Source organism: Balaenoptera ricei, chromosome 14 (genome assembly GCF_028023285.1).
Source record: "Balaenoptera ricei isolate mBalRic1 chromosome 14, mBalRic1.hap2, whole genome shotgun sequence".
NCBI lineage: Eukaryota > Metazoa > Chordata > Mammalia > Artiodactyla > Balaenopteridae > Balaenoptera > Balaenoptera ricei.
The window spans coordinates 50,488,669-51,020,625 of record NC_082652.1 but is presented as its reverse complement, the minus strand read 5'-3'; the positions used below and the strand labels follow the sequence as shown (position 1 = coordinate 51,020,625).

Genomic DNA, 531,957 nt, shown 5'->3' with positions numbered 1-531,957 from the left:
CTTCTCGGCGCCTCTACCTCTGCCTGTCCCACCCGCGGCGAGGCGCGGAACCCGGGGGCCGGAGCGAGGGCCTCCGGGCGGCGCTGCCGGTTCTGTCCCGGGCGGGAGCCTGGGTCTGTGACGGGCTCGGCCGTGAGGTCCGGGCCGGGTGGTCTCCACCTGAACCTGTGCACGGACAAAGGGGCTGCCGCCGCAAGTGAAGTACAGCTCGGGCCGTTTCACGTCGAGCAGGTCGCGGGGTGGGAGGAAAGGACGGTGCCCTCACCGCGCCGACGAGATCTTCGGATCGATCCCGGGGCCGAGGCCAGGGCTGATCCTGACCCGCGAGCGGTCGACGAGGACTCGGAGCTGGAGGACGGTCAGCGGCCCCTTGGTCTGGCCGAGCTGAGCGCTGCGCCCGGCGACGGGGATGCAGGAGGTCCAGGACCCAGGGTGGGCGGCGAGAGGGGAGGCCACCGACCGGCAAAGCCGGAAGAGGCAGCCAGGCCTTGGGGGACAAAAACAACCCCGGCCCCCGCAGGATAGGGGCTGTTTAGGGCAGTGTCTCCCACGTAGTTCTGAGAGGGGCCCTTCCACTGTGCCCCCTTGGGAAACACTCTTCCTTGGCACTAATTCCAGTACCTAGCCGTACCTTAACCTGAAGAGAAGACGCAGCCTGGTCCTCTGTCACTCACTAGGCATGACCAACTGTTCTTTTAATAAATTTTCTACTTGAATCATTCAGAGGTTTTTGTGTTTTGCTTGCCAGCGATGAAACTAATGTTTATAATATTTAAATGGTCCCATTTTTATATTTTAAATAAAGGTATGTTCGCAGAAAGAACCAAAAGGCTGGAAGCAAATAATGTTACTGAAGATTATCTGTGGAATTTTACTATCCTATTTTGTGCTTATCTACATTTTCCAAGTATTCTAAAATAAAAGTTAAAAGTTGCTTTTTAAAAGTACTTACCTAATATTTTGAAACAAAGTGAATCATGATTGGCCTGTTAATGTACCACAAGGGAACTTCACTTTGAAGTTTGTATCTTTTTAAAAAATAACCGTGTTAAGGAAAAAAAAAAGATTTTTTTGTATCTTGGGGAAAAAAAGATTTGCAAATCGTATATCTGATAAAGGACTTGTATTCAGAATATATAAAGAACTCTTATAACTTAATAAGACTAATAATTGAATTTTAAATGGACAAAAGAATGGAATAGGCATTTTACCAAAGAAAATATTTACATGGTCAACAATAGCATGAAACGATGTTCAACATCATTAGTGACTAGGGAAATGAAAATCAGAACCACAATGAGAAAGCTCTTCACACCCACTACAATGGCTGTAATAAAAACGACTGATGATAGCAAGTGTTGCTGAGGAGATTAGAGAGATTAGAACCCTCACCTACATTTCTGATGGATATGTGAAATGGTACAGCCACTTTGGAAGTTTGTTAAAAAGGTACTTAAAAAGTTATACATAAGAGTACCATATGACCCAATGATTCCACTCCTAAGTATATACCCCCCAAAACTGAAAACATGTTCATATAGCAAGTTGTATATAAATATTCGTAGGAGCATTGTTCATAATACCTGAAAACTAGAAACAATCCAGATGTCCAGCAACTGGTGAATGGATAAACAAAATGTGGTATATCCATACAATGAATGCTATTCAATAAAACAGAATGAAAGATACATAGAAGATATGTGGAAGATACAACATAGAGGAACCTCAAAAACATTAAACCAAGTGAGAATAGCCAGATGGGTGGTGATCATGGGTTAGGTCAGGCAGTAGGCATATGTCAGCATGGTGAGGGCAGTCCTGGGTGTGGTAAATGTGGATCATAAGCAGTCAGGAGGGTGCCTTGCTTTGGATCTGGTGATAAGAGCAGTACATTTTAGGCATTTGTAAGGGGCATGGGCAGGTAATGGTGACTAATTGTTGTATTACTGCACTGGATGTCTATATCCAAAAGCCCCAAAACTACACAGGTCCTTTCTGGCCCACAAGCCATGTCCTTTGAGGAAGGGGGGTGGGGGGGTCATTCCCAGGCTGAAGAAGAGTCCAGAGCAGCACATGGTTCCTCCTTGGCAGAGACAGCAGAAGGACATGTGGCATATTGTACATGGTCTCCTAACACTTCCTCACCAAGTGTCACTTTTATGTATGCATTTCATTGGCCAAATCAAACGACCTGCCATATCTAACTTTCAAAGAAGCAGGGAAATGCAATATTGTCCCCAGAAGGCAGAGAGCTGCAAAAATTGGGATTATAACATTAATGACTATCACAAGTATCAAAATTGGAGGGTAACTTTTTTTAACTTTTTATTTTGAAATAATTATAAATTCATAGGAAGCTGTAAAAACTGTACAGAAAAGTCCTTTGTACCCTTCACCCATTTCCCCCCAATGGTTACATCTTATAACTGTAACTTATAAAAAAGCTATAAACTTGTAACTATAGTACAATATCAAAACCAGGAAATTGACATTGGTACAATATGTGTGTATAGTTCTGTGCCACTTTATCACATGTACAGTTTCCCATAACTATCACCAGCATCAAGATACAGAACTATTCCATTACCACAAAGATCTCCCTCATGAACTTCCTTCATAGTCACACCTACCCCTCCCTCATCCCCACTATCTCTAACCCCTGGCAACCACTATCTGTTTTCCATCTCTATAGTTTTGTTATTCAAGGATGTTATATAATGGAATCATACAGTATATGACCTTTTGAGACTGGCTTTTTTTTTTTTTTTTTTAACCTGGCATAATACACTTCCATGTGGTTGCATCGTTTTGTTTGTTTTGTTTTTGCTAGTCACCTGTCAACTGGGCCGGGATGAAAGTGCTGGCTCCCCACTTGGTCTTCTCTGACATCACCCCAGCAGGGGTTAGAGGGGTCATGAGTGATGCCTTCTAACAAAAGGGTGAAGGTGGGAGTCCCTCTATTCAGCCTTTGCTGACTGGGACAGCGGTGAGGTCACTTTTTTTTTTCCCGCAGGGTTTGGCTAGAATAGGGTAGTTACTGGTCTAAGAGTTGTCTACATTGCCCCTTTCCCAGTCCTTTAGCTAGTGAGAGCAGGCATTTCTTGGGGTTTTTTAAAAATGTGTTCCTGTGGTGGTTGTAGGTTGCCAGCTTCTCTAGCCTAAGATATATGAGGCAAGACAAACAAACAAACCAAACAAACAAAAAAATAACACAGAGAACTCATTGTCCTGTCATTCCTCAGATCCCAAGGTCCTTAGTCAGTTGTCTTCTTCTCTCTGCCTTTCAGAGTTTTCTCTTGTTTGTTTCATATACAATGTCCAGGGCTTTTAACTGTTCTTAGTGGGAAATGTACTCCATCCACACTATTCCATCTTGGGCAGGAACAAGAAGTTGAGAATAAAGTTTTAAAACATAAATTAGAGCAGATTGCAGATTATTCCTATAAAAAAGTCACTCCCAGTTTCTTGCATTCCAATAGGCTTTTATGAGTCAGAGAGGAAAGGGAAAATTTATTGCTGGTTTATTGGGAATTCCACACATACACTCTGGAGACTTATATGGGCTATAATATCATACAGGAAAAAAATAGGTGAAATCCTGGGAACTGCTAGATCAGAGATTCAATGGAGTCCGAGGTCAGCAAGCATGGAGGAGTGGAAAAGCTGAGACAGCTGGTGAGAAGAACAAGCCTGAGGTTCTGCAGGTGGAATAGGCCTTGCCCTGAGAAGGCTCAGCATATGCCATTTGGGCACATGGCCAATGAAGGTGAAGAAGGCAGTGACAGAAATGAACCTAAGAAACTGAAAATAATAGACCAGACACCAGTATGAATTTTTTTTGAGGTTAAGGAAAGCAGGAATCAGAATAGCAGCTAAAACCTAAGTCAGGTACAAAAATCATCAAGGGCAATGGAAGCAAGTCTTAGTGGGCAGTAGATTTGGGTGGGCAGTCATCACTTAAAAGGAAATCAAATGGAATGAACCTGAAATGAAGAGAAATGGAAGAGATGTTGGGTTCTCAGTTCAAAAGAGGTACTGTGGAGTAAGACAACCAGAGGGTTTTTTTGTTTGTTTGTTTGTTTGGCCATACCCTGCAGTATGTGGGTTCTTAGTTCCCTGACCAGGGATGGAACCCATGCCCCCTGCACTAGAAGACGGAGTCTTAACCACTGGACCACTGGGGAAGTCCCAACCTGAGGTTTTTTGTTTTTTTTGTTTGTTTGTTTGTTTGTTTAATTAATTAATTAATTAATTTTTGGCTGCCTTGGGTCTTTGTTGCTGTGTGCGGGCTTTCTTTAGTTGCAGCAAGCAGGGGCTACTCTTCGTTGCGGTGGCTTCTCTTGTTGCAGAGCACGGGCTCTAGGCGCGCGGGCTTCAGTAGTTGTGGCACGTGGGCTCAGTAGTTGTGGTGCACGGGCTTAGTTGCTCCGCGGCACGTGGGATATTCCCGGACCAGGGCTCGAACCTGTGTCTCCTGCATTGGCAGGCAGATTCTTAACCACTGCGCCACCAGGGAAGTCCCCCAACCTGAGTTTTAACACATGTGAATTCATGGTATTGTTAGATGGCATTTAGGAAGACACAGTGAAAAAAACTTGGTAAGTAGCACAGGGTGGAGGAGAAGACTGCAGGTCTTTTCCAGCTAAGAGTGGTTTTGAGAGATTTATAAAATACCTTTTTGTGGCCCCTTCTTTCCCCTAGTCATAGCTTCCCAGTCCTATAGGGCACCAGTCTATCTGATTAATTATTTACACATTTCTAGCAAAGGAGTGAGGCACTGCTTTTATAGCTTTAGGCCCAAAGGAAGATGTGGTAACAGAAGCTATGTGACTAAGAGCAATACCCTCACATATGCCACACCACCTGGCTAAGTGACCCTTGAGACAGTTTCTACTAGCTCTGAGGATTCTGAATACAGTCTGTCTTACACTGCCCTGCCATGTTGGCCTTCCTGAAACAGCAAGTTCATGAAGTCATTCTGTCCACACACACATTACTCAAGCCATCCAAGCCCTTCACAGTCTTGTCCCATTCTTACCGGTCCCAGCCCTCTTGCCCACAGCTCCCCCATAAGAATTCTCTACTCCAGTCATACCACATCCCCTTCAGTGTTCCCTCTCTCCAGATTTATTATGCTGCTTATTTCTTCCTTGCCTACTTTCCTCCACCTATCTTAATCCCTATGGATTCTTCTGCAGTGCAATTTTCTTTACCATCTACCACCTCTTCAGTTGGGTTGATCTCTCTCTCTCTCTCTCTCCTTTTTTTTTTTTTTTTTTTTTTGAATTCCTATAATTTCATCATCTGGGGCATTTTTTTTCCCCCACTCAAATTAGCTGCCTCATGATATGATAGCTATAATGTTTTATGTGTCTATGGCTTATATCACCTCCTAGATGGTATGCACTGTACTTTGAACATTTTAAATATAAAAGTAATACATACATATATAAAATACATACATATAAAAAATTCAAACAGGATAGGAAGATATGAAACAAAGGCTTAAATTTTTTCCACCCAATAGCATCCCCAAAGGTAACTACCTTTTTTTTTTTTAATATAAATTTGGACTTTAAATTTATTTATTTATGGCTGTGTTGGGTCTTCGTTTCTGTGCGAGGGCTTTCTCTAGTTGGGGCAAGTGGGGGCCACTCTTCATCATGGCACGCGGGCCTCTCACTATCGCGGCCTCTCTTGTTGCGGAGCACAGGCTCCAGACGCGCAGGCTCAGTAGTTGTGGCTCACGGGCCTAGTTGCTCTGCGGCATGTGGGATCTTCCCAGACCAGGGCTCGAACCCGTGTCCCCTGCATTGGCAGGCAGATTCTCAACCACTGCACCACCAGGGAAGCCCAACTACCTTTAACTAATTCTTTTTGGTGGTTGCCACCCCACCTCTCTGATGGATATCTCCCTTAATTCTAAATAGTATAGTTCCAATTCTTGATTTATCAACTTTAGACAGTGTGTGTCAATTTTTGTGGCCATACAAACAATTCCCAAGTCATTGTTTACAACAGACACTTATTGCAAGCTCACAAATCATTGGCTACCACCATGCTGGACTTGGTTTGGTTTGGCTCTATGTGTCTTTTTATCTTGGGTCTTGGGCTAAAGGAGCGTCCATTATTATTTGGGATATGCTTTTCCCACCGCAGGGGGCCACAGCTGAAGAGAAGTAACTGAAACACATGATACTTCTGAAAGCCTCTGTTCAGAGCTAACCAGTGTCATTTCATTGTTCAAAATAATTCATATGGCCAAGCCTAGAGTTGATGGGGATAGGCATGAAACTATCTATGCCCTATCAGGAGGTATGGCAAAAATCATATGACAGAAAGAGTGGATGTATAATCTACTACATAGAAGGAGCAAAAAGTTGGGAACAATAACATCTACCACACACGAGTTTTTTATTGATTTCCACATATCAAAGAATAGGAATTGGACTCATTAACACCACCTCTGTCTCCCTCCTATTTTCAATATTTTGGTAGTTGTATTATAAGTACTTCTTCTACTGGCTTACTTTATAACCTTAAATTATAAAAAGAAAGTACTTTCTTGGCCACTCAACTTTAGGTAGTATCTCTCAAGTCTTCATTATAAAAAATGAGGATATGTATACCCTCACACTTTTACATCCTCTCTTCCCTTTCCATCTCGTAACTTATACATTATAAAGGTTTATAACATTTCCTTCTGTTTTGGAACTATAATTAGGTCTTCTATGCTTTGTGTATAAGTTGATTCAAAAAAGTAAAATCCAATAAAGGGTGCTTGAAATACTAAAATTGTGTACATATTATTTTCTGCAGAATCAAGAAATGTAGGTAGACTTGTGGAGAAGGAAATGTACTTAGGCTTTTCCTAAATATATATAGATTCAAAAATAATATTTCAAAAACCAAGATAGAATGTTTTATCCTTCATTACACTCCATAAGCTATTCAGAATCATGTTACATTTAATTTGTTTTATATAGGCTGTGATTTTGCTATAGAGCTTTTTATTTTTCAGAGAGTTTCTGTTTGCCTTACTTTTTTCTTATTGACAGAAGAAACAATCACCTTCACTCTATCACTAAGTTCATATAACTTTTAAAATAATACTTATTTGTTGAGGTGAATTCATTTTCCTATCAAATACATTTGTCTGCAAGTTTCACTTTGAACCAATGCCTTTATACCTGCTGCCCAACCAAAAGCCTAGGGATTCTTTTTATTGCTATTCTGAGTTGTGGCCATTATTTTGTGGATTTTATATCTTCATCTTTTTTTATTTCAATTTTCATTTTCTTAAAGCATATACTCAAGTGATTTTTTTTTCCATAAAGGGAGGTAAATGTTGAATTCTTTCAATGTGATTTGCAGACTGGTAAATTGGCTAGATATAGAATTCCATGTTCCAAACAATTTTCTGTTAGTATTTTGAAGGCATTGTTCTATGGTAGTCCAGCCTAAAGGTAGAAAAATCTGAAAGCCAATATGATTCTCATCCTTTTCCCAATGAGTTGTTTTTGCTCTCACGAAGCTTTTAGAGTTTTCTCTTTAACTTAGTATAGTGAAATTTCATAAGGATTTGTAAGTTCACAATGAGTGCTGTTCAAAAAGCAGTCAACTATTTAACCAACCAGGATATTTTTGATATCCTGTTACATGACCAACAGTGTTGAAGACATGTGGGGTACATACAAGAGGAACACAGTTATTTCTCAGAGAGCTTCAATCTATAGGAGGACATTTGTGGTCAGGCTAAAGAATAAATCTTAAATGGCTCTTACGTAATGGATTCTTCTTTTTTTTTTTTTGATTTATTTATTTATTTTTGGCTGTGTTGGGTCCTCGCTGCTGTGTGTGGGCTTTCTCTAGTTGCGACCAACGTGGGCTACTCTTCGTTGTGGTACACAGGCTTCTCATTGTGGTGGCTTCTCTTGTTGCAGAGCACGGGCTCTAGGCATGCGGGCTTCAGTAGTTGTGGCACGCAGGCCTCAGTAGTTGTGGTTCACAGGCTCTAGAGCACAGGCTCAGTAGTTGTGGTGCATGGGCTTTGTTGCTCCGTGGCATGTGGGATCTTCCCGGCCCAGGGCTCGAACCCAGGTCCCTTGCACTGACAGGAGGATTCTTAACCACTGTGCCACCAGGGAAGCCCCGTAATGAATTCTTAGTAAGCCAGATTGCATTCAATCATTTATTTTGTGTCTGATGAGACTGTGTAAGGTAAAAGCTATTTATTTTTTCACGTCTGGTAAAAAAAAATTAATTCTGTGACTTTGTGAGGAGGAAACAAAGTCAGCCTTTCCTTTGCTCTATTGCCTCTTTTTGCTGAAAATTACTTTTTTCCAGCCTAAAGTTACCTTTGTACTAATCATTGTCCATTACTGTCATTTAAAAATAATTTTTGAATAAATATTTCAAATTACTTATTTAGTAAATAATTATAGAAGTTGAAATTCATTCTTTTCATTCTCTCTTTTTGGCTTCTCCTGCAACTTGATCACATTTACAATGAGCTTCTTGCTGGCTTGGTTTGTCTTCTTGAGACTACTGTTATACTTTCTTTTAGGATCATAGAACTCACATCCCCTAACCTAGGTATCTATACCAGCAAAGAAAATAAAACCATGACCATTTTTGTCCTTTTCCTGTAGGTATACCCCTAGATCATTTAGACCACGAAGGCCAGATTCCTGCCATCACAGTGAGTAATGACATGATCTCCTTTTAAAGTTGATGAGAATAAATGAAATATGATTGGAAAAAAAGACCCAAGATGGTTTCACCAAAAAATAAAGTGAGAATACTACCTCCAAATGTCTTTATAATCTGTGTCACCAATTAAAAAAAAGAAAAGACAATCAAGGAATATTTTAAAGAAATTGGTATTTAAAAGCATGGAAAAAGAGCTCACCTCTTTTATACTAAAATCTTGAGATACCTTAAATTCATGTTTCTCAATCTTTAGTGTGATTCAGAATCCTCTAGAGATGCTTGTTAAAAATAGGATCCCACTTATTTTTAGGGTCTCAGGGTGGGACCCTATTCTCTGGGTCCCACCCTGGGAGTATCTTGGAGCAGGTAGAGCAGGCTCTATCCACTCCAGGCCCCAGACATCTTCCAGGAAATTTTTTGAGAATTTTTTGGATAGATCTTGATCTGGCAGTTTAAAACCTGAGGATCTGTATTGCAAAAGAACAGCTGAATGCTATTGCCAAACAGCTGCCACCCAGCCCACACCCTCAAAATGTGTTGTGTGTTCTGAAGGCTTTGCAATGTTTATCTCTCTTTGCATATTTGTTAGTAACTCAGACAACTAACTGTTGTTGTCTGTTAGATAAGATAGGACATTAATATTTTCCTCTGGGAGTTTTCTCAACCTCCCTTTCAGACAAATTGTTAGAAGACAAATCTTAAAGCAGAGGAAATCGAAGTCCTAACAATGGATATGTGTGTACACATACAGTCTAACACACACATAAATCACACTCTTACGTATACACATATGTGCCACAGACTTTATACTTTAGAGATGAAGGTTCATAATGAGACAGGAATGTCAGAACTTCCTTCTAATATGTGGCTAATCAGAAAATCTTGTAGACATGAGAAAATGAAATAATTTGAAAGACAACTGGAAAATGAGATAACATATTAGGATTTCAGGATACAGAGAAACTGTATGGTCATTAAATCCCAACCTTTCTGTGATGGTTTAGTGTCCTCCCTAACACACTTACGAGTGGTCATCACCTCAGATTTGAATTTCTCAAAGTATGGAGAATTCAATGACTCCAGAGGTCACTCATTCCACTTTTCTTATAGGTCCCTTAGAAATTTCTTCCTTACATTGACAGGAAATCTGTGTCCTTTAGTTTCCCCTTAACATCTATTTCGTCTGACATTAATACAGTTATACCACCTATTTTTGTGTTCTGGGTATTTTTTCTATCCTTTCATTTTTAACTTTCTGTGCCTTATGTTTAGGTATGTCTTTTGAAAATGGCATATAACTAGATTTTAAAAGTCTCTGCAGTAAACATTGTCTTCAAGACTGAGTTTATTCTATTTAGAATTATATTTGAATCTATTCCTACTTTTATTTTATACTTTCCTATTTTTCTGGTTTTGTTTCTGGTGTCCCTTTTTGTCTTTTAAAAAAATTCATTCTGCTTTTCTCCTTTCACTTTATTTTTACCCATCTAGTAATTTGGAGATTGTATATAATATTTCTATTTTTTCTAGAAAGTCTAACAATGTTTAAATTCACTAACTATGTTTTGATACTTTCACTGATGTATCTCTCTTTGAGAAAACTCTAGTCAAATCCTTTACCCAATTAAAAAAATGGGTTATTTCCCTTTTTATTATTTATTATAAGAGATTTTTATATACTCTAGATACAAGTCCCATATAAGCTATATGATTTATAAATATTTTCTTCCATTCTGTGGGTTGTCTTCTCACTTTCAGGATGGTGTCCATTGAAGCACATTTTTTAAAAAAGTTTTGATGAAGACCAATTTATCTGCATTTTCTGTTGTCACATGTGCTTTCCACGTCATATCTAAGAAAACATTGCCTAATCCAAGGTCGCAAAGACTTGCTCCTGTTTTCTTCTAAGAATTTTATATTTTCAACTTTTACATTTAGGTCTTAAATCCATGAGTTAATTTTTTATTATGGCATAAGAGTCCAACTTCATTCTTTTGCATTTGGATATCCAATTATCCCAGGCCCATTTTCTGAAGAGATTATTCCTTCTCCTATTGGATTGTCTTGGTGCCTGTTATGAATTAAATATTTGTGTCTCCCCCAAATTCATATGTTGAAATCCTGACCTCCAATGTGATGATCAAGGGATGTCTTTCCAGTTATTTAGGTCTTCTTTAATTTCTTTTAGTAACGTTTTGTAGTTCTTAGTGTCCAAGCCTTCTTTTGTTAAATTTATTTCTAAGTATTTTATTCTTTTTATTGTTATTGTAAATGTACTTTTTTCTTAATTTTATTTTTGATTATTTATTGCTTATTTACAGAAATAGAGTTTTTGTATGGTGAAACTGTATCCTGAAATTTTGATGAATGTATTTATTAGTTTTAATATTTGTGTGTGTGTGAATGTCTCAGGATTTTCTATACGTAAGGTCATGTCATCTGTGAATAGAGAGAGTTTTACTTCTTCCTTTCCAATGTGGATGCCTTTCATTTCTTTTTCTTACTTAATTGCCCTGGCTAGAACCTCCAGTATAATGTTGAATAGCAGTGACTTGTTCCTGATCTTGGGGGAAAACATCTAGTGTTTCACCATTAAAGATGTTGTTAGCTATGTAGTTTTCATAGATGGCCTTTAATAAATTGAGGACTTTCTCTTTTATCTCTAGTTTGTTTGGTGGTTTTTCATGAAATGCTGTTAGATTTTGTCAAAAGCTTATCTACATCTATTGAGATGATTGTGTGTTTTTTGTCCTTTATTCTATTAATACAGTGTTTTACATTGTTTTTCATATCTTAAGCCAAACTTGCAACCCTATGAAAGATCCCAGTTGATCATGGTGTACAATCCTTTTTATATGCTGCTGAATTCAGTTTGCTAGTATTTTGGTGAGGATATTTGAGTCTGTATTCACAAGGGGTTTTGGTCTGTAGTTTTCTTGTAATATCTTTGCTTTATGTTAGTATCAAGGTAATACTGTCCTTGTAGAATGAGTTGAGATGTGTACCATCTCTTCTAATTTTTGGAAGAGTTTGTTAAGAATTGGTGTTAATTTTTCCTTAAAAGTTGGTAGAATTCACTAGTGAAGTCATGTGAGACTCGGTTTTTCTTTGTGGAAATTTTTTGTTTGTTTGTTTGGTTTTCTTATAATTCCATCTCTTTACTTCTTATAGTTTTATTCAGATTTTCTCTTTCTTTTAGAATCAGTTTTGGTAGTTTGTGTCTTTCTAGTAATTTGTTCATTTTATTTAGTTTATCTACTTTGTTTCTTTTAATTGTTTGTTTGTTTTTTTAATTTTATTGTTTTACTGAATGCCTGGACTTAAGTGATGGAAAATACAACATTATATTCCCTTATAAGCCTGTTTTATTTCTGAAAGGTTATAAGTGATATCCCCACTTTCATTCCTGATTTTAGCAATTTGAATCTTCTCTTTTCTCCTTGTTAGTCTAGCTCAAGTTTTGTCAATTTTTTGATATTTCATATCAATAAAACTTTTGGTTTTGTTGATTTTCTCTTTTGTTTTTCTATTTATTTATTTTCTCTTTAGTCTCTATGATTTTGTTCCTTCTGCTTGTTTTGGGTTAAGTTTGCTCTTCTTTTTCTAATTTCTTAAGGTAGAAGATTAGGCTCTTGATACGGGATGTTTTCTTTTTTCTTTTCTTTTTTTAAATATAGGCATTTGCAGGTATAAATTTCCCTCTGCCCCTGCTTGTGTTTCATTTTCATTCATCTCAAAGTGTTTTCTAATTTCTCTTGTGATTTCTTCTTTGACCCTTTGGTTATTTAGGAGTATATTTTAAAATTTTAACATATTTGTAAATATCCTACATTTCTTCTGTTATTGATTTCTAATTTCCACTGTGTTTGGTTAATATATTTTTTGTGATTTCAATATTGATTTCTATTATTGGGGCTTGTTTTATGCCCTAGCATATATTCTATTCTGGAGAACGTTCCATGTGCACTTGAGAAGAATATATATTCTGCTGTTATTGGATGGAATGTTATACACACGACTATTAGGTCTAGTTGGTTTATAGCATTATTTAAAACATCTACTTTTTTATTGATCTTTTGCCTTGTTCTTGAACCTTTATTATATTTTTCATTTCTAGAACTTCTTTTCGGTCTTTTAAAATTATGCTTGGTTATTTTTAATTGCTCTTTTTCTCTAGTCATATTTCACTCTTTTTTATTTCTATGTACAAATTAAGCAAATTTATTTTATATTTAGTATCTGATAATTCCAATTAATACAAGCTTTTATAGATTGAGTCTGCTGTCTGCTAACTCTCACTCAGGTTGCCTTGTTTTCCTGCATATTCTGTAATACTTGACGGTGAGCTCCTGTTCTTTGGAACTTTGTGGAAATTCTTTAAGGTCTGACTTTAACCTATATTCTCTCATAAAAGATTTGGCTTGCTTCTTTAGGGACCTGAGATTACTTTAACTTTTTAGACTGAGGTTTTTTAGAACCTTGTAGATAGTTGAATACAAGCCAAAACTCATATGAGGCCTGCTGAGGATTACAACTTACCAGGACAGATTTTTCTCCCTCTACCCAATGCCAAAGTCAAGATAAATTTCCTTGTTGTCTTTTTCATTAGGGTGAATTTCTTTGTAATTTATCATTACATCAATGCTATGTTCCGTGGGGTTCCCAACTTTATGCAGGATATCCTTTTAGATTCTGCACTTGGGCAGGCCGCAGATTTTAGCTTCTGTTTCTCTATCCTGAAGGGCTACCTAGTGAAAGCTCAGCGTCACCAGGGTTGAGCTGATGGTCTCAAGGTGAAAGCCAACCTCAGGGCTATCTTTCCTCTCTGGATTTAAATTTCATTTCATTTTTGGCTTGTGAGGCTTTTTTCCTGCAAGCTTAGTGATGCATTTTTAAATACACATATTTTAAATTTTTATTCAGCAGTTTTAGTTGTTTCTTTGGGAGGGCTATTTAAGGTATGTAGTTCATCATACTGCCCCATATTCCCCATTAAGCCTCAGAAGCACAGCAATTTCTACAATTCAGAGAAAAGAGCATATTAAAAAGTTGCTACTGGGCTTCCCTGGTGGCGCAGTGGTTAAAAATCCACCTGCCAATGCAGGGGACACGGGTTGCAGCCCTGGTCCGGGAAGATCCCACATGCCGCAGAGCAACTAAGCCTGTGCACCACAACTACTGAGCCTGTGCTCTAGAGCCCGTGAGCCACAACTACTGAGCCTACATGCCACAACTACTGAATCCCACGTGCCTAGAGCCCGAGCTCCGCAACAAGAAAAGCCACTGCAATGAGAAGCCTGCGCACCGCAAGGAGGAGTAGACTCGGCTCGCCACAACTAGAGAAAGCCCGCGCACAGCAACGAAGACCCAACACAGGCAAAAATAAATTAATAAAATAAATAAATTTATTTAAATAAAAAAATGTTGCTGCTTTTGGGAATTCCATGTCGGTCCCAGGGTTAGGACTCTGTGCTTTCACAGGTTCAATCCCTGGTTGCAGAACTAAGATCCCACAAGCCACGTGGTGAAGCCAAAAAAAAAAAAGTTGCTACTTTTGACTGCCTTCTTGATGCATCTCACAATCTGAAAAGACACTGCTTTAAGAGGAAGTGTTTGGGGCATGACCATTCCCACTGCCCACACTTAGCTTCTCCACTCTTGTGTCCACCCAATCTCCTTGACATCAAGGGCTCAGGTCAGAAAGACAATGTTCCCAAAGCTGAGAGCAGCAGGATGAACCTATATGTGAAGATAAGCAACAGGAATAGAGTGGCAAGCTGAAGGTCAGGAGCAGGTAGATAGTCAGACAAATGTGAGTGAAGTGTGAGCATCAGAGTGAGGGACCAGGGCCATGGCTGTGTAGAGTTAGAACGCCACAGGTTAGCCCGCCAGTATTTGAGATTAGTTTCATGTCTCCTCCACTCCTTCTTCAAGCTGTGCCTCTATATCTTTCAAATCGTGGCATGAGAACTGCCACTTTGAACATTGCTAGCGGAGCCATACCCCCATGGCAGACGCTGTCACCCTGTTAACAGAGTCAGCCAGGACTGCTCCAGCTTTGCCCTGTTGACTCATTTTGAGCCGTCACCTAAAATACTTAATACTAATTCATATCTCCCCCATTTCTTATCTTATTAGATGTTTTTTTTTTTTCAGTCTGAATGCATGAACACACATGTATCACTTCACTTTGTTAGTTTCATTCTGCCATTCTAGCCAGCAAGAGCTTTTAGTCCTGATTCTGTCTTCATTAGTATTTACTGTCTTTCTTGTCTTCTGCCAATAGGATGAGTACTTCACTATCTAGTCATCCGAATCACTGATAAAATATTTAGCTAGATCAAAGCTTCCTCTTGAAATTTCCTTCCAAGCTGATGTTGATGCATATTCAATACCCTCTGGGTATGATTGTTCGACTGGTTTTTCATCCACCTAGTTGTTCTTATACCCAAAACAAGTCTGCATGAATGCCATGTGTGTTCTTGTCAGTAGCCTTATTACAAGCACACATTTTGCTGACCTACCAGTATAACAACCATCTCAAAAGAGTGAAACTAAGACAAGCTCAACAAGACTAATTGTTGGTGCAACAATGTTCGAACCTAGCAATCTCTGCTGCCTTTTTAAGTGACTCACAACATCCTTTTATTAATCCACTCTAGAAAAATAACCCAAGATTGTCATCAAACTCACCAGTTTGGGGTTTGTTTATGCCTTCTTTTTGAAGATTGAAAACATTTATATCCATTGAAATCATTTAGTCTACCTACTTTAGCTCTTGTATACCATATTATGTAGGCATTTGTAAGGTGGTCTAAAACAAGGAGCTTAAACAAAATCGAAGTTTACTTCTCTCTTACGTAAAAGCTGGGTAGGCACCTCTGGTTGTTATGGCAGTGTCATAATAATCAGGGGCTCTGCGTCCTTCTCTCCTGTTGCTCTGGCATTCTTAACCAGCAGCTTCTATCTCACAGATTAGGATGGGCATGCCTTCTGCTGCTCTCACTTCTTCATTTGAGCCAGTGGGAAGACAGAAAGGAAGGAAGGGGAGGGCATGCTCTTTCTGTGAACACCCCAGAAAGTTCAGACATCACTTTTGCTTTTATTTCACTGGTCATAACTTAATTGCATGGCCACATCTAGCTGAAAGGGAGCCTGGGAAATAATCATCTTCATTTTGGATAGCCAAGGACCTCCCTAGGTTTACCTAAGTCTTTTCTAGAAAGTCCTGCATCTTAGGAATCTCCTCAGTCCTGGGCAAAAAGAGAGGCTGGTCACCCTATACCGAACTAAAACTTGGAGATTCTAAAGAAAGAAGGGGGAAATGATTATTGGTGGACCACTAGGTCTCTACTCTCCAATTCATTTTATGGATCTGCTATTTCTTCCTATATGCAGGCTGCCATTCCTCCTTTTAGGCTGAAGATTTTCCCCCTGAAATAGAAAACTAAAGCAAGATAAGAGTCTGCATTGTCCTTATTATCCAGCAACACTGCATCTATGGTCCACTCTCCCTTCTCTTGCCTCTGAACATTTGCATAAGTCCCTTTTGCTGATCTTGGCATTAAAACAAATCACTCAGACAAGTCACAAAAGAATATATTAAAATGGGGGGCTTCCCTGGTGGCGCAGTGGTTGAGAGTCTGCCTGCCGATGCAGGGTACGCGGGTTCAGGCCCTGGTCCGGGAGGATCCCACATGTCGCGGAGCGGCTAGGCCCGTGAGCCACAACTACTGAGCCTGCGCGTCTGGAGCCTGTGCTCTGCAACGGGAGAGGCTGCGACAGTGAGAGGCCCACGCACCGCGATGAAGAGTGGCCCCCGCTCGCTGCAACTGGAGAAAGCCCTCGCACAGAAACGAAGACCCAACACAGCCAAAAATAAATAAATACCTAAATTTAAAGCTGTCTATCTATCTATTAAAAAAAAAAAAGAATATATTAAAATGGCCAAGAAGGGCATGAATAGATGCTTCACATCACTAGTAATCAGGAAAATGCAATCTAAACCCCCAATGAGACCCCACTATACATCCACTAGAATAACTAAACTTTAAAAAGACTGATAATAGCAAGTAGTGGTGAGAATGGGGCACAACTGGCTCTCTCATACATCACTTTGGAAGGCAGTTTGGCCGCATCCTGAAAAGTTAAACGCACACCTACAATATGACCCAGCCATTCCACTTCCAGGTATTTGCCCAAGAAAAATGAAAGCTTATATTTCTTCAAAGACTTGATCATGAATGTTTACAGCCACTTTATTTGTAATAACTACAAGCCGTAAATAACCCAAATGTCTGTCAGCTGGTGAATGGATAAACAAATTCCGTTATAGCCATACAATAAGATACTACTCATCCATACAAAGGAACAAACCACTGACTTATGAAACGACATGGATGAATCTCAAAATCACTACATTGAGTAAAAGAAGGCAGACTTAAAAAAAAAAAAAAAAAAAGAAAGGGTATATAATCCCATTTATTGTAGGATCCCATTTGTATAAAATTCTAATAAATGCAAACTAACATAGTGACAGAAACAGATCAGAGGTCACCTAGGGACAGGAGTAGAAGGAGGGATGGATTACAAAGAAACATAGGAACATTTTAGGGATGATGGAAATACATGTTCAGTACCTTGACTGGGTGGTGCTTACTTTCACACTTAAATATGTGCAGGTTATACCTGAGCAAAGTAGTTTTAAGAAAGTGAACTACTTTTGGCAAAAGTAAGGTATAGTGTTAGAAGTCAAGATAGCAGTTAGCCGTAGCCACGGGTGCGGGATGGGGTGTGTGATGATTAGAAGAAGCCATAAGGAGGTTTCTGGAGATGCTGGCTGTGTTCTGTTTTTTTGATCTGGATGCTGGTTACATGGGTGTGTTCAATTTGTGAAAATGAACGAGTGATATAATTGTGATTGCTGTGCTTTGGGGTATATATGGGGTCATTCAATAATGTTTACTTAGAAAAAAATCAAGCCCCATCTCCTGTTGGACTTTAATCTTCCTGATTCCATTTTTACATCTCTGTCTAACCGTGCAAAGTCATCTTTGGTTCTGCTCCCTTCTTTCCCTCTTCTGTGTGTGTGTTTTCAAAAAAGACTGATCACATCTCAAATCCTTCAGAGAATTAACACAGCTTTCTTGCAGGTGTGTCTTTATTTACTCACTAGAACAATTTGGGGTTATTTATACCTGGCTGAATTCAAAAAGCAACTTGAGATCATAGACTATAAGCTCCTTGAGAGCAGGTATTGGATTCCAATATCTAGAAAAATTCCTGGCAGATTACATGTGCTTGATAAATACATTGACTTCATGAAGGTTGCTGCACATATTCATGGTATGCTACCTAACATATATTTCTTTTGAATAACGAAAGCTCTTACATCATATTCTACTTTTGAATTTCAACATACCAGTCTTAGTTAATTAAAACTGTGAGTATACCTTATTGGCCATTCTCTGCACATCAGGGAAACTGAGGCCATTAGCATCTTGTTTCTCAACCACTTTCTTCATGAGAATCATTGGGAACCTCTTGCCCACTTATTGCCTACCATGTCATACTTGGTTTTTTTTCCCCCTCCATCCTCATCCATATTTTGTATAAAAACCTCTCAGGTACTATTTGAACTTTTCTCACAAGTGCACAGGTTATTTTATCTATTTGTTGTTTAATATTAAGATTTATTCTGCACAGTAGACTTCTGAATCATTTTTGTTTTCATCTTTGTACATCTCTTTATTTAAAAAAAAAAATTAATACACTTTACTTTAGAATCCTCCTGAGCAGGTCAGCTAGTCTCTGAGCAAGCCTGTTCTTTCCTATCTTTGTGGGATCCACTTCCCCTCTAGTTAGAAATGCCTGATTCTATCCCTTTATGTGAAAGTCCAGAATGCCAAATGCCCTCATACCATCTGGTAGAAAACAATTCCTGCCCTCAATTTCTCTCCCAAAGTCCCACAGACAGCTTGCAAGAAGTAGCAACAATACCATGCATATTCCTTAGGCCTTCAGTCTCCTGCCTAATAATTTACAAATATTAAAAATTATTTCTGGGGACTTCCCTGGCAGTCTAGTGGTTAAGAATCTGTGCTTCCACTGCAGGGTGCACAGGTTCGATCCCTGGTTGGGGAACTAGGATCCTGCATGTTGCATGGTGCAGCCAAAAAATAAAATAAAATAAAATAAAATAGACTAAACTAAACTAAAATAAAATAAAAATTCTTTCCGGTCTCTTTTAAGCTGGGCCACTTGTCTTTCTGTAAGTCAGCAGGGGTGGACATGTGTGAGTGGGTCTGAGATGATATTCACTCAACTCTATGCCATCTAGGAAGCCACCTTGGTCATGCCTGGATCCATTAATCCGTATCTATCTATCTATCATCTATCCTGTGTTTGTTTCCCAGGAGGTCCTTTAGATTCTCATTCAGTTGTGTTTTTCATGTACTACCCTGGTTCTTCACTTTCTTTCTTCTCTGCTACCTTTTTGTTCTAGTAAACAATATTTTGACTCTAGTTTTTTTTTCCATTCACTTCCTCAGAACCTTACATTTCCTGGTTTCTTTTCTTTCTGGAGTATATATTATTTCTTCCAATGATCTAGGAATTTTACCTCTTCTCTCAAGTGGCATCAGAATAATATTAAATTGCTCTTGTGTCAGGGAAAATATGAATTTAGAAATATGAGTATCCCTTTTAAGAAGGGGATCGACTTTTGATGAAGGGGAAGTGAAGACGCAATCTCATGAACCTTTGTTTATTCAGGTGCAGTACAGAAAATCGCCTCTGCTCCAGAATTTTTCCAATGCTCGTGAGTTACGCAGCTCATTTCAAAGCCAGCCCGAGTGGACTAAGAGAAAAAGTCCATGCAGATGGTGTTCTGCTGTACTCTGATTTTCCCTGTCATTCACTTTTTGCTTATTGTCACTCAAGGTCCAAGGAGATAAGAACTCTCTCAGATATGTTACAGAGTCACCCTTTATCTTTTCAAATGAAACCCTAGCCCCCATGCATGCGTGCGCTTCTAGGTCTGTTAACGCTATAGATAACTTCACAAAGCCATAAGCACAACCGTGTAGAAGATAGGGGAGCGGCTGCCCGGGTCGAATCCTGAAGCTCTAGTGGCCATGGCCCCTGTTGTACACACTAGAGTGAGAGAATGAGTCACACACAGGCAGAAGCCGAGACATGAATGCAGAGAGAATGAGCTGCTGTTGTCTCTGAGGCCTGCTCCAGCCTGTCTCATCATGGATTATTTACTTTAGCCAAAACTTCCTTAATTTACCTTATAACATCTGGGTTTCTGTCACTAGTAACCAAAAGAGCCTTGGTCAGCCCTCGTACCCCTCATACCAGTGGGATCCCAGTCGCTGACTACCTTTGTCAGAAACTGAACTTCTGGGAAGGCGGGGTCAGATCTGGACCCTCCAGACCTGCAGACCTGAACCCAGAAGCCCAAACAGAAGTGGGGAGAGGGAAGAGGGTGGTTCCACAAACAGTTCAGATAAGGAAGTAGTGGCTTGTTCTTCCACATTCTGGGCCAAGGTCAACCTGGTAAACCAAGTGTTGGGCTGCATCCTGCAGACCGGCAAGGACTGTACTTGCCCAGCTTCAAGATGGAAGAAAGAGCCCAGAGTCAGCAAATGAGACATCAATAGATTAATGGAAGGGGGAAGCAAGGTTCTGGAGAGACACCCCACCGTGTGTGGCAGAAGATGGGCAGAACATGGCAGCAGTCTTCGCTCCCAGGGGGGAAGGGGAGATTGCCAGTTACAGGGGAATTGATGTCAGGTTGGCTCATCCGTTACCAGAGAGACTACCAGGGGGGCACGCCCCTCACCACCCCTCTGATAAGAACAATCACCACCTGGGGCCTGGGGCAAGTATGCAGGAAGGTCAGTCACGTGAGGAGGGTGTAGGTGAAGCAGGCACTGGTCGGGCACGGGATGTACAGAGAGCAAGAAAACAGCCACCTTGAGTGGCCTGACCATACATCAAGTGATCAAAATCTACAAAAAGCAAAATGAGAAGTGTTCCCAAGCTGTAAGCAGACCCTCACCCCTCTTTTCAAAGCCCACTGACTGTTCCCGTTTCTGGGGGAAGTACCCCACAGAGGTGTTGTTTGCTCCAGTCATCAGAGACTCACCTTCCCCTCTTCATCTCAATAAGAAATTTTTCTGGGTTTTCAGATACTAACTCATAGTGTTGTATTAACAGCACTATGAGGTAGTGAAACCAAGCAGGACCTTGTGGGACTCCAGGGCACGGAAGCCTTTCTGTCCCATGTTTCTTGTTTGTAGGGGACAGACTCCAGCCTCCGTGACCTTCCCTGAGTTCTAAAGGGCAGATTCAAACAGTTGCTAATCAAGGAAGGAGCAGCCAAGAAACCACCTGAGGCAAGATTAAAGGAACCAGATAAGCTCATCAAGAAGATTCACCTGAGAGATTAGAGGTGTGCAGTCCCTGCACACACCCTAATCTTATCAGCAACTCCACCCTTGAACCATTGCTATAAGACTCCTCATCAAATCCTCCCAGGTTGGGGGCACGCAATTTTGAGAGGCACGAGCCTGCTACGTCCGCCTTTGTCTGGCAAAGCAATAAAGCTATTCTTTTCTACTTCACCTAAAACTGTCTCCGAGACTCGATTCAGCACCCGTGCACAAAGGCCAAGCTTTCACCATCAGTAGTACTATTATAATACCCCTGTTGCATCGGTAAGAAAACTAAGGCCTAAAGGAAGCAGTAACATGCGCAGGTCATGCGGCTGCTGACTGGAGAGCTGGGATAGGAGCCCTGCAGTCTGGCTCCAGAGCTGGCCAGCAGAGAGTTTCAACACATCTCCAAAAGCCCCTTATGAGCTTGCTGTTGTCCCCTCTTGGTGGATTCCTCTTCAAGGCCCTAAGTGGCAGATCAATCTCAGGCACTGAACTCCGCTCGCCCGAAAATCCCACTAAATTATAGTAAATAAATGAGGAATATTTCACCCATGAGGAGCGAGAACATTAAAGACAACAATGGATGAGAAATTTGAATCCATTTTTCTAAAAAGATTAACAGAAAGAGGAAGGAGAGAGAATTGATTTAAGGAAGTTCAGAGAGAGGCTGCTGAGAGGAGAGAGGGCTCGCCCAGAACCCCAGCAGGCACCTCTTAGGTGGCCTCAAAACCAAGGGCGAGGGGCTTCCCTGGTGGCGCAGTGGTTGGGAATCCGCCTGCCAGTGCAGGGGACACGGGTTCGAGCCCTGGTCCGGGAGGATCCCATGTGCTGCGGAGCAGCTGGGCCCGTGAGCCACAACTGCTGAGCCTGCGCGTCTGGAGCCCGTGCTCCGCAACAAGAGAGGCCGCGATAGTGAGAGGCCCGCGCACCGCGATGAGGAGCGGCCCCCACTTGCCACAAAGAAAGAAAGCCCTCGCGCAGAAGCGAAGACCCAACAAAACCAAGAATAAATAAATAAATAAAAAAAAAAAAAAAAAAAAAAAAAACCAAGGGCGAGGGGATGGGGGAACTGCCTCCAGGCCAGAGGGACCACCAGGTAGATTCTTCTCTTAAACATCTCCATCCTACACCACCTCCCTCAAACGGGCAAGGGGAGGTTATTCTTTTGAGAAATTGTACTGCAAGGGTCTGCTTCGTGTTCCTGCAGCTTGTGGATGAATGTTCTGCTCTTCCTATGTTGGAATTCTTTTCTTTTTTTTTTTTTCTTTTTTTTTATGTTGAGTAAATCCCCTCATTGAATGGATTCGAAGAAAATGTTCACTCACTCTGTTAAGTCCAGACATAAATACTTTCTCCCTTGCCTGGACATTTTAAATACTTTTTAAAGCCTGGCCTTTTGGTGACTATGTTTCTTGCCAGTAGGAATTTGGATATAAAGGTTTAAAGATCAGATTTGATGTTATTACCACATCAACCTTTATATGATTTTGTTCATTATTCCCACCACAGCTACTTTTTTTTTCAGCTTTGTCAACATATAATTGACATACAACACTGCGTATGTTTAAGGTGTACAATACGATGACTTGATACACATATACATACGTGATATATTACAAAATGCTTACCACAGGAAGGTTAGTTTACACACCCTTCACCTCACATAATTGCCATTTTCTTGTTGTTGTTACGGTGAGAACATTAAAGCTCTACTCTCACAGCAACTCTCCAGTGTATAATTCAAGATTGTTAACTACAGTCACCAGGCTGTACCTTAGATCTCAGCAGCACAGTCATCTTATAACTGAACGTTTGGGCTTCCCTGGTGGCGCAGTGGTTGAGAATCTGCTTGCCAATGCAGGGGACACGGGTTCAAGCCCTGGTCTGGGAAGATCCCACATGCCACAGAGCAACTAGGCCCGTGAGCCACAACTACTGAGCCTGCGCGTCTGGAGCCTGTGCTCTGCAACAAGAGAGGCCGTGATAGCGAGAGGCCCGCGCACCGCGATGAAGAGTGGTCCCCACTTGCCACAACTAGAGAAAGCCCTCGCACAGAAACGAATACCCAACACAGCCAAAAATAAATAAATAAATTAATTAATTTTAAAAAAAGTTAAAAACAAACAAACAAACAAAAACTGAACGTCTGTACCCTTTGACCAACATCTCCCCATTTCCCCCATGGAATTCTGAATACATTTTGAACAAGGGGCTCTGCGTTTTCATTCTGCACTGGGCCCCATAAATTACGTGGTTGGTCCTGTGAACCGCTGAGGCCCAGATGTAGGGGTGCAGGGTGCAGGGGTGGCTGGAGGTCACCCGCAGGCCTGGCAACAGGTGAAATCAAGTGAACAGCAAACACTGAACTGTAAGAACTGTCACCCTCTCCGCTGCCCTGGCTCCCCAACACAAGAAACCACACATTTAACACACCTCTTCCCCTAATTTTTCTCCTAACTTTTCCCACCTTTTATTACCTTATTTGGGTTGAAGGAATTCCCAACCCTCACCATTTACGTCACCATGTTCTTTGATTCCAGTAATCCCCTGACTGCCCGTTTTCCCCGTTCCTTTCATCCATTTCTTGGTTGGGTTCATCAACACAGCTCCTCCTTCATTGATGGAGTCTCTTCTGGGGAGTCTGAATGATCCAAAGAAAAGGCTTCTAGAATCTTCCAGAAACCTTTGAGAGTAACCCCCAGAAAACCCCCATCACTCTATGATAAAGCCCATGTTCTCTGAAGTTTTAGTTAGTTCTTAAATATAAGTAACCCCTTCAAGTCAAGATCATCAGATACTTAAAGAATTCCTACAAATAAATAAGAAAATGGCAGGCAAACAAATAGAAAAATAGCCAAATATCTGAACAGGCAATTCACAAAAAAGATATCCAAATTGAAAAGGTGCTCAACACCCTTAGTTACCAGGAAAATGCAAATTAAAACCACAGTGAGAAAGCACTATACACCCAGGAGAATGACCAACATTGAAAAGCCTGACAATACTAACTGCTGGTGAGAATGGGAATAACTGGAACTCTCGTACGGTGCTGGTGGGAGGGTGAGTCGGTAAACTGCTTTACCAAATGGTGGGCAATACCTGCCAAGCTAAAACGTACATTTATCATAGGATGTAGCAATTCTACTGGATGTGTACCCAAGAGAGATAGGTGCCTATGTCCAGAAGGAGACAGGCACAAGAATGTTCATAGCCCCTTTACTCATAATAACCCTAAACTGGAAAAAACACAGATGTCCATCCATAAAAAAATGAATAAGTAAATGTTGATATTTTCAAACAATGGGATTCTGTACAGCAGTTAGAAAAAAAAGAATAAACGACTGGAATATTCAGAAACACGGATAAATCTCATAGAGCTAACATTTAGTGAAAGAAACTACATAAGAGTTCTTGAGATACGGCTCCACTTATATCAAGATCAAGAATAGGCAAGGGAATTCCCTGGCGGTCCAGTAGTTAAGACTCCGAGCTTCCACTGCAGGGGGCACGGGTCGGGGAACTAAGATCCCCCAAACCATGTGTCACAGCCAAAAAAAAAATAAAATATTTAAGAAAAAAGAATAGGCAAAACTGAATCTGAAGAAGAACATAAATATATATTTTATATATATATACACATATATATATAACTGAATCTCTTTGCTGTACACCTGAAACTAACACGACATTGTAAATCAACAAATCTTCAATTAAAAAAAAAAAGAATAGGCAAAATTGGAGGCGGCAAAAAGGAGCCTTGAAGTGTTGGAAATATTTTATATAGAGATCTGGAATGATGGTTATGTGGGTCTATACATATGTCAAAGTTCATCAATCTGTACACCTACGATTTGTGTACTTGTTGAATACAAGAAATACCTCAATAAAGAAGTAAAGAGAAAAAAATGATATTTACAAGAAATTCTAATGGCATGGGGAAAAGACTTGGCATAATGCCAAACTGGGATGAAAATATGACATAGAGAATAAATGTTTAAATGAACAACTGGAAGAAAATACACTGAAAGTTTAAGCATAGGTCTCTCTGAGGTTGGGATTAAATGTTTTCTTCATGCTTTTCTGTGTCTTCAGAATTTTCTTCAGTGAACATGAAGAATTTATAATTGGGAAAAAAATTATCTTAAAGAATTGAAATGCCTTTTTTAAAATTTGCAAGCCAGAAATGAAAAGGAAAGGAAAGAAATAGCTGGCAAAACAGCATTTATCCTAAATGCTTTAATATTGCTGTAATTGCCTGATTTCGAGGTTTTAAACATAATTTTAAAATAGGTCATATATTCAATAACTTTGAATTGGTTAATTTTCTCTTATTCTTTTACATCATAGGCAAAAATCAAAGGAATAAATGGATCTATAGTTAAGTAGTTAAATGTATTTGAGACTGAAAGGATTTTATTGTACCTTTTTATTGCAGATATGTTCTTGTTTCATTTTGGCTATTAACCTGCACAGCTGAATTAAAGAGACCTTATTGGCTTTTAAACACTTCAGTGGAACTCCCAGCTGTTAATGATAGCCTGTGTCTCCCCGTCACCTTTGAGGGCACAGGCTCTGAGTACTCATTCATTTGAGGTTAAGCGGGCGATTATGATTGGAGAGAGCACCAAGTCTGGGGAATGCAGGCAATTGTCAGGCCCCATTGGACCTTGCCTGGGGTGATGTACTCAGTCTTGTCTGACTGTCTTGCTACTAAAACCATGTTCACAATAAATCGCCTACGATGGAGCTTCGCAGAACTGCGATGGCGGTAATCCAACCCTATGCTGATCTGCCTTGCATTGTTTTCCTGCTAACTGTGCCCGGACAGCAACAAACTCAGGCCCCCAGACTAGACGGAAAGGACCCCCGTCATTAAAACTACAGCAAGAAGACATTGCAGAAAGGGGAGAATTCAGGCAGCAGGGTCTTGCTGCCCAGCTGCCATCTTCTAACATCACTGATTCATTCGAAAAAGAGTTATTAGAGTCCCTCTATTTTCCAGGCACTGTGCCAGGTGCTGGGGTTAGTTCAGTGTTATGGGCTGAATTGTGTCACCCGCCCCCCCATTCATATATCGAAGTTCTAACTGTCAGTGCCTCAGAATGTGACTGTGTTTACAGTCAAAATTACTTTACAGAGATAATTAAGTTAAAAGAGGTCATTAGGGTGGGCCCCCACCCCATGTGACTGGTGTGCTTATAAGAAAAGGAAGATTTGGATACAGACATTAACACCAAGAGAAGACAATGTGAAGACACTGGGAAAAGATAACCATCGATGAACCCAGGAGAGGCCTGGAACAGATCTTCCCCTCATGGCCCTTAGAAGGAACCAAACCTGCTGACCCTTTGATGTTGGACTTTCAGCCTCCAGAACAGGTAGAAAATACATTTCTGTTGTTTAAACTCCCCGTTTGTGGTCCTTTGTTATGGCACCTCTAGAGAAACTAGTACAGAAGGAGGAAGATGCAAGGTCCCTATCCTCTTGGAACTCACTTAAGAAAAATACAGAAAATAAAACCCTGGGAATTCCCTGGTGGTCCAGTGGTTAGGACTTGGCACTTTCACTGCCAAAGGCCCAGGTTCAATCCTTGGTCAGGGAACTAGGATCCTGCAAGCTGTGTGGCTTGGCCAAAAAAAAAAAAGAAAGAAAACAAAACCCTTTCTATTAAGGACATCTTCATCCTACACAAAAGTAGAGAGAATAGTATAATGAACCCCAAAGTACACATGGCCCAGCTTCAACAATTATCAGCACATAGCCATTCTTCTTTCTTCTCTACTTCCCCATTCCCTCTGGATCTCCATCCGTTATTTTAAAGCAAATCCCAATTATCATATCAGTTCATCTGTAAATATTTCCAAATGTTTGTCTAAGAGAGAAAAACTCTATTTTAAAAACAGAATACCATTATCATACATTTAACATTAATTCATTAATATCATCTAATATTCAGTGTTCATATTTCTCTGATAGTCCACAAATGGTTTTTTTTTTTCAGTTGATATATTGAAACCAGGATCTAAACAAATTCTATCTACACAAATTGGTTGGTTGCTAGGTCTTTCTTTTTAATAAATTTATTTTTGGCTGCATTTGGGTCTTCGTTGCTGCGTGCAGGCTTTCTCTAGTTGTGGCGAGCGGGGGCTACTCTTCGTGGCAGTGCGCAGGCTTCTCCCTGCGGTGGCTTTTCTTGTTGCAGAGCAGAGGCTCTAGGTGCGCGGGCTTCAGTAGTTGTGGCGCACAGGCTTAGTTGCTCCGAGTCATGTGGGATCTTCCTGGCCCAGGGATCGAACCCGTGTCCCTGGCGTTGGCAGGCAGATTCTTAACCGCTGCACCACCAGAGAAGTGCCAGCTGCTAGCTCTTTAACGGCATTTTAAATTTCTAAATCTCTCCTCTCCTGCCCCCTTTTTTCTTGCTATTTACTTATTGTAGAAACCACATCATTTATCCTGTAGAATTTCCCAGATTCTGGATTTGGCTGATTGCATCCCTGTGGCATTGTCTAACATGTTCTTCGGTTCCTTATCTCTTATAAACTGGTAGCCGGTTCTAGAGGCTTGATTAGATGCAGGTCGACTATTTGACAAGAATACTTCAAAGGAGGTACTGTGAGTTTTCTACTATATCACATATAGTATAATGTCTGGTTATCTAGGTTTTTGGTGATATAAGTAATCAGTGGTTTAGATGGTATTATCTTGATCCATTTTTCTAAAATTTTTATGACACTGTAGAGGAAAATATGTTTCTGCACAGTTGGGGCTTTCTGAACAAATTTCACTGAAATTTGTTTCGTTACCTGACATCCAACTTCGAAGTCAATTTTTGACTGACCAGATAGTGAGGCCCAGGGCCTTGGAAACATCTCTGACTTGTAAAACTGAACACACTGGCTTATCTTTTCCCTCAGGGATTTATTTTCATACCAAAGGGTTAGGGTAAGGATCTCTTCCATCTGATTTCCAAGGACACTTTCAGAAGGTGACGGGAGGAAAGTGGTGTCTTTATCCTTCACAAACAGAGGAAACCCATATTTTTCTGTATCTCACCTACAGAGTGAACCCACCAATGGTATACAGCATTTTCTCTCCTCTGGCTCTCACATGACCCTCTGTGTGTGTGTGGGTGTGGGAGTGCTGAGCATGAGGAAACAATGTTGCAATGTTACTCTGGTTGCTGATCTTGCTGTGAGTATAAAAAGAAACCTGCCTCTGAACTAAAAACCTCATATGTGGGCTTCCCTGGTGGCGCAGTGGTTGAGAATCTGCCTGCCAATGCAGGGAACACGGGTTCGATCCCTGGTCTGGGAAGATCCCACATGCTGCAGAGCAACTAAGCCCGTGCACCACAACTACTGAGCCCGAATGCCACAACTACTGAAGCCTGTGCACCTAGAGCCGGTGCTCTGCAGCAAGAGAAGCCACGGCAATGAGAAGCCTGCACACGGCAGCAAAGAGTAGCCCCCGCTTGCCACAACTAGAGAAAACCTGTCTGCAGCAACAAAGATGCAACACAGCCAAAAATAAATAAATAAAATAAATAAATTAAAAATAAAAAAAACCTCATATGTTACTCTCTCACTTCGTCCCAGCTTACCCTTCCCCCTCCCGTGTCCTCAAGGATAGGGAGTGGGGGAGGGAGATGCAAGAGGGAGGGGATATGGGGATATATATATGCATATAGCTGATTCACTTTGTTATACAGCATAAACTAACACAACATTGTAAAGCAATTATACTCCAATAAAGATGTTAAAAAATAATAATAAAAACAAATAAATAAAAAAAAGCCTCATATGTACAACCAGGGCAAAATTAGTAAAGATGAGTATTAAAAACCTAAGAGTTCCCCACAGGCCTTTTACCTAGTGGCTTTTAGCAGCTGTTAGTAATCATTGCCTAGGTCCATTATTTCATCAAAACTTGCAAAATGATAATATTCTAATTGCATCATTTATTTTACATTTAATGTCTTGAATTATAAAGGAGAAATTTCTCTCCTTAACTATCTGGTTACCTTGAAATACATTTCATACAGGAAAAGCTGATTTTTCCATTTATTTACCAATTTTTATAATGAGTTAATGCCCTAGCATCCTCCAAAGGTGATCAATGGGGTTTTCAAAAAGTATTATTATAAGCATGTGGATTTTAATATTTTTATATATTACAATGTACTGCAGGCATTATTCTTTTTGAAGTGCAAATTGCCCATCTTTGGCCAGTGAAATCCTTGGAGTTGTCTCCTGAGTGCTTTCACAGGACCCAGCAGCTCTCGTTTTCTGTTACGAAAGATCTTTTGGGTTCATCTTGTACATGTCACATCCCATATCCGAAATCAGCCATTTCTCCATGGACACCTAGTTCCCTTTAGTGAGAAATGGTCTTTAGAGACTCCAGTCTCAGTGTTAGAAATGTTCATTGCTACTGAGTTGCTTATCACTTTTACACTTTTTGGTGGACAGAACTGGGAAATATTTTTAAGAGTAAAATGATTTCATATTGATATTTCCAAATTTAAGATCACAGAAATTGTATTCAAGTTCTTTGATTTTATGTTTGTCTCTTTTTGTGTGTGTGCTAAAAATCTTTGTTCTTACCAATATTAACGTATTTACCTATTTGCTTTTATCTTACTATATATACATAACAGTTTACAAACAACACTAACAATATCATTACTAAAAGTATGATTATTGAATATCGTGCAATATTGTGTGTGGGCATGCAATTCTTTGACGTTACAATCTACCTCACCAGGCAGATACAAACTACTGTGAGGTTTTTGGTATGTTTGTTTTTAAGGCTTGGGACAGTTTTATTTTTATTTTTTCTATTTAATTTGATTTTTATATTGGAGTATAGTTGATTTACAATGTTGTGTTAATTTCAATGTACAGCAAAATGATTCAGTTATATGTATACATATATCCATTCTTCTTCAGATTCTTTTCCCATATAGGTTATTACAGAATATAGATTAGAGTTCCCTGTACTATACAGTAAGTCCTTGTTGATTATCTATGTTTTGAAGTTACAGTATTACCTGTTAGATTATATGGTTAAACCATCAGTCAGATATATAGTTAGATTTATTTGTTCTATTTTGGTTTTTTAATTTTTATTGACTTTTTTCATTTTGTTTTATAGTTACACAAGACATATTGTTCCAAAGTCAAAAGCCATAAAACAAGATACATTCAGTCATATCTAGTTTCCATTCCTATCTCTCTATTTCCTCCCTCTCTTATAAGTAATAATTTTCAAGAGACTTTAATTTATCATTTTTTTTAAAGTTTAAGCAAAAATGAATACATCTATAACCTGTGAATATAATCTTATATGGCAAAAGGAACACTGAAAAGTGATTAAGTTAAGGATTTTGAGATGGGAAGAGTATTCTGAATTATCATCTGGGTGGGCCCTAAATATAATCAGAAGTATCCTTATAACAGAGAGACAGAGAAATTTGATACACACAGAAAAGAAGGTGATCTGCTGATGAAAGCAGAGATTGAAATGATGCACTTTGAAGATGGAGGAAGGGATCACAAGCCAAGGAATACAGCAGCCACTAAGAGCTGAAAAAGGCAAGGAAATGGATTTTCCCCTCAGAGCCTCCAGAAGGAACCAGCCCTGCCAGCACCTTGATTTTAGCCCCACAAGGCTCCTTTCAGAATTCTTGCCTCTAGACTCATAAGAGAATAAATGTATCTAGTTTTAAGCCACTAAATTTGTGGCAATTTATTACAGCAGTAATAGGAAACTCAATGCGTGTGCGTAGCAAATTACAAGCAGGTGTATATGCATATACATATATATCCTTACCATTTTTAAAGTAAAGAATAGATTAAAATCTGTTGAAATTATTAGTTATTGCCAAGGGAGAAAACAGGACATAGAGAGCCAGGGATGGAAATTAGACTTGCTTGAAGGTGTCTTGTCTTATGGTTTTGACTTTGGAACATGCACACACATACACACACACAAACACTGTTTTGTTCACTTAACAATATATCCTGGTGATCACTCTAGAACATTTTATAAAGATCCTCCTCATTCCTTTTTATAGCTCCACAGTGTTTCACTGCATGGATGTACAATATTTTATTCATTCTAGTTCACTTGATAGAAAATTGGGCTGTTTTATTTATTACAAACAGAGCCATAGTTAATAGCTTTATGCATATGATATTTCATATTTTTGTCACTATATCTGTGTGAAAGATTCTTAGAAGAGGGATTGCTGTCTCAAAGGGTAATTGTATATGTACTTTTGCTAGATATTCCAAACTCCCAACCCCTTGCATGGGGGTTATACCTTTCTTTCCATTCCAGCCAGCAATGTATGAATGTGTCAGTTCTTTCATTGCCTCGTCAACAGAGTATCTTTTCCATTATTTGGATTTTTTGACAGAAAGAAATCTGACAGGGAGAAAAGTTGTCATGTTTTTAATTGGTAATTCTGTTATGTAAGACTGAACATCTTTTCAAATATTTAAAGACGTTAAGCACTGAAAAGCATTTTTCTTTCTGTGAACTGTCTTCATATCTCAGGCCAATCTTTTCTACAAGGTTATTGGTCTTTTTTTCCCTTAATATTTTACAGTGAACTTACCTCTGAGAGAGAAAATAAACAAATAAACATAATAGATAAATAAGATGAATTTGGCTCATGATAAATTCTAAGAAGGGAATGAATAGGCTGAGAGGTGACAGAGTGAGGGTGGAGGAGGGTCTCTTTATCTGGAGATGTCAAGGGAAGCCCACTGGAGGAGGTGACTTTTAAGAGGAGATTAAGAGAAGCAGGTATGTGAAGAGTAGATGAGTCTGGAGGTGGACCTGTGAATGATCCAGGCAGGGAGAACATCATGTGCCAAAGTCCTGAATTAAGAAAGAATTTTAAATGTGCAAGGAATAAACAGAAAACCAGATGGGTTAGCTTTAGGATAGCTCCACCCTTGGGAAAAGTAAATGGAAGGAGGATGAAGGGAGATTCTGAGGTTCTGGGTTTTTTGTTTTTGGGGGGCGGTGCTGGTTATATGTCTGTGTTTACTTTGTGAGAATTCATCAAGCTATACACTTATGGTATATGCTTGTTCTGTGTGTATGTTATAAATCGATTTAAAAAAAGATTACCAGAGAAGAGGCTGAGAGGGACAGAAAGAGGACCCAGTGAAGCAAAAGCCCACTGAATGAAGGGAAGAGGGGAGAATGGAGATGGAAGCAGAGGAAGGGGCTCAGTAGATGCAGGGCTTTGGAAACCAGGGGAGGAGTTTAGTTTTCTTTTCAAGGGGGTTGAAAGGTCATCGATAGGTTTCAAACAATAGAATGGCATGTGGATAGTAACATGGAACTGAAAAATCGGGGCACCAATTCTACTTAAACCTTCTGTTTTCAAACAGCAGCCTTTAGTCCCTTGCTGTGATCATGGCCCCTGCAACCTCCCCCCCTCGCCCGGAGATATGACACCTAAATAAAATAGTGAGAAGGGATCCTTGAATGTTTCATGAAAATAAATTTCTCTACTGTTCAGGATGTGCAGCTTTACCTGTGCTGTGAGATCCCCTGACTATAGGACAAACAACACTAAATCCTGGGTTGTGAGGCACTGGTCCAGTGGCATGCTCCATATGGAAGGAGATGAGAAATGGTGTTAAAACTGCATCCCCATAATGAGAAAAGAGGGAAATTAATTTCGATAACATTTTAAAATGGGAACAAATGGGAAAATGTCGTTTTGAAAAAAAGATTTTCATCCTTCTATATTTAAATTTATATTCAGTAAAATTGACATGTGTGTGTAGAGTTCTGAGTTTTAACACATCTGTAGATTCATGTAATTACCAAAATAACCAGGATATAAACAGTTCATTACACCTGAAAACTTGCTCTGTTGCTCATTTGTAGCCAAACCATTTCCCTACCCCTCACTTCTTGCAACCACTTTTCTCTTCCTGCAGTTGACTTAATTCTAAAAAGGTCTCCATGACCTTCAGCCCCGGAGTTATACCCTATATCATCTCCCTGATCTTGGGTGTGGGCATGACCTGTGACTCACTTCTAGCCAGTAGAATGGCCAAGATGACAGGATCTTGGTCACTTTCTTGGTTAGATTGTTATGTGCAAAGTCACTCCCATGATTACACTATGTTATATAAGAGTCTCTTAGCAGACTGGAGCAAGAGACACTCTTCGGCTGGCCTTAAAGAAGCAAACTATCAAGCGTGACTGCCTGGGAGGAGGGCCATGTGGCAGGAAACCCCAGGACCTGAGGATAGCCTCCAGCCAACAGCCAGTAAGAAGCCACTGCCCTCAGTCACAGAGGTGCAAAATGAATTCTGCCAACAACCTGAATGAGCTCGGAAGTGAATGCTTCCCTAGTTGAGCCTTCACATAAGAACACAGCCTGAAGATCCATTGATTTCAGCCTTGTGAGACCCTGAGTATAAGACCCAGCTAACCTGAGCTCTGACTCCTGACCCACAGAAACTGGGGTAATAATAATTATGCATTGTTTTAAGCCACTAAGTTTATGGACACTTGTTAGGAAGCAATAGAAAACCAATTCATTTCCCTATAAGTGTTGCCTTTTCCCAATGTCGTATAAATGAAATCATACGGTATGTAAATTTTTGAGACCAACATTTTTCAGTCAGCATAATACCTTTGTGATCATTCTTTTTTATTGCTAAATGGCATTCTATTACATACAGACACCACAGTGTCTTTATCATTTACTTGTTGAGGATATTTGAGTTATTTCTAATTTTTGGCAATTATGAATAGAGTTGCTACACACATTAGTGTACTGGTGTTTGTGTGAACATAATTTTGTATTTATTTGGGGTAAATATGATTGCTTGATCATACAGTAAGTGTATGTTTAACTTTATAAGAAACTTCCAAACTGTTTTCCAAACTGTTTCCAACTGTTTACCATTTTGCATTCCCACTAGCAAAGAATGAGAGTTCCAGGTAATCCTTATTACCACTAGCACTTGGTATTGTCTTTCTTTTTTTAAAAAGATGTCCAAATAAGTGTGCAGTGGTTTCTTATTGTGGTTTTAATTTGCATTTTCTTAATGGTTAATGATGATAAACATCTTTATATGTGCTTATTTTCCATCCTTACATCCTCTTTGGTAAAGTGTCTGTTCAAATCTTTTGTTCATTTTTTATTGGGTTGTTCAAGTCAAGTCTTTCACCATTGTTAATATATTGGCTATGGGTTTTTTTGTTCATTTGTTTTTATAGATGCCTTTTATCAGTTTAAATAATTTGCCTTTTATTCTTACTTTGTTCAGGGTTTTTTTCATGAAAGGATATTGAGCTAGTTTCAATCAATTTTCTGCATTAACTGATATAATTGTGTGTAGTTTTTCTCCTTCGGTCTGTTAATATGGCAGATTATGTTAATTGATTTTCAAATTTAAACCATCCTTGCAGTCTTGGAAACAACCCCACATAGTTGTGAATTATTCTCTTTATTTATTGCTGGAATCAATTTGCTAATATTTTGTTGAAGATTGTTATATCTGTATTAATGATGAATGATGGTCTCTAATTTTCTTTTTTTCATTGGTTCAAGAATGAACCAACGTGTACATATTCAACTTTATGGCACTGCTTTCTTAAGTTTCCTCTTCAGCATGATCTCTGTGACATTTTCTGGCCCCCAGGGACCTATTCTGGTCTTCTGGTTGGAAAGCTGGAGTTTGAGCTTCCCCACTCTATGGCATATTTCTGACTCTGTCTACCTCCAAAGCCAAGTAGTAGGAGGATAGATAGAAGTGAAAATCAATGCAAATTCTTCCTATGCTCTTGGAACCAGAGTCCCTTTGGTCAAAAAGACAAATTCCCTTCCCTCAGAGTTTTAGGTGCCTGTTCATTGTTCAGGTGCCACTGCTGTCACTATCACCATCATAGGGTTGCCTGAAGGGTTAGGTGTAGATGATGCAAATAACTAAAAATATGGGGGATTCCCCTCATTCTCTCTGAGGTTTTATGGGTCCCCTTGTTCCTTCTCAAACAAGAAAGAGAGAGTTTCTCTTAGAGCTCTTTCTTGCCACCCCTAGTACACAATTCTGGGATTCATTGCTTTTGATTACAGATAAAGGGACATCAGAGTAAGAAAAGATACAGGAAACCCACCCATGAATCTATCTTATTTGGAGTTTTGGTTTTCTTCTGCAATTTTCCTACTATGATTTTTTTCCTCCAAAGTCCTTGATAGCTCCTCCACATATTTTTTCTGTCATTTTTAGCTGCATTCAGTGGAACTAACAGAGCAAAGTGTGCTTATGTCATTTTAACCAAATCAGAATGGAAAATGGCTTTTGATATATAGTAATTTATTCACAGAGTGATTGAATCTGCTGTGATCCTTCCATTAATTGAAACACATCCACCTGGGGAATTCTTTCTTTAAGAGATTCTAATAACCTTCAGAATTCTTATTTGTGACAATATTTTCGCCCTGGGAGATTTGTATATTCTGCTCCACCAAAGGCAAGTTTAGCCCATGTTCTTGCTCTTTAGAGGTGAGAGTGGGGCTTTCAAAATCTCCAAAAATTCCTGAAATTCAACATGAAACAAGGGCTGAACATATGAGGAGTCCTAGAGTATTCTAGATTCAGGATCTTCTCTGCATGGATCCTAAGCTATCTGGGTTGGAATTGGAAAGCCATAAGGGGGGTAAAGAAAGAGACCTAGGGGTGATCCCCAGAGGTAGGCTCTAGGCAGAAGTTCTTCGAAACGGAAGCATCCTGTGAGGGTGAAAGGGTGGGGGAAGGGATAGTTAGGGATTGACATGTACATACTGCTATATTTAAAATGGATAACCAACAAGGACCTACTGTATAGCACAGGGAATTCTGCTCAATATTATGTAACAACCTAAATGGGAAAAGAATTTGAAAAAGAATAGATACATGTATATGTGTAACTGAATCACTTGGCTGTACACCTGAAACTATCACAACACTGTTAATCAACTATACTCCAATATAAAATAAAAGTTTTTTTTTAAAAAAAGGGGAAAAAAGCATCCTGTGAGAGGACCCCAAACACCAAACCTTACCCCTTTGTCTTCTAAGGATATATTTATGCTGTATTTGAGACTGAAACCATGAACTAGGTATATGTTTCCAAATGTGCATGATACTCCCATGACCAAGTTCTAGAATCCAGCAAAGTCAGCATCTTCTGGGTCTGTCAGTCTTGGGACTATATGCAGTTCAACACTTAGACAAATCAAAAAGGCATCTTTCATTACTTGAGCTGGACTGGGGATAGATTAAATTTATACAGTAGCTTCTCTCTCACACACATATACCAACTACCTTCTAGCAAACTCTATCAAATCATCCTTTTTCCCACTCTCAGATGAAATTTCGGATGGATCCATAACTTTTTCCAGTCAGATTTAAGTATTAAAAAGTCTAGTTCAGGGACTTCCCTGGTGGCACAGTGGTTAAGAATCCGTCTGCCAGTGCAGGGGACATGGGTTCCATCCCTGGTCCAGGAAGATCCCACATGCCGTGGAGCAACTAAGTCCATGTGCCACAACTACTGAGCCTGTGCTCTAGAGCCCGCAAGCCACAACTACTGAGCCCGCGCACCACAACTACTGAAGTCCGTGTGCCTAGAGCCCGTGCTCCGCAACAAGAGAAGCCACCTCAATGAGAAGCTCATGCACTGCCACGAAGAGTAGCCCCCGCTCACCACAGCTAGAGAAATCCCACGCGCAGTAACAAAGATCCAATGCAGCCAAAAAAAACTTTAAAAAAAAGTCTAGTCCAGTCTAATATCGAAATATGTTTATATCAATGGACAAATCATCCAGACAGAAAATCAATAAGGAAACACTGGCCTTATATGAAACATTAAACCAGGAGGACTCAATAGATATATAAAGAATATTCCATCCCAAAGTAGCAGAATACATATTCTTTTCAAATGCACACGAAGCATTCTCCAGCATAGATCATGTGCTAGGGCACAAAACAAGTCTCAATAAATTTAAGAAGACTGAAATCATCAAGCATCTTTTCCAACCACAAGTATGAGACTAGAAATCAGCTATAGGAAAAAAAACTACAAAGAACACAAACAATATGCTACTACATAACTAATGGGTCACTGAAGAAATCAAAGAAGGGAAACACAATAACCCAAAATCTATGGAATGCAGCAAAAATAGTTCTAAATTGAAGTTTATAGTGATGCAAGCCTACCTCGGGAAAGAAGAAAAACCTCAAATATACAACCTAACCTTCCACCTCAAGAAACTAGAAAAAGTAGAATAAACAAAACCCAAAGTTAGTAGAAGGAAAGAAATAATAAAGATAAGGGAATAAATAAGTGAAATAGAGACTAAAAAATGATAGAAAAGATCAATGAAACTAAGAGCTGGTTCTTTGTAAAAACAAACAAAATTGATAAACTGTTAGCCAGATTCATTAAGGAAAAAAAAGGAGGGCCCAAATAAATAAAATCAGAAATGAAAGGGAATTCCGTGGCAGTACAGTGGTTAGGGGACTCGGCACTTTCACTACCAAGGGCCTGGATTCAATCCCTGGTCGGGGAGCTAAGATCCCACAAGCCCATGGCATGGCCAAAAAAAAAAAAAAAGAAATGGAAAAGGAGAAGTTATAACTGACCACAGAAATGCAAAGGATCATAAGAGATTACTACAAACAATTATAAGCCAATAAAATAGACAACCTAGAATAAATTGATAAATTCCTAGAAATGTATAATCTCCCAAGACTGAATCAGGAAGAAACAGGAAATATGAACAGACAAATTACCAGTAATGAAACTGAATCAGTAATAATAATAATAAAACCTCCCAAACAAAACACCAGGACCAGACAGCTTCACAGGTGAATTCTACCAAATATTTTAAAAAGAGTTAACTCCTATCCTTCTCAAACTATTCAAAAAACTGAAGAGGAAGGAATGCTTCTGAACTCATTCTATGGGACCAGCATCACCATGACACCAAAACCAGACAAAATCATAGTCCAATATCCCCAATGAACACAGATGCAAAAATCCCCAACGAAATATTAGCAAACCAAATTCAACAACACATTAAAAGAATCATACATGTGATCAAGTGAGACCCGTTCCAGGAATTCAAGGATGGTTCAATATTTGCAAACCAATCAACGTGCTACACTACATCAACAATTTGAAAAATAATAATCTTATGAACATCTCAATAGATGCAAAAAAGCTTTTGACAAAATTCAACATCCATTTATGGTAAAAATTCTCAGCAAACCGGGTATCGAAGGAACATGCCTCAACACATGCAGAGCCATATATGACAAACCCACAGTTAACACCACACTCAACAACAAAAAGCTGAAAACATTTTCTGTAAAATCAGGAACATGGTGGGGGGAACCTTCAAGATGGCAGAGGAGTAAGACGTGGAGATAACCTTCCTCCCCAGAAATACATCAAAAATACATCTACATGTGGAACAACTCCTACAGAACACCTACTGAATGCTGGCGGAAGACCTCAGACTTCCCAAAAGGCAAGAAACTCCCCACGTACCTGGGTAGGGCAAAAGAAAAAAGAAAAAACAGAGACCCAAGAATAGGGACAGGATCTGCACCACTGGGAGGGAGCTGTGAAGGAGGAAAAGTTTCCATGCACTAGGAAGACCCTTCACTGGTGGAGACGGTGGGTGAATGGGCGGGGGGGGGGGGAAGCTTTGGAGCCACGGAGGAGAGCACAGCAACAGGGGTGCAGAGGGCAAAGGGGAGAGATTCCTGCACAGAGGATCAGTGACAACAAGCACTCACCAGCCTGAGACACTTGTCTGCTCACCTGCTGGGGCGGGTGGGGACTGGGAGCTGAAGCTTGGGCTTCAGAGGTCAGATCCCAGGGAGAGGACAGGGGTTGGCTGCGTGAACACACTCCGAAGGGGGCTAGTGCGCCACAGCTAGCCGGGAGGGAGTCCGGGAAAAAGTCTGGACCTGCTGAAGAGGCAAGAGACCATTGTTTTGGGGTGCGCAAGGAGAGAGGATTCCTTCCCAGTGTGCCCACAGAAGGCAGAACACTTCCTAAGTAAGCTCCAGAGATGGGTGTGAGCTGCGGCTATCAGCTCAGACCCCAGAGATGGGCATGAACTGTTAATGCTGCGGCTGCTGCCACCAAGAATCCTGTGTGCAAGCACAGGTCACTATCCACACCCCCACCGGGAACCTGTGCAGCACGCCACTGCCAGGGTCCTGTGATCCAGGGACACCTTCCCCAGGAGAATACACCATGCACCTCAGGCTGTTGCCAAATCACGCTGGCCCCAGCCGTGGCAGACTCGCCCTGCATTCCAGTTATGACTGCCGTACCCCTCCCTCCCCTCCAGCCTGAGTGAGCAGGAGAGCCCTAATCAGCCACTGCTTTAACCCCATCCTGTCTGGGCGGGGAACAGACGCCTGAGGGTGACCTACACCAGAGGAAGGGCCAAAACCAAAGCTGAACCACAGGAGCTGTGCAAACAAAGAAGAGAAAGGGAAATTTCTCCGTGCAGCCTCAGGAGCAGCGGATTAAATCCCCATGATCAACTTGATGAACACTGAATCTGTGGAACACCTGAACAGACAATGAATGTTCGCAAAATTGCAGTGGTGGATTTTGGGAGCAACTGTAGACTTGGGGATTGCTGTCTGTGACTGATTTCTTTCTTTTTTTTTTAATTTCAAATTTTTTTTTCTTTTTTTATACAGCAGGTTCTTATTAGTCATCAATTTTATACACATCAGTGTATACAATCACAATAGCCCAATTCATCACACCACCACCCCCAACCCCTGCGGCTTTCCCCCTTGGTGTCCATACGTTTGTTCTCTACATCTGTGTCTCAACTTCTGCCCTGCAAATTGGTACCATTTTTCTAGGTTCCACATACATGCGTTAATATACGATATTTGTTTTTCTCTTTCTGACTTACTTGACTCTGTATGACAGTCTCTAGATCCATCCACGTCTCTACAAATGACCCAATTTCGTTCCTTTTTATCGCTGAGTAATATTCCATTGTATATATATACCACATCTTCTTTATTCATTCGTCTGTCGATGGGCATTTAGGTTGCTTCCATGACCTGGTTATTGTAAATAGTGCTGCAATCAACATTGGGGTGCATGTGTCTTTTTGAATTATGGCTTTCTCTGGGTGTATGCCCAGTACTGGGATTGCTGGATCATATGGTAATTCTATTTTTAGTTTTTTAAGGAACCTCCATACTGTTCTCCATAGTGGCTGTATCAGTTTACGTTGCCACCAACAGTGCAAGAGGGTTCCCTTTTCTCCACACCCTCTCCAGCATTTGTTGTTTGTAGATTTTCTGATGATGCCCATTCTAACCAGTGTGAGGTGATACCTGATTGTAGTTTTGATTTGCATTTCTCTAATACTTAGTGATGTTGAGCAGCTTTTCATGTGCTTCTTGGCCATCTGTATGTCTTCTTCGGAGAAACGTCTATTTAGATCTTCTGCCCATTTTTGAATTGGGTTGTTTGTTTTCTTAATATTGAGCTGCATGGGCTGTTTATATATTTTGGAGATTAATCCTTTGTCCGTTGATTCCATTGCAAATATTTTCTCCCATTCTGAGGGTTGTCTTTTTGTCTTGCTTATGGTTTCCTTTGCTGTGCAAAAGCTTTGAAGTTTCATTAGGTCCCATTTGTTTATTTTATTTTTTATTTAAATTACTCTAGGAGGTGGATCAAAAAAGATCTTGCTGTGATTTATGTCAAAGAGTGTTCTTCCTATGTTTTCCTCTAAGAGGTTTATAGTGTCTGGTCTTACATTTAGGTCTCTAATCCATTTTGAGTTTATTTCTGTGTATGGTGTTAGGGAGTGTTCTAATTTCATTCTTTTACATGTAGCTGTCCAGTTTTCCCAGCAACATTTATTGAGGAGACTGTCTTTTCTCCATTGTACATCCTTGCCTCCTTTGTCATAGATTAGTTGACCATAGGTGCGTGGGTTTATCTCTGGGCTTTCTATCCTGTTCCATTGATCTATGTTTCTGCTTTTGTGCCAGTACCATATTGTCTTGATTACTGTAGCTTTGTAGTATAGTCTGAAGACAGAGAGTCTGATTCCTCCAGCTCCGTTTTTTTCCCTCAAGACTGCTTTGGCTATTCGGGGTCTTTTGTTTCTCCATCCAAATTTTAAGATTTTTTGTTCTAGTTCCATACAAAATGCCATTGGTAATTTGATAGGGATTGCATTGAATCTGTAGATTGCTTTGGATAGTATAGTCAATTTCACAATATTGATTCTTCCAATCCAAGACCATGGTATATCTCTCCATCTGTTGGTATCATCTTTAATTTCTTTCATCAGTGTCTTATAGTTTTCTGCATACAGGTCTTTTGTCTCCCTAGGTAGGTTTATTCCTAGGTACTTTATTCTTTTTGTTGCAATGGTAAATGGGAGTGTTTCCTTAATTTCTCTTTCAGATTTTGCATCATTAGTGTATAGGAATGCAAGAGATTTCTGTGCATTAATTTTGTATCTTGAAACTTTACCAAATTCATTGATTAGCTCTAGTAGTTTTCTGGTGGCATCTTTAGGATTCTCTATGTATAGTATCATATCATCTGCAAACAGTGACAGTTTTCCTTCTTCTTTTCCCACCTGGATTCCTTTTATTTCTTTTTCTTCTCTGATTGCCATGGCTAGGACTTCCAAAACTTTGTTGAATAATAGTGGTGAGAATGGACATCATTGTCTTGTTCCTGACCTTAGAGGAAATGCTTTCAGTTTTTCACCATTGAGAATGATGCTTGCTGTGGGTTTGTCGTATATGGCCTTCATTATGTTGAGGTAGGTTCCTTCTATGCCCACTTTCTGAAGAGTTTTTATCATAAATATGTGTTGAATTTTGTCAAAAGCTTTTTCTGCACCTATTGAGATTATCATATGGTTGTTATCCTTCAATTTGTTAATATGGTGTATCACATTGATTGATTTGCGCATATTGAAGAATCCTTGCATGCCTGGTATAAACCCCACTTGATCATGGTGTATGATCCTTTTAATGTGTTGTTGGATTCTGTTTGCTAGTATTTTGTTGAGGATTTTTGCATCTATATTCATCGGTGATATTGGTCTGTAATTTTCTTTTTTTGCAGTATCTTTGTCTGGTTTTGCTATCAGGGCGATGGTGGCCTCATAGAATGAGTTCCTCAGGTGTTCCTGCCTCTGCAATTTTTTGGAAGAGTTTGAGAAGGATAGGTGTTAGCTCTTCTCTAAATGTTTGATAGAATTCACCTGTGAAGTCATCTGGTCCTGGACATTTGTTTGTTGGAAGATTTTTAATCACAGTTTCAATTTCATTAATTGTGATTGGTCTGTTCATATTTTCTGTTTCTTCCTGGTTCAGTCTTGGAAGGTTATACCTTTCTAAGAATTTGTCCATTTCTTCCAGGTGGTCCATTTTATTGGCATAGAGTTGCTTGTAGTAGTCTCTTAGGATATTTTGTATTTCTGCGGTGTCTGTTGTAACTTCTCCTTTTTCATTTCTAATTTTATTGATTTGAGTCCTCTCCCTCTTTTTCTTGATGAGTCTGGCTAAAGGTTTATCAATTTTGTTTATCTTCTCAAAGAACCAGCTTTTAGTTTTCTTGATCTTTATTTCTGCTCTATCTTTATGATTTCTTTCCTTCTGCTGACTTTGGGTTTTGTTTGTTCTTCTTTCTCTAGTTCCTTTAGGTGTAAGGTTAGATTGTTTACTTGAGATTTTTCTTGTTTCTTGAGGTAGGCTTGTATAGCTATAAACTTCCCTCTTAGAACTGCTTTTGCTGCATCCCATAGGTTTTGGATCATCATGTTTTCATTGTCATTTGTCTCTAGGTATTTTTTGATTTCCCCTTTGATTTCTTCAGTGATCTCTTGGATATTTAGTAACGTATTGTTTAGACTCCATGTGGTTTTTTTTTTTACATTTTTCCCCTATAATTTATTTCTAATCTCATAGCATTGTGGTAAGAAAAGATGCTTGATATGATTTCAATTTTCTTAAATTTACTGAGGCTTGATTTGTGACCCAAGATGTGATCTATCCTGGAGAATAGATCCGTGTGCACTTGAGAAGAAAGTGTAATCTGCTGTTTTTGGATGGAATGTCCTATAAATATCAATTAAATGTATCTGGTCTATTGTGTCATTTAAAGCTTCTGCTTCCTTATTTATTTTCTTTTTGGATGATCTGTCCATTGGTGTAAGTGAGGTGTTAAAGTCCCCAACTATTATTGTGTTACTGTCGATTTCCTCTTTTATAGCTGTTAGCCTTGCCTTATGTATTGAGGTGCTTCTATGTTGGGTGCATATATATTTATAATTGTTATATCTTCTTCTTGAATTGATCCCTTGATCATTATGTAGTGTCCTTCCTTGTCTCTTGTAACATTCTTTATTTTAAAGTCTATTTTATCTGATATGAGTATTGCTACTCCAGCTTTCTTTTGGTTTCCATTTGCATGGAATAACTCTTTCCATCCCCTCACTTTCAGTCTGTATGTGTCTCTAGGTCTGAAGTGGGTCTCTTGTATACAGCATATAGATGGGTCTTGTTTTTGTATCCATTCAGCAAGCCTGTGTCTTTTGGTTGGAGCATTTAATCCATTCACGTTTAAGGTAATTATTGATATGTATTTTCCTGTGACCATTTTCTTAATTGTTTTGGGTTTGTTTTTGTAGGTCCTTTTCTTCTCTTGTGCTTCCCACTTAGAGAAGTTCCTTTAGCATTTGCAGTAGAGCTGGTTTGGTGGTAATGAATTCTCTAACTTTTGCTTGTCTGTAAAGCTATTGATTTCTCCATCGAATCTGAATGAGATCCTTGCCGGGTAGAGTAATCTTGGTTGTAGGTTCTTCCCTTTCATCACTTTAAGTATATCGTGCCACTCTCTTCTGGCTTGTAGAGTTTCTGCTGAGAAATCAGCTGTTAACCTTATGGGAGGTCCCTTGTATGTTATTTGTCATTTTTCCCTCGATGCTTTCAATAATTTTTCTTTTCTTTCATTTTTGCCAATTTGATTACTATGTGTCTCGGTGTGTTTCTCCTTGGATTTATCATGTATGGGACTCTTTGAGCTTCCTGGACTTGGGTGACTATTTCCTTTCCCATGTTAGGGAAGTTTCCGACTATAATCTCTTCAAATATTTTCTCAGGTCCTTTCTCTCTCTCTTCTCCTTCTGGGACCCCTATAATGCGAATGTTGTTGCGTTTAATGTTGTCCCAGAGGTCTCTTAGGCTGTCTTCATTTCTTTTCATTCTGTTTTCTTTATTCTGTTCCATGGCAGTGAATTCCACCATTCTGTCTTCCAGGTCACTTATCCGTTCTTTTGCCTCAGTTATTCTGCTATTGATTCCTTCTAGTGTAGTTTTCATTTCAGTTATTGTATTGTTCATCTCTGTTTGTTTGTTTGTTTGTTTTTTAAATATGTGCATTTTAAAAAATTTATTTATTTATTTTTATTTTTGGCTGTGTTGGGTCTTCGTTTTTGTGCGAGGGCTTTCTATAGTTGTGGCAAGCGGGGGCCACTCTTCATCATGATGCGCAGGGCTCTCACTATCGTGGCCTCTCTTGTTGCAGAGCACAGGCTCCAGATGCGCAGGCTCAGTTGTTGTGGCTCATGGGCCTAGTTGCTCCGCGGCATGTGGGATCTTCCCAGGCCAGGGCTCGAACCCGTGTCCCCTGCATTGGCAGGCAGATTCTCAACCGCTGCACCACCAGGGAAGCCCCTGTGTGTTCTTTAAGTCTTCTAGGTCTTTGTTAAACATTTCTTGAATCTTCTTGATCTTTGCCTCCATTTTTTTTCCGAGGTCATGGATCATCTTCACTATCATTATTCTGAATTCTTTTTCTGGAAGGTTACCTATACCCACTTCATTTGGTTGTTTTTCTGGGGTTTTACCTTGTTCTTTCATCTGGTACATAGCCCTCTGCCTTTTCATCTTGTCTATCTTTCTGTGAATGTGGTTTTTGTTCCACAGTCTTCAGGATTGTAGTTCTTCTTGCTTCTGCTGTCTGCCCTCTGGTGGATGAGGCTATCTAAGAGGCTTCTGCAAGTTTCCTGATGGGAGGGGCTGGTGGTGGGTAGAGCTGACTGTTGCTCTGGTGGGCAGAGCTCAGTAAAACTTTAATCCACTTGACTGCTGATGGGTGGGGCTGGGTTCCCTTCCTGTTGGTAGTTTGGCCTGAGGCAACTGAACACTGGAGCTTACCTGGGCTCTTTGGTTGGGCTAATGGCAGACTCTGGGAGGGCTCATGCCAAGGAGTACTTCCCAGAACTTCTGCTGCCAGTGTCCTTGTCCCCACGGGGAGCCACAGCCATCCCCCACCTCCGCAGGAGACCCTCCAACACTAGCAGGTAGGTCTGGTTCAGTCTCCCCTTGGGTCTCTGCTCCTCCTCCTGCTCTCCAAGAGTGGAGTCTGTGTTTCCCCCAGTCCTTTCAAAGTCCTGCAATCAAATCCCACTAGTCTTCAAAGTCTGATTCTCTAGGAATTCCTCCTCCTGTTGCCGGACCCCCAGGTTGGGAAGCCTGACGTGGGGCTCAGAACCTTCACTCCAGTGGGTGGAGTTCTCTGGTATAAGTGTTCTCCAGTCTGTGAGTCACCCAGCCAGGAGTTATGGGATTTGATTAACTGTGATTGTGCCCCTCCTATTGTCTCATTGTGGCTTCTCCTTTGTCTTTGGTTGTGGGGTATCATTTTTGGTGAGTTCCAGTGTCTTCCTGTCAATGATTGTCCAGCAGCTAGTTGTGATTCCAGTGTTCTCACATGAGGGAGTGAGAGCACGTCCTTCTACTCTGCCATCTGGGTTTAGGGCCCCGACCAATTTGTTTCTGATTTCTCTGTTTATCTTAGTCTAGTTTTTAGTCCTTATTATCATTGGTGGATTTGTTTATTGGTTTGGTTGCTCTCTTCTTTCTTTTTATTTTATTAATTTTTTTTCTTCCTTTTCTTCAGAGCTTTGTGGCTGACAGGTTCTTGGTGCTCTGGCCAGGTGTCAGGCCTGAGCCGCCAAGGTGGGAGAGCCAAGTCCAGGACATCTGACCACCAGAGAACTCCTGGCCCCACATAATATCAATCGGTGAGAACTCTCCAAGAGATTTCCCTTGCAACACTAAGACCCAGCTCCATCCAACGGCCAGCAAGCTCCAGTGCTGGACACCCCATGCCAAACAACCAGCAAGACAGGAACACAAACCCATCCGTTAGCAGAGAGGCTGCCTAAAATCATACTAAGTTCACAGACACCTCAAAACACACCGCCAGATGTGGTCCTGCCCAGCAGAAAGTCAAGATCCAGTCCCACCCACCAGAACACAGGCATCATTCCCCTCCACCAGGAAGACTACACAAGCCACTGAACCAACCTCACCCACTGGGGGCAGACACCAAAAAGCACAGGAACTACAAACCTGCAGGCTGTGAAAAGGAGACCCCAAACACAGGAAGTTAAATAAAATGAGAAGACAGAGAAATATGAAACAGATGAAGGATCAAGGTAAAAACCCACCAGACCAAATAAATGAAGAGGAAATAGGCAGTCTACCTGAAAAAGAATTCAGAATAATGATAGTAAAAATGATCCAAAATCTTGGAAATAGAATGGAAAAATACAAGAAACATTTAACAATGAGCTAAAGAAGTAAGGAGCAAACAAACAGTGATGAACAACACAACAAATGAAGTTAAAAATTCTCTAGAAGGAATCAATAGAAGAATAACTGAGGCAGAAGAACAGATAAGTGACCTGGAAGATAAAATAGTGGAAATAACTGCTGCAGAGCAGAATAAAGAAAAAAGAATGAAAAGAATTGAGAACTGTCTCAGAGACCTCTGGGAAAATATTAAACACACGAACATTCGAATTATAGGGGTCCCAGAAGAAGAAGAGAAAAAGACAGGGTCTGAGAAAATATTTGAAGAGATTATAGTTGAAAACTTCCCTAATATGGGAAAGGAAAGAGCCAATCAAGTCCAGGAAGCACAGAGAATCCCATACAGGATAAATCCAAGGAGAAACACGCCAAGACACATATTAATCAAACTATCAAAAATTAAATACAAAGAAAAACTATTAAAAGCAGCAAGGGAAAAGCAACAAAAAGCATACAAAGGAATCCCCATAAGGTTAACAGCTGTTCTTTCAGCAGAAACTCTGCAAGCCAGAAGGGAGTGGCAGGACATATTTAAAGTGATGAAAGGGAAAAACCTACAACCAAGATTACTCTCCCCAGTCAGGATCTCATTCAGATTTTTTTTTGTTTTAACTTTTGGGTTTATTTATTTATTTATTTATTTATTTATTTATTTATTTATGGCTATGTTGGGTCTTCGTTTCTGTGCGAGGGCTTTCTCTAGTTGCGGCAAGTGGGGGTCACTCTTCATCGTGGTGCGCAGGCCTCTCATTATTGCGGCCTCTCTTGTTGTGGAGCACAGGCTCCAGATGCGCAGGCTCACTAATTGTGGCTCATGGGCCTAGTTGCTCCACGGCATGTGGGATCTTTCCACACCAGGGCTCGAACCCGTGTCTCCTGCATTGGCAGGCAGATTCTCAACCACTGAGCCATGAGGGAAGCCCCTCTCATTCAGATTTGACAGAGAAATTAAAACCTTTACAGACAAGTAAAAGTTAAGAGAATTCAGCACCACCAAACCAGCTGTATACCAAATGCTAAAGGAACTTCTCTAGGCAGGAAACACAAGGAAGAGACCCACAAAAACAAACCCAAAACAATTAAGAAAATGGTAATAGGGACATACATATCGATAACTACCTTAAATGTAAATGGATTAAATGCTCCAACCAAAAGACACAGACTGGCTGAATGGATACAAAAACAAGACCTGTATATATGTTGTCTACAAGAGACCGACTTCAGACGTAGGGACACATACAGACTGAAAATGAGGGGATGGAAAAAGATATTCCATGCAAATGGACCTCAAAAGAAAGCTGGAGTAGCAATTCGCATATCAGACAAAATAGACTTTAAAATAAAGACTATTACAAGAGACTAAGAAGAACACTACATAATTATCAAGGGATCAATCCAAGAAGAAGACGTAACAATTGTAAATATTTATGCACCCAACAAAGGAGCACCTCAATATATAAGGCAAGTGGTAACAGCCATAAAAGGGGAAATCAACGGTAACACATTAATAGTAGGGGACTTTAACACCCCACTTTCCCCAATGGACAGATCATCCACAATGAAAATAAATAAGGAAACACAAGCTTTAAATGACACATTAGACAAGATGGACTTAATTGATATTAATAGGACATTCCATCCAAAAACAACAGAATACACTTTCTTCTCAAGTGCTCATGGAACATTCTCCAGGATCGATCATATCATGGGTCACAAAGCAAGCCTCAGTACATTTAAGAAAATTGAAATTGTATCAAGTAGTTTTTCCGACCACAATGCTATGAGACTAGGTATCAATTACAGGAAACAATCTGTTAAAAATAGAAACACATTAGAGGCTAAACAATATGCTACTAAATAACCAAGAGAGCACTGAAGAAATCAATGAGGAAATCAAAAAATACCTAGAAATAAATGACAATGAAAACATGACAACCCAAAACCTATGGGATGCAGCAAAAGCAGTTCTAAGAGGGAAGTTTATAGCAATACAATCCTACATCAAGAAACAAGAAACATCTCAAATAAACAACCTAACCTTACACCTAAAACAATTAGAGACAGAGGAACAAAAAACACCCTCCAAAGTTAGCAGAAGGAAAGAAATCATAAAGATCAGATTGGAAATAAATGAAAAAGAAATGAAGGAAACAGTAACAAAGATCAATAAAACTAAAAGCTGGTTCTTTGAGAAGATAAACAAAATTGATAAACCATTAGCCAGACTCATCAAGAAAAAAAGGGAGAAGACTCAAAGTACAGAATTAGAAATGAAAAAGGAGAAGTAACAACTGACACTGCAGAAATACAAAGGATCATGAAAGCTTACTACGAGCAACTATATACCAATGAAATGGACATCCTTAAAAAAATAAAAAATAAAAAAAAATAAAATGGACATCCTTGAAGAAATGGACAAATTCTTAGAAAAGCACAAACTTCTGAGATTGACCCAGGAAGAAACAGAAAATATAAACAGACCAATCACAAGCACTGAAATTGAAACTGTGATTAAAAATCTTCCAACAAACAAAAGCCCAGGACCAGATGGCTTCACAGGCAAATTTTATCACACATTTAGAGAAGAGCTAACACCTATCCTTCTCAAACTCTTCCAAAATATAGCATAGGGAGGAACACTCTCAAACTCATTCTACGAGACCACCATCACCCTGATACCAAAACCAGACAAAGATGTCACACAAAAAAGAAAATTACAGGCCAATATCACTGATGAACATAGATGCAAAAATCCTCAACGAAATACTAGCAAACAGAATCCAACACATCCAGCACATTAAAAGGATCATACACCATGATCAAGTGGGGTTTATCCCAGGCATGCAAGGATTCTTCAATATGCACAAATCAATCAATGTGATACACCATATTAACAAATTGAAGGATAAAAACCATATGATAATCTCAATAGGTGCAGAAAAAGCTTTTGACAAAATTCAACACACATTTATGATAAAAAAAAAACTCTCCAGAAAGTAGGCATAGAGGGAACCTACCTCAACATAATAAAGGCCATATACAACAAACCCACAGCCAACATCTTTCTCAATGGTGAAAAACTGAAACCATTTCCTCTAAGATCAGGAACAAGACAAGGTTGCCCACTCTCACCACTATTATTCAACATACTTTTGGAAGTTTTAGGCAAAGCAATCAGAGAAGAAAAGGAAATAAAAGGAATCCAAGTGGGAAAAGAAGAAGTAAAACTGTCACTGCAGATGATATGATACTATACATAGAGAATCCTAAAGATGCTACCAGAAAACTACTAGAGCTAATCAATGAATTTGGTAGAGTAGCAGGATACAAAGTTAATGCACAGAAATCTCTTGCATTCCTATACACTAATGATGAAAAATCTGAAAGAGAAATTAAGGAAACACTCCCATTTACCATTGCAACAAAAAGAATAAAATACCTAGGAATAAACCTACTTAAGTAGACAAAAGACTCGTATGCAGAAAACTACAAGACACTGATGAAAGAAATTAAAGACGACGCAAACAGATGGAGAGATATACCATGTTTTCGGATTGGAAGAATCAACACTGTGAAAATGACTATAGTAACTAAAGCAATCCACAGATTCAATGCAAAACCTATCAAACTACCAATGGCATTTTTTACAGAACTAGAACAAAAAATTTCACAATGTGTCTGGAAACACAAAAGACCCCAAATAGCGAAAACAATCTTGAGAAAGAAAAACGGAGCTGGACGAATCAGGCTCCCTGACTTCAGACTACTGTACAAAGCTACAATAATCAAGACAGTATGGTACTGGCACAAAAACAGAAATATAGATCAATGGAACAGGATAGAAAGCCCAGGGATAAACCTACTCACCTATGCTCAACTAATCTATGACAAAGGAGGCAAGGATATACAATGGAGAAAAGACAGTCTCTTCAATAAGTGGTGCTGGGAAAACTGGACAGCTACATGTAAAAGAATGAAATTAGAACACTTCCTAACACCATACACAAAAATAAACTCAAAATGGATTCAAGACCTAAATATAAGGCCAGACACTATAAAACTCTTAGAGGAAAACATAGGCAGAACACTCTATGACATAAATCACAGCAAGATCCTTTTTGACCCTCCTCGTAGAGAAATGGAAATAAAACCAAAAATAAACAAATGGGACCTAATGAAACTTAAAAGTTTTGCACAGCAAAGGAAAACATAAAGAAGACGAAAAGACAACCCTAAGAATGGGAGAAAATATTTGCAAACGAAGCAATTGACAAAGGACTAATCTCCAAAATATACAAGCAGCTCATGCAGCTCAATATCAAAAAAACAAACAACCCAATCCAAGAATGGGCAGAAGACCTTAATAGAGATTTCTCCAAAGAAAATGTACAGATATCCAACAAACACATTAAAGGATGGTCAACATCACTAATCGTTAGAGAAATGCAAATCAAAACCACAATGAGGTATCAGCACACACCGGTCAGAGTGGCCAGCATCAAAAAATGTACAAACAATAAACGCTGGAGAGGGTGTGGAGAAAAGGGAGCCCTCTTGCACTGTTGGTGGGAATGTACATTGATAGAGCCACTATGGAGAACAGTATGGAGGTTCCTTAAAAAACTAAAAATAGAACTACCATATGACCCAGCAATCCCACTACTGGGCATATACCCTGAGAAAACCATAATTCAAAAAGAGTCATGTATCACAATGTTCACTGCAGTATTATTTACAATAGCCAGGACATGGAAGCAACCTAAGTGTCCATCAGGAGATGCATGGATAAAGAAGATGTGCAACATATATACAATGGAATATTACTCAGCCATAAAAAGAAATGAAATTGAGTTATTGTAGTGAGGTGGATGGACCTAGAGTCTGTCATACAGAGTGAAGTAAATCAGAAAGAGAAAAACAGATACCGTATGCTAACACATATATATGGAATCTAAAAAAAAAAAAATGGTTCTGATGAACCTAGGGGCAGGACAAGAATAAAGACGCAGACATAGAGAATGGACTTGAGGACATGGGAAGGGGGAAGGGTAAATTGTGAAGAAGTGAGAGAGTACCACTGACATATATACTCTACCAAATGTAAAATAGACAGCCAGTGGGAGGCAGCTGCATTACACAGGGAGATCAGCTTGGTGCTTTGTGACCACTTAGAGGGGTGAGATAGGGAGGATGGGAGGGAGGCATAAGAGGGAGGGATATGGGGATATATGTATACATATAGTTGAGTTACTTTGTTGTACAGCAGAAACTAACACAGCATTTTAAAGCAATTATACTCCAATAAAGATGCTTAAAAAAAAATCAGGGGCACAACAAGGATGCCAACTCTTGCCACTTTTTTTCAACACAATATTGGAATTCCTAGCCACAGCAATCAGACAAGAAAAAGAAATAAAGGAATCCAGATTGGAAAGGAAGAAGTAAAGCTTTCAGTGTTTGTAGATGACATGATACTATGTATGGAAAAACTGAAAGACAGTACCAAAAAACTATAAATTCAGTAAAGTTGCAGGATACAAAATTAATATACAGAAATCTTTTGTGTCTCTATACATTAGCAATGAACACTCTCAGAAAGAGAAATTAAGAAAACAATCCCATTTACAATTATATCAAAAAGAATAAAATACCTAGGAATAAGTATAACCAAGGAGGTAAAATATCTGTACTTGGAAAACTATAAGACGTTGATGAAAGAAGTTGAAGATGACATAATGGAAAGATATACCATGTTCATGGATTAGAAGAATTAATATTGTTAAAATGACCATACTACCCAAAGCAATCTACAGATTCAATGCAATCCCTATCAAAATACCACTGCCATTTTTTTCACAGAACTAGAACAAATAATTCTAAAACTGTATAGAAACATGAAAGAGCCCAAATAGCTCAAATACCTTGAGAAAGAAGAACAAAGATGGAGGTATGATGCTCCCTGATTTCAAATTATACTACGAAGCTACAGTCACAAAAACAATATGGTACCGGCAAAAAAACAGACACATAGATCAATGCAACAGAATAGAGAGCCCAGAAATGAACCTACACTTACATGGGCAATTAATCTATGATGAAGGAGGCAAGAATAATTGATGGGGAAAAGACAATCTCTTCAATAATTGATGCTGGGAAAGCTGAACAGCTGCAGGCAAAAGAACCAAGTTGGACTAGTTTCTCACTCCATATACAAAAAGAAACTCAAAATGGATTAAAGGCTAAATGTAAGACTTGAAACCATAAAACTCTTAGAAGAAAACATAGGCAGAACACTCTTTAACATTGGTCTTAGCAATATCTTGTTGGATATGTCTCCTCAGGCAAGGGAAACAAAAACAAAAATACACCAGTGGGACTACATCAGACTAAAAGGCTTTTGCACAGGGAAGGAAACTATCAGCAAAATGAAACCGTTGCTTACTGAATGGGAGAAGATATTTGCAAATGATATATCTGATAAGGAGTTATTATCCAAAATATACTGAGAACTCATACAGCTCAACGTCAAAAACAAACAATTTGATTAAAAAATGGGCAGAGGAGTCCAGACAGGAGTGGGTCAGAGGTGCAGCCTGAGCCCTCCATGGAGCAGCCCAGGAAGGCGGTGGTGGTGATGGGGTTTGGCCCTTTTGGGGATCACACTGTGAATGCCAGCTGGATTGCAGTCCAGCAGAACAGAGGGACGGGATCCCTGGGACTCTGCAGATGGGAGCGTGTCTGAGGCCCTGCTCGTTGCACCCGCTCCCTGGAGCCCCAGACAAAAAGGAAACAGAGTGTTTCTGAAGACGTGTGTGTCTGGCTTTGTGCGAGTTTCAGACAGGATTTTTCATGGGGCTGAGTGGACCCAAAGCCATGTGTCTGAATTCCTGGGCCCCAGACACTATGATCTGCATGTAAATAGGAGAAAAATCAATTAAACAATCTTTGGAAATCTCTCCGAACTTTGGGACCCGGATGGTGGAAGATGGCAACTTCTTATCCTGCTGCCGGTGGGGAAATACCCCTTATATTTCAGTCGCCCATCTCTCCAAACATCACCTCTAGAAGACTTTCAGTTTTCTTCCTCAACTTTATCAGACAAGAAGAGCGAATTCTCCACCATTCCCTAGCTAAAAAGATGCCAACCTTCCCAGATCCAATTGTTTCCCTTAAAAGAAACAACAACAAAAAACTGGAGTTGCGCATACGTACCCTGAGTATGCACAGCAGTGTTGGTCCATGAAATTTTACACATGTGCACCTCCGCAGCACCTGAGTCCAGATCAAGACCTAGAACATTCTCAGCCCCTTCTCTGTTCTTCCCCATTGCAGAAGCCCCTTGTGTCCTTTCCCAGCTACTCCCACCGCGTCCCCCCACCCCCACTCCCAGGTGTAAACCTGCTGACTTTATGGCTGCCATAGGTGTGTTTTACCTGTTCTAGAACTTGGTGTCAATGGAATTGCACTTGGGTCCCGTGCCTTCTGCGCAGCAGAGCATCTGCAGGATCCACCCATGGCGTGGCTAGGAGCTGCTGCTGGTGGTGCTTTTCAGTTACTCTGGATAAAACAGATTTGCCCATGGGAAAAAAAAAAATGGGCAGAGGACCTGAATAAACATTTTCCCAGAGAAGACATACAGATGGCCAACAGGCACATGAGAAGATGCTCGACATCACTAATTATTAGGGAAATGCAAACCAAAACTACAGTGAGATATCACCTCACATCTATTGGAATGGCCATCATCAAAAAGACCACAAATGGCAACAGATGGTGAGGATATGGAGAAAACGGGACCCTCATGTACTGTTGGTGAGAGGGTAAATTGGTGCAGCTACTATGGAAAACAGTATGACGTTTCCCCCCAAAATTAAAAATAGAACTACCATATGATCCAGCAATTCCACTTTTGGGTATTTTTTCAAAGAAAACAAAAACACTAACTCTAAAAGATTCATGCACTCATATGCTCATTGCAGCACTAACCAAGATATGGAAGCAACTTAAGTGTTCATCGATAAATGAATGGATAAAGAAGATTAGATAGATAGATAGATAGATAGATAGATAGATAGATAGATAGGAGATAGATATACAATAGAATATAACACAGCTTTTCAGCCCTAAAAATGAATGAAATCTTGCCTTTTGTGGCAACATGGATGGACCTAAAGGGTCTTATGGTAAGTGAGGTAAGTCAGACAAAGAAAGAGAAAGACCGTGTGCCTTCACTTACATATGGAAGCCAAAAAACAAAAGAAATGAACAAATGTAACAAAACAGAAATAGGCTCATGGATACAGAGAACAAAAGGTGATTGCCAGAAGGGATGGGGGTGGGTAGGGGGATGAAAAGAAAAGAAAACAAAACCCAAAAATGGTAACTATGTGAGGTAATGCTAATTAGCTTGATTGTGGTGATCACTTCACAGTGTGTATTTATATGAAACCATCACGTTGTACCCCTTAAATGCATACAATTTTTGTCAATTATACCTCAATAAAGCTGAGAAAAGAAAAAAAAAATGTATCCTTCACCTGGATTAAGCTCCTCTCCTGGTTAGGACCATACTTGGCTAGGAAACATGCAGTGGCCGAGGGTAGGTGTGGATGACCAGTTTTTTCTTCCTTATCTCCCCATCTTGTTGCCCTCTATTGCCCCATCCTGCCTCTAGCTTCTCCGTGGTTGGCTCAAGGAGAGAGGAACATAAGGGGAAGAGAAAAGTTCTTACTAGATCTGTACTACTGTCATCTGGTTTGGTGCCTTCTGTGTGTGACTCATGTTCAGATGGTAATTTTCCCCCTCATAGATCTCTTCTGTGGGTTTTCCAGGACACCTCTAACCACAGTTTTCTGTCCTGGACTATGCTTCTTCCAGCTGGTTACTTATGACTCTTTCCTGGCTCCTAAGCCCTCCCCACACAGACCCTCTGTTGGGTTATCTCACTCCTCTGGGAGGGCCTCTGGGCAGAGTCCTGTTCAAGACTATGCAGTTGGCTCCCTCTCAGGGAGCTCATGGCTGACCCGTGGTGAGACCCGTGTTCCTTCGCTTCGAAAAGTGCAGTTGGCTTCTCTTCTTCCTCCACCCTCAGGAGAAGCTTTAATTATAATGTCTCACCTTTAGATTTTTCTCAAACAGCAGCCCACCACCTTCGAGCAGACATGGGCCAAATTCTCTGCCCCACTCCCTGCTACCTCTGCCTGGGAAACAACTTCCAAAGAAGGGGCCCCCAGTAGTTTTACCTGATCTTCTCTTATATATGCTAGAGCTAGTGGTCTTGAGCTAGCGGTTGCTTCTGTAGGTATAGTCTCGTAGTATGCACAGCACTGCTGATGTGGCCCCTGCCGCTGTGGATGCCAGAAAATGTCTCATTTACCGTCCTGTTGTGCACTCAATTTCAGAATCTTCTGCATGACATATTTTTCAAGTTGAAGGTTCAAGGCTTGGAACCAACCCCACACTCACGGGTCCTGCTGAACTAGCTCAGGTCAAGTCCCCATCTGTGTGTGCTCAACCTTCTTTTCTGGGCCCCAGTAGGGACCTGGCTTTCTCTCCCTACACTGTCCTGCTCCCAGCTCTTGGCCTGCCTAACACACATTCCAGCACATCTCCAGTAGGCCATGGAGAGGGGAGAGGACACTGAGAGCAGCCAGTGCACGGTTCCTTTGCTGGGTCAGTCTCCACCTGATGATGCTAGCATGTTGCTCCTGTAACAGCGTCTGATGAGACTTGGTGCCTTAGCGTCTCATTCCTGCTTATATCCTGAACTTTGGAGTGTTGAGACCATGATTTCTGGTTTGGTTACCAGCTGTGCAGCCTGATTATTTGGTAACCTTGGTATCTGCTTCTTGGGCTCAGCTTGAATCTCGATGCTGCCTCATAGAACTTTGCTCATGACAGTAACTGGAATATGGCAGTTACTCTTCAGCGAGTGTGTGCCGAGAACTTCTTTAGGCCCTTTTATGTGCATTAGCCCATTTATTTCTCCCAATAACTTTGAAAGATATACTACTGAGATTCAGAGAGGGTAAGGAACCTGCCCAAGCACAGCTAGCTCATTAACAGAATTGAGGATAACACTCAATTCTGCCTAATTTCAGAGGGCATATTCTTTCCTTTGCACCAGATTTAGGATTTTTTGCTCAGGGCTTGGAGAGGATGCTGAGTTCTGGGTGTTTTGTGCCTATTTTCACAAGCTCTCACTGACACTTGTGGGCAGGACAATTTCCTTGGGGCAGGTTTCTGGTTTGCTCCCACCTTCCCTGTGGGGCACCAACAGTCCCACCTGAGCCACTTCCCTACTCAGTATTCACAATTCAGCTCCTGTCAACGCCCCAGCATAAATACAAATTCAACTTGTCCACCCCTCAATAAGTAAGCCAGGTACGCTCCATGGAGAAAATTGTACTGATGTATTCGGAATTAACTAAGTTGATGACATTATATCTTAAATTATTCAGAATACATCAACATAGTTGATATAAAAGAGATATGGCTGTTTACAAACATTTAAAGATGTTGGAGAGCCTGGGGCTAGAGTTTTGCTCAAACACGGCAATTGGGGAGTAGCAAGAAGTAGAATGCAGATTTCTATGAAAAATGTAGGAGAGAAGTGACTTTGCTGAAAAGCCTCGGTAGCCACGGGTTGCCATGGTAACGCTGGAAAACCGGATCTGAATTAGGAGGAAGTTCCTATAGGCTGGACTTTAGGAAAGGGAGAGGAGATCTTGTGTGCGAAGGGGGATGGGAGAGGAGGAGGAAGGGAAGGGCTGGGCTGAGAGGAGAGGGAGGGAAGGAAGTGGCTCAGGACAGAGAGGAGGAAAGGAAGGGAGGGGCTGGGGACCACATCCAGGTAGGGAGCCATCTCTCCAGGGTTTTCTCTTCTTCTTTTTACAAAATGTCTATAACTGAAAGTAGAAAAGACTGGTGCTGGCCTGGCAGGTGAGGTCGTTTCCTGCCTCTCAGACCCAGTGACTCCCTCACTCAGCCAGCCGTGTCTGCAGGCCTGTCGCTCAGCGCTGGGACAGGAGCGCCCGCGAGCCTCACAGAGCCTCCCCAAGTCACTTGCAGCCTGGAGCTGGGCTGGTGTCAGCTAAGCGCTGGCTGACAGTTCTGGAAGGCTCTCATTCAGAAGCTGCCTGGAGGGAACAGGTCAGGCTCTCTTATTTGTTTTGAGCTAAAGCTCAAAGATAAACCAAACTGGAAGTAAAGTACTGTGTAAGAAACACTTCCAATCCTCTAAGAGCAAAAACAGCAGAAGGCAAGTTACCACCTACAAATAAGTGCCGGGCTTCAGGGACACTGAAGTTCTAGAGTGGGAGGAAAGGAAAGAAGTCCAAAGACTCTCCCAACAATGCTATTAACAGGCCAGGTCTAAAGTGGTGCAAACTTTACGAAAGATAAAAACGAGAACACTGAGGTCAAGCCCCAGCTCTGCTACGTATTAGCTGTGTGACCTTGGGTGAGTTACTTAACTTCTTAGTGCTTCGGTTTTCTCATCTGCAAAAAAAGACATCATAGTAGTTCCTATCTCACAGGGTTGCTGAGAGAATTGAAAAGAATAGAGTGTTTAAAACTGTTAGCACTTAAATAATAAGCACTCAATACCCAGTAGCCCATGATTGGGTGTGTGATTACTATAACCAATCTGAGGAGCCATGGTCAGGCCCTGCCCATCAGGCAGCGTGTCGCAGAACCTTTGGAGGACACCAGGCGTCACTGCCTTTCATGCTTCCACCTTGGTCTGAGGTCTTGATGTTGAGTATGTGGCACCCAGGGCTCAGATGCACAGAGTTTCGTTACATCTGGAGTTGGATGATTATACCATTAAGGACAATTAATTTTTACTTGTTTTCTTAAGAAAAGTACAATTTGGTTAAGAAAATATAAACTTAAAGATTTGGAAAACTGTCTATAAATTTCCACAAGTGGAAGAGGTAAAATAGTAAAATGGTCAATTTGTTCAGGAAAATGAGCCCTAGAACAGGAGCTCTCTAACTCACCTCTCTTCTTGTTGAACTTGAGCCAGGAGATGGTCAGACGTGTTCTGATGCTTCAGACTAGAGCCCCTTGAGGACCTGGTGGGATCAGGCTTGTTCATTTCCTTAGTCCCCAGCCCACCACCAGGCACATGGTGGGTGTTCAGTAAACACTTGATAAATGGAAGGAATGATAAAATGTGAGAGCTCACCTCCAGAGGCTGCATCTCTCTTCCCAAAGGTAGCCCCTTCCTGCTACTCCATCAGCTGAATCCAGCATGTGATGGCCACGTTAGTGCACAGCTAAGTTGTCCTGTGAGAAAAGGGAATTTCATGATAGAAACTCCACAGAGTTAAGGTAGCTTAACATGAACTCTGATATCACCCAGTTGGCTCAGTCCAGGTTTTAAGCATGAAACAGCTTTCCCAGGCACCCCCAGATCTCCATCCTCTCTGAAGGCTAGGCCTGGCCTCCTTCAAACTCCAGCTCTCAACATTCTTTTTTTTTTTTTTTTGGCTATGCCTTGCAGCTTGTGGGATCTTAGTTCCCTGATCAGGGATTGAACCTGGGCCCTCGGCAGTGAAAGTATGGAGTCCTAACCACTGGACTGCCAGGGAATTCCTCAACATTCTTTATTCGAGCTGTTATCATCAAAAACAAACATTTATTGAAGACTGACTGTCATGTGCAAGGCTGAATTCCAAGAATTCAGGTAAGGTGGGTCATAGCGCAGCACCTGATGGAGTTTATAATGTTGTATTTGTTAGCTTTTGCTGCATAACAAACCATCTCAAAATGTACTGGCATGTAAAAACAATCATCTATTGTTTTTTCACAATTCCTTGGGTTGGCTTGAATGGCTTTTCTGTCCAGGATGGCTTAACTGGGGCTGGATGATTTAGGATGGCCTCATTCACACATCTGGCAGGCTAGTTGGTCTAGGATAGCTTGGCTTTGGTTGATCAGCTGGGAAGATCCATCTCTGCTCCTTGTGTTTTCTAATCCTTTGCTGGCTAGCCCAGGCTCCTTACATGGTGGTGAGGATTGTCTAATGTTCCAATGGCCAAAACAAGTCATATTTACATTCAAACTCAGACTCAAAAGAGTGAAGACATAGACTCTGCCTCTTGAAGGTAGAAGTGGCCAGGGCAAGTCATGCTGCAAAAGGACACACATCTAGGCAGGGGAGAAACTATTGTGGTTGTTTTGCAAACTATCTACCATAGGTCTTATTGGGACAACAAGGGTGATACATAAAAACATAAATAAGAATATAAAATAGCACAGGACACCTGCCAGGAAAACTGCACAGAGGAACACAGATCTGAGTTGGGAAGGAGAGATGGAACTGAGATTGGATGGAGGTCGGGGAATATTCCAGCTGGAGGGAGTAGCATGGATGTGGAAATGTGTTTGACATGTTCAGGGGGCAGAGAATGTATGGCTGTGGGCATAGCAGGAAGCTCACTTAGGGGAAAGGGGAAACTAAGGACACCGGAATAGTTGAGACAGGGTCTCAAATCTGGCCTGGGTCTTGATGTAAGGCATTTGGGCTTAATTCTTTAGGCAGTAGGGAGCAGTGCAGGGTTTTGGTCCAGGGCAAAATGATACTTTACTCTGGAAATAGTGTGCAGATGGAAAGGAAGTTCTCTGATTTTGTCTATGTCATCCTGCATAGATGCACATCATGCCATGTGATCAAGCACAAGAGGGACTTTTTAGTGGTGGGTGGAGTGTAGTTCTTTGTCGTCAGGTTTTGCTTTGTTGTTGTTATTGTTTTTTACTCTATGTGTACCTGGGTTACCCCACCATCAAAATGAAGACAATACTATACTTACCTTCTAGGGTTGTTTTAAGGGTCGAATTCGTGAATGTATGTAAAGTGTTCAGCACAGTGCTTGGGTTTTGGTAATAATCCAGAGTAGAAAGATTTTAGAAAGAGAGTCACAATAAGCAGGAGAAAAGCTTGTGTGTATTGCGGCTACTCCCCTCAGAAGGTCCCAGAGACCCTCTGTCTGCATAGGGGAGACCCAGCCATCTGCCTCTCTGGATAAGCTTTCAGCCCTCTTCTGGGTGGAGGGGCAGGCTGGGGCAAGGGAGGGGAGAACTGTGGGAGCATAAGTGACTGAGAACATGGGGTAGGGGGACACAAATAATCTCACAGAACACCAACATCAGAAAAGGCCACTCTGAGACCATGACAAAGTGAGACAACACAGGGCCACTTCCTACCTTTGTCCAAGCAAGGGCAAACCAAAGTCACCGTGCCACCACAAACTTCCAAACAACCCCCCCGTCAGCTAAAATGAGTGACCGCGGTATCTTTACCAAGCATAGCTTTATCCCTGCTCTAGTTAGCCCTCCCCAGAGAGAAGGTATTTGTTGAGATAAACATAGAATTGTCTCACTTTCTGTCCTTACTTTTTTGTGCAATCCATTGCTTTCTTGGATCCTTCCCGATCACCCCCAGAGCCCAAATTCTGTAATAGGTTCTTGCTAACACCCTCTTACAGAGACGCTCCACAGTTCCCCACAGTGTATGTTCTCCCTCAGTGTGATGCTGGTCACCCACAGGTGTGTTCCTGGGGGCCGTTGGTTGAAGAGCACTGACATCCTGTTCAGCGTTATGGGCACTTTCAATCCTAACTGCCCTTTTTTTGGATAGACTGGGTGCATTAGTTACAGTTCTCCAGAGAAACAGAACCAATAGGAGATATATATATATATGTACATATATAAATACATATAAAACAAAGGCTTTTTTAAGATTGATACATAGGTAGGTAGGTAGGTAGATAGACAGATAGTAGAAATTTATTATAAGGAATTAGCTGTGAGATTATGGAGGCTAAGTCCCACAGTCTGCAGTCAATAGCTGGAGACCCAGGAGAGCTGGTGGTGGAAGCTCCAGTCCCAAAGCAAGCAGTTTCCATACCCAAGAAGAGCCAACGTTTCAGTTTGAGTCCAAAGGCAGGAGACCGATGTCCCAGCTCAAGGGAATCAGGCAGGCTGTGTTTTTTTCCCTTCGTCATGAGAGGGTCAGCCTTTTTGTTCTATTCAGGCCTTCGACTGATTGGACGATGCCCACCCATACTGGGGGGAGCCCTCTGCGTCACTTAGCCTGCGGATTCCAATGTGAATCTCATCCAGATACACCCTTACAGACACACTCAGAATCATGTTTGACCAAATATCTGGGCATCCCGTGGCCCAGTCAAGTTGACACATAAAATTACCCATCACACTGGGGCTTCATGTTGGCTGAAAACCTAAAGCAAGGCCTGGGTGCAGCCAGCATGCTGAAGGGTAGACCAGTGAACGAGCAGATGCTGAAACAGGAAGAACCCGGTGTGACCCCTGCAGCCATGTCTGTTGCCTTTGTCCCCGGGCGCTGTGTTCCTATTTTTGAAAGTTTGTCATAGAGGAGGTTTTGTGCAGGCACAGTGTGAGATGGAAAGTGCGTGCTGGTTTAGAGACTGTCTGCTTAGCCAAATAGTTGTAGGGCCCTGGAGACAGAGGGCGTCTCTGAGGCCAGGACCCAGAGGTGCCTTTCTTAGGGGCCCTTGGCATGGTCCACACAATGGAGGGAGGCTAAACGAAGGCACCTGGGAAATCTGGACAGGAAATGGGACATGACCCGGGAGGGTCAAGGTTGTCCAGCAGGTGTATGCCACGTTCAGGGCCGGCGTCATGAATGTGTGGCCTGTGCAGTAACACAGTAGAGTCGCTCCGTGCTTGATTTAATGCTCTGTTCCTCTGGGTTAGAACCTGGCAACTGAGGACCTGCTACTTTCCTTTTTTGCAGTTAAAGTATCTTAGTAAATTTAAAAGTAGAAATGTCAACCCCTCCACCCCCTAAATCGTAACACCTTGTGTGTGGCTCTCATCCTTGCTAGAGGAAGATGGGGAGGCGTGTTAAGGGTGGGGTGGAGCCAGGAAGTGGTCGGTGGACACAGACGGTGGAGGAAGCCTAGCTCCGGGAAGTTCTAGAGGAGAAACGTGTGGGTTGCTCTGACTTGCCAGGAATTCCATCACAATTTTCCACATCCCCTCCTTGTCTGCTTTATGCCCAGCACAAGGCTTCAGGGTACAGGAAACAGCAGCATTCAAGCATTAGTGGAGAATTTTAAAGTACCTGGATTTAAGCTAGTCAGTGTACCATTTACTTGGTCAATTTTAATATAATATTTTTCCATTTGGCTTCATTACCGCATTGTAACAGTATTGTTTTCTACTAGCTTGACTGCACATGAATCATAGATTTTGTTTTAGCACAGTTTTCATGTGAAACTGAATTCTGAGAGCCAACTAACCAACGTGCAAATCTACTTTTGGAACACAACTTGTTTGTAAGCTGAGACTATGCATATTTAAAATTAGTAGAATACTGTACCGCAAAATCCCAAAGACAGTTACAAAGCAAGAATGCCCTAAATACATCCTTCGGAGAATTACAGAGGTAACCAGTCTCCATTATGGCCTCAGTAATTGGCAATGGTGACAACAGGGGATATTCTGGGTTCAGGGTGGCATTGTGCAGTTTTCAGAGTTCCTCCTTCATGTAAGGCCATGAAATTGCATTTGACTTCATGCCACTTGGTGAGGTCACTGGAACCAGCTTTTGGTGTCTATTTTGACAGTGGGGAAAACCGAGGTCCCTGAGAGAGAGATTCCCTGGCTGGTCCACAGGCCGAGGGCACGCAGGAGCTGAAGGAGCCGTCGGATCCCCGCCCCTTAAGGATTTCAGGAAGCCAAGGATGCCTCCTTGCTCAAGCAGCTCTCTTGTCCTCCCTGATCTCTGAGTATTTTTTTGCTTTTGACCGGTGCGTCTGGGCGAAGGTTTTTTTGAGAGTAATCTCTACACATTTTTTGCTTCCTATATTTTCCCTCTTTCCAGCTTCTCGTCTGGACTGGGGCTGGCCCTGTCCTCATTCCCTTTGGGAAGGATGCAGTGGGCAGGCGGGTAGAGTAACCTCTAAGTCAGACTAACTCTGTCTTCCAAAGGTCTGTGTTCTCAGGTCAGACCCAGATCGTCTAGAATAAACACAAAATGAGAAGGCTTTTCCCCAGGGTAGACAGTGTCTCCTGGGCCTGGAGGAAGTTGATCTATTTAGTAGCTGAAACTGCTAGGACATAAGCAGGAAATGGCTTTACTTTACCTTCTTTCTCTGTCTTTAAACATATTTAGTTGAATTTCCATTCCTGACTTCTTGACATCTCAAGCTTACTTTTACTTGGAGGGTGATAGACATCTAAGGCCACTTAGTTTAAAATGCCAACCCCTCTCCCCCATCTAATCCTTAATCTCTCTGCTCAGGGCCGACATCCCAGCATCACAGGGAGAAAGGAGAATGGGCCGTCTCTTCACTCTCCCTCCTCCACCTCTCAGTCTGCTCCAGAGCAAGCAAAGGCCACTTCCCTCTCTGGTCACTGACAATTCTTCTCTTTCAGTAGACTCTCCCATTTGAATGTCTGTCCTCCTCTTTCATCTGGACACGGGGCTGAAGGCGTACGGCCAGTTCACCTCTCCAGGCGGTTCTATGGCGATGCCCTTGAGGATGTGAATGTGTGGAAGGGAAGGCAGGAGACATGCACGCACAGCACTCTGTGGAGGCCTGAAGGCAGAGGGAGCTGGGCTGAAATGCTTGGCATCCTCTGGAGATGAGGCTGTGCCCTAAATACGTCCTCAGGAGAATTACAGAGGGAACTAGTCTGTGCAGGGCTTGAATCTTTCCTCCAGAGAAAAAGCTGGCAACTGGAGGCCACAAGCCAGACTTAGTTGTAGAGAGAGATGTCGTGTTTAGCATGGTGCTGTGAACAACTTGAATGTCACTCCAGTTTGTCGTCAACCCCGTGCTCTTTAGAGCTTGGCCCAGTGGGCCTGGCTCATGTCCACTCACAGCCTGGATCCTGGAGGCCTAGAGCATGTGACCCCGCTTGGGAAACAGGACCACAGGCTGCCACGGCCCAGATGCCCACTCCCCGAGGCACCCCGGAACAGATGCTGCAAAGGAACCCAGGTCCTGAAGAGGCCATTTGGGGACAGAGGACAAGAACTGGTTCTCCCCCACCACACATACCCTGCTGCTGTGTAACATGGGACAAGGACATTCAACATGGATAGCTCATGTTCTCCACCAGCCAGGAGGATCTGGGACCAGGAGTCAGCAACTAATTTATCACTAAAAAAATCAAATGACTTTTCTTTGCAGACTTGAGTTAGTGAGAGAAAGCAAATAGAAGGTAACAATTTAGGGCTTCCCTTGTGGCGCAGTGGTTGAGAGTCTGCCTGCCAATGCAGGGGACACGGGTTCGAGCCCTGGTCTGGGAAGATCCCACATGCTACGGAGCAACTGGGCCCGTGAGCCACAACTACTGAGCCTGCGCGACTGGAGCCTGTGCTCCGCAGCAAGAGAGGCCGCGATGGTGAGAGGCCCGTGCACCGCGATGAAGAGTGGCCCCCGCTTGCCACAACTAGAGAAAGCCCTCGCACAGAAGCGAAGACCCAACACAGCCAAAAAAATAAATAAATTTTTAAAACTCAGCTTTAAAAAAAAAGGTAACAATTTATCAGGTTATCTTATTCCTCATGCCACCCCTCACCCATCCTTTCAAACATCTATTTTTTGTGGTCATCTTCACCATTAATCACAGTCATTGCTTTTAATTAGTGGATTTGTTGATCCATTCAGTCTTTCATCCATTCATTAAAACCAGGCACCCACCACCTGCCTGTGATAAGGACTTAGGATAAAAACAAGCGAACCATCAAAAAATAAAAATAAAAAAGTCAGAAAGCATCCCTGCCCTGGATGAGTCCACAGCTGGAAAGAGGAAAAGGTATGCTCCTCAGAAACACGCTCGCCTCGGTCACAAGCAGACACATCCTAAATCATGGCCGTCCTGCTTCTTAATCTAAAAGTTACTTATTTAATAGCACCTCAGTGTGATGCGGACGAACTGGTCCAATGGCCACTATCCCCTACCCTCAACCAGCAGCCCCATCACAGGACTGAGCTGAGGATGGATGGGACGCTGCACGTGACATGCTGGGCACAGGGCCTGGCATGTGGGAGGTCCTCAGGACATAGAACACCTGGGGACTTGCAGGTTGGGTTCTCAGGCTGAACCCCGGCCTTCCCTAAACTTCATCAACCGGCTGAGCAGAGGGGAATGGAGTTGCTTATACTGGTGGCATAAAACCGCAACCTGACTTCTCCCTACACGGAGAAGCAGGGAAGAGTTTAAGATTGCCATGATTCCAAATTCCAGGGGTGATTTAAAACACGTTTCGAAACAACTTTTATGGTATTTACTCATTTCCCTGTAATTTTGCAATCAAAGCCATTAATCAGTCCCAACATAGGATTTCCAGTAATAGAACACTGAGTTTTATGGTCATTACAGGACGGTTGCATTAAAGAAATGCTGTATTTGAGATGCAACTGCCTTGAGTGAAATCAAAGGGTTTCTCACCCAGGCTCCCATTTGAGTCAGTTGCTCTCCTTTGTTATGAGATGTCTAGGTGTCTGCACCCAAATGTGGTTTGACATTGTCAACGTGCCATTACCTCTGAATGAGGATTTCAAACACTTTTTGAAATCTATCAGCAGGAAATCAATGGCACACGAGTTAGGAAAACTCATGAAAGATTCAATAAAGGAAGAATTTAGAGAGGCGCGGTTGGGTGTCAGGAAACCAGAAGGGAGAGTGCAGCTCCGGGGGCTGCTACAGAAGGAGAAAGCTTCACAGAGAAGTCTTCCTTGAGAGGACCTGGGTCCTCCAGTTGAGAGTTGTGACCTTGCCCTGAGGGAGCTAGGGGAATAAATACCCTACGTCCCTCTCCCCCACCCATCTCCTGCTCTGGTTCCCAGTTGGCTAAACCCATCTGGGCAGCAGAGGGCTAGAGAGCCCTTGATCTGCCCTTGATCTGGGTCAGCCTCCCGGGCAGAAAGCAGGAGGAAGAAGAGCAGAAGAGAGACCTGGAAGATCATCTGTCAGAGGAAGGTGTGTTTTTCAATTTTAGATACACATATTTGGGATGTAACATATAAAGGGGTTAACACTTAAAGAAAAACTAAAAAATAACCTGAGTGGCTGGTAAGCTGAAGAGTTGCAAAAATGCAACATGGGACTTTTAAGGCTAAAGTGTTATTTTAACTCAAACTAAATTTCAATCCAATGGGAACAAAAATATAATCACATAAAATTCACATGAACATAATGTCAGTTAATCAACACTGTGATCTGGTACCCACTGGGCCTGGGGGGGTGTGTGAGCTAAGTGGCTCTGACACTCAGGATCCAGGGGTCCAAGGCACCTGCTGTGTGTTACTCAGTCTTAGGCTGACAGCTGGTCTCCAGGGATTAGGTAGGAAGGGAATAACTATGCAGACAGGTTGTTGTGCTGCATTTCTCTGAGGCAAGAAGTGAAAATGTGGTGCCTATCCCAACACCCTCACTAGGGCTGGGCTCTGTGGCTAAGAGAGTTTCTGAGAGTCACTGTCATTTTTGACTCCTGATTGCCAAGGCCTGCTGGGACCTAATGTCCAGCCAGCCCAAGTTATGACAACAATAAAAGAATTAGGGAGGCAACAAAGAAAGGCAAGAAAAGGGAAGAGTAAACAAATAGCCAGGAGCCCTGGGCCAAGGCAGAACCACAAGCAGATACAAAGAGCCACTTGAGACTATACCCAGGGAGAAACAAGGATCAGAAAAACGCAGAACTGGAAAACAGCGAGACAAGACGGCACTTAGAGACTTCCTGGGTTTTGGTAGTAAACGTGTTTATTTTAACAATTGCTAATAGCTCGAGTTTGGGCCATCAGAATCAACGCTCACTGCCCTTGGAAATACTGACAAATTCTCCAATGATGGAAATGACTATCAACCTCACTATTTATTTTTGAAATGAAGGCATATTTTATTAATGAATTTGATTAATGAGTTCTAAAGATTTTAAAAAATAGAATGTGATGAAGCAGATAAAAAGGTGGTTTTTAGAAATTTACAACTGAGTAATTAATTCTGCTTGGGGGTGGGAGTGGATAGTATTCCCTTGAGGATATATTTGAATTAGACCCGGGTGGATTTCCAGGCCAAGTGCACAGCGTGAGGCCTGGGGCACAGAACAGCACATGGGTGTGGGGCTCAGGGAGTGAGTGGTGAGGCCAGGTTCAGAGGAGGCAGGACAGGGCCAGGGCTGGAAAGACAGGCCTCTTAAAATATGAGCGTGAGACTTGCTCTTTCCACCTCATGGGAGAGTGCAATGAAACGTAGGCAGAAATGCTTCCGATATTGAGACACTAACTTGTCATCCATGCTTCTAGAGTTTTCATTAAGAAAAAAAACTCAGGCCCGCCATTTTGCCAATAGGAAAACCGAGTAATGTGTAGGAGATACGCAGAACTGACATAGAACATATGCAGTCATTTATGAGACAAAGTTGTATACGAAAAGATGTTCTGCCTCGTATTTGTTTCCTAGCAGAACCACTGCTGAATGAGCAGACATCGTGAAGTTAGAAATTCATATGCCATACGCTAGGATGACTAGTCCTAAATCAGTCAACCTTCCATCAGGTGTTGGAGGCAATATAAGACAAGTAACTTATAATCTAGTTAGAGAGAAACATATAGAAGAATCAACAAGAAAATAACACAAGGCAGAATTTCACAAAGAGCTTAACTGGGTAGTTCTGGCTGTCAGGGTGACAGGAATTCAGAGACAGGCCCGGGTGGGGTGTTGACAGATTCTCAGGGAAGTCAAAAGAGATGCCAGCTAAGCCTGGAAGGATGGAAAGAATCTGAACAGTGCAAAAGACGTCAGGGTCTGGAAGAGTTAGTACTAATTCTCAGAAGCCATTGGTTTCTGAAATGTTTGGGTCAAATGAGAAAGAAGCTCTTGGTGACTTCAGCCCCATAAAGTACCACTAGAGCAGCATCCAGACGCCAGCTTCATTCCTCCTGGGAGCTGTCGGGGATGATAAACAAGAATGACGCCGTCTGTTGCTGGTGAGGATGCTGATGCCAACAATAGCAATCGGGGTTGCCTGATGTTGACATTTTCTGGATTTTTTTTTTTTTTTAATCACAACCAAAAAGTATCAAAACAGCCACAGATAACTCAACAAAACATTTATGGAATAAATAATACACAAAGTCTTCTAGAAAACTGAAGAGGAGGGAATACCTCTAAACCCAATCTATGAGGCCAGTGTTACCCTAATACCAAAACCAAACAAAGAAATGACAAGAAAAGAAACTACAGACGAATTAGGAACACAGAGGCAAAAATTCTTAACAAAATTTTAGCAAATCAAATCCGACGATATACTAAAAGGATAACACATCCTAACCAAGTGGGATTTCACCCAGGAATTCAAGATTGGTTTAACGTTCAAAAAGTACCCAATCTAATTCCTCATATTAACAGACTAAAAAGAAAAACTATATGATGACCTCAGTAGATGCAGAACAAGCATTTAACAAAATCCTACTTCTGTTCCTGATTAAAAACTCTCAGCGAACTAGGAATGGAAGACAACTTCCTCAACTGATAAATGGCAGCTATGAAAACCCCACAGCTAACATCAAACCTAATGATCAAAGATGAACGCTTTCCCCCTGTGATCAGGAAAAAGACAAGGGCGTCTGTTCTCATCCCTTCTGTTCAACATTGCACTGGAGATTCTGGCCAGTGCAATAAGCAAGAAAGAAGGATCAAAGCTTTGAGTGGCTCAGACCTGACACTGGAAGAGGGACTGGGTCCTCCAGGAATGCCTCTGATGTCCTCCAGCACACGACCAGACATCTGATAAGTTGTTGACTCAAACCAGCTTGGCCACTATGTAGCTGTGAGACCTTAAAACATCCCCTCCCTCCCCTCCCTCTGCCTTTGGATATTATTTCATTTTATTTTTAATTCTCTTAGAGTTTCAGGTTCCTAAGTGATGGGATGGGCATAATAGCCACCCACTGCAGATTTGTTGTGAAGACTAAATGGAATAAGCATATGCGTAAAATGCAAAGGGCCATTCCAGCATCGGTTTTGCTACATTCATGCTGAGTAGCAAGGGGAACTATGTGATCTGCTAAGAATGCAGGCTGGTAGGTGTGAGGGTTTGGGATTTGAGGAGCAAAGTGTAGAGTAGGAAGGGCTGGGGCTGGAGGTGTGGGCCCAGACAGGAGCAGGCTCTGGGGCAGCCAGCTGGAGCTGTACCTCTTTTTCTCCTGGGAGGTGGGGGTGGGGTGGGGCATGGCGGCCAGTGGGAGGAAGGGATGGGGACTCCGGAGCCCTGGATCAGACCTGTTAGCAGGTCTCCTCCTTACTGCTCGGCCCCCTTTGCTGACCTTCAGAAGCTCCCTCCACCCCTAGAGGCTCCTCCTAATTCAGAGGAAAGTGATCTGATGAAAATAACCCACAGTGGGACACCAAGGGTGGTGACTCAACACTTGACCTCTTCTGGGAGCATCTGCTTTTTAAAAGAGCCCCAGGATGAAGGCAGTGCCTAAAGTGACTCACCAGGAGCGTGGGGAGGGCGAGGGCTGGGCTCCTGCCCATGAGATATTTTAGGTCGTGTTCTTCTGCACCGAGTCCCCTCGTCTCAGACTGAGTTGACTGCCTGCCTGCCCTGTAGCAGGGGCCGGGGGAAGAGACCTCAGGAGAGGATGAGGCAACTTAGCCAGAGGAAGCACCATGAAGGGCAAAGGTGAGGATGCGGAGAGGAAGGATGGATGTGTCTGTTTCACCGTCCATAACTGGTCGGGTGAGGAGGACTCAGTGATACAAAAGCCAGCCGGGCTGCCCAGCCACAGGGGAGTGGCCAGGAGGGCCGGGGGCTAAGGAGGGCGACACTGGCGTGTTTACGGCATGTGTGCATTTGTCAGTGCGCAGCTGCGCATCTGGGCAGGTGGGAGGAAGCAGATTTCCATCGCTCCTAGAATGAGCGCCCCATCAGGTCTTTGAGTGAAGGAGACAAACCTTTAATTGAGGAATCATGAACCACTGTGCTCCAGATCTGGGAACAAACACTTGCCCTGTGAGACAGCTGCTTCCAACAGCGGGGAGCTGCAGAGCCTTGATCCGTCCACCACTCAGCTCGGCCAGTCCTCCTGCATACCTTGCATGGTTTTGAGAAGCTGTGTCACTTCTGAACATGTGACAGTTGTGGCATGGATCTAAGGTGTGGATCCTGGGAGCTTTAACTGTAGAAAACAACGAGGAATAAAAGAGTGTTTTAATCCTCTTTGGCTGTGATCTTTTTTAAAAAACCCAGGAAGGATGACAACTGATAATTGCTTCAGCTCTTGTTATCATCAGTAACGATAGTTCTAGCGGTCCAATATCCAAACCCCTTCCTGAGTTTGGGGGCCCCTTCCCTCTACAGAAACTGAAAATGCCAGGTCCTCATTCTCCAAGTCTCTCTTGCAGCTCAGGCCTGAGTACAGCCGCAGGCTCCATCCACCCAAAGACCGAGCTCAGACTTTGATGCAGTGGAGCGTCAAAGGCAGGAGGCTGACCGAGGTGATGGCAGCCACCTGCCTTGCCCGGGCATAGAGAAGGTTGGTGCGTGTTGCCAAGCAGTGAGGTGACTCGCCCACAGTGGCCCAAGCATTGCCTCGTCCTTGGCTCATTTTGGACTCGGACCGTTTGTTCTGGTAGCTCAGCCGTGCTGCCTGGAACAAAATAACACCACTCTGGGCCCAAGAACTCTTCTTGCAAATGTCTCTTGCTCATTTGCCACCCGCCTTTCCTAAACCCTTCAGCGGTCAGCGTCCTTGCTCCAGTTTAACCTCTGCACTTGAAGCCGGGCATCGATGGCCCACGTGTATACATCTGTTGTTTAGCGTCCACCCAGAGCTGGTCCTGGGCCTGGCACAGGGAGACACCAGAAAGTACATGACGAATGAAGCACTTCTTATGAGAATCACAAAATGAGCCAAGAGTGTTAAAGATGAAAGCGGTCTTAGAGATCAGCTCTGCTTCAGAAATGAGGACTTCATGGTCCAGAACGATTTCACGCTTCACATGAGGTTTCCCTTTAGCATGATTTCTGCCACATTCCACTGCTTCCTACTAGGGGCATTTATTTGGCAAACACAGTAATTCATTATAAAGTTCAATGAAAAGTTCTTTGATCATTTGGAGTAATTGGAACTCTTATTTGCTGCTGGTGGGAAGGTAAATTGGTACAATCTCTTGCCACAACTATTGGCAGGATTTATTAAGCCATAGCCTATGATCCAGCAATTCCATTCTTGGGATTAATGACAGAAATGTGTACATGAGTGCATCAAAAGATATGTACAATGTTCATAGCAGTGTAATCCAACAGAACCCCAAAATCCTGGAAACCACTTAAATGTCCAGCAGAGGAATGGATACATTGTAGTGTATTCTCACAATGGAAAACTATACAGCAATGAAAATGAAGCATGGCTACACGACTCAAAGAAGAACCTTTGAGTAGTGGGGAGTAGAGGGGATTGGCAATGGGCATAGACCAGGCGGCTTTAGAGGCACTGATGATGTTCTATTTCTTGAAGGATTACCAGGTGTTTACTCTGTAAAAATTCATCTCACTGTACACTTATGATCTGTGTACTTTTTTATGTGAGTTATCCTTTAATAAAAATGTTTATTTTCTAAAAATCTCTGAAAATCCAGGTAAACAAGATTGGTTAACCCATTTTAGAGATGAAGCCAAAAGAATTTATAAGATTAAAAAAAAGAAAAAAGGTCTTTGATTCACCAAACTAAATCAAAGTCCATACATTGAAGCACATGGCCCTGGTCCCTGAATGCTCAACCAAGGCCTCACTCACGGGCATCTGTGATGATTTTAGACATACTTCTAACACCTTTGGGGATCTGTCACTTTAGTCCACAGCATATCAAAAACAGAAAATCTGCTAAGTGTATGGATGTGCTAGGAGAGAAGTCTAAAGCCAACACTTTAATGGCAGAAATGAAAATCAGAAGGCAAGAACTCCAAGTGCATATTGGTCAGGGCCATTTAGTACAGGGAAAATGCGTTATACATCAGCTACAATTCACGAGAAGTTCCTTGTCTTAGAGAAGAGTACAAATGTTCAGATGTTCAATTCATACTGACGAGTCCCAATCCTTACAAAAAGTTCAGATCCTTAGTGTAGAAGGTGGAGAACCAAATAGATCATTTCAGAAATTGCTCCACAACAGGATCAGAGAATTGCAGAGGTGAACACGGGCTAAGGCAAGAGGCCAGGAGCCATTCTGCACACAGGTCCAGGGATGGGCTCAGAGCAGCCGTGGCAGAGCTGGGGGTTGTGGGGTGAGGGCGTCCAGGAGCCCTGAGAGAAGTGAGATGGAGGCCAGGGCAGCTGGACTTGGTCAGGATCCATTCAACATTCAAGGGTGCCCCAGTAAGAGTTAAAAAGAAAAGATAACGAGACCGGTCATAGGGCATCATAAGTAGTTTGAGATTTTATAGAATGTATAGTTTTCTAAAAAATTGTGAGCGCCATCACACATTCCATTTCTTGCTCTTCTAAACAATGGCAGGTGGAAGCCTCATCAGCAAGCCAGGCTTCCTTGGACAAGGCTGGGGTGGAGGCTTCTGTGCCCTACAGGCCTCTGGGCCTCCCCAGTGGTCCACCGATGAGGAAGGTGGCTGATGCTCTTCCTTTGCCTGGAATGGGTTTCCCTCCCTCCACCAGCCATGCGCTTTTCTGGCCCTGCCCATGTCCCCAGGGCTGGGCACACTCTGGGACCTGGGCTGGTTGGTTCACCTGCCTTGGGACAGGAGCAGCAATGTCTTGTGAAGACGTGGAACAAAAGGCCCCTGAGAGGAGGTCTCAGCTCCTCAGAGCCTTTTGAGGATTTCTTTGCAGGCTTAGAAAATGAACACCCCCGAGTCTCCATATCATCACTGTTTTATTCCACAACCAACTGTCCCCAAAGCTTTTGGACTGACTGTCTCCACTACTATCTCAAAGTACAAGTACAGCTGACGGAAAAAAAATGTCACGTGTGAATGAAAGCAAACAAAACTCAACAACGTAGCGGTAGAATTAGGAACAATGATACAGGGGAAAAATTGAAGCAGGCTGACAGTTCAAGAAGGGAGGTGTTGTCACAGCCTGGGGATTAGCAAATTTGAGGTTTGCAGAGAGCAAAATAGGGAGGGAACCTCAGAGATGGCAGAATTATAGTAATTACAATTGTTTTCTTTCTCTATAATATGCACAAAGAGTAAATGTTAAAATAATAATTCATTTTAAGTAATGCGTGGGGCCTCAAGAGACAAGAGAAGGACCAGTGCTCAGAGGGGGTTTACAAGGGCAACAAGGATGAGGAAAACACCATCCCGGGAGCATGATCCTGGCTCTCAGAATTAAAGGGAAGTACCCCACTATTCGGGGAGAACTTTGTCAGCGTTTGGGGGCCACATCTGTAATGTTAAATTAGTGTTTATAGAATAGGCATGGCTTTAAGGAGTAATTCCAGTAAGCATAGGGGCCCTTAAAACTATTTTCTCTCATTCAGACTCTGCAAAGCAATATTAACTGTTGAGGTCAAAATTCAGAGAGGAGATTGCGTGAGCCTGGAGCCGCCAGGTGTGACTGCGCGGGCGGTGCAATGCCTGACTCACTGCCCGACTCGAGGGGTCGCCATCACGTTGTCGTCGATGTAAAAGGTGCATCTGGAGTTGAGCTGTGCGCAGCCTGCCCACGGGTACGTGGCAGCCACAGCAGGCCCGTGGCGCGGCCAGTTTCTTCTGAAAGTTTCCTTATCTGTCCTTTCTCATGATACTATTGAACGTTGCCTTTTCCAAACTTTCCTATGACCCTTCCCCAAGCCTCTGGCCCCCACCCACCACCGAGCAGAAGATGTCACCTCCCCTTCCCGGAGAAACCCTGGCTAAAGGATGGAAGTCACGTTAACTTCCTGCCACCTCATCTGAATGTGGCTCTCCACCTGGACCCGCCTTTGCCTGTCTTTCCCCCGACCCCCTAGCTGCGGGGGCAGCAGCGGCCTGCCCCTCACTCATGCTCCTCATCGAGGCCTTCTCAGGACACAGCCCGCAGTAGCAGGCGAGTCCCTGGCCTGCACAAGAGGGCCCTCTCCTGGCCATGCCCTTCTGCTCCCAGTGGAGGGAGGGACACACGTCCACCCTGGTTCTCGCCACCCCCCTTCCTGAACGTGCTCTGGATACCGGGGACCCCAGGACCTCCTGCCCAAATGGCCCCAGATGGCCTCTGTGGGCCTCGTCCCTGGGTTCCACGTGTACAGCCCCAGGCCCAGGCATGGTAGAGAGGCGGCTGTTTGTGAGGGTCAGGGAGAAGATGGGCAGGTTTCCACACATGTGCACACGTGTAGCCTCATGATGCCCGGTGCAGCAAGGGCTGAAAGGGAGGGGGCCCAGCGCTGGCATGGCTGTCTGCATGCCACCACGTCCGCAGCAGAACTCCACGGAATCTGAGAATTCTAAATTGAGCTCTGGTCTTCTGAGTTGTGAAGGTATGTTTGCTGAGGTAGAAGGGTAGAAGGTATCTTATTTTACAGTTCATTAGCTTGATTTGTGCTTTAAATAGCAAGACACGTGGTAAGTAGGCCTCCATTTGTATTCTTGCCCTGGACTCTGCAAATGTTAGCGTCAGGCCTATTTTCAATTTCTCTCTTTCCCCCCTTTAAATATTTCCATGCAGCTGTCAGGTGAAAAATTAGCAAACAACTATGTGAACCAGGGCCTCTCCCCACCCCTCTCTGGCCTGAGTTCTCTCCTAGACAAGGATCGTTTAAACAATAAGGCCCTCCGCAACCATCACTAGGGTCTGCAAGGCTCGGGAAAACGGGGATGAAGAAACTGCCTCTGTCCAAGTGAGCCTACAATCCGCATGACATAACGTGTCCTGTGATGGAGGAAACAGGCCGCTGGGAGCGCCTCCTTGGGGGACATCGCACTTGGTTTAAAGGTGGGAACTGAGATCAGAGAAGGTTCCTGAGAGGTGATGTCCAAAGAACAAATCCAGACAAGATTGTGATCATCTCTGAGGGGCTCCATCAGCTTCTGGTTGCAGTGGGGCTAATTCGGCCTGCACATCCCTACGGAACAGGCACTGCACGCTCGGTTCCTCTAGTGGCGGCTGTGGGTTGGGGATTCTGAGGGTCTCGACTGCAGCTTCAATGTTACTTTGCATCATCAAGGAGTCCCATACCAACTGGAGCAGCCACTGTTCATACAGTGAGCAACGCCCATCGTACTTCGCACAAGTTATCAAGAGAAGGGGGCAGCGTGTCTTCCATCCAATAGCATGATCCCAATACCCACTACTTTTCCTGAAATTGATGAGACAATTGAGTAGATGCTTTACATCTCAGGTGAGATGGGGTAGCTTAACAACCACATTAGATTTGACCCTTGAACCACATGGGGGTTGGGGGCCCACCCACATAAAACTGAAAAATCTGCGTATAACTTTACAGTCAGCCCTCCAGATGCACGGTTCCACATCCGTAGATTCAACCAGCCAAGGATTGTATTGTACTGTAGTATGCATTTATTGAAAAAAATCCTTGTGTATGTGGACCCATGCTGTTAATTTATCTCCAGCAATAGATACGGAAGCACGTGAGCCACACCTGAGGCAGTGCACGTGGAGTCCCTGCCTGTGCCCCCGGTGTGCAGTGATGGTGCCGCCAAGGTGGATGTGGAACACGTTTCTCCCCAGCCCAAAGCTTCTCCTCCTTGAGTGGATGTGCTCCCGTGTTTCTCTCACCCTCGTCGTTGCTAATCATCTGTTGCTGCTCTGCCACTCAATCCTTGAGGGCTCTGGCAACTGCCCACAGGGAGTTTCTGTCCAGCGGAAAAGACAAATCTATTGTCTCTCTTCCCCTGCTAGACTGGGGGCTTCCTGAGAGCAGGGACTATTCTGTTTTGTTTGTCCTCGTCTCTATCCTCGGGACTGGGCATACTACAACTGCTTAATTGATAGCAGATGACTAAGAGTGATGGGAGCACGGAACAGGAGTTTTAACCAAACCAGAGGGATGGGGAAGGCTAAAATAATAGCATGTCAGCCAAGATAGGAAAAGTGGGTGGAAATAAATGAGACCCCAGGAGGGTGGTTTGGGGAGAAAAGCAGCTTCCAGGCAGAAGCAGTAGCAACATGGGTAAAGGCCCTGAGGGAGGAGGGAACACAGCTGGTTGGTGGAACTGACAAAAGTGAAAACTGGACTGGAGTGCAGAGAGCTGGGTGAGGGGCAAGGTTGGAGAGGTGGGTAGCTCTCTGAAGGCCTGTGAATCCATGTTGTGGACGTTGGACTTCATTCTAGGGAACATGGAAAGCCACTGAAGGGTTTCAAGTAGAGGACACGATCAAAACACTGCACATCTGTATTGTTGAAGAGGTCATATGGAATTGTATGTGGGAACTGGGTTGGAGGGACCAGAGGTGAACCAGAAAGATAAAAAGGCAACGTAGGAGTCCTCAAGGGAGATGACAGTGGCTGGAGTGGGGTTATAGTGCGGAGGTGACCGAAGGGGAGGAGTCAAGGATGACACCCAGGTTTCTAGTTTGAACAACTGGTGAATAATGGTGGCATTTGCTGAGATAGGAAGTGCTGAAGGGGTGTGTTTGGAGGAACAAGGAGGAGGAGGAATTGTTTTTGCCAAGCTGAGTGTGAGATGCTGAGTGTGATAAGCATCTGAATTTACATCTAGGCAGGGAATTTTATACCTGGCTATGCATCTTTGGAGAAAGATCCAGATAAGAGATGCAAATCTGAAAGCCATCTGCATTTATATACATATATATATATATATTTAATTTTTGGCTGCCTTGGGTCTTCGTTGCTGCACACAGGCTTTCTCTAGTTGTGGCAAGGGGGGCCTACTCTTCGTTGCAGTGTGCAGGCTTCTCATTGCGGTGGCTTCTTTTGTTGCGGAGCATGGGCTCTTGGCACGTGGGCTTCAGAAGTTGCAGCAGGTGGGCTCAGTAGTTGCGGCACATGGGCCCTAGAGTGCACGGGCTCAGTAGTTGTGGCTCGCGGGCTCTAGAGCACAGGCTCGGTAGTTGTGGTGTGTGGGCTTAGTTGCTCCGCGGCATGTGGGATCTTCCCGGACCAGGGGTTGAACCTGTGTCCCCTGCATTGGCAGGTGTATTCTTAACCACTGCGCCACCAGGGAAGTCCCTGATCTGCATTTAGATTGTACCTGAGGCCCCATGAGTTGGTGAAATATCTGAGGAAAGTATAAATTGAGGAGGACAGAGGGCCTTTGACCAAGCAACAAGGAACTCTCGATATGCAAGGACTGAGAAGGAAGAGCTGGTTCCAAGCCTGGCTGATCATTAGAATCACCTGGGAAACTTAAAAAATGTATATCTGCTGGGGAGGATGTGTCTACATAACCTATATATATATATTTTAAATTTTATTCATTATTATTTCTTTTTTTTAATATTTATTTATTTGGTTGTGCTGGGTCTTTGTTGCAGCATGCAAACTCTTAGTTGCAGCATGCATGTGGGATCTAGTTCCCTGACCAGGCATTGAATCCGGGCCCCCTGCATTGGGAGCACGGAGTCTTAACCTCTGTACCACCAGGGAAGTCCCACATAACCTATATTTTGAAAAAACTATAGTATGATTAGAAACCATTTGGTAGAAGAAAAAAACTGTCAAAGAGAGGATCAGTGGTTAGGAAAAAAGGAAAATAAAAGAATGGTGATGTTCCAGATGCCAAGGGAAGGAGTTCGGGAAGAAAGGGATTAGGCAAAATCAGGACTGAATTTTCCGCTGGGAAGCCAGATGGTGAGACACCCACTTGTCAGATTCCTCTCTAGTAGGGGATTGGTGTTTGAACTCAGTAAAATCTACTAGGGGATTATGGAAAGGTGCCCAGCAGAACAGCCTGTGTTCAATGCCCTCATACAGGCATGCACAGAGTGGGTGCAGGGGAAGGGGAAGGAAAGGAAGGCGCATCAGGTGGCAGGGAGCTTTTCATTGGAAGTAGCATCTGAACTGCAGCATTCCTAGGAGAGGAAATAATGGAAAAAAAACTATGCTGAGTTAAGAGAATGATGTACACTCTAGGCAAGAGTTAGTCCCTGGCTGCAGGGACTTAAGTGTTGGGAATGGAGCAAGAAAAGGGGTCAGAGCCCAGTTATTAAGGACTTTATATGCCAAGGTAAAAGAGCCCTGAAGAACGTAAGAAAGTAAGTGGCACGATTAGATTTGTGATATAGTTAGCCCATTCTGGCAGCCAATGTGAAGGATGGCCTGGGGTCAGGGAGAATTAGGAAAAGATGGAGGCTCAAACTTCCATCAAGAGGCTGTGACACAATATTGTAAATCAACTATACTCCAATATAAAATTAAAATTAAAGTTAAAAAAAAAGAAATTAAACAAAACAAAACAAACAAGAGGCTGCAAGAGGTGTCTTGCAAGGATCCAGATGAGGGGTGATGGATTCACCAGGATAGGAAGAGAAGTGAGTGGGTAGCTGACTGGAATGAGAAGAGAGTGGACCCAGGAAGCCAGGATCAACACCTAGTTTCTGGCTAGGTGAGTAGTTGGTGGGAGATGTCAGTCTTTGAGATAAGGAATAAGGAAGACTAGATTTAGGGGAAGATAGGGGTGGAGAATGGAGTACAGGAGGGAACATTTCAACACTGGTAGGTATTCCTTTCTCCAAAGGAGAAAAGATGTCAGTAACATTATTACTGGTTTCCTATTCTCTTTCTCTCACCTGTAAGTCATTCTGCAGCCTATTTCCTTCAAGTATCCAGATTCATAAATACTACTTCCCTGTATCAGAACACAGAAGCTTCAACCAATTACTGCAAGGGGTTTTCATTTTTTAATTACTTCATTTAAAAAATACTTATAATGTACCAACGACTTGCAAGGCACTCATGAACCTGGGAAAGAAAAGTAAGCAAAACATAACAGGCCTTCCCCTTTTAGAGCTTACTCTCTAGCAGAAACTAAATAAGAAATGAACCAACCAATTATAAACCATGTAATTTACGTCATGAAAATTTGAAGAAGTATAGAGTATCATGTGGCAAATAACAAGAGGGAGGGGTGTTCCACTGAAGTTCATAAATAGGCTTTAGCAGATTTGTGAACTGCTGAACTCTGTATGTAAGATTTTGTCTGTGCCTGTATAATTTGGGGTGGGGGGGAAGAAGGGGGAGCTGAGATGATCAAAGGGGTCCATGACTCCTTCAAGGTTAAGAACCACTCTACCCTTCAAATCCATCTGGGCACCAGGGTACACAAACTTCTGCGCGACAAGGCCGCGACTAAGGGGAATGCTGGCAGTCTGGCGGTCTGTCTAGTCCACAGACAATGACCTTACCTTTACACTTAGAGACATCAAAAGCGATCAATCTTCTGACTTAACGTGAGAAGAGACAACGTGGTGATTAGCTTTTAAAAAATCCAGTTATTTTAAAAAGATCACGGGATGTTCTAATCCTCAATCCCTGGGGACGTCCAAGCACGTGCCCGGGTCCGAGCGCGTGAGCAGCAGCACGCCGCCCGCCAGACGCCCTCCCGCCCGGAAGGAAGAGACAACTCCGAGCTCCGCCTTTTAGATTTGGCCCAGAGAAGTCAACGAAAGCTGTCGGAGTCCAGGCCGGGTTTTCAAAAGCATTAAGACGGAAGTAACGGCGGGCCGGAAGTTGCAGGGCCTGCACTGGGACCGAAGTGGGGAGGCGGGTAGGAGGAAGACTCGGGGTAGGAATGGCGGCTCAAATTCCAATTGTGGCCACCACTTCCACTCCGGGGATAGCCCGGAACAGCAAGAAGAGGCCGGCCAGTCCTTTCCACAACGGCAGCAGCGCCGGGGGCTATACCGCCAGTAAGAAGAAAAAGGTGTCCGCCTCCGGCTTTGCGCAGGTACGCTGTCACACCCCTAGTCTGCGCGTTGCCGGGGCGGAGAGCGCGTGCGCCGGGCTGCGGGGCCGGGCACTGGGAGGCGGGGCGCCTCGCGTGGGCGGGGCCGTGCAGTCGTACCTCTTGGGTAAACGCAGGTGTCTGGTGCAAATGAAACATTTTTTCCCCTTAGTTTGCATACGTGGAGTTTGGTTAAAGAACGACCCGCGTTGCATTGTCCATGAGGAGAACTGGGGAGGTGGGGAGGTTGTTATTGCCTTACTAATAGAGACGCCCCTTCCCGTCGGGGTCGCGATTAGAGCGAGGCTCGGGACTTTTCTTTATGTGAGTTTCAGTCAACCAGAAGTTCTCCTCTCTCACCTTCGCCCATTCTGCAGACATTTACCGAGTGCCTGTGAGGTGCAGAGCGCCCCAATGAACCGTGTGGAGGAACACAAAGATGTATTGATACAGATGATTTCCCTCATCCTCAGAAAAGTGCTTTTTTGACCCTCAGTTTCCCTGTCCCAAAGTGCGTTTGGTCTTACCTCATGCGGTTGTTATGAGGATTCAATAAGATCATGGCCCTAAGCTCGGAGCACAGCGCCTGGCACAGACTTCACAGCATCTGGGCGATCGGGGCTCCGCAATTCCAGCAAAGAATTTTCAGCAGAAGAGTAGCTTGGTTGATGAGTGTTTTTCTTGGCTGCTGCATTTTATTTAAAGCAATGAGAAAGCAAAGATGTACTGTGTTATTTTGTGCTCTCCAACACATGGCGTGGCATCCTAAACCCAGAACGACATTCTAGAGATATTAACTATCTATGGATTCCTTCGTCGATAATTGGTAGTGCATTTTTTCCTTTTAAAATACTTTATTGATGTATGATTTGCATACAGTAAAATGCCCAAATCTTAAGAGTACTGATCAATGACTTTACATATGTATCCACCGATGTGGCCAGCATCCAGATTAAGATAGAGAGCATTTCCAAGAGCCCCAGAATATTCCCTGGTGACCCTTTCCAGTTAGTACTCTCTTCCCTCCCTGCCAGAGGTAACCAGTACTCTGACATCTCTCCCCATAGATTGACTTTGCGTTTTTGAGCAGAATATAAGTGGAATCATACAGAGCATATTCTCTTGTGTCTGTTTGGATTTCTCTGTGAAAAAATGTTTGTGAGAGTTATTCATTCATTCATCTTATTACCTGTATCAGTACATAGAGTATATTGTGTAAATATACCACAACTGATGAACATTTGAGTTATTTACAGTTTTTGCTCTTATGCATAAGCTGTTCTGAACATTCCTAAAAATCTGGGTAGATACATGCTTTCATTTCTCTTGGGTAAATGGGTAGTAGTGGAATTGCTGGATCATAAGGTAGACACACATTGAATTTAGAAGTTGTTAAACAGTATTCCCCAAAGTAGTTGCACTATTGTGCATTCTGAGCAGCAGAGTATGAGAGTTCCAGTTGCTCTACAACCTCAACAATACTTGGCATCAAGTCTTTAATTTTAGCCATTCTGATGGTTGTGTCATGGTACTTCTCTGTTTTAATTTTTGTGTCTCAGATTACTAATGATGTCATCACTATTTAATTTGCTTTTGACCATTCCGGTATCTTCTGTGAAGTGCCTGGTTTTTTTCTCATTGTGTTGTTGTTTTTTGGGGTTTTTTTAAATTGTTAATGTATAGGAGTTCTTTATATATTATTGGTTGGAGTCCTTTGCCAGATATATGCATTGCAAGTACTTTCTCCCAGTATGTGCACGGTGCATGTTGATATCCAGCTGTGCTGAGACCAAGGAATGTAGTCAGTACATATTGGGAGGAATGACTGTTTTGACCCTAAAGGTAGCATTGATCATCAGCTCTCCCACAGCAGGCTTCAGAGAGTGGACGAATGACTTCAGGAGACGCTGGGAATTCCCAGTAACCCAGCTTGGTGGAAATCACAACTCTGGTGGTCTTAGAGCTCTCAGTGAGGGGAAGGGCTGCCTGGGTACTCCCTGTGGGTCTTCTCCATCTCATCAGCCTCTGCGAATCCTCAGGCTAGAAAGAGAAGGGCATTCCCTGGAATAGTGAATTCTTTTCTTTGTTCTCCTCTTCCCAGCTGGCATTTAACTAATGAGGTATATAGCCAGTTACCTGACTCCCACCCTCAGCATCTCATGAAGAAGGAAAAAAACTTGGCTTCTGTCTCCAGAAAGGAGTCTTAGTTTTTTTTGTTTTTTTTTTCCTGCTCTAACATAGCATTCCATCCTAGTTCCCTTGTCCACAGAAAATGCAGACATTTGTGCAATGCTGCCCTGAGGGCTGTCTGGAATCTTCCTGAAATGACCCTTATCTGTGTCCCCTCCTCAGCCTTTATGTCCCGTTTCAGTTGAGCTCAGTCAGCAAGAATTTATTTCTGGTATGTCTCCAGCAGTATGCTTAAGACATTTCAAGGGATTATAGCTTGTCCCTGCCATCCCAAAATCCTTCCAGGAGGAGAGAATGACCTACACATATTGTATTAGTTTTCTACTGCTGTCGTAACGAATGACCACAAATTTAGTAGCTTAAATAACACCCATTTATTAGTTCCTGGTTCTGTAGGTCAGAAGTCCTGGCACAACAAGACTGGTTTGGTTCCCTGCACAGGGTGTCACCAAGCTGAAACCAAAGAGTTGGCCGGGCTAGTTTGTTGCCTGGATGCTCTGGGGGAAAATCTTTTTTTGAGGCTCATTCCGGTTGTTGGCAGAATTCAGTTCTTCGCAGTGGTAGGGCTGCGGCCCCTGTCTCCTTGCTGTCGATTTGTCACTGTCCACACTCCTAGCCACGTGGCCTCCTCCATCTTTATTTATTTATTCATTATTATTGGAGTATAATTGCTTTACAATGTTGTGTTAGTGTCTGCTGTACAACGAAGTGAATCAGCTATATGTATACATATATCCCCTCCCTCTTGGACCTCCCTCCCACCCTCCCCCCTTCCCACCCATCTAGGTCACCACAGAGCACCCGGCTAAGCTCCCTGAGCTATACAGTAGGTTCCCACTCGCTAGCTATTTTACACATGGTAGTGTATATATGTCAATCCCAATCTCCCAGTTCATCCCACCCCCCTTCCCCTCACCCCCTGTCCACACTTCCATTCTCTACATCCACATCTCTATTCCTGCCCCACAAATAGGCTCCTCTGTACCCTTTTTCTAGATTCCACATATATGCCTTAATATATGATATTTGTTTTTCTCTTTCTGACTTACTTCACTCCGTATGACAGACTCTGAGTCCATCCACGTCTCTACAGATGACCCAATTTCGTTCCTTTTTATGGCTGAGTAATATTCCATTGTATATATGTACCACATCTTCTTTATCTGCGAAGCCAGCTATGGAGAATCTCTTTTGTGTCTAATCTCTCTCACACCTCAAATGTCTCTGACTTCTCTTGTCTCTGGCTCTGAACCAGCTTTAGAGAGCTTGTATGATTAGGGCAGGCCCACCAGGATAGTCTCTTGTTTAAGATCAGCTGACTTGAGACCTTAATTATATGTCAAATATAAGATATATATTGCAAACCCCTTAAATATATCTCAGATCCCTTCACAGTGGTACGTACATTAGTGGTGCGTTTGCTTAAAAATGGGGAGAAGGTGTGTGTACACCAGAGGCCGGGAATCTTAAGGGCCATCTCTGAATTCTACCTATCACATATCTGAAACAATTAGGAAAATCTCGTCATTTCTAACCACGTCCCAAAGCCGATTATAGGTCTTCTCTGGTATTGGTGCCTTAGTGGTGGGACACAGGAAGATGAGGATTCAGCGTAGGTGATGGTCATCAGAGAAGGAGAGGTGGGGAGGGAGAAGAGGGACTAGAGGTGGCCTTTGAGGGGTGGTGGGTTTGGATGGGGAAGGCCTTCCGGAGTCGGCACTGTGTACATGTATCAGATTGCTCAAGGTTTCATCAGTGAGAAATGAGTGGTTTTTTTAATATAAATGATTGTAGTTCTTGAGTTAAAAGGGACTTTAGAGATCTTTCAGTATCTAAATTTCAGTAGTTTCCGCTATTTTGTATCTTACAAAAAAGCAGTGTCTGTAAAACTTTCATGGGATTTAAAAATTTACAAAGGACATTTACATAGACATTAGAGTGCTTTTTGAAATTGGTGAAAATAACTCAGTGGATTCTTAAGGTGGGTTTTACTTTCCAGAATGTGCATGCTATTTCTAAAGTAAAATTGAGTGACTAGATGAAATTTAAAGGGCTTTCTGCTTGGAAGTCCTCAGGGGTTGAAGGGAATATTTTTGATCTAAAAGTATTCTGAGCAAAGCATTTATAGACGTCTCCTTTATGTCAGCCCTAGAAAATGGTATTAAATAGTTTAATAGGACTAAAACAATATTGTTTTATTATTCCATCAAGATGAATCTTTAGTTCAGCAGAAATTATTGATGTTTATGCTTGCTAAGTTGTACAGATTGTCACAGAATTACAATTCTGTGTTTGGATTTATATTTTCAGTGTAACTAATATAGTTATTGATTAATTACATCATAATCTGGAAAGTGCCATCTCCCATCCATTCTGGTCATGATATTTTGAAAATGATTAGTGTTAACTTGGGTTGGAGAACAGATACGCTGTGCTGTGCTAAAGTGAAAGAAGTCATGATAAATAATAATAATATTTATTGGGCATTTAGTGTGTACCAAATGTTGTTCTACGCACTTTCTAAGTACTATCTCATTTAATTCTCTGTGAATTGTTATTCTACAGGTAAAAAGACAGGAGCATAGAGAGGTTAAGTAACTTTTCCATGGTCACACAGCTAGCAAGTCGTAGGGTCAGTATTGGGACCGAGACAGACCGTCCAGAGTCCACATTTTTTTTTCTTGACTGCCTCTCTCAATATCATTCTTACCACTCTCTACCTTAGAAGATGTAATTGGATCTCTAATGTAACCAAATCCAAGGTGCAGAGAAAAGCTTTGGGAGGGGATTTTATTAGCTCAATACAGGGCATTATAGACTTTCCAAGTGCCTATTCAAGTTAATAAAATCTACAGAGAAACCTAATTGACCTATATAGACTGAGTGTTACCTAATAGGCTGATTTGTGATGGTGAAGCAGTTAGCAAAGCATCTAAATAAGTTGAGAGGCAGCAGTTGCTTCTTTAGAAGGTTAGTGCAGAGTGCAGGTGATGGTAGAATCTTCTGTAATTGGAGGCATCCAGAGAACACTGGACTGATTTGATTTATTCATCTAAAAAATAATCATTCTACCCCACCTTTTAAAAAAATCATGATAATGTTAGTTTTCTTTTTTCTATTTTAAAGTGGACACAAAACGTCAGCCAGTCTTCTTCCTGCACAATTACTATAATTTGTGTTTCCTACGTGTTGGTATAGTTTTTCATAAACTATATGTGGTGTGTAACATTGCATGCCCTGCTTTTCACTTAGCGCTGTTTTCTCTTTGTTTGTTTGTTTTTAGCTGCACCACACAACATATGGGATGTGGGATCTTAGTTCCACGACCAGGGATCGAACCTGCGCCCCCTGCACTAGAAGCGCAGAGTCTTAACCACTGGACCGCCAGGGAAGTCCCACTTAGCACTGTTTCTTGACCCTTTCTCTATGTTGATAGTCTTCTCAAGGAATTAAGTGCTCTTATTTAATTGACTTGATTGAATGTTAGGTTGCATCTCACTTTTTTGGTGTTGCAAGTAACCCTACAGTAACCCTGCAGTTTTAGACTAGGGTCAGGTATTTGAATCTAGACTACTATTAGATAGATGTAACTGGGCATTGGATTCATGAATGATAAGACAGAGGACATTTGTCTCCCTTCTGTGTAACCACAGACAGAAGGCCCCCTTTCAGTCTGAGTCAGGGCCCTGCAGGCTGCCAAGGAGACACGAAGTGGTGCATTTGGGCTCTGGTCGGGCGAGCTGAGGCCTTGCTGACTCTGGAGCAGTCCTTTGATGGCGGGCCGGGTTCCTCTTCCTTGGGACTTAATCAGCTCTTTTCGTGCTGCAAAGAGGGGACAGCCCTTAGGGCCGGGCGTCATTCCTTTCCTCTGATCTCAGGGCTTTTGTGTCTTGGGGCGGGACAGTTCAGCTCCTAAAGTCTCTTAGTGTTAATAATGGTTTAGTAACATGGAAACTATACATCATTTCAGATTGTACTTCATTGCAGCCCAGCCTCACAGACTTGATCTTCCCCTTGACGGTACGTCTCTCCCTCTCATCCCATCACTAACAGAGCCGGGCGTCCAGCTTGGCTGAAGCCCAGGGGAAGGGAAGAACGAGGGCGCAGTACCATGGAGGGTGGGTTTAAAGAGGAAAGGAAAGCAGAAAACCCCGCTCAGGGCCCAGAGTCGGGTGTTGTTTTGCATCTGGTCAGAGAGGGAAGCAAGCCTTCACTGTTGCAGAGGCAGCAACCGGCCCCAGATTGACGTGGCCTAGTTGGTGTCAGGATGGCGTCCTTTCCTGTCGCATCCTCAGCGTGACTCCTCAGCGGGGGTTCGGCCTGCTGACGAGGGAGGAGATGAGGATGGGGTGACCAGATGAACAGGAGGGTTCGGTTCTGGAAGTCAGCGCTTGAGCGCATCACCTTCACCTGCTTCTTGCTCCTGGAGCGGCTGATGCAGGCTCCCGACCCTCTCTTCTCATTGCCTCCCGTCCTCTGTCCTCTGTCCGCCGGCATGTCCTCTCCCGGGGGGGGGGGGGCTCCCAGACCTGCCAACCCATGTGGGCTGCAAGGCACCTGCTTTCCTCCGCCGCCTCTGGGGCCGCACCCCTGCCCGAGTCCCGCGAGGTGTTTCTGCTGCGTCCTCCTGGGTCTCCTGGGGCCTGGGAGCAAACAGCCAACCTCAAAGGATGCCCTTGTTGCCTCCCGGGATTTCACTGTGCACCCGGCGCCTTTGAGCCCCGCACTAGGAGTCAGGGAAGAAGCAGACACAGAGAGGGAGGAACGCAGGCTGTTCTGGCCCACAAGAAAAAGCCGAGGTCCCTGCTGAGGACGGTGGCCTGCAACCCGGGCGTGTTCCATGGGTGGTTCTGGAATCACCATAGGAGGCCTTGGGGCCTGGTTCTTCATTTCCCTCTAGTATCTCCTCTTTGCTTCTGAACAGTTCCGTTTGTTTATTGTTTCCCAGATGGAAACAACATTATGTAAGCAGTCATTTTCTTTATGAAAAACTCAAATGAAGTTGAAACTTACCGTGGATCTTGCCCCGGGAAACCTCTTTCACATTCCACCTGTTTTTCCTGAGTTGGCCCTGGCTGGCTTGGCTTTTCTGCTCAGACGTGATGCTCACTGCACAGTTAGTTAGTAGGGTTGTTTTTCTCTCTCTCCCTTAACTTAGGCTACCCTGTAGGCCCAGCCTCCTGACGGTCCCCACCCACCGGCCTGCTCCTAGCTGGTGTCTTGCTGTGCCCTTGTGAATTGTCGGATTCCTGGGGAAAACAGCCCCTATCCTTCTCCTGACGCTGGCAGGTGGCCTGCTCACCTCACAGGCCTTCCAGCCAGTGGGGCTGGGCTTCCCGCTTCGGCGCTGTGCCACCGCCTCTTGACAGAGCAGGCCCCTGTCACTCTTCTACATCTGTACGCCAGCCATTGCTTCCTCCGCAGGGCCCGTGGCTCATCCGCTGCTAGGTTGGCAGCTGGCTGTGTGCGGGGGAGGGCCTCACATGGCCACTGTATTTTTTTTTTTTAATTTATTTATTTTATTTATTTTTGTCTGTGTTGGGTCTTCGTTTCTGTGCGAGGGCTCTCTCCAGTTGTGGCGAGCGGGGGCCACTCTTCATCGCAGTGCGCCGGCCTCTCACCGTCACAGCCTCTCCCGTTGCGGAGCACAGGCTCCAGACGCGCAGGCTCAGTAGTTGTGGCTCACGGGCCCAGTTGCTCCGCGGCACGTGGGATCTTCCCAGACCAGGGCTCGAACCCGAGTCCCCTGCATTGGCAGGCGGATTCTCAACCACTGCGCCACCAGGGAAGCCCCCCACTGTATTTTTTTAATCCTCTAAATATTTTAGTGTGGATTTCCTAAAACCAAAGGCATTCTCATACATATATAACAGCAGTACAGTGGTCAAATTTAGGGAATGAACGTTGAAGCGACGCTGATACCTCATATACAGACCTTATTCTCGTCCTTTGTCTGGCCCAGGATCCAGCCTAGGCTCACACTTTGCACTAAGTTGTCATGTCTTTTTAGCCTCCTGTCATGTGGAACAGTTCTTCAGTCTTTATCTTTCGTGACCATGACACTTCTGAAGAGCACTGCTCATTGTTTCATAGACGCTTCCTCAGTTCGGGCTTGTCTGATATTTCCTCGTGGTTAGGTTTGGGTGATACGTTTTTGGCAGGAGTAGAGAAGGATGCTGTTCCCTTCTCGGCGCTTCATGTCGTGGAACTTGGTGTCGATCCATCCCGCTGCAGATGATGTGTCTGTGAGCACTTAGTAAGTTAGTGTCTGCCAGTTTTCTCCACTGTGAAGTTATTATTTTTCTGTTTGTATTAAAGTATCAGTGTCTTGAGACTGTGTATATCCTGTTTCTCTTCACACTTGCCAACCACTTTTAGTGTCTGTTGATGGTTCCTGCCTGCAACAGTTATTATAGTGGTGGTTGCCAAATGGTGATTTTCTAATTCCTTCTTTCCTTCTACAATTATTAGTTAGAATCCTGCTGTGAGCAAGAGCTTTCTCTTCTCTCCCATTTCCTTTGCATTCTTACAGTCAGTGTTTGTATTCATCCATTCTCATTTTGTTCTCTGGGTTACAATCCATTACTAGCCTTCTTCATTCAGTCTTTCATAAATGTATTTGTTTGTTTATTTGTAACAGCTTTATTGACATATAATTTGTATACCATAAATTCACACTTTTAGAATGTACAGTTCAGTGGTTTATAGTAAATTTACTGAGTTGTGCAACCATCACTACTATCTTATTGTCCAATATTTCCATGACCGCCCAAAGCAACCCCCTACCCATTACCAGTCACTCCCCATTCCCCTGTCCTGCCAGCTCCTGACAACCACTGATCTACTTTCTATCTCTATGAATTTGACTACTTTAGGTACCTCAGATAAGTGGAATCATACAATATGTGGCTTTTTGTGTCTGGCTTCTTTCAGTTAGCATAATATATTCAAGGTTTATCCATGTTGTAGCATGTATCAGTACTTCATTCCTTCTTACAATTGAATAATACTCCATTGTATGGATAAGCCACAGTTTGTTTATGCATTCATTAGTTGATGGACATTTAGGTTGTTTATGCTTTTGAGCTATTATGAATAATGCTTCTATGACTATTTATATATGGATTTTTGCATAGACATATGTTTTCAATTCTCTTGGGTATATACCTAGGAGTTGAATTATTGGGTCATATGATAATTCTATGTTTAACATTTTGGGGACCCAGCAGACTTTTTTTTTTTTATTACATCTTTATTGGAGTATAATTGCTCTACAATGTTGTGTTAGTTTCTGCTTTATAACAAAGTGAATCAGCTATACGTATACATATATCCCCATATCCCCTCCCTCTTGCGTCTCCCTCCCACACTCCCTATCCCACCCCTCTAGGTGGTCACAAAGCACCGAGCTGATCTCCCTGTGCTATGCAGCTGCTTCCCACTAGCTATCTATTTTACATTTGGTAGTGTATATATGTCAGTGCTACTCTCTCACTTCGTCCCAGCTTACCCTCTACCCACCTGCCCCCCCACCCCGTGTCCTCAAGTACATTCTCTACGTCTGCGTCTTTATTCCTGTCCTGACCCTAGGTTCATCAGAACCAATTTTTTTTAGATTCCATATATATGTGTTAGCATATGGTATTTGTTTTTCTCTTTCTGATTTACTTCACTCTGTATGACAGACTCTAGGTCCATCCACCTCACTACAAATAACTCAATTTCATTTCTTTTTATGGCTGAGTAATATTCCATTGTATATATGTGCCACATCTTCTTTATCCATTCATCTCTCGATGGACACTTAGGTTGCTTCCATGCCCTGGCTATTGTAAATAGTGCCAGCAGACTGTTTTTCAAAGTGATTGCACCCTTTTACATTCTCACAAGCAATGTATGAGGGTTCTAGTTTCTCCACATCCTCACCAACACATTGTTATGTCCTTGAGTGTAGCCATCCTAGTGGGTGTGAAGTGATATCTCATTGTGGTTTTGATTTCTATTTCCCTACTGACTCATGATGTTGAGCAAATTGTCCAGATGTGGCCAGTGGGAACCTCTTCAAACTGACTGCTACGTCCTTCAATTTACCCCCATCACTTTTCGAGTGCTGTAATGGACTTGAACTGTGTCCCTTTAAGGTTCATATGTTAAAGTCCTAACCCCCAGTATGCCTCAGAATGTTACTGTATTTAGAAATAATGCCGTTAAAGAGGTAATTAAGGTCAAATGAGGTCATAAGGGTGGAACCCTAATTCAATATGAATGGTGTCCTTATAAGAAGAGGGAAAGACAAGAAAGGGGTGGGGTGGGGAGGGCGTGTATATAGAGGAAATGCCATGTGAGGACACAGTGAGAAGATGGCCATCCACAAGCCAAAGAGATAGATCTCATAGAGAACAGACTTGTGGTTGCCGGGGTTGGGGGGGGGGGATGGGCTGGGAGTTTGGGGTTAGCAGATGCAAACTATTATATATAGAATGGATAAACAACAAGGTCCTACTGTATAGCACAGAGAACTATACTCACTATCCTGTGATAAACTGTAGTGGAAAGCATGTGAAAAAGAATGTATATATATATATGTATAACTGAGTCACTTTTCTGTACTGCAGAAATTAACACAACATTGTAAATCAACTATACTTCAATAAAATAAAATTTTAAAAAACAATTAAAAAAGAGAGAGAGAGAGAGACAGGTCTCAGGAAAACCCAACCCTGCTGACATCTTGATCTTGAACTTCTAGTCTCCAGAACTGTAAGAAAATAAGTTTCTGTTATTTAAACCACCCAGTCTGTGGTATTTTGCTAGGCAGCTCTAACAAACTGATACAAGCGTTTTCTTACTTTCTGGCACCACAAGGCTCATCTTGTACTTTCCTGCCCCAACCCCGGAATCAGCCATTTCTTCAGATTACTAGTTCTTGGAGAACAATATTTAGAAACCAGGATCTATACCTGGTGTCCCTATTGTTCATTGTTCCCAGCCGTCTCCATGGAAGAGCTAGGAAATGTAGGTGTGTGTGTGTGTAAGTGGCCCCCATGCTTTGACATCATATAGAATTTAAGAAACTCATGAGGCTAATGATAGTCTATTATATTTACCCCATTTTTTTTCACTCATTCCATTGTTCCCCTTTTCTTTCTGAAGTTCCCAGTCTTCTGTTATTTTTTTTTTATGTTTTCATAACAGTAGGTGATACCTGGACTTTCCAGTGCCATTGGATATGAGTTTCAGGAGACACTGAGCCTGGATCACTTAATGCCTCTGTATCCATTTCTGTGTTTATCTGTCTGTATATATGTTAGAAACCATGAATTCCTATTGCTAACCTGTGATTTCCATCCAATAGCACAAGATTCGTTCTAGCCGCCCCTCATTCCTTATTTGCCTCATCTTAGAAGGTGTGTAGCTTCAGAATTATTAACCTGTACCCTTGTGAGAAACAAACCTACCAATTGTTCCTGGTTCTTTTTGCCTCTAACCTTAGGTTATATGGTCAGAATACTATGTTCACATCACTAACATTATTTCTCCCTTCCTCCCCTTCAGTGTGGTTGTGTTATTCATTTAAACCTCAGTTAAGTTGGTTTGTTTTTGTTTGTATTCCATTTTCTCTATCTGCTGCCCGATCCTTGTTGGTTGGTTTTATTTATTTGTTTGTTTGTATGTGAAACTTTAACATGGTTCAGAAGGTCAAAACTTTACAAATAACTATACTTGGAGAAGTTTACTCCTCTCTTGTCCTTTCCCATCTCCCCTTCCTCCCACCCTGTTCCCTTGTGCCCTATAGGTAACCAAGCCCAGTCGTTTCTGAATTATCCTTCCTGTGTTTCTTTGGGTTTGGTCACTGCATCCCATCCAGAGACGATTCCTTACAGTGAACTCCGGAGCATACACATCTCAAATACTGACGCTGGCATGGAGTGATGCTGTGTTGTCTTATTCCTTAACTCCAATCAGTTAATCAGTCAGTGATTATTTGGGGCTTACTCTGTGCCAGGCACCGGGTTAGATGCAGGGCACGGAAGACTGGCCCAGATGGTGAAGCAGGTTGTTCTGACCCCCTGTGCCTTCTCACCCTTGGAATCTGTCCCTTCCCTCATCTGCTTACCTCTCTCCTTTGTCTCTCCTTCTTCTGGTCTGTTGTTCCCTGCCTGTTTCACAAAGCTGCTGTTATTTTCAGTGACTAACCAAGACTTAAATACTAACTATCAATCATGTATCCAATTTATGATATTACTCTTACAAATAGTCAACACTAAATAACATTGACGACTGGCCAGAACTACTCAAGGTAACGCTGGTTACTGATTAAATGTGATGGGAAAAATCAAATCTTCCTCATCAGATTGGGTCTCCCAGGACACATGTATGTGCGGAAATACTATGACCATGAAGGAAAAATCACAAGGGCAATAAAAAGTTGGTTATGTACAAAATGCTAAATCTAATCTTTGTTGTAAAAGTAAAACTGACATGGACTAATCCCAATGGAAATTTTAGTGGAGCGTAAATAAAAATGGAAAAAATGGAAACTCTTTATGCTTACAGAAAATGACTCCATGGATTCTGGACCAGAAAATACAAAATACAGGAGGGAGGGGGAGCAAGAGGGGAGGCTGGAGAGGAGGCCAGGAGGCCAGACTTTGTGCCTAATTCCCAGGGCGGTGGGAAGCACTGATGAGTTGTAAATAGGGAAGTTACGTCAAGTTTACATTGAGAAGTGTGTCGCTGAGTGTGCTGTAGAGAACGGAGAGGGCAAGATGTGTGCTTCTGAGGCCCTGCCCTGAACGCCAGAGCTGAGGAAGGGCCAGATAAAGGCGAAGGACTGGGGAGGGAGGGGAGGATAGGAAAAGAAAGAGAGAGAGAGAACTGTGGCTACAGATGGTGGGAAAAGGATGAGAAATTGGGGGTGTCTTAGTTCTTAGAGAGCGGATATCTGAGCTAGGCCTTGGAGGGGAGAAAAGTTAGGAAAGACTGTGAATGGGGGGAGGATAAGGTGAGGGGCAGTCCAGATAGAAGAGGGGTTGTGAGCAGAGGAGAGGGAGCACAGGCCCACAGGAGAGACCCTGGAGAGGAGTCTCGGAAGGCGTGTGAGAAGAAACTGTTCGGGGAACTATTGCAGCAGGGCGGGGGGTCCCTGTCCCCCCCACCCCCCAGAACTCTCACACACTGCTGCTGGGAGTGTAAAAGAGTGCAGCCATTTAGGGAAATGATCTGTCAGTTTCTCATAAAGTTTATTCACCCTATAACCCATTCCACTAGTAGGTATTTACCCAGGAGAAGTAAAGACACATGTCCACATAAAGACTTGTACAGAATGTTCACAGCAGCTTTATTTATAATAGCTGAAGACTGAAAATGACCCACATTTCATCAACAAGAAAATGGACAGACAACATTGTGGTACATCCATACAGCAGAATACCGCTCTGCTGAGTGGTATACAAATTCTGTGAAACAGACTACCAGTCTATGCAGCGACATGGACAAACCTCAGAAACTTCATGCTGAGCTAAAGAAGCCAAACACAGCAAACAATACATGCTGTCGGATTCCACTCATATAAATTTCTAGAACAGGCCAAAGTAACGTGGTGGAAATCAGAACAGTGGCTGCCTGAGGTTGGAAGGTATTGACTAGGAAGGGGCATGAGGGAACTTTCTGAGATGACGGAAATATTCTGCCTCGTTAGGGACCTGGATTACACAAGTGGAAGCATTTGGCAAAACTCATGAAACCTACACTTAAGATCTGCACATTTCACTGTATGTAAATTATATATCAATTAAAAAACAGTTTATTGCGGTCTGGGAAGATTGGAAATAGCATTACAAATCAGAAGTGATTTCTTCCTTTGGCTTGTTTCTTCTTCCTGATTCTTGGCTTCAAAGGTCTTTTGTTTTAAAGTGCATTAGCCTGCTTGTCAGGGCACTCTCTGCCGCAGCCAGCTGACCGTGGCCCCCAACCTGCTCTCCCTTTATCCTCCGTGCTCAGAATGCCCACATCCTGTTGTGCCCTGACGCGTACCAGCTCCATCCTGGGTTCTCCAGCCGATGAGACCCTTAAAGGGGCTGGACCTTTTTTGTCTTAATGTTTCAAGACACAATTTGACAAGATGGGCAGGAGTAGGGTCCATGTGGTGTCACGGAGATGGTGGGGCCTTTGGAATTGGCTCCACCTGGGTTTGAATCCAGAGGTAATCCCTGTGTGGCCTTGAACCTGTATACCTGAGCCTCAGTTTTCTTCTGTGTAAACTGGGGATAATAGCACCCACCTTGTAGTAGTGAGAGCCCTGTGCTTGGCACTCAGGGGAGCGAGGAAGCCTGGCGGCTGGGGTCCTCGCTGCCTCTGCTGTGGCTTCTGCACAGCGGGTGCTGCTTCCAGGCTCTCCCCCGCTGCAGGCCGCCCGCTGGAGCTCTGGGCGCACCGTCTCCCCTCGCGTGTCCGGTGCTGTCATCTTACGTCTCGTTGAGAGCTGAGTTAGGAAGCTCAGCCAAAGGACACTGACCTCATACTATTCTTGTTATGTTTTAAGGGTATCAGCATGGAAGGCGTGAGTGAGAATAAAATGGTGCCCTCTGATTTTAGCACAGGACCTCTTGAAAAAGCTGCCAAACCTTTGCCATTTAAGGATCCCAACTTTGTGGTAAGCATCTAAGGTGTTTTAGAAATAAAAAACCAAACAACTATACCTCGGCCCCTGATCTCGCTGGGCCTGCAGCCCAGGCAGCACTGGTGCCCCATCTCCGTCAGCCCAAGTGACCACCTCCTCCACTGTGGGCTGTTGTAGGAAGGGTAGGGGCAGGAGAAGAAGGCCCTTCCTTTTGACCTCCCAGTGTGCCAGTTCCCAAGGATTTTGGTGTCCTTTGTGGAATTCATTAAAGGATACCATTTTGAGAGTGGGTCACTTCCACGATGATTGCTCACCTTCCTTCTTCGTAAGATTTAGATGAGGCTTGAAATAATTAACTAAAAGAGGAGTGCTTGAGGGGTAGGATAAATGACATGATTCAGATTATACCATTGAAGTTTATTTTTCATTAATTAGCTTTGAAAATACAGCGTTAACAGTGCCTGTAACAGATTTTTGTATTCCTTCCATTTTATTTTGTCATCGTCATAAGACAAAAAAGAAAAAAAAATTTCCAGAAGGCTTGCTGTGCCATGATTGAGGCTTCCTTGGGTTTTCCTGGAGCACCACTAATTTACAAGGTGGAGACTGGCCCTCAGAAAGGAGTCTGGAGATGTGGTCATGAGTTTAAATCTAACTTTGTAGTAAATTTATTTTAAAGTAGTGGGAAATTCATGAGTGAATTCCATAAAGTTAGACCCAATAAAGGATGTGATTTTCTATGTGCATATAAAAAAAAATTGACCTTTTGTTTCTACTCCATTACCAACTAACTCATATGTTTTGACAATCCAAAAGCCGTGTTATTTTATAAGTAAGATTAAAGTGTATGGTGTAATACTTTTTTAAAAAGCCTTAGGGTACACTGACTGCTGATTGAATGAGGGGTTTATTACAGTTATGAATATGCATAAATGTCAGATACTGAAATGATCATCTCCACTGATTTCTGTTTCTTCTAATCCATGCTTTCGCCTCGAGCACTCTGGCCATGGTGGCGCAGCGGCTGGCAAGAAGAATAGAACCTGGAAGAACCTGAAACAGATTCTGGCTTCTGAAAGGGCATTGCCATGGCAACTGAACGATCCTAACTGTGAGCTGTCTAGAACCTCCGATGTGTTTATAATGTCAGACTAGGAACTTTCTTATAACAAACCCACATTATTGTGTTTGCATTCATGTAGAAACAGTTTTTAGCTTGGGAATTTTACAGTGGCATCCATATAGGGAGATTATGTGTATATTTCCTCATAGCTGTATTCTGTGTTGAATCTGTGTGTTTGCGTTGTCATGGATGTGTGGTTTTTAGTGTCACTGTTAACATTTCAGTCTGCAGCAGTAGTATGCTGCAGTATTTCCAAATCTGTGTTATATGTTCTGCTCAACTTCCATGGAAAGTACAGGTTCGAACTTCCTTCCATCTCTTGCCCCACTGCACGTCTTTCATGGGGGTGACTCAGACGGGTGACAAGCGAACTAGTCAGTTGCCTGGGTGTGGACATTCCGGTGTCCGGATGCTCAGATCCAGTTAGTGGGTTGTTTGGCATCTCATCACATCAGTCCATGTAACCAGAGACAGTGAAAGTAGCTTGTGGGCAGATGAGCTTTCCGGTGGTTCTGCTGGAGTGGAGGGTCCCTGGGGACAGGGCAGAACTGGATCTGGAGCCTGCACTTGGTCTATGACATCCTGCATTATTTCCCCAGAGAATTCTCTGGGTACTGAATCACAAAGTAAAAAGTTCAGGAATATTATCAAGCAGTATTTTAGGGAAAAAAAAAAAAAAAAAAAGGGAAAGGATCTGAATGTTTTAAAGCCAGTTTAGTTATTTTCTTTTTTTTTTTTTTTCCCCAGACTTCAGTATTGATGCTCCTCCATCCTTTAAACCAGCTAAGAAATATTCTGATGTTTCAGGTCTTCTTGTGAGTATGATTACATCTCTGTGTCTTACAACATTGAACTGAAAAGGAGATTTCACGGTACTGTCTATTTAGAAAGTGTTGGATATTGACACTGGTCCTGCCAGAGCCCGTGTACTCTGAACAGGTAATGGGTTTGTGCGGAAGCATTCACCCAGTTATTTAAGAGCGGCTGCAACCTGGGGCATCCGTGTGGGCAGCCTGGAGCGAGGGTTGCTCCCGAAAGCAGGAGACCTGAGTGTTAGTTTCCCTTCCTCTGCTTGGTAACTATATGAGAGAACATGAAAGAAACAACAATTTCTCTTTTTTATTGCTGAAGTTTAAAAAAACATTCCTGCAATTTAGAGATGATTGTATTGGGTTGGCCAAAAAGTTCGTTTGGGTTTTTCCATAAGATCTTATGGACAAACCTGAACAAATTTTTTGGCCAACCCAACACTTTAAAAAAAAAAATTTAAACTTCTTTAAAGAGGCACTATGGTAAAGATAGTGGTTTTCAAATTTATTTTTAAGCATCAGAATCCCTTTTCCAAATGAAATCTTTTACAGAATCCCCTGGAGCCCACCTGCCCACTGTGACCCCGTGTGGATCTGGTCCTCTGCCCTTCCCCCCACTCCCCACCCCAGGGACCCCTATGGTGCTTCTAGGGAACACAGTTTGAAAACCAGCAGTGCAGTTGGACAAGTGGGACTTGGGTAAGTCCCTGAACCTCAGCGACCCCAGAGAACCTCGTTTCCTTGTTTGCAGAATGTGGATGAAGTGTGGAACTTTCCGCTCGCCTTCTTCATCCTTTTTCATTATTATTAAATTTGGAAGATGGGCTTCTTCTCATAACTGTAGAAATAATGAGACACCTCACTTTTTGAAGCTCATATACATCATTTAAATGCTTTACCTTTTCATGAAGATGTGTAACTCCAACTTCTGTAACACACTAAATTAATGATATACATTTTAATTGGGAAAGATTTTTTATTATATTTTTGAAAATAATGTTAGTTTTCCTCTCTGAGTTAGTCATATGTTTTAGCTTTTCCTCCAGAGAGCACACACTCTTCAGAGTACTACAGACTTGTTAACATAGACCTTAAATATAATGAGCCTAAAAAATAGGGAGAGTAGAAGCACTATAAAGTGACGTGTGTGTGTGTGTGTGTGTGTGTGTGTGTTGTGTGTTATGTGTTGACTTCTTCTTTTTGCGTCCATTCATGGGCATGTATCTTTTTCGAAAGGTCCCCTGAGGGGACTTCCACTTGAGAAAAATATTGTCGTCTTATGCTATGTCTTGTCTACTGCCTGAAAATAGTTGCCTCATATATTTGACCCATTTTAATAGTTGTTTATGGAAGGAGGGCTCATCTGGCACAAGTTATTCTGTTATGGCCCAAAGTGGAAATTTCTTCCTGTACCATTTTGTGCTGAGCTTGTAGCAGCCATGGTTTATGGCCAGACTTGGAGGGTGGCCCCTTAGAATGGAGCTTTATCCTCACCACTATTAGGCAGCTCATCTGTTAGTGGAGTGGTTTTCACACATTAGGAGACATGAAAATCATTTTGAGAAGCATTGTTCCAGGCCCCTTTATGCCATTGGCAAAGGACTTGTCATGTTATACATAACTAACCTCTTGCCCCACTATATGTAAGAATTAAGACATTCTGAATAAACAAAGAACTCTACCAAATCATTGAAAGACAATCCCATAGAAGAGTCAGCTAAAAGAATATGAATAGACAATTACAAGGAGGAAATACAGATGACCAATGAGCAGATGTTCAATCTCAATGATAATTAGGAAAAAGACTCATCAGGTAGGAAAGAAATGAAGACATTTGGTTACATACCTTGTCACCAACATAGAGAAATGGACATCCTCCTACATGGCTGTCTTGAGGTGGGAGTCACATTGGTACACATTCTCGGGAAAACGATTGGCACTACCTATCGAGACAAAAAGGTAGAGGCTTACGACCTAGCAATTTGCCTTCCAGCCAGCTCCCTAGAGAAATATTGTGTACAAGGAGCTTCATGCAGAAATGCTTATGAGAAAATGTGTTAGCAAAATATTGGAAACAACATAAAGTTCAACCAGTGGGCTAGGGCTGGGGAGTTCATACTATTCTGTGAGCTTGATGTATAGGTAACAACATGGGTAAACTTCCAAGATGTGGTGCAAAGCAGGATAAGTAGCATGGTACCACTTCAGTAAAACTCAATACACAGTCACAAAAAAATACTGGGCACTTCTCTGGCGTGTTTGTATGTGTGTGTGAGGGTATATATATACACAAGGTCTGGAAGGGCGCCCGCCTAGCAGCACTTTCCTCAGGGGAAGACAAAGGACTTCTGGATGGTAGATGGTAGTAAAAGGAGACTTCAGTCTTAGTTGCAATGTTTTCTTTTTTTTAAGAGGAGAATATGTTCACCTGTTACTTGTATAAATTAAACTTACGTAATTAAAAAATAAAGCCGGGCTCATGTTTACACTGACCCATCTGTTCCAGCCAGTGGCCATTTCCCCTGTGCTGGGGCCTGGCCGGAAGGGGTGCAGGGTCACACCTGTGTTCAGCCCTTGTTACAAGGCTGTGGAAAGTACTGCGGCTCTGGGTGAGATGGGGGAGCAGTATATACTGCCTGTCCCCCTGTAACAAGGGAGGCATTAAAGCCGTTTGCTGCCTGCCCTCTGGGCAGGGGGCCTTTGCTTCATTCAGGCTGGAGGGACGGAGCCCAGAGGAGGGCAGACCGCAGGAGTCCAGTTCTTTACTCGTTCATCTCTGAGGTGTCACCCAGCCTCCTTCCCTCTGTTCAGAATACTAGGTCAGGTCTGGTCCGTGCGAGTCTTTGTTTGACCTCTTTGTTGGTGCAACAGTTCTCTGTATTCCGCATTATTTGTTCAGCAGCCTTCTTGGCAGTGAGGCCTGAGCTTGGGCGGGCCGGCTCGGCACAGTTTGGTGGTGGGAGTGAGGCAGCCACAGAGATGGAACCAGGCCAGGGCTGGTTCATCCACGGAGGCGAGATGATCAAAGCCAGACGCACATGCCTGCGCCCCTGCTCGGAACTGCAGGGCAGCTCCCCTGCCACTTAGTACATCTAACTGCCTCATGGCCAGGAGCCCTCAGAAGGGACCTGCTGCTGTTTTTCTAGTTAAGCCTTCCTTTATATGAGTGGCATGAAAGGAAATGTGGTACAGAAAGGCAGTATCTAGATTAAGCCAAAGGATCAAAGTTTTGTTTTATATAGAGCTTTAATTAATTTTAGCTTTTTAGGAATAATCTCATTTTCCTGACACACAGACCTCAAATACCTTAGGGAGATCCCCAGTGATGGAACTGAAGACTTTTTAGAGCATGAGAAACCCATGACTAAGTTCCCTTCAGCTTGTTGCTTCTTCACCAAGCCTCCCTCCCTCCGTAGACCACGGCGCGTCTGGGTCCACGCAGAGATGACCAGCACTGGCGCAGACAATCCACCCCTGAGTAATTGGCTGTTATCTGTCTAGACGTTAATGGCATCTTTTATAATTTTTTAAAGGAGCTCCAAATGACTCACCCTCATGTTTTCTGTTTCAAAATCTGTAGGAGGCATGTGCCTTGAGGTAGATAGTAAGTGAATATTTTCTCCACTCTGCACATGGGGAGAACAGACCAAAAGAGAATTTTGATATATCAGTGGGAAACAAGTTCTCTTTTCTGTGACTCTCCCCATCGTTCATTTGTTTGTTCATTCACTCATCCCTCATTCATGGTAGCTGAAGGCCCACTGTGCGCTCTGCATTGCACTAGGAGACAGTACAGCCAGGATCCAGTGATAAGCAAGCCACAGGGTTCTTGCCTCGGGCAGGGTCGTGAAGTCTAGGTCACAGCCTAGACTTCAGGCAAAGAGTCACACAGATAATAAACGTAAGAGCAACAGAGATAAGCATTCCACCGGAGATAGGGGTGCTGAGGTGAACGTGAGGATAGGGTCCTGACTGCCTGTGGGGACAGATAAAGCTTCCGTGATGATGCGACTTCGGGGGCTGAGTCCTGAGGGATGAGCAGGTGGTTACTGGGCAAGGAAAGGGCAAATGGGCAGGACGGGAGGGGGGCGCTTAGAGCCGGGGTGGTTGGAACCGGACGGTGGGGACCCGTGGCTGAGGAAGGGGCTCGGGAGGAGGGGCCCAGGCAGGGTCTGAGGAGCTGTGCTGCGGACTGGGGCCATTGAGAGGTTTCATGAGGAAAGACACGATCGGAGCTGCAGGTTGTAAAGAGGCCCCTGGCTGCAGGTGTCGGATGGCAGCCCTTTCCAGTGGAGGAGGGTGGGTGGCCAGTCCGGCACCGCAGGGTAGCCGAGGGAGCCATGGAAGTGACCTGGGGGCGGTGAGGGGGAGCAGGAGAGGAGCGCACTGGGAGTCGGTGGCGTGGGGACGGGGTGCCCCCCCCACCCCGGGGTGCCCCCCCCCACCCCCACCCTGGGTGACAGATCCGGAGCATTTGTTTGAAGCAGCTGGAGTCTGAAGGCAGGGATCAGGGAGGGATGATCAGCATAAATTCAGTTTGGACCCTGTTGCTGGTAGCCCTGAGGCACCAACCAGAAGAGTCCCGGTGTCCGATGTGGTTATTCACCCTTCCTCCTGGCCATACCCTGAAGCCTTTCTCAAGTCTGGGAAGATTAATGTGTCTTTGCCAAAGTGAGCGATCTAGCATTCTTGGTGACAGAGTCAGACACGATGAAGACGTTTTTCACTTTCAGTAAAACAGAAAAATAATTTTTATCTTGATCTTACATCTCAACTCCGACAACAACTTTCTGCCCTTCTCTGTGCCTGTTTCTCACCCAGGCCAGCTACACTGACCCCCAGAGCAAGCTGCGCTTCAGCACCATCGAAGAGTTTTCCTACATTCGGCGGCTGCCATCCGACGTGGTCACGGGCTACCTGGCCCTGAGGAAGGCCACGAGCATCGTCCCCTGAGCCCGGAGAGACGGAGCATGAAGTGGAAAACTGTTTCAGAGGCAGACTTTGGACTCAACGTTTTGTTTTATGGAAACGAACTCATTCTGTCAATCTGGAAATGTCAGTGTTGGGCCTTGGAAAGAATGTTTGGCTTTAATTTAAGGAGGTTTTTTTGTTTTCCCTCCAAGTGTGATATTTCCTGTTGAATTAAATTATACTTCAGTTGTTGCCCCAAGTAAAGTTGTTTGACAAGAAAATATAAAATTGTGCTTTTAATTTAACCCAAGTAAGTCCTCGAACTTTTGCTTCAAAGCTATGGACTCTTATAACATGTTTAAAGACTCGACAGTCTGGACAATGAGGCTGAATTATTCCTGATCCCGGGGACCCCCTCTCTGAGCATGCTCAAATTTGTCGCTGATCAGAATGCTTGGAAGAGGTCCAGAATTGGGGCTGGAGAAGCGAGAACTGAGGAACTCACCCTGTCACACGGGGTCAGTCCTCATTCTGGGCCTTGGCCTCTGAATCAGCCTCTCTTCCCTTCCCGGCCTCCAGAACCGAGAGAGATACGTCTGTTAGTTAAGCCACTGAGTGGTCTGTGGCTTTTAGAGCAGCCTGAGCTGACTAAAACAGCAGCCCCGGCCCCTTTCTGGAGGTGTGGGGTATGACCATTGTCACCCCTTCCAAGCAGGATGTCTGTCCTGGTACACGATGCTGCCTGCTCCAGAACAGGGCCTGCTTCCTCCGAGAAGAGGAAGCGCTCCTGGGCCAGGAGAAGGAGACGTGCTCCAAGTTTCTCTGAGCCCCATTCCCACAGGTCTCTGGGGGGCGACAGTGGAACCAGACCCTGGGGCTTCGGGGCCAGAGCTGCCTGTGCTTTGGGTGGGTTAGGCCCCCAGGTGCCTTTGCTTTCTGAGGGAAAGCCCCTCCTGCACCCCTCTGGGCATAGAGAAAGGAAAAACAAAGCCGAGAGTCAGCTGGGGGCCAGCCTGCTGGGCAGGTGGCAGCTGCCGGGAACCTGGCTTTTCCTTTCCTCCGGGTGGGCGCGGCAGCCCCTGTGTCATTCAGCCCCTTCCCAGCAGCTGGTGGGGAGAGTGGGAGGGGTGCGGTGTGGCTTCTCCCTCCCCCACGGAAAGGGACTGAGGTGAGGCCGGGAGCGCGAGGACCTTCTCTAAGCCCGTGAGCTCTGAAGCCCTGGAGCCTGCGGCGCGGGGTCCTCAAGCCTCAGTGCTAACAGAACCACCCGAGGCCCCGCTGTCACACAGACAGGGGCCCATCCCCCAGGGGTCTGATCCAGAGATCGGGGGTGGGGCCTGAGAATTTGCATTTCTAACAAATGATTCTGATGTTGCTGGCCCCAGGAACCGTACTTTGAAACCCACTGCTGACACGGAAGTTCTCTGCAAGACCAGAGGCTGCTTCCTGGGTTCCCACTCTCGCTCCTGCGTCCCCTGCCTGCACTCAGCCTAGGAAACCCCCATGGAGCGAGTGAGTCGGGGGCCATTCTTGCCTTGCTTCCACCTTCTATGACACAAAGAACACTTGGGGCAGGTGCACTTCTCTTCCGTGAAGACCCCCCGTTTGGACCATGCCCCACGATCCTAACCATTTCTAGAAATGGAAATTCTAATCATTTCTAACACTGCTTGCTGGCCGCTACCTCAGTCCTGATTTCAGACTCCCCTGGGCCAGGTCCAGGAGGAAAAAGGATCCCTGCCTGGCACACGGCCACCGGGGGGTCCCACAGACCCCTGCAGGCCTCTCAGGGTTTGAGGGGGGTGGGTGTGCACCAGAGCCCCGCGTCAGAGTCACCTGGGACCTGTTAAAATGCAGATTCCTGGGCCACACCCTACACCTTCTAATCAATGCAGGGAGTGGGGCCCAGGCATCTGCATTTGACAAGTATCCCAGCGTGCCTGTGACGCACAGGAGGTTGCGACCGCCGCCTTCCGCAGGCAGAGGGGAAGCACGTGTGCTGGACACCTGGCTCCCTTCTTTCCTGTTCCCCGGCCAGGCCTTCCTTGCCAGCCCTTATTTTGGCCAGAGAGCTGAGTTCTGAAGGTCAGGTCACTTCTCTCACCCCAAGCAACAGGGATCCAGGCTGAGCCAAACTAAGCTTCGAGCTGTGAGCAGCTCCAAGAAGGAGTCCTCCCCCAGGTTCTGAACAGGCAGGTAATTTGGTGCTGAAACAGCCCTCGCTGTGCATGCGTGGTCCAGCGGTTCTCAGCCCCGCTGTATGTTAGCATCACCTCTGCAGGGAGACAGAGGGGTGTAGAGGGAGGTGTCAAAATCCACAGGGATTCGGATTCAACTGGCCTGAGCTGGGAGGGGGCAGGGGGTGTGCTGCCGGGCATAGTATTTTTTAAACTCCCCAGATGCTGCTGATGTGCAGCCAGTGTTGAGACCCTTGCTGCAGCTACAAAGAGAATATTTCCCGTGGGGTATGGGGTACGTTTTCTAATTCACAGATCAGCTGGCTCTGTACACCCAGGCTCATGGGCAGTTTGGAAGGGGGTTCCTCTGTGTGTGTGTGTGTGTGTGTGTGTGTGTGTGTGTGTGTGTGTGTGTGTGTGTGTGCAGGGGTGTGTGTGTCTATTTAGGATTCCTTTTTACACAGCTCCCCAGCACTGGAGTCAGAAACACAAATGTCACTGAAGATTCCTCCCTGCTCCATATTCATCCCTCATGTTCAATCCGACCCAAGCCCCATTTTTCTCACACTGATACTTTCTCTTCTTTCAGCTCTGTTCCTGCCTGACCTCACTTCCTGTCTGGATGTTTTCAGTGTCCTCTTAAGTGCTCTTTCCAACAGTCTGACCCCCACCCCTCTGCTTTCCCCTATGCTTTCAGAGGGCCTTTCCACAACTTTGGATGAACTTGACTTTGCCCATCACGGCACATCCACTGGTGATTTGTCTGAGATACCTTGTCATTTCTGGCGCTGACCTGTAGTATCCAAAGGATGAACTCGGTCCTTTAAAAGAGAAAACAGTTGAAAAACCAGATTGTTTTCATAAGACCAAACTGAGGTCCAAGCTGCTCTGAGTGGAGTTTGACTCTTTCCCAATATCTGATACTTGTCTTTAATAGGAAGAAAGCAATCTACTATTGGGAACAGTTTAGAACTAACTACCTGTAATGTTGGACAAATGCTTTCGAGAGCTGAGGGCAGTCTGTGTGGATGAGAAGGACCCATTTTGTCCCCATCTCCCAAGTTAGAGCACGCATCCATCTGGATTTTGAATGTGTTTTGTAACTGGGCTAAAAGTATTTTCAATAAGAAATGTCTCACTTCTGAATCCATGGCCATCAGAAAGCAATACCAGATACTTGATGCTGTTTCCAGCAACCTATAACTGCGAGTTGGGAATGCTTAACTTAGCAAAAACAAAAGGTAAGGAAAGAAACTGATGGAGTACAGAGTAAAGAAACCAGAACAAAGAGGACAGATACCTTGGGAAGAGACTGAAAATGATGTCCTCTTGCAAATGCATGAAATGATTAGTGATATTTAAAATAATGTTCTACCTGGTAGGAATGTGCAAGCCTTATTTGGATCCTGATTCAAAGAAAAAGAAATTAAAACATTTTTGAAACAATTGGAAATTTGATATTTGATGATTTTTAGGAACTCTTATGAATACTTTTAGTTGTGATAATGGTCTTGTCATGTTAAAAGAAAGGATTCATATCTTTTAGAAACACATACTGAAATATTTATGGATGGAATGATGTGCTATCTGGGATGTGCTTCAGGATAATATGGGAGAGAGGAAGTCGGTGTGAGTAGTGCTGAAGCAAGATTGGCCAGTAACTGTTGAAGCTGAGTGATGGGTACACAGAGGTTCATTACACTATTCTACTTTCATAGGTGTTTGAATTTCTTCATAATAAAAAGGTTTTCTTTAGAATATGATGTTTTTATTACAAAAAAATTGTGATGAATTTTTACCTAAAATTGGTGGTCTGCAGGAACATAAAGGGGCTTATGGAAGCTGAAGGTTTGAGAAATGCTGCTGAATGGTACATGGTCTTAAATAGAGGGAATACCCAATTCCCAAAGCATTTCACAAAGAATAGGTTGGAAGAAAAGAACAACACGTCAGGTGAAGTTGTCCTCAAGACGTTGGTTAATAGAGGTCTTCGTTGTGAGTTCCGTTGTCCTGGAGGGCTATAAGAGTATTTCCCATGTAGGGGTAGGCGTGGGAGTAGAGAGACTAAAGACATCAGCTTCTAGTTCCTTCTGAGGAATAAATAAAATGTACTAGAGTGGGTTTGGGATGCATTAAAATGACTGTGGTTTGAGAAAATACCTGTTGATCTACTTCCTGATAGAATCTGCAATGTTTATACATCCATACAGAGAAGAAAATTAGATCTTCAAAGAACTAAGCACCTGGACAAACTGTTTTAGTTGAAGGAACTGCTTTCACAGAATTTGAACTACATTTATGCTTCTGTGCCTAGATTTAGGAACTGTATTGAAAGAAGTGAGGAGACACAGTCCTACAGAAATCCCTGTTGCATCTTTTGCAGAAATAGCCCTGAGGGCCCCCCACTGCCCTGCAGGGTTAAGCCTCCTAGTTTGGCACCCAGACGTGGAGCCTGATAGCCTAGGTTTGAATCTCATTTCTACAACTGACTAACTCTCTGGTCTTGGGCAAACTACTAACTTACTCTCAAATTCTCAGTTTCCTTATCTGTAAAATGAGTGTCGTAATAATATCCCCCTGACATGATTGCCAGGATCAAATGAGAAAATGTCAGAAGAGCATTTAACTCAGTCCCTGGCCCACATGCAAACTGTGAACCGTGATCCCTCACCTCTCCCTGGTCTCTGTATTAAAAAGGCGGATCTTTTTCTGACTTGCCGATATGCACCTTCTGCCTGATTATTCTGTCTCTTTTCTTTGGCTTCTAGGACTCTTGGGTCCGAATTCGCAGCCCATTTGTAGTAACTGAACAGCATCGTCTGACAGACACTCCTGTGTGCTCATCTTATTGCTGCTCTATCAGTTATTTTCCTTGTCTTCTTCCTTACTTATCATGGTCATTTAGTCCATCCTTTATTCTGTGTATTTTTATAAGCTGTCTCAACTTTTTTATGGAGCAAGGGAAGGGGTAAATAACTAGCTAAGTAAATAAGTGATCCGTGGCTGAGGCCGGGGAGGAGAGGAGTCGTGGCGGGGTTGGGGAGGGGGCGATAGAAACCACTCACTGGACCTCTTCCAGACCATTCTTGCTTTCTGCCTTCCTTGGTATCCACCATGTCTGCTGCCACTGTTTGTTGTAATAATGGGCCGGGAAACCCTCAAGAACAAAAGTAGGCCAAGTTGCCTACTTGTGTTGGTGACAGGATTCGGTGGGAAAATGGGGGCATCTCTCTTCCCACTACACACACGGAGCCCCTGGATTCAACCTGGTTTTCTTCCATGACTCCGCGGCCTCTGTCCACTGGTGCTTGTGTTCCAACTGCAGACAAAGGCTTTCCCGGGAAGGGGCAGCGTTTTCCTGGCCAACAGGATGCTGAGTGCTGACAGGCGCACAGTATACACCAAACACGTCGCTCTCCTCTGCTGGGGTCAGGAAGATGAGTCACCTCCAGCAGCCCGGGGGACTCAGAGCCTCGGATCTTCCCAGTAATGTCCTGGGCTTTTGCAATGTGGAATACTGTGAGGGCTTTTTTCAGGGATCCAGCTGAGGCCTTGGTGACCGATTTCTCCCCTAATAACAACTGGGGAGGAAACTGCTAACTAGAGATAAAGATAAGAGAGTTTCTGGTCTTTTCAATACCAGACCTTGAAAGTGAGGTGTCCTCAAAGCACACACTAGCACAATTCCCCCAAACTCCTTGCTTGCCTGCCTGGAAGGTTTTGTTAAAGAAACAATAACCTAAGTGTGCCCACTCATTACCATTCTCTCTGAAATTCGACGCCGCTATTTCTTTGCTTATGGAGTGGCGGAGGGCCAACCTGTGGCTCAGCCTCAGAGGCAAACACGGCTACAGGGGCAGAGGAGGAAGGCAAGGCAGAACTCCAGGGAGGGAAGGCGTCAGTGGGTCTGGGGGCAAAGGCAGCCCTCGCGGTAACACTGCCTGGCCAGGGCCCTCCGCAGAGAACACTGTGGGCGCTCTCTCAGAAAGCTGATGTCCTAGGTCTACAGTGAGGTTCATCTTTTATTTTGTAAGAAGCCTTTTTATTTACCTTTTTTTTTCTTCTTTATCTTTTTTCTCTAATTTAGTGAATAGGGAAAAAAACATCCACTATACAAAAAGTCAGACATAGACACGAAAAAGCACATATGGTATATTGCTAAGTGAATTTAAAAAATCACAAAACCGTAGACAAACCCCATTTTTGTAGTGACAAAAGAAATCAGTGAGAAGGGGTGTGAAATGATTCATGCCAAGGAGTTAATAGTTGCCTCCTTTGGAGAAGGGTGGGGATTTGGGGAAGGAGTGATGAAGGAGGGGAAGTTTTTACTCTGAAATTTTGGAATTTTTGGAAAGAACACATAGTAATTTTAAAAGAGCAAAAAGCTCAATTTGGGAGCTCTGGGTTGGGAGTATTTCCCGCAGGCAGAGCTCAGGCTCGTCCTTGAGGGTGGACGCTCCTCCCCGTGTTGCCTCGGTCCATGAGGGAAGTCCCCACCTCCCCACCCCATCCTTCAGCATGAGGGACCCTCTCTGCCCCGCTCCAAGTCGGGAATGCTGGCTCCCCCTGACAGCGCAGTGACTGCACTTAGCGGAATGCGAACGGTATCTCCATTTAATGCTCACGACGCTCCTGTGAGGCGGGTAGAGCAGCACGTCCACTTCACGCCTGCGGAACCTGAAGCCCAAGAGGAGAAAGTGCACGGCTACCAGGAGGCAGCGAGGGCAGCGAGCCAGGCCCCTCCATCCAGGCCCGGGGGTCCTTTCAGCCCCTGCTTCCTCTGGCAGAGGGCTGGCCTGGAGCTACCTGAGGAGGGCGAGACGGAGCACAGGGACCCCGCCTGGATGAACCACGAGAACGCCGAAGTGACCGTCAGGACTGGTCCGTGGCGGCGAACTCTGTGTGCAACCTGGTGGCCACCGTGCCCAGATATTTAGTCAAACAGCAGTCTAGGAGTCACTGTGAGAGTATTTTTTAGATGAGATTAACATTTAAACCAGTGAACTTCGAGTAAAGCACTTTACTCTCCATAATATGGGTGGGACTCACCCAGTCAGTTGAAGGCCTTCAGAGGAAAAGATGGAGGGCCCTGCAAGAGAAAATCCTGCCTTCAGGCTGCCTTTGGACTCAAGCTGCCACCTCAGCTCTTCCCTGGATCTCCAGCCTGCTGGCCTGCCCTTCACACTGCCGTCTTGCCAGCCCCACTATCACGTGAGCCAATTCCCTGAAATAAATATCTCTCTCTCTCTACATGTATACACACATCCAACTGGTTCTGTGTCTCTGGAGAACCCTGACCAGTACACTTTCTCTAAAGGAGAAGACTGGGTGGACACATTTCTTCTAAACTACCTTTCACTGGCATCACCACACCCAGCAGTGAGGCTTGCGCAACTTACATGCTTCACAAGTAATTGAGTGAGAACCAACAGCTAGGCGGAAAATGCTTCATGGCTTTGCCAGATATGATATTTATTTAAACTACTGCTTTGTTCCCATCTAAGTCATTGGATCTAATGGAAAAGAACAGAAATTGACTGGACTAAATCAAGGGTGGGAGGGTGGGAGTGATGAGTGGTGAGGTACCTTCCATTTCTGAAGAGTCTGTGACCCAGGATCAGTCCAGAAACTACAGCTTCTGTCTTGTCTTTTAAATCAGAGTAAATGGGGTCTGGCGGGGCCAGAAGCAGAGCTTTAAGCCAGGCACTGCTTCCTCTCGCTCCCACCCCATGTGCAGGTCCCTCCGTAAGGAAGGGCCCAACCCCATTCTGTCTACACATGCCCTCACCATGGGCAAACACTTCCTGTTACCTATACACAATGCTGAGACCAGCGTGAACTCATTTAGGTGCCTAGCAGTATCTGCATTTTACAAGAGCTGGGAGAAGAACCCAGAGAAACAGCTCCTAACTGGGGGGCATCACTACTCCAATTTTAACCATGAAGGAGACTGAGGCCCAGGGATATTGGGCTGTCTGCCCAGGGCTGCACAGGAGTCATGGTCCAAGCTGGTCATGAGGCTGCCGGGAAGGAGAAAGGTGTCTGGGAGGATGTGCCCTGGCTTCTCTGGAGTCCTCATTCACCAAGCCTCACCACTTCTTGAGGAGCAGATCCTGAGGAAGGGATGGAGACTTGGCACCCTGGCTTTACCGCAGAACTGTGTCCTGGATATGGAAGAGTGCTTCTTAATTCCCATTTAAATTTCTGGCCTAATGTCTCCTTTCAAATAAGTTGCGTCCAACACAACATTTCGTTTCCCACAACGTGGCAAGCTCGTTCCTTGTCTGCTACAGCTTGGAGAGTTCCCTCATCCCTCAGCACTCAGCTTAGCGGTTACCTCCTCCAGAAAGCTTCCCTGTCACACACACACACCCCCGCTAGCTCTGGTGGTCCACAGGCTCCATGCTAGATGCCTTGCATGGTCACCAGGCTGAGCCCTTTAAGGGCAGGGAGCCTGACACTGAGAGCATCTGGCACATGGTAGAGCTTGGTAAACATCTGATGACTAAACCATGGAGAGAGTAGAAGTGAGTACACTCGGGAATATTTCCTCTTTTAGGGAAAAATGACTAGAAATTACTAATCATCTTGCGCGATACATAATGGGCATTCAATGATTATAGAATAATTCTTAAAAGTAAGAGGGTTGTGCTCAGAATAAATAGCCTCTGACTTAAGTTATGCTGTGGGGATACTAGGCGGTCTCACTGTAGTTTCTGGGTAAAAATGTCAATGGCCATGAAGAGAATGTTTTCAATTTTAAGTTTTCCTTCCATACATTTTCTAAAACCACCATAATGTCTTGTTGCTTATCTAGAATCTAGTAATTAGCACAAAATTTAGCCCCAAATTATGTATTAGAGGTATTTTAAACTTGAAATTGAATATGACAGGATTCCAGGGGCCTGCCAATTATCTAGGATAAATAAGATCCACCTGGTGTCAAATTTTCCAGTTAATTCAACAAATTCAAAATCACTTGGTTTAGACATTAGGCAACATTGTGTTTGTTCCCTTTCATTGAGTCATCCATTCATGTGGGGAATGGAAGCCTTCTGCCATAGGAGGGTTAGGAAGGTGCTCTAGGGGATAAGACATCAACAAGCAAGAAGGAGGAGGTCAGAAGTCCACCAGTGGGTGGATGGGTGTGCACGGACTAAACCTAAAAGCATAGCTTAGACTTTTGATCAAATGGTGTTATAACCGTCAAGGAAACCTAAGTTAAAAAATATACAGATAATGCTGTGATTAGGAGTAGGGCCCAGTAGGGATGAGACAGGCTAGATCTTGATGAGAAGGATGCTGAAAAGGAAAGGGAATAACTTACGTATGGAAAATTTTCTTTGGCTAATAACTGCCATTCCATATAGGCAATAAAAATAAATCTGTAGCGTTCTTGACGAATAAAGGGACAAGCAACAAGATGGAATGGACAGGGGCTGGCCCCTAGGCCAAGCTGGAGGAAAGGCAGCCTGGGACCCGGGGCAATGACTCAGGCAGGAGGAATGTGGCTCGGGCTGCCTGCAGCTGTGATAAGGAGGACAGGATGGGGGCACAGCAGAGGACATCCTGGAGCAGCCCGGCGACTTTCCACATAGGAACTCATGCAGAAACCCAGGGCCTGAAAGAATTCCAGCCCCCATGCCAGGCAGAGTCCTGGAATGCGAACAAGGGGAAAAGAGTAGAGATGTAACCCTCCATCACCAAGGCCTGGTGGAGAGAGGGAGCGAAGCACAGCTGAGGTCCAGTGCGCTGTGCAGACAGCTTCGTCACAGACCCAGCTGCCTCCTGCCTTCCAGCCTTGCAGCCCTGAGCTGTGCTGAACCCTTTTCAGCCTAGCCTGGGATGTCCCCATGCTCTGCGCCTTCTAACACTTGGATTCAAACCTCAGGCATGTTTCTCCTACCAGCTGGTTTTGTGCCATATCTGTATAATGCTGTGCCTTAATTTACTTAGGATGCTCCCTTCAAGGGGCTCACATTTTAAACATAGCCTCTGCCCGTTAAGCAAATATCCTTGTTCATAAATTACTCTCACCTGAACCCCCATACCCCTCCCCACCCCCCAAACACAGAGGATCCCTGGGCTTCCTTGTAGCACTGTCAAAACCCTTCCCGGGCATCGAAGGGCATCCACTCACCAGGCCCCCGATGGGACCAGGCACAGGGCACGCTTTCCCGATTTGGAAGCAATCTCATTACTAGGCAGTGTAAACCACCGGGATTTCCCAAGAGGAACAGGCCCCTGCTTTGTCAGGTTTCTCTGCTTTTTTCCTTCTGTAATGGAGTCTGGAGCTCAGGTCCCTCCCCCTACAACCTCTCCTACACACGCCTGGGGGCTGGGGTTCTGGCCCATCCTTCAGCGAGCTCCCTGCTTCCCCAGTGAAGTAAAACATCATCCTATTAACATCCTGGTGGTAAGTCATGTTGCTAGCATGTACCTTGATAGGATGTGATGAGAATTACACTTCACCTCTGTGGTCTTCCTTCCAAAACCCAACAGGCCCACTCTAATTATGAGAAAAACCTCAGACGAATCCCACCTGAGCAACACTCCACAGAATAACTTACCAGTACTCCTCGAAACTGTCAAGGTCATCAAAAACAAGGAAAGTCTGAGAAGTCATCATAATCAGGAGGAACTTAAGGAGACATAACGATGAAATGTAATGTCATGTCCTAAATGGGATCCTGCAGCAGAAAATGACATCAAGCAAAAACTAAGGAAATCTGAAATAAGGTATGGAGTTTAGTTAATAACAATGTATCAATATTGGTTCATTAATTCTAGCAAATGTATATAAATGTAACATAAAAAGTTAATTACCAGAGAAACTGGGTGTGGGCTATGTGGGAACTCCCTGTACTATCTTTGCACCTTTTCTGTAAATCTAAAACTGTTCTAAAAGAAGAAGTTTGCTTTAAAAAAAAACGGCTTTTTTTGAAAAGTCATTCTACAACCCCCAATAGAGCAGCAACTGCTGAATCCCATATCACTGAAGAAAATCTTACTTGTGGATCCTAAATGCTGCCTTTCAAACCATAGGCATGATAAAGTATCATTAGTTACCAAGTGAAAACTCACCCACTTTAGCCTTCTTTACTGCTATTTTAAATATCTATTATATATTCTAGATATAATAATTAAGAATCACTATTACTATGTCCTTTAAAAATTCTGGTTTGACTTATTTCTGATTCAGAAAGTAATATGTTACATGGTATGACTTGAAAAGAAGATATTGTTGCCAAAATTATTTCTCCCATAAGAAATAGTATTATTTGCAAACTTCCCATAAAAGCATTTTTGGAAATGACTCAGAATGCTGACTCCACCACATTCTACCTTGTAGGAATTGTGATAACGAAGCAGTAATTTCCGGTAATAGCGAGGTGCCATACACCCCAAGCAAGAAGATTCCGTATCTTATTGTGCGTATGTGAAGTCTGGTCCATTCTTTCTTGGAGTAATTTGTGAAGTTATAAATGCTTGCTACTCTGATTTCATCCCTCATATATTTCTTGTGCTGTTGTTGTTTTATGGGGAATGGGAGGATTTGAGAAGGGGAGAGATGTTATCCAGGGGAAATTTGGGGAGAAGCTTTTCTTGTTCTCTGAAGAAATATCTCAAACAGAATACTAGTGCCTTGGCTTGCCTATGTGTGGCACAGAACACATCATGACACCATCATGGAATCAAGTTATGGCAGACTCGGTTGAATGGAAAATCAATGGGCTGGCAAATGCCTTTGAAAAACTGAAATATGCACCATGAACCCTGTCACGCAGTCCTGCCCCACCACTAAAATCCGAACACCTCCCTGTTTTGTTTTACCTGCCATCTATTCAGCTCTCTAGTCTTTTGGGCTTCCTCACACCTCAGTCCTGGCACCCATTTTCCACCCTTTGCCAGCTTCTCCCTGGTTTCATACCCTTCCACTCTGTGTGGGTTGGGACAGAAAACTTGGCCCAAAAGGGTTAGGGCAGGGGCTGCTGGCACAACTTCCACTGAGTCCCCTACATGCCCAGTCCTCTGTCAAGTGCTCCTCCCCGTCTGTTTCATTTAGTTAGCAAGAGCTTTGGCATTTCAAAACGAATCAACGATTAGAAGGCTCACAATACAATCAGCCAATCAAAAAGCTGCAGAGCAACTGAGTCACTTCAACATCTTAAAGCTCGTTTCTGAGCACTGCCCACACCCAGAGCCTGCTGAGTTGGTCTCTTTAGGCAGTTTGCTCACTTCCCTTCCACTGGTAACTGGTGATCAAAGGATCCCCAGTTTAAGCAAAATCTGACTGGTCTGCTCATACTTGGAGGTCCTAGCGCTGCTTACTTTCATGAAACAAAATCTTCAGTTGCCCAGAGCCTTTGGCGGTTCCACGTTGGCTACTCACAGGGCACAAGCTCATGTTGAGACAGGCAAATTGTCTGGTTGGTTCCATCACCATTCTGTAAATTCTGCCAAATGTTGTTTGCACACAGATTCACCCCCATGCTGACGAAGCAGAGTTAGTGACTGAGACTACTTCTACCATGTCTCAGGGCCAGGCCTGACAAGGAGGTGAGAAGTCTGGATTTGGAGGCCGAGGATCTGGGTTTGCACTCCACACCTCTGCTTACTAGATAGGTAAAGGATAGGTTAACAGGAATGCTCAGAAATCTTAATGTGCTCATCTGAAAATGAAGGTAATAATCCCTGTGTGTTGTGGAGCTTATGTGAAATTTCATGTAAATGTGCTTTGCGAGGTGCTACAGATACGAAGTGCTTTAGTATTCACGGTATAAAGTTTACAGAGATGCTTCTGAGCAGGCGAGGTAATATGCAGGCAGTTTCAGGACTGTCAATTTCATTACGATGTTAAAAATGTGACTCTTAAGGCCTTCCGTGCCACTTGGCTACCAATTGAATAGTAAAAACAAAGTTGAGAAAACCATGGCCGATTGGTATTTGCAGAAATGTTAGTAGAGGTGTAGGCTTTGTTGTTAGACAAAAAAGCTCTTGAATTGGTCAGGGCCAAATGCAACCTTCACAACCTGTCAATCTATCAATCTAAGCGAGAGAAAAGATGGGTAGGACTTGATAAGGACTTTGCAAAGCTCCAAGCCTTTGAAGCAGGTGAGTGTGAGGCCAGCAACAGTGCTGAGGCCCTCTGCCACTAATCAGGCTGTGATCATCATCAGTGCTGTTCAGTCTTTTCATTCTCTGAATGGTATCTTTTGATGAAGTGAATTTTAATTTTGCTGCCCTTTTATTGATCACTGTATTTCTTGTACAGTTAGTGGGGATTTTTTTTGTGTTCTAAGAAATCTTTGCCTACCTCAAGGTCATGAAGATATTCTCCCATGCTCTCTGCTAAAAGCATTTTGGTTCCTATTTAATTTTGTTATTCATCTTGAATTAATTATTTTGAGTATGAGGTCAGGGTTTAGATAAATGTATTATGACATGCATCCATCATTATGGTATCATACAGAGTATCTTCATGCCCTAAAAATCCTCTGTGCTCTGCATATTCATCTCTCCCCTCCCCCCAACCCCTGGCAACTACCGGTCTTTTTACTGTCTCCATAGTTTTGCCTTTTCTAGAATGTCATACAGTTGGACTCATACACATGAGGTAGCCTTTCCAGACTCGCTTCTTTCACTTACTAATATGCAATTAATTTTCCTCCATGTCTTTTTATGGCTTACTAGCTCATATGACCTTAGCCCTGAATAATATTCCATTGCCTGAATGTGCCACAATTTATCTTCTTACCTACTGAAGGTCATCTTGGTTGCTTCCAAGTCTAGGCAATTATGGACAGAGCTGCTATTGTCATCCATACGCAGGTTTTTGCGTAGACGTAAGTTTTCAACTCCTTTGGGTAAATACCAAGGAGCATGATTTCTGGATCGTATGGTAAGAGTACGCTTAGTTTTGTAAGAAATTGTCAAACTGTCTTTGAGAGTGGCTGTACCATTCTGCCTTCTCCCCCATGAATGAGAGTTCCTATTGTTCCTCATCCTTGTCAGCTTTTGGTGTTGTCAGTGCTCCGGATTTTGGCCATTCTAATAGGTGTATAGTGACAGTATTCACTTTTTGGTGTATAGCCCTATGTTGCATAGAATTTTTTTGACATATAATTTACACAGAGTAAAAACCTTTTTAATGTGTACAATTCAGTTGTTGTGCAACCATCACCACTACCTAATTTTAGAGCATTTTCATCATCCCCCAGAAGAAACCTGTGTCCATTAACAGTCTCCATTTCCACCTCTCCCAAGCCCCTGGCAACCACTGTCCTGTTTTCTGTCTCTACAGATTTACCTATTCTGGATATTGTATATAAAATGGAATCATGTAATATGTGATCTTTTGCATCTGGCTTCTTTCACTTAGCATGTTTTTGAGGTTCATCCATGTTGTAGCATGTATCAGTACTTCAATCCTTTTTATGGCTGATATATTCCATTGTGTGGATAAACCACATTTTATTTATCCATTCATCAGTTGGTGGACATTTGGGTTGTTTCACCTTAGTGCGAATAGTGCTGCTATGAACACTCATGTACAAGTTTTTGTTAGAATAGTTTTCAGTTCTTTGGGGTATATATCTAGGAGTAGACTTGCTGAATCATTTGGTAATTCTATGTTTAACTTTTTCAGGTACCATCAAAATGTTTTCCCCAGTGGCTGTACCATTTATATTCCTACCAGCAATGTATGAGGGTTCCAATATTTCCATATTCTCCCCAACACTTGTTTATTTTCTGGTCTTTTTTTTTTTTTTTTAGCCATCCTAGTGGGTGTGAAGTGATACCTCATTGTGGTTTTGGTTTGTGTTGCTCTAATGACTAATGATGTTGAGCATCTTTTCATTGGCCATTTGTATGTATTTGTTGGAAAATGTCTGTTCAAGTCCTCTGCCCACTTTTTAAATTAGGTTCTTGTCTTTTTGTTGTTGAGTTATAAAGTTCTTTAGATATTCTGGTTGCTAGACCCTTATCAGATATATGAATTGCAAATATTTTCTCCCATTCTGTAGGTGGTCTTTTTACTCTCTTGATAGTGTTCTTTGGTGCACAGAACTTATAAAATTTTGATGAAGTCCAATTTATCTATTTGTTGTTGTTGTTGTTGCCTGTGCTTTTGGTGTCATATCCAAGAAATCACTACCAAATCCAATGTCATGAAACATTTCCTATATGTTTTCTTCTAAGAGTTTTATAGTCTTGGCTCTTATGTTTAGGTCTTTAATCCATTTTGAGTTAATTTTTGTATATGGTGTAAGGTAAAGGCCCAGTTTCATTCCTTTGCATATGGATATACAGTTTTTCTATCACTAATTGTTTTTTTTTTTTTTTTTTTTTTTAATTTTTTATTTATTTATTTATTTATTTATGGCTGTGTTGGGTCTTCGTTTCTGTGCCAGGGCTTTCTCTAGTTGTGGCAGGCGGGGGCCACTCTTCATCGCGGTGCACGGGCCTCTCACTATCGCGGCCTCTCTTGTTGCGGAGCACAGGCTCCAGACGCACAGGCTCAGCAGCCGTAGCTCACGGGCCCAGTTGCTCCGCGGCATGTGGGATCCTCCCAGACCAGGGCTCGAACCCGTGTCCCCTGCATTGGCAGGCGGACTCCCAACCACTGCGCCACCAGGGAAGCCCTCTATCACTAATTGTTAAAAAGCCTGTCCTTTCCACATTAAAGTGTCTTGACCCTTGTTGAAAATCAACTGACCATATATGTAAGGGTTTATTTCTGGGCTCTCTACTCCATTTCATTGGTGTATATATCTGTTCTCATGCCAGTACAACAATTTTGATTACCATAGGTTTTTAGTAAGTTTTGAAATCAGGAAGTGTGAGTCCAGCAACTTTGTTCTTTTCAAGGTTATTTTAGTGATTTGGAATTCCTTACGATTCCATCTGAATATAAGGCTGCATTTCTATTTCTGTAAAAAAAAATGCCATCGGGATTTTGATAGGAATTGCATTGAACCTATATGTTGCTTTTGGGAAGTATTGTCATCTTAACAATATTAAGTCTTCCAATACATGAAAATGAGACATCTTTCCACTTATTTAGGTCTTTAATTTCTTTCAACAATGTTTTGTAGTTTTCAGCCTGCAAGTCTTTTGCCTCCTTGGTTAAATTTATTCCTAAGTATGTTATTCTATTTTATGCTACTTATGCTACTGTAATGGAATTGCTTTCTTCATTTTATTTTCAGATCATTCATTACTACCATCATATGCATGATTCCAACACACCATAAACATAATTCCAACATCTCTCAATCTGACCCATTTTGTCAAATGGTATTTCTTAAATTTAATTTTTAAATTTTTGCTGCTAGTGTATAGAAATACAATTTATATTTGTATATTGACCTTGTATTCCGAGACCTTGCTGAATTCACTTATTAGTTCTAGACAGTTTTAATTCTTTCTTTCCAATTTATATGCCTATTTTTTTTTTGCCCTATTGTCCCAGTGAATAGTGAGCTCCAGTGCAATGTTGAAGAGAAGTGATGAGAGTGGACAGCGTTGCCTTGCTCTCCATATTAAGGTGAAAATTCCAATATTTCATCATTATATATGATGTTAGGTATAGGTTTTTTTTTTTTTTTTAATTACCTCTGTCAGGTTGAGAAAGTTTCCTTTTATTCCTAGCATGCTGAGAGTTTTTATTATGAATAGGTGCTGAATTTTGTAGACTGTTTTTCCTGTATCTACTGAGATGGTCATATGATTTTTCCATTTTATTTTGATAATATGATGAATTATATTGATTAATATTTTTAAATAAAACAACCTTACATTCCTGAGGAAAAAAATCCTAGTTTTTGGTCATAAAAAAAAAATGTTAGGTTCAGTTTGCTAGCATTTTGTTAAGGATGTTTGTGTCTATGTTCAAAAGGGATATTGGTCTGTGGTTTTCTTTTCTTGTAATGTCTTTGTCTGGTTTTGGTCTTAGGGTTGGGGCTGGCCAAAAGTTTTAAAAATTGGGAAATGATTTTCTCCTCTATTCTCTGAAACAGTTTGTGTATAGTTGGTATAATTTCTTCCTTGCAGGTTGGATAGAATTTACCAGTGAAACTATCTTTGCAAAAGGTTTTTAATTGCACAGTCAATTTTTAAAATCAACATGAGGATCTTCAGATTCTCTGTTTCTTCCTGTGTCAGTTTTAGTAAGTGTGTTTTTCAAGGAATTTGTCCTTTTTATCTAACTTAGTATTTTTTAGCATAAAATTGTTCAAAAACCCTTTATTCACCTTTATTAATCCTTTATCTCTGCAGAATTGCTAACAATAACCCCCTTTTAATCCTGATGTTTGAAATGTGTGTTTCTCTCTTGTTAACTTACTCAATCTGATGTTATTTTCTATCAGCCTCAAGGAACTTGTTTAGCATTTCTTGTAGTGTGAATTTGCTAGAGATGACTCTCAGCTTTTGTTTATCAAAAAATGTCTTTATTTTGCCTTAATTTTTATAATATATTTTGGTAGTTTATAGACTCTAAGTTGCAGACATTTTTTTTCTTTCAGCATTTAAAGATCTTGTTCTATTGTCAGGCCTTATTGTTTCCGATGAGAGGTCAGCTTAATTTTGTATGTATATAATACGTCTTTTTTCTTCTGGCTCCTTTTTAGATTTTTTTTTTAACTTTGTTGTCAGCATTTTGATTACAAAGTGACTGGGTGTGATTTTCTTTATGTTCACTCTGCTTATGACTTGCTCAGCTTCCTGGGTCTGGGGTTTATATTTGTTTTCTTTTGTTCAACCATGTAAATCTTGGCTGCCTCCTGCCCACACTGTCTTCCTCTAGAGCAGGCCTGCTCTTCTATCTACCTATACCAGACTAGGTGTTTGCCTCAGCTGGGGCCTTTGGCTCAACCATGGGGGGCTCATTCCGACCTGAAATTCAGTTAATCAGGGCTTCCTTGCATCTACAACCTATTCACCAAATAGAAAAGTATGATTATTCGTTCATGTAGATTTATTTTGTTGTTACCATGGTAGTGAAGGCCTTTTGCATTCTCCTTCATCCTAATCCTGAAGAAGAATTCAGGGTGTTTATTCTTATTCCCTTCCTTCTAGATACATGAGAGATTGTACTTCCTGCTTCATAAAAGTTAGGTGTGGCCATGTGACTGAAAAGTGACCAACTGACCAATGAAAAGTGAAGTGTGACTGTTTCTGGGCAGAATATTTAAGCCTGCGTGTGATTGGACACCATCACTTCCCTCTGTGTGGTAAGTTGAATAATGGCCCCCCAAAGACGTCCTCTTAATCCCTGGAACCTGTGAATATGTTACCTCACAGGACAGACAGGATCTCGCAAATGTGATTAAGGATCTTGAGATAAGGAGATTATCCCGGCTTCTCCAGGTGCGCCCAGTGTAATCACAAGGATCCTCACAAGAGGGAGGCAGGAGAGGCAGAGTGGAAGAAGATGTGACGATGGAGCAGAGGTAACAGAGAGAGAATTGAAAATGCTCCACTGCTGGCTGTGAAGATGGAGGAAGGCGCACAGGCAGCCTCCAGAAGCTGGAAAGGGAGGGAAACAGATTCTCCCCGAGAGCCTCCGGAAGGAAAACAGTCCTGCCGACACCTTCATTTTAGCCCAATGAGACCCATTTCAGACTGTGACCTTCATAACTGGAAGACAATAAATTTGCATTGTTTTCAGGCACTTAAGTTTGTGGTAACTGGTTACAGCAGCAATAGGAAACGAAGACACTCTGTCCCAACAACGGCAATGCTCCAAGCTGGGGAGCCTGTCAGCCTGCATTCCTGAGTGAGTGACACAGAGCAAAGCAGAGCCCCCAGCTGACCATGGCATACCTGGAGTACGAACAAGAAGTAAAACTTTGTCCTTTTAAGCCACAGAGGTTTTGCAGGTATCTGCTTTTACAGCAAAGCTACGTGTCAGTACAAATCCCACACAAAGTATGTAACTCTATACAACTTTGCTGTGGGACTTGAACATTTTTTTCAGTGGGGCCTGAGAGTTCAGGCCCCTAGAAGTGATGAAATATTTGGGCTATTCTGACAGGAACATCAGGAATGGTTTAGAGTTAGTTCAGCAAGTCTGTTGAGGGCCTGGTATGTCATAGCTCCTCAGTGCCACAGAGGACACACACAGAGATTCAGGATGTTCTGCTCTTTCACGAAAGGAGAGTAATTGGAAGGAGAATCTCTGTAGGCAGGAAGCCCAGAAGACAATATAAGGTGTGAATTCAAGTGTACTTCAGAGAGTTTTGGTAACAGTGAAGAAAAGTTACTATGGGGAAGAAAATTTGTTGAGAGCAAACAGCCTCTTTAAATCAGTAATGAGTTTTGCTAGAAAGCGCTGTTCAGAGGGACAGAGAACTGAGGTCTTTACTCTACTTTTGTGAGAACAAGTCAAATGACAAGAACAAAAACAAAATAACAAGCTGAATGCATAGGCTTCTGCAAGCAGGTATGTGTCAGGGTCTCTCCTGGGACCAGGACACATATAATCCTATAACCCCTTTGCCTGTCTGTAGAAGAGGACAACAAATGTTCCCAAAGAGCAATTCAAAAATGTTAGGATTCTACACTATATAATGTAATTATGACTGCATTTTGCAGAAAGGATAAAATGTGTCTACTACATCAGTTTCTAAGGCAGTAAGGAGTGCGTTACACTTTTAGAGATTTCTCTTAGGATTGAGGAGTACTAGCCCATGAAAAGATCTAATGAATCATCTAATCTAATGCCCTGTGAGGGCTGGATGGTCTTGACCCTGACTCTGGGTCCAGGAAGAACCCAGGGATGGGAGTGTGTTTTCTAGGTTCTGAAGTGCAAGATTCTAGGACTGAGTCTGGAGACCTTTCCTAGGGTGGGGTTGAAGGCAGCCAAGCAGGGTGTAACTAGAGGAAGAGTGTGAACCATGACCCTCAACAGGAGCGAAGGGTAAAGCAGACACAAAGGAAGAGCACCACAGCGACAGAGGCAGGAGGAGCCACTGAGAAGCAGAGTGCTCAGGACTGAAATTAGGGCGCTGGAATCCACTCCAGAGACTAAGTGGAATGCCCAGTGTGATAAAGCCTATCTTCATGAAGTGCTGGCCTCATGGCCTGGCGTAGACCTGGGGCTCGGAGACCCGGGAGGTGACGGGACTTCCTGAAGATGACATGGAGGAGGACCCTGACCCTCGTGGGCATCCAACCTCTCTCCACTCTGCCTATGGGTCCGTGAAAACTTTATCCATGAACTCTCACTTATCTTATCTACCTCAGGGCCTTTGCACTGGCTCTTCTTTCTGGTTGGAAGGCTCTTACCCCACATATCTACTTGGCCCACCCTGCTCTTCTGTCTTTTCTCAATGTCACTTCCCCCGTGAGGCCTTCTCTGACCACAGTTCTAACCTGCTCCACCCATCCTGTTACTGCCCATCCCTCTTTTTCTTTCTTTTTTTCTTCTGTGACACCTATCTGACCTCTGGTACACAGTGCAATTTACTGATTTACTCTGTTAGTGGCTCATGGTCTATTTCCTCCTGCTTAAGTGCAAGCTCCACAGGACAGGACTCTGTCTGGTTTGCTTACTGATGCATCTCTAGTGCTGTACTGGTCCAGCACAGCCCAGAAGTTCTATAGAAACCTGTTACATGGGTGAAATGGACATTTCCAAATATTATCGCGTTGACAACAGCATATTCCATGACCAATTCAGGTAACTGAGGGCCTAGCTATACCTCATATAACATAAATTAGGGCTGCCAGCACTATATGGGAGAATCTTGACACCTATTTGTGGCCTCCAGCTAAGTAATTTTTATCTTCTTTTAAAATATTGTGACCTGGGACTTCCCTGGTGGCACAGTGGTTAAGAACCCGCCTGCCAACGCAGGGGTCACGGGTTCGATCCCTGGTCTGCAAAGATCCCACAAGCTGCAGAGCAACTAAGCCTGTTCGCCACAACTACAGAGCCTGCACTCTAGAGCCCGCCAGTCATAACTACTGAGCCCACGTGCCACAACTACTGAAGCCCACCCGCCTAGAGCCTGTGCTCCGCAACAAGAGAAGCCACCGCAATGAGAAGCCCACATATCGCAACAAAGAGTAGCCCCTGCTCGCCGCAACTAGAGAAAGCCCAGGCGCAGCAACGAAGACCCAATGCAGCCAAAAATAAAATATAAAACAATATATATATATATTGTGACCTTTTCCAAGAGCATGAGTCCTCTTGCCCCTGTCCTGCCAAGGGTGGAAGCAGAGGTCCACTCCCATGGCTGGGAGAGCTGGCTGCAGAGAAGCCGGGCTGCCATCCTCACCCCACGTGAGTGAGGGTCACAAGTCTCTGTTTCAGCTTCTTCTTGGGTTATCCCTTCCCAGGAGGACAGGAGAGAGAGGAGATCAGTGTTACAGCACCAAGCAAACCCTCCTTCTGCCCCACCCTAACATGCACACTCCTATGTGTGTGTACTTCCATGGAGGGCCTTGGTCTCTGGCGACACGCTGCTCAGACACTGCTGCAGTGCATGTCACCCCCACGTGGCTCCCCCAGTCTATTAGGGGCCTTGTTCTAGACCAGGACTACAGGATTTGGGGATAGTAGGACCCAACATGCTGGATCATAGATTCAGCTTGGGCCATGTTTCCAGCCCCTCAGAATCATAGCCAATTGTTAGAAGGACTCAGGGCCATGACCCTCATCTCCAGTGGGTGCGTGCACACACACACACACACACACACACGTGTGTGCACACTTCACACTCTTTTTTGAGGCAGGCGGCTCTCCCTCTGGTCCATGACAGCTGCGAGGTTCACCAAGCTGCCTTGCACTTTCAGGCCACATTCTGGTTTGCTCTTCATTCAACAGCAGCAAGGGCAGAAGGCCTCTAATTTTTGTCACAAGACACATGGTGGCTCTCTCAGAGTCTAGGTTTAGAGACAGATACCAGGGAGGCATAGTACCAGAGAGGGAGATGGCACCTGGGGCAGCCAACCCAGGGGCCGGCTTCCCATGGCACCACGAAAAGGTGAGGAGGTCAGTCTCCTCCTGCCTCTGCCTCCTGAGATCTCCCCTCTCCACTTCTCAGGGCTCCACCCACGTGAGCACGTGCAAACACCACACAGCCCTGTGGGTGCATAGCATTCACCATGTATCCTCACTGCACAGGTGAGGGAAGTGGGGAGGGGATGCCTGGCTTCTCACATGCAGGCCAGCGGGCTGTCTGTGATGTACCATGGCCTACCCCGCCTCCTGAACAGCTCTCGAGACTGAGGGCCAGCACATAGCTCCTGCGTTTGCACTTTAGCTTAATTTGGAAGGAACTCATATATCGTAATGTTCTCCATCGTCAGCTGAGCTTCTGCCAGGACAGGGGCACTCAGGGCACGCTGATCCCTTTAGGGTCCCAGCCCCCACCCAGAGCAGTAGACATCCTTCATGAGCAAACCTGAACCAAACTGATGCTGGGGAATCCTGGACTTCTTCCAGTTAGGGGAGTGGGACACCCGTTCCTAGGGAGCTGCTATGGACTGAATTGTGTCCCCCCAAATTCATATGTTGAAGCCCTAACCCCCCATGTGACTGTATTTAGATATGGGGCCTATCAGAAGGTAATTAAGGTTACATGAGGTCAGAAGGGTGGGGCCCCGATCCCATAGGATTAATGTCCCATTACAAAGACACACTAGAGAGTGCTCTCTGTGTGCATGCACCAAGGAAGGGCCATGGGAGGACACAGCAAGAAAGAGGTTGTCTGCAAGCCAAGAAGAGAGGCCCCCACAGAAACTGGCCCTGTCGGACTTTGACCTTGGACATCTGGCCTCCAGAATTGTGAGAAAATAAATTTCTTCTCTTTAAGCCATCCAGACTATGGGCTTCTGTTATGGCAGCCTGAGCAGACTAATACAGGAGCCACCATGAGATTGGCCAGTATGGCCTGGTCCAGGGATCCAGGCTCTGGGGCCTCTGATTCTGAGGACAATGGTCTCTACTGTGGTTCCTTGACCTAGAGCTGCAGGCCTGGGCAGGCACCTGCCTGTTCTCCCATCCATGGCTTGCAGTGCTCACTGAGCATTTATAGTTTAGCCTTTGAAGGCTCCCTGGAAATGGGTTTTGCTTTTCTCCCACAAGTTACTAATCTTCCCTAGAGATCATGTTGAAGCCTGCAATAAAGCCTCCTTCCTCAGAACCCTCTCTTCACCCCAGGACACTGTTAGAAGACCACAGTGATTGTCTCCTGTGGTTCCCATGGTCCCTCTGGGGCCCTGAGGAAGCCCAGGGCGGCCAGATGGAACTTTCATGGAGTGGGCTTGGGCAGAGGCAGACTGGTCTGCTTGGAGGGGAACACTGAGGACTTCCCCCTGGCCCAAGCCATGCCCTGGGCCTCGACACCTCCTTCCAGTTGCCCAGGGCAACTGGGAAGTTGCAGTTCCCAGGTGAGGATGGCAGTTTACCGCAGCTGTATTTCTATTATAGACACTGATGCTTCAGGGCTGAGGCTTAGTTGAGTTAGTTGGTTAACTGAGTTGGTTGAGCCTAGGGTGGGGGGGGAGGAAAGGGAAGAAGAGGAAGGATAAAGTGGAGGAGAACAAAGGGTTAGGAAGAAAAGTGGAGAGTAGAAGTCACAGGATCAAAGCACAGAGACGTCAGATCCCACAGAGCCAGGCTGAGAGGGGACACAGGCAGCACTGATACACAGTGACACCTGAGTCACCTCTCCAGGTGACACTTCGGATGACGAGACATATGAGTTCCCAACACTCAGAGCCACGGCGCTCCCAACAGCCTCACAGGCCAAATCGCACAGGAGGGTATTTATGGAGAAAAAGTCTTTGAGAGCCTTGACTCATTTTGGATTGTTTGTGAAGGTTTTTTTCAGCCCTGTGTGTTTTTGAGAAAGCAGCACAATAGTCAGGCTGACATCATCTGGTGTTAATGAGAACACTATAAACATTTCCACTTTGAGTCAGGCCAAAGCATTATTTTACAATATTATTTAATCATTTCTTCGGCATTCACCTAATCAGTACAAATGTCAAGCAAATGTTCAAAATGAAAGAAACCAATGTATTAAGAAATAAATGAATTTATGGTAATGATAATAATAACAACAACCCCCCAGTCAGGCTAAGTACACAAGGTTCTGGATTTCTTCCAGGGGCTTCCACAGGGCAGAGGAATGTTTTTGCTGTTCACTTACACAGCTGAGCTGGCCAGCTGCCATCACAGGCAGCTTTGTTTATTTGGTTTTCACTTTTCAGCATGAAGTACAGTCCTGTCTTGCTTCTCCTCCCTCTGGGGCTCTCTGAATGTTTCTAACTAGAATCCTTTCTGCTCATTTGCAAAAAAGACTCCCTCCCCTGGAACTGGCGATGCCGAGAAGCACTGCTGGGGGCGTGAGGGTCTGTGTGGACCGCAGCTCTGCTCGGTCAGGTCATAAATCAGCAGAGTTTCTGAGTTCAAACTTTCCTGCTCAGTAAGTTTTATTTCGGGATAGCACTAATTTGTTTTTTGAGCTCAGTGTGATTTGCTTGTAAACCTAGCGGACTGCTTTAGCTGGGAAATTCGTGCACAGTCTGCCACGCCATCACAGCCACATTAGGAGGTTCGTGGGCACATTGGCGTTTCTGCGCACTCAAGATGTCAGCAAGCTTTTCCCTGTGCAGGGTGCTGGTCAGAGGGCTGACTTCAGGCCTGTGCCTACACAGGGGCTCCCTATGCCCGCCCTGGCCCAGCACGACACTGGGGGGGATGGGGAAGACAGATCAAATGCAATACACCTAATAAACGAATAAGCCCATTATATACTACATTAGAAAGTGAACTGCTGAGGAAAAGATAAAAGTAAAGCAGGGATAAAAGGTGTTGGATGTTTTAGGGTGTGGGGAGGGACTTTATAGATCAGGATAGAACAGCCAGAGTTTCTTTAAAAATTAAACATGCAACTAGTATGCAACCTAGCAATTGTACTCAGGCATTTCTCTTAGAGAAATGAAAACTTGTGTCCACACAAAAACCTATACATGAATTTCCATGGCAGCTCTTCTTGTAATAGTCCCAAACTGGAAATAAACCAGCTGTCCTTCATTGGGTGAGTGATCAAATGAACTGGCACCTTCTCGCCGTGGAACTACTACTCAGCAACGAAAAGGAACAACCCATTGATATCCCCAACGACCTGGAGGAGTCTCCAGAGGATTATTCCGAGTGAAAAAGTCAATCCCGAAAGGTTACATACTATATGATTCCATTTAAAGAACATTCTTGAAATGACAAAGTTATAGAAATGGTGATAGATGAGTGGTTGCCGGGGATCTGGAGGGGATGGGACCGGAGGGGAGTGTGTGTGGCTATGAAAGGGACAGTAGGAGGGTCCTTGTGGGGATGGAAATGTTCTGTATCTTGACTGTGTCGATGTCGGCGTCCTGGTTGTGCTATTGTGTTGTAGGTTTGTAAGATGTCACCATTGCAGGTAAACAGTGTAAAGGACACGGGAGATCTTTCTGTATTATTTCTTGTACCTATGTGTGAATCTACAGTTGTCTCACAATAAAAAGTTTAATTTAAAAAATAGGGTGGTCCGGGTGGGCCCAGTGAGAAGTTGACATTTGAACTAAGACTTGACTGGAGAGATGCATTTATCTGGGTGGACACTGTCGCCGGCAGAGGCCCTACTGTAGAAGAGCACACGGCATGCTCAAGGGGGGGGCGCACCAAGGGACAGGGTGAGCGTGGAGGAAGGCACAGGAGGTGAGTCCGAGGGGGAGCTGGGGCCTGCTGGGCACGGTGAGGTCCCGGGCTTTCGCTCTTGGCGGTCAGGGGAGGTACAGATGGTTCTGAGCAGCAGAGTGATACGGGCCGACTTCCCTTGTAACAGACCTCTCTGGCTGCTGAGTGGAGCCAGACCGTAGGGGCCCAGGCAGGAGCAAGGAGATGGTGAGGGGGCTGCTGCAGGCACCCCGGATGACCCCTGGTGTCTCCCCAACCCTGGCAGGCCCTGTCTGTGACTCTCCTGGGCATGTGTGCACGCAGATCTTTGGTAATGTGCGCAGGAGCTTCTTAGTCCCCCAAACCCCAGTCTACACTGGGGACCCACAGAGAGCACATCACACAGCTGAGGATGAGGGTCATGAAGGTAAAGATGAGGGGCTGCCTAAGGACAGGAACCTCAAGCTGCAACTTACTCATTGAGCCTCAGGGTCCGCGGGAGGCAGGTCTGGAGCCTAGTGGTTTAGAACAGTCAAAACAAAAATGCCCTTGGTTGTGTCCAGGTGTCTGCATGTATGTCACTATTCCTTCCAAGTAGGAATGCATTCCACAGGAGGTGTTGAGCACCTGATATGTGCTGGGGACCAGTGCCCAGTGCCAGGGGTGCAGTGGGGGATAAAGCTGGCATAGCTCTTATACTCACCATGGCAAAAAACTAGTGAGCAGACAAATAAGTAAAATAGTGACAAATCATAATGAAGGTTATGAAGCAAGCAAAGAATGTGGGAGGATGTGTATGGGGAGGGGGACAATAGTGCCCCCTTAGGTAAGAAGGTGACACTTAGGTTGAGACATACAGTAGGATTAGGAGCCCGGTTAGAGTCCCCAGCAGAGGGAGCCGCCTGTGTGAAGGCCCTGAACCAGGGAGGTGGGACAGGGTCCAGAGATGCAGTCATGCCCCAGCATCACAACACTCGGCCCAGTCCCTGCTTGGCCTCCCCCAAGGACAGCACTCTATATCCCAGATACCAGCCTCACACTCCTGCCATTCTCTTACGCAGGCTGTCAACTAGGCCTGGCTTCAATAGTGCCCAAGAAACAGCTGTGGGGCTTCCCTGGTGGCGCAGTGGTTGGGAGTCTGCCTGCCGATGCAGGGGACACGGGTTCGAGCCCTGGTCTGGGAAGATCCCACATGCCACGGAGCAACTGGGCCCGTGAGCCACAATTACTGAGCCTGCGCGTCTGGAGCCTGTGCTCTGCAACAAGAGAGGCCGCGATGGTGAGAGGCCTGCGCACCGCGATGAAGAGTGGTCCCCGCTTGCCGCAACTAGAGAAAGCCCTCGCACAGAAACGAAGACCCAACACAACCATAAATAAAATAAATAAATAAAAAAAAAAAAAAAAAAAAAAAGAAACAGCTGTGATTTCACAGTGAGCATGAAAGATACTCTCCTCTGTAACATACCAGATGCTGGTAAGTGTGAGAAATTGTGGGAATAATAAAAAGACAGTCTTTTTAAAAATCCAAGTCTATAAAATGAGCCTGCTTCCCAAAGCCATTGACCCACACATGGCATGACCACGTGGCCCAGAAGAGGACCTGGCAGCTGGGCTGGTGTCCCAGGCTGGGAACAGAGGTGGGAACTGTGAAGACAGAGAGAAGCAAATTTGACAAAGTACACATACCATGTTTATCAGTTTCCTAGGGCTGCTGTAACGAAGTACCCAAACTGAGCGGCTTAAAACAACAGAACGTTCTTCTCTCACAGTTCTGGAGGCTAGAAGTCTGGAATCAAGTTGTCAGCATGGGCCTGTTCTCTCTGAAGTCTCTAGGGGTGGATCCTCCCTTGCTTCTCCCAGATTCTCATAGCCCCAAGTGTTCCTTGGCTCATGGTAGCTTCACTCTGCCTCCATCTTCACGTGGCTGTCTTCCCTCTGTGTGTCTGTGTGTCCTGTGCCTTCACATGGTGTTCTCCCTGTGTGTCTGTCTTCACATCGTCTTCGAGTCATATTGGACTAGGGCCCACCTTAATGACCTCATCCTAACTAATTACTTCCACAATGACCCTACTTCCAAATAAGGTCACATTCTGAGGTACTTGGAGTTATGACTTTAACATAACTTTTGGGGGCACACATTTAACCCACAATGCAATGCTATGCCAGGAAAGGAAGAGAGCTTAGAAAGGACTGGGCAGCCATGGAACTGAGTCGCAGATCTTGCACCATAGATGCCGTTCTGAGCTCACGTCCACACCCTGGATCTGCTGACTCTGAATCACTCCCACTAATACCCTTAAAAATACGCTTTACTCTGAGTGCTTCTGTTGCATGATTTCAAGTAAAAAGAATTTTTATGCTCCTAAGGCTAGGGCATTTTTGTTAATGGTGCAGTCATGGTCGTGCAGGCCTGAATGACTGGTCTTCTCCCTGTCCCTCACCCAGCTGGGCAGTCAGTGGGGTAGATAAGGCCAGGCCAGGTCATGGAAGACCCAGGACCTGGACTAGCTTGGGTAGGCAGTAGGGAGCCATCCAGCCCTGAGCAGAGGTCCCCTCACCCTCCTCACGGATGACTCTTTGCCCTGCTTCCAGGGTCCTGGAATGTCTCAGTCCCCCCCTGGGGACCATGTGGCCTCTGAGACCAGGGCTGGATGTCCTCCAGATACTGCAGCCCCTCTTCCCATGTCCCCATCCAGAGCAGGGGCAAGAGGAATGGGCTGAAAAGGAGGAGAGCTGGAAAGAACCCAAGGAAGGTGGTCTGGCTGAGCACCTGAAATGGCCACAATCCTGGTCTACAGGCAGACTTCTACGTTCTCCTGATGCCATAGACATTATAGCTGAATCCATTTAAAAGAGGGTGGCAAGTATGTAAATCGTGACCGCCCCACCCCCACAAGACACCAGGAAAATATTTATATTATGCCTCAACCAAGACAGGAATACATTTGGAATTCTTCAATTTAGACTCCAGTTCATTCATACGCTTGTTGCTAAATTAAAAGTTTGAAATAATTTCCTGCTGTAAAAATATGAGACTCTTGCTATTCAGATAGAATTTTTAATCCAAGACTTGAAAACTTAGGAATTATTTCAAAATGCCTTTTGAAAAGTTTTTCTGTTTCTGATCATAAAATGTCAAAGTCTACATCTGATCTTAGCCAAAAGGCTGAGAAATGATTCCGTTTTTCTAAATTTAGCTTTACTTATTAGTACTCATTTATAGCTAAAATGATAATATAACATGCTTAAAAATAATAAAATGCATTTCTGTAAAAATACATTGTATGTGGCTGGACTTGCAGCTATAAAGCAGTAGAGATCAACAAATCCTCCCCACTAAAATCAACCATAAAACTGGACATAGTTGCAAAAAAACAATCATTTCAGGGCTCTGGAAATTGACCACAGGCAAACAACAAATTGAGAAACATGTAATCATGAAAAACTGTGGGGATACAGGTAAAAACAGTGGGGATATGTGGCGTTCTTGCCTGGGACTGACTCCATCCTCCATCCCAGCCCAATCAGCCTGTTCATCCAGGATAGGACTGGCCTTCACTTGATCTGGAGTGAAGAGTGGAAACCCACAGCCAGCAGCAAATGGGAAAAGTCTGCAGATCTCCTAGCCAGAAGTTGCAATCCTGGTTGGGATGAGCAGTATAAGGCTGGCCAGAAATTGAATAGGGGGATCTTGGAAATGAGATAGCCACTGAGATCTTGGTAAGCATTTGACATAACCCTGGCTGTCTGGGAGCCTGTGCGCATGCACAGTGGAGACCCGAGAGGGCCTGGTGTTAAAGTAACAGCTAGGGCACTGTTGAAAACTGCCAAATTTGAATACATCCCCCAATTCAAACACAGATCCACCAGCAGAGGGTGGTGTTTAAGCACAACTTCTGACCAATCACTGAGTGACTTAAGCTATGCAAACACAGAGATGACCCCAAAGAAGCCAGGCCCCCACAGAAAAAATACAAATAAGAATTGAAAAAAAAACAAAACACTGAGCTGAATCATCAGCAGATGCATACTTCGGGGTGACTGATTCTGCAGATCAAGTCCAGGCAAGTTACAAACAAACAAAAATCAGTAACCGCTAAGAATTTCAGAATATAAAAGGAAAACAGAATCTTGATTTGTTATATTATCTATAATATCCAATATTCAACAAAAATTTACATGTCATGCAAAATAACAAGAAAGTGTGACATACTTGGGGTGGGGGGGAATGTCAATGGAAACTGTCTTTGAGTGGCGCAGATGTTGGATTTAACAGACAAAGACTTCAAAGCTATTTGAAGTATTTCAAAAAACTAAAGGAAACCATGTTTTAGAAATTTCAGGAAAATATTATTAAAATGACTCAACAAGTAGGAATATCAATAAAAAATAGAATTTTTTTTAAAAAGGGCCAAAATGGAAATTCTAGAGTTGAAAAATACAATAACAAAATGAAAACTTTATTATATGGGACAGCAGTAGATTTCAAACATCAGAAGAAACCACTGAATTTGAAGACGGATCAACAGAATGTTATCCAATCTGAAAAACAAAGAGAAAAAAGACTGAAGAAAAGCGAACAATCTCAGAGACCTGTGGGACAACATCAAGCATACCAACTGCAAAATGGGAGTCCTGGAATAAGAGGAGAAAGAAAAAGAGCAGAAAAAAAAATTGAAGAAATAAAGGCTGAAAACCTCTCAAATTTGATGAAAGCGTTAATTCATAGATCCCAAAATACCAATGAACCCCAAGTAGGAAAAACACAAAGAGATCTTCACTTAGTCATATCAAACTCTTCAAAGCAAAAAACAAAGAGGAAATCTTGAAAATAGCAAAAGAAAAACTAATCATATGTAAGGGAACAATAATACAAATAATGGCTAAATCTCATTGGAAACAATGCAGGCCAGAAAGCAGTGGAATGACATATTCAAAGTGCTGAAAGAAAAAACTGTTAGCCAAGAATTCCATATCCAGCAAAACTACCCTTCAAAAGTGAAAGTGAAATAAAGATATTCTTAGATAGGCAAAGACTGAGATAAAGTGCTGCTAACAGACATACCTTACAAAAAATACTAAAAGTCCTTTGGGAGGAAAGAAACTTTCTTCAATTGGTAACTTGTATCCACAAGAAGAAATGGAGACTAGAAATGGTAAAAATGTGGTTAATTGTAAAAGACTTAATGAATATATATTTTTCTCCTATTATTTCTTTAAATGGTGTAAGATTATATAAAGCAAATGTATTTTGGAATTTATAACATATATAGTTGTAGTAATATACATGACACTAACAGCACAAAAGTGACATAGGAATAAAATGAAACTATATTGAAACAAAGTTGCTATATTTTACTAGATTAAAATATGAGATATGTTGTAATATGTTAAAATGCACATTGCGTTTCCTAGAGCAAACACTAAGACAATAACTCAAAAGTATACTTTAAAAAATCAACCAAGGAATTAAAACACTATACAAAATTATTTGTTTAACACAAAAGAAGGGAGTAAGAAGGAATAAAGACATGAGGCATATAGAAAACAAATAGCAAAATAACACATATAAATCCAACCATATTAATAATTACATTAAAAATAAATATTCCAGTCAAAAGTCAGAGATAGTTAGACTGAATAAAAAAATGAAATCCAACCATATGTTGTCTACAACAACAGAGTTCCCCAACCCCTGGGCCATGGACCGGTACGGGTCCGTGGCAGGTTAGGAACCGGGCCGCACAGCAGGAAGTGAGGGGCGGGCGAGTGAGTGAAGCTTCATCTGTATTTGCAGTTGCTCCCCATCGCTCGCATTACTGCCTGAGCTCCGCCTCCTGTCAGATCAGCGGCATTAGATTCTCATAGGAGTGCGAACCCTACTGTGAACTGCGCATGCGAGGGATCTAGGTTGTGCGCTCCTTATGAGAATCTAATGCCTGATGATCCGAGGTGGAGCTGAGGCAGTGATGCTAGTGCTGGGGAGTGGCTGCAAATACAGATTATCATTAGCAGAGAGGTTTGACTGCACAGAGACCATAATAAATCAACTGCTTGCAGACTCATATCAAAACCCTATCAGTGAGTGGTAAGTGAAAACAAGCTCAGGGCTCCCACTGATTCTGCATTATGGTGAGTTGTATAATTATTTCATTATATATTACAATGTAATAATAATAGAAATAAAGTGCACAATAAAGGTAATGTGCTTGAATCATCCCGAAACCATCTCCTCAGCCCCAGTCCGTCGAAAAATTGTCTTCCACAAAACGGTCCCTGGTGCTAAAAAGGTTGGGGACTGCTGGTCTACAAGACACACGCTTTCAATTCAAAGACACAAATAGATTGAAAGCAAAAGGATATCTGTTCTCACCTATTCAGCATAATACTGAAGGTTCTAGCCAGTACAACGTAACAAGAAAGATCAACCAAATGTATTATATGCAAATTGGAAAAGAAAAACTGTTTTTATCCACAGACAGCACAACCGGCATGTAGACAATCTCAGGGTAAAAGATCGATATACAATATATCAATTTTTCCTACAAACTCACAATGAAAAGTCCAAAAACACAGTTAAGAAAATCCCATTCACAATAGCATCCAAAAGAATAAAATACTTAGGAGTAAATTTAACTCAGGAAGTGCAAGACTTGTAAACTAAAAAGAGAATTTAAAGAGAATACAGGACAATTTAAAGAGATAAATAGAGATATATTCCATCTTCATGGATTGAAAGAAACAGTATTATTAAGATGGCAGTTCTCCCCAAATTGACCAACAGAATCATTGTCTAAATCTCAGCAGAATTTCTTATAGCAACTGACAAGCCAATCCTAAAATGTATATGAGAATGCAAAGGACATAGAATAGTCAAAACAATTTTTTAAAAGGAGAACAAACTTGAAAGACTCACACTACCTGATTTCAAAACTTACTACAAATCCACAGTAATCAAGAAAATGTAGTATTGGCATAAAGATAGACATATAGATAATTGGAATAGAACAGAGAGTTCAGAAATTAACCCTTATATTTATAGTCAGTTGATTTTCAACAAAGGTGCCACAGCAGTTCTGTTGAGAAACAATGGTCTTCAACAAATGTTGCTGAGACAACTGGATATCCATATGGAGAAACATGAACTTAGATCCTTACTTCATGACACATACAAAAATTAACTCCCCAAATTAATTACAGGCTTAAAGTAAAAGCAAAAACTATAAGACTTCTACAAGAAAACGTTCTATGAAATCTTTGTGACCTTGGGTTAGGTAAAGAGTTCTTAGATGCTATTGTACAAAAAGCACAGTATGATACAAAAAGAAATAATTAATAAATTGGACTCCATCAAAATTTAAAACTTTTGCTCTTCAAAAGATACAATTCAGAAAATAAAAACAAACCACAGTCTATGAGAAAGTATTTTCAATCTATGTCTAATAAAAGATTTTTATCTAGAATATATAAGGAACTCTTACAATTCAGTAAGTCAAAAAACTCAATTAAAAAATGAGCAATATAAAGCAGAAACTAACACACCATTGTAAAACAATTATACTCCAATAAAGATGTTAAAAATAAATACATAAAAATTAAAAATGGGCAAAAGGTTTTAAGAGATATTTCACCAAAGAAGATATTCACATAATTACTAAGTACACGAAAACATATGTCTACCCAAAGACTTGTACGTGGATGTCTATAACAGCTGGGCACCAGGACAGCTGACTCTGCCCCTGTTCTTGCTTCTAGAGCTTCCAGTTAGGAGAAGAGTGTTGGGACACCCTGCTGTGCCCGAATGGATCCGAGCTACACAGACCAAATCTGTCATGAGTCGCTGTAGTAACAATGATAAGAACAACACTGTTATGTAATCTATATATTCCTGGCAACCATGGCATTCTGTCCCAGTACAGGCTCTGCCATTTTCAAGGCACTCTGATGACCACCATGTTTTCTGAGCCTCACTCACCCGTGGGTAAAATTCTCCCCAAGACTGGCCTCCCCGGTCACCTAGTAAGCTCCTCCCCTCCCCTCCGTAACCAAGCCACTTTCTCACAGCCTGACAACATCCCAGGTGGCAACAGCCTGAGCTACCTAGTCCGTCATTCCTGAGAGGGTGCATCTTGGTTGGTTAAGACTAAGAGCTCCTACTCTCTTGATCTCCGTTTTTGAAACAAAACGCTATGTCTTATCACCCTGACGTGTCTCATAGAGAGCAGAAAGGAGAGAGAAGTGAAGCATTTACTATGACTGAAGCTCCATTGCTTGGACTTTTAAAAATCAGTGCAAAACCACAGTAGCCAAAGAGGAGGGAGAAATGTGGTTTACTGAGCTTTGCTGAAAAGAAGGAATTTCTCTCATGGGACAACTTGCTTGGAAATAGGAGCTGAAGCTTAGACATGTGATTCTCATTACCAGCTACATCCTTTCAGACAGGAGGCAGATATAATTGGATCCATTTCTATTTTAATTATAATTCTTTGGCTTTAAAGAAATTGCCAGTGGAAATCTGCAAGGCACCACAAACGCCGCCATTTCAAATTCCCTGGATTCTAATGTGGCCTGGATCGCCTTCTTCAGGGCTGAGGCCGCCTGCCACAATTGGTGTTTGTTGTTGTTACAGACCTAAAGTTCTTCCCAAACAAAAGATGAACTGATCCCTTCTCTCTCTTCTTCCCTCTCTCCCTCCCTTGTTATATTTTTTCTTTTGAAGCAAAGAGAGAGATCTTTCAGATTTTGCCAACCCTTCCCCTTAGGCAAAATAGGAGACAGAGGGAGCCTTTTGTGATGAATGACAGCACAGGCGGCTCACAGGGCTTCCTTTTGTTCCTCTCCTGGCTGCAAGGGGCTCTCCCTCCTCCCTAGAGTCCCAGATTCAGGAGTAGCCACAAGTACTCAAGTACTGAGCAGTGCTTGAAACTGGAGGACAGGCCCCTTCTAAAGTCGAACAGCACAACCAACACTGTGGAACTCCTGGAGTGAAAGCTCAGTTGAGCTGCTTCCCACGCACTTTCTTTCCATCAGCCTCTGTCTCAAAGACGTCCTTGGCAGAGTTGGAAGGGAAGCCTGGCAAGATCGGTCCTGAGGGTAATAAGCGCTGAGGGCAGTGCTGAGGTGCCCACGCAGCCTCCAAGAGGGACCCTCCTCCCACATGCCTGAGAGAGGAGCCTGCGAGTGTCTGGGGTCCCTGTGTCTGTCCTCTGACACCGGCCCCAAGGAGGGTTGGTGGCTCGTTGAACATGGCCTGCGTGTGACAAAGGCGGGACTAGCCTTTCTTTTGAAGCTGAACAAATAAATATAAGGAGCACGATCCACAACGGTGGTGGTAGCCACAGCTTTGTTTTACACTAAAATTCAGATAAGACAGTTATAAGTCTGCTCCAACGTTTTGCTTGCTCTGACTTGCCCTGCACTCAAATGTCTTACCCAACAAGCCTTTAAAAGTCACTTTAGTGTGGAAGTAGAACAGTATTTGTTTGTTTGTTTGGTTCGTTGTTTCCTTTATGCCCATGCACAAGTAAAAGTGTGTGGTGTGTACAGACACACACACACCAATACAAAGAACAAAGTGCTGCTAGTTTAATAAAACTAGAGAGTTGCACCATATTAATAATACAATTTTAGAAAACAGAAAATATGAGTGAGAAACACCAAAGTGACAGTATTTGGAGATGGTTTCCAAATTAACCTCACAATCAAGAGGTTTTACAAATGAACAATAAGCAGCAAGCAGCAGTGTAGATCACTGTGCGAGTGTGCACATGTCAGCAATTTCTGACAGTCAGCTATTCCTGCAAGGAAGGTTTGCAGGTAAACCGTGGTTTACAAAAATGCAGTTCATGCCTAGAAACAACGCCCAAGAGATGGGTGTGAGCCAAACAACAAGTTTTTGGTCTTGTTTTGTTTTTTAGTTTTTCCCTCTTCCATGCAACCTGTAATAAATCTGAACAAACTAAGCCTGACATTTCTTAATGTTCTGAAAGAAGAGATAAAAGGAAGTCATAAATCACCTCATTCAACAATATTTTTTCTTGGGTTTTGTGTTCTTGTTCAGACCAGTGTGATTCACACCCAAGTCAACGTGGCCTGTTTGTAAGCTGACTCCCAGAGGGGGATGCTGGGGTCCCTCCTCTCATCCTGACGCTGTTTTCTCTCCGGGACCCTGGGCCTTCCTGACAAATGCACATCGGCGGCAAGTGGCAGCCACCTCACCAACGGGCCAAAGGCTTATCATCATCATTGGTTTACATTCCTATCATTTTTAAAAGTTCTACAGTGACTTTTCCTATCACAACTAAATCCCTGTGTAGACAGAGAAAGGAAAGACCTTACAACCACCCTTCTTCTGCAAACACACACAGCCAGGGCTAGCAAATCATGCAAAGGAGTTTCTCAGTTTTCCTTGCATCTTGTGTATCTCTTTTCCTCATGATTAGGGATACCGGAAGCCTTTTCCCTGAAGCTTCTTGTGTAGAACTTGAATTTTTTCTCTCGTGGTTTTCCAGATACTGTTATTATTTGCTTCTCCTGGCTGCTGTCCCCAACCATACACCTGATTGAGGAGGGAGCTTGTGGCAGGCCAAATAATGGTCCCCTAAAGACGTCCACATCCCAATCCCTGGAACCTGTGACTATGTTAGGTTAGATGGCAAAGCAGAATTAGGTTTGCAGATGAAACTAAGGTTAACAGCCAGCTGACCTTAAAATAGGGAGATTACCCTGGATTATCCTGGTGGGCCCAATGTAATCTATAGGTCCTTAAAAGTAGAAGAGAGAAGCAGAAGAGGCAGACAGAGAGGAAGATGTAACCACCAAATAAAAAATGGTCAGAGCCATGCAACATTTCTGACTTTGAAGATGGAGGAAAGGGGGCCATGAGCCAAGGAAAGTGGGCAGCCTCTAGGAACTGGATAAGTCAGAGAAACAGATTCTCCCCCAGAGCTCCAGAAAGGAATGAAGGCTTACAAACACCTTCACTGTAGCCCACAGACACTGATTTTTGGACTTTTGACCTCCAAAACTTCAAGACAAGGTAATGAATTTGTATTAAGACATTAAAGTTGTAGTATTTGTTACAGCAGCAACAGGAAGCTAATACAGACTTGAACACTTTACTCCTAGCCTTTCCCCTCTAATTCCACCTTATAGCTTCATGCCTAATGGTCCACCTCAAATGCTTATTAATTTTGCTAGGTGTAATAATGTCAAAGGAATAGTTTCTTTTAAAATTCCTTTAATATCCTCCTCTGGTGGTGAAATTACATGGTGGCTGGGATTTGCTTTAAAATACTCCCATGCAAAAACCAAGCTGTGAAGAAAGAGATGAAAGTAGATTATTGTTGTTGATGAAGCTGGATGATGGGTACATTGACGCTCATTATGTTAGTCTCTCTATTTTTTGCACGTGTTTGAATATTTCCATAATATAAAGCTGAAAATATGTAGATGGAACAAAATTTAAAATGGCCACCTTCATAGGTAGATATTTTATTCTAAGTAAGCTGGAGGGTTGTTCAATTGTTTTCACTTACAGTTTAATTCATGGGACTCTTTTATTATTAGCTTCACCTGTGCTAGAGAGGCTGGCCATGGCTCTGGGCTCTTGATTTTGACCTTCTTCCTGAGCAAAAAGAGAAGACGATATTAAACCTAAGGCACACAACAGATGCAGTGTTACTGCCTGGCACCACTTTTTTTTTCACATTTTAGTATCTATAAAGTAAGGGTGCATTTTATAATCAATGGCATATGTCCCTGAGATCAGTATCTGGGAACATAGTAATACCCAAGGTTGCGTACATCAAGGTCACCTTCCCACAGGATTTACAGTCATCTGAATTTGTTGACTGTTTTTTGACATTTGTGTAAGGCTCTGTGGTAGCCTTGTATTGCTGCTGTAACAAATTATCACAAACTTCATGGTGTAAAACAACACAAATACATTATCTTATGGTTCTGGAAGTCAGAAGTCTGATATATGCATCATCTTCCTAGGCTAAAAATCAAGGAGTCAGCAGGTTGCATTCTGTTTTGGAAGTGCTAGGGAAGAATCCACTTCCTGCTCATTTGGGTTGTTGGCAGAATTCTGCAGTTGTAGACCTGAGGCCCCTGTTTGCTTGCTGGCCGTAAGCTGAGGGTTGTTGTCAACTCCTATAGACCACCACTTTCCTCCACCTGGGGGCCCCTTCTTCTATCTTCATCATCAGCAATGGTAGGTTGAGTTCTTCTCACACATTGAATCTCTCCTTTTTCTTCCCTCTCATCTCTCTGATCCAGTTGAAAGGACCTCTGTTTTTAAAGACTCATGTGATTAGGTTGGGCCCACCCAGATAATCCCGAATAACATCACTGTCTCAAGACCTATATTTAATCACACCTGCAAAGTTCCTTTTGCCGCATAATGTAACATATTCACAGGCTCCAGGGATTAGAGCATGAACATCTTTGGTTGAGGGGGGAGGCATTATCCTGCCTACCACAGCCTTCCTTACACAACACCTTGCCTATTAGGACAATCAATCCCAATACCTTAACCAGCAGAGAGCTTCCCCACAGATGGGGAAAACTGAACTAAAACCATATGTATGCTCCATATTTTGAATGAACTTTGGCCAGCAGGATACACAAGTAAGTGTACTGGGGATGGCAGAGGGTGGTGAATTTCCTGGGCGACCTCATGAAGAATGGAAATCCGTAGGTCCTATTTATTGTACCTATCTGAGCTTGGTAAGAATAAGAATGAGCAAAATTCATCAAGTTTACTTCAAAGAGGGAAACCTTGACTGAAACATATCTTTTCATCTGAAGAATGTGTTTGTGTATACACCCACACACCCCACACACACACACACACACACGTACGCTGTCCAGCATGGTGTTCTTCCATCACTTCTTTCCCAAAGACTCCTGCCAGCATCACTGTGTTCCATAAACAGTACAAGCATATTACCTCACTCCTGAGACCCATTCCTCCTGTCCCAAGCCAAGCATCCCTTCAAGCAGTCTTGAGTGGAAGCCTTGGAGAGGGACACAGTGGCAGGCATTTCATTCCAACTAAATAGATCCCAGATGTACCTGGAACCCAGAGTGGGCATGGCCCCATGCCCACCCCCCATTGGCCTTGCCACTGGGAATTTATACTTGATAATAAGTTCTCTGAGAGCAAACTGATAGAGGACTTTGAGTTTTCCATGAGTCTGTGGTTGGCTGTTTCCCTTAGTTGCAGAATCGATTATGCAGGGTGGTCAGTGGCTGGCCTCACAGATCTTATGGTGGGAATTTCAGCCCCAGCTGCAGATAGGGTTTAATTACATGCAGTCATCACCCTTCTCTTGAGAGGTATCTGGCCTCCTGGTTTCATTACGGATATTTGGAAAAGAAAAAAAGATGCACTCCATGTGAGACAGAGAATCCAAGGACAGCCCAGAACCAGACAGACATCAACCTTGTCAACAGCAACTACTGATATGAGGGGATCATGGAATGCTGATTTTGAAAGTGTTACAGAAAAAAAGCTTTGAATTAGAATTTTATATCCAGCTATATTACTATTTATTTATTTTTAAAAAACCAAACACACAGACTCACTTTACAGAAGTTTTTTTTTTTCAGCCATGCTGCACGGTTTGTGGGCTATTAGCTCTCTGACCAGGGATTGAACCCAGGCCACGGCAGTGAAAAGGCAGAGTCCTAATCACTTGATCACCAAGGAATTCCCTATATTACTATTCAAATGTGAGGATGAAATAAAGATATCCTCAGGCACACAAAGTCTACAGAGTTTTACTAGACAGAAAAAAAACAAAAACAAAAACAAAAAACCTTCTCGAGAGCAATCTTGGAGGAAAAATTCTAGCAAAAAATAAATAAATAAAGAGAGGAAATTTGGAATAAGGGATATAAGGGTGAGTGCATAATTTGGTGAAGTTAACTGTGGTGTAAATATAAAATTTACTACTGTGTAAATAGGCAAGAGATTCCACTTTTGTTTTAAATGAATATCCTCTTAAATATGAATGAGAAACCAGAAATCACCTGACAGTTTAATTGACAATCACCTGACATGAAATCTGGAAATCAAATAAACAGATAAAAAAATAAAACTTGGAAACAAAGACAATGAAGAGAGCAGAAAAATATGTTTCAGAAGGAAGGAACAGAGAAAACTGAGGGAAGAGAACTATCAAAGAAATAATTCAAGAATGTACAAGATATTTATGGAGATTATTTAAAATCTCAAACTAAGAAAATAAAGGAAGGAATATTTGCTTCCACTCAAGATGGAGTAACAGGGACTAGATTCTATACTCCTGTCTCAAACCAACCAACCAACCAACCAAGACTCAATGTATGAAACAACAGGTTTAAAGACTCCAATGGGACATCAGGTAACAAGAAACATTAACCTGCAAGACAAGAAACAAACGAGGTGAGTCCTGTGGCTGTCCAGCTTCCTGCCTTGAGAGAGTTTCCAGGCTGCAGTGCAGGGAGAGGGAACGCAGGCAGCAAATAGCAGTCTCCCTGAGTTGGGGAGCTGAGAGTCACAGGGAAATCAAGGTGGCTAAAGTGCTTAGGACAGAGAGGGAATCTCAGAGATCTGCAGAGGGTCACCCTTGGGTATTCAGCAGAGAAATGACCAGCACAGGACTCAGAAAACTACCTAAAGCTAGGGGGACAAACCTATCTGAAAGGATTGGAGAACAGCACCTGGCACTGGCACCGAGCTGGGAACAGTGCCTATTCCCACCAGCCGGACTGGAAAAACTCATAATTCACAGGACATTGAGTGGAACACTCAGGAAGGCCTTGCCTCAGTAAGGGGAAATAGTTAGCCCTGAACTAAGCAATACTCTGGACCCACAAGATCGTAAAAGTAAGAATTTAGAAAAACAGACTTCTTCTAAGAAACGTAACTGCATCCCAGACAAACATGAAGAACATTCACAGATGGATAAAGAAGATGTGGCACATATATACAATGGAATATTACTCAGCCATAAAAAGAAACGAAATTGAGTTATTTGTAGTGAGGTGGATGGACCTAGAGTCTGTCATACAGAGTGAAGAAAGTCAGAAAGAGAAAAACAAATACTGTATGCTAACACATATATATGGAATCTAAAAAAAAAAAAAAATGGTTATGAAGAACTTAGGGTCAGGGCAGGAATAAAGACGCAGACATTGAGAATGGACTTGAGGACACGGGGAGGGGGAAGGGTAAGCTGGGACGAAGTGAGAGAGTGGCATGGACTTATGTATACTACCAAATGTAAAATAGGTAGTGGGAAGCAGCCACAAAGCACAGGGAGATCAGCTCAGTGCTTTGTGACCACCTAGTGGGGTGGGATAGGGAGGGTGGGAGGGAGATGCAAGATGGAGGAGATATGGGGATATATGTATATGTATAGCTGATTCAATTTTTTATAAAGTATAAACTAACACACCATTGTAAAGCAATTATACTCCAATAAAGATGTTAAAAAAAAATTCACAGAACAACAAAAATAATATATCCAGCACCCAATAATGTAAAATCCACAATGTCTCAGAAACAAAGGTCACCAGGTAATGAAAAGAAGCAGGAAACTATAATTCACAATAAGGACAATAATCTATCAATTGAAACCAATCCAGAACAGACAGTTGTTAGAATAAGCAGACAAAGATATTAAGACAATTAAAATTGTTTGTATATATTCAAAAACTTAAATAGAAGTATGAGATATATTGATATTTTTTAAAAGACCTAAATCAAACTTCTAGAATAAAAATTACGATGTAGGAAATGAAAAATTCACTGGATGGTATTAACGGCAGGTTAGATTTGACAGAAGAAAAGAATAAAAAAAAGACCCTCAGTGAACAGTGGGGCAATTTCAAGCAACCTAACATATATATTAATGGAGTCTTCACAGCAGAGAAGAGAATGGAAGGTCAAAAAGGCATTTAACTAAATCATGGCTGAAATTTTTTCTAATGTTTTGCAAACTATAAATCCAAAGATCCAAGGAACTCAATGAATCCCAAACTTTAAAAAAAAAAAAAAAGAAAAAAAAAAAAAGAAGAAGAAGAAGAAGAAAACTACACCAAGTCACAAAATATTAGGAAAAAATAAAAAACAGTGATGAGAAAATCTTAAAGGTAGCTGGGGCAGGAGGTGGGGGGATATTAATGTACATAGAGACAGAGATAAGAACCACAGAATTCTCATTGGAAACAACATAAGCAAGAAGACATGGAGCAATATCTTTAAAGTACTGAAAGGAGAAACTGTTGACCTTAAATTCTACACCCAATGAAAAAGTATCTTTCAAAAAATGAAGGCAAAATATAAATATTTTTAGACATACAAAAGCTGAAAGACTTCATAATCATCAGACGTGCACTGTAAAAAAATGTTAAAGGACATCCTTCAGGCAGAAGAAAAAATGATGTCAGAGGTAAATCTGGATCTACACAAAGGAATTAAGGCACCAGAAATGGTAACTACATGGGTAATTATATAAGATTTTTTCTTATTATTTAAATTTCTTTAAAAAACAATTGACAGCTTAACAAAAGTAATAACATTGTATTGTGGAGTTTATAACAGATGTATAAAATGAATGACATAAATGCTAGGAAGAGAGAAACATAAGTAAAGTATTGTATGTGAAGTGATATAATATCACTTGAAGATAGATTGTAATAAGTTAAAGATATACAATATAAACCCTAAAGCAACTACTCAGATATTAGAGAAGAAATGATTCATGAATTTGAAGATATACCAGTAGAAACTATCCAATATATATACATATAAAACACAGAGAAAAAAGACAAAATAAATGACGAGAGCATCGGTGAACTGTGGGATAACTTCAAGTGGTCAAATATACACACCACTGGAGTCTCTGAAGAAGAGGGGATAGAGGGGATTGGCAGGGAAAAAAATCTGTAAAAAGAATGGCCAAAAGCTTTCTAAAAGTGATGAAAATTATAGGCCTACAGAACTAAGAAACTCAATAAAACCCAAGCACACAAAAAAATAAGTTACACCAAGGCACATCATAATTAAATTTCTCAAAATCCATGATAAAGAGAAAATCTTAAAAATAGCTAGCAGCAGGAAGAAGACACATTACATCGAGACAAAGAACAACAGCAGATTTCCCATTGGAAAAAAATCAAGATAGAAGACAATGCAGCAACGCTTTAAAGTATTGGGGGGAATCCGTCAACCTAAAATTCTTTGCTCAACAAAAACACCTTTCAGAAAAGAAGGCAAAATAAAGCTTTTTTCAGACAAACAAAAGCTGAAAGAATCTATCACCACTGATCTGTACTAAAGAAATATTTAAAGAAGTCCTTCAGGCAGAAGGACAAAGATACCAGATGGAAACTGAATTTATTCAAAGGAATGAAGAACATCAGAAACAGTGACTGTATGGGTAAATATAAAAAACATTTTCATCCTTTAAATCACATTATAAGATAATTGACTGCTTAAGCAAAAATAATAACCATATATTGTGAAGTTTAGAAGTAAAATATATGCAACAATAGCACAAAGGCTGGAGGAAAGATATGGCAGTATATTGTTGTAAGGTTCCTATAATATGTATGAATTAGTATAATATCACCTGATACATTAAAATGTATACTATAAACCCTAAAGCAAGCACTAAAATAACATGACAAAGAGTTATACTTAGTAAGGCAACAAATGAGATAAGATGGAATCATAAAAAAAAAAAATCCTCATTCAATCCCAAAGAAGGCAGAATAAGAGGAAAAAGGAACAAAGAACGAATGGGACAAATAGAAAACAAATATCAAGATGAGAGACTTAAACATAACCATACCAATAATCACATAAAATGGAAATGCTCAGATTGTCAGTTTGCATAAAAAAGCAAGGCCCAACCATATGCTGCTTATAAGAAATGGAATTATATTAGAAATCAATTAGAGAAAGATCTCGGGAAAACCCCAAATATTTAGAAACTAAATAACACACTCCTAAATGACCCATGAATCAAAAAGAAGTCAAACAGAAAATTAGAAAGTATTTTGAAGAGAATGAAAATGAAAGCATAACATATAATTTGTAGGATGCCGCAATAGGAGTAATTAAAAGCACTCTGTTTCTCTGAGTTTGATTTTTTTAGATTCCACATATAAGTGATACCATCCAGTATTTGTCCTCTCTGTCTGATTTATTTCACTTAGCACAGTGCATTCAAGGTTCATCCAAATTGCCAAAATGGGGCTTCCTTGGTGGCGCAGTGGTTGGGAGGCTGCCTGCCAATGAGGGGGACACGGGTTCGGGCCCTGGTCCGCGAGGATCCCACATGCCGCGGAGCGGCTGGGCCCATGCGCCACAGCTACTGAGCCCGCGGGCCACAACTGCTGGGGCCCGCATGCCTGGAGCCTGTGCTCCGCAACGGGAGAGGCCACCGCAGTGAGAAGTCCATGCACCGCGGCGGAGACTAGCCCCCGCTCGCCGCAACTAGAGAGGGCCCACGCCCAGCAACGAACACCCAACACAGCCAAAAATAAATAAATAAAATAAATAAATTTACAAATTGCCAAAATGGCAGGGTTTTCTTCTTTCTTATAGCTGAAAAATATTCTATTGTAACTTTTTTGGGTCACTGCTTAATATAAGACTTCATTTTTCCATCTCCGTGTTTAATATGGGAATAAAAATAAAATCAGATGAAAAAATATCAGTTCATCCATTGATGGACACTTAGGATGCTTCTGTATCTTGGCTATTGTGAATAATGCTGCAATGAACATGGAAGAGCAGATATCTCTACAAGATCTTTATTTCAATTCCTTTGGATATATACCCAAAAGTGGAATTGCTGGATCATATGTGGAGACTCCATACTGTTTTCCATAGTGGCTGCACCAATTTTCATTTTTACTAACAGTGCACCAGGGTTCCCTTTTCTTCACACCTTCTTCTACACTTGTTACCTCTTGTCACATCTTGTCTTTTTGACAATAGCCATTCTAGGCATGAGGTGATATCTCATTGTGGTTTTTTAAAAAATATTTATTTATTTATTTATTTGGCCACCCCGGGGATTAGTTGCGGCATGTGGGATCTAGTTCCCTGACCAGGGATTGAACCTGGGCCCCCTGCATTGGGAGCTCGGAGTCTTAGCCACTGGACCACCAAGGAAGTCCCTCATTGTGGTTTTGATTTGCATTTTCCTGATATTTATCATGCCGAGCACCTTGAGGAATCTTAAAGGAAATAGATAAAAACAAAAAATTCCAAGAGATGCAAATGAAAGAGAATGGACTAGAAAATTAAGAGTTTAGTCCAGTAGGTCAAATTATAGGATCCTAAAAGCAAGTGCCACTGATGTAATTAAAATATACATAAAAGAACACCATAGTTTTTAAAGATTAATGAATTATGCAAGTATGTACACCAAACATATCAGAGTTGGACTCTGGGTTGGGGGGCAAATGGGAGTGGCACTCAGAGGTGAGGAATACACAGTTAAAGCAAAACAGAGCTCACGTGGACTGATTAAGACAGTATGGGTTTATAAGGAGTATCTCTGACCTTCTGAAGACAGAAAGGGAAAGTTAGGACTAAAAGGAATGTGGTGCTTAAAAAATGAGAAAATAATTCAAAAGGTCAGCCATGTGGAAACAACTTTGAAAAGGAACTTGTTTATTTTCTCTTCCCTCCCTGCTTTACTGTCTCACTCTGGCTCCAGAGGAACAAATCAAAGGGGAAATAAGATTCATTGCAACTGGATTATTTTAAAATGGTAATTTAATGTTTCCTCTCAGGGGAGTAAAAGTATAGTGCAGGCTGAAGCTGGCACTTATCTAAATTTCATTTCACTCATAGTAAAGTAGCGAGAGACAGCATGATTTATACCTATACCAGGAAATTGTGAGAAAGACTTTTAGCAGCAGTATTCTACCAAGAAACAAGGCAAGGATGCCATAAAAACACCTTCAGTATTTCCCATCACCTGTAGGATGAGATCATTCACCATCCTGCTCCTACTGACTATTTCCAGGCTCAACTTCTATCCCAACCCTAGTAATTGTTGCCCAACTTCACCCGAACGGACTGACTCATTGTTCCACCAACAGACCTTAAGATTTCCTGACCACCTGCCTAGGAAACATCCCTTGTCAATGTCTCTTTAGTGGCCTGCTCAATCCTTACCCATCTTCTGTAATCCTGTCATCTTTCTCTTGTCCTAAGTTAATGTCCCAATTATGAACTGCTAGAGCATTTGTTTTCTACGCCATCCTTTGGCAGATATTTTTTTTTTTAGCATTTTGAAGATATCATTCCATTGTCTTCCAGATTCCACTGTTTCTGTTTAGAAGTCAGCTATAAATATATAGTTTAATATCTTTCATCAATTTTTGAAAATTCTCAACTATTAAGTTTTCAAATACTACTCTGTCCCCCTCGTCCTCTCCCCTCCTTATGAGACTCCTTTCTGTAACTTCTTTGTCTCTTACCTTCACTTCTCAATACTGTATTCTGGATATTGTCTTCCAAGCCATTAAAAATTCATTACTTCTCTCTTCAGCTCTCTATTCCACTGTTAAACCCATTCACTGACTTACTAATTTGATTGTTGTACCTACAGTTCTAGAATTTCTCTTTTTTTTTTTTGAAGATGCTCAGTAAATGTTTATCGAATGAGTTGAATGAAGATAACTAGTTAAACTCCACAATGCCTCAGATTAAAAGCGTGTAGAAAAACACCCACAAATGAACATTTACAATGTCTTTTACACATACTTCTTTCACTAATATACTTGATGTTTTGTAACCTTTATATTTGTTTTCATTTATTTTCTAACAGCTTTGGCACTTTTATGGAATAAAATGGATTTCCCAAAACTTTATAAAAGTATACATACAAGGGTATGACCTCCAATGGTTTAACTTGTGATTTTTTTCCTGGGAACCAGTCAGGTCCAAGATCAGAGACCCTGCACATAGAGATGAACCTGGAATACTGGACAACAAAACACTCTCTCTTTTTTTTTTTTTTTACAGTTTATATTTCTCTGTCAAAATACTCAGTTTCATCTTTCATCTCTTAATGAACACAGCAAGCATAATTATTTTCAGTCTGAGTTTTATAACTTCATTCTCTAGATCTTCTGCGGGTCTCTGGTTTCTGCTGGTTGTTTTGTTCTCTTGTATGCCTGGTTAGTTGGTTTTTTGTTTTTGTTTTTGTTTTGTTTTATTTTTCAGGTGAAATTCACATAACAGGGACTTCCCTGGTGGTGCAGTGGTTAAGAATCCGCCTGCCAATGCAGGGAACATGGGTTCAAGCCCTGGTCGGGAAAGATCCCACATGCCGCGGAGCAACTAAGCCCATGTGCCACAACTACTGAGCCTGCGCTCTAGAGCCCATGAGCCACAACTATGGAAGCCCATGTGCAGCAACGAAGACCCAATGCAGCCATAAATAAATAAATAAATAAATAAATTACAAAAAAAAATTCACATAACATCAAAATAACCACTTTAATGTGCGCAATTCAGCGGCATTTAGTGCATTCACAATGTTGTACAATCACTTCCTCTATTTAGTTCCAAAATGTTTTCATCACCCCAACAGAAAACCCTGGACCTATTAAGCAGTTGCTTCTCATTTCCCCTCCCCCCAACCCTGGCAACTACCAATTTGCTTTCTGTCTCTATTTATGTCCTTATATTAAATGGATTTCTTATAGGCACCGTGCAGTTGGGTCTTGCTATGCTTGGGTCCCTTTCCTGGTACTGTCACCTGAAAATTCTCAAAGCAATAAGCTGGGGCAATCATTTGTTTCCTTTATCTCAGGGATCACTGTCCTCTGTTGCCTGATGTCTAGGCTCTTGAAAACCATTGTTTCATATATTTCATCCTTTTTTTTTCTTTTTTCTTTTTCTTTTTTTTTGGTTGTTTCAGGTAGGAGGGTAAACACAGTCTCTGCTACCCCACCTTGGCCAGGAGCAGAATTCTGCTACCTTTTAAAAACATAATTTATGTGCTTTGGTTTAGCAGTTAAATTCATTCTACTCAATTTTAATTAATTAATTCAATTTTAATTTTGTTCTTTTGAGGCATGATGTCATTTAATCACATTTTAACCAATCCTGACATTCACCATCCTGAAGTCCTTCCCTGGTAGCTTGTATTGTTATAAAATACGCCCATTTCTTCCAACTTAACCTCCCTTGCCTGCAACCTGCAAATGCCAGTCTCCACACCCTTTTTTCCCTGGGAGCTGGAACAAACAGCATGGGTTTATGCACTGCTGAAGGTGTCCCTAGTCATCAGATACACTCTGACTTTAGCTGGTCTCTCTCCTAAAATTGGGATCATCACCCCCACCAACGCTTGGATGTCCATAGACCCCATGGGCTCTAGGCAAGCCTCTTAGAGCTCTGGGGAGGTTTGATGGAGTTTCAGGTGTGGGTAGATTTTTAAAAATAATTTCCATTTACACGCAGATTTTTCTGAGTTTTCTTTCTCCTCTTTCCTCATCCTTGAACTTTTTCCCCCATCAGCCTGTAGTGCTTCTAAATAATCCAGATGCTGTCCAATCCCACCCACACTGTCCCCGGGTGGAACTTCACGTCAGAGCCACGGTGCTGTAATGTACATGTGATCAGTTGCCATCACGGTCTTGTCAGAGGCAGACCTCCATGAGCGTCCCTACTTACAGGCTGACTAGATAATCACATCGGCTTTAACATGCTCCCACCAAGGAGCATTTAAACAAAAAGCAGGCTTTTTGTCATGCTCAAACCTCGCCCATCATAAAAACACCTTCCCTGCTGTTATTGCCCCATCTCTCCCCGCCCTTTCTTAGCCAAAGTTCTTGAAAGAACTGTCTGAATCTGCTCCTTCCATTTCCTCACGCCTGACCCAGTTGTCATCCACCATCTACACCACACCCCTGCCCTCCCCTGCCTTCCTGAGCGTCTCTCACCAGCTCCTGCAACCACCCTTCAGGTCTCGTCCTGCTTGCACCCGCACACCACACCCTCCTCTTCCCCTGCTGTCTGCCCCCCCTCCACTCTTTCTGCCCCTCCCTTCATTCCCTCCCTGTTTTGTTGATGGGCCTGGGGGCTTATTCCCCAACGCTTCTCTCCTTCCTGGAGAATCCATGGGGTCCTGCAGCTTTGATGACCCCACTCCTGGTGGAGGGTTAGGGATGAAGAATAAAGACTTTGTAGACCAGGGGAGTGTGCCAGGCCTCCTCCCCAGCAATTTGCCAGCTACTGATCTAGGCCCCGGTCAGCTCAGGCTGTGTGTGTGTGTGTGTGTGTGTGTGTGTGTGTGTGTGTGTGTGTGTAAGGACCAGAGCTTAATAATTGGATATCACACTGCAGCATTCCAGTCATTCCAAACATCCAAGTCCATTTCTAATCCATTTCTCTTCCCTTGAAGTTGAGCTCATGCCCTGAAGACTTTACCACTCATGATTCTCCTTGTGGCCAACTTCCACTCACCTCACTCTGCAGCAACTGCAGCACCTGACTGACTGACCTGGTCCTCTTACTGTTGCAGGAAGGGGGGCTGCTTCCAGGGCCTGAGAGTGGGCTCTTGTCTAACACTTGGAAATGAATTGTCCGAGGAGACACACGTGCTAACAAAGCAAGAGACTTTACTGGGAAGGGGCACCCGGGTGGAGAGCAGGAGGGTAAGGGAACCCAGGACGACTGCTCTGCCACGTGGCTCGCAGTCTCTGGTTTTCTGGTAATGGGGTTAGTTTCCGGCTGTCTCTGGCCAATCATTCTGACTCATAGTCCTTCCTGGTGGCGCACGCATCACTCAGCCAAGATGGATTCCAGCGAGGAAGATTCTGGGAGGTTGGTAGGACATATGGACTGGCGTCTCCTTTTGACCTTTCCGGAATTCTCCTGGTTGGTGGTGGCTTGTTAGTTCCATGTTCCTTACCAGGACCTCCTGTTGTAAAATAACTCATGAAGATGGTTACTGTGGTGCCTGGCCAGGGTGGGCGGTTTCAGTTAGTGTTTCCCCTAACATTACCTGTCCCCTGTCAATTCCCTACAATGGATGAACCACCACACTCTGGTTTCTCAGTCCTTCACCATCTCTACAGTCATCCTCTCCTTACACCTCAGCACCCACAGCCTAAGCCCAGATCTTATTTTCACAAGTAGATGCCCCACTTCAGAAGCTTGCTGGGAAGCCTGCTGTCCTGGCACCTCCAGCTCCTGTGGCCCCCGCTCTCTACAGATCCCAGCTCCAACACCTGGACCCATGGGGCACGGTCTGCAGTGCCGGTGTCTCCCTTTCTTCCTCATCCAGCCCAGACTACCTGTGGTCCAGCATGTCACCACCTGCCATCTAATGCCCTTCTTGCAGCCTTTCTCTACACGGGGGTGAAACCCCAGTGCTTGTTAACCTTAATCATCCAGCCATCGGACCCAAGAAGCAGGTATCAAAGGGACAGAGATGTCACAAATCTCAAATGAGCAGCAGCCCCGCCAACCAGGGTCTCTGCACTCCTCGGTCACGGTCACATCCACTCCCTCTGAATAGTCTATTTCACACCCTCCCTTCTCCTCTAACCCCCATCCTATCCAGCTCAGCAGAGATCCCCTGCTTCTGGGAGATGTGAAAAGCCCTCTGCTTGTCTTGGGGCTCGGCATCCTGCACTAGAATAAAGCCGACAGCCACTGTCGCTCCTTATGGCCACTCCATTGAACTCCTAACTCTGGCGTGGATTGCCAGCCTGGCCTCTATAAGAAGCAAACAGGCTTCATGGAGATGGGCTCAGACAGCATCACTCATTTCCCCTGAGGTGGGGCTAGTTCTCCCCTGCCCCGAGGAGAAGCGCTCCAGCAGCTCTGAAGATTTTTCTGGTAACTTATGAGTAACCAAAGCTCCTCTAGTCACTGCAAGGCTACTAATTAAAGTATGGTGTCAATAATAATAATAATAATAATAATAATAATAATAATAATAAAAAAACTAAATTTCATGTTTGGGCTGGGTTTCCCATCACACCTGCAGGGGAAAAGGTCCTGATACTTTTCTGTTTTCTCGTCAACCTCGTTTATGACTTTTGCCCCACCCTTTGCTGTGGTTTCTGACCCCACCCAGGGTGGAGGTGAAGGTGGGGCAGGGAGTCCTCATACAACTTGGAATTTCGTGTTGCTCTGGCATCAGCTCTCTCCATGAAGCAAGCACTTTCCTCCCTGAAGTACTTTTGTGGGTTTTTTGAACACCTAGTCTCTGGGGATCTCCTTCCAGGTCTGTCACTTCAGACTCCTTCCTCAACCTTTAGGTGTCTGATGGAGCCTCTGTACTCTGCTGTGGGGTTCTGCTCGTCAGGCAGCCTCCTTGGTTGGGATATAAGTTGACCCCAGGCCAGCTTTCTCATTTGAGTGGCCTGAGCCTGGTCCTTGGGAAACACTCCTGCCTTCCCTCTGTCACTTGGGAAAGCAGCACCTGTCATTCAGCCTGAACTGGGCTGACGCAAGCCCCGCTTCTCAATCCTGCCACGCTTGATTGCACGTGCAATGTGTGAAGAGTTTACTCATGGCTGCTGTTGTTCTAAAGCAGGAAGACAGCAAAATGCCAGGAAACAGAAATGTCTTAAGGGGAATGGACAATCTGACCAGTTTGACACATCAGTGAAGGTTCAGCCTCCCCTCAGGCCCGGAAACACTGTCCCATTGCAGGCTGTGTGAGATTTTGTTCCAGAATAGAAATGAAAACATTTATATACGCCAGGTGGTTTGTCATGGCAACCAATACAGTGTCCTTTGACCCATATTCATATCTAGAAACCAGATTATGAGCAGAGATGGTGATGACTCCTCTGGTTTGTCCTGTGGATGCCACTTGCCTGGAGCTGACTCCCCGGATGGCGAAGCCACTGCAACCAGAACTGAAACCACTCGCTCTTTCGAACAGCGAGGAATTTAGCGCAAAGAGCTGTTGACTGAGGTGTCCCAGGGCTGGGGCGGCATGGGGGTTACCGGAGGAGACAGAGGAGGGAAGCTATGAGGAAGCTATGAGGAGACAGAGGAGGGAAGCAAAACCCGTGCAGCATGTATGGCGAGTCATATTTGACAAACTCAGAGGAAAGAGCTTGAAGGAGCCTCTTGGAGATCATTCAGTCTGCCCTTGGCAATCCCACCTGAGTGTCACAGATGAAGAAATAATAATAATAGCTACATTTTTTAGCACTTCCTTTTAGTGTAAAGGATTTCCTAGATGCTTAGGAAACACTACCTCATTTATTGTTACCTCATTTACTTCTCAGGACAATCCTATGAGGTAATTGCTCTCATTGGCTTCATTTTACAGGTGAGGAAACTGAGACTCCCAGAGTACCTTCATTTGCCCAAGTACCCTGGCCGGGAAGGTCAGCACCAGGAGGCGGGCCTGTGCATCGTGACCCCTGTGATCTCCATCACACCATCACACCACACGACAGACAAGCTCACTTGGAACCAGGTTTAAGATCTGAAAGGGCGGTGCAGAACTTTCTCATGTTTCAAGTTCAGAGTCCACAAGCAGTGCTACTGCTTTGGAAATATCAGATTGAAATGTCGAGGATACAGCGTGAACACCTGGCCACAAAAGGAAAAGCAGAGGTGTGAAAAGAGCATCAGCCATATTCACTGGAGCCCCAGGGGTCCTGAGGGTCAGTCCCTTTCCAGCCCTCCAGAAAGGGAGCTGACTGGGCGACAGATGTGAGACCAGGCGGAAGAAGGACAGCAATCCTGGTGTTGGGGAGGAAGGTCCAGGAGAGGAGAAGAGGCCTAGAGACCAGGGAGCAAACCCTCAGATAAGTGGAGAAAGCCTGAAAGAATTAGAGGAAATGGCCCTGGATAAGGAAAGGCCTCTGTGAGGAAAGGGTGAAGCGCACCTGAAGAAGGTCATGGGGGTGGGGCAGGGCGGGCAGGGGTGGTGTCTGTGTGAAAGTCATGGGCCCTTAAGGGAACAGAGCAGACTGCAAGGGACAGAGAAGGGAGAACAGACCTCAGAAACTGCCCAGTGTTTGCAGGCAGAGTGTTGGTTAAGAAACCTTCGCCTCTTTCATCATGGCCCCGAGTCTGCTGGTGAAGAATATCCTGCATTCCCACAGCAGCCCTGGGCCCTCAGTGCTCCCACAGTTGATCTCTCCATGTTCAGTCTATTCCATCGCTCATCCAGTGCATCACCCCCAACCATGCCAACCTCTCGGAAGGAACACCCCAACTCATTATCTGTGGGACTCCTTGGGCCCTTAGCACGCCCTCCAAATGTATTATTTTTGTTCCCTCTGGGACCCCACTAGATTGTGAGTGCTTAAATCATGACTTCTTCATCTGGGTATCCCTTCAACAGCTCCTGGACCTCAAAGACAGTTGTTTAGATGTTAACAATAGTAGTTTGTTAACTCTACCAAAATGGAAGTAAGTGGTAGTCCGTGGTCACAGCCGAAGGCCCTGGCTGAAACAATGGACTTGACAATCTTATTCACCTTGCGCCCTCTCGTGGAGAAGAAGGCAAAGAACACTGTACTACTACCTTGGAAGATGCGGATTTAATTCTTTCCCTACCACCACCTCCTCCTCCTCCTCTAATTATACTGGTAATACAATATTAATAAATTAAAATATATTTAACTACAAATATATCTTTCAATATTTAATTTTAATTTAATATTAGTCTGTATTTATATATAATTATTCTAAATATAGTTATAATAGGATATTAATAAATCATCTTTACCATATTATGATTTATGATTTTGTAAGTATTATTCACAGATGAACCAGAAAGTATTATATAATTATATTTTCCTCCCGGTAATATCCTTGTATGTTTTTGCTCCTTGAAGATCATTACATTGCTTCAATTTTTTATTTGCTTAGTCTTCTACGTATTGTCAAAATTAATGTCCAAACTCTCTGATGAAGCTGTAAGGTCCTCTCAATATTGTTAAACAAATCTGGAACCTTCAAAAATACTATTAAAAATTACTGGAACTGAGTAAGATGTTGGGGGGAAATAGGTGAAGGAGATTAAGAGGCACAAACCTCCAGTTATAAAATAAATAAGCTATGGGATATAATATACAGCGTAAGAAATGTGGTCAATAATATTGTAATAGCTTTGTATGGAGACAGATGGTTACTAGATATATTGTGGTAACCATTTCATAATGTATGCGAAAGTCAAATCACTATGTAGTAAACCTAAAACTAACATAATATGATACATTAACCATATTTCAATAAAAAGTTAAAAATACATTAAAAATTTAAATTTTTTATTGAAGTATACTTGATTTATAATATCGTGTTAGTTTCAGGTGTACAGCATAGTGATTCAGTATTTTTGCAGATTATATTCCATTATAGGTTATCACAAGATAATGGGTATAATGGGTATAACCTATGCTATACAGTATATCCTTTAAATTAAATTTTTTAAAAATAAAAATGACTGGAGCTATCTTCAGTGCTACCACTTAAAATGAGACTAGTTATTTACCCCCTCATTTGGTGCACAGCTAAAATCCTGAGATCCCACACTTGCTTGCCTTTTCAATCTTTTGATGAATAGAAGTTCTGAATTTTAATAAGACAAATCTGTCATTTTTTCCTTTTTTGGTTAGTGCTTTTAATGTCCTACTTTTAAAATCTCTCTCATCCCAATACCTTGAAGATGTTTTCCTACGTTATATTCCAAAATCTTTATTTTTTGCTTTGCACATTTAGGCCTAAAATTGACTTGGAAATTATTTTTGTGTATGGTGTGAGGTAGGGATAAAATTTTACTTTACTTTTTCTACATAGATAATTAATTGATCCAACATCATTTATTGAAAAGACCACCTTTCACCCACTATTCTGCAGTGCTACTTGTGTCACTCATCAACTAAACATGTATGTGTGAATCTATTCCTGGTACCTTTAATCTCTTCCATTGGTATGTTTATTTATTCTTACATTAATAACACATTTTTTAGCTACTGCAGAGTTTTAATATATCTTTATAGCCAACAGCAAGTCCCACCACCTCATTCTTCTCCTTTAAGAGTGTCTTGGCTCTTCTTCATACAACTCAACTTCAAAAAACCAAACAACCCAATTAAAAAATGGGCACAAGACCTGAACAGACATTTTTCCAAAGAGGACATTCAGATGGCCAACAGGCACATAAAAAGATGCTCAACATTGCTAATCATCAAGAAAATGCAAATCAAAACCACAATGAGATATCACCTCATACCTATCAGAATGACTATCATCAAAAAGAACACAAATAACATATGTTGAGCAGGATGTGGAGAAAACGGAACCCTCGTACACACTGTTGGTGGGAATGTAAATTGGTGCAGCCACTGTGGAAAATAGTATGGAGGTTTCTCAAAAAACTAAAAATAGAACTACCATATGACCCAGCAATTCCACTCCTGGGTATATATCTGAAAAAAAAAAAAAAAAAACCCACTAATTCGAAAAGATGCATGCATCCCGATGTTCATAGCAGCATTATTTACAACTGCCAAGATACAGAAGCAACCTAAGTGTCCATCAACAATTGAATGGATAAAGAAGATGTGGTATATACATATACAATGGAATACTATTCAGCCATAAACAAGAATGAAATTTTGACATTTGCAACAACATGGATGGACTTGGAGGATATTATGCTAAGTTAAATAAGTCAGAGAGAGAAAGACAAATACTGTATGATATTTATATGTGGAATCTAAAAAATACAACAAACTAGTGGATATAACAAGAAAGAAACAGACTCACAGATATAGAGAACAAACTAGTGGTTACCAGATGGGAGAGGGAAGGGGAGAGGGGCAATATAGGGGTTAGGGATTAAGAAGTACAAACTATTAAGTATCAAACAGGCTGCAAGGATATATTGTACAACATGGGGAAAATAGCCAATATTTTATAAAAACTATAAAAGGAATATAACCTTTAAAAATTATGAATCACTATATTGTACACCTGTAACTTATATACTATTGTACATCAACTATACTTCAATTGAAAAAAAGAAGAGTGTCTTGGCTCTTCTTAAGTCTTTGCATTTCCATATAAATGTTTGTATCAGTTTTTTAATTTACAGAAAAAGTGTTGAAATTTTTATTGGGATTGCATGAAATCTACAGATAATTTTAGAAAGAACTGTCATTTTTACAATGTCAGGTCTTCTAATCCATGAACACAGATGTCACTCCATTTATTTCAGTCTTTAATTTCTCTCAATAATTTTTCCATTGGTTCCTGAACAATCTCATCTATAAATTTTATTTTATGGACTCTGTTAGATTTTTTAAATTGCTGTAAAAGATACACAACAAAATTTACCATCTTAACCATTTTTAAGTGTACTGTTCAGTAGTGTTAAGTATACTCATGTTACTATGCAACCCATCTCCAGAACTCTTTCCATATTGTAAAACTGAAACTTTGTATCAAACAACTACTCCCCATACCCCTTCTCCCAGCCCCTGGAAACCACCATTCTACTTTCTGTCTCTATGAATTTGACTACTCTATTGATTACACTCATATAAGTGGAATCATACAGTAGCTGTCTTTTTGCGACTGGCTTATTTCACTTAGCATTATATCCTCAAGATTCATCCATGTTGGGCTTCCCTGGTGGCGCAGTGGTTGGGGGTCCGCCTGCCAATGCAGGGGACACAGGTTCAAGCCCTGGTCCAGGAGGATCCCATATGCCGTGGAGCAGCTGGGCCCGTGCGCCACAACTACTGAGCCTGTGCTCTGGAGCCGCGAGCCACAACTACTGAAGCCCGCGTGCCACGGCTACTGAAGCCTGTGCGCCTAGAGCCTGTGCTCCGCAACAGGAGAGGCCACTGCAATGAGAAGCCTGTGCACCTCAACAAAGAGTAGTCCCCGCTCGCCACAACTGGAGAGAGTCCGCGCACAGCGGCGAAGACCCAACGCAGCCAAAAATAAATAAATTAAATAAATAAATTAAAAAAAAAAAGATTCATCCATGTTGTAGCATGTGTCAGAATTCCCTTCCTTTTTAAGGCTGACTAACATTCCATTGGATGTTTATGCCACATTTTGCTTATCTATTCATCTGTTGATGGACACTTGTTGGCTTCCATCTTCTGTGAATAAGGCTGCTATAAACATGGATGTACAAATATCTTTTTAAGACTCTGTTTTCAATTCTTTGGGGTATATACCCAGAAGTGGAATTGCTGTATCATATAGTAATTTTATTTTTTAATTTTTTTGGAACTACAGTATGTCATTTTAATTCTTATATAATTATTTTTAAGTAGTGGGGGAAAGTCATATTATGATACAATGTACTAACCCAGAATAAAATATTTTACATAAATCCCTGCTCTATATCAAGCAAAACTTGATGAATTTTTAAAAATTTCCAAGTAATTTTGAGTAAGTTTGACATATTAATGTCAAAGGCGATCTCTAGTCAGATTAGGTTGGGAAACACTGTATTAGCTGAAACAGTAAATTTGGAGCAAGAAGCAGACAATCAGTGCGGCAAGCAAGGGCAGTTAATTAAGAGATATTCATTGCGTGTGTATTCATGTGTGTATTTTTGGTGGATGACGCAAAAAAGGAATGAGACGTTGTCCTAAAAGAGCTTAGGATCAAATGGACTGGGGCTGGTGGAGGAGCAGTGTAATGCACCAAATAATGAGAGGAAAATTATATTCAGAGTACAACTAGATGCTAAATGTGCGATATAGTCAAGTTCTTCAGGGTCATGAGAAGAAAAAAATCACTACAGAATAGGGAAATTGGAAGAAACTTCATGGTGATACAAGCTGTGTCTCAAATTGGAGAGGACAAGAAGAGACACTTAAAGGTTCAAAGAATAGCTGGAGCAGTATCACAGCAATACAAGTGAGGAGAGAGAGCCCTCTGGCTCTTCAGCTTCCATGTGCAGCCTTCTACACAGCTTTGAATTTCTGTACATCAATAAAACACCTCTAATTTTTCCTGTAACAAAATACAACTTTCTGTATTAAAAGAAAAGTTCTCACCTCTTCTTCAAAATGTAGAGGCACACAGTTCCAACAGGCACCATATCCATCAATGGTTATATTAATCACTCCTCAAATTCAGGTGGAGTCCCACTGAATATTCTGTTCCTAAAGAATAAACTGTAAAGTTAATTTTCAACTACATGTATGTAACATAAAAATAGAAAGGAGATAGAAGAAGAAAATGTTTAGTATATTCAGTAAACACACATATATGTAAGGAGAATATATATGAAGCTACTACTGCCATTATTTCTGTGTTTTGTTATGAGGCTGTCAATGGTACCCGTCTCTTCCTTCTTCCACTGCCCAGTCCACATCACATTTTCCCCATCCTCAGCCAGAAATTCAGCTGGTTGGAGTTCATTCCCTACCAGAGTGACCCAAACCTTCACTCCCAAGAGGGTTTGAGTCTTCAGTCCTGCCTTTCCTGGTTTCTGTAGTTTTCCAATAACTTTCGCTATTAGGCATGGAAGTACTAAGAAGCACTCCCAGATAACTCCCTGGGTTTCAGACATAGTCCTCCTTGCCTGCATTGTGTAGCAGCAGCCCAAGTTCAAGTACCTCATTTAGAGTAACCCCCACCCTTTTTTTCTGGCCAGTTGGTGAATAGTATAAGAGGTCCAAAATGTCCAGGAGGCATTCTCACTTTCCAATTCAATTGAACCATTGTGTCTGTTGGTGGAAACATTCCTCCCCTGGGGACTATGACTTCTAAACCAGCATTGCTCAAAGTTTCTGGGGAAGGAAGAACATTTCTTCTTAGTGAGTTTAAGAGTGAAAGGAGCCACTCCCACTTCCTCCCCTTGATGCCCAGATCCATGTGTTCTGGCTACGGGAGAGAGAACATCATATAACAGTCACTGATTCAAAACCTATACTCTACCCTGTAAGACAGAATCCCATTGTTCTGGGGGGGTTGTCTCCCAACTGGCACCACAACTGAATCGTCCATTCCAACTTTCAATTAGGCCAACAGCTCCAGGTGATGGGGTATGTGGTAAGACCAGTTGATTCCATGGGCATAAGCCGATGGCTCTATTTCCTTTGCTGTGAAATGAGCTCTTTGATGAGAAGCAGTGCTGCGCAGAATACCAAGATGATGGATAAAGCATTCCATAAGTACACAGATGGTGGGGCTGAAGTGTTATGTTCAGGCAAGGCAAATCCATGTTCAGAGTCATGAATATTCCAGTGAGGATGAATCTCTGCCTCCTCTATGAAGAAAGAGGTCCAATGTAATCAATCTGCCCCAGGTGGCTGGTTGGTCCCCATGGGGAGAGGTGCCATTTGAGAGGTTTACCTTTGGCCTCTGCTGTTGACAGGTTAGACACTCAGCAGTAATGCTTGTCAGGTCAGTCTTGGGTAGGTAAAGTCCGTGTTTTTAGCCCACGCATAGCCTCCATCCCTGCCACTGTGGCCACTTTGTTTATGGCCCGTGGAGCAAGCACTGGGGTGACTGGGGTAAGGGACTGACTTACATATACCGAGTCTGTCATTTTGTTTACTTGATTAGGAGCCTCCTCTGCAGTGCAGTCATGGCTCACTGGATAGAAAGGAGTCACTGTTGTGCCATGGTAGTGGATCTTGCTGGAAGTCTTCCCTCTAGAGGCAAGGGAGTATCTCACTAGAGGCAGTGTGCTACGAAACTGCCTGAGAGGGTGCAGGAGAAGACTGCTGCAGGGAGAGCTGCTGCTGGATCCTGGAGAGCCACAAGCTGAGCCAGCACACCAGAACGGGGAAGGGAAACCCCTTCCTCCCGCAACGTTTCTCCAGCGCCCCCTACTGACAAATCGTAACATCATGTTTGTGGGTAAAGGGGAAAATATTTAGGAGGCCAATTTCAGGTTTACAGAGCAGGCAAAGAATGGTGAATTGCAATAAACTGCTAAAAGGCAAAGGCACACTGAACTGGGTTGAATAGTGTCCTCCCAAAATTCATGTCCACCTGAAAGCTCAGAATGTGACGTTATTTAGAAATGGATATTTTTTGCAGATGTAATTAGTTAAGATGAGGTCATACTGGATTAGGGTGGGCCCTAAATCCAATGAATCCTTTAAAAGGAGATGAGACAAGAAGCTACACTTAGACACAGAAGGAAGAAGGCCATATGATGACAGAGGCAGAGATCGGAGCGATGCAGGATTGCCAGCAAGCATCAGAAATTAGGAAGAGGCAAAGGCCCTTCAGAGGCAGTATGGCCCCGCCAACACCTTGATTTCAGACTTCTAGCCTCCAGAACCACGAGATAAATTCTTGTTGTCTGAAGGCACCGTTTGTGGTAATTTGTTATGGCAGCTCTAGGAAACTAATACAGCACCAAATGTTTAGTTGCAGTTTGTAGAGAACCAACTCATAAATGAACATCTGGAGCCCCATGCTTCGGAAGAGAGGCAAGAAGCAAGACTCCACATAGACAGTGTGCTAAACACCCAAGGTTACAGCAGACTGTGAAACTCTACCTTTTGTCTCCCTCCCATTGGGTTTTACTGTCTTCCCAGACATGGATGTTCAGTACTGTATGAAATGTATTATCTTCATCTCTTCACATTAAACTGTCATGAAGCCATTATGCTTTTATTGCAATATATGTACCTGCAGCAGCTCTCTGACCCACTGCACTCTCCTCCTCGTGGATTATCTGTCTTCTCTGGTAACTATGCCTTTAAATCCATCTGAACACTCTTTGCTAAATTTCAGATTTAACATTTTGACTTCATCCTTCATCACCTCAGACCTTACCCTGGACTCCCACTACCAGTATACATCAAATTTCATATCGTTTCCAGTCCACTCCCATCATCCCATTGCTAGTGGGAAACTGACCCTTTTATCAATTTGATCCTCTTCTTTTTTATTCCTGCATTTATGGAGCATGAATTAAGTAGAGATCAATGTGCCAGCCACCATAAAGGGAATAAAGGACACAGAGAGCCCAAGGATGGACGGGACACAGACACTGCCTGACATGTACATGAGTGAAATAGACATATCTGGAAGATTCCAGATTTCTACTGGGGGGAATGAGTGGATGGTGGTGCTAGTTCAAGAGATAAGGAGGAAAAAGAGGTGAGTGTGGGAGAAGTGAGGAGTAGCTCATGTTTAGTTTAAGGTGTCTGTAAAACAAACAAGTGGTAATGTTTTTTTCTGTTTTTTGGTTTTTTTAAATTTTTTTAAACTCTTTATTTTATATTGGCATATAGCCGATTAACAATGTTGTGATAGTTTCAGGTGCACAGCAATGGGACTCAGCCATACATATACATGTATCCATTCTCCCCCAAACTCCCTCCCATCCAGGCTGCCACATAACATTGAACAGAGTTCCCTGTGCTCTACAGCAGGTCCTTGTTGGTTGTCCATTTAAAATATAGCAGTGTGTACATGTCGATCCCAAACTCCCTAACTATCCCTGGCCCTCCTCCTTCCCCCCGGTAACCATAAGTTCGTTCTCTAAGTCTGTGAGTCTGTTTCTGTTTTGTAAATAAGTTCATTGGTATCATTTCTTTTTAGATTCCACGTATAAGGGATATCACACGGTTTTTCTCTCTCTCTGACTTAACAAGTGGTCATGTCTGATCAGCACTCAGCTCTGTGGGGAGGAGGCTCAAGGAAAAGATCAGGCTCAAGATGTAAATTGGAGCTGATTAGTGTAGAGATGGTTGGTGAAGGCTTACAGGTGGAAATAGATGAGCTGGCCCGCAGAGAGCCTACAACATGAAAAGTGCAGGAACCAAAGGCAGAACAATGGGGAACACTCAATATGTGGGATTGCAGAGCAAGAGGAACCACTGTAAAGAGTGTTCAGAAGAAGGAAGAGAACCTGAAGACAGAGGAGTAGTGAAAATGAAGGACAAAGAGTTCAAAGTGGAAGAAGTACCGTAGTTAATAATGTGAAATTCTGAGAAGATGAGAACTAAAACAAGTGAATTAGATTTGGCAACAGGGAAGACTAGTAAGGGGGTGAGGGTGGAAGCCTCAATACAGAAGGCTTAAAGGGGATGGGAGGTGCAATGATAGTTTATTCTCTATAACTGATGTCATAATACATATAATTGAAAAGTCAAATTGGTCTACAAGACCTAGAATGGACAAGGGCAGTCCCTTCCCCAACCCCTGCTCCCCAGGACTGCATCTACCTTCAACTCTTATAGCTGTTTCTATGGGGATTTACTTACACTTTAAAAATAACTTGTTAATACAGTTATTTCTTCTTGATATTTCACTTTAATTATCATTGACTAAGCTCATATTATGGGAGATAAGGACTTAGCTCTCTTATAAATCCACAGGCACCTTCATCACACAGGATTCTCCTCCCCACAACCTCAATCCTCCCAATATACTTCTAACCTATTTTGGTTAGATAAGAATTCAGTGTTTACATTATTATGACTATATAAATATTATCCATAGCTAAGCCTTCTGATATACTATAATTAAATTTCTTATATACCATTTTGTTTACCTGGATCTAATGATAAATGATAACACTGTTTTCCCCCTTTATTTAGTCTTCTATCCATCTACCACTAATTTTTCCACTGACTTTCAGCCAGAGTATAAATCTCCTCTCAACACTGGAACATAACCAAACAAACACACCCAGTACTCCACTGCACCATTGTTTTTCCCCTTGAAGTCATGTTCCTTGAGCTCTCCATCCCTCGGCTGCTTAACTCCGACTGCTACCTGGGACCTCCTTTCATCACCCTCTTGGGAATTTCCTTAATTATCTCCTGTGTTGAATCCTCTATTCATATCTTCTTACTTGGTTTACTCTCTTTTTGGTAGACACCCAATAGTCTCCTGAAAAAGGCTGCATGGAAGGTAAATTTTTTTTAATACTTAGCATGCCTGAAAATGTCCTTTTTCTCGCTTTGCATAATGATCCAGCAGGGTTTTATTTTTTATTTTATTTTTTTATTTTTTAATTAATTAATTTATTTTTCTGGCCATGCCACACGACTTGCGGGATCTTAGCTCCCCGACTAAGGACTGAACCTGGCCACAGCAGTGAAAGCGCTAAGTCCTGACCACTGGACCACCAGGGAACTTCCCAGCAGGATTTTAATTGGAAATAATTTTTCTCAAGATTTTGATGGCACTGTATATTACCTTCTAGACTGAGAAGTCTAATACCATCTTGTTTTTCAATTTTTAGTTTGTGGCCTGTTAGATTCTGGAAGCTTTTAGGATCTTAAATCTCTCCCAAATTTTGAGAAATTCCATAATGATATAGGTCTTCATCCCATGTGTTGAGTACACAAAGGGCTGGCCCTTTTGATCTGTGAATTCTTGTCTTTCAGTCCTGGGACATTTTCTTGAAAAACCTTTACTCAAAGCTCAACCTTTATTCAGCCTCAGAGCATACACACTGGGGACAAGTCCTATCCCTCTAATTGATCATCAAAGAATCCACACTGGGGAGATGTGCATCATTTTCAGGTTGTTTGATCATCTTCAGATTTTTTTTTTTTTTTTTGGCTGCGCCTTGAGGCTTGAGGGATCTTAGTTTCCCCAACCAGCGATCCAACCCAGGCCTTCAGCAGTGAAAGCGCTGAGTCCTAACCACTGGACCGCCAGGGAATCCCCTCTTCAGATGTTTTGGTAAAATGATTTATGTTAAGTATATTGGCAGCCTTTACCTCAAAAACAGTTGCTGAGTGGGCAATTAAAAACATCTCCACCCATATCTGTGAATAATTAAACTGGATTTCAACTGGTACAAATTCACTATTAAATACCAAAGAAGCCATTTTAAAGATGGGGGAAGAAGCCTCATTTACCAATTGTTCAGTACTGCTACTAGTGCTGTGACTTCTCCAATATTCAGAACATGTCTCTGGCAGCTTGAATTTGGCTCTCCACTAAGTTATTCTATTGATAGAAAATAGATTCTAGATTCCATCAGAGCCTTGCTATTCAAACATTACCATCACCTGGGAATGTATTAGAAATGCAGAAATTCGGGTCCCACCTCAAACTTACTGAATCAGAATCTGCATTTCAGCAAGATTCCCAAGTGATCTGTATGTATTGATACATTCAAGTTTGAGAAGCGATAATCTTGGACATCTTTGAGAATCAGAAGATGAAGATCAGAAGTCTCAAACTCCACTAACCTGTAGGGGCTAGACTAGTGATAGAAATGGCAGGGGGCAGGTGGGGACATTGGCAACTGGGGAAAGCATGATCTGTCTAAAGCAGGTAGCAGAGACTTTGTCCAGGAAATGTTTGCTCTGAGGGAATGCGGGATCAGTATTCCTAGATTTTTCAGTTTTTCAAAAGAAGTAGTGTGATTTTTTTTTTAAATGTATTGAATCAAAATGTCCATGTTAGGAACCGATTCAATTTTAAAACAGTGAGCCAATAAAACACATCAACAGGCTGGTCTTTGTCAGTGTCGGTAACTTGTGTCTTCTGTTAGACCCTGTCCCCAGACAAGTGAACATATGCATCTAGAAACATATTTCAGGGGTGAGAGATGATGTCCATTAAAGCTTTCTGCGATTGTGGAAATGTTCTGTACTTGTGCTGTCCAATATGGTAGCCCATGAGCCACATGAGGCTATGAGCATTTGAAACTGGCAAATGTGACCAAGGAATTGGATTTCTAATTTTATTTAATTTTAATTAGCTTAAATTTAAACTTAACTAGCCACATGTATTTAGTGGTTACCACATCGGGCACACAGATAGAGAGCCCATAGACCATGGGTTAGAACTCTCCTCTTAACTGCTTGTTTTTCCAAAGCTTTCCTTTTGAGGCAGTTCCTTATCTACCTAATATAGAGATTCTTAACCTTGTCTGTTGTGGTAGACCCCCAAAAAATGGTCCCCAAAGATATCAGATCCTAATTCCTGGAACCTGTAAATGTTACCTCATTTGGAAAAGGTGTCTTTGCAGGGGTGATTAAATTAAGAATCTTGAGATAGGGAAATTATCCTTGATTTTTTGGGTAGGTAGACCCTAAATGCAATCACATCTAACCTTACAAGAGAGAGGAAGAGGGAGACTTGAAGATACTCGCCTTAAAAATTGAAGTGATGCAGCCACATGCCAAGGAATGCTGGCAGCCACCAGAAGCTGGAAGAGGAAAGAAATGGATTTTCCCCTAGAGCTTCCAGAGGCAGTGCTGCCCTGCTGACACCTTGATTTCAGCCCGGTGAAATTGATTTTGGATGTCTGGCCTCCAGAACTGTGAGGGAATAAATTTCTGTTGTTTTAAGGCACTAATTCTGTGGTACTTTGTTACAGAAGCCCCAGGAAACTGATACAGCTGTCCACTGGAATCACCTGTGGAACTTTACCTACGTACATTATCTTATTTAATCTTCAGCCAATGAGATGACTATTATGATCCCTATTTTATAAATGAGGAAATGAGGAGTAGAGAATTGCAGGAACTTGCCCACAGCTAGCTTGTGGCAGAGTCAGGGAATGAACCAGGTCCCTCTGCTGACTTCTGGACCCACTGGGTGTAGTAGAATGAGGGAGAGGGAAAAGTCCAAGATGAATTCTAAGATTTTTGCCTGGAACATGGAGTTAACAGTAGTTTTCACTATCAAAGCAAGGAAATGGGGGAGCGGGGCCAGTTGAGGGTATAAGGGGAAGAACATGAACTCAGTTTGGGATGCCTCCTTAGTTGTTTTCCTAACTTGGTACTTCATTTGTATCTTCCACAAAGGGACACATCCAAACTCTCATAGCCATTCAATGTGCATCCACACTTGGACTTGCTACACACACTCTATCCACCACTCTCTGGAAACCATAGTTCCATTGCAGGCAAATTGCTTTTTATTTCTAAAGCTAAATTTCTTGACTTTCTAACCTATTATCCTTATAGAAATACGGCAGCCTGTCTCTAACACATCTGCTTCACACACCTGGGCAAGGAAAAAAATGGTTATATGCACAGATGGAAACAGAGCCACACCACTAAAAGCCTTTAACTAGGTGGAAAGCAAATATGCTGGGATGAAGGAATGTTGTGATGAAGGTGAATACAAAGTTGAGGAGTGAATATCTCTATAATGTCATTATGGCAATCAGAGAAGAAAAAGAAATACAAATTGGAAAAGAAGAAGTAAAACTGTCACTGTTTGCAGATGACATGATACTATACATAGAGAATCCTAAAGATGCCACCAGAAAACTACTAGAGCTAATCAATCAATGAATTTGGTAAAGTTGCAGGATACAAAATTAATGCACAGAAATCTCTTGCATTCCTATACATTAATGATGAAAAATCTGAAAGAGAAATTAAGGAAACACTCCCATTTACCATTGCAACAGAAAGAATAAAATACCTAGGAATAAACCTACCTAGGGAGACAAAAGACCTGTATGCAGAAAACTATAAGACACTGATGAAAAAAATTAAAGATGATACCAACAGATGGAGAGATATACCATGTTCTTGGATTGGAAGAATCAATATTGTGAAAATGACTATACTACCCAAAGCAATCTACAGATTCAATGCAATCCCTATCAAATTACCAATGGCATTTTTTCTATAACTAGAACAAAAAATCTTAAAATTTGTATGGAGACACAAAAGACCCTGAATAGCCAAAGCAGTCTTGAGCGAAAAAAATGGAGCTGGAGGAATCAGACTCCCTGACTTCAGACTATACTACAAAGCTACAGTAATCAAGACAATATGGTACTGGCACAAAAACAGAAACATAGATCAATGGAACAAGATAGAAAGCCCAGAGATAAACCCACGCACCTATGGTCAACTAATCTATGACAAAGGAGGCAAGGATGTACAATGGAGAAAAGACAGTCTCTTCAATAAGTGGTGCTTGGAAAACTGGACAGCTACATGTAAAAGAATGAAATTAGAACACTCCCTAACACCATACACAAAAATAAACTCAAAATGGATTAGAGATCTAAATGTAAGACTGGACACTATAAAACTCTTAGAGGAAAACATAGGAAGAACACTCTTTGACATAAATCACAGCAAGATCTTTTTTGATCCACCTCCTAGAGTAATGGAAATAAAAACAAAAATAAACAAATGGGACCTAATGAAACTTCAAAGCTTTTGCACAGCAAAGGAAACCATAAACAAGACGAAAAGACACCCCTCAGAATGGGAGAAAATATTTGCAAGCGAATCAACGGACAAAGGATTAATGTCCAAAATATATAAACAGCTCATGCAGCTCAATATTAAAAAAACAAACAACCCAATCCAAAAATGGGCAGAAGACCTAAATAGACATTTCTCCAAAGAAGGTATACAGATGGCCAAGAAGCACATGAAAAGCTGCTCAACATCACTAATTATTAGAGAAACGCAAATCAAAACTACAATGAGGTATCACCTCACACCAGTTAGAATAGGCATCATCAGAAAATCTACAAACAAGAAGTGCTGGAGAGGGTGTGGAGAAAAGGGAACCCTCTTGCATTGTTGGTGGGAATGTAAATTGATACAGCCACTATGGAGAACAGTATGGAGGTTCCTTAAAAAACTAAAAATTGAATTACCATATGATCCAGCAATCCCACTATTGGGCATATACCCAGAGAAAACCATAATTCAAAAAGACACATGCACCCCAATGTTCATTGCAGCACTACTTACAATAGCCAGGTCATGGAAGCAACCTAAATGCCCATCGACAGACGAATGGATAAAGAAGTTGTGATATATATATACAATGGAATACTACTCAGCCATAAAAAGGAATGAAATTGGATCATTTGTAGAGACGTGGATGCATCTAGAGACTGTCATACAGAGTGAAGTAAGTCAGAAAGAGAAAAACAAATATTGTATATTAACGCATATACGTGGAACCTAGAAAAATGGTACAGATGAACCAGTTTGCAGGGCAGAAATTGAGACACAGATGTAGAGAACAAACGTATGGACACCAACGGGGGAAAGCGGTGGAGGGTGGTGGTGTGATGAACTGGGCAATTGGGATTGACATGTATACACTGATGTGTATAAAACTGATGACTAATAAGGACCTGCTGTATAAAAAAATAAATAAAATAAAATTCAAAAATTAAAAATAAATAAATAAATAAAGTGATTGCCCTCTTCCTTCACTGTGTTTATAAGTAGCTTATAAAATTTACAGGGAGGGAATTCCCTGGCAGTCCAGTGGTTAGGACTCCAAGCTTTCACTGAACCACGCCAAGGGTGTGGGTTCAATCCCTGGTTAGGGAACTAAGATCCCGCAAGCTGCGCCACGCAGGGGAAAAAAAAAAAAAAAGAAGAAATTTACAAGGAGTTTAATATACAGGAGAAGCATTCAGATATAGAGCACATTTGATATTTACTTTCACATAATCTCACAAAGTGTCCAATTTTGTGTTGTGTGATTGTATGGTATTGATTAAAGCATCTCATTCAGCCTCAGATTCAGGCTACCAAAAACTCCCCTCAAAAGTCCACATAAGCCACTGTCAAACTTACTCATACTGTTTTTTTTAAACTTTAATCACGCACTATCCACCCAATGGTCAGCCTACCATCCAACAAACACCAGCCTCCCAAATATTTCCTGAATCTGCCTCCATCCTCTCCCCCCTGTGCACTAGTTCAGACCTCCATCAGTTGCAGCTTGGAACCTTGCAGTAGCTTCAGAGCTGGTCACCCTATCTTCAGTTTGGTCTCCACTCAAACCCATCTTTCACATTGCCATCAGAATTCTATCTGAATTGCAGATATGCTTGAGCCACTCGCTCAAGACCCTGCTTAAAATTTTAGTTCACAGCCTTTTACTTGGCCTGCCAAATCTTTCAAAACTAGACCCCTGCTTACTTCTTCACCCTCATCCGCAGCCACTCATGTTTTGACATCCTTCAATCCAACAAATCTAAACTTTCTGCTCTGGTCCCTCAGTCTGAAATGTATCAACACTCAGCTCTCCCCAGCACCTCCCTTTCTTTGTGCTTTTGTAGCATCCTGTAGGTAGCTCCATCAGAACATCTGCCACTTTGTTTGGAATAGTCAGTTTATATACTCTTCTCCTTAATTAGTCTATCAGTTCCTAAAGAGCAAGAATCTGTATCTCAGGACTTCCCTGGTGGTCCAGTGGTTAAGAATCCACCTTCCAATGCAGGGGACGCGGCTTCGATCCCTGGTCAGGGAACTAAGATCCTACATGCCGCGGGGCAACTAACCTGGAGCACCACAACTACTGAGCCCGCATGCTCTGGAGCCTGCAAGCCACAACTAGAGAGAAGCCTGCATGCCGCAACGAAGATTCCGCATGCTTGCAACTAAGACCTGACGCAGCCGAATAAATAAATAAATTTTTTTTAAAAAAAGAATCTGTCTCTCACATCTGAATTCCCAGTGTTTACCATGCAGCTGGTATACAGCTAGATGCTTGCTCTACTAGTTTGTTCCTGTTAATTTCTTTCCACCCAAACATTAAAAAAATAAAAACAAACAAAAACCTGCCCTTTATCAAGCTTACTGTGAACTATTTATTACAAGCAATCGTTTACATTTGCTCCCTTTTTTTTTCTTTTCTTTTTTTTTGGCCGTGTTGGGTCTTCGTTGCTGCACGCGCACTTTCTCTAGTTGCGGCGAGCAGGCGCTACTCTTCATTGCGGTGCGTGGGCTTCTCACTGTGGTGGTTTCTCTTGTTGCAGAGCTCTAGGAGTGCGGGCTTCAGTAGTTGTGGCACACAGGCTCAGTAGTTGTGGCTCGTGGGCTTAGTTGCTCCGCAGCACGTGGGATCTTCCTGGACCAGGGCTTGAACCCATGTCCCCTGCATTGGCAGGCGGATTCTTAACCACTGCACCACCAGGGAAGCCTCCCTTTTTTAAAAGAAACTTTAGGTTCTTGGGTCCAGCTATTTGGTAGAATCCTAGCTGATGAACTCACCTCTGACTTCCTGCCAAATCACATGGCTTTTCACAGTTCCTTATTCTCCTTGCAGCTTTTGACTGCTGTCCATTTTCTCCTTAAACCACCTTCTATGACTTCACACCACTGCCAAGATTGCCCTTGAGGATCTGTTTCAGATTCCTCATTGCCTTGAGTCATTTAACCTACCCATCATCACCATAAATACATTCCCTTGTACACTTTTGGGTTGTCTTGCTATTTGTGTTAGCAATTAACTCAGCAAAAAATTTTATCCCATGAAATACCGCTGTAGAAGCAAGAATTTCTTAAAAAAATAAATTCTTCAAATTTAATATCATTGTAGGTTAATTAAGATGCAAGTTTCTCCACTAATCCCCTAGGTCTGGCATAGACTGAGTAAACCAGCCTTTTCTCTCATCACTTCAGACTCCATTACTAATATACCTTTCTTTTTTGTTTGTTTGCTCATACCAAAAGGGTTTTTTTCTTCTTATTGTCGTTTATTAATTTTCAAGCATTGCTGTCCTCTCCCTGATTCCCTACTTCCCTCTACAAGTATATTTCCAAGAGTCCCTAGGGAAAGTGGGTGGAGGAGGGAACCAATATGTGGGGCTGTGGCCTTGTAGCTCATTTAGCCTCAAATTTATTTTTAAATTTACTCAAGATTATCTGAGGACATATATATGTATATATTGGTGCCAAAATATGTGCGTGCGCGGGTTCACACCTTTTCAAGGGCCATTAGGTTCCCTTGTGAAAACATGGGGTGAGGATGGGAGGGTCAAACCCATTTCTTACGACGATACTCGGAGCGTAGCCAGCATCAGGAGCGCAGACGGTATTACAGAAAGTTGTGCTTAGCGGTAGAAAGCCCGGGAGTCTCCTCCGTGACCTTGGCCAAGTCACAGAAACTTTGGGTTTATTCCCTGTAAAATGGGGATAAACGTACTGGGTTATCGAAAGAGTAAACGAAATAATGTAAGTAAAAGTACTCTGAGAAAAATACTGCTGGTTTCTTTGAACGGGGATCCCGAGCAGCTGGATTCCCATCCGTCGGTATTTCGCTCTTCCCCGCAGTCCAAGAGCTACCTCTGGAAGCCTGAGGCGCGGGCCTCGGCTCGTCTCCATGGCAACCGCTCAGGCATCCTGAGCCCCGCCCCCTCCCCGCCGCGAGGACCGGAAGCAGCGGCCCGTTGGGCGCTTCCCCGGCTTCTCCCCCAAAACACGGGGTCGTCCTTCCTAGGCCGGAGGTGAGAGTTGAGGTCTCTTCGCTCTGCTAGGCCTCCGGGAGAAGCGACCGTCACCCGGGGGGATGGGGAAGGGATGGCCGCGGGCCTGGGGCCACCTCACGGTAGCCCCACCACCACTCCCAACACGCGCCCGCGCACCCCCTCTTCATACCCCTCCCCGCCCCCACCCCGGCTACCTCTTCCTCACGCCCCCGGCGCTTCTCCGCGGCCTCCACCTCGTCCCCGCACCTCCTGGCCTCTCACAGCGCGTGCGTGCACCCCCTTTCCTTGTCCGGGTACCCCGTGGCGCCTGACCCCCGCCCCCCAAGCCGACCTCCTCCCATCACCCTCCGCGCGCTTACCTGACCTCCCGCGCACCCTCCCCCCGCGCCCATTCTCCTCGTGTGGTCTCGCGGAGTCGGGTTTCCGTCCGGGAGCGGCGCCGTGTGGTGGAGGAAGGTGTCCCGGGACCTTTGGGAGCAGGCTCAGCAGAGGAGGTATTTCCAAGGGAGAGTCGGTCCCCTCGGGAAAGACTCCCGGATCTGGGACTCTGGGCGAAACCTCCCCTCCAGGGACCGGGTTCGTTACGGACCCTCGCGCGCTGTTGGGGGTTTGGTCTCTTGGGTGGAACTGAGAGCAGTTGTGGACCCGGCACAGACTCCGCTCCTGGTGCGGGAGACGGAAAGTGCGTCCCGGTGGCCACTCCTGCGACTTCCAGAGGATGCTTTAGCTTAGGGGCCCTCTGTGTAACTCCCCTAGACGGCTCCAGACACGTGGCCTCAAACCCCACCTGTCGCTCCGGTCTCGATCCCAGATTCGGTTCCGGCTCAGGATCATATGGGTCTGCTGCTCCTTCTTTGCGCTGGGACCCCGGCCACCGGCTCTGGACCGCGCAGCACCGTATAAAGTGTGGATGGCCTGAACTCAGACCCCAGCTCTGCTCCTTTGCCTTTGGTCTCGTTACCTGAGCTTGCCCTGGCGGGTTCCTCAACATGGGGATGAAAAGAACCTTACAGGGATTTTGTGGGGATTTAAATGAGTTTATGTTTATTAAGATCCCTAGACGAGTGCTTAGCACATAGTAAATTCTCTGCGTTTCAATTGTGGAGCACTGTATAAAGTTGTGTCATTTATTTGGTAACCTTGTCTTTCCCGGGCTAGAATATAAGCTTTATGCAGCCGCAGGCTTTGTTCGGGTCACCGCCATATCTTCAGTGCCTAGAAGAGTTCTCGGTGAAGTGGGGAAAAAAATGGTAAAGAGGAAAAATAGGGGCACATATAACAGTTTAAATTAGTTATCAGTTACTAGTGATACATATACTAAAATGCTACTAAGGAAAGTGTCTTCCCACCCCCATCCTGCTAACAAGCTAGTGATACTTGGAGAATTGTTGCCCCCATACATCACTATGTTGCTGGTGACACTGTGATTTGATACAGCGTTTTCTATAATCTGTTTGATAATACATAGCAAGATATTTGTCCCTTTTCCTTTGACCCCAGTAAGTCAAGTCCTTGGGACATCTTTGAAGGAAATAATTTGAAAGGAGAAAAATAGTATATTTTCTGAAAATGTGCTTCCCAGCATTGTTTATAATAGTAAAAATTAGAAACAGCCTAAATATTCTACAATAAAGAGATAATTAAGTAAATAATATGGATGTCACAGATGAGCAGTAGACATGTACATGAAAAAAATGGAAATACATTAAGATGGAGGAATATGCTTTTTTCTTTTGAATGGTCCTTTAATGCCAAAGTAATATTGTTTTAAGAATTAGTAAGCATTGAAAAAAAAAATCTATGCAAAAGTACTTCTCTCGTGAGACTATTCCTTAGAGCTCCTTGCGGCAGTCTAGAAAAAATTAACTGGCTCTTTGAGGCTGACCCAGAGTCATAACTTTCCTCAGCCTTCCCTTATTTCTGTTCTCCAGGAGCTCCTCTGCAACCCTGGCTGATCTCTTATTGTGATGTTTAGTCAGCCTCATGTGCATGATTTTCAGAATAAATTGCGAATTACTCATGTATATAAATTAATGCCTCTGAGCTCTTTGATTCTCTTAAAGAAGGAAGTGTTCTTTGAAAGCATGGTTTATGTTAAGATTAAGGGCAGCACTTTCTGTACAGTCTTATGTGTCTAATCTTAGTTGTATCGTTCTAAGAAGCATTTGTCTTTGTCTTGTTTCCACTTGTCTCTTTAATCATATTTAGGAGTGTCCATAAGGAGAGTTTCACCTTCTTGAAGATTAAAGCCTAGCAGTTCTGAGCTATTCCCAGTCCAAATGTCTGCAAAATTGAGAGAGACATCAAAACTCCTTACACAAACTTCAGGGGACCCTGACTGCATTCTGGTAATGAAGGTGGAAGAGGGAGGGCAGGCCTGTAATATGGTCTCCAGCCGCCACTGGAGCAGCTACTACAGCTCAGAGACCTACCGCCAGCGGTTCAGGCAGTTTGACTACCAGGAGTCACCTGGGCCCCGGGAGGCTCTGAGCCGGCTCCGCGAGCTTTGCTGTCAGTGGCTGAGGCCAGAGGTGCACAGCAAGGAGCAGATCCTGGAGCTGCTGGTGCTGGAGCAGTTCCTGGCCATGTTGCCTGAGGAGCTGCAGGCTTGGTTTCAAGAGAACCGACCAGAGAGTGGAGAGGAAGCCGTGGTGATGCTGGAGGAGCTGGAGAAAGAGCATGACAGGGCGGCTGAACAGGTGAGACGGGGCTGTGGGGATGAGGGACAAGGCTGAGTCAGGAGCTCTGGCACATCACTGGGGTGAGAGCTCCCAAATTGTACTCCCACTCAGCACAACTAAATGTAGAGTGTGGTGAGTGGACTCCCGGCTGTGCCAGAAAACAGAACGCGCCTCTGCCTTTTTCCTCCCTTTTCCTGTGTCCCAGGATAGTTTCTTCTCTGTTACTTTATCTTCAAGTCCCAACCTGATTCCCTTCTTCAGCCTCAGTTAGTACCAAACTGTTTCTAGGTCTTTCTTGGACGAAATGAGGACATGCTTGCAAAGAAGCTACCAACTTGTGAAATCACTCAGGAGACACCACGTAGCCAGCTTAAGCCCACAAAAAAGCAACTGCAGTGGGCATCGAAGGAGCTTCACACCTTAAGACAAAATGGTGAGGGGCAGGGTTCAGTTCATGGTGGGGGGGTGGGAAGGTGGCCTCTCAGCCCACCCATCACACACATCTAGGCTGCTTTCTGTAAGAGGTCTCCAGTCTCCCCTCCTACCTCCTGTTCCTGTGGGAACTTCCACCATTATATATCCTGCCAATGCACATTCTCAGTATTTTGTCCTATTTCCTTCTCAAAGATTCTTATAATATTGTTCAGATTTTTGAATCCTTGACATCATCTCCATCTGGATTTTCGAACCTTTTTTTAAGCAGCATGACCCTCTTCTCAATGAAATTTTATGCGGAGTTGCAATATATTAAACAGATGAAAACACAGCTACTCTGACTAAAGCAGGAACAAGCAGTCTCAGCCCACCTCTTCTGCCGTCAGGCAGTCCGTGAGGCCCTTTTGAGGGACCCCAAGGTCACAGTCTAAAGACTGATTCATTTATTTTTATAACTTTTGTTTATTGATACTCTTGTACTAAATCTTGCTTATTGCTACCCACTACCACATTTAATTCCTCTCCTTCAGTTGCTCCTCTGCTTCTCCAATAATTCCTCATCTTTTAGGCCCTTTCTTTTCTTCCAGACTTTCCTCAGTTTCTAATGTATCTTTTTACCTCTACTCACCATTCTACCTTTTGCACAGAGCTTTTCATCTTTATAGTTGCCCACCTCATCAATATATAAACCTTCTCTTTCACCTTTTGATCTTCTCAGTGTTTTCTGCCGTACCCTCTCCATCCTCCACATTGTGATGCTATATTTCAAACATGCCAGCTAAAAAATAGTCTATATATATTTCATTTGGATCATTCTATTTCGTTTTCCTTCCTTCTGAACAGAGAACTGGTTACATTTGCTTTTCCATGTATTATTTCAGATAGAGACACCAGAACTATAAATGTGAAATCAGCTTCAAGGCGAAAGACTTCTTCAGGCAAAGAACTGCATTACAAAGTTTCTAACACTCTTCAGATGAATGCTTCCCAGAGTTTCACATTTAGAGGAACCTGTGAACAAGATAGAAAGTTTGAAAGAAGACAGGGAAACCGTCCTCGAAAAAAACAACACAAGTGTGATGAATGTGGGAAAGTCTTTAGTCAGAGCTCAGCCCTTAATCTACATCAGAGGATCCACAGTGGAGAGAAACCTTATACATGTGACGTGTGTGCAAAGTCTTTCAGCCGAAGTGCAATCCTGATTCAACATCGAAGAATCCACACTGGGGAGAAACCCTTCAAATGTCATGAATGTGGGAAAGCCTTTAGTCAGAGCTCGAATCTTTTCAGACATAGGAAAAAACATGCTGGAGAAAAAGTCCCATCAGTGCTGTGAGGGAGTCAAAGCATTTACTGAGAACTTTTTCAACAGGGGAGCAGACACAAAGCACCAATACTCCTTTAGTATAAATCGGTAGTTTCAGTGGGCACCAATTTCCTTTCAAAGATTGTAAAAGCCACAGGAGAGAATGTAGAATATTTTCTGTCAGCATTGTTTGCTTTTCTGCTTTTCAGTACAGTGTCAGTTCAGACGATTGAGATTCTAAAGCTTAAATCGGATTTCCATCCCTAGTGCAACTCTTGAAAAGATACTCTCAGACATGTTCTGCTGTTTCCATTATTAACACAAATAATGAACTAGTATGTTCCTTTTTAGACAAGAACATTTTCCCTGTTGAGAAGGAATGTGTGAGTTAGTATATAAGTGGGTATTCTCCATTTCATTACTTGCACATTGGAGTTATTAGACCAAAGATTAAATCAGTTTTTTAAAAAAATTTCCTGGGAATTCTCTGGCAGTCCAGTGGTTAGGACTCCACGCTTTCACTGCTTCAGGCCTGGGTTCAATCCCTGATCAGGGAACTAATATCCTCCAAGTCACGTGGCATGGCCAAAAGTAATAATAGTAAAATAAATTTACTGTTTTATTTTCTGTTACCAGATTCAAAATATGAGAATAGGATTGAGGAGACCCAAAAGAATATGTACCTCAAGACCTAAGCTGAAATGTCCAGGGTCATTGTTAGGAAGCAGATGAGTAAAGGGACTTTATTCATCTCTTACGAAAACCAGAGAACCTACATACTGTTTTGTTTCAATTTTTAAAATTGAGGTATAGTTGATGTATAATATCATCTATATATACTGTTGATGATACTAAGTAATTTCCTGTGTAGGAAAAAAGAATTATCTCCTTTACAATTTATATTGGAAATATCTCAGTGAAAGCATTAAGATTTGCTCTACATGTCTTCAGGAAGTGGCCTAAATATGATGAGTTTCTAATAATGAACAGTTATCTGTGGGTGCTTATATAAAGTTGATGATCACCTTAACATAAAGAAATAAGGAAGATGAAGAAAAGACTGTCCAAACAAGACTGATGTTACCTGGTAAGTGCAGCACATAATGGAGAAGCGTACTTACCTGGAAATGGAAACCGTTAACAGCTGATGACTGTCCTTCAGAGTTCTTCATGGCCTCTGTTCTGGCATAAATCAGCTGTGAACATGTTTCAGGCATCACAGGACAACCTTTTCAGGGTCTTATGCATTCTTAGTAAATGAGTTTCTAGACAATTTATCATGATGTTAAGACCTTGGATTTTGATACTCTTGTACAAATGAGAGAATCACTAAAGTTCAAAGAGTCCATTGAGTTTAACCCACATTTAATTCAATCAGATTCTCTTGTTTAAAAAGTAAATGACTGGTATTTTTTTAAAGTATTCTGACAATATATAACATAATGTCCCCCTTTCCAGGGATTCTTAATAAAACTCTGTATGTATTACAAGAATACATGGATTGTCGTGTCTCCCATGGTGCCACTGTTACCCAATATGGAGGCAACCATGAGAAATGAAAGTCCTTAGAAGGAGAAGGGAAGATAGGCCTCATGGTGAACTTCTTTGTTCCTCATGAAGTGTAAACATTTCATTATCAGAAAATCCAGTCATATCTAGTGCTTGGAGTAACTCCTGAGACAAATGTGGGATTACATGCTCTGCTTAGTTAGAATATTGATAAATATTAGATTAGTAAGGGGAGAGGAGAATACAAATTTTAATTTTAGAATTTTCTGATAGTGATTATACTCTGTAGCTCTAGTAAATATGAATAAGTATTGAGTTTTGTACATTTTCATTTATTAAAAATGTAGGAGTCTTTTTATTTGGGTCTCATTCTTTTTGTAATTAAAGAGAGGAACAAGCCATCTATTAAAGCAGCAAATGCCTCAAAAGATACATGTATTGTGAATTACTGCTTAATCATGGAAAGGGTTTTTTGGATACTATGTGAATAAAATGACAGAATCTAAATCAAATATTCTGAGGCAAGCATCTTTCTTCACTTGCTTCTGCCATAAACTTTGCAAGATTACATTGTCTTCAGTGTGAATAATCTGAACTTCTCCACCAGACAGTGATGTGAATCATATCATCTTAGAATAACAAATCTTTAAAGGGTGTCACTGAGTACTCTAAGTTATCTTGCACTTACATAGGTCTCCTAATAAGTAGAAGGTGCTAGTTTATCTAACTGGAGAATTAATATGACTTGGTGTAACCTTGATAAAATTAGCATATTAGCACCCCATCAAACTGATTAATTTCCACAGTAAATACTCGAAAATGAATTGGTGTTTTTTAAATGAATTTCACTTCATCTGAGCCTTTATTATTATCTATAGTCCTATGTTCCCTCTTTTTCTCTCCCATTCTCTTCAGAGACCAGGTCAGATGTTTGTCACTGTCCTTGAAACTTCCTGTATCAGGAATGCTTCTGAATACAAAATCCACCTTTGGTGGCTTAGACAAATTAGACTTTGCAACCAGAAATCTGGAGGCGAGTTGCTGCTGTCTGTCAATCAGCAGCTGAACAATGACTTGTCTGGCTGCTGTCTTGTGCACTTCTTTGGGCCTTTCCTTCATACTTATTTTCTCAGATATGCAAGAGAGCTGTCCCAGCTCTGGGAATAGCATCTGGGGTCAAGTCAGAGAGGAAGAGGGACTCCAGCCATGGCCATGTCCTCTACTAGGAAAAGGGAAAGCTTTCCAAGAAACCCCAGCAAAATTCTGCTTATGTTTCCTTGTTGGAGGTGTGTCTAGTAAAGCAAGTGTTTTCAACTCCTAGAGGGAAAGCAGCAGGGCAGATGGGGATTGGGAACCACACTGAGTCAGCCGACAGTGTTTGCCATACTCCTTGGCCACTTTCCTTTTCATGAGCAGATGGCTATGATTTGGCCTCCTTCATTATCAAAAAAAAAAAAAAAAAAAGATGAGAACTCTACCAAGTTTGTCAACTTATCTACATCTCACCCATCATTTCCTCTCCCCTTCCTTTCAGAATGAAAGAGGGGAATCTCTTCTCTGGTCCCTCAGCATTCCTTCCCACCTCTGAAGGATGTTGGCTGCCATCAGTTATTCTCTGTCTTTTTTATTCATCCTTTTGCCTTCCTTCAGGATACATCTCTTCAACATTCAAATATGCTGATGTGACTTTTCTAGCATATTCTTAAAAATTCAAGATGGTGGCTAATCCCTGAGTCGGGGGGAGCAAAATGGCCCTGAGTTTTGCCTCCTTCATATGCATCCATCTCTTTCAACCACAGTGATCTTTCTAAAGCATAAATTTGATTATGTACCCTCCTTGCTTAAAACACAAGCCACCCATTGCCTTTTTTTCCCCCCTTTGGCCAAGCCACGCGGCCTGCGGGATCTTAGTTCCCCGACCAGGGATTGAACCTGGGCCCTCAGCAGTGAAAGCATGGAGTCCTAACCACTGGACTGCCAGGGATTTCCCCCCATTGCTTTTAATATAAAGCCAGAACTCCTAAACAAGGTTTTTGAGGCTCTTCATGATGTGACCACAGCTTACCATTTCAGCTTTCTCTTTTGTTACTGCCTCTGTAATACTCTATGCCAAAGACATTCTGAATTAGAAGTCCTTCTCCTGCCTCTGGGCCTTTGTATGTGTTCCTTTTAAACTCTTTTCCAGCTTCTGCACTTTATCTAACTCCTGTGTATTCTTCAGGTTTTAGCTTAAATGCCACTTCTTCCAGGAAGCCTACTGTTAACATCCTAAGAGTAGGTTGGGACCACCTCCACACCTTTCTATTGATTCCATAGCAATCTGTTCTCACCCTGGCATTACATTTATCACATGAAATACGATATTTTTAAAATATCAAACTACAATCGGCCATAAAAAAGAACAAAATAATGCCATTTGCAGCAATATGGATGGACCTGGAGATTGTCATACTGAGTGAAGTAAGTCAGAGAAAGGCAAATATATGATGCTGTTTATATGTGGAATCTAAAAAAAAAATGGTACAGTTGAACTTATTTACATAACAGAAATAGAGTCACAGATGTAGAACTTATGGTTACCAGGGGGGAAGTGTCAGGGGAGGGATAAATTGGGAGATTGGGACTGACATATACACACTACTATATATAAAATAGATAACTAATAAGGACTTACTGTATAGCACAGGAGGGATAAATTGGGAGATTGGGACTGACATATACACACTACTATATATAAAATAGATAACTAATAAGGACTTATTGTATAGCACAGGGAACTCTACTCAGGACTCTGTAATGACCTATACGGAAAAAGAATCTAAAAAAGAGTAGATATATGTTTATGTATAACTGATTCACTTTGCTGTGCAGCTGAAACTAACAGCATTGTAAATCAACTATGCTCCAATAATTTTTAAAAGATAAAATAAAATATCAAACTGCAAATATGGCCCAAGGAAGAGGAGGAATAATACCTTGAGAAGAAAGAAGTCACGACATAGTAAAAGAAAAAAATAAATAAAAGCCCTCCTGATCCTGGGAATGGTGAGACAAAGAGAAGGTCAGACACAGGTGACGTTTCACCTCTGCAGAAATGCTGGAGGGGGTTGGGAGAGAACTTGAAAGGGGAGAAAGCTGGGCTTACTTGTCATTGAGTGCATTGGGAAAACAATTGCTGAACAGTCTTCCCGTGCTCCAACACTGGACTATTGTAAAAATGGCAATACAGAGTTAGTAAAGAGTCTACCAGCTACCATGTGACTTAGAAGATATGTAGCCGTTCCCCCTGCCCGATGGGGACCTTGGAAAGTAGCTGATTGAACCACCTGGAGAGTTGGGATCACTGGACAAAGTAACTTTGTGGAACTTGTAGCCAGAACTGTGAGTCTCAGCTACACCTTAGAGGGGTGGCTAGAACCAAGGTGGAGGCAAATCATGAAGGAAGGGATACTGGCCTCCTGCCTCACCAGAAGAACAGATCACTTGCTGCTGCAGGTTTGGTGAGCAAGCACCACAGCAGACTAGCTGCCCAGAATAGAAACCAGAGAGGATCAGGAGGATAGCAAGGCCATCTGAGACCCAATCCACAGCACCACCTCACCACAGGGAATGTAAACTCTCTTCCCAGACATCCAGATGGCAGAGAAGGGCAGAGGGAGAAATAGCCATGATAAGGAGTTGAACTTAAAATGGACCGAATAATTTAATTCAACTCTTTCATCACCACCACTCCCCACTCAATGGGGTGGGAATTCACGAAGCAAAAACATCAGTTATAAAAAATAAGCTCCACTTTTCAATGTGATAGCTTTTTATCCACTAAATGGATACTATACCTACTCCTGTATTGACCTCACTATGCTGTTTCTTCAGAGCATGAGCTGCCTCATTCACGTGTTTCTGAGGCATCAGGCACAGTACATGCCCATAATAGGCACTCAAATATTTGTGAAATGAAAATATTTGCAAATCTTATATGTGATAAAGGGTTAATATCCAGAATATGTAAAGAACGCCTACAATTCAACAGGAAAAACAAAAACAAAACTCAAACAACCCATTTCAAAAATGGGCAAAAGACATGAATAGACATTTCTCCAAAGAAGATATATAAATGGCCAGTAAGTACAGGAAAAGATGTTCAACATCACTAATCATTTGGGAAATGCAAATCAAAACCTCAGTGAGATACCACCTCACACCCATCATGATGGCTGATTAAAAATACAAAAAATAACAAGTGTTGGCAAGGATGTGGAAGAACTGGAACCCTTGTGCACTGCTGATGGGAATGTAAAATGGTACAGCCACTGTGGAAAACAGTTTGGTGGTTCCTCAAAAAGCTAAACATAGAATTACCACATGGTATGGCAATTCCACTCCTGGTATATACCCCAAAGAATTGAAAGCATGGACTCAAACCAGTATTTGTACACTCATGTTCATAGCAGCATTATTTACAACAGCCAAAAGGGGGAAGCAACCCAAGTGTTCATCAATAAATCAATGGATAAGCAAAAATATGGTATACACATACAACTGGAATATCATTTAACCTTAAAAAGCAATGAAATTCTGATACAGGTATCCCCTGCTTTTCAAAAGTTCACTTTACACCACTTTGCTTTTACAAAAGACCTACATTAGTACAGGTTTTTCTCCACTAGCTGAAAGTAGAGTGTTCCTATGAAACTTTTCATAAGCCGAAATGGTGTAAAGCAAAGAAGCAATTACCGTAGACACAGTTCTAAGCTATGGCAGTTTCATGCTGAGGTGCTGAGCTCCTCCAGGAAGGAGCTTGGCGGTGCCACTCTAGGTGCTTGGGCTGCTTGCTGCCTCTATAACAACTTGCCGCCAAAACAAATGCTGAATGCTATCACCGCTTTTTGCCTTTTTCCTTAAAAGTGAAAATCCTCCTCAGATTTATTTCAGTTTGTGAAAACAGGTACAGGTATCCTCTGCTTTTTGAAAGTTTGCTTTCCATCACTTCACTTTTATATGAAAGACCTACATTAGTACCTATTTAACCCTCCGTAATAGAGACAGCATGCTCCCCAAACGGCAAGACTGGCACAGCCAAGCTCCTTCCCTGGAACTACACCAAGCATCTCAGCATCAAGCTGCCATAGCTTTGAACGGTGTCTGTGAGCATATGTGCTTTATCTTGATTTATTTCACGTATCTGTTAGCAAGATGTGTCGTAAAGTAATCGATTCTTTGCTTTACACCATTTCGGCTTCCGAAAGGTTTCATAGAAACTCCCTGCTATGGGATAGCAGAGGAAACTTGTACATGCTACAACATGAATGAACCTTGAAAACATGCTAAGTGAAATAAGCCAGACAAAAAAGGATGAATATTGTATGATTCTACTTACACGAGGTATCTAGAATAGGCAGATTCATAGAGACAAAGTAGGATAGTGGTTACCAGGGCCGGGGGGAGAGAGGAATGAGGAGTTGTTTAATGGGTACAGAGTTTCTGTTTGGGGTGATAAAAAAGTTCTGGAAATGGATAATTGTGATGGCTGTACAACATTATATATGTACTTAATGCCACTGATTTGTACACTTAAAAATGGTTAAAATGGTAAACTTTATGTATATTTTACCACAAGAGCATTGGAAGAAACAAGAAGGAAATCACTTTTCTATAATCCTGTCCTAATAACATTTATATTCTAGTAAAAAAAAAAAAGGAATAATAATAAGAAGAAACCCTATGGAATGCTGAAAAGCAGAAGATCTGGAAGATAAAATCCAGACAAGTGTTTGGTGAAGGGACTAACAAATAATTTTCTCTTTGCCACTAACACTTAGGACAGGCAATGATGAGACCATCCCAGCAGCCCTAAAAGAAGATTTGAATGGACTATATGGGCTACAAATCCTGGATGGCTAGTAAATAAAATTAAAATTAGTTATAATTTCCATCTTGGATTCAATGTATTTCCTTATATAAAGCTATATGCTAAGTTAATTACTTTATTGATTCCTGAAATTTTAAGCTAATGGATGTATCTTATTATCTGGCTCTCTTAATCATACTTGAGTTTGAATTTAGCTCAGATTAACTGGTTTGTCTTCAAATGAAGGATTATTTTTATTTAAAGACTACAATGACATTGAGTGGCAGCTAAACTAAGGAACTCTACTGTCAGAGCCAATGATTCAGCCGGGTAGACATCTGCAGTCTTTTTCTATGCAGCTTTGCTGGCTCCAGTCTATTGAAGAAGGAGTTGTCAGGATTCTAGGTAGAATATCTCCAGCTGGACATGTCAGTGAGGCTGCATCAGAACTGAGTTAGTCCATTAAATTTTACTTTTGATTCATTGGCTATTAGTAGTCTTGTCACCTAGGTGGTTTTACAGTTTGATTTTTTTTAATATTCATTCAACCCCAAATGATTAGTCTAAGCCAATTATGATAATCCTATTCCACTTGCAAGTAATTTTTATTTAGGAACAGGCATATCACTCAATTTGGACCAATGAGACATTAGGGGAAGCCTGCTGCATGGCTTCTGGAAAAGTTTGCTTTCTTCTAAAAAAGAGACATGGGGACTTCCCTGGCAGTCCAGTGGGTTAAGGCTCTGCACTTCCACTGCAGGGGGCGAGGGTTTAATCCTGGTCGGAGAACTAAGATCCCACATGCTGCGCAGCGCGGTCAAAAAAAAAAGAGACATGAAGAGAGATGATGCTTTTCTATCTCCAGATGTTGTTGTGACTGGTTATGACAGCAGGCAGTGCTGCAACAGCTGGAAGATGAAGCGGTCCCATGTGGAGGAAGGAGCCAAGAGTACTACAGATAAGCAGGACTGAAGCCCTGAGGTAACAAGTTTTTTTTTTCCCCTGAGGTACCATTCCTTTAAATACTTATATTAGAAGAGACAAAAGACTTAAAATCAGTGATCTGATTATCTACCTTAAGAAGCCAGGGAATGGGACTTCCCTGGTGGCACAGTGGTTAGGAGTCCGCCTGCCAATGCAGGGGACACAGGTTCGATCCCTGGTCCAGGAAGATCCCACATGCTGAGAGGCAACTAGGCTCGTGCACCACAACTGCTGAGCCTGTGCTCTATAGCCCGCGAACCACAACTACTGAGGCCCTCACGCCTGGAGCCCGTGCTCCACAACAAGAGAGGCAGCTGCAATGAGAAGCCCACGCACCACAATGAAGAGTGGCCCCCGCTCACCGCAACTAGAGAGAGCCTGCGCACAGCACCAAAGACCCAACGCAGCCAAAAATAAATTAATTAAAGAAAAAAAAAAAAGAAGGAGTCAGGGAAAAAACAAAAGAGCAATTTAAAACTAAAGTAAGCCAAAGGGGGAAAATCATCAAAATAAAAACAGAGGCTCTGGTTCTAGGCAAGATGGAGTCAGTACACTCCAACCTGTCTCTCTCTAAAGAGAGGTTCCCATAGAATCCTGGACAGAAAGCATGGAACAGCTCCCTGAGGACTCCTCAATGTAAATAACAGCAAGCAGACTGGGGAAGAAGACTAGAATTTCAAGTTCCACTGAATTTACCCTTTTTCCCTTTTGGTATCACCTGGCCTGGACTCAAAGGGAGCCTGAAACCCTGAAGTGCACACAGAGAAGAACTCCAAGAGAAGTGTTCTGTGTCTGGCCCCAGGGATGGGAAAGGGGCTTCTAAGGGTCCAGAGAATAGGGGAAATCCCGCATCTTTTTTTTTTTTTCATTCAACTTCTCTCCCTATGGCAGTGGCAGTGGCAGTGGCAGTGGCGGCAGCAGCAGCACAGCAATGGCAGGGGTCACAGGGAAGGCACCTTAAACTAAGAGAGAGGGGAACCCTTCGCTCTGATCAGAGGAGCTTTGGTCCCAACAGCATGGTGCCAATCCCCATTACTTTTATTCTCTTGGTGTCCTATCACTCCTTTGACCAGGATGCAGATGTAGTTGAGAGAAGTAAATATCAGAGCAGGGAAAATAAAACACCAGCTTTCTAGCTGGAAGATTAGTAAGGGAGGCCTCAAGGAGTGAGAAAGTGTTGCATTTGTTGCAGAGACTAGAGAGAACAAGAGTGATCCCCACAGGTAGTGTATGAACTCCTCTGCTCACCTCTAAACTATGCATGCATGGATCTGACCCTAAACATCAGAGCACAGGCATTGAGAACTGAGCTACAGGGCAGACTACCGCCCAGAATCCAGACTGGCCACTAAGTGGCATATACATAGGACTAGAAATGTTTGGAAACTGAACTGACTTTGGAAAGCCCAAACAATGCAGATCAGACCTTGTAACCTGACCCTAACAAGGGCAGCTCCTTGCTAAAACAAACAAACAAGTCAACCTTCAACTTAGGGTTTAAATGATACCCAGAATCTGATAACATAATATTCAAAATGTGCACTTACAATGCAAAATTACTAAGCATAGGAAGAACCAGACTATCTCAATTTGCAAAGAGAAAGAAAATCAAATTATATCAAGGCCTAGATGACATAGATTTTAGAGTTATCAGAAAAAGACTTTAATCAGGTATTATAACCCTGCTTAGGAAGTAAGGGTGAATGAATGGAAAGACAGGAAACATCAGCAAAGAAATAGAAGGTATAAAGAAGACCCAAACAGAAATTTTAGTGCTGAAAAATACAACCAAAATAAAATAGTCACTTGATGAGCTTAATGGAAGAATGTAGATGACAGAGGAAATAGCTATAGATCAGTAGAAATCATCCAATTTAAACAACACAGAGAATAAAAGATTGAAAAACAGAAAAAAAACAGACAGTACAAAAAAAGAAAACTACAATCCAAAATCCTTAAGGAACACAGGCACAAAATTCCTCAACAAAATATTATCAAACTGAATCCAGCAATGTGTAAAAAGAATAAAACACCTGGACCAAGTGGGGTTTATCCCAGGACTATAAGGTTGACTCAGTATTCAAAATCAAAGAAACACAACAGATTAGTAGTTTCAAAGAGAAAACACCACATGGTCATATCAATTAATGCAGAAACAGTGTTTGACAAAATTCACCACTCACTGATAAGAAAAAATAGGAACTTCCTCAAACTAATAAAGGGCATCTATTAAAAAGCTAGAGTTCACTACAAACCTATTAGAATGGCCAAAACCTGGAACACCAACAACACCAAATGCTGATGAGGCTATGAGCAACAGGAACTCTCACTCACTGGTGGTGGGAATGCAAAATTGTACAGATACATTGGAAGAGAGTTCGGTAGTTTCTTACAGAACTAAACATACTCTCTTGCAAATGATATGACCGATAAGGGGTAAATATCCAAAATACATAAACAACTCATGCAACTCAACATCAAAAAAACAAACAACCCATTTTAAAAATGGGCAGAAGACCTGAACAGACATTTTTCCAAAGAGAACATTCAGATGGCCAACAGGCACATGAAAAAATGCTCAATATCGTTAATCATCAGGGAAACGCAAATTAAAACCACAATGAGATATCACCTCACACCTGTCAGAATGGTTATCATCAAAAAGAACACAAATAACAAATGTTGGCCAGGAGGTGGATAAAAGGGAACCCTTGTACACTATTGATGGGAGTGTAAATTGGTGCAGCCACTGTGGAAAACAGTATGGAGATTTCTCAAAACACTAAAAATAGAACTACCATATGACCCAGCAATTCCAGTCGTGGGTATGTATCCAAAAAAATGAAAACATTAATTTGAAAAGATAATTGCAGTATATCCAGACAATGGAATACTATTCAGTGCTAAAAAAGAGATGAGCTATCAAGACACAAAAAGGCATGGAGAAATGTTAAATGCATATTACTAAGTGAAAGAAGCCAACCTGAAAAGACTATATACAGTATGGTTCCAACTGTATGACATTCTGGAAAAGGCAAAACTATGGAGACAGTACAAAGTTGCCAGGGGTGGGGGAGAGTAGAGAGATGAATAGCTGGAGCACAGAGGATTTCAGGGCAATGAAAATACTCTTTATGACATTATAATGATGGATATACATCATTATACATTTGTCCAAACCCATAGAATGTACAACACCAAGGGTGAACCCTAAAGTAGACTATGGACTTTGGGAGATTATGATGTGTCAATGTAGGTTCATCCTTGGTTTAAAAAAAAATATATATATATATATATATATATATATATATATATATATATATATATATATATATATATACACATACCATTCTGGTGAATGATGTTGATAATGAGAGAGGCTATGCATGTGTAGGGGCAGGGGATATCTTCTTCTCAATTTTGTTGTAAACCTAAAACTGCTCCCAAAAAAGTCTTACATAAAGCAAAAAAACCAAAACAAACAAACAGAAACCTCTAGAGTTAAGATCATACTTAATTGTGAAAGACTAATACTTTTTCCCCTAAGAGATATCTACTCTTTCCTCTCCTACTCAATATTGAATTGTAAGTCCTAGCCAGTACAATAAGGCAAAGAAAAAGAAATCAAAATAATACAGATTGGAAATTAAATAAATTTTCCCTATTCACAGATAACATGATTATCTCCATAGAAAATTTCACTGACTCTATAAAAAATTTTCAAAATGCTAATGATGGAGTTATGATGGCTAATTTTATGTGTCAACTTGATTCAGCTAAGGGATGCCCAGATACCTGGTAAAACCTTATTTCTGGGTGTTCCTGTGAAGGTATTTCCAGAAGAGATTAGCATTTGAATCAGTAGATTAAGTAAAGAAGTTCACCCTTGTATTGGGAGTTTGGGATTAGCAGAGGCAAACTGTTAAATATAGAATGGATAAACAACAAGGTCCTCCTGTATAGCACAGGGAAATATTCAATATCCTGTGATAAACCATAATGGAAAAGAATATGAAAAAGAATGTACCTATGTAATTGAATCACTTTGCTGTACAACAGAAATTAACACACTGTAAGTCAACTACACTTCAATTAAAAAAAAAAAAGTTCACCTTCACCAATATGGGTGGGCATCCTCCAATCTCTTGAGGACCTGAAAAGGCAAAGGATGGGCAAAGGATGGCCTCTGCTTGAACTGAGACATCCATTTTTTCCTGCCTCTCAGACATCAGCCAGAACGAATTACTTCTCCAACTTTCCTGATTCCCCAGCTTACAGATAGAAGATTGCGGGACTTCTTAGCCTTCATAACTGTAAGCCAACTTCTAGAACATATCTTACTTAGATAGATAGATACGGATATATGGATATATATCCTATTGGTTCTGTTTCTCTGGAGAACCTTGACTAATACAGGAATTTATCAAGGTTGTAGGATACAAGTCAATAAACAAAAATCAATTATATTTATAAATCCAGCTGTGAACAACTGGATACTTTAAAATATCATTTTAAATAGCTCCAAAAATCAGTTAATGCTCAGAAATAAATTGAATAAAACATGGGCAGGATCTACACACTGAAATATACAAAATGCTGATGAATAAAATCAAAGAAAATGTAAATGGAGAGATATAATGTGTATCCATGGATTGGTAGACTCAATATGATTAACATGCCAGTTGTCCATAAAATTGATCAATAGATTTAATGCAATTCTGACAGAATTCAGTAGGATATTTTGTGTAGATATAGGCAAGCTAATTCTAAAAGTTTTATGGAATGCTAAATGAACTATATATACCTAAAATAATTTTGAAAAGAAAAACAAAGTTGGAGGACTCACGCTACCAGATTTTAAACAATTATTATAAAGCTATAGTAATCAAAGATGTGGTATTGAGATAGACACAGAGATCAAAGTAACATATTAGAGAGTTCAGAAAAAGATCCACACAAATACGGCTAACTGATTTTTTTTATAAAGATGGAGGGCTTCCCTGGTGGTGCAGTGATTAAGAATCCACTGCCAATGCAGGGGACACGGGTTCAAGCCCTGGTCCGGGAAGATTCCACATGCCATGGAGCAACTGAGCCCGTGCGCCACAACTACTGAGCCTGCCTTCTAGAGCCCTCGAGCCACAACTACTGAGCCCACATGCCACAACTACTGAAGCCTGCACGCCTAGAGCCCGTGCTCCACAACAAGAGAAGCCACCACAATGAGAAGCCTGTGCACCACAATGAAGAGTAGCCCCTGCTCGCCGCAACTAGTGAAAGCCTGCGCACAGCAACGAAAACCCAATGCAACCAAAAATAAATTAAAAAAAAAACAAAACAGATGGAAATGCAATGCAATAAAAACAAAAAAATCTTTTTATCAAATAGAACAATTGGACATCTATATGGAAACACACATATACACAAACTCTCAACCTATAATTCATACCTTATATAAAAATTAATGTAATATAAATCATACATCTAATATTAAATGTAAAAATATAAAACTTTTAGAAGAAAACATGAGAGAATCTTCAGGTCCTGGTGTTAGGAATTCTTAGCTATGACACCAAAAGGACTAGCCATAAAATTTAAAAATGGATAAACTGGAGTTCATCGAAATTAAACATTTTTCTCTGTGAAACACACTATTAAAATAACATAGAGATAGATATAATTTTTAATAGTGCTTTTCCAGATTCATACTCTATGTACCAAATATTGATTTTGGCTCAATATTTCTTTTTTTCACTTTTTAAAATTCAATTTATTCAAACTAAAAAAAGCAAAAATCATATATATTAGTCAGCTCCAGCTGCTATAACAAAATACTATAAACTGGGTGACTTAAATAACAGGAATTTAGTTCTTACAGTTCTGGAGGTTGGGAAATCCAAGGTCAAGGTGCCAGCTGATTTGGTTCCCAGGTGAGGGCTCTCTTCCTGTCTTGCAGATGGCCATCTTCTTGCCTTGTCTTCACAAGGTGGAGAGAGAGAGGAAGCAAGCTCTCTACGTCTCTTTTTATAAGGGAACTAATCCCATCATGGAGGCCCCACTCTCATGACCATATCTAACCTAATTACCTCCCAAAGGGCCCATCTTCAAATACCATCACACTGCGGGTTAGGGTTTCAACGTGTGAGTTTGGGAGGCGGGCACAAATATTCAGTCCATAATACTATGTGATCCAGCAATTCCACTTCTAGATATTTACTCTAGAGAGATAAAAACTTATGGTCACACAAAAGCATGTCCATTAATATTTATAGTAGCTCTATTCAAAATCGCCCAAATCTGGAATCAACCCAAAAGTCCTTCAATGGATGAATGGATAAACAAACTGATACCTACAGTAAAATACTATTCAGCAATATAATGAAATGCACTATTGAGACATGCAACAACATAGATGAATCTCAAAGGTAGTATGTTTAATGGAAGTTATGTAAAAGGTTCAATACTTTATGATTCCATTTGTATTACATTGTGTAAAAGTCAATGATGTATTATAAATCAGTGGTTGCCATGGGTTAGGGAGTAGGAAAGTTGTGAGTACATCTTGAGGGAGTTTTGTGGAATGATAGAACTATCCTGTATCATGATTTTGGTGGTAGTTTTACAATCTGTATATGTTTTAAAACTCCTAGAGCTATCTGCTAAAACAGAACTAATTTTACCGTATATTAATTTCTTTTAAAAGGAGCAGAACTCCATGAAATAGAAAACAAAAGTAATAGAGCAAATAAATGAACCCAAAAGTTGTTACTTTGAAAGATTAATAAAATTGATAAACTTCAAGAAAAACTGATAAAGAAAAAGAAACAAGAGTGCCAATTTCAGGAACGAAAAATGGGACATTGCTACTGGTCCTGTAGACAGGATATTAAGGAAATATTACGAACAACTTTATGCTAATACATCTGACAACTTACATGAGTTAGATAAATTTCTTGAAATACACAAACTACTGCCCCTTACATCTCATTGACCAGAACAGAATCATTTGGCCATTCCTAGCCGTTAGGGAGGCAAAGTGAATACATGGCAAAGAGAAACAGAGAAGTCATGGATGGCTTAGCTCAATCACAACTTATTACCTATGGGCTGGGCACAGTGTTGGCCCCCAAAATCAAAAAAATGAGGGGTGTATTAGAAGTAAGGGGGAGTGCTTTACGTAGGAAGCTAACAATGCCTGCCACAGTTACCTTTTTAGTCACTTGCAATGAAAAGATTCCTGGTGCAGTGCATTTATTAGCTAAAATGGAATATTTAACCAGTGTATTTTAAGTGCCCAGAGGGAGATACTTTTGAGCTGAGGAGAAGGTATGAGAGCTCCAAAATAATTGTTAGAGAAAATCCTAGAAAAGATAATTTTTGGATGAAATATGATAACACCAAATCTGAAGGTCTGTGTTTTTGTTCAGTGTGAAAACTTTTCTTACTTCACTTCCTTCATCTCGGGGTGCCTCCGTTCCCCTTCAGCATACTAATTCATTTAGGTGCCCCTGCTGGTATTCTTTTTTTTTTTTTCCTGCTGGTATTCTTAAGCCCTTTTACTGTAGCACTTCTACATTGTCTTGTAAATACTTGTTTTCTATGTCTATCTCCTGAACAAGATGGTAATGTTAAAAGAGGGAATCATGACTTCATTTTAATCATTTCTAGGTCTCTGGAACTCAGCCAGGTAGCATCTGTCTGTTTTTGTTTGTTTATTTGCTTTTAATTTTTACCATTAATTAATGGATGAGATGCTTTCAAGGCAAGGTTAAAAGATTTGGCTGGTAAAGAAACAACAAGCCGTTTTTAGATTTAGACAGATTATTACTTACAGAGACAAAGCAAGAGTAGCCAAAGGTGTCAGCTCCCCATGAGCTTTTGTCTCACACACCAAAAGGATGACACCAAAACAAAAGGAGTTGGGTGACTGCAACCTGAGATGTGGGACCCCTTGTTGCTGAGGGGCTAATGCCACACTGCATATCTAAACCTTTATATAATCTGCAGCTGTACTCTAGGCTGGTGAGGCAGAAAGCCTCATCACAACCTGGGAAGCCTGGAGAAACTTCCCTGACAGCCTCCTGGAAGGACAGGGAGCTGAGTGGCAAACGGCCTATAGCAGCTCCTCATGAGCCTCTCATGTTCCAGGAGGATCGCAAGGTGTTCTGCCAAGACTCAGATCAGCTGCAGCACAAGCCTCGTTTCTGTGGACTCTGTAGATATGTGCAAGGTCGTCAGGTACTGGCACGGAGCTATTCCCTACACTCAGGTTGCCCAGAGGATCATGATGCTCTATCTTTTTTGTTTTAAGTAAATTTATTTATTTTTGGCTGCACTGGGTCTTCATTGCTGCGCATGGTCTTTTCTCTAGCTGTGGAGAGTGGTGGCTTCTCTTGTGGAGCACGGGCTCTAGGCGCGCGGGCTTCAGTAGTTGTGGCTCTAGGGCTCTAGAGCACAGGCTCAGTAGTCGTGGTGCACGGGCTCAGTTGCTCCGCGGCATGTGGGATTTTCCCAGACCAGGGCTTGAACCCGTGTCCCCTGCATTGGCAGGCGGATTCTTAACAACTGCGCCATCAGGGAAGTCCATGATGCTCTATCTTGACTAGATCTTTAAGATAGCAACAGGGGCCACTATTCAGGAAAGAGTTCACATAGTGGGGCTCAGAAGGATGGTGTTTCAAAACCAGGATTGGTAGTCCCTGCCCTCAAACGAGTAAATTAGAGAGGAAAACTTCATCGTGGTTTCCATTTATTCTCTCAGAATTAGGAATGATAGAACGAATCCCAGGCAAAGGGTTTTGTAAAATTTTGCAACATTTTTAATCTCCCCAAGTATTTCTGTTTGATGTGTATCTTTTTAGTTTTCCAACATTAATTAGGTGTAAAAAAAAAGAACTCAAAGCAAAACAAAAACCAAAAATGCCTTGAGCTAGCTTTTAGAGTCACAGAAGAGAGAAAGGTTGGGAAGAGCAGCCAAGTAGGTTGGTGGCAGTAGGCAAGCAGGAGAGAAAAAAATCTGGATTTCAGAAACCTCCTAAATGAAGAAAGAGAGAAGAGGCATCAGAAGTCGCAGGGGTTCTGGGGAGGCAAAGCGCTAGTCAGAGAGTAGAGCAGTGCTATACCATCAGCTTCTAACTCACTTGCTCTCTCATTCACGAATCCAGCAGAGACTTGAGGGCTCTTTGCAAAGGGCACTTTCCTGAAAGAGGCGGAAAGCTGAAGCCTGAGGATCTTGGAATGCTTCTGGAAGGCTGGACCTACACTTCTAACACAGACCTTAAACAACAGGGCTCTTTTGTGTGGTTTCTGAGGCCTGACATGTGACCTAGCAAAGGCAGCAATCTGACCAGCCCACGCTTCATTCATTTATTCAATAAATATTTATTGAGTTCTCTATGTACCAGGCAGTCAGCATCCTGGGACTACTAGGTGGGGATACTGTGGTCAACAAGACAGGCAAGGTCCCTGCCCTTAGGGGACTTATGGAGAAAAACAAAACAAAACAAAAAACAGAGAAATGAATAAGTGGGCTCACTTCTACCCGGTGCTTGAGAGTGGGGAGGCTTCTGGGAGGAAAGGTGGTCAGGGAGGCTGAGGATCTTGGGCCACAATGAGCCTAAGAGCTGGGGAGTAGGGTGGGGTGGAGATGGGATTGGGGGCAAGGAACAGATTACAGGGGGCCTTACAGACAAATGTCAGGAGGTTTTATGTCATAATTAAGGCAGTAGGGATCCACTGAAGGCCTTTAAATAGGGGATGAAATGATCTGATTTATGTTTTTAAACGATCACTTTGGCAGCTGTTTTGTAGTATAAAATGTCAAGCCTGAAGTCAGAAGGTGACCACGCATTCCGCAAATTCAATGTGCTATCATTGCCAAAGCTCTTGGTTAAGAGTCTCATTTTGTTTCCCTGACACATAAATTGGTCATACTAAAGCTCTGTAGCATAGCAAGTGGGAAGCAAAGGTTAGAGTCATGCCTTGGTTTTAAATCTTGCTTCCCACTTACTAGTTATGAGCTCTCGGCAAGCTATTTACTTGTGCCGCGATTATCTCAGCTGTGAAATGGGGATAACAAAAGTTCTTACCATCTTAGAGTTGTTGTGAAAATTAAATTACAATACATGTAAAGCATGGTGACAGTGCCTGGTACGATTTAGTTAGCATTCATAAACATTAGCTTTTGTTACTTCTGTCAGAGGATTACTGTGAGGATCACATGAGATAATGCATGTGAAAAGGCTTATGAAACCGTAAGACTATCTTAGTGGCAGAATTCTTTCTTTTCCTTGTCTTTTAAGCGGAACACAGAAGGCTGGGCTATCCGGAGGAAAGAGGCGCCAGGCCAAGCGTAGCCTCAAAGCAGTCATTGTCGTCGGACAGCCCTTCCCCCCGCCCGGAGCGCATCTCCATGGTAACGCGGTGCTTCGCCTCCCCCCGCCTCCTGGGGCCCGCAGACCGGAAGCAGTCCGCGCCGGGGGCTGCTGGGAAACCGCTTGTGAGTGGCGTTTGTGCGTCCGCCGTGCACAGCGAAGCGGCTGCGGTTCCCGAGCCCGAGGTTTGCGCGAGAGTGGGGGGAAGGGCGTGAGGGGGACTCTGGGCTACGGGCTGCGGACGGCTTTGGCAAGTGTCAGCGGAGAAGCCTGGCGGGGACCTTTCTCGGCTTCCCGGGAGCGCCTCCCGGGAGCGCGGGGGGGCAGGCCGCGATCTCCGTGCCCGGCAGTTGGGGGACGGCGAGGGGTAGACGGAAAGCCAGATTGGGCTTTCAGCACCTTCGGAGACTCCTCCACCCCTTGTGTCTTCCGCGACCCTTGCCTTCCCCTCCCCCATCGGCCGGTTTTGTTCTATTTCGAGGCCCTGGCATCTCGCGGAGAGTTCTGGGATTCTTTTCGGGGGGAGGTGGGAGTGGGCGGACCTCGCGCGGGGCCTGCCGGGACTTGTAGTTCAGCCGGCCGCGGGCGGAAGTACCGTGGCTTCGACGCTGCTGTGGCAGGTTGGCTGTTGGTCTAACGAAAGCCGCCGCCGCGAGTGCGGGGAAGAAGGGCTGGAATCGCTGGGGTGGGGGCGGGGTTCGCAGCGGCACTCTGCAGGAGTGAGTGGGGAGGTCACTTGGAACGGGGCTCCCCGCCCACGCACCGTCGGGACCGCGAGCCTGCTCTCCCTGCACCTCCTCACGTCCCACGGGCAGGGTGCTGTATGAGAACGTAAAAGGAAGAGAAATTTATTTTTTGTAGACTGTTTGAGCCGTCGATAAGGTAGGGTCTTGGAATAGGAACAAACGAATCTGTAGGCCAAACCTACGTGTTTGTAAGGCCGCCACACTCCAGAGTATTTAATTACACCTGTATGTATATTACCTAATAAGATCTTTTCTGATTCCTAGTCTCATGGGGTTACGGGAAGTTTTTTGGAAATTACTGGCTTTCACATTCCGGGTCCTGAATAGGTACTCAATAGTAGCTGCATGGCTCATTCCTAATGGGTATTGTAAACAATGGCATGGGCATGACTGTGCAAATACTAAGGAAAGGATCAGAAATAGCACAAGGTTTCCCTGAAGGTAGAAGCCAGGGAGCCTGTGAGTCACCCAGTGTAAGGACAAGAGTCTGCACCACTGCACGAAGTTACGGTGTTATGAGAGTGCCTTTTCTTCGAAGAATTTTACTGTGATTAATGCCTGTCATTACAAATGTAAAGGTACTTACGGTGCGGTGGGTGACTGATTAATACTTAGGTTTTATAAACATAGTGGTTAATTTTGATCGACATTATGTATCTGTTACTGAGCAAGTGAATGTTTTTGTCACGTATATTATAACTCCAGGGAGTTCTTAAACATTTTGAAAATATTTCTTAGCCCTTAAAACACATTTGTCAAAAGAAATTTTTTAAGCAGATAATGAAAAAGCAGTCCCTGCTTTTGAGGTGACCTAAGTGTGTCAGGGAACACCAGTTATGAATTGCAAATAATGTGTTCAAGGGTCAGATGCATTTAAATAACACTGAAGTGGTCTGGTGCTTACTTGGATTCTTTTGATTGTTGAAATAGGTTTTGTAGGTCATAGATAGGCAAACTTTTTCTCTAAAGGGCCAGAGTAAATGCTAGGTTTTTCATGCCCTATAGTGTCTATTGCAACTACTCAATTCTGCTATTGTAGCGTGAACAAATAAATAAAATTTATGGAGACAATTTCATATCATTTTCACATGTCATGGAGTGTTCTTTTGATTTCTTTCAACCATGTCAAAATGTGAAAACTCTTCTTAGTACAAGCATTGTACAAAAATGGGCACCAGGCTAGATTTGGCCATGAGCTGTAGTTTGCCAACTTCTGGTTTAGGTTATTGATTGGAATTTTTAACCTAGTAAAAGAATACATTTTTATTTCCTTTAATCAGTATGTGTCCAAATTCTTAGAATATTTGGTCATTTATATATTTTTCATTTCTTGTGCCTCAGGAGTGCCTGTGAAGAAAACGGGGTATTTCCCTGAGGCCTATATCCTACCTTGATTGTCTTTTCTTGAAGTATTATAAATCAGGATGTCTGCACAGTCAGTGGAAGAGGATTCAATACTTATCATCCCAACTCCAGATGAAGAGGAAAAAATTCTGAGAGTGAAATTGGAGGAGGATCCTGATGGTGAAGAGGGGTCAAGTATCCCCTGGAACCATCTCCCTGACCCGGAGGTTTTCCGGCAGCGATTCAGGCAGTTTGGATACCAGGATTCACCTGGGCCCCGTGAAGCTGTGAGCCAGCTTCGGGAACTTTGCCGTCTATGGCTCAGGCCAGAGACACACACAAAAGAACAAATCTTGGAGCTGGTAGTACTGGAGCAGTTTGTTGCCATCCTACCCAAGGAGCTACAGACTTGGGTTCGAGAGCATCATCCAGAGAATGGAGAGGAGGCAGTGACGGTGCTGGAGGATTTAGAGAGTGAACTGGATGACCCTGGACAGCCGGTAAGCCTGATGTGTCACGTTCCTGGGTCAGGAGCATTGGCATGGCAGTAGGCGCAGCTGCTGAATTAATTCCACTCAACTAAGTTAAAATTATGTTTCTGTGTCGCTCCCCCGCCCCCCCCCCCCCCCCCCCGGCCATTATCTATGCTTCTTTGCCATCTAGGCCTCTGCAGCATATGTTCTGTATGGTTTCTTTTGTGTGCGTTTAGTTTTGATTCTCATCAGGTTCGTTCTCAACTGAACCAAACCCTATCATTTCCAGGTTTCTCTTCGACGACGAAAACGGGAAGTGTTAGTAGAGGAGATGGTATCTCAAGAAGAAGCTCAGGGATTACCAAGTTCTGAGCTCGATGCCGTGGAAAACCAGCTCAAGTGGGCATCCTGGGAGCTCCATTCCCTAAGGCACTGTGGTGAGGACCCCATGTGGGCAGGAGGGTGAAAGAGGGTGTGGGCCTTTTGTCCGGAACTCTTTGCTTGTTTTTACTGTGAGGGAGGGGGTGGTAATCACCTTAACTTGATTGCTTAGACATAGACACACTGTAGGATTTCGATTCTTTTCTAATAACAGTTGGTTTGCTAACCTCAGGTCCTTTATTCCTCGACATTAACATCATCAGCCTTTTCTTCTCTTTTACTTCTTTCTTTGAAGGCCTATCCATTTCAGGCTGGCATTTGCCTTACTCTGAGCCAGCACCCACCTGTAGACCAGGTCCCTCTGTTTCGCATGCAGTATTGCTTATTTGCCATCTGTTTCACATCCTTTTAGTCTCCTGCCTACTCTTCCTGGTACAATAAGCTTACCTGATACCTCTTCAAATCTAGTTTTTTTGTTTATAGTTTATTACTGAAGCGTTTTCTGAATTTTTAGCATTTTTTGTGTGTTTTTTTTCTTCAAACATCCTACCTAAAGTCATTTTTGTTTCCTAAGAAGCTTCTTTTGTAGAAATGGTATTTAGAGAAAATTCTTTTTTTCACCTTTTCTAAGTATTTATGCAAAAATATGGCCACTAGCTATGATAAATATAAGTACAGAAAAATTAAGTAGAAAGCTCATAATTCACTAAGGCTATTCTTTCCCAGTATCTTGGCAGTTAAAGCCACATACTTACTTATTTTGATACAACCCCGTATATTCCTAAAACCGCTACCTTTCTTTTTCATATTTATATGAATTAAAATGAAATTTTGTTCGAGACTGCTTTGGGAATCATTCCTTGAGGTAGTTAGAGGTAATGCTAGTGTAATGAGCTCTGAGCAGGCTTCCCCTCTGAATTATGGGGCATTCTTTTAAAGTTTGAGAACCACTGTCTTTGGTTGTTGGAGGTGGCATCTTCCTGGGAACTTCTCCCCTGCCTGAACTTTAGGATAATTCTCGCCTCTTTTTAAGTAGCCTCATTTTAGCAGTCCGGTCTCTACCACACTTGGGAGCTCAATTCTTTGTGTGCCATTTGTCACCTTCACACTCACTTCTCTGTTCTTCAAGTCTCCAGACCTCACTGATCCCCTCTAACTCTTCAGCGTCTCTTTGTCAGCGTTCTTTTCTGACTGTCCCTTTCTTAATCATTTGATACAGACTTGCTCACTGTTTACAACTTTTTTGAGCAGTGCTGTTCACCCTTTAGTAACTGTGTTTATTCTTTAAGGCTTGAAGTTTCAGGAAGGTCTTAAAGGAGACTCGCTCATAATCACTGCCTGCCTACAGGTGGGTGATGGTACCTTATGTTGGTAATTTGGGCCGTTCTTTCACTGAACACATCTAACTGAGGCCTGGAAGTAACAGCTCATCTAAATACCATGACAAATACCAAATACATGAGGCTGCTTTTAAAGGAAAACTTTAAGTTATTAAAGGTGCATTGAATTTGTAAGCGTCATGTCCCAAGTTAACACAGGATACTCTCAGCTTACCTTCAGCTTCTTGTCAGGACTCCTATATTCTCCTTTTAGTCTGATCTTGGTTGTGACCTGCCTTGTCCTGCTCATTTTAGAAATAGTCACTTTCTGACAGATTGGTGGTTATTTACACATTGTATTTTGATATAATTTCTCCCTTTTTCAAAGCAAAAGAATATTAAAATGATTTCTTATGGCCAATTTTATTTTATTTTTCTCCAGACCTAGCTGTATCACTTTGACTGTCTCTAACAAACTTAGACTCTCTAAAAAAATCTGCCATTTTTCTGCCCTTTGGTTTTTGACTACTATTGTATAACCCACTCCCTTATGTTACCACTTTTATTAGGATACAACCTTTTAATTTCTCATGTTCCCATGCTCTCACTTCATTAACCTCATAATCAGTCGTTTCATTTTTTTTCTTTTTTGAGAGTAGGTAACCTTATCACCAGTTTTCATAGTGCTGTTTATAGACGTATGCAAGCTATTTACTTTTAGTTCATTTTTCAAAAAAAATTTTTCTTCATGTTTCTTTCCTCTCAGAATAGGAAATGAGTGATATTTACATTTTCTGTTTATTTCAGATGATGATGCTAGGACTGAAAATGGAGCGCTAGCTCCAAAGCAGGAGATTCCTTCAGCAGTAGAATCTCATGAAGTTCCTGGCACTCTCAATATAGGTGTTCCTCAAATTTTTAAATATGGAGAAACCTGTTTCCCCAAGGGCAGGTTTGAAAGAAAGAGAAATCCCTCCCGAAAGAAACAACATATATGCGATGAATGTGGAAAACACTTCAGTCAGGGCTCAGCCCTTATTCTTCATCAAAGAATCCACAGTGGGGAGAAACCCTATGGATGTGTTGAGTGTGGGAAAGCATTCAGCAGGAGTTCCATCCTTGTGCAACACCAGAGAGTCCATACTGGAGAAAAACCTTACAAATGCCTCGAATGTGGAAAAGCCTTTAGCCAGAATTCTGGGCTTATTAATCATCAGAGAATCCATACTGGGGAGAAACCTTATGAATGCGTTCAGTGTGGGAAATCCTATAGTCAAAGCTCAAATCTTTTTAGACATCAGCGAAGACACAATGCAGAGAAACTTCTCAATGTTGTGAAAGTTTAAGAAATGAAAAAAAAAAAAATCAGCACTCAGGTCTTTTTCTTCTGAAATGAAGACAAAATTAAAAACATGAAATGATACATAATAGTTTTCCTATAGACTTAGAAAATCCACTGGGAAATGTAGAAAATCTTCACCCACTATTATTATCTTATCTTGAAGGAAATGGTGTCATACCTGCCTAGAAACTGAAATTTTAAACTTAATTCAGGTGTTAATGCCTAAATCTTCCATGTGATGTTTATATTCTTATTATTTTTCCAAATGATGAACTACCTGATTCTTTGTCCCTCTGTTAAAACTTTCCTTCTTAGACAGATATGTTATTTGTGTTGATCATTGAAATGTTCTTTACAAGGATACATTCCTTTCTACATTGAAAAGCAATGTAGGAATTGTAAAATCTGAAAACTGAAACCATTTTTCAAAATTTACCAGTTTTCTTTTACCTAATTTGAATATGCATTCAGAAAATAGAAGATAAAGGATGACCAAAAACCTCAAAGTGAAATGAGCCTTAAAACTCAAATAAGAAGTGATGGTGATGAAACATCAAAAAGTGAATGGGACACCTAGATTGGGGAAGATTGACAAATACTTTGATCCAAGAATTGAAGTATATCAAGATTTTATCTAGGTGTAGTTAGTTTCCTGCCTGCAGGAAAACTCAAAAATAGCTCATCTAACCTGTAATTGGGAAGCATCCCACTAATGAAAATAATGTCCTCTCATGTATCATTAGAAAGTGGACAGTCTAAACAATAAACAGTTGTAAAACTATGAAGGTAGAAATTATAACACTAGGGAAAGATTTGTAGTGAATGGCAGTGTTGAAGGGCAAATGTAAACAAGAGTGATGGTCTGTCTTGGCTTTTAGAAAACAAAAGACTTGAAGATCTAAGTCGTTATTATTTTTCCTTCATTTTTGTTAAGGACAGAAAAATCCCTGACAGGTGGGCAACAAGTATCAGGTTTGCGATTTTATTCTTTTGATACAAAAGAATTGAACACCAGGCTAACAAAGCAGCCACGCATTTATTAAATTTTCTACCGACAAGGCACTGTGCTAGGTACTGTAACCCTGCCATAATTAGGTAGGTATTTCTTCCACTGTAAATCATTGGGGGTTGGTACAAAGCTGTTGCATGTGAGTTAGCCTCTTCCCCCACCTCTGAGATTCCTAGAGCCATAGTTGTCTTACCAGGGTGTTGTATTTGGGTAAAGGAAGACTCAGCTCAAAGAGCTAGCCAGCTCTTCAGCAATCTTCAGAGGTGAGTCTGAGATAACTGTCACAGTTTGGAGGTTTGTGGGTCTTTTATAAAAAAAAAAAAAAAGCTAATCAATCTCTAGTAGCATTGAGGTTATACTTACATGTTAAGTTGAATGGGTTCTATTTTAAAAAAAAAAAGAACTAGGTTATAACAACTAGTTTATTAACTGTCAAGAGTTGGTGGAACTATTTTTTTTTTTTCATTTTAAGTCTTAACACATTTTTTTAATGTATAAAAATAATACACATTGTAGTAGTAGGATCATATACTCCTTGTCTGAGAATCCCAAGTACTGTGGTTCTGTTTAGTGGAAAACTCTGAAAGTTAAAATATAGATATGAGAAAAGGCTTTTTTATAGTGGGCATAATTGTGTGGAAAATGACCCATGTGAATAAAAATATTTCATAGTTCCAGAGGTTTTGGTTACATCTGGTACTTGGATCAAATTAAAAAATGGAAGGTGAGATTTGCATGAGCCTGTTAAAAAGCATACTAATGCGAGGCCAGCTGGTGGAGAAGTGCGGCAGAATGGAGCTTGTTTATAGATTTTCTGATAACAATTATAAGAAATGTGCTTTATAGATTAAGATTTATTGAAGTATAAATATGTAGTAATGATATAATGTATTTTAAGTTATACAAGAATATGTAGGGACTTTTGTTTGGGTCTTCTCTTTGTGGCTGAGAGGAAACAAGTCAATGTCCAATAAAGCTATAAATTCCTCCACTCTAAGATAAAACGGTCTTGGGTTGATTGATTTATTTATTTATAACTGGCTTCTTTCCAAGTAGGTTTTGAGGTGGCATATTTGGAATACTGCTGGGATGACAGAATTCTTTTATCAGAGTAGGTAAGAAGGGAATAACCTCTTGGTGGCTAGAATTTCATGTTTTTTTTAGATCTTATTTTTCCTATATACAAAGAAGCTTCCCTGTGGTACATTTTTCATAAATGCCAAAGATGTTTGGTATAATGTGAGAGCTTAGAGAAAGTATTTGAGTTGGCAAATATGAGGTTGTCTTGCCATCTCCGATACCTGTACGTTGTTTAGAAAGGATTCTGAAACTAAGGCAAGGCTCTGGGGGGAAAATGGGTTGGACCCAAAAAAACTGTGTGACAATACACATGAAAAGGAAGTGATGGCCTGTGTACTCGCCATCTCTGGTTAGTCTAAGTTCCCGCTAGACAAATTGATTTTAAATAACTATTTGGTGATTTATGATTTCATCCAGACATTCATTTACGTTAACACAGATAATCATATTGGCGATTCTAGGGGGGTGCCCAGCCTCTGATGAAGTGGTGATCTGGCAGTTGCCAAGCAGTGGCATCTGTTGGGTTATCAAATGAGCAGTCATTGTTAACGGCATGCAGACTGCTGATGCCTGTCCAATAGCCACTGAGCATTTATTTGCTCATTACTGCTAAATTAACTTTTGGTTTTCTTGGAGGTTGAACTCCCCACATTCACATCCAGTTGGCACTTGATCATTTAGCAATATGTCTAATACATTTGTGTAAGTTCAAGGGAGAGTTCTGTGTACTGAAGTAATCTGCATGCCAGACATTGGATTAGACACTTCACCTATCTCACTTAGATTTGTAGACTAGGAAAGCAAGATTTAGAGATTGTGAGACTTGCATGTGGGCAATTAGAGCTAAAACTCAAATCTAGTTCTGTGAATTCCAGGGATGTATATTTTTTCACAGTGCAATGAATGATGGCTATTAAACCTTGATTGATAAACTTTATGCTTTTATCTTATGGTTAACAAATGTAGAAGCTATTAAAACATGCTCGTTTGAGTTTTCTACAGTACAAAAATGTAAAATGAAAAAGGACATTCCTTTTCATGGTCTTAACACAGAAGTAATAATTATTTGGTTTGCTGTTCTTCCAGGCTTAGACATATACATAATTAAGCAAAAACGTGTTAATAGCTGACAGGTCACTGTATACAGGCACTGTTGGAAGTGCTTTACCATGGATTAACTCTTAATCCTCACAGCGATCATATGAGTGTGCTAGGTACATATCCCTATTTTACATGAACTGCACTGAAACTTGCCTCCTCTCCCTCCCACTTTGATGTAGACATTGTTTTTTTATGGCTACATACTAATCCATTGCATCAATACACTGTAACTTATTTAGCCAACCCCTATTGGTAGGTAATTTGGTTATTTCTGATTCTTTATTATAGGTAAAGGTAGAGTTAACATCCGTATATATTTTGCTGCCTGTGTGGGTATTTCTGTGGGATAAATAGCTAGAAGTGGAATTATTGCGTCAGAAAACATGCACATTTAACATTTTGAGAAATACCATCAAAAAGATTGTACCACTTTACAACTTCATCAGTAGTCAGAGTGCCTCTTTGCCTACACTCCCACCAACACTGAATCCTTCAATATTTTTGCCACTCTGATAGGCAAAAATTTATCTTTCTTTTCTTTGTTAATAAGAAGGAACATCTTTTCATATGTTTATTGGCCATTTTCATTTCCTATTGTGAATTGCGTTTCCCCATTTTTTTAAAATTATGGAAGTATAAATGACTACCATCTCAGTGTACTTAACTTTTACACAAGACTGAAGAGAGACGCTTTTCTGCAGCGTTTCCTATCACATTCCACTGCCCACAGTTTAGTATACATTATTCTGGTCTCCTTTCCGTAATTTTCATGTGAATATACATACACATATAAATGCTGTTTTTACATAAATAGGATCATATATATGTATTCTGCAGCTTGCTTTTTTTTTTTTTTTTTTGTCTCAAACAGATCCTGAGGTCTTTAAATTTCTTTAATGGTTGAATAGTATTCAATACTATGAAAATACCATTATTTAACTATTCCCTTATTTTTTTCTTTTGCTATTACATTGCCGAAGTAAAGATCTCTTTCATATCTCTTTGTGCATGTGTGTGAATATGTCTTTAGAATGGAGTATAAGGTAGATTGTTGGGACCAAGGGTGTGCTCTGGTAGACCCACCTTAGCCTTCCCAAAGGCCCTCATAACTTTCTATTTTCACCAACTGTATAGAAAGTGCTCATTTCCCCATATAGCCTTACCTACACTTGATAATTTTTATCTGATGGGCAAAAAAAAGGATCATTTTGCATTTCCCTGGTTAATGGTGAGGTTGAGGTTATTTACATATATTTATTGGCCATTTATAGTTTTATCATGGATTGTTTGTATCCTTTACCTGCTTTTCTGTTGGGTTATGTGTGGATATATGTTGTTTTTGTTCAGCATCTCTTTCCCCATCTTGTGATAACAGAATCCTTATTTATTGTGGGGAACCCATTCCCTGTGGCTTAGGTGAGTACATAACCAGCCCTGGCCCTCCTGAGTCCCACAGCTCCTTAGCCACAGTGATTAAAGAATGGGCATGTAACTCAAGCCAGGCTAAAGAAAGCCCTCAACAGAACTTCTGCTGGAACTCTTGGAAAGAACGCTCGACAGAGATCTCACGAACTAAGGACTGTGTAAGCCTGAAAATTTGTACCATGTGGAAAGAGTCTGAAGGGAAACTCAGAGGCTAGCAGAAAGGAATGAGAACTAAGTTCTGATGTCAATTTTCTGGAGGCCCTAGATCCAGCTGTGCCTAAAGCCTGCCCTACCTCTGGACTTTAACGTTTTGTGAGCCAATAAAGTCCCTTTCTTGTTTAAGATAATTAAATTGGATTTCTGTCCTGATTAATATAGGTTATTTGTATTTTCTTATCAATTTTTAGAAAACCTTTGTAATTTTAAATTCTAGACTTAATGCACTACATAGGATAATAAAATTAGCATGGCGTTCCATGATTTGGCCTCTGTCAACCTCTGCCATTTGTTACTCTACTCTCTACACCACACACATATACTTTAAATTCCAACAATAACTGAACATTGGTGTTGGCAGTGTCTATAGATGAAAAACTTCACACAATCAGGTCTTTGGCATTTCTCTTCCGTCCTTCCTACAGATTCATTAACTTGGGACTCAGATGGGATTACACTGCTGAGTCTATGCTGTACCCGCCTCCAACCATTGCTCTTGGGGTGTTTCCCTGAAGCATCCCCTGTATGTGACCCTTGGACTTCCTCCCCATGGCCTCCACTCCCCTGCCTCCCCCCAACAAGGTTCTCTGGAGTCCTCTTAAAATTTTCAGACCTGTGGATTTGAAGTTGCTCAGGTCCAAGAGTGTTCGGGGGTTTACATCTATTGATTTTGGAAACTAAACGGCAGTGGAAAAAAAGGAAAGCGTATTGTTCAGTGTGATGAATGGTAAGGAGAAAATATATTGGGAAAGAAAGGATCACAAAACATCAAGAAGGAAAAGTATTGCAATTTAGATAGGTTGTCCAGGGAAGATTTCACTGATAGTGAAATTTGAGAAAAGATACGAATGCGTATAAGGAAGTCCACGAGACTCTGGAGGAAAGATGTTCTAGGCATGGGAACAGCAAGTGCGAAGAACTTGATGTAGGAGCAATGCCTGATTTGTTCAAGAGACAGCAAAGAGGCCGGTGTGGCTAGAGCAGAATGAAAAGGGGGAAAGTAGTGGATGAAGCCAGAGAAATGAGTTAAGGGTGGAGGGTAGGGCCAGATCATGGAAGACCTGGTTAGCCATTGGTGAGGACTATGACTTTTGCTTTGAATGAGATGGGAAACTATTAGAGGTTTTGGGCAAAGGAGTGTAATGAGTAGGTGCTGAGAATAGAACAAAGCAGTGTCCAGCTATCTCGTTTCTTTAAATTCTTTAAAAATATATATAATTCTATAATATACTATTAATATATAAACTAATATAGGAAAAGTTTAGAAATAGAAATCACCCCAAAAGTCACCCATGAGTCCACATAGTAACAGCCCATTAACATTTTTATGTTCTCTCTATGCCTATATTATTCTCTATATACCTATCCCCATCTATACCTATTATACCATGTTTAAAACAGAAAGAAAAATCTAGAAAACAGTAAACAAAATGTCCATATCTTGGTTTGTTAATCTTAATACCTCTTTCCTCTTAACTTTGGATCAACTGTGCTTCTGCCTGAGGCTAGCATCTTCATTGGATCTAAGCCACCCTCTCACACCTACTCAAAGGCATACCCCAATAATCCTCACCTCTTGCATTATCAAATTTTTCTCTCCTGAATTTTTTAATTAGCATGCAAATATACTTTTTAAAAGTCACTCACATAGCCTTCAGACCAAGATGACTAACCTGCTTGAACAAGTACAATACCAGGCAAAATATATCAAACAGAAGCAAAGGATGGGAGAGACGTGATCCCTGAAATGGGAAACATGAAGCAAACTTGGGTTCCCTCAGTATACTGCCTGGAGAGGGTTTCTAGGCTACAGCACAAGGAGGGAGAACTCAAGCAGAGCTTGACCGTCTCCCTAAGTTGAGATGATGGAGCAAGGGGCCCTGAGAGGCCGAGTGACTAGATTGGCAGGGCAGAGTACCAAAGAGGAGAGACCTAAACGCTGGAGATCTGCAGAGGGTCCCTCACAAGTATTCAGTTGAGTGCTGATGAACATCTGTGTAAAGAAACTACCTGAGGTGGGGGAAAGAATCATCCAGAAGGATTAGGGGAAAAAATCACTGGAACTCACAAAGTGCCAGTAGTAGTACCATCTGCGAGGGCAGAAAACCTCCTAAGTCACAGGACGTCAGAGCAATGGCTCTCAAACGATGGCAGTTTTATGCCCTGCCCCACCCCCGCCAGGAGACAACTGGTAGTATCTGGAGACATTTTTGGTTTTCATAACCAGAGGAGATGGGCTCTACTGGCATCTACCGGGTAGAGGCCAGAGATGCTGCTAAACATCCTACAATGAATTATCCAGCCTTAAATATCAGTAGTGCGGAGGTTGAGAAACTCTGGGTTCGAATAGTAGAGTCTTGCCTGCATAGGAGAAAAAAATGAACCCTAGACTAAACACTGCCTGAAAGATACTTAATAACAAGACCTAAGAGGATAAAACTGCCCAAGTAATTTAAACACATCCCAGAACAAAGCTCAAGAATATATATATTAAAAATATTCAGTACCCAACAACATACAATACAAAATGACTGGCATCCAATCAAAAATTGGATAACTCATAAGTCATGCAAAGAAGCAGGAAAATACAACCCATAATAAGAAAAACCACTCAATCAAATTGACCCAGAAATGACAAAGAATTAGACAAGCTCATTAAGACAATTGTTAAACTATTCCATATGATCAAGAAGCTAGTGGAAGTATTGAACATGCTCAGTAGCAACATGAAAGCTATAAAAAAGCAACCAAATTAAGCTTTTAGAGATAAAAACTACAATGTCTGAGATTTTTAAAAAACGCACAGATGGGATTAACTGTGGATTAAACATAATAGAAGAAAAGAATAAAAAAATCATGGTAGATAAGACATAACAAAAGAAACCATCCAAAATGAAAAACGGGCAAATAAAACACTAAGAAAAATTGAACAGAGTTGTAGTACAACTTCAATATGTGTAAGAGTAATCAGAGTTCCTGAAGGTGAGGGGAGGGAGGAGGAATAGAGAAATATTTGAAAAAAATAATCTCTGGGACGCAGCTCTTACTGGTAAATTTTTAGTAATGAAATACTTATATTAGAAAAAAAAAGTCTCAATTAAGAAACCAGAAAAAGAATAAATTAAACCCAAAGTAAAGAGAAGAAAAGAAATAAAGATTAGATTGGAAATCAAAATAGAAAACAGAAAAAAGAGAGAAAAATCAATTTCTATACTCTATTTAAACCAAAAGCTAACTTTTAAAAAAGATTAATAAAATTGATAAACTTCTAGCCAGACTGATCAGGAAAAAAAAAAAAAAGGTGAAAATACAAATTATAACAGGAATGAGAGGTGTGACATTACTGTATATTACACAAATTCTTCTCCACATAAAGAGTGCTAATCAATGGGAATTCCCTGGCGGTCCAGTGGTTAGGACTCGGCGCTTTCACTGCCGTGGCCCAGGTTCAGTCCCTGGTTAGGGAACTGAGATCTCGCAGGCAAGCTGCATGGTGTGGCCAAACAAACAAAACAAAACAAAACAAGAGTGCTAATCAAGTTTGCTAACCCCCATATTGCTGATTTCAATATTCATTTATTGCTTGAGCCGTCAGCAGTATTTTGCATAATTGATGTATTTTCATTTGGCTTCAAGAAACAACATGCTTGGTTTTTCTCTACCTCGTGGGACATTTCTTTTCAGTCTCGATGCTGGTATTTCCTCACCTCTCTGGACTTCAGTATGTTGGCGTGCCTGAGGGCTCAGTGTTCAAATCTCTTCTTTTTTCTACCTATGTTCACTTCCTAGGTAATCTCATCTGGTCTTAGATCTTTATTACCTAGGACTCCAAAATCTATATTTCAGCCTAGATCTCTTCTCTGAACTACAGGCTCATATATCCCTTTGCCTACCAGACATCTCCACTTTGATACCTGCTTTATTCTGGGTTCCTAAGAAAACAGCATAAAATTAAACCTTATTGTTAATACTTTATTGGGGTGATGCAATCCCGGAACAGGATGACTGAAGGTAAATGGGCGGTGAAGCAGGGAAAAAGAGAGAACAAATACAGGTGGGTGTTACTGAGTGTCTACAGCGTAGGCACAGCTGTTTGCTTAGTCTCACTATCTTCAGAGGGCAAATGGCATGAACTATGTCATCTCACCTCACCATGGGGTAGGAGGAGGGAGAAGAATTTTCTGCAGGCTCCCCTCGCTCGCCCTCTGGTCAGTTTTCACCACAGAACATCAATTCCACACTTCCAGGTGCACCATTCAGCCTCTCCAGCAGTCAGGTTCCAAGACAACGCAATAGCACAGGAGGAGTGGCAGGCCAGAGATCCAGGGGGAGTCAGTTGCTCCCTCTACCTGCAGCCTGGTGGGCCTGCAACCTCAAAGGTTGGTGCACACAGTCTTCTTAGAGGGTCATCAGTATCACAGAGCTGAAAGTCTGGCCCTGCAAATAGGAGGAGGCTTATAAACTGGGCTTCGTACAGTGACTAATTAGGCATCTTAAACCCAACATGCCCCAATCACATTTTTAATTTCTCCCCACACATGTTCTTCTTGTAGTCTTCTTCATCTTAGAAAGTGGCAATTTTGTCCTCCCAGTTGGTCAGGCCATAGCCTCCCTGATTTCCTGCTTGCTCTGCTTCACTCAGTTCTCCCCATGGCATCCATATCATGTAAGTCAGACTGTGTCACTTCTTTGCTCAAAATCCTCTTCCTTCTCGCTCTGTTTGAACGTCAAAGGGGCACTGTGTCTGCAACTTACTCTTAAACAATTCAGGGAAAACTTAACATATCTATATATATAGATATAGATATATCTGGGTATATAGCATAAGTAGATAGAGAATTATAAAGCAAATGTGATAAAATAATACTTGGGGAATCTGGGTGAAGCATATATAGGAATTCTTTGTTCTATTCTTGCAATTTTTCTGTAAGTTTGAAATTATCTCAAAATTCAAAGTTAAAGAAAACTTAATGGCCCCGAAAGGGAGAGAGTGAATTACTAAAGGAAAATCAGGTAAGGTGCTGTTATTGAGAAAGCTTGGGGCAGGGAGAGGGAGAAGGGAATATTGAGAAAGCAATTATAAATATCCCCTACAGCCATATTTAAAATGATGATGAAGAGCTATGTTTATGGATGTGTAAAATGTTTATGATAGGGCTTCCCTGGTGGCGCATGGTTAAGAATCCGCCTGCCAATGCAGGGGACACGGGTTCGAGCCCTGGCCCGGGAAGATCCCACATGCCATGGAGCAACTAAGCCTGTGCGCCACAGCTACTGAAGCCCACGTGCCTAGAACCCATGCTGTGCAACGAGAGAAGCCACCGCAATGAGATGCCCGCACACTGCAACGAAGAGTAGCCCCCACTCACCGCAACTAGAGAAAGCCCACACACAGCAACGAAGAGCCAACACGGCCAAAAATAAAACAAATAAATAAATAAATTTATTTTAAAAAATGTTCATGATACAACAATGGGAAAATTTTCATTTGCCATTATCAATATCATTTTTGGAAAAAAGTACACAAATATATATGTAGAATGGCACTCATCAAAATACTAAGTTTGCTAAGTAGGCTTCTGGAGATAAATGACTTATCTTTATTCTTTTACATAGTATCTTTCTTTTTTTTAACAGCAAGCTAGCAGCACATTTATAATCAGCAAAAAGAAAAAAAATCAATAAAAGTTAAAAAAAATTCTCATTTAGATCAGGGGTCAGCAAACATTTTCTGTAAAGGGACAGATAGTAAATATTTTCAGCTTTGAGGGCCATACAGTTTCTGCTGCAACTATGCAACTCTGCCTTTATAGCAGAAAGCAGCCTTAGATAACTCACAAACAAATGGGTGAGGCTGTGTTCCATTAAAACAGTGGCTGGCTGGCCTTCCTGCAGTAGTTTGTAGACCCCCGATTTAGAAGAATACTTTTTCCCTAAAGCATGGCTTACAGGAAAGGAATATTCTCATTTTTCTGGAGTTTTCTATAGGGCCCCCTTGACCAACTGACAGTCTGGGAATTCCACTGGCCCCATGTAATTAGCTATATCATTGAGTAAGCAGACTAAATAAAATTTAATGAAAGCATTTAAACAGAACCACATTTATAAACAAATAACAAACACCTTGTCTGGAGAAGTGTAGTGTAAGTGATAAATATGCATTGTATGATATTGTAGATAGTTAGGTTCAGTCTGCCTGCCACTGGATCCCAACTGTTGGAAAGAGATTCCTTTTAATGTGCCCTGGAGGCTCGGATGCAGCTCCCTGACAGCTGGAGTGATCAAAGGCCTGAAAGGCATCCTAGGGAGATGCGGAGAAATGCGTGTGCCAAAATCCTTGGGAAAGCCATGCCTCCTGGTCTAGTTCCAGGAAGGAAATCTTCTTCTGTAAGGAACATAATCCACAGCTTGCATAAAACTAGTTGGGTAGTGTATTGTCTTTTTCTTTTACCTTGAAGAGATTGTGTAAGATTGCTTTATTTCTTCCTTTAATGTCTGGAAGTATTCCCTGCTGAGATATCTGGCTTGGACTATTCTTGATGGGAAAAATTTAACTTACAGATACTTTCCTTTTTTTTTTTCCTTTTGGCCACCCCGGCAGTGAAAGTGCTGCATCCTAACCACTGGACCACCAGGGAATTCCCAATAATTTCCTTAATAGACACAGAGCTATTTAGATTTTATATTTCTTTTCTTTTCTTTCATTTTTTTTTAAAGCCATTGAGCTGGACATTTTATTTATTTATTTAAATTTAATTAATTAATTAATTAATTAAGTTTTTGGCTGTGTTGGGTTTTTGTTGCTGCGCACTGGCTTTCTCTAGTTGCGGTGAGCGGGGGCTGCTCTTCGTTGCGGTGCGCGGGCTTCTCATTGAGGTGGCTTCTCTTGTTGTGGACCACGGGCTGTAGGAGCGTGGGCTTCAGTAGTTGTGGCTCTCGTGCTCAGTAGTTGTGACTCGAGGGCTCTAGAGGGCAGGCTCAGTAGTTGTGGCACATGGGCTTAGTTGCTCCGCGGCATGTGGGATCTTCCCTGACCAGGGATCGAACCCGTGTCCCCTGCATTGGCAGGTGGATTCTTAACCACTGTGCCACTGGGGAAGTTCCAGATTTTATATTTCTTATTGTGTTAATTTTGGGTAAATCTTATAATTTTTTAGGTAAAATTATGAATCATATCCTTTATATTACACCTGTAGTTGCTGTAGATCTGTGCTGATGGCCACTTTTGCATTCCTTACACTGACAAATGGGACTTCTGTTTCTTGATCAGTTTTGCTGGGGGATTGTCAATTTTATTCTTTCCCAAAAATGAGCTTTTGGCTTTTCTTTTTTAAAATGTACTTTCTATTTCATTAATTCATGCTCTACTATTTCCTTCCTTCTATTTTCTTTTTTTAAAGAAACTGTTGATTTTTCATCAACTTCATTTCCATTTTCTCTTTAAGGTCTATGGGAGAACAGCTTAAAGCCAATCAGTGGTCGTCCCTCCCCATTCAGTGTCCTGAGCAGTGGGAGCTGCAGACCAGTCTTCAGGAGGGAACTGCTGAATAGGCACACAGGGCACCTACACACCTGCAGACCAGTCTGGGATCTCAGGTTGAGTAGCAGTAAACTCAGGAGCTAGAGCTGTCCATTCGCACCGAAATTCCTCCTTGGTCACAGCCTTTTCAGCAGTGGCCTGCTCTTCCTTTTCAGTCTCTTCCAGGTGTGTGTGGAAGTAGAGATCAGGCATGATCTCCTGTGGGTGTCCACAGGCGATGGTGCCACACATGCGCAGAACTTCCAGGGTCAGCACCCACCACCTCGGACCCCCTGAGTGAGCTCCCTTGTTGCTGTAGGGAATGGCAATGCCCAAAGAGCACAGAGTTGAGTCTGTGTTACACAGAGCAATGGTGGGCAGGTTAACATAAGACACCTGTGTGAGAGGCTGGTGGGCAGCCCTGAGGTCAGTAACCACCAGAAGTCTCTGCTCCTGGAAGGTTGCCTGGATCTGGTGAGTAAAGCTTCCAGGAGTGACACAGTCAGCAGTAGGAGTGGCTCCAGCGGCAGCAGCAAACTTCAGCACAGCTTGCCGGCCGGTACTTCTGGAGGTTACGACACTGACATCAGTTGAGTTTTCAGTGGCATCAACGGCACAAGCTGCCAGAAGAAACTTCTCCCAGATTCTCTTCAGATTTACGAGGTAGATGCCATCACTTTTCCTTTTGTAGAGGCACTGTTCCATTTGGAAGTCAAGGCTGGTGTCACCTTAAGTGGGTTCCTTCTGTAAGGAATTTGAGGACCTCCTCTTCCTTCATTTGCAGGACATCAAGGGCCCTGGACATTGTGAATATTTCTCTTTAAGTTATGATGAGAAACCAGAACAACCCTTATGGACCTCATCCTACTTTCTTTAGATTTACTTGTTATTCTTTTTCTAACTTCTTGTGATGGATACTCAAATCATTGAATTTTAGCCTTTTTTCCCCCTAATAATGTCACTATTATCCAGATAAAAATATATTCTAATTTCTATTGTGCTTTCTTCCTTTACCCATGGGTAATTTAAATTGTTTTTCTTAATTTCCAAACATTTGGGAATTTTTAAAAATGTGTGTGTTATTGATTTCTAGCTAATTTCATTGTTATGTGAAAACATATGCTAAGTCTGTGCTGTCCAATATGTAGTCACTAACCAGATGTGGCTATATAAATTAATTAGAATGAATAAAATGTAGTTCATCAGTCATACATTTTAAGTGTTCAGTAGCCCCGTGTGGCTAGTGAATACTGTGTTGACTATGGTGTCTATTGTATTGAACAATGCAGATAGGACACAGAAAATTCTATTGCACAGCCCTACTCTAAATGATTTGAATCTGATGAAATTTGTTGAGGCTTGCTGCATATGCTTGCTGAATATACAAACCTGCATATGCTCAGTTTTGGAAAATGTTCTCTGTGCACCTAAAAAGAATCAAGGTTTCTGTCATTGTTGGTTGTACTGTTATCTAATATGTCCATTAGGTCATTTTGTTAATCATATTGTCCACATATACTATATTCTTAGACATTTTTTCTGCTTGTCCTCTTTTACTAAGAGAGTTGTGTAAAAGTCTCCTACTAGGATTGTAGATTTATCTCTTTCTCATTTTAGTTTTGTCAATTTTAGTTTTATGTACTTTGAAGCAAAATTATTAGGTGTATACACTTTTAGAATATTTCTATTTTCTTGGTAAATTGACTCATCAATAGAAATGCCCCATTTTATCTCTAGTAAGACTTTTGCTTTAAAGTCTACTTCTTGTTTGCTATTGGTACAGCTATTAGCACCTTTCTTTTGGTTAGTGTTTGAATGCAGTATCTTTTTTCCATACTTGTATTTTAAATTTCCTGGATTCTGGTAGTTGTATCTCAAGTAAGTACTACATGATTAATTTAAAAAATTCTAGTCAAGAATCTTTGTCTTGTGTCCACTTGCATGTAATATAATTACTGGTGTATTTGGGCTTACATCTATCATGATCCTATTTGTTATCTATTTGTCTTGCCTATTTATATTCTTTTTCCCTTGCCTTCTTTGAGATTAATCAACAATTTTTATTACTCCATTTTACTTTTTGTTAATTTGTTAGTTATATTCCTCTTTTACTCTAGCGATTACAGCATGCACCCTTGGTTTATTAGAACCTAATATAAATTAGTACTTCTACCATCTCTCTGAGAATGTATTTAGTTCCTAACTTTAGGCATTATTATCTTTTCTTACAGTTAATATTCATTTAGATTTACCTTCAGATTTACACTTTCCATGGCTCTTCATTTCTTCCTAAACTGTTTTTTCCTTGTGTCTGAAGAACTCTTTTTAGTATTTTTTTGTTTGAGTATGTGAGCAATGAATTCTCTCATTTTTGTTTGTCTGGAAATGTCTTCACATTGTCTTTACTTTTGAAAGTTATACTTCCAAGATATTTCATTATCTTCTGGCTTTATGTTGAGAAGTTAAACCTCAGTCTATTTGTTGCTTATTTGAATATAATGTTTTTTCCCCTTTTTTCGATTTTTCTTTTTCTGTGCTCTTGTTTGGTACTATGATGTCCCCAGGTATACTTTTCTTTGTAGTTTTTGGTGTCTGTGGTGCTCCTTTAATGTATGACTTGATTATTCATGAGGGTTGGAAAATTCTTGACCACTCTTTCTTTAAATATAGCCTTTGTCCCATCATCTCTTATTTCATTTTGAGACTCAGATTATGTGTATGTTAGGCCTTTTTTTCCATATCAGATATGATTCCTATGCTCTCTTCTGTATCTTCTATAATTTTTTTCCCTCCATGTTTCAGCCTTCATGTTTTCTACTTATGTAGCTTTCACTAACTCCCATTTCAGTGTATCCAATCTGCTAGGTACTTCATGTAAGTGGGATCATAAGATATTTGTCCTGTGCCTGGCTTATCTCACTTAGCATGATGTCTTCAGTGTTCCTCCAGGATGTAGTGTATATCAACATTTCTTTTCTCTATAATGCTGAGCAATATTCTATTGTATGTATACACCACATTTTGTTTATCCATTTATCTGTCAATGGACATTTAGGTTGTTTTCAGCTTGTGACTATTGTGAATAATGCTGCTATGAACATCAGTGTACAAATATTTGAGTCCCTTCTTTCAATTATTTTGGGTATATACCCAGAAGTGGAATTGCTGGATCATATTGTAATTCAATGTTTACTTTTTTGAGGAACCACCATACTGTTTCCTACAGTGGCTGCAACATTTTACATTCCCATCAGCATTGTGCAAGTGTTCCAACTTCTCCACTTCCTCACCAACAATATTATTTCCTTACTTCCTTCCATCCCTCCTTCCTTTCTTTCTTAAATAATGGCTATCCTAATGATCAGTGATGTTGAACATCTTTTTATGTGCTTTTTGACTATCTGTATATCATCTTTGGAGAAATGTCTATTCAAGCCATTTGACCAATTAAAAAATCTGGTTAGTTTTTGTTGTTGTTGAGTTGTAGAGGTTCTTTATATATTCTGGATATTAATCCCTTATCTGATATACGATTTTCAAATATTTTCTCCCATTCCATTGATTGCATTTTCATTCTGTTAATAGTGTCCTTTGATGCACAAAAGTTTTAAATTTTGATGAAATCCAATTTATCTATTTTTTCTTTTGTTTCCTATGCTCATGTTGTCATATCCAAGAAATCACTGACAAATCCAATTGCATGAAGACTTTCTTAATGTTTTCTTCTAAGAGTTTTGTAGTTTTAGCTCTTATGTTTAGGTCTTTGATCCTCTTTTTTTTTTTTTTTCGCCGTGCTGTGCAGTATGTGGGATCTTAGTTCCCTGACCAGTGATCAAACCCGTGCTCCCTGCAGTGCAAGTGCAGAGTCTTAACAACTGGACCACCAGGGAAGTCCCCTTTGATCCACTTTGAGTTAATTTTTGTATATGATGTAAGGCAATGGTCAACCTTCATTCTTTTATATGTTGATATCCAGTTTTCCCAATACCATTTACTGAGAAAACTGTTTTTTACCCATTGAATGGTCTTGACACCCTTGTTGAAAATCATTTGACCATTTATGGGTGGGTTTATTTCTGGGCTCTCTATCCTATTCCATTGGTTTATACATTTGTCTTTATGCAAGTATCACACTGTTTCTATTACTGTAGCTTTGTAAGTTCTGAAATCAGGAAGTGTGAGATTTCCAACTTTGTTCTTTCTCAAGATTGTTTTGACTATTGAGGGTCCCTTGATATTCTGTACCAGTTTTAGGATGGATTTTTCTGTTTCTGAAAAAAATTGTGGGGGTTTTGATAGGGATTTCACTGAATCTGTAGATTTCTTTGGGTAGTATTAAACATGGGATATCTTTTCACTTATTGGTGTCTAATTTCTTTCAAAATGTTTTGTAGTTTTTAGTGTAAAAGTCTTTTGTTTCCTTGGTTAAATTTATGCTTAAGTATTTTATTATTTTTGATGCTATTTTAAATGGAATTGCTTTCTTAATTTATTTTTCAGGTTGTTTATTGTTAGTGTATTAAAACATAACTGATTTTTGCATGTTGATTTTGTATCCTACAACTTTGCTGAATTGATTTATTAGTTCTAACAAGTTGTGTGTGTGTGTGTGTGTGTGTGTAATTTTAAGGACTTTCTGCATATAAGATCATGTTATCTACAAAGAGAGATAATTTTACTTCCTGTTTTCCAATTTCAAGGCCTTTTATTTATTTTTCTTGCCAGTTGCTCTGGCTAGGAATTCCAGTACTACGTTAAAGTGGCAAAAGCAGGCATTCTTGTGAGGAAAAGTTTTCAGTATTTCACCTCTGAGTAGACGTTAACTGTGAGTTTTATATATATGGACTTTATTATGTTGAGGTACTTTCCTTTATTATGTTGAAGTACTATTCCTGGACTGTTGAGTGTGTTTTTCATTTTTTAATCATGAAAAGGTGTTGAATTTTGTCAAAAAAATTTTTTTTTCTGCATCAGTTGGGTTGATCATGTGGTTTTTATCCTTTATTCTGTTAATATGATGTATTACATTGATTGACCCATCCTTGCATTTCAGAAATAAATCCCACTTGGTCATGGTGTATAATCCTGTTAATATGTTGTTGAATTCTGTTTGGTAATATTTTGTTGAGGGTTTTTGCATCAATATTTATAGGAGATATTGGTCTGTAGATTTCTTTTCTTGTAGTGTCTTTGTCTGGCTTTGGTGTCAGGTTAATTCTGGCCTCATAAAATGAGTTTGAAAGCATTCCCTCCTCTTTAATTTTTTGAAGGAGTTTGAGAAGGATTGGTGTTTCTTCTTTAAATGTTTGGTAGAATTCACCAGTGAGCCATCTGGTCCTGGGCTTTTCTTTGTTGGGAATCTGCTTACTAGCTATAGTTCTATTCAGGTTTCCTATTTTTTGATGATTCACTTGGTAGGTTGCATGATTCTAGGAATTTGTCCAGTTTATCCAATTTGTTGGTGTACAACTGTTCCTAATGCTCTCTTATGATCCTTTTTATTTCTATAATATTCACAGTAATGTGCCCTCTTTCATTTCTGACTTTAGTTATTTTGAGATTATACGTTTTTGGAAAGAATATACAGAGCTGAAGTGACCTTCTTATTACATCATACCAAGGGGTTCATGATATCCACACATCACTGGTGCTGTTAAACTTTAGGCAGTGCTTCTCTGGCAGGTGTAATTTTTTCCCTCAGGGGACATTTAGCAATGTCTATTTTTGGTTGTTGTAACTGGTGGGGCAGGGGGAGGATTGCTACTGGTATTTAGTGGAGAAAGGCCAGGAATGATACTTAAAATCCTATAAGTGGAAAAAATAGCCCCCATCCCCAACAAAGAATTATCTGGCCCCAAATGTCAATAGTACTGAGGTTAAGAAACCTTAGGTTAAAGTAGTTTTTGCCAGGTTTCTCCACTGTGGTTACTATTTTTCCCTTCCCATACTCTATTCCTTGGAAGCAAGTCAACAGGTCCAGCCTCTTCTAGGAGTGGGAGGTGGGGATTAAACTCCACATCCTGAGGGGGGAAAATCTACATATATTATTTGGAATTCTTCCATAAGGAAGATTTGTCTCTTCTGCCATATTTATTTATATCAGTATGGACCCATGTATATTTATTTGGCCTTGGGAACACTTTCAGGTTGGCTCCTATGTTCCTTTGACCTGCTCCCAGTGTTTTGTTTCTTGAGTTCTTGCTTACTTTCTGGTGCTATAACATGCTCCTGACTCATCTTGTATTTTCCCTGCCCTAGCCCTAGAATCAGCCATTTCTCAAAGGAGCACCGGTTCCTTTTATTTGTAGAATGCTATCTACAAACCATGAGCTAGGTATGCCTATTGATACTGGAGTATCATTGCCCTGAGTCCTCTCAGAGAACAGAGCTATGTTATATATGTATGTATATGTGTGTGTGTGATATATATATATATATATATATATATATATATATATATATACACACACATATATATATATATTTACTAACCCATGTATACACACATTCTATAACTGTTTCTGGTCTATCCATCTGCATGGGTGTGTGAATTTATATTAATGTCTATGACTCTAATGATTCTGGTAGTTTTTGATTTGAACACTGGACATTGTGCATGAAAAGTTAGTTATAGCCTCTGGATGAGGTTGTCATTCTCCAGACAGGATTCACCCTCTTTTCTCTTCTCATTGGCAGCTAGATTAGGAGTAGATAACTTAATTCACTAAAAGGTTGACCTGACTTGAGATTGCATTTCAGACTTTTTTTAGACTTGGTCCACACATATTTCATTCTTATTCTGAGGGTATATATAGCCTTTTAATGTTTACCCTGAAATTGTGGGGTGTTTATAAGAACACTTCCTACTTGGCGTGTCCTGTATTCCTAATTTTTATCCACTATCACAGTGAGTTTGCTGAGTTCCACTTGACCTTCCAGTGTCCTTTGGTTAGATTTCTTGACCTTTTGCCCTGCTAGTTTGAGAATCAGCAAATGCCTGGGGGAAATCAACTGGCATAAAATGTCAGATCCAATTCTCTGTGTTTCTCTTCCCTTTTTACTCTGTATACTTCACTACTGTTTAAATTTTTACAGTAGGCAGTGTTATTTTTGTAACTCAGAAATGACCTAGTGAGCAAGTAGATTTAGAAAACTGGGGGAGAGTGAGGAGTGTAGGATAGCAACCAGTTATTTTATCTGGATGGCAAGGTGTTTAGTAGGGGATTCAGGAGGAAGATATCATGGGTGTGTGTCAACTTCATGAATTTGAGTTTACTTGTAGGACACTAGATAGTAACGTGTAGTAAGCAGTTGGCTCTTAACGTTTATTCTCAGGAAAGATGGCTAAACTTCAGATATAAATTTGATCATCTTATTTTTTCTTCTTCACTTTTAAAATTCCCTAAAGAACAGATGATAATTGATTGTACGCTTTTTTTCCCTACTCACTTCTCAACCTATCATCATGTCTATGCATTTTAGGTCCTCTACTTCTGGATCTTGTGATTTTACTTCCAGACTTCCCAAATAGTTTTCCTTTCTGCTCCTCCTTTTAATTTTAGACTCTTCTGAAAGCAGGAAGATGATCATGCCATTCCCTGGTTCAAAGATCTTAATGGCTTCCCATTACCTTGAGAATAAAATGCAGAAGTATGAAATCTATTCCAACCATACATAGTACTTCTCTGTTTTACAGATGACACTAAACCCCAGAAAGCTGAAGTGTCTGCTTGTTTAGCATCACATTTCTTTTTCTTTTAATTTTTAAAAATATTTATTTTTATTTTTGGCTGTGTTGGGTCCTCGTTACTATGTGTGGACTTTCTCTAGTTGTGGCAAGAGGGGGCTACTCTTCGCTGTGATGTATGGGCTTCTCATTGCAGTGGCTTCTCGTTGTGGAGCACAGGCTCTAGGTGCACGGGCTTCAGTAGTTGTGACACGCAGGCTCAGTAGTTGTGGCTTGAGGGCTCTAGAGTGCAGGCTTAGTTGCTTCACAGCATGTGGGACCTTCACGAACCAGGGCTCGAACCCGTGTCCCCTGCATTGGCAGGCAGATTCTTAACCACTGCGCCACGAGGGAAGCCCTAGCATTACATTTCTTAACTGTCTTTTCTCCTACTTCATTTTAATTTCCACTTTATTCTTACTCTTTTAAGTACATGCTTCAGTCATTATTTTCATAAACACTTGAGCAAGAGGGCAGGAATCATTTTTTCTTCAGCAGCACTTGGTACAGTCCCTGACACTGAATATTTATTGAATTAATGACTAAGCACCATACTCTATATCACTTCTTATATTTTCTTGCTTCTGTTTTATTCCTTCTCTGCCTTTATGCCTCTACTCCCATCCTTCAAAACTCAAATCTCAGGAGCTCCACAAAGCTTTTCCTTTTCTTTCCAATCAGAATTGAACCCTACCTCCTGTGAGCTCTTATAAGCATCTTGCCTAACTTTATGATTATATTGAGCCATATATTTTCTGTATACATCAGCCTTTATCACTGTACAACACATGCTTTTTGGGGACAGTATATTCTTTGTGTATACTACAAAACCTAAAAAAAATGCCTTGCACATAATAATTTAACAATGTATGTTACATTAAAATATTAATTGGATAATTATGGGGGATAGTCAAAGTAAATGACAGTAGCAGGATTTTAACAAATGGTTAATACCACAAAGACAATTTTTCTTATTTTTAAAAATTGTTTCTGTTTTTCAGTTGAAAACATTGTGTACACATGGCGTATTATCAATATATATGTCAGAAATCAACAAACAAAACAAAGTCTGATGAATGTTGCCATTAAAAAAAAGATCAATAGGTCTTTTTATTTTTAGACAGAATATGCAATATAGTCATGTGGGTGTTACTTTAGCTAACATTTGTGTTCCATCTATAGATGACAGACAGGATAAACATAGTAGTAGAGAAATATTCACACTTTAACATATGGAATTATTTTTTAAAAAATTGTTTCACATATTTAGAAACTGTAATTAAATGGTAGTGTTGAAGAAGTAATTTCAAACCACTAAAGTTTATGGATGGGCTACATTATTAAGAGCAAAATAAATTCATGTTTGCTGTGAACACCACAGGAACTTGAAAACTCATGCTCACTAGGAAGACCAAAACTTGGCCCCCTCCCAAAAAAAAAAAGGATATTTCAGAAAATGGGGCACTAGAGTTATGCAGTTAGTAAGTTTAATACCAGCATAGCATAGCATGTTCACACAGAGGGAATTTAATAACTAATGTTTGCATAAGGTAGGATTCTCCAGCTGTCAGGAGGTAAGTGGTATGCGGATTATCAGAGTGAATGCCAATTAAGATATGGGAAGGGTTTAAGTTTTCCCTACATTCTCTAAAATAACTTCTCTGATATGCAATAGGTGAGCTGGGCTCACTAAAGGTTTGAGATTATAACACTAACACATTTCCTTCTGAGTTCTGATTGCACACAACACCACACTGATTTTTACAATATCTGATAAGGTTCTGCATTAATATGGTTAGACATTTCTTATAATGATAAAACTTTCCTCTTGTGTAGTGTTTGAATAAAAGACTAGAGCTTTTCTTACATTACAGCAGATAGAAATTTTTTTCCATTGTTTCTGACATTCAGTAAAAATTTTTTCACATTGAAGGTTTTCCAACAACTCACAGGATTCATCCTCAGAAATTTTCTTTAGTAATGTCTGAGCTCTGAGTTAAACTTTCATTATAAAAATTGAATTAATATGCTTTCTCTCTAGTGTGTGTGTGTCTTTTTCTAATGTAGCACAAAAGTTGAGCATTGATTAAAACTTTTTTCATAATCATCCATAGCATTCATAAGATTTTTTTCTGGCAGAGTGTCTCTGGTACTGAATAAAGTTGGTGTATACACTAAAGGTTTTCCCACATTCAACACATTTAGAGTGTCTTCCCCAGAATGGACTTTCTCATGATTAATAAGATCAGAGAGTTGGCTAAAACTTCTGCTACATTGAACACACCTGTGGGGTTTCTCTCCAATGTGGATTCTCTGGTGTTCAGTAAGATCAGTGCATGTGCTAAAGGCTTTCCCAGACACATCACATTTATATGGATTTTCATTAGTGTGGATTCTTTGATGGTTAGTGAGATCAGAGCGCCGATTAAAGCTTTTGCCACACTGATCACATGGATATGGTTTCTCCCCAGTGTGGATCCTCTGATGTAGGACAAGAGCTGAGCACTGACTGAAAGCCTTCCCACATTCATTACATTTATATGGTTTTTCCCCAGTGTGGATCCTCTGGTGCTTGATAAGGTCGGAGTTCTGACTGAAACTTTTGCTGCACTGTGTGCACAGATATGGTTTTTCTCCAGTGTGAATTCTCTGATGAAGAATAAGGTCAGAACTCTGACTGAAGGCTTTCTCACAACAATCACAATGATAGGGTTTTTCCCCAGAGTGTACTCTCTGATGTTTAGTGAGGTCTGAGCTTTGACTAAAACTTTTATTGCACTGATTACATGCATACGGTTTCTCTCCAGTGTGTATTCTCTGATGTTTCACAAGGTCTGAACGACGACTAAAACTTTTAGTACAATCGTTACATGGATAGGGTTTCTCTCCAGTGTGGATTCTCTGATGCAGAATAAGGTTTGAGCTTTGACTAAAGGTTTTCCCACACTCATCACATTCATAGGGTTTCTCGCCTGTATGAATTCTATGATGTTTAATAAGGTCTGATCTTCGACTAAACATTTTACTGCACTGGTTACATGGGTAAGGCTTCTCTCCAGTGTGAATTCGTTGATGATTAACAAGATCTGAAAGTCTACTGAAGGTTTTGCTACACTGATTACATGGATAGGGTTTCTCTCCAGTGTGAATTCTCTGATGCAGAATAAGGACTGAGCTCTGATTAAAAGCTTTCCCACATTCATTACATTTATAGGGTTTCTCTCCAGTGTGGATCCTTCGATGTTTAATAAGGTCTGAGTTCTGACTGAAACTTTTGCTACACTGATTACATGGATATGGTTTCTCTCCAGTGTGGATTCTCTGATGTAGAATAAGATCGGAGCTCTGACTGAAGGCTTTTCCACACACATCACATTTATATGGTTTCTCACCAGTGTGGATTCTTTGATGTTTTATAACATCAGAGCTCTGACTAAAATGTTTGTTACACTGGTTACATGTATAAGGCTTCTCTCCAGTATGTATTCTTTGATGTTTAACTAGGTCTGAGCGTTGGCTAAAACTTTTACTACAATGACTGCACTGATAGGGTTTTTCTCCTGTATGTATTCTCTGATGTATAATAAGATCAGAGCTCTGACTGAAGGCTTTCCCACATTCATCACATTTGTAAGGTTTTTCACCAGTGTGGACTCTTTGATGTTTAATAAGGTCTGAGCTCCGACGGAAACTTTTAATACACCAATTACAAGGATAGGGTTTCTCCCCAGTATGAATTCTCTGATGCAGAACCAGGGCTGAGCTCACATTAAAGGCCTTTCCACACTTATCACATTCATAGGGTTTCTCCCAATGGGTTCTTCGATGCCTAATAAGGCCTGTACTACAAGCAAAGTTTTGCCCACATTCATCACAGTTATGTTGTCTTCTTTTGAAGAGGTTCTGATCCTTTTCATTGAATTTATCCCCAAATCCACAGAATTCTCTGCATTCAGGATCCTGGAGAACATCATCTCTGGGGTTACCAGACTCTTCAGTCAATGGTTCAATTTTTGCTGTAATTTCCTCCTCAGAAGCCAGCTCTCCAACCTTGGCCTTAGTCTCACCATCTAGAACAACAAAATATAAATGGAATGTGTTCTCCATACTGTAAGAAAGTTTCAGGTGAAATAGATTAGTACTTTCCTATGAAAATACTAAAAATTATCTTCTGAGAGGGAAATAAAGAAGAATCAACAAGTAATGGATAATCGTTTATTGAAGTGGCTTATCAGATATATTCTGTATATGTCTGTCACAGGAGATCTGGGAATACTGAAACCTAATTACAGTGATAAGGAAAGTTTGACTATATTAGAGCTAATACATAAACAACTTACTGACGTATATAAAGTAGTCAGTATGAATGAATACGTGGGTGAAGGAGTGGGGGAGGAGGTGAAAGGGAGGGAGAGGAGGAGGAGGCAGTGGCAGCCAGGCTGTCACTGTGAGTGTATACCAACCAGGCTGGTCACATGTTGTCATTAGGGAAAAGAAAGAAGCATCAAGCCCAGGAATGGTTAGAAAAGAAGCCTGCATTTTCAAAAATAGGTCTACATAGTCCTCCACCTCTTTTGCCCTGATTATTAGAAGGAATTGGCCTAGAAAACATGATCCTTTTGGGAACAGCCATATTCAGTGACCAAACTTCCTTACTAAGGTATGTGGACCAGAAAAAAGGTTAGGGAGGTAGGATCAGAAATCTCTTTTGAGTTGATTTTGAGGAGATTATTCCTCTGCTCAACAATACCAGAGGGCTGTAATGGTAGAGAACATGGGAGCTCCATTGAAATTCTTGAGACTATCATTCCATTATTAAGTGGTGTTTACTATAAAAGGCACACCATTCTCAGACTGCAAATGATCTAGAGAGCTGAAAACATGACAAAGATTAATTTCAAGGGCTAAAGTCCAAAATCCCAAGCCTCCAAGTGGAGGCTTATCCTCTTTGCCAAAGGCAAAGGGTACTGGAAAAAGTAAAGTATTGCGGTAAATCTCAATGTGTATATACTGAATGATATAAGCAATATGAATGTCTCATGGATTTTACAATATATATGTAGAGTTAAAATACATGGCAAAAATAGCACAAGAGGAGGGAGATAAATAGAACTAAAATATTACAAGGTCTTTGGGTTATCCTAGAAATAGTAAATTAAGATAAACTGTAATAAATCAAATGTGTATGTTGTAACTTCTAAGGCAGCCTGTTTCAACTAGGGTTCCACAAGAAAATAAAAAGAAAATAATTTGCCTATTTTCTTAATTCTCCCAAAGATGGTAGATACCAAGTAAATCAATAGATGTACAGGAGAAACATTAATATGTACGTTACAGTGGATGCCTTAGAGCATTTTGGCTTAATTCTCTCACAGAATCACATTTGAGAAAGGCTGCTATTAGGTGACAATTAAATAACAATAAAAGGGTGTATAAACAATAAGGTAATAGAGAAAAAAACGGAAAAACAAAAAACTTGGTAACATAATTAAATTAGGCACAAAGGGAGAAAAAAGAAAAACAAAAAAGAAACAAAATATGGGAAAATAACAAAAAATAAGATGGTACATTTAAATCCAAACATCAACTATGTTACATGTAAATTAACTACTTCAATAAAAAGCAAAGAAAGACCAACAGCTAACATCATACTTAATGGTTAAGCATTAAATGCTTTTCTCCTAGGAACAAAGGAGGAAAACAAGGATGCCCTCTCTTACTACTTGTATTCAATATTGTACAACTTCTATTCAACATTCATAGACAATGCAACATGACATGAAAAATAAATGAGACATACAAGAAGTCAAACTGCCTTATAGACTATGCAGTCACGTATACAGAAAATCCGAAAGTGTCTTTAAAAAGTTATTAGAATTTGTAAATGGTTTTATTAGTGCAATACACAAAACCTGATTGTATTTCTGAATACTAGCAATGAACAATTAGAACCTAAAATTAAAAACAATTTTTTTCAACTGCACCAAAAAAATGAAATACTTAGAAACAAATTCAACAAAATATGTGCAATATCTGCATAATGAAAACTATAAAATGTTGCTGAGAGAAACTAAAGATCTAATAAATAGAAATATATGCCATCATTTACATATAGGAAGATTTAATATTATTAAAGTGATGAAATTCTCCCCAAATTGATCCATGGATTCAATGCAACCCCAATCAAAATCTCAGCAGGCCTTTTCGTAGAAACTGACAAACCGATTCTAAACTTTGTGTAGAAAGGCAGAGAAGGGTCTAAACAATTTTGAAAAAGAAGAACAAAATAAGCGAGCTTATATTCCCTGATTTCAAGCTTTACTACAAAGCTACAGTAATCAAGGCAGCGAGGTACTGGCATAGGATAGACATATCCATTAATGGAATAGAACAGAGTCTATAAATAGATCCAAACATGTATGTACAACTGACATTCAACAAAGTTGCCCATATAATTCAATGGTGAAAGGGTAGTCTCTTTTCAAAAAAAGTGTTACAACTGGATATCATAATAACAAAAATTAACTGACTCTTTCCTTATGCTATACACAAAAATTAACTAGAAATGTAATATAAACCTAAATATAAAAGCTAAAACTATAAGACTTCTAGAAGAAAGCAAAGCATAGATGACTAAAATTAATGCACAGAACTGAGTAAATAAATTTGTGTTGTTTAAGCCACCCAGTCTGTGGTTTTGTTATAGCCCTAGCAGGCAAATACAGCATGTTTTTGAACTTTATACATTTATGGAATCATACCATACGTATTCTGTGACTTGTTTTTTTTACTCAACATTATGTTTGGAAGATTCATCCACAGTCATGTGTGTAGCTGTAGTCCATTCATGTTCCCTATTATAGTGTGACATATACAACAAGTGATTTATCCATTCTTCTTCAATGCATAAGAACATTTTGCTATTTCAAACAATGCTGATATGAATATGCTGGTACGTCTATCTTGATACACATATCCAAATGTTTCTCTAGGTTATATAAATTTAGGATCAGAACTGTTAGGTCTTCAACTAGACTTTTCCAAAGTGGTTAAGCCACTTCACACTTCCATCAGGTGTATATAGTTCACATTGCTCTATTTTCTAACCAACATCAAGTCTATTCTCTTTTTAACCCAATGCAATCAGGCTTTTATCTCTGTAACTCCATCAAACCTGCACTTATTAAAGTCCCTAATATGCTCTATCTTGACAAATCCAGTGGTCAATTTTCAATCTTATTCTTGATTTTTTTGACATAGTTGACTACTCTCTTAAATCATTTGCTTTCTTCCTGCTAACTTACCTTTCTCCTGCTCTCCATACAACAGTCAGAGTGATCTTTACATGTTATCCTGTGTAAAGAGTTCCAATGGTTTCCCATTTCACTGGGAATAAATTCTAAGTCCTTACCGTGACTTAGAAGTTTCCATATGATCTGCCCTTTCTTTCTCTCTACCCTCATTTCATTCTAAACCACCCCTATCACCTGTCTACCCCAGGCTTACTCTGTTCCTGCTATATCTATGGGCCTCTGACTTTTGCTATTCCTTCCACCTGGAAGACTCTTCTCTCAGATGGTTACATGGCTTATTCTTTCACTTCGGGTTATCTCTCTAACCAACTGTTACCACCTCAGAAAGGCACAATGCTTGGTGGGCCCTGCATTTTTGAGGCAACAGATACCATAGTAAATGTACTGAAATGACCAATTTGAGTAACTTGCAAGGTTGCTACTTTTTTTTTTTTTTTAAGGTTGCTACTTTTGAGTGAGGCTTAGAGTGAAAAAACGTTCTGCAGTAGGACCATGTTGCAATGCAAGCTGTCCTGTCACATGACCCTTATTAACCAAGATAACCAATGGTATTGGAAGTGTCTGCAGCAGTCATGGTTGCTGTATGAAGCCTCTAGCAAGCCTCTATAAGAGAACCACAGTGGAGTAAGGTCATACTGTCTTCTGCCAACAATTTTCTAAGTGAAAAGCAGATCCTGGCTTGCTTTTGGGCACTAATAGAAACTTAATGCTTGACCACAGGGCACCAAATAACTATTGCAAACTGACCACTATGTATTAGTTGTTATTTGACCCATCAATTCATAAAATTGAACATACAAGCCAGTATTCCATTATAAAAGCATATCTGGAAGATAAGTAAATTCCATGTGCGAGTGACTCAGATTCCCATAGGACTTGTTCCTACTGCTCCACTACCTCTCCCCCTCAACCTATATTCATGGCCCTATGGGAATTCCCTATTACCAGTTAACAGAGGAGGAATATGTACAGAACTGGTTTGTAGATGGGCCTGCCCAGCGTGTGGGCACCAGATGAAAGTGAGTACCTTCCACTTACACTCCCACTCAGGGGTGGCCTTAAACATGCTGGTAAAGGCAAATCCTTCCAGTGGGCAGAATTTCAGGTATACACCTGGTTGTCTACTTTCCATGGAAGGCAATATAGCCTAAGATACATGTATATACTGATCCATGGATAGTGACTAATGGGTTACTTGATTAGTTAGGTACCTGGAAAGAACAAGATTGGAAGACAAGAAATAAGAATTCTGGAGGAAAAGTATGAGGATGAACCAAAGAATGAATATGTTTGTGGCCCATGTGAATCCTCACCAAAGGGTATCCACTGTGGAGAAGCCTCTCAATCAGAAGGATGGACACGGTGATTCATATTATGAATGTCAATCAGCCTTTTTACCAATGTTTGCCCAATGGACTCATGTACAAAGAGGTCATGGCAGCAGGGATGGAGGCTATATATGGGCTCAACAATATGGACCTCCACTTATCAAGGTTGATATGCCTATAATCGTTGCTATGTGCCCAAGTAGCCAACTGCTAAGGCCCTAATAAGGTACCATTCCCTAGAGAGGAACCAGCTAGCCACTTGGGGACAGATTCATTACATCTGACCCCTTTTATTATGGAAAGGGCAGCAACTTCAAAGGACTAAGTACATAGTCTAGATACAAATTTGCATTGACTTAAGAGAATGCCGTATTTATTATCATGGTATTCTCTATAATATTACCTCCAAAGGAGTCATTTTACAGGGAAGGAAGTTAAGCAATGAGCTCATACACATATAATTCATGGGTCTTACCGCATGTCCCATCATCCAGAAGTAAGTGGATTGTGATAATGGTGGAATGATTAAATGTAGGCTCAGTTACAGGACAAGCTAGACAACAACATCTTGATAAGTTTGGGGTGCTGTCATACAGGATGCGATATATGCATTAAGCTAAAGGGCGATAAACAGTGTTGTCTTCCCCATGGCCATAATACATGGGTATAGGAACGAAGGGTGGTAGAGAAAGTAATAATATCTCTTCTTACTATATACCTCATAATCCACTTATATTATTTTTGCTTCCTATCCCTATAATCTTGGGCTTGGAGGGTTCAGGGTTCCAATTCTCAAAGGAAAAATACCTCTACCATGGGACAAAGTCGTAATTTTGTTAAATTTGAAGTTGAGACTGCTTCCTGCTTCAGCATTTTGGGCTCCTCAAACTGCCAAACCAGCAGGCGGAGATGGGGTCACTCTACTGGCCAGAATGACTGATACCAATCACCAGTGGGGAAATGGTTGCTGCCACTGGAACTCAAGAGGACTCAGTGGGGGTGCCTCGTAGTTCTCTCATGTCTAATAGGCCCAGTCAATGGTTCACGGAAGTAACCTGAAAGAGGCAGGATCACCAAGCACTCAGGTCATCTAGAAAAGGTTTATTTTATTTGACTAGATAAAGAACTCTGTGCCACTGAGATTCTGGCAGAAGGTAAGGGCAATACGGAGTGGGTGATGGAAGAGGATAGTTATGACTATCAGCTTAGGCTTTGTGTACGCTGTTCTCCATCCCTTGTTGATTCTGTAATCCTTCCCATCCTCTTTATGAAACTTTGAATTACCCAATTTGAATGAGCCATCTGTTTCCTGCCAGAATCCTGACTGATACATCCTCTATAACCATTATCACTATCTGATACTATACTGTATATTTATATATTTCCTGTTTCCCCTACTAGAATGTAAAGTCCTTGAGGGCAAAGGCTTCTCTGATTAGTTCACTGCTACAACCCCAGAACTTAGAACAGTGGCTGGCACAAAGTAAACCCTCAGTAACTAATAATATTATATTAATGGTTAATAATCATTAATAAGCTATGATCTTATGAACTAATAAACATTTATCAACAATAAATATTTGTTGAACAGTTAATTAAATGATTTGAAGGATACATTAATGTATTGATGTATTAATGTATCCAGTGACTATCACTAAATGGTGGAGTTGTAGGTTATTAAAATTTCTATTTTGTGCCTTTCTATATTTTATAAATGCACTTTAATATAATTATATTGCTTTATCATAAAAAAAGTTATTTTATACACACTCTTAAGAGACACAAACACATATAGTATGTATGTCAATTTATGTTAAACAACAAGGAGGAGGCAGTGATTCTCAGTGATTCTCAGGAAAGAAGAGAGCTAGATGCCTTAGAATAGACTCTTAAGGAAAAACAAATTCTAAATACAGGAGAGAGAAACTAAATAAAATAAAATAAAAGATACTCCAAAACTAAAGACAGGCAAAAGATTTAGAGTAAAAGAAAAGGACATCAGAAGGTTAATTTCATAGGCAAAACAGCAGTAATGGGAAGACCAAAATCAAAAAGCAGCAAAATATGATGCGGAAATGAGAGCCTGCAGAACATCTGAACAAAGTCAGCACCAAGGTTATCTTACTAAAAACTACAGTGACTACCATTAGTAAAGAATTTACTACCAGCCAGGTATGTGCTCAGAGCCGTATATATGGAATCTTATCTAGTGCTTGTGGTATCTGTTATAGTAGTAATGGACCCCAATGATCCTATCTCCTAATATCTATATCCTTGTGTAGTTTTCTCCCACAATGACTCTGGAATTGGTCATGTGACTTGCTTTGGTCAATGAGATAATAACAAATGTAATGCAAACATAGGTTAGAAAAGTGCTTATGCATCCCTCTCTCTGATTTTAAAAACTAGCTGCCCTGTGAAAAAGTCTAGGCTAGCCTGCCAGAGATACGTGACCCAAGCTACAGCCAGCACCAACAGCTGGACATGTTATGACTGATACCAACATAGACCCTGGCCCTAGTTGAGCATGAGTGATTCCAGAAGAAAACTGCCCAGCTGAACCCAGCCCAAGCCGATGACCTACAGAACCATAAGAAAATAACATGGTTGAAAAATGTCTTAGTGTTTTAGGTCACTAAGTTTTGGGGTCCTTTATTATGGAGTAATAGATAGACACAATCCTCAAAATAACTTCCAAGGTATGAGTTATTATACACCTATAAAGTGAGGAAACAGGATTATTTTTAAAAAATGTAAGTAACTTACTGAAGCTAGTAAATGACAAAGCTAGTATTTGAATCCAGGTGTCAGACTCCAAAACTTTTAACTATGCCCCGACAGTACATGAGAAGGATGACTTGAAAAGATTTTAAAGGGCAAATACCAAACACTGACAGATTGGTAATAAGGTGATTATAATGGGAAAAATGGATGACACTGGGGACTTAAGGAGAGAAAGGAAAACCAAGAGAATTTGATTGCCAGAATGTACAATAAAGCCATGGGCTTGGAGCACAAGAGAAATGGTACTGCCTAATACAGTGGGGGGTAGGCAATGAGGAATACCAACAGCACTTGAAGACACGAAGAATACCAATAGCACTTGAAGACACTAACACAGCAAGGTAACACGGCGCCACCCCCCAACCCACCCAAACCACTAAGAAAGATACACACTGCTTCTCACCTGACAGAAGGTAGTGTTCTTGAGCTTCATAATTGAATTGGATCTCCATGGACTGCCACTGGACACTTGACACCTCAGGGAGCAACTGGAGATTTACCATCTCCTCACTAAGCTTTTCTTGTCCACGTAGGAGTCTGAGACCTGCAGGCAACTGGGCACCACTGGACTTGGAAGGGAATCATTGTGGAGACTGGAGATATAATTTCTGAGACTAGACCACCAGAAACATCCTCTAGATATAAAAGAAGTTAAAGAGAAAACAAAATCTCATTTAACTTTCAAGTGCTTTTCTTTCAAATTTACTACGCTTCTTTCCCTATCATTCAGGAGTCAGGCATCACCCCTCTTGGACATACATTCTCTATTCCAAATCTAGAGATCTTCAAAGATAATCCGGGGGTTAATGCTACCAAAACCAGGATATAACTGTAAAGATAAGGCAGGGGAGGGAATTTCAGAATTTTGCCCTAGCGGTTAGCTCTACGTTATTCGCGCCCCTCCTACACCGAAATGACACTACTGATCCATCATAATGATCTGTCTCTCTCTCCTTCCGTTCTTCTCACACTCACACATTCGTCCGCTGATTCGTGTGAACGCATCCAAGCTCTGGATTCCACCCGCCCCCAAAGTTTCTGGTGTTCATTCAGCTGAACCCAAGGCTAGTCAAGGGCTGACCGCGTACCAAAAGAACACCAGGCCGAGAACCGACCAGCTCGCAATGCCCAGGAGCCGCGCCTGGGGGCCACGTCAGCAGCCTCGACTCCCCACGGACTCAAGAAACAGCATACTGTTCCCCGGTGGCGCTGCAAGGCCGCTGGGGAGGGCAGATCACCCGAGTTCCTCCGCCTTCCGTGAGCCGACATCACCCATACCTCGATGTATTCTCCAGGTCACCGTCAAGTCTCACAAGATGTAAACCGGCCATCACCGCCGACCGCTCTAGGAATCTGGGAGGATTGCTCAGCTCTATGGCGCGTGGCCTCGCACGTGCGCACGCGCGGGGCGGGGGGCGGCGAGGTGAGGTGGGGGCAGGGAGTTGCCGAGATTTAACCCCTGAACAGCTGCGGATCTGGCCCCAGCGGAGCCGTAGCGAGGGGCCTGGCTGGCCCTGTGTGCCAATTCCTTGTTTTTTTTTTTTTTAATATATACGTGTGTGTATATTCATACACACACATAACTTAATCACTTCGGATTTTTAAAAATTACTTTATTGTTTTTTGGCTGCGTTGGGTCTTGGTTGCTGCGCGCTGGCTTTGTCGGGGAGAGGCGGGGCTACTCTTCCTTGCGGTGCGCAGGCTTCTCATTGCGGTGGCTTCTCTTGTTGCGGAGCACGGGCTCTAGGCATGAGGGCTTCAGTAGTTGTGGCTCGCGGGCTCAGTAGTTGTGGTTCGCGGGCTCTAGAGCACAGGCTCAGTAGTTGTGGTGCACGGGCTTAGTTGCACGGGCTTAGTTGCTCCGCGGCATGTGGGATCTTCCCAGACCACGGATCGAACCCGTGTCCCACTGCATTGGCAGGCGGATTCTTAACCACCGCGCCACCAGGGAAGTCCCTCTATCTGCCAATTCTTGACGTGAATGTCAGAAAACATCTTTCTAGAAAGCTCCCTGGGGCAGGGTAGGTTTTCGGACTACGTAATGAGTTCTTCCTTAATTATCTCTCTCTCTCTTTTTTAATCCGTTCCCCCACCCACCCAACCCCAAACCTGTCAATCAGATTCGCTGGTGTGCTTCCATTCTAACTTTCTTCCTGTCCTCTCTGGTTTTCCCCCCAGCACAGTGGCATGCCTCTATTAAAATACTGATTGCTGGGCCCCACGCCAGTTTAGAATCAGTAAGTCTGTCATGGGAGCTCAGGTTCTCAGGCGATCCTGATGCTGCTGGTCCTGGGACCACACTTTGAGAACCACTGCCTTAAAAATAAATAATGCTCAGGAATTAATCCCTAAATTGCTGCGAAGCTGGATTTTCACCTACTTTGCTATCAAGAAAGGCCATGGGGTCTCCTAAAATGTTTGCTTGCCAATACAATCCTCACTGTGGCTAAAGGATCAGGGTGAGAAGTACCTGAAAGGGGGTGGGGGAGGGCATCAGGGTAGGAAAGGATATTGCTGTTTCCTTGGAAATATCTTGGGAAATAAGGGCGGGGGCAGGGGGGGAGATATAGAAATAAGAAATAATAGAAGTATTGAGACCGGTGAGACATGTGACTTGGGTTAAGATGTCGGAGGAAAAGGTATAGGTTTGAGAAAATGGTGGCTGGCTGAAGTAATGATTGAGGTAGAGGAAGAGAGTTTTCTGTTACAGCCTAAGACCCTGTTCTGATTTATGAAATGTTAGGGATGTGTGAATGAGACCCTGATAAAATGTAAGGAACTTGTTTGGGTCCAGCCCTCCCAAGTAGGGAGTACAGATGCTTTTTAAAAAATAGCTTTACTGAGGTATAACAGGCATACAATAATCAGCAAATATTTAAATTATACAGTTTGGTAAATTTTGTCATATGTATACAACTGTGAAACCATCACCACAATGAAAATTGTGACCACATCCCCAAAAGTTTCCTCCTTCCCTTGATAATCCCTCCCTTTCCTACCACAGCCCCCAACCACTGTTCTGCTTTCTGTTACTATAGATTAATTAGCATTTTTTAGAGAGTTATTTAAATGGAATCAAACAGAATGCACTCTGTTTTGAACTCAAACTTCTTTCTGAGCATTATTATTTTGTGATTTATCTATCTTGCTGTGTGTATCAATAGTCCACTCCTTCTCCCTTTTGTTTCTGAATAATATTCCATTGGATGTACACACCACAATTTGTTTATCCATTCACCAGTTGATGGGCATTTGGTTTATTTATAGTTTTTTCGCTATTACGAATAAAGGTGCTATGAACATTCGTGTACAAGTCTTTATATGGACATATGCTTTTTTCTCTTTCCTGGTTAAGTGTATGTTTAACATTTTAAGAAACTGCTACACTGCTTTTCAGAGTGGCTGAATCATTGTGCATTCCCACCAACAGTGTATGAGAATGCCATAGTTGACATACTTGTAATAGGTTTCCAGTAAAAGAGAATGGGAGAGACAACCAAAGGTTAATTCTCATGTACAAATGTAAGGGTTTTGTTAATCTTTTACCCAGAAGTGATGAAGTGAACATAAATTTTCTGGGTGTTTAACCAAGAAAACCAAACTGTTCTTTCAGATTATGCTAGATTTGTTGCTTTGTGGAGTCTTACCAGAGATGTTACATTCTGTGAGTGAGTCTGAGAAGCCAGCTTGGAGTTCAACAGTTCGATGGATTGGCCAAAACAAACCTAGACCCAACAGTGGTCCACTCCAGCTGACACTGAAGAGGTTCATCTTGTAAGGTAAAAGACATTCAGAGGTTTCCAGAGAGATCAGGGGTGGTAATACAGGCATGAAAATGATATCAGAGCCTCAAGAATGAAACTGATATGTTACCCCCCCCCCCAATATTCTACCTGATTTCTATTTCCTATTCCATTTCCTCTTGGGAGAAACTAGGCCAAACTAACATATATCTGATTTAGGCATGGTTTGTAGAGTAGTGGTTCTTAATCTTTGAGATAATATAATTCCTTTGAGAATATGATGAAAACTATGGACCTCTTCCTCAGAAAGTTGAACATGAAGACCTACATGAGAACTTTTGCTTACCATGTATTACATTGCATTGGAAATTAATTTTCTTCGATACTTAGACTATATAAGCAATCTTCACAAAGAATGAGCTTCAACTTAAAACTCAATCTCTAGGTTTAGGTAAAAAAGGGACATAAATCCAAATTGTGGAGCCAAATTAAAAAAAATTAACTTTCCTTTTGATCAAGTACGTATTAATGAGTAGGCTGCTGCTGTTTGTTTTGAATAAGACACCTGAATTACAACAATACAACACCTTTGAAATGTTAATGTGCATGTCGAACTGACTTTGACTTTTCAAAAACAGAACAAGTGCTGAAAACTCAGATTCAGAAGGGGAAATAATGGCCAATATAATCAGAGTTCCTTAGGTTCACTTTGCAGAGATGGGTAGGCTTGTATCCGAAACACTAGAATTCTCCAAGACCTTTAGTGTTGAATTCAGATCAAATAATTTCTTTTGTCTTCAATCAAATGAGGTCATTGGCAAAAATTTGAAGTCTTCAACTTCAAAACCAAGTCACAGTGGTTTAAACAACTCTTAGTTTGTACTTACCACACTGTTGTGTTGAATTGTGTCCCCCCCCCCAAAAGATATGTTCAACTCCTAACCTCTGGTACCTGCGAATGTGACTTTACTTGAAAATAGGGTCTTTGCAGATGTAATCAAGTAAAGATGAGGTCATACTGGTTTAAGGTGGGCCCTAATCCAATGACTGGTATCCATATACGAAGAGATGAATTCATACACAGAGGGGACTCACAGAGAGAGGAGGATGCTATGTGAATGTGGAGGCAGAGACTGAAGTGATGCATCCATCAGGGAAAGAATGCCAAGGACGGCAGCAAGCACCTGAAGTTAGGAGACAGGCATGGAACCAGTCCTTCCCCAGAGCCTTCAGAGGAGCATGGCCCTTGCCAGCACCTTTGATTTTGGATTTCTAAGCTCCAGACTGTGACAGAATCAATTTTTGTTGTATTAAACCACTCTGTTTGTGGTACCAGAAATGGGGTGCTGCCTTAACAAATACCTAAAAATGTAGATGTGGCTTTAGAATTGGGTAATGGCTAGAACTTAGAAGAGTTTTGAGGCTCATGATACAAAAAGTCTAGGTTGCCTTGAAGAGATTGTTAGTAGAAATATGGACATTAAAGGTGACTTTGGCAGGGTCTCAGAAGGAAGTGAAAAGGACAGTAGAGGAATCCTGTGTCATCTTAGAGAATACATATATTGTCATGAACAGAATTTTGCTAGAAATAATGAGCATTAAAAAAAATACTTCTATACAGACTGAAGTCACAAAGAGAAAAACAAATATCGTATATTACTGCATATACGTGGAATCTAGAAAAATAGTATAGATGACCTTATTTGCAAAGCAGAACCAGAGACACAGACGTAGAGAACAAATGTATGGACACCAAGGGGGAAGGGGGGATGGGAGGAACTGGGAGATTGGGACTGACACATATACACTATTGATACTATGTATAAAATAGAGAACTAATGAGGACATACTGTATAGCACAGGGAACTCTACTTAATGCACTGTGGTGACCTAAATGGGAGGGAAATCCAAAAGGGAGGGGATATATGTGTATGTATGGCTGATTCATTTTGCTGTGCAGTAGAAGCTATTACAACATTGTGAAGCAACTATACTCCAATAAAAATTAAAAAAAAAAAAAACCCAACAACTTCTGGTGGGGGGAATTCCCTGGCAATCTAGTAGTTAGAACTCCGCACTTTCACAGCCGGGGCCCAGGTTCAATCCCTGGTCTGGGAACTAAGATCCCACAAGCCACGTGGCGTGGCCAAAAAAGGTCTTAGGCAGAAATGAAGAAAACATTACTGGAAACTGGAGAAAGGTGATAGATGTTAGAAAGTAGCAGAAACTTGGCTGAATCATATTCTGCTGTTGGACAGAAAACAGAACTTGTGACGACCTTGGGTAATTAACTGAGGATATTTCCAAGCAAAATGTGTAAAGTGTGGCTTGATGCTTTTTCCTTGCTGATTATAGTAAAATGTGAGAGGAAGAGATAAATTGAGGAAGGAACTGTTAAGCAAAAAGGAATCAGTACTTGATGATTTGGAAAATCCTCAGCCTACACAGATAGCATGCTCTGGAGACAAGGCCATGAGTGTAGCTGGACAACCTTTTGGTGAAGAGGTTAGATGTGTGATTCATGGATCCAATCAACCATCTCAACAGAAACCAGGAATAGAAATGGGGTTATCCATAGGAAGGATCTGTGGAGGACCCTTGTATCCAATTGTGTGCATCCCCTTGATATCCACAGAAGACCAACATGGCTCTTGAGAATGTTATAGCACCAGAAACAACACTGCCATCTTGGACCGAATTTTTTTTTTTTTTTGGCTGTGCTGCAGGGCATGCAGGATTCTAGCTCCCTGACCAGGTATTGAACCCACGCCCACTGCAGTGGAAGCGCAGGGTCTTAAGCACTGGACAACCAGGGAAATTCCTGACAGAGACAGGACAAAATAAAGGAAAGCTGTCAGACTTTTGGGATTCTACATCCAGGAAATGGAGTACCCAGAGGGTGGGTCCACTACTGAGGGCTGAGACACCAAGGCCACCTCAGCTGAGAGTGGCTCAGGGGCCAATGGGACCTATGTGGCCCAGAGACTGGGGTTGATAGTGTTTCCACTGACCCAGAGGGCATATCAAGCCACAGAGTAATTTGGGAACTCCAAAATATTTAGAAATTAAACAACCCATATCTAAATAACCTGTGGTTCAAAGAAGAAATCACAAGGGAAGTTAGAAAATGTTTTACGCTGAATGAAAATGAAATTTTCACAGCACAGCTACAGCAGTGCTTAGAGGAAATTTTTTAGCTTTTAAATGTCTATATTAGAAAAGAAAATCTCTTATCAGTAACCTAAGTTTCCACCTTAAGAAACTTAAAAATGAAGAGCAAACTTAACAACAACCAAAAAAAGCAGAAGGAAGGAAGTAATAATGATTTGAGTAGTAATTAATGAAATAAAAAGCAGAAAAACAATTTTAAAAAATCAAACCAAAATTTGGTTCTTTGAAAATACCAACAAAAATTGACAAGCCTTTACTAGACTGACCAAAGAAAAAAGAGAGATTAACAAAAGCAGAAAAGAGGGGACATCACTACCAACCCTATAGAGATTTAAAGGGATTATTATAAACAACATTATGCCAACACATTACACAACATAAGTGAAATGGGCAAATTACTAGAAATATACAAATTACTAAAACTGACTGGAAAAGAAATAGAAACTGTGAATAAATATATGAAAAGTAAAGAAATTGAGTTAGTGATAAAAATTTTTCTAACAAAGTAAAGCACAAAAGCACAGGCTCAAATGACTTCACTAGTGAATTCTATCAAACAGGTTAAGAATAATACCAATCCTTCACAATCTCTCCCAGAAAATAAATGGGGCCAGTAATTACTCTGATACCAAAGCCAGACAAAGATATCACAGGAAAAGAAAACTACAGACCAATACCTCTAACAATATGGACACAAATATTCTCAATCAAATAATAGTAAATTAAATTCCTTAATATATTTAAAAATTATACACCATAATCAAGTGGAATTTATCTTAGTAATACAAGGTTGGTTTAATATTCAAAAATAAATTAATGTCCTTAGAGACTTAAATACTTCACTCTCAATAATGTTCACCAGTAATAAAATGTTTGAGTGTTGGCATAATCACACAATATAATATTATTAGAAGTGAAAATGTACAGTGTACATCTACAAAACAATATGAAAAAATTTCACAAGCAATGTTGAAGTCTGACTTAAGAGAGTGCATATTGAGTTCCATTTATACAAAATACAAAAATAGGCAAGGCCAACCTATCGTATTCAAGGTTCAGTGTAGTCTGTCTTTCAGGACTAGAGGAGGGTAGCAGCTTGAGGAGAGCACAAGGGGGTTTTCTGAGGAAATTCTGTTTCTTTATCTGAGTGCTAGTAACATGAGTGTGTTCAGTTTGTGACAATTCAACAAACGGTACATGCACATATTTACTGGTAAAATCAGCATTACTAACTGATACTACTTGGCTGGTCTGCATTCAAAGCATGACAACATAGACCAAATGCACCATTTTTTATTATAATGCTTCATCTTGTTTTCTGAGACCTATCCAGTCTTATTCTCTCCCTGTCAGCTATTCCTCTTTTCTTTTATCTTGAATTTTTCTCCCCACTCACACTTTACCTTTTTTCTACAAATATAATTAGGTCTCTACCCTCCTCAGAAAACAAATAAACACCTTTCAATCCTGTTGCCTAGACCAACCAGTGTCCTCTCTTTTTCCTTCCTGCATTATCACATTTCTTAAAAGGAATTATTATCTATTCTCAGGGCCTTACCATACACTTCTTAACCCCTGGCAAGGACATTCCTCAGGTAACATCTCTCTCTGACCCTTCTTCTGCCCTTCGCCTTAATTCCAGCATCACCTTAGTTCTCATCATCTCCAGCTCTCTGGCACAACTCCTAGTCACCTGTTCCCTCTCCTGAGATGCTCTCCTGCCTTTTATGATGTTTGAACCAGCTGGGCCCAACTTCTCTGAGAAGCTCCTCTTCTTTACCAACTCTTCCTCTTCCCATCCCCAGGTACTAGTATTTCATAATTCCCTGTTTATTTTCCATAAGATCTCCCTTGGTAACGTCATTCCCTTCCCCATCTTCAATCATATTTTCAGATACTAGCAAATCTTGCTAAGTTCACATTTCTAACCGCCTGTCCTCTTTCTCTCATCTCTTTTGCCCTTTAATCCTCTCTACAAAGTACTGTCAGATACTGCCCTGAAGTACAGTTCTGGCCATCTCACATATAAATGGCCTGCACCGTTCCTAATTCCTTAGCCTGGCATTTGAAACTCTCCAAACTTGACCCCAACCCATCCCTTAGCCTAGGTTCCGGCCAACCAAGATGCTGGGCTAACTCCCCAGCGTGCCCTGTACGTCCCACCGCTGGGCTCTCGCTCCCGCCGCTCCCTACCTGGGAAACCTGCGCTCCTCCAAATCTCCATTTTACTCGGTCGGCAAGGCTCAGCTTGAGTAGCGCATTCTACGGGAAATTACAGACCTTCTTCGGCTCGGCCCCAGTCCCCACGACCTTGCAGTCGACGGGAGGGTTGATCTCCGCCTTGTCCCCTCGCCATGCCAGGGTAGAGGCTCTTCCCCTACAGTCATCCCCGTAACTTCTAGAACTGTCATTGCAGACAGTCAACGTGTTTGTGGTGTGTGAATGTGATCTGGTCCTCTTCCCCAAATTTACAGATGATGGGTTCTATTTTTATCTCCTTGATGCTATACTAACCTCTATCTCTATTTCTTTTATCCTCTTTCAGTCGCCTGTCAACCGTTTTCGACCTGGGGCTCTCCCCACCAGGTCCCACCCAGAGACGCGCTCCTTCTCCCGGACCCCGCACCGGTCCTCCGAACCCTGCCGCGCGCCCGCCACAGAGCTGCAGTCCTCCGGGCGGCCTAGAGGGGCGCGCCGCCCCCCACTTCCGGCTTGCGCGGCCAGAGGCCGTTCTGCTCCCCACCCTGGGGTCGGTCCCCGCAGCCCGCGGAGCGAAGGGTGAGTGTGGTGGTCCGGCAGCACGGGCCTGGGTGTTTCCCAAACCGCCCTTGTCCGGCCTCGGCCTTCCTCGGCCCCGGGCAGAGCCTGCGGCTGCACCAGGTGGCCGCCCCTCGATGCTACAGTCCGCCCGCCCATCTGTCCATCAGCCCATCAGTCCGTCCGTCCATCTTTCATGCATTTGTCCGTTTGCCGGTTCATCCACCCGCCCTTGCGTCGACTGACTCCACAAGCACTTACGGGGCGCCTCCTGTGTGCCAGGCCGCTAGCAGAGGAGTCGGAGGGGCACTGATGGAATATCTCCGCCCACTTCACGCGCCCAGAAATCGCTTTTGAGTCCGCTCTCAGCCGTCCTTATTGACTTCCCAGTCTAGGTTAGATTTTTTTACCAGACACTTTCAGAGCACTTTCTGCTCTCTCTTTTGTAGTTCTTATCACGATTAAATCAGGTAATTCCGTGCGATTTTTGTTTGACATTTGCTTCTCCTTACTATTTTTAAGTTCTCTAATGCAAGGGCACTGTCTTGTTTATAACTCTTTGCTCAGTGCCTGGCACAGTGCCTGCACAAAGTAGGCACTCAATAAATATTGTTAGAGAAATGTGCGAAAACCACAGGCTGTCCTTAAAAGTGCTCTTGGTTTGGTGGGGGAAGGCAGATGTGAAAGGGCAGTTCAGCAGAACACACATCCAAGAGTATGGACTCTGGAGTCAGACCATATGGTTTCAAAACAGTCCAGACTACGTCACTTACTAGCCATGTGACCTGAGACAAATTACATAACTTCTCTGTTTCTCTTCTGTAAAACTGTAGAGCACAGAGTGCTATGAAGGTGAAATGAATGAAGACACTTAAAACAGGTAGACAGCACTTGACTATAATAAAAGCTCAATTAGTGTTTAAGTAAGCAGACAGTGCAGATACATTATACTGCAGTAAGCAGGATTGTCCAAAGGTGCCGTGGAGGTTCTTGGGTTGCTTGGACTAAGAGCTAACTGGAACCAGGATCTTATCTCCCAGAGGTGCTTCCAGCCCCCCCCCCCAACTGGGTTCCCTAGACAACTCCATAAACAACTGACACTTAAATCCACACTTATGGTCCAAAGCACTCAACTTATGCCACACGTTGGATTGGGTGTATACCACACATTGGATTGGGTGATGGTGATACAGTAGTAAGCAAAAATGTTGATGTAGCTTACAATCTAATCATGGAGAAGATATGTATTACCCCAATAGTCCTACTGAAGTATAAATACTGACAAAATGAGAGAGGTGCTCTGAGGGAAAGGAATGCAATTCTCTTTCATGGTGTCTCTCATGACTCCTTGACTGGCCCAGGGTTCTCAAGCCTGCCTACACATCAGAATCACTTGCGGAATGTTTTACAGATCTAAAACCCCACGCACAAGTTTCTGGCTCAGGCTGGGATGCGGCCCAGGCATCTGTAAAGTGAGGTGACTTCAGTCAAAGAAAGCCTCACCTTGGCTAAAGGATTTTGTTTTGTTTTGTTTGTCTTTTTAAATTTTTATTCTATACTGGAGTATAGTTGATTAACAATGTTTTGTTAATTTCAGGTGTACAGCAAAGTGATTCAGTTATACATATACCTGTATCTATTCTTTGTTTTGTCTATCAGATTTTTTTTCACACACACACACACTGTATTTTATTTTTACAAGAGATAAATAAACTGACACCAAGCATTGTAAATGGATGACCACAACAAAAGCAACAATGATTGCAATTACCAAACATGAAACACACTCATATTGTGTCATAATATTGACATTCAGTCCAGTAATCCTCCACTGTAACAGCTCCTTTACTTTGCAGTGAAAATTGATTTGTATATTTTTTGCCTCTGAGTCCTTGTGGGATTTTTTTTTTTTATTCAAACAGAAAGTCACAAAAATTATAATCATCCTCATCAGTTCACTCAGTCCCAAGTAATTATTTTTTTTTTCATCTTGATCTTTTGTTAGCACTTTTATGAATTCATCAGTTTTCCATTAGAGTTCTGAAAATGCTTGTTCATTCAGTTCAGCAGTATAGTCAGTTACCAGAAACCTGTACTTGTCAGTCTTTTCCATGAATTCCTTGAAGATGAAACCCTTTTATAGGAACATTTTTGCAAAAGCATCAGAGTACACCCAGAGCTGTCTGTAAATGACAAAAGACTTAAAAATGACCATGGTTAAAGATTTGATGAAAGTTCATAATAATGCAATTGACAAGGAAATTTAGTTATTTCTGAGATATAAATTTTAAAGTAATAACTAGAATTATGACTTATAACATTATACCAGAACATATAAGATTTTTAGAAATTTCATGTAATGTCTGAAACATTTATATTAACATATTTCCATACAAATAACCCAAATAAAGTTTAGCATTAGTTGTTTCTTTTGTTTGTTTGTACTGCAGGTTCTTATCAGTCATCAATTTAATACACATCAGTATATACATGTCAATCCCAATCGCCCAATTCAGCACACCACCATCCCCATCCCACTGTGGTTTTCCCCCCTTGGTGTCCATACGTGTGTTCTCTACATCTGTGTCTCAACTTCTGCCCTGCAAACCGGTTTATCTGTACCATTTTTCTAGGTTCCACATACATGTGTTAATACACGATATTTGTTTTTCTCTTTCTGACTTACTTCACTCTGTATAACAGTCTCTAGATCCATCCACGTCTCAACAAAAGACTCAATTTCGTTCCTTTTTATGGCTGAGTAATATTCCATTGTATATGTGTACCACAAATTCTTTATCCATTCGTCTGTCGATGGGCATTTAGGTTGCTTCCATGACCTGGCTATTGTAAATACTGCTGCAATGAACATTGGGGTGCATGTGTCTTTTTGAATTATGGTTTTCTCTGGGTATATGCCCAGTAGTGGGATTGCTGGATCATATGGTAATTCAATTTTTAGTTTTTTAAGGAACCTCCATACTGTTCTCCATAGTGGCTGTATCAATTTACATTCCCACCAACAGTGCAAGAGGGTTCCCTTTTCTCCACACCCTCTCCAGCATTTGTTGTTTGTACATTTTCTGATGATGCCCATTCTAACTGGTGTGAGGTGATACCTCATTGTAGATTTGATTTGCATTTCTCTAATAATTAGTGATGTTGAGCAGCTTTTCATGTGCTTCTTTGCCATCTGTATGTCTTCTTTGGAGAAATGTCTATTTAGGTCTTCTGCCCATTTTTGGATTGGGGTGTTTGTTTCCTTAATATTGAGCTGCATGAGCTGTTTATATATTTTGGAGATTAATCCTTTGTCTGTTGATTCGTTTGCAAATATTTTCTCCCATTCTGAGGGTTGTCTTTCCTTTGCTGTGCAAAAGCTTTGAAGTTTCATTAGGTCCCATGTGTTTATTTTTGTTTTTATTTCCATTACTCTAGGAGGTGGATCAAAAAAGATCTTGCTGTGATTTATGTCAAAGAGTGTTCTTCCTATGTTTTCCTCTAAGAGTTTTATAGTGTCCGGTCTTACATTTAGGTCTCGAATCCATTTTGAGTTTATTTTTATGTATGGTGTTAGGGAGTGTTCTAATTTCATTCTTTTACATGTAGCTGTCCAGTTTTCCCAGCACCACTTATTGAAGAGACTGTCTTTTCTCCATTTTATATCTTTGCCTCCTTTGTCATAGATTAGTTGACCATAGGTGCATGGGTTTATCTCTGGGCTTTCTATCTTGTTCCATTGATCTATGTTTCTGTTTTTGTGCCAGTACCATATTGTCTTGATTACTGTAGCTTTATAGTATAGTCTGAAATTGGGAGTCTGATTCCTCCAGCTCCGTTTTTTTCGCTCAAGACTGCTTTGGCTATTCAGGGTCTTTTGTGTCTCCATACAAATTTTAAGATGATTTGTTCTAGTTCCATACAAAATGCCATTGGTAATTTGATAGGGATTGCATTGAATCTGTAGATTGCTTTGGGTAGTATAGTCATTTTCACAATATTGATTCTACCAATCCAAGAACATGGTATATCACTCCATCTGTTGGTATCATCTTTAATTTCTTTCATCAGTGTCTTATAGTTTTCTGCATATAGGTATTTTGTCTCCCTAGGTAGGTTTATTCCTAGGTATTTTATTCTTTTTGTTGCAATGGTAAATGGGAGTGTTTCCTTAATTTCTCTTTCAGATTTTGCATCATTAGTGTATAGGAATGCAAGAGATTTCTGTGCAATAATTTTGTATCCTGCAACTTTAGCAAATTCATTGATTAGCTCTAGTAGTTTTCTGGTGGCATCTTTAGGATTCTCTATGTATAGTATCATGTCATCTGCCAACAGTGACAGTTTTACTTCTTCTTTTCCAATTTGTATTCCTTTTATTTCTTTTTCTTCTCTGATTGCCGTGGCTAGGACTTCCAAAACTTTGTTGAATAATAGTGGTGAGAGTGGACATCCTTGTCTCATTCCTGATCTTAGAGGAAATGCTTTCAGTTTTTCACCATTGAGAATGATGTTTGCTGTGGGTTTGTCATATATGGCCTTTATTATGTTGAGGTAGGTTCCCTCTATGCCCACTTTCTGGAGAGTTTTTATCATAAATGGGTGTTGAATTTTGTCAAAAGCTTTTTTTGCATCTGTTGAGATGATCATATGGTTTATATTCTTCAATTTGTTAATATGGTGTATCACATTGATTGATTTGCATATATTGAAGAATCCTTGCATCCTTGGGATAAATCCCACTTGATCATGGTGTATGATCCTTTTAATGTGTTGTTGGATTTTGTTTGCTAGTATTTTGTTGAGGATTTTTGCATCTATATTCATCAATGATATTGGTCTGTAATTTTCTTTTTTTGTAGTATCTTTGTCTGGTTTTGGTATCAGGGTGAAGGTGGCCTCATAGAACGAGTTTGGGAGTGTTCCTTCCTCTGCAATTTTTTGGAAGAGTTTGAGAAGGATGGATGTTAGCTCTTCTCTAAATGTTTGATAGAATTCACCTGTGAAGCCATCTGGTCCTGGACTTTTGTTTGTTGGAAGATTTTAAATCACAGTTTCAATTTCATTAATTGTGATTGGTCTGTTCATATTTTCTGTTTCTTCCTGGTTCAGTCTTGGAAGGTTATACCTTTGTAAGAATTTGTCCATTTCTTCCAGGTGGTCCATTTTATTGGCATAGAGTTGCTTGTAGTAGTCTCTTAGGAAGCTTTGTATTTCTGCAGTGTCTGTTGTAACTTCTCTTCTTTCATTTCTAATTTTATTGATTTGAGTCCTCTCCCTCTTCTTCTTGATGAGTCTGGCTAATGGTTTATCAATTTTGTTTATCTTCTCAAAGAACCAGCTTTTAGTTTTATTGATGTTTGCTATTGTTTTCTTTGTTTCTATTTCATTTATTTCCACTCTGATCTTTATGATTTCTTTCCTTCTGCTAACTTTGGGTTTTGTTTGTTCTTCTTTCTCTAGTTCCTTTAGGTGTAAGGTTAGATTGTTTACTTGAGATTTTTCTTGTTTCTTGAGGTAGGCTTGTATAGCTATAAACTTCCCTCTTAGAGCTGCTTTTGCTGCATCCCATAGATTTTGGATCATCGTGTTTTCATTGTCATTTGCCTCTAGGTATTTTTTGATTTCCTCTTTGATTTCTTCAGTGATCTCTTGGTTATTTAGTAACGTACTGTTTAGCCTCCATGTGTTTGTGTTTTTTACGTTTTTTTCCCTGTAATTCATTTCTAATCTCATAGCATTGTGGTCAGAAAAGATGCTTGATATGATTTCAATTTTCTTAAATTTACTGAGGCTTGATTTGTGACCCAAGATGTGATCTATCCTGGAGAATGTTCCGTGCGCACTTGAGAAGAAAGTGTAATCTGCAGTTTTTGGATGGAACGTCCTATAAATATCAGTTAAATCTATCTGGTCTATTGTGTCATTTAAAGCTTCTGTTTCCTTATTTATTTTCGTTTTGGATGATCTGTCCATTGGTGTAAGTGAGGTGTTAAAGTCTCCCACTATTATTGTGTTACTGTCGGTTTCCTCTTTTATAGCTGTTAGCCTTGCCTTATGTATTGAGGTGCTCCTATGTTGGGTGCATATCTATTTATAATTGTTATATCTGCTTCTTGGATTGATCCCTTGATCATTATGTAGTGTCCTTCCTTGTCTCTTGTAACATTCTTTATTTTAAAGTCTATTTTATCTGATATGAGTATAGCTACTCCAGCTTTCTTTTGATTTCCATATGCATGGAATCTTTTTCCATCCCCTCACTTTCAGTCTGTATGTGTCCCTAGGTCTGAAGTGAGTCTCTTGTAGACAGCACATATATGGGTCTTGTTTTTGTATCCATTCAGCAAGCCTGTGTCTTTTGGTTGGAGCATTTAACCCATTTGTGTTTAAGGTAATTATCGATATGTATGTTCCTATGACCATTTTCTTAATTGTTTTGGGTTTGTTTTTGTAGGTCATTTTCTTCTCTTGTGTTTCCCACTTAGAGAAGTTCCTTTAGCATTTGTTGTAGAGCTGGTTTGGTGGTGCTGAATTCCCTTAGCTTTTGCTTGTCTGTAAAGCTTTTGATTTCTCCATCGAATCTGAATGAGATCCTTGCTGGGTAGAGTAATCTTGGTTGAAGTTTCTTCCCTTTCATCACTTTACGTATATCATGCCACTCCCTTCTGGCTTGTAGAGTTTCTGCTGAGAAATCAGCTGTTAACCTTATGGGAGTTCCCTTGTATGTTATTTGTTGTTTTTCCCTTGCTGCTTTCAATAATTTTTCTTTGTCTTTAATTTTTGTCAGTTTGATTACTATGTGTCTCGGCGTGTTTCTCCTTGGGTTTATCCTGTATGGGACTCACTGCGCTTCCTGGACTTGGGTGGCTATTTCCTTTCCCATGTTAGGGAAGTTTTCGACTATAATCTCTTCAATTATTTTCTCTGGTCCTTTCTCTCTCTCTTCTCCTTCTGGAACCCCTATAATGCGAATGTTGTTTCATTTAATGTTGCCCCAGAGGTCTCTTAGGCTGTCTTCATTTCTTTTCATTCTTTTCTCTTTAGTCTGTTCCACAACAGTGAATTCCACCATTCTGTCTTCCAGGTCACTTATACGTTCTTCTGCCTCAGTTATTCTGCTATTGATTCCTTCTAGTGTAGTTTTCATTTCAGTGATTGTATTGTTCATCTCTGTTTGTTTGTTCTTTAATTTGTCTAGGTCTTTGTTAAACACTTCTTGCATGTTCTCGATCTTTGCCTCCATGCTTTTTCCGAGGTCCTGGATCATCTTCACTATCATTATTCTGAATTCTTTTTCTGGAAGGTTGCCTATCTCCACTTCATTTAGTTGTTTTTCTGGAGTTTTATCTTGTTCCTTCATCTGGTATATAGCCCTCTGCCCTTTCATCTTGTCTATCTGAATGTGGTTTTGTTCCATAGGCTGCAGGATTATAGTTCTTCTTGCTTCTGCTGTCTGCCCTCTGGTGGATGAGGCTATCTAAGAGGCTTGATGGGAGGGACTGGTGGTGGGTAGAGCTGACTGTTGCTCTGGTGGGCAGAGCTCAGTAAAACTTTAATCCACTTGACTGTTGATGGGTGGGGCTGGGTTCCCTCCCTGTTGGTTGTTTGGTCTGAGGCAACCCAACACTGGAGCCTATTTGGGCTCTTTGGTGGGGCTAATGACAGACTCTGGGAGGGCTCACGCCAAGGAGTACTTCCCAGAACTTCTGCTGCCAGTGTCCTTGTCCCCACGGTGAAACAGAGCCACCCCCCCCCCCCCCGCTTCAGGAGACCTTCCAACACTAGCAGGTAGGTCTGGTTCTGTCTCCCCCGGGGTCACTGCTCCTTCCCCTGGGCCCCGATGCGCACATTACTTTGTGTGTGCCCTCCAAGAGTGGAGTCTCTGTTTCCCCCAGTCCTGTCGAAGTCCTGCAATCAGTTCCCCCTAGGCTTCAAAGTCTGATTCTCAAGGAATTCCTCCTCCCATTTCCGGACCCCCAGGTTGGTAAGCCTGACGTGGGGCTCAGTGGGTGGACTTCTGTGGTATAAGTGTTCTCCAGTCTGTGAGTCATCCACCCACCAGTTATGGGATTTGATTTTACTGTGATTGTGCCCCTCCTACCATCTCATTGTGGCTTCTCCTTTGTCTTTAGATGTGGGGTATCTTTTTTGGTGAGTTCCAGTGTCTTCCTGTCAATGATTGTCCAGCAGCTAGTTGTGATTCTGGTGTTCTCGCAAGAGGGAGTGAGAGCACGTCCTTCTACTCCGCCATCTTGGTTCCTCCTCCCCTGTGTCTATTCTTTTTCAGATTCTTTTCCCATTTAGGTTATTACAGAATATTGAGCAGAGTTCCCTCTGCTATACAGTAGGTCCTTGTTGGTTATCTATTGTTTTTGTTTTTGTTTTTGCTTTTTTAAAACTAGTCAGAGGAACAGGATCAGATTTGCAATTTGAAGAAGTCACTGTGGTTACACTATAAACAGACTGTGGGTTATTGTACAGCGTGACAGGAAGGATAGTTGCTGGAATGAAGAAGGTGGTGGCAGAGATGGGAAAGGGCAGATTCTGGAAATAGGAAGTAAAATCAATAGGACTTAATTTTCATTAAATACAGGAAGGAGGTGTTAGGAATGCTTCCAGGTTTCTGGCAGTGCAGCCGTATGGTTGTTCCTACTTCCGAGAGGGGAATCACTGGGAGAGGAGCAGGTTGGGGTGGGAGGAATCATCAGTTGATCTTGGATGTGCTGAGTTTGAGGTCCTTTTGAGAAATTCAAGAAGAGCTATGATGGGGCTTCCGTGGTAGCACAGTGGTTAAGAATCCACCTGCCAATGCAGGGGACATGGGTTAGAGCCCTGGTCCAGGAAGATCACACATGCTGCGGAGCAGCTAAGCCCATGTGCCACAACTACTGAGCCTGTGCTCTAGAGCCCGCGAGCCAGAACTGCTGAAGCCCGCACGCCTAGAGCCCATGCTTCGCAACAAGAGAAGCCACCACAATGAGAAGCCCGTGCACAACAATGAAGAGTAGCCTCCACTCACCACAACTAGAGAAAGCCCACACGCAGCAACAGAGACCCAACGCAGCCAATAAATAAATAAATAAATTTATTTAAAAAAAAAAAGAATTATGATGGATGTGAGTCACAATGGATAAATAGGGCTGGAGCTCAGATGAGAGGTCCAGACTAGAGATCGATGGTAACCGAAGGTAAGGATGAGATTGCCTGGGAGAGAATGAGAACAGTGGTGGACTTAGGGCTGACCTGTGGAACTCTGATGTAAAGGAGGATGGACTTGTGAAGGAGATGGAGAAGGAACAGCGATAATTCTTCAGCCACCCAATGGAGGACAAGTTGCTGAGGCATAGTATTTATACTGATGCCCAGATCTGACAATGCATCATCATGGGATTTCTTAAATGTCAGTTGTCGTAATAAGAACTAAAGAAATGTATTTAGTATTTTCCAAATACCACAAAATTAAGAAGAAAAATGCCTCCAAGTTTCTTTGTGTTTAGGTCCCTCCTCTCTCACTATTCCTTAACTCTGCCAAGGCTCTGGCCCAGGGTTTTTACCCTGGCTGCACATCAGAAGCATTTGTGGCACTTACTGAAGCCCCACCCATGGAGATTCTGATTCAGCAAGTCTGAGGACCATGCTCATGGCTGTTTCTGAGCCATAGCCATGAGTCTGGCCTTTCTGAATCACCTGCAGTTTCCTCAATGGGCTACATCTTCTCATACCCACTGCTCCTTGCCTGAATGACCTCCCTCTACAGCTCCACCCAGCTCACTCATACCAGACTCTGCTGAGATAGTTCCCCCAGGCAGGCAGTTCTTCCTGGTCTTAGTCATCTTTCCGGGCTACCTTGTCTGCTTCCCTCCATCCTTGGATGTATTGCACTGTGTTTGCCTGTTTCCCTGTCACTTTCCCTTATTAAACTAGCAGTCCTTGAAGACAGACCTCTGAATCCTGAGAGTCCTGTTCAGTACACTGCCTAGCACATAGCTCAAGTATTGTTGAGATAATGGATGAAGGAATCCATTCCTCTTTCCTCTGTGCTGTCTCAGAACCTTGTGACTTAAAGTCAAGAAAAATTCTTCCAGGCTTCCCTGGTTGGCACAGTGGTTAAGAATCCGCCTGCCAATGCAGCAGACACAGGTTCGAGCCCTGGTCCGGGAAGATCCCACATGCAGGTGAAGCAACTAAGCCCATGTGCCACAACTACTGAAGCCTGCACATCTAGAGCCCATGCTCCGCAACGAGAGAAGCCACCGCAATGAGAAGCCTGCGCACTGCAATGAAGAGTAGCCCCCACTCGCCGCAACTAGAGAAAGTCCGTGTGAAGCAATGAAGACCCAACACAGCCAAAAATAAATAAAGTAAATAAATAAAAATTTAAAAAAGTAAATAAAGAACTAAAAACATTGAAAAAAAAAAAAAAAGAAAAATTCTTCCTTTTTTTGTACATTCACCCTGGCCATTCTCCATGACCTTTTCCTAACATTTTCACTCTTATTTTTTTATTTTTATTTTTTCCAGAAAGCAGATTTTTTTAAAAAAAATTATTTATTTATTTATTTATTTTTGGCTGCGGTGGGTCTTCATTGCTGTGGGTGGGCTTTCTCTAGTTGCGGCGAGCGGGGGCTACTCTTCATTACAGTGTGTGGGCTTTTCATTGCAGTGGCTTCTCTTGTTGCAGAGCACGGGCTCTAGGCGCACGGGCTTCAGTAGTTGTGGCACATGGGCTCTAGGGTGCAGACTCAGTAGTTGTGGCACACGGGCTTAGTTGCTCCACGGCATGTAGGATCTTCCTGGACCAGGGCTTGAACCTGTCTCCTGAATTGGCAGGCAGATTCTTATCCACTGTGCCACCAGAGAAGTCCTTCACCCTCATTCTTTTTTTTTTTTTAATTTATTTTTATTTATTTATTTTTGGTTGTGTTGGGTCTTCGTTTCTGTGCGAGGGCTTTCTCTAGTTGTGACAAGCGGGGGCCACTCTTCATCGCGGTGTGCGGGCCTCTCACTATCGCGGCCTCTCTTGTTGCGGAGCACAGGCTCCAGTCGCGCAGGCTCAGTAGTTGTGGCTTACGGGCCCAGTTGCTCCGTGGCATGTGGGATCTTCCCAGACCAGGGCTTGAACCCGTGTCCCCTGCATTGGCAGGTGGATTCTCAACCACTGCGCCACCAGGGAAGCCCCACCCTCATTCTTAATTTATAGTATCAACCAAGGTTGTCCTGGGCATTAACCCATTCTGTAATTTAAAAAAACAAGTGCTTTAGAGTTGGGCTACTCTAGGTTCATGTCTTGACTTTGCCGTATACCAGTTTGGGACCTTGGGCAAATTACTTAACTTTCAAGAACCTCAGTTTCCTCGTCTGTAAAGTGGGGATGATAATACATACCTACTAGTGTTATTTACAAGCCTCAATAAAATTGTATTTGTAAAGTGCCTGGCCGATAGTAGGTTTATTAAGTGCAAATTCCCTTCTTTGGGGAGACCCTGTGGCTTCATAGAAAGAGCTAATAAATCCTCTGGTTGCAGAGAGCAGTTCTGCTGCTTACTGGCTGTGTGTCTTTGGTCCCCTTGTAATTCTCAGTAGCCTCATTTGGAAAATGGGCATAATTATGATTATCCTTATAGAATTATTAGGGAAATTATATTAAATTTATGTTAAGTATCTAGCTAGTGCTTGGCATCTAGTAGGTGCTCAGTAAAATGGTGGTTATTATTCTGAGAGGTGATAATATACTGTAGTGTTTTTCCTGATTTCCATGATGTATAAGCGTTATTTATTATCCCTAATGTTGTCTCTCACATTGTTACCAAAAGTTGAATTTATTTCAGTGATACTTTAGCTTTTCTGTTTTACATCCTGAGAAAAATCCTGAATCATCTATAAATGTATTGTTTACCTGGAAGCTCCCTTTTAGTCAGTTTTCTTTACAGCGCTACACTCAGTAGCAACTGGTTTTCAAACACCTGAATTTATATTCTAAACACATTTTTTTCCCTGTGTGATATTAGCATTGTCCACCTGAGGAGCTCTTTGAAGAATTGGAATTCAGAAAGAATCTCTCAGACACAGACGTCCGTCCCCTCCCCGCTTCAACTAGGCAGCCTCTTCAGGCTATCTCTGCCCAGAATGGCAGGAAAGTCTGCAGCCTTGGTCTACCATGCTCCAAAAGAGCAGGAAGGACTCATAATTGTGAAGGTCGAAGAAGAAAATTATGTTTGGGGGCAGGACTTTGGCCTTCAGGGAAATGCCTATAGTCAGGAGGCCTTCCGCCAGCGGTTCAGGCAGTTTGGTTACTCTGACTCCGCGGGGCCCCGGGAGGCTCTGAGCCGGCTCCGCGAGCTTTGCTCTCAGTGGCTGAGGCCAGAGGTGCACAGCAAGGAGCAGATCCTGGAGCTGCTGGTGCTGGAGCAGTTCCTGGCCATGTTGCCTGAGGAGCTGCAGACCTGGCTTCGGGAGAACCGACCAGAGAGTGGAGAGCAAGCCGTGATGATGCTGGAGGAGCTGGAGAAGGAGCTTGACGAGCCAAGGCAACAGGTAAGTAGGTGTTTTGTTTGCTTGTTTTACTGATTGTAAGTTAATGAGGAAGCCATTCTGAGTGGCCTTGACTGGGCTACCTGAGAAATATAAAATTTTTGTCCTTTGGGTTATTATTTGTGCACTGGGATCAAGTCACTAGAGCTTTTAGTCTTGCTTTCTATCTAATCATCTGAATGAGTTTCTGACTCTGGCTGCCCTGCCCTGTTATTCTACGGGTTTTCCTCTTGTATGTCCTCAGAATCATAGTGTTGGTACTTGATTACTCCTAGGACACAGCTCATGGCCAAGGAATGATCTGGAAGGAAATGACATCTATGGGAGCACTGAAGTCACTGAGTATCCAGCTCCAGCCCTTGGAGAACCAGGGCAAGAATGAGATTCAGGAGCCCCAGGGTTTCTGTGAGAGAGGTGAGGAGCCCCAGTCCATTTGGGGTTGAGGGCGGAGGTGAGGGCTTAAATCTGTGGCATGGGTCATTTTCTTAATAACTGCTTCTCATGACTGTCGTTAAGTACTGTGAAAAAGCCCCCTTGCCTAGAAATATTCTTCCATTGGCTCTGCCTAGAATCTGAAATGCCAATATAATTTCTAATTTGGGGTTAAGAATTAAGGTCTCTAATAAAATTCTCTAATAATATCCATAATATTCAAAGAGCAGTATTCTGGTTTTTTAATATTATGGTCCTACTGACAAGGCAGTCCCTAAGATGGAGATGAATAATGTATCAATAAGAGAAACCACATAGTAACTTGAAAAGGGAAAATTTAATGTTAAGAATTATTAACTATGACAGAGGATTACTTACTAATTAGTTTTTAAAACCCCCATAAAGTATACAGAAATAACACATATAGGGAGTCTCTAGGGTTGAGGCAGAGCGCCCAAGAAAGGAACAAATCTGCAAGAGGGTGCTGCATCTTCCCCCTCCCCTGGCAGAACTGAGATCCAGATCTTGTTGGAGAGGACACAGCTATGGCCCACTGGATGGAGATGTTCCCTGAGTGCTTTCTGGCAGATTTGCTGGGAAACTGCTCTTTGGGGTACGAAGGAAAGCCATTCATGGGTGGGGGGAAAGTGTGTTGTCTAGGGGGTAGAACTCACTGAGAAGCTACCCTCTAGGGTGCCAGGAGCCCCCCCGCCATGGGGAGGTGCCATGACACAGAACTTGCTGCAAAGCCACCCTCAGGGGTGGTGCCGCTGAAACTGATTGGCACTGCTGGATGCCCCACACGTTGCAGGGAAAAAGAGAGCACACCAACACCAGGAAGAAAAGCCCCTTCCTCCTCCAGGGTCTGTTCAGCCCCTACTGTTAAAGCTCACATCGTTGTCAGCTGGCCAGGGAGAAGTGTAGCACAGGCAGGGCACTGAAGGGTGGATTTGAAGCTGACCAAAAGGGCTTTGATTATGTTATTGGCAAAATCATCCCTATGGGCAGCATGTACATCAGGCTTATTAACTTGTTCTCATTAACAAGTTTGTTACACCCAACTACCCTTCTGATTTCATCTTTACCAAGCAATCTTATTAAATTCCTATGAAGCTTAGCTATAATAAAAACGTACATTAGTCTAGTCTGGTCTGTGTGACAGTTACATTACTCATTAATTTTTGTTATGGTTTTATTGCTCAGTTTCATGAGCTTGGCTAATGAGAGTTAACCCCAAGAGGTAAATCTATTCATTGTATGATGATAAAGTTAGGTTTATGAGGCCACAAGGTCAAGGGCTAGATCTTGGACCTTGGCATTCACCAAAGGTATCCATGCATCTGTACACTGAGACCTCCTGGGAAATTCCCTCCCAGCCCCCCCCCCCCCACCACACACACACATCATTAGCCAAGTAAGCCCACTTAAATATCTTCTGCATCAAGCAAAAACTACATTCAAGTGGATTTAAAAAATCATCTCCTCAAGTCCCCTGCCGTGAAGTAGGTAAATATCTAAACCAGGGTAGATTACTTCTATTTCCTTCTTTTAAGGTCTTGAGGAACAGAGACTGTGCTGTAATTTTTTTTTTTTTTTTAAAGAATTTCGCTTTTATTTATTTATTTATTTTTGGCTGTGTTGGGTCTTCGTTTCTGTGCGAGGGCTTTCTCTAGTTGCGGCGAGTGGGGGCCACTCTTCATCGCGGTGCGTGGGCCTCTCACTATCGCGGCCTCTCTTGTTGCGGAGCACAGGCTCCAGACATGTAGGCTTAGTAGTTGTGGCACACGGGCTTAGTTGCTCCGCGGCATGTGGGATCTTCCCAGACCAGGGCTTGAACCCGTGTCCCCTGCATTGGCAGGCAGATTCTCAACCACTGCGCCACCAGGGAAGCCCCTGTGCTGTAATTTTTTAAGTCGTTATTGGGCTTTTCATACTGATATTTGTTGTGGGCTGAATTATGTCCCCCCCAATTTCTATGTTGAAGCTCTACCCCCCAGTACCCCAGAATATGACTGTATTTGAGATAGGGCCTTTAAAGAAGTAAATAAGTTAACATGGAATTGTTAGGGTGAGCCCTAATCCAATATGACGGTGTCCTTGTAAGAAGAGGAGATTGGGACATAACACAAATCGAGGGACAACCATATAAGGACACAGTGGGAAGGAGCCACTGCAAGCCAAGGAGAGATAGGCCTCAAATGAAACCAAACCTGCCAACACCTTGATCTTGGACTTCAGCCTCCAGAATTGTGAGAAAATAAATTTCTGTTGTTTAAGCCATCCAATGTATGGTATTTTGTTATGGCAGGCAGACCAGCAAACTAAAACGGTATTAAACTTCTTCTCTGTGTCCATATGAATATTTCCAGCTTTAATTTAATTCCATTTTATTTTATTTGTTTAGCAGAATCCTCATAAAACACACCTGTTACTGAAGGTAATGAGTACACTGCCCTTTGACTTTGTTTTAACTAAGCATCTCACTGCCTCTGATTCCATCTGTGTTCCATCTCTCCAGTCATCACAGCTCATTCCTCTGGATGTGCTTCAGTTTCTCCCCATTCATTTGAAGTACAGGGATAAAAAAATAAAGTACTCTAATGAAGATCTGGTCAATTTACAAGGTAGATTCACACACACCCCCAACTCTTATTTGTTGCACTCTATATATTTTTATTTGTTTGCCCCTTCACAGTGGTATTATGTTGTTGACTCAATCAACTTATGGCCACAGTGATTCCATCTCCCAGCCTTCCTTGGCCTTAGCAAAATGTCCTCATCCTCCGTTTATGCCTGATTCCTAAGTATATGGTCTTGAATGGCCTTGACTGGGTTTCCGATAAATCTCATTATGCTGATCTCTTTTTAGTCTTGAGGGTCTTAGCTCCACCTCTGAAGAATTAATGTGGATCATTTCACATCTTTTACCTAGGTCAATAAGGATTAAATCATTGGAGGAATCCACCTTAATAGGATTGTAAGAGTTGCCATGTCATTTTTACAAACTTACGCTCTTGGTTATATAACATATAATACAATATATAATTTTCCTTAGCTTCTTCACTAGCCTAGCAGTATGTTTTGCTAGAAGAAGAGCCTGAGATGGAGATTTGAGTGCAGGTGGTTTACTGAGGGCATGCTCCTCAGGAGAACTCTGTGATGGAGTGAGAGAGGTAGGGTTAGGAAGGAAAAAGATCAAGCAATGATATGGTCTCGGGTAAAACCTAGCCTTGGCTTAATCCATGAGGTGGGGCTTTGGGAGGACCCTCTGGAGCATAATTGTACTGCTGAGTTGTTCCTTCTTGAGGCGGGGTTGGGGGGCAGTGAGGGTGGAAGTAATTTCCTAGGCCAGGTGGCTTTCATCAGCCAGGGCAACGCTTCAGAGAAGAGGGCAGCTATGGGTCGTTAGGAGCCAACACTCACAGCAGCTGGGGGAAGGAGGCACCCTGTTGGTGAAGGGGATCTGAGTGGGTAGTGGAGCCTCATCTATATAGTATTAAGGCTGAATCATATTTGTCCATGTGCAATTAAAGGCCAAGTCCCGAGTTAAGATGATTTTAGACCATACAGGTCACTGAAAAGGTAGGGAAGTAGTGGGATGGGGTGAGGGGATGTTATATAGAAGAGCTCTTCTACAGAGGAACCTGTGGCTTATTTCTCTTCCAAAGAGCCTCCTATAATCTGTACTCCGCCCTCCAGCATCTGGACCTTGGGCTTGATTGTAAATTATCATTCATTCTTGGAAGATATAAATTAGATTATTTGGATTATTTTTGTACCGATATTTCTAAATATTCGAGTAATCATCTCTTATTCTACTTTTAATCTCTGTCATTTCCAGGAATTACTCTAGTTAACTGTTTATCCTAATTTTTTAAATATAATATACATATATAGTTGACAGAATAAGAGCCTTAATATTTTCCTGATCGATACATCTAAGGTCAAGATTTTTCTCTGGTCTCATAATTTGTCTTCATGTGATTATAGAATTTGAAGAAGTATTTTAAATCCTATAAATTACATTGCTTTTCTAATTTTCACAGCCCTAAATTTGTCCCTACACAATTTTATTGCCATTTTATACCCTTTATAATTTATACTCTATAATTTGACCTATTTACTACTTTCACAAGATTTCTCATTAGGTTGTCAGGTCTCTGACTTTAACCAAGTTGGTGCTTATTATTCTTCTGCCTTTTTTTATATATTATGCTTTTATTCATAAATTCTCCCTTTTTGAACGAGCATAGCCTTGAGTAATTTAAATTTCTATTTAAGATCCAAGAACAGTGTGAATTTTAGTGTTCTGTCCTACTAAGAGGCAGTGTTGTCCATCTGTGATTTCTGGTAAGGAGTGAGGAAAAGGGAAGCTGGATAGCCCTCTGCTTTGGTCAGGTAATCATTGTGAGACTTTATTGTTGTGTTTAAAGTGTGATGAACTCCAAGAATATCAAAAAGAAGTATTTGTTTTCATAGAAAAACATGACTTTTCTGAAGCTAAATAAAAATGGTTTTTAAATTAATTTTTTTCTTAGTGCAACTACAGCCCTACTTCCTTCCAGTAGGGAAAGCAGATGACATAGGGGGAAAGTGCAAGCCTTGATGTTAAGCATCTTTGTTTGAATCCTGACACTACCAGTTATTAACTCTGTGGCCTTACATCAGTGACATAGCCTCTCTGAGCCTTCGTTTCCTGATCTGTAAAATGCATATAAGTTTAGAGGACTTTGGTGGGGATGAAAGTAACTTAACAGTTCTTCAGATTTTCCCCACTCAAAATAATTGAAGTTACCTCAGCCATCATCCAGTAGTCTCCTGTTCTGGGTTACTAGAAATCTAGAAATGAGAGGGGCGTGTCGTGTGAGAGCTGAAGGTTTGGCACCAGGCAGTCACATCTGCCTCTTGTTTCCATGCACCATCTTTGACCATTTATACATAAATAAGTGAACATAGAAGACTCCCACCTGGCCTCAGAATGAGTCAGGAACTCACAATATTCCTTTTCTTATGCTCTGCATGTCTTATTCTATTTGCTTATAATCATTTGATCAACTTAGAACCTGCCAGAATCTGTAATTTACCTTTGCACCACCTACCTCTGTCCAATTCTAACCCCTAAAGCATTTCCTAATTGTATCTCCTGCTCTCCTATTTTTGTAGAAGCACTGCTGATTCAAGACTCTTAGACATCTGTCTTTATTCTAATTACTCTCTATCTCCTCTTTTCCTTTCCCTCATTACCTAAAAGCACATCTTCTCCTCTAACCCAAGATTGTCTCCCAGCTTCCTGGTCTTTCACTGCTACTCCTGTTTATCACTATCTCCTTTAACTAATGTCTTGCCCTGTTCACCATCCCTCCTTTCCAATGCTGACTCTCATTCTGGTCTATATTACTCTCTGAGGGTGCCACCTCTCACTACCCCAGGCCACTTTTCTAAATTCTAGGTTGGGAAGCTAGTTTTTAAGAATTTTCCTTCTAATAAGTAAATACCTGTTTCATTTGGTTTATTTTCTGTTTCTGCTACAATAATTTCTTTTCTTCCAACATAGGGAGCAAATGACACTTGCATTTTCTATTCACATTTTTAGATGGCAAGCTGGTGGCTGACAAATTGTTGACAGCAAAGCAAGAAATTATTGAATGTGTGGCATCAGCAGCCATGATATCCTCAAGACGACTCCCTGGGGAAACTCCTTCAGGACAGGTAGTTGAAGAAGCTTTGGGAGGTCTGGACGATTTTGAGAAGCCAAAAGGAAGTGCTTCAGGGGACAAAATGAGTCAGCTCCCTTCCCAGGAAAGACATTTTAGCCTGGCAAGCTTCAACAAGGAAATTTCCACAGAAGAGAGTGTCCTGGAGTGTAATGAAGGTGAAGGAAGTCTCTGTCTGAACTCAAATGTTATAACACAACCGAGAATTCACACTGGGGGAAAGCTCTATGAGTGCTTCGACTGTGGGAAAGCCTTTTGTCAGAACTCAAAGCTGATTAGACATCAGAGAACTCATACTGGAGAGAGACCTTATGCATGTAAAGAATGTGGCAAAGCCTTTAGTCTGAGCTCAGACCTTGTTAGACATCAGAGAATTCATAGTGGTGAAAAACCCTACGAATGTTGTGAATGTGGAAAAGCTTTCAGGGGCAGCTCAGAGCTCATCAGGCATCGGAGAATTCACACTGGAGAGAAACCTTATGAATGTGGTGAATGTGGGAGAGCTTTCAGCCGGAGCTCAGCCCTTATTCAGCATAAGAAAATTCACACTGGAGACAAAGGCTATGAATGTATTGAATGTGGTAAGGCTTTTGGTAGAAGCTCTATCCTTATTGAACATCAAAGAATTCACACTGGAGAGAAACCTTATGAGTGTAATGAATGTGGAAAATCCTTCAATCAGAGCTCAGCCCTCACCCAGCACCAGAGAATCCACACTGGAGAAAAGCCTTATGAATGTAGTGAATGTAAGAAAACATTTAGGCATAGATCAGGCCTTATGCAGCATCAGAGAACTCACACCAGAGTTTAACTCTTTAGGTAAGAGTTGTACAATTATGAAATACTAGGAATTCACTTTGGGGGTGAATAATGGGATATATATATATATATATATATATATATGATATATATGTGATATATATATATATATATATATATGATATATATATGGTTCTGTTGAAATGCATGTATGGCAGGGGAGTACCTAGCCTGGTCCATGAGTCACTAAAGGCTTCCTGGATGTGATGAAATCTCAGTTGAGACATAAAAGGTGGGTAGAAGTTAGCCAGACCAAGGCAAGAAGGAAGAGAAGAATGTTACAGGCAGAGGTTATAGCACGTGCAATGGCATGAACAGAGGATCTGGAGACATCCCTTCCTCTGAACTCTTCTCTCTGGTAGGAATTTTTTCTTGGGGCCCCTGGTTCAGAAGCCAGGACAGGTGTTTGTTCCTCTCTTCCTGTTTAGTCACTGAGTTGGGTGGCCTATCCCAGTTCTCTTGAAGTACTGAGGAGAATTAGTGTGATGGGAGACTTTGCTGCGTTGTATGGAAAAACGCATGTTTGTACACCAAGGAAAGAATACATATTGGAGGGTAGAGGGACAGTGGGGACTGCAGTGTTTGTGTCCCATGACCCTGGGGCCCAGGAAATGGGAAGCTGACAGGAACACGGGAATAGGAGGTCTGCCTTCCTCATTTCCTGTTCCCTCCCCTCATCACCAGACTCACAGATGCTAAGCTACTTGAGGGCAATGAATATTTGTTGAATATTCCTCAAAACTCTACTTCTCCAATTTTTATTTTGGCAGTTTTAATTAACTCACAATTGCTGAGGGCAGTTAATACTTAAGAGAAAGTTTGAGTCCTCTTCTAAGATGTCCTGATTTCTCTTCCTGATACTGTCACTTCTGAAAAAGACGTGATAATCAAAGCTGTTGTGGGTAATAGGAGAGGTGAAATTAGGGGGACAGCTTTTGTGTCCAGAGGTTGTAGGATTATTAGTGAGGCCAATCAGAAATCTAAAAAGATCCTTCAAATGGATAGAGTTGCCTTTTCCTATGGGTGACAATCAAATGATTTCATATTTTTAATACCATTTAATATTTTTTTCACTGATTGTGAATTAATTGTAAACGTTGATAGTACAGAAAATGAGAAAGTATAAATCACCCACGATCCCACCATCCATAGAAACTTTGTTAACATTTTGGAGTACTTCTAGTAGATTTTTTTTTTACCCCCCAACCCTAATATATGTGTACCTTTTTTTGGTGAAAATCTTGTTTGGTAAATCATTTTTAGTAACTGATTTTAACACTTATACTTTTGATTATATACTTCAACTGTTTATTTAAAAATTTTTTTGAAGTATAGTTGATTTACAATGTGGTGTTAATTTCTGCTATACAGCAAAGTGATTCAGTTATACATATATATATACATTCTTTTTTAATATTCTTTTCCATTATGATTTATCTCAGGATATTGAATATAGTTCCCTGTGCTATACAGTAGGACCTCATTGTTTATGCTTTATTTAGTATTAGAATGTAATGCAAGATGTCTTGTAATAAAATTTGAGTTTTAAGTTTTGCTTTGAAATTAATCATTCAGTAATAGGGAGCACTGTAACACGAGTGGAGATGTGCTGGGAGAATGCGGGAAGTAGTTGTGGGAAGAAGGCAGGGAATTGGTGGTCTTAGCTTTGATTCCTGGGCCAAAACATGTCTGGAAACGATACGTAGTCCCTGGGGCTGCAGTTCACCAGGTGAAGTCACAAAATTGAGGGGACATCTGGAGCTGCACTGTGGTTGAAAGAACATGGGAATGAGAGCAAGTAGCCTCTAGAAACACGCATCGTCCACAAGAATCAGGATGCTTCCCCACCTTGGGAGCAAGAGCCTTGGAGAATGCCACAGCTTTCCCCACCCCTCTCAGCAGGTCCTTAATAGACACACATGTGCAGGAACACCCCATGACCCTTTAGATCTATCATCATTTGTGCCTGCCAACAAGACAGCTGTGAACGATAAAGTTACTGAGCAGCAACGTCTGGTTTTGGGCCATCAGAGAGCAGAGGGTAGGTCTCCCTACCCTGCTCACCCTTCCTCTTGACTTTGCAGAAATGCTCTTCAGGTCAGTTCCTTCTGCATGGAAATGATCGGCAATCCTCCTTGCTCTGAGGATTCACTTTACGGGGCAAAAGAAGCAAAGTTGTTCACAGGGGGGCTTGGAGAGACCAAGGTCAGACTTGTTTAAATTTCTAATCCTCTCATCTGGACAGTGTTAACTGCAGCCTGTGGAAGTGAGGAGGGAGGAGTGGAGAGGTAGGAAACTGGTATTAAGCAATTTGCCTAAATTCCACATCTTTTTAAATCCATGAATCTGCGCAGGACCCATTTAAGGTAAACAGTGGACTGCCTCTACACCAAGAGAAATGAGGGTTCTGAGCAGAAAGGAAAGGGATAGATTACTTTTCCTCAGGCAACTCTGGTGAAGGAAAAAAACAATTACCTTTGACATCCACCTACTTGGTGCCCCCTCTGTTTCATATAGACTGTTGAAGCTTTGACTGTAAGAGATCACCTACTTCAGCTCTCTTAAACTGAGGGTCCAGAGTTGTCAGGTGACTTGCTTATGGCTGCAGAATTCACGGAGAAGCACTAACGAGAACAAAAGTCTTCACTTCAAGGCTATTGCTTTTCTCAACTATAATCACCTTCATGCAAATAACATATTTTCACAGAGATTTATAATTTGCAGACTTTCTTTTTGTACACTAGTGAGATGAGTACATCTGCCATTGTCATTTATCAGTTAGGAAGTCACACATCAGTTAACGAGTTAGCTAACTGCCTAGGACTTGGAAGGCACAAAGATGCCATAGAAAGCACATGCTTTTCTTGATAATTTCTCAGCTATCCCGGGCTTCCACTCCCTTTTAAACCTTTTTTTCTCTAACTTTAGAAATTTTAGATATTTATTGTAGAAAAAATTGGAAGACACAAACACAAGAAAAAATTAAATCTCCTATAATCTTATTACTCAGATATAACCAGTATAGCACATTGAGATTATATATATTTCCAATATTTTTAATGCATAAATATATTTTTACACAAATCATATTGTACATATCGTCCTATATTTTTACTTAAGATATGAACGCTTTCTTATTTAGTATTAATCAACATCACCTTTAACAACTTTTAAGACTTTGTATACATTCATGATGGTTTCTGAAGCATACATTTCCAGGTAGAATTTTAAAGTCAAAAGGCAATGTTTAAGGCTTCTGGTATTGACTGCCACAGACAGCATCTATTCACATCTCACCAGCAGCATTAGAGTCCCAATTTCCCTGAATCTTTGTTAGTTTCATGAGGGAGAAAAAGTGCCATCTCAACTCTTGCTTTAATATACATTTTTAATTCTAGCAAGGCTAATATTTACTGTCCATTGGCATTTATTCTTTTGTGATTTGCCTATTTATGTACTACTTTTTTCTATTGGGACTTTTTCATGGGGAGATTGTACAGAGAAGTGGCTCCCCAGACGCGTTCTGGATTCCTACTGCCTGGGTTTAAAGTCTGACCTCACCACTTTGTAGCTACATGACCTTGAGTAAGCCATGACCTCAAGCCTTCATTTCTTCATCTGCAAAATATGGGCTGAGAAGTAATACATATACACAAAGCCCTTTGCAAGTACCTATTATGTTTCTTACCAATACGTGTAAGAACCCTCTATATAAAGAATATTTGCCTTTTGTAATATATGTTGTATCAATTCCTAACATTTGTTCTGCCCTTTTTAGTTTGATTGGATCTTCCTCTGTAGAAGAGGCATATGAGTTGAATAACTTTACCATGCTATTTTGTTATTTAACCTAGCCCTTTCTTTTCTCACATTCTCTCTCCAAGCATGGACATCTAGTCCTCCTGCCATTCTTACTGGTTAGTACATGCTCATGCCACAATAGAAGCATTACTTCTCTATTTATCCTCATGAAAACTCTACCTATGTACAGGACTCGAGATTCCCAAAGGTTTGAATTTTTGGTAAGGTGTGTTATAACTCTGACCTATTAGGTATTTTAAATAACATGTCTTTCTGTTGCTGACTAACCTACACACCTTTCTGCATTGCACTGAGAAGCACCCGTCTAGGGATCCTTTTCCTGCTGGGTCCCTCAGAAGAGGGCAGTCTCTCTGGATGGACCGTGACTGTTTCTGTTATTTCCCTTTCGCGTGGTCTTTAACAAAATTCACAAGACGACTGTGAAATACTGCTGATATGACAAAACTGAACACATGTGAGGCGCCTGGAGAGTAACAGACCCAGCAATGGAGGAAGTCTTTAGCGCCTGAGCCTAGGGGTGCGCACTAGGAACTGTGGGACTACAGACCCAGAGACAAATGATACGGCAGCCGTAGCGGCTTCCGACCGGGAGCCTGGGGAGTTAGGAGGAAGCCGAAAGAAGCGCTGGTCACGTCTTTAAAAACCAAAGGAGCCCTTATGTCTGCGAGGGAGAGATTTGGAACTCTAAGACTCTTAACTTCTAGACTGGGCTCTTTCTGGCCCCCTGCCCTCACCCACATGGAAGGCCTAGCCTCCAGGTTGGACAAGGAAACTACATTTTAACCCTTACCCTGGGGTCATACAAACCAAGACAAAGCTCCTCACCATCCCATGCTCCAAGGACTCCAGGTTTTGTCTATTAACAAATTTCTCCACTAGCTCATGTTTCACTATAGGCACTGTAGTAAATAGAGATTCTGGCCACATGCATGATTTTCCTACAGACAGGAATCCACTTCAAAAGGAACTCAAAAGGAATACTCCAGGCAAAGCGGCCTTTTCCTTTCCTCAGATGTGCCAGACTTTCTTCCTGGCCGGCCTACCTTCCTGGCCACTCATCCTTCAGATAATTTTTCTCAGAAGCCTTCCCGGATCCAAGGTTGAGTCAGGTACTCCTTAACATCACACAGCACTGATTGTACCACAGTGTCACTGCCTGTTTGTGTTGTCCGTGAAACTGAAGATATGGTCTTATTTTCCACTGTATCCCTAGCGCATGGCACAAAGCAGCCACTCAAAAAATAACTGCTGGATAACTTAATTTGTATTTTCTTTTCACTTCTGGTCTGCCCTGGGCTCAATAAGTCATCGATGAAACTGTTTCCCCATATCTTGCTGCCCTGCCACTGTTCTTAACTGGTCAGTAAAATTTTTGCATTCTTGAGACAAAATGTCCCTCATACTCTCCACACCATCCTCCAAATCTGGCCCACTGACAATGAGATGCAGTGACAGAGTTGTTGTGCCCTCTTTGTGACATTCTCATGGAAAATGATGTTTCAATGTTATAGTTCCATCTTTCGCAGTTCCTGAGTATTCTTACTGGTAAGAGAAAGGTGGAAGTCAGGTTGATTTGAGACCTAGTACAGTACAACCACCTCCATGGAGTCTTACTCCAAAGTAAATTAAACCCTTTTGACTAACAAAGATAGAAGCTTGACTGAAGTATTTACAGTATTCATTGTATTCATAAGTCACTTTACAGTGTGGACTCTCTGATGGCGCATGAGGACTGATCTGTGCCTGAAAGCCTTCCCACATTCACCACATATGTAAGCCTCATCCCCGGAGTGGATTCTCTGATGCTGAACAAGGGCTGAGCTCCTTTTGAAGGTTTTGCCGCATTCATTACACTGATAAGGTTCCTCTCCACTGTGAATTCTCTGGTGTCTGATGAGGTTTGAGCTCAGACTGAAGGCTTTTCCACACTCACTACATTCATAGGGTTTCTCTCCACTATGTATTCTCTGATGGGTTATCAGCTCTGAGCTCTGCCTGAAAGCTTTTCCACACTCATTACATTCATAAGGTCTTTCTCCTGTATGAATTCGCTGGTGTCTAATAAGCTTTGAGCTTTGGCTAAAGGTTTTCCCACACTCATTACACTCGTAGGGTTTCTCACCAGTGTGAATTCTTTGATGGATAATGAGATACGAACTTTGACTGAATGCTTTGCCACATTCATTACATTTACAAGCTTTCTCACCAGTATGGATTTTCCGATGTCTAATGAGGGCTGAGCTCTGGTTGAAGGCCTTCCCACATTCACTACATTCATATGCTTTCTCACCACTATGAATTCTCTGATGAATAATAAGATAGGACCTCAAACTAAAGGCCTTCCCACACTGGCTACATCCGTATGGCTTTTCTCCAGTATGGATTCTCTGATGTTGTGTTAGAGCAGAATGCTGTTTGAAGCTGTGCCCGCATACGTCACACCTGTAAGGTCTCTCTTCTGTAGGAACTTTCTGATACGTTATAGAGTTTGTATTTAGAATCAAGCTTCTCTGGGGCTCAGGATGGTCTTTGTTTCCTAGAGATTTGTGTGTGAAGATTACTTGACTAAAACTGCCCCCTTGGGAAGGGGATCTTCTTAATTTCTCCCCTGTAGCACTTCCATGCTGCCACTCTGAACTGCTTTCATGTTCACTAATTCCTCCAAATGAAGGCTCCTGGGGAAGTCTTTGCGATTTCTCTGCTGAAATGTCCTTCTTTGTTGATGATCCATTGTTCTCACAATCTGAAATGATAACAGAAAAAAAACAACTTTTTATTTCTCCACTTTCAATACTCCCTTTCTATATGAGAGAAAATAGATGCTTCTACTTACAAAGATAAAGCCATCTGCATGTATCTTTTCTTTAACTGGTCAAAATAGGGTCCCGCCTCCTTTCTAATACTAAGGCCTACATCTACAGTTTGAAATTTATCCTTTCCTGCTTCCTCTGAGACTTCAGTTGATCAGTTACCCACTATTCCTTTCCTATTGTTTTCAATCTCTTTCTCTGCTGACTCCTGTTCGTCAGCATTTAAATAAATTCAAGTCTCTCACATCTTTTTAAATCAAGCTCCTTGCCTACACATCTCCCTCATGCAACCTCACTCCCAATGAGAATAAAGCTTCTTCAAACGGTTGTCTGTACTCGTTCCCATTCTGTAATCTGGTTTCTGCCATACCTGTGCACCTCCCACCCCCCAAACTACTCTCATCAAAATCAGCTTCATAGCTGCTAAATCCAGTGGCTTCTTTCTGGATCTTACTTAGTTGGCCTCTCTGTAGCACGGACACTGGGACCACATCTTCCTTCCAGAGCCATTCTCTTCCAAATACACTAGCCTGATTTCTGTGGCTGTTCCTTCTTAGATTCAAGGTCAATCGCTCGAACACGAGTTCCTCAGGGTTCTGTTCTGAGCTCTCATATATCCTCACTCAACCAACTCTCTATGTCCTAAGCTTCAATCACTACTTATGTTATAAGCTAATATCTCCCCAGATCCCCAGTTCTATCCCAGTTCTATGAAGCTCTAGACTCTCGTATCCAATGCTAATTGGCCATATTACTTGTAAATATTTGACAAGCACCAAAATGTCCCAAACTAAACACGTCATCATATGTATTTTTTTCCCTTATGTTTTCCCACTTATATGACTAGCACCGCCATTAACCAAGTTGTTCAAGACCGAAACCTGAGTATCACCCTCAACTCCTCTCCCACATGCTCCACGTTTAACAATGACCAGCTACTGCAATTCAAGTTAAATGCTGAAGAACAGGAGTCAGCCATGATCTTTCCCACCTCTCACCACAATACATCTTGATTTATTCACTGTGGCCACTTGGATTACAACTGTCTCTAACCAGACCCTACTCTTGCCTTCCTCAAATCCATTCCTGCTCTGCAACTGAGTCCTAAAACACAAATCTGATCATGTCACTCACTCGTCTAAAACCCTTCAACTGTTCCCCACTGCACTGTACAAACGAATGAGGATGACAGACACGTTTTCACAACCTGCGTCCCGGTTTCCTCTCTAGTTTCCCTCTAACCAGCTCTCCCTTAGGAGTTTTCTCTTCAAGTTAAATTGAATTACCTGCAATTCCCGGAATGGATTGTATTCTCTCACCTTCAGGATTTTGTGGACTTTGCTCGTGTGATACTGTAATGTGGGAAATATAGATTTGGCCTCATCCCCAGTTCCTGGCACAGAGCTTATAAAACCCCTGAAAATTTCCTCTGTGGTAGAGATGAGAAGGTGCCGGAGGTTATGCTAATGACTTGACTCTTGGAGGGCAGGGGGGCTGGTTGATTAGAGGGTTAGAACTTTCGGACCCATCCTCTGACCTCCAGGGAGAGGGGCTGGAGATCGAGTTAATCAATCACCAATGGCCAATGATTTAATTAATCATGCCTACCTAACAAAACCTCCATAAAAACCTTAAACAAAGGGGTTCAGAGAGCTTCAGGGATGGTGAATGCACCAAGGAGAGTGGTAAACCCCAAACTCCAGAGAGACAGAAGCTCCTGTGCTCAGGACCCTTCTGGACCTTGCGCTATGGACCTCTTCATCTGGCTGTTCATTTCTATCCTTTACGATGAACTGGTAATGGTAAGTAAGGTGTTTCCCTGAGTTCTGTGAGCCATTATAGCAAATTATGAAACCTGAGGAGGGGGTTGTGGAACCACCAATTTGCAGCCAAATCGGACAGAAGTGTGGATAATCTGGGGACTCATTACATGCGACTGGCATCTGATGTGGGAGGCAGTCTCTTGGGACTGAAACCTTAACCTTTGGGGTCTGCACTGGTTCTGGGTAGTTAGTGTCAGAATTGCTTAATGGGAGGGAAAACCCCACATATGCAGTGTCAGAAATGTTGTGAGCAGAGAAACAGTTTTTCCCTTTAGCTCGGGAATCTCCTCCTCCCACCTATTTACCTGGCTTTCTTCTACTCAGAGTTCAAGTCCTAGCTTAGATGTCTCTCCCTCCAGGAAGTACTCCTTGGACTTCTAAGGTTGAGTTAGGTGGGTGCCTTTATATGTGCCCCCATAGTACATTAATTATTCTGTAATTTACTACCCTATACTGTATTGTAATTGCCTTTTTGCTTGTCCACCACCCCATCTAGGCTTGAAAATTCTTTCAGGATAGAGACCCAGTGCCTACCACAATATAGATGTGTATTAGCACCCTATTAAGTCACGAAATGAAGGAATAAGTGGATAAATGATGGGGAAACTGACACAAGGAGGGCTGACTGCAATTCATCAGGATTGCTGAATACAAAGGTGCTCAAGAGTGAGCCCCTCCACTCTAGAATAATAAACGTGAGGCTCACATGGGGCATGCTGTAAAATATCGTTAATTCTCTGCCCTCAAGACCAGAGGCCTGATAACAGTTCCCACATGAGTTTCTATTTCTTACCGCTTCTGGGGGAAAGGCAAGGTTCCCAGGGTTTCAGCTGTCTCTTTAAAGGCTGGAGTTCGATGTTTGTTAACTCCTGGGATGCTCCAAGACGTGTCAAATCCGTCCATGGCACTGCTGGTCCCTGTGGACTAGCTGGGACCTGAAATCAGTAAAATTTGTGAGAAAATTTCTTTGTGAGAAAATCCCTAGGGAAAATGCTTAGTAAAAATCTCCAAGAGGTCACCGAAGACATCTCCAGGGATGACGGATAGGAACAAAAGAACTGTTTAAGGACAGAGACAGGTATGGCCCTGGTAATCACTTCAGGGTTATGGTTCAACTGGAGACAAATTCTCACCCCATTCTTATGATGCTGCCACATGCTCCAAGAAGTATATTCCTTTTCCCAAAACATATCACATCTCCCTGTTCTCACCTGCTGCCCTGGATCATCAAATTCCCTCTCCAAATCCTCCAACAGAGTCACAGCTTCCTCGCCACTTTTTGGACTGTGTTGCTGAACCCAGATCTGCAGCTCCTCAGGCAGGATGCTCAGGAACTGCTCCAGCACCAGCAGCTCCAGGATCTGCTCCTTCGTGTGCAACTCTGGCCTCAGCCACTGACAGCAAAGCTCCTGGAGTCGGCCCAGAGCCTCCCGGGGCCCAGGTGTCTCCTGGTAGCAAAACTTTCTGAACTGCTGGCGAAACAATTCCTGGCAGGATCGGTTACTCCTATTCTGCTTAAGTTTCTGACCCCAAGAAAGGCTTTCTTCTACTTTCACTAGTATTAGCTCTTGTTCCTGAGAATTCTGAGGTACCGGGGTTGAAACTGCTCTGGATTCCATAGCCGTTCTGGGGTGAAACAGCTTAGCAAAAAGCTCACCACCACTGGGTCCTCTACTTCAGAGTTTCTTTTGAGTAATCTCTTCTTTCCTGAAGGATATAAAAGCACTGTTAACTTACAGCAATGAAAAAAACCTCTAAGAGCTTACAATAATAAAGATCAGTCATCGCTCTAAGAACTTACAATGATAAAGATCAGTCATCGGCGTAATATATGGAAAGGGATCAGGTTTGAGACTGTAACTAAGTAATAATCAAATGACAAAACTAAAAATCACTCACCTCATTCAACGTCTCTCATTTTGTAGAATTCCTACCACATTTATGCTGTAAGAAATTATTTTAGAGGCAAAAGAATGCAATATTAACATGAATCACATATTGAGAAATTTCCTTTTCGATTCTCTTTCAATCCTGTTTGCATCAAGGAGAATAGTCTGTCTTTAACATCTTCTGAAGATGTTACTTACAGAATTCCCTTTTAAATAAACTATAGGCCTCAGACTTCCATGGGTAACAGTATCTAGCTAGGATTTGATATGCTGATTTTTAAACATTTATTTTTAGTTACCTTTAACCTATGGCACATAATGGTGCTTTTCATTTAGGTAGTAATAAAACATTTTTAAAAATCCATATTAAACATGAGTTGATTTAAATAAAAACATTGTTGGACGTTTGCCATTCGATTAAATTTAGTATTTAATGCGCTTCTTCAACAAACATTGAGGCACTTATTATGGGCTCTGTCCCGAGCCAGGTATTAAGATACAAAGGTTTTTGCTCGTGAATAAATGAGTCTACCTAGGAATTAACCAAGAAGTATTTGTTAAATGCTTACCATGTGCGCAACTGTCATATTATAGAGAGACAAAAGCAAAAACGTTAATCTCCACTCTCAAAAAGCTTAGAAGATAGGAGAGTAAACATTTTAAAAAGTGAAATATGGCAACAAATAATTGTTTTTAATTTTGTAATATATAGACCGATCATGATCTGATCTTTGGATGGGAGAATATTGATAGAAGGGTGTACCCTTGAATTAGCAAGACAGATCAGTACATCTGAACACTAACACTACAGTTAACTTCAGAGAACAAAATATTTAGCCTACAAATCTGTGGTTTATTAACCAGCCCTGCCGCACTAGCCTATTTTTATATCCCGGTTAAATCGCAGCATCTGCGAAATCACGGCGGTGGGGGAATAACTGCCCTTTCCGCTGGAAAGCAGGGGCTTGAGTGCTGGTCTCCTCTGCGTCCCCAGGACGCTAGGAGACGCCGCCCGGACAAGGTGCCAAGACCCGGGGATGGGCAGGCCGAGGAGCGGGTCTCCTCCACCCAGCGCCCGCCGCCCCGGCCGCGCGCCCTCCCCGCCCCCGCTCCGTCTCAGGCCCCGTGTCCCTCACCGCGAAGCTCAGGAGCCGCCAGGGCGCGAGCCGCGGACCTGCAGCTGCGAGCCACAAAGACCGGAAGTGCGCACCCGCGGCCTTCCGCTCGCGCGCCCTCCCGAACCTCCATCCGCCCCGCCCCGTGCTCACAGTCAGCCAATCAGCACGTGGCTCCAGCCCTCCCACCGCCTTCCCGGGGTGGCTGCGGGCCCCGCGGAGCGTCGACTGCAGGGCGAGGATGCTCTAGAGGCGGGGATCTTAGGGGGACGTCGCCCTCCCCTAGGGCACTGCTGCACGCCTCGGCCACGTCCTACCCTGGCTTTCTTCCTCCTGACTTTGTGTCTTGTCGTTCCCGTGTCATCTTACCTCCAGTTTTCCAGAAAGTAATTTGGATTTTCCTGTAATTCCTGTGCATTTCCAGTACTGCCGACAGAAGTAAACTCGTGGATGAGCGGGCTGAACAAAAAGTAACAACCACTTATATTACTTTTCCCTCTGCGTATCGTTTGAGCCTTCCAACTGCTCTGTGCGATAGCTGTTTATGCCCATTTTACAGCGCTGGACTCTGCCCAAAGTCAGGCAACGTGTGACCAGAGACGCCGAAGTCGCCGTAGTTCAAGGACAGTCTGCGGTCCCAGACATTGCGCCTCTAATGCAGGATTTTTCCATTTTTCACTGGAACTTAGCTGGCTTAAGTTTTAGGGTTTAAATTTTTCTTTGGCTATTCAGTAGATTAAAAAATGATGCCTCATGTTGTTTTAACTTGCATTTCTTTTAAATTAGTGAGCTTGAGTTAAAGTATTTTCCTCACATGTTTATTGACCATTTATGGTTCTTCATGGAAATGGCTTTTCCCATTTTTAAAATTGAGGTGTTACTATTTTTCTTTTGTATTTGAGAGAGGTTTTTACTTGCTGAGGATATCGACTCTCATTTGTTATAAATATTTCCCCTCTTAATAGTATTTAATTATTTTGTAAATGTTAGTACAAGGTGATACATGCATAGAAACACATTCTCCTCTGTGAGCTAAGACAATTAAAACAGATATTTGGAAAAAAATATTCACTAGCATTCAGAGTGGCTCACTAAATAATTCTTAATCGTTGTGCACAGACTATGGTAATTTTACAAAGCAAGAGAACAAATAATACAACCTTGTGTTTCAGCTGTTGCTGCCTAACAAAGCACTCCAATACTTAGTGACTAAAACAGCAGGTGTTTTATTGCTCACAATTCTGTGGTCAGGAATTCAGACAGGGCTTAGCAAAGATGCTTTATGTGTCAGTCCTCTTGGCCTAATTGGGACTGGAAGGTCCAAGATGGTGTCACTCACATTGTTGTGGTCTTGGTGCTGCCTTTTGGCTGGAGTTACTTGATTCTTCTCCATAAAGTTTCTCTCCATGTAGTGGCCCATCATTCGGGAGTTAGCCTAGCTTTCTTACGTCATCCTGGTTTCCAACAGTGAAGGAGGAAGGGAAGATGCTTGATCTCTTAAGACCTAGGTCTGGAACTGGCATTATATTTATATATGCATAATACTTCTTCTGTATTCTGCTGGCAGGACTAGTCTCATGGGAAGCGTCTTGAAATAGACTACCTTTTAATAGGAAGAGCAGCTTGAACATAGGAGGAAATTTAAGCAGTTATCATTGCATTCAATCTACCACACCTTGTTATATTGAGAAGCCTACTATTTAGGAGCGGAGCTATTGAGAGAGAGAAGAAATGCTCTCAATTGCAGTGGTAGAAAACCTTACTGTATGTCCTTAATGTTTAAGCCTTTTTATTACCTAACATAGCTAGGTGCGTGGAGGTCAGGCCATCACCAGGGTTGGTTAATTCAATGAATTGACAATATTGTCAAGGACCCAGGTCCCTTCCCTCTTTTTGCTCCTCCATCTTTAAGTGTGTTGGCTTGTTCTCCAGTCTGGTTTTCGTTATGGTCCTAAAATGGTCTCAGTTACAGATTACAGATAATACCCAGAGGCAAGAAAAGGGGGACACCCTTATATTCGGTCTCTTTTTAAGACTAAGGAAAACCTTTCCCCCCAGCAGATTTTCCCTCATATCTCATTAGTTAAAATTGCTTCACCTGTTCATGCCTATCACTAACAAAGGGGTGAGGCCTCCAAGATAGGCTCGGCCAATTGAGATTCATATCCCAGCCTCTCCTGAAAGACACAGACAGTCTGGGGAAGGTGAACAAAATTAGGGTTATGTTAAAAAGACAGAAAAAGGGGATAGATAGATGAATAATGAGTGTGCAACAGTGGCATCTACTTCAGTAGGTAATCTTATTATAGGTAATAGGCCTATATGGGTAAGAAAGTGAGACACTAGGAAAAAAATTCAAATTCCTATCATTCCTTACAAGATGGTACAGATACTTAAAATATAAACCAGTTACTTAGTTGCAAGAGATGTAGACTAGAGATTTATAGCAAATTTCTAGGACTTTGTTTAAATTCCTAGTGGGATAGCAACTGATTACTTTTAAGAGCCTTAGTCGACAATTTCCACTTACATAGTGTCTTAGCCCATTTTGCTATAACAAAAATACCATAGACTCAGTGGCTTATAAACAACATAAATTTATTTCTTACAGTTCTGGAGGTTGGGAAGTTATGATCAAAGCATCAGTAGATTCAGTGTCTGGTGAGGACCCACTTACTCATTCATAAACTGGTGATTGGTGAGTAAAGCTATTCATTCAGTAAAGTCCAACTGCTTGAATTATGTAAATATCATTTAGCAGTGCTACACTTCATGGTCTTCATCAAGTGAGATAAACTTAACTGTAAACCACCATTCAGTTGTAAAGATAAAGAAAATGGCTTCTGATGCTTAAAGGAAAATGGATCATTCTTTCATTCAGCAAATATTATTGAATATTAGTATATGTAAGAAAAGTGAGGGATTCAAATGAAATAAAAGATAAGCTTCCTCACTTCACTTACAACTATAGCACCTAGAGTATAAACTTCATGAGGGCAGGGGTTTTGTTTTTCTGTTGTCGTCTCCCCAGTATGACTAGCAAACAAATACACAAGAGAGAGCATTGGTTCTGTTAAAGTAATTCAACAGGGAGGTCGTTTGACCGTGGCGGCTCTAATACCTTGGCAGCCTGTATAAGCAAACAAAAACCTAAGCCAGAGTTGATTCCTGTAAATACCTCAAGGCTAAGAAACTGAAACGTAACAACTAATCACGAACAGCCAACTAGGCTTTCTCAAATGAGGCCATCACTTAAGCTAATGTCAAGCAATTTCCTTGCTTCACTTCCACGTCTGCTCTATAAAGCCTTTGCTTTAGCTCCTGCGGTGGAGTGCTCCTAGCCATTTTCAGTTTGGTGCTGCCTGATTTGCTTTGATGTTTGCTCAAATACACTCTTCAAAATTTTCATGATCCTTAGTTTACCTTTTAACAATACCAAAACTAGTGATAGTAACTGAAGGATTCAAAGATGTAGAATATTCAGAAAGGAAAATTTTGAATAGTATACTTAGACTCTTTATTTTAACCTAAGATTGATTTTAATCAGGTTTTGACAGACATGCAGACAACAACCTTTGAAAGAAGAGTTTATTACTCACAGTTACCCAGAGGATGGTAGGCACCACATGCCACATGGGGCCATATGGCGTCACTTACAGGGAGAAGTAGAGAGAACTGGGACTAAACCTTTGTTATAGTGCTGAGAAGAGCTAGGTGGGGATGTCCCCTACTGAGTGGGAAGCAAAACACACAGTTGATGCTTGTGATTGGAGGGTTTGTGACAGATTTCCGAATGCCTGATGGTGGAGGTGTTTGTAAAAAACCTTGCATCATTAGCATGGCTCCATGACTCCAAGATGCCAAATCATTAATACAGAATATCAAGAATAATTATTACACAATTAAATTCTATTACTGTTACTGTTATTTCACCAACTTAGCTTTGTTAGCTTTGTATTTTTTTAGAGACATAATAGATGTATTAACAGAACAAGACAATGCTTATTTGTAGCACCCAAGACAGTAAACAAAGGCCTTATTTACTGAGTTGTTTCTCTTTGCCTCAATGTCAAAGAAAGCCGTTGAGGTTGCTCATGAGGTACATTCTTTCATTTACCATGCCTAGAACAGAGATAAAGCTACAGACAGGCCCTTAGTGTTGTTTACTTTTTTTTTTTTCCCCTTTATGGGTTAACCACAATGACACATCTCATCCTAGCTCTTAATCCTGCCAGCCACTTCAGAAAGGTCTTCCACCAGGATTCTGTTCTGCCTTAGGGGTGATTCAACAAAGAAAGATACATTCTAAGATTGGGGGGTGGGGCGGGGAAAGGCAATGCCTTTCTAAATGAATGGATTATGAGTAATGAAAAGAACAACTCTACTAAAGAAGCTGAATGAAATATTTTCTAATGGTTTTGTGGGTAGGAAACATTAAAGTGTGGAGGGGAGGCTTTTTTTTTTTTTTTTTTTAAAGCTGTAGGACTTAGGTGTTAAAAGGCACATCATTTCATTATAACTATTATTTGTGGTAAGCTGGACCTGTTTAAAAATCTAATTTGGTTGTCTTGAGCTTGTATTATTTGCCTATATTCTTTTGTTGTTGTATTAATTGTTACTAGAAGGAGATTAAGGTTTTAATTGAATTTTTAATAGAACAGTGAACTTATTGAATCTTCATTGGGTTTCTATTTGGCAACATCTAATGAGAAGGTCATTTCTTTTAATCTTGTTAGGTAACATGGTGGGAAATGACTAATATATATACTACCTAATATTACCTCTAGGCCTCCCAAATGCCAAAATATACTTTTATTTTAAAAACATTTTTCAGGAGGTACAATCCAGTTTGCTTACTTTTTCTGGATTTGTATTGCTTTAAAAAATTCATTATTTTATATCATCTTTTTGTGACTGGGATTATACTGCTGCAGGTAATAACACTTTCATATTGAGTAAAAGAATTTAGAATAGAAAAAAAAAAAGAAGTATGTATCCTTATCTCCACACTTCCATAATTCCCCCAAATCGTACTTCAATGTAAAAGTAAGTGATACCTTTAAAATTTTTCAATATACTCTCTTCTTATTTATGAATCCAGTTTCCTCTTGCCATTCCAGTGAAGTTGAACCTTAGAAGATAGTGACCTTCTAATTGCCAAATCCAGTGACCTCTTCTCAATCCTTATCCTTCCTGAACTCAAGCACTTTGTCACTGTTGACAGCCTATCCTTTTTTTTTTTTTTTTTTTAGTTTCTAGGGCACTATTTTTCTCTACTACTCCAGCTGCACTTTGCCTCGCTAGCTCCTCTTTACCACCTACTTCCTTCCTTCAGGCTTCTGCTGAGCTCATCTTCAACACTCTCCATATATATTCCCTCTGTTGGGGGAGTGATTTCACTCTTCTACTCATACATAAATGATCCCCCAATTTGTATTTTCATTCCTGACTTGTTTACTAAAGGAAAACCATTTCTCTGTTCATGACACTTCTGACACCAAATGTGTGGGTTTTCCTTAGCCAGCAATTCTCCAGTTCTCTGTGGACACAAACTGGGTGTCCTACACTTTAATTCAGTTCTGACACTAACTACCCAGTCAGCACAAACCCCACAGGTTAAAGGTTGAGTCCCATAATACTGCCCCCCACTTGAGACAACAATTTTAAGTAGTGGGTTCCCAGCTTACCCACACTTCTGTCTGACTTGGCTATAAATTGGAGGTTCCCACAGTCCCTCCTGCACAGGTTTGATAATTTGCTATAACAGCTCACAGAACTCAGGGAAATACTTGACTTACTATTACTGATTTATTATAAAGGATACAAATGAACAGCCAGATGAAGATGTATATAGGGTGAGGTCAGGAAGGGTCTCAAGGTGTGGGAGCTTCTGTTCCCATAGAGTTTGGATTGTGCCACCCTACTGGTAGCTTTCTGAACCCATCATTTAGGGTTTTTATGGAGGTTCCATTACAAAGGCATGATTGATTAAATCATCGACCATTGACGATTAACTGAATCCCTAGTCCCTCTCCTCTCCCTGGAGGTCGCTGGGTGAGGCTGAAAATTCACCCCACCACTCAGGAAATTCCAGGGGGTTTAGGAGTTCTGTGTGAGGAACTGGGGATGAAGACCAAATATGTCTTTCTTATTATATCTACCAAGCCCCAAATCTTAATTTCCAACCTGTGAGGACATCTATCCTGGACAGTTTACCAATTCTTCAACATTCACACAGCCAAATCCGACTTGACTACCTTCCTTTATTTTTAATCTTATTAATAATTAATTGTTATATTATGGAATTATTAGAATAATTACTTTTTAACTTGCTTTTTTAACCTCGCACATCATGACTAAGTAGAAATTTTAGGGCCAGTGGAAGGGACTGGGAAAAATTGGTCATTTAAAAACTTTGGTTGTATTGAGGCAGGAGATAGATGGGCCCCAGGCTGAGCAGCCAGAGTTTGTCCCCTGTGACAGATACTCCAAAATAGCAGGAGGGAGGAGAAGCTGAGCCCTGCCCAGATAAGAGATAAAAGACCACATATTCCTCATTCTCCAAGTCAAGGAGACCTTCCTGACTACACAGGCGCAGAAAGGCTCCTTGGAGGTCAGTAAGGGAGGGGGCACCACCCCACAGTAAGTGATGCCAACCTACCCATAGGCCTCTTTGCTAGAATCCATCTTGGCTAAGAGATGCACGCACACACGCACGCATGCACATGGGAGGACCCGGAGATATACCAAATACAGACTCAAAACCAGGCAAAGGAAGATGATTGGTCAAAGAAAACCCAGAAGAAATGCCCCATAAAAGTGATTCAAACTACCACGAGGGTGCAACTCCCTCTGAGCCCGCCCATGTGTCTATCCACAAGCACTCTTTTTCCTCCTAGTAAACACTTTGCTTGTTTCACTACTTTCCGTGTCTTTGTGGGAATTCATTTTTGCAAAGCCGAAAGGCCAGGGCCTTGTCACCGACCACTGGTCTAGTGGCTAGGGTTCAGCACTCTCACTGCCGTGGCCTGACTTCAGTCTCTGGCCAGGAACCGAAATTCTGCTTCAAGCTGCTGCAGGCCAAGGCCACCTGAGATCAGTATTGAATCATCATCTGAAGTAGCTCAAATTTGTCTTCTTTTCCTTTTTACTGTTTTAATTCAAGCCTTTATTATCTTTCTAGTAATAGCTTCTTAATTGATCTCCTTGACTCACATCTGCCCTCTTACTCCGGTGCATCTTGCAGATTGCTGCCAGAGTCTTAACATGAATCTGATGATGTAATTATCCTATTTATAAATCTTCGCTGCCTTGCTGTGTCCTCAGAATATAAGGTGCACACCATTACCACGCCATTCAGCATCTTCCTCCTTCTGACCCACAGCTATTGTCCCTTGTATACTAGGGCATCAAAGCTGAGGCATCATCTCTCTCATCCTGCTCTGTTCAACATTTTGCCCTTGCCCTGACTATTGTCTTTAATAACCTTTTTGCTTTTGGATGAAATCCTAAGCATCCTTCAAGGCTGCTTTATATATTGGTTTCCCTCTGAAACCTTCCTCAGCACCCTAGGAAGGGCTCTGTTATGAGTTGCTCCTCGTGTATATGTTAGTATTCCTAGGATCTAGCAAAGCACTTTGAGCATACTGTTAACTTCTTTTTAAAATTTGAAGTCCTTATTTTTAGGAACGGTCCTTAAAAATGTAGTTTTTATTACCATTTAGTTCTTTACCTGGTAAATTTCCTTTGTTTGATTTCTTAGCAAACCAAACTAACATCATCATCACTGTCATCAACACTTTGACAAACATTTAGCAGATATCTAGACTGCTTGCATGCAATTAGGGTGCAGAAAGATTTAACAGTTGGTCCTGCACCACCAACTCAGTCAGCTCCATGCTAGCCCTGAAGTGATGTTGCGTGACTGTACTTCTTCCAGTGCTGTGCTGCCAAACAGCCCATGGTGAGTCCTAGCGGAGACTGTGCACAGGAAGATGACGTGCTACGAAGTCTCCAAGTTTCATTTGAAATTCAAGGTCTACGCTGATGCACACTTCACACATTTCTAAGCTTAGTGGCTACTCCCTTATATAATTTGGAACAGGTCTCAAGTCAATTTTGCAGTTAAACAAGTCTAGTCGGTTTAGTTTTGTGTTTAAACAGCAACAGATTTCTCAGTCTCCTAGGAAACTGCATGGCAACTAGGAACTCTTTAAATATAGAGCATGCCAGGATCTCTTAAATCTTTAAAAGCAAGGACACTATTAATTAACAGTTTATATAGGTAAGCATGATGACATGGCAGAATGAAATAAAGTCAACTAATGACTGAATCTAACCAAACCAAACAAACTCAAACAAGTAATTGTTTATCTTTAATATCTAACTGGCCCAATAGTTCACCATAATTTTATTATTCTATAAAAGGATCACATCCTATAGGTATAATAAAATATATGAAAATGTTGAATGTCAGTCAAACAGAAGTACCTATGCCATGGGATAAATTCTTCTATTTTTACCGAATCGTATACTTGTACAAAGAATGAGTAAATTAATCGACCTTAAAACCCTCACTAGTTTTTGTAGTTATTTGATTGTATTATTGTTAGTATCTATGTTAATTATATAGTTATATATAAAGGGTTAGTATTATAAACTGTAAAAGTATATCACATATTAATCATGTTTATTAGACCGAAAGGTCATCAAATGTGCATATGAGAGGTGTTCCAGACTACTCAAAGCATTCTTCAGTTCCTCTTATTCCCAAGCTTCCCTTGTTCCTTTACCTCTCTCCTCTCTGGCTTGGCCAGGAACCTTGCTAGTTTGCGTTGTGTTACACCTGTTGTGAATTAACAAGCAGGTGATAATTAGCAACAGTGGTGACACTGGATCTAGCTGTAAAATGGTTGAAACCATCCAATGACCTCTACTGCTTTGGACATTCAGTTTGGTTGGAACCAGTAGAATAGCTAAATTTTTGTTTACTCTGTGTCCCACAGTCCAGCAGTTCTTTAGTGGTTCTAAATACTCAGGAGAACCAGTCACAGGATTTTCGCGACGGTTTCCTGGAGCATGCTGCCACCTCTTGGCCAGATAAAGCAGGGCAGCTTTTGTAGGATCACAGTGGAGCCTGCAGTGTAATTCCTCATTCCCACTAACATTTAACACTTTCTGAACATAGTAATTTGGTTTTTCAACATCTAGAGGATTCATCAAATATTTGAATTATAAATAAAAACCATATAACAGCCAAAGGGACCAAATAATCTGAAATACTTTCCACAGAGTTATACAAGGACGCTGTAAAAGAGTAAACTCTATTACAGCTAATTTTGAGTTATATAAACAGAAAGAAAATTAGCCTTGGAGAATTTTATAGTGAAACTCTTAAGGATCAATTTCTCTTATGCTTAATCAGTCTTATAAGTTTGTCATCTCTTTTTAAAAGTGATGGCATACATAAAAATCAAATAACTTTGGCCTAAATGAAAAAGGTGGCTCTGTAAAAATATAATAGAGCGCTGCAGTGCGCAGCCTTTAGCACTCGGCCATTGCTGCCCGCCATTACACCCACCCCACCCCGATACCAGGCAGTGGTTATCGGGAGACTGTTAATGTGGTAAGGTTAGAACGGCCGTAGAGGTCCTGCTCAGCCATTGGTCGCTGCCACAGAGGACCCCATTCAGCCATTGGTCGGTGCCTCAGTGGACCCCTCCCACAAGCGGGCAACTGTCAATGGGCGACTGTTGGAGGGCACGTTCAGCCATTGGTTGGCACTGAAGTGGGCCCCGCCCCTAAGTGAGTAACTGTCAATGGGCGACCGTTAGAGGGACATTGAGCCAACCGTTGGAGGAGTGGTGGTCGTCAGGTGGAGAGTGAGGTAAGAGGCAGATCCCGGCCTTCTCCCCAGGGCCCTCCAGCTCACCCAGCCTCAGGCTGGCAGGTGAGCTGGCGGGTGACCGACTGAGATCTGCCTCTTCAGCCAGGCCTGGGCACTGGTGGCGTTACCGAAACGCAAGTCCCGAAACGCAGGTCCCTGTGCCCGACGCACAGTGAGGCCAGACAATACCAAAACGCCGGAATTTGGAACAGAGAAAGGTTTATCGCAGGGCCATAAAGGATGTCGGCTCCCCTGGCCCTGAGGGAGCCACCAACTGATAAACCTTTCTCTGCTCCAGACTCTGGCGTTTTGGTATTGTCTGGCCTCACTGTGCGTCGTTGGGCACACGGACTTGCGTCTTGGTAACAAAAATATCAATAGAGTAAATATGTGCTACACCTAAACTTTTTGATATCTAATCAAATCAACAATGTCTATTAATCATCATCAAGCCAAACACTCTACTAGGTTCTGTGACTACTACAGTGAATAGAAGACAAAGGGTCCTGCCTTCTGGAAACCTGTCTAGAGGGTGTCATGGAGACATCAACAGAATTCTAGAACACAGTAAGGTGCATTATACATAGAGTACTTCGGGAGCATGCGGGAGGAACTCTCAACCCCATCTTGGATTATGGAAAATAAAAGACAAAGCAGATTAATGTAAATAGTTTTTAATAGGCACACCAGTTTGCAGCTGACAAATACAGACTTAAATTTATGTCTCCCCTAACAAAAACTTAAGCCCCAGTTTTATATTGTCAGGTTTCCATCCAAAGTGTATATTATTCATTGTAAATTTTCCTTTTTCTTCTCTCAAGGTAAAATACTTAAATTTGGAAAAATTGTGTACTCTTTCCATAGTTAAGATGTAAATCATTTAATAACTAAAGCTTAGAAATGACTAGAAGCTATGAAAGTATGTATATTTATAGTCTCTCTGGGTTTAATATTTAGTGTCTTAGGAATGATCACTTTTACTTTTTTATGATCACTTACCAATGTGGTAATCATGCTGCCCTCCCATTTTATAATTTAGGCTTATGTTCTGTAAAAAATTGCTTCTTTACATAGGTTTTTAGCTCTGTAGGTCTGAAAGCTTTAAGAATATAATTCCCTTCAGCTTTTAAATTTATTTTGTTTAAAATGAAAGGACAAGGAATACAGTGTGGAGGTTCCTCAGAAAACTAAAAATAGAACTACCATATGATCCAGCAATCCCACTCGTGGGCATATACCCAGACAAAACTAATTCAAAAAGATACATGCACCCCAACGTTCATAGCAGCACTATTCACGATAACCAAGACATGGAAGCAACCCAAATGTCCATTGACAGAGGAATGGATAAAGAAGAAGTGGTACATATATACAATGGAATACTATTCAACCATAAAAATGAACAAAATAATGCCATTTGCAGCAACATGGATGCAACTAGAGATTATCATACTAAGTGAAGTAAGTCAGAAAGAGAAAGACAAATACCATATGATATCACTTATATGTGGAATCTAAAATGTGGCACAAATGAACCTATCTACAAAACAGAAATAGACTCACAGACACAGAGAACAGACTTGTGGTTGCCAAGGGGGAGGGGGTGGGAGAGGGAAGGACTGAAAGTGTGGAATTAGCAGATGTAAACTATTATATAAAGGATGGATAAACAATAAGGTCCTACTGTATAGCACAGGGAACTATACTCAGTATCCTGTGATAAACCCTAATGGAAAAGAATATAAAGAAGAATGTCTATATGTGTATCTCTGAGTCACTGTGCTGTACAGCAGAGATTGCCACAACTTTGTAAATCAACTCTACTTCAATAAAAAAAAATAAAAAAAAAAACATGAAAGTTATCAGTCTGGGATGAATGAATGAATGACTAAAATAAACAAGTACATAAATAAACAAATGAATAAATAGGTAAACACACACAGTACACATGTACACAGATAATAAGCTGTTGGAATATTTCTCTCAAACTTTAGGTTGCTGCTGTAGTAAACTGTAGCTTTTTGGTGTTTCCTACTAGTCATCTTCCTACTGCAAAAGCCGCTTCCCCCACCCCTGCCAACTGTCCACCTTCATTGTTGTCTTTAAAAAATATATTTTTTCTCTTTAAAATAGTGTGACCTCAGAATTTCATAAAATTCAGTTGTTAATGCCTTTAAAATTTGCTAAAATACTTTTATGATTCTTCCTATTTTGAAGTAAATTTAAACTAATTTCTTAGACTGTTGAGTGGGAAATCATCTTTCAGCATTTTGACTCAGGGGCTCTTGGTAGCATCTTAAGACCTCCCAGTCTCTGATTAGGTGTTTATCAGAATATTTTCAGTCTATTCAAATTGCTTGGGATACCTTTTAATGGAGGTTAAAATGAATAAAATAATCTTTTCCTAATCTGCTTAAAAGTTGTTTTTAATCTAATGTTTTGAACAGATAAATTTTTGAATGATTCAAAAAAGTAACAAAAAGTATAAAATGAAAAATTTTTCTTATCTACTCAGTTACCACCTACCTGCCTACCCCCTGGATAGCCAATATAAGTGGTTTATTATATATCATTACAGAGTTTCTTTTTGCGTATAAGCAATATATATATATTTATATTTTCTTAAATTACCCCTTTTACTCAAAAGGAAGCATACCATATATTCTGTTTTCACTTTACTTTTTTAAAAAAACTAATAATAGTTTTAATAATAGATATCTTTCTGTATTATCTAACTAAAGAACTTTTCCATTTTTTCACAACTGCATAATAGTCTATCATGTAAAATTTACTAAACTATAACTTAATCAGGTTATTGCTGATGGACATTTAGGTTGTTTCCAATTTTTTGCTGTTATAAACAGTGCTACAGGAATAACCAGATATGTTTTTAAAGAGGATTATTTTTTTTTTTTTTTTAAGATTTTTAGAAATTTCATGTAATGTCTGAAACATTTATATTAACATATTTCCATACAAATAACCCAATGAAAGTTTAGTATTAGTTGTTTTGTTTGTTTTTTTATACTGCAGGTTCTTATTAGGCATCAGTTTTATACACATCAGTGTATACATGTCAATCCCAATCGCCCAATTCAGCACACCACCATCCCCACCCCACCGCAGTTTTCCCCCCTTGGTGTCCATATGTCCATTCTCTACATCTGTGTCTCAACTTCTGCCCTGCAAACTGGCTCATCTGTACCATTTTTCTAGGTTCCGCATACATGCATTAATATACGATATTTGTTTTTCTCTTTCTGACTTACTTCACTCTGTATGACAGTCTCTAGATCCATCCACGTCTCAACAAATGACTCAATTTCGTTCCTTTTTATGGCTGAGTAATATTCCATTGTATATATGTACCACATCTTCTTTATCCATTCGTCTGTTGATGGGCATTTAGGTTGCTTCCATGACCTGGCTATTGTAAATAGTGCTGCAATGAACATTCGGGTGCATGTGTCTTTTTGAATTACGGTTTTCTCTGGGTATATGCCCAGTAGTGGGATTGCTGGGTCATATGGTAATTCTATTTTTAGTTTTTTAAGGAACCTCCATATTGTTCTCCATAGTGGCTGTATCAATTTACATTCCCACCAACAGTGCAAGAGGGTTCCCTTTTCACCACACCCTCTCCAGCATTTGTTGTTTGTAGATTTTCTGATGATGCCCATTCTAACAGGAGTGAGGTGATACCTCATTGTAGTTTTGATTTGCATTTCTCTAATAATTAGTGATGTTGAGCATCTTTTCATGTGCTTCGTGGCCATCTGTATGTCTTCTTTGGAGAAATGTCTATTTAGGTCTTCTGCCCATTTTTGGATTGGGGTGTTTGTTTCTTTGATATTGAGCTGAATGAGCTGTTTATATATTTTGGAGATTAATCCTTTGTCCGTTGATTCATTTGCAAATATTTTCTCCCATTCTGAGCGTTGTCTTTTCGTCTTGTTTATGGTTTCCTTTGCTGTGCAAAAGCTTTGAAGTTTCATTAGGTCCCACTTGTTTATTTTTGTTTTTATTTCCATTACTCTAGGAGGTGGATCAAAAAAGATCTTGCTGTGATTTATGTCAAAGAGTGTTCTTCCTATGTTTTCCTCTAAGAGTTTTATAGTGTCCAGTCTTATATTTAGGTCTCTAATCCATTTTGAGTTTATTTTTGTGTATGGTGTTAGGGAGTATTCTAATTTCATTCTTTTACATGTAGCTGTCCAGTTTTCCCAGCACCACTTATTGAAGAGACTGTCTTTTCTCCATTGTATATCTTTGCCTCCTTTGTCATAGATTAGTTGACCATAGGTGCGTGGGTTAATGTCTGGGCTTTCTATCTTGTTCCATTGATCTATGTTTCTGTTTTTGTGCCAGTACCATATTGTCTTGATTACTGTAGCTTTGTAGTATAGTCTGAAGTCAGGGAGTCTGATTCCTCCAGCTCCATTTTTTTGCCTCAAGACTGCTTTGCCTGTTCGGGGTCTTTTGTGTCTCCATACAAATTTTAAGATGATTTGTTCTAGCTCAGTAAAAAATGCCATTGGTAATTTGATAGGGATTGCATTGAATCTGTAGATTGCTTTGGGTAGTATACTCATTTTCACAATGTTGATTCTTCCAATCCAAGAACATGGTATATCTCTCCATCTGTTGGTATCATCTTTAATTTCTTTCATCAGTGTCTTATAGTTTTCTGCATACAGGTCTTTTGTCTCCCTAGGTAGGTTTATTCCTAGGTATTTTATTCTTTTTGTTGCAATGGTAAATGGGAGTGTTTCCATAATTTCTCTTTCAGATTTTTCATCATTAGTGTATAGGAATGCAAGAGATTTCTGTGCATTAATTTTGTATCCTGCAACTTTACCATATTCATTAATTAGCTCTAGCAGTTTTCTGGTGGCAGTTTTAGGATTCTCTATGTATAGTATCATGTCATCCGCAAACAGTGACAGTTTTACTTCTTCTTTTCCAATTTGTATTCCTTTTATTTCTTTTTCTTCTCTGATTGCCGTGGCTAGGACTTCCAAAACTATGTTGAATAATAGTGGTGAGAGTGGACATCCTTGTCTCGTTCCTGATCTTAGAGGAAATGCTTTCAGTTTTTCACCATTGAGAATGATGTTTGCCGTGGGTTTGTCATATATGGCCTTTATTATGTTGAGGTAGGTTCCCTCTATGCCCACTTTCTGGAGAGTTTTTATCAGAAATGGGTGTTGAATTTTGTCAAAAGCTTTTTCTGCATCTATTGAGATGATCATATGGTTTTTATTCTTCAATTTGTTAATATGGTGTATCACATTGATTGATTTGCGTATATTGAAGAATCCTTGCAGCCCTGGGATAAATCCCACTTGATCGTGGTGTATGATCCTTTTAATGTGTTGTTGGATTCTCTTTGCTAGTATTTTGTTGAGGATTTTTGCATCTATATTCATCAGTGATATTGGTCTGTAATTTTCTTTTTTTGTAGTGTCTTTGTCTGGTTTTGGTATCAGGGTGATGGTGGCCTCATAGAATGAGTTTGGGAGTGTTCCTTCCTCTGCAATTTTTTGGAAGAGTTTGAGAAGGATGGGTGTTAGCTCTTCTCTAAATGTTTGATAGAATTCACCTGTGAAGCCGTCTGGTCCTGGACTTTTGTTTGTTGGAAGATTTTTAATCACAGTTTCAATTTCATTACTTGTGATTGGTCTGTTCATATTTTCTATTTCTTCCTGGTTCAGTCTTGGAAGGTTATACCTTTCTAAGAATTTGTCCATTTCTTCCAGGTTGTCCATTTTATTGGCATAAAGTTGCTTGTAGTAGTCTCTTAGGATGCTTTGTATTTCTGCAGTGTCTGTTGTAACTTCTCCTTTTTCATTTCTGATTTTATTGATTTGAGTCCTCTCCCTCTTTTTCTTGATGAGTCTGGCTAATGGCTTATCAATTTTGTTTATCTTCTCAAAGAACCAACTTTTAGTTTTATTGATCTTTGCTATTGTTTTCTTTGTTTCTATTTCATTTATTTCTGCTCTGATCTTTATGATTTCTTTCCTTCTGCTAACTTTGGGTTTTGTTTGTTCTTCTTTCTCTAGTTTCTTTAAGTGTAAGGTTAGATTGTTTACTTGAGCTTTTTCTTGTTTCTTTAGGTAGGCTTGTATAGCTATAAACTTCCCTCTTAGAACTGCTTTTGCTGCATCCCATAGGTTTTGGGTCGTTGTGTTTTCATTGTCATTTGTCTCTAGGTATTTTTTGATTTCCTCTTTGATTTCTTCAGTGATCTCTTGGTTATTTAGTAACGTATTGTTTAGCCTCCATGTGTTTGTCCTTTTTACGTTTTTTTCCCTGTAATTCATTTCTAATCTCATAGCGTTGTGGTCAGAAAAGATGCTTGATATGATTTCAATTTTCTTAAATTTACTGAGGCTTGATTTGTGACCCAAGATGTGATCTATCTTGGAGAATGTTCCGTGCGCACTTGAGAAGAACGTGTAATCTGCTGTTTTTGGATGGAATGTCCGATATATATCAATTAAATCTATCTGGTCTATTGTGTCATTTAAAGCTTCTGTTTCCTTATTTATTTTCATTTTGGATGATCTGTCCATTGGTGTAAGTGAGGTGTTAAAGTCCCCCACTATTATTGTGTTACTGTCGATTTCCTCTTTTATAGCTGTTAGCAGTTGCCTTATGTATTGAGGTGCTCCTATGTTGGGTGCATATATATTTATAATTGTTATATCTTCTTCTTGGATTGATCCCTGGATCATTATGTAGTGTCCTTCCTTGTCTCTTGTAACATTCTTTATTTTAAAGTCTATTTTATCTGATATGAGTATAGCTACTCCAGCTTTCTTTTGATTTCCATTTGCATGGATTATCTTTTTCCATCCCCTCACTTTCAGTCTGTATGTGTCCCTAGGTCTAAAGTGGGTCTCTTGTAGACAGCATATATATGGGTCTTGTTTTTGTATCCATTCAGCCAGTCTATGTCTTTTGGTTGGGGCATTTAATCCATTCACGTTTAAGGTAATAATCGATATGTATGTTCCTATGACCATTTTCTTAATTGTTTTGGGTTTGTTTTTGTAGGTCCTTTTCTTCTCTTGTGTTTCCCACTTAGAGAAGTTCCTTTAGCATTTGTTGTAGAGCTGGTTTGGTGGTGCTGAATTCTCTTAGCTTTTGCTTGTCTGTAAAGCTTTTGATTTCTCCATCAAATCTAAATGAGATCCTTGCCGGGTAGAGTAATCTTGGTTGTAGGTTCTTCCCTTTCATCACTTTAAGTATATCCTGCCACTCCCTTCTGGCTTGCAGAGTTTCTGCTGAGAAATCAGCTGTTAACCTTATGGGAGTTCCCTTGTATGTTATTTGTCGTTTTTCCCTTGCTGCTTTCAATAATTTTTCTTTGTCTTTAATTTTTGCCACTTTGATTACTATGTGTCTCGGCGTGTTTCTCCTTGGGTTTATCCTGTATGGGACTCTCTGCGCTTCCTGGACCTGGGTGGCTATTTCCTTTCCCATGTTAGGGAAGTTTTTGACTATAATCTCTTCAAATATTTTCTCTGGTCCTTTCTCTCTCTCTTCTCCTTCTGGGACCCCTATAATGCGAATGTTGTTGCGTTTAATGTTGTCCCAGAGGTCTCTTAGGCTATCTTCATTTCTTTTCATTCTTTTTTCTTTATTCTGTTCTGCAGCAGTGAATTCCATCATTCTGTCTTCCAGGTCACTTATCCATTCTTCTGCCTCCGTTATTCTGCTATTGATTCCTTCTAGTGTAGTTTTCATTTCAGTTATTGTATTGGTCATCTCTGTTTGTTTGTTCTTTAATTCTTCTAGGTCTTTGTTAATCATTTCTTGCATCTTCTCAATCTTTGCCTCCATTCTTATTCCGAGGTCCTGGATCATCTTCACTATCATTATTCTGAATTCTTTTTCTGGAAGGTTGCCTATCTCCACTTCATTTAGTTGTTTTTCTGGGGTTTTATCTTGTTCCTTCATCTGGGACATAGCCCTCTGCCTTTTCATCTTCTCTATCTTTCTGTAACTGTGGTTTTTGGTCCACAGGCTGCAGGATTATAGTTTTTCTTGCTTCTGTTGTCTGCCCTCTGGTGGTTGAGGCTATCTAAGAGGCTTGATGGGAGGCTCTGGTGGTGGGTAGAGCTGACTGTTGCTGTGGCGGTCAGAGCTCAGTAAAACCTTAATCCACTTGACTGTTGATGGGTGGGGCTGGGTTCCCTCCCTGTTGCTGTGGCGGTCAGAGCTCAGTAAAACCTTAATCCACTTGACTGTTGATGGGTGGGGCTGGGTTCCCTCCCTGTTGGCTGTTTTGCCTGAGGCAACCCAACACTGGAGCCTGCCCGTGCTCTTTGGTGGGGTTAATGGCAGACTCTGGGAGGGCTCACGCCAAGGAGAACTTCCCAGAACCTCTGCTGCCAGTGTCCTTATCCCCACGGTGAAACAGAGCCACCACTCGCCTCTGCAGGAGACCCCCCAACACCAGCAGGTAGGTCTGGTTCAGTCTCCCCCAGGCTCACTGCTCCTTCCCCTGGGTCCTGATGCACACATTACTTTGTGTGTGCCCTCCAAGAGTGGGATCTCTGTTTCCCCCAGTCCCGTCAAAGTCCTGCAATCCAATTCCCACTAGCCTTCAAAGTCTGATTCTCTAGGAATTCCTCCTCCCGTTGCCTGACCCCCAGGTTGGGAAGCCTGACGTGGGGCTCAGAACCTTTACTCCAGTGGGTGGACTTCTGTGGTATAAGTGTTCGCCAGTCTGTGAGTCACCCACCCAGCAGTTATGGGGTTTGATTTTACTCTGATTGCGCCCCTCCTACCATCTCACTGTGGCTTCTCCTCTGTCCTTGGACGTGGGGTATCCTCCTTGGTGAAGTCCAGGGTCTTCCTGTCAATGATTGACCAGCAGCCAGTTGTGATTCTCCGCACATTCCATTCTAATTTGAAGAGGATTATTGATCTTATTGTTTTCTGTGAATATTTTTCCTCATTTATTCTTTGCTTTTTTGCTTTTCTTTCCTTCTTTTTTTTTTTTTTTTTTTTGAGTTTTTGGTTTTGTTTTTGTCATGCAGAACTTTTTGATTTTATATAGTCAGTTTTGTTAATTATTTCTTCTATGACTTCTTTGTTTTGTATCATGGTAAGAAAAGCCTGCCTTACCGCAAGGTTAAAAAGAAGTTTCTATTTTCTTCTAGTACTTTCATTGCTTTATTTTCACACCTAAGTCTTTGATCCATTTAGAATTTATCCTGATGTAAAGTGTGGGTCTAACCTTTACTTCCAGGTGGCTGTCCAATTGTTACAACACAGTTTATTGAATATTCCAACATTCCCTGACCAATTTCAGATAACATCCTTTTCATATACTTAAGTCCCAAATGTATTTGATTTATTTCTTGGCTTCCTATTTTGTTCCTCTGGGTTTGTCTGGCTATATATGTGTCAGGTTTTCTAATTGGCTTTTGATTAATTAAACAGTATCATTTTTGTTTGCTTTTGTTCAATAAATTATATGGATAGTAAACATCCTGTGCTTTGGGAGGCATATTTTGATTCTCAAGGTAGGGTGTGAATAAAGTCAGAGAGTAGAACTGCCCATGCCTATCCTTGATATGCTCAGTGTCTAGTTCTCTTGTTTTCATCCTGCAGGCCAATGTTTTCTTAGATGTGTTGGAGAGATGCTTAAAACATTTTATTAGTCATATAGGCTCCCTGATAATAGCTGTATGATTTGGACATGAAGTAGATCATGTAAATAATCAAAGATGAAAAGAGGACTTGATCTTGCCCAGCTCTACAACAAAGGAAAGTCAGAAATATGCGAATAATCACTTAGTACTCACAGAACAGCTTTTCTTATAATGTATTATTTCGGTTATTTCTTGCCATGACGTGGTAGATAATGTTATTTTGTTTAAGGATGACAAAACCAAGGCACAGATTGTTTAAATGAGCTCAAGTTCACACAGGGGGTGGTGGAGCCTGGATTTGAACTTAGGCAGAGTTTTTTCTTTGTTTTGTTTTGTTTTTGAGATAACTACAGATTCACAGGAAGCTGCAGAATAGTACAGAGAGGTCCTGTGTACCCTCTACTCAGTTTTCCCCAGTGATTATATAAGATGTAACATAACCACTGAGGAAACTAGATACCGGCATACTTCAGTTTATTATGTTTTGCAGATATGTCTTTTACAAACTGAAGGTTTGTTGCAACGCTGCATTGAACAAGTCTATCCATGCCATTCTCCCAACAGCATTTGTTCACTTGGTGTCTCTGTGTCACATTTTGGTAATTCTTGCAATACTTCAAACTTTTCCATTATTATTATATTTGTTATGGTGATCTGTGATCAGTGATCTTTGATGTTACTATGGCAAAAAAATTACAACTCGTTGAAAGCTCAGGTGATAGTTAGCATTTTTAAGCAATAAAGTATTTTTTTTAATTGAAGTATTGTTGATTTACAATGTTTTGTTAGTTTCTGGTGTACAGAAAAGTGATTCAGTCATACATACGTATATATATATACACACACACATATTCTTTTCTATTACAGTTTATTACAGGATGTTGAATATAGTTCCCTATGCTATACAGTAGGACCTTGTTGTTTATCTATTTTATATATAGTAGTTTGTATCTGCTAATCCCAAACTCCTAATTTATCCCTATCCCAACCCCTTTCCCCTTTGGTAACCATAAGTTTGTTTTCTGTGTCTGTGAGTCTGTTTCTGTTTTGTAAATAAGTTCATTTGTGTCATGTTTTAGATTCCACATATAAGTAATATCATATGGTATTTGTCTTTCTCTGTCAAACTTACTTCACTTAGTATGATAATTTCTAGGTCCATCCATGTTGCTGCAAATGGCATTATTTCATTCTTTTTTATGGATGAGTAGTATTCCATTGTGTATATATACCACATCTTCTTTATCCATTTATCTGTTGATGGCCATTTAGGTTGCTTCCATGTCTTGGCTATCGTAAACAGTGCTGCAATGAATTTTGGGGTGAATGTATCTTTTCAAATTTTAGTTTTCTCTGGATATATGCCCAGGAGTGGGATTGCTGGATCATATGGAGAGTCTATTTTTAGTTTTTTAAGGAACCTCCATACTGCTCTCCATAGGGGCTGCATCAATTTACATTCCTACCAATAGGGTAGGAGAGTTTCCTTTTCTCCACACCCTCTCCAGCATTTGTTATTTGTAGACTTTTTAATGATGGCCATTCTGACTGGTGTGAGGTGGTACCTCATTGTAGTTTTGATTTGCATTTCTCTAGTAATTAGCGTTGTTGAGCATCTTTTCATGTGCTTTTTGGCCATCTGTCTTCTTTGGAGAAATGTCTGTTTAGGTTCTCTGCCCTTTTTTTTTTTTGATTGGGTTTTTTGTTTTTTTGTTATTGAGTTGTATGAGCTGTTTGTATATTTTGGAAATTAAGCCCTTGTCAGTAACATTGCTTGCAAATATTTTCTCCCAGTCTGTAGATTGTTTTTTTGTTTTGTTTATGGTTTCCTTTGCTATGCAAAAGCTTATAAGTTTGATTAGGTCCCATTTGTTTATTTTTGCTTTTCTTTCTATTGCCTTGGGAGACTGACCTAAAAAAACATTGGTATGATTTATGTCAGAGAATGTTTTGCCTATGTTCTCTTCTGGAGTTTTATGGTGTCATGTCTTATATTTAAGTCTTTAAGCCATTTTGAGTTTATTTTTGTGTATGGTATGAGGGTGTGTTCTAACTTTATTGATTTACATGTGGCTGTCCGGGTTTCTCAACACCACTTGCTGAAGAGACTGTCTTTTCTTCATTGTATATTCTTGCCTCCTTTGTTGAAGATTAATTGACTGTAGGTATGAGAGTTTATTTCTGGGCTCTCTATTCTGTTCCATTGATCCATATTTCTGTTTCTGTAAACAATAAAGTATTTTTAAATTAAGGTGTACCTTTTAAAAAAATAATGCTGTTGCACACTTGAGAGACAACAGTATGGTGTAAACATAACTTTTAAAAAAAATTTGTATTGGAGTACAGTTGATTTACAATGTTGTGTTAGTTTCTGCTGTACAGCAAAGTGAATCAGTTATACATAATCATATATCCACTCTTTTTTAGATTCTGTTCCCATATAAGTCATTACAGAGTATTGAGTAGAGTTCCCTGTGCTATACAGTAGCTTCTTATTAGTTATCTATTTTATTTATAGTAGTGTGTATATGTCAATCCCAATCTCCCAATATATCTCTCCCCCCCAAACATAACTTTTATATGCACTGGGAAACTAAACAATTCATGACTCTCTTTGTTGCAATATTTGCTTTATAGTGGTGATCTGGAACTGAACCTGTAATATCTCTGAAGTATGCCTATAAAAGGATTACATCTTATGTAACCATTATACAATATTAATACTAGAAAACTGACATTGGTGCAATGTGTGTGTATAGTTCTTTGCCATTCTATAACATGTGTAGATTTGTGTAACCGCCACTGCAATTAAGATACAGAACTATTCCTTTACTGCAAAGATTTCCCTCATGCTATCCCTTTATAGTCACGCCCACCCCAACCCTAACCCTGGTAACTGCTAATCTGTTCTCCATATTTTTAATTTTGTCATTTTGAGAATGTTATATAAGTGGAAAAATATAGTATGTGACCTTCTGAGGACTTTTTTCACCCAGCATCATGACCTTGAGTGCCATGCAAGTTGTTGTATGCAGTTTGCTGTAGACAGCATATATCTGGGTCATGGTTTTTATCCACTCTGCCAATCTCTGTTTAAGTGGGGAACTTAGACTATTTTCATTTAATGTAATTATTGATACCTTATAGCTTAAGTATTCCATTTTATTTTTCATTTTCTGTTTGTTCTCTCTGTTTCTCCATTTTGCCTTCCTGTGGGTTGCTAAAACATTCTTTGGAATTCTGTCTTAATTCATCTATAGTGTTTTGAGTGTATGTCTTTGTATAGCTTTCTGAGTGGTTGCTCTAGGCATTGTATTACGTATACATAACTTATCACAGTCTACTGGTGTTGGCCTTTGCCATTTCAAATAAAGTATAGAAACCTTACCTCCACCATTTATAATGTAATTTGTCTTAAATACTGATATTTCCTCTACTTACATTTAGAACCACATCAAATAATGCTATAATTTTTTTGCTTCAACAATTAAACACAATTTAGAAAACTCAAGAGGTGAAGGAATGTCTATTGTATTTACCTAAATTTTTACTCTTTTTGTTCTTTCTTCCTTCCTGATGTTCCAAGTTTCCTTCTTTTATCATTCCTTTCTGATTTAAGAACTTCTTTTAGCCATTCTTTAGGGCAGCCTGCTGGCAACAAATTCTCTTACTTTTCTTTCATCTGAGAATGTCTGATTTTCCCTTCATTCTTGAAGGATATTTTCATGGATATAGAGTTTTTTTCTTTCACTGCTGCAAAAATATTCAGAGTCTTCTTATTTGTGTTTTATATATAATGTCCCAGGATTTTAGCAGTGCTTAGCAGGAAGATTAGGGAGAGGTACATTTATGCCATCTAGTCTTGGAACCAGAAACCCATTGGGCAGTTTTTAATATTTAGTGTTGTTTGTATTCAGATTTGGAAAATGGAGACTCCAGGAGTTATCCAACATATAGTTGATTTTTTCAAATATTCTAGAATTATTGTCAGTGGTACTAAAATCATATGTCCTGTATATATAATGGAATATTACTCAGCCATAAAAAGGAACAAAATTGGGTCATTTGTAGAGACATGGATGGATCTAGAGACTGTCATACAGAGTGAAGTAAGTCAGAAAGAGAAAAACAAATATCATATATTAACACATATATGTGGAATCTGAAAAAATTGGTTTAGACAATCTTATTTACAAAGCAGAAATAGAGACACAGACATAGAGAACAAACGTATGGATACCAAGGGGGGAAACCGGGAGGGGTGGTGGTGGTGGGATGAATTGGGAGATTGGTATTGACATATATACGCTATTGATATTACGTATAAAACAGATAACTAATGAGAACCTACTGTATAGCTCAGGGAACTCTACTCAGTGCTCTGTGGTGACCTAAATGGGAAGGAAATCCAAAAAAGAGGGGATATATGTATGCGTGTAGCTGATTCACTTTGCTGTACAGTAGAAACTAATACAATATTGTAAAGCAACTATACTCCAATAAAAATTAAAAAAATCCTATGTCCTGAAGCCACCAGAAAATGATGTCAAGAACAAAGCTTAAGATCTTGGATGCAAACTCTAGATGCATTTCTAAGAAGTGTAAAATAATTTATTTACCAACAGAAAAAGACATTAGAGTACAAATAAAAAAGCGAGCTGAATATGTCCAGTGTTTGTCACTCAGTCTGTTTTAGATTGATTACTTTCTGGGAGCTTAATGGAATAGCTCTTTGAGAAAGGAAAGGACTCCTTTCCAAAATTACGCGTGCAGGGTTTTAGTGAGACACACACTCATTAGTGTTGATTGGAGTTAAGTAACGCATATCACCTAGGGCATTTAGCTCACTTTGTTAGTGTCTAATCTGGTGCCAGACTCCCAAAAGGCCCTGAATTTGGCAAGGCCACAGTAAGATGAAATGCATAGCTGTTTCTTAAAAAAAATAAATGCAGTCCAAGCTGTTCTCTATAAGTTTTAAGCTTAGATTTAATCAAGTCCAGCCAAAATTATTCCACCCAGGAGCTATTATCACATTCTTCCTTTTGAAAGCATCTAAAACCACGGAATTGTTGGCAGTCACATCCAATCCTTTAGACACGAAAAATTCTTATAGCCTCCCAATTCCTAACTCCAACTTCCTTTTCCTGTTTAACATGTTTGTGGAGTTATTTAGGAAAAAAAAGATTTGAGTTTTAATTTGTAAATCTTCACTTTAATGCAAGGTAACTTTCTGGTAATGAAAAGGATATTGAATCTGGGAGAAAAAGTAATTGGAAAGCTGGCTTATAAAGGGATTAATACAGATTTATTTCTCTCTCTCTCTCTCTCTCTTTAGTTAGAAAAAGATAACATAAGAACAAAACCCAAGAGATAATGGCAGTAACCTCAGACTGACTTTAAGAACTACCAGTTTTTATTTATTTAAATATTTTTTGAGCTGAAAAACTCAAAGCTGGACTTAGCCATAATCCCCCCTCCCCCATCCAAATCTGTTTCTTTACCTTTTTTAAAATAGATGTTTACATGAAAAAGAAAATACTTAAAGATGTATATGTTCTACTAATATCTTGTCAGAACTATCTCTGGTTTTGTTTGGGATCGCTTTCTGTTTATGCAATAGCCACTTGCAGCTTAATAAGCAGATACTTTTTAATTGGTTGGACAGTTCACATTAGGGAAGGCCTTTTAGAGCTGATCATGCGTGGTACAGGATGTGCTCATTCTAAACAAAGTTGAGAAATACATGGAAGCATGCTTTTGGCTCCTTCTTAAATCAGTACGCTGTTTCTCTTTCCTGAGTTCACCCATTTCTACCTATCCTGAGGCCTGATTGTACTTTCACAGGGCTGTCGGCAGATCTTTGCTACCATTAGCTTAAGGTATATATACAAAATGATTTAAGTAAGGTAAGGTTCCTCTCAATGTTTTTTGCTTTTTAAACAGGATCTTTGGAAGATAAAAAGGTGCTTTTCCTCTTCCACTCTGCCTGTCTGAGGCCAGAAGGAGTTAGTTAGCATGCCATCTTGAAGGAGTATGGACCCCTGGTCTGTGCTTGTTTGATATACACATTAGACTTTTTATGAATTATGGAAGCACTTCTGGGAGGAGAAGGGCTCCAACTTGAACAAATCACTGGAGTCTAGCCATTCAGGGCTCTCAAGGGAAGAGCTTAAGCTAAAGGCCTTCCCTCACTGGGCCATCAATCCAAATCAAACAATAAATTGCAAGTGACCATCTGCTCTCTTAATCATGTGCTTCTTTCTTTCCTTGGGCTGGTTGTCATCTTCTGGTCTGGCCCCTTTTACTAATTAGCCGAAGCTTGATCTTTAGGTGAACCACAGTTTCATTTTATCCTGAATGGAATATGGGTTTATTTATTCTTCCATTTGGTTAAACCATTTGAGGGAAAATTTTAAAAAATTGTTGTTACTCTAAAGTTTACAAAAACTGGTTATTTAGAATCTGGGTTGATATTTTACTTTTGCTGAGTACATTTGAATACTCCCAAATGAATTGTTTTATTTTATTCCTTTTCTCAGCTTGGCAGTGAAAATGGTAATGTTTACATTTACTGTTTTTTAGAGCTAGACAGTATTCTTTGTTGTTTATTAAGTTTATTAAGTAATACATATGTATCACAAAGGATCTAGTTATCCTGTATAAAGGCAAAGTTTAGATAACTGGTGCTAACAGTTTGGTATGCATCCTTTTGCTATGTTTATACGAATACCAGATGAACTCAGTATTTAAATGTAGCAAATAAAGCTATAGGGGAATATTTCTATAATGTGGTGGGGTGGAATATTGGAGTGAAGGAGGGGAGCTTTGTAGGCAAGATGGAAAACCCGGAAGCTTAAAGTCAGATCTGAACTACATTAAAAGTTGAACTTTCTGAAGATGATAACCAGTTTGGGAAATTGTTTATGATTCCCAAACAGTTGAATGTTTATTTCACTAAGCATAGTGTTTTCAAGGCCCATCCATGTTGTAGCATATATATCATGCCATTTAGGCAAGGAATTCCAGGGTCATGGGGACCTGGAGAATATTCTAGAGTGGGGATGCTTTGTGCTAAGAGGAGTGGAGAAGAGGACCAGAGTGGGGGCTCAGGGTCCTCATACAGTGCGTGAGGAACAGCATTACATTATTTATTGAAGCAAGTTATTAGAAATGTTGAACTGCCTAACAATAGAGGGAAGGTTGAGTGTATCCCCTTAATAAGAAGCCATGAACCACCAAAAACTTTAATCTTGGAGGCTATATAGCAACATGGAAAATGTTTATTGTGTATAAAATCCAATGTGAAATCTCCAGACTGTAAAATTGAATGGACACTATGACTTTAACTATAATACATAAAACATCAACTAAAGAAGTTCCACTTCGAGGAATTTATCCCACCAATATACTCTCATATTTGCATAAAGATATGAGTACCAGAATGTTTGCTGTGGCGTTGTTTGTAATAACAAAAAATTACAAAGAAGTGATTTGGTATTTTATAGGGACTGGGTAAATAAATTATGCTACATCATACACTGAAATAACATGCAGCCATTAAAAAGAGTGAGGCAGCTTTAAATACCAATACGAATGCATCTCCAAGAAATATTTTAGGTGAAAAAAGAAAAGCAATGTGCATATAATATATTCCTTTTGGTGTATAAGAAAGGATTTTATATACATCAGAAAACAAGACTAGACAGGGATAATGCAAATGATAATAGTTTTAAGGTGGCAGGGATGTGCATGGTGATTTTTCTTCATTTTCTAAACATTCTTTAGTGCTTTTGTAACTTAAAAAGGAAGATTAAGGAAAAATGAATGCCTAAGCAGCCATGAGAGGGAGGTTTCATAAGCTTTAATCACCTCTTCTTATGCTGTTGAATTCTGGCATTACTTAAATTTCAGCAGACTTGTTCATATCACAAGTCTTCATTGTCCCTGTTGTGTTCAGAGGCAGAGTGTTATGATTTGGCTTCTATTAATACAGTCATTTAAACATTGAGTATGTCTGTACATTATAAAATGATGAAAAATATGGTTTCTGAACCTCATTATTGGGTTGCACGATATAGCTACACTCAAGAGAGAAGGCTGAATTCTAGAGAAATCTCTGGCTTTGGCTAAGATTTCCCAAATGGTTCATTTCTGTTAATGATTTCTGGCGCATTTCTTATGAATGAAATAAGGCACCTGGATGCTTTTTTTGGCTTTTCTAATTGAGCCTTAGCTTGCATCATTTTACCTTTAGATATTGTACTTCCTTTCATACCCACCCTTCTGACTCTTGATAACTATTTGGTCCTAATAGAAAAATTAAGGCAGATAACTTCTACAACAAAAGGATCTGGTACTATTTTGAAAAGCCTGGGGTATTGTGGTGATAAAATCAATTAAATCTTCTGAGTTTCTTCATTCTCTGTGTTCTGCAAGACTTAGCAAACTCATAAATATCTATCATTGGCCTGCTTGGCTATATAGGTGACATTTCAAGGTCTAAGCTGGTACTTATTTCTTATTAGCAGGACCTATGGAAGTGCCTGACTTATTAGTCCATGTTAGATTTCCAGTTGGTGCTAAATTTCTACCCTAGTTCTTGCATTCCAGTACTTTTTTTTTTTCCCAAATTCTTGGTAATAATTACATAAATAAATTACTCTTTTTTTTTGCACAGATGAAAAGGAAATGATCCTAGATTGATTAAATTTTATTCCAGGCACAGGCAAATTGTTTATGATTATAGCTTCCTTAATTGGCACATAAACTAACCTTTAACTGTAGCTTATCTCCTAAAAGATATGATTCATTAAAATTGGAGAAATTCTCTTGATTTATGCATACAGTTTTCATGTGCCCTTTGCTGATGCTTCGTTCAAATTAGTAAGTAATCAGATTGCCAAGTTATGCTTACAACCGGTGTTCTAATTAGTTTGGGATGGCAGCTCATTCATTTGAACCCACATAATAAGCTGGGAAAAGGGTGTTGTATTTTTGAATTTAATTGTTGTCTCAGATCAGAATTCTATTGCATTTTTTACCTTCTATTTTTTGAATTTAAAATCTCTCTATTCAGGAGACAGCATATTCTGTATATTTATTCTGTAAACTTTGCCATTTTTTCCTCTAGGAGGTTATCAGATTGATAATGGAGAGAGTAAGACATTTTATAAGCAGAGTTCCTGACTGGTTTGAAAATTATGTCTTTTCCCTTGTAAAATTTGGCAGGCAGCAGAGTATGTTAAAAACAACATGGGTTTGAAGTTAGGCCAAGGTTGGAATGCTAACGTACTAATTACTAGTTACTTTCACACAAGTTACTAGATGTGTACATTGGCAAATTAAGCTTTCTAACACACAATTGCTTCAAATATAAAGTAGGCATATAATCTTTGTCATGCTAGGAAGTTGTGAGACATAATAAGAGAATATATAAAACTCTGGCATGTATGATTTTCAGTTTGGACTTCAATTCAATAAATACATACTACATTCTCAATATCTCTTAAAAATAAGTCTTCTTGATGACTTCTTTTTTTTTTTTAACTGCTCCACGCGGCATGTAGTTGGGGATCTTATTTCCCCAACTAGGGCTCAAACCCATGCCCCCTGCAGTGGAATCTCGGAGTCTGAACCATTGAACTGCCAGGGAACCCCCCTTGATGACTTCTAAATAAAAGGATGTGTCACAGAATATTGTGCTATAGTAAAGGAATAATTGATATTTTAACATCTGGAAACCTCTCTTATTCAGTATTTCTGCATATCTATTATATAATAACGATGATTAATGTTTATTAGTGTAACCCTGAGCCCAGAGGATACTCCCAAATGATTAAAAATAGGGAATTCATATGATTTCCTCTTTAAGCATTTTTATTATGTTCTAATTCCTTAAAAATCAGTAATCTAATTGATTGGGTTTCCTTTTGGGTACAGGCAAAAAGTCCATGGTTTAATACTACATATTACTTTTAACAATGATAAATATATATATGAAAACTACCTACTGACTAGAATATAGTTTTTCATAATCATGCCAGATAACCAGTCCATTGAAAAGTACTAAGAATAACATAATAATACCACCCATTACCCAGTGCTTCCTATGTGCCAAACTCTTGTATGTTTCTCATCTGATCTCAACATCTAATCTTAACATTAGCTTGGACCACGAGGGATGTGTAGTATTATTCCAATTTCATAGATTAAGGAAGTCAGAGAGGTTAAATAAATTGTTCAAGGTCATACAGGAAGTGAGTGACAGAACACAGACTTGAGCCTATAGCTGTCTTACTTAGCCACCTTACTCCAAAGCTTGGGGTCTTAACCTCTGTGGAATTCTAGACTGCCTCTTATAACTAGCTTCTCCTTAGTCTTTTTCCTATGCCTTGTGGTCAAACCCCTTTCTCTGAATGATTCTGTGCTAGGAAAATGGATTGTGCCTTATTATTATGTGTTCTGATATACAAGTCAAGACTATTTCAGCAGGAGGGAAAATGTACTGGCAAGTAGCAAAACAACACCACATCTGTGAGGCTGACGGGGTAGAAAGGTCACACCAAACTTAGCATCATTGTTGAAGATGTGGGGGTTCAACAGTGTGGAAAGTCCATTGTGAGTCATTTCCCTATGTCATGGCCAGAATGTAGTAATGGAAACGGTACATTTCACACTCAGTAGAAAATAAAATGAAAGAATGGGAGGGCTTGCTGGTAATATCTGCAGAGAGATGACCTGGCAACATTAACCTGTGACTGAGAAGGATTCTAATCTGTCAGTGGAGACATCTCTAAAGTTGGCAGCCATCTAGACTGTTGTATGTGTGATATGTGTTTTTTTTCTGGGCAGAGGGTCCAACAGCATTGTCAAATTCTCTATGGTACTCGTAATGAAAATAGTTAAGAATTAGCTCATCTAAATTTAGCCTTACAAAAGTGATTTTAAAAAAGTTATAAAGATATAGTTGAAGATACTTTCTGAGGATGTAATTATGTATGGTTTTATGTTAACCACTCCAGATAAAGAGAACTTTATGGGCAATATTGCCTAATGTTTAAGAGCAGTAAGTTTTGGAAGTCAGTGAATGGGTTTGAATCATTATCACTGTCCTAGCCATTTCTAACTTAACTTCTGAGGCTCAACTTCCACATCTGTAAAATGGGGATAGTAATATATACTTCAGTGGGTTGTTTTGGGGATTATATGAGGGAAATTGAATTATCTGAGCAAAGAAAAATATAAATTATCCAAATAGAGCAAACAGTATGATAAGGGTTCATAGGGATTCAGTAAATGATTATGGTCAGAGTTCCATAGCCTTTATTTCAAAACTTAAAGCAGCTAAGTGAATCTAGCCAATGTCCAGGACACAGGAAACATAACAAAAAGAGTAAATTAGTTTAAGTCAAGGAAAGTGACTTTTCAGCAAAATTGAGGCAGGAAGTGTGAGAGAAGGCAGAGAGTTTGTTGTAGATGAAGCAAATATCCAGGTTACCGTGGGAAGGCTGCGTGGAGGCGTGAGGATTTAGGAGTGATCTGATTGAGCAGTTGCTGGAAGAACGTGATGCTGCTTTGAAGTTACCTCAGATGCAAGAGTGGGTCACACACCATAGGTACCATGTTCAGAGCTTCAGTGTTTAATTATGTAAATGACTTCTTGAGGGGATATTCCAGCTGCTTGCAAAGCCATGCCTCATTTATAATAGTCGCAAACACACACAAGTCCTCATATTGAAAAATATATTAGTTTGTAATTGGGGGTGGGGGTGGGAGATGGAAAGGAAGGCCTTGATAACTAAAAATGCTCCAGAGGTCCCATTGTCCTTAACAACCATCAGAAGATGGGCAGGCACAATCCTTCACCTCAAGCAGGAGAGAGACTCCTTCCCAGGTCAGCCTTCCTCAGCCTGCTTTTAAAAGAAGGTGTTAATACAATATAAAAGAAAAGCACTTTCACAATAAAATTAAAAATTTCCCAACAGAAATTGAAATGAGAGAAAATATTTTTAATGACAATCAGCAATCTTCAAAACTTGAAGATGGAAACTAACATTTTAAATTAGCTATTTCCTTAATGTAATAATTTATATTAAATTTCCTAGCATGGAGCTTGGTACATAGTAGGCTTCACATGTTTTTTTCTCCCCTGCCCTTTCATATCTTTCCTGTTCAATGAAAACTTCAGAACTCATTAGGGAACCTGATCACAATACTACAGTGGTGTTTTCTAATGAATGACAAGGCACATTTATGTGATAAAATATCTTTTTTTAAAACTTACAAAATATATCCTGCATAAGATTTTTGTGCCGTTTCAGAGCTAAACATTCTCTGTTCTCCCAGAATATGAAATCTGAAGACTTTTAACAAATAGAAACGGGATTTTTTTTTTTTTTTTTTCTCTGCAGTAAAGGCCGTAGAGAAGTTTATGGACTTGTCCTTGGCTTTTATGAATGGGACGTGAAAACACCCACTTCCCTTTCCCAGAGGCTGTTTCAGAGAAAACCTCTTTTCTCATTCTACTTACGTTCTAAATCCTTACACAAAACTATTAATTTATATTTGCTGATTTGACTGAATGTATAATCTCAATCTTAAGGCATTTCAAGTTCTTTTTGGCAATCACAGGAAGTTTCCATGTTCCGAAAGGGATGTTCAGTTTACTTTCTTCTTTAGTTATGAGTTTTTAAACCTATCGGAAGTGATACGTTTTGATTGAAAGGATATCTAGATACTATGATGGGATGGTGAGGGACAATCAAATTATGAAGACTGTTCAGCAAGCAGCAAGTTAAAATTGACCTCCCGTCCTTGGTACTATTGTAACACCAATAGCCAGGATTTGTCTACTTTATTCAGATTTAAAGGGATAAATTCCAAACCTCATAGTAGTATCCCGTTGCTTGTAGTGACAAACATCATCTCTTTTCATCCAGATGACCCATAATTTTGTGTTATAAGAGGACTTTGGGCTAAATTTTTATGTCTATAGTCATTAATTTTACATGAAATATGATAATTTTCTAGTGTTTTCTCTTGTTTTTTAAACAGCATATTTTGGTAGTACAGTATTGTCCCAAGTTATCCCTTAGGGGACACAGTAACTTCTAGGCTTATAGCAAATTGGGAAAAGATGCTGGATAAAGATCTAGAAACCTTAATAAGGTGTCTGAGAACATCCAAATGCCAGGATAGATTTGGGACCCTCAGCGTCTCCCTGTGTTTCCCTTGTTAGAAGTCTCACGTAGAACTATAATGAACCTGGGATCCACTTGGATGATTAGTGGCAAAAATAATCTGCTCTGGGTACCAGCCAGACTTGGAGAGCTTCAGGAGTCCCTGAAAGGGCGGATGAATTTTTGAGAGCTCTTAGCACAGTTAAAAGCTCACAGGAGTGGGTGGCAAGCTGTGGTCTCTGTGGTCAGATTATCTGGTTTCAAGTTCTAGTTCTGCCATTTACTGGTTGTACAACTCTGGGAAAGTTATTCATCCTCTCTGTGCCTTAGTTTTCTCATCTGTAAAATGGGAAGATGATAACAGCAGAGTTGTTTCGAGGATTGAATAAATTAATTTTTAAAAAGCCGAATAGGGCCTGGGACGTAGTAACTGTGCATGTTTAGAAAGGAAACTACCAGAGAAGGGGAAGATCAATATAGTCTAGAGCAGGAGGTGGTAAATTATCACCCATAGGCCAAATCTGGCTTGCCTCTCTCTTTTTTTGTAAATAAAGCTTTATTGGAACACTGCTACACCTACTCATTTATGTATTGTCTATGGCTGTTTTCGTGAAACAACAGCAGAGTTTAGTAGTTGTCACAGAGACCTAATGGCCTGCAAAATCTAAAATATTTACTATTTGGCCCTTCACAGTGAAAGTTTGCAGGCTCTGAACTATGGTCTTCATTCTTTTACATTAGTGTATTTCCTTTATTCAATAGTAAATGCTTTTGCCACAGATCCAGCAAAAGTGCTTCCAGCCACTCTTCCCCTCTCCAAATGCGTGAGAGTCTGTAGGTCATGAAACTCCCACGAAGCAGCATATTATACCAAGCCGACAGGCCGCCCATGTCACAGAATGAATTGTGACTGGATCTTTTGTGGTGGTACTGTGGACCATTGAGACTAATATGACAATTACCTTCTGAGTATTTATGTGAGATAATTTAATTTTAGAGCTCATAAACAAGATCAGAGTTATGTGGTTAAACAAAAGGTCTCCTTATGTGTACATACTCTTGCCAAAAACATGATGAAATCCTGAAACACGGCAAACTTAATGTGCACTTTTAGATTTACATGTGGCAAACAGAATTGAGTAGTGTATCTGTTCGTAAATATTCCTGCTGCTATTAGCTATTAGGAGGCACTTGGGAAACCTGGATAGTTCTATTCAGTATGAAAATGATTTCCTCCCTCACTGTGGAGCCCCCTCCCCGTAAATACACTCATACCAAAACCCTGCAGGTGATTTTTCTTTTTAAAATTTTATGTTCCATAGCAAGCATACTCATGTTTTCTCAGCATCTTGCCTATTCACTTGTACCTGGCCTTGCTTACGCTGCCTGCTCATTGTAAAAGGAACTCCTGTCTTGAGGCTGCCCTGGTGCCGTGTCTGCCAGAGGCTCCAAAAGCATAGCAAAGAAAAGTTAAGTCTGTACTGGTACTAGGTTAAAAATTAGATTTGATTTACTTACCAAACTTTTCAGGTAACTTTAAAATTAAAAACAACCGTTTTTCTTTCAACCCAGTTTGAAAACACCAGGCTCAGTCATGCCTACATGTCAACTGGAAAAGAATTGGTAGAGGAAAATGTGTTCAAATTAATTCAAAGTTATTGAAGAGATACACAACCACTCAGCAATGCACTGATAATTAGGGGCTTTTTTTTTTTTTTTTTAAAGGGGATGGTTTTATTACCTTTGCTGACAGCAAAGGCCACCAGTGATCAGTTTTGTTCAGCAAGTACTTATTTAGTACAGATTCAGTACAAAGCTTGTGTGGCCATACTTCTTTAAATTAGATATAGTGGAACCAATGTTCTAATTACCTGACTATAGATTCGAATAAAGACATTTTAGCAATTTTGATTTTTAAACATAATATATTTAATATAAGCATTTAATCACTGTAAATATAATAGTATGTATGAAAAAAGGATGGTAGTCATCTTATGAAAAATGCATACTGTATAAAACCTCACTGATAATTAAAAGAAGCAGACCAAAATAAGATATCACTTTTTACTTACAGATTGGCAAAGTTTGATAATATGCCATGTGTTGGGTATGAGGGGAAATGACGACTCACATACACTGTTGGTGGAAGTTTAAATTTGACAAACCATTTTGGAGGGCAGTTTGGCAATAGGTACGAAAATATATACCTTTGACTCAGCAGTTCTGCTTCTAGGAGTTTATTCTACAGATATACTCATACATGTTCAAAGATACATGTACAACGATATTCATTGCAGCACTGTTATAATGGTAAAAAGCTGAAAACAACAGAATTTATAGTGCATTTGTTATGGACTGAATTGTGTTCCCCCCAAATTCATATGTTGAAGTCCTAACCCCCAATATCTTAGAATGTGACTATATTTGGAAATAGGGCCTTTAAAGAGGTGATTAAGTTGAAATGAGGTCATAAGGGTGGGGCCTTAATTCAATATGACTGGTGTCCTTATAAGAAGAGAAAGAGACCAGGGGGCACACACAGAGGGGAAAGGCCATGTGAAGACACAATGAGAAGGTAGCTGTCTGCAAGGCAAGGAGAGAGGCCTCAGGAGAAAACAAACCTATTGGCACCTTGATCTTGGACTTCTAGCGCCAGAACTGTGAGAAAGTAAATTTCTGTTGTTTTAAGCCACCCAGTCTGTTGTATTTTATTGGGCGCCCTGGCAAACCAATGCAGCATCCATCTAATGAAGTACTCTGCAGTTTCAGTGTAAGGTATATTATCCTCCCATTTATTGGATTCAAAAAATTTTTAAAGGTATACTATGGTATGCTTGTATATTCATAAACATTTTGCAGTTTTTTTGGGGGAAAGTCCTCCTAGTGGGGCTTGGGAGTAGGTGAGGGAGGGTTTTATTTTTCATTATATACCATTTTGTATTGCTTGAATGTATTTATAAGAACTTACAGGTTTTATAATAATAAAGCATCCAGTTAAAATAGATAAAAGCAAAACAACATTCTGCCTAGAATATGAATATTATTTGATAGATAGGGGATGGAGTACCCCCCCCCCCAACCATACATACGTATAGAATAGTGCTTGTTTTATTGTTGTTTTTTCCCATTGAATTTCAGCATTGAGGAATTTATCCTAAGGATACGATCAGAGATAGGTAAAATGATAGATGTTCAAAGGTGCCCAATGTAGCTATGCTTATGAGAATGAAATATTGGGAATTGAAACAACAGGGTGTGGTGTAAGACCTAGAGTTAAGTTTCAAGATTATGTGCTGCCTTCTGCTATATTTAAAATAGATAACCAACAAGGGCCTACTGTATACCACAGGGGACTCTTCTCAATATTATGTAACAACCTAAATAGGAAAAGAATTTGAAAAAGAATAGATACATGTATATGTATAACTGAATCACTTTGCTGTACACCTGAAACTAACACAACATTGTTAATCAACTTATACTCCAATATAAAATAGAAAGTTAAAAAAATAAATAAAAAGATTATGTGCTGCCTTGACATCTGAAACTAGGTGTGTGGAGAGGCTTGAATGGCTTAACTGCAAATCCCACCCCCCGCCACCCAATTCTGCTCCCTCGGATAAGATACACTGGCCCAAACCTCTCCTTATCGGGGGGCCAGGCACAGTGCTGCTTATCCCTGAGTAGTGGGCTTCAGTTCCCTGCCAGTCTGCAGAATTATTCAGACAAGCCAGTGGCACCCTCCTGCAGGAACTAGGGGTCACCTCACCCTCTTGTTTCAACGGAGCCTGCCTCTCACAGACCCTGCTGTTCACTCTGTTCCCGAGGGTAGCCCCCAGGCGGCTCCATGTGTTGTGCAGTGTCTTCCCTGGGACGTGAGTATATGGGAGCAATAAACTGCTGTCGGTCTCATCTGTCCAGTGTCAGGTGTCATGTATCTGGCCATCCCTGTCACCCTAGGGCAGGAATCCCTCCCTCACCAGTGGGGTGAAGTGGAGGTGAATAAAACACAGGGGATTGATGAATTAAATTATGGTACATCCAAAAGCCAAAAGGCTATACAGTCATTAAAAATCTTGTAAAATATATAATAATATGTAAAACTGCTTATAATATATTAGGCTTAATAAGTAAACACTTTGAGACGTTGTGTCATCTGTCAATCTCTTGGTGGTTTTGAGAACTAAATGGACACAGGGGATAGTATGTGGAGGAACAACAGAAAGCCCCCCAGGACTCCGAGAGTTTGATTAATGGTATCAGACTTTTAGACTGGAAATCCACGGAGGTCACTTCTTGCCCTGATGTATTGACTCACCTGAAAAATGAAGAGGTTGGACCGCTTCCTTTTTTATCTCTGAGGTCTCTTCTAGCTGTAACATTGTGATTCTATAGGATCAGTTTCAAGGGGAATTGCATTCCAAGCAGCAATGTTAGAGTCACATTACAGTCCCCTGAACGTAGTGACAGTACTTCCTGCATTGACACAGGAACCAGGGCCTCTTTTGGGACTGCTTGTGTATGTAAGACACACACACACACACACACACACACACACACACACATACACACACACACAGAGGCATACGTACAGTCTCTTTTCTACTCTCTGTCTTGGAGACTATATCAATAATTACCTGCACACTAATATGCCTAGTCAAAAATTGGCTCTTGGGTCTCATGAAACCCCAGGACCATCATTATGACGTGTCAGAGCATTCCACAGTATTGGTTGGGAAATGGTACTCTAGGAATAGGGCTACAGAAATAAGCCCTATTCCTAGGTATTTTTTCTTCTCACCATTTTTGCCTTTCAACATTCTAAAGAACTTGAGCAGAAATATTCATAGTAGTCTTTACTGCTTAGATTCTCATAAAAGAAAGACTAAAGCCTAGACAGTTGAGACCTAGAAAGAAAAAGCATGTAATTTTTTGAGAGATCAAATTTCACTGGAAATGATTAATTTCAGAAGTATTTAAACTGATAATTCCATACCATAATATAACATGTAATATGACATAGAAGGGAATAAAGTAGTAAAGGGAAGGTGTAAGAAAACTATTTAACAGACTTGGATTCCAGGAGGCCCCACAGAGGTCAGAACTATTCTAAGGTAACACTGGAGCCCATTTACATTTATCCTGGAGAGTGAAAACCTGAGATTCTCCAATAATTTAGGAGGTAGTTTAACATGGTGGTTGAGAACATGATTTCTGGAGTCGGACTGTAATAGGGTTCCAATAGGAATAAAACTATACATTCAAATTAGGTTAATCTATGGAGGATATAATTCAGGGACAATTTACAAGGATAGAAATCACATTGGATAGTGTGTACCCAGAGCTAGTAGCAATATAGCTGTTACCAGCTCTGGCTTGAAGGGATGAAGGAGTGGGGGCATTTGGTTCCTGGAACCCTGCAGGAGAGAACCATCTAGAGAGCCACATCTTGAGAAGAGCAGTGATATCACTTGAGGGACATAGAAACTTGAGGTGACTCCACAGGCAGGAAGCCCAGGGAATAAGCAGCCCAGCCTTAGTCTCCTTCCTCCCTCTCACCTCCTGCCTCGGCTCCTATGGGTTAAACAACTGCCATCCAGAAGGCAAGGAAGCCCATTGATGCAATTCACAGAGGTCAACCACCTGGGTATAAAATTGGCACAATTTATCAAATTGGTGCGGAGATTAAGGTGGAAAGTAGATCTGGAGGGGCAAATGAAGAGGTTCAGCACACACACCCATCTGAATTTGGGTTGAGGCCTTGCTAGTTCTTAGCTGTGTAACTTTGGGCAAGTTATTCAGTCATCATAAGCTTATTTTCCATATGTGAAATGGGGTTGATAATACTATCCCAGAGTCACTGTAAGGTTTAAATGAGCTAATTTAGATCATGCGCTTTGTGTGATGCTTCACTTGTAGAAATGAACAATAAATGCCAGCTATTTTCGTTGTCATCACTATATCATCATCATCATCCTCCAAAGATCATGTTTTTAATGCACGACTACCCTGGGTTTGATTTCAAGGATCTATTGACTAAGACAAGGATCTCTTCGGGGCTGTTTTGATCCCTTGCAGAGGGGAAGAAGTGTCTCACACTGATTTTTATTTCCTCTCAAGCCAGGGCAACAGATTTATTGTTGAAATGACCTGATATTTTAGTTACAAAAAGTTTTTTTTCTTGTGATGATAACTTTTAAGATCTATTCTCTTAGCAACTTTCAAATATGCAGTATGGTATTAACTATAGTCACCATGCTCTATATTACATCTCCAGGACTGGTTTATTTTATAACTGGAAATTTGTACCTCTCAACCCCCTTAACCCCTTTTTTTTGTTTTTAATTTTTCTTTTTACACGAATACATAATGTTGTCAGAGTGTGATAATGTTAATGTCTATTGTCTGGTACTAAGTTTGGAAAGTCCATCAGACACAATATATCACCATAGTGGGGAAAAGGACAATCACTAAACGTGTTAACTGCCATGATCCTTGGAATAGTTTCTGAAAAACTGTGTGAACTTTTTCTGGAGCCTACCTGTATGCAATTCATTTTATTTTTGTTTAAAAATGTGATGTTTTAAATTTGTCTTTAGAAAAGTTATCTGTGCATCTCATAATAAAACACAAAGTGAATAGCACATGACATTTCATTGAATGGGAAAACATTACCTTCTTGACAGTGAGTACAGCTTAATTCATCAGAGAAGGAAGATGTGTGACAGAATTTCTTAGAGGAACATGTCTTCATAATTATGATTCCTTGGATTGTGGTTATTTTTATCATAACAACCATATATTGAAACCGTGTGAGATGAGCCAGTGAAAAATCAGGGTTCTGGGCCTCCAACTGAGGTGTCCTCCATTCACAGGTTGTCAAGTAAAGTTCTTAATACATAACCCCAAACTTCTATGGCAACAATATCCCATGATCTCTTCATACTCCCTCATAGCCTCAAAAAGTTACTATAACATGCTGCACTCGGGACACAAGGATTAATATGTGTCTGAGACTTCCGTGCTTTAGGAAGGTCAGTTGAGAAGAAAGTCTTTTCATTTCATTTCATTTTTTAATTTCAGAGAGTACTAGTTATCCCATTGCCTTTGTTAGAACTGCTTAAGGGATACACTGCCCTTTCCTTTTTCACTTTAAACAGTTAATGTCAGAATGATACAAGGAGGAAAATAAAGGTTAAAAATGAAAATGTATGTCAATATTGCATGTTTCTTTTTCTAAGAATTCAAAATACTTTTCATGATGTATAATAATTTAATAAAATATCAGATTTTAAGTAAAATCCATGTCAGTCCACTTCCCTCACTCCTCAAACACACACACACACACACACACACGCACGCATACGTACACACACATCATGTGCCAAAAGGGAAATCAGCCATTGTCCTTAGAAATGGTGGTGGTTTGGTTAACTAAAAACTCAAGTACATCCCAGATCTCACCCAGCGTCAAAGCTGAAATGTTGTGGAAAATCAACTCCGGAAGAGCATGGGAGATATTTCCTAACTTCACCAAAGTTTTTTTTTGTAGTGGAAATCTATAGTAGTGATTCATACAGTCTCCAAATTGCAAATTGATTTTGTTCCAAAAGTTCACTTGTAAGCCAGTTGTCATCGCTCAGAACTCATTTTTCCATATAAGCAATGTTTTACTGTTCCGTTCCCAGGCTGGTTCCTGAAAGCTTATTTAACACATGTGCAATTGAGCAATGCTGCTCTAGACTCGCAGATTATTAGTACCTGAAGGGTCTTCAGAGATCTTCAAGTTGAGTAAAAACATTAACTCATACAAAGGATGGGAGAAGGTAAGTGACTTGTTTGGGGTTATCTAGCAGAGCCAGGACTGGATCCATGTCTGACTTTCAGGTTGTGATCTTTCCAGTGTCCTGTAATTTATAAAATTAGACCACTATTTACCAGCTTATATCTCTAAATAGTTTACTTCTGAATAAGTATATATCACTATAGCACTTAGAAAATGCTTTCCCACATAGTAGGCTCACAAAATCTTCACAACTATCCTATGAAGATGGTCGAGCAGATGGTCTTCCCATTCTAAGGGTAAAGACATGGAAGCTGAAAGAGGTGAAATAAAGTATCCGTCGACACACAATTAGGAAGTGGAGGACTTCGGACTCAAGCCCAGCCCTTCGGAGTCTGAGGCCAGTGTCTGCTCCTCCGTAGACATTCTGGCAGGAGTGCAGCCCAGGGCTTGCTTGCACACCAGGTGTCCCGAGCAGGGAATGGCATCTGCTGTGCAGGCTGGAGGCTGGGTCGGTCCTGGAGCTGAGGGGCACCTGCCGAGGGAGGCTGCAGGGCTGATGGGGCAGCAGAGGGGAGGAGAGAGGATGGGAGGGGAGATCAAGGGCTCCAGTGATTGTATAGCTTAGGGAGTTCCCAGCGCCATGGTGGGGGGTAGGTGGTGCTCGGTGGCAGCAGGTTGAAATGAATGGGTGAGTTGTGCTTGTTGATCTGCTCACGTCACTTTTCCTTAGGAACTGCCTATACATAAACGTGAGCTTTAATATATCATCTAGCATATGGTTGACAGTTTAAGTTTTTAAATTTGTGTGGATTAGACCATAGTACCTTGATATAAGTAGGCACTTGTTGAATTAACTTATTGATATAAGTAGGCACTTATTGAATTAACCTAACTGGAATTAACCTAAAACTTCTTTATAAACAGATGAAATGGCTACAAAGTGCCTTCAAAGAAAACCAAAACCAAAACCAAAACCAAAACCAAAACCAAAACTAATCCCCGCTTGAAGAACAAGTGCTTAATTGGGCAAAATAAGCTAATACTTTTACTAAGTCTCCCTTTACAGCTTTATGGATTTTAACCACTACCCTTTTAGAAAGAAATATTTACCTATAAAAACAAACCTAATGAATATGGAAGAAAAATTGATGACGGCTACAGGTTTTTAAAGGCTCTAACATTTTTGCGCATTCTGAATGTGATTTTTAAAATTCCCTGAAAGGGAGAGCGAGAGAGAAAACTTTCGGAAGAGTGTGCCTTTTCCTTGGCGTGTGTCACTGCTGCTTGCCACTCAGCCCTTCAACCTGCTGGATGAAGGTGTTGGCAGGTGTGGGTGTGGTTGGGAGCATGAAGATTCCTCCTGCTTGTTCAGTAGTAAAGATGGAATCCGATTCCAATGTACACTGGTGGACTAAGGGGGGAAGAAATAAAATCTGTAGCAGCAGCCTGCAGTCTGGAGGCTCGCTGCAGAACTGACACTGCTTCCAGAACAACATCATGTTTCAGTGCCACGTGCCACATTTCTAAGCATTATGTCATGTCGGGATTTAATTTGCATTCCTCAGTGCTTAATTTTCATTGTGAGGGTCTGTTTGCTCACTGATGCTTTCAATTTATTACCCTCCTATTGCAAAATGTAGCACTCAAAGTTGCTGATCCTGTTAATGTCAGGAAAGGGAGGGGAAAACCCACATGGCAGGACATGGAACTAATTTATGAAATGATTGGAAATCTGCATCTGCCTTCTCCTTTATGTCATTCATTTTACCCCCCAACTTTTTTGTCCCACTCTTTCCTCTAATTTTTATTTTTTTCTTGTTCTATATTCCTTTTACTTTCTCTAACTCTTGTCTTTCTCCATCTCCAGATTTCACCTTATCTCCTAGTTCTTTTTATGCCTCCTTTATATATAATCCTTCCTCTCCCACTCTCTCTTCTTATTCTTTGAGTCTCAGGATTCTTTCCCATTCCTCCTCCAGAACTCACTCACAGTTATCCCCTACCCACCTACTGTCTTTGGTTTACTCATTTTTCTTTCTTTGTCCATAATAATGCTCTTTATTTTTAATTATGTTTTGGACTATAAGAAAGAGAGGCTGGTTCTAAGCGTGTGTGGGCTCTATCCTAAGGTGCCATTTGAGAAAAGGGGATAATTTTCACAATCTCCTGGTCTAGGATTACTGAACCATCTCAGAGACATTGGAAAAAAGTAGTGTATGCATACAACATACTTGCCACACTTGTATTATTATTTCTGCTAATAATAACTACGTACTGATGAGTTACATCTACTTTGCAGGTCTTCCAACTTGGTTATGTACTAGTTCAAGCAAATGTCATAGCTTCTATTTTGGAGAGGCAAGGCAGCACAATATTGTGAGAAAAAACATGGACTTTTGAGTCAAACAGATGTGAATTTAAATTTTGGTTCTGCCCTTAATTAGCACTGTAACATGGGCAAATTATTACCATCATTATTGATTTTTTTAATTATGAAGTATCTGAAGCTCAGAAAGATGTATATACAATACCATGTTTAGCCACCATTGTAACTTTGTCAGATCTTATCATTTTGCCATATTAATTTCAGATCCCTTCCTTTTTTGTTAAGAAATAAAACGTTACAGCAATTACGTAGTTGCTCTGATTTGCAATTTCTTCTACTCTGAAATGTGTCTAATTATATTTCTATCCCAGAGTCGTTAGAATTAAACAGCATGACATATCTAAAGGGTCTGCCATATTTTAAGGCATGTAGACAAGTTGTTATGTAGACAAGCATGAATAAATCACTTTAGTGGCCTTTTAAAAACTTCATATGAATTGAAAAAAAAAAAAAGACAACATAATTTTGCTAATTCTAGGTAGGCCCTAACCTTGATTTTGTTACTGGAAAAATAAAGATGATTTTCTCTACCACTGACTTAGAAAAATCATCCCAAATTTAGTATTTCCTGAGTCTAAGTTTTTCTAAGTGTTAAAATTTCACAAGTATTTGAATTTTTTTCTTTAACATCTTTATTGGAGTATAATTGCTTTACAGTGTTGTGTTAGTTTCTGCTGTATAACAAAGTCAATCAGCTATATGCATACGTATATCCCCATATCCCCTCCCTCTTCGTTTCCCTCCCACCCTCCTTTTTTTTTTTTAACACCTTTATTAGAGTATAATTGCTTTACAATGGTGTGTTAGTTTCTGCTGTATAACAAAGTGAATCGGCTATACATATACATATATCCCCATATCTCCTCCCTCTTGTGTCTCCCTCCCACCTTCCCTATCCCACCCCTCTAGGTGGTCACAAAGCACCAAGCTGACCTCCCTGTGCTACGCGGCTGCTTCCCACTAGCTATTTATTTTACATTTGGTAGTGTATATATGTCAATGCCACTGTCTCACTTGTCCCAGCTTACCCTTCCCCCTCCCCGTGTCCTCAAGTCCATTCTCTATGTCTGCATCTTTATTCCTGTCCTGCCCCTAGGATCTTCAGAACCTTTTTTTTTTTTTAGATTCCATATATATGTGTTAGCATACGGTATTTGTTTTTCTCTTTCTGACTTACTTCACTCTGTATGACAGTCTCTAGGTCCATCTACCTCACTACAAATAACTCAATATTGTTTATTTTTATGGCTGAGTAATATTCCATTGTATATATGTGCCACATCTTCTTTATCCATTCATCTGTTGATGGACACTTAGGTTGCTTCCATGTCCTGGCTATTGTAAACAGAGCTGCAATGAACATTGTGGTGCATGACTCTTTTTGAATTATGGTTTTCTCAGGGTATATGCCCAGTAGTGGGATTGCTGGGTCGTATGGTAGTTCTATTTTTAGTTTTTAAAGGAACCTCCATACTGTTCTCTATAGTGGCTGAATCAATTTACATTCCCACCAACAGTGCAAGAGGGTTCCCTTTTCTCCACACCCTCTCCAGCATTTATTGTTTGTAGCTGTTTTGATGATGGCCATTCTGACTGGTGTGAGGGGATACCTCATTGTAGTTTCGATTTGCATTTCTCTAATGATTAGTGATACTAAGCATCCTTTCATTTGTTTGTTGGCAATCTGTATATCTTCTTTGAAGAAATGTCTGTTTAGGTCTTCTGCCCACTTTTGGATTGGGTTGTTTGTTTTTTTGATATTGAGCTGCTTGTAAATTTTGGCGATTAATCCTTTGTCAGTTGCTTCATTTGCAAATATTATCTCCCATTCTGAGGGTTGTCTTTTTGTCTTGTTTATGGTTTCCTTTGCTGTGCAAAAGCTTCTAAGTTTCATTAGGTCCCATTTGTTTATTTTTGTTTTTATTTCCATTTCTCTAGGAAGTGGGTCAAAAAGGATCTTGTTGTGATTTATGTCATAGAGTGTTCTGCCTATGTTTTCCTCTAAGAGCTTTATAGTGTCTGGCCTTACATTTAGGTCTTTAATCCATTTTGAGTTTATTTTTGTATACAGTGTTAGGGAATGTTCTAATTTCATTCTGTTACATGTAGCTGTCCAGTTTTCCCAGCACCACTTATTGAAGAGGCTGTCTTTTCTCCATTGTATATTCTTGCCTCCTTTATCAAAGATAAGATGACCATATGTGCGTGGGTTTATCTCTGGGCTTTCTATCCTGTTCCATTGATTTATATTTCTGTTTTTGTGCCAGTATCATTCTGTCTTGATTACTGTAGCTTTGTAGTATAGTCTGAAGTCCGGGAGTCTGATTCCTCCAGCTCCGTTTTTCTTTCTCAAGATTGCTTTGGCTCTTCAGGGTCTTTGTGTTTCCATACAATTGTGAAATTTTTTGTTCTAGTTCTCTGAAAAATGCCATTGGTAGTTTGATAGGGATTGCATTGAATCTGTAAATTGCTTTGGGTAGTATAGTCATTTTCACAATGTGGATTCTTCTAATCCAAGAACATGGTATATCTCTCCATCTGTTCGTATCATCTTTAATTTCTTTCATCAGTGTCTTATAGTTTTCTGCATACAGGTCTTTTGTCTCCTTAGGTAGGGTTATTCCTAGGTATTTTATTCTTTTTGTTGCAGTGGTAAATGGGAGTGTTTCCTTAATTTCTCTTTCAGATTTTTCATCATTAGTGTATAGGAATGTGAGAGATTTCTGTGCATTAATTTTATATCCTGCTACTTTACCAAATTCATTGATTAACTCTAGTAGTTTTCTGGTGGCATCTTTAGGATTCTCTATGTATAGTATCATGTCATCTGCAAACAGTGACAGTTTTACTTCTTCTTTTCCAATTTGGATTCCTTTTATTTCTTTTTCTTCTCTGATTGCTATGGCTAAAACTTCCAAAAGTATGTTGAATAATAGTGGTTAGAGTGGGCAACCTTGTTTTGTTCCTGATCTTAGAGGAAATGGTTTCAATTTTTCAACATTGAGAATGATGTTGGCTGTGGGTTTGTCATATATGACCTTTATTTTGCTGAGGTAGGTTCCCTCTATGCCTACTTTCTGTAGAGTTTTTATCATAAATGGGTGTTGAATTTTGTCACAGCTTTTTCTGCATCTATTGAGTTGATCATACGGTTTTTCTCCTTCAATTTGTAAATATGGTTTATCATATGGATTGATTTGCATATATTGAAGAATCCTTGCATTCCTGGGATAAACCCCACTTGATCATGGTGTATGATCCTTTTAATGTGCTGTTGGATTCTGTTTGCTAGTATTTTGTTGAGGATTTTTGCATCTATGTTCATCAGAGATATTGGCCTGTAGTTTTCTTTTTTTTGTGACATCTTTGTCTGGTTTTGGTATCAGGGTGATGGTGGCCTCGTAGAATGAGTTTGGGAGTGTTCCTCCCTCTGCTATATTTTGGAAGAGTTTGAGAAGGATAGGTGTTAGCTCTTCTCTAAATGTTTGATAGAATTCGCCTGTGAAGCCATCTGGTCCTGGGCTTTTGTTTGTTGGAAGATTTTAAATCACAGTTTCAATTTCATTACTTGTGATTGGCCTGTTCATATTTTCTATTTCTTCCTGGTTCAGTCTCAGAAGGTTGTGCTTTTCTAAGAATGTGTCCATTTCTTCCAGGTTGTCCATTTTACTGGCATATAGTTGCCTGTAGTAATCTCTCATGATCCTTTGTATTTCTGCAGTGTCAATTGTTACTTCTCCTTTTTCATTTCTAATTCTGTTGATTTGAGTCTTCTCCCTTTTCTTCTTGATGAGTCTGGCTAGTGGTTTATCAATTTTGTTTATTTTCTCAAAGAACCAGCTTTTAGTTTTATTGATCTTAGCTATTGTTTTCTTCATTTCTTTTTCATTTATTTCTGATCTGATCTTTATGATTTCTTTCCTTCTGCTAACTTTGGGTTTTTTTGTTCTTCTTTCTCTAATCGCTTTAGTTGTAAGGTTAGGTTGTTTCTTTGAGATGTTTCTTGTTTGTTGAGGTAGGATTGTATTGCTATAGACTTCCCTCTTAGAACTGCTTTCGCTGCATCCCATAGGTTTTGGGTCATCGTGTTTTCATTGTCATTTGTTTCTAGGTATTTTTTGATTTCCTCTTTGATTTCTTCAGTGATCTCTTGGTAATTTAGTAGTGTATTTTTTAGCCTCTATGTGTTTGTATTTTTTACAGTTTTTTTCCCTGTAATTGATATCTAGCCTCATAGGGTTGTGGTTGGAAAAGGTACTTGATACAATTTCAATTTTCTTAAATTTACCAAGGCTTGATTTGTGACCCAAGATATGATCTATCCTGGAGAATGTTCCATGAGCACTTGAGAAGAAAGTGTATTGTGTTGTTTTTGGATTGAATGTCCTATAAATATCAATGAAATCCGTTTTGTTTAATGTGTTTAAAGCTTGTGTTTCCTTGTTTATTTTCACTTTTGATGATCTGTCCATTGGTGAAAGTGGGGTGATAAAGTCCCCTACTATGACTGTGTTACTGTCGATTTCCCATTTTATGGCTGTTAGCATTTGCCTTATGTATTGAGGTGCTGCTACGTTGGGTGAGTAAATATTTACAATTGTTATATATTCTTCTTGGATTGATCCCTTGATCATTATGTAGTGTCCTTCTTTGTCTCTTATAATAGTCTTTATTTTAAAGTCTATTTTGTCTGATATGAGAATTGCTACTCCAGCTTTCTTTTGATTTCCATTTGCATGGAATAACTTTTTCCATCCCCTCACTTTCAGTCTGTATGTGTCCCTAGGTCTGAAGTGGGTCTCTTGTAGACAGCATGTGTACGGGTCTTGTTTCTTTATCCATTCAGCCAGTCTGTGTCTTTTGGTTGGAGTATTTAGTCTGTTTACATATAAGGTAATTAGTGATATGTATGTTCCTATTATCATTTTCTTAATTGTTTTGGGTTTGTTTTTGTAGGTCTTTTCCTTCTCTTGTGTTTCCTGCCTAGAGAAGTTCCTTTAGCATTTGTTGTAAAGCTGGTTTGGTGGTGCTGAATTCTCTTAATTTTTGCTTATCTGTAAAGGTTTTAATTTCCCCTTCATTCTGATTGAGATCCTTGCTGGTTAGAGTAATCTTGGTTGTAGATTTTCCCCTTTCATCACTTTAAATATGTCCTGGCACTCCCTTCTGCCTTGCAGAGTTTCTGCTGAAAGATCAGCTGTTACCCTTATGGGGATTCCCTTGTATGTTATTTGTTGCTTTTCCCTGCTGCTTTTAATATTTTTTCTTTGTATTTAATTTTGATAGTTTGATTTATATGTGTCTCGGCATGTTTCTCTTTGGGTTTATCCTGTGTGGTACTCTCTGTGCTTCCTGGACTTGATTGACTATTTCCTTTCCCATGTTAGGGATATTTTCAACTATAATCTCTTCAAATATTTTCTCAGACCCTTTCTTTTTCTCTTCTTCTTCTGGCACCCCTATAATTCGAATGTTGGTGCATTTAATGTCCCAGAGGTGTTTGAGACTGTCCTCAATTCCTTTCATTTTTTCTTTATTCTGCTCCCCGGCAGTTACTTCCACCATTTTATCTTCCAGCTCACCTATCCATTTTTCTGCCTCAGTTATTCTGTTACTGATTCCTTCTAGGGTATTTTAAATTTCAGTAATTGTGTTGTTCATCACTGTTTGTTTGCTCCTGAGTTCTTCTAGGACCTTGTTACATGTTTGTATTTTCTCCATTCTGTTTCCGAGATTTTGGACCATCTTTACTATCATTTCTCTGAATTCTTTTTTAGGTAGTTTGCCTATTTCTTCTTCATTTATTTGGTCTTGTAGGTTTTTACCTTGCTCCTTTGTCTGTAACATATTTTTTTGTCATTTCATTTTTTTTTTTTGATGGGTGGTTCTGTATTCCTGTCTTACTGGTTGTTTGGCCTGAGATGTCCAGCACTGGACTTTGCAGGCTGTTGGATAGAGCTGGGTCTTGGTGCTGAGGTGAAGACCTCCGGGAGGCCTCACTCCAATTGATATTCCCTGGGGTCTGAGGTTCTCTGTTAGTCCAGCTTTGGACTCAGAGCCTCCACCCTAGGAGCTCGGGCCCGACCTCCGGGCTGGGCACCAAAATCCCTCAAGCTTCATGGCACAGTGGAAAAAAAAAAAAAGGAAGAAAGAAAGAAAAAAAGGAGCAGTACAATATGAAAGAATAAAAAACAAAATAAAATTAGAAAGAAAAAATATATTAGGAAAAATAAAACTATAATTGAAACAACTGCAACAAGGTAAAATAAAAGCACAACAGAAAAAAGAAAGAAAAAGAGGGGGGAACAAGCGAAAACAAGAGAACAATAACAAAGTATAAAGAATAAAATAAAGTTAGAAAAATAAAAGATTTTTTAGGAAAAATAAGAATATAAAAGAATCAACAACAATGAATCAACAAGGTAAAACAGAACCCCAATCTAAAAGGGGAAAAAAGAAAAAAAATAAAAAGCCTTGGCTATGGGGGCGGAGTTTAGGTGGGTGTGGAACTTAGGCAGGGGTAGGGTTTTGGGTGGGGCGGGACCTAGGCAGTTGGGGGGGTGACGTTTGAGTGTGGGGCGGGCCCTAGGCAGGGCGAGGTTCAAGCATGGGGCAGGGCCTCTGTTTAGTACCTGCTCAGAAGGGGAGAGGCAGCATGTGGAAAGGAGGGCCTCTGGAGTGTGGAGTTCTGGAGTTTGGAGGTAGGGCCCTGAGTGGGGGTGTGTGGGTGGGGTTTAGGCCCAGTGCGTTGGAGGTGGTCTCAGAGGGGGTCTCCGAGTGTAGAGGTGCGGCCCTGGGTGGGGGTGTAGGGCGGGGCTTGGGACCTGCATGGCAGGAGGGAGGCTCCGAGGGCAGGAGTTTAAGCTTCCTGGTGCCTAAGTGGACAGGGAAAGCCCTGGCCCTGTTCCCTTCCCTTCCTTCATGCCCCTCCCCCACTGTCTCCCCCAGGGTTTCCCCCATCCATGATGGACCCCTAACCGTGGGTGGGTCCCGCTGGGTGTAGGAACTCCTCCCCTCCCCCAGCCACCCCTCTGGGGTGCCAGTCCCGGAGGTCTGGCCTTTACTTTTGCTCCCCCTTCCCTCCCTCCCACTCCCTCAGGACCCGCCCGGCTGGAGGGGGCCTAGGTGGGCAGAGGATCAGGCCCGGGATCTCAGCAGGTTCCTGAGGGCCCAAGTAGGCAGGGGAAACCTGGCCACACTCCCTTTTGATCCTCTGCCCTCCCAGTGGTTTCCCAATTTCCCCCTTTGGGCGTGGGGTCCCTTCCCCTCCCCCAGCCACCCCTCAGGGGCACCAGTCCCGTCCCGCCTCCACTTCTCCTCCCCCTTCATCCGCCCCACGCCCCATGTCATACCCGGTCACTGGGGGTTCCTCCCATCCCCTTAGGTGTCTGTGGTCCCCCACCGCTGCCTGGTAGGTGCCCTAGTTGTGAGGAGACGCGAATTTCACGTCCTCCTAGTATGCCATCTTGACTCCGAACCAGGTATTTGAATTTTTAAGTACCAACTAGTTCCTCATTAAATGCATTTTGAAAACTAATATTTTATAGTCACTTGGCTACTTTGTAAAAAGTGAAAGAGTTACTTTTCCTGGCACATGAGGGTTGAAAGGCTTTCTAAGTGAATTTTCCAGATGTTGGGATGGGAAGTGTTTTCTTCGGTAGCTGGTTCTGCTGCAGCAGCAGCTGCCCTAAAATAAGCTGTTGTCCAGGCAGATGAGGAAAGAGTGTCCCAGGTGGGGCGAGGGTGGCACGTCAGGGAGGCGTGATTGCCGGGGAACCTAGGAGGATCACTGCCTAGAAAATGCCAAGGCTGTCCGAAACCAGCTAAGCAGTGGAAGCTTGTCATTAGTTTGTGTTTATTAAGTGCTTACTGAATGCCAGGTGCTATTCTATGCACTTGGGATTCAGGGATGAACCAATGATCAAAAACCCCTTTGTCATGGAGGTTACATTCAGAGGGACGTGGAGACAAGGAGATAATAAGTAAAAGAAATAAGTAAATTTATAGCATGTTAGAGGCAATAAGTGCTATGGAGGGGAAAAAACAAAGGAGGGGAGGGGGTTAGGAAGTGCTGGGTGGGGGCACGGTTTACAATGGCTGTGGCTTTATTTAATATGTTCATTCATTTATTCAACAAACATTTGTTGAACAACCACGTTACCTGGGCCATCTGGTTAGTGTAGCAAGACAGTTCAGGATCTGAAGTTACTTAAGGCATTTCAACTTTTTAGGGTTAGGCAGGGTTTCTTGGAAGAGGAGACAGTTTTGTTCTGATTTTTTTCCTCTTTTTAAAAAAATTGAAGTATAGTTGATTTACAGTGATTCAGGTATACAGCAAAGTGATTCAGTTTATATATTAATATATATATATTCTTTTTCAGATTCTTTTTCATTATAGATTACTACAAGGTACTGAATATAATTCCCTGTGCTATACAGTAAGTCCTTGTTGGTTATCTATTTTATGTATAGTAGTGTGTATCTGTTAATACCAAATTCCCAATTTATCCCTCCTCTCCTCCCCCTTTGGTAACCATAAGTTTGTTTTCTATGTCTGTGCATCTATTTCTGTTTTATAAATAAGTTCATTTGTATCATTGTTTTAGATTCCATGTATAAGTGATATCATATAATATTTGTCTTTGTCTGACTTACTTCACTTAGTATGATAATTTCTAGGTCCGTCCATGTTGCTGCAAATGGCATTATTTCATTCTTTATGGCTGAGTAATAGTCCATTGTATGTATGTATGTATGTGTGTGTGTATATATATATATATATATATATATATATATATATACACACACACACACACACACACACACACACATATACCACATCTTCTTTATGCATTAATCTGTTGATGAACATATAGGTTGCTTCCATTGCTTCTTGGCTATTGTAAATAGTGCTGCTATGAACATTGCGATGCATGTATCTTTTTGAATTAGAATTTTTGTCTTTTCGGGATATATGCCCAGGAGTGGGATTGCTGGATTATATGGCAACTCTGTTTTCAGTTTTTAAAGGAACCTCCATGCTGTTCTCCATAGTGGCTACACCAATTTACATTCCCACCAACAGTGTAGGAGGGTTCCCTTTTATCCACACCCTGTCCAGCATTTATTATTTGTAGACTTTTTGGTGATGGCCATTCTGACCGGTGTGAGGTAGTACCTCATTGCAGTTTTGATTTGCATTTCGAGGAGACAGTGTTGAGTAATAATAAAGAGTTGGAATCAATAGGACATAACTGGAAGTTGGGGATGACTGAGGCAGGGTGTCCAGGACAAGGCCTGGTTCTGGCATGGCAAGCTGGGTGGCAGTGGTTCTGTCTCGTGCAGTCAGGGGATGCAGGAGGAACTCGGTAGTTTGGGTGTGGTGATGAGCTCTATCTGATACCTTTGGGAATCTGGGGCAGTCGGATAGATGAGCTCACAGCAGAGAAGTCTGGCCTGGAGAAACCACGTGGTGCAGTGGGGGATTCCTGGCAGGTTGTCCAGAACGCATCGTGCTCATAGGCACAGCTCCCTTCTGTGCAGAATGACTTAGAAGAAGAAAGGGGTCTCACAGACTGCCTGGTGCACTCTTTTATGTGGGCCAGCCACAGATCTTTCTGTCCCTGCCCTTGTTCCCTTCCTATGATCTTACACCCACACTTTAGGATTAATCTTTGGGGGAAATTAAGGAACCCTTGGTTTAAGAGCTCAGGCAGGTCAGCCTTGTGGCCAGTCATACGCAGAACCTCAGCACCTATCATCTGCCTAGGACCTCGACCACCACACAATTTAATAACTGGGCCTTTATTTTCCCAGATTCTAAATCCTGTCCTGATACCCAGTCTTAGACTCTTACTCCCTTAAGACTAGTTCCCTGCTTTGACCTTGATAGTTCAGTTCCGTTTATTCCTGAGCACTTGCAAAGTATCGGGCACCAAAGGAACCATGCAAGGTGCTGAGATTCAAAAATGAATTAAACATGGTTCCTGCCTTTATGGAGCATATTAGTCTAGCAGGACAGCTGGTCAGATAAGCATGCAATGATGATACTGTATGATTTGGTATAATAATAGAAGGTTGTTTTCTGTCTAGAGGAAGCACAGTTCTGCCGAGGAATAGGGGTACTAAAACCCAATCCTGGCCTCAGAGCCACGTGTACCTGCTGTAAGATTTCCCTGTTGGTGGCTGCCCGCCACTATTCTTCACTCTGCTTTTCCAGGACTGACCCATCAGTGGCTCTAAGCATTCTTTTGGGAGTCTAGACACTGTGTTTTGCCTGGTGCCTCCACTGCCTTTCTCTACTAAAGACCTGAACTGAGCAGCCTGCGTCCCTTCCCTCTGTGCCCTCTCATCTCACTCTGACCTCATCTGTACACTAGTTCCTAGTCCCCGTTCTTAACATGAAAAATTAACCCACGTAAGAGTCTCAGATCTGTATCAGAATTTGAATCCAGTGTCCTGGCGTCCTAGCACAGTGCTGCTTCCGTGAAAGCTCCTGGCCACGCATTTGAAAGGATAGTGAGGAATATGCATTTTCAATAAATACAGTACGGTGGTTTTAAAACACATCTGCAAATTCTTTGACATTCCTCCTATCAAAAGGTGGAATCTAATCCCCCCTCTTTGAATATGGACTGCCCTTTGTCATTTGATTTTAGAGAATAGAATGTGGCGGAATGACAGTGAGTGACTTAAAAGGCTAGGTTAGAAGAGGTTGACATGGCTTATAGCTGGCTCTCTTCTTGGGATGTTGGTGTGTGGGACCCAGATGCCATGTTGTGAGGAAGCCCAGGCCACACAGAGAGGCTTTGTGCTGTGGCTCTAGTCCAGCTAAGGTCCCAGCCGACAGCTAACTTCAACCCCTGGACTTGTGATCAATGAGCCTTCAGATGCTTGCAGCTCTCAGCCGTTGTGCCATCTGAGATGGCTCTGAGTGAAACAGAAGTGAGCTGTTCCTGTTGAGTTCTGACCAAACTATATACAAGACACTAGCTTTTGCAGTGGTTTTTGATATAGCAGTAGATCATCAGAACACATAATAAACAAAATTACTGGTCATGTTAAAAGTTGTTTGTAAGATATCTGAAACCTTGATTTTGCATAAGGAAGGCAAAGAAAAATAGCAAAACCGTTCCTTCTTGTACTAGAATTGTTTGATCATCTGTGAATCACACACATTTATAACATTCTTTTGAAGAACTAAATCCTTCTCAGCTTTTGTATGGGACTGATTTGTCTATTTGCAGTTAGTTATGCCTATCTGTGCAAGTGATATAATTTCAGTAGATTCGAGCAGAAGGAGGCCAGTCTCTAGTTTCTTATGTGTTATTATTTTTTTTAAAAAACAGCTTTATTGAGGTATAATTGACATTCAATACTGTACATGTTTAAAGTATGTGCAGATAGTATTGATACATCTTGACCTATGTACACACTGGTGAAATCATCCTTACAATCAAGACAATGAACATATCCATCACCTCCCAAAAGTTTCCTTATGACCCTTTGCAATCTCTCCCTCCTGAGAGATCTGAGGCAACCGCATTGATCTGCTTTCTGTCCCTGTAGATTATTTTTCTAGTGTTTCGTATAAATGGAATCATATTTTTTATATACATATATATATTTGTCTTTTTTAAATTCAGCATAATTATTTTAAGATTCCTCCTTGTGTTACATATATCATTACTTCATTCTTTTTATTTCTCAGGAATATTCCATCGTATGGATATATTACAATTTGTTTAACCATTCACCTGTGAGTGGGCATCTGGGTTGTTTCCAGTTTTTGGTTATTACAAATAGAACTGCTATGAACATTTGTGTACAAAGCTTTGGGTGGAACGGCTGGATCATATGGCAGGTGTATATTTTACTTTTTAAGATATAAACAAATTGTTTTCCAAACTGGGTATACCATTCTACATTCTCACCAGCAGTGTATGAGAGTTTAAAGTTGCTCAGTTTACCATCACCAACACTTGTTCCTGTGAATCTTCGTAGTTTTAGCCATTCTAATAGGTGTGTAGTGGTGTCTCTTTGCTATTTTAATTTGTATTTCCCTAATTGCTAATGATGTTGAGCATCCTTTCATGTACTTACTTGCCACTTGTATATCTTCTTTGATGATATCTGTTCACATCTTTTGTCTATATGTTTGTTGGATTGTTTGTGCTCTCATATTGGAATTTTGAGAATTCTTTATATATTCTGGATACAAATCTTTTATAAGATAAATGCTTTGCAGGTATTTTCTTCCAGTCCGAGGACTGTCTTTTCATCTCTTAACAGGTTTTTGTTTTCATGAAGTCCAGTTTATCAATTTGTTTTCTTATGAATCATGCTTTTGACATTGTAGCTAAGAAATCTTTGTCTAACCCAAGGTCATAAAGATTTTTCATATATGTTTTGTTTTTGAAGTTTTATCGTTTTAGGTTTTACATTTAGGTCTGTGATACATTTAAAATTAATCTTTGTATATGGCGTGAAGTATTGATCTAAGTTCACTTTTTATGCATATTCTAGCACCATTTGTTGAAAAGATCCTTTCTCCACTGAATTGCTTTCACATCTTTGTTGAAAGTTAGTTGGCCATATATGTTTGGGCCTTCTTTATAAGCTCTTTAGGCATTTCCATCGATGCATTTGTTTATCTTCATGACAATACTACACCATCTTTATTACTGTAGCTTTATAACACCTTTTGAAATCAAGTAGTGTTAGTCCTTTAACTTTGTTCTTTAAAAACACTTTTTCTATTGTTATTCTAGATCCTTTGCAGTTCCATATGAATTTTATAATCATCTTGTTCTCCTCCGCAAAAAGTCAGCTGGGATTTTGATAGGAATTATGCTGAATCTATAGATCAATTTGGGGAGAGCTGCCTTCTGAATAGTACTGAGTCTTTTGATCCATAAACAATGAGCAGATTTCCAATCATTTAAGTGTTCTTTAATTTTTTCCAGCAATGTTTTATAGTTTCAGTGTATATATCTTTCAATGTATATATCTTTTATCATTGTGTAAAAGATGTTTATATACATCTTTCTTTCATATTTTTGATGCTATTGTAAATGATATTTTATTTCAATTTCCAATTACTCATCACTAGTCTATAGGTACATAGAAATACAATTGATTTTGTACATTGCTTGTATCCTGCAATGTTGTTAAATTCACCTATTAATTCTTGTAGCTTTAAAAAGTATTCCTTAGGATTTTCTACATAGAAAATTATGTCATATGCAAATGAAGACTGTTTTACTTTTTGCTTTTTAAGCCAGATGCCTTTTATTCCTTTTCTTGCCTTATTAAACTGGCCAAAATCTCCTGGAACATCCCACAAATGGGTTTCCGCTTGGAATTTCCCTCCAGTCAGTAAGCTAGGTAAATCATAGGGCTCACCTCATTTGTTTCCTGTTTCTCAGGAATCGCTGTCCACCACTGTGTGATATCCAGTATCTTGAAAACCATTGTTTCATATATTTTGTCTGGTTTTTGCTTTTATTTTTTAACCTTTCAGGTAGAAGGGTAAATCTGATCCTTGTTACTTCATGATGCTTGGAAGTGGAAGTTCTTATGTATTCTTAAAAAAAAAAGAAATTCATTTACAGGCTTTACTTTGATAGTAGAGTTCAGTGTTCAGTTTACTTAGCCTAAAATTTATCTTCTCTTTCACCCTTCAGACACCAGACCTGACATTACTTTCACTAAGAGATAGAGTGTTGTAATTAAAAGCTCAGATTTTCTTCCTCTTCATGGGACTTATCAACTTTCTGATATACTATATAGTTTGGTTATTTATTTTATTTATTTACTTTCTGTCCCTCCCCCTCCCAACAAGTGCTGTGAAAAAAAGGATTTTTGTCTGTTTGATTTCTGCTGAGAGTCAGATCCTAGCTTTGCCACTTTTACTAACTGGACAATATACTTCACCTCTCTCTGCCTCAGAGTCATCATTTATAAAGTGGGAATAATAGTGCCCATTCTCAATGTGTTGTTGTGAGGATTAAATGTGTTATGTATAGCACTTAGAACAGTGCATGGAATATAGTAAGTCATTGTTCTTAGAGATGTTACTGAATATTCCTCGCTAGAGATTGGACAGGGTAACAGGAGATGATAAATGCAAGCTCAGCTCTCTCAGGTCAGCCACAAGCCAGTAGCTCTTAACACAGTTTGGATGGGGGTGTACACTGGAATGATCCATTTACGTATGACTATTAGATTATGTGCAGACGTAATAGCTATCCTTTTCTGAATTAAAAAAATTGAACATTGACTATTAAATTAGTAAAAGGGCTCTGATGACCTAAAGGAAGTAAATAGTAAAATTGTATTCTTTGTGACTCTCTGTTTCTCATCAGAAAAGTGGAGATATCTGAAATTCTTGTGTCTAAGTATGTTTTAGAATTCAGATATTTTTAGATTTTAGAAAGAAAAAGGTGCATATGTATTCTATAATACATAGTATGTTACATCCCAGTAGAGCCTGGGGCTGTGCCCTCAAATCCAACACATTAACTCATTTTGCAGCAAAATGTATGGACGTTCACACCAAGTGGATAAATAAAGACTGTAAAAAACCCAGTTTTGGTTCACATTAGGTTTTGCCACAAAAAGAGTTTCCTGTATACTTAGGAAAATACATTTGGGTTTTCAGAACTTTTAAATTTTAGAATTGTGGATGTAAATTATGGACCTTTTATCATAAGATTTGAGAGAGGATTAAATATATAAAGCACCTGGAATATAATAGGAACTCAATCAGTTATTATTACCATTGTTGTTCATTGCCTCAATATTATTAGTAGGAAAATGTTGTAGTAGGATAGTATTGTAGTAGTAATTATTTCAAGACTGTAAAAGTATGCAAATGAAAACAAAAATAGACAAATGGGATCTAATTAAACTCAAAAGCTTTTACACAGCAAAGGAAACCATAAATAAAATGAAAAGACAACCCACAGAGTGGGAGAAAATATTTGCAAATGATGCAACTGACAAAGGATTAGTCTCCAGAATTTACCAATGGCTCATGTGGCTCAATACCATCAAACAAACAACCTGGACTTCCCTGGTGGCGCAGTGGTTGAGAATCTGCCTGCCAATGCAGGGGACATGGGTTTGATCCCTGGTCGGGGAAGATCCCACATGCTGTGGAGCAACTAAGCCCACGCACCACAACTAGTGAGCCTGCACTCTAGAGCCCGCGAGCCACAGCTACTGAAGCCCGCGCGCCTAGAGCCCGTGCTCTGCAACAAGAGAAGCCACCGCAGTGAGAAGCCAGTGCACCACAACAAAGAGTAGCCCACGCTCGCTGCAACTAGAGAAAGCCTGAGCGTGCAGCAACGAAGACCAAATGCAGCCAAAAAATTAATTAATTAATTTTAAAAAAAACCTCATAAAAACAAAAAACAACCCAATCAAAAAATGGGCAGAGGCCCTAAATAGACATTTCTCCTAAGAAGATATACAGATGGCCAAGGCACATGAAAAGATGTTCAACATCACTAATTATTAGAGAAATGCAAATCAAAACTACAATGAGATATCACCTCACACCAGTCAGAATGGCCATCATCAAAAAATCTACAAACAATAAATGCTGGAGAGGGTGTGGAAAAAAGGGAACCCTCTTACACTGTTGATGGGAATGTAAATTGGTACAGTCACTATGGAGAACAGTGTGGAGGTTCCTTAAAAAACTAAAAATAGAGCTACCATATGATCCAGCAATCATACTCCTGGGCATATATCTGGAGAAAAACTTGGTTCGAAAGTATGCATGCACCCCAAGGTTCATTGCAGCACTGTTTACAATAACCAAGACATGGAAGCAACCTAAATGTCCATTGACAGATGAATGTATAAGGAAGATGTGGTACATATATACAATGGAATATTACTCAGCCATTAAAAAGAATGAAATGGTGCCATTTGCAGCAACATGGATGGACCTGGAGATTATCATACTAAGTGAAGTAAGTCAGACAGAGAAAGACAAATATCATACGGTATCACTTATATGGAGAATCTGAAAAAAAAAAGATACAAATGAACTTATTTACAACACAGAAACAGATTCACAGAACCTAGGGAATGAATTTATGGTTACCGGGGGGAAGGGTGGGGGGAAGGGATAGATTGGGAGTTTGGGATTGATATGTATACACTGCTATATTTAAAATAGACAACCAACAAGGACCTACTATATAGCACACACACACACAAAAAGACTATAAAAGTAAAGCCCTGTTAGAAATGTTACCCAGTTTCCTTGTTCATTCAGGCCAGGTTGAAACTATGGGTGGTGTTTTAGGGAGGGTTTAGATAGAAATAAAGGGACTGGGAAGCCCATTCTTCGTGGTCTTTCACACGTTTACTGGGGGATGAGGCAGAGAGGCTGGTGATAAGTGTACATAGTGGAGGTGAGTAGGAGCTCTAGGTAGCATTGGTTCCCCATATACTGGGAACTGCCTTTTTCCTCCTCCTCTTCCTCCTCCCCTTTCCCCTTCTCCTTCTCCTTCTTTTATGTACTCAGTCTTATGACTGTCATCTCATGAGACAAAGGAAATTACTTTAGCCATGGGCTGGAGGTTGAGGTTCACATGTAGGTGGTGGAAGCCTTGAACAAAGGGTTCTTGATCCTCTGAGAGTAAAGAGATCATTCATTATTGCCTGCATGGGGGAAGGTGAGACTCAAACTTAATATGAGTTTGCATATTAATGAGTCTGCATATTAATATGAATCTGCATATTAATGCTAACACAGCTTTCCAGTTACATTTTGGTCATTCACTGATTCGGTAGCACCTTGTTTTGCTCTTCTTTCCTGGGTTTAGGTAATGAACAAACTGACCAACTTGGGGATTGCTAGGTTGGGGTAGGTTCCTAAGGAAGCTGGTAGACTTACGATTATTCTAGGAGTCATCTTGCCTTAACTGGAGGGTAAGGTGGTTTATGAAGTCTTTCCCCTGATGCCTGGTGCCTCAGAAATATCATAGACTTTGGAGTACTTTGAATCCTACCTACCTCCTCCTTTGTAAGTGTGGGCAAGTCATTTAGCCTCTCTGAGCCTCAGTTTCATGAGATATAAAAATAAAAAGAACAACAGCTTCCTTAGAGTTGTGAGAGTTAAATGTGCAAGTACCTAGTATATTCTCCAGTGCATAGCATGTGCCCCATTAAAAGTAGCTACATTATCTGTATACTTTCTTAATTTTTATCTAGTAAGAACATGCTAAGAATGATCATTTGAAGATTCTTTATGGTTAAAAAATGATGATGAATTGTAACAAATGTGTTACTCTGGTGAGGGATGTTGATAATGGGTGAGGCTATGCATGTGTGGGGACAGAGGGTATATGGGAAATCTCTGTACTTTCTGCTCAGTTTTGCTGTGAACCTAAAACTGCTCGTAAAAAAGTCTATCAAACAGTAATAAAAAAATTATGATGATGTGGTAACTGCAATAGCAGCTGTAGAGATATTCAACATTATACAGTAAAACAGGTTATTTCTCAAATAATTTAGAACATGATGCCGCTGTGGAAAGAACCTGAGGTTCAGTAACAGAATACCTGGCTTCCAGCCTGAGTTTTACTGATTGTATGATCTTGAACAAGTCACTTAAGTGAATTTATCTTTATTGTCAGTAAAATGAGGATTATGATGTAGACTTTGTCTGCCTCCCAGGGCTGATGTGAAGATCAAATGAGGGAATCTATGTGGAAGCATTGTGTAACACTCTAATATGTCATAGAAGGGATAGGGTTTGGGTTTTGTAAACTTATTCTTTTGTTTGCCTTTTTGGCAAAAGGACCCCAGATTCTGATCCAAGGGAGAAGGGTTAATCATAGGATAATAGCCTGCATTCAAACGGAGTCTCCTCCTCCTCATTTCCTGCCAAAGCAACATTTTGGTTAGAGGCAGGGGAATACTGTCACTGAATGCAGTGGGAAGAGGATAGGCAGGGAGGAGCCTTTAAAAATGAAGTAAAATGAATAAAACACACAGAAATTCCCTATTTTGCCCTTTCTCATTTAATACCTACCTCATTTCTGGCAATGTATACCTGCTTCCCTCCTCCTGCTGGTGTTTTCATTTATGTAAATTTCTTTATTTCCATTTATATAAATCAAATTAACAGTGTCATTACTTGGAACGTAGAGAATGCTTGCTGCTCTGTGCACTGACCGGGCCAACTTGGCTATTGTAACCCCAGATCATAGTTTTTTCTTCCTGTACTACGTTGTCAAGTGGTTTTACTTTTATTCCAAGTGCTCTCCTTGTTATAATAAGCCCTTGAAAGGTAGCCTAGAGTTTCAGTGACACTGACTTAATTACTAAAAGGCCCTGGGAAAGGCGGCCTGGCACAGTGGCAGGAGCACGGGTTTGGAATCCTCAGACCTGGCTTTGAATCCTGGCTCTGCCACTTGATAGCTTTGTGACATGAAAAGTCAAGTGACCTGTCCGAACCTCACCTTCCTCACATGGAAAGTGTGGATAATACCCCTCTGCTTTTTAGGGTGGTTTATAATGGTTATAAATGTTGGTTTGGCCAAAAAGTTCATTTGGGTTTTATGGAAAAACCCAATAGCTTAGGACAGTACTCAATACAGGGAAGTTTGTTTTTTTATCCAGCTATAGGCAAGTCACGTAATGTTCCTGAGTGTCATTCCACTCAGGTGTGACAAGGGGATCACAGCAATTCCTGTCTACCAGGGTTATTCTGAAAATTAAAAACAATGGAATTAAAGTTCTGGGAAGTGGTGGGAACTGGCTCTTCTTAATGCTGCTTGTTCAGTGGCTGAGTTTGCAGCCAGAAGGACCTGGGTTTAAACCCTAATTCTGCCACTTAGCTCCTTTGAACATCTTCCCCTTAGAAAAATGGAGATAACATCTTCCTTGCTTAGTTTTGTGGCGATTAGAGATAATGTATAGAAAACGTCTGGCACTTTGGTAAAACAGCTCAATAGATGCTAGGATTATATTGTAATATGCAGTATAAGTAAATCACTAGGGTTTGATTTGCTAATTCTGATTCTTCCTTTACTGGAAAATATCCAGTAACTGACAGGAATGTTTAAACTTTTAACTCTTGTCTTTCTAGACCTGTGAGCATTGCAGCAATGGAAAAACGGAGTTCTTGATTCAGTTCAAGGAAGAAATGAGGCTGGGCAGATGGCATCTGGTCTGAAGGCGCAGTATGGGGAAAACAGTTCAAAGTTTTTCAGGCTCATGTGACAGTGGCCTCTGTTCTCACCCTCACACCTAGGAAAGGTCCAATAACCTGAGTCTCTTGGCCTCCAAGGGAATTAAGCTGAGTTTATTCCTGAAGTATAAACTTTCAAACAGTGGCTCTTATTTTTTTTCCCTTTTAGAATATGGTTTGGAACCTGATGCCAAAGCTAAAAGGTTAATTGTATATTGAACCAGAAAGCTAGATAGCTGGTCCAGGTAACTCAAACCAGACATTTTTCTAAAATCTGAACCAATGGATTAAATTTAGTCACATAATTTTCATGGTTTTCTAAACTGTTTTTCTCCCTGTGTAGATCCAATTCAAACGTATAATTGCCAATTAATAGTGCAGAATGTTTTCTGACTTTCAGCTTTGTAGGCCAGCTTGCCTGTAGAAATTATAAGGCCATTGTGTGATCCTCCCTTGTACTCAAAAGAGAGGATCTTTTTGATTCTAGAGTAGAAAGATGATTCCCTTATCCCCAGTTGAGTATCTTATCAGTGGAATGATTGTAAAGTAATAATTACAAAGTTGCTCTGGAATCAAGACAATCAGTTAAAAGACCTCAGTTTCAGGGCACATTGTTGCAACCTGAATAATTTGAAAATGTGGGTATCTAACCAGATCTCAGCTCAATTTACTGCATCCAAATAATGGGTGCATTGGTTTCCTAGGGCTGTCATAACAACGTACCGTAAACTGGGTGGATTAAAATAACAGAAATGTATTGCCTCAGAGTTCTGGAGGACAAAAATCAAAGTGTTGGCAGGATCGTGTTCCCTCTGAAGGCGCTAGGGAAGGGTTTGTTCCAGGACTGTCTCTTAACTTCTGGTAGCCTCAGGCGTCCCTTGGCTCACAGATCATCACTCCAGTCCTCTCTCCTCACGTGGTGTTTTTCCTGTGTGTCTTCACAACATTTTCCCTCTGTGTATGTCTGTTTCTGTGTCCAGATTTCCCCTTTTTATAAGGACACCATTCACATTGGATTAGGGCCCACCCCTAATGCCCTTGTTTTAATTTGATTACCTCTGGAAAGGTAATCTAGAAAAGGTCACATTCTGAGGTACTAGGGGTGAGGACTTTGACATCTCTTTCCTGGGGGACATGATTCACCCCATAATGATGGGCTTGGGTTTCTCACCAAAGAAAGCTTGTGAACTTTTCAGTATTTACCCCGTGACTAAGGGACTCTCTGATAATCTCTCTCTCTCCATCAGATGCATCTCTTAAAGGCATGAAACGTTCACAAATTCCAGGGGCTATAGTTCTTACAGAATTTCTTGTAAGATAAAGAACTGAGAGTTTAGTTGTATGCATGTATGACTTAAAATTTACAGAGTTGGCAAACAAAGATGCTAATGGAAATTTTTTGGTTGACTAAGTACATAAAAATCCATGGTCAATAGAGCAGAGCTAATGTAGAAAAGATTTAAGAGGAGGAGGATTTAAATTGGAGCTTGAAGTGAGGAAAAGAGGAATTTATATTGCTAGAGAGGTTGGGGAAAGTCAGTCTAAAAAGGGAACCATGACACAGATAAAACTTCAGAGAACAGAATGGGCAAGTTGGTGGCCTGGTGGACTTTAGTCAATTAATATTCGCCCTGTGTGTCTATATTCTAGGCCCTTGGAATATCTCAGTGAACAAAATATAAAAATCACTGCCCTCATGGAGCTTATACTCTTGGTGTGTATGTGTGTGTTGTGGGAAGAAACAAAATAAACAAGTAAGTAAATATTAGAAGGTGATAAGTACTTTAGAGAAAGAAAAAAAAATGTATGGTAGGGGAAAGAGGATTGGGAGTTGGGGAGGAGGGTGGTTGCAATTTTAATCAGGCATTCAGAGCGGACCTCACTACGAAGGAAACTGTTGAGCAAAGACTTGAAGAAGGTGAGGGAACCCTAAGGCTCTCTGAGGGAGGAACATTCTAGAAAGAGAGAAGCACCAGTGCAAAGGACCTAAGGGAGGAACGTGCCTGAGATGTTTAAGGAACAGCCAGATGGCCTTTGTGATCAGAGCAGGTTGATCAAGGGGGAGAAGAAGGAGACCAGTCCATTGTGAGGACTTTTGTTTTTATCTGCGTGAAACAGGTAGTCTGGGTAGTCGTTACTGAGTTGATGCGGAGGAATGAAATGATATGACTGATGTTTAAAGAGGATCTCCTTGGCTATCTAAGAGGCAAGGTTAGAAGCAGAGAGGGAATTTTGGAGGCCATTAGGTAACCCAGGTAAGAAATAATGGAGCCTGGATCAGGGTAGTAGCTATGAAAGTGTTAAGGAAACAGACTGGATCCTGGATATACGGTTTTCTTGAGGGCTTTCTTACAGCCAATAGGATTTTCTGACAGATTGAATGTGGAGAGTGAGAGTCAAGTGTGACACTGTAACTTGTCTTGAGCAACTGGAAGGATGGAGTTGTCATTAGCTGAGAACAGGAAGCCTTGTAGGGGCAGGATGTTTGTGGGATGGGGTAGGGAGAAACTGGGACTTCCATTTGGGACACAGAAGTTTGAGATGTCTATTAGACATCCAAATGGAGATATTAAACAGGCAGTTGTGTATATAAGTCTGGAATTCAGCAGAGAGGTTGGAGCTGAAAATATAAATTTGAGAGTCTCTGGAATATGAAGACGGGATGAACTCTCCAAGGTTGTGAGTGAGTGATGATAGAAAAGACATCCAAGGACTGAGCCCTGGGACCTTCCAACGTTAAAAGGAGAAAGCAGAAAAAGAGACTGAGAAGGAATAACCAGTGAGGTAGAAAGAACAGCAATAGGATTTGTTTGACTAGCTGAGGGTTAATAATCTGTTGAGACAGGACAAGGGATAAATTGGTAAAAGGACTTGAAGACCAAGCATAGAACCTAGATTTTTTAGATGCTGAAACTAAGGCATAACTTGATAAAAGATTTGTCTAAAATGACTTCATGGTAAATATCTCCTTCTAATCCCAGTCCCTTGATTCAATCAGAATCTTCATGGTTGAGGAAAATTTTGTAACGTGCAAGGTTTAGAGATATGCATCTCACTCTACCATGGAATTCGATAGGAGAGGCTGTTTCATTCTGAGTTGTTCAAAATAACAAATTCTTCATCTACTGTGTGTGTGTGTCTGTGTATGTATTTCTGATCAGTGGTGTTTTAAAGAAGCTTCCACAGAGCCACCAAAGTTAATAGGTCAGTATTACTTTCTTCAAACGTAGTTTTACTCACAAGCTTGATAAACGATAGAGGTTGCAGGCTCAAAAGCCAGACTTAAGGAAAGAGTTCCCTGAATCCTGTTTCTGGTCTCATGCTCTTTTGTTTTTGTTGAGGTAATTTGTCTTGCTTGTTGATCTTTGACCCAAGACTTAGGGTTTTCTTTTTTGCAGGATGAAATTAAAGTTTGAAATTAAAGACCAGTAGATTCCAAAGGAGACTGAAATAATATCTTCGGAAATTCAAGTGTGATGTAACAGTATACTAGAGAGGAAGACGTGGAAATTCAACAATATCACACAAGAGAGTTGAAGAATCAGAGGTGGTGGTTTGGCACCTCCTATGACACACAGATCCCAGGTGGGTCATCCCGAACTTGGAAAAAGAGCATGTAGTAGAATTTTCACTAATTTTTGTTTGTGGCTCTAGGGTAATTGCTGACTAAGTTGATGCTTCAAATAAGTAACTAAGTGTTGGCATTTTATAGCCTTTGAAACTTGTTTTTAGACATTTTTTGGTCTTATTTCTCTGTTGCCTTTTTGATCTAAACTCTCAAACTCTTTCAGAACTGAAGGAGGAAATTTAGATTTAACCTCAAGAGTCAATGTTTTGTCTTGTGTCTCCTCTAATATAATACAGATGTGAGGATGGCTGTATTTTACTTGAACACTTATTGAATTTCTGCCTTACTCCTTTCTCTTTCTAATGGGAAACAGTCTAACTCTAGTCCTCATTAAACTCAGAGAATCCAAGCTGTAATCTTGAGAATGTACATGGAGAGAAGATATATTTAGGTTATTTACTTAGATTACAAAGCCTTAAACTGCTTCACTATTTGAGGAAAAAAATCTCCCATCTATGAAAGACAATGAGAAACAAAGAAAAATGTTAAAGATTTAAAAAGTGTTAGTTTAAGAACTGAAAAAATGGCCCTCCAAAATGCTCTTTTCTGACTAGAGTGAGTGTCACTTCATTACCTGGGCAGTCTGTAATGTAGTGAGATGTCCCTTTTGAACACTCTACAATCTAGCTTGACAATGCCTATATTTTCTTTCTTTCTTTCTTTTTTTTTTTAACATCTTTATTGGAGTATAATTGCTTTACAGTGTTGTGTTAGTTTCTGCTGTATAACAAAGTGAATCAACTATACGTATACATATATCCCCATATCCCTTCCCTCTTGCGTCTCCCTCCCACCCTCCCTATCCCACCCCTCTAGGTGGTCACAGAGCACGGAGCTGTTCTCCCTGTGCTATGCGGCTGCTTCCCACTAGCTATCTATTTTACATTTGGTAGTTCATATATGTCCATGCCACTCTCTCACTTCATCCCACCTTACCCTTCCCCCTCCCCATGTCCTCAAGTCCATTCTCTACATTTGTGTCTTTATTCCTATCCTTTCCCTAGGTTCTTCAGAACCATTTTTTTTTTTTTTTAGATTCCGTATATATGTGTTAGCATACGGTATTTGTTTTTCTCTTTCTGACTTACTTCACTCTGTATGACAGTCTCTAGGTCCATCTACCTCACTACAAATAACTCAATTTCATTTCTTCTTATGGCTGAGTAATATTCCATTGTATATACGTGCTACATCTTCTTTATCTGTTCATCTGTCGATGGACACTTAGGTTGCTTCCATGTCCTGGCTATTGTAAATAGAGCTGCAGTGAACATGGTGGTACATGACTCTATTTGAATTATGGTTTTCTCAGGGTATATGCCCAGTAGTGGGAATGCTGGGTCATATGGTAATTCTATTTTTAGTTTTTTAAGGAACCTCCATACTGTTCTCCATAGTGGCTGTATCAGTTTACATTCCCACCAACAGTGCAAGAGGGTTCCCTTTTCTCCACACCCTCTCCAGCATTTATTGTTTGTAGATTTTTTGATGATGACAATGCCTGTATTTTCTATCTACAAAGCTAGTTCTCCCAAATTGTGCTATTCCAGAGAACTGCACAGACTGTCTGAATATTTCAGCAACTTTGAGGTCACCATCCCAGCTTCCTGTGGCATAAATCTTCTGTAGGTCAGTTGGGCAGAGAAGGGCCCAACTTGTCCAGTGACTGTGATACAGACAATGACACCCAGCTCCTTTGGGCAAAGTGCTACATTTATCTATCAGTACTGATCCAACAATCTGAATTTATTTTTCAGGTTGGTGGCAAATGTATTTAAGAGGGAAAAAATACTTCATAGTGTAGACGTGTAATGTGAGCTCATTTATATGGTTTCGGAATGATTTCTTCAGTGGCCCAGTGACCTGATCTGCTTCAACTAGTCTAAACATGTGTCACAATTATGTTTGTACCCCTCTTTGGATTTATTTGATTAGAGGCTTTCTTGTTGACTTGTGTTACAGGGGAAAATAAGCACGTATCCCTGTCCTCAGACCAGTCACTGGTTTCTTTACTCTGATGGTTGCAACTAATCATGAAACAGTTAGAGCTCTCCAAAGATGGCATGCTGGCCTCTCCTGGGACATAGTGAGCTCTCGGTTGGTGTAGCCAGGGACAGACATGACCCTGGCATGCAGCCAGGTGACTTCATGGCAGGGGTCTTAGAAGGAGACTCATGACTGAAGGAGCGGTTGGTCTAGATGGCTTCCACATCCCCTTCTCACTCCCAGCTGCTTTGATCAGTGCGTTTGATTCAATCCTTTCAGGATTGACAGTATCTGGAGAGCTTGGTTAGTAAATGAACAGTTTGGAGTCATGCTTACATCTGGTCCATTGGGTGCCAGTGAACCAGCTAATAATTACACGTGTACACTGGCCATGGTATGGAGAATCAGGATTCTGTGGGAGGAACATTTAAAATCACTTTTTGTTTTGGCATTGACATTTTCTTTGAAATTTAAATTTTCGATCATGTGCCCATTAGAAATGCTGGGCATCTGATTTAAAAAAAAAAAAAAAAACCCCAAACAACCTATGTTAGCTGGCACTTCTAAAGTAATATATATTTATAAATACATAAGACTATAATAATAAAACTAATGATCATGTCAGCAGTACCACTACTGTGGCAGAATGCAATTTGGTATATCTGGTCAAGAACTATATTATTTTCTAATAAGACAGTAAAATATTTCTATTGTTATCACTATGGTACACCTTACCGTTGTGGAATTACAACAAATCCTCATTTGTTCCGTCCTCCCGATCCTGCCGTGTGTTCCTTGCTTTTCATAGATGTTGCATAACATTTACATGTAAGTTTAAACCTAGAAAGGTGAACTAGAAGGTACTAGAGGAAAGAGTACGGAGCTGTTGGTTCAGATTGTTCTGGGTTCGAAACTCCGCTGTGAAACTCATCAGCTGTGTTGCATAGTTTCCAACTTCTTCGATTCTTTGGAAAAAGACCCTGGGCTTCATGAAATTCTGCTTGATGCACGTCCTGTGTCCAGAGAGACATCTTTCATAAGAGGGACCATTATTCCCAGTTGGGCCTGGGGCATTAGCGGGAACAAGGCGCAACAAAGTAGTTGAGAGGCGACACATCCTTTTTCATCTGTGTTATTGGCTTGTCCCTTGTTCAGTGGTTGATTGGAGATCAAAGGGGGAAGGGAAACCAGGGTGTGCTCAACAACAAGGATCTTGATGTTCTTGAAAGACAGTATTTAGCTCAAATACTTCTGTGTGGCAAAGATGAATGCATATTAGAATTCCGAGAGTTTTTGTCATGACTATAAAGTCTTCTAGTCAGTATTTGTTTGTTTTTCTTTATTGGGCATATCTGAAGAAAGGGCCAAAGAAAGATGGTTTTTATGAAGCTTTGCTCCTTTTGGTGTTTTTCCTGCCTTGTTTTCCTTCCTTACTCCAAGGGCAGCCTTGCTCTATGTGACGTATGACCAGGCAGCCCAGACTTCTTTTTTTTTTAAAGAGTTTTTTTGTTTGTTTGTTTATGTATTTATTTATGGCTCTGTTGGCTCTTCATTGCTGCGCACGGGCTTTCTCTAGTTGTGGCGAGCAGGGGGCTAGTCTTCAGTTGCGGTGCACAGGCTTCTCACTGTGGTGGCTTCTCTTGTTGCAGAGCACAGGTTCTAGGCATGTGGGCTTCAGTAGTTGTGGCACGCCGGCTCAGTAGCTGTGGCTTGCGGGCTCTAGAGTGCAGGCTCAGTAGTTGTGGCGCATGGGCTTAGTTGCTCCACAGCATGTGGGATCTTCCTGGACCAGGGCTCGAACCCATGTCCCCTGCATTGGCAGGTGGATTCTTAACTACTTTGCCACCAGGGAAACCCCAGACTTCTTACATATTCACGTCTGGTGCTGCATTCTCCAGTGTGTCTGTAGAATCTCAAGGCCTTGATAGTGTTGTTTCCCTGGCAAAGGCTCTTCCAAAGTGGAAGTGTGAGTTCTTGAACCAAGCTTGCTCTGACCAAGCCAGCCAGTATATACATTGCACATTTAGTAACGGCCTATCTTTTGAAAAGAGAGCTAGCTTCAGGCCTTCAGGTGCTGGGGATGGCAAAGGTTATTTCAGGATGCCCTTCCCATATTTGATGATCCCACATCAAGACTTGGAGTTTATATGGATTTATATATAGAAGATTCTCAAAACTAAAGTTCTTGGATGCAAGGAACTTGAACTTAAATCACGCGACTTATGTGTTTTGACATTCATACCTGCTGATGGTCACAAATTGTTGTGTAAGATGACTTATGGAGGATCTAGCAAAATATACTCTGAATCATGTGACATTGCTGTTCTAATTTACAATTAATTTATCATGGTATGAATGACAGATTTTAATTAGTTTGGTTAATACAGGGGATGAGAAGTCATACAGTTCAGTAGCAGCATCAGAAGGACCCTCATGTATGTGATCGTTTTTGTCAGACACACTGAATCAGTGAATTCTTTCCTTCTCTTTGGGAAGATGTTGAACTTGGGTGACATAGCGGGAAGCTCAGTGCTGTTGGAGAATGTCTGTAGATAAAACTGATCTGTGTCCAAACCATTCCACTTGATAGGCAAGTGGCTTGGAGTTGCAAAGACTGGGGCTCCTAGAGCTGGAGGTGGGTTCAGAGGAAGGGCAGGGCTGGCCTGGCCCTTGGGCTGCAGAGCACAGAGCCTTAGGAGATTGAACAACAACATCTAGACCAAAGCTCGAGTCGGGTGCCAGACTAGGTGAAGGAGCAAAGCAGAGTAGAGAGAGGAAGACTGGGCATGAAGCTGTATAGCAAGGTATCTGAGGCCGCTAGACCAAGAAAGTGAGGATACAGGGCAGGCAGGAGGCAGAACACAAGGGCCTGGGTCAGGGTCTGACAACCTAGCTAATTGGAGAGCTACGTATAACCAGCTTACTCACTTGGCAGTGAACATGTCTTAAGGCAAATGCACTGTGCAGAAGATCAGATCACTGGAAACCCTAACTTTGAATCCTTGGGATCCCTGGGCTTGCAGATCTGACTCTTCTGGTTTTGGAAGAGTGAACTCTGGAAAGTGACTGGGTTATCCCCAAAGAAGCTGGGGAAATCTGACCCTTCCCTACTCCACCTTCCCTCACCAGTCAAAAAAGTAGCAAATCTCATAGCAGGTCTCAGGAATTTTCATGGTTAATGGAAAATGCTGGAGAAGAGGTAGGAAATTTTGGTCCTTTACAACTGGTTTGAAGCTTTACATTCTGGCAGCTAAAGATGTATTGAGTCCTCATTCCCTGTTATCTGCTTTTACTATTTGGCCTGCAATATAATGCATTTAATGCATGTCTACTCTTCAATTTTGGTATGGGTCTATAAATATTAGAAGTTAACAGTGAAGGGGACAGGGACATTTTAGTGGAGTAAGTCATTAGATGGTCTTGGTTTCCAGTTTCATTTCGTTAATTGATGGTCTGCTCATTTTAATCTGAAATACAAAGGAGCTATTGAAGTGGAGGAATGTTTTCATGTTCTCATATCAGAGCCAAATGAGCAAAACATTAAAGAATAGTACTAGTTCAAATGGTTTCCAAATCAGTCACATTTCTCTATAATTTTCTCATTCTGATTCCTATTTATATTTTCTGTGGAGGCCAACTTGTGGTTGTCATAGCAATTCCTTTTTTCTACACGAATCTCTGATATTTTGATTTTTATTATTTGTACCTCATAGCAAGTCAAGATCTATTAAAATCTAAATATTTTCTTTTAAATAACCAGAATAGATCATTTAACCTTCACCTCATTATTCTTAATGTCTTTTGACCTCTGATGTGTAGGATTTCTTAGGATTCTCTTTTGATGTAATAAGAAATAGTCCCATGAACAGAGTGGTTTGAAGACGATGAAAGTCTGTGAGTCCTGGTACCCACCCTTCTTCCCTTTGCTTTTAGCACCTTCAGCGGCTCTGAAGCCATCGGGTATTTCTATCATGGCTGTACACAGGTGGTCCTGGCTTAAATACCAAGAGTCTTTGCTGGATTTTGTTCCCTTTTCTTTCTCCCATCCTTTTTATTTCCTTCCGTATGCTTTTAGCTTTTTTTCCCATGCAGTTTTCATGTATTGTTTTGACTCCACTAAAATTTTTCTATTAAAAAGTTTTGTTTGAAGCTGGCAATGATCCGATTCTGGTCAAATCCATAGGTTCTCAGAATTTACCATTGTATCTTTTCTGTGGCTTTGATATTGTTGACCAGTCAATCCTCCTTGAAGCTGTCTCCTCTGGTTTTTTTTTTTCCTCTTTTTTTGTCTTTCCATCTTCCCACCCATGCAGTGGCTATGTCGTGGATACCATGCAGGCTCCTGCATTGTTCTGGTTGTCTGGCTGGGCCTTTCCCAACATCTCCTCGGCTCTTCTTTAGTTCCTGCTCCAAAAAGGAGCCCCTCATCCCAGGTTCTGCCTTGAACAGCTCCAGGTTCCACATTCACTTCCTGGGTGGGCTTATTCACCCTCTGGATGCCACCTGTCACGAGAGAGGGCTAACTAACCCACAAATCCATATCCCCGGTTCGGACCGCTCACCTCCACTGCGGTTCTCTGTCTCCAAAGAGCGATTGAGACATTGCAGGACATCTCCACTTTCAGGACCTGCCATCTAACAGTGGGTTCATAGCTTCTCTCCCAGTTCCAACCTGGCTATTCTCAACTACCAGAGGCACTAGTTTCCTGCCAGTTGCCTAGCCTAAAAACCTTTAAATCTTTGACTCTTACTGTTTTGCGTTTTCTATATCCAGTTTCATATGAATGGTCGCTACTATTGGGTTGGCCAAAAAGTTCGTTCGGAGTTTTCCTTACGCTGCTACGGAAAACCCGAACGAACTTTCTGGCCAACCCAATAATTACTTCACAGTACTTTTCCGATCCCGGCCTCTATTTTTACTGTCACCTTCTAATGTTACAGGTGAGGCCATGGAGCTTAGAGTGCTTCTTTGCCTCTTTATCAGTTACAACATAGAAAAGCCAGGACCTGATTTCCTGATTCAAATGCAAATCCCTGGTTGAAAACCATGGGTTTAGAGCAGTGGTTCTCACACTTAAGGGTCTCAGACCCTATTTAGACTCAAGAAATATTGAAGACTCCAAAGAACTTTTATTTATATGGGTTATAGTTATTGATATTTATCATTTTAGAAACTACAACTGGGAAGTTAAAAATACTAATTCTTTTTAAAAAGCAATAATAAACTTATTATATATGAACAAAGAATATTTTTACAAAAAATAACTATTTTTTCAAAACAAAAACAGTGAGAAAAGTGATATTATTTTACATTTTTTTTGCAAATTTTCTTAAGGTCTGGCTTAGTAGAAGACAGTTGGACTGTTAAACCTGCTATTGCTGTGATGTCATACATCCTGTAACCCTGGGAAAGAGCCGCTGTATACTGACTGGTTAAAGGATGGGAGTGAGAAAGGCAGATAGCATCTTAATATCATCATGGAAGTGATTTGATTTCAAGGACTCCCTGAAATGGTCTTGGAGATCTCTAAGAGTCTCAGGACCATATTTTGAGAATCACTGGCCTAGAGGGTTGCTAAGTCTTTTTCTGACTCAACATTTTCTTGTTCTTTTCATGACCTTTCCATTTTTGTTTTGAGGTTTATATAAGAAAAGTTCAAAGTCGAACATAATCATGTAATCAGAATCTAATATATATTGAGGAATTCAATCTCTAAAGCTTGAAAATACATCATATGATGAAGTGGTAGCTTTTTAAAAATCATGATGTTAAATTTCCATGCTCATGACCAAGAGGCCACACTTCATTGTTTTCTCCAATTCTGTGTTCTCATCTCTCTAGTTCTTCTGACCACCTGGATTGTAATTTTCTTTAATATAAAGCTAAATTTTTGTTATTTGTGTTAATGGAGAGCAAAATGGAGATATAGGAAATAACTCTAAACTCTATCATGGCGCCTTTCCCCTTCTTTATTTGGTAATCAATCATACACTGAGTTTTGCTCTGTGCTCAGACTGCTAGATGCTGGGATATTAAATTTATAGATGCAATGGTCCCATCCCTGAATTCATACCTTGGTATGAACACAGGCTTAAACACCAGTAATCACAATATAATGTGTTAAGAGAGAAGACCTGACTCCTTCGAGAGAAACCTGTGGTGACACCAAGCAAGGTCATTCTCTCTTTTAAGACACTGCTAGATTAACAATGATCTCCAGTCCCCTTTCGGTCAAAAGAAACCATTTGGAACATGTAGATCCAACGGTTTCCAGTGTTTAGTGTTGAGCAGAAAGCTTATCATCTATCAGTTAACTGTGGAAACTTTTATTCTTCTAGAGACTGAACATAAGCCAGAAGAGTATATCATGGTGGATAGATTGTGGAGAGAGGAGGCAGGAATTTAAAGCTAGAAACGAAAATGGTGATGATGGGGATCTGAAAAAAGCAGTAGCGCAGGTACGGTCTCTGGATGGCTGCCTCCCTCTCTGGAGAACAGAGAGAGTATCTCCTTTTCACACCACAATTCAGGCATGGATTGAGAGAAATAATACCACCACCACCACAACTGCTATTACTACTATTACTACACTACTAATTGTAGCAGGCAACAACGTACTGAGTATAAGCATACCTCAGAGATATTTTGGGTTTGCTTCTAGACCACTGCAATAAAGTAGATATAGCAATAAGGTGAGTCACACAAAGTTTTTTGGTTTCCCAGGGCATATAAAAGTTATGTTTACACTACACTGTAGTCTATTAAGTGTGCAATAGCATTATGTCTAAAAAATGTACATGCTTTAATTAAAAATATTTTATTGCTAAAAAATGCTAAGCGTCATCTGATAGGGTTGCCACACACCTTCAACTGTAAAATGCAATTATCTGCAAAGTGCAATAAATTGAAGCACAGTAAAACAAGGTATACCTGTACTGATTATGTGCCAGGCACAATGCTAAGCTCTTTGCATGCATTATTTTGATTGATTGATTGATTGATTGAAGTATAGTTGATTTACAATGTTGTAGTAATTTCTGCTGTACAGCAAAGTGATTCAATTATACATATATATATACATTCTTTTTTATATTCTTTTCCATTATGGCTTATCACAAAATACTGAATATAGTTCCCTGTGCTGTACAGTAGGACCTTATTGTTTATCCATTCTGTATATAACAGTTTGCATCTGCTAACCCCAAACTCCCAATCCATCCCTCCCCCACACCCTTTCCCCCTTGGCAACCACAAGTCTGTTCTTTATGTCTGTGAGTCTGTTTCTGTTTTGTAGATATGTTCATTTGTGTCATATTTTAGATTCCACATATAAGTAATATCATATGGTATTTGTCTTTCTCTTTCTGACTTACTTCACTTAGTATGATAATCTCTAGGTCCATCCATGTTACTGCAAATGGCATTATTTCATTCTTTTTTATGGCTGAGTAATATTCCACTGTATATGTATACCACATCTTCTTTATCCATTCATCTGTCAATGGACATTCAGGTTGTTTCCATGTCTTGGTTATTGTGAATAGTGCTGCTATGAACACAGGGGTACATGTATCTTTTTGAATTATAGTTTAGTCCAGATATATGCCCAGGAGTGGGATTGCTGGATCATATGGCAACTCTATTATTAGTTTTTGAGGAACCTCCATACTGTTTTCCATAGTGGCTGCAACAACTTATATTCCCACCAACAGTGTAGGAGGGTTCCCTTTTCTCCATACCTTCCCCAGCATTTGTTATTTGTAGACTTTTTATTGATGGCCATTCTGACTGGTGTGAGGTGGTACCTCATTGGCATGCAGTATTTTATTAAATATTCATAACAACCCTCTGTAGAGGCAGTTTCCACTCACCAATAAGCGTATTGTGCACCTCCTATGTATCAGCTCAGGGGGCTAGATGCTAGGGCTGGAATGTTGAGCCATACAGATACAGTCTATGTGGCTGTGGTGCATGGAATTTAGTAGCGATGACAAGGTTAGAAATTAACCAAATAATTACACTGATAAATATACATAGGTGATTATACACTGTGCTGAATGCTCACGTATGTAACTGTTATTTGTTGAGCACCTATGATGTGCTAGGCTGTGGCCATACAACAGGGCTACCATTATTCTCCCTGTTCTAGATAAGCAAACTGAGTAAGTTTTAGTAAATGGCCAAAAAACTTGCCAGGCTTCAAAGATGTGTCCTCGTACACTGTGCTGGTAGATGAATCACTGAGCGCATGTTGGGGTGTCAGGGAACGGACCGCCTGCAGGGTTACCACCTTTGCCATGGTTGTCATCAGAGGTGGCTAAAGCAGAATGTGCTGGTGGGTCTCACTAGGCAGTTGGGAGCTAAGATCCTGATGAATGTGGCAAGGCTAGGTTTTCCCCCTGGACATGCAGAAGATGGGAATACGGAGAAAGGTGGACAGTGTGATTTCTATGTTGAAAGCGAAGAGCCAGTCCAGTGAGGTATGTTCTTAAAATTATCTCTGAGCTGTTTTTAAAATGTATCCAAGGGACTTCCCTGGTGGTGCAGTGGTTGAGTCCACCCGCCAATGCAGGGGACACGGGTTCAATCCCTGGTCCAGGAAGATCCCACATGCCATGGAGCAGCTAAGCCCGTGCACCACAACTACTGAGCCTGCGCACCACAACTACTGAGTGCATGTGCTGCAACTACTGAAGCCCACACGCCTAGAGCCTGTGCTCCGCAACAAGAAAAGCCACTGCAACGAGAAGCCCGCGCACCGCAACGAAGAGTAGCCCCCACTTGACGCAACTAGAGAAAGCCTGCGCACAGCAATGAAGACCCAACACAGCCAAAAATAAATAAATAAATAATAAATTTTAAAAAATCACTAAAATGTATCCAAAGTATTTCCCATAAATAGTCTTTTGGAAATAGCCCAGGTTTTCTCAGTATAAGGAAGGCAGTTTCAGGGAAAGGAAGTTTTGGGGCGAGAGCAGCACAGAAAGAACAGGAAACTTTTATAGATAATGGTGACTTTTAGTGCGCTTCCTTTAGCCATAGCTGCCTCGCTGGTTACCTGGACGTGTGCTTGTTTGTTATTTTGATAGTGCAGAGTGATCATCACATCAGAGCCCTTTCACTGGCTCTTTCTCCTGGCCCCATGGTCCTCTCTGCAGTTACAAGGCTTCTGGAAAGCCTAGAGGAATTGACACTTGTCCTGTTCACGGTGTCAAAAACTGTATCATGTCCACTGCAGAGGGTGGGATGAGTATATGATCATTTTTTTCTTCTTAGGAGTGAAAAGAGGTGCCAGAAATGAGGTGGACGCAGGTGAGCCTCCATGTCCTTATTGTTGAGAGGAGGGTTTAGGAAGGTGGGTGTTGTATGTAAAGGGGACGTCCCTGTGGCCTCCACCCGCTCTACTGCCCTGGGAGGGGATACCCTGAGTGGCAGCAGGTTGGGTACACATGCCCGTTGGCTGGAAAACTGGTAGAGGAGAGTGAAGGGAGAAAACAGAGATCATTGTTTAACTTGTGTTGAAAATTCACTTTGAACCTGTATGTATTTACTCTTCCTTATTTCATTTGCTCAGGAAGTGACCTCAGAGCATATAAGTGAGTGAGAAAAAACAAATTAAATTAAATCTAAATACCCATGAAAGTGACATTTCAATGCAAACAACATATTTTGAGCACCGACTATGGGTAGAGGGTAGCAGCCTCTAAAAGCAGAGTTTCATTTCACATTTGACTTTTCTCCAAATGCCTCCCAGGTAGGAAAGATAGGCCTCACTCAGGGAACTGTCCCTTCAGGGACTTGGGTTTTTGATTGTTATTTGTCGAGAGTCAGAATTTTTAAGCACCAGATTGGTCTGGCTCATAGTCAGGCCATGTGGTCACTGGCAACCATAGGTTGACTGCCCCTGGGTTAGACATCCACTCTGGACCATCAGCTGTGGCGGAGAGGGGGCAGGATTCTGTGGTATAATATACGGCTGCTAGGGCTGCTCCTGCAGGGGTGATGGGAGCAGTGGGCAGTAGTGAAATGTCTAGTACCAGGGTCGTAGTAGTATAATATCTATATTACCTCCCTCACAGGACTATCAAAGCCAAAACTAGTAACAGTAGTTACTATTTATTAACTATCTACTATGTGTAAGGTACTTTATACATGTAACCTCATTTATTCTTCAAAACAAGTTTGCCAGGTAAGTTTTCTCTACATATTCAGAAGAGGAAATGGAGACTAAGAAATGGTATGCGGTCTGTTGAAAATCACACAGCTAGAAGTGGTGTGGCTGGGATTTGACTTCAGGTCAGAGCATTTTCAAAGCCTATTCTCTTTTTCCTCCACATGGTTATTTGGGAAACTATTTTGCAATCCGTAAAGGGTTTTTATAGATACAGTTAAGATTTTTATTAAAATATTATCCCTTCTTTCCCTGCAGACTTAGGTTTGGACTTAGTCCACTGACAGATGGTGTTTCCTATCTCTAGGATAATTTTGAGGGTTATGGGAGTAACAGCCAGTAGTTTCATATTTGTAATCTACACTGAAAACTGCCTTATCGGTAGATTGCCAAGAATAATAGAAAAAACAGAAACTCACAAGTCAGATCTTACAATGCTCTGGGGAAAGCTGTGACCCTGCGCATGGGCCTCCCGCCTTCTCCATGAGCGGTGGGGTGGCCTGCACTTCCAGCGCGTGTCCCGGCCGGGCTCCTCAGCCTTCAGCATGAACTGCTGCCCCACACCCAAGGTTGCTGACTGTCAGGAAAGGGACTGGGTCTTGATGGGTAGCCCTCCGTCCTAGAGCTGCCCTCTAGTGCCGGTCAGGTCACAGAAGGGCACACTCTCTGCCCTGCAGGGTCCACCTCAGCCTCCACGGCAAGGAGTTGAACCTGTAGCAGCCCCACCACGCACGCTGTTCCTCTGGATACTCTTCATCCTGGGATGAAGGCCGAAACTCCGGGGGCTAGTTCCATGCACAGACAGTTTTGGTCCCTGGTAGACTAGTCTTTACTGAACTGAGTCTTGGCATTATGTCATCAGGGATAGTCCTGATGACTAATAGGGACAGGCCAGTTAGACCGTTACTGTATTTGCTGGGAGATGCTGTGAAGGTCAGGTTCCCTGCATCGTTAATTTCTTAGGAGGAGGAGCCATGGAGGAATGTCTCTTAGGCCTAAGTATGCGTACTCCTAAGCAACTGATTTGTTTTCAGCTTATGGACACTTTGGAGTGATGATTACTTCCTCTCTGTGTTGGCAAGTAGGAAGGTCAGAGATAATTTTTCCCCCTTGGTCCTAGTAAAGTCTAGAAGACCTTTAGGGCATGTGTGAGGCCACTGACATACTGCTGACTTCATTGTTCCCTCCTTCTCTCTGATGTCCTCACTTACGTGTAATATACTGCTTTAAAGAATATGTGAACTGCTTCAGTTTACTTTTTATGGACTGAGGCAGGTATGGATTCAGAGTGCCTCTTTAGAGTATTTGAGGGACAGTGACATGATATTTTAGTAGTAGAAAGTCACTGGTGACTGCTGCGTTTTGCCCATGGTTGGTGCTCAGCTTTTGAAAACAATTAAATTGGAGGAGAAAACAAAAACACTCTTCCCTTACCCCTGCCTTCTTTTTAGCTTAAAAATTTCTTATGGGTATTTCTGAAGTAGAATTAGCAGCTTTCTTGGATATGTGTTTTACATTTAAAGAGAGGCTGTGTTAGGTAATTTTTTTCTCCCTCTATTTCTCTTGAGGAGACAGTTGAGTGAGCCTTTGAACATATACACCTTTCATTTTAAAAATGTGACCAGGAATAAACACCCTTTCTGTGAAGCAGCAGCCACTTCCTGTTCTGGATTCCAGGGCATGGTTTCTCCCAAGGAGCAATGTTAATGGGCCAAATGACCAAAGGCCCTCTTGGTTGTTGTTGTTTTTTTTTTTAACATATGCAGATTACATTTATTGAGCACTTACTATGTGGCAGATGTGATACGTGTTCTGCTTACATTTTCTTTCTTTTTTCTTTTAACATCTTTATTGGAGTATAATTGCTTTACAATGGTGTGTTAGTTTCTGCTGTATAACAAAGTGAATCAGCTATACATATACATATGTCCCCATATTGCCTCCCTCTTCCGTCTCCCTCTGACCCTCCCTATCCCACCCCTCTAGGTGGACACAAAGCACCAAGCTGATCTCTGTGTGCTATGCGGCTGCTTCCCACTAGCTATCTATTTTACATTTGGTAGTCTATATATGTCCATGCCACTCTCACACTTCGTCCCAGCTTACCCTTCCCCCTCCCCGTGTCCTCAAGTCTGTTCTCTACGTCTGCGTCTTTATTCCTGTCCTGCCCCTAGGTTTATCAGAACCTTTTTTTTTTTTTGGATTCCATATATATGTGTTAGCATACGGTATTTTTCTCTTTCTGACTTACTTCACTCTATATGACAGTCTCTAGGTCCATCCACCTCACTACAAATAACTCATTTTCATTTCTTTTTATGGCTGAGTAATATTCCATTGTATATATGTGCCACATCTTCTTTATCCATTCATCTGTTGATGGACACTTAGGTTGCTTCCATGTCCTGGCTATTGTAAATAGAGCTGCAGTGAATATTGTGGTACATGACTCTTTTTGAATTATGGTTTTCTCAGGGTATATGCCCAGCAGTGGGATTCCTGGGTCATATGGTAGTTCTAGTTTTAGTTTCTTAAGGAACCTCCATACTGTTCTCCATAGTGGCTGTATCAGTTTACATTCCCACCAACAGTACAAGAGGGTTCCCTCTTCTCCACACCCTCTCCAGCTTTTATTGTTTGTAGCTGTTTTGATGATGGCCATTCTGACCGGTGTGAGGTGATACCTCATTGTAGTTTTGATTTGCATTTCTTTAATGATTAGTGATACTAAGCATCCTTTCATGTGTTTGTTGGCAATCTGTATATCTTCTTTGGAGAAATGTCTCTTTAGGTCTTCTGCCCATTTTTGGATTGGGTTGTTTGTTGTTTTGGTATTGAGCTGCATGAGCTGCTTGTAAATTTTGGAGATTAATCCTTTGTCAGTTACTTCATTTGCAAATACTTTCACCCATTCTGAGGGTTGTCTTTTCATCTTGTTTATGGTTTCCTTTGCTGTGCAAAAGCTTTTAAGTTTCATTAGGTCCCATTTATTTATTTTTGTTTTTATTTCTATTACTGTAGGAGGTGGGTCAAAAAGGATCTTGCTGTGATTTATGTCATACAGTGTTCTGCCTATGTTATCCTCTAAGAGTTTTATAGTGTCTGGCCTTACATTTAAGTCTTTAATCCATTTTGAGTTTATTTTTGGGTATGTGTTAGGGAGTGTTCTAATTTCATTCTGTTACATGTAGCTGTCCAGTTTTCCGAGCACCACTTGTTGAAGAGGCTGTCTTTTCTCCATTGTATATTCTTGCCTCCTTTATCAAAAATAAGGTGACCATATGTGCGTGGGCTTATCTCTGGGCTTTCTATCCTGTTCCATTGATCTATATTTCTGTTTTTGTGCCAGTACCATACTGTCTTCATTACTGTAGCTTTGTAGTATAGTCTGAAGTCCGGGAGTCTGATTCCTCCAGCTCCGTTTTTCTTTCTCAAGATTGCTTTGGCTCTTCAGGGTCTTTGTGTTTCCATACAATTGTGAAATTTTTTGTTCTAGTTCTGTGAAAAATGCCATTGGTAGTTTGATAGGGATTGCATTGAATCTGTAAATTGCTGTGGGTAGTATAGTCATTTTCACAATGTGGATTCTTCCAATCCAAGAACATGGTATATCTCTCCATCTGTTCGTATCATCTTTAATTTCTTTCATCAGTGTCTTATAGTTTTCTGCATACAGGTCTTTTGTCTCCTTAGGTAGATTTATTCCTAGGTATTTTATTCTTTTTGTTGCAGTGGTAAATGGGAGTGTTTCCTTAATTTCTCTTTCAGATTTTTCATCATTAATGTATAGGAATGCAAGAGATTTCTGTGCATTAATTTTATATCCTGCTACTTTACCAAATTCATTGATTAACTCTAGTAGTTTTCTGGTAGCATCTTTAGGACTCTCTATGTATAGTATCATGTCATCTGCAAACAGTGACAGTTTTACTTCTTCTTTTCCAATTTGGATTCCTTTTATTTCTTTTTCTTCTCTGATTGCTGTGGCTAAAACTTCCAAAAGTATGTTGAATAATAGTGGTGAGAGTCGGCAACCTTTTCTTGTTCCTGATCTTAGTGGAAATGGTTTGTTTTTCACCATTGAGAATGATGTTGGCTCTGGGTTTGTCATATATGGCCTTTATTATGTTGCGGTAAGTTCCCTCTATGCCTACTTTCTGGAGAGTTTTTATCATAAATGGTTGAAGTTTGTCAAAAGCTTTTTCCGCATCTATTGAGATGATCATATGGTTTTTCTCCTTCAATTTGTTGATATGGTTTATCACATGGATTGATTTGCATATATTGAAGAATCCTTGCGTTCCTGGGATAAACCCCACTTGATCATGGTGTATGATCCTTTTAATGTGCTGTTGGATTCTGTTTGCTAGTATTTTGCTGAGGATTTTTGCATCTATGTTCATCAGAGATATTGGCCTGTAGTTGTCTTTCTTTGTGACATCTTTGTCTGGTTTTGGTATCAGGGTGATGGTGGACTCGTAGAATGAGTTTGGGAGTGTCCCTCCCTCTGCTATATTTTGGAAGAGTTTGAGAAGGATAGGTGTTAGCTCTTCTCTAAATGTTTGATAGAATTTGCCTGTGAAGCCATCTAGTCCTGGGCTTTTGTTTGTTGGAAGATTTTAAATCACAGTTTCAATTTCAGTGCTTGTGATTGGTCTGTTTATATTTTCTATTTCTTCCTGGTTCAGTCTCAGAAGGTTGTGCTTTTCTAAGAAGGTGTCCATTTCTTCCAGGTTGTCCATTTTATTGGCATATTGTTGCTTGTAGTAATCTCTCATGATCCATGGTATTTCTGCAGTGTTAGTTGTTACTTCTCCTTTTTCATTTCTAATTCTGTTGATTTGAGTCTTCTCCCTTTTTTCCTTGATGAGTCTGGCTAGTGGTTTATCAATTTTGTTTATCTTCTCAAAGAACCAGCTTTTAGTTTTATTGATCTTAGCTATTGTTTTCTTCATTTCTTTTCCATTTATTCCTGATCTGATCTTTATGATTTCTTTCTTTCTGCTAACTTTGGGGTTTTTTTTGTTCTTCTTTCTCTAATCGCTTTAGGTGTAAGGTTAGGTTGTTTCTTTGAGATGTTTCTTGTTTGTTGAGGTAGGATTGTATTGCTATAAACTTCCCTCTTAGAACTGCTTTTGCTGCATCCCATAGGTTTTGGGTCGTCGTGTTTTCATTGTCATTTGCTTCTAGGTATTTTTTGATTTCCTCAGTGATCTCTTGGTAATTTAGTAGTGTATTGTTTAGCCTTCATGTGTTTGTATTTTTCACAGATGTTTTCCTGTAATTGATGTCTAGTCTCATAGAGTTGTGGTCAGAAAAGATACTTGATACAATTTCAATTTTCTTAAATTTACCAAGGCTTGATTTGTGACCCAAGATATGATCTATCCTGGAGAATGTTCCATGAGCACTTGAGAAGCATGTGTATTCTGTTGTTTTTGGATGGAATGTCCTCTAAATATCAATTAAGTCCATCTTGTTGAATGTATCATTTAAAGCTTGTGTTTCCTTATTTATTTTCATTTTGGATGATCTGTCCATTGGTGAAAGTGGGGTGATAAAGTCCCCTACTATGATTGTGTTACTGTTGATTTCCCCTTTTATGGCTGTTAGCGTTTGCCTTAAGTATTGAGGTGTTCCTATTTTGGGTGCATAAATATTTACAATTGTTATATATTCTTCTTGGATTGATCCCTTGATCATTATGTAGTGTCCTTCTTTGTCTCTTGTAATAGTCTTTATTTTAAAGTCTATTTTGTCTGATATGAGAATTGCTACTCCAGCTTTCTTTTGATTTACATTTGCATGGAATATCTTTATCCATCCCCTCACTTTCAGTCTGTATGTGTCCCTAGGTCTGAAGTGGGTCTCTTGTAGACAGCATATATATGGGTCTTGTTTTTGTGTCCATTCAGCCAGTCTGTGTCTTTTGGTTGGAGCATTTAATCCATTTATATTTAAGGTAGTTATCAATATGTATGTTCCTATTACTATTTTCTTAATTGTTTTGGGTTTGTTATTGTAGGTCTTTTCCGTCTGTTTCCTGCCTAGAGAAGTTCCTTTAGCATTTGTTGTAAAGCGGGTTTTGTGGTGCTGAGTTCTCTTAGCTTTTGCTTGTCTGTAAAGGTTTTAATTTCTCTGTCAAATGTGAATGAGATCCTTGCTGGGTAGGGTAATCTTGGTTGTAGGTTTTTCTCTTTCATCACTTTAAACACGTCCTGCCATTCCCTTCTGGCTTGCAGAGTTTCTGCTGAAAGATCAGCTCTTAACCTTATGGGAATTCCCTTGTATGTTCTTTGTTGCTTTTCCCTTGCTGCTTTTAATATTCTTTCTTTGTATTTAACTTTTGATAATTTGATTAATATGTGTTTTGGTGGGTTTCTCCTTGGATTTATCCTGTATGGGACTCTCTGTGCTTCCTGGACTTGACTGACTCTTTCCTTTCCCATATTAGGGAAGTTTTCAACTATAATCTCTTCAAATATTTTCTCAGTACCTTTCTTTTTCTCTTGTTCTTCTGGGACCCCTAGAATTCGAATGTTGGTGTGTTTAATGTTTTCCCAGAGGTCTCTGAGACTGTCCTCAATTTTTTTCATTTTTTCTTTGTTCTGCTCTGCAGTAGTTATTTCCACTATTTTACCTTCCAGGTCACTTATTCGTTGTTCTGCCTCAGTTATTCTCCTATTGTTTCCTTCTAGAGAATTTTAAATTTCATTTATTGTGTTGTTCATCATTGTTTGTTTGCTCTGTAGTTCTAGGTCCTTGTTAAATGTTTCTTGTAGTTTCTCCATTCTGTTTCCAAGATTTTGGACCATCTTCACTATCATTACTCTGAATTCTGTTTCAGGTATACTGCCTCTTTCCTCTTCATTTGTTTGGTCTAGTGGGTTTTTATATTGGTCTTTCATCTGCTTTGTATTTCTCTGTCTTCTCATTTTGCTTAACTTACCGTGTTTGCAGTCTCCTTTCTGCAGGCTGCAGGTTCGTAGTTCCCGTTTTTTGGTGTCTGCCCCCAGTGGGTAAGGTTGGTTCAGTGGGTTGTGTAGGCTTCCTGGCGGAGGGGACTGGTGCCTGTGTTCTGGTGGATGAGGCTGGATCTTGTCTTTCTGGTGGGCAGGACCACATCTGGTGGTGTGTTGGGGTGTCTGTAAAATTATGATTTTATAATTAGCAGAGAGGCAGCCTCTCTGCTAGTGGGTGGGGTTGTGTTCCTGTGTTGCTAGTTATTTGGCATAGGGTGTCTAGCACTGTAGTTTGTTGGTCGTTGAGTGGAGCTGGGTCTTAGTGTTCAGATGGAGATCTCTGAGAGAGCTTTCGCCGTTTGATATTACGTGGGGCCAGGAGGCCTCTGGTGGACCAATGTCCTAAACTCGGCTCTCCCACCTCAGAGGCTCAGGCCTGACACCCGGCTGGAGCACCAAGACTGTCGTCAGCCACCGGCTCAGTAGAAAAGGGAGAAAAAGAAAGAAAGAAAGAAAGAAAAAATAAAATAAAATAAAGTTATTAAAAAATATATTATTAAAAATAAAAAAGTAGTTAAAAAAAAGGGAGAGCAACCAAAGCAAAAGACAAATCCACCAATGTCAACAAGCGCTAAAAACTATACTAAAAAAAAAAAGACAGACAGAACCCTACGATAAATGGTAAAAGCAAAGCTATACAGACAAAACCACACAAAGAAGCATACACATACAGACCCTCAAAAGGAGAAAAAGGAAAAATATATATATAATAAAAAGGAAGAGAGCCACCTAATCAATAAACAAATCTACCAATGATAATAAGCTCTAAATACTAAACTAAGATAAACATAAAACCAGAAACAAATTAGGTGCAGAAAGCAAACCCCAAGTCTACAGTTGATCCCAAAGTCCTCCACCTCAATTTTGGGATGATTCATTGTCTATTCAGGTATTCCACAGATGCAGGGTACATCAAGTTGATTGTGGAGATTTAATTTGCTGCTCCTGAGGCTGCTGTGAGAAATTTCCCTTTCTCTTCTTTGTTCACACAGCTCCTGGGGTTCAGCTTTGGATTTGGCCCCGCCTCTGCGTGTAGGTCGCCTGAGGGCGTCTGTTACCCACCCAGACAGGACGGGGTTAAAGGAGCAGCTGATTAGGGGGCTCTGGCTCACTCAGGCTGGGGGGAGGGAGGGGTACGGAATGCGGGGCGAGCCTGCAGCGGCAGAGGCCGGCGTGACGTTGCAACAGCCTGAGGCGTGCCGTGTGTTCTCCCAGGGAAGTTGTCCCTGGATCACGGGACCCTGGCAGTGGCGGGCTGCACAGGCTCCCAGGAGGGGCGGTGTGGATAGTGATCTGTGCTCGCACACAGGCTTCTTTGTGGCTGCAGCAGCAGCCTTTGCGTCTCATGCCCGTCTCTGGTGTCTGCCCTGATAGCCGCGGCTGGCGCCCATCTCTGGAGCTCGTTTAGGCAGTGCTCTGGATCCCCTCTCCTTGTGCACCCTGCAACAATGGTCTCTTGCCTCTTAGGCAGGTCCAGACATTTTCCCAGACCCACTCCTGGCTAGCTGTGGCACACTAACCCCCTTCAGGCTGTGTTCACGCAGCCAACCCCAGTCCTCTCCTTGGGATCCGCCCTCCGGAGCCGGACCCTCAGCTCCCAGCCCCCACCCGTCCTGGCCGGCGGGTGAGCAGACAAGCCTCTTGGGCTGGTGAGAGCTGGTCTGCACCGATCCTCTGTGCGGGAACCTCTCCGCTATGCCCTCTGCACCCCTGTCGCTGTGCTCTCCTCCATGGCTCCGAAGCCTCCCCCCCTGCCCACCTGCCGTCTCCGCCAGTGAAGGGGCTTCCTAGTGTGTGGAAGCTTTTCCTCCTTCACAGCTCCCTCTCAGAGGTGCAGGTCCCGTCCCTATTCTTTTGTCTCTGTTTTTTCTTTTTTCTTTTGCCCTACCCAGGTATGTGGGGAGTTTCTTGCTTTTTGGGAAGTCTGAGGTCTTCTGACAGCTTTCAGTAGGTGTTCTGTAGGAGCTGTTCCATATGTAGATGTATTTTTGATGTATTTGTGGGGAGGAAGTTGATCTCCATGTCTTACTCCTCCGCCATCTTGAAGCTATCTCTGCCTCATGGTTTTTTGTTTTAAGCTCAGGTGACTGGACAGTGTCTATGTCTACAGGACAGGAAGGTCCCTGAACCTGTCTTTGAGACAGCTTAGCTTATGAGACATTTTCTTTCTCTGACTTAACTTTCATGCTGGTAAAAAACTGTTCCATTGGCAGGAGGCCACATTTCACCTGCACCATAAATGTATCAGATTGGAAGAGAGTGTCCTAGTAGTAAGCTGTGAATTTGAATTAGACTAAAATTCTGAATACATTTATGGGAACTTTTCATTACTTCTCTAATTTCTAAAGCCTCATTTAAATGGTCAGATTTGACCAAAACATTTTAGTGAATAAGATAAACGTATCTTAAAAAAATTTTTTTTAAAGTTATAATATACAGGTAACCTTCAAGGCTGAAAGGAATACCATAGTGTAAAATATGAGGGGCTCTTGCTACACAGAAAGAAATGTGTACTTAACTTTATTTTCTGAAAGAGGATGCATTTAGGTACTGGGCTAGTTTCTAACGAACAGCATGAATTCAAAGGTACATTAATGTGCTCTTGCTCTTTAAAAACAATTTACACCCTGTCTTGATAAAATAGGTACAAAATATAAAAAGAAAACTGTTTAATAAATTAAAACTTGGCAAAAGGTTCAACATTTTAGGTCAGTGGAAAGAGAGAAAAAGGCATTCAACAAATTAGCTCCAGCTGGGCGTTCCATTTTTTTGTTCCAATCCTAAACCCAACAGGAGGAGGCAAGGCCTTAGCAAATGCACCTTCTGTGTAAGCCCTACTGATACACTATGGGGTCCAGGTCACAGCCTGGGGGAAGGGTCTGCCCTTGGGCAGTCTTGTGACCTGAAGTCCTGGTGCTATCTGAGGGTCAAGGGTTCAATGGATTTTACGCTTTGCCTTCTCTTAGGCAGTAAAGCCCGAGCTCTTCTAATGAATGGAGAGTGTCTCTTATGAGTTCCCAGTTCAGCAAAACAGGAGCTGTTAGACATCCAGGGAGATGCTCTGTTCTCACACTTGGTGCTGTTTGGCGACTCTGTGTTAGTGCTGAGAAGCTGGGTCAGTGAATATTTACTCATAATAGCAGCCTAAACGGTCACGGTGGCTGTGTTCTAGCCATTAAGAGGAAGCATAAGAAAGGTCAGAGAAATGAAGTTTGTGTTTAATATTAGAGAACTGGCATCTTGTAACTCGAACTTAGTGGAAGTATATTAACTTTTTTCCCCTCCCTCTGGACTCATGGGCCTACCCATAATACCAGTAGGAACACCTCAGATTTTTATCGATGATCTCAGATTTAATAAAATGGAGCAAACATGTTATCTCACCACTTTTGAACTGTTTGTGATGTGTTTAGAGTCCACCAGTGTGCCTTTTAAGTAAAATGAATCACGTGTATTCTTGACTATTTGTGTACAAACGTCTAAGATCTAGTGTTTAAAACCGTAGGGTTGGTGAATTAAATGGAAACACATGTGTGCTTTGAGCATGAGCTTTCCCAACCCAGGTAACGGCTCAGACTTCCATCACAGAAGTACCCTGTGGAGTAATGTGTAGGTGGAGAGCAGTGATGGTAGCTTTGTTATTTTCCTGCTTCTCTGCTTTTAAAAGAAAAGGGCCTAAAGGCAAATGAATGGAAAACAGTTGCCAAAGGACAGTATAGAAACAAAACTGGGCTCTAGGTGGTGCTTGAAAGCAGGTTCAGTAAGGCTGGCATCCTTCAGGGTAAAAGGGTGTCAGCTGAACCTCAGTAACCTGGAGGCTCCTGGGCAAAGTCTTCCAACAGACTGTCATCACCTGTTCTACAGGGTCTCCAGGAGGGCAGTGGGCCAGTTCAAATACATTTTTTCAGTTATTCCTGTAAGGTTGGTGTTCCATTTATGTCTATAAATCATCACTGTTAGTTAAAGTCAGCAAACTGGTGGGCGGGGACGGAGGAGAATACACTTAATCAAAGAGCTTTTGCCAATCACAGGTCGTTTTGCCACAAAGCTTTACTTCAAAACATCTGCCTGCTTTTGCCCAGCCTTTGTGTTGTCCAGATGGAGGAGGTGAACCTGCAGGAGCGAGGCCTTTGTTTGCTTGCAAGTGGAATGTTTCCTAAGGGAATGAATGGTGTATCCTTCTTTTCGGTAAGAAAATTTTTTTGGTAGAGTTTTAAAAAGGTAATACAGCTGCTACATTGGATATCTAATACTAACCTGTAATTCCTGTTAAAACATTTGCTGTCAATAAAAACAAGGCCCCCCACCATGTAATCATAATAAAATGTGGGCTCTATATGTGACTTTACATAAATAGCCTATTCGTATAACCATGCTCACTCAAAAGGAAACCTTTAGCATAAAAATTTAAGACTCTATAGATCCAGGCCAATTTTAACATATACCTTTTTTTTTTTATTAAATATGTAAAAAGATAAATGCAAGTCAAGTTATTCACATATTCAGAGACAAAAAACTATTCTACCATGCGACAGTAGGTGGGTAATGTAAAATGAATGTGATACATCTGAATAAGACTTTTTCATCTATTATGTCATTACTTATCTATATTTATAATTAACAATACATATGTTTACATTCCTTTCAGTTTACATTTAATATATAACAAAAGCTTTATGGTGTACTATTTAGTAAAAGTAATTTGAATGCATATTAAACCTTAACGGAATAATGGAAATACTCACCAGGGAAGGGAGGAGTTCTTGGTTCCCTTCTGGAGTTTACTTCTCTCGGGTCAACAGGGTGTGTCTTTGTCTTTTCTTTTTCTGCTTTTCTGCTCTTTTCTCTTTACCCCCTGCTTCAATCACTTCCTACCTGATATGAGCAGTGGAAGTACTATAACCAGCTGCGGCGGGTGTGAAGGGGACTCCAAGACCGAAGTCTGGCTTCTGAGAGGGAGAAGCAGGGCACACACCAGGGGCTGCTTCTCGGCCCAGCATGACGACGCGTGACGGGGTCCATAGAGGGAGGAAAGCACGCGCTGGCTGCCGAGATGAGAGAATGATGGGGTAAAGCCATCAGGGAGAAAGGAGCAGTCCTGGGAAATGAGAGGTGGTCTGCACAGAAGCTGGGGTGCAGCCGAAGAGGACTGGGATGCTTAGCTGTCCAAGATTCCCCAAAGCATCAGTGATGTCCCATGCGATGCAGGGCAATGGAAGACGTTTCGGATGTTGACAGAAAGAGAAGTGTATAGCTCCTCTCTAAATAAATGAATAGTCTGCCCCAAGACTCCGGGAAGGAGAAGGAAGTAGGCTGACTGGCGAAAGTTGTCTCTGCCAGCTATCTGGCCAGTATGTTTATAGCTGAGAAAGTTGGGGATTTGGGGAGGAACAGAATGGCTGAGTGTCACTGGTGAGGCTTATGCACGTTACCCAGTAATCACGTGCATCCACATGATGGGAGTGTGGTTCCTGACCCACCTGGCACTGGGTATTACTGACATGTCCAAGGCAAGCAAAGAACTGCCCAGGAACCACTGAAGGATCACCTGCATGGAATTATTTATTGTGCCTCTTTACAAGAGCTATTTAGAAAGAAGGAAACTCAAGTGAGTGCAACAGCCTTGGGGGGGGTGGGGACGACACACTGTTAAGCACGATGCTGCGTATAGCACGACCACTCCCTGCGACCAGGTGTGGGAGGATGTCACCGCCGAGAGCCAGGCCGTATTCCAGCCTGAGAGAAACGAGCTGCCGCTGTAGCGCAGAGCAAGCAGGAGAGAGAAGAAAGGGAAACCAAACCCCGTGAAACATCTGTCCAGTTCTGCACAGTGTCCTGTAATAACCTCAAAAATACAAGCAATCTTTTTCACATGTTACTCAATAAATACCACTCTGCCACAAAAGATTTATTTTGAGAAGACTTCTTTTGGTGGAAAGCTTCAATGCTAGAATTTAGAATTAGTATTTCATCAGTTAATAAAGAAATGTCAAAGCTTTATGATACATAATTCAGAAATTTATTTTAAGCTTTTCAATTAAGAGGAAAGTGGGGTGGGCACACTTGTTTGCTGTTTTTGTTGCACCTGCTAAGTCAAATAACAAGTGAAAGAAAATCTAAAGTTAGTTAGAAACCGAGTGAAATGAACGATCCAGGAAGGGAAACCATCTGTCAAAGGGTGGGGTGGGGAAGAGGCAAAGATTTGGAAAGATACTAAGAAAATGTGCAAATATTAGTTAAAAAAAATAAGGAATGCTTTTAATTCATTAATGTTTCCTCTGTTTATGAATTGCCACAATTTAGCGAAGGTCAATGACAAGGAGGGCCATAGTATCGAAGAGGGGGAATTCTTTATTCCAGAAGGCATTGGGAGTCAGATTTTCCTGTGCCGTCATTCCAGTGTCAACACCAGACTTCAGAACCAGGATTCTCCCTTGGGCTTACACTCCTATTCATAAAGTCTTCACTCCCAGCCTTCCAGCAAGTGTGCAGCATGATGCAGGACCCTGCCGCCCGGGGCTGCACACCCTGAAGTCATTCTTTAGTAGGAATCCCCTAGTGTGGATGAGAGGATTTGGGCTGAAACCCACACGAGGAGGCAGGAGGACCTGTGCCCATGCAGACCCCCTCTGACTGCAGACAACTGATGACAGCTTTTGGGGAGAGTGGCTCCCCACCAAAGAGGACCCTGAGAAAGAAAACAGCATGAGAATCTGGGTCGGGGGAGGCGAGGGAAAGGGCAAGCAGTTAGAGGGCCAAGTCGAGATGGTGTTTTCCTTGAGTGAATGTCTTTCAAAACTAACAACATACTGTGTGGTTGTCTAACATGCTGAGGTCTGAACACTGCTGGGCCCTGAAGTCCTAGTTTTGATTCCTTTTTTTTTTTTTTCCCTTTCGTTTGTGAGTAGAGGGAGAAACTGACTCGGTGTTTTTCCCCGTGAAATAAGTCACTGTCATATGGCTTTCATATCAAGTATCTCTTTCCCTTTGTTCCAATTTATTATTTGACCAAATTTATGTTCAGAGGTTAGACTTGCAAACATCAAAGCACCACAAATGTGTGTGACATCTAGTGACACTGGGTTGAGAAATGCCAATATAAATACCATATATCAAATTACCATTGTTTCACACCAGGATAAAAAGGGGGTGGGGTGGGGGTGGGGACAGTTGTTCTGGAAAGAAACGCAAAGAGCAGAACCGATCTCAAGCAGCCAAGTGGTGAAGTTGAAGGTATGTGACCCCGTGATGTCTTGGGGAGGCTGCCCACGGCCGCAGCTAGTGTGTCTTGGCGAAGGAAATGGGAACCGAGCGCGGTGGCTGGCATGGGTGCCGGCGCAGTGATGGAACAGCAGGCTGGGAACAACTGGTTTCTGATGAGCCTGAGGCCACATGTGTTCCAATTCTCCAGAAGAAAAGTTCCCACCAAAACGGAAGTGTGGAGAGCTGCTGAGACGGTTCAGTACTCTTCCTGCTGCTGGGGCTGCTGTTCGTGGACTTGCTCCTCTGCTTCCGGCTCCTCCGGGTGGCCCTCCTGTGGGGCAGGGGGAGAGGTTTCAGCTGAAGCGGTTCACTGCCGGCAGCCCTGCGGCGTCCCCAGCCCCACCATCGCTGCACAGCACGGCAGCGCCACGGCTTTTGCCACGCAAGTGCCTCCCCGCTCCCAGGAGCCAAGGCACACACAGGGGTGCCTTCACCTTCCCGCCCCATCAAGGAGCGGCCCATTCTGGAGCGCGGCCAGCAGGCTTTAGGCACCACATTTTCCTTCCGACCATTTTGGAAGGACGTCATCACAGAACGTACGACATACTTTCCCACCCTCTGTACGACAGTAAACCAGATGTAAGGACTCACGAGCGTCACGACAACCACGAGTGAGCCTGCTGTGACACAGCACAGGGCCCCAGGCCCCTGCAGCGTGTCCGATGGCTTCCTGTTTCCTGCCCTGCTGTCCTCCTCCTCACCTGGTAGCATGTCTGCTTGAAGCAGACTCCTTGTTGTAATCTGTCACTCATCTGATGCAGAGAAGCAGCTCGTGAGAGCGGTTAGGTAAGGAAAGAACAATAACTACGGTTCTGGGTTGCCCCCAGCCAGACGGCGTCTCCAACAGGGGAGCTCAGGAGCTTGTGCTCGGGGACTTCGGGACATCTATTCTGGGTACGTGAGGACTTTTTTTGCTTACTTTCTGATGGTTGAGGTGTTCCTCTACTTGGCTTCAAATGACCTATTTACTCACTTGCGTATAACCCAGGGAAGCACATCACGAACACTAACTCCAGGGAACATCAACCCTGGTCAGCTATATCTGCCAATTCTTTTTTTTTTTTTTTTTAATCTCACAACGAATAATTAGCTCTTTACTACCCAAGCAGAGGGAGTGTAGCTAATCAATAGGGCCGACTGCTCCCTCCAGAATGCACAATGCTTTTGCGATGCAGTCGGGAGCGTACGCTGGGATGTACAGATGTGCTTGTGTTCGCTTGCACTTTGCACACCCCCTTCCTGTCTGGCCCGTTTTCCCTTTAGCCAAGGACACACCCGTCAAGATCCAACTCAAATACAGCAGGATCATTTCCCCTGATCCCTGAGCCAGGATTCTCTCCCTCCTCCTGCATTTTGCTTCTTCCTTGGCCTTAAAACTTTTGACTTGTATGTCTTGAACCTTGTGGCCTCATCCATTGGATTCTGAGGTTACTGAAGTCGGGATAGGGCCTCATCCATCTGTGTCAGACCTTGCTTACTGTGCAACTCAATGCATGTGTGTCAGGAAGAAGACATCAGAGAGGGTGCAAGAACAGATGACCCAGACTATCAGCCAAGGTCACATGCCACTTATCTTCTGAGAGGCAGCATAATGTCAAGGTTATAAGCATGGACCTGAAGTTCATCTCCCAGATCCATTATTTACAAGCTGGGTGACTTAACTGTTCTGTGCCTCGGTTTTCTCATCTGTACAAGTGGGGGATAGGACAAAAGTGCTCATTTAACAGAGTTTCAATGAGTGTCATTGATCAATGAATCAATGGAGCCACTGAATTCAACAGAGAACTCTGAGTTAAAATAGGTGAAGTGCCTAGAACAGTGTTTGGCACATAATATAAGTGTGAGCTGTAATTCTTTTTTCTTGGTAACTCATTGGAATATGTTCTAGAAGTAAAAATAATTTTTTAAAAAATAGTCTTTTCTGGGCTTCCCTGGTGGCACAGTCGTTGAGAATCTGCCTGCCAATGCAGGGGACACGGGTTCGAGCCCTGGTCTGGGAAGATCCCACATGCCACGGAGCAACTAGGCCCATGAGCCACAACTACTGAGCTTGCGCGTCTGGAGCCTGTGCTCCCAACAAGAGAGGCCGCGATAGTGAGAGGCCCGCGCACCGCGATGAAGAGTGGCCCCCGCTTGCCGTAACTAGAGAAAGCCCTCGCACAGAAACGAAGACCCAACACAGCCAAAAATAAATAAATAAATAAATTAATTAAAGAAAAAAAAAAAAGTCTTTTCTATGACAAGAGTAGAAAATGACATCGTATTGAAGACTTGGGCTCAAATCTAGCACTGTCCCTTACTGGCTTGGTGTCAAGAAGCACATTATTTAATTTAATAAATATCAGCTCGCCCCATGACCACACCCCGTCATCATACCTAAAACTGCTCCACCTCTGAAATGTGAAGGCCCAAATCCTACTCTCTCTGCCCACATCCTGCTGTCCTTCAGGACACCTCGCTCCTTAATTCCTTAACCACGATGTCCTTTGACCTCAGAGCCCCAAGCCCCCCTTTGCTCCAGGCTCTGCCAGCTCGTCCCCGGGCCGGCCCCGCAGCGTCCTCCACAAGCCTCTTTGCCCACCGCTCGGCACACGTGAGGGTGGTCCTCTCGGCGCAGTTAGTGCCTCAGGGACAGAGGTGCCCTCCCGGGAGCAGGAGAGCACCTCTTGCTGGGACAGAACAAGCGAGGAAGAGCCACCGGCCTGCCTCTAGTCCAGGGGCAAAGAAGGAAACTCACGCTCATGGGAACTGACCAGGAACGGTGGGCCAGGAACTCCGGGATGTCTGCTCTGCCGCACGCTCCTCCCCACGCCCTTCTCACTGCCTTCACCCCAGAACGGATCACTCCTCTGAGCCTTACATCCTTGATTCATGCTTCCATCAGGTCGCACGCTGCAGCCCTGTGTGTGTATGGGCGCGTGCTCGCGTGTCCCCACTGGCTGGCTCCACGGCTGCCTCTTCAGCCAGGCTCTGAGCCTCCGAGCCCCTTAAGGGGTAGAGATGTTGTTGTATTCGTCATCCTAACTTTTTAATGCCAGTGGGGTGCCTTCCATATCATACTGCCCAGACTTCAGCTGGTCTGGAGTGCACTTTTCTTACATAATTGTTTTTGTGAGTGTCAGGCTGCTGATGGGAAGATCTCAGAAATGAGGGTCTGTTTGACACTTTAGAGAAAATCTTATTTGCTCACATCATGGACTGCGAGTTAACTGTGGGATAATGGATTTAATTCAGGACTGAAAGTCGGAAGATTTGGATTCAAGTAACCGTGGGCCTGTCAAACCAGCTGCGGGACAAGAAACCCACTAGATAAGGCTCCCCCTCGGGCCTCCTTTCCATACTTGATGAGCCAGGGGGTGGGTGCGGTGCCCTTGTCTCCAGCTGGCCAAGGGCAGCTCCCTCATTCACGGCGCACCGCTGTGAGGTCATGCATCTCATCTGCAGAAACTGCGGACCCCAGAGCACTCTTATTGGGTACCGCGGCTATAAAGAACAAACGTCCTGGGTTACCAATGGATTGCTAATGCTTGGGGTTCAAATTAAGGTGCTCTGAAAGTCTGGCAGGATCACCTGTAACTCTGAGGCAGCTGTTGCACATCACCACTGGGGGCTCCCAGCCCACAGTGCTGGGGAGGCTCTCACACACCAAAATGATCTTTCTCTCATGCCCCACGCAAGACTGAAGAACTTAAACGCACAGATGAGGAGGCGGCCAGGCGAAACCTAGGCCAAACATGCGACTAAAGCACTGGGGCGCCACCTACTTAATTAAATCTAATTGCATATCAAGCCACTCACAGCTGTGAGTGACGCTTTGGAGTTCCTTATTCTTATAATAATCATTAGAAGGAGAAGCAAAGCAGGAAGACAGTACTGAAGAATGCTCTCGGCTACTGTGGGAGGACAGCGGGGACAAAGGCGGGGAGGAGGGGGAGGGCCGTCAAGAAGCTGGGCTGCGGGGCGAGGGGGCATGGCTCCCACCTTCCCAGATGTAGGAGGCGGCCCACAACAGGTTCACCTGCCACCACTCACACCAGCGCGTCCGGCTGTTCTTTCCTCTCTGCTTTGTTCCTGCCGTTTCCTCTGCTGAAAAAATACTCACCCGTCTCAACTCCGTAACTGCTGACATTCCTAATCATCTTTCCACGTCCAACACAAATGTCATCTTCTCTGTGAAGTCCTTGCCTGTCCCTCCAGGCTGTCTTTATGTGCTCCCCACACCAGTTTATTTGTGTCTCTATTACTGCACTTATCACAACCTGACAAATTCCAGTTAGTGGTGTCCCTGTCTGTCTCTCTCAACGGCGCTGTGAGCTCTTCTAAGGCAGGGGCTGTGTCTGTTTTCTATAAACCCAATGCTGCTTCCAGTGACAGAAACGCAGGCTGAATTCAAAAGATGTGGGCTGACGGGGGGAGTATCTTTAGGTCATTCGACAGTGGCTTCCGTGACAGGACCTCAGGAAACAAGTGTCTCTGTATTAGCAGGTGACCCTCAGCCGACAGATCCACAGGGCAGCAGCTAACCAACGACGTAAGCCCAGACACCTGTGGCCCCTAGTTAGGTAGTAAAGATAACGAGAATCATAATGAGAGGCACTGGACAGCCAGCTGGCCATCTGCTCTGGAAACTTCCATTAGGTTTCTGTGACTGCAAACTGAACTGCCTCTGTTTACTTCCACACTCAAAACTCTCATCTGGATTTCTACATCTTCCAAACACGTTATCCTAGGATTGCTTGATCACGAGAATCAAAGACCAGACATCACTAAATAAAGACTGAAGGAGGAGGCCTCTCCAGCGAATGCCTCCACCTGAAGTGTCAATGTCGGGTCCATCTGTGGTGAACTGAAAGCAGGCGCTCACTGCAGCCTCTGACTCGTCAGCACCCCTCTCATCTCCAGGAGGGAGGCAACCAGAAATCTCTGCCTCTCAGATGTGCACAGAGGTCAGACCAGCGGCATCATGAATAAAGTACTGGCATTTCTTCCCAGACATCATGCCCCCCATGGCTGCACGTCCACCTAGCACTGAAGTGTGTGAATGGCCTGAAAACAGGACACAGTGTCAGGGTCAAGCACAGCGAGGGAAAAAGGAGGCTCCGAGAGCTTGCGGGGTGGGTGCAGTGGCCCGGCAACCTCTGAGCACATTTTTTCCCAAGTGATGCCTTTCCTAGGCAAGGGTGGAAGCTTTTTAAAGGCTCACTGCCTCAATGGTAGAACCTGGATAAGCTGGGAGGCTACCACAGAATCAGGACTCGCTACGCTCAGGGAGGGAGGCAAACGCTTGCGGCTCTAAGGTGTCTAGGACGGTTCCATGAACCTCCAGGAAGGGAAGCAGAGAGCAGAGCAGGCCAGCCACTCCTGAGCCTCTCGCCATCCGCCTCTGTAAGAAGTGTCATGTGTGCGCGTGTGCAGCATGGAAAATACCGTGCAGTGTCCAGGCACGTGACAGACAGTCTTCGCCTTCTCTCTCTATAGAAACCGAAGTTTAAAAAAATGGGTCTTGTCACATTCTAAACAAGGACACTTGGCATATTCCAGCTTATTCTCTATAGAAAACTCAGCATAGCCTGATGTCTTTCTTTTGGAGCTGTCCAGACACAGAGTTGCATTAGAAGTTGTCCTGGAATGAGAAGAATTAAGGCAGCAACTGCGTTTGAAGATTCTGCACTGGTAACCCATACGTGTAAGTTTGTGTTAAGTCTATTTTCTCTTCCAGCTTCCAGTAGCCTGGGTACTGCCTCTAAATCTCTTCCTGGACTTTGGATACTCCTTAGCTTACACTCAACAGTGATGCCACTGTCCCTCTCTTCTCCCTACCATGTTTCTCTCTATTTGATGACGTCAGCACAGTGCCAGTCAGAACAACAAAGGTGGGTTTAGTGACGCTACCCGCCAGAAGAAAATGGAGGTTCTTGGCGGATGCTGAATTAAACAGACTGCCCAGAGAAAGATGCCAAGACAATACTTTTGAAGGTGTCAAAACAACAAAACAAGATGAAGGGAATTATTTGGAGAAAATCCAGGTAGGAATTTGACTACTCCCTTCTTCACATACAGAACACATGCAACTCAATACTGTCAATTAGACAAAGTCTGTCCTGCAGTTTCCCCCAAGAGGTACCACCTTCACTTTTTCCCTTCCCCATGGCACCCAATATACTGAGAAGCAGGGAACATAGTCCTTAAGATTCTGGGCTCTGAGTTAGAGAAACCTGGGTAGTGATGGAGCTTATTAAAGATGGGTCATTGAGCAAGTACTTTTATCTGTAAAGCAGAGATAAGTAATAGTACACCACATAAGGATGTGGTGAGAAATATATATATAGAACATAAACGTAATATCTAGCACACGCTAAATGCTCAAGGTTAGCTATTACTACTATCATGTTCCCCATTTAAAAGGTGGCTCAGGCTTGGAGAAGGGAAGGCACGAACTCAGGACTCGAGTTCAAATGCAAATTATGCTGCTTATTCACTCGGGAACGTTATTTAACCTCTCAGCTGCCTTAGTTTCTCTCATCTATAAATGGGCTAACACCCATATCTACCTAATAGGATTCTCCAGAGAATTAAAGGAGCCGATACATGTAAAGCCCTTGGCCTTCCCCCTCATCTCCCATCCCAAGAGTCTGAGGAAAGGACCTGCTAAACCCATTAGTCTTAATGACTGATGATGCTTTGAAGTATTACCTCTTTGAGGGGTGTGTGCGTTAACTGCCCATACACTGCAAGAATGGCTCTCTGAATCCAGGCCGCGGTAAGCTGGTGCTGGTGTGTGCGCTGGGGGTGGTGGAGATATAAATGGTCTAACAGAAGCTGAGTGTAGTCATCCAGGAAGACACCCCTGAACTCTCAGGAGGCAAGAGCTCTTGCCTAAGGCCAGCCCTACCTGCCATTAGCTAGGAATTCAGTGGCCCTGCCAACCCTTAATTTGGAGTTCACCTGACGGCGCTCCCTCACAAGGACTCCTCCTTTGGGACAAGATCTGGCTCGAGGTTGGAATCAGAAGGCTAGAAGGTAAGAATCAGCAGGAAGATTCCATCCCGCAAGCCGCCTTGCTCCCGTGAGTGGGCACCGTCCCAGACGGGCAGCGGCACGGTTCACTCGGGCTCACGGTGCTGCACAGACCTCAGCGAATTCAGCCTCAAACAAGCTTGTGAAGAGAATACCCATAATTCGTCTAGCGCTTGACAGATGACAAAGCACTCGCTACATACAGAACGTCATGAAAATGCCACTTTGGGTGGTGCAGATGCACACACTACGAACCAACCTTTGGTTTCTTCCGTCAGATCTGAAAATATTGAGAATGATATTTTGTAAAGCCGTCGCTATCTCTGGGACCTGAGCAGGCGGATTCCCAGGGCTTCAAGATCTATAGTCTGAGCTAACCAAGAGGTTTAAGAATATATACCTATCTGGGGGAAACAAAAAAAGTGATGGAGAGTCCCCAAACTCCAGACAGTTTCTTACAGTTTAGGAAAATTTCAGAGCTAGGATTTTAATCTTACATGGAGTAAACATCTGCCTGGTATTTGGCTGAAATAAGATAAACTTGCTGGTGGCTTCCTATGTTCTGTGGAAATACCAACACACACACGACTCGACCACAGAGCCCCCGGGGCACCTGCAGGCCTCCTAATCACACATACCCAAACACTTCCTCAGCCCCAACCTGGCAGAAGGACGCCTGCAACCCTGGCCCACGCTCTCCTGCCTTTCACGGCGCCGCGCTCATGAAAGTGAAGCTCCACGGGGCTCCCACTGCAGCTGCCAGGGCCTCTCCCTGCCTGTCTGGGCGGACTTGGGGTGACCTGCCTTGGGCTCTGCCGTTTATCCTGCCCCTTCCCCTCCTCGCTTCCTGAGACTCATGTTCCTCCGCTGCTTCTCACATCTGCTTTCCATGCGCGGACGGAGCCACATCCTGGGTCCCCCCTCGGCACTTCCACTCGTGGGGAGCAACCTTGGTGGGCAGGGCCTCCACAGAGGAGGCCTTCCAGAAGTATTTTTCCACAAAGGGCTGTCACACAATGCTGCTCTGTACTGGCAAAGTGTAACCAAGACAACCAGCTAGCTATGAACGAAAAAACAGTTGTGGGACTTCTGGGGATGGGAAAAGCATCTAGATTAATTTTTCCTTGAACCGCATTCTGATCTGTCACGAAGAAAGAAGAATCTTTGCACACATTCTTACTGCTCATTTGCTCAGAGAGCTGAAAACCACTTGAGATTTGGCTGTGTAAGCCTATTTTTCTCAATCGAAGTCCCCCTGTCCCCTCCCCCCAACAACTGGCAACCCATCCGCGCGTCTCTTCCCAGATTGATGAATGCAGGTCCCTTAAGCATGAGTCAATGGACCACGAGGGTCGTGTTTATTCCTCTGGGAACATCATATGCGCTGGCTGAGCTGCAAGTCTCACTAAGGTCCCAGGGCAGTATCTGAAGGCACGGCATCACTGCACTCTGGAACACAAGCGTCAGGGCTCTGCTCACACTCACGTGTTCTTCCGAAGCGTAGAGGATTTCCATGAGTCGCTGCACGAGGTCATCGTTTTCTTGCCCGTGTTCCTGGCAGAGGAGCTCAATCTCTCTCAACTTTCCGAAGTAGAAATCCCTTTCCTTTTCCACGCCTTCAAGGGCAAGTTTTAACGAATGTACCTGTGAGGGAGGGAAGGTGGAAAAGAGAACCCTCAAAATACAGCATAAGAAATAAATGACCACCTGTGCCTGCGCATAAAGATGCGAAACATAAAAAGACAGATGTGCAAAAATAACCGACGTGCAGGTCCGGGAGAGACGAGGGGCTGCTGCCGGAGCTTGAGCCTGGGCCCGAATGCCCAGCTTCAACAGCACACTTGTCACTCCTGTCAACCAACCGTTTATACCCAGAGGCCCGGGGATCCTTCTGCCCGAGGCAGTTCCACCTGGGCTCCGAGTCAGCCTTCCTCTCCTGGTAACTGACCTGGGCTGGGGCACATCTTTCCCCCAACTCGTTCATCCTCTACAGGGAGGGGAGAGGCGAGAGCAGGAGGAGGGAGGGGAGGGGAGGGAGGGGCTGGCACTGTGGTCCCTTCAGACGTGCTTTGCGGAACCTCCTTTCTTCACGTCACTTGAGAGCCACCCTCGACTTTGGAGCCCTTCCTACATGTTCCTGAGCCAAACTAGACCAATGCTCCTACTGAGGGACTGGGGCATGGCTGCACAAGGAAAACTGGGCGAGACTAAAAGCAGGCTGAGCGGATCTGTCTTAATTCCTCTAGTTCTGGCTTCGAGTTCATCACATGAAAGGCGGGAAGATGTGGAAGCTCCAGTCCCTCAGCAGAACAGCCCTCATTCCCTTTTTTCTCCCTTGATGCGGGTTCAAGGGCCTTGCAGCTTCTCACGGTGGTTATGGAAATGGCGCTGGTGAAGGGAAGAGGGCAAGGGTTGAGGCTGGCAGGGCCGTCACCTGGGCTGAAGAAACACCACTGGCATTGCAGGCAGATCTGGTCTCAAATTCCAGGCTGCAGGCTGAGCAGCTCCACACAGGCCCAAGCCATCACCCCCTTCCTGCTCTCGGAGAATCCCTCAAGTTTTCTGAACCCTTTGAGCATTTATATTTATGCAGAGAATATCTTCAGGAGGTGAATTAGGTCTCTCATGGTTCTCCTCAGGTGAAATCTCTCTTTCGGTATATGAAAAATTCCCCTTCACAGATTTCCAAAGATTACATTTGGAGTGGAAAACCTCTCTGTTTCTAGTAACTCCGGGCCTTTGTACATGCTATTTATCTGTCTGGAGTTACTGATTCATTCAAACAGATACTCAGCACATGCAGTGTCCATCTCCTTGTGCACCTGGCAAACTTGTATCCATCCAGTAAGACTCAAGGATATGGTTCTTCCTCAGAGTTAACCTCACTGATGCCCTCATGCAGCTGGTTACAAAGCAAAGGAGGATCAGTCGCTAACTTTTTTTTTTTTTTTTGGCCACGCCTTGCGGCTTGCAGGATCTTAGTTCCCTGACGAGGGATTGAACCTGTGCCCCCCTGCAGTGGAAGCACGGAATCTTTAACCACTGGACTGCCAGGGAATTCCCTCAGTCACTAACTTTCAACTCTTATTTCTGATAATTCTACAGCTTGGACATTTGTAAAAACTGAAGGCAACCCAGTTGCCTGAATTCCAGAAGAAAGAAAACTCTGTTTATTCTAGAACCTCCCCCCACCCCACCCAGACTCGATCAGATCCATCTCAAGCCTGCACTGGTGCCGCCAGCGAATCTGTGGTAGTTTAGGTTTCTTCTGTCTGCCAGCTCCCGTTCCCTGTATCGGGCAAGAAGGGTCTCTGGATGCCTCTGACCCACGGAAACCAGGCTTGTCAGCCTCTCAAGTGCTGTGGTCTGTACAGTGAACCAAGAGCTGAGGCTCAGTAGAAACACCCAGCCCAGGTTGGCCTGTGCTGCTATTCCAGATGCATGAGGTTAACAGGTGCACAGCTCTAAACTTTCCCTGGTAAAAACCAACAGGAGCTAAATTACTTGATGAAAGATCAGTTGGCAAATGGGAGGCCATTTTCACAGTCCCACTCCGACGCCTCCTTGCTCCCTCACGTGTCAGAGCAGGAGCCTGAAGAATGGAGGGGAGGCTGGGGATGGACCCCTGAGAAAAGTCAAGGGGAAGTTCTCTTCTCCCGATTCTCCACCACTCAGGTGTCCACACACTGTAGATCCGCCCAGCCTTCCAGTCCGAGCCACAGACAGTGTCTGTGCGGGCTAACCAGGCCCCACTCTTCAGCCCCCGTGGTCCCCGAGCACAAGCAGGGACCCCATCCCACCGCCTGTCTGCTCACCTACTCTCCAGAAACAGCCCCTGATTATTTTAGTCATGTCTTTTCCTCCCCTGTGTCTTTTGGTTCATTTCTATCATTGAACAATTCTCTAGCACAGTGGTGCTTTCATAGCATGTCATGGGAGACTGCCCAAATCAAGGCATGAGGCCAAGTGAATGAGAATTCTTAAAGTTTACGGCACTGGTCACTTTGTCTATCACCACTGTAATTCACTCTTCGGTCCGGGCATTTTTACTTGGCCCTTCCTCGTCTTCGTGTCCTCAGTTCCAACACAGTGATGCCTGTGTGGCTCCCCACCGGCTTCGGGGAGCACCCTGTAGGCTTCGGGGACGGAAAATGGAGGGAGCGCTAACATAGCCTTGGAAATACAGCTGAAGGAGGCGCTCAGTAAACAGCTGGTGAGTGAAGGCTCACGATGTAGGATGTGTCCGACCTTCTCTCTGGGGTACAGAGGGAGGTACGGGGACACTCCTCCTCCATGTGAATGCATGGGGGGACAGCCCGGGAGTGAGGCCTTTGGAAGTAATGAAGGAATTACAACCAGGAGGAGGAAGGCCACTGGAATGTGCTTCTTTGTGTCTTCTCTAGAGTGGCATTTTGGATGGGACAACAGTTTAGCTGAAGCATCGTAGAGGGCTGGGGCCCTTGGGGCTCTGTGTGTGATTGGAGAGCTACAGGGAGCCCAGAGCCAGCCCCAAGGAGAGAAAGTGGGGCTGGTTGGAGAAGGCCGTAAGCGAGAGACGGGCAGGCAGGATCTCGAGGTTCCAGTGTGTTTCTACTTTGGGTTGGCGATTTGGGAAACTGGGTGTGGTAGGGGTAGATGAAGAAACATGAGAGAATAAAGATATCAAAAGATATCAAAAGAATTTGAGTTCCTAAGGAGAAAAGGGTTATAAATCTAAAGTATTACAGACCCACACCCGACTCTCTTCTGGTCTACTTTGCTTAGAGACTCAGGCATGTGGCCCAAGGCTAATTAGGGCTGTCCTAACTGCCTTTTATTCTAGAAGAACTCATTGCTGGAAATTGTATAAGGCTCAAACTGAGAATCAGCAGGTAATTAGAACATTCCACAGTGTCTAAATCAAAGTCCTACGCACCGGATGACTTAAGGTTTTACCTTTTTCATTAAAGTGTTCAGAATTGTAAAGAAACACCCTAGTTAAGCAACTGCTTTTTAACTAGATTCTTGTTTGCAAATATACAACCATCTCAAAAACTGTTTCCAGACTCTTGCTGGCTCATCAAGAATCAGATTAATCACTGGGATCTGCCCATGCCCAGTGAGTGGCTGGGAACAGCCTGGGCACCTGGGATAAAGGCTCTTCTCCCAGGGGTGGGAGTGGCCAGGATAAAAGACTCTCCTCCTAACTCAGGGCAAGGGTGGGTGGTTTCTGCGCTGGGCCCTATGCTACCAATTGTTTTATTACTTTTAAACTTTGTAGACTCTTGGGCAAAATTAGCTATTGTTAGTTAGAAAGCGTACCTAAGCTTTTATATTGAAAATTTCGAAGGCAGTAGATCTAGATTTACTGCAATCCTAGGGATATTAGATAAAAAGGAAAGTTCTATTTAACTGTGGCCTTTCTGATCCCCTATTCCTGGGTTCAGTGCTCCTGTGTACTTTCACTCTTGCGGGAAGTGTTCGGCGTTTGGCTTTTGCTTGTGTAATGGACAATGGTGTATGGCTGCTATCTGTAAGTTCTATGAGGGAAGGGAAGCTCTCTATCTTGCTGCCATTATATTATCAGCATCAAGTATAGTGTCTGTCACATCGAACAGGCTTAACAGATAGTTGCTGAAAGAAAGGAAGGAAGGAGGGAGACTAACCCCTGATGCCTTTAACACAATCTAGACTGGCTAGAAGTGGCCATGGTCTAGCCTGGAGCTCCTAACAGGCACTGAGGTGTAGGGGAGGGGGAGGCTGACCTGGATTTACCTAAAGCCAGGTCATCTGTCCCTCCGTCTCAATGTATAGCTTTGAGATTTGTGACTTAACATCTTTTATTCACAATGAGCCACTGATTATCTGCCCCAATAGTTCCTTTCATTCTTACTTGCTTGAAGCCACTGATTTCTGCCGCTTCCCTCCCCCTATCCCAGGCCCATAGGGGTTTGCTCATCTCGTCTCCTGACACCTGTCACTGCTCCCAGAGACAGAGCTGGGGATGCCAAGTTACCTGTTCATTAAGCTGTATGACCTGTGTTTCTAAATCTTTATCAGATTTGGATGCTGAGCTGCTGGATGAAGCCCTTTTGGCTGATGAGGGACGAGAAGGTGTGGATCCTGGTTTAGATGCTGGACTTGATTTAGCCGCACCTGAAAGGAACCAGAATAAATTATGAATATTGGCAACATCAGAAATGCTTTTTAGGTATGTAGCAAAAGTGTGATATAAAAGGAATTTACTAAAACACAGAAGAGACACTGCCAGCAATCTCTTGCCAGCACAGAAGTAGCACAGATAACGCTTAGAAAGAGTGTACTCGATAAAACAACAGAATCATCCTGGGCAACTTACTTAACCTTTCTGAACACTGGTTGTTTTCCTCAAGTGACATGAGATTAATGCAGTTGTCCCTTCTCCCTCCGGAGAGATGAGAACAACAGATACAAAGGGATTTTAAGTTTTTTTTTTTTTTTTTTAAAGAGGAAAGGTTCTTTGATAAGCTCAGAGCATCACCATAATTGAATTTCTAACACAGACCTTATAAGAGAGTAACACTTTAGGAGAAATATCAATGCACATGTCTATTTTTTCCTCTTTTAATGTATTTCCTAGTTTTAGCCATTAAAAGAGTCTAGGAGCCATGATATCTCTGTAGCAACAGGCACTCCTGGTGCCCAAGTCCTGGCTTCTAAATGTTATTCTGCAATAAAAGGGCTTCTTGAGATATGGCTGATTCCAGGGCTGGGGCGGGGAAAGGACAAGGTGGGCCTGGGACATCTCATGTCAAAAAGCAAGGATGTGCTCAAGGATTAATGAATATCAAGGATACAGGGGCCAGCCCGATGGGGCTCCCAGCTGGCCAGATTTGGACCATTTGCATACCAAAAAGAGTGACGGCTGTAATGTATTACAATGCACTGAATAAATAAAAATCTAGTCCATCATATATACACTACCAAACGTAAAATAGATAGCTAGTGGGAAGCAGCTGCATAGCACAGGGAGATCAGCTTGGTGCTTTGTGACCACTTAGAGGGGTGGGATAGGGAGGGTGGGAGGAAGGGAGACGCAAGAGGGAAGAGATATGGGAACATATGTATATGTATAACTGATTCACTTTGTTATAAAGCAGCAACTAACACATCATTATAAAGCAATTATACTCCAATAAAGATGTTAAAAAAAAAATCTAGTCCATAATGAGGGTAGGGGAGAGGGAGGATCTACAGATCTCCACAGAACACTGACAGCCAGTAAATGCTAAAGAAATGCTAGAAAAATCACAGTTTTGCAATACACATAACTGATTCAGGAAAGTTTCATCAATTGACTCTAAAACATTGAGAAGTTTTTGGAGGACGGGATGTTTACACGTGTCAAGGTGTTACCCTATAAGTTGCTTATGAAGGGTGAAACATATGCCTTTACAGCGGGGAAGCCTGAGGATTGGGACCTTAACCAAGTTATTCAGTAGCATCACTAATAATGATAGAAATTGGCAAAAAAAAAAAAAAAAAAAGGACCATTGATGTCAGGTAAGACCTCATCTACCTGAAGCTCAGCTCATGACAGGCTCTCACTATCTAGAACTTGACAGACACAGGAAGTGGCCTCTGCAGCCAAAACAGATGGCACAAGATATATGCAGTGAAGTTTATACACTCCATGGGTTTAGAAATTCAGGGTCATTACTGGGGCCCAGCCATTCCCTCTTACTCAGAACAGCTCAGTCTGGTGTAGGTGCTCCCACTGGCCCAATTCTCCACCACAGTCCCCTCCACTCTGCTCCTCTGGTTCTCGGAGGGCAAGGAACTCATCATACTCAGCTTTGCAACCTCGGTGCTTAGCACAATACTTGGCGGAACATATATTTGGTGAAGGAACAAATGTTTAAATACACGAACAAGTAAATAAAACCTGGTTATATGGTTTCCAATTTTACAGTTTACTGGTACTAAGAGATTAGAAAAAGGCAAGCACCCTGACAGCAGTTATAAGTTTCAACCAATCTCCTAATTACAAAGTAGCAAGCAGGAAGACTATAAAATTCCTACCTGTATGTCTTCAGAGTCATGAGAGATGCAAAGTTATACACACTCTCAAGAAGCACTGACAGGGGCTTCCCTGGTGGCGCAGTGGTTGAGAGTCTGCCTGCCAGTGCAGGGGACATGGGTTCGAGCCCTGGTCTGGGAAGATCCCACATGCCGTGGAGCAACTAAGCCCGTGTGCCACAACTACTGGGCCTGCGCGTCTGGAGCCTGTGCTCCGCAACAAGAGAGGCCGCGATAGTGAGAGGTCCGCGGGCCGCGATGAAGGGTGGCCCCCGCTCGCCGCAACTAGAGAAAACCCTCGCACAGAAACGAAGACCCAACACAGCCATAAATAAATAAATAAATTAAAAAAATTAAAAAAAAAAATAGAAGCACTGACAGTAACATGCCGTTTAAAATACATGCCTGTTATAAAGAAAAAAAGAATTCTTCTAAAAATACAGGGAAATGCCTAATATATGTAAAACTGAGAATGCTTAAATTGGGAATGACTTAAAAAGTCTGAGTATTCAAACCTTCAGTGACCTGGAAACCTCACCCATGCAGAACTTCCCAAGTTGTCTAGAGAGCGGATGCTTTGCTTTGCTCAACAGCTGTGAGGAGGCTTCATCTCTGTAGAAGCCCAGAAAACACACTCCTGGACATGGCTTCCGTGTCCCATTGGCCAGCTTCTCTAACTCCAGGCGAAGCCAACAGGGTAAGGAACACAGCGTGGAAAACAGCAGGAAAGGCAGGGCGAGGACGTGCTGACCTGACAAACAGCCTTCTCCAAGGGTGGCCACCAGCCAGCCTCTCTGGGGAAGCAGCCTTTGAAAAATCAAGTTACTTCAGACCTTTTCATGAGCAATATGTCATATTTTAATACAAAAAAAAAGCCTAACAGAAAGTGGCTCAAAGACTGTCTATGACCAACCCCTCTTATTTACTAAATACATATTTATTAAGTGCCTACCATGAGGCCTGTACTGGAAGTCCCTGCTCTACAGGAGCTCATGACCTCGTGGGAGTGGGTCATTTAAGAATGCCCACAGACAGAAAGACAAATACTCTATGTTATCACTTACATGTGGAATCTAAAAAATAAAGCAAATGAATGTATATTTTTAAAAAAAAGGGCTTCCCTGGTGGCGCAGTGGTTAAGAATCTGCCTGCCAATGCAGGGGACACGGGTTCGAGCCCTGGTCTGGGAAGATCCCACATGCCGCGGAGCAACTAGGCCCGTGAGCCACAGCTACTGAGCCTGCGCGTCTGGAGCCTGTGCCCCGCAACAAGAGGTCACGACAGTGAAAGGCCCACGCACCGCGATGAAGAGTGGCCCCCGCTTGCCGCAACTAGAGAAAGCCCTCGCACAGAAACGAAGACCCAACACAGCCAAAAATAAATAATAAATAAATAAATTTATTAGAAAAAAAAAAAAAAAGCCCAGGCACGGCCACACTCAACATTCTCAGGAACAAGGCAATGTTCTAGACATGATCACGGATTGTGATCGGGCTGTGTTCCCTCTGCCTGAAATTCTTCCTCCCCTCCTTTGAGTGACTATGTCTAACAGCCTTCGAGTCTCAGCTTAAATGTGGTTGCTCAAACACCCTTCACACAACACCCATCAACTGTAATGCTACAGTGACTTATTTAATGCCTACTTCTCCCATTAGACTTAATCTCCACGAGGTAGGAGTTGCGTCTGTTTAGTTTACTGTTTTATGTTCCCAAGGCCAATCACAATGCCTGATCCAGAGGAGACACTCAATAATAAGTTTTTATAACTCATGAAAGAACGCCTAGGACAGGCATCTCTCCAGGGTAAAGATCCCAGGGGAAGCTCGAGGAGCTGATGCCAACCTCAAAGTCACTGACAGCAGGAGCCAGCAACACCTGAAGGAAACCAAACAAAACCCACCAGCCTCCCAGAAAGAGATCTCTTACTTGGTTTCAAGTTCACCTTCCATTATTACTTAGGCCCTTTATAGATGGAGTCAAGACAGTAGTTCGTGTGGGTAAATTCAGTCAGTAAACGGTTAACTCTGAGCAGGGAGAGGCAAGATGGTTTGTGCTGGGCTGTCCTATCCAAGTCTCTGCAACGTTTCCGTCCATGCCTCTTCTGAAGAGAACAGCTCTGGGGAAGGGGCTTCCCTAGAGAGCAAGTGACCCACCCACCCAGCCTGGGCAGGCCTCCCTAAGCAGGTCAGCAACTATGACGTGGCTGGTTGCAGGAGCTGAGCGAGGTCCACCAGACACACTCCTGTTCTTATACTCTGCCTCACCCAGTCTCATGTAAATTTTCAAAGAAAAGCATGGAAGGAATAGAAGTTGATTGCTTGTAAAACAAGGTTATCACTAATTATATTATCAGGACATCATAAAATGCAGCTTGGAAAAACCTGAAACGTTTGATACGAGGTTAAAGCAGAAGAGATCATGGCAAGCCAAGGCCCCATGTAAGACCAAGTTATCAGGGAAAGAAAGCCTAAAAATACGCAGAGGAAGCTGGCTGGGAGGGAAATGGGGTCACGGGAGATGCCGGGTGGCTCATGGCAGAGAGGCCAGAGCTGCTGCAGTTACTGACGCTGTCCCAGTTCCAGCTTTTTCCTGAAGAAACACATCCCTTGCTACCGACAGAGTCCAACTTTACTGTGGTTCACAGGGTCTCGGCATTAAAGTGGCATCTGTGTTTCACGGATCCTGTAAAGGTCAGTTGGGGTGCAGAGCCCCAGGTCCTTCAAACTGGCACACGTGCATGCAGGCTGTGGGTCTCTGAGATGAGAAAGATGAAGGCAATAGAGAGTCAGACCTGGCATCCCCCTGCTGCAGGGCAGGGAGGGGACAGTGGAGAAGAGGGGGTTTGGTCTACGCTCTACCCCCTATGCTCCCTACACGGGGGACAGAAGAAAAGCGTCTGCCCCCAGAGTATGGACAAAGAAGGGAAAACAGATTTGAAAAATTTAATAGATCAATTAAGTAATTAGAATTTGAAATTTAAAATGAGAGGGGTTTTGAAATTCTGATTAAGTTTTTTGGAAAGAAATTGATAATCGAGGAAAATGCATGTTTGATGAATGAGAATACAAGAGGTCAGCACCAAGTTAACTGTACATTTCTACCTTCTAACGAATAAATGCAAAGAAATGAAAGACCAGGAAAGACATAGGGAGATCTTAGTATCTTCAGAGGTTAAAGGTTTTTAAAAACCACACAAAGCTCATTTTCAAAAGAATGTAAACTGAGCTCTTTAAATCCTCACAGGCTGCAATTTGATATGGATGTAATTGACCACTCAGGGCTATCACGTGATTAAGGCTAAAATACTAAACTTTATAAAGATGAAAATGCAACCTTTTGTTCATTGTGTTTAATGATTTCATGGTTTAACTTTTTAGAATAAATAATGATAGACAATATCCTATATTATATCACACTCATTAGTCAGTTAAAAACTAGGTTTTTGTTTATTTGTTTTACAAGCCTTGCTACCTTCTTTCAAAACACCATACCCTAAGGAGTACCCAGCTTCTGGGGTGACAGATATTCTTTTTTCACTTACCCGGGCTGCTATAATAAAGATGTTATCAGAAAGCTGTACTGTTATCAATGTCAGTAAATTTAACACTGATATAATACTTTTATGTAAACTAACATTCGTATTCCATTTTTGTGAAGTGACCCAATAATGTCCTCTATAGCGTCTAATCCTGGCTTTAATCCTCAAAAGCTGCCTTCATGCTTCCCTAAATGCCTCCAAGTCCACTGGTGATTTCACTCCTGGGCCTTCCCATGCCTCTCTGCTCAATGATGCTTACACGAAAAACATTTACATAATAGCTTTTAAAGGGAGTACAGCTACTTTGGCAATAATACAGATAACAGATTTTTTTTTTCCTTGCAGCTATCAAACATTTCAATTTTTTTGTCAAGCTGCATTTGATGATGTCCTGAAAATATAATTAGTGGTAGTCCTGTTTCACAAGAATCATTTTTCCCTCAAGCTTTTCTCTCTCTCCCCTAATTTCCCCTTCAAAATAAAAGAGGAGTTTCAGAAGCAGAGGAAAGTAGACATAAGTTCTGTACAAGTCCCTATAGTTCTCTGACTTTACCCATTGGATATGGACATGATTTACAATGCTAATCTTCGAGCAGTTGTCTTAATGCCTTCAGGAGTTGGGGTATAAATATGATGCTAAAACATTTTAAACCATAGTTGTAAAATACAAAGAGTGGCCTGATTCACTGCCTTCGTGAAGCCAGAGCACTGCTGTGTCTAATGTCAATAATTAGTAGCTTGCTTAATGTTTATGGAAAATGTGCCAACATTTTGGGCCTATGAGGCCCAATGAATTCATAACGATGAAGCAAATAAAAGCACTTTATCCTTTTTTATACTTGGCTTTATCTTTCGCAGCCAGGGCTCTGATGGAATTTAGAAATTCTTCTCACATAATCTGCCGTATTCTTTCTGCCAAAATCATAAACAGAGGAGCTAAAAATATGACATTAATACTGTTGACAAGAACCACAGAGACATTAAGAACACACACACTCAGGAAGCAACCACGCTTCTGGTCGTCCCCGGCTTCTTCCCTACTTTGAGGGCATCCCCCCAGCCCCCCGCCACTGAATTAACAAGCCCATGGCGGGGAGTGGGAGGGATGAAATGGGTGAAGGGGATCAAAAGGTAAAGCTTCCAGTTATAAAATAAATAAGTCCTGGGATGTAATGTACAGCATGGCATTACACAGTTATAGTAATAATATAGTTAATAAGACTGTATTGCATATTTGAAAGTTGCTAAGAGAATAGAGCTTAAAAGTTCTCATCACAAGAAGAAAATAACTTGTAACTCTGTGTAGTGATGGTTGTTAACTAGATTTGTTGTGATGATCATTTTGCAATATATATAAACATTGAATCATTGTTGTACACCTGAAACTAATAATTTTTTGTTTTTTTTAATTAAATTAATTTATTTTTTATACAGCAGGTTCTTATTAGTTATCTACTTTATACATATTAGTGTATATACGGCAATCCCAATCTCCCAATTCATCCCACCACCACCCCCTACCCTGCTTTCCCCCCTTGGTGTCCATACGTTTGTTCTCTACATCTGTGTCTCTATTTCTGCCTTGCAAACTGTGAAACTAATATAAGGTTATATGTCAATTATATATCAATAAAAGCAAACCTAAACTCCACAGAACAACTGAAACATGACAGAAGATACCTTGTACCTACATTGATTAATCATTTGTGGATGGACCTGACATCATTTCCTTATCCCCTTTACCTTGGCAAACAGGTTTTATTGTTTAACTGAGATAATGAACCAGGTTAAAATAAATAAGTAAATTAGGCCACTGCTGGGGGAGAGGGTATGGGGTTGGACTGATGAGAAGAGACAATTCCCACAGGAAGAGGGTTTCCTAAGTGACTAAACTGACACCAGAGCTGTCACACTGCGGAATGACTAACAGCTCCCACACAACCCTGACCATCGCAAATTCAAGATCTCACACTTTCCTTCGAAAATGCCTCCATACCTTCACTTTGTAGATTCTGTAGTCTGCTCTGCCCTGAGAGCAAAAAAAAAAAAAAACCAAAAAAAAAAAACCCCACCTCAGAGGCCAGCGTTCTGTCCAAATGGAACTTTAACAGGGCTTCTGGGATGCCCTGATTCATGAGATCATTAAGAGGGTGGCTATTTTACTCTCAAATTAGTAGTTCAGAGCCCTTACGGCTTCTGTCCCACCAGAGCAGCCACAGGCAAAATTGGGCTCTTCCTTTTTGCCACTTTGGTGTCAGCTTATAAAAGTGGGCAGCTCCACTTCGGAGCAGCTTGGGGAGGGGCTCCACGCAGCCGAGCCTGAATCACATCAATCCTGTAGGAATGAAGACCTGGTACGATACTGGGTGTCCTTCGTCTTCCCCGAGGGAGGCAGTGGTTAAGAGCGGGGGTGCCCTGCAGCCTGCAGCCTTCGTAGTAATCCTGGCTCTGCTGCTTGCTCAGTGGCGTGACTTTTGCCGCCACCCGGATTTCTTTATGTTCTACAGAGTCAGTAGCAGTGCCTCCTTCCCAGAGCTGGGAAGAGTACCTGAGTTAATACGTGGAAAGTTCCTACACAAGAGCCTGGCACACGGTAAGTGTACCGGATCATTATTACTCAGCAAACGAGGCCTGATTCAACTGATGACGAGAAAGCACACGGGTTTCCCATTTCTAGACACTAGCAAACTAAAAACTAAACTGCTGAAATAATAAGGAAATGAGACTCATTTTATTTAAAGAAAATCTTTATAAAAACTGGTTCACCCAGAACCCACCAGTGGGCTCCCAGGCGTTGGTTCCCCCATTCCGCACTCTCTGTCTTGAGAATTGGTGGACGGTAACCCAAGTCTCTGTGCGCCTTCTGAAATTTCCCCAATTCACTCATTCCTGCCGCAAGTATCTACTGCACCCCTACTGTGTACCTGGCAAGCTACAGGCACTTGGGATAGAACACTGAATGAAACAAAAGACGCTGGTCCTTGTGGAATTTACATTCTAAGAGGGGAATTAGATAATAAACGATAACAATAATAAATTAATAAGTGACATAATAAACTAGAAAGTAAATGCCATGGAGAGAGAGGCAGAGCAGGGCAGGGGTAAGGAGTGCCGGGTAGGGTTGGGTGAGTGGCGGTTTTAAACAGGAACTTCAGGGAAGGCCTGAGTACCCATCGTGATCCCCTCCAGTCTCAACCCCTCACTCAGAAGGGTCCACCCAGAAGGACAGGGGGCAAAAAGCCCAAGTCCCCTTGGTGACAGTCGTGCAGCAGCCCAGCAGGGATGCAAGGAGGCGAGATCCACATGGGGCGCGCGTGGGGCTCACCCCAGCTCACAGCCTCCCTCCTCACAGAAGACGACGTGTGTTGTAACAGCTCCATAGTTGCAACTTCCAGGATCCCTGCAAGGGACATGCCATTTGCAGGAGTCACCCTGACTTCTTCAAGGCCTCGTTGGGAAAGTGAGATCTGAGGAAAGACCTGAGAGAGGTGAAGCTAGCCTTCCGGACAGCCAGGAGCAGAATATTCCAGGCAGAGGAAAGGCCCAGCGCCAGTGCCAAGGCATGGCCTCGCCGGCTCGGCAGCCAGTCTGGATGCTGGAGCAGAGGGAGGCTGGGCGCTACGGGAGGAGGGGAGGTCTGAGAGATACCAGAGGGTGCAGGTCACCAAGGACCTCACGGGCTACTGCTGGAGGCCGGCTTTCATTATGATGGAAAAGGGCAGCCATGGCAGGGCCCTGAGCGGAGTGACATGATCTGACTTGGGTTTTAGGAGGCCCCCTCTGCCCTGGGGATGAGCAGTGAGTGCTCAAGATGAGTTCTGGTTTGGGGAAAGCATTTACGATGCTGCAGTTTAGAAAACCCTATGATACACCCTATAGAACAGGCACCAAATATCCAGCCATTTATCACAACTTAAGTTGTGCAACATCAATAGCAACTAAGAGACATTCTGGGATCAATAGCGTCTGCTGTTGGTTTCAAGGGGACGGCTGAAGGAAGAGGAGGCGGTGACAAGAGCTATGAGTCAGCCGGTGTCCCTCCCAGCCTACTCCCAGCTCGGGGTCATCACACAGTGTGCTAACCGGCTCTGCCCTGGGAAAATATGCCAGGGAGCAATGCAGACAGCCAGGGCCCAGAGCCCCAGTGCCGGAGGCTTCCCTGACCAGTGGCCACTGAGATGGGCGAGTGGGCCTGACTCCGCCGGGCATGTCCAGCCGGTGTGAGCATTCAAGAACCGAGTTACTTCTGCCCTGGTTACTGTTCCTGCTGGAGATGATGTGCTTATTTTTAGCCATCATGTGATTCTCCAATATTTTCCAGGCTCTGCTTGAGTCACTCTGGTTTCGGAGAATTTTTCAGAGGGGAAAAAAAAAATGCAGGAAAGAACTCCTCATCTTAAAATTAGCTCAAATATTAAAAATTCTGATGTGTAAGAAGTTATTTGAACGTGGTATATATTTCTTTCGATAAGCTGCCTTTTCACACCCTCACACCCTGGTAGAGAATTAAGTGCGCTTTGAAACGCATTAGGTGCCAAACAATTACTATCTTAGTTCAAATTCTTGTTTTTAAATTGTTCTCAGAGCAATTTCTCTCTAGAAATGGTGAGGTTCCCTCACCCCTGTGAAAACAAGATGTACCAGAATCCCAACAATAATTGAGGGGAACACTCCCTTGCCTGTTTGCTGCAGCAGTAAGGAAAGCTGGTGATTGAGAGTCCAACAAACCGAGACAGCCCGCTGAGAATAAAGACACACAGGCATCACCATGACAACAACATCACTGTGTCACGCATTCCTGGCATACATCAGTCATTTAAGCAAAAAGCTTACAAACTAAGACGGCCATTTCAGTGGAACACGACTATTTAGTTCCTTTACGATGTTCAGAGTCCTGCTGATTCCATTGACAAGACCAAGTGTTTTAGGTTGTTTTGCTGATGGTGGGAAGTCCGCTGTGCTCCATTAACACTACCTTACCCGGACTCCCTTGCAAAGAGAGACAGTCTGAGGCCACAGAGCAGCTGGAGCTCAGGGAGGTGAGAACCAGAGCTGAGCCCCACTCGAATCATCCACTCTACTCTACTCCAGTTGGCTCCTGCTTCCCTCAACCAATGACCAAGCCAGAAACTTGTGCATCATTTATCCTTGGCTTCCCCTGTCCTTCACCTCTCATATCCCATCACCATCAAGTTTTGTTGATTAAACCTGCTTAAAAGTCTCTATAACCCACATGGCCATGACCTTTATTCAGGCCACCCTCCACTCCCACATGTTTGGCTGCAACAGCTTCTTAGCTGTTGTACTTAAAACCTTTCAGTGACTCCCCAGAGTCCCCATAATAAACTGTAAACTTCTGTGACTACAGAAGTTAAGGTGACTGCTCCACAGTGATCTTCACCTCCTGCTATTCCCACCTTTGTGCAGTCCTCTCCCCTGGAATGTGGGTTGGACCTGTGGCTTGCTTCTAACCAACAGAATATGGGAAAGGTGATGGGATGTGACTCCCCTCATATGGAATCCCACAGGACTCTCTCTCTCTGACTCTGTTTTGCTGGCAGGCACACTAGAGAGACTCTCCCTACTGGCCTTGAAGAAGTCAACTGCCACCGCAAGCACCCATGTTGGAAGAGCCCACAGGGCAAGGAACTGCAGGTGGCCTCTGGGAACTGAGAGAAGCTGCCAGCAAGAAACTGAAACCTCAGTCCTTCAGCCTCAAGGGAACTGCCAACAACACAAGGGCGTTTTCCCCAGATGAGCCTCTGATTAGACCACAGCCCCAGCAGATATCTGGACTGCAGCCTCGTGAGGCCTTAAAGCAGAGAACATAGCTAAGCTGTGCCTGGACTTTAGAAGCTGTGCCACAATACACATGTGCTGTTTAGGCTGCTAAGTTTGTAGTAGTTGTTCTGCCGCAAGAGGACATGAACACCACCTCTTAACCCATTATACAAGGGCCCTGGCTCACCTCTGCAGACTCCCATCTCAACGTCCATATGGAACAACATGCACTTCACTGAAAAGAGCACGTTCTCTCTTGACTGCAACATTCTGTTCTCTCTGCTTGTGGTGCCCTTTTCCATACCCTTCACCTGGCTAACTCCTACTCATTCCTTAGGTCTTAGTCAAACCTCACGTTTTCCAAGAAGCCTTTCTAGAATACACGAGGCCAGCTCAAGTGGTCTTCCTACACACCCTGATTGCACTTACCTCATTTTAATGCTATCGTCTATGTAGTACCAGATTTCCTCACAAGGCTGTAACTTCCTTGAATCACTGTGTATCTCCAGAACCTCTTACAGTGCCTTAACAAATAGTTGTTGAAAGACTGAATGAATGAGAATTCAAGTAAAGCTTTCACAAAACGGTAAGGAATCCAATAAATAGGAACTGTTGTTTAAGAAATATTTTCTGAGCTACTGTGTAATGCACTATGCTATTTTCTGAGCTATGGTGCAAGGAGCTCCTCAGGTGATGGAGATGACTGGAGAAAACATCAAGAACAGCCACGTGTTGGCTTAAGTGCTGCATTTTCCTTGATCCAGATGGACATTGCAGTGATTCAGTTTAAATCAATTCAACAAATACTAAATGAGAACCATCTATTTGTCAGGCAATGGGGAAACAATGATTGAACGAGACAGAATTGCTTGATAGTTCAGTTCCCCCAATTCAAAGGGAGTATAGAAAATTCTTCAGGTCAAAACTATTTTCTATTCCTGCCCAACATACCAAGGGACAAAAAAAAGGCACCAATGATAAAGAAAAATAGGCTCACTGGTGATCTGTGATGTTCTGCTCACGGAAACTGAAATAAATGCTAAGTCATGGCCTTTTGAAGTTTGACAAGTTTTATTGTGAGGCTGAGAAGCTAAATGCCAAGTTATTGTATCTATGGAGAGAAAAGGAACAATCCATCATGGGAACACGTGCGGTTGAGTTGCAGAACTGATTAATATTTCAGCATGCAGAGGGAGTAGCTATGTAAGAAAGACCCAGTGCTGGTTATGAAAGGACCCAGCATTGTTTTAAAAAGGGCTAGGATGGTTTGCTTCCCAGGTGCAGCTGGGGCAACAATGGAATGGAGGCCCTTAACCTCTTCTGCAAAGTCCCCTGTGAGGGCACAGAGTATGACATGCTGGAATTCGGGCCAGTTTTGTCTGAAGGACTTACTCTTCACTTTGTAATTACCCAGACCATCTACTCAGAGAATTATCTGAATTGAAGGATTAAGAAATCAGAGATAAGTAATCCCACTAACCTAGGGCTCAGTTTTCTGGGTCTTATACACATTTCTGCTTCGGGGCTGATAAGAGGCCTGGAACAAGTGGCTTAACGTTTCCTGCATTTACAAACATATATAAAATATAGTGACTCTCACCCAAGAGCCGAGGATGACGGGAATGTTTTTGAACATTTAAAAATTATTGCTCTTGGGACTTCCCTGGTGGCACAGTGGTTAAGAATCTGCCTGTCAATGCAGGGGACATGGGTTTGATCCCTGGTCTGGGAAGATCCCACATGCCGCGGAGCAACTAAGCCCGTGCACCACAACTACTGAGCCTGCGCTCTAGAGCCTGCGAGCTACAACTACTGAAGCCGGTGTGCCTACAGCCCATGCTCTGCAACAAGAGAAGCCACCGAAATGAGAAACCCGCACACCACAACGAAGAGTAGCCCCCGCTCGCGGCAACTAGAGAAAGCCCGCGCGCAGCAACAAAGACCCAAAGCAGCCAAAAAATAAATAAATAAATAAATAAATTTATTTTTAAAAAACCCTTAAAAAAATAAAAAATAAATAAAAATTATTGCTCTTTAAAAATAAATAAATGCCGTTTGAATAGAACAGCAAGTGCTCTGTTTCAAGCCTTTACAACAGCGGTCGCCAACTTTTTTGGCACCAGGGACCGGTTTCATGGAAGACAATTTTTCCATGGACTGGGGGAGGGGGGGATGGTTCAGTGGTAATGTGACATTGGGAAGCGATGGGATGGGGAGCGGCAGATGAAGCTTCGCTCGCCTGCCGCTCGCCTCCTGCTGTGCGGACCGGTTCCTAACAGGCCACAGACTGCTACCAGTCTGTGGTCCGGGGGTTGGGAACCCCTGCTTTACAACACTGGAGGGCCTTTTATTTCCTCCATTCAGTATGCAATTTGAATTTCGTTTGTGAAAATTTACTGCGGTTCAGTATAGTGTGGGGAGCAGATAAGAACGTAACACAAGACCACATCCGTGATATTTGAGAGAGGCAATATAATAATATAATAGTTAAAGGGCATCGGGCTCTGGAATCCCAGGGTTCCCTATTTCCAGTGTGTGACCCTGACAAGTTGCTAAGCCTCTCTGTGCCTCAGTTTCCTCAACTTTAAAATAGGGGTGTAATGGGAACTGTCTACCATTTAGGATTGTTGTGAAGCTAAACTGAGCTAATACAGGTTAAGTGTTTAGAACAATAGCTGGCATTTAGTATGTATTCAATACTCACTCCCTCTATATTTGATGACTCCCTCTACATTTTAAATGTTTTCCTTTTCCCTAACTTCCATTAAAAATTCTATTCATATTAGATTTAGATTTTGAGCGTTACACAATAATAACACCACAACATTTTGTAGGTTTTGATCTGTAAGCTTGAAAAAATTCCGGTTTAAAAAAAAACAAAACTGTGACATATTTTGATCCCCCAAAGCCAAAACAATTAAAAATTATAAACTGAATTAGTAAATTGTCTGTCAAAGGTGCTGTTTCCTTAAGCAAACACATTGCGATGGAAATGAAAAATGCACGGCTCTTCCTTGGAAGAAGCCCTTGGCCTCTTACACAGGCACTGCCAGAAGATTCCTATCTGAAGCTCCTAAATTCTTCATGACTCTTTGCTCCTCTCTGTGCCCAATATTCCAAACTCATAGATATTCAGTAACCTGGCAAGGCAGAGCACTGCTCATATTTTATGCTGTGGTTTTATCAGTATTATAGATAGGGAAATGCAGTTTTAATTATTCTTTGAGGAGAAAAGTATCCCAACGCCTATCTTATATATTTCACATATGATAGATGTGTAACTGGAGGAACAAAACCACCAATACCCCTCCTCTCCCCTTCCAGGGAGTAGGGAATGTCTCCTAAGAATTTAATTAATTGGACCATCATAATTTTTTCCCATTTTCTCCAGGCCTACTTGTAGCTAAGGGAGTAGCCATTAACTGGTATGCAGCTTAGCAATGGGATGGTTTCTCAATATGAACAGGCCAAGGGCATGCAATGCTGATATAGGGCAGGGACTGAGTGAAAGGTACATTGTTCAGATAATAAGGAGAAGTGCTAACACCTATTTGAAAAGAAGTCTTGTTAATTATGGGACTGGTAAGAAAAATGCATTTCTTCCTTGTTATGAGTTGATATTGCATGATCTTTTAAAATTAACATTTGATCCTTGAAGTAAGTAGGTGTAGGGATAGTACATTATGTGGTTAGGTGACTGGGGACTGTGAGACAGCAGTACCAGGCAGATATACACTGGGAAGTTGTAAGAATAAATAGGCCTGACTTCTCTTGATGGAGAGATCATGAAGGGACAAGAAAGGTGGCGCTGCCTGTGCCTATCCTAACAGGGTTCTGGAAAGTAAATGCCATTATGGACTGCTTTAGTCTAAAGAGAAGACGTGGGAAATATGCATTTCTTAGAGTAAATGATAGCTTTGGGGTGAGACTAACATTTATGTTTAAAGGGTGGAGTTTCTCAAAAGATAAATGCAGACTTGCATCCTGGCAATAATAAGGAAAAAGGTCTTGTATAATGACACAGGCTTGAGGCCAAGGTTAGAACCCTTGAGTGAAATATAACTTTTTGAGTACTTTTTACTTGGACTCTGAGTTAATACCTGTTACATCAGAAACATCAACACTCTGCAGAGCAATATAACAAAATCCAGAGTCTCCACAATATAACATCACAATGTCTAGGACACAATCCAAAATTACTCAACATATGAAGAGTCAGGAAATGGTGGAATTAGCAGACAAGAACTTTAAAGCAGCTATCATAACCATTCCCAGTCAGGTAAAGTATGCTCATAATAAATGAAAGATAGGCAATCTCAGGAGAGAAAGAAAAAAAATTAAAACTGAAAAAAATAGTTGAAATTTAAAAAATGCTCAGTAGTAGAATGTAGATGACAGAGGAAGAAGAGGGCTAACTTGAAGATACATTAATAGAAACCATCTAAAGAATAGAGAGAATACTGGAAAAAAATGAGCCTCAGGGACCTGAGGGAAAATTTAAAAAGCTCTAACATATGGAAAAATGAAGTCCCAGAAAAATAAGATAGAGAGAATGGAGCTGAAAAAAAATTTGAAAAAATAATGGCTGAAAATCTCCCAAATGTGGTAAAAGACATAGACTTATAGATTTAAGAAGTCTAATGACTCCAAAACAAGATAAGTTCAAAGAGAACATCATAGCCACACTACTGAAACCCACAGATAAAGAGTCTTGACTGCATCCAGACTAAAAACAACTTATCATTATAGGGGAAGGTGATTAGAATGAGTATGCATTTCTTATCTTTAGAGGTCACAGATAGTGGAAAGACATCTTTAACAGGAGGGAGGGAGGAATAAAAGATCAATCTGAATTCTTTACCTAGGAAAATATTCTTTAAGAATGAAGGTAAGGGCTTCCCTGGTGGCACAGTGGTTAAGAATCCACCTGCCAATGCAGGTGACACAGGTTCAAGCCCTGGTCCGGGAAGATCCCACATGCCGCGGAGCAACTAAGCCTGTGCCTCACAACTACTGAGCCTGTGCTCTAGAGCCTGCGAGCCACAACTACTGAAGCCTGTGGGCCTAGGGCCCGTGCTCTGCAACAAGAGAAGCCACCGCAATGAGAGGCCCATGCATTGCAACGAAGAGTAGCCCCCGCTCATTGCAACTAGAGAAAGCCTGCACACAGCAGTGAAGACCCAACGCAGCCATAAATAAATAAATAAATAATAAATTTTTTAAAAAGTGTACTTTGATGCACAGAAGTTTAAAAAAAAAGAAGAATGAAGGTGAAATAAAGACATTCATAGAAAAAGGAAAACTAAAAGAATTTGTTGCCATTGAACCTGCTCTACAAGAAATGTTGAAGAAAGTTATTCAGTCTGAAGAGAAATTAAATTAGTAGGGAACTCAGATGTTCAGGAATGAATGAAGAACACTAGAAATGGTAAAAATATGAAAAATAAATAGGTCTTTTCTCTTAATATCTTTAAAATTCATATGACTATTTAAAGCAGCATTGCCTTATAGAAATATAATGGGAACCATGTAAGTAAAACATTTTCTAGTAGCCACATTAAAAAAATCTTGAGATTAATTTTAATATATATATGCAAAATGTATACAATATATGCAAATTATAATTTCTATGTGTAATCAATATAAAAATTATTAACTAGTTTTATATTTTTTCCCATACCAAGTCTTCTAAATTCAGCATGCATTGTATACCTGCAGCACATTTCAATGCAGAATAAGCACATTTCAAGTGCTCAAAAGCCACAATATCAGATAGTGTTGATTTAAAACAAAAGTTATAACACTGTCTTGTGGGGTTTATAATGTAATACATATGACAGCCAAAACAAAGGACAGTGGAGGGAACGGTTGCCAGGGTTCCACATTTTACATGAAATATTAAGTACACTGTGAAAAGGTCAGAATATATACGGTAATCGTTAGAGCAGCCACTGAAAAAATTAATGCAAAGCGGTACTGTTAAAAAGGCAATGCATAAATTAAGATGGAACGCTAAAAAATATTTTTAAAATTCAGAAGACAACAGGAAAAGAGAAACAGAGAAACAAAAAACGAAGGGGACAAGCAGAAAACAAATGATAGATCTAAATCCAACCAAATCAATAATTACATTAACAGTGGACTGTACGCTCCAATGTCCAGAGATTATCAGAATGAAGAAAAAATGCAAGACCCAATTACATGCTGTTTATAAGAGACCCACTTTAAATATAAAGACAAAGATAGGTGGAAATTTACCTATTATGGAGAAAGATACACCATGCAAACAGTAAGCATAAGAAAGCTGGAGTGGCTATATTAATATTAGATAAAATAGACTTCAAGTATTACCAAAGATAAAGAGGGAAGCCTCATAAAATACAAAGGTCAATTCATCAGCATGACTCAACAATCAGAAATATCTACGCATCTAACAGAGCCCTAAATACAGGAAACAAAAATTGAGAGAATTAAAGGGACAAACCGGTAATTCCACAATAAATGTTAACACTCTCTTTGCAGCAATTGTTAGAACGAGACAACAACAACAAATCAGTAAAAACATAGACGATCTGAATAACAACATCCACTACCTTGATACTGATATTTCTAAAACACCATACGACCAACAACTGCAGAATGCATATTCTTTTCAAGTGACACTGACCAAGGGAGACCACATTCTGGGCCAGAAAATTAAGATCAGAACAAGGATAAAAAAACCACTATAAACTGCTACATTTCATTGCTTCTCCTAAAAAAACCCCCAAACTTTTGGGGAAAGTAAAAGCAACTCTTCTTTCCCCAAAGGTGATAGGCGATGCTTACTCAGATTACAGGTACTCAAAGAATATGCAAACACTGGTCAACAAATAAAATCAATAAACATAATCACCTTGTTAAGGTTGTATGAACAGCCTTAGAGAACCCAAAATTAAAGATAATTAAGAGTGAGAGTATTCAAATACTCAATACAGTTTTTGAAAGATGCTGTTAGGATTTATTTAAATCTCCATTTAGGAATTTAAGTATGATCATTCGAATGCTTTATTCTATTCTATTCTACTTCTTAGGTTGCTTCCTTTTTGAAATCATTTTTCTAGTATTTCTACTAATTTATTTTGAGGCTGCAATGCCTAAAGGAAAGCCCCTAAAGAAAAGAGAAAGCTCAGAATCAATTTCCATAGCAACTCTAAAACCATCACACTATATTTGTATATGGGAGTTGGATTTAAATGCATTAATATATGTGGATTTGCAACATGTCTAAGCTGTGGTTGCTATAGGAACCGCAACCTCAAATTTCGTTTTAAGTTTAGTTAAGTGCTCACACATAAAAACTGATCCCGCTGACAGCTATCTCGAGTTGCAGATATGGCTCATAGCAATAAATTTATAAACATCATGACTCACGATGACATACGCACTTAATAGATATCTGTCATCATTATGAAAATGTGTATTTTAATATATGCTCCTTGTTGGTAGATCAAAAGCAATTCAAGATGCAATTCCTCAGGATGTAGATAGAATAAGACTTGCCAGGCAGACATCCACCCTTAGCGACAGCCTCTGCTCATGCTGAAGCTTGTTACGGCCCAGGTGAGTCACCCAAAGACACACAGACACCAACGGGTTCTATGGCGTCCCTGAATCCACGGAATACTGGTGTCTATACTGAAATGGCAGAAAAATCTAGCATGTTTTATATTCAGGACATGCAAATTACTTTTAATATTAGTTTAAGGATATATTTGGAGAGAGAGAAAGCCACTGCAAAATGAACCAAATATCCCAAAGCCAAAATGAAAAAATAATTAAAGACCATCTCCTGTTTTCGATTACACCAGATGTTGCTTGTTTCCACTAGTACAGATGATTAAGAAACGACCAAGGCCTAGAGATGGGCACAGAAATTACTGCTGAATGCTACTGACCTGGCATCACTGGGAGATGACTGGCGTAGATATGTGAATTTCCCAGACAGCTGACCCTCACCTCATCAAGCACTTTAATTTGTCTTAAGTTTTGGATGGACACAATCAGACTTATGTATGAGGATGGTCTCGAATAGTTTCAGACCAGAGGCGGAGAGGCTAGTTTAGAGACTGTAAAATAGTTCATGGGAGAGATGATTATAAATAGAAAATTAAAATCTTAAGAATTAGAAGGGAACTCTGAGTGTATCGATTAGCACATGCTGGTGTCATACAGATCTTGAGGGCTACTGAGAGACATGGAGCTCTTTGATTCAGCAACAGAGATCTCAGGCTGCTGGACTATTTATACGGTTTCATTAAGATTTTTTGGCTCTTCTTTTTACTGATGTGCACACTTTGTAGTGCCATCAGTATACTCCTTGCCCTAATAAGATACATGCTGAGAAACCATATCCCCATGTTTGTTATAATTATATCCAAGTCAAGAAAGAGCAAATAAAGGAGGTCGAGAAGTACAAATTTCCAGTTATAAAATAAATAAGTCATGCGGGTGTAAAGTACAGCATGGGGAATATAGTCAATAATATCGTATTAACTTCGTATGGTACAGATGGTAACTAGAATCATTGTGGTGATCATTTTGCAATGTGTACAAATGCCAAATCACTATGTTGTACACGTGAAACTAATATAATGTGGTATATCAATTAGATGTCAATTTTAAAAATAAATAAATATATATAAAAGAAAGAGCAAATAGACTCTGGGTAAGTATTCTAGGAACTCTCCCTTGTGGAAAGAGTAAAGTGTATGAATTTTATAGCACAGATTTTACAACACCTATTCTGACTTTTAGAAGATGTTCTGGCTTGCACTTTCTTGGCTGTTTTCCCAAGAGTTGGATACATGACCTCTAGGAAAAAATGAGGTCTCATTGTATTTATAGGAGCCTTTCTCCTATTATAGCTTTTAAAACAATGTTCTACATGTGATGTATACCTTGCTATAATTTTTTCAGTATAGTTTTACTACCCCACCATGTCCAAGAGTCAGAACATGTCTCATAAAAAACAGTATGACTGGTTTGACTTCTGGAAATATCCTTCCTCCTTGATTAAGACCAATGAGGTAAACATGGTCGAGGTATCAGAACACAAACCTTGGCAATACTGTCTTCCAGAACATTAAAAACCAAATTTATGAACTGCTGACTTTAATGTGTTTCCTGAGCTTTGTCACCAGAGAAGTTAAGCTCTGGAAACAATATATTTCTTTTCCAGGTTCATGGACATTCCTTCTATCAAAATGGCACAAGTTCCTCTGTGGCTTTTGTGAAAGACAGATGAGGGAATTCCTCGAAAATGAGGCCAAGGCAGCATAATGACAGTTCTGTTTGGGGGCGGGGGGCAGTTAGGATGGTTGGTGGCAATTTAAGGACACATTATGACTGTAGAAAAAAAATGTTCTGAGGCCTGTCCGGTTCCACTGCTGAAAACTTGAAAAAGTAGCAGCTGAGTTGTAAGATGAATCTGTACATCATTAGCAGCTGCAGAAAAAGAGCTTGGGGTGAGAGCTACCAGCCACTCTTGGTTTTCGTACCTTCTTGTCCCCCAACTCCATCTGCCTGTGTCTCCCCAGCTCTGAAGGAGACACACCACTCCCCTTCTCTACCCTGGTCCTAGAATAATGACAGTTTCTGACAAAAGCTGAAGGCCAATTTGAACTGCCATAAACTTTTGTTCCCCAAACTCCCTGTGGCTTCATTTTTACCCAAACTCTTCCCAGCACTTCTGTTCTGAAAAAGGTAAACATTCCCTTTCCTCACCAAACCTCTTTCGATGCCCTTGACCCCATTTTCCCCCTCCAGCCTCAGTGTCATTGTTCCACCAGTTTCCCCTCCTTTTTCCTATTATTCCTTCTCACGGACCTTTCTCCCATCTTACAAACCTGCTCCTTGTGCCTTGTCCTAAAAGCAAACAAAATCAAGTCGAGGACAATGCCATTCTCTCCCCAATCTTACTTCCTAAAGCAACTGTCAGCTTTTTCCCGACACCAACAAAATGTTTTTATTTCCTGATTTGGTGAAGGTGGAATCTCCTCTCACATCACTTTCACATTTGTGTGTCATGCCCTTGTTAATAAGCCGCTGCAATCTAGGTGTATGGATTCAGCATTTCTACAGACCAATTCTCTAAAGAACATATATTAATCACCTCCCAGGAGCCAGATTTCTTTCTTTGGCTTATTTTCAGGCTTCATCTTATCTGATCTCTCCAACAATTAATACTCAGCGCTGCTGGTGATCCCTCTTTCTAAAAATGTCCTACTGTTTGTTCTCTGATGTTGAGCTGGTTTTTCCCCTGATGTCCCTCCTTTTCTCAGCTTCCTCTTTTTTCCTCTTGCCCCTTAAATGTATGTATTCCCAAAGATCTGTGCTTCGTTTATTTTGTTTAAGCTTATTGATTCTATGGCTTTGAAGTTGGATTTTTATGCTGTCTCAGTTTCCTTTCTCCAATTCCTCAACCCCCTCCTGGACCCATCATTCCACTGAGTGACCCCAAAGGACCCTTCCAGTCCTCATTGTACTTGACTCCTCAGCAGATTTAGACACTGGTGACCGTTCTGCTCCCTTCCTTCTATTTCCCTGACACGTCATTCCCTCATTTCTTTCAATCTTTCTGGTGTCCTCCTCGCTCCTATGTAAGCCCTTCCTTTTCTACCCAAACATTAAATGTTCGAGTTCCTCAGGGACTCTCGCCTTCTCACTGGGGACTCACTTCCAGCTTCAATTACCTGGATATGGAAGACTCACCAATGTTTACCTCTAGCCGACACTTCCTTGAGTTCCAGACACACGTCCACACAGTTTAGTATTAGTCTTGTTATAATCATTTCTAATAATTCCCATCGAGGTTGGGCATAAATAAGGAATTTGCATTCTTACAGAATTAAGGTTGTTGACTTAACAAGTGTGAAACACTGGTGTTCAGGATGGAAACACATGGTTTCTGAGGATTTCATCGTTTAACTCTCCAGTATCACAGCTGATGTTTCTAATAATGACCCTCATTGGACAAGAACACATTCTGCTTGGTAAAGTCTGTTTTTTAGGCAAGAATGTTTGTAATATATTTTAGAAAGATTTTTCTCCAAAACAGTTAGAACATTTTTTAAAGTTCTAGGTATTTATCCTCAGTGACTTCACTTTTGGATGAAGTTGGCTAAGTGAGGTCTTGCTGAATGTTGTCACACAGAAATCGGCACTGCCCACACAGGAGACAGGATGGATATTTCATGAATTTCCTCTGAAGGATTATAGATGATGATCCATATTTAAAAGTGTAAATCGGTTCACAGTACAGCGCAGGAGGGCCTGTGAAAGTGACTCTAGGATTTCATTGCTACGGTACCTGCTGTCGGGGAGTTTGCATGGTGAGACTTCTTGGGCAGGTTGAAGATCTGTTCGCCAGGGTCGGGAGGAGGAATTGCATCTTGCCCTTGTCGTGCTTCTACGGGGTCATACTCCTTGCCATCGTAGTTGGCATCATAGAACTTCTTAAACCACTGAATAAAATCCAGGTTGTCCTGGAAACGCCCTTTCACGAGCTTTTCCACTGGAATTACCTGCAGTATAAAATCACCAGGTGAGTCATGATCCTCGGGCTTGTTTGTATTTAATACAACTGAAGTGTTCCCTAAATATAACTTTATATCTGCAATTCACGTCTGCTGGCCTCTCCCCCAGTGTCTTAGCCAGTGGTATTCCAGAATTCATATAATTTTTCATTATATTAAAGAAAAATTAAAATGTTGTAGTTGGTTCTCCTGGAATATTTAATACATCTGAACAAACCATACAAAACAAGGAATACCCTGTGCTGTCAAGAGGGGCTGATCCTCTTCATAGAATGTTTATTGCCAAAGTTTATTGCCATATCCCCCCAAAAACATGGGTCTGGGATGTTGTGCTGTTTCAAGGTTGATAGGTTTTCCTTATTTCTTTGTAACACTTGGTCTAGCTGTGTTGGAATAAACTCTTAAAAAGATTGTAGCTATTAGAGAGTACGAATGAATAAGACTTAAGTCAATGAAAACTCACACTAATCTAACGGTTCCTATGAAATAAAATGAGCTTTCATGGAGCGTCTTTACAATGTAGAGAGACAAGCATAAAATAAAAACAACTAACCACAATACAGGGCTCAGTAATTTATGGGTAACACTGGAGCACAGTTAATGTGCCATGGGGGTACATTTCTTAAACAGGTTTCTTTTTGTATTTTGTAACTACTTTATCAAGACTGGGTGTAAATTAAGTGTTTTTAAAGGGCAGCCTAAAGAGCCAATCAGTATTCCCTTTAGAGGTCTTTCCATTGTACTATTTAAGTATTTTCATGTTTTCTGATTTGTAAGTTTTGTTTATGCTGATATTCTGATTGTTTTAGAAAGTGCCTTCTTGGAGCATAAGGCCCTTTAATTAACATGCTACTATATTTTGCTTTCTGCCAAATGTGAACATTTATAAACAGTCTTAGATGATGATGATGCATTAGCCATTCAAAGCAGGCTCTTACTTCTGTTGACTTAATTTTGCAATTCCTATCAAAATGAAAGTTCCGGGGTCATAAGTTCAAAATCTGAGGTGGCGAGGAAATATTTGTACATATGCTTCCCACATGCTGTCACAGGCTATGACAAACATGAACAGGGATCACTGTCTCTATACCAGGATCTTTGGGTAGAATCATAGCATATTAAGCTAGAGAGGCCAACAAAGGTCATAAAGGTCAGTGTCCCTCCAGTACAAGAATTTTATCTTCAAATTTCTTTTTTTCTTTTTTTGGGCCACACCGCGGCTTGCAGGATCCTAGTTCCCTGACATGGGATTGAACCTGTGCCCTTGGCAGTGAAAGCTGGGAGTCCTAACCACTAGTCGGCCAGGGAATTCCCTATCTTCAAATTTCTTAACAATGGCTGACCCACTCTCTGTGTGTACACTTCTACGGAGATATGGAGTCCCCAACTTTGTTACATAGCAAGTTCCGTCAATAAACCTATGAATGGGTGTTTCTTTTCCTTTTGATCGAGAAGCATATATAGAAAAATGATACAGAAGTGTACAGAGAAGTGATGCTAAAAAGGAAGAAGAATCTATATAACTCTGGTTTTGAATAAATACAGAAGGAGCTAATTGGAAATTAACCACAGCAAAGGATATCAAGTTGAAAAGGAGTCAAAAAATTAAAATGCTAAAGAGGATATATGTTTTGCAATAAAAATTCTGAGAAAATGAGAAGCCAAAATTTTAATATTTTGATAAGAATGCTTTGATTTAGGGAGATATTAATTGCATAAATTAAAAAATATATACAGTTCAGCAAACTTTTCTTTCCTTTAACCTCTATCTCTTATAACCCAAAATTTAAATTTTTATTTCCATAGCCTATTTATTGCTACTATCTATGAAAAGAAAAGCTTTCCATTTCTCCCCTGCTGGTTTTTCTCTTTTCCCTTATTCAAAATTCATTTCTTTCCAACCTATTCTCTCCAAGAGCTATATCCTAAATAAAGACTATGAATGTAATATGTATTTGAATAGCAGGAAACATGCAAAGCCTGAATGGGCTTCAGCAATCGTCCTCTATAGGGGAAAAAGGACTCTAGTCTAACTTCATTTGTATCACTCTAGAATAAAATTATGAAGTTCAAAGTGGGTGAAAGAATATTTTATGGACATTGAGTGAGAATCTGAGTGTATATACTGGACACTTTAACGTGTAGTCCTCGCTTTAATTTCATAGCCACAGGGATGGGGGTTTTAGTCCCATTTTACAGATGGGTAAACTCAGACTCAAAGAATTTAAATAACTTGCTCAAGTCATGGTGCTGGGATTCAAACCCGTGCCATTTCTACTGTACTACGTTATTTCTTTAAAGACACAAAACACACAAAGAACCACAGTGGCATCTGGCAAACATAAAAATTTCTCATCTGCAATGCTAATACAGAATAACAACATTTCAGCATTCATAATTTCTGTTAGCGTTCTTAGTCTAATGGCTACAAGTTTAGAAATCTCCTCAAATAAAAACCTCATGCAAATATGGGAAGTGAGGGTTGGTGCTTTATGCTAAGTACAGGACCCAACCTACTGTAGTGATGTCAAGATATATCCCATTGACACATTTTTGGATTTTTGCATCTCTGCATGAAAACAATTCTAAGCAAAGACAATGCATTTTATGGAGGTACAAGTGTGTCTCCTACCTTATCAACATTCATTCGCTTAAACGATGCTTGCAGAAGCTTAAAATTGTGAATGTACTCATGTTCCAACTTCGCTTGAAATTTTACTTTCTTCAAACTAATGCAGCCAGGAAAGAGCATGTCCATGAACTGGCAGTAGGCTGCTCCTGGAAAGAGACAAGAAAAGGACCAGTGTGAGTCTGACTGTACCACGTGCGACTGAGAGTTGCTGGGCAGGAGGGAGCCGGGAGCCCAGAGCCCTCAGCCCTCCTGCCGTGTGTGCTCCTCTCCTCATTGCACCCACATCTCCTCATCCACCAGGGCTGGGTGCTGGTGGGCAGGGACGTGCCTTGATGCAACTCCTGCCACTTCCCCATCCCTAACCACTGTGGTACTGACGTTGTTCACCAGAGCATCACCAGATTCCACAAACAGTGAACAGAACTTCATTCTTTAACACCAAGGAAATCAGTGTATGAACAACTCTTCTTAGCTTCTATCAGAAAAAAAAGGAACATATTTTTCCTTCCATCTAGCTGCTACTGGCTCCAAATCATTAAAATACATAAGAGAAAAATAGCAGGAAATTTCAACATGAGCAAACTACATGAAATATGGAGCTCAAAAAAATATGCATACGCCGCCCAAGCTGTTTTATATCCACCCTGCAAAATGACTGAGGTGAAACTGTTTAACTAAGCCAACTAATACCAAAAACAGTTGTATACCAATTTAATTCCAGTCCAGAGCAATGAGGTTCCTATATTAACATGAAGGATGGAGACATGGAGGCTCTGAAACTTACAGAAGTTCAGAGTCATGCTATTTATGACTGAGAAATAAAAATAACAGACATGTTCAATGAGTTCCCTGAGGAAACAGTCATAGAAAAAAGGATATTAGTAAGTCTTTCATATATATATATATATATATATATATATATATATATATATATATACACACACATTTTATGAAGAACTCTTAGATCATGACAATATCAACTAGAAAATCCCAGAAAGATCATACATATTGACTCATAAAGGCTAAAGGCATTTAGAAAAAGAAATTCCAAGCCAGAATGATTATTTTTCTTTTACAATAGGAAAAGCAATTGAGTGGTGAGAATGGGAACAAATGGCCATTTCTGTGTTCTCTTTCTTTCTTTGCTTCTCCAGATCTCTTGGTCTGTTTCTGTAACGTGCCAATGATATGCCTTTCTGAACATAAAGGGCTCTCCTCCATCCTTTGGTATCAAGGTTTCTGTGAGAAGCCTTTCATTCTGTTTGGGTGACTCACCTTTACACAGGAAGAGCCCACTTGGTCTCTTATGTCAAAGAGATGTTGAGCATCCTTTACTGAGATAGGAATCTCAGAAAAGAGGGAACCAGATATCAAGAATCTAAGGGCTGCTACAACAGGAAATGGTGGGGCAACTCATTATTTGTAGGTAAGAGTATAAAGTGATGAAATATAGGCCACAATAAACATTAGCTCCAGAATCTTTACATCTGTGATGCTTCCTTTAGATGCCAATACCCTAAGTACAAACTGGTACTTTTGTAGTCAAGCAGATGGGTTTTCTTAAAAACAAGACAAACTAAAACAAAACAAAACAAAAAACACTGGAGGAGGTGAGAGAAGCATCATAATCTTGGGGGGCATTCTTACAGTCGTCATCCAATTATTCAGGTCCTCCTTTTGAAGTGCCACCAGATGGAGCCAATACCAAAAGCCATTCAACATGATTTTTATAGAGATGGGGGTGTCTAAACACAAGTGTCTCATTACCTGCTCTTTAAAGAGTTATTTTCACTTTTGTAGTGTTTAGCATAAAATTTACTTATGGAGACACCGGTATCTATGTATTCGTACAAACCCAGCAAGCAAATCACCTTCCAAATTTAAAAAGCAATAACAGCTTTTGAAACACACAAAAAAACCCTACCAAACTTGAATACAGAGTGTGAAGGAAGAAATGAAAAATCATCTCTGGTCTCATCATCCAGAGAAAACCACTGTTAATATTCTGGCATATACCATTCTATTTTTTAAAAAATTTAACAGACCATGGTTCCCTTTCCGGATCATTAAATATTCGCTACTGACATTTTTAATGGCCTTCTGATTTTTATATCATGCTTAGCAACTTTCCCAAGCCAAGATTACATAAATATTCATGTGTATTTTCTTTAAGTACTTTTATGGTCTCAAGTTTCACATTTACATTCTGAATAGACGTGGAATTTATTTTGGCCTATGATATAAAGGACGGTTCTAATTTTAGTTATTCCAAATGTTAGTGGAAATTTTTGGCTCCCCAGCATTTGGACACCTTCCTATCTGACTTGATGCAACAGGGCCCTGCCTCTCACCATGGTACCGAAGGTGGGCAGATATCCCTTTCCTGACACCCAGGGTAAGATGCAGGCCTGTGACCTAGGCTCTGCCTCTGGATGCTCTTGCCTGGGTCTCAGAGTCTTAAGGGAGTGAGTGAAACATGCAGGGATCATTAGAATTTGGTCATGGTGGCAGCGGTGGGATCTAGCAGATGCTTCAGCAGCACAGCAGCATCCTAACCATCCTAGTCCAGTGGCTCAAGGGAGGGTCTATTCCTAGTTTCTTTGCATCTTTTGGATGCTGTCACCTTCTGAGCTTGGTTCCCCACTGACTCTGAGAGCTGCCCAATATGATTTCTGTAAATCCGTCTCTGCTTAAACTTGCCAAAATTATTTTCTGCTATTTTCAACCACAATTGCTGACTGATAAAGTTAGCTCGGTGTTGAACACCATCATTTCATAGATAATCTATACTTTTCCCACTGAGGAATCACTAATTTTACTCTCTATGACTTTCCTAATACATGCATTTAAAGTCTTTTCAGGGGTTTTCTTTTGAGGGGGGGCAGGTCCTGTCCCCATGATAGTTTCACACTCTTCATTATTTAAATACATATATAATATGTATTACTATCTGTAGAATAATTTCTCCTCTCCTTTTTCTCAAAATTTTCTTAAATCCTGTCATGCATTCGTTCTTTCCATTATAATTTTGAATTTGTCATTCATGGCATAAAGAAACTAGATCTTAAAAATTTAGTCATTTATTGAGATAGCCTCATCCACCAGAGGGCAGACAGCAGAAGCAAGAAGAACTACAATCCAGCAGCCTGTGGAAAGAAAACCACATTGACAGAAAGACAGACAAAATGAAAAGACCGAGGGCTATGTACCAGATGAAGGAACAAGATAAAACTCCAGAAAAACAACTAAATGAAGTAGAGATAGGCAACCTTCCAAAAACATAATTCAGAATAATAATACTAAAGATGATCCAGGACCTCGGGAAAAGAATGGACGCAAAGACTGAGAAGATGAAAGAAATGTTTAACAAAGACCTAGAAGAATTAAAGAACAAACAAACAGAGATGAACAATACAATAACTGAAATGAAAGATACACTAGAAGGAATCAATAGCAGAATAACTGAGGCAGAAGAATGCATAAGTGTCCTGGAAGACAGAATGGTAGAATTCACTGCCACAGAACAGAATAAGGAAAAATAATGAAAAGAAATGAAGACAGCCTAAGAGACCTCTGGGACAATATTAAATGCACCAACATTCACATTATAGGGGTCCCAGAAGGAGAAGAGACAGAGAGAGGACCCGAGAAAATACATGAAGAGATGACAGTCGAAAACATCACTAACATGGGAAAGGAAATAGCCACCCAAGTCCAGGAAGTGTAGAGAGTCCCAGGCAGGATAAAGCCAAGGAGAAACACACTGAGACACACAGTAATCAAACTGACAAAAATTAAAGACAAAGAAAAATTATTAAAAGCAACAAGGGAAAAACAGCAAATAACATACAAGGGAACTCCCATAACGTTAACAGCTGATTTCTCAGCAGAAATTCTGCAAGCCAGAAGGGAGTCGCATGATATATTTAAAGTGATGAAAGGGAAGAATCTACAACCAAGATTACTTTACCCAGCAAGGATCTCATTCAGGTTCAACAGAGAAATCAAAAGCGTTACAGACAAGCAAAAGCTAAGAGAATTCAGCATCACCAGATAAGCTCTACAATAAATGCTAAAGGAACTTCTCTAAGTGGGAAACACAAGAGAAGAAAAGGACCTAGAAAAACTAACCCAAAACATTTAAAAAAATGGTAGCAGGAATATACATATCGATAATCACCTTAAACATGAATGAATTAAATGCTCCAACCAAAAGACACAGGCTCACTGAATGGATACAAAAACAAGACCCATATATATGCTGTCTATAAGACACCCACTTCAGACCTAGGGACAAATACAGACTGAGAGTGAGGGGATGGAAAAAGATATTCCATGCAAATGGAAATCAAAAGAAAGCTGGAGTAGCAATACTCATATCAGATAAAATAGACTTTAAAATAAAGAATGTTACAAGAGACAAGGAAGGACACTACTAATGATCAAAGGATCAATCCAAGAAGAGGATATAACAATTATAAATATATATGCACCCAACATAGGAGCACCTCAATACATAAGACAAATGCTAACAGCTATAAAAGAGGAAATTGACAGTAACACAATAATAGTGGGGGACTTTAACACGTCACTTACACCAACAGGCAGATTATTCAGACAGAAAATTAATAAGTAAACACAAGCTTTAAATGACACAATGGACCAGATAGATTTAACTGATATTTATAGGACATTCCATCCAAAAACAGCAGATTACACATTCTTCTCAAGTGCACATGCAACATTCTCCAGGAGAGATCACACACATCTTGGGTCACAAATCAAGCCTCAGTAAACTGAAGAAAACTGAAATCATATCAAGCATCTTTTCTGACCACAACGCTATGAGGTTAGAAATCAATTACAGGGTAAAATAACGTAAAAAACACACACACACACACACACACACACAAAAACCCCACAAACACATGGAGGCTAAACAATACATTACTAAATAACCAAGAAATCACTTAAGAAATCAAAGAGGAAATCAAAAAATACCTAGAAACAAATGACAACAAAAACATGATGACCCAAAACCTATGGGATGCAGCAAAAGCAGTTCTAAGTGGGAAGTTTATAGCTATACAAGCCTACCTCAAGAAACAAGAAAAATCTCAAGTAAACAACCTAACCTTACACCTAAAGGAACTAGAGAAAGAAGAACAAACAAAACCCAAAGTTAGTAGAAGGAAAGAATCATAAAGATCAGAGTGGAAATAAATGAAATAGAAACAAAGAAAACAATAGAAAAGATCAATAAAACTAAAAGCTGGTTCTTTGAGAAGATAAACAAAATTGATTAACCTTTAGCCAGACTCATCAAGAAAAAGAGGGAGAGGACTCAAATCAATAAAATTGGAAATGAAAAAGGAGAAGTTACAATGGACACCACAGAAATACAAAGCATCATAAAAGACTACTACAAGCAACTGTATGCCAATAAAATGGACAACCTGGAAGACATGAACAAATTCTTAGAAAAGTATAACTTTCCAAGACTGAACCAGGAAGAAATAGAAAACAGGAACAGACCAATCACAAGTAATAAAATTGAAACTGTGATTAAAAATCTTCCAACAAACAAAACTCCAGTACCAGATGCAGATGGCTCCACAGGTGAATTCTATCAAACATTTAAAGAAGAGCTAACACCCATCCTTCTCAAACTCTTCCAAAAAACTGCAGAGGAAGGAGCACTCCCAAACTCATTCTACGAGGTCACCATCACCCTGATACCAAAACCAGACAAAGATACTACAAAAAAAGAAAATTACAGACCAGTATCACTGATGAATATAGATGCAAAAAGCCTCAACAAAATACCAGCAAACAGAATCCAAATACACATTAAAAGGATCATACACCATGATCAAGTGGGATTTATCCCAGGGATGCAAGGATTCTTCAATATACACAAATCAATCAATGTGATACACCATATTAACAAATTGAAGAATAAAAACCATATGATCATCTCAGTACATGCAGAAAAAGCTTTTGACAAAATTCAACACCCATTTATGATAATAACTCTCCAGAAAGTGGGCACAGAGGGAACCTACCTATATATAATTAAGGCCATATATGACAAACCCACAGCAAACATCATTCTCAATGGTGAAAAACTGAAAGCAATTCCTCTAAGATCAGGAAAAGACAAGGATGTCCACTCTCACCACTATTATTCAACATAGTTCTGGAAGTCCTAGCCACAGCAATCAGAGAAGAAAAAGAAATAAAAGGAATCCAAATTGGAAAAGGAGAAGTAAAACTGTCACTGTTTGCACATGACATGATACTATACATAGAGAATCCTAAAGATGCCACCAGAAAACTACTAGAACTAATCAATGAATTTGGTAAAGTTGCAGGATACAAAATTAATGCACAGAAATCTCTTGCATTCCTATACACTAATAACAAAAGATCAGAAAGAGAAATTAAGGAAACAATCCCATTCACCATTGCAACAAAAAGAATAAAATACCTAGGAATAAACCTACTTAAGGAGGTAAAAGACCTGTACTCAGAAAACTATAAGACACTGATGAAAGAAATCAAAGATGACACAAACAAATGGAGAGATATACCATGTTCTTGGATTGGAAGAATCAATATTGTGAAAATGACTATACTACCCAAAGCAATCTACAGATTCAATGCAATCCTTATCAAATTACCAATGGTATTTTTTACAGAACTAGAACAAAAAATCTTAAAATTTGTATGGAGACACAAAAGAACCCGAATAGCCAAAGCAGTCTTGAGGGAAAAAAACGGAGCTGGAGGAATCAGACTCCCTGACTTCAGACTATATTACAAAGCTACAGTAATCAAGACAATATGGTACTGGCACAAAAACAGAAATATAGATCAATGGAACAGGATAGAAAGCTCAGAATAAACTCATGCACATATGGTCACCTTATCTTTGATAAAGGAGGCAAGAATATACAATGGAGAAAAGACAGCCTCTTCAATAAGTAGTGCTGGAAAAACCAGACAGCTACATGTAAAAGAATTAAATCAGAACACTCCCTAACACCATACACAAAAGTAAACTCAAAATGGATTCAAGACCTAAATGTAAGTCCAGACACTATAAAACTCTTAGAGGAAAACATAGGAAGAACACTCTTTGACATAAATCACAGCAAGATCTCTTTTGATCCACCTCCTAGACTAATGGAAATAAATACAAAAATAAACAAATGGGACCTAATGAAACTTAAAAGCTTTTTCACAGCAAAGGAAACTATAAACAAGATGAAAAGACAATCCTCGGAATGGGAGAAAATATTTGCAAATGAATCAACAGACAAAGGATTAATCTCCAAAGTATATAAACAGCTCAGGCAGCTCAATATTAAAAAAACAAACAATGCAATCAATAAATGAGCAGAAGACCTACATAGACATTTCTCAAAGGAAGACATACAGATGGCCAAAAGGCACATGAAAAGATACTCATCATCACTAATTATTAGAGAAATGCAAATCAAAAGTACAATGAGGTATCACCTCACAGCAGTTAGGATGGGCATCATAGAAAATCTACAAACAACAAATGCTGGAGAGGGTGTGGAGAAAAGGTAACCCTCTTGCACTGTTGGTGGGAATGTAAATTGATAATAGCCACTATGGAGAACAGTATGGAGGTTCCGTAAAAAACTAAAAATAGAATTATAGAATGACCCAGCAATCCCACTACTGGGCATATATCCTGAGAAAACCATAATTCAAAAAGACACATGCACCCCAATGTTCATTGCAGCACTATTTACAATAGCCAGGTCATGGAAGCAACCTAAATGCCCATCAACAGACGAATAGATAAAGATGTGGTACATATATACAATGGAATATTACTCAGCCATAAAAATGAATGAAATGGGGTCATTTGCAGAGATGTGGATGGACCTAGAGACTGTCATACAGAGTGAAGTAAGTCAGAAAGAGAAAAAGAAATATCGTATATTAACACATATATGTGGAATCTAGAAAAATGGTACAGATGAACCAGTTTACAAGACAGAAATAGAGACAGAGATGTAGAGAAGAAACGTATGGACACCAAAGGGGTAAAGCGGGGTTGGTGGGGGGTGGTGGGATGAATTGGGAGGTTGGGATTGACATATATACACTAATATGTATAAAATAGATAACTAATAACCTGCTGTATAAAGAAATAAATTCAAAAAAAAATTTAGTCATTTATTATGTAATGATAGAGGTTTATTGAAATATAATTCATATACCATAAAGTTCAATCTTCTAAAATTTATAATTCAGTGGTTTTTAATATATTCACAGAATCATTCATCTATCACCACTCTCTAATTCCAGAAGATTCTCATTACCACCCCCCCTTCCCCAAACAAACCCCATACATATTAGCAGCCACTCTTGATTCTCTCCTCCCACCAGACCCTGGTAACCACTAATCTATTTTCTGTCTCTACAGATTTACTTATTTTGGCCATTTCATATAAATGTAGTCATAAAATACGTGGCCTTTGTGTCTAGTTTCGCTCACTTAGCAAAATCTTTCCCAGGTTCATCCATGTCGTGGCACATATCAGAACGTCATATTCCTTTTTATGGTTGAATAATATTCCATTGTATGAATGTAACACATTTTATTGATTGAATCATCAGCTGATGAACATTTGAGTTGTTTTCACTCTGGGGCTATTATGAGCAATGCTGCTACAAACATTCATGCAGATGATTTTGTGTGAACCTAATTTTCAATTCTCTTGGGATATACCTAGGAGTGGAAAATGGTACCACTGTGTTTTAACATTCTGAGGAATTGCCAGGCTGTTTTCTAAAGCAGGTGCTCCATTTCGCACTCCCACCAGCAACATATGAGGGTTCCAGTTTCTCCAGATCTTCACCAACACTTGTGTTTTTGATTCTAGCCATCCTAGTGTGTGTAAATTTTGATTTGATTTCCCTAATGGCTAATGATGTTGAACACCTTTTTCATATGCTTTTTTACCATTTGTATATCTTCTTTGGAGAAATGTTTATGCAAATCCTTTGCCCATTTTTAAAGTGGGTTAAATGCCTTTTTGTTGGTGAGTTATTAAGAGTTCTTTCTACATTTCGGATACAGGTTGCTTATCAGATATCTGATTTGCAAATATTTTCTCCTGTACTGGGGATTGTCTTTTTCTTGATGGTATCCTTTGAAGCACAAAACTTTTTCATTTTGATGAAGTACAATTTATCCATTTTTTCTTGTGTTACTTGGCTTTCGTCACATCTAAGAAACCACTGCTTAATGCAAATGCATAATGATTTCACTTACATTTCTTCTAAAAGTTGTATAGTTTAGTTCTTACGTTAAGGTCAATGATCCATTTTCAGTTATTTCTTCTATATGGTGTGAGGTTTGGATCCAAACTTCATTATTTTGCATGTGACCATTCAGTTGTCCCAGCACCATTTAATTATCTTGGCACTCTTGTGAAAATCAATTAATTATAAATATATGGGTTTATTTCTGGACTCTCAGTTCTATTCCATCTATACACCTATCCTTGGGCCAGTAACACTGTCTTGATTACTGCAGGTCTGTAGTCAGTTTTGAAATCAAAAGTAGAAGTCCTGCAACTTTTTTCTTCCATTTGAAGATTGTTTCAGTTATTCTGGGTCCCACGAATTTACCTATTAATCTCAGAATCAGCTTGTCAATTTGTGTAAAAAGGTAGTTGACTACGTCTGCATCTCTATTCCTGCACTGCAAATAGGTTCACCTGTACCATTTTTCTAGATTCAACATGGACACGAGGTGGGAGGGAAGGGGCGAATGGGATGAATTGGGAGATGGGAATTGACATATATACACTACCATGTGTAAAACAGATAGCTAGTGGGAACCTGCGGTATAGCATAGGGAGCTCAGCTTGCTGCTCTGTGGTGACCTAGATGGGTGGGATGGGGGGTGGGGTGGGAGGGAGGTCCAAGAAGGAGGGGATATATGTATACATATAGCTGATTCACTTTGTTGTACAGCAGACACTAACACAACATTGTAAAGCAACTATACCCCAATTAAAAAAGAAAAAGAAAAAAAAAACCACACAGAATGTTCTTTGTGGGGGAAAAAAAGTAGTTGAGATTTTGACAGGGACTGAATTGAATCTAGAGATTAATCTGGGGAGTACTGCCATCTTAACAACATAAAGTTTTCCAATCCAGAAACATGAGATATCTTTCCACTTAAGTTCCTCCAATGATGTTTTAAAGTTTTTAGTATATAAGTCTTACACTTCTTTGTTAAATTTATTCATATTGTATTCTCTTTAATGCTACTTTAAGTGGAATTGTACTCTTAATTTTATTTTTGGATAGTTAATTAATGTTAATAAGGTTGATTTTGGGGTACTGATCTTGTATCCACCAACCCTGCTTAACTGACTTATTAGTCATAATAGTTTTTTGTTGGTTCCTTAGGATTTTCTACATACAAGATCATGACTCTGCAAACAGAGATAGTTTTACTTCTTCCTTTCTAAGCTGAATGCCTCATTTCTTTTTCTTGCCCAATTGCCCTGGCCAGAACCTCTAGTAAAATGCTGAATAGAAGTGCCAGGAGTGGACATCCTGTCTCGTTCCTTGTCTTAGCAGGGAAGCCTCTATTCACTGCTAAGTATGATATGAGATTTTCATAGATAGCATTATTATCACACTGAGGAAGTTTCCTTCTATTCCTAGTTTTAGTGTTTTTAATCATGAAAGGGTATTGAATTTTGTCAAATGCTTTTTTAAATATTCACTGAGAGTCTCATGTGGCTTTTGTCCTTTATTCTATTAATATGGTGTATAACACTGATTGCTTTCCATATGTTAAGACAACCTTGCATTAATCCTATTTGATCATGGTGCATAATCCTTTTTATATGTTGCTGGATTTATTCTGCTAGTATTTTGTTGAGGATTTTTATGTCTATATTCATAAGAGATACTGGTCTATAGTTTTCTTGTGATGTCTTTGTTTGTTGTTTGTTTGTTTTTGGTCGCTCTGTGCCACATGTGGGATCTTAGTTCCCCAACCAGGGATTGAACCCATGCCACCTGCATTGGAAGCACAGAGTCTTAACCACTGGACTGCCAGGGAAGTCCCTGGTTTTGTTATCAGGGTAATATTGGCCTCACAGAATGAGTTGTAAAGTGTTCCCCTCTCTTTTACTTTTTGGAAGACTTTTTAAAGGATTGGTGTTAGTTTTTCTTTAAATATTTGGTAGAATTCACCATTAAGTTATTTGGGCCTGGGCTTTTCTTTGTGGAAATTTGTACTGAAATTACTAATTCTATCTCTTGTTTTATAGGTCTATTCAGAATTTCTATTTAAGTAGTTTATGTCTTTCTAGGTATTTGTCCATTTCATCTAGATTACTGAAAATTATTGATTTTTAAACATTTACTTTTATTGTTACAGAGTTATTACTCATGAGTTCTAATAAATTTTCAGTTACGTCTCTGGTTTTCTAGGGTGAAATCAATGCAGAAAATAATGCCTTTGTTATACCATATATACATGTATATGGTATACAAAAAATATGTACCAACTACCTTTTCAACCACCATGGAGATAATAAAAATGGTTTCCTTCTTTGATTAACATGATCAATCATCATCATTGGTTTCCTAATGTTGAATCATCTTTGCATTCCTGGACTAAGTCCTACTTGGTAATGTTTACAAAGTCTTCATTACAGTGCTGGTTTAGATTTGCAAACTCATAAGTGAGATTGTGTGCAACATTTTTTGTGTGCTTTTGTCTTATTTTCTTATGGTTCTTTTAAGCTTAAAAAATAAATATAAAATATGGGAGGGACTTCCCTGGTGGCACAGTGGTTGGGAATCTGCCTGCTAATGCAGGGGACACGGGTTTCAGCCCTGGTCTGGGAAGATCCCACATGCTGTGGAGCAACTAAGCCCATGTGCCACAACTACCGAGCCTGCACTCTAGAGCCCGCGAGCCACAACTACTGAGCCCGTGTGCCACAACTACTGAAGCCCGCGTGCCTAGAGCCCACGAGCCATAACTACTGAGCCTGCGTGTCACAACTACTGAAGCCCGTGCACCTAGAGCCCATGTTCCGCAACAAGAAAAGCCACCACAATGAAGAGCAGCCCCCGCTCACCGCAACTAGAGAAAGCCTGCGTGCACCAACGAAGACAAAACACAGCCAAAAATACATAAATAAGTAAATAAATAAATAAATTTTAAAAAATTAAATAAAAGCTTGAGCGCTAAAGTTAAAAAAAAAATTGGTTAGAATCCTAACTGCACAACTTGCTACCTGTATGTCCTGGGCTTTTCACACCTTCCCTATGCATTTCAGAGTCCCATGAGCATCAAATAAGCTGACTAATTTTTTCAATAAACAATGAAGAAAGGGTGGACCACATTAGGATTTCCAGTAAATGGTATGTTATATGATCCTTTAGGTATAATATCGTATGTCATTTTCTAGAGTCAAAGGAGCCCCTGAGAATTTCTAAGAATTATCTTATTGACTTTGTGAACTATGCTAAAGATTTCTTGCTGTTGCCTCTGGTTATGTCCATTTGGGTATTTTCAACTTCCATTCCTCAAATCTCTAGTGCTTAAAGAGACATCAGGAAAAGGATACCTTGACATTATTTTTGCTACTAAGAACATCATCAGTGGTTCTTGTGGAGCAGGAAACCACACTCAGGCATAACCTGAACAAGGCTGTCATGTTCTGATTCCCATCAAAGGTCGACCCTCCCCCTGTTCTCTGGATCACATCTGCCCTCCCGTTCTCGTTGATGTCACTCCTGCAACTATCCTCACTCTCTCTTGCAATGTCAATTTCTTTCCATATGGACTATTCTTAACATGTGCAAACATGCTCTAGTATCATGTGACTTTGACAAAATAAGATAAAAAAACTTCCTTAACTCCACATGATCTATTAGCTATTATGCTATTTATCTCCTCCTATACACAGCAAAACTTGACAAAATTGTCTATTTCCATTGCTTCATCTACCATTCAAATCAATTCTGTTGTCTTCCTTACCCTGTTCTGGTCAAGGCCATCAATAGCTTCTCTGTTACTGAATCTAACAGTCACTTTTCTTTCTTCATCCAACTCAACCTCTGAATAGTATTTGGCTCTGGTGACCACTCCCTCCTTGAAATTCTGTATTTTATTCCTTAATTAGACAAAATGGGTACCAACTAACTTGAAAATTCAGGAATCACTGCCATTGTCCTGAAAGTCTAGCCAGCCACAAATTAGAATGTTCCTCATTGAGAGGTGTAGAGATTTTTGGGGTCATTTCATTAATCTCGTAATAACGTGGGCCTACATTTTACACAGATCCCACTTTCATCAAATTATGCCAAGGCTGCCATTATTCATGTACTGCCCCTTGCTAAGGATACCACAGTGGTTCCTATGAAACCACTACAAAATCCAAACTCCTTCCCTGGCCTGCAGTGTCCTGTGACCAGGCCTCTGCCCACCTCTCCCTGGAAGCTCCTTTCACACTGGCTTCCTTGTTACTCCACGTTCTTGCTATTCAGATCAAGGCTTAGAGGTCACTTCCTCAGAGAGGTCCTTCCTGACCATGCCATGTGAAGTCACCCTCCAGTTACTCTACCACCTCATCTAGTTTTATGTCTGGTATTTTACTGTTAACTCATATGTTGGTTTGTGGTTTACTGCCCCCCTCACTGGAATGTAGGTTTCAAGAGAGTCTGCACTTTAATCAGTCTTGGTCCCCTCTGTATCCAAGCCTTTACTGCAGTACCTGCCATAGTGTGGGCTTCAATAAACATCCGGTTAATGAATGAAGGTCTACAGGTTGTGTAGCAGTTGAACCACAACACGGGATGGTAAATGATAAAATTCTAATGTTACCAAAGTCCCAAATATGAGGTATTACTGGAAGAGTTGCTACATATTCTTCTAAAAATTGATGGGGTATAAATACATTAAAAACAGAACAAAATAAAACAAACAAACAAAAACCTAACCAAAACAAGAGCCACTCTGGAAATCAGTCTTCAGAAAAGTGAAAAATAAGCTTCAAAAGGCTAAATATTAGATATCACACCAAAGTAAAAGCATTCCAAATTGTAGGATGTTGTGTTCACCAAGAGATTAATTATGATGGGCTATGCTCTAAGCCTGTCAGCTCAAGGTGCTACTGCAGTTATGAAGGTCAACAAGATTCTGGAAATAGTCAGGAAATAAGTAGAAAAAGGGAAAATATTCTGTCTTTGTACAGTGCCATGCTATGTCTGTGCCTATAGCCCTAAGGATGGTTTCAGTTGTTATATATCAAAAGTGACATAATGGAGCTGAAAAACTTGGGGACAGGAATCCAAAAGGAACAGTTGGGGCACTGTATAAAGGCAGAACTCAAAAATGAACATCCAGACTCAAAAGATTTGAGGATGTATGATTTCAAGGTATGAAATCATGAAAAGCACGAGAGGACAAATAATATCATTTTTACCAGACCCCAGGACCTCAGTAGAAGAATATCAGGATAAACTGACACTTTTAAAAGGAAAATTTCAGATAACAAAAGGGAAAGGAAATATTACTTTATAAGTTTATGGACTGCATTATGCCAAGAAATATAAGAAATGAAAACACCTACATTTGTATAAAATCTATTAAAGCTTTCATATCTAGTTTAAACTTCTGAACCCCACAGAGGTAAGTATTTTTAATTATCATCATCCTATTTTAGAGACTTGGGAACAGGCTCAGAAAGTCATTCAGCTAACAAAAGTAACAAAAATAGAATTTACACTCTGTTCTGAACTCCAGTTAAAAAATTTTTTTCTTCTTCTCTATGCTGCTTCTAGGAATTATAAAATTTTAGGGTTCAAAGAGAGTTTAGAAAATTTGCTAGATTATAATTTTATAAGGAGTCACAAAGGAAACTGCAAGAGAACATATGAACCTTTCAGACTGACAGGAGGGGTGTCAGCCATCCGTTTCCTCCTCATAGAACAATCCTGGGCTGGATAGATAGCTCATTAATCTGCTCCAAGGTCATGGTTTTATATTTTAGTATATATACTCATAATAACTTTATTTTACATATATAGTGTATATATGTAAATATAATAAGCACATCCTTGCTCAGTAATATATTACTATTCACTTTGTTGTACACTTGTAACTAACACAACATTGTAAGTCAACTATACTCCAATAAAAATTAAAATAAATAAATAACATTCTATATTCCTTGAAAAAAAAAATATATTACTGCTGTCAAGATTTCACAGTACTCTCCCAGAAATGGGACACAATCTGTGGAGAAGATATCAAGCTATTTTGGGTTCAGCCACAAACAGCTACTCAAATTGCCCATCTGATTTTCTCCCAGGCCAGGCAGCCCTTATACAGAAAAGCCTATGTCACTGAGGTCTTCAGTTACTACTTTCTACAATCTTACTTGGTACCGATGAAGGGTCAGAAGAAAAGAACGACAACGTCTATTCACTGGACACATCTATGCCATTATACCTTTAATTACAGAAATCATTACAGGCAAACAACTTTTTTAAAAGCTTATTCTCTCAAACTAATATCAGTGAGGACCAGGGAGGGGGCAGGAAGGACAGAGAACCAGACTGTCGGAACTTGGATCTAAGCCTCAATCATCTTGAACGGACTGTGACATGTCATCACACCCTTCTAAGCCAACAGTATTTCTAGCTGCAAAATGTCTGGTCTGGACAGATCTCTAAGCTCTAAAATTAGATGATTCTCTAATTCAAAGTCCATCACCAACTTGTCTTTTAAGGGGTACTTGATATTTCTGCTAATTAGGATGCAACAATGTCTTTCATCCTCATATGACTAAGACTTTTGCCAGCGCGCCTGCCTGTAGCCATCGCCGTCCTCTGCCACAGTTGCTGTAGGAGCCAGGAGTATACAGCTGCACCTGGAGGGATACTCCCGGGAGCACCCACTCATGCCCTTCCCAGATTATATCTTCCAGGTACTCCTCTCTGAGCTCTTGATATTGATACGCTCAGCAACATAACCATATTTTCTGTCATCTTCAGCAGCTGACTATTAAATATCTTTCCTGTTAGAATATTGCTTTTACACAATAATCACAGAATCATTCCAGCTCTGTTTTTGCCTTAAGCCCTGTCTTTCCTGGAACTGATCTCACTGCAGAACTGCACATGTTACCAAAGCCCAAACCTCATGCTGAAGGCAGTATTTCCCTTTGGGAAATCAGGGCTCCCTAACGAGGAAAGTGGGGCTGCAAAACACAGGGTTACGTATTTCCAACACATCAGCAGAAATCGCTCTACCTACACAAACAGAAGGCTTGAAGAGCTTAATGGCAACTGTGAGATAATAATGCTTTGAAACATTAACATTTTAAAGGAATTTAAAATCCCAAACTTCAACTGCATTTTTCTAATCCAACAAAAATATGCTGAAATTGGTAGTAGCTCTGTGCTGTTTTCATAGGCATCTTTCACATTCCTGGCATGAACAGCAGCTTCATAGCTTCGGTTACCACAGTATTATTTAACTCGGTGAAAGTGAACTTAGAACACTGTCTACTTCACCTGCCCCAAGTCACAAATGCAAAAATAAAGATCTGCCGTTCAGAAACCTGGTTTCAGCTGAGCTTGTTCCCGGGAATTCCCACGGTCCTCAACTGAGCTTCCGACTTCTTCTCACTGCTTGGAGTTATGTCAGAAACTTTTAATTCAAATTTTAAATGAGTCTCAAAGACAAATAGCTTTCAAACCAATTCCTTGAAGAGGAAAAGGAGTTAGAACCAGCAGGAAGATTTCAACTCCCGCAGACTTAGACACAGAAGGCTTCTGTGACTTGTGCCGAGTGCTGAAAGAGTGCTATCCGTGCCCTTCTCCACACTCAGAGGAAGCTGTCAAAGGACATTTTCATCACCTTTCTTTTATAGAAAAAGAAATAAGCCAGCAATCATTATGCCGGCAGACGGATTTTTAAGAGTATCAGCAGATATATTAAAAATCCTTGTTAAACCATGTGGTTGGGCTTTCATCTGATACATGCCCTCAAGCCTTACTGATTCATATGATATCAAACCTTTTTAAGAATCTTATACGGCTGCAGCAAATTGCAGTTAAAGATACCAATGTTCCCTGTTCACAACCTGCCTTTAAAACCCAGGAGTACTTTTTAAAAAGTAAAGTTACCTTTAAATCAGACTTTTATTAAGAAACTTTCAGAACAATGTTAAAAGTGACACCTTCCATAGAGATAATCGATCAGATATTAAGATCAATGTACTGAGTTGATTTAGTGCTTCTTCATCAAAAAATCATGGAAGAATGAAGACTGTTTTCCTCTATCTTTCAATAGGAAATTTCAAAGTAGTAAAAATCTACATACCAAATAGCCCTTGATTAAGATTTAGGTACCAATATTTTTATTAAAAAAGTAAATTTTAGAGAAATAATTCGATTGTAACAGATAGAAATACATAATACTCAGAACAGAGCTGGTATTTTAAGAGTGCTATTTGTGAAAATAATTTTCGTAGAAATTAACTGCAACTCTATCTGTGTTGAAAACTGGAATGCAAAGCACGCTAAAGTCTAACTGGACTGTTTACAGTTGTTTTATTCAATGAAATCATAATTACCCTGTAACTTATCGTCTTGCATTTGAATGCCTTAGGGAAAAATATAAAACTCCAAATCTGCCTATGGATGCAGACAAAGATTCAGTCAATTGAAACAAGAAAGAAATGGCAGGTGAAGAATCATCGTATTGGTTTGAAAGATTTCTTTTTAGCTGCTAATTGACGACCCAGAGCTGGGTGCTTGGTTTCACTTCTAGTTTCTAACACCAGTGATTTCCTTTAGGGTAACGTGCTCATCAAAAAAAGAGAAAAAGGTCATGAAGAACCTAGTGGCAGGACAGGAATAAAGACACAGACCTACTAGAGAATGGACTTGAGGATACGGGGAGGGGGAAGGGTAAGCTGGGACAAAGTGAGAGAGTGGCATGGACATATATACACTACCAAACCTAAAATAGATAGCTTGTGGGAAGCAGCCGCATAGCACAGGGAGATCAGCTCGGTGCTTTGTGACCACCTAGAGGGGTGGGATAGGGAGGGTGGGAGGGAGGGAGATGCAAGAGGGAAGAGATATGGGAACATATGTATATGTATAACTGATTCACTTTGTTATAAAGCAGAAACTTACACACCATTGTAAAGCAATTATACTCCAATAAAGATGTTAAAAAAATAAATAAAATAAAATAAAATTCTACATGTCCAGAAAAAAAAAAAAATTTTTTTTTTACCAAAACAAGCTGTCTGACATATGCAGCTTTGTACCATAAGATCTGGCTTCTACGTGGGAATCATGAATGAAGGAAGGGGGAGAGGCACTTGGAGCACAGGCAGGAATGGTGTGCAGGACAAAATGTCACTGGCTCCCAGGGAGTCTGATACTGAAACTGGCAGCGAGACACACCAAAGGCTGAACGCCCAGAATAGAGCTGAAGTTAGAATTTGGCATTCCAGATAGAGAAGGACAAGGAGGCACCGAAAAGCCTTTATTACACATGAAAAACAAGGAAGAAAGGTACATATGAAACCCATTCTGAAGGGGTCAGTTTTCTTATTAGGGTCATCAAAATAGAAAGTTCTGCAAAGCTGTAGTATCAGAGGATATAGACAGTTTCTCTGTGTTTCCATTCAGGTATTTTCACACATTTATTTGTATTACCTCCTCTACTTTAATGGACAAAAAGTTTTTTCTTTAAGTACTGAAATTACATGTGTGACTATGTAAAACTGCAAGATTTAAATTAAGAAAAGCTTGAGGAGAAGGTAAGAATCTGAAAAGATAGATTTCCTATCTAATTTCTGTGGTTATAGGCTAAAGAAACGCCCATCTGTAGGTGGCACAGAGGGATATCACTTTGTTTATTAATCAATGAAAAACCAATAAACCAACAACTACTTATTGAGGAATATGATTTTACTCTTAAAGGACCAAGGAATTTAGTTTTGAGAGACCAGAGAAACACATGGAAAAAATAGCAAAAGTACAAAACAACTCTAAGTGTTAACCTATGAGACACAGAAATACTAAAGGAGTAGTTCAAAAATTCTGCCCAATAAACTCCCCCAAAAGAGTAATCAATATTAACAAATGAAGTCAAGTCAAACTTGCATGGTCATTTCCAGTCCTCAAGGACCTTGACCTCTAATGTTGAGGTTACAGGTACTCAATGACCTTAAGACTTTAAGAGGGAGCACACAGTTTGTTGAAAGAATGGGCTGGAAGGTGGCATTGGAGATGGTCCTCAAAGGAGGCATTCCAAGCAAAAATGGGGAATTACAACATCTGATGAAAGATGAGTTTGGGCAAATGCAGGCTATGGATAGGGGAGTCATGGGGGTAGATGCTAGAAAGATGGTTTTGCAGTCTGACTGTTCAAGGCTTTAAAACCAGCAGCTTAATTTAATTTGGTAGGTAGTGGGGAACCAACGCTTATTTCTTGGCACAAATATCTTTAGAGAAGAGTCCCTAAATTGTGCCATTTTTAAGCTCCAATTGTAAGAACGTATCTATTTTAGGGGCAAATGAGATTATGGATAAGTAAACTAAAGCTGTCCATCAACAGATGAATGGATAAAGAAAATGTGGTATACACACACACACACACACACACACACACACACACACACACACATATACACACACTGGAATATTACTCAGCCATAAAAAAAGAATGAAATAATGCCATTTGCAGTAACATGGATGGACCTAGAGATTATCATACTAAGAGAAGTAAGTCACAAAGATAAATATCATATGATATCACTTATATGTGGAATCTAAAATATGATACAAATGAACTTATTTATGAAACAGAAACAGACTCACAGACATAGAGAACAGACTTGTGGCTGCCAAGGGGGAGGGAAGGATTGGGAGTTTGGGATTAGCAGAGGCAAACTATTATATATAGGATGGATAAACAAGGTCCTACTGTATAGCAAAGGGAACTATATTCAACATCCTGTGATAAACCATAATGGAAAAGAATATGAAAAAGAATATATATAACTGAATCACTTCATTGTACAGCAGAAATTAACAGAACACTGTAAGTCAACTATACTACAATAAAATTTTTTTAAAAATCCCTAAAGGTTATAAACTTCTCCCAATTTCTCAGGGAATTTCTACTGAATCATTGCTCATATCATTCTATCAACAGTTCTATATGCAGGCCACTATGTGAACTCCGGGTATCATAGCTGATGAAGAGGCTTTTAGTATAGTGGAAGATGCAGTGGTGTGAACAGACCAGCATAAACCCGCAGTCCATTTCTACACTATGGACCACTCGCTCAGGTTGCTTTTTAATGGCTAAAGTCACTGTCTCTGGGACTGGGAGCTGCAGCGTTCTTCCCAGATCAAAGCCATTTCACCTGCTTTCCGAGTCTTGCAGGTGAGGGTTTCTTCCCTACTGCCACTCCCCATCACATCCAGTCTACCGGCTCTCACCAATACCAATACCATCCCCTATTTTCCAGAGGTGAGCACTCTTCCCCACAGCTCCCTGAGAAGAGGTTTAGAGGCCACAGAAAGCCCAAAAGGCCAGGGGTGGTACCAAAGGAAGCCCCCAGCAATTATAGAGGAACTACCACGTAACATTCATGCAGACTGTGATACCTAAGACAGTATTTTTCTATAATAAACTGCTTTCTGTATATTTTGCAGGTTAACCCCAGAACACCTTGCTTTTCTAAGCACAACTCTAGTATTAGGAGGAGCCCAAATTAGTATGAGGACTGTAGAAGTATTTACTTCTGAGATTCAATCACATGATCACAGAATAAATAGAAAGACTGGAATTTAACTTTAGTTAAAAAAAAAAAGAACAAAAAAGGCAGGAAAGGAGTTTTTTTTAAAACACTGAATTTAAACACAATTATGCATAATTTTAAAGTTGCCATACACCATGAATTGTCATACAAATGTAATCTAAAAGAAATCATAGTGGAGAAATGATCCTCCTTATAGAGGATGTTAAGAGAAACTGCAGGAAATTGTGCTGTCATGAGTTTCACATTTACATGCTTCTTATTGTCAAATAATTTGGTCATAAGAGCTTATGAGTGTTAATACTTGGATAAGAACAAACTCTTGCAAGGGAGGGGACAAATAAAGAGAGGTAACTTGCAATCGGCCTGAATTATGTAATGGTTACAGGGTGGAAAAAATCCAATCTGCGGGGTGACGGTTATTTTAAGAGGTGCCAAGCAATTCAATTCTTCTGTTTCCAGGTATGTAATTCTAACATGCCCAAACATTTGACAGTGACTTCTGACACTCCTTTTTTAATAGTGTCTACATGGCTGATAAACTGTAAATTTAAAACACAATTTGGGAAAAAATAGGTTAGGAAAAATATTTCCTTTTGAAGAACAGTAGAACTCGAAGATGCTTGGCTTCCTCATCTCAGTTGTGTAGAAACTGGATGTCCTACTACTGCTTCAGATATTCAGAGCACAGACTGCCCATTAGTGTTATAAGGCCATCTGATGGTGAGACAGGCTGGAGGACCACTACTTTTTGTCCAGGGACCTTGCTCCACCTTTGCTTTGCACTGGGGAAAGCTGAGAAAAACGATCTTGAATGCTCTGGATACAAATATGTCAAGGGAGAACTTTGGTAGTAAAGGAATGGGTCCTAACTAGGTATAATCTGTATTGCTTTTCGTACCTAGCTGTATCCCCAGATCCCAGCCCACCTTCTGACACACTGTAGGCACTCAATAAATATCTGCTAACTTCAGGAATACATAAAGCAATATGTTAGAACATCAAAAAAATATCTAAATAGTACCTTTACTTGAAATCCCCAACTTTCTCTTCTCAGCCTGAATCTTATCCGTATGAAAAACATAGTTAGGAGAGCATTTCAATTAAACTCCACTTCATAAATATTTATTGACCATCCACTAAATCTGCATGGCTGTTTGGCCAAAGACCCAAGAAGCTTTTCTAGGCTGACATAACCTCCCCTTTCTTCGAATACTACGGCATTTATTACCTGCCACTTCACTGCCCCCTCTTCTGCTGCCTTGAATCCTAACTTAGGTTTCAGAGTCTCATGTGTGCATGTATGTGCATAAAATGCTGCACCTTCTCTCTGCCTTGGTCAAACGAGAAATTTTCTGCTTAAAATGTCATTTTGCCACCTTTTACATTTGAACAGAAATTTCTCATTTGTTGTTTAGCCCAAACATCAACTCCTCTGTGGAGTTTTTCTGTCCCTAGTGCAGAATGAACTGTTTCACTATAATGGCTACAGAAGCCCAGCAGTAGGTTGGACTTGCATTTTAATTAGCGATCTCTCTTAGCTGACTGCTGGGTAACTCTTCAAGACTGGGGACGGGGTACAATTCATCTCTCTACTGGGCTGGCACAGTGTCCACTATGACTATAAACCACTGGCAGCTCTAGAATTTCCTCTATGGCAAACAAGATACGGTAATAAGGGGACAGAACTGGATGGGAGACGGATGACTATTCTGAAATGTTGCACCAGCATGTCCCTTTGTACAAGACTGAGAAAACATCAACTCTTCGTACGAAAGGAGTTGGAGAAGTACTGCCAGAGGTGCTCAGCACAGCTACAGCAATCCAGGTTCACTGAACAGAAGGAAATACGTGGGAAACAGTGATTCCTTGAGTCATAAATCCTTTGGGGGACCAAGCTGATAACAACATTATTCTAGAAGATGTTCTTTTTTCTCAGTAGCATAGATATTGAAGAAATGAGGATGTTCATTGTCCTCTAAGGTCCAAGCTTATTAAAATAAGCCTGGGTTCAGCGTGAGGAAAGGGCCACATTCTTGGGCTTCAAATGTGCACGTGTGTCTCTAAGGAGCCATTATTTTGGTTACTGTTCCACTGACCAGGGATTATCCTGAGAGAACCGAGTCGCTGCAGGTGGCAACATTTCAGAGCCCCCTCATCTTGCTTGGAGGGCAAGAGAGTTTAGAGCAGGAGAGGAAGCAAGAAGAACAGACAGAGAGAAGGGGAGCCTCTTCCCCCGCCCACTCTCAGCAGGTAGAGTAAAAAAGAATTTGATAAGATCGGGAGCAAATACCTGTATGTTTCTACTAGCATCTCGGCTACCTTTGGTAAGAAAGTTCTTGATGGTGATACTAGGTCACAGTGTGCAATCAGCAGAATTACCAGATGTGTCTCATTACCTCAATTAGTAATTTAAAGGGTGGGGATGTGGACTTCTAACTCCTCTGTTCCTAGAGATGTTCAGTGGGCTCCTGATAAATGGATATGGAAAAAAATCAAAAACGTGCACACGCACACACCCCTCTTCCACATCTACAGCAGCTGCACACACGAGCAAGGAGAGCGTAAGGCTGTGATCCAGGGAGGCCCCAGCTAGCATCAGCCGTGAACACTTGGCTTCTCTGGGCTTTTATCCTCTTATATAAAATAGGAATAAAAAAGTCCTATTTTTCTTCTGCACACAGTTGTTGTAAGAATTAAAATAAATAATACACATAAAAGCACAATGAAAATGCTAAAGGACGATACATAAAAGTTGAGGCCCTATGACATCATTTTACCCCTAATGTACAAAACCATGTATTATGTGGCTGGTTAAAATAATTGGAGCTATAAAAATGAAGAGGATGGAATGGGATTGTTTCAGCTATGAAATATGAATCTCCAAAATGCATGTTTGAGATTCAAAGGGCAAAGAACCAAAGAACAAAATGAGGTCCTTGGCCTCTCCTGCTAGCAAAGAAAGGGAATGAACACATTCCTAAGATCCTCCAGTTTATCTACTGAAAAACATTGGAGGGCTTCTCCAGTCCTTAAGTCTTTCCCCAAATAAACATATGAGGTGCTTAAGTAATCACAAATTCATTTATAAAAGGAAATGACTATTTTCCACCAATTTTCTACTCTTCCTGTTAAAGTCTTTAGATGATTTAAACTGAAGAGGAGAAAAGGGAAAGCAAAAAAATAGCAGTATAAATACAAAATAATGTTTCATAAAGAATATATCCATCACATAAAGTAATTAACATCTTTAGGAAAATCAAAATAACTTACAATGTGTTGGAACATACCTTTCTTTTTCCTTAAGATACTTGTTTTTAAAGATCTTGGTGAATGATTTCAAAATAAATGTATCATCATATGCTAAGCATCTTATCATAAAGCAAAGACAAAATCAGAAGAGAAGGAGTTCTAAAAGTTTCTGAAATTAGAATTATGAATCACAAAACCCAACATGTTCTTGGGCTCCAGCCCTATGATTCCCACACCCTTCACCAATATTTCTGGGGCTGTTGAGTCAGAGCTCCAGGCATAACACTAACGGAGTCAGTGTTGGGGATTTGGAGGTTCATTCCTTGGTCTAAGCCCTATACTCTCATCAGTATCACCTTCATCACCTGGACACACCCTACACTTCTTTTGATGACCTGCCCCCAGTACAACAATTCTCATTTCCAAACTCACAACCACAGACCCATTCATGGTTTTGGAGCAGGTGAAACCTGGCAGAGTCTTACTATAGTAGATTAGAAGAAAAAGTATCTGAACCCAAGGGGAGATTGCATGATAAAGATTTTGTGAATTAGTGATATACTTACTAAGAACCCTGAAGACAGGATTCATCTATGTCATCTGGGAATTTTCCCAGATAAGGGAAAACAGTAAAAGATGAAAGTCTAGGATTTAATTAAGGGTACTGCCTTGTACAAATTCCTGCAATTATTAAATTTTTTGACTTTATTGAGAATTCTCAAAGGCAATCATTAGTTAAAATTTCTAATAACATGTCACCAATTTGCTTTGTTCCTGTTAAGACACAATATTAAGTTCATAGTGATTACATGTTCCTTGATTTTTTGTTAGTATATAAACTGCCAGTCGTCATTCCAGGTGATCTGTTTTCCCTGTTTCACTTCCCCTAGTTTATGGTGTTCATTCCTACTTAGGAGGGATTCCAGTAGAAATGGGTAAGAAAAGAAACGACACATCTGTAGGTCTGTCCCTCTGGAAAATACTAACGTAGCTGCCCGACACCTATTCAGTTAGAGGCCTGCCCAGTTATTGCATCACTGAGGACTGGCTTTACGGAACTGAAAATATTTGTTGCATTTCTTCCAAAGAACTGAGCAATTCCATGGTTTCCTGGGAAAATCCCAGATGTATGCACAGTTTCTTCAAAGAAATAGAGTAAAAACAATTTTCACATACTCATATGATATCATCCGGAAAAACTCTACATTTCTCTTAGAGAAACAACATACTTCATGTATTTAAGGGCTGGACCTAATAAAACACACATTATCCTGTGTCCTGGTCACCCCATGTGACTCAAGAGGAGGATTTCTGAGGTGTTTCACAAACTTTGGCCATTCTACAGCCATTCGAAGGCAGCACCCACTAACTCCCAAAGAATCTGAAGGAAGGTGTTTCTCCGCAGACTCGCTGTGTTCCCCACCTCTCCTTTGTAAGCTCAAAGCTCTTCCAAAACAGCACTGGCCACAGCGTGCTTTCTAGTTTTCTGCAGGACAGTGCCCTGCCGTACTGAACTCTTAGAGGACCACGACCCCATCTTATTAATCCAGATCCTCAGGGCCTAGGCCAAAGAAGGGCTCAAAACATGTGTAAATAAAAGTAAATTGATTGTCAGAACTTAATACAGTAATGAGACAGATGAAGAGATGGCTGACTGCTTTCAGTATCAATACATATACGTGTGTGTGTGTATATATATCGATACATATATCATCTATGTAAAAAAACAAAATTTATAGGGGCAGTTGGATAAATGGAGGTGAATGCATACACTTTTTTCCACTATGGTATTTAGCATTACAAAATGCAGTAAACAGAAAAACCACAACAAAAACACCGATTTATGTTTATTTTTGGTAACAAAGTAGCAAATATCTATAAACAAACATGTTTAGAAGGAAAAATATACTACTGTATCCCATATTCTGCTCAAAAAGTAAACTCCCTTTCGACTGGTACATTAGCGGAAACACAGGAGTGTATTATCCACTGCAACAACTGAACCCCATGTTGGACCGACCTCCCCGCCATTTTCCAACTCACTTTTTGCCCACCCCCCTGCCCCGCTCGCCAATTAGTTGGTTTGCTGAGACCAAGCAAACGGATTTTAAAATTAACTTCAGCAAAATAAAATCAGAGAAAACCTGTCAGCAAAACCCCTAAAACCCCATCTCTCTACATAATACATCACCAATATGAATAATATTCCACTATAGTACAATTACATCTGTAACAACAGTAACACAAGCCAAGATGACTTAACGTTCTGAAAGCAAATAACAGTCTATGATTTTAGAAAGCTAAGTAAGCTCTGGAGCTACCAGACATCGACAAAATATCCTTACTTGGTTTCAGTTCAAGAGAGCCAACTCTCTTGAGAAGGTCTACTAAATTTAGACTCTGAGCTGATTTCATCACTAACCTGTCCTCCTGACAGAGGTCTCTGCAGACAGGAGGAAGAAGGTACAGGGGACCTCATACTAGGGTGAGATCAACCTATTTCACAGGCACAGACTGCAGCCAAAAACGTCACAAAGAACGCTCTGCTGGGCTCAAAGCACCTGTCCTACAGGGCCCAGGCACGGCTGACAACCACACCTCTGAATCCTGCGGTGTTACTGTAAAGCCTAGCCCCTTCTGGGAGCCACAAAGGACTGAGAATTGTCATTTTTGACTCTGACATGACCAGCTGGATTCAGGAACTTTCCTGGAAGAAGAAAACACCAAAAACTTGATCCAAGACAAAGCTTGAAACAATGTGGAGAAGCACAAAATGAAGCTGAATCGAATCCTGATCATTTTTCTTTTTTTAAAAAAAAATTTATTTATTTATTTAATTTATTTTGGCTGTGCCAGGTCTTAGTTGCGGCACGCGGACTCTTAGTTGCAGCACGCATGCGGGATCTAGTCCCCTGACCAGGGATTGAACCCGGGCCCCCTACATTGGGAGCACAGAGTCTTACCCACTGGACCACCAGGGAAGTCCCTCTGTCTATTTTTTAATGCTAGTCAAGAAAAGATCAAAAATTTTCCATTCTAAAAAAAATGGTTTCATCCAAACCAAATTTTATTCAAATACTAAAATGCTCATGAAAATTACTGAGCTGTTATAACTAGCCTAGTGACAGTACTGGCATCTGAGCATCAGTGGTTTGCTTGTGCTGTGGACAGAGCGGGGAGGAGGAAAGGAAGGTGGCACAGAGAGAAGGGCAGCCTGCCTCTCTAGCCTCTCTCTCCCATGCATGGGAGAGTCGCTCGTCAGGTGCCCGCTGGCCAAGCTCTGGCAGCGACCCAGCAGTGGACCAATGGCTCTGCTGCCTGCATCCCAGGTGAGGGGAGAGGACTGGGACACAGAAAAATGGATGTCAGAAAAAAGTTTCAAAGGAAATTTGTATGTTAGAGCAGAGGATGGAGGGTGAAGAGGCAAAGGAAAGATACATTCCTTCCACTCCCAACCTCATTTCTTTTCACTCTTATGCCCCAGATAGTTCACTACCTTTTCTATCATCTCCAATATGGTACCTCGAGTCACTAAAGCGGATTTATAGGGATTCTTAGCACCATACTGCCCATTCTCTCTCTCTTTGAAAAAAATTTTTTATTTAAAAATTTTCATTTTTTTCTCTTAACTATATGTCCATTCTCTCTCTTGAATCCTTTATAAAATACCTAGTAAACTGGTTTGAGCCGGTACTAAAGTAAAACCAAAATGTGTCACCCCACAAAAAGCCCTAAACATTTTATTAGGCAATTGAACTAAAAACATAAAATATTTTTAAGCCAAACAAATCTGGTATTTCATGTGGTTCAATCCCCCATCCCAACGTGGGGAATCCACAAATATTCATTTTCAAATCAAATGTAGATGAGCCGTATACTGTCATATTATTATAGGCAGTATTCATACCCACTGACAGACTGTTCATTTATACAGTCCAGCTTTTCACTTGAAACGTAAAGGTTGCTGTTCACAAGAAATGAATGCAAACTAAATATGCATATGACTGTATGACCCAGATTTCATGCCCAAAGACAATTTCATAAGGTTACATCCTTGGGATAAAATTAAGAGGAGAAAAGAGTGAGTCATTTTCATTCTTTTGCAACTTACTGCAACGTGTTTCTAAGTGTTAAACCTCATATCATCTCTCCTTTAAAAAGCTTTTAAAATGCTTATATGGAAACAAATGAGATGTTATATAAAAGCAGAAATTTCTGCAGAAAAAGGCACACACACGTGAAGCAGTATGTCAGTTCTTTATGAGCTAAAGAAAGCTGATGTTAGTTTTAATATTAGCTGGAGGGCAATCTCTTAGCTGGAAATTAAAAAAAAAGAAATAGGAAATAATGCAAATGGGGGAAAAAATGCCAAAGGGGGACTGCTAGGATTGGAACATAAACCTTTAGGAAAAAGAGTAAGGAACAATTTTATTGAACAAGAAAAAAAATCAGTTAAATATGTGAAGGTATTTTGTGTCTGTTTTTCCACAGCACACTGCTAAAATGATATCACACACAGTAAACTAAAGAAGTTAAAATGAAACTGAAAGGAAAAGATATTTTCCAAGAAATCTGACTGACTACTCATTAAGTATGCTGAGGATAAATCACTTAGGTCACCAATATTTGGTTTTGTTCTTATCCTAATAGCACTGTCCTAGCTGCCTTCAATGCCTTCTAGAACAAAGAAGGGTATAAATAAATAAATTCATAAATAAATAAAAAGATAGCACTTCCTGCTAAGTGCTATTGCTGAAGGCAAGAGAAAAGTCACAGACTAAATTATGAATGAGGAAATCGTGCCAGATAAATTTTGGATATTTTAACTTTACTTTTAGTGGTTTGGAGTTTCTGTAAAATGCACTGCAAGCTCTTGGGTGCAGCACAGAAGTACTTGGGGTGCTTGTTAGAATGAAGACTTTAGGCTTCACACATCCAGAGACACTGATTTAGAAGGTGAAGGATCCCAAGAACCTGCATTCTTAAGCAGCTTCTCAGAAGATTATAAATGCACATGGTCCGCAGTTCACACTCTGATGAAACTACTGCCTAAAATAAAAGACATGTCTCTCTACTGTGGACATTAACATGTTTTTCTGAGCCGAAACAAACAAACAAAAAAATACCCAAAAAACAAAAAACCAAGACAAACAAACAAAAAAACGTATTTCAATAAAGAAAGGAAACTTTAAATATAATTTAAATAAATATATATTTAAATATTCTTCTGAACCATCAACCTTGTAACCTTAGGTAACTAGTGAGTTATCCTAACGGAAATTATCTATTCTCATGATCAAAGTGGTTTCTACAGGTTTCATCAAGCCACACTGGATAGCAACATAGCTACATATGACTATAAAATGCACACCAATGCTTTCTTTAAGGAAACTGTACAAGAACTCTTCACAGATGCTACCAAGATTTTTGTTGAATTTGCCTTATATGAAAGTTGAAAGATATGCAAAGAAATTATACATATTTATATAAATAATAGGTACACACACATATATATGCACACATACACTCCAGCATTTATTACTACTGTATCTAAAAATTCGAATTTGCTTCTCATTTCATTTGTCAGCAAAAACTCCCCAAGTGCATTACATAGGAAGCTCCTCACGGGCTCCTTCAACACTTTAGAGCCATGACTGGCAATTTCCTCTATGACTCTTTTTCTTATCTCCTTCCTCCCTGTGTCTCTTTTTCTTTGATAACCAACCCCATGACCCTTATCCACAGGTACATACAGCCACTTTATGGGAAAGATACACAGTTTTGTCTTTGCCCCACAGCAGTTTCCAACTGATTTTCATTCATCTCAATATGAACATTTCTGAGGGAAGAGTATGTGTCAGGCCCTATGGAGAAACGGACCCACAAGTACAATATAAAGTGGTATTCGCTATTAACAGAAAAGGGATGGCTAATAACAGAAAACACTCTGGGTTGCTTTTCCTCCAGCAAATTAAAAATAAAATATTAGAGAGCTCCAGAACGCACAGCAAGAACGGCACCATAAAACTTGACTGAGTGGAGATCTGCAGTTGAGAAGCATGCAACAGGGGCTGTTCCTGTCAGTAATTTTTAGAAGTCATTTCAACAGGCCAACAACACATACCTGGGGCGCCATCATAGTCTAAGTCAGCTTTTTTCTAGCTCGTACTGCAGGGCAAAGAACTGGCCGGTTAGCATCCGTTATTGACCTTGCAAATCACAGTATTGATATTAGAGGCCTGGGCGCAGGAAGGGTGGGTGAGGCAATGCCTAGGTTCTGGCCACCCTCACTGTCTTGCTCATGAGAAAACAGTGATGGGAGAAGAGGTGTCAGTAGATGGGAAGTTTGTCTGCTAGTCGATTCTAATCCAGTCTAGATGTGGAGAAGGGAGAGTGTATTCACTGAGGGGTTGGATTTGGGCACATCTGAGAGTGACTAGTGCAGGCGTTCCAAATTCTGACGGCACCGCATGAAATCCTTCTACACATGACCCACTGAGAAAGCCAGCAGAACGCCTTTCTGCTGCCCCAGCACCACTGCGCCAGCTCTACCTGATGACTATTTTGTACCTATCATGTCTTGTGGGATTTCACATGAATACATTTCAGTAATATTTTCTAGTAACACCATTTCCGGTCAGAGCCAGAGGCAAAGAGGAAATCTCTTACCTGTTAGTTCACAAGAAGAAAATACTTCCTGTTTCCAAAGGAAGACTATTTCTTTGATAAATACTCTAACCTAAGAATGAATTACTTTACTAGTGACATGTTCTTTAACAAGCCCCTACTTTATCATTAAAGTCAAATCTTTTCTTTTTTAAAACAAGTTTAGCTCAATACGCATTCCCTGCAGACCTACTTTATAGCAGGCGGGCAGGGTGCCACCTCAGACACATGACAAAGGATGAAACACAGTCCTGTCCTCAAGGGCTCTGGGTACCTTCAGGGGAGTAACAGCTGGACCTTCTAACACAGTGTGGCATGCATTCTTCTGCAAGGGTGGGCACAGCCTTCCATGAACATTGTGGAGCCTGGGAGATCTGGGGGACCCTTCGGGGGGGTGACAACCGAGTTGGATTTTAAAGTGTGAACGAGATTTTACTGCAAATGAAAAGAAGGGCAAAGGGAGCCTGAAAAAAAGCTGTGGGACGCAAAAGGGAAGGAGTCTTTAGGGAACAAAGAGTATTTTGTGCGACTGAGGCACAGGGGAGAGAGATGTAGATAATGACACCAAGGAGATGGGCTGCAGCCAGAACAGAAAGGACCTTATCAGCCACATCAAGGAGTGGATTTTATCCTGTAGGAAGGACAGTGTGGAGCCTGGAAGGTTTTTAAGGAGAGGTGTTGCAGGACCCAATCTGCATATTAGGAGGAGACATGTGGTGGCTGACAGGGGATGATGGAGAAGAGGCTGGGAGACCAGTTACAGAGCTTAAGCGAGACCGTTCGTAACGTGTCGTGGAGGCTCGAGGCTCTTAGGTGGCCATCATTTCCCCCCATATGTTCTTCAATTATATCTGAGCTTTCCCCCTTTAATTATATATCAATACGGATACATATATTTTTTCCTATCCAAAATACATCATCTGTGGTTCATAAAATCACATTCCACACGATAGGGAGTAAACGTTTACGTAAATACTTAAAAGAATCTCTTACCTGAACAAAGCTGTTCCACTTTCGTGTAGTTTAAAGATACTATGTCATTAACCCAGGCAATGATGTCATGTCTGCTCATAGTCTCTTGGGTTATCGAGGTAGAATACACATTGACTGCCATTCCCCAACTAGAAAAAACAAACAAACAAAGTTTATTTACCTACAAGGAAAAAATTAACTCAGAAAGATGACAGACATCCATTCAAGCTCTGGATCCCTGACAGAACTCCAGGGCTTGTAAAAGTCCTGCTCTGGCTAAGCCCTTTCTCTTCCCTTTCTCTCTGTTCTACATATTTGCTATAATATGGTTAAATCTCATATATTGTTCATGCAGTATCATTTTTTGTCTCCCTCAACTTGACTCAAATGTTCTTCAGGTTCTGAGATTCCTAATCTCTCATGTAATTTAGTGTCTCACTTAGAAGGTAAGTTGGGGAATTCCCTGGTGGTCCAGCGGTTAGGACTCCACGCTCTGACTGCCAAGGGCCTGGGTTCAATCCCTCGATGGGGAACTAAGATCCCATGAGCCATGCGGCCCACGCAAAAAAAAAAAAAGTGAGTTGGGAATATTTTTTATCAGCTTTAGAGAAAAGGAAATTCACTTTAGAAACAGGTTACAAATACACTTCATTAAAAAAAAAATCCTTGGGACTTCCCTGGTGGCGCAGTGGTTAAGAATCCACCTGCCAATGCGGGGGACATTGGTTCCAGCCCTGGTCTGGGAAGATCCCACATGCGGCGGAGCAGCTAAGCCCGTCCGCCACAGCTACTGAATCTGCGCTCTAGAGCCCGAGAGCCACAACTACTGAGCCCACGTGCCAGAACTACGGAAGCCCGCGTGCCTAGAGCCCATGCTCCGCAACAAGAGAAGCCACCGCAATGAGAAGCCCGCGCACCGCGATGAAGAGTAGCTCCCGCTCGCCGCAACTAGAGAAAGCCTGCGCGCAGCAACGAAGACCGAACGCAGCCAAAAATTAATAAATTTATTTAAAAAAAAAAAAGAAGAAGAAAAGTCCTCACCTGATAGTCTCTATCCCTAAAAGCTTTGGACAAAGCCTTGGAAAAAAAAGTATACAAAAAGTATTTGGATAATCTGGAAGTCCTGCCTGACTGCACGACTCTTCCTTTCAGCTATGATTGTTAATATACTTCTGACCATTTCATGACACTATTTCCCCCAACTTTTTGCTGGAGGGGCATACACTGGCCACAGAAAAGGTAACAGAAAAGGTTTGTTTTGCTTAAAATGCTTTAATAGCTAGAGTTCAGTGTAATTGGTTTCCTTTTTTTAATTAATAAACTTTATTTTTTAGAGCAGCTTTAGGTTCACTGCAGAATTGAGTGGAAGGTACAGAGTTTTCCCACATACCCCCCTGTCCTCCACCGCTCCCCCCAATCTCCCCAACCGGCTGGTAAATGTTAAAATTGGTGAACCTACAATGATACATTATCACCCAGGTTCCATAGTTTACATTAGGTTCACTCTTGGTGTTATACATTGTGCAGGCTGTGACAAATGTACAGTGCCATATATCCACCACTGTAGTACCGTACAGAATAGCTTCAGTGCCCTAAAAATCCTCTGTGCTCTGCTGATTCATCCCTCCCTCCCACCATTCCTGGCAACCACTGATTTCTTTTAATGTCTCCATAGTTTTACCTTTTCCAGAATGTCACATAGTTGGAACCATAGACTGGCTTCTTTCAGTAATGCACATTTAAAGTGCCTCCATGCCTTTTCATGGCTTGAGAGCTCACTTCTTTTTAGCGGTGAATAATACTGCACTGTCTGAATGTACCACTCACCTACTGAAAGACATCTTGGTTGCCATCAAGTTTTGGCAATTATGAATAAAGCTGCTATAAATATCCCTGTGCAGGTTTTTATAAGTTTTCATTCATTTGGGTAAATACTGAACAGCATGACTGATGGGTTGCATGGTAAGAGTATATTCAATTTTATAAGAAACTGCCAAACTGTCTTGCAAAGTCGCTGCACCATTTTGCATTCCCAACAGCAATGAATGAAAGTTACTATAGATTGGTTTGCATTTTCTAGAATTTTCTATAAATAGAATCACATAGTATATACATTTGTATGGCTTCTTTCATAAAACTGTGAGATCCATGTTGCACTGTGTATCAGTAGTTCACACCTTTTCATTGCTGAGTAGTGTTCCATTGTATGTATATATTGAGTTTGTTTATTCATTTACCTGTTGATGGACATTTGGGTTGTTTACAATTTGGGGCTATTATAAATAAAGTCATTATGAACATTAAAAAAAAAAAAAGAAAGTTCCGGGACTTCCCTGGTGGCGCAGTGATTGAGAATCCGCCCGCCGGTGCAGGTGACACAGGTTCGATCCCTGGTCTGGGGGGATCCCGCATGCCGCGGAGCAACTAGGCCTGTGCGCCTGCGCTCTGGAGCCAGTGAGCCACGACTGCTGGGCCCGCGCGCCTGGAGCCCGTGCTCTGCAGCGGGGGAGGCCACCACGGTGGGAGGCCCGCGCACCGCGGCGAAGGGTGGCCCCCGCTCGTCGCAGCTGGAGGGGGCCCATGCTCAGTAGCAGGGACTCAACGCAGCCAAAAAATAAATAAAATTACATAAATAAATAAAGGAAAATTCCTATTGCTTCGTATCTTCACCAAAATTTGGTATTGTTGGTATTTTGGATTTTGGCCATTCTAACAGGTGTACAGTGGTAACAAATTCTTTTTAATATTTAAACCTGGTTGAAATTTTGCAATTTTACTAATTTTGTACAATTATACCACACATAATTTTTTATAAAATGTGTGTATATATATATACACTTTTTTTTTAAATTAATTAATTTATTTATAGCTGTGTTGGGTCTTCGTTTCTGTGCGAGGGCTTTCTCTAGTTGCGGCGAGCCGGGGCCACTCTTCATTGCGGTGCGCGGGCCTCTCACTATCGCGGCCTCTCTTGTTGTGGAGCACAGGCTCCAGACGCGCAGGCTCAGTAGTTGTGGCTCACGGGCCCAGCTGCTCCGCGGCATGTGGGATCTTCCCAGACCAGGGCTCAAACCCGTGTCCCCTGCATTGGCAGGCAGACTCTCAACCACTGCGCCACCAGGGAAGCCCATATATACACTTTTATTTTGAAAGTTTTCTGATATATGCAAAAGGAGAGAGAACAGAATAACAAACCAGTTGTGTTCACTTCTTGGTTTCAACAATTATCTATACTTGGCCAACCCTGTTTCATTTATATTCCCATCAACACTCCCATCGTCCCACCCTCCGTCTCCCAAGCCAGATTACTTTGAAGTAAATGCCAAGCATCGTATGATCTCATCTCTAAGTATTTTTGTATGTGTCTCTAAAAGATAAGGACATTAAAAAGAAAACAAAACCACAACAGCATTATCACACCTAAAAATAAAATTTCTTAATATCATCAAATATGTATTATAATTTTGTTTCAATTTGTTTGAATCTGAATTCAAATAGGATTCATACATTGTGATTCTTTGATATGTACTTTCTTTCATCTATAGGTTTCTTCTCCATTTCCAATATTTCCCTTGCATTTAAAAAAAACTGTTGTTGAAGGAATGGGTTGTTTGTCTTGTAGAATTTCCACAATCTAGATTTTTCTCGCTGCATCCCATTGGTGCCTTTTAACATATTCCTCTCTCCCTTGTATTCCCAGAAACTGGTAATTTGACCTAGAAGCTTGCTTTGATTCAAGTTCTAATGGAGGAGAGGGGACAAGACTATTTCATGCAGTGTTTCAACTTCCATCAGGAGACACATACTGTCTGATTGACTCCTTAAGTGATATCGTTAGCCATTGATGGTATTTGCCTAGGTCCAACAACTCTTCAGAGACTTCAAAGTGATATCCTATTATTCATTCTTTTTTCTTAAATTGAAGCATAGTTGATTTATAATGTTGTATACATCAAAGTGATTCAGTCATACATACATACATATATATCCTTATATATTCTTTTCAGATTCTTTTCCATTATAGGTTATTTCAAGTTATTGAATATATTTCCCTGTGCTCTACAGTAGGTCCCTGTCGTTTATCTATTTTATACATACTAGTATGTATATGTTAATCCCAAACTCCTAATTTATCCCTCCCCCTGCCCCTTTCCCCTTTGGTAACCATGAGTTTGTTTTCCATGTCTGTGAGTCTGCTTCTGTTTTGTAAATAAGGTCAGTTGCATTTTATTTTTTAGATTCCACATGTAAGTGACATCATGTGATATTTGTCTTTCTCTGTCAGACTTACTCCACTTGGTGTGATAATCTCTAGGTCCATCCATGTTGCTGCAAATGGCATTATTTCATTTTTATACACACACACACACACACACACATATACATACACACACACACACACACACACACCTGTTGATGGACACTTAGGTTGCTTCAATGTCTTGGCTATTATAAGTAGTGCTGCTATGAACAATGGGGTCCATGTATCTTTTTGAATTAGTTTTCCTCTTTCCTGGATATATGCCCAGGAGTGGTATTGCTGGATCATATGGTAACTTTATTTTAGTTTTTAAAGGAACCTCCATACTGTTCTCCATAGTGGCTGCACCAATTTACATTCCCACCAACAGTGTAGGAGGGTTCCCTTTTCCCCACACCCTGTCCAGCATTTATTATTTGTAGACTTTTTGTTGATGGCCATTATGACCAGTGTGAGGTGGTACCTAATTGTAGTTTTGACTTGCATTTCTCTAATAATTAACAATATTGAACATCTTTTCATGTGCTTATCGGCCATCTATATGTCTTCTTTGGAGAAATGTCTATTTAGGTCTTCTGCCCATTTTGTATCGGGTTGTTTGTTTTTTGATATTGAGCTATATGAGCTGTTTGTATATTTAGGAAATTAAGCCCTTGTCAGTTGTATTGTTTGCAAATCTTTTCTCCCATTGCACTTTCATTTTGTTTATGGTTTCCTTTGCTGTGCAAAAGCTTATAAGTTTGATTAGGTCCCATTTGTTTATTTTTGCTTTTACTTCTATTACCTTGGGAGACTGATCTAAGAAGGTATTGCTACGATTTATGTCACAGAATGTTTTGCCTATGTTCTCTTCTAAGAGCTTTATAGTGTCATGTCTTATATGTAAGTCTTTAAGCCATCTTGGGGTTTTTTTTTTTTATATATACATTTATTTATTTATTTTTGGCTGCGTTGGGTCTTTGTTGTTGTGCATGGGCTTTTTCCAATTGTGGCGAGTAGTGCCTACTCTTCGTTGCGGTGCATGGGCTTCTCATCACGGTGGCTTCTCTTGTTGCAAAGTACAGGCCCTAGGTGCGTGGGCTTCAGTAGTTGTGGCACACGGGCTCAGTAGTTGTGGCTCACAGGCTTTAGTGCGCAGGCTCAGTAGTTGTGGCGCATGGGCTTAGTTGCTCTGCGGCATGTGGGATCTTCCTGGACCAGGGCTTGAACCCGTGTCCCCTGCATTGGCAGGCAGATTCTTAACCACTGCGCCACCAGGAAAGTCCGAGTTTATTTTTGTGTATGGTGTAAGAGAGTGTTCTAACCTCACTGATTTACATGCGGCTGTTCAGCTTTCCCAACACCACTTGCTGAAGAGACTGTCTTTTCTCCATTTTATATTCTTGTCTCCTTTGTTGAACACTAGTTAACCGCAGGTATGTGGGTTTATTTCTGGGCTCTCTATTCTGTTCCACTGATCCATATGTCTGTTTTTGTGCCAATACCACACTGTTTTGATTACTGTAGCTTTGTAGTATTGTCTGAAGTCCACGAGGGTTATGCCTCCAGCTTTCTTCTTTTTCCTCAGGATTGCTTTGGCAATTCTGGGTCTTTTGTGGTTCCATATAAGTTTTAGGATGATCTTTTCTAGTTGTGTGAAAAATGTCATGGGTAATTTGACAGAGATGGCATTAAATCTGTAGATTGCTTTGGATAGTATGGCCATTTTAACAATATTAATTCTTCCAATCCAAGAGCATGAGCTATCTTTCCATTTCTTTGAATGATCTTCAATTTCCTTTATCAATGTTTTATAGCTCTTAGCTTGTAAGTCTCTAACCTCCTTGGTCAGTTTTATTCCTAAGTCTTTTTTTTTTTTTGATGCAATTTTAAAAGGGATTTTTTTTTCTTTCTCTTTCTGATACTTCATTATTAGTGTAAAAAAGTGCAACAGATTTCCGTATATAAATCTTGTATCCTGATACCTTGCTGAATTTGTTTATCAGTTCTAATAGTTTTTGTGTGGAGTCTTTAGGGTTTTCTATAGAGAGTTTCATGACATCTGCATATAATGACAATTTTATCACTTCCCTTCCAATTTGGACTTTTATTTCTTTTTCTTGTCCAACTGCTGTGGCTAGGCCTTCCAATACTATGTTGAATAGAAGTGGTGAGAGTGGGCATCCTTGTCTTGTTCCAGAATTTAGTGGAAAGGTTTTCAGCTTTTCACTGTTGAGTATCATGTTGGCTGTGGGTTTGTCATAAATAGCTTCCATTATGTTGAACTACGTTCCCTCTATACCCATTTAGGTGAGAGTTTTTATCATGAATGGATGTTGAATTTCATCAAATGCTTTCCCTGCATCTATTGAAATGATCATGTGGTTTTTGTCTTTTCTTTTGTCGATGTGGTGTATCACACTAATTGATTTGCACATGTTGAACCATCCTCATGACCCTAGGATGAATCCAACTTGATCATGGTGTACGATCCTTTTTATGTGTTGTTGGATCCAGTTTGCTAATATATTGTTGAGGATTTCCACATCTACATTCATCAAAGATATTGGCCTGTAATTTTCTTTTTTGGTAGTGTCTTTGTCTGGTTTGGGTATCAGGGTGATGGTGGTTTCATAGAATGACTTTGGGAGTGCTCCCTCTTCTTCAGTCTTTTGGAAGAATCTGTGAAGGATCAGTATAAGTTCTTCTTTGCATGTTTGGTAGAATTCCCCAGTGAAGACATCTGGTCCTGGACTTGTGTTTTCAGGGAGTTTTTTAAATTACAGATTCTATTTAACTTCTAGCAATCGGTCTGTTCAAATTATCTACTTCTTCTTGATTCAGTTTTGGTGAGCTGTATGTTTCTAGAAACTTGTCCATTTCTTCTAGGTTGTCCAATTTGTTGGCATATAATTGTTCATACTATTCTCTTATGATTTTTTGTATTTCTGCTGTATTGGTTGTTATTCCTCCTCTTTCATTTCTTATTTTGTTTATTTGAGTCCTCTCTCTTTTCCTCTATTCATTCTTGATTTATTAGCTAGAATAATTCTACAAAGAGAAATTTCCCCTTTGAGATACTGATCATATAGGAAAGGCAGGATAGATGCCTGATCCTTTCCCTTTATTTACAGATTTTCAAAACAATGAGGTAAGTTCCTAATATTCTCCAAACATGACCAATGAGGTTTTTATTTTTTAAGTGTAATTATGAACTCATGGATTTAAACACATTTGATATGTTTCAATCCAATGTAGTATATGCCTTTATTCAAACTGGTTTCTAGGTTCTTTTGAGAAGATCCTAGTAGTCTTTGCTAACTTCCCTGCTTTCTGGTATGACAAAATGCTTCAGGCTTGACTTGTACCTTCGCTGCCTTAGACCTAAAACCAGTCATTTCTCCAAGGGTTCCTTATTCCTTTGGTCACAAATGGTATTCAGAGATAATATTTTTAAGTACGACTATATAGGACAGAAAAATCTAGTCTTACAGGTTTTACACAAAAATCTATACATTATGAAATAGTTGTGTTTGGAATTCTTATTAACCCTAAAGCAACAAAAATCTGCTTTTTACCTAAAGTGGTAAGTGAAGATTTTATTATTTATAGATAGGTATAAAAATAAATATCCACCCATCCCCAGAAGCACCCTCGTCTCTAGATTCTCTTCGCCTGAAGATCTAAAAAAACTCATGTCACTGACATCCCAGATAATGTGACTAGAGTAACTGCTTTTCCACAACATTAATAAAAGGTTTTTCATTTTTTGGTTAATAACTTCCACTGTTTTCTTTAGTCTATCACTTAGTAAATAAAACCATTTGCTTTTAGTTACTAGTCAATTTTTAAAATCAACTATGTATATTACATAAAACCTCAGAAAAAAATTCAAAATTTTAAGTGTTTTGGACAGTCTGGTGTAATTTTCACATACTGGCATAATTTTTGGCAGTTCACGTAATTTTCTAATGGCTTTGCCTATAGGCAGTAGTGAGAAGCTTTTGCTTTACCAGGCGATGTATTGATGGAGGATGAGGCACCAAGGTCCAGAATTGTGCCAGATGGCATTAAGCCAAGTTGGGATGAAATTTTTGCTCTAGATGATTTAAAAACAAAACCAAACACAAAGTGGGACAGACACAATCAGATCTGTGTTTTAGAAAGATAATCCATATATAAGTGAGTAAAGATGTTCTGTGGTTACATAATAGAAAGAAATGTACAACCAAAGGGCAGGTAGAAGAGTTATGATAGCTTTTAAAAAATCCATAAGAACAAGGAAGCAAGTCATTTGCTGCAGGTTCTGTCAATGAATCACACCCTTTTCTGCGCCTTTATTGACAACGTTCACCAAAGGACAACAATCCTTTCATATCAAGACAGTCGGCTCACAACAGCAAGTAAAGCACTATCTGCCTTCAAGGAGCTCATTAAGATGACCAGGTAAACAATGGAATAGCACCAGATTTTTGCTTTAGTAATACTCCAGTTAATTAGTTACTAGACTCACCACTCTAACCTCTACCACATCCCCATCTCCATCTGACACAACTGCAATCCCTAGAAACCCTGCAGTAAGAACAACCATTGTTAAGGGACCTGTGGGAAAACTAGGATAGAGGACAGAGTAAGGGTGAATCAGTCAAGGTTAGGAATATTTCCTTACATTTTCTAAAATAAAACATTAAAAACACATTAAATAGATTTCCATATCTACTTCAAATTAACAGCAATGGACTCAACATAGTTAATTTCTGTTTACCATCCATGCTGATTAGAATATTCTTATAATCTATCTTGCTCCAAATTTTACCAAGATACTTCTAAATTCATTTCACTTTGTGGTTATCTCTCGCTCCCTTTATTAGTTCCCCATCCAAATGTGTGGCACCTTCAGATTTTATGAGGGAGAGCTGAGTCCTGATTCTCTCTCTGCGGAGAGGGAAGTGCTCTTCCCAACCTCTAGTAAGTCAGGGGGCAGCTAACATGGAAAAAGAATTCTATTTCTGCTCTGCCCATCCACTTTTTTCTCCCCTTAATTCCTTCAGAAAAAAGAAAACTTTTTCTTTCTACAGGTGCAACTTCAATACCTTCAAGCTTAAATTATTCAAGCTGACTCAACAGTTCGTAGAAGAAAATTTGTATTTTTCCAAAATTTATATGTTTTAAACTCAGGGTTGGTGGAGTTTAATAGTCTTAGCTCTTCTGTAGATATCCACTAGAATCTGAAGATTTCATTATAATTTCCTGGATGTCAACCTATATTACAATATAAAGGTGAAAGTACTGGTCCCTGCTTGTTCTTCAGAAATGTTGTGTGGATAACAAAAGGAATTCTTCTATCATTTTAGAGTTAAAGTGATACCATGCTCCCGTTTTGATTCTTGAAAAAATCCTGTGAGGGGAGCCGGTCAGGAACTGTATTCTTCCCTGACAAATGTGGATTCCTAGTCCTTTTGAAGGTATGAATTAAAACAATTTGAAATATTAATTTTTTAAAAATGTACTGAGTAATTTCCAGAGACTCAGGCAAGCAAAGTAAGTGGCTAAGAAAGGTAAGGTAATACCGAATGCTACAGAATAAAGAGCCAATGCACTGTGCATGGTTTATTCTGTTTGGATCTTAAGCGTGCCTTTTCCACAGAAATAACTGTTTATTCTTCGATGACCTGACATCTGTTCTTTAGAACAAGCATTTCTCTCTGTGTCAGCCTTGTAAAAAAGGAAGTCAAAGCACTGTCCTCTTATTTGTGGCTTTCAGTCGGAACTTTAACCAGGTCACTATGTGTTTAAAACCTGGTAAGTACAACAGCATTGAGAGCAGTAGGTAAGAGACAATTCTCTGGCATGTCAGTCTCTGGGTCACATATTTTGATAATGGCATTGAAATTTTATTTTAAAATGAATTTGCACAGCAGAAATTAACACAACATTGTAAATCAACTATACCTCAATAAAATACATTTTAAAAAATGAATTTGTATCCATTGCTTCTTCTTGAAAGTAAACCAATAATCACCATATAGTTTACACGCTGTTTCTGTGAATGTCCAAATGCCTTTCTGGGAAGCTGGCTATATATATATATACATACATATATATTTTATTTTTACAAGTGAGAGAAACAAAAACACAGAAAAATGAAAATCCCTTCATACCTCCAGCAGGTGAAGTCATATTTCTGGCTTGTCTGTGGATAGTGACCACTGACACATGTGACTTCAGAAAAAGGCCAGCCTCAGGCTGAGGGCCAGTGTGTTGATTTTGCCCCATTTCAATCTTGTATTCAGCATTTGGGGGTGCTGGCGGGAAACGTACGGCAAGTTTATGCTTTGCAGCAGTCACTCAGCCATAGAAATGAGAAATTACATTTCTGCTACTGAAACAAAAGGAATTTTATGGACTGAGACTTGAGCTTGCCTACTGAACAAAGCCTGGATAAAGACTTGGCAAGCCCCTAACCGTGGAAACCAAAACATGGATTCTAGCACCTTACTAGTCATGGGCCCCTAAACCAGTTACAAAATAGTCCACAGTTGTGTCCAAGAACAAACTGGGCAAGGTTTGTGAATTATTCCAGAGGAGTGTCTCTTCAAAATGTAGCAAACACATAAAATGTCATAGCTAGCATTACATGTGGCCTTCAACTGGAATTATTTCTTACGTAATTCATTTCATCTCTCCGCCCCACCCTTACCAACAGACCACAGCCACACTGTGTACATTTGGGGGGAAACGTGACTGATCACTCCATTTGGAGGAAAACGCAGTGTTTTTTCAGCAGGGCTCACAATAGACCAGGTGTCTCAGGATCCTGGCTCTGATGCTGTTTTGGGTGTGTGGCTGTAAGGAGAGGGGCTTGAGAAATTAATTTGGGGAATGAGGCATATGGAACCTATTTTGATTTTGATTTTTTTTTTCACAACTATCGTCTGAGTTTGCCAGAATTCCCAAGTTTAGACACGACCATCTGCAGAAGAACTGCCTTCCGTAAGTGGTTGACTTCTGTCTGCTGCTCTGTAAGGAGGCTCTGTTTGGCTTTGATTTACCCCAAACGCATTTTGAAACTGAACCTTTAAAAGCCACCCCCTCGCTCCCCCATCCCACACACACACCCCCTGACTTAAGTTACTTTCTTTATTTCATTCCCTAAAGGAGTCTATACACAACTGGAAATTTCATGTTCAATATAAAATGTTCTGTAAATTCACCCCCCCATGGCAATATACTCTGTTCACACAATTTTGCGCTGACAACTGACAACTATACTCATGTCTGTGACCATCTTTCTTCTCTCTCTCTCATAACAATCTGTATTTTCAACATGTTCCCCCATCACTGGGGGAAGTAATCCACCTCCACCAGCCTAAGACCAACACATGGAATCCACCCTTTACCCAGTTACAAAACAAAGAACAGACTGGAAAAGAGGTCTGAAGAATAATGGCATTTTTCTTTCACCTGGGAAACACATCTTTGAGCTTGGGCACATAAGGATTTCTGAAGTCCATTAATAATCTATAATCCAAGTGGTTTCTTAAGTAACGTCTAAAGGTATCAATGCTTCATAGGAAGCCATGTCCCGCTGACCAAAACGGCTCTGAAGTTTCCATATATGTCAAGGTGGGAGATGTACCTGTGACTCACAAGAACACTTTCTTTACCAATCACTGGACTTACACTTGGTCTAGGTCAAGGCCTCACCTTTAATTCCCATCCCACAGGGGTGTCCTTTGGTTCACGTATTTTAGCATTGTCAAGGTTGGCCTGTTCCTACATACCAGGTAAAGGGAGGTGCATTATTTCAAACACACTCGTAAATGTGGCATTTTACTCAGAAAGAATTTTTGGGGGGGGGTCATCTGAACAGAAATAGCCATTTTGCAAACACTTCTATGTACCCACAAGTATTATGATGAGTTTAAAAAGAGATCAAGACAATCACTGATCTAAAAATGAATTATTTCCTTCTCTTAGAAGTGGCATCTTTCTAAAGTAACCTGTAAATACACACTGAAGAAAAGAAGTGTATATTTATACCCACTGATTAAATACGGAGACAAAGGAAGGAACTCCAAAAGTTGTTCATCAACCTGAGGGGGGATGAAGAGATTGGGTCCCAACGGCAGACATTCACTTAAATGTCAGACTTTTCCTCTGCAAAGCTTTGTAACAACAGAAATAGATTCTGCCTGAGTGTCTGCTTCCTGGCTCCCTCCTCACAAAAGGCTGATGTGAAATCCCCGTGGCTGTCCCTGATAATGAACTGGGCATCCGTCGGGAGTGACTGGTAAGTGTCCCCTGAACCAGAAACTTCTCCGCCTTTCAGCTGTGCATAATTCATTCTCCAGATTTACAATACCGCGAGGGGGAGGATCATCTCACCAAGGAAAGAATATCTCCAGATAATTCTCGATTCATCATTTGCTCTTTATTTGTGACCCAGAACATGGGGGCAGGGGGACAGTATTTGGTTGGGGAGGGAGATCAGGATGGAGGGAAGCCGGAGTCACAGAGGGTCTCTGAAAGACAAACACTGACAAGATGAAATCTCCCTGGAGAGACATTCTGGAAACTGTATTGAGTTTCATTGAAAATTGGGTATTAAGGCTTCCACTTAACTTGTGGAATAATTGATGGCTGCATGGACTCTAGGGCTGGGAGGGGAATTTAAGGGGTCATTTATTGTCTTCAGGTAATAATAACACACTTAAGCCACCGTGGGCAGATGTGCATCTGTTTTATTTTTACAGGGCTCTACGACTCTCTTATGGGATGAGACAGACAACGCAAAACGGACTGTTCCAGGCACCAACCCTCCCCAGAGAGCTGAGCGGGGGCAGAGGCCTGGGTGCAGCACTGACTTTAGACGAGGACAGCAGAGAAGCATCAAGATACGCCCACAATTATAAAATGCATATATTTTATTAAAACACAGAATGTGAAATATACTGATTTTTCCTTGAAATTAGGCTATTCACAATTTAGAGCTAGTGAAGAAAACCAGTGTAAAAGAACTTTAATACTAAGCTGCTTAGAGAAACACTGGATAAAATATGAGTTTTATCAGAGGGCACATTAGCCTGCTCTTTATTCCAGGCTCTTCCAAGCGGCCCACCATTGCGATTGTTAATGTGCCCTTCGTTATCATCCGCTGCTTGAGGATAATGCTTTTAATTGTGGCACAAAGCTCCCTGTCGTCTCACAATCAGAGGTCCTACCTCCAGCTAATAATTGCCATCTCCCAGAGAGAATGAACAGAAAATAATACTCTTTTTGCAGGGTGTCCATCCCATTTACCATTAACTGTTCCTTTTTAAAACAGAGATTAAGCTCCTTCCTGCCATATCATCAAGTATTCCAAGGACTACTTTTTAAAAACAGAATATGATTAAAACAGATTTCTCCAATCGCCTGCAAAAGGAGATTCTCTAACTAGCCTTGAAAATCAACCTCCATTTAACAGCGCTGTGGTTATCTGCGTGAACCCCACCAGGTACTATTCAGTAGGTGGCTCCTTAGCTTGGCTACCCCCAATATTGTAAGGAAATGAAACAGAAATGCAATTTTCAAGATAGCATATACATATAAGTATAACTGAATCACTTTGCTGTACACCTGAAACTAACACAACATTGTAAATCAACTATACTTCAATAAATTGAAAAGCAAAAAAACACTCCTGCTTGGCTCCACCCCCTGAAGTCCAGAGAGTGATTGTTTAGCTTGACTGAGATTTTGAGGTCATGCTGAATGATGAAAGACATAGAGGATTTGTGTTCATTTATTCAATGTGTTGAAATTGCATGCTAAGTAAAATATTAATTGATTTGTTAAAAAAAAAACCCAGCATATAAAGGTTTTGTGTTTTTAAATTCAGAATTAACAGTCAATTGCTACGGCCCTGAAATGACTTGGAAACTTGGCTCCTATCCAAGGAGTGAAGAAATTTGGGAATTCTAAAAGTTTTTTGTGGCATTCATAACATTCACGGACATGAATGAAATTCAACTGCGTATAACGGAAGCAAAAAGTTTAAAGCCATAAGCACACACACACATACACACACACACACACACACACGCCATATGGTCAGAAATGCAACTGATTATAACTGATTACATTTGCCTAAATGTCCATCTGTTTCAAACAGTGAGTGGCTTGGTCCATGCTCTGAAAATAACTTCAATGACCCAGAGCTCATTCCCATGCCACAGGCTTGGCTGGCCTCCTCAGGGCACCAACTTTTGCCCAGTCCCCCCGCCCCTCCTCAACTTGGCTCCGGGTACATCCACTTGATCTGGACCATATGACTTCTGTTTAACTTTCCTAGCCCTACTTGGCCCTGTTCCTTCTCACACTGACCTTAGCTCTCTCCCATGATCCTAAGTCATTTCCAGTCAGGTCCCAAGCCTCCCCCACCCAGCATGACCCCGGGTCAACCCTTCAGGGCATGGGTGCTGCTGCCACCATGGTGGGCGGTCATGCTCAGTTGCTAACGCCCCCTGCATAAAACCAGGTGCGTAAGACGTAGCAGAAGAGTATGTGGTGACTGCATGAACACACCACCACTACCAGGCAAAGCCGGGTGGTGGGCAAATTTTGTTAGAAGTGCCCCCCACCTCCGGTTCTGAACTATTTTGTGCTCTTGGTGGTGCTGATTCCTCCTCAGGTCATTCTCATCCTCCGCTGTGTGACTTCCTGAAAGCGTCGCATAATAAAAAACAAATGAGGGACGACAGCTTCAAGGTTAATCCTTAGGGATAATTGGGGCTCAAGGTCTTACGCGAAGGAAGGGGTCATTCACAGCACTTGGCACCAGGGGTTACATCTCATGCTTCAGGTTCAGCTCAAATGTCACCTCCTCAGCAAGCCCTCCCTGACCACACCCTAAAGTGGCCTCCTCCAGGTACGCCTCCACCACCTGTTCTTTCCTCCGTGATACTAACACAAGCTGGGATTATCTCGTTAGTTTACTGTCTGTCCACTACCTCTTGCCCTCATGAAGTTAGCTCTATGAAGGCAGGTTCTTTATAGAATATATTTTGTTACCGTGTGTCTCCTATGTTTAGAGCAGTGCCTGGCACATAGTGGGTGCACAGTAAATAAAACCCGAATGGATGCATTTGAGGGAGAATTTCGTGGGGAGGAGAAAGTTACAGGGTTCCCGAAATCATGCCATGTAAGCCAACTGTCAATACGTGTCTCTAGTGCTGTGTGAGATGGTCAGGTGAGGATAAATTAGGGTTGAGTGGATTAAAGGACTCTGGTGTCTGATGTCTAAAAGAAAGAAGGGAATAGAGAAACATGCCATTCTTCATGTCTCCAACACCAGGATAAAAAGCGCACTCACTATTTGTACATATTTCAGCTTCATGAGACCGCTGATCTAGGAGCCAGGAGCACTGGCTTCTAACCCCAGAGCTACCACCAACCAGCTAGGCGAACGTGGGCACATGTGCCTCACCTCTTTGGATCTTCTTTCCTTCCCAGGAGTACGCAGTTAACACTCATCTTCTCATTTAGTCTTCACGACAATGCTATGTGACAGCGACTGCATTTATGCCATGATGGAGGAGAAGGTACACAGACTCGGGCAGGGTTAGGCACTCGCCCAGTCACAATTATTAAATGCAAGAGCTGGGATCCGGACCCAGGGCTGATTCCAGGATTCCTGCCCTCAACCAAGTCCCTTTCTGCTCTCGGGTTTTATGATATCACGAGAGTAAGTGAGAAGAAGACAGACCTCCAAGTGTGAATACCACTGTGGTCTTGAATAAAAACCATTTTTCCTTTTTTAGTGCTACCAAGTCCTCATTGTACATTTTCCCTTTAACCAAGATGATCTTTTAACATAAGTTTCCCTGAAGAAGAGCCTGAAATGGGTAACTAGTTCTACTCAGTTTAATGCTGGGAATGATTTTTGGCTCAAAAACCTGCCAGCTGTAACATATAAGCCATGCTAATATTTTAGGAATCACCACATTTTGCATTTCTAGTTACTACGTATCTTGGACTCAAGTCTCTCAATTTGCTTTCTGTGGTAGCTTAGTCAAAATGGACAGAGACCACGTACACTATTACTGCTTATAATTTTTTTCAACTAATAAAAGGCTTCAGATTGATGTCTTGACTATGTGTTCAAAAAAATCAATTTCTTAAAACAAACAAACAAACACAAACCTCTGGGTATCTCACTCTTAGAGACTGGTGCCTATCCAAAGGTCTGTATTTACATTGTGGCAAAATTCATTTTTAAACTTATGAGAACATTCTGAAACGGAAATGGAAACTGAAGTACCAATAAAATTAAGCCCAAAAGAAAGAGGGAAGTACAGGCCAGTGTTAAAATATGTCCCAGTGAATTTAACTCTAAAATGGATGATATACACCCACATACCCCCAGCCCTGTCCATGCCACCCACTCTTCTTAATTCTTTCCTTAAACTTCTTAAATACTACCTTTAGTTGACAAGGTACTCATTGGCTTTCTACCTCAAACCCACTCCCCAACCCCAGAGGACATCCTGTGAATTACATCCAAGATGGCTGCAAGTCATGAGCACGGGAAATGGAAATTTCTGACTAAGATTAGTAATGTTCAGCCAAACTGGTGTAGCAGTGAGGAAATACTATCAAAACTTGGAGCACTATTTCATCACCAGTTCCCCAGGCCATTATTCCCCAAACTTCCTTGCCCAGGTGAAATGATTCATTTAGGCCAGAGAATAGACGCCCTGCTATCCGCCTACAATTCCACCCCAGAGTCAGAGTTTATCCTTCTTTCCCCTTCCCTAGTTTCCTGCTACTCTTGTCTGGGCAACCAAACACCAATCCTATCTGCCTTGTATTGGAGTAGAAGAGTTTTGTTTGTTTGTTTGTTTTAAGCCAATAAACTCATTTACTATTTATGGGAATGAAGAAAGGGCTGATAGACTTGCATCAAAATACCCAACAGCCCCTGACAAAAATCAGTTCACATACACACATATACACACACACACACACACACACACACACTCACTCACTCTTAACTTGCAGTACCTCTCCACTCTCCTATCTGCTGCCTTCTCACAGGTCAAAAGTTAAAACGTTTCCAGCCATCAGTGTAAGAACACTGTGATTCTCAAAAGGATGTGCAGATACTGAGCATGTGAGTAAAAAGTGGATAAGAACTGTGCCATGTTCAAACTGAATCAGGTACAGAAATACCAGAGGGGCAGATACACAGTCAGACCCTTGGGTTTAGGAAAGAGTGGATGTATAGCAGTTTCTTGAATTGAAGCCTCCTGTTTTGACTCTGCAGTTCTACGGTATGAGGACTCACAGGAGCAAAGGACAAAATTTAATATACTGTTGTAGTTTAACAAACGTGGGGGATTGTGGTCCCTGCTGAATTTGGAATGTTTTGTTAAACGTGGAATAAAGACAGAAAAATAACAGTTGATTGATGAGCATTCAGAAATTATTAAGGGAAAGGAAATTACTTACGAGAAGACTTTATAAACAACTTGACTAAATAGAGATGTTACTAGAGACAGGAAAGTCTAAAGGCATTCGGTGAGTAAATGAAGTGAGTTCCCGAGTGAATATGTATGTTAAAAACTGACCAGTATTTGAGTCAATTTGAATGGATGAAATTTGGCAAAGTGCCTCCCCATCCTGCCCCCATGCCTAGTTTCTAGGTTCCTAAGATTAATTTAACTTAGAGACTTTAAAACATATTTTAAAAATTAATTTGAATTCAGCACCTGAGTATAATTGTAACTTTTTGTGTGTGTGTGTGGCTCCGCAGACTTAAACCAAAGAGCTGATATTATACTGGTTGACCCAAAGTCTCAAAGACCTAGTTTACTTTACTTCAGTTTTAGTTATTGTTATACTAAGCATAATAAACACAATTAATACCATAAAAATATTAACTGACTCTATATATTTTTGTGTATATATGCTACAAAGGATTAATTCCTATTTTAAATTAAGATTAAAAAAATCTCATAATAGTTTGATGAAGCAAAGAAAACAATTTCAAGGTAGAATGCTAGTTTTAAAAAAACTACTATTTTTAAAAAGTAGATGTCAAAGTGCTATTTTTTTATTTTTAAAAATATTTTTGTATTAAAAAATCAGTACATTTTCACTAGAGAAAAAGTAGAAAATAAAGATAAAAATAAAATTAAAGACCTCTTTTATATGAGTGTGTGGGGTGTTGTGTATTTTATACAGGTACATTTATAAAAATGGTTACACACACACACACACACACACACACACACACACACACTACATTTAATAGTGTCCCCCCTGGAATTCACGTCCACTTGAAACCTCAGAATGTGATCTTATTAGGAAAGAGAGTCTTTGCAGGTGTAATTAGATAAGATGAGGTTAGGGCCCTAAATTCAATGACTGGTGTCCTTATGAGAAGACCGTTTAGAGACACAGAGAGACACAGAACCAGCAGTCACTTAAATGCAAACAATGACCAAATCATTGTTGGCTCACATAAAAAGATCTGGATGTTCTTCCATGTCCTATAATTCTTTAGGTGATTTTGGAGCGAGGTTTAGTTGTTTGCTAGTTATTGCCCTTAAAGCCAAATGGACACCATCGGTTCTGGGCTCCCTCGTTAACAGGAAAGGAAGCAAGCAATCATCTTATTTTAAAAAAAAAAGTCATGTTCTTGGCCATCGTAAACTAAGGGAATCACAGGATGTCCTGTCGAGTGGTATTTGGCTTCCTTTCATGGAACGACCTCAATTAAAGCAAAAAGAACACTTTCAACTCTCAACTGATCCTCGAGTGGCTATAACTTGCTCAGTCCTAAACAGAACACAGAAAATAATCATCCATGACCTAGACAGCAAGAGATTACTGCCATCATAGAAGCAGTAATTCATCTGAAATCTGGCCTCATGGTTTTGCAATGAAATGAATAAGTGATAGATGAAAGAAGTTGCACTCAAAATCTACTAGTAGACCTATGGCATTTGTGAAGTCACAAGTGACCTTTATTTTATAGTATCTTTGGGTTTTGAAACATATGTGGTTAAGAAATTTGGTTTTCGGCTGCAAAGATTCTGGAAGCCAAGCATTCCTACCCTTTCAAAAATCACAAGGGCCCTCAGCAGATCCTTTCAGGTAAACCTAGGATCCTACTGAGCTTTTGCTTCCCAGTTTCTAAACTCTACTTGAGGCAATTTCTCCTTAGGGGTTTTGAGAAGTCAGGAGCCAAACTGGCAACAACAACAAAAATGCCAAATTAGATAGAATGAAAAGGAGTGAGCAAGATTTAAAAAAAAAAAAAAAAAGGCGGGGAAGGCATGTAATGCTTTGATTATCCTGGGCAAAATTTCGAAAGTATGAAAATGGCTCCTTGCTGTCTTTAAAGAAGAAAACATTTCCACACACATTTTCCTTTTAAATTCAATAGCAGAAAGTTTCATACGGTGTTAAGGGAACACTCAATAGAAAGAAAAGAGTATCTACAGAATTACAGGGTTCTTCCCCACAGAGTTAAAAGAGCATCTCATATCTATCAAGGCCCCAAAGAAAACACAGCTCCAAAATTTAACTCTTTAATATAACTTTTTAAGTGGATTTAGTGCTTTTTCCCTGAGTTAATATAATGATCCTGTTATTATTTTGCAGTCTATTTTAATAGAATCAATTAATATGTATTTACTAAGAGCTGGACCTAATTGCTAGAAAAGGCAGTGGGGATAAAGAACATGTAGAAAAAACTATTCTTTTTCTTGACAGGTATTATATTCAGGTTAAAAACCCAAGACTCAAACCCATTAAAATCTAAGTCAAGACTAAGTCAAGACTATATGATAGTATCCAGGTTATACTTTTTATAATCCTCTTATAACAATAAACCAACTAATTTTTTTAAACAGGCAAAAGATCTGAACACATCCTCCACTAACGAATATACACAAATGGCCAATAAACACATAAAAGACACTGAACATCATTAATCATCAAAAAAACATAACTTAAAATCTCAACGGTATACCTGTACGCATCTGTAGGGATGGCCAAATTGAAAAGACTGACAATACCAAGTGTTGACAAGGATGTGAAGCAACTGGAACTCTCCTACGCTTCTGGTAGAAATGTGAAATGGTACAACCACTTTGGACAACTATTTGCAGTTTCTTAAACACCAATTATATTACCCAAACATTCCACTCCTAGATATTTACCTCAGAGAAATGAAAACATTTGATCCACAAAGATTTATACATGAATATTCATAGAAGTTGTATTCATAATTGCCAAGAACTGGAATCAACCCAAATGTTCACAAGCTGGTAATTGATAAAATATGGTATAGCCATACAGTGGAATACTACTTGGCCACAAAAAGTAATGATCTGCTGGTAAACCCAACATGGATGAATCTCAAAATCATTATGCCGAGTAAAAGAAGTCAGACACTAAAGAGTACAATTTGTATGATTCCATTTATATAAAATGTAGTCTAATTTACAGTGACAGAAAGCAGAGCAGTGGTTGCCTGGGGCTGTGGACAGAAGAGATATGAACTGCAAAGGGTACCAGGAATCTTTTGGGAGTGATGGCTTCAAAGGCATACATACCATCAATACTCATGGAATCATATACTTTAAATGGATACAGTTTACGGTATGTAAAATTAATTCTTAATAAAGTTGGTAAGGTGGGGGACAGCAGAGTATAATTTGTTTGAATTTTTCCCAGACTGAATTTGGACTTTTAATGAACATCTGCTATGTGCCAGGTACTGTAACAGGTACCGACGACACAAAGGTCATAGCTTATTATAAAGACAGGGTAAAAGGGTACATTGAAATTACAAGCAACAGTACTAGCTAACATTTTTAAAGGCATTTACTTTTGCACCATTCACTGCTTGGTATACTTTATATTCCGTATCTCATTTAAGTCCTCATTAAGAACTGTGAGGTTGATGCTATTATTATTTCCATTAGCACATTAGGAAAATGAGGCTTAGAGAGGCTAAAAAAATTCACCCTGGATGAAACAGTTAGAAAGAGGTGGCAGAGTAAGTCTCATGCCCGAGCCCAAGCTTTGCCTACTACCGCTCCCTGCTTCTCTGAGCAGCCATCTGGGACTTTGAGAGCCCCAGTTGGTCTTAATGGGAGGTAGACTAAGTTTTGAATGGGAGGTGAGGTAGCAGTGACACTCATCACACAGCCTGCAAGTATGTTCACAGTTATTCACACTGACATCCTAAAGTCGGTGATATGACAATGCTATCTGCCTGTCAGAAATTCCAGGGAAAGACAAACCGGCTTCCCAAACACCAAACCTGCTTTTCCATTTATTGTGTGTTGCCAGCCCCTCTAAGGGGTGTTGGAAAGACTTACAGGTCCCCATGCCTTCCTGTCCTCAGCCCCCTGCCTAGGCGGCTGATGACTCTCATCTCTTTTTCCTTCTCCCTGGAGAATACGTGCTGGAGGGACAGATGTACTAGGACCCCATACACAGAAAGAGATGGGAAGCCAGGGGGGAAGGGGAGGGACTGACACATCCACCCCAAGAAGCCCTCATCCTGCGCTGCTCTCTCCACCCCACGGCACCCACCAATCACTCTCTCTTCCGCTTCCTCGTTTTCTAGCAGAGACTTTGGCTCACGAGCTCCACAAGCTTTCTATTTCGTGGTTGCCGCCGGTGAGCAGCAGGTCCCTATAGCTGGGATAATGTATTCAAAGCTCTCCTATTGTTTCTTCTTAATTGGTCAGTCTCCATGGGATCCACTCAGCCTTCACCCAGACGGGTGGGGGAGGGGCAGGAGCAGGGAGGGCTGGTGAATGCAGATGGCCTGTTTCCTGGCTGGTGTCTAGCACGACCGCGGGGGGTCCCATCAAGGCCAGATATTGCTCAATAACTTCCATAAGGGGGGGGGAGTCAGACTCAGAGCTGGGGGCAGGGGGTGGGGCTTGGGGCAGAGGACAGCAGCCGAGTGGCTAAAAAATGGCCATAACCCACAATCTCACATTTTTAAGGGCCCCTGCACAATACCTGACACACACCAGGTGCTCAATAAATGAGGAGAGAAACATCCAAAGAGGATACTGACAAAGAATCCTCACAGGATTATTTTGCAGTTAGTGCAAGATTCCTGGAGAATACTAAGCAGGCTGGCCGCATCACAAAAAAAAGATACTGATCACGCTCCGATGGCCTCTGGGGAAAATGAAACAAAACATGGACTATGCATTGCTATGTGTGAAACCTCAAGGGGCGGATGCTGTGGGAGCACGTTTCATCTGTGATTTGCGACGTTTTAAAGGGTGGTACTTGCGTTAGGCAAATCTTTAATATCATCCATGTGACTTCAACAAGTCCATGATATTTTGAGATGCTTCCCAACACACTTCAGCACGTACAACTCACTGTGAAAAGTCAAAACTCATTTAATTTTTAAAATGCTACTAAGGTGTTAAATGAAACACCATTGATTGATTAGGTAGTGCATTTACATAGTTGCAAGTTTTTTTTTTTAAACAAAGAAAGGTACCCAGGGACTGTCTGTACAGTTCCACTGCGATTAGTCTATATTCCTTCAGTTTCTCCATGCACATCAAGGAAATATGAATATATAAATTTTCTTTACATAAAAGTTAGTATACTGTACTATTTTAAACATAGTGATGGTCAGTACAAATATAAAACTTGGGGGATCAAAAGAGATAAGCCTTTTACTTTTCCCCAAGTGACTACCTTCCCATCACATAGGTCACTCAACAATGCTCAAACCTGTGCCGTGGGGCTGTATAAAAACTTATACACAGAGGTCGTGGTAGGGAACACACACACTCAAACATAGTTTTTATTTACATGCACCATTTCTAAGAGCTTCTGAAAATTACAGGAGTGGTAATTTTGCCCTGGCCGAGTATCAGCACAAGAATCACAGAATTACTTTCTTGGGGTCAGAGGTACCTCTTCACCTCAGATTCCTTCTGTCAAGCGCTGCCTTCCTGCCTGCTGTCCCCAGTACTAGAGACTTTTCAAGAAGGGGCTGTGCATGATTTATCTCTGAATTCAAGTGCCTGGCATGGAGGCTGGCATATAGAAGGAACCCCGTAAGTTTGCTGAAAGAACAGATTCTTAGACTGCCGGAATTCTGGCTTAAATTTTAATACAACAATAATTGTGTAATTATTTAAAGAGTGGAAATTGAAAAGATTTTATTATTAATAACCTGAAAACACGTTTTGGCTTTCCAAAATGACAAAATGGAAGTAGACTGGGGTGGGGGAAGAGGGGCCCATGTTAGTGGCTGCGCCTTCTCCTGATTTGCTGAGCACCAAATGCAAACCTTGCGCGGAACCAGGAGGGCTCTTGCATGAGGGGAGACTACTGTTTGTAACCAAAGTAGAACTGTGAACCCAAGAACACCACCCTGAGATGTCAATGCCGCTGGCATTTTTGACGAATTACCTCTCAGGGCTTTGCCAGGGTAGGCTCTCTTAAGAACAAAGAATTAATGTGTTATAAAAGAAAAATAAACACTACTTCTAGGAAAAATAAAACGGTGTGCCTCATAGGAAGAGCACTGTCATGTTAAGGATGATATAACAACAAGCACTGGCCATAAACCTCGGGACCAATTCTGTACGCAAGATCCCAAGTTTTACAGACTTCTGCCAAAGCACACTATATAACGCGTACTCTTCATTTTCAAGTCTCTTGCCCTATTCCTCTTCTGTTCCAAGTCATAACCCAAATCTGGCTCTTTTGGCACATTTTACCTGCCCGAAGCAAATGAGGTCTAGAAAAAAGAAAAAGACTGAGCTCTAGTTACATTTCCTTTACTAGATAAATTACACAAAAGCGTCCATCACTAAAAGCAGCCATCAGCTTGAACATCCTATGCATCTATCACCACCTTCCACTCCTTTAGAAAAAACAAGATAATGCTTTAAATAAGTCTGTGCTGGTTCAAGTGAGTAAAATTCGAATTAGCCTGGGGAGTTTGGGAGGATCAAAATAGTGTAAACTCTATACAACAGCCATCTCTTTAGCCCGGTAACTATGAAGTGGGCATCTGTAAATACAAGCCACCATCTGACCTAAGTACCAATCCTGTTATGGGAAGAAGTTGCCCTGATTGGTTCTACTGAGGGAAAGATGACTTGAGCCAGGAACATCTACCTACACTAGAGCTGGAGAGTTCTCTCTACTAGAGCAAACTAAATATTCTCTAGGAATTCTGGACACTGCAGGGTGGGGCACTGGAGGATTCCATTTTCTTTTCAACTCTCACTGCAAAACGGGAGATCAATTCCAGCAAGCACCTCTGTTTTTACTATGTTGTCTTCCAATTAATGTGCTTTCAATGGCTTTCTATTTTCAAGTTCCAGTCACCTTCCTGCCTTCCAATGCTCCTGCCCTACTCTCCGCTTCTGCCCAATATGTGCCTCGCCAGGCCAATGAAAATTCTGATTCTAAAGCCTGCACTCTCTTTTCACCCAAATTGTTGGTCTCCACCAATGTCTCAGCTTCCTATAGCACACTGGCCTTGAGGGTGTCTTTTTCTACTTTGACTCACTGTGGGCTCAGGAAGTGCAACACAACGTTTGCTATCAGACCAAGCCAAATATTCACAACAAAGTAAACCTGTTACAAAATGAACAGCTCACACATCTGACTTTGAAATAGAACTCAAGGTCCTTGAAGGGGCATCTGGCAGAGAGCTTGGCCAGAGTAAGACTCTCAAGCGTTTGTCAAATTAATTCTCCAAACCAAATGGAATATTTAGATTAGTCCCGGTATTTCCCCCTCCACTGATCTAAGGGATTATTCATTGCAGCTTCGGGAGGTCTCTGTATATATAGGAAAGATACTGCGTATGGAAATCAACCTCCTAAATTCAGAGGACCATCTCAAACCACTGTTCTGCTAAGATAATGCACCGTAAAGAGATAAGACCAGTGACAACCACTGCTGAGCAGGGGTGAGCCTCTCACCAAGGGCAGCGGGAAGACCATCCCCTTAACAGACGCCCTGACAAAGGACCCTGAAAAGAAGTTCAAAAATTGGGCACCTAATAATCAAAGCATCAAGTAACCCTTTAAAAATACTAAGAAAAATGTTAAGGACAAAAATCACTGTTTTCAAAAACCTCCTATGACAGTAGTAAACCCAGATGATACTAATACATACATAATGGAGATGTATGAAGGAGACTTCTGCTGTCTGCAGCTGCTATTTGGGGGAATGTGATCTGAAATCTACATTCTGGTTAAAGTGAGGCGTGTTACAATAGCTTCTATTAAACAGAACACGCTTTCACAACTATCTTTTGTGCACATGCGCGTGCACACACACACACACACACAATATTTCTTTTTGTTTTCCTTACCACGAGTTCAGTTTTCAAAACTGGCAAAGTTGGATGTCAGAGCCAATGTTTTAGGCTTAAGTTTTCATTGTGTTTTTCTTTACAGTCCATTGCCTGGGGCCAAGTAATTTTTTTTTTTTTAAGTATTCAGAAACACATGCTACTGTAGTTGCGTGTTCAAACACCCATGTGGAACCAGTCCTCTGGACTTATACATTCATTCTTAAATGTCTGGAGTATGCAAACAAAGATGCAGTGGGCAGAGGGCCAGTTAATAAATTTCATTTCCTACGAGCATCTGCATGAAGCAGAGCTAGAGAGAGTCGCCCCTCCCAGGAGAGCAAGAGCACGACTTGTTCGCTCTGTGAATTAAACAGCGTCACCTCAGATGGCCCACACCACATTTGTTTTTTAGGCAGCTCTTAAAATATATGGATTTCTATCGCTCATAAATGCAACGAGGAAGCTGGGGCTGAGAAGGCGATCACACAGGAGTGGACATGAGCCGTGGAAACACAGCCAGTCAGTTCTGCTGAGCCATTTTTGCACTTGCTCTTTTCAAGTGAAATTGCTAATGGAAGGGTAATTTTCGAACGGAAACTTGCTCTGCTAATCGAAGTGCACTCTGTTTCGATAATGATTTACCACCCACTCTAGGCCAGGCTGTAAAAATGGGCTCTGTTTATACCAAGAGATACCTGGATCAAGATATCTGGGTTGTGAACCATATTTGATCCTTATTTATAAACAATCTCGTGCAAATGTTATGACAATAATGTCTCCTCCTGGGAAGAGTGACCACTTGCCCCCAGATGGAGTCGGAAAGAACAGTCTTGTTCATGGGTGTCTGCTTCTCCTCTCACCTGTGCTCCCAGCCAGGTGAGGGGTGTTCTTGTCCTGGAGTACCTGGAAGGGTCCCCTTTCAGTAATAACTGCACTCTTCTTATATTTACATACCTCTTTTAAGATGGTGTTTGTTTTAAATATTTGAAGTTAACTTCACAAAAACTTTTATAAGAATGTGATGAAAGAGTCTATACGTAATAAGCAAATGTAGAAAATAAAGCCAAAGATTGAAGGACCTGCTGGGGCCCTACCTAGAAGTCAGCAAAGGAACCACAAAGAGAATTCCCTGTGATACTCCCAGGGGTCTCGGCTGACTCAGGCCCCTCCATGGCACTCCAACAGAACTCTCAAGCTCACCTCATTGTTGGGGGCCAAAATGAACCTACGGCCAAAATAAAACTTATGTGGTTAAATCTCTTCTCTGGCTTTCAAATTGCCTTCCAAGCTTCCTCAGCAATTAAATGGCAATATTACTCCAACCTCAGGACGCCAAAATAATTATGGAACACTTCCTGGATAGAAAAACGTGTCACATTTTTCCTTCCCCTCCACCCCTCCAAAAAAATAAGTGGTAGTTATACTACGTTGGTCATCCACTTTGAAAGAAAAGCAGACCAAGGACAATATCAAGTGTGTCTGTCTCCATGTGCACTCTTTACATAACACAATACAAATGTAATTTTGGAGTCTTCTTTCTTCATTTAACCTATGACATCTCTCACTATAGCATCCAATACTCCTATTATATAAAATACAAAGGCAATGATGCTCTTAGTGACGTAAGATTTTGCTCAGTCAGATCTTTACTTAAATTCAGCTTTGTTTTTCACATAATTTCAGGTACCATACAGGGACTCACACAGCAAACTGGAAATAGTTCAGGAAATGGAAATCATAACTTGGACTGAATTTAAAAGGTGAATAAATTTTTATTTTAAAGCAATAATTTATCAACAAAAGGTAGCATTTAACCTTTCTACCAAATGATTTTTCCACTGTCATTGCAAGTTAGTTCATATGACTAATAAAACCCAACCAGACAACTGCCTTCGTTCGGCCCATGTGGTAAAATTCGAACTCTGTCTTAAAAGCAATTGCTACCTACGTGCCAGAGATGAAATCACTGAAGAAATATGGGCTTCAAATTTATTACCTATAAGAGCAGTTTAAATAAGTGCGGTTTTAAAGCAACTCAGAGTTTTTGTTTTTGTTTTTAAATTCTACTTTAAGCTTTGGAATGTCCAGAGAAAGGTGGAGAGAAGTAAAGGAGAGAAGGGACCCAAAGTTCCAGTCTCATGGGTCTCCAAAAGGAGAGTCCCAGAGGTTGTGGACCAATTTTGGTTTATATTAAGCAAATTTATATTAACCAATTTTGGTTTATATTAAGTGCTTGCTTTAACAAGCACTTGGAATCTCTAAGGATGCCATGTCAACATATTACTTGGAACCATAGGCATGAGATTTTGGTGACCTCATGGGCACAGCCAAAATTAACTCCCAGTATTTATGTAACTGCCAGAGATGACAGGGCAAAGATTGCTTATAATTTTTTTTTTTTTCAGTCAGCTCATAGCATTTCTTTGGTCAAAGAGAGAGGATGTGGGGGTACTTTTGGCTCTATTTTTAAAATATGCAATATTTATACACACACAGACTAGTCTGCCCATAATACCATCTGAATGTTTAGATGAAGGCATTAAAAAAAAAAAAAAAGTTATTTCCTGTTGCTCGCTGAGAGGATGCATTTCAGAGGTATGTGGGCTCTGCCTCAAAGCAAAAGCATTGTTAGCGGTTATCAAGGTAATATTTAAAAATAACTACCCCAGTACAAAAGAACTTCAGAGGAAATATGAGCGAAGCTATCAGTCTCCCTTAAAGTCTGGCCTTGAGCTGCATTAGACTCTAGCTGCATTCTCCATTACATTGTTATCCTTATCAAACAATGCAAACAATTTTAATGAGCTTATCTACTAGAACATATTGCCAGATATGCTAATGTAAAAACGATGCCAACCGTACAGGCTGCCTCATTAATCAAAAGGCTCACAACACAATGACCAAGATCAGTCCCATCCTCAAATCAGACCTCAGCAAAATACCAGGAATTACCTTCCTACTGTAAATAAGAAGGGCGGGCTCCCCCACCCATGCGGAGGCCATAAACTCCTAAGAAAATGCATAACGGCACCCAGTTCTTTTCAGGTCCATTGCAGTCCAGTCTCTTTCTAATAAACCTTGGGTTCTATGGAGAAAATTTTGGTGAATGTCTGACACCGTGACCTCTGCTGTCAATCCTTGCACCAATCAGCGAGCAGAATTCTTACAAAGCTCCATCAATCTGGCGGTTCAACATCACAGACTGCTGCTTCATCTAGAGGATTCCATCTTTCCTGCACGCACGCACACCCGGGCAAGCGCAAACCTTTTCCTCACCATCCTCCTGGTTCCCTGTCTTCAGGCACAGCCTACCTCATGGTTCCTTTAAAATCTAAAAAGGAAGGAGGAAAGGAAGTGCTCCAGCCTGTCTCCCTTTGGAGAGGGGGAGAAAATTGCTTGCATTTTGAAATCAATGTGGAAGGAAAGAGATGGAGGGAGACCCCTTGCAGGCAGCAAACCTATTCACAAAATGCTTTCCATCTGCAATCGGGAAGCCTCCGTGCACACCCAACATGACACATGGAAACAGAGAGCAAATAATCACAACCGCCTTTACAAACGCCCGTCTGCAGCCGGGTCCGGGGGCAGCGTCTGCTCCATTATATAACGGGCGGACTTCCGCGCGCCCGCCCGCCGCGGTCCCCCGCCCGGCGCCGCTCCCGTGCCAGCCCCATTACCTGTAGGAACGCTCCCCGCGCACTGTGTGCTTCCGGAAAGGAATGATGGTCCCGTTATCCTGGATGATGTCGTTGTTGTTCTCGCCATTTGGGGACAGGGTTTGGGTCGGCCCGGGCATTGGCGCACTCCCGAGGATGGGAACAAACCGCTGTGGGCTGGCTGGTGAGGAAGGTGGCTGCGTCTCGCCTTCCCGCTCGCCTGCTCCTCGCGCAGACCGCGCCTGCCGCCTGCTCGCTGCTCGCAGCTCCCTTCTCCTCCTCGGATCCCGCCCCGCCCTCTCGAGGCCCGCCCTCCCGGCTGCTGACGTCAAAGCGCCGGCAGCAGCACCCTGGTCACGTGGCCCGGCCCATCCCCATAGCAACGCGCTAACTCATCACCTCGTCTTGATTAGCGCTGGGCCCCGGCGTGACCACGCCAGCGGCTCCAAGCAGGCACCCGGGCAGGCCTACATCTGGCATGTAAAACCCCAGGCCACCCCCGGCCCCCCTTGCAGACTCGCCTGGGTCTGAAAACCAGCTCTTCCTCTAACCATTTCCTTTCCAACCCGAGCTCCCACTGCAGCTGTGTACACAAAAGAACGATTCAGGCAGAGGGGTGTGGGAGACCCTTTAACTCCTTCAATACCAAGTTCTTGTGTCATGAAAATTAAACTCCGTCTGGTTTCAGAAAAATATAAGACGACCTGGTAGCCTCCTTCTAGAAAGTATATCAGACTAAGGGGTTAAAACTTCCAGGTTCCTCCCCCATTCTCCAAACAGCAGCGACCGCCTCCCCAAAAGTAGCCCCAAACCTGAAAAGCTAAGAGGAAGCTGCATTTCCTTCTAATCAATATACCTTTACGTTAATAATGAGAAGATCAAAGATTGCAAATTAAGAGATTTTCTGCACAAAAGAATCCCCAAAGAGAGTTAAAAAAAAAAAAAAAGGTAACCACCATCTTAGAACATCATGCTTACCCACGACCTCCCAATTCAAATTCTTATACTGTCTCCTGATACACATAACTAAATCCTTATCATGTATTTTATTTTCTTTGAATTAAACACGTGAACATCCAATTTAGTATTTGGAGGCTCTCAACATTCAAGCTGTTCTGTATCATTGCAATGGAGCTTTCAAATACATTGGCTAGGAGCCAGGTACTATTATTATTACCATCCCTATTTTAAAGATGAGTAAACTAGTGAGATTAAGCAACATGCTCAAGGTCACACAGCCAGGAAGTAGTGAACTGGAACTTCAAAATGACATGCTTTTATCAATGTGATTGGACAGTGGTGGTCTATGTTTAATGTGAACTCATAAATGTTATAGATCAAGGTAAGAATCAAGTACTTTATGTACTTCTCAACATGACCACTGTGAAAAGAGAGCCGTGAATAGAATTGCTAGTACTGTGCAAAGTGTATGGATTAGATTATAAATTCTGAACAGATTCCAGATGTGTCCAGTGCTTTCCTTCAGAAAGAAGAAGGGAGTTTGAAGGATTCTCTGCTTATCAAAAGTGGTCTCTGACCCTTTGGGGGGTGGGAAAGGAAGGAGAATTGGAATGTAAAAGACAGAATAAATATATGTTGCAGAAAGTACTAGGCTCATGCCTTCACATCATTGTATGGCTTACCAGCTTTATCATTTTGTGATACAGATGTTAAAACAAGTAAAAAAATTTGTCATTCCTGACAATTCTCCAGCATATTTCCCTGGTAATAAGTTATTTCTGGCATCAAGCTTCTAGAATTAGAGTCAAATGGTTTACAACCCAGATGGTAATGATAATCTTAAATAAGGGGGCATTTTTTCCTATTCTGTATTCTCCTTTTGAACTATATTTTAATAATTTTATTTTCTACTTTCTCCAGTGAATTCACAGTGCACAAGTTGATTCCTCCATCCATATCTCAGCTTACATGAGAATTATTTTTCATACAATAAGGATCCAATTCTGACCTAAGACTTCACAAGGTACAACAGATAAATATCTAAGTACAAGAGATACACAGCAAGCCTCACACTGCACAGTGAGCTAAAGGGGCATGAGAGTGTAGTTACTGCTACAAAGATCAACACTTCCTCTTACTATTTCTGTTACTTGACCCATGGCTGTTAATTTCCTTACTAATTTGTTCCCCTTCACAAAAGCTTCCCCTTTCTTTGGGAACAGTCTGAGGTTAAAAGGCACAGTCTACAAATCAAATATTTAATGTTTTCCGCATACACGCTCTCATTTGGGGCTCTTTCGGATAGCTTTCTTTTCCATGATCCCATATTTAAGTAATAGGTTACATAACTGGTGTTATCATAGGGACTATGTTTGTCAGAATTTGAATGTATTATAGATCATTGGTTATACCAGCTAATTTTGTGGAGAGAATACCCCCACTGTTTCTGGGCTGTTCATGAACAAGAGGATTATGACCAGGAATTTGGGTGAATGGGCTGAAAGGGGTGGGGGGGGGTAGTGAGGCAGGTGGAGGAGGTACCTAAGAGCCTTGTAAGTCTTCCTCCAGGACTGCTCTGAACCACCCCACTCCAAAGGGACCCAGAGAGCCCCCAGAGACTTGTGATTACCCTCCGAGATGCAGGGGTAACAGGGGTAATAATTGGAAAATATTAAACAGATGTGTTTTCATTCCTCTCCCCATAAATCAGGTAACCTGGCAGCCATTCTCCAGTTTAGCCCTGGGGAGAAGGGGAAGGCACATTCCACTTTGGGAAGGAGGATGCTAGGACAGAGGGAAACGCCGAACAGGCAGGAAGAGGGCGGGGAGAGTACCCTTTCCAACCCAAGGTTGGAAAGCAGCAGGTGGAAGTGGGAAAAAGCAGAATCTCCCACCTCCATGTCCCTGAAGGGAGACGTTAGAGAGGTTTTGGCTTTGTTCTCAGCCTAAGGGAATTTCTTTTGCCTAATGAGGCAGAAGTCCCATTTGAGACTCTGGGAAGAGATGGCTTTCAAAGAGTGTCTCCCCAACACCTTCCTCCCCAATCAAGGTGCAGCCTCATCACACTAGAGGCTAAAATCAGTGGCTTGGTACAGTTAGGCAGAGAACCCAGGGAGAGAGGAGGACATCGAAAAGACTGAATATTCACCCAAGAGATGGAGCGCTCCAAAGACAGTCTAAACTGGAAGAGGCTGTAATACTGTGAACTTTTTAAAACCTTTCATTTCCCGTCCCCCTCAGCGGGGCCAAGAGAGTCGCACAGATCACATACACACAAATAAGCTAAAATGTCTCGTGTACATCTGACTGTAGGTTAAGGTTTGTCTTATGTACACAGATGTATCTAAAATAAAGTATATGCAGACCATCATCCTAGATCTCCAACTGCCCCATAGAGAAATGGGTCCTCTTACCAAGCATCGTGGATTGAAGCTGGGGCTCTGGCATCAGGCAGACTTGGGTCCCCGGCTTGGTTTCACCACCTGTGGGCTATGTGACCCTAGCAAGTTACTCTGCATCTCTAAGATTTAGTTTCCTCATCTGTGAAGTAGGTGTAATAATACTGGTTTCATAGTGTTGCCATGAAGATTAAATTACATAATATAGTTGAAGCAATTGACACAGTCTCTGGCCTATAGCAAATGGTCTTTAGCGGTAGATGCTATTTTTAAACAATAAGTTAAGCATACTCTGAAATGTTCATTCACTCATTCACTTGACACTTATAGCTGGATTTCTTGTGTACTACAAGATGGTAAAATAAGAAGAAAAGTCCCAGGTTCTGTCCTCAAGGAACTCAGAGTTGTAGATGAGCAAGATGAAAATATTGGCAATTATGACACAACATGATACTGTGATAATGGCACCATACAGTGTGATATAGAGCCATAGAAGATGAGCACCTAATTCAGAATGGAAACTGGGAAGTAGGTCTGAAAAGTTTCCCCAAGGAGCTATTACTTAAGCCTTGGGTGAGTAATAATTACAACCTTTTTTGTTCACTTTCTCTGTGCTAAACAGAATACAAGATCCCTTAGGGAGGGGCTTCCACTGCTTTGCCCACTGCTATATCTTCGGTTCTCAGCATAAGGGCTGGCAGGTAGTAGGCACTACATGAATACATAATTCACTGATTCAACAAATATCTGATCTGATTCTCACAATGACCCTAATGATGAAATTGAGGCTCAAAGAGCAAAAGCAACTTGTCCAGGATGTCTTGGCCCCAAAGTTGACATGCTTCTCCACTAGGCTCTACTGTCATTTAAAAGAGGAACGGTAGTGTAGAGGGGAGACAAAGGGCTTCTCAAGCAGATATACTTAGGTACAGAGGTACGAAAGGGTATGATATCCCCGGGAGACAGCAAGTTGTTTAGTATGGATGGAGAACAGAGTGCACGATGGCAGGGGACAGGACCAGGACCAGGTGCAGGAGGGGCTGTGGCCAAGCTATGAAGCTTGACCTTCACTCTGAAGGTGTTTTGGAACCATGAAGTGCTTTAGGGAGGGAAATTCATGGTGAAATTTGCATATCAAGAAGGTCTGATGCTGCAGTAGCATAGAAGACATGTTGGAGTATTTATTTATTTGTTTGTTTGTTTATTTTTGGCTTCGTTGGGTCTTTGTTGCTGCGCACGGGCCCTCTCCAGCTGCGGCGAGCAGGGGCCACTCTTCATTGCGGTGCATGGACTTCTCATTGTGGTGGCTTCTCTTGTTGCGGAGTACGGGCTCTAGGCGTGCGGGCTTCAGTAGCTGTGTCACGTGGACTCAGTAGTTGTGGCTCACGGGCTCTAGAGCGCAGGCTCAGTAGTTGTGGCACACAGGCCTAGTTGCTCCACAGCATGTGGGATCTTCCCAGACCAGGGCTCGAATCTGCGTCCCCCACGCTGGCAGGTGGATTCTTAATCACTGCGCCACCCGGGAAGTCCCATGTTGGAGATCAAAATGTGTCAAACAGTGATGAAGGCCTAAACTTAGATAGGAGCCAAGGGGTTGTAGGAGCAAGCACAGATCTGAGATAGTCAGAGGGAATAACTGCTATGATTTGTTGGACTAAATGGATGTGGGCACGATGTTGATGGGGATTAAGGGTGGGCAGTGAAGGAGAAAGATATTTCAAGTGAATCCTAAGTTTGTGGCTTGGGTGACCAAGGGGATAACGGTATCATTCATCAAGATGGCAAATACAGATTGAATTGTCCTTCTGGAAGAGAGATTCTCATAACGTGTTTTGGACATAGAGAAGTACCTATAGGACATCCTAGTGGTGACAATGATTGGTCACCAGGCTTCACACACAGTGGGTGTTCGTTAAGTAGTTGTTGAATAAGGGAACATGTGGGTCTTTGAACGTATATGTTTGACTTGGAGATACATATGATTTGGAGGAAATTGTCTCATGGGTGATCATTGAAGCTGAGGGTGTGGATGCCCTCACTCAGGGAGAAAGACAAGGCCTGGGATGGAACTCTCTAAAAGCTGAGTGATAAAAAAGAAGCCTGCAAAGAGACGGCAAAGGATTTGGCCTGATGGGGCCAATCACAAGAAGGAGTGGTTTCACTGGGCCCATGGGAGAAGTGGGTATCAGAGAGGAGGGAGGTGTCTCTAGGGCCAAATGTCACAGAACGTTTGAATCAGATAAGGGCAGAGAACGGGAATTCCCTGGCGGTCCTGTGGTTAGGGCTCCATGCTTCCACTGCAGGGGGCACGGGTTCAATCCCTGGTTGGGGAATGAAGATCCTGCATGCTGCAAGGCGCGCCCAAAAAACAAACAAGAAACAGATAAGGGCACAGAAGTGTTGACTGGATTTGATAAGGTGCTCTCAAAGGTATTTTTAAGAGATTGAATTTCAGATCAGACCCATCAGTGATTACTGAAGAAAATAAAGAAATCTTCAACAAGTAGGGAAACTGTAATTCTTAGCAAGATCACTAGTATTCTGGCCTAACAAAGATACTGAAGGAATGAGGTGACATTACATTACGGGTCATGTATATATTGTCAGCAACTAACTAGCATCAACAAGTATTTGCACTAAAAAGCTCTCGGCAGTATTGGAGGAGCCAATATGTTCATTAACGAGCACTTGTTAGGCACCAGATGTGTCCCCTTCTATGGGGTCAAGACCCACCCTTCCCCCAGAAAGTCAAACGAATATTTAAAATGTGTGTTTGGAGAGCAGGATTACTAAGGCAGACCCAGCAGACACAGAGCCAGAGCAACGAGCGAAAAAGGAAACCAGCCGCCGTCCCAGTCCACAGGCCCAATCAAGGAAGATGGAACTGGGCACCAACCCAGATTTTAATTTTCCAAGTTCCTAGGTTATAGCACAGTCCCGTTTCTCTTGAGGTTTAGGCCAGAGAGCAACGATAATTGCATCTTGGCAGAAATCACTGTCTATTTCTGCAACATGTGAGATTTGTCTAAAACAGGGATTTTGCATTGCCTTGGATTTGAGAAATCCAAAATACAACAGCAGAGAAGATGTGAAATCATTAGCCAAGAATGGATGCTAATCCCGATTCCATCCCAGCAGTACCTACTCATCACGAATGCCTTTTCCAAGTTAAAATGTGTTCACTGAAGCTGATAATCACTGCTGTCAAAGGCATTCACAGCTGTCACACCACCTTAGATGGAGGAGGGGGAGCTTCCTTAGATTGTTATCGCCTCTGAATGCAGACAGAAGATTCCACTTAGCAGTCACCACTGCTGCCCTGGGACAAGTAATCTTCCCATGCGTATGTATGTCTTGGTATTTTCCAGTAGGGAATGGCAGGGACAGGTTATCAATCAGTGGCTTAAAATATGCTCCACACCCAAAATGATAGCAGTGAGTAAATACATGATTGGCCAGCCAGTGGTGTTGGCTCTGAAATCACATCAGTGGCATAGAGATGTACTTGAGAGTGGTCCTTGCTCGCTACTTTAACCCTGAGGCATAGAAGATTTTATTAGTTCTTCCTTTAGATCTGATGAGAATTCTATAATATGTATATGCCTCCTGGCTTTTAGTAATAGCATTTTATTCAAGAAAAATTGGTAAATGTTTTCCCCCGGATGAAGAATGCCCTCCTTCAAAACCAACCTGAGCAAGTGGACCCTTCCAGGATTGACTTTTGAGATTTACTTGTCTTTGCAGATTATTTATCAGCCACAATTATAGCTATGCCGATATGTCCACAAGGCAGGGTTTTGCAAGCCTCCTTCCCATTTGCTAGTAAAATAGCGAGGTTTCTGTAATGTCAAAATATAGTACGTGCCATTGCTTAAGGGAAGATTTCTCTGTGTGTTGGAATTTGCTTTCTAATTTGCTTTTTCTTGGATTTTCTCAAGGTTGGACTTAATTTTGTGGAATAACTCACAGAACATGATGGGAACGCAATTCACAAACTTGCAGAACATTATGATTTCTGTAATCAATCAAATCTGTGCAATTTAAGGTTTCACTCTATTAAGTAAAAATGCGCTTCTGAATTATACCATCTGGTTAAACTGAAGAGCTTTAAATATGTTTTCCATAAAAATACAATGTGATAAATGTTATAATTGAAGAATGTATTAAGTAGCACAAGAATATAGAAAAGAGAGCAACCATAACTGGAGAGACAGGAAAAGCTTCACCAAGGCCATGATATTTGTACTGGGGCTCGGTCATTCACTCAACACGGATTTACTGAACACCTACTACATGCTAGGAATAACAGGTGCTGGAGAGACAGAAATGAACAAAACAGGCAAAATTCTCTGCCCTCGTGAATCTTATACTTGAGTGTGTGATGTGTGTGTTGTGGGGTAGGAGGGTGGTTGTAGGAGGTGAGGGTCAAAAAGATCACAGTGACCAGAATGTACAGGGCTTTGAATGGCCATTGTGAGGACTTTGGCTTAAAACCAAAGTTAGGAGCCATCACTCTACAGCAGGCTTCACAGTATCTATTGGTCCAGATGCGGAATCCTCTCCAGCAACAAAGACAATGATAATAGCAACACCTAATATTTACTGGGTACTTTTTAGGGACCAAGTGCTATGAATCCTCACAGAAACTTATAGGAAAGGGGGATTTTAAATCCTGCTTGTCAGAGGAGGCAGCTAGTTAAATAACTTAGCTAGTTCATCAGCCAGGAAGTGGGAAAGCTGGGCGTGAACACACCCGCCAGGCGTCAAAGCTGTCATCCTTGTTCACTAGCTCAGGCTGCCTTCCGCTAGGGTCTGACAAAACCTGGGTGCAAGAATGCAGAATCTAGGGGAGAATCTAGAATCTAGGGGAGCAGCAGGGATGAGACAGCAGGACACAGAAGCAAGAGAAGGTAGATTGCTGTCCTGAAGGCAATTCAGTCTAGGGAGCGAGGAAGTAACGCCAGGAAAAGGGTGGAGAAAGAGAGAATAAGGTGGGTGGGGATGAGAGACAGGATAGGAGAGCACTATTCATGGTAGTAAGGGATGGAGACTGGAAGGATAGGAGTTGTAAATTATGGTTAAGGAGGACTTCCCTGGTGGCGCAGTGGTTAAGAATCCACCTGCCAAAGCGGGGGACACGTGTTCGAGCCCTGGTCCGGGAAGATCCCACATGCTGCAGAGCAACTAAGCCCGTGCGCCACAACTACTGAGCCCGCGTGCCACAACTACTGAAGCCCACGCACCTAGCACCCGTGCTCTGCAACTAGAAAAGCCACCGCAATGAGAAACCCGTGCACTGCAACGAAGAGCAGCCCCCGCTCGTCGCAACTAAAGAAAGCCTGCCCACAGCAATGAAAACCCAACACAGCCAAAATAAATAAATAAGTAATAAAATAAAATATATTAAAAAAAATTATGGTTAAGGAAAAGGGAGAGGGAGGGAGGAAGAGATGCCAGGATTGGGGGTTAGCGGTATATGTGATTAATAGGGAAAATTAATTTTCTTACCCTTATTTATAGTGATTAACTATTTTCTTTTTCTGAGTAAGCCTCAACCATCAATATATATTTCTTTGATATCTTCTGGAGGGCAGAGGAGACCACAGGCATTTTTTGGTAATTGTTTTCAAAGCTGAAATCTGCTTTCATTTTCACTCTGCTAAGACTGTGACAATTCAACCCTCCAACGCTAGACATGCCTAGTCGAATGTTCTTACTGAACATTTACTGAAATGTGTCCATGCCCAAGTTCATGAAATGCCTTTACTTCCTTCCCCTATTTTATTTCCACATTTAAACAAAACAGATCTTGATGAACAGACTGGGTAGGACAACTGAGAAAGGATAAAAGGCACCTTGGGCTCAGTTGAGGGGCAAAGGAAAGGAAGAGACTCTAGGTACCATTAACAAGTAAATTATCTTCCAGAAGGCTCACAAACTTTCAAGAGACAATTTCCTTAGGGCTCTCAAAAGTTAACTAGCCCACTGGACTTTATTTCTGATTTTGATATTAAAAAGTACCAACTGAGTAAAGAGACTCCTTAATATGAATTCAAAGCCAAGGTGGAGGGACGGGAAGACAGGAGTTCTAACAGGTACCAGTGGCCTCTAGAGTTTCAGAGCTACTCAGGACCTCGGCCACCAATGGCAGGGACACTGGGAGGGAGGATTTTCCTGAGCCTGGGGCTTCTCTGACAAGGCTGGTGTGTGTGGGGCAGAACTATGGCTCACGGGTGGCTCCTCAAAAGCATGTCAGGGGAACATGAGGCCAGCAGCTGGGAAGCAGTGTGAGTAATGGAAGAGAAATTCCCCAATTTCTGACCTCATCCAAATAAAATTTTTAAAAAGAAAATTAAAAAAGCTTCATTAAAAAAGAGAGAGAGAGAATGCAACTGGAAATCATGAATTAAGATCTAAGTCTCCATCAGAAATGTTTTAATTAGCACTTATGTTTTGTTTACTCAAGAGCTTATAATGCCAAGTATCTTTCCTCAATTCACACTCGCTATAGGGCATGAGCATGAGGGGTCCAACTACAGAGTATAGCACATGAAAGCATGAAGGGTCACCTTCAAGTAGCTTCCACTTAATTTCTATGTGAAGGAATCAGACCCCTAGGAAATCCAAAGGGATCTTAACATATAGGGAACCACGATGAGTTAACAGCAAGCTGAGAGAGCGAGATCAATTCTTGGGATTAACTCCTCACACAGCCTGCCTTTCATACCCTCCCCCAAAGGCCCATCTCCAGTCTCTTCAATGAGGATGTTATCAGCCTTCAAAGAGGCAGCAATGGAATCAATATGAATGAGACATAATGGCATGTAGTGCAAAAAGCATGTCTAGTGCATTTCTATTATTTTTGTCTTCCCCTCCTTCTTCTGGGAACTATTCCTTCAAACCTTGTGATTCTAGTAAAGCTTGCCAATTATAATATTCCATCCTCCCGGACCTAAAGATTGGTTCAAGGTTAGGTCTGTGACCCAAGCCAGGCCACTGAATATTTCTCTAGGATTAAAAAAAATTAGAGCTGCAGTAGGTGTGTTTTTGAGGTGGGGTTGGGGAGACGGTATCTTCCTTACTGAAGATAGCACTTTAGAATTAATATAGTATACTGTTAGGCAATAAAAATAAATAATAGGCATCCAAATCAGAAAGGAAGAAGTAAAACTGTCACTATTTGCAGAGAGCATGATATAGTACATAGAAAACCCCAAAGACTCCACCAAAAAAACTGTTAGAACTAATAAATCCAGAAAAGTTGCAGGATACAAAACCAATATACAAAAACCTGTTGCATTTTTATACACTAATAATGAACTGTTAAGAAAACAATCCCACTACAATTGCATTAAAAATAATAAAATAAAGGAATAAATCTAACCAAGGAGGTGAAAGACATGTACATTGGAAAGTATGATGAAAGAAATTGAAAGAATTAAAGAATATGCAAATAAATGTAAAGATATTCCATGTTGTGGATTGGAAGAATATTGTTAAAATGTCCATACTATCCAAAGCAATCTGCAGATGCAATATAATCCCTATCAAACTACCAATGGCATTTTCCCCAGAAATAAACAATCCTAAAATTTGTATGAAACCACAAAAGACCCCAAATAACCAAAGCAAGCTTGAGAAAGAGGAACAAAGCTGGAGGTATGCGTCTCAATTTCAAACAATATTACAAAGCTATAGTAATCAAGACAGTATGGTATTGGCATAAAAACAGATTCAAAGATCAGTGGAACAGAATATATAGCCCAGAAATAAACCCATAAATACATGGTCAATTAATTTATGCAAGGGAGCCAAGAATACACAATAGGGAAAGACAGTCTCTTCAATAAATGGTATTGGGAAAACTGGACAGCCACATGCAAGAGAATGAAACTGGATCACTATCTTATGCTATAAACAAAACTTAACTTAAAATGCATTAAAGGGACTTCCCTGGTGGCGCAGTGGTTAAGAATCCGCCTGCCAATGCAGGGGATATGGGTTCGAGCCCTGGTCCGGGAAGATCCCACATGCCACGGAGCAAATAAGCCTGTGTGCTACAACTACTGAGCCTGTGCTCTAGAGCCCATGAGCCACAACTACTGAAGCCCGCGTGCCTAGAGCCCATGCTCTGCAGCAAGAGAAGCCACTGCAATAACAAGACTGTGCACCTCAACGAAGAGTAGCCACCACTCGCCGCAACTAGAGAAAGCCTGCGTGCAGTAACGAAGACCCAATGCAGGCACACACACACACACACACAAAATTAATTAATTAATTAATTTTAAAAAATGGATTAAAGACTTGAACATAAGACCTGAAACTATAAAACTCCCAGAAGAAAACATAGTTAGTAAGCTCCTTGACATCAGTCTTGGTGGTGATTTTTTGAATTTGACTCCAAAAACAAAGGTAACAAAAGCACAAATAAGTGGGACTGCATCAAACTAAAAAACTTCTGCACAGGAGAGGAAACCATCCACAAAATGAAAAGGCAACCTACCAAATGGGAGAAAATACTTGTAAATCATACATCTGATAGGGGTTAATAACCAAAATATATAGGGAACTCATACAACTCAATAGGAAAAAAACCAGCAACATGGTTTTTAAAAAATGGGCAGAGGATCTGAATAGACATTTTTCCAAAGAAGACATCCAGATGACCAACAGGTACATGAAAAGATGCTCAATATCACTAATCATCAGGGAAATGCAAATCAAAATCACAATGAGATATCACCTCACACCTGTTAGAATGGCTATTATAAAAAAAATAAGCGTTGGTGAGACTTTGGAGAAAAGGGAATGCTCATGCACCGTTGGTGGGAAAGTAAGACTGGTGCAGCCACTATGGAAAACAGTATTGAGTTTCCTTAAAAAATTAAAAATAGAATCACCATATGATCTAACAATTACACTCTGGGTATTTACCTGAAGGAAACAAAAACACTAACTCTAAAAGATATGTGCACCTCCATATTTACAGCAGCATTATTTACAATAGCCAAAACATGGAAGCAACCAGAGTGTTAATCAACAGATGAATGGATAAAGAAAACTGGCTCGCATGAGCATGCGTGAGTGCGTGTGCGCGCACACACACACACACACACACACACACGCACAAATATTATTCAGCCATAGTGAAGAAGGAAACCTTGCCATTTGCAACAACACGGATGGACCTTGTGGGCATTATGCTAAGTGAAATAAGTCAGACAGAGAAAGACAAATTCCATATAATCTCAATTATACGTGGAAAACCCCCCCCAACAAAACGACAGATTCAAACTCATAGACACAAAGAACAGATTGGTGGTTGCCAGAGGTGGGGGGTGAGGGGTGGGTTAAATGGGTGAAGGGGGCCAAAAGGTGCAAACTTCCAGTTACAAAATAAGTAAGTGTTGGGGATGTAACGTACAGCATGGTGCCTATAGTTAATAATACTGTATTGTATATTTGAAAGTTGCTAAGAGAGTACATCTTAAAAGTTCTCAACACAAGAAAAATATTTGGAACTGTGTGGTGACGGATGTTAACTAGACTTACTGTGGTGATCATGTCACAATGTATACAAATATTGGATTGCTGTGCTGTACACCTGAAACTAGTATGTTATGTCAACTATATCTCAATTAGAACATAAATGTAGTATAAATTGTACATTTACTATATTTTTCACAGAAGAGAAGTGGAAAGAGGTCATGGTTTGGATTCATACAGACTTGGATTTGAAACTAGACGCTGGTTCTTACAAGTTGAGTAACCTTGGACAATTACTTCTCCCAGCCTCAGTTTCTTCATCCGTAATGGAGGTACTAAGATTTACAAAGTAATATTTTGAGATATAAAGCTAGGTTCCCACTTTGTGTACTGGGGCTATAATTTTTTTTTGAATTTTATTTTATTTATTTTTTATACAGCAGGTTCTTATTAGGTATCTATTTTATACATATTAGTGTATATATGTCAATCCCAATCTCCCAATTCATCCCACCACCACCAACCCCCCAGCCACTTACACCCTTTGGTGTCCATACATTTGTTCTCTACTCCTGTGTCTCTATTTCTGCCCTGCGAACCTGTTCATCTGTACCGTTTTTCTAGGTTCCACATATATGCGTTAATATATGACATTTGTTTTCCTCTTTCTGACTTACTTCACTCTGTATGACAGTTTCTAGATCCATCCACGTCTCTACAAATGACTCAATTTTGTTTCTTTTTATGGCTGAGTAATATTCCATTGTATATATGTGCCACATCTTCTTTATCCATTCATCTGTCAATGGGCATTTAGGTTGCTTCCATGACCTGGCTATTGTAAATAGTGCTGAAATGAACATTGGGGTGCATGTGTCTTTTTGAATTATGGTTTTCTCTGGGTATATGCCCAGTAGTGGGATTGCTGGGTCATATGGTAATTCTATTAGTCTTTTAAGGAACCTCCATACTGTCCTCCATAGTGGCTGTATCAATTTACATTCCCACCAACAGTGCAAGAGGGTTCCCTTTTCTCCACACCCTCTCCAGCATTTGTTGTTTGTAGATTTTCTGATGATGACCATTCTAACTGGTGTGAGGTGATACCTAATTGTAGTTTTGATTTTCATTTCTCTAATAATTAGTAATGTTGAGCAGCTTTTCATGTGCTTCTTGGTCATCTGTATGTCTTCTTTGGAGAAAAGTCTATTTAGGTCTTCTGCCCATTTTTGGATTGGGTTGTTTGTTTTTTTAATATTGAGCTGCTTGAGCTGTTTATATATTTTGGAGATTAATCCTTTGTCCATTGATTCATTTGCAAATATTTTCTCCCATTCTGAGGATTGTCTTTTCGTCTTATTTATGGTTTCCTTTGCTGTACAAAAGCTTTGAAGTTTCATTAGGTCCCATTTGTTTATTTTTGTTTTTATTTCCATTACTCTAGGAGGTGGGTCAAAAAAGGTCTTGCTGTGATTTATGTCAGAGTGTTCTTCCTATGTTTTCCTCTAAGAGTTTTATAGTGTCCGGTCTTACATTGAGGTCTCTAATCCATTTTGAGTTTACTTTTGTGTATGGTGTTAGGGAGTGTTCTAATTTCATTCTTTTACATGTAGCTGTCCAGTTTTCCCAGCACCACTTATTTACTTATTTTTTTTAAACATCTTTATTGGAGTATAATTGCTTTACAATGATGTGTTAGTTTCTGCTTTATAACAAAGTGAATCAGTTATACATATACATATGTTCCCATATCTCTTCCCTCTTGCATCTCCCTCCCTCCTACCCTCCCTATCCCACCCCTCTAGGTGGTCACAAAGCACCGAGCTGATCTCCCTGCCCAGCACCACTTATTGAAGAGACTGTCTTTTCTCCATTGTATATCCTTGTCTCCTTGTCATAGATTAGTTGACCACAGGTGTGTGGGTTTATCCCTGGGCTTTCTATCCTGTTCCATTGATCTATATTTCTGTTTTTGTGCCAGTACCATATTGTCTTGATTACTGTAGCTTTGTAGTATAGTCTGAAGTCAGGGAGTCTGATTCCTCCAGCTCCATTTTTTTTCCCTCAAGACTGCTGTGGCTATTTGGGTTTTTTTTGTGTCTCCATACAAATTTTAAGATTTTTTGTTCTAGTTCTGTAAAAAATACCACTGGTAATTTGATAGGGATTGCATTAAATCTGTAGATTGCTTTGGGTAGCATAGTCATTTTCAAAATATTGATTCTTCCAATCCAAGAACATGGTCTATCTCTCCATCTGTTTGTGTCATCTTTGATTTCTTTCATCAGTGTCTTATAGTTTTCTGAGTACAGGCCTTTTATCTCCTTAGGTAGGTTTATTCCTAGGTATTTTATTCTTTTTGTTGCAATGGTGAATGGGATTGTTTCCTTAATTTCTCTTTCTGATCTTTCGTTATCAGTGTATAGGAATGCAAGAGATTTCTGTGCATTAATTTTGTATCCTGCAACTTTACCAAATTCATTGATTAGCTCTAGTAGTTTTCTGGTGGCATCCTTAGGATTCTCTATGTATAGTATCATGTCATCTGCAAACAGTGACAGTTTTACTTCTTTTCCAATTTGTAACAGCAATCATTTTATTATCTCTTGTTATTCTGGAGGCTGACTGGGCTCAGCTAGGTGGTTGTCACTTATCTCTCACACAATTGTAATTAGAAGGTGGCTGACTGCTGAAGTCATCTTAATGCTTCCTCAGTCTCACAACTGGTGGTTGATGTTGCCTTTTGGTTGGGACCTCAGCTGGGGCTCTGGCAGAACACCTACACAGACCACTCCTTGTGGCCTGGGCTCCCTCACAGCATGGCGGCTGGGTTCCCAGCACTCTGATCCCTAAAGAGAGGGCAGAAGCGCATGGCAGTTTTAAATCTAGTCTTAGAAGTCACAGACCATAACTTCTGCCATACTTTGCTGGTCAAGGCAACCACTGAAGTCCATCACGATTCAAGAGGAAGGGATATTGACTTCACTGATATGCTCAGTGGGAGGAATATCAATATCACACTGTAAGGGAAACATGTGGATGTACTGTGGTAGCCAGCTTTGGGAAATGCATTCTGCCACACACACCCTGCTTCACCTTCTTACTCCCCATTTCTTCAGCATGGGGTTGTTACAGCAGGAATTCCAGGGAAGAAAAGAATCAGGGCTGAAGCACTTTCAAAATAGACTTTTAATCCCATGGCAAATAGGATAAGCTGAAGACGTTTGTGAGCCTCAGAAGTCTGATTTTCAATGATGAAAGGCTTAAGACCCTTGAATGACTCAGAACCTAAAGTTCATGCCATCAGTCATAGGACTCCATGACTAGTTGGAGACAACTGAGGTAGAGGTTGGTGAGTATCCCTGAGAGGAATCCTGCCCTACGCCCAGCCACACCCCAAGCTGGCTTGGGAATTTACAAATAGAGGGAACCTGTCCTTTTTCATACCTGGAGCCCTGACGGATGGCAAAGCCACACAGAAGTTCCTGACTCATCACAGCACAGGGAAAGGAGGGGACAGATGTTGGTGAAGGGTTTCGGGTGACACCGATTTTTCTTCAAAGCTGCCCAATATTTCCGGGGAGGGAGGGAGAACACACCTGACCCCATGCGGTAGTGACAGAAATGTCAGCAGCAAAGAATAGGCCTGTGTGCCGACGAGCCAGTTTTCCTGATGGACAGTTGTCATGAGAGCAACTCAAAAAATCAAATCTCCACTCAGGTTTCCAGAAGTACCTCATAAAAATGTGGTGTGGTGTCTACAGACATCGCCGCCTTCTCTCACTTACTGAAGAAGCAGACCAGAGGCAGAAGCAGAAATTAGGTAGGCGCCATTGGTTTGGACAATTCACAGTGTATTTAACGAGGAAGATTCTCCCCTACTTGGCTCCCTCTCTTTCCGCATCTCCTGCTTGAACAGACTCAAATCCAGCAATCAGTTTTGAATCCTCAGCTTTTTGCCCACCCTTCCTCCCCATCTCTCTGATTCGGTCACTTACTTGTTCACTTCACAGTGTGGCATTTATGCCCCTCCCTCTCCTCCCCCACTTCTGACACCCCTACTGTGGACGTTATGCCTGGCTTGAGAGACTCTGGAGGGGTTTCCTTGCTTCCTGATGCTCCTCTCCGTGCTTCTGACGTATCGACACGAAATCTGCCTTTTCTCCCTTCTTTTCCAAAAGTCTTCAATGGCTCCCTATCACGTTCAGGATGAAAATTCCACGTTTCACTTTTGGCGCTTAAGGCTCTACACAATCTAACTACCCTTAGAAATGTAACCTCCACCACATTATGGCAAGACAGGAATTTAACCTGGTTAACTCTTAACCAGGAATGCTAGTTCTGCCTCCTGGTATCAGCAGAAGAAAAGACTTCCTCTGCATGTAATTAGCAGAGAGAAACACGTAAACGTTCCGATTGTGAGTCCTTTACAAATGTTCCTGTAGAAATAGATTCTTCCATGTGATTATTGTATTGGACTAGGTTCAGTGGGACTGCGAGACCTCTAAGCTACCACTTTAAAATAACTCAGCTTGCTTCATCACAGAGCTCGGAAGACGAGATCAACTTGGTCAGATGAATTATGATGTAAATGTAACAGTATCTGAGTTGTCCTTGCAGAGTCCCTGTCTATCCAGGATGAGGAGAGAGAGCCAGGAACATTCAGCTACTGCCATCTCATCTTCACAATTGTTCTGACTAATCAGATTACATCACTGAAGTCCAAATCACTCTGCTTTCAGCAAATTAAAATATCAGCTTAAAAATTCATAAGGCGATTATTGCTTAGAAGAAATAAAGAATTGTAGGGTTGCTATTTCCTACTGCTGGTTAGAACATTCAAAATTCCTCAAAGGGTAAGTTCTGAGGCTGGATGACAGGTCCAAAAAAAAGGCTCTCTGGCTGGTCACTTACATTTGGACACAACCTGTTAAACAGCAGCCTCACATTCTGCATGCAAAACACTCAACTCAGGGTGAAGTAAATCATTCCATAAATGGCCTCCTCCCACATTTGCAATATTTGAGGAGTGTTCCTGAAGTTTGGACACAGTGCTGTGGAGCTGAGCCAATAAACTTCACAGCGGTTACGAAACAGCTGCAAATCCATGCTTATGTCATGCTTTGTACAAATACTATATAAAGGACACATTCAGATCAAGAGAAGAAATATGGCTTTGCTAGTGTTAAAGCAAGATGCTTGATTTCACTAAGAAGATTTAAGAATAACCTCCGATGTTTCCTAATTATGTGGTTCTAAAATGTATAATTAACCTGGATTACTTTTATTTTATTTTCTCCATTTCCCCTCCTCCAAGCCAAAGAATCATTTACTTCCACCCTTTAAATTCATCACTCTAGCCATTTACAACATGGAGGGAAAAAACCCAACCACAACCCCAAACAAAAAGAATCTGTCCAAACTCTCAGAGCCTCTTCACACTGATGTTACCTGGCAAAAGACAGTGCCTTATAGTGATGAGAGGTGCTGCTGTCCATAATATTGTCTGTGGTATAAAGATACTAAATTTACTGAAAAGACATTTTCCTGATTCCTTTCGAATGTCAGGCAAATGTAAGAGCCAAATTTTCTGCATAATTTTACACACGATTATAATTCTTTCCAAAATGGGAAATGGAGGTTAAGTGAACTTTTGGATCCTGTTCCACAGATCTTCGTAAATTTTATTAATCTTGAGATTCTTGTTTTCATTTGCTAAAGAAAAGCAAGTTATGTAGTTATCAGAACTAAAATATGTTTATTTGTATAAAATGCTTTGTTCTACTGCAGTCTATAAAAAGTGGCATTTATAGTCAAAAGATTTCAGCAAATAATTGCAAAGGATATTCCATGAGCGAGGGATGAGGTCAGGGTGTGAATGAAGGAAGAGGGACCTGAAGAGTTCGTAATTTATGTAAAAACCTTTAGTAAATAGGATCAAGCCCAGGAAGACGCTAAAATTCCAGCTCATGGGGTCTTCCCTGGTGGCGCAGTGGTTGAGAATCTGCCTGCCAATTCAGGGGACACGGGTTCGAGCCCTGGTCTGGGAGGATCCCACATGCCGCGGAGCGGCTGGGCCCGTGAGCCACAATTACTGAGCCTGCGCGTCTGGAGCCTGTGCTCCGCAACAAGAGAGGCCGCGATGGTGAGAGACCCGCGCACTGTGATGAAGAGTGGTCCCCACTTGCCACAACTGGAGAAAGCCCTCGCACAGAAACGAAGACCCAACACAGCCATAAATTAAAAAAAAAAAAAAAAATTCCAGCTCATGGTATCAGAGGAAGATTAGAAGCTTATTGAAAACTCAACAAATATTCTGAGTCCTGGGACTTTGAGAACTTCTAATGTAATAAAATGTGAGCACTTTCTCTCTGCCACAAATCAAATCATTGAAAGAGATCTGATCTAACAGTATACACTGTTAGCCTGAAGCATCAATTCTTGGTTGTGTATATGAAAGTTTTGACCAAAAAATGATGTTACTAACTTATTCTTTACTGTAGCCTATAGTGGTTCTTTAGTGTAATGTATTTGGCATTTATGATTAAATAAAAAATATTTGGGTTATCATATTCTTATTATGATAAATATTTGACCATATTATAAATATCACCTAATAAAATGCTACATTTTCACTTTTCAACTAGCTTGGAGACATACCACTGGGTAAGAAACAGCAAGGTAATGATAAGTTTAAAAATAAGTATATTATCCTGGGTATCACTTTGTCAGTAGCTTCAGTGTAGATTACCCTGCAAAGGTATTTGTGAAGTGTGAAAATATCATATATCTTTGCTTCATCCTTTTTTAAAAAACCTGTCCTATTCAAATATCTGCACAACCACCAAATGCTATCAATTCTTCTCAAATTGCCTCAAAATTTATTGTTTGTTTGTTTTGGGTTTTTGTTTTGTTTTTTGTTTGTTTGTTTTGTTTCCATCAAATCTGTGTCCCCTGAGAGGCAGAGAAATGTTATAGCTTCTGGGAGTCTTCCTGGCTAAGCTCTTTCCTTCCAATCCATTCTATATATATATGAATAGTTATTTGTAGTTTATAAAAGTAATATGCACACGTTAAGCATCAGAGGACTACAGAATGTATAATATTAAATGTGTAATTTTTTTTAAACTATGTTTAGCTCTTGTGAGGTTACAATTGTATCTCTAAAAATTCAGCCATTTTATTCTTGATTTATCAACATAGTATCTATTTTCTACTATAAAAGAAATTCAACATACTTCTATTAACTTTCTCCTCTCAATTATTGTTAATATTTATAGTTGTTCAGTGGTTACCTTTACAACTTCAAGCAATATTCTTAAAATTTCTTGACTCATTCCAAGGAATATTACTTATTAACTCTTCATTTTATATGTTTCTTCTCAACTTTCCACTTTTAATTTTCATGGTTTTACCATTATGTCTCCTTTATCCTTTATATTTACATTATGTTCTATGACTGTAGTCAAGTCTTCCTTGTTTTGACTATAGGTTGTTTCTAAACTTGAAATCTAGTAAATGGCATTTATGATTATGTAATTTCTTATTCTCTCCAAACTCAAGTGGTATTACCTTCTGTAGAGAAATAAATATGTCATTAAATCTTGCAATTTTGCAGTCAAAATAATAAGATAACAAAAACATCAAGGTCAAATGAATTATCTTTTTTCACAGGCCATTAATTGTTCCAAAATATATTTCATTTTAAGACTGAACTTGAATTTTAACAGGTATGTTAAATACATAGATGTGTTATCTATCTCTCTATATTTCTATACTATATAGTTTATTTTTCCTAGACATTTTAACAATTTTTTTTTTTTGGACAGAAGAAATATATACCATCATCTTATGATAAAAAACACTCAGATTCTAAATCTAAATATAGATAATAGAATGACTATTTTTTCTGTAAGACATTCATCATGGAACCCACTCTCTAATTTGGATCAACTGATTTGATATTACTGCTGGCATCCTGATATTCCTTATAATTGGACTCTTCCATTAGTTCCATAATTTTTTGGAGGTTAATTTATCCTTTATTTTATTCTCTTGTATTTCCCTGGACTACATCTTCAAGTTGTTTTTTGAGAGGCTAAGAGAAGTTTTCAAGGCTTTTCTTGTCTGAAAATGTCTATTTGTTCTCATACTTTATTCTTAGTTGGGCTGAGTACAGAACCATGGTTTCAAAATCAACCCCCTCTGAACTTTGAACACATGGTTCCACTGTCTCCCAGCCTCCAGTATTATGTAACAAAGTTTATGCCATTCAGGTGATCACTCTTCTGTGGGTAATGCTCTCATTGTCTGACTTTTCACCCCAGAAGCTCTAAATCTCTTTTATCCTGAACTTTCACCAACACGGGTTTGGGATTTTTATATTTATTTTACTCAATGGTCAGTGGCCTCTCTTAATCTGAATCCTTATGTCTTTATTTCTTTCTCTCCAATGTCTCTACTTTTCCTTTAAGGACTCTTCTTAATCTTGAACTTCAAGATCATCTTTCCATATCACTAATACTTTTCTTACATTTTCCATCTTCTCATCTTTTGCTCTATACTCTGGAATACTCTTTAGCTACATTCAGGAAGTCTTTCTCTTGATTTTTAGTTTGCAGAAACTCATGTTTTCTAACTGCTTCTTATCCATAGCTACTCTTCTTTTGAAAAGGGGGTAGTGAAGTTTAATAGATGCAATACTTTTCATACCGTCTAAGGATAGTAATTAGATTTTTTTTGTTGTTTTCTTCTATCCTCAGAATTATTTTATCTGGATTATAATAATTCTGTGAATGATTTCATCTGTTCTTTTTTCATTTTTCTTTTGATTAAAAAATTAGCTAGCAATATAGTCCTATCTCTTTCTATCTTCTAGAAGTTTGTCAATTTCTGGTCCTCATTCATGTTTCCAGAATTACCATGCTTTTATTTTTTTTAACTTTTATTTCAATTGAAGATCTGGAGAGAAGGGAAACGACCGTGTAGACTACCATCTTAAAACTAATTTTTCCATAGAGTATTGCATCATGTTCAATATTTCCTACTATCTAAAATGCAAAGTTTAAATAACAGTCTGGTATTTGGGAATTGGTGCAGTTAGAGCCCAGCTTGTCTGTCTTCTTAATCCTCCATTTATCACATTAAAGAATCAGTCATCCCCTTACCCCATTGAGAGGGGTTATGCTCTGTTCCCTGTATCTTCTGACTGTTGCCTGCAGTGTCCTTTTTCCTTTTTTTTTTTTTAATGTACTCATATTTTACAAAGGTAGGCTCAGCTCAAAGTCTGCCTCTTCTGAAGTCTTTATGAGCATCCTAAGATGGCCAAAATTCTGTATCACTTAAAAACATTTGAGTTCTGTACAAATGATTGTTCTCTGAGCCAGCAATGTCAGTTTTTTCAACCAAAATTTTATCTACTATTGATATTTTTACCCTGAAGTCCAAAATAATTTTACCTAAGTGGGATTAACTTTTAAAAGCAAATGTTTCATGTTTTGACATCTTACTATACAATAAAAATATCAATGTTTTGATGAGATGCAGCTTAAAAAATAGTGTGCCTGAGTTAGGCAATTTTTATTATACATTGTTTTCTTGATCAGGTGGTAAGAGTGGTTGGATATTCTTCTTTCAAGACACCTGTATAGCATTGTTACGGTGTAATTACACAATGTTCCAAGCACTCAGTTCATATTTTTTGACAGACCAAGCAAAGTTTCTAAGCCAGGCACCGTAAAAAGATGCTAATGGTTCGATCCAGCTTATAAGCCAAAGTAATGTTGCGTGAGTGGCATTACCTCACACAAATCTGAAACATATCTCTCCCCAAGAGCAAAAGTAAAGTTAGAGACACAAGAATCCCATGAGAGAAACTCTACCAGGCAGGTATTATATAGCCTAGTCATTGCCTTGAAAAATAACAGAACAACATCTCAGCAGTTTGAAACGTCATGGTCCAGTAAAGGTTTAACACCATATTCCAAAGCAGAAGTATGAAGTATTGGAAAATAAAAAATCCTCATGGCCTAGAATTTAGTCCTCTAGGGAGGCACTCTGAGGCTTATTCTAACCTTGACTGTTCATGTTACCTAATATAGTTTGATATCAACCTGATCACCTGTGATTCATTTGAAAGGCTTTCTTGAAGACTCAAACATGACTAACTTTAAAACAGAGACAAACACGTCAGTGCATGCATTTTAAGCAGAATGATATTTGAGGTAAGGGATGCTGAAAATCTGTCATCCGCAAGTCACTGGGCAACCTGATCCCAAGCCAGTTTTATAGACTATACAGAATTCAAGAAGCATATATTATGTAACTAATGTCTGGGAGAGGGGGTGGTAATTAAAATAGAATGCATCATCTGTTGCTCTTGAGAATATCATGTTTTAGAAGTTAAAAATTACGTATGTGAAACATTTGTTTAAAATCCAAGGTAATATCCAATTAGGAATTCCACAGTATAATAACTATTCACAGGGGATGTGGAAACACACAGATAGGAGACTTCCAGCCAGGAGTATTAACCAACCAATTATGATCTATAAGTTTAAAACCTACCGAAGTTAGTTTTTAAACAGACTCTACACATCAAACAATGGAAGGTTGGAATAATAATGGTAAGTCAACTCTAAATACCATTGTATAGATATTAACACTGTGATCATGAATATGTGTGGCAGCATGGAAACCGCTCATGACAAAGTGAAATAAACAGCAGTGTCCTAAAGTATGCAAAAGGTATGCTTACAACTATGTCAAATTATATGAAGGGAGGCATTTGTTAGGGTAGGATCATAGGTGTTTGCTTTTCATGATTTCTAACATTATTTTCAACAGTGGAAATTTTGGAAATGCCATAGAAGTAGAAGAAAATATACATGTAAGAGACATGTGAGAAGGCAGGCAGCATTTGAACTCTGGGAGATGTCTGATTAGATGACTGTAGATAATCTAACCTACCTCTCATAAGATATATCATAAGTATATAGAAGTACCAGGAAGCTTGAGACTTTGCTGTGATGGTAACTAAGCTCTTGGGATCTGTCTTTATTTCTTGAGTCAGTCCGAATGACTGTACATCTATGACACTAATAGTTGTATTTCTATGGAGGGGTAAGCTACAATCAACATAACTGAAGTGGTAGGGGGTAGGGAGGGCAGGGAGGAGAGGTGGCATACAGGTACAACTTCCGAGATAATTGGATTAAACACACACACACACACACACACACACACACACAGGGAATTAAAGTCTGTGAGTACTGCTTGTGGAAATAACTTTGGATTCACACCTGCTTGGATTCGCATCATGTCTCTACCACTTACTATGTGCCTTGAACAAGCCAGTCATCTCTCTGAAAACTCAATTTTCTCATTTCTATAAAAGCAGAAACAAGGTTCACAGCAGACATATATGATAACCGAGACATTAATGTGTGAAGTCGCTAGCTGGGTATTTGTACACAGTAGGCATTAAGTGTGTTCTCTCTCCCACATTTTTCTTTGTACACAGGACTCCAGTGTTCAGGTATCAGAGACAAAATTCAGGTAGAAATGAAGGTGACTCTCCTCTAGCAGTAGGTTGTTTTCAGATCTTGCTCCCTCCCCCATGCTTACCCTCACATGGGCCAGTGTCCCTAGGCTATAACCAACTTGATGTCAGGATGAGGCCAGGCCAGACTTGTTTGGCCATCAAAGACCAGAGTGAGTTTCCTGGGTTAGCTCTCTTTGTATGCTGCATTTAAAATTTCTGTACGGTCTAATCTGGCTTCTAGAAATGGGCGGTCCAATACAGTACCACTGGCCACATGTGGCTATTTACATTGAATTAAAATAAAATAAAATAAAATAATAAAATGTTCCTTAATCACATAGCCACATCTCAAATATTCAATGGGCACATATGCCTAGTGGCTCCGCAAATAGTTGGTATAGATAGAACATTTTTATCATTGCAGAACATTTAGAACTCTGCTCTGAAGCTGTGGGGTATCAGTGGGATAAGAAATGTCATAGGCTTCATACCCACCATCTTTGTTCATTAATTCTTTTATTTTTTAATGATTTTCAGGCCAGAAAAATAAACTTAGGGAGTGAAGCCAGGTAGAAAAAACATATTTCCTGATTAGGGGGCCTCAGTATATACAAGCATTCCAGGCACCAGCCTATGAGACATCAATAGCATTCTTTCCACATACCACAACCCACTTGTAAAGAAAATTGTGATAAGATATGTCAACCTCAGAGTAATTTAAGTGACACTTCTGCTAGCAAAAATGAGTATTTCTTAACCAGATCCTGGTGCTCTATGCATAAGGCAGAAATCTCCTATAGGGATATACAATTTATTAACGGTTTGCCAAGCAGTTTGGCAGTTTTATTTCTTCACACAATGCAATAGTTGCCTGTGGTGCCACCAGTAACAGGCAGTACAAGTTTGTGAATGGGAATTGTGACACCAAACTACTCAATAAACCGTTCAAAGTTTCATTCTGAACCAATCAATTGTTAATTAAGGGTGGACCCCAACAATCTATTCTGTCAACAGGGGGCCCTTGTGAGTTAGTTACAATCCCTGTACAAATATCGAACTCATAAACCAAACAATCAACAGCTCTTAACCCAGTCATTTGGCTCGTGCAACATTTTAAAAAGAAAGAATAAAGCATTTGCCCACTTGAAAGTAAACATATTGTCCTTGAGATCCATTTCATGTTTCCCCAAAAAGGAACCCTTATAAAGTTTTCATCTACTCACGTACATATGCCTTGTTTGAACTGTTGAACCCTGCTGGGGGGGCGGGGGGAAGAGGCATCCTGCCTAGAAGATCAGCACAACTATAAATTCATGCCCTCCACACCTGAGCGGGTGTCAATGCTTCCAGATCATCCTTCTGCTTCCCTACTCAGCACTCTGTCATTATTCACAAACTAGCAATGTCGATACTTTTTCAGCTTCTTTAGATCTCTGACCTTTCCACCTTCCCTCCCTCAGCAGATGGCCTTGTCCTTGACTTCAGAGGGTAATTGAAGCCATTAGACAAGAATTTAAGTTTCCTGCCCCCAAACCTACACATTTACCTGCACGGTAGTCATCTTATTCTGTTTCTTGCTTGTTGCAATGGAGAGGTATATCCTGGCCAGTTGCCTCCTGCTCTGTAACCTTCTACCAGACCCTAACACACCGCTTCTACTGGCTCCTTCCCAGCAATATTTGAACTGATCAAGTCTCTTCCACCTTGAATCAACTCTTCTTCCCTACAGGTCCCCCTTTCTCTCCTCATTCTTATAGCCGAGTATCTCAGGGCTTATTTAAAGCTGCCCTCTCCACGCCTCCATTTCCCCCTCACTCCTCAACTTCCATGCTGGGTTCCACTTTGACCATGAGATTGAAATCGTCATCACCAAGATCACTAACAACCTTTTGGTTGCTAAACCAATAGGCACTTTTAGTCATTATCTTACTTAACCTCTGTGGAACATTTGGGTTTATCAATCCTTGGCTTTTTGCTCAGTCTTGAAATGCTATTTTCCCTTGGCTTCCATGAGAGCATATACAGCTGGTCTTTCTCCCATGTTTCTGGCTAATCATTATCAGTCTCTCTCTCTCACTGTAGTAGAATACATATAATATAGAACTTAACATTTTAACCACTTAAGTGTAGAGTTCAGTGAAGTATGAAGTACTTTCACTGTTGTGCAACCATCATTAGCATCCATCTCCAAAACTCTTTTCATCTCACAAAACTGGAACTCTATACCCATTAAACAATAACTCTCCATATCTCCCTCTCCCAGCCCCTGTCAGCCACCATGCTACTTTCCGTCTCTATGGATTTGGCTACTCTAGGTACCTCATATAAGTGGAATCATACAGTACTTGTTTTTTTGTGACTGACATTTCACCTAACATAAAGTCCTCAAGGTTCATCCATGTTGTAGCATGTAGCAGAATTACCTTCCTTTTTTAAGGCTGAATAATATTCCACTGTATGTATAAACCATATTTGGTTTATCCATTCATCTGTCGATGGACACCTTGGTTGCCTTTGGCTATTGTGAATAATGCTGCTATAATCTACCCCTTAAATATTGGTGATCTTCAAGGTTCTGTTCTCCTTGGACAGTTTTACCTAGATTCACAGCTTACTGCTTGCATGCTAGTGACTCCCAAAACTATACTTGTGGTTCATTTTTCCCTCTTTTGGGATTCAGATCCTAAATCTCTATATACATACTCTTGGATGTCATGGGCACCCTCAACTCGACATGTTTAATACCGAGTTTCTGATTCTTGCCATCGCACTTTCAGTGTTCCCTCAACCCTGTGTTTCCTATCTCAGTAAATACCACTAGAGCTCCCACTTACTTATATCAGGCACCTGGGCACCATCCTCTGCAAACCACAGCACTGCCATTGGCGGAGCTCCCAGGGAAGCCCACTGAACTCCACGGTTGCCAGGTGACTACTTCTTACTTTGACATCCCTGAAGGGGGTCCCGAAGGATAATGAGTGCTTTGGCGAAAGACCCCTCTCCATTAGTCCCCTCTATACACACCCTGTATTCCCTATAGCCCTTACCTGACTTTTTCTTCTCAGCACTGAAATAGGCTTTACCACATAGCAAGCACTCAATACACTCAATATACGTGTTGAATGAATGAATTAGACCTTGACCTCTCCCTTACCCATGCTGTCTATTTTGCTTTCTAAACAATACTCAAACCCACCTACTTCTCTCTACCCCAGCTGCCACCATCAGCTAATCCAGATGCCTATCACCATCCTCCACTTTGTGTCTCCACTTCTAATCTCACCCCCTCCCGATCACTTTCCATACAGCTGCCAGAGTGACCATCCTAAGATAAAAAGGATAGAAGTTTTACTTCTCTACTTAAAACACCTCAACCATCACTTTCAGGATACAACCCAAAGTTCTTCACTGGCCTCACAAGGCCCTTCCTGATCTGCTACCTTGATGCTGCAGCTCATTACTGAATGTCTTTCAATTTTGCTAAAAGGCCATATGCTTCTCTTATCTTCTTTCCAGGTCTTTGAAGATGCTACCCTTTCTGCCCAAACAATCCCTCATTCCCTGCAGTCCCCCTCTCCCCAACACCTGCTAGCTCCTCCTTTTTCTTTGGGTCTTAGATGAGATGTCACTGCCTCTTGGAAGCCCCGTCTGACCTCCCTGCACCAGTCATGGCTTTGCTGTCACTGCTAGGAGGATCACAGGATGCCATGGGAGCTCCTACCATAGCCGTTAGCACCCTGTAGAGGAAGTTGCCTGTTTTATTAGTGTCCACTATGGTGGGCCATAGCTCCATCAGGGTTGAGACCCTGACTTTCTTGCCCAAAACATACCCTCGGCACCTTGCATGGTGATGGGGCCATGGTAGAAGCTTCATATTTAATATGTAATCCTCCAAAAATAATTTGGCCTGGCACATTTCAAACATCCAGAAAAGTAGAAAAAATTGTATAACAGCATAATGTACACCATACCCACCAGCTATCTTCTGCAGTTAATATTTAGCCATATTTTCTTCATTTAATCATCTTTCTCTCTTTGACAAATCATTTTGAAGTAAATCATGGAGAAAAGGAATGAATTCTTAAGTCTCACCAACATGTTCACAGACCATATAAAATAAGCTATTGAAGAAAAGGATAAAGAACCATGAATAAAAACCTTTAAATCTCTACTTAACTGTATTCCAGTGAAATTCAGAAATGAGAACATTAAGCTGTGCACCAGATACTTTTATGAATGTACTTTCACTCCATCATTTAATTCTCATGAGTCTTACAAGGTCACCTCATTAATAAACAAAAGGAAATCTGTCAAGAACCTGTAGCTCCAGGAGGTAAGGAGAAAGAAAATAAACATTTGCTGAGTGCCCATAATGTATCCAACACTTAACGTTACTGCCAATTATTCTCACAACAAACTCAAGATGTAAAAACTCAGTGAGGTCAAGTTATTTGCCCAGAATCTAAGGGAGGTAAATGGCTGATGCAGGAATTTGTTCCAAGTTTCCCTCTCTTTCTACCACTATTCATTACTTTTAAAATTAAAAATATTTACTTTAAAATTATTTTTTGCTGTGGTCCGAGAGGGGTAAAACACATATTGCTTCTACAGGCACAAGGAATGCTTAGGCTAACACTTTTTAGTTCTTTTTACTTCGGTGGTATAGATGAGGCAGAAAAAATTACAGCAGTGAATACGGAACAAGAGCATGTGAGAGTCAGAAGCCAGGGTTCTGGAGCCGTGGCTTTGTCACCAAATGTCTGACACTAGGCTAGTCACCCAACTCTCTTCACACAAGAACGTGCATCTGTCAGATGAGTGAGTTGGATTAGATTATTACTGAGGTTCCTTCCAGCTGTTAGAAAACAAAACACCCATGAAACCCTGTACTTCTTAGTGCTTTGCTTCAGTCATCAGCTGGTGAGGGCCAGGATGTAGGTCTTGCTGATCCCAGCCTTAGGCTCTGTGCATTCTCAGTGAATATGCCCACTGGGGGAACCAGCTGTAAATGTAGGCCAATTTTAATTGGAATGTTGGTCAGTACAACTAGAGTAACCTTCAAACTTCCAGAAGCAGATCTCCCACAGATTCTGACCCAATAACTGATGATGAAGACAGTGCCAAAAGAGGAGCCAGGGCAAAGCTCCTCTTCAAAGAAGACCGTGGTTTCATCCCTACCTCCATGTATCCTCTGCTAGATAAGCCATCCCACCGATCACACTTACAATTTTTTTTTTAAAGGCTGTCTACTCCACTAGAGAGTAAGCTTTAAGAGCTCTGTCTGTTCCCCTTTATATCCCGAGCTTGTAGCACAGGACTTGGCATGTAGTTGGCAATCACGACATGCTTATGGAATGAAGGGCAAATCTCACCACCTCCAAGCATCCCAATCCAATTTACCTTCAAAGTTTGACTCAGATGCCATCTCTACCTCCCCTCACCCCTCCCAAATGCCTTCATATTTTAACTGTATTTCTCCTATGGTGTGTCTCATCTTGTGTATTTTATTACAGTTATTTACGTAGGTATCATAGCTCCCCAGTAAGGTCAAACTCAGACAGAAGTTATCTTCTGATCTCCATTAAAATCCTACAATACACAGTTCATAGTAGGCACTCAATAAATGTTTGTGGAAGGAGCACATAGTTTATATATTGATACATGTATGTTTACATACACACACACACACACACTCACACAAAGTAACTGGCACAGTTCTTTACATATAGAAGACATTCAATAAATATTATTGAATAAATTAAGTGCTACTTCTCACAAAGTTGTGGTGAGCCTAATACCCTCAAACTGCAAACACTTGTAAAGTACTCCAAACCTTTTAAGAAAAGATGTGAGGGGCTTCCCTGGTGATACAGTGGTTGGGAATCCACCTGCCAATGCCAGGGGGGACACAGGATCGAGCCCTGGTCCGGAAAGATCCCACATGCCATGGAGCAACTAAGCCCGTGCGCCACAACTACTGAGCCTGTGCTCTAGAGCCCACACGCCACAACTACTGAAGCCCGCGCGCCTAGAGCCCGTGCTCTGCAACAAGAGAAGCCACTGCAATGAGAAGCCCACACACCGCAATGAAGAGTAGCCCCCGCTCACCACAACTAGAGAAAGCCTGCGCACAGCAACAAAGACCCAACGCAGCCAAAAATAAAATAAATTAAAAAAAAAAAGATGTGGTAAACTAGATTAAAAGTCATACAAATGGTCATATCCTTGGATAATAATCTTACTTCTGGGATTTTGTCCTAAGGAAATAAACAAAACCAAAGAAAAAACAAACAACTAAACTAAACCAACTAAAACAATAACAAAGTCTACAAAAAATTTAGTATAGCGTTTTTTAGTGAAAAATTAGAAGATATTTTATGGCACATTGATACAACATAATACTATTCTAATGATTGTTCTGATGACTCATGAAAGATGCCTGTGATTAATGTCAAATAAAACACAAAATTCACATGTGCTATGTTATCCACTACAGAAAAACAGGAATACTTAAGGGAATAGCAAATATGAAAAAAAAAGAAAGAAAAATAGTTATTTTGGGATGGTATTGTTATGGGCGATTTTTTTCCCCCTAAAGTTTCCTTTACATTTATTATTTTTATAATACAAATTCTGGTAGAATCAACATAAAAGTTTCCTTAATGTGGCTGTATTTCCTATAGACAGTTATTTAGTGAGGACCAAAGCATAAATTACAATGTCTGTTAATAGCTATCGCTGCAGTATTTGACACTAGGACTCAAGTGATACCTGAGTAGGGATGCTATTCTGTGTCATGAGGTACAAAGCACAGGTGTGGTGTGCAGGTGCGGGAACAGATTTGGATGAGAAGCAAGCAATTAGACCCAGCAAAGGAATCTCGGGAACCACACAACTGATGATAAAATTGCTCTCTCAAGGAAACTATTAATACTAGCTTCCGAGAAGGTTAAATGAGGAGGCTGCAACCCAGAAGGGATACGAAGAGAAGGGAGAAGAATGAAGGATGGCTGTCTTCTTGGTTCTCCACCATCTCCTATTTCCTTACTGTCTATTATCTCAGACAAGGCTGTAAACCCTGCCAGCCAAATGCTGCTGGCTGCCTGTTTTTTGTAAATAAAGTTTTATGGGAAGCCAGCCAAACCCATTCATTTACGTTTATATGTTTTCACGCTACAATGAATTGAATAGCTGTGACAGAGACTGTACGACCAACAAAGCAGAAAACTATTTACTATGTGGCTCTTTACAGAAAAAGAATTTGTCCCGTAGCCCCATATATACAAGGAGGTTTATACACAGATGCCCAATTTAGATATCAGGCCATCTTTTTCTATTACTTTTTCTTCAAACATGCCAGCTTGGAAGATAAATTATACCTTATTATCCAAACAGAATTTTGAGGGTGAAAGGGAGTGGTAACTAGATGATATTCCAGGACAACAGAAGTTAACTAGGACTGTCCTGGACACCAGATATATAGGCCCCCTTCTAGGGCACACGAGTGGGTTTCAAAGGGCACTCAGTGCCTGTCCAGGGACTGCTTTTTTTTTTTTTAATGAAGTATAGTTGATTTACAATGTTGTGTTAATTTCTGTTGTATATCAAAATGATTCAATTATATATATATATATATATATATATATATATATATATATACATTCATTTTAAAAAATATTCTTTTGCATTATGGTTCATCATAGGATATTGAATATAGTTTCTCATGCTATATAGTAGGACCTTGTTTATCCATTCTGTATATAATAGCTTACATCTGCTAATCCCAACCTCCCACTCCATCCCTCCCCCAACCCCCTTCCCCTTGTCAACCACAAGTCTGTTCTCTATATCCATGAGTCTGTTTCTGTTTCGTAGATAGGTTCATTTGTGTCATATTTTAGATTCCACATATAAGTGATATCATATGGTATTCATCTTTCTCTTTCTGACTTACTTCACTTATATGATAATCTCTAGTTGCATCCATCTTGCTGCAAATGGCATTATTTCATTCTTTTTTATGGCTGAGTAGTATTCCATTGTAAATATAATACATACTACATCTTCTTTATCCATTCATCTGACGATGGACATTTTGGTTGTCTCCGTGTCCTGGCTATTGTGAACAGTGCTGCTATGAACCTAGGGGGTCATGTATCTTTTTGAATTATAGTTTTGTCTGGATATATGCCCAGGAGTGGGATTGCTGGATCATATGGTAATTCTGTTTTTAGTTTTCTGAAGAAACTTCATACTGTTTTCCATAGTGCAGCCACTTACGTTCCCATCAACAGTGTCGGAGTGTTCTGTTCAGGGACTGCTTTTATGTGCACATGGAAAGCTCAGGTGGCTCCTCTTATTGGTTCTTCCCATTTCAATCACCCTCAGATGCCTTTCTACTTCCTTCCCTCTATCCCAGCTGTGTCCTAGGGCCAGTTCTGATTGTTGAAGAGGGCAGCTCTTTGGGCACCACTTAGGGTACATACAGCATCTCTACTTTCATTAGAGCAAAAGGGGCAAAGTTTACTCATCCTATTTAAATAAACCTTAATTATTTCAAATCATTACAAATAAGAATTTTGTACCTGTAAATTTCACTTGGTTTAATAACTAGGCAACTCCTTAAAACTCTACTCTTAAGAATTTTCGGTTTCTCTTCTCAAATAATTCATTTAAAAATGACCATCAATCATAGCATTTATCACAAAGAGACCCCAAGACAAATATGGCATATTACCCATTGATTTGAGCTTTTAAGACTCACCAATACTGTTTGGAGAATTATTGAAGAATGAAGTTTCTAATTTTATCCTTCCAGAATGATAAACAAAAGAAAACAACACATACCCCCCACGCACTTATTTTCCCCCTAGTAAAAATTTCGATGCTGTGGGCAAAAAGTAAAACAAAAGATGTTTAGAGCACCCTTAATGAAATCTAGGACTTTACACTTTGTGAGACTATTCTCTGTGTGAACAATAAATAGCTCATAGCTTTGAAACCTCACAGGATGGCTTTCCGAATATTGCCATCTGGTGGAATTTCAGTTAATTGTTCCTTTGTTCTAGTGAGGTCCTGGAATATTAGATGGCGCACCAGTGGGAAACAACAGAAGGTCAAATGATTGTGTCTCAAACACAAATCCTAAACTGAAAAAATGAGGCTTTCTGAGCTTTCATCTCCTTTAAGATGCCCACCTCTACTGTAAAGTCAACAGAGCAGTTGCCTGAATTTTTAACAAATAATCCCTTCTTCATAATTAGAAATGTCATGAGGTCATTTGACTATATCTTAAAATTCTCTCACTTCATTTCTCACCAATAAGATCTCCAAAGTTAAACTTTAACTGGCTGGAGCATTTTTAGAGGAATTGCGGATAACAGTTAATTAGCCCTTAGTACACACACTACATTCCATGTAGTTTGAAATGTAGTTTGAATGTAGTTTGAAAAACTACATTAAAACATTGAAAAACAATGTTTTAATGAAGCATGTTTACTCGAATACTTGCTTTAACTGTATAATGGAATTTTGAAAATAAATTTGTTACAAAAGCATTAATAATACGCACTCCAATTTAATCTGTAAACAGGGAGTCATGCAACATAATTTATGTTGAAATCTTACCTTGAGCATCCAGGCTCTCTCCCTGGCTGTCGAGATGAAATGTTCCTCTGAGAAACAGGATACTGGGATCATAAAAATGAAAAGAAAAAAAAGAAGAAAAGCATTTACTGTGCTGAAAACATCAGAGCAAAGGGTTATTTAGTTCATTGGGTGTGGCCAGCAATGGAAGAGAAAATTAAAAAGCACACATCCAAATTCAGTTGACTTTATCATATGAGAGAGTAACTCAGCCAAGCAATAGGGTTGTCAGCTACATTATTATATCAATTATTGGGTTGATTAATCATAGTTTGAGAGTATTTAGATAATGTCAGTCCTATGAAGAGAATTTTTTTACCCTCCCCCCCATAGCCTCATGTGATGAGAATCATGTGTTAGCAGATAACCCAAGGAACCAATGCCCCCAGTGAGGTATCAAATGCCAGCATCAATTAAAGTATTGACTTCCCCAAACTTGGGTTAATCTGCAGACTTTATATCTAGTATCAACACAGGCTTATTCTTCTAGTTAAAAGATGTGTTTAGGGACTTCCCTGGTGACACAGTGGTTAAGACTCCGTGCTCCCAAGGTGGGGGGCCTGGGTTTGATGCCTGGTCAGGGAACTTGATCCCACATGCATGCTGCAACTAAGGAGCCCACGTACCGCAACTAAGGAGCCTGCATGCTGCAACTAAGACCCAGCGCAACCAAATAAATAAATAAATATTTTTAAAAAGATGTGCTTAATTTTAATAGGACAAGCATTGCCAGGATCAAACTTCCAAATATATACACCATCAAGGAATTATTTACTTTCTTTATATGAATTTGCTATTTATCTTCAAAACATGCTCTGACTAAATGATAAGACAATAAATTGATGAAGGACAGATCCAGTTCCAGAGGTTGAGACATGTGTGTGAGCTGTGGGTTTTGAGGGGCCCAGGTTGGGGGTGGGGTGGATGGTAACTGGGGAGGCTGCTTCTGGCTCAAGCAGTTGCTCCTAAAAAGGACCTGAGATGCAGATGTGTGTGAGCCTTAGTGGTCTTCCCACCACACCCAAGAAACAGACTAGAAATGACCCCTCTCCACCTGCCACCTAAGCCCTCACCCTGCACATTGCTCTTCTGTGTTTTCTGTATATGGCCATTTCAGAAATGCCTTTGGTGCTTGTTTAGTTTAACATCAATTGTATAAAAATAAAGTATTTGTGGCAGATCCAACACAATGTGATTAATCCCAGACATAGTTCTGGAGATGCCACTGGGAGAAAGATTTTAAGAAAGGGAAGAGGGAGGCATTATATATATATATATATTTTTTTTTTTTTTTTTTTAATAAGGGAAAGAGGAGATGATGAAAGGAAAAAAATGCAAACAACAAAATGTAAGTGCTGAGAGAATAAACAAAGGTGATAGCTGAATTTTCAATGTTATACCATTCAATAAGGGAGTTCAAAAGTAATTCATAGAATTTGGCTTGTATAAAAATCAGAAAATTTAACATGAATGGTTTCAAGAACTGACCTCAGATAAGCTGACAATTTTTTCCCTTCAGATAGAACAGGTAGAATTTCTTCACATATTTTACAGAATGTAATTTTATGAGTGTTTCACATTCCATAATTTAATGAGTTGATAAAACTAAAAAAATCAGGTTTAAAAACATCTGTTCCCATCCATGTCAGTTTCTTTTCCTAAGTCCTCCCATCTTTGAGATATTTTAACTGAATCAGAATAAAATTTTCATTTGCCCTCTTTATTTAACTAGTACCAGTAGCTACATTACTAGGCGAAGTGTTGGCTACCAAGCTAGGAAGCAAGAGTATAAGGTTCCTAGTTTATCTGTAAACCAGATAATTAGCCCTTAGAAAATTCAGGACCAGCTGTATACAACTGGTCTTTTCTGTTCTTCTGACAACAAGAGCCCGTTGCTAACATTCTCAACAGCTGCGATGGATCAGTTTGGAGAAGAATGAGACCATTTATTGAATACCCCTGCACAAGTCATTTGACATATTTTATCTAATTTAATACTCAAAACCATCTTATTACAAATGAAAAAACTGAGGCTCAGAGCAGTGGAGCAGTTTCCCAATATCATGCAGCTCGACTAACAAGTTCTAATTAAGTCTGACAGACTCTGCTGTTTTGTCCACACAACACCACGTTAAAAGCCAGGCCTCTGACATTGATTCAAAACACCTGGAGAGCTCTTGGTCTACTCCTGGGATGTGGTAGGTGCTCAATAATGCACGGCCTTGTGAGGGTGGAGGTCTAGGGTCCCCACTGGTGGGGATGGCAGGGAAGGCAAACAGTTTTTTCTGTGCTGCCTGGCATAAGCAGAGCAGTTATTGTCTCTAAGTTTCACACTTTTTAAAATGATGAACTCAAAATAGATCACTATGTAAATGTAAAATGCAGAACTATGAAACTTTTAGAAAAAAATTAAAACAGGAGAAAAGCTTTGGGATCTAGGGCCTGACAAAGAGTTTTAAGTTTTTAAGTTTTTGACAACAAAAAACACAATCCATACAAGGGAAAAATTGATAAATTGGACTTCATCAAAATTAAGAACTGTTGTCCATCAGGTGTAAATATAAGGTATAACTAGGAGAAAATATTTGCAGACCACATATGTGACAAAGGACAAGCATCTAGAATAAGTTAAGAACCCTCAAAACTCAGCTAAAAAACCAAACAATTAGGAAATGGGCAAAAGACACTGACAGACATTTCACTGAGGAGGATATACAGATAGCAGATGAAATGATATTCAACATCATTAGCCATTAGGTAAGTGAAAAAAATAAAACCATAATGAGATATCACTAGACATTTATCAGAAGGGCCAAAATAAGGACTAGTAACAATCTAAAATTCTGGTGAGGATGAGAAGAAACTAGACCATTCATATATTGCTTGTGAGAATATAAAATGGTTCAGCTACCCTAGAAAACGTTTGACTGTTGTAAAAAACAAAACAAAACAAAACCAAAAACGAAACATGCAACTACCATACAACCCACCAATGGTACTCTTGGCATTTTCCCAGAAAAGTTAAAAATTCTCTTTATAAGCAGATTTATTCATAGTAGCCAAAATTGAGACAACACTGATGTCCTTTCACAGGTTAATGGTTAAACAAACCAGTACATCCATACAATGGAATGCTACTAATCAATAAAAAAAAGAACTATTGATACCTGCAAAACCCTGGATCAATCTCCAGAGAATTACGCTGAGTGAAAAAAGCCAATCCATAGGTTAGATACTGTATGATTCCATTTAGCTAACATTCTTGAAATTAGAAAACTACAGAAAGGGAGCAGAGACTAGTGGTTGCCAGGGGTTGAGGAGGGAGTGAGGGCTGGAGGGAAGAGGGTGTGATTATAAAAGGGCAACACTAGGTACCTTTGTGGTGACAGGAACATTCTGTACCTTGAACATGTATCAATGTCAATTACCTGGTTGTGACCCTGTACATAGAGCTTCCAGATGTTACCATTGAGGGGGAAACTGAGCAGAGGGTACAGAGGTACCCTCTTACAACTTACCTTCTTACAACTACATGTTAACGTACAATTGTCTCAAATTAAAAAGTTTAACTTAAAAAAAAATCTGGAGATTGGACAGCAACTAGAATTGAGCAAGATACCTCCTTTCTTTTTCTTTTTTTTTTTTAACCTTTTCAGAGAAGAACAAAAGCCCCAAGGCAGTGGGCCAGTTGGGTCAGGAATTTGTTCCATATGTGCAGATCCGAGAAAAATAATCTCTCACCCACAACTTTAGCATTCAGAACCCACTGCCAAGCATTCGCTGTCCAGTCTTGCCTGTCTTGGAATTTTCTCTGCTGTTATCCCCTCTTGCTCCTACATTTACCTTCCCAACCTTAAAATTCAAAATACTGACACAAATACACACACCCAAAACCAGAAATGACTTCTAAATGGCAGTGTGATACACTCTGCATTTTGGAAACCATCTCTTATACTTTCGAGTTCATGCTTTCCATAAATTTCCAAAATTCCCACATCTTATTGGCACAGGAATAGAATTTCATCCTTTGTGGTTCGTTGATGACAAGGCAGGTGTTCTCTATTCTAACTTGGGCCACACACTAAATAAGGGTCTAACTGTAATCATCCCACGCAGAGGAGCTGGCGGACTTTCCCTTCACCTTAGGAGAGACCCCATTGACTTTTCCCATTTTGAGCGCTAGGAAGCCCCTCAGAAATGAACAGCCATAAGTTAGCTGTCTTCTCCTGGCCTGTCTGTTGCATTTGTTTTCCCTGAAAAGACCAAATAGCTTTGTTAGGATAAGAGTCATGGCATGGTCGGACTCTTTTAACAAAGCACATTTTGTTTTCCCTCAACCTCTGGAAATTTCAAATCCTCTTTCTTTGAACAAACTCAGAATTCTGGCATCCCATATGTGGGGCACAGCAGAACTTCTGTCCTAGCTCCAAAATCGCCCCCAAAGGCTGCTTCCTTGTCTGGCCATAAAACCGCAGGCACATAACGGATACATCAGAATGAAAAAAGAGTTGTAAAAATATTGCCAATCATGCCATACCATTGAAAGGAAGAGTTCTTTTTTCAATGCTGCATATCAGCCAATAAGGCGTCTGCTCAATGCAAGGTTAAAGCATTCTCCTTGCAAAGAGCCAGGAATTACAGCCTCTTGCCAGCGGCTCCTAGCTTTTCGGAGAAGAGTACGCTGCTGGGATCTGAACCTAGGTTTTCCTCCCAGGAGTTGACTCAGCTATCTTTGGATCTTCAGAATGAGCTGTATCTTGAAGTCCAATCTCCCTGTAGCAGCTTGGAGATACTGAAACACTCCAGTTGTAGATCACAGTCTTTAGTGTGGGAGGTCCACAGCTTTCTAGGAATAAAGCAGCTTGTAAGCAGCTTGTCAGCAGAAGGTCACAGAGGATGATTCCTTAGACAGATCCTACTTGATGTCAGCCTTCCAGAGTGCCCTCCACCAACCACTGTCTCAATTAGGGGTCTCCAGTTGGGCTCAGGGCCTTCCCAGAGGCACCGGAGGGAGGCCAAGAGCCTGCCCAGTTCAACTCCCTCAGGGGACCAGAGGCATGACTGCTGGGAAGCAAAGAGCTGAGCACACACCAGGGAAACCAAACCCAAATGAGGTTATCTGGCAAGAAAATGTCAAACTGCACCGAATCTTGGGTATTGGATATGGTACAACGCATTCCTTGCCTTAAGAAAGGCAGATTACAAATGACCCATATTGTATATAAAAGGGCTTTTGAAAAATTGTAGCTGGCTGATAAAGGGATTTTGGTGGGATATATTAAGAATGCTAATGATGTTATAAACTTCTTATGGTCGTGTGATTTGGGCTTCTATAAAAATAAAAGAGAATCCCAAGAGACTATTTTATAATTAAATAAAAATTCAGTTCTTTTCATACAAACTGGGCCTAACCCTCTCTTCTAGAATACTCCTTGATTCATCTGCTACTACCTATAGAAGTAGACAGATTGACCTTTCTATTCTAGAATAGTCATAGTGTTAATGTATAAAAGAAATTTTTAAAAATGACATGAGACAAACTACATATGAGAAATACCACATTCACTGTACTTCTGTGAAATATTTTTGATAACTCTTTTTCACTTATCCTTTTATCCATTTTAAATCAGATATCCTTGAAAATAGAGTAGTTGGAATAGAAGAATGTCTCCTTTGCTCATAAGTATGATTGATAATGAAATGTAGCAGAATGTTCATGAAGCAGGAAAGCAGCACAGAGGATGGTATCAGATTCACTTAGAGTCCAGGGTTCGAGTTTATTGCTCAGATCATACTGAAAACTGGAACCCTGCTTTACACGTGTCCTGTTTGTAGTTTGTTATTCCTTTGACCACCCAAAGAAGGAACGCAGTAACATGTTAAAAGTGTAAAAAGGGTAATATGAAATCTAAATAAGACTTTGGCAATGGCAAGATGGTTGCTAAGATCTCCCTCAGAAGATGGATAATCATTGTCTAACTTGTGCGGAAATCTTTTCAAACTCTAACATTTTCAGCAGAGTCTGTTAGAAGTCTTGGTAAGTGGACAGAACTTGTTAAAATGTGCAGGAATGTTTGCATAGCCTTTGCCCATGAGTTTTCTGTTTGAGCCATGTGGTCCCTAGAATGCTGATCTGGCAACAACTAACACTGCTCGTGGGATCCCAGCTGTGGGGTTTGGTTTACAGAGGAGTCCACTTACAAACAGTTTGGGGGCTGTCTTAGTAACTAGATTCCTTGATGGAGAAAGTCATGCTGAATTCCACTCACCTGGGAAATAACCTAGTGACGTTCTAGAGCAGAAGCTAATTTTCTTCATAATTGTTTTTTCCCTAACCAATCTACTATGGGCAATAAATCCAGGTAAAATATCCAACTTGAAAATATAGTTGGACTATTTGCAGATGATGATATGATACACAGAGAATCCTAAAGATGTTACCAGAAAACTACTAGAGCTAATCAATGAATTTGGTAAAGTAGCAGGATACAAAATTAATGCACAGAAATCTCTTGCATTCCTATACACCAATGATGAAAAATCTGAAAAAGAAATTAAGGAAACACTTCCATTTACCATTGCAACAAAAAGAATAAAATACCTAGGAATAAACCTACCTAAGGAAACAAAAGACCTGTATGCAGAAAACTATAAGACACTGATGAAAGAAATTAAAGACGATACAGACGGAGAGATATACCATGTTCTTGGATTGGAAGAATCAACATTGTGAAAATGACCATATTGCCCAAAGCAATCTACAGATTCAATGCAATCCCTATCAAACTACCACTGGCATTTTTCACAGAACTACAACAAAAAATTTCACAATTTGTATGGAAACACAAAAGACCCCGAATAGCGAAAGCAATCTTGAGAAAGAAAAACGGAGCTTTAGGAATCAGGCTCCCTGACTTCAGACTATACTACAAAGCTACAGTAATCAAGACAGTACGGTACTGGCACAAAAACAGAAAGATAGATCAATGGAACAGGATAGAAAGCCCAGAGATAAATCCATGCACATATGGTCACCTTATCTTTGATAAAGGAGGCAAAAATATACAATGGAGAAAAGACAGTCTCTTCAATAAGTGGTGCTGGGAAAACTGGACAGCTACATGTAAAAGAATGAAATTAGAATACTCTCTAACACTGTATACAAAAAAGAAACTCAAAATGGGTTAAAGACCTAAATGTAAGGCCAGACACTATAAAACTCTTAGAGGAAAACATAGGCAGAACACTCTATGACATAAATCACAGCAAGATCCTTTTTGACCCACCTACTAGGGAAATGGAAATAAAAACAAAAATAAACAAATGGGACCTAATGAAACTTAAAAGCTTTTGCACAGCAAAGGAAACCATAAACAAGATGAAAAGGCAATCCTCAGAATGGGAGAAAATATTTGCCAGTGAAGCAACTGACAAAGGATTAATCTCCAAAATACATAAACAGCTCAAGCAGCTCAATATTAAAAAACAAAAAAACCCAATCCAAAAATGGGCAGAAGACCTAAAGAGACATTTCTCCAAAGAAGATATACAGATTGCCAACAAACACATGAAAAGATGCTCAATATCACTAATCATTAGAGAAATGCAAATCAAAAGTACAATCAGGTATCACCTCACACTGGTCCAGGATGGCCATCATCAAAAAATCTACTAACAATAAATGTTGGAGAGGTTGTGGAGAAAAAGGGAACCCTCTTGCACTGTTGGTGGGAATGTAAACTGATACAGCCACTATGGAGAACAGTATGGAGGTTCCTCAAAAAACTAAAAATAGAACTACCATATGACACAGCAATCCCACTACTGGGCATATACCCTGAGAAAACCATAATTCAAAAAGAGTCATGCACCACAACGTTCATTGCAGCTCTATTTACAATAGCCAGGACATGGAAGCAACCTAAGTGTCCATCAACAGATGAATGGATAAAGAAGATGTGGCACATATATACAATGGAATATTACTCAGCCATAAAAAGAAACGAAATTAGGTTATTTGTAGTGAGGTGGATGGACCTAGAGTCTGTCATACAGAGTGAAGTAAGTCAGAAAGAGAAAAACAAATACCATATGCTAACACATATATATGGAATCTAAAAAAAAATAAATGTTATGAAGAACCTAGGGGCAGGAAAGGAATAAAGACACAGATGTAGAGAATGGACTTGAGGACACAGGGGGTCATGGGTGGAGGGTAAGCTGGGATGAAGTGAGAGAGTGGCGTGGACATATATACACTACCAAATGTAAAATAGCTAGCTAGTGGGAAGCAGCTGCATAGCACAGGGAGATCAGCTCGTTGCTTTGTGACCACCTAGAGGGGTGGGATAGGGAGGGTGGGAGGGAGATGCAAGAGGGAGGGGATATGGGGATATATGTATACATATAGCTGATTCACTTTGTTATACAGCAGAAACTAACACAACATTGTTAAACAATTATACTCCAATAAAGATGTTAAAAAATAAAGGGGAATAATAATAATAAAAATATATATAGTCGGTTCCAGGAAAATACAATATGGTTCCAGGACCATCCATGGATACCAAAATCCACAGATGCTCAAGTCCCTTATACAAAATGGTGCAGTTGGCCTTCCGTATCTGCAGGTTCTGCATCCGTGGATTCAATCAACCGTGTATTGAATTTGATCCAGAGGGCTGACTATTCCTTAAAGCCTTTTCTTTTCTTTTCATAGTTATACATGTCTATAGCTCTTAATTTTGCAAGATTCTTTCACATATACCAGGGGTCTCCAACCCCCGGGCTGCAGACTGCTACCAGTCTGCGGCCTGCTAGGAACCGGGCGGTACAGCAGGAGGTGAGCGGCGGGTGAGCAAGCGAAGCTTCATCTGCCGCTCCCCATGGCTCACATTACCGCCTGAACCAAGCACCCCCGCCCCGTGGAAAAACTGTCTTCCATGAAACCGGTCCCTGGTGCCAAAAAGGTTGGGGACCACTGACATATACCATCTCACGTAGATCTTGAAATCATAATTCTTCTACTGCTAGAGGTTCACTCTGCTTGCTTTTTGGCTAGCTGCTTTTCTCTCCTTTGCATCTTTCCTTAGGAACCCTCATCTGGTACTAAGTTGCCGAGCCAAACTTCTAATTCAGAGTTTTTTCATTATTGTCTCCCTCCCTCACCACCTGCCCACAGGGAGGTTTTAAAGACATTTTCTGTGCCATACTACCCCCTACCCTAAAGAAATTAAATACAAAGGAATAGGATTTTGTTAGGGTTGTGTTTTGGAGGGCCACAGTCCATTCTAATACCCAATTTTCATCCCGTTGACATTGCATGCTCTGATTCAGTTGAGCAAACATCCATTATGGAGCATCTCCTAAGTGCCAGGGCTGTGCTGAGAGGTAGGGATACTTTGTCAGTTACAAAAAAAAAAAAAAAAAAAATTTTTTTTTGCATAAGCCGAGAAAAAAAAAGAGGACCACTGATCCCATTCTTCAGGTGAAGAAACTGAGGCTCAGTGAGCTTGTGTGTTGTAGGAGATCACACAGCTAGTAAAGGACAGAGCTGGGATCCAAACTCTGGTCTTCTGGTTCCAAATCGCATGCTTTCCTATAAATCCATTCTGACCCATTCTACCTTTTCCTTCTCTTACGTGAGGCTTCCTTTGCATATTGTTTTAAAATTCAATTTCATATATTTGAAGCAACAGGGCACCAAGTATTGACCATCTTAAAGTTTTTCTTTCCACATGAAGTTCCTATTCATTCCTTTGCTCAACATTTATTGAGCACATAACAACAGCTACGACTTACACACAGCAAGTATGCATCAGGTGCTGCACTACGTATGTCACGTGCATCAGCTCATTTACTCCCAATAACCCTATGAGGGGTGCTATTTTTATTCCTATCTTACAGGTACATGAACTGAGGTTTGTGGCGGGGCTGGGATTCAAACTCAGATTTGTGGATTTCAGAGCTGGAGCTCTTGAGTGCCACCTATACACCTATTTTATCCCAGGCATTATGCAAGATGCTGAGGCTCTAATACACAGTGCAGCCCACAAGGCACTTACAGACACAATAATTATATCATGGGGCTGTGAATGCAATGATATTGACAGGGAGAATGGAACAAAGGGGAAAAACGTATGACTGCTGTCCTCTTGGATATCATGTAGAGTTTGAGTTTTTCAAGAGTCACCTGGAAATCCTGTTAAAGTTCAGATTATGTTTTGATAGATCTTGGGTAAGGTCTGAGAGGCTACCTTTCTAAAAACTTCTAGGTGATGTTGATGCTGCTGATCTGGGGACCACACTTTAAGTTGCAAGGCAGGTGGTCTCTCTACTTCTGAGCTCTTTTCACAATCTGCTGGGTGGTAATCTAACCTGTGCTTAGTCAGATGGGCCACTCCGTCTATTTCAACTGGGATCATCTGAACAACTTACAGCTCAGACCTTGTTATCCAGGACAGATCAAAGCAAAATTGAAGAGGTAAATTCCATCCTTGGGGTACCTCATCATTTTCCTCTTGCTTCTCCTCTCTCTTCACATCCCTAATCTCCCAGTGGTCATGTACACATCCAGAGTTTTAGGTCCTTAGAGAAAGCTCTCTCCTTTCCAAGATGATACATACTTAATTGAATAACGAATCTGTGTAAATGGGTTAGAGTGTGATAATAGCAAACATTTGTTATTTCTTCTCTGCTGATCTGAACGGCTGGTTCTGAATCTTGTTACTTGAGCATTCTCAGTGAAGCCACTGTTAGTTTTCTCTTGTGTAGACCATTGATTCAGATGAAGCCACCGCACATACATCCAGTGTGCTGGAGAGTCACGATGACGCTCGGATGACCTGCCAAACACTGGCAAAAGTATACAAGGAGCTAAAAACTTCACTTTGCAAACACTAAAGATCTCCACAACACTACAGTGTACTTGGACCATCATTCTGCCTCAAAGTGTCAGGTTCAAAGTGATTTTTTTAAAAAATGTCTTTATTGGGGTATAACTGCTTTACAATGTTGTGTTACAAAGTGACTTTTGAGATTGCCAGCACTCTCTAACAACACTCCTGGACAAATCAGGGCCTTGCTAGCTGCACTTGCATTTTCAAACTGAGGGAAAAGAAGTGACCATCAAGGCCTGAGTATCGGGAGACTTCATTTGTGGTCAACTGTGTACTAAAAATGGATTTGTCAACCAATTTTTTTGAAACCCTATGCATCTTTCCGTGGGAAATACAAAGAGGCTAGAGGTTAAGATGTTGTTATAACTCAGTATCTTGATGGGTTAAAGGGACCACTGAGGGCTACTCAGAGAATCCGACTATCATTTGTAAACCTGCCTGGTAGAAGGAACATTGGACCTGGGATAACATTCCCTGAGGTTGAGGTTTTCCCAACTGTGTGGCGTTGGGCATGCCATTTAAACTCTGGGCCCTAATTTTTATGGTTTTCTGTAAAGTGCAGCTACTGAGAATGTTGCTGCTATGCGTAAAAATTCTTTAGCAACTGTAAATTTCTAGGTAAATGGAAAATACTTATGTTTATCATTATTACTGTTAAATAACTGAATTTGAATACATATCCCTCATCAACTGGGTCTGAGTATTAATTAGATTGTCAGGAAATATCAAAATAAAATCGACTCTAGGGAAACCGAATAGCTTCAACAGAATGGGAGAGAAAGCCTGAATGAAAGGGATCTTGTAGACGTGGCCTCGATGAACGGGACCCGAAGGAATCCTTTCAGCAGGACCCTTACTGGCCCTTCTGAAACCTATTTCGCTGCCTTTTTTGGAGGGGGCTGTAAGTCCGTGACCTCAGCAAACCCCACATTTTGACTATCACCTCTCTAAGGTTGGCAGCCAAGGAAAAAACAGCAAAAAACAAAACTTTATCTTTTGACCCCAAGTGGAACTTTTCTTGTAGAACCCTAGCTCATAAGACTGTTGGAGGGGTTTCAGGCTTTGTAGATATCACTTCATTTCATGCAGTGTTTAATAGTCTCATTTCTTTCAAGTCTTTTGGATCCTGAGAGGCTTATTTTTCTGCCTTCTTGTTGCTCCCCACCCCACAAAGTCCTTCCTCTCTGCTGCTTGAGGGGACTGCCAAGGCCGAGCTGTTAGCTGAGCCTTAAGGTAGGAAAAGTCTCCATGCCTCAGTTTTTCATCTAGAAAAATAATGGGATTTAAATGAGGTGACTGCCAAGGCTATGTGTGGCTCTAAAAATAGAGTTGACCCTTGAACAAGGTGGGGATTAATCCGAGTATAACTTACAGTTGGCCCTCTGTATCCAAGGCTCCTCTACATCCAAGGAGTCAACCAGCCAGGGACCATGCAGTACCGTAGTATTTACTGTTGCAAAATCTCCAAGTATAAGTGGACCCATGCAGTTCAAACCCACATTGTTCAAGGGTCGACTGTACTTGGCATAATGAAGGGTCAATCCAACTTGGCATAATGAAAAGCACACAGAGAGTTAGGTACCGATGTTGTGAGACCACCTCTGCCAGAACACACTGATGATGCCAGACCTCCAAGATGGGTGGAACACACCTGCTGTGTTTATTCCCACCAGGAGTGGGAAGGCATCCTAGGGCCGTGTCTCCAGAGCCCGGCATGCAGTGACACTATGGCCCGGTCAGGGGAAGGCTTTGTTCATCATAAACCCCTCCTCAAGCACCATGTGGCATTAATGATGGTACCAGGGCCATAAAACAACAGTGGCAATGATTTTTCCCTCTGGCCACAAATGTTGACGTTTGGTCTTCCTACATTTTCTAGCACACAACTGCAGTCTTATAAAAGGGAACGACCGTTGTACCACGGGGTGCAGGCTTTTTTGTCTTTGCCTGTATCTGGAGGCAGCACAATACAACTCAATGCTAGACTGAGTCTGTGGCTCTGCTTTACCCACGTTCTCCCTTCCCTCTAACAGGATGTGATTATATGACATCTCCATATCTCAGCCCAAGCTGATTGGTGGAGACGACCCAATGTCAATTACCACATGCACAGGGAAAAGTGAGCGCAGGAGGGTTTCTGAGTGGATGCTTTATAAAATGCGTCTGCTCTGCTAGAAATCCCATTGCTTTCCTATTTTGACGAGCTGCAATGGCATTCTCTGCATGTTAAGCGGAAGTTTGAATCTTACCACTGCATCTGCCTGTTACGACTTAACTCGATCATTCGATGTGCTAGTGGACTATCAAAACTGTTTTCCTCATGTTTTGAACAATGTGTAGATTCTCCAGAGGAAAAAGAAAATACAGTCCTCAGTGCATTTTCTAGGGTATTGTATTCTAAGAAAGCTGGATTAACAACAACCTTTCAGAGCACTGGGATATCTTGTGGGGAAAGGATAAGTTAAAGACAAGAGCCCCTCTTTACTGATGAGTCGGGGCCACAGGTGAGTTGAGCTGTTTTGCATTACCCTTTAAGCAGAACTGGGACGAGAACCAGGTCCTTTGACAATCAGTTTAAACTGACTTATTGTTAATAATAAAAATAAGGACGAAGTTATGCCTAACTTGCAAAGATTTTAAGAGAAGATCCTTGTTTGAATAGGAGGTTAGAGACCACCATTGTTTTGGTCTTAACTCAGGTTTACTTTTCTTTTGAATATTTTGGTAGCTGTTGCTGCTGCTTCTTTGTTTATCATCTTTCTGGTTCTTCATATCTGGAATAATTTTAACTTACTCCTTTAATGTTTTAATATCTAGAGCCTCTACTCATGATCATTAGTAACAAACATTTGTATCGTTTTTTGGATAGAGGAATCAAGGTGTAAAATTCTCTCAACCAAATTCATACAAAATTATTAACATAATCAAGGTCCAAGGTTAGTCACAAGGTTATTTAACATTTTAAAACAAACCCCTCAACTGTGAAAAACAAACAAAAAATGCACATAGCTTTCAGAATCCAAGAGCAACCCTTAAAACACCACCAAGCCTCACAAGGATATGTTAAAAATCGCTTTCCTCTGGGATGGGCCACAACTCCTACAGGAAGATATGACTCAAATGGACTTAGGCTTGATGTTACAACATATAGAACACATGATTGTTCTACCCATGCTGCATGTCTCACCTGCGTCAGATTACTCAACAAGGTACACTCTGAAGGCATCAAATGACTTACAAACCCCACCCAAGGTCCAAAGTCTGGGCAAATTACCATGAATAGTATCATCACAGACACTCAGGTAAGCAGTTTGGAACAGAAAGACAACCTCATACACTCTTCCACAAGGGATAAACCTAACTCAGATTCACCATTCCTCTGGAGTTGGTGTCCATGGTGATGCCTAAGTACAGGGCTAGACTCCCAAGGGGGGCGGGGCAAGCCACACATTCTTTTTTTTTTTTTTTTAATAAATTTATTTATTTTTGGCTGCATTGGGTCTTTGTTTCTGCACGCGGGCTTTTCTCTAGTTGTGGCGAGCGGGGGCTACTCTTTGTTGTGGTGCACAACGCTTCAGTAGTTGTGGCACACGGGCTCAGTAGTTGTGGCTCACAGGATCTAGAGCACAGGCTCAGTAGTTGTGGCACACAGGCTCAGCAGTTGTGGTTCACAGGATCTAGAGCACAGGCTCAGTAGCTGTGGTGCACAAGCTTAATTGCTCTGTGGCATGTGGGATATTCCTGGACCAGGGCTCGAACCCGTGTCCCCTGCATTGGCAGGTGGATTCTTAACTACTGCTCCACCAGGGAAGTCCCACACATTCTTGGACATAATTATACTCCTTGTGGTCTGTGTGGCTAATTGTGAGAGCTGTTGGTAAGCAGTACCAGGAGCCTCTCGTTCCTTTCAAATATGACGAACAATAGCCCTGCAGGACAGATGTTTCTTGTTTCTGGGTACAGTTTGATTCCAAAGCCTTAATCAGTCTCCTGCTACTTCAAAACAGCAGCCTCCAGGGCTGAGCCTCCCTCCATCAGATTGACCATCCCCAAGTTCACGAAACACTCCTTCCACAATGAAAAGACTTAGTGGTTCATGAATACAGTGAAAGCTCCCCATGGTTCAGGTGTTGCTTAGTTTGAATGTGAGTTTAGAAACATCAGTATAGATGTACCTGCACTTTGTCTACAATTTAAAAACAAACATTTGAAAAGAAAAATCCCCAGGGTAGCAGTTTAGTTTTGCTCTGAATGTAGGGGGTGGATGAAATTTGTCATAGATGAGATGCAGGATGGGGGGGAAAAGTCCAACCTGAGATTTTTTTTTTTTTTTTTTTTGGCTGCACCTCGCGGCATGCAGAACTTCCCCCACCAGGGATCCAACCCGCGCCCCCTGCAGAGGAAGCACGGAGTCCTAACCCCTGGACTACCAGGGAAGCCCCATCCCGAGATTTTTATAGATTAAAAATTGTGATTTTTTTTTTAAATGGAAAAGCAACCAATGGTATGATTCAAGACAAAACTATTGTAACATCTGTCAGAATTAGAAGTTGTTTTGCAGCATTCCACTATCTATCATTTCTATCACCTACTAGTGTTCCGTATCTTTTCCCGTCAGATAACCAGTATCTCTGTGTCTCGCTAGACACTTACCCAAACCTGCCAGCTGCTCCACCTTCACGCCGAGTGTAAAGCGCGATTCCTCTCAGAGGTGTTGGTGTTGAATAGATATTAATATTTTAAGTAAAAGAAATAAAGTTCCAGCAGTGGACTTTCAGAAATTACTTGCAGACAGAGAATCATCCCCCACCCCGTAAGTTTTCCATAATAAAGACTGCAACAAATGGGACCCCCGAACTGCAGGCCAATGGCCAAGAGAGCCCTACCTGAGTACCCCATTTCCCAGCAGGAAGAAAAACTTACTTCTGCATTGCTTCATCTACGAAAGCAGTGGTGTTGGAAAACGATGAAACAATTCCAAATATAAAACTCTTACACGTCAAGTGCCGCACCAGGACCCGGGGATGTGGCAATGAATGCGCATCCATCACCATCTCCAACCAGTTTATGTGCTGGGGAGGCCCACACGGGGGGAATTAAAGGGCAACCACAAGGATCCACCTAACTTGTCCTGGATGGGTGGACCAGTGGGAGGTGGTGGGAAGCAATGGTTAGGAGGTTAGGAAAGACTTTGCAGAACAATGTTTCTCAAATTTAATCCACAACAATGACACCTGTGGACCTTATTAAAGGAAAGATTCTGATGGAGAATGTCTGGGGTGGAGCCTGAGCTTGGGCATTTATAAGATACTCCACTGGTCCCTGGAGAACACTTCGAGGGGTGGGGACCTAAAAGGATTAACACCTGTGGTAAGACAAAGGCTGGAAAAGGCATCCCAGGCAGTTTGAACTCACATTCAAACTAAGCAACACCTGAACCATGGGCAGCTTTCACTGTATTCATGAACCACTAAGTCTTTTCATTGTGGAAGGAGTGTTTCGTGAACTTGGGGATGGACAATCTGATGGAGGGAGGCGAAATATGGTTGAATGCGAACACAGACAATAAGAGCTTTACACAAAAATAAAAATAGATTTGTGATAGTTGCATGAAGGTTGTAAGATGAGGAGTGCTTCCCCTCACGCCCCTCCCTCATTTTCTTCAGACCCTCACTAATGAATTTGTTTCTGTAATGAATTTGTTATGTAATGAATTTATTAAAACAACAACAAAACAAATGAGTTTCTCCTCCATGGGCTGCGGGGGGTGGGTAGAATTCTGCACTGGGGTTCCTTTAACAAAATGACCAGGCAGCTTCTTCCAATCTTGGATTATGTGATTGTTTGACACCAAGCTACTTAGTAACTGATTACAACAATTATATAGCGATGTGCTTATGATGGCAACATAAAAACGTGTTTTCAAAGGAATAATAATTTATTTTAATCCCACAAGGACTCAAAGGCAAAGAATATACAAATCAATTTTCACTGCAAAGTAAAGGAGCTGTTACAGTGGAGGATTACTGGACTGAATGTCAATATTATGACATAGTATGAGTGTGTTTCATGTTTGGTAATTGCAATCATTGTTGCTTTTGTTGTGGTCATCCATGTACAATGCTTGATGTCAGTCTATTTATCTCTTGTTAAAATAAAATACAGTGTGTGTGTGTGAAAAAAAAAAAAAAAAAAGCAAGCAACCTCACACAATGGTGGGTGAGCTACCCCACTGCCCTTGGCTTCAGTTTTTCCATCAGTGAAATGGAGATAGCATCACAAAAGATTCTTGTGAGGGTTAAATGGGATGATGAATGCAAGAAACCAGTACTTAACAAATGACGGCTCTCTTTCTCCTTCCTCAGGCTTGAGGTCATCCTTAACTAGGCTTCTGAGACCCTGGCTCAGTCTCACCAGCCCTCCAGCTTTGCCTAATTTGGCCGCAGCAACAGTCTGGCAACCTCAGGAGGGTATAGTCTAATTTCTGAAATAATGAAAAGCCTCAAGACACATTTACTCCCTAAATAAAATCCACAGTTTAAATTATAAACAAGAACAAAACAAATTAAGAATGTTGGTAACTAAGTGAGAGCAATTTCATATGCTAAACTTGACAAAATAATTACAAAGCTACTACCCAGTAAAAAAAAAAAAAAAAAAAGAATAGTGAAGGAATTCCCTGGTGGTCCAGTGGTTAGGACTTGGTGTTGCTTGGCTGAAAAAAAAAATAGAATAGTGGAAAACTTACTGATATTGAAAACAAACTTATGGTCACTAAAGGGGAAATGTGGAGGGAAGGGTTAAACTGGGAGACTGGGATTAACATATACACACTACTATATATAAAATAGATAACTAGTAAGAACCTACTGTATAGCACAGGGAACTCTACTCAATATTCTGTGATAACTTACATGAGAAAAGAATCTAAAAAAGAATGAATATATATACATATAACTGAGTCACTTTGCTGTACACCTGAAACTAATACAACATTGTAAATCAACTATACTCCAATAAAATTTTGAGAGAAAAAAAAAAAGATGTACAAAGGATAAAAACAGTCTTAATCTGGTAAGACTGATACCTACTGCATAATTTGTGTCACTAATATTAAAAGCCAACTGTAGTCTGAACGTGCTATAGTAGTATTTATTCAATAAGATATCTGTGGTTAGTTAAGTATCCTAACATTATTGAGACCAATATCACAGATGCATTCTCACATGAGAGAATTAGCTCCAATATTTTAGCCAACTCAGATGAGCTACATAACAACTATTTGTCAGTGACAAAAAAGAACTAAACAAGAGGATACGTCCGGATCAGAAGAAAGTAATCCCTGTTTTTAAAAAAAATAATATTTAGGGTTTCCCTGGTGGCGCAGGGGTTGAGAATCTGCCTGCCAATGCAGGGGACACGGGTTCGAGCCCTGGTCTGGGAAGATCCCACATGCTGCGGAGCAACTAGGCCCGTGAGCCACAACTACTGAGCCTGCGCGTCTGGAGCCTGTGCTCCGCAACAAGAGAGGCCGCGATAATGAGAGGCCCGCGCACCGCGATGAAGAGTGGCCCCCGCTTGCCACAACTAGAGAAAGCCCTCGCACAGAAACGAAGACCCAACACAACCAAAAATAAATAAATAAAATTAAAAAAAAAAAAAATAAAAAATAAAAAAATAAAAAAATAAAAAAAATAACATTTAAAATAAAATATTCCATATTAAATTTTTATGAACTTCTCATATCTTCATAAGTAAAGATAACTATTTTAGTAAAAATAAATAGGAAGTAACCTAAGAAATACATAGTAACCTTTCAAATAAATAAACAGTGATTGGAAATTAAAAAAAAAAAAAGTTAGTTAAAAATACTGAAATGTGTTTTTATAACCCATTAGTAAATTTTTCCTGGGAAAAAAAATGCAGGAGGAATTGTATGGAATTCTGGCAGGAAAAGGCCTTGTGTCATTTGACTTCACAGAGCCATGAGTGGTACCCTGATGAGGAATTCATTGCTTGGTTCCCTAGGACACGTCGCTGTCCCCAGCCAGGAGGAGAACCTTAAGTTTCTGAGGCGAAGAAGGGAGAGTTGTGCTGGCCATGGACATCAAGGTGCATGTCTATGAGACATGTGCTCGATGGTTCCATAGATGGCACCGTTAAAATTACCACCACCTTTCTTCCAAATCAGGCGTGTCGTAGGAAACCACATCATGTAATATTTAGTCAACTGCCAGCCGTGTCTGAAGCAGGTCACTAAACAAATCATATGACCACATCACCATACACGACACAGTCATCACGAAAACCCACACATAAAATTATCTAATTTGATCCTTACGAGAATCTTGTGGGGCTTCCCTGGTGGCGCAGTGGTTAAGAATCCACCTGCCAATGCAGGCGACATGGGTTCGATCCCTGGTCCGGGAAGATCCCACATGCCGCGGAGCAACTAAGCCTGTGCCTCACAACTACTGAGCCTGCGCTCTAGAGCCCGCGAGCCACAACTACTGAGCCCGCGAGCCACAACTACTGAAGCCCACACGCCTAGAGCCCATGCTCTGCAACAAGAGAAGCCACCACAATAAGAAGCCCATGCACCGCAACGAAGAGTAGTCCTCGCTCGCCACAACTAGAGAAAGCCCGCGTGCAGCAACGAAGACCCAAGGCAGCCAAAAATAAATAAATAAATTTATATATAAAAAAAAGAATCTTGTGAGACAATTTCAGACCCCACAGTCTCTATTTGACAGATGAGGAACAGTTTGAGGGATGGTGATGAAGGATGTTAAGGTCTCCAAAATCACCCAGTTCCATCAGCTGCAGAACTGGTTATAAACATCAGGCCTTATGATGTTCTTGCTCCAACATCCAGAATTCTTTCTACGATACAACCCTATAACTTCTAAAAAACAAGCAGGCAAGCATAGAGAAGGGAGGTTTTTGAACTCAAAAGGGATTAAGATCTATGGGACCTTTTAAATTACTTTTTAAAACTTAGAATTTCATAAGTGTAGTTTGGAATTTGCCATAGGTCCAAACTGTATGTCCTTTGTTCAGTTTTAGAGGAACCTAGGGATACCATGAATGTGTGGTGTTGGATTATAAATATTCTTATGTAAGTTGCAATAAATGAAGTAAAAAAGCACAAAAAAGATTTATTGGTGATTTGAGGGCCAGGAACTATTTGCCACCTAATTCATTCAAGGACAACCCAGAATGTTTTAATAGGCTGTTGAATTAGTTCTAGTGAGAGTCTTTTTTAAACTTACATTTGTCTTATTTTATTACATATGCTCATTATGAAACGATATTAGAAATGGTCATTTAGAATTTTCATATGAATAAAACAGAAATACAATAATTGCCTATCTTGAAGATATTTGATCAAAATAAACCATTCCTTCCTGTGTGTTAAAAGAAACAGTTTGTTAAGGATTATTGCAACGTGATATTAAACATAAAGACTAATTTATGGTGAAAAAGTGGATCCTTTAGCTCAGGGCTTCTCAAACTTTAATGTGTATACGAATGACTTATGGATCTTGTTAAAGTGAAGATTCTGATTGAGAAGGTCTGGGGTGGAGCCCAAAATTCTGCATTTCAAGGCATCCCAGGCAATGCTGAGGCTACAGGTCCCAGGACCTCACTTGACTAGCAAGGCGTCACTGGAATCACCTGAGATTGAACTTCAATCAACAATGTCCTGGGGACATGGTTGATGGGTTTCTCATGTTACCCCACTTGAGCTAACAATTTACCCATTAAAGTATCTACTTTATTAAAAGGTCTGTGAAAGAATAGAAAGTACCTTAAGATATCTTACAAATAAAAAATTGCTAATTTTCGAGATCTGGCTTTACTTTTTATTTCCCTTCTTATTTAAGCAAAATGTGCGGAAAACTTCCGATAATGGCTTGATTTTTCTCTTTAGTAGGTGAAGGCAGCTCAGATATTTTATTACCCCAGAAATAGAGTCTCGGATCAGATATTTTACAGACCAGGAAAGCTAGTCATTTTGAGATTATGAGATAAAAGTAGGATTGTAAAATTTAGCGAAAACAAAAATAAAACAAAACTTCAATCAACCACCATCAAAAAGATGGGATGACCAGTTAAATTTGAAATTTAGATGAAAGATAAATTTTTTCAGTATGAGAATACCCCATGCAATGTATGGGACATACTTATACTAAAAAAAAAAAATCATTGTTAATCTGAAATTCAGATTTAACTGGGCGTCCTGTGTTTTATGCAGCAACCATTGCTAAAAACATATCCTAGATTCTAACTTACATTTAGGTGTTAAGGGAGCAGATGCTGGGATGAAGAATTAACAGACCCACTGACAGTGTTGCTTAAACATTCCAACTGCACAGGGAATTGCTTTCTGGACTTGGCAATACCACATGGAGCACTTGGTTATTACTGCTGTTGATTTATGGAAATTCCTTTTAAGAGATTTGTGCCCAAAAGACCACACTTAAAAAAAATCATGATAGAGGGCAAGCTGGAAGTGAAGCTAACAGGAGTCTTATATCAATAGCTCCCTTTCTGGGGAAGGACCAGGTGGTGCAAAGCAGGAAAGTGTTTCTTCTAGTTGCCTGTCTTTTCCACTTCTGGAGAACTGAAGATTCTCAGTGGGAAAATGGAGATAGTGGTTTCTTACACTCATGAGAAGTTCTTAATACATCACATTTTGGCAGGTTGGTTAGATTTAACATTATCTTTGAAGGAAGGAAAGTGTAAGGTGATTGCAGGCACTCTCTCCCTTCTTGCTTATCAGTTGCTGAAAGCCGACTTTACCAGCTTTTAAAGACGGTAATTTAGTCCTCTGATTTCACTTTTAAGTATGACAGCCAATAAAAAGTTTCAGATAGTTAAGCAAAAAAAAAAAACAGGAATTACCTCATTTTCCAGCTGCCTTTTCTTGCTTATTTTCCCTTCTACTGACTTCAAATACCAATAGTCATTCCTGCCATGATGTTTATAATTAACTCTAAGTTAGAACCAAGGTTTGTGGGTTAGCAAAATGCTTTTGAGTGTTTTGCCCCTGCTTAAGCAATTGACAGTTATGAATTCCCTATTCTGGTAAAAATATAGTCAATCCAATTAGTTCCTAATTTTAGGAACTACTTTGGAGAGAACTATGAGTGATATATGTATGGCAGACACTATATCAAACAAAACGTATTTCGTAAAAATTTAGGGAAATCTAAATGACGATTAGGGTGGAAAGTTAATTTTACCTGGACTAGTTCCTTACCTAGTCAGCACAGGAGTTAGACAATCTGTCTTGTGTTATCCCCCTCCTCCCCTTCCCCAATTACTCCATCAGGAACACTAGTGGGTTAAGTTACCTTGGAAGTTAGTTACCTACAAGCCATTACTACCAACAGTCCTAGGATGGGATTAAATACTTACAATTTGTTTTTGTTTTCAGAAATGATTTACCTGACCTCAGGCACCTCAAAATTTACATTACTTATAATGCAATGTTTGATTTTTTTGGTCTCTAAATTGCAGGTGTACTGATTCTGGAAGGGATGAAGAGGACAAAAATTATATATAACCCTTAAAATTGCTCTATTAATCTAAGTGAAACTCACTTGCAAATAGCCTGTGGCATTAACAAGTCATCAAAAAGAGGAAGTTCTCTTAACTGAAGGAAATTTTATGAGAGGCAACACTTACAGTAAAAAATTAAGACAAGTTCCTATCAATGTAGTTGTCCTTTCAAATATTCCTTCTAGAATCTTAAGACTAATTTGTCCAGCCTTTAGCAGAAGCCATATAATTTGAATTTCTGGATCATAATCTGATCTGTTTTTGAATTTAGAAATTTCAAACTAAATTGTCCATGGCATACTGTCAGCCTTTAGTGATATAAGTGACTATATGTATATCTGCTTATTACCTAATGATCATTGCCTTTGTAAGTAGCAAGCAATTTACCTTAAATGTATACTTTAGAAGAGTGGTGCTATTTCCCAAAGCAGCAAGTTTCCACATCATGTTTTAAGTGTATGAAGTGACAGTCAATGAAAAACATCTAAATCTGAATAGATCCTCAAATTATGCATTAATATACTAAACCAAATAAGAATACAAATGCCCTCCTAGGGTGGAGGAAAAGGAAGTTTCTACGGCTAAAGAATTGAGGCAAGTGTGACCATGGGCTTGTTGTCAAGGGTATGTTTTCCTATTTTCTAGAGCTCTGGAAACGGTGATGTAGCTCAATGTAAGTTAGTATTGCACTGTTTGGGCTGTTTAGGTTCAGAAGTTTTACGGCTGACCACATCACTAAAATTCACATATTATTTAGAAATGTACTGCTTTTGCAAATATGCTCAACAGGGGAATAAATACACAGAAAAGGGGAATTTGAAACTAAACTATCTTTGGAGATTAGTTGCCCTATGTTTGGAAACAAAATTTTTCCCCTTCTCTAAAGGCGAAAAACACTGAAAAAATACCAAGGTTTTCAGCGAGCAAATTCTCATTTAAAACGGAAGTATACTGAGTTGGAATAAACCCAGGGTCTGCAAACCTTGACTGTAAATATTCCGTAAATATTTCAGGTGTTGTGGCCCATACATTGAGAGTGTATGGCTCCAGATTTCTCCCCACTTTGAAGATCATTTAATTTCTGGACCTGTGCTATTTGGCACTTGGGAATACTATCTACCCAGCTGTGTTTAGGCCCTGATAGGTTAATAAGATCAACGGGCTGTATAAATTTAAAGTAATAAGACTGGGTGGTTCTCATCTGTTCTCAAAAACTTCAGAGCTTCTAAAGTTGAGGCGATACCCTTTCTTTGTACCTCGCCCTCTTGGCCCACTTGTAAATATCACAGAGCTAGTTTTGTACTATCCTCTCATGAACAGTTTCTGATTAATCTGAATTAGTCCCATTTTTCTAGACTATGTTTCAGCCTTTCAGTATCTTACACCTTCCCTAAAACGAGCTGAAATTTCAGAAGTGCATTCCCAGAGAATTTTCTCAGCTACACAGAAATGAGAACGGGTTCATTTACATCATTTTGGCTTTCGGAAATTCTTATTAACATTTATTTTTGCTGGTATCCAGCAAGCAATACATCCAAATTTCCATTTTTAAATATGCTGGATATTTAAATACATTTGTGCTATTTTTAATGTAGGTAGAAGACAATAAAAGCTGTCTAACTATTAATCTGCCATTTATCCTACTCCGAAATAACTCTCCTAGCTTAATTAGTTCCTTTTGGAAAAAATACGTGTTTTTTCCATAATAATGGGTAGAGAGTGAAATTTTCATGAAGTGAATCTTGGGTCCATGAGAGTGTAGTTAAGTATTATAACAATTATTAATTATTCTCAGGATGCTAAATTGTTTTATGTAAAAATGTAAGCAAACAAATGAGCTACCATTTTATGGCTCTTAAGAACTGTAACAGAACTTTGGCTCCTACATATCCAGAATGTCTGTCTTGGAATAAAATAAAAATGAATGTACTCAGGATGCTTTGCTTATAAATATTCTCCCCACCTTCTGATAATGTTCAGTACAAACACAAAAGGCCCGTGCTCTGTGCTATAGGGGCTGTAGACATTAAAGGCCCCTTCTAGATAACAGAATACCAAGCAGGGTACATAGGTGTTATGAGGGGTTCAACTAAAGTTCAACAGCTGATGATATTGAATGCTTGCTATGTGCTAGGCATGGTTGTTCCCCCTTAAAGAAACTGAGAATGCAGAAGAAAGCATTTAGGCAAGAGAGTTATGATGATACAAAGAATAATGAGGAAAAGAGAGAGATAACTGAAGTTAATAGTAATAAAAATAAGTATTTCATAAACTGTGTACATCTATAAATAGGCTATCTTATTAGGATCATGCCTTGAGAATGATTTTTTTTTTAAAGTAAGAAACCTTTGGTTAATAACATAAGATTCCTCATAAAATGTTAGATGTAACCATTTCTATTTAAATAAATCCTTTAATTTACCTCTGAATGTGTAATCAAACAGTTATTTGACTTTTTTGTATTCAAAATTTGTTTTGCAGATTCATCCTCTCTGTCTCGCATAATTGAAATAACCCAAACCACTTTCCAACATTTTTTTTTTTTCCTACATGCCTCCCACCAAGGAAATTACAAGACGTCTATCTAGTTGGCTTTGTGTCTCCTCTTCTAACAGGAGCTTTACACCAAGCGGGTAGGATAGGGTGCTGGAAAAGGGAGCGGCTCAAACAAGCAGACAGATCGTGATCAGATATTCAAAAGTGCTTTCAAAGGAGTGGAGTAGTGGGTGTCAATAAGCTACTCCATGTAATTACTTCCTATTCTCGGGATCCGCCTTTGAGTGCAGGCTTCTGACTCACCAGGCTGCTCCAAGTTAGTTTCTGCTGGGTTTCCCCACTACCTGCTACACGTGAATCACCTCTGGAATGAAGTTTCTACGTATCCTTAACAACCGTGCAGAAACCAGGCACTGACAGTGAACTTCGATCTTTCTACTAGGGTAGATCTTCGATCTTTCTACCAGACCTTAGGCTGAGAGGGTGAAAAATGATGTGGCAGGTACCACCGCCAGCCAAGCTGCCAGGTGACAGTCCCCCCCGACCCCAGGCATTCGTAAGCAGCACTCCAGTTTCAGCGTGGTTTTCCCCACCCACCCAGGTAGTTAAACTGGCATTTTGTCTTGCAGCTTGCAGCTGTCGGCCACTGAACTCTGCCCTTGCCTCACTGGTTCTCAAATTTGGCTGCACAGTGGAATCACCTGGAGATTAACACACACACACACACATACACACACACACACACACACACACACACACACACACACACACACACCCACAACACAACAACCCCAAACCTGTCATCTCAAAACAGTCTAATTTAAATGGGTTGGGATGACATACGGACATCAGGATTTTTCAAAGTTCCCCAGGCAGCAAAATTTGGGAAACTTTGCGTTGAAGAAGCATTGTTCTTCCCATGCAAGTGAAACTTGCCAGTTGAGCTTACCTAACGACCACTCGGTGGGCTCCCAAACCCCCTATCTTGGAGACCTACTGACAACCCCTAACCGGTATCTTAATTAATTTGGCAGCAAAGAACGCTAGCAAAGCAAGGGTCATTTCCAGAATGGAAGGTTGGCAAGGACCCCTGCCCGCCGCCCCCCCCCTTGCTAATAACTAAGCTAAATTTAGTGCTTAAGCGAAGTATCTCAAACGTTGCTATTCTTTCGGTTACCTTTTGATCTCTGTTCTGTTTCATTCCACAGTGTCTTGTTCAGCAAAGTTGGAAGGCTCGGGTCCTTCAGATTAGAAGCAGGTGCTGCGTCAAACCTCAATCGAGAGGGGACTGCACTCTTCACCTCGCTGGGACCGAACCGCCGCGTCGCAGTGCGGCCCCCAGGGCAGATACTATGCTAATCAAGAAAGTTCTTCCGTCTCCTCGCGGGCGGGCGGGTGCAGGTTTGAACACTTAACCCTTGATTTTACGTGACTGCACTACAGTGCGTTTAATGACCTCCTCTTGCCTAGCGGGTCTGGACCACATTCCATGTTTTTGGAAAAGAAGAGGATGTGCGCAAGAGATGGAGAAACCCGCAGGGAGGGTACAGCAGTGTTGGCTGGTGCCCGGGTGAAGGGACGGCTGATGTTTGGAATATTAATTACTCCACGCGCTACTGGCCCAGCGAGGACTAGCAGAAGGGGGCTGGGGGTTAAGACAAAGGCTCCTCCTGATCAAATGGCTGCAGCGCCCCTGCCTCCGAGGTTACAGCTCTGCCCTCTGCACTGGGCGGCCCTTGGCACGGGACTGGCAAACTGACTCAAGGGGGTGACCTAGTCCACTGGCCCTTTCGGGGTCTGAAAGTCTCATGACCGAGCGCTCCGGGTTCAGAGGGGAGGGTCTTTCCGTGCCCACGCTTCCTGCCCGCCCTTCGTGGGATTTCTGGTCACGGCCCAGCCCTTTGAAGGGTGAACTGAAGAATTTCTTATGCAAACAGAATGGGGAGTCGCGGAGTAGCTCCCGCCCTGAGCGCAGGGTGCCCCTTGCAGAAAACCACTTGAGATCAGAATAATAACCCGCTCTCTTTCCCACCCATCCGGCTCCCGCGTCCCGGGCGCCGGGAGCACAAGCGAGAGCCGGAGTCGGAATGCAGAGGTGGGGCTGGTCTTCGCTGGAGAAGCCCTGGGGGCGGCAGCTGGGCTGGGGGGGTCCAAGGTTTGATCCCCAGCCTGCTGTCGCCCGTGCGCTGCACTTCCTGGTCTGCCCCGAAGCGCACAGCCCCTGCCAGCGCCCCTAGTTCTCAGTCCCCGCGCCCCAACTCTGTCGCCTTGAGGTCCGCGCGCTACGGGCGCGCACTCGCAAGACCCCCTCCTTCTCCAGCGCCAAGAGTCCTGGCCAGCTCGGCTCTCACCCCCCGAGCCGGTCCACTTTGCCTCTGCCAGCGTGGCAGCCCTGATTCCCTCCCCTTTCCCGGGGTGCGCAGCTCTGGGGCCCCGAAGGAGGGATGCGGCCCGTAGGAGCGCGGCGGGTGCACACCCGGGGGCCGCGGCGCCGACCCCTGCACAACTTCTTGCTGGGCTTGTAGACCCCCGGTCCCGCCGGCTGAGCAACGGGCTGACTGCAGCCCCCCGGCGGCGGAAGGAGGCGCGGCCAGCGTCTGCCCTGGGAGGGACTGCGCCAGGACTGGGGGTGTCCGGGTGCGCCAGGGCGGTACCGCTTTAAATGCACTTGACTCACCTGCTCCGGCGCCGTCGCCTCCTTCCTCTACTGACAGCTGGGGGCTTTGTTTTCTCCACCCACCCGGCCGGTCGCGCTCCGCCCCCTCCGCCACACGTGACTCGCCGTCTGCCACCGCCGCCGCCCAGCGGGGCCACTCGTGAGAGCCCGGCCAGGGCCACCCCTTCCCGGGGGGTGCGGGGTGCAGGTGGGGACCGCCGCCGCCGAGAGGCCTGGGCAGGTCCGAGGCGACCTGCCGGCGGGTCAGTCCCTAACGCTGATTAGGGTCCTAGGAAGCCAGGGTGAGTTGGTGACAAGGAATAAAGTGGCAGCCGGTGAAAGGAGCCGAACTGTTGGGCCCCAACCGAGAGGGAGGAGGCCGGCGCGGCTCAGAAAGGGGACTTAAGAGGCGACCCCACACCCTGAATTAAGTACCTGTAACTGGGGGCCTGCACACCAACCGGCTCGCATCTGCTTTTTACACCAAGTGTTTGTACTCATACCTGGGGAACAATGGATACTGCAGAGCAAACTAGTTTTGTCCTGAACATTATTAATTAAACTAGGCAATTCTAAGCTGAACAATATGATAAACAATGTAATAAATAATAGCAAGCTCTACTGAGGTTTGAAATCTGCTTGTTGGTGCTGGTTGATATTTGGATTCTATTTGGAAAATGGAATCAGGCTGGAGACGCTAACTCCAGATTACTGATGTGGGCACTTGTCCATTTGGAAGAGCACGGAGTTTTAATGAAATGAATTGAGAAAATGTTCTGGCTTCAGGACCCAGCTCCGTATCTGCTGCTTTTGGAAGTGGTCCTGACTGTTGCTGATCTCCAGTGTTTGAAACTGCAAGAACCTGTTGTCTGAATCCTTCCTTTTGCCCTTGGAGAACACACACATACCTTTGTTCTCCCCCAGATTGCAACTCAGGGGAAAGCTTGCCCCCATCTCCCCAGCATCCATTAAAGTGAAGTCTGCAGAGTGGAGTGACTTTGCTCTGTGCTTCCCAAACTTTAATGTGCAGAGGGATCACCTGGGGGCCTTGTTAAAACCAAATTCTGTTTGAGTGGGTCTGAGGTTGGACCTGAGAGTCTGTATTTTTGCAAACTCTTAGGTAACATCAGTGTTGCTGGTTTGAGGACCACACTTTGAGTAGCAAGGTTCAGAGCACCCTTTTGGCTTTGGCCAGCCTATTTTGAGTCATGACTGCACCACTTAATAGCTTTGTGACTTTAGGCATTTTCTTTTCTTCCTTCCTTCCTTCCTTCCTTCCTTCCTCCCTTCCTCCCTTCCTCCCTCCCTCCCTTCCTTTAAAAATATTTATTTATTTATTTGGCTGTGTCAGGTCTTAGTTGCGGCATGTGGGATCTTCATAGTGGCATTTGGGATCTTCAGTTGCGGCATGCAAACTCTTAGTTGCGGCATGCATGTGGGATCTAGTTCCCTGACCAGGGATGGAACCCGGGCCCCCTGCATTGGGAGCGCGGAGCCTTACCCACTGGACCACCAGGGAAGTCCCTAGGCAAGTTTCTTAACACTTAAGCCTCCACAGCTGTAAAATAGGGATGATCCAACTCAATCTTGAAGATTAAGTGAGAAAACCCATTTAAAGCACCTAGTGTAGTGCCTGGCACACAGACCTAGGGTTTAACAAGTGTTAGCTAATTAGCTCTTGGGGGCATCCTTGCGGGAGCAAAGCTGGCACAGAGTCCAACATACCAGCAGGGGGAGCAGTGTGTGAAATGGGCTCAGGGGATGAGGCAGCCTGCCCGAGGGTAAATACTCTATGCCCAAGGGCACCTAGCACCGGCCAGATGTGTAGAATAAATTTGTTAAATAAATGAACAACCATAATGCAGAGCAAATCACACATGTTTAAAAGTTCTTCTGTTTCTTCTGAAAAAACTCTAAATCTTGATAAATTAGTTCTGGGACACTGAATTAAAAAATCATTTTGCTTTTTATTACAGATAATGTCCAGTTGCCTGTCGGATAGGTAATCTATTTTAATCTCCGAGTGAGTAAATGGATTGTTACGGAGTAGTACACTTTTATCCTCATTAAAAACCTTGAAATTTCACTGGAGATGAATTTATTAATGAAGATATGGTATTCTTAGCTTTCAAAATGAATGGGTATTGTCACATAGTTCTCATATTTCCCTTCTTTGCTTCTCCTCTCTCTGCCACCCCCTCCCCATATCACTGTTTCCTAAGACTCTTTTCTTGGCTTTTTATTTTTCTCACTTTCTGCCATTTCCCTTGGAAATTTTATTTCTGTCTTATTTTCAACTTTCAAGTGTGTGGAGATTACTTCTGAATCTATACCCACATTCTTGACCCGTTTCCAAGCTCCATTTCTGGATTACCAATTACTTGCTAGGCATTTCCACTGATTTTCCCACTAGCCTAGGAGTTTCAGTGTGTTCTAAATTAAACTCCTCTCTCCTCTCATAAAATGGATACCTCCTCAGTAATAAATCAAGATGATTATTTGCATTGGAAAGCCCTCAGTGCTCATTCAGGGACCTGGCAGGGGTGTGGTTCACACAGTATGATTGTTCCAGCTACCTTCTTGCTGCTCCCAGATATTTCTGTGAGACTTTCTTCAATAATGACTGGGGCCAACTCATGTATAAACACAACTCACTGGTGTAACAGCCACATGTGCCGCTGTGGGCTGCTGCATAAATGGTGCAAGGTGAAGTGATCGGGTGGGAGACTGCATCCATCAGAGTAACCTAGATTATGCTGCTGTGACAAACACCACCAAAATCTCAGTGGCTTTGCTTCATATGACAAAAATTAATTTCCCACTCAATACAAAGTCTCCAGGGCAGCTCTCAGGGTGAATCATCATCTAGTCTGCTTCATTCCTGTGACCTCTCCATGAGCACCGTGGCAAGGGAAGAGAATATGGAAAACTGTGCACCAAACCTTAAATGCTTTCACCCAGTCAAAGGAAGGGGCATGGTCATTACCTAACTATAAGGGGGTATGTGCTCAGAAGGAATGGGGAAGTAGAAATCTTGGGGGGCATGAGTAGTGTCTACCATAGGAATCCATTCTACTACTACATAGGAGGGTTAGGGATAAAATTAAACTGAAAACAGTCTAGTTATAGTAGAGGGTGAGCGTAGATTACCAGTTTGAGAAAGCTGCCTGTGGAGCCTTTGGGAAAACAACATCATTGCTGTTATGATACAATATTGATATTATGTAGACAGACACTTATAAGGGAGAAATTCTGTCTCTCTGCCTGTCAGGGTCACCTTATGATTTAGTCAAGGTTAGTCTTTCCAGGAATTGATCATCCAAACTCTTCTGTCACACAAGAGCGGGGAAGTATCTTACATCTTGATTATACCCTGAGGAACACACCAACCATTAAATAAGTAAGCTTACATAGACACAAGCATATGTGCCGATTTTGCTGACTTTGTTGGTCATTCTCTACTTGAGGAATGAATGTGTATCTCAAGAAGGAAATATTTTAGCAGTTTCAAATTGTCCCATATTTCTCCTATGATTGAGACAAATTATGCCCTTGACAAAGAATGTTCTTGTCTTCAAGAGAATGTTGAAACGTAGCCCTGAGTATAAAAATCAGTCCATAGGCAAGGGGAAAAAAAAAATCACTCATCAATGTGAAAAAAATAAAATCATGGTTTTCAATAAGCTTTCGGGCTTCTTTCCCTAAAGAGCAGAGATTCTGTCAACTAAACTTGCTTCCTACATCTCCCAATGCTTCACGTGCCTAAAAAGTATAAAGCATTGATGAATGCTGTAAACTCTAAGATGCTATACAGATATAGGATATTATAATATGTTGTTGGGCACTAAAATAGTGCCTTTGATCACAACAATTTTATATTGTCTCTGTCCACATCCATCAGTGATACCCCCTTTGAAACATTTACCTCTCATAAAACAGTTCCCAAATAAACATTTTTATATAACATCAGTATCTTCCTAAGGCTATATTCTGAAAGCTTCAATCCCACATTTCCACAAATATCTAACATGGGAGATTAAAAAGGAGAGGCAGAGTTTATCAATTAATATTTTAAATTGTTTGCTCAAATCCTTTTCATTTTATCTGATTTATTTTTAACTCTGAGTCTTTGCTAAGCTGTAATAGTGCTCTAAGTATAAATCATAACCTCAAGAGATACGCTGCAGTGAATCACTTACAAATGTATCAGTAAGACCATGTAAGATGGAGATGGATGTG

General features: G+C 41.2%; 8 protein-coding genes, 2 long non-coding RNA genes and 1 pseudogene across 21 annotated transcripts; 5 read left to right on the top strand and 6 right to left on the bottom strand.

Moving 5' to 3' along the window:
* Nucleotides 1-2,330: 2,330 nt before the first annotated feature.
* On the bottom strand, nucleotides 2,331-80,748 carry LOC132348219 (uncharacterized). Of its 3 annotated transcripts, XR_009497383.1 has the most exons (6): nucleotides 80,197-80,748; nucleotides 70,829-71,052; nucleotides 59,058-59,158; nucleotides 58,870-58,944; nucleotides 54,301-54,424; nucleotides 2,331-3,372 (listed from the first exon to the last, which is right to left on the bottom strand). It is a non-coding gene; the product is annotated as an uncharacterized LOC132348219 (long non-coding RNA). The 3 variants fall into 3 exon arrangements; XR_009497385.1 differs by lacking the exon at nucleotides 54,301-54,424; XR_009497384.1 differs by lacking the exons at nucleotides 2,331-3,372; nucleotides 54,301-54,424 and adding an exon at nucleotides 56,116-56,214.
* On the top strand, nucleotides 80,463-102,675 carry INO80C (INO80 complex subunit C). Its single transcript, XM_059895606.1, has 5 exons — nucleotides 80,463-80,738; nucleotides 95,470-95,580; nucleotides 96,547-96,658; nucleotides 97,418-97,485; nucleotides 102,301-102,675. The coding sequence occupies exons 1-5, from the start codon at nucleotides 80,583-80,585 to the stop codon at nucleotides 102,430-102,432; spliced, it is 579 nt and encodes a 192-aa protein (XP_059751589.1). The 5' UTR covers nucleotides 80,463-80,582; the 3' UTR covers nucleotides 102,433-102,675.
* Nucleotides 102,676-161,771: 59,096 nt separating this feature from the next.
* LOC132347355 (uncharacterized) lies at nucleotides 161,772-174,375 on the bottom strand. Its single transcript, XM_059893790.1, has 4 exons — nucleotides 174,172-174,375; nucleotides 173,744-174,047; nucleotides 172,951-173,078; nucleotides 161,772-161,889 (listed from the first exon to the last, which is right to left on the bottom strand). The coding sequence occupies exons 1-4, from the start codon at nucleotides 174,373-174,375 to the stop codon at nucleotides 161,821-161,823; spliced, it is 705 nt and encodes a 234-aa protein (XP_059749773.1). The 3' UTR covers nucleotides 161,772-161,820.
* On the top strand, nucleotides 173,321-179,827 carry ZNF396 (zinc finger protein 396). Of its 3 annotated transcripts, none has more exons than XM_059894530.1 (4): nucleotides 173,321-173,402; nucleotides 175,593-176,083; nucleotides 176,354-176,498; nucleotides 177,382-179,827. In XM_059894530.1, the coding sequence occupies exons 2-4, from the start codon at nucleotides 175,664-175,666 to the stop codon at nucleotides 177,834-177,836; spliced, it is 1,020 nt and encodes a 339-aa protein (XP_059750513.1). In that variant the 5' UTR covers nucleotides 173,321-173,402; nucleotides 175,593-175,663; the 3' UTR covers nucleotides 177,837-179,827. The 3 variants fall into 3 exon arrangements, with proteins under 3 accessions (XP_059750513.1, XP_059750511.1, XP_059750514.1); XM_059894528.1 differs by lacking the exon at nucleotides 173,321-173,402 and adding an exon at nucleotides 173,441-173,878; XM_059894531.1 differs by lacking the exon at nucleotides 173,321-173,402 and adding an exon at nucleotides 174,202-174,288.
* A 16,793-nt stretch (nucleotides 179,828-196,620) lies between these two features.
* ZNF24 (zinc finger protein 24) lies at nucleotides 196,621-207,092 on the top strand. Of its 2 annotated transcripts, XM_059894527.1 has the most exons (5): nucleotides 196,621-196,705; nucleotides 198,608-199,110; nucleotides 199,373-199,520; nucleotides 200,754-200,812; nucleotides 201,591-201,707. In XM_059894527.1, exons 2-5 carry the CDS (start codon nucleotides 198,691-198,693, stop codon nucleotides 201,621-201,623), a joined length of 660 nt encoding a protein of 219 aa, XP_059750510.1. In that variant the 5' UTR covers nucleotides 196,621-196,705; nucleotides 198,608-198,690; the 3' UTR covers nucleotides 201,624-201,707. The 2 variants fall into 2 exon arrangements, with proteins under 2 accessions (XP_059750510.1, XP_059750509.1); XM_059894526.1 differs by lacking the exon at nucleotides 200,754-200,812 and having other exon boundaries at nucleotides 201,591-207,092.
* Nucleotides 207,093-214,520: 7,428 nt separating this feature from the next.
* Nucleotides 214,521-215,280, bottom strand: LOC132347744 (small ribosomal subunit protein uS2-like; annotated as a pseudogene).
* Nucleotides 215,281-223,310: 8,030 nt separating this feature from the next.
* LOC132347739 (zinc finger protein 271) lies at nucleotides 223,311-243,196 on the bottom strand. 3 transcript variants are annotated; one of them, XM_059894523.1, is made up of 3 exons: nucleotides 243,055-243,196; nucleotides 234,030-234,261; nucleotides 223,311-226,271 (listed from the first exon to the last, which is right to left on the bottom strand). In XM_059894523.1, the coding sequence occupies exons 2-3, from the start codon at nucleotides 234,127-234,129 to the stop codon at nucleotides 224,260-224,262; spliced, it is 2,112 nt and encodes a 703-aa protein (XP_059750506.1). In that variant the 5' UTR covers nucleotides 234,130-234,261; nucleotides 243,055-243,196; the 3' UTR covers nucleotides 223,311-224,259. The 3 variants fall into 3 exon arrangements, with proteins under 3 accessions (XP_059750506.1, XP_059750504.1, XP_059750505.1); XM_059894521.1 differs by lacking the exon at nucleotides 243,055-243,196 and adding an exon at nucleotides 234,905-235,001; XM_059894522.1 differs by lacking the exon at nucleotides 243,055-243,196 and adding an exon at nucleotides 234,715-234,990.
* A 35-nt stretch (nucleotides 243,197-243,231) lies between these two features.
* On the top strand, nucleotides 243,232-262,788 carry ZSCAN30 (zinc finger and SCAN domain containing 30). Its single transcript, XM_059893789.1, has 4 exons — nucleotides 243,232-243,318; nucleotides 255,309-255,834; nucleotides 256,107-256,245; nucleotides 261,857-262,788. The coding sequence occupies exons 2-4, from the start codon at nucleotides 255,427-255,429 to the stop codon at nucleotides 262,786-262,788; spliced, it is 1,479 nt and encodes a 492-aa protein (XP_059749772.1). The 5' UTR covers nucleotides 243,232-243,318; nucleotides 255,309-255,426.
* Nucleotides 262,789-265,827: 3,039 nt separating this feature from the next.
* Nucleotides 265,828-274,346, bottom strand: ZNF397 (zinc finger protein 397). Of its 2 annotated transcripts, XM_059894524.1 has the most exons (5): nucleotides 274,277-274,330; nucleotides 273,151-273,195; nucleotides 272,463-272,958; nucleotides 272,045-272,186; nucleotides 265,828-269,361 (listed from the first exon to the last, which is right to left on the bottom strand). In XM_059894524.1, the coding sequence occupies exons 3-5, from the start codon at nucleotides 272,868-272,870 to the stop codon at nucleotides 268,313-268,315; spliced, it is 1,599 nt and encodes a 532-aa protein (XP_059750507.1). In that variant the 5' UTR covers nucleotides 272,871-272,958; nucleotides 273,151-273,195; nucleotides 274,277-274,330; the 3' UTR covers nucleotides 265,828-268,312. The 2 variants fall into 2 exon arrangements, with proteins under 2 accessions (XP_059750507.1, XP_059750508.1); XM_059894525.1 differs by lacking the exon at nucleotides 273,151-273,195 and having other exon boundaries at nucleotides 274,277-274,346.
* Nucleotides 274,347-276,872: 2,526 nt separating this feature from the next.
* Nucleotides 276,873-363,368, top strand: LOC132347977 (uncharacterized). Its single transcript, XR_009497323.1, has 3 exons — nucleotides 276,873-276,953; nucleotides 339,777-339,963; nucleotides 363,218-363,368. It is a non-coding gene; the product is annotated as an uncharacterized LOC132347977 (long non-coding RNA).
* Nucleotides 363,369-365,182: 1,814 nt separating this feature from the next.
* Nucleotides 365,183-527,806, bottom strand: MAPRE2 (microtubule associated protein RP/EB family member 2). Of its 4 annotated transcripts, none has more exons than XM_059894415.1 (8): nucleotides 527,740-527,806; nucleotides 500,083-500,144; nucleotides 436,827-436,954; nucleotides 405,031-405,176; nucleotides 402,173-402,386; nucleotides 379,462-379,601; nucleotides 374,952-375,110; nucleotides 365,183-366,720 (listed from the first exon to the last, which is right to left on the bottom strand). In XM_059894415.1, exons 3-8 carry the CDS (start codon nucleotides 436,945-436,947, stop codon nucleotides 366,646-366,648), a joined length of 855 nt encoding a protein of 284 aa, XP_059750398.1. In that variant the 5' UTR covers nucleotides 436,948-436,954; nucleotides 500,083-500,144; nucleotides 527,740-527,806; the 3' UTR covers nucleotides 365,183-366,645. The 4 variants fall into 4 exon arrangements, with proteins under 4 accessions (XP_059750398.1, XP_059750397.1, XP_059750396.1 ...); XM_059894414.1 differs by lacking the exon at nucleotides 527,740-527,806 and adding an exon at nucleotides 526,240-526,366; XM_059894413.1 differs by lacking the exons at nucleotides 500,083-500,144; nucleotides 527,740-527,806 and adding an exon at nucleotides 466,090-466,372.
* Between the last annotated feature and the right edge of the window lie 4,151 nt (nucleotides 527,807-531,957).

Bases quoted from the DNA above. Each gene is read 5' to 3' on its own strand.
- INO80C (XM_059895606.1), top strand. From the start codon at position 80,583: ATGGCGGCTCAAATTCCAATTGTGGCCACCACTTCCACTCCGGGGATA. The intron at 95,581-96,546 runs GTAAGCATCTAA...TTTCGCCTCGAG, and splicing joins TTAAGGATCCCAACTTTGTG to CACTCTGGCCATGGTGGCGC. The intron at 96,659-97,417 runs GTGAGCTGTCTA...TTTTTTCCCCAG, and splicing joins GCAACTGAACGATCCTAACT to ACTTCAGTATTGATGCTCCT.
- ZNF397 (XM_059894525.1), bottom strand. From the start codon at position 272,870: ATGGAATCCAGAGCAGTTTCAACCCCGGTACCTCAGAATTCTCAGGAA. The intron at 272,187-272,462 runs GTGAGAACAGGG...TACTGATTTCAG, and splicing joins TTGATGATCCAGGGCAGCAG to GTCCCAGCTAGTCCACAGGG. The intron at 269,362-272,044 runs GTAAGAAATAGA...TTATCATTTCAG, and splicing joins TTGCCTTTCCCCCAGAAGCG to ATTGTGAGAACAATGGATCA.
- ZNF24 (XM_059894526.1), top strand. From the start codon at position 198,691: ATGTCTGCACAGTCAGTGGAAGAGGATTCAATACTTATCATCCCAACT. The intron at 199,111-199,372 runs GTAAGCCTGATG...TATCATTTCCAG, and splicing joins TGGATGACCCTGGACAGCCG to GTTTCTCTTCGACGACGAAA. The intron at 199,521-201,590 runs GTGAGGACCCCA...TGTTTATTTCAG, and splicing joins CCATTCCCTAAGGCACTGTG to ATGATGATGCTAGGACTGAA.
- ZNF396 (XM_059894530.1), top strand. From the start codon at position 175,664: ATGTCTGCAAAATTGAGAGAGACATCAAAACTCCTTACACAAACTTCA. The intron at 176,084-176,353 runs GTGAGACGGGGC...AACTGTTTCTAG, and splicing joins ATGACAGGGCGGCTGAACAG to GTCTTTCTTGGACGAAATGA. The intron at 176,499-177,381 runs GTGAGGGGCAGG...GTATTATTTCAG, and splicing joins TCACACCTTAAGACAAAATG to ATAGAGACACCAGAACTATA.
- MAPRE2 (XM_059894413.1), bottom strand. From the start codon at position 466,208: ATGCCCGGGCCGACCCAAACCCTGTCCCCAAATGGCGAGAACAACAAC. The intron at 379,602-402,172 runs GTACCGTAGCAA...GGTTCCTTTCAG, and splicing joins TGCAAACTCCCCGACAGCAG to GTGCGGCTAAATCAAGTCCA. The intron at 366,721-374,951 runs GTGAGTGTGAGC...CCTGCCCCACAG, and splicing joins TCTACGCTTCGGAAGAACAC to GAGGGCCACCCGGAGGAGCC.
- LOC132347739 (XM_059894523.1), bottom strand. From the start codon at position 234,129: ATGGTAAATCTCCAGTTGCTCCCTGAGGTGTCAAGTGTCCAGTGGCAG. The intron at 226,272-234,029 runs GTGAGAAGCAGT...TTGTTGTTCTAG, and splicing joins AGAACACTACCTTCTGTCAG to ATGGTGAGACTAAGGCCAAG.
- LOC132347355 (XM_059893790.1), bottom strand. From the start codon at position 174,375: ATGTTGAGGAACCCGCCAGGGCAAGCTCAGGTAACGAGACCAAAGGCA. The intron at 173,079-173,743 runs GTAAGCGCGCGG...CCCATTTTACAG, and splicing joins GAGGGTGCGCGGGAGGTCAG to GGAATAAACCCAAAGTTTCT. The intron at 161,890-172,950 runs GTAAGAAATGGG...CCTTGCCTCTAG, and splicing joins GCTACGCTCCGAGTATCGTC to AGGGAAGACTTCCAGCAAGA.
- ZSCAN30 (XM_059893789.1), top strand. From the start codon at position 255,427: ATGGCAGGAAAGTCTGCAGCCTTGGTCTACCATGCTCCAAAAGAGCAG. The intron at 255,835-256,106 runs GTAAGTAGGTGT...GATTACTCCTAG, and splicing joins TTGACGAGCCAAGGCAACAG to GACACAGCTCATGGCCAAGG. The intron at 256,246-261,856 runs GTGAGGAGCCCC...TCACATTTTTAG, and splicing joins CCAGGGTTTCTGTGAGAGAG to ATGGCAAGCTGGTGGCTGAC.